Source organism: Neovison vison, chromosome 4, assembly GCF_020171115.1.
Source record: "Neovison vison isolate M4711 chromosome 4, ASM_NN_V1, whole genome shotgun sequence".
Lineage (NCBI taxonomy): Eukaryota > Metazoa > Chordata > Mammalia > Carnivora > Mustelidae > Neogale > Neogale vison.
In genome coordinates this window covers 4619502-5196217 of record NC_058094.1, presented here as the reverse complement: position 1 = coordinate 5196217, position 576716 = coordinate 4619502, and the positions used below count along the sequence as shown (strand labels likewise).

Sequence of the window (576716 nt, the reverse complement as noted above, 5' to 3'; positions counted from 1 at the left end):
ACACGAGCAGATGCAATGAAGACAGTAAAAGTTATGAGTGGTTTTTCTAACACTGTGTAAAAAGAAAAGATACTACCGCCCATTCCACCTGGCTGACACACACAAAAATGGAAACAAAGAAGAAACAAAAGCCTCTCTTTCCTGAAAAGCAATAAGGAAATCCTGTGTGAGCAATGATGATCACTTAGAGTATCTCTGCTGCTCTTCTCGGTAATTCACTGCAGGACACCGTGCACGGGGGTGCAGACTCAAGCCTAAGAAATCTGTGATTTATGAGTTTTTACCTATGTATTCTGTTGAATCAGTCTGTCCTTTGTCTCCGAGAGATGGAGTGAAGCTCAACTGTTATTTGCACCAAAATAGTGGCCCAGTGGCCAGCATATAGTCAGTGCTCAATACGTGTTAGCTTTAGCCCTTGCTCTCCACAGCCCTAGAGACTAAGACAGGTGTAGCCTTTCTTCTCTCTGCAGTCTGTGTTCTACAACTGCAGGCAGATGTCAACTACCACGTCCCCAGTATGCCTCTGAGAAGCCAGACTCATGTGTCCCTTGACGACACATCTGAAGAGTTCAGGACAGCATGTCCCACTGGGCTGTACAACACAATCATGGATTCATCATCACCACCGACAACCTGCTGGACCTCGGCTTGGAGAATCGTCATGCCCCAAATCGGGAGAACCTAAGTCCCATCTATAGTGTCCTATGCAGTTACTAAGAATCACTCTAATTGAGAAAGAACATTAAGTTAAGCAGGAATGAGGCTTAGTATCAGAAAGTATCAGAAAGCTGATACTTAATATGTTTATTTTCTTATGTTTTTTTTTTTTTCAAATTCCAGGTGAGAATTATAAATTAAGAGTGAGTTGGCCTTTTCTCAAGAGCTGAAGTGTATACCCCATCAGAGAGTTGATAACACAAGTTTCTGGGTGAGCAGACACCTCTGTTCTGGCCTCATCCTTGCTATTCCTCAGGAAAGAACATTAGATTCGGGGAGCGATAGTCATGAATGCTGGGTTTGCCACTTATATGACTATTAACATACTTAAATAGCATGGTACGTATACAGCAGCCAGCACGATATCAACCAGAGCCCAGGGCTCGACAGCAGATACGTTGAATTGTATGCCTAACTCCATTTGTTCCCTGGTCACGGCATTGCCTGAAAGGTTCTGTGCAAGATTTGGAAGTTGCCATCTGGGCTCCGCAGAGAAAAGCCGTGATGAATTGGTAATGTCTGCCAGGGTCATGGGGAGGAGAGGTGAAGTGGGGGCATGTGGCAGCCTCAGACTTACTTATCCATCATCCCAATAGCAGGCAGTTAATTACGACTTCCCACCCTCCACAATGTCCTTGGTATCAGTGACCTCATCAGTCTAATGGGTACAGTCAGACCGACCATATGTGCGTCCCGGGGTGACAGGAACTACATCTGAGTTGATGTCTGAGAAAAGTTTTAGCAGAGGAATTAATTAAAAAACATCATTTGAATGATTATTTTTGCTTTGTTTAATCATTCACAGATCATAGAGTGGCTTACAGAACCTTCTAATTTTATTGCATCATAAAGCCTCAGGTTAGTAATGCAAAATTAGAACAAATATTGTCTTGGAATTCAAATAAGTATACTTTGACTCCGTTGCCCCATCCCCAGGATCCAGACTCCTTGTCACAGCAGAAATTCCTGACATTACATAGCACATACTGTGGCTGTAGTCACAGTACGTGTGAACACACCTTCCAGAACTCTACCTCATGTTGTCCTGTCTCTGCCTATAATAAACACAGATGCTTTCTAAACATAGGAGACTTGTCTGATATGTTGTGTGCAGTATCCCTCAGGCTCACAGAGTCTGGCACATAATAGGCCCGTAAGAAAGATTTTGCATACACCTTCTGGGAGTCAGCCCTATAAGGAAGCAGTTGCCCTAGGACGGAAGGCTTTCCCATGGGCAAATAGATTTTGCTTCCCCACAATGTTCCTGCAGGTGGGTGCAGTACGTCAGTGGAACGTTCGACACAGTGTGTGCAGCCAGGGATTGGGCTAGCCTGGCTCTCTCTTCTGGTCTATCAGTGGGTACACAAGAAGAGTCCTTCCATGCTGGAGATGGGAAGCCAGATCCTGCCTCCTGACTCATGGAAACTTGCTGTTGATTTCATGTGTCAAGACCCCAGGGGACAATGGATGACTAACTGAACTTACATTAGAAACTAATGATCTGCTCTATATTAACTAGTTAAATTTAAATAAAATAAGTCTTTTTAAAAAGATCACAAGGGGATAACGATGGTTTCTAAGTACAAGTACAGAGCTAGAAAGGACAATGGTTACTTGACAGCAAGTGGGCAGGTTGTTGGTGGGGGAGAAAAGTTAGACCTAACAGCCTCCGTCCTGAATTTATTCAGATGTAATTCCTGACTCACTTTGATCCATTCAACCCATCGCAAATGCTGGAATGGCTTTAAAACATAAAACAATTGAATGCCTCCTTTGTTTGTTTCTTATAGTTCTTCAGTGGCTTCTTATGGCAAATAGTGTAGAACACAAAGCACGTTCAAGTTTTAGATTCTAGGAGATAATTCATAGTCTGACACTCTCTGCCTGACTTCCGAAGCTTTCTGTCTCGTACCCAGTCACAGACTCCCGGGCTTTATTTCCATCTGAGGCGCTCTTCCCACAAGATGTGTTGGCAATTAACTTTCTCTGCTTCAGGTTCTCTTTCCCCTATTATGTATGAGTCTGGCCTCTTTCATATTCTTTTCTCATTTTAAATATCACTCATTCCCACCATGGTTGAATCAGGTGCCCTATGTTGTTGTCTATTAAGAACACTATTTGCTTTCTTCCTATCACTGACAGAAGTGTATTATTATCTATTCATTGCTTTGTTTGTATTTTATTAGCTGCCATCTTTACTGGACTGGAGGCTTAAAAGCAAAGATGATATGGTTTGATATTGCTCGAGATATGAGTATCTTGCCTAAATCATTGCTGAATGCACACTGTATGTCTTAATAAAATTTGCAAAAGGAAGACAGAGCCGGAAAGGAAGGAAGGAGTAGAGAGAGAGAGAGAAGGAAGGAATGGAGGGAAAAGAAAAGGGACAAGTTCATGATGTCAGCAGGGCTATGAAATCATAGCACACAGGAAGAACCATCAGAGATGATTGTTCCTTCAATATCAAGTTTAATCGACACCTTTATGAAACCCTCCCTGGTGCCCATGGGTAGAACTGGGTGCTGTATGTTCCATCACATGCATTCTGTATCTTTGGGAAGAAAAAACAAAACAAAAGTTATAGTTGTATGTGATGCCACCCCCACTGTTAGCCCTCAGATGACAGAGAGCCCTAGCGCACTGTGCGGGGCTCATGCCTAAGACTCAGACAATAAAACTAACCGTGGTTGTTGTTAACACTAGTTTCAGTGACAGTATCACAAATAAACTCTGTACATTTTTTTTGTAAACTAAACTCAGCTCTGCCCTCTCCAAGTCCGTGCCTGTTGGAATAAAAAGCAATGTTGACTTTTTACTCAAAGCATGCGCCTCAGGCTGAGGTATTCTGTGCCCCTGCCCCCTTTGCATCCCTGCATCAGTAAAGACTCCCACATGGGCGTTAGAGCGGTTCTTCTTCAATGTCATGTACAGACACCTGTACATACCTGGAGACCTTGTTGGAGTGCAAATTTTGATTCAGTGTATCTGGGGTGGTCCAAGCCTCCTCTGCCTGTCTGACCACACTGAGCGGCAGGGTTCTATAACACATCTGAATCAAGATAGTCAACAAAAACACGCTTTATCAGGCTCCAGAGGAATTTTCCTGTCTGTTGACAGAAACCTCCCGGTAATCCTGGAGCCATAATTCGGTGTCAAAACCAATTTCAGATCAATTGAATGGTAATGGTGATCACATAAACCACTGGTTATCGATTGCCCATGCATAACACAGGATTGGTGTTGCACTGTATTGATGGAGGCTCTCCTGTGCCATTTGCTGGTTATGGGACCCTGACAAGCTATGTGGCCCCACTGAACCTCTGATCTCCTTATCTGTGAGATAAGCATAGGAAAGACACCTCTCCACCAGACGACTCTGGGCAGGGAATAGGGGAGGTGAACCATGGGAGACTATGGACTCTGAAAAACAATCTGAGGGGTTTAAAGTGGTGGAGGGTGGGGTGGGAAGTTGGGGTACCAGGTGGTGGGTATTATAGAGGGCACGGATTGCATGGAGCACTGGGTGTGGTGAAAAAATAATGAATACTGTTATGCTGAAAATAAAAAAAAATAAAATAAATTTAAAAAAAAACACAGCACTCTGCTCTTAGCACAGTGCTAGCAAAATATAAGCGTACCATATATTTTATCTGTTTGTTTGTTTGTTTTTATTGACAGCTTTCCTTTTCTGGGAAGCCATTCCCTATTCTCAATAGAGAGAGTTACTTATTCTTCACTCTGTGTTCCCAAAAGTGCATTGACCTGTTCCAGTTTTTTGTTTCAGATAGATATCTACAGATCCTCACCCCAATGGGCTACAGCTTTACTGGCAGACCAGTGGGGTTTGTGTATCCGTTGGAGGAGTTCATCAAGAAGGCATGGCCGCTGGTTGACCCTCGAGTTGGACGTGGACAAGAAGAGGATCATCACCTCTCTCCAGTCCTTGGAGCATTCATTCTGTCTCCACCCTGATTTCCACAGTGAGAGCCACTTCCAAGGACACAGTCCTGAGAGAGAAATGTGTTGCTGAGACTGTCTGGATGGTATATGTAATTGAACCCCGTCTAGGTCTCTCTATAAACGTTTAAGATGCTGGTGAGAGGTGCAGAGATCTCCCCACCTAGCACCCAAGTCAAGCCTCATATGTACGTTCCCTTGCTCTTCAAGCTTCCATCTACCCATCAGAAGTGGCCTGCCTCCTTCTCCCATCTCCCTCTGCCCTCTGCCCTCCATGTATGGGGGCCAATTTTTGAACCAACAATATCCCCAGTGGATCATTATATTCTGGCTTTGATTCATTGACTTTTTTGGATAATTTAAAGCGGTGTTTCCACTACTATCTTTAGTACCAGACATGTTCAAAAGTTCCCTACTTACTAAATTATCTCTTTACAATCCATCTACCTCTGTCGTCAAGACCCAGGAAAACCTGCCTCTTCAGGGAAGCCATTCCTGATACTCGCAGGAATCTCCCTCTTCAGGTTCAGCATCAATAGTTCTATATGTGAGTCTCCTCATGCACACTTGAGGTGGTTCCCGTGCAAGGCTAGCTTCCATGGCATGCGTGTATCTATTGTTTTTCTTTTAGTCCTAATGCGAACTTGGTTCACACACACACACACACATATATATATATGACACTAGAAGTCAGATAGACCCACAGGAGAACATACAGACTTAAATAGTAAGAGTCTTGAAGTGAGTCCAAATCGTATTGTATCAGCAAGAGAAGAAGGGACAGGCAAGTGGAAAATCACGTGGGCATGACTGAACATTTCCATGTGAAAGACAAGGCAGATTTCCCGTAATGCCCCAAAGAGAACTTTGTGCTGAAGTAAATCATGACATAATTCATAAAATACTTTCTAATGATCCAAGTTGTGCAATGCATGACATAGCTGAAATATGAACTGAAAACAGCAGTAATGAGTTCTTCACTGGAGCTGTCCCACCCCAGGCTGAACGGCCGTTAAATGAGGTTGTCAGCCCTGCTACACAAGCATCAGGTGATGGCTTGAAATAGACACATTCAATATTAGCTCCAGCCTGAGAAGCTATGACTCTGTCTGAAAGCCACAAGAAGGTAGAGACTATGTCTCCCTGTCAATGCTCAGCACCCACTGGATCCTCAAAAATTACAGACTTAATAAATGAATTAGAGCTGTTCCTTCTCAGACCCCAGGGGACTAGGTATCTCGCAGGTGCCCAAAATCTGTTGACTGAGAAATACAAAAACAAAACTTTAGGAGGCTTCTGGGTAGTGAATTAGCTTTCAACAGCCAGAAAAGTTTGGACTAAGAAGAATTCCTTGCTCTAAATTTCCCATTCTAATTGTGAAGACACAAGCAATAAATGTAATTACCTTGTATTCACATTCATGTCATAACTATTTCTTACCCGGTGTTTGTAACTATCTCAATTATCTGGAATGGCTTAATACCAGTCAAAAACAGGCTAGAGTTGGCAATAACAATAAAGCTAAAGAGGGTCTTGGCTACTTTATGACTCTGTGGAGCCATTATGTTCCTCAGCATCCAAGTGAGGCAGATAACAAGAGGACATTAAAATTTTAGCATCCTCAAACAACAGTATGGTTATTGCTTATTAATTATACCAAAGGAGCACAACTAATGAGTTTAATAGGTAGCATTATGCATGCCAGCGGAAGATCGGAGGAAGGCGGTGGGCCACATAAAATTCTTTAGGGGGACAACTGCCACCATCTATTACCGGTTATTCAGCGTACCTAAGACAAATGGAAATAAACACAAAAGGCTGGCAGAGATCTCGATTCATGCCCTTTCATTCCAAGTGTAGATTACAATTTGGGCTTTGTAAGAGTAATTTTCACAAGGATTCTTTGCTTTTCCCTTCAAAGAAAACTAGCAACAATTTTGAGCCTTTTTTTTTTTCTTACCTCTCTTCGACTCCCAATCAGAATAAGGGCAGAGAAAGTGAAGGATGAGAGACAAACGTCTGCATGTTTGAGAAGTGCACCTATCATGAAAAGTAATTGATAGATCAAAAGGGAAGAGTATTTTGAATTCAGAAAATGATGCTTTGTTGTTTTCCCAAAGCACGTCTGAAATTCTGTATCCTTCTCTTAGCACATCTGTATTCTTATCTTCATGCATTAGTGAACATACTACTCCACCAAAAGGTGATCATTTTAATTTTTTCATGTATTTTTAAATCCCCTATCTAATGTAAAATTGTATCTGATAGTTTTTTAATTTGTATACCCTTGGTTTCTAGTGCATTTTTCATTATGTCAAGTGTCTGCCATTTATTCTCCTATAAATTATTCATTCCTAAAAAATAAATTCATTCTTCTCATTTATAATTACTTTATTAAGTTGTTTTCCCTATTAATGTGGAAACTATTTAGGTATTCTGGGTATTGGTTAATTAAAACCTAGAGCTATTGGGATGATCAGACAAGGACGTTAAAACCTTGATGAGAAACATATTTAAAGACATAAAGTTAAATATAGTTATGATGAATAAACAAGCGAAAAATCTCAAAACAAATGGAAATTATTAAAAAGAAGCAAATTAATGTAAATAATAAATACAATAACCAAAATCCACTTAGATGGATGGATGGATGGATGGATGGATGGACAGACAGATGGATAGTTCGATAGATTCAAAATCCTAGAATACATGAATTTAGAATCCCAGAAAGAGAGGAAAAAGAGAATGGGAAATGATAGTGGAAGGTATATTTTGGAATCTATATATTTGCCCTTATCCCCTTAATAGATCTGTTCCTAGGAACTGACTTCTCCATTCCTAGACACCCTCCATTGCAAAGACCTGCACTCCACCCTACTTAGTTGACTCTGTGAGCTAACTCTGTATCACACCATCATACCATCAACATCTCCTAGACAATCTTCTTTTTAGTATCCTATTTTCTGACCACTATCTCCCTCTCCTTGAGAAGAGTATATCCTGGAAACCTAAGACAACAATATTTGTATCTTCTGAGACTTTCCATTTGTCAAAACCATCACTTTTTCACTGTGTCTCATCTTGTGCTGTCTGTATTTCTTCCATCTACAGATATCAAAATCCATGATCTCTAACAACCCTTCCCAAAATCCTCAGTTCCCTTGCCCTCCCCTAACTCTGAAGCTCAGGACCAACCCTTTGCCTTGTGTCTGTGGACTCTGTTGGAGTGCTCAGGACTGTGTTGACTGGTTGTACTCTATTTATTTTTAAGATTTTATTTATTTATCTGAGACAGAGAGACAGCGAGAGAGGGAACACAAGCAGGGGGAGTGTGAGAGGAAGAAGCAGTCTCTCCGCTGAGCAGGGAGCCCGACATGGGGCCCAATCCCAGGACTCTGGGATTGATTGGTTGTACTTTAAACTGATGTCCATAATGCCAGTACTTATTTAATATCATCTACTAACTATTTCCTGGAAGTTTATTTTTCAGCCTCTCTGAAGACGTTATATATATTGTGATCTGTACTCAAACCTCTAGCATCCTGTCTTCCAATCTAGCCAGCCAATAACTTTCCCCAACTCATCATTAAAAAAAAGAAAACTCACTGAAAGACACTCACTCATACTCCCTCTGATAAATAAATCAACAATTTTTTTTCTTTGCATCTGGACCCAGATGCTCTGTGTTCTCCTCTATCAAAATGGAAAATGAAAAATGTATCGGATTTTATCAAGGCTACTCAACCAACTTGTATTTGAGCACCTAGTGTTCTACCCTGATTTACCTACTCAAGAACTTCCCTCACGTGGTCATCGTTTCTCAAGCTCTATCAATTTGTAAGTTACACTGGGATTTTATCAGTATCATCGCAAAATGTGTTAGAAGACCATTTATGGTCAGGGTGCTACTTACTCGTGCTGAATGCAGCCACTCTGCTGTAACTTCCTCTGCTCCACTAGGACTCCCTCTTGGCCCTTCACCCACCCTACTCCTGCTATCTGCTCTACCAACACATATTTCTTATCATAATAAATGGCTCCATTTACCTGCCAGTTGCTTAAACAGGAAAACTAAAGACTCACCTTCTACCCCTAACATTCTCTCTTCCCCAATATCCATTCCACTGGGATATCCTAAATGTGGATCTAACTACACATCGATTGTGTTCTCTCCTTCTACCACCACTATTACTCTGGTCAAAATGATCATCATCTCCACACAGAAGACACAGTGATCTCCTAACCAACCTTTCCTTTCCCCATCCTAACACCCACAATTCCTTATCCCCTAGAATGATCTTCCATAAACAAACTTTATATCTCAGTACTTTTTGTTTGTTTGTTTAAAATTCTTCCATGGCCTTCATGCTTACAGTAAAATCCAAACCCTTTGCCCTGCCTGCAAAACTCCACATGATCGAGCCCCACGTAAGGTCTTAACCTCAGCTCTGAGTATTCTCCCACTTTCCCACAATGATCCCAACACCCACGCTTCCTTTCTGCTACTTGAACACAGCAATATAGTTCCTATATTGGAGACACCGTGATGATGGTTCCCTACGTTCTTTTGTCCTGGCTCCTCAAACGGCCATCTTCCACATTTTTCTAATATCAATCTAAATTTCACCCTGAGACAGATTCCTCCTTTGTGTAAAGTCACACACACTGGCATAAAAACAGACACATAGACCAGTGGAACAGAGTAGAGAGCCCAGATATTGACCCTAAACTATATGGTCAAATAATCTTTGACAAAACAGGAAAAAATATACAGTGGAAAAAAGATAGTCTCTTCAATAAATGGTGCTGGGAAAGCTGGGCAGCAATATGTAGAAGAATGAAACTCAACCATTCTCTTACACCGTACACAAAGATAAACTTAAAATGGATAAAAGACCTCAATGTGAGACAGGAATCCATCAGAATCCTAGAGGAGAACCTAGGCAGTAATCTCTTCGATATCAGCCACAACAACTTCTTTCAAGATATGTCTCCAAAGGCAAAGGAAACAAAAATGAAGATGAACTTTCGGGACTTTATCAAAATCAAAAGCTTCTGCACAGCAAATGAAACAGTCAAAAAACCAAAGAGGCAACCCTCGGAATGGGAGAAGATATTTGCAAATGACAGTATAGACAAAAGGTTGATATCTAGGATCTATAAAGAACTCCTCAAACTCAAGACACACAAAACAGACAAGCATATCAAAAAATGGGCAGAAGATATGGACAGACACTTCTCCAATAAAGACATACAAATGGCTATCAGACACATGAAAAAATGTTCATCATCACTAGCCATCAGGGAGATTCAAATTAAAACCACATTGAGATATCACCTTACACCAGTTAGAATGGCCAAAATTAGCAAGACAGGAAACAACTTGTGTTGGAGAGGATCTGGAGAAAGGGGAACCCTCTTACACTGTTGGTGGGAATGCAAGTTGGTGCAGCCTTTTTGGAGAACAGTGTGGAGATTCCTTAAGAAATTAAAAATAGAGCTTCCCTATGACCCTGCAATTGCACTCCTAGGTATTTACCCTAAAGACACAGATGGAGTGAAAAGAAGTGCTATCTGTACCCCAATGTTCATAGCAGCAATGGCCACGGTCACCAAACTATGGAGAAAACCAAGATGCCCTTCAATGGATGAATGGATAAGGAAGATGTGGTCCATATACACTATGGAGTATTATGCCTCCATCAGAAAGGATGAATACCCAACTTTTGTAGCAACATGGATGGGGCTGGAAGAGATTATGCTGAGTGAAATAAGTCAAGCAGAGAGAGTCAATTATCATATGGTTTCACTTATTTGTGGAGCACAACAAATAGCATGGGGGACATGGGGAGATAGAAAGGAGAAGGGAGTTGGGGGAAATTGGATGGGGAGGTGAACCATGAGAGACTATGGACTCTGAAAAGCAATCTGAGGGTTTTGAAGGGGTGGGGGGTGGGAGGTCGGGGTACCAGGTGGTGGGTATTATAGAGGGCACGGATTGCATGGAGCACTGGGTGTGGTGCAAAAATAATGAATACTATTATGCTGAAAATAAAAAATATATTAAAAAAAGTCACACACACACACACGCACACATGCACATCTATTTCCCTCTCAAAATTTGGTGTGCTTTGAAATTATCATTTATTTAATGTCTCCTCTTCCTACATGTAAGATGGATGAGAATAGCAATCCTGTCTGACTTGTTTACTGCCATATTCACATTGCCATGAATGACCCTGAGTACAGAGTAGGCACTCAATAAATGTTTATAAAATGAATACACAAACAAACAGGAAAGCAAATAAAATATTAAGCTCAGCTAGCTTCAAATTGCCTTCTGTTCCCATTAGCTTATGAACAGAGATAGGAGATGGCATTATAGTGGTTAATATTTATGAATTCAATTCTAGATATTAGGGTGGCTCAGTTACAGGGGTACCATTGCGATGTCAACACTTGATTATTGGGCACACAGAAATATATATTGCTTCTAAATTTAGGTTACTCTTTAAGAGCTGGGAAAGGATAGAGTTAAAATCAGGACACATCAACTCTGATGGAAGAAGCATATGATAGTAGCAAAAATATGAGTTAAAACAGTTGCCTCTTAAAAATGAAGTCAGGGGACTCCTGGGTGGCTCAGTGGGTTAGGCCTCTGCCTTCGTTCAGCTCAGGTCATGATCCCAGAGTCCTGGGATCAAGTCCCGAATTGGGCTCTCTGCTCAGCGGGGAGCCTGCTTCCTCCTCTCTCTCTCTCTCTCTCTGCCTGCCTCTCTGCCGACTTGTGATCTCTGTCTGTCAAATAAATAAATAAAAATCTTAAAAAAAATCCAAAAAGATTTTTAAAAAATCCAAAAGGATTAAAGAAAAAAAATAGACTATACTAAATCTTATTTAGGATTTTTTTTATGTATTTATTTGACAGAGAAAAATCACAAGTAGATGGAGAGGCAGGCAGAGAGAGAGGGAAGCAGGCTCCCTGCTGAGCAGAGAGCCCGATGCGGGACTCGATCCCAGGACCCTGAGATCATGACCTGAGCTGAAGGCAGCGGCTTAACCCACTGAGCCACCCAGGCGCCCCATTTAGAATCCATTGCAGAATTCACACTCCATGCACTATGATTGAAATCATTCAGGTTCACATTGAAATCCAGGGAGAAATCACGTGGGCACGGGACATCTGAATGTGGAAAGATATTCAAATTGGAAAATAGGGATAGCTAATATCTGTATCTCTAGCTCTATCTATCCCTATTTGTATACCTGGATCTATATTCCATGTCTATCATATATGTCAATATCCTTACTGATTCAGGAAAATGGCATATCAAATGAGAATTCTTAGTTTACTGTCACTTGTTATCTGCGTGTCCTTGAACAAGTCATTTCCTTTCTCTCAGTCTTAGTTATTCCTTTCTAAAGTGAGGGAATTAGTAGCGTTCAACACAGTTGCTATTATAAGGAAACTATATACAAATCTCTATGGATTCTAAAACCAACTGTGTGTGATAATTGTTTGCTGTTGCACAGATTTACAGAAATAGGGGAGAAACATGTTTGTTCTGATAGAACCCAGAGGGTGATTATACTGCCTATGATCCAGGTTTATTAGTGTTTGTGTTATTGTTGTTTATATTATTGTTGTAATTTATGTAGCTAACACTTTGAGTGTTTCCATGTGCCAAACACTGAGTGAAACACATTTTAAACTCTTTAAACCACATCAAATCTTTGTCAAGTGAGTGTTGATGGAATACTAATTTTCTCAATGAGGATACTGAAGTTTTCAAAGCACTCAAGTAACTTTCCCACTGCAATGAGCATCTGATAAGACCAGTGCCTGAAGAAAAATCCATGCCCTTGGACACCACACATCATGGTCTCACCCAGCAGAATATTAACAAGGGTTAACTTGGAAAGTCAACTGCAATGAATTAGAACATCCTTCCTCTTTCAAGATAGGTGTACTAGATCTACTACAGTTGCCTTGACCTTGATGTACAATGCAGGATGTCCAAAATTCTGAGTTTCCATATATTGTGCATAGATCCCATAAACCACCCCCTGCATTCTTTGCTGACTAACCACTCCTTCAACCACTGCACCCCTGTAACCACAGCAGTAAACACATTTTTAAAAAAGACTTTACTTTTTTATTTGACAGAGAGAGAATTCACAAGTAGGCAGAGAGGCAGGCAGAGAGAGGGGTAAGAAGGCTCCCTGCTGAGCAGAAAGCCTGATTCGGAGCTCGATCCCAGCACCCTGAGATCATGACCTGAGCCGAAGGCAGAGGCTTAACCCACTGAGCAACCCAGGCACTCCAGCAAACACATTTGTAATATCCATTTACCCATTATATTGTCTACGCCCATAACATGTCCATCTACATTATGTCTGGGAATGGAGAGTAAGAGCTTGGACCTGCATATGTTTGCTATTGATGTGCAGATAATTTCTGGCATATCCTAGCTGCTGTTGACCCATTCTAATCAGCCCAGAGGTCCATCTCTCTGAACTAAAGCCATCCTTGCCTCTCCTGCCCAGCATTCCCCAACTTCCCTTTGAATACAGAATATCAACCATGTTAAGGAGCCCTTGACCAGAAACCACCATTTTACTGGTATCAACATTTTGAGTTTGACACACTTTTAAAAATCCCTGTCTTACCTCCCCAAGATATTGAACTTAAGATGTTTTGAAAAACCAGTACTCTAACTTAACTACTTAACTGCTTAATTTTTTGAGTGCATCACATAGTGTGAAACCAACTTGACAATATATATTGTAAAATTGAGACCAATATAAAATGACAACTACAATATGTGATTCTGGACCAATTTTTCTTGGCTCTATTTCTATCTACATTTACTATGGTGAGAGATTTACTTCACATTAAGATAGTCTAGCCAGTTAGTAGGCAGGGACAAATGATAGAAAGTTCAATGTTATGTTGACCTCACAGCTACTCCTTAATAATATCTTCCTTTGTAGTACGCTGGAGCCTCAAAAAGAAGAAAACAATAATTTTTATAAAACAGTTCACATGAATCCAGCACATTTCACTTTACAAAACATAAAATATCTATCTCAATCCTCACCTGAATCTGGAAATCATATATTATTTTTTGTATCTCCAATTACAGAGTCCAAGATGATTATGTGGCTTTCCCAAGACCACATTTTAGAATAAAGACAAAGTTATTACTTGAATACATTTTTTCCAAGCTTCTAGTTATATATTTTCTCCACCCCACTATGGCAGACCTGCCAATATTTAAAAATAGACAGCAACCCAACTGCCTTCTCTATTCCACACGAAAATCCCTTGGTTAGTATTTGGAGGTAATCTGCTTAATGTAATCAGTGTCCCAAGCAAAGGACTGTTATCCCCCTTTGCTAATGTTCTACTTGAGTTTGGGGTTTAGTCTGGCACCACTTACTAAGTGCAAATCTGAGGAGAGTAGCAATTTGTTAAGGGTACAGAAACTGTCATATGAGGATTAAGACAATATCTATAGATATTTTATCTATGAGAGGGAATGGCATTTACCTTCAAGTGTTTGAACAATTTTTGGAAATTTCTATGTATTTTGTGTAGTTCCAGAAGCTAAGTTAGGATATCAGATTCATGTTAGAGGGAAACTAACTTCAGACCACTCTACCTTGTCTAGGTCAAGTCTAATATTACATTGTATCCTGAGTCCTTCTGATAAAAGAACATGTGAATTAATGAAGGTTATTCAGAAGTCACAACTTTCCAACTTGAAAACTGACTGCTTTAATATCAGATAAAGGACTAGTGTCCAAAATCTATAAAGAACTTAACAAACTCAACACCCAAAGAACAAATAATCCAATCAAGAAATGGGCAGAGGACATGAACAGATGTTTCTGCAAAGAAGACATCCAGATGGCCAACAGACACATGAAAAAGTGCTCCATATCACTCGGCATCAGGGAAATACAAATCAAAACCACAATGAGATATCACCTCACACCAGTCAGAATGGCTAAAATCAACAAGTCAGGAAATGACAGATAGATACTGGCGAGGATGCGGAGAAAGGGGAACCCTCCTACACTGTTGGTGGGAATGCAAGCTGGTGCAACCACTCTGGAAAACAGCATGGAGGTTCCTCAAAATGTTGAAAATAGAACTGCCCTATGACCCAGCAATTGCACTACTGGGTATTTACCCTAAAGATACAAACGTAGTGATCCAAAGGGGCACGTGCACCCGAATGTTTATAGCAGCAATGTCCACAATAGCCAAACTATGGAAAGAACCTAGATGTCCATCAACAGATGAATGGATCAAGAAGATGTGGTATATATACACAATGGAATACTATGCAGCCATCAAAAGAAACGAAATCTTGCCATTTGCGACAACATGGATGGAACTAGAGCGTATCATGCTTAGCGAAATAAGTCAAGCGGAGAAAGACAAATATCATATGATCTCCCTGATATGAGAAAGTGGTGATGCAACATGGGGGCTTAAGTGGGTAGGAGAAGAATCCATGAAACAAGATGGGATAGGGAGGGAGACAAACCATAAGTGACTCTTAATCTCACGAAACAAACTGTGGGTTGCTGGGGGGAGGGGGGGTTGGGAGAAGGGGGGTAGGGTTATGGACATTGAGGAGGGTATGTGCTTTTGGGTAAATTGGAAGGGGAGATGAACCATGAGAGACTATGGACTCTGAAAAACAATCTGAGGGGTTTGCTGTGGGGGGGGGGTTGGGGTACCAGGTGTGGGTATTATAGAGGGCACAGCTTGCATGGAGCACTGGGTGTGGTGAAAAAATAATGAATACTGTTTTTCTGAAAATAAATAAATTGGAAAAAAAAAAAAACTGACTGATTTAGAGGCATGATCCTAAAAGCCTAACTCTCAAGCCTTTACATGAAGCACATTTTTCATGACATAGGTATTCATCCATTGCTCTGTACTTCTGAAGCCCATTTTCTTTTTTCTTTTTTTTTTTAAAGATTTTATTTATTTATTTGACAGAGAGAAATCACAAGTAGATGGAGAGGCAGGCAGAGAGAGAGAGAGGGAAGCAGGCTCCCTGCTGAGCAGAGAGCCCAATACAGGACTCAATCCCAGGACCCTGAGATCATGACCTGAGCCGAAGGCAGCGGCTTAACCCACTGAGCCACCCAGGTGCCCCTGAAGCCCATTTTCTATTTTAAACACCCATTATGGGACGCCTGGGTGGCTCAGTCAGTTAAGTGTCTGCTTTCAGCTCAGGGCATGATCCTGGGGTCCTAGGATCCACCCCTGAATCAGGTTCCCCTCTCAGTGGGAAGTCTGGTTCTTCTTCTGCCCCCCCCCACGTCATGTACACACACTCTCTCTGTCTCTCAAAAATACATAAATAAACAAATTTTTGAAAAAAAATTATGTCCCCAATGGATCTCAGAAATAAATCAGTTAGGAATGCTTTCATCTGCAAGTTGGTGGGATACTTGACTAAAAGTACATGTTGTAGAATTTTAGAGTTCACCTGGAGTCGATGACCCAAAACATAAGATTAGAAATGTCAATGGCACAACATAAGGAACCCGACATCACTGGAAGAAGCTGAGTTACCAGACTCCAACAAAAATGAAGTAGGGGGGATGCCCACCGTGGGTAGGACATTGGTCCAAAGCAGAATTTCTTAAGATGGGATCTAATGGCCATCTGAATCACACTGGGACACTGTACAATCCATAATATTGGCTATTGTGATTATGTTGTAGAAAAGCTCACTCTGGACTTTCTATGATGAACAGATAACTGCGGAGCAAAAGAAGAAGCAGAGAGACTGCACATGTTTCCATTGTTGCAGGTGGGAGAGGAGGGCTCACAGGAAGTAGAGGCATTCATACATCATCAGATAGACATCTACATCCTAGCATTCTGGGGATCTATAGGAAGGTCACGCCCAACATAACAGCTTTACCTTTGAAGATAAACTTAGTCTGAACTACTTCTTCTGGGTGTTGGGAAGATGAACCACCTATTTATGAATTTCTCAAAAAATACAGAGAATATCCTATATTTATTTTTCCATATGTATTCTCCCAACCCCAATAATGGCATCAGCCCATTAGGACTCAGTACATAACCTCCCAGCCTCCCACCAACAACCAGATACCATAGCTATTTGCAGTAAATTTTAGAAACATGTCAGCCATTTAGGTAAATCTTCTCTAGATTCATTTAAATTTAATTGTATTGATGAATGTGGAGGCTAGTCATTTGGAATTGATTTCTATTGATTTGTGTCTAATTGAATTCAATTAAACCCCAGTGATTTGCCTTGAACAAATTAAATTGCACAGACTAATTAGATTGAAAGCATTCTCACTGAGATATAGAGCATTTATGGGGATGAGCCCACTGTGATATGGCTTTAATATAGGCTCCTAGGGTGACAGTTATTGGGAAATTATTAAGACTCAACAAATGTTTCAATTATTAAGAACACAATTTATAGAAAGAGGAACTGCATAGATCTTGTCATTACATTGAACTCTTTGGCTCCCTAATCTGTAAATAGTTCAAAATTGATTCTAAGTGCTGCTCTACGAACGGTGTTTGACCTTACTTAGAAGAAATAAGGAATGTCTGCAGAGAAAAGAGGGGAGAAGGAAGCTAACACATACAATCCTGGGCAATTCTTCTGTGCCTTTGTTTCTGAACATTAATACTCAGAATATACCTGCAAAGAGTTGCTTGTTGGTTACAGTGGCTGCAACTTTACATTTAACACCCTCCTCAGCATTGTCTGTCCCTTATTTCTACCACTGCTGCAGGGACCTATACTACAAGGTGCACTCCACCAACACCTCACCTCAGATCCTTGTCCGTCTTACTTATCCCCTGGGGCTTCTCTGTTGACATTATTGCAAGAAGCATCGCAAGAATCCATAGGGAGACTATTACATGCAGATTAGAAGTGCAGAATAGTTAAAACCCCAAGGAGTGAAACTTTGAGTAAAGATGAGTGGGAGCTGTTATGAACAGAATGTTTCTATCCTTCAAAATTCATTTGTTGAAGCCCTAACCCCCAAAGTGATCATTTTTCAGAGTCAGGCTTTTGGAGGTTATTAAATTTGGATGAGCTCATGAGGGTGAGGTCCTTCTGATAAGATTAGTGCCCTTAAAAAAAGAAGCAAGAGAACTAGCCAGCTCTCTCTCTCTCTCACTCTCTGCCATGTGAGAACTTGTCAAGAAGGCCATCTGCAAACCAGGAAGAGAGCCCTTGCCAACCCCCAAAACCTTGATCTTGAGTTCCCCAACCTCCAGAACTCAGAAATAAATGTTTGCTGCTTAAGTCATAGAATTTTGTTATAGCAGCCAGAGTAGACTAATGCAGTAATTAATAGATAAATATTTTCCCACTTCTTTTGAATGGAGGTCCTGAGGTGCTTTTCTTAAGGCTCTTAACATGTTTACAAGGGACCAGTCTTTCAACTCCGTAATGCATCCTTGCTTTGGCTTTTCCTATTTCAGAGCTTGGCTCCTATATTTACCCTGCTCTCAAAATAAATATACTCCAGCCTTTGTTTCAGGTTCTATTTCTGGGAAACCCAGGCTAAGCTAATGCAGTTGTTTTAGATTTGCAGATACAGAATATGAAGCTTCTACCAATAATATGTAGCAAATACTTCACAGCACAAAATTCATTGAACCTGAATTCAAATCAAGAACTGCATTGCCACATGCCTCTCAAGAGGAGGAGCCCATCAGGAGAACTCCTTGCCCATCCACAGGGATGCGGGACATAAGTGATGTCTGACCTGATCCTTAGTGCTCCTGCATTGCTCCAGGTTCTGCCTTTATCAGCTCTCTAAAATTGGATTGACTGACGTCCATCTATGGATCTGACATCTATTTATCTGGCCAACTTTCTAATCCAATCAGGAGAGATTCAGAAGGTATTTCAGAAGTGTCAATCTTAAAATTAATCTCTGATACTCAACAGGCCAAATGATGAGTGTAAGGAATGAGACCCCGGTGACGTTGCACACTTTGCTGCTGCATGTCACACTCTCCATTTTGTTGGCCTTGGATTCCTCCTAGATTTCCCAGTGTTAACTGAGGATCAGTACAGTCTCCTGGTCTTTGTCGCTGGGGCGGGTCCCAGCATGCTCTGTGTCCCAACATGTCCCCATTTTCCCGAAGCACTTTCCTAATCTGGATTAGTGTCTGATACAATATGGCTCCCTAGTAACTGTGAGAAGCAAAGACAGAGGATGCGGATGGAGGTCCAAAGTCAGGTGACAGAGAAAACATGGGTAATTAGTTCAGAGGATGTCCAACCACAAACGCTTTCTTATTCCTGCACAAGAGTTGGTTTTAGAGCTTGTGGATCCTTCCTGGTGATCTTCTCTGGAAATATCATAACTGACAGCCAGTAAAAAAGATAAGACTGTCCACACCTGAGCTCATGACATGTTTGTCTGTCATCACCTATAAGCATAGGCCCAATGTCTTTAGGGAGTATTTTTCTGATGCTTACAGTCTGAGTATACTCATTGAGCATTTTGATAGCACTTTATGATTTTAGAACACAGGACCCCACATTTTCATTTTGCACTGGACCTTGTAAATTATGCAGCCATTCCTGGGTAAGTTTTGGGGGTGTTAATAAAGCTTAAACTTCCTACAAGCCTTCAGAAGAGCCTTAGCAAGGTGTTCACATGGTTCATGTTTTGAGAAAATTTGGAAAATTTGTATTGTAACAATTAAGACTTGTTCCTCATCACACATTTTCATAGTACTTCTCTGCGTATGACCTTATTGCATCCACAAAGCAAACAAGGGAGGTGCTTGGGGCAGACATTTTAACCCTCAAACCAGGTTAAGGGCCATTTGGAGTTCCCACAGAATTTTGCTTTCCTTTCTTGTAACAGTTAGCAGGCTACAATCTGTCGGGGTCCCTCCTCTATAGGAAATCACAAGCTCTTGCACGATGGAACTCATGTGTTATTAACCTTTGTCACCCCGGCTCCTGGCATGGAGCGGAACACTTTACAGGCCACCCTAAATGCTTCTTTATGTGAAGTTAAAGCATTTGCAAGACTTTCTGGAGAACACTACACAAGACAGTGTTGTTTCCTTAAGAAGTGACAGTAATTTTCTTTCTTCCCCACCCCTCCATTTTACTCTTCCACCACAGAAAATTGAAGGGCATCGGAACCAAAGGACAGACAAAGCAAAATATTTTGAAAAGGTGTTAAGAAATTGTGATCCAAACATTTTGCCTACTGAAGACCTGAGACATCTGTGCAATCCTGGGTAACGAGCTCATTCTGCCTGGTAACTGAGGAGGCAGCTCCTGTGCCAGCAGGTCAGAAATTCATCCATATGTTCACATTTTTCAATAGCATCTGGGCATTTCTACTTCGAATCCTGAATATCAGAGCCAGAAAGGAGATTGGAGAGCATCTGTTCCAGAACCACATTTCATGTTCCAGAAATTTGGATCCAGCAAGGACTTGAGGGTATGCCCAAGACCACACGGCACGTCAGAGTCCAAGCCAGAGCCAGTGCCCTCCTCATTTTGGTGACAGTCTGTTTCCACCTAGATTTAAGTTTTCAGTCCTTGTCAATGTCTCTTTCCCTTCCTCTTGCTCAAAAGAACAACATGAAATAACTAAAAGCAACAAAATAGTTCCAACGCTCTTACCTGGGTGTAGGACTGAAATAGATCCTATACCGTAATGGGGGTGGGGGTGGGGAATGGCTGTTTCCAACCTTGTAATTCAAGTCAGACAAAAAAATCAGAAAGCTGCAAGAAATACAACTGGAATTTTGAAGTTCCCATCTAAGAGGAGGGACTGGGACTGAATCCCCAGATACTACTTGTTCTGCATCTTATTAAGGCCATTAGTTCTGGTTTGGAGACTTGGAGCATGACAACAAAGGTCCCCTGACCCTCTCAATTTCTGCCAATCCCTAGGGAGGTGGACAAAGGCTAACATCAACCACCCTGCGTGCTTGTGGGAAGAAGAAATATTCTGACGGGCTTCAAAAGCTTTGTCCCAGATAAACTCCACTCCACAGCCAGATCTGGTCTGTGTCTGCTCCACTGCACAGAGCTCTCCATTGCCTCCTGACCAACTCTCCTCACACCTGCCCAGCCTACCTGTGCCTCTGTGCTGTGCACTATCCTTCACAGTCTTATCTTAACTGATTTTTGTCTGCCCCCGCACCTTTAGCCTCCTCCTTCTGTATCTGACCTCTGCTGGGGACCTTCCTGTCACAAAGGCTTCAGACACACTGTTTGCATTTCTCCAGTATGCCAGCCTCCCTCTCAGCTCCCCACCCCACCCCACCCCCCGCCTCTCCTCACATCTCCTGTGTTCCCTGGCCACCCAGAAGCATGGGCCCCCTTCGGTTTGGGTTCTGGCCACAGGGTTCTCATCTTTATTCCTCTCCATGGTCCCCACCTCCCCTTACATTCGGACATATGTACGGATTATTCTCTCCGTCCCTTCAGGTCTCTGCTCAAATGTCACTTTAGGAGAAAGCTTTTCTGGCCATCCCATTAGATGGCCATCTGCCCAGCCTGTAAAACTGCGATGTTCCTGCTGCATGTCTCTCTCTGCATACCCCCTCCACCTCACTGCCCTTAGGACAACACAGTACACAATTACAAAATTACAATGTTACATAAGGTTACTCTGTGACAATATAGTATACAATTATTTATGTTCTCTCCTCCCTAAACTAGAACATGACTCTCTGAAGAGTCCTCCTGAAGGCAAGGACTCAAAGGCAAGTAGTTCATTTGGAAGATGCAGCAAACAAGGACAGGGCAGTGAGAACACGAAGAGTCAACTAGTAAAGAATGAGCTCTCCTCTCTCCAGACAGCTCCCTTTGTGTTTGTTTGTTTGTTTGTATTTTTTGTATTTTTGTTTTTGTCCCCCGTTATTCACACTGTATTCTGCATAGTATGGCCTTGAAAAATATTTGTTAGTATAGATAGAGGTTGTAAGCATTTTTATCTTTTTAGAGAGAAAGAGAACACATACACATGCAAGTGGTGGGGGAAGGGGTAGAGGAGAAGGAGAGAGAGCATCTTAAATACGGGGCTCAATCTCACAACTCTGAGATCGTGACCTGAGTCAAAACTTGAGTTAAATACTCAACCAACCAAACCACCCAGGTACCCGAGGCAGTAAACAACTTAATAAATGAAATATAAAGTGTTTTGATGTTTTATGTAAACTCTTAACCCCTCTCTACATGAAAGCAGCCATGATTAAAAATGAACCAGCCTGCGTCTCACAATCTCTAGACAGGGCAGTGGGCTATCTTGAACTCCTGCGTTCTGTCTTTTGCTTCTCCCAGGGTTTTCTCTGTTTTCCAGTGTCAGACTTTTAAGCTTTCCAACCTTCCTCCCCAACAGACAGCTTGCAGAATTTGGTATGAGAATCGTTTATTCACCCTTTGGTGTTCTTATGCCTGCCACCAGCCCGTAAATGCATTATACGACTCAGGTTCAGTGTGACAAAAACCACTCTGTGTTCCAACACAGGATTTTCTTCTTTGTGTGTGTGTGTGTGTGTGTGTGTGTGTGTGTGTGTGTGGAGGGGGCGGGGTGAGGTTTTTTTTTTTTTGTTTTGTTTTAGGCCGCAGCAGCAAATGGGGTAAGTTTGTTTAGGACTAGGAGAACACCTACTTTCCTACAAATGCTCGCATAGGAAAAGGAGTGATGAATGGGAAGAACCCAGGCCTGGGGACCAAGGAACTGTCCTCCTTAAGGCAAGGACTCAAGGGCAAGTAGTTCATTTGGAAGATGCATCAAACAAGGGCAGTGAGAACACGAAGAGTCAAGTAGTAAAGAATGAGTTCTCCTGTCACTGTGGGTGACTGGACACAGGGAAATCCCATGGGGTGTCCCTGGCAAATGCCTGGGAGTGATACATCTTGAGAGCCAAGCAACTGGATGTTTTATACATCGACTCTTCTCCGTCCTTGCTTGGGGCAGCTAGGGGTCCATCATGCATATGGCTTGCTGCATCCCCCCCCCCCAGCTCTGGAGAAGTCCCCCAACTATGAAATTCAGTTACTGATATTTAGAAGTCCGTGAGGGCATCTGGCATGGTAGGACTTGGGATAGAGGAGCAGGATAGGGATCGCATCTGGGACAAAGTACATTCAGGAAAGAAGTCAGACAACTCTCCCATCTCTGGGAGCATGTCAGCATTAGGATTTCTCATGCATCATCTTGAAACTTCCTAACCTCCCTGTGGTTGAGCATAGTTTCCCTCATTTATAGGTAAGAAAATTGAGTCTTAGAGGGGTGAGGTGGCTTTCGTAGAATCATGACCTAGAAATGATGAGGTCAAGTCAAGATCAAGATTCCTGTCACTAGATCCCCTAAGCTCTTTTAACCATTAAAAAAAAAAAAAAAAAAAAAAAGTGTGTGTGTCCTGCAGAGAAAATTTGAGAAGAGAAAGCTAAAGCCCTTACTCTAGACAAATACTGTGTCCAGTGAGTCTGTCCAGGTTGGGGGGGGGGGCGCTAATCTGAAAACTGCCCTCAGGTCAAATCAATCTCCCCAAACAAGAATATGAGGTAGAACATTGTCCCTATTGATATCCTTCCTTCTTTCTCCAGATATTTCATAGGTCCCCTCCCAAAATATCCAAATATCCAAAATTCTTCATGGTAAATATTTAACTGCTGTTCCCGCTGGGAATGCAGTTAACAAAATAAAATGAGCTTGAGGAAATTACAAGGTTGACATAGTTCCTACAGTTGCTATCTTTGGTGGACAATGATAGAATAAATTAGAATAGAGGCATAAAAATATTTAAAGATGGTGGTCTAGATGGCAAGAATGTCTAGCCACCTGACTTCATTTAGTCTCAAGTACTCCCATCAACACTTCACAATGGTGTGGAGGGCATTTTAGCTGAGCCGTATCTGCCAGTTTGTATGCTAATTTTGTCCTGGTCAGTTCTAAGCTTTTGGCAAGGTGAACTATACCTTGCAAAAAGAAGAAGAGAAAGGAGGAGGAGGAGATGGAAGAGGGGGAAGAAGTTTGCAGAATTACCTTATATTGCTTCATACCAGCAGGATATTGGTTTCGAGATTGCATTTTCCCCTCGTTACAGAGTTAGCTTGTAACTATTGCATGAATGTTGGCAGAAGACAGAAGATGCCTGAATTGGAGGTGAAGGACTTCACCACCCATGGGAAAGCAAGTGGCATTAGCATCATCACATTAGCTTTGTTTCTCTTGCCCCCCAACCCCCAGCGCCCCCCCCCAATCCCATGGGGGAGGCGAGCATAATATGGCCCAGATTATGGTTACACACAGAGTGGGTTTGTTTCAAATCTAAGGAATACCTGGTTTGGGAATTCTGTTACTTTTTTTTTTTTTTTTTAAAGATTTTATTTATCTGACAGACAGAGATCATACGTAGGCAGAGAAGCAGACAGAGAAAGAGAAGGACCCGGGAATTCTGTTACTTCTGTAGCAGGGTATAAGCTAGGTCAGGGAGAAAATGTTACCTCATCTCTCAAGGTCACCAGCTACAAAAACAACACTGAGAAATGGTCTGAGTAAAGCATTCTTAGCCCCCTGTCCCGGCACACCTTGAAGAACCTGAAAGACTACAAGAAGCCCAAAGACAATGACTTGCTCTGAGACACTTGCCCTGCGCCCCACCCCGCGCCCCACCCCCTGCCCCGTGTTCACTGCAGCATGGTTCACAATAGCCAAGCTCAGAACAACCCAAATTTTAATGTTTGGATGATCCCAGAGGACATTATGCTATGAAATCAGCCAGTCGCAGAAGACAAACGTTACACCATTCCATTTACAGGAGGAACTGAAATTAGCCAAACTCACAGAAGCAGAGACTAGAGTGGTAGTTGCCAGGGGCCACAAGGAGGCAGAAATGGGGAGTCACAAACCAGCAGGCGTAAAGTTTCAGTTAAACAAAATGAAAGCAGTGTAGCGATCCAGAGATCTGCTGGACAACATAGCATCTATCCTTAATAATAAAAGGTCATCCACTTTAAAATACATTAAGTGGTGGGGCATCTGGCTGGCTCAGCCAGTGGAACATGGGACTCTTGATATCAAGGTTGTGAATTTAAGCCCCAGGTTCAGGTGAAGACATTTTTTTTTAAATAAAATCTTAAAAACCATATATGTTAAGTGGATAGATCCCATGGTTAACGTTCTTACCAAAAGCACACACACAAATATACACACGTAAAAGAACAAAGGGGAATTTGGGGAGGTGATGGATATTCTTAGTATTTTGATTACGGTGATGGTATCATGGGTGTTTGCATAGGTCCAAGTTCATCAAAATGTATACATTAAATACAGGCCATTCTAGTATATATCAATATACCTCAACAAAGCTTATAAAAATGGGATAGGCCAGGTGTCAGTGATCCATTATGGAAACTAGACTTCTGTGTTCATATCTTTGCAGATTTTTAAAAATATTTTAAACTAGATAAATATATTGCCTACTTAAAAAGTAAATTTTTGAGTTTTTATTTTAATTTCAGTTAGTTAACATACAATATTATATTAGTTTCAGGTATAGACTATAGTGAAAAAGTACATTTTAATGAAAAAAAAAAAGCTTAAAAAGATAGGATTGACTTTATCCATATAGTGAACTTTTCAACTGTGACTTGGGAGTTCTTTGTACCACAAAATCAAATGTATGCTATGTATAGAGTAACTAAACAGCAGAAATGTCCACTTATTTTAAAAATAACATATATAAAATAGTCTTGCATTCAATATATTGAATACAATGTAGCATGATTTCTTAAAATAAACAATGTAGCTGTTGATTGTCACCTGCTTTCTTGGCAGCACATTACACAGGCTATGCAGGGTAACCATCTGTAACATATTTCTGGAAAGTAGGGTCTGCCTTGCCTGGGCATACTAATGGTGTGTTTACATTTCGGTGTAGTCACAACCCAATGACCCACCAGACCCTTCATAGCGCAAAAAATTGGAAAAACAAAACAAAATAAAAAACAAAAACAAAAAACCAAAAACTTAAATATCTGCGCATGTGATTTTAACAAAAGTCAAAGATTTTCAACCTAGCTCAATGCCTTTGAGTTCCACACTTATTCAATCATTCATTCAACAAAAATGCATCAAGAACCTGAAATACCCCTGACATAAACAGAGAGGGTACCAGTGATTCCATTTGGAGTAAAGGCATCAATCACCCAGTAGGCCAAAGAGAACTTGCAGAAATCATCCCATTTGGCAAACATCTCACCGAGAACCAAAAGGTCAACTTGGCCTGTGGTCACCCAGCTGGGAAATGCCATGAGGTGGAAGACTTCACAATAAAAGGAAAAGCTTCTTTACCTAAAAGGAATACACATCTCCCCACACCCCATTCCATATTCTTTCTCCTTTCCTTCTCTCCTTACCTCTCCTCTTCCTCATCATCTGCCTGCTGCCACAGACACACAGACGCACATTCTACAGATGCGCCTCATAAAACCCAGAAGAAAACTACGTGGCCTATGTTTAGGCAAATATTCCAAGATGCAGTTAGCCTCCACAGAGTTCGCCGCAGCCGGTTAATTCTGAAATTGCCCCCTTCATCCCTCCAGCTCCTGGCCCTCCTTAGCATTTCTTGATTTCATGGTGAGCTCTCACCCCTGACTGAAAATCGCAGTTTTAGAGAATTGAGAGATGACCACGGCAGCCGTCTTGGCAACGATCCGATCTGTCAAGGGAAAAACAGAGACAGAAACCCTTCATGGGGGTTGGAGGCCCCACTCCGTCCAGAGATGAGATAATAGAACCATTTTCCTTGCAGAGATATTCTGTGTATGGAGTTCACATCTAATTTTCTGGAGTGGTGAGTCTCGGGATGGAAAGTACTCCTGTCTCCCTGACCAAATATATTAGAGCCGGCTGCTTTTAGACACCAAGTGGCATGACTTGAAACACCACAGACACTGACAGTTGAACTTGAAGATGAGAAGAAAAACAGGTAGGGGAGAGCTATGTGGTACCTAGTCCCCAGAACGATGAGGTGTTTAGTCAGCCAAATCAGAGACCCTGCGGGGAGTGCCCAAACTCTGAGGTGTTGCAAGGAGATAGATGCTTTATTTCCTAGAAGAGACAAAAGACGACAAATGAATTGAGGACAGCATAACTCACTTTAAGGTCATTTTGACTTATTTGTATGATAATTATAAAGCCCCTAGCAGAACAACTGAGTGAGGAATGTCAGGATCCAGGAGGAGATACAGCTCTTGCTGTGTCGGGGGTGTGTAGGGGCAGGGGGGCAGGCCAGCACAGAGATAGCGGGAGTTCCTGTTGTAAGAGAACAAAGTTCCCTAGAAATATTAGAGGAAACAGTTTGAACTTGAAGTGGGGGAAAACAGGAGGCATATACCAGAAGGGATAATTCTGTATTCCTCAGTGGCTCAGACGCATGTCTTCCCTCTCCCCACTGCACTGACCTGCCTTAAATTCTCATGCTTCCCTGGGACCTCTGCGGGGGCTGTTATCCCTGATAAGGAACTTGCCCCCTTGCTGTCTGGTATTCTTATGGGCAAAGGAGTGATCTTACTAAAAAGAGAAAATGTGGGCATGGAATTCTCTGTTTAAATACCCTTCCACAGGTAGCTTCTCCTTGAAGAGTTTTTGGTCCTTGAAGGCACCCTACAAGGCCATAATAATCACGCTGTTCTCCTTACCAACATGTAACATTCTGCTTCATTGATGAGCTTTCACTGCATAACAAACATCCCCCAAAACCAACACTTAGCTGGACATCTCATGGTCAGCCTTGGGAATCTTCTAGCCTGGATTGTTTCAATCCTCTCTGCGTGAACAGTTAAATTCAACATAAGTTGAGATGTTTTGCCAAGACACAGTACAAACCAAAAGACTTAGGGTAAGAGAGATGACAGAAAGAGAAAAGTCTCCATTCCCATTGGAGACTTTTTCTGCAGTGCAAGAAAGAACTTGAATTGGCCCTTGAACAGCCAGGTCCATGGAACTGAGAATGACCTTGTCCCTGACATCTGGCTGAGACCTTGACATAGGTTAGCTTATGCCTTCCTTTAAAGTCCCCCAAACAGACACTCCTAACCTTGTTTTACAGTTTAAAAACTGAGTCTAAAAAACAAAGAACCTTGCCTAGGATCATACACCTAAAAAATGGAGTGAGCTTTCCTACACAGGTTTCCCTGACTCTGAAGCCCAAGAACTTCCCACTCAGTCAGCTTTAGAGAAGACAAACAGCTAAGTGACAATGCATTCTTTAATGTGAAAATTAAAAATTAAAATCTATAAAAAATACAAACACTATTATTATCTATACTGAGGACATGCATTCTAAGACCATTTGTACCAAAAGCACCACAGACTAGCTTGCTGGTAAGAAGTCAGGTCCAAGTGGGTTCCCAGAACTCAGCTGTGAGCCTTCAAGACTTGTGGCCGTTGGAATGTTCTCTTATATTTGAGGGCCTCATATGCTTATTGGTTGGTGCACTGATCTATTAAGACAATAAGATGACCTAAAGCATAGCTTCAAAGATTAAACAAGATCATCACAAAATGATCAGCACTATTATTTTCACTCTCTCAAAAAGAGGCTATTAGGGGAAGGAAACTGGGATATTGTGAGTTATAATAAGAAATATATTATTTGGTTTCCCTTACCTTTTCTGGCATATTGTGTTAAAACTCTTGGGGTGCCTGGCTGGCTCAGTGGGTTAAAGCCTCTGCCTTTGGCTTAGGTCATGATCTCAGGGTCCTGGGATCGAGCCCCACATCAGGCTCTTTGCTCAGCGGGGAGCCTGCTTCCCCCTCTCTCTCTACCTGAATCTCTGCCTACTTGTGATCTCTCTTTCCATCAAATAAATAAAATCTTTTTTAAAAAATTAAAAAAATAAAACTCTTGAAATGTGTGAGAGATAAAGCTGTCTTTTGTTATGCTAATGAGGTGGCTTTGGGGCTCTCTTAAGGATGGGGGCTGGTTACCAGGAGAACCAACCACATGATTAGAAGGTTGAAACTTTCAGTCCCACCCCCTTGACCTGGAGGTGGAATCAATCCCTAATGGTCAATGATTTAATAATCATTTAATTTAATTTAATTTAATTCAATTCAATTTAATTTAATAATCATGCCTACCCTGATAGCGAAACCTCCACAAAACCCCAAAAGGACAGCATTGTGAGAGCTCCCTTGGCCAGTAAACTCCTGGAGGTGCTGGTAGAGCACGACTAGAAAGGACTTGGAAGCCCCACACCCCTTCCCCACACCTTGCCCTGGTCATCTCTCCCATCTGGCTGTTCCTGAGTTCCATCCTTTTATAGTAAACTGGTGATCTAGTCATTAGAAACCTTCTCCAAGTTCTCTGAGGCACTCTAGCAAATTAATTAAACCCTTGGACAGGTCATGGAAACCTCTGGCTTTAGCAAGTGGGTCAGAAGCACAAGTAGCAATCTCTGGACTGGCAATTAGCATCTGAAGGGTGTGTGCCGGCAGAGGGTGGAGAGCAGACCCGCAATACAAAATCCTTCATCTGAGGGACCTGATGGTATCTCCAGGCAGAGAGTGTCAGAACTGAATTGAATTTTTGGACACCCTGCTAGTATCTGAGAATGGGTTGTTGGTGGGGGAAGTCTCCACACACACACACACACACACACACACACAGGAATTGGGTGCAGGAACCCAAAAGAGTAACATTCTTAGATGAGAGGATAGCCATTTGGGTAAAGGGAAATATAAACGGTGGCATGAAAAAGGCCCATGTTGGACAACTCCATCATACAAAACACAATGTTTGGTTTCATTGGATCCAAGACAATGCCACCATTTGGACAAAGAGGAAACAAACTTATAATAAATAGAGACATCTAGGGGTGCCTGGGTGGCTCAGTGGGTTAAAGCCTCTGCCTTCTGCTCGGCTCATGATCCCAGGGTCCTTGGATCAAGCCCAGCATCGGGCTCAGCAGGGAGCCTGCATCCCTTCCTCTTTCTCCACCTGCCTTTTTGCCTGCTTGTGATCTCTGTCTGTCAAATAAATAAACAAAATCTTAAAAAAAAAAAAATAGAGACATCTAGTAGGTAATGATCTCTGGTGTTTGGATCTGGGTGAACTTCACGGCAAAAATCACAGTGGAAAGTATTTAAGTCTTTGTAAACATCCCATCTACAAATCACTGAAATTTTGAATACAATCTCAACACCATTCATTCCCAACTGGCTTTGACAAATAGAAGGTGTTCAGAACTGGTTGTGCAGTTGGCCCCTACTCTCTGCATTTCCCACATGAATATAAAACATCCATTAAATAAATTAAATAATAGTTATATTGCAATAAGAACTCTGAGCTTTATCTTCCTGTGGACCATTGAACTCTGTCCTTTTTTAATCCTCAGATAAGTTTCATTTAAGAGAAAAAGAAATCCAAAAATGTTAGATATTATGAATTACTAAGGTTTGGTGATTAGAGACACATTTAACACATAAATGACCTATTGTCCTGGGACAAATTTAAGAATTTGGGGTTTGCACAGAAGAGAAGATACCAGGTCAGAATTCTCTATTGACAAAGCATGTTTTTTCCAGTACTGCTTAGTATCTGGGCGTTGTGAACCAAGGATGCGCACACAGGCAGGAGCTCTTTAAGAGGGAAGGTGGCATTTGGGCAGCTAGTAACATCTAACTGAAGACTGACGCATACACAGGACACAAGACAAGCACTAATCCTTCCTTCTTGTTACGAAACACTGTGGACACCCAAGAACAGAGTCTGCAACTACACATGTCACACACTAATTTTGACAACTCAAGTATGTAACTTTGGACGAGCTATCCACCTTCTCTGTGTTCCATCCCATCATCTATAAAATGAGGGAAATAACAGAATCCGATACTCAGAGTTTTGTTGTGAGGGAGAAATGAATATATGCGGAACTTAACACAATACCAGGCATATCAACAATCTTAATAACTACTAGCTATGACTATTATTATAGTATTTTCCACAGATTGACTTGCAAAGGCATGTTGAATCATAGCCAATAGAAATATTTGTAATTCCGTAGGGAAATATGCTTTCTTTGATTAAAGCTTTTTATTGTAATTTTTATCAACACTATCATTAATGGGATCATTATTGCTGTTAGAGTAGGTCATTAGTCATATTGATAGAGGTAAGAAGTTTAACTGTGCTGACACCAGCCATATAAAGGCATAATACTATTGAGCTACAAATCTTCTTGTTTTATTGGTTCCTAGAAAATTAAGGGTAAGCGATATAAGTATCAGACACTACACTAGGTAGTTTATATAAACCACTGAATCACAGCAACCTTCTGCTTTGAGTACAAGAACTGTAGATTACACATAAAATTGAGGTAGAGGCTAAAATTTTGCTTAAGATTACAGGATCAGTATTTTATAGATTGGGGCTGTGAACGCAGGTTTCACCAACAGTCCTGGTTCTTTGCATTACCCTACTCTATTTTTTGAATGGATACATTGTAGGGAATTGACTTCAGTTTCTGGGTTTTGTAAATCAATCAGCACTGTGTTGTAATAAGATGTGCAGAGGATCCAATATCAGGAGACTTGCCTTAAGCCCTGAGCCCTTCCACTTACACGAATGAACCTGGGCAAGGCTGTTTGTCCTCTTTGGGACTCAGTTTCCTTATCCACAAAATGGGTGCCCATAATCTCTACTCACAGATGGTTGTCTCTCATTTTTTACATAGGTCTGACAACCATCTGTGAGTAAACCTTCAGTTTAGGAATCAAACTGAGGGTTCCTGGAGTGGAGATGGGGGGGTGGTTTGGAGTCACTGGGTTGGGGACATTAAGGAGGGCACTTGATGGAATAGAGCATGGGGTGTTGTATGCAACTGATGAATCACAGGATTATACCCCTGAAACTAAAAATATAGTATATGTTAACTGAATTGGATTTAAATAAAAAGAAAAAAAAGCAAATGAACATGGGAGTGCTTTATGTATTGTAAAGACACTGGGGAATGCATTTGATATATCATGTCATGTCAGTAAATTTATGATCTTCTCAGTTATCATATATACACAGGCAGCATAACATCCTGGGTCCCCTACACCTTTGTCACTCTTTTTAATGCAATCCTCACTTCCTCTTTCCTACTCCTAGTCTGAACCATCCTTCATTACATCAGCAAACCATGTGAGCTCTGTTTAAAAATGTTAGGTTTATGCCCTTCCATGGTCACTGCTAACCAATCTGGCCCAACCACCATCACCTACAACTGGAAAACTCACAACCTTGATGACACACTGCCCTGTTTTCACTTCTGCCCCTCTAGAGCCCATTTGTCCTAGATCTTAGATCATGCCACTTGCCTCCTTAAAAAGTCTCCATTATGCTAACAGTGAAATTCAAACCCCTTGCTGTGGCTCTAAATGGCCCCACAAGACCCAGATCTTACCCACAATTCTGTCTCCGGTCCCATTCCCCCGCCTTCCAAGTACATGGGATGTATTTCTTTCCTTCCATCACTCACAGCCTGCCTGAGCCTTAACGGCTCTCACTTTACCAGGAGCTCTCCACCCCCAGCTCCCCATATGCTTCCTTCATACCATGTGGGTCTCAGCTCAAAACATTCCTTTCCATAAGAATCCCCTGTCCCCCCGATCTAAATAAGCAGTCCATTCCAATTTCATTCATGCCCATGCTACCCATTGTCTGATGACATTTATTGTTTACTGAAATACTCTCTTTTATCCGTTCATCTGCTTAGTGTCTACTGCCCTGATGAGATTTCAACTCCATGAAGGAGGAGCCTTGTCAGTCTTGCTCACCACTAGCAACCAGACCAGTGCACAGGATCCAGTTCATAGACACTGGATGGATTTTAACAAGCACTGGGTGTTGTATGCAAGTGATGAACCACTGAATTCTACTCCTGAAACCAATATGGCACTGTATGCTAATCAACCATAATTTAAATAAAAATTTAAAAAAATAATAATAAAGAGCAAATTCCTCTTATGCTGGTGCAGTCACTGCCTTGGAATCTTCTGTCTCCTCAAATGTCCCCTCCATTTTCCTCGGCCGTCCGGGTCATACCCCTGCCTTGTTTCTCCCAGGTAAGATGCTATTTTCTGTGTGAGAGCTGCTCCCACAGCTTTCTTGACTTGAACACTAATCTAGTCTCTTAAATCGGTGATGGCGTCTCACCCATAGTGTATTTCTTCGAGAGCAAAGGGAAAAGTGAAGTAACATTTCCTAACATGGGCCGTGAGTCGGCCATGTTACACGCACATCACCTGCTCTGAATTCTACTTCAGGACTCCAAGGGTCATTTCTCCCACTTAACAGATGAAAATATTCACGTTCAGTGGGATTAAATAAAGACCTTATGGTTGCACACCTTAAGACCTCGATCCAGGCTTGATGCCAAGCAGATGTTTCCTGCTGTGATCGTTCGTTCTCCCCACAGTGTCTACCCCAGAACAAGGCTGAATTTAACTGAGGGGATGAAGCGGGACCAGACGGGATGAAATGGGGTGGAAAACAAGGTTTCTGAAGACCCCTCTGTTTCTCAGCTTGACCTGAGAGTCCTGTGTCACATCCTTGTCTACTGTCTGACCCCTGCTGTGCTCGCAGATCCTCATGAAGGGAAGGAAGGAAACCAGCTGTGGGATAGAGCCCCCATTTCGATCATAAGGAAGGTTCCGTTTATCCCTGAGCTGTGAAGCTCAGTGTTCTAGGTGTTGGTTTTAATGGTCACAACGAATGGATTATGACTGCTGGATGCTACTGAAAACTAGGTTTACTTGAAGATAGACTCACCTCAGATTTCTAAAGCCGTCATCTCAGGTTGCAAACATGCCATGCATGGTTGAAAAGAAAAATACAGCCCCCACTCCCAGTGACCTATACAAGAAGACTTGAAAACCTAGCGAATTAGAATGACATTCTTCTCTCTGGCATTCAGCCAGTTTCTCACAATATTCAAGGTAATCATTTCATTTCAATAACTCAGAGAAAATATGGTTTTCTTAGTTTAAAAAAATATATTTGAAATAATACTGGGACCAGCCAGATTCAATAAGCCAGGACAGAGCGTGGGGATAGGGTTCAGGACAAGCGCGTTCTGGTCTCCACCCGCACCATCTACTGACAGCTCCTGAGTACGTCATTCACCTTCCCCGAGACTCCCACTCCCTACATGCAGAATCAGGCACCTGTTATATACGCCAGAGTGGAGAATCATTACGGGGGTTAAAAATGGAAAAACACAACCCAAAGACCCAGGCACCCTCACAGAAAAGCTAGTCAAGCACGTGTCTGAATCTCGATTTCATTGGTAAAATGAGAAATAAGAAAGTGAGAAAACAGGTAAAATGAGGAAAACAGGGCCTCCATCACAGGACTGGTTGGGGGAACTCAATGAGGCGATGCACGTGAAATCACCAAGAACTTGGCTGACGAGGTGCCAAGATGCTCAGCTGTGTGGCTGGTAACTGTGGGTGAAAACTCGGGGGTCAGCAAACTACAGCCTACGCCCCAGCTGCCGGCTTTTGTCAGTAGCGTTTAATTGGTACGGAGGTATATCCTTTTGTTTAGGTAATGTCCCTTGCAACGACAACATTTTAGGGTTGTTTTAGAGACCAGGGGGCCCTTAAAAAAAAAATATTTACTATCTGGCCCTTTCTAGAAAAAATCTGCCGACCATGGACTGAGCAATTGTTGATGTCCCTCCAGCTCTGACTTAGGAAAGAAATCTGCCTCTCTTCTTTCTTCCTTCCTGCCTTTACAGCCCTCTCTTCTACCAACAACCCACGGAGGGTTTTCCTCTTTCTTTGCCTTCCTCCTTTCTCCCTCTGCCTGCTCCTCTTTCCTTCTTTTTCTCCACAGTGAGATAAAGCCCAGATAAATACATTGAGCCTTTGTGAAAATGGGAAGATGTTCCCCTGGGGCTCCTGGCGGCTCAGTCAGTTAAGTGTCTGATTTCAGCTCAGGTCATGATCCCACAGTCCCGGGATTGAGCCCCATATCAGGCTCCCTGAGTAGGGAGCCTGCTTCTCCCTCTGCTCCTGCCCCTGCTCACGATTGCACACTTGTGTGCTCTCTCTCTCTGAAATGAATTTAAAAATACCTTTAAAAAAAAGAAAAGAAAAGAAAGAAAGAAAGGTGTGCCCCTCCTTCCTGCCAGATGTAACTGGAACTGGTGCCAGGACCCATGGCTTGACCTCTGTAGCTGGGACAGGATGGAACCCTACAGTTGCCCACGTTCTGGGGACCCTTGAGCAGGAGACAACCAGGACATGGTTCTGAGTGGCCGGATATTTCTCAGATACTACTGAGGCTTTTCACTTGGTTCCACACTCTCCCTACTCTTAAAAAAATCGTTTTGTTCAAAAAAGAGAGAGAGAGAGAGAGAGAGAAACAAAACAACAGACTCCTAACTACAGAGAACTGGTGGTCGTCAGAGGGGAGTGGGTGGGAAGGTGGAGAAACAGGTGGTGGGGATTAAGAGGACACTTGCCTTGATGAGCACTGGGTCACGTAGAGAATTGTTGCATCATTATATTGTACATGACATTAATATAACACTGTATGCTAATTATAGGGAAAATTAAAATAAAGTGCGTTTTCCATAAAAAAAGACATTTTGTTCATTTAATTATTTTATAGTAGATTATGAACTTCTTTTTTTTAAAGATTTTTTGTTTGTTTATTTCACAGAGAGAGAGATCACAAGTAGGCAGACAGGCAGGCAGAGAGAGAGAAGGAAGCAGGCTGCCTGCTGAGCAGAGAGCCCGATGCGGGGCTCAATACCAGGACCCTGAGACCTGAGCTGGAGGCAGAAGCTTTAGCCCACTGAGCCACCCAAGCGCCACAGATTATAAACTTCTTAAGAATAAGGGCTATCATATTTGTTCTCAGGATCATGTATGTACACTTGACCCATGAACAACATCAGCATGAGGAGTATCTCTCACGACCCCTACACAGTCACAAATCTGTGTGTAACTTCTGGCTCCCTAAAAACCTGACTATGCACAGCCTCCTGTTGAAACAAAGTAACAACAGCACAATCTATTAGCAAATATTTTGTACATTATCTGTACTATGTACTGTAATCTTAAAATAAAGTCAGCTAGAGCAAAGAAAATGATCTTAAGAAAATCATAAAGAAGAGATAATCCATCTATAACACTCTGCTGTCATTACTGGAAAAATCCACATATAAGTGAGCCTATGTGGTTCACATTCATATTGTTCAAGAATCTGCTGTAAATCACAATGCCTGGTATTTAGGTTCATTAAATGTTGTTGAACTCAACAGTTTTCTTCAGAATTACAGGTTCGTGTCACGTGATGTTATTCTGATGAATTCTATAGTGTGAGTCTTATTATTTGTGTGTTTGAGAGAAAATATAGAAAGCAGGAAATGACACTTTTGGTCCATATTATCCTTACAGGGATGAATAAAGGAGGAACAACTAATGACATGCCTTTTATTGTGGATGGATGGTTTGAGGGGGTTCTCCTCTTAAATGAGGAAGCATCAAACACCCTTCCCTCCTGCCCTCTGCTCTGCAACAGACTTCGGTAAGGAAGATGTCTGGGTACACCCAGGCTTAAACTAATCTGCACTCGATACTCAAGTGTGACCAAATCCACCTGCAAGACATAGGACACATTTCCATGATCTGCTCATCAGTTCAAAATGGGTCCAATTAAAGCTTCATTTGCAGGAAACTAATCATAGTTTCCTGCAAATTGGAGGAAATGCATTTCTAATCAAATACATAATCTCCCTTCCCTTCTGAGTCAGGATTCCTGATGTTACATGACATTTAGCAGTCAGCATCGCCCTCAGAATCCTTCCTTTTGGGAAGAGTTCCTTACATTATGAACACAATTCTAACTGGCTTCGATAGAACATGTCTTCTGCCAAGCTTCTCCCAACCTTACATCATAACATTTGCAAACTTTGATGTCAGTTCAACCATTCTGCTACCCAACTATTGTCTTATCTGAGTGTGAGTAGCGATGGCTTCCATTTACAATACTGAGTTGACAGATAATTTCCAAAGGGCTTTACTTACTGTAATTCATTTCATCCTCAAACTGACCACAAAAGGATTACATGCATTTGTCATATTTTATAATTCAAAATAGCAGTACCAACAACAATAAAACAGAAGGATAAAATGATTCAGTAAATTGTTCAGAGTTGCATAGTAAGGAAGTAGTGAAGCACATGTTTGTAAGTGGATCCGTTTAATTCCTTACTTTGTTCTCATAAGTCCTTAGCTATAGTGATTTTCAGGCCAGTCAAGGGTGGAACAACGGAGCAGGACACTGCATAGTCATCACGTTACCTCACATCACTGCAAGATGCTACTGCTTTAGCCTGGATGTTCTGACAATGGCAGAAACTGGAGAGGGTTGGTCAGATGACCTTTTCCTCCTAGTCTTTCCCAATCTGAGAGATCCTTTAGGGAAGGGGCTGGCAAACTAGGTTGATCACATTTATGCATGGTTGAAGGAAAAATATCAAAAGGAAATATTTTGGGCTACATGAAAATTATTTGAAATTCAAATTTCACTATAAACAAAGTCATATCAGAACATAGCAACACTCATTTATTTTTGTCTTGCCTATGACCAGTTTTGCATTTCAACAGCAGGACTGAATAGTCAGAACACAGATCAGATGAGTAACAAAGTTTAGAAGAGGTGCTATCTGTTCCTTTAGCTTATTTGGGGGTACATTTATTTTGGGGTATAGTCTCATTGTCATCTCCTGTGTGAAAGCTTGCTTTGTTTCTCTTGAACATGAAAAGTTCCAGTAATGTCTGCCCTGTGGTATACAATTTCAATTCCACTGTTGGGACTGAAAGGCTTTAATTCCAGTGGGTCTAACCATGACTGATGCTTTGAAACCCTCTATAATAATCCTGTCCAACAGAATTTCTTGTGTTGATGGGACAATTACCTCTCTGTGCTGTCAAATATGGCATATGTGACCATATGTGGCTAATAAGCCACTAAAATGTGGCTAGTGCAACTGAAGAATTAGATTTTGGAATTTGGGTTAATTCAAACTTAGATCTCAGCTCCCACATCGGATAGTGAAGCTCTAGATATTCCCTGCTGAGTCATCACGTGGCCTTAACCTGACTCAATTCCTGGCTGGCATTCTATCTTTGGGACTCTCCTGCTATTTGTCAGTGCTCTGTTTCACTGAGAATAGTTTCCCAATCACGTAGATACCATATTTTAGTGCAATCACTTGGGGCCACAAAAAATAAGCCTAATTTCCCTGAAACTGTCAATCCTTCATGTCTGAAGTGAGAGTGTGTACCGACCCATTAAAATATGTTGAGAAGCTTGTTGCATCCTCCAAGTTTAGGCTGGAAGCAAAGGCGGTGCACCACCTGCTGGGTATTCACTGATCAGCATGGAAACTCCTTTATATTTAAGGGTTTGGGTTCTAGTGGGTAGCAGGGATCCAATCAGGGATGCCCACATCTTCCTTTTCCCTGTCTGGAGGAAGCTAAGGGTCAGGTAGATGGCTAAGCTTCATCAGTAAATGGCTTTCACCCTCCATGTTTAATTTGGGGGAAAAATTAGACAAATGGAATAGAGATGGGAGATCACTCACAGCAGAATGGCAAAGTCCAGTGACTGATATTCTAATCAGAGAGTTTGACATTATCCCTTGCCTATGTTCTCAGTTTCTTCCATTCTTAATATTTTGATCCATTGTACCAACTCTGGTCTCTAGCCTTGTCATTGCTTCTTTAAGATATACTTTCAGAAAAAATATACAATGGAGGGGGCGCCTGGGTGGCTCAGTGGGTTAAAGTCTCTGCCTTCGGCTCAGGTCATGATCCCAGGGTCCTGGGATCGAGCCCCACGTCGGGCTCTCTGCTCACCGGAGAGCCTGCTTCCCTTCCTCTCTCTCTGCCTGCCTTTCTGCCTGCTTGTGATCTCTGTCAAATAAATAAATAAATAAATCTTAAAAAAAATATATATATATATATATATACAATGGAAAAAGACAGTCTCTTCAATAAATGATGCTGGGAAAATTGGACAGCTATGTATGTAAGAATGAAACTCGACCATTCTCTTACACCATACACAAAGATAAACTTGAAATGAATAAAAGACCTCAATGTGAGGCAGGGATCTATCAAAATCCTAGAGGAGAACATAGGCAGTAACCTCTTCATCATTGGTCACAGCAACTTCTTTTAAGATATGTCTCCAAAGGCAAAGGAAACAAAAGTGAAAATGAGCTTTTGGGACTTCATCAAGATCAAAGGCTTCTGCACTACAAAGGAAACAGTTACCAAAACAGAGGCAACTCATGGAATGGGAGAAGATATTTGCAAATGACACTATAGACAAAAGGGCTGATATCCAAGATCTAAAGAACTCCTCAACACTCAAAAAACAGATAATCATGTCAAAAAATGGGCAGAATACATGAACAGACACTTCTCCAAAGAAGACATACAAATGGCTAACAGACACATGAAAAAATATTCATCATCATTAACTGTCAAGGAGATTCAAATCTAAACCACATTGAGATACCACCTTACACCAGTTAGAATGGCCAAAATTAACAAGACAGTAAACAAGTGTTGGAGAGGATGTGGAGAAAGGGAAACCCTCTTACACTGTTGGTGGGAATGCAAGTTGGTGCAGCCATTATGGAAAACAATGTGGAAATTCCTTAAGAAATTAAAAATAGAGCTACCCTATGACCCCGCAGTTGCACTACTGGATATTTACCCCAAAGATACAGATGTACTTAAAAGAAGGTTCATCTGTACCCCAATGTTCATACCAACAATGGCCCCAGTCACCAAACTGTGGAAAGAACCAAGATGCCCTTTAATGGATGAATGGATATAGAAGATATGGGTCCATATATACCATGGAATATTATGCCTCCATCAGAAAGGATGAATACCTAACTTTTGTATCAGCATGGATGGGACTGAAGGAGATTATGTGAGTGAAATAAGTCAAGCAGAGAGAGTCAATTATCATATGGTTTCTTTTACTTGAGTAGCATAAGGAATAACATGGAGGACATGGAGAGATGGAGAGAAATGAGTTGGGGGAAATGGGAGGAGGAGATGAACCAAGAGAGACTGTGACTCTGAGAAAAAAACTGAGGGTTTTGAAGGGAAGAAGTGTGGGGGGTTGGGTGAGCCTGGTGGCGGGTGATTAAGGAGGGCACGTATTGCATGGAGTACTGGGTGTGATAAATAAACAATGAATTTTGGAACACTGAAAAAAATAATATAAGATTACAAAAAAGTAAAACATAAATAAAAATAAAAATTACAAAAACATTGTCCTCAAAAAAAAAAAAATAAAGATATACTTCCAAAAAGTTCTTGTCTGTTTCTATCAGCTAATTGGATTTTTGTAATTTACAACCAAAAAGCTAAAGTGGGGTGACTATAGAAATTACTTCTGTGGAATTATAACTGGTTTTGAGGTTATTAGTCAAGTTTCCAGGTATCAAGAGGAATTTTGCAGGATGTGGCTGGTTTGGGTTGACTTTGCTCACATATAATGCAAAAGTAGTCAGGATTGACTCTAAGATGGCCACCCATGTCTGCAACCCTCAAACGAACAAGCAAGGACAAACATAGTCTGGACCCTTTGGGGCCACAAGGAAGAAACAGGTATGTGATGGTCATAATCCTAGCATGATGATCTAATGTTAGTGGGAAATAGAAGGAGAGGGAAGAGAAGACAGGAGCACAATAAGCTCCAGCAGTGTGAGTTACATAAAATTCCATTTTCTCTTTTCTGCCCTGGCTTTTAGAAAATTCAGAATTAAGTTTAAAGGTTTGAAAGACAGAAGCTATATAAAAGCACATAACCAGCAGACTTGGCTTATTTATTCCCAGTCTCTTGATATTGCTTTAGATTTTATATTCTTGTTGTAAGGATCTGGTATATATTTTTGAGTTTAGGTTATATCTAATACCTGTTTTGGATGTGGATAAGGTACAAATACAAAATAAATTATTCATCCTTATTCAGAGGAACAAAGCTTTCCTGGGCAAAGACAATGGCTAGGTGTGGGGATCAATGATGTGGCTCCTTCTGTGAGAAACCGATGCTGCCCCTGGGAAGAGATCTGTGTAAACAGTTCACCAGCAGAAACTTGGGGAGTTAAGGCCGGTGGTCCAAGCTACTGAGAGAGGAAGTATAGAACAGCAAAAGAATGGCAGTGAGGGAAATTCAGGGCCTAGTCTAGAGAAATGGACTTGCGCTGGGGGAGTCAGGAGCCTGGATACCCTGGAGGATGGTCAAGTTTTGGACAAGTGTGCTATGAGAACTCTTGTGGAAACCAAATGAGAAAGTACACCAGGATTAGAAAAGGTACCAAATGGTTTCAGTAAAAGGAAACACATTAGTTTGGGAAGATAAAGAAGGGCTTCCTAGAGCAGGTGTCCTAGACAATGGCTGACTTTGATGAGAACAAAGGAAGAGATTCAGAAAATATGCTGGGTTTCTGTGTGTGCATGTCAGTCCTGGGCCATGGCCTTGTACCACGGGCTCTCGGGTTACTGGAAAGAAAAAGGAGCTGGAAGTATGTAGAGAATATTCCTCTATCCCAAGGCTGCTGTTCAGGCAAGAGAAGACCCTGGTACTTAGAATCTCAGACTAAGTCAATAGTCATGCAGGTATTAAAAACCCCAGAAGGAATTTTCCAAAATAAGTCTACCTCTTAACTGAGAAGACTGGTTCCTCCAGCTGGAGTCCATATTGCTTGGATTCTGGAGTCAGACAGACCACAGTGTGCTGTGTGAACTTGGGCAAGTCACTGAATCTCTTTCAAGCCTTGGTTTTATCAGCTGTATACACTTAATTTGTGGAAATTTACTGTAGATGTTAAATGAGAAAATGAATGAGCTTAAAATCCCTGGCATGTCAAAGGATCTCAGTAAGTGATACAGCCACCCCACATCCCTAATACCTCTGTCCTTCCAGGCACAATTCTGCTGTTTGTGTTTCTGCTGCTTAGAAAACACCAGCTCCTTTGATTTAATCCAAATCCCATCCACTGAGACCCAACTCATATGCCTCCAGTTCCACATGTCCTTCCTGCACTTGCTCATCAGAGTGAGTGTCTGTAACTACCATCTTGTCATCTGAGGGACTCAGCTACATTTTACTACAGCACTGCTTTTTACCAAGCATCACAGAGATTTATGGCCACAACTTCTCCCCTACTGAACTATGATCTCTAGGAAGTCAGGGTCCAGGACTACATTCATTCACATTTAGCTTAAGTTCTTTGCAATAAACATTTACCCAGAGTCTGCTATCTTCCAGAACCCTTAGTAGACTCTGGGAATATGAAGATAAGTAAGTCACAAGTTAGCTTGCATTCTCCAGGGGCCAGCAATCATGACAAAAACAACAGTCATGGGGTGTTAGTTTCCTAAGACGGAGCCTCATCATGTCAATGTGTTTTCAGAGAATCTGACTCTGAACAGAGAGCCATGAGAAAATGATGCCTAGAATTAAAGGTAGGCTAAGAAATCAACATTTGAGGGATGCCTGGGTGTCTCAGTGGGTTAAGCCTCTGCCTTCAGCTCAGGTCATGATCTCAGGGTTCTGGGATCGAGTCCTGCATCGGGCTCTCTGCTCGCCAGGGAGCCTGCTTCTTTCTCTCCTCTCTCTTTCTCTGCTTGCCTCTCTGCCTACTTGTGATCTCTCTCTGTCAAATAAATAATAAAAAATCTTTAAAAAAAAAAGAAATCAGCATTTGAGAATCTTTAAAAAGGGGGATTGGGGGGAAAAGTATGTGATACTAGCCATCAGCAGAGAAAAGATGCCAGGAATTACAATCATTCTGCAGTAACTGATGTTGGCTAGGAATCACACTCACTAATGGTAATTGAATGGAAAAACTAACCTTCCAACAGTGAAAAGTATGCTCTCAAACTTTCATTATGTTATTTCCCTCAAGAGCATTTGTGGTATGTTTGCTATGTTCCAGGCACTGGGTACTCTAGAGTTATAAAATTAATCACGCAATACTTTCCTACAAAGAGCTCCATCATAAGTGCTATGATGGCAAGAAGCTCAGAAACTACAGAGAAAGGGGAAAAAGTGTTGCTTTATGGGAACCCCAATGAGGGACAGGTCAATTTTATTTGGACACTTACTTATGCCCTTGATCCTTCCTTGATTCTTAGCCTTCCACCCTGTAATGGCAACATCAAGAACCATGGAAGACGTGGGTTTTGAATTATCAGTCAATAACATCTCAACAGTGCTTTAGAATGGGAGTCAGCACACTATTACCTGCCATTTGCTTTTATAAATTAAGTTTTATTGAAACACAACCATCTATATTCATTTGCATATTGTCCACTGTTGCTTGTGTGCCAAGCAGCAAAGTTGAGTAGTTGTGATGGGGCTGAGTGGCCCCTAAGTTATTACTATATGGCCTTTAAAAATAATTTTTTCCAACCCCTTCTTTAGAATCACATTAGAATCGAACCTAAGTTATTACTATATGGCCTTTAAAAAAATTTTTTTTCCAACCCCTTCTTTAGAATCACATTGGCATCAGTCCTTGGGTTTACATTGCTTAACACCCATACTTATTTTGGACATAGCTATGACAAGAAGTAGAAGAAAAAATGAAAGAGGAAAGGAATTTCACATTCTCTATGTGTCTACCGTCTGCCAGGCTCTGTGCTGGACTCCAACTTCTACATCAAACCTCACAGCCATCTATAAGGAAGTTATTGTCCTCCATTACATATTACAAAAGTGAGGCTCAGAGAGACCATCACTTTCATATTCTTATTCAGTTAATGACAAGCTGATACTTTATCTCCAGAGGCTTTTTAACTCCTAAGCACTATTTGTTCTGAGACAACTCTGTTTCTTAAGGAGCGGAATTTCAAAATCAATCAGTCAATCAAAGTAACAACACTGTTGACATTGGTAACTCCATGGGTGAACTGTGTTAGGTGTATGATTTTAGGAACCTAAAAGGTGATGCTCTCATTTCTCAGAACCAACTTAATGATGACAAACATCAAACTGGAAGAGACAAGACATCACCTTCATCACTATTAAAGCATTATCAGAGGCTGTGGCTTAGGGCTACAGCTAAGAGGACATGTTAATAGTGCCCCCAGGAACTAAGTTTACCTGTGTTCTCTCCAGAGCTCTGGAGATCCCTACACCTCCCCGTGGGTTCTGTTACTGAACAACTCACTGTGCAGAGCTTGGGAGAACATGTGCTTCTGCAAGGAGGGAGCTTAGTGGAGAAGAAAGGATGTGGCTGAACACTTCTACTGGAGCTCAACTATCCAGAAAGTCACTCCTCCCAGAAGCAACAGAGGATGAACAGGGGTTTGATTCTAAGCTCTTTCTACAACAAAATACAAAACACAGAGAGAGGAGGTCTCAGCCAACAGCTGTGTATTATGAACTCTGTTCTTCCCAGAATCTTGGACATGGGATTCTTCTCTCCTGAGTCTCATACCCAGGCAGGTGGGCAGCCCTAGGAATCTGTGACTCTCACAGAAGCAGCCTCACCTTCAACCCGGTTATCAGACCTGTGTCCTGCCGTGCAATTTTGATTAGCATTAAGAAGCCAGGCAGTCCTAACCTACAGGGATCCTGCCTGCACTTCCTCCAGGATTTGGACTCTCTTCTCCGTTCTCCCACTTTTTGGCAGGGGATCTATCTGAAACGAACAGATACTCCTTGAACCATAGCATCACTAATTTCTTGACCATGAATATGAACACAGAAGTTACCCAGAGATGGCTGCCGTTCTCACCCACCCAAGAAGACCAGAATACGCTTATTGTTTTCACATCATTTTGTTGGATTTACCCAGTGCAGAGCATACCAAAATAAACACCAAAACAACACGAGCTAAAATCCTAGAGACTCCCCAGCGTGCCCTCTGAAAGTCTGCATGAGGGGTGCTGTTCTTTGTCCTTCCAGAGAGCCCATGTGCATGAAAAGTCAAGCTTCTCCTCCCTGACACGACATCACACCATGCCTGTAGAACAGATCACAGCATTTTATTACAAGGCTAAGGACTGGGTGATATGCTCCAGAGCAGACAGAGGTTCTCCTTCAGGGGCAGATGTCTTTCATGTGTGACGTTCCTAAGGCTTTTGCAGCCCTTTTGGCAGTTCCCGTTCGTTTCCACTGTCAGGCCAGCAGAGAGATGAATGAAGGGCCCCTCAGAGTCAAAGGCTACACTCTGTGAGCTGCTCTGATGAGAGAAGAAAACCACAGATCATCCCTGAAAGTGGAGCATGTGTCATTAGGAGCTCACAGGCCACTAGGCGTGGGAAGACACGGTGAGCGCGACTACAGCTTGGCAGGTTTTCTATAAAACAGGCGTGTCCAACCAACACAGGGGGGAATAAGGAGGGCACGGTTTATTCCACTGGGGTGGCTTCAGGTGCAGCTGACATTTTCAGTTGGATTTTAGAGGATTAACTCGTTCTTTTTTTTTTTCTTTTCAAGATTTTATTTACTTATTTGAGAGCACACATGCACGTTGTGGGGGAGGCACACAGGGAGAAGAGAATGTTAAGCTGATACCACTCTGAGCGCAGAGCCAGACTCGGGGCTTGATCCCATGACCCTGAGATCCTGATCTGAGCCGAAACCAAGAGTGGACACTTAACCTGGTGCTCCGGGCTTAACTCCTTCTTAAAGGAGAAAAGGAAAGAATCCAGAATTATTAAGGTAGTCCACAAAAGCAAGCATGAAGGAGTAAATGGCAGGAGGAAAAATCCAGACTGGGACCAGACCATATAGGTTTGGAAAACACTATTATTCATCTTTTTGCGCAGAGCATTCAGCCCAGGGCTTGGCCCCCTGAGCTCTGTATAAGTGTTTGTAAAATGAAACAATGGCATGGGCAAAAGAATGCAGCATTGTGCCTCAGAGAAGCGACTCTTGCTCTGGATGCAAAGAGGTATCTGAGAGCCGACAAGACCATAAATGACTCACTCTTCGAGTGGGAAAATAAGAAGGGGATAGGACAGGAGAACAAGGGGGAAGCTTTGAGAAATGCAGCAGTCTATCTAGTATGCCAAGGAGAAGAAAAAATTGGAGGAAGGGTGCTCTCAAAATAGGAGGAAGTTAAGGGGCAATTAGAGGAGGAAAAAATAGCATAAACTTGCTGTTGACATTTAGCTATTTTGAGAATTATAAAGCTAATTTATGGTGATTGCTTCCAAAAGGATATGGAGGTCTTGATTGTTTCAACAACTGATCTACAAACATAATGAACATCAGCTATGGGCAAGATACATGGCTGGGTCAGCTACAATGATGGGAAAGAAAACAGAATGTGCTGAGAGCCTTCTGTGCACCAAGTGCTTTATCGCGTTTAATCCTCAGAAAATCTTGCAAGGGATGTAACTGTCAGCACTCTATGGAGATATGAAAATGTGCAAGAGGATATGATTGCCACAAAATAAAGGGCTACGGAGGCTGATTCCATAGACCGAATGACTGCTGCTGTGGATTAGGTGACCCTCAGACGAGGGCCTGTGGTGTGGGCAGAGGGAGAAGCTCCCACATGCCACATGACGGCTCACATGGCAGCAGGTGCCAGCACATGTGGGGTCTGTGAACTGGGCCATAAGAGATCTGGTCTTAATCTGCAGGCAAAGGGAATTCCTTAGAGGGTTTAAACCCAGGAGTGTGGTGGTACTTCTTAAACTTTCCAGGTGATCAATCTAGCAGTGGTGTGCCGGGTGTAGTGAGATGGGGTAAGACAAGAGGGAGAAAAAGCAATGAGAAAGCAGTAATAGTAATCCAGGCAAGAAACGTTGGGGGACCAAGAAAGAGCAGGGATCAGGACTCCAGTCAGGGGAGAAGCCACAGAACTGCCAGGAACCAGGGCACTGGAGGAAGGCAGAAGATCACTGGTTGGCTTTGACTTTGGGCTTCAGTTTCTGGATGGGTGACTGTCAACTACACACACAAGACAATGCAGGGCCAAGCCCAACACCCAACTGGACTCACCAGTGAAACACACCAACCACTTTTTGATTCAGACAGTTTACAACTTGCATAGTGAAGGGAATGTCAGCCAAAGGTATCAGCACCCTGTGGTCCTTGCTTCATACACCAAAAAGGACAACATTACAACAAAAGAGGGTAGATTAGTGCAACATGAGCTGGCGGAACCTGGGACCATGCTGGATAGTGTTCCCAAAATGCATGTTGGTCCAAAACCTGAGAATGTGAGCTTATTTGGAAATAGTCTTTGCAGATGTAATTAGTTAACCATCTCGATAAGATATCTTCATGGATTTGATGTGAGCCCGAATTCTGATGGCCAGTGTCCCTACCAGAGAGGACAGGACACAGACAGAGGAGGAAAGGCCATGGGGGAGCAGAGGCAGATACTAGACCAATCAGCCACAAGCCAAGGGACAACAGGCAAGGGTCACCAGGAGCTGGAAGAAGCGTGGAAGGATCCTCCTCAAGGGCCTTCGGAAGGGGTGAGGCCATGCCAACATCTTCATTTCAAACTTCTTCCCTCAAAAGCCATGAATCACATCCTGTTGTCTCAAACCTCCATGTTCCAGAAATTTGTTGCAGCGCCTAATTAAATAATGCACCCCATTTCTAAGAAGCTACTTCCAGGCAGCTGAGCACTTTTACATCCTGAAACTCTATTTTGAGAACATGGGGCAAAAAGTCCCATGCTACAGGAGAACCCAGGAGGTGATAAGAATTGTCTCATGACAGCTTCCTAGGGCTGAGTAGGAGATGGCTTGGTAGGAGCCCCTTCCAAGTCCCCCAAACCCTTCTGTCCCCAGAGGACTACAAGGTGTCTTCCCAAGACTCAGATTAACTGCAGGTCAAGCCCCCACCTGCATTGTCCTATGTGTCTGTTTGCAAGGCTGCCAGGGGGTCATGGCAGGACCATTGCCCTGGAGTGCCATTCTCTGGCACTGGGGTCACTCACCGGAGAAGCGTGGCCTGGCATTCAGTAACAGATAAGAGCCGCCCTCTCTTCTGAGAGAGTCTGGATGGAAAATTCTCAGACCTAAGCTCGCAGTCGCATTCTCTGATGGTGAGAAGATGAGACAAAGCAAAAGCAGTGAGAAAGCAGCAGGTCTGGGTCTCTTTGGCTGGCCGGTCCTGACTCATGCACGGGGGTGATGTGTGAATTCACTTACACCTCTACCACCTGCTGCCCTATCCCAGTCTGCCTTTCTTGCTGGATTCACCACGACCCCGCACTGGGGCCTGACACAATCCCCTTACAACATCCCTGCTGACTCAGACCCTTTCAGGAACTGCAGTGTGCCCCTCCCCCGATGTGTGGGTCTCCAGTATTTCTGCTCTTGATGGACCAGTGACGGTTTCTCTTAAAAGAGTCAGATTCTTCTAGAGCCTTCATGACCCTTGGTGTCTTCCAATTTTATGACTTTGTAGTGGACTCTTTCCTCAATTCCCTTACTGCTTTGGTTACCCATGGAATGAAATTTCACAGCAGGGATAGTTTCTAAACTATGCTGATAGTTTCTGCCTTGGATTATATTTTAACCTGTCGGGTTGCCTTTACCAGCATGAACCTCAGTGATAGGATCCTATAATCTATGCCCATTCTAAACCCATTGGCTTAACCTATCCTGGATCTCTGAACATTCCTATGTGCATATTCCATGAGGTTTGCCATATAATAGGGAAGTTAATCATATGAACTTTAAGGCAAGGCGACCCTAGGTCCAGTTCCTGTGTCTGCTGTTTACTATCTTTGGGCCCGAGTTTTCATGCAGGAGCATTACAAGCATTAAATGAGCTAACAGAAATCACCTAGAACCCTGGCACAGGAGAGACTCAGCACTCCATGATGGTGGTAAGTCTACCTGGAGGTGATGAAGCTAACTTTGACAATGCTGACCGCACCCCACATTCCCCCTGTCAACATGAATACCGCATTGCTCTCTATGAAGGCACTCACCATTTTGTAAGTATTAAAACTGTCCGTTTCTCTGGACCTTGTCTTTGCATTAAGGGACAAATTCCTTGAAGGCCACCATCTTGTTTTAGTCAACTAGTACGAGGATGTAGCATCTGGGATATAAAGCCTGAGCAAAACTATTGTCCCCACTCTCCTCCTCACATTATTAATTCTTTAATAGGATTTACAAATAGGCCAGATCAAGTTGACAGAAAAAAATAATGTTTCTACAATCTGAATAATTATGTGGTGTATTTAAAAAATATTTCCAAAGCTACACTCTGAGTTACATATGGAATGACAATTATATGAGCAGTCTGAAATGTAAAGCCCATATTGTGCATTTTCCTACTGGCAGAGATACTTTAAATAGAATTGTACAGTATTTTTTCCCTCTTTAAAGGTTATTTAACTCTATCAATCTTATTTCCAGTTCAATTATGAAACCAACATGCCACACATACCATACATCCAAAAACAAATTTAGTCTTCTGAATATTAATTAACATTGTTTCAAAGAGACGGGCACTGTTTATCGTTGATTTAAATTAAATATTGAGAAGGAAATTAAAGAGATTTTTATTTCATTTATTCAGGAGCAACATTACAATTTATACAAATGAAGGCATAATTAAACAGTCTGCCATTAAATTACAATCTGCATCTCATGTAAGCAAACATATTAAAATTGGAAATGCTTGTCATGAATAGAAAACCAGCTTGCCTGAATAGGAATTACTCCAAATGTACAATGCACAGTTAAGCAACTGCTTTGTTTATTTTCCAAAAAGGATCATGGCTCTTTTGATATGACCAGATTTATAGGCTATGTTACTTTTAAGATATATAATAGATAATTATTCTACTACTACTCATAATAGCTAATGTTGTGGTAATCCCCAGTAAGCACCTAACTCACACCAATAAATTGAGTAATTTAACTTATGAGACAAATATCAATATTACCTGTTCTAAAGAGTGTCTTTTGATTGTTTGATGGTTTGATTGGTTCTGTTTTTTTTAGGGAGAAAGAAAAGTCACATGGACATGGCCACACCAGGGAAGTCAACTTTGAGGAGAGCCAATTTATAGTCGCAGAAGAAAGGAAAGAGGCCATTCAGCACAGAGAAAGTTCTGGAATGAGACCCGTTCTGGGATTTGCCTGGTAAAAGGTACATAGTCAGTTCAAGCAACAGTCCAGAACTCATAGTCACTAAGAAAACCCCACTTTCTTATATTAGCTTGGTGGTCTTGAATAGATTGCTTAATCTCTCTGAGTCTTCCCGTGCTCACCTACCTAGAGATGATAATACTATTTATAATCCCTCCCAACCCTCTGTGGTGAATATCACATGATAATACATGGTGGCCGGTATCTACTAGGTGTGCAAAAGAGACTCTTATTAAATGCTTGAAAATGTAAACTAGAATTTAAAATGGCTTGCAAGAAAGAAATGTCGTCTGTGCCATGTATCAAGGAATAGCTGTGAGCGGGAAAAATGGAATCTCCCATAAACTACTTATCCCTGTCTTCCTTCCCCTAGTCCTGTCCCCTTGATATCTGGTGGTATGTTGCACAATCCAGATGGTGCCTGGTTACAACCTATAATCCTTCTAAGGACACCATACCCATGAATGCTCACCAAGGTAAATTTAAATAAATAAATCAAGGAAGTTTACCCACAGCACTTCTAGGAATCACCAAATGCTGAATGCAAACAATGGATGTTACATGATATACACTGATCTGACCAAGCAAAACAGGGTTCGGGGGAACAATGTTTATCTAAAGATATAATTTAATACTGAAGATGCATGTCAGAAGAGGACATGAACCACTTTATCACATGGGTCTGTACATTTGAAAATTAAAGATCCAAGTTCTTCATCTGGAGTGGGCTGGGGAGCTGATTCAAGGTTTAGGCATCTTTTGATGCTTCAACACAGCAAGTGGCCCACTTCATGTCCGGTCAAGGTAAAAAGTGTTAGTAATGGTGGCTCCAAGTTCAGCCCCAGTGAAACATTTCTTCAGAAATCATCTTACCACCTTCCTTTGTAAAATTCTTCCTTTTTTTTTCCAATTTATTTATTTTCAGAAAAACAGTATTCGTTATTTTTTCACCACACCCAGTGCTCCATGCAAGCTGTGCCCTCTATAATACCCACCACCTGGTACCCCAACCTCCCACCCCCCCGCCACTTCAAACCCCTCAGATTGTTTTTCAGAGTCCATAGTCTCTCATGGTTCATCTCCCCTTCCAATTTACCCAAAAGCACATACCCTCCCCAATGTCCATAACCCTACCCCCTTTCTCCCAACCCCCCTCCCCCCAGCAACCCACAGTTTGTTTTGTGAGATTAAGAGTCACTTATGGCTTGTCTCCCTCCCTATCCCATCTTGTTTCATGGATTCTTCTCCTACCCACTTAAGCCCCCATGTTGCATCACCACTCCCTCATATCAGGGAGATCATATGATAGTTGTCTTTCTCCGCTTGACTTATTTCTCTCAAAAGAAATGAAATCTTGCCATTTGCAACAACATGGATGGAACTAGAGCGTATCATGCTTAGCGAAAATTCTTCCTTTTAAAAGCAATCCCAAGGTATTTACACTTTCTAATGATTCATGTATTCATTCTGAATATTTTCAGCTCAGAATCCCAACTGGGACTTTGTTCAATGCTAAAGAGACAGCAACACCCAGATGTTAAGTCTCAGAGCCCACTGTCCACCACTGTAGGGGCTCAAGGTTTTTGTTTTGTCTTAGTATTTATTTATGTTTTAATTTATTTTAGAGAGAAAGAGAGATTACGAATGGGAGGAGCAGAGGGAGAGGGAGAGAATCCCCAACAGACTCCATGCCGAGTAGAGAGCCTGAAGCTCATCTCAGTTTCACAACCCTGAGTCCATGACCTGAGCTGAGAAGAAGAGTTGGCCTCTTTACCAGCCGAGCCACCCAGGCACCCCACAGGGGGCTCGAGTTTATGTGTGGGATGGCTTATCTCTCCAACAGTGTTGGTTATGGCTGTGTCTGGCTGCCTATTTTTGTGTTTACTAAGCCCCTCTTCCAGTGTTGTTGACTCAATGTATTGCAAACTCCCCTTATAACCGTGGAATACTCCTGGCCTCCTCTGTCAATGCTAACTCTCTCACAGGACCTTGGTCCACCTGCTTTCAGTGGCCCCTGGAAAAACATATCAAGGCCCAGCTGCCTCTCCACACCCCACAGTTGATTACCCAGTGTTGGACTCCTAATCGAGCCAACCAGAAATGGGGACCAAAAGACTTGGGCCAACCGGGCTGCTCTGTTGAGTGAATGCAACAGTTGATGACCAACCAGCAGCTTCTTTCTGCCATTTTGAATGGAAAATAGGAGCCTAGGATGTGCCAGTCTGAAAGAGAAAGACTCCTAAAGACCTAAAATGCACAGAATCCTCTACCTGCAGCCTGCCTTTGTACTGTGAGGTGCTCCCCTTAGCCATGGAAGTCATCCACTTCTTTTCTTAAACAAACCTAAGTAAATTACTAAAGCATGTACCCAAGTAGCCAACCAACTCAACTTCTGTATGTCTTTTCCTGTTCTCTGCTTCCCATTCAGCCTCAGTTTGAAGCCCTCTTGATCAGACTGTGTCCAGATAAACAGATGGTTTGGGGAATATATCCCACATCTATCCATTTTCCAGCCTGATTTATTGAATCTAAAATCTTAGTCAAATTCTGCTCTGCAACACCCTCTCCAGAAACAGTCATGAACTTTCTCATTTCCCAGCTGCTTCCCATTTTGTTAGAAGAGCTTTTGAAAATATAATTTGAGCCTAAAATGTTTAATTTTCCCTGATCAGCCAGGATGTTGTTCTATTTGGAGATCTATCCTATATCTTTCTGTAGAAGAACAGAACTACAAAAGGTTGCTAATAGAACATCTAACACTAATGCATCTAACACTGATGGAACAACTGTGAGGACTTATGGTCTGAGGCATAACTTCCTCTCTGGGAGTTCCTGACTCTTACTTTGTCTTAGTTACGGACACCTGAAGAGGTGCAATATTTAAGCCAGAAATGCTTTGAGGACCGCTTGTTTACCTCCATAATTCAATTAAAAAAATAACCTGCACACTTTCCAGGAGTTTCTTAAAGCCCCTTTTCTAACACAAAAGTATGACTGTTTCCGCTGACTCTAATAGGACCCTGTGAACTGCCCCCACCATCCCCACCCCATCCAGCAAGAAATCAGTTTAATACCATGATATTTTGCTCAACTTTCTTTCACGACACAGCTCCCATTCTGCTGAAGCACAACATCACTTCCCCCATCCAACGCATCCTATTCTCCTATTCCCTCAAACCAGCCCACTCCAACTTTTCTGGACTTCTTTCAATGCCTCTAGTGGCCCTATTTGGAATTCCTCTTACGGAGAAGCAGAAGTAAGAAGACTCCGGCCGCCAGCACCCTATCCATGACCCCTTCTATTTGCCTGATCTTCTGTCCTCATAGCATTTCCTTCTCAAAATCGGGGGCCGTTCAGGGCCTTTGATGTCATGCCTCTGCACAGACCTCACCACAATCATTTTCTTCAGCAGATCTCGGTTGCAAGTACACCTAGTTGTAAAATGGACCATATAACGGATCTTACTAAATGAAAGTTATTGATTGGATTGCTTTGGTAGCCATTTGGTGAAGTCACTAATCACTTCTCAGGAGCCATGTCCCTGAAAATTGTTTTCTGTGTTGTTTCCTTTCATTTCTCTCCAAACTAACAGTGACTGCAAATGGCTCTAGAGCTGGCTGTGATCCCTCCTGATATAATCAGTTGTCACAAAGAAAAATCATTAGCATGATGCAAAATTAATTAGAAAAGTCTGTTGCAATTTATAAATATGCATTTGTGGTTAAATAAATCTGAAGATGTGGATTTCGCTTGACGTCCCTCAGGGTAGATATTTCGCATGCTTGTAGTGCACCAAACAAGAAACCTAATCAGATTGGTTCTGCCATAAATGAAAGCCATTTATTTGGCCCTAATTGGGATCTGAGAAGTTATTAAAGCATATTTTTGGAGTTTGTTCAAATTAATTATTGTGAAGCAAATGGATTTATAGGCAAACTACTTTCTCAAAACATTTTCTCCCGCAACAGCTGTACCTTGTTCTAACAAAAGAAAATTATGTGAATAGAGAAACTATAATGGTCTATATGGACTGGAAAGAGAAGTGGGGAGACATAGATTTGTGGCAAAGTCTTGGAAGGTTGTCAAATAAAACAGAGCTGTTTTGTACCCAAGCTCTCAGTATCCAACTCAGAAACCCTTCTACCACATTTCCACTGGAAGAAATGAGATTATTGCCAGGAAGAGGAATCAGCCTTCTATCCAGTTGATTCTGGGGCACACAGCTTTATTTTCTAGATCAAGACTTGTCCTTAACACATAAGAAGCAGTCTGGCAAAGAAGTTCTAATTTCGTAAGCCCTGATTTATAAAGCTTCATGGGCTGGAACATTCTACCTCCAGTTAAGAGATTCTGGATGGAATTAACTTAGAGGAAATTGGAGTTTGATTATGTGGTGACTTAGAATTTTTAATGAGAGAAGAATCTAGGCATTTATGTTTTTGACTCTTTTTCTACAGTATATATATACTATCTGGGTTGAAATTAGGTTTGTAAAAAAATGAGATACATTATTATCTTAATAAGTATTTCTATTTTAATGGAAGCCACCTGTAAGAATATGACACATGATGCTGTCTTTAACCCAGCTGGCCACCAGTATGGGACTCCTGGCTCCTCAAAACCAGGCACGATGGTCTTGACACTATTGGCATCAATGACTTAATTTGTAGAATTGTATCAAGAGTCAGTATCAAGTGATCAATTCTGACCTGGGAACGCTGAACTTCTAAGGTGACATAAACATGATATATTATATTTATTAGTTCTATGCACTTTGACATTATAGAGAATATTCTGAATCTAGCAAATAATAAGTATAAATGGACTTTTTATGTATACATGTCTTTTCCCCCAAATTCATTCAAACGCATTTTGTGAAACAGTTACATTTTTCTGTTTATCCTTCTGTGAAGGATCAGCAAACCTTCCTCTGTACCCTCTGGGTGTTCTGTTCCTCCTCATGTCTATCTCCCTGGTATTATTCCCCTGGCAATACGAGCTTCTCTCTGGGGTGATTTCAGCAGCTGTCAGCTTTCCATCAGCATATTACAAGCACAGCACAATCATGTTTCCAACCACACCCTCTCTAACTCAGTGAAATAAAAAGGAAACAAAACTAGATAAGAAAGTATCAGGCATCATAATATAAGTGTCAAATTATAAACTTTAAAAGTCAAACATGATTCTGACATAAATACAATCTGCTTCAATTTGAAAGAGGATTTGGGTCAGCATGTGACTCAACCAATATTTGCTGAATCAAGTGTTGAGCAAGTAAGCAGGAGACTGCCTTACCGAAGTGAGCTCCACTCGTCTGTGAGAGGACTCAGAGCACAACTCACATCCTATTCTCTGAAAAGTGAGAGTTCGAGGCTTCCTGGAATAAGGTTTCCTGGGGGGGAAAAAGTTTCCTGGAAAAGTGGTTTCCTGGACCAGAAAAAAAAAAAAAAAAAAAAGAAGAAGAGAGAGAGAGACTTCATCTGAAGGCCAGTTCCCTCAAAAGAAGTTATTTTTGTTACCTTACCCCTAATTTAGTTTCCAAAACAAGGATGCAAAACATCATAAGGTAAATGTGGGTCCTGGGAAAGAAAGCAAAGAAAACGCTAATGTGAAGCATCATTTTTGCAGCTTCAAAGAAAGACCAAGCCCAGGAGAGAAAGCAAACAGTACTTCACCAAGGACTCTAACCCCAGTCTCTGGTACCAAGACAAGCTTAGGAGGAATTCTGCCTGGGGTCTGCCAGAAGAGAGGGGGAAATGATGTCACCTGACTGGCATTGTAGAGGGACCCCTGAGAGACATTAATGAGGTCCTAGGAAGGTTTCAGGAGCAGTTCCAAGCAGAAGCAAGTGCAAATCCTCTCTGGAGGAAAATATGCCACATATGAAACTTCAGATTCCCATAGTTGAACAACGCATGAATTTTGAAACAAATATAACCAAATATGTGAGCAACATGTCAACCGAAATAAAAACAATTTAAGAACCCCTACCCAACCTGTGATTTTGCATATCACACATGATAGGTACACATTATAAAGTAGCTTGCTATGAGATGTTAAAAGATATAAAATATGATATAAAAAACTAGTAAGGGACAAGTTTCCATCTGTTATAGGTTGAATTGTGTCACCCACAAAGTTCATATGTTGGGTTCTAACACCCTATCCCTCAGAATGTGGCCTTATTTGGATACAGGGTCACTTCAGATGCAATAAGGAAAGTTGAGTTCATATGGGAGCAGTGCGGGTCCCTAATCCAATATGACTTGTGTCCTTACAAAAAAGGAGAAATTGCCACACACACACACACACACACACACACACACATACACACACATACAGAAGACTGCCATGCAGACATGAAAGCAGAGACTGGGGTAGTAAATCTCCAAGGCCAGGAACATCAAAGATTGCCCACAAGCCCCTAGAAGCCAGAGAAAGAGGTTTGGAATAGATTCACTTTCACAGATCCCAGAGGCAATGACTCTGTTCATATCTTGATTTTAGACTTCCAGCCTCCAGATCTGTGAGATGATAAATTTCTATTGTTTAAGCCACCCCATCTATGGTACTTTGATATAAGCAGCCCTAGCAAACTAATACACTCTAAAGCAACGAGGAATTTATTTTAAAATAAATGAATAGAACTTTTAGAAACAGGAATAAAATTGTCCAAATTAAAAGCACAGCTAATAGTGTATCAGCCCACGTTGTGCATGCGAAAAAGAAATTAAATCATTATAGCTATTCACAGAAAGGATTGAATCCAGGGCATCAGTTTTTTCCCAAATAATCTGGTTCCTGGAATGACTCCCCAAACCATCAGAAGTGATCCACCAACATGGCCAGATAGCAATTCCAGGAGCAAGACCACACTCACTGTCACCCCCACGGAGTTGGCTTACCCTTGGGAAGCAAACTTCCTGAAGACAGATAAGCAAACTCCTATCCAAGGCTGGCCAAGAAGTGGCTTCTGCTCTCACCACCATTGCCACTGGCTGTGAGCATCCAGGACACGGGGAAAGGACAAGAACTATCATAGTTACCCTCCGTTCCATGCTCTGGCTAGCCAGCAGCAACAACCAGGGCCCTGCTTCATGTCCCCTTTTCATAGATCACACAGAAACACACAGGGCTCTACCTTCAGTTGAACCTCGAAAATATAGTGTTTTATTATTTGGGGTTTCCAGCCAGAAGGTGATTAGCCTGTAGGGTGAATGAGCCAACAATGAGACCCCAGCCGAGGGAGGCTCAGGAGCAGTCTGAACACAGTAGAAGCCAGAATTGGTGTCAGAACAGGGGCTTACAGACGTTCTCAAGAATGTGTAATAACAATCTGAGGAGGTGGAAAAGAGAGAGTCAGAGACACTGAGGGGAGACTGCGCATGTCTAACATAAGTTCACATCTAATGTGAGCATTCTAGATGCACACAACAGGGAAAACAGAAAATAAGCCATATTTAAAGTTTTAACTCCTTAAAATAAATAAATAAATGAAATTTCAATTCCTGATCATTCTTTAGATCTTTGAAAAACGTGAGTCCACAAATATGAGAAATGCGAGGCATGCCAAATAGGATAGATAAATAAAAAAAGAAATCCAACATCCGACACAGTGTCATGGAATAGAACACCACAAACAAAATAACAATCTTAAAAGCAGCCGGAAAGTCAGATTAGTTATTAAAGAATGAGAATCAATCTTATAGCAACTTCTCAACAAAAAGGAAAGCAGAAAACATGAGAATCATACCTCCTAAGAACTAAGAGAAATTAATTATCAACTTGGAATGGGTTATTCAATAAAACTCTACCTCAACAACAAAGACATTTCAAGGAAGCAAACAAAAATCAGAGTCTGCCCTTCATACAGTGTAGCTAAGGTATTTCTTAGAAGCAAGAAGAACTAATACATAGTAGCAAAGTATTTGCAAATATGAGCAAATGTAAACACTGTGTGAATGATAAAGATAATGGTGTATTGCTGAAACTATGAAATATTAAATCGGTCAAACCAAAATTCTGAACAGTTGTTAAGTGTCAATCATGATGTGAATAACAAAATCTCTTGCTTTTGTTTAGAAAAGTAAGACTAATTATGCAAAAATCCAATGGCAACATTTGGAAGAACATAAACAGAGGGTTTAACTCAAAAAGCAGTAGAATAAAAAATAGAATAAAATAAAATAAATGAAATGACAAAACAAATAAGCTAAAAGTCTTTTTTTTTTTTTAACAATCTGAGGGGTTTGAAGTGGCGGGGGGTGGGAGGTTGGGGTGCCAGGTGGTGGGTATTATAGAGGGCACGGATTGCATGGAGCACTGGGTGTGGTGAAAAAATAATGAATACTGTTATGCTGAAAATAAATAAATTTAATTAAAAAAAAGAAATAGAATGTAAACTTTAATGGCTTTATAAGTGTCTTAAATGACTAAAGTAGAGATGATGGTCTCTTCCACATGTTCATATCAAGTGAATTTTAAGACATTTATTTATACATAAACACACACAAAAAGCCAGGAATTTTTCTCTTTAATTAATAAAGAATGAAAATTCAGATTTGATTGATGAAAAGTAATTGTGGCAATAATACATGCGTACTTATTTTTAATATGCTTTTACATCCCTGAGATTGAAGGAATAGACCTAAAAAGTAATTTTTCTGTAATTTCAAGCATTTAGTTTTTCAAGTCAGGCACAATATATTGAGTTCCATCCTTGGCATTTACCCAGCATTTCATGAAATGCCTAAGTCTGAAACTAGTAAAGAAACAAGAGAATTTAAAAAGGGGGAAAATATGTTTGGTTTGAGTCTTTCTTGGCAGATTCTTTTTCATTTGGTTTTTCACATCCTCAGCAATAACTGATTATTTGACAGTAAAAAAGATCAATCAGGTTCAGTTTTAAATCAAAATTTTCAAATGGGCTACAATAGGTTTCATTTTGCTGCTCTAGTTTCCTTAGATACATTGTTAGTATGTATTTCTAGAAAGTAGTGATAAGAATATTGGCTTGAGAGGGAGACAAACCATGAAAGACTCTTGACTCCCAGGAAACAAACTGAGGGTTGTGGAAAGGGGGTTGGCGGGGGGGATGGGGCAACTGGGTGTTAGGCATTAAGAAGGGCATATGATGTGATGAGCATTGGGTGTTATATACAACTCATGAGTCATTGAACACTACATCAAAAACTAATGATGTACTATATGTTGGCTAATTAATTAAAAAAAAAAAAAAAGCTAAAAGTCATTAGTTGAAAAGAAGACCAGAAAAGGTGAGGAGGCAAAAGAATGTTCACAAAAAATTATAAATAAATTGAAAATGAAAAAGTAAGTCCATATGCTCTAAATACTACAAATAAACGAAACTCTTTATTTAAAATACCTTACTATAGGATAGGGGCCCCTGGGTGGCTCAGTCAGTTAGGCATCCCACTCTTGGTTCAGGCTCAGGTCATGATCTTGGGATTGGGTTCACACCCCACTCAGGCTTCACACTCAGCGAGGAGTCTGCTGCAGATTCTCTCTCTCTTCCTCTGCCCTTCCCCCCCTCAAATAAATAAGTAAATTATTAAAAATTTTAATATAGGATTAAAGAAGAATCACAATTGTGTCCCATTTATAAGAGATATAAGAGATACAACTCAGACACACTGAATGTAAAAACACAGAAAAAGATATCTCACAGAAATAACCAAAATAAGGCTGGATTAGTCTTAAAATATTGTGTAATATACACAATAGACTTTAAGAGCAAAAGAATTTTAATGACTACAGATTGTTGAATATAGTTCTATTGCGATACGTTCCTAATAAAGTAGTCTCAAAATACAGACAAATGTTTTAATTAACTAGATGGGGGGAGCATTTCATCTCAATGTATACATATATCATCAAATCACTGCAATGTACACTTTAAATAACTTATCATTTTTATGTCACTTATACCTCAGTAAAGCCAGAAGAGCTACATTAAAGCCTGACGTGAGGCTCAATCCAAGCACCCTGGGATCATGACTTGAGACGAAGGCAGATGCTCAACCAACTGAGCCATCCAGGTGCCCCAAACATCAGACTCTTGATGTCGGCTCAGGATCATAGAATTAAGTCCCACATCGGGTTCTGCACTCAGAGTCTGCTTCAGAGTCTCTCTCTCCCTCCACCCCTCCTCTCTCATTTTCTTCCTCCCAAAAATCTGTGTGTGTGTGTGTATGTGTGTGTGAGATATAGAGAACAGAAATTGGCAAAATTAAGAGATCTCCAAAATAGTAGGAAAATTCAACATAAACTCTCAATCATTTACTGTGTTGAGCATACAAAACATTAATGACAACGGTAAGATTTGAGTCATACACTGAAGAAACTTGTTTTAAAGGACACATAGAACACTGCCCCAACTGTCTGAGATCACAAATTATTCTCAAGTATGCATGAAATTGGAAATTAAAAAAAAATGATCACCACATTCTGGACCATAAAACAAGATTTGATAAGTTTCAAGTAGCTGGTACCATAGGAAGTTCTCCAACATGGTGCAGTAATGTTGGTGGCAGAATGATTACAGCAAGAGCCCCAAACTAACTCTCAGACCTCTTTGCACTCATGCCCTTGGATACGGCCTCTCACATGACGCTGAACTTGGGCATGTGACCTGAGGCGTAGCTGAAACAAGCAGAAGCCTGAGAAGGTGTTTGCACATATCCACTCCCCTCTCCTTTAGACCCTGGCCATTACCCAGCCCATGTCTGACTATAAGATATTGCCCAGTCAAGATGAGCAAAGGTGCATGTACAACCCACAGAAGGTACCGGTTCGTGAGTGAGGCCAGCCAACACCAGATGCACTGTCCTGGAGTTCACAGGAGCATAAATAACCCATAATAAACTGTTGTGTAGTTAAACCATTTAGGTTTGGGGATTGTCAGTGCTTTCTCTTATGGTGTAGGGGTATCATATTCCTAGATATGGAATTTCAGGGTAAATGGATTTAGAATAGGAATTAATAAATCATCTCTCCAATTCCAGATGGTTATGAGAGGAATTTTACCTTACAATCCCATCTTTTGAATACAGGAAAGTGAAATTCCATGTTGTTATACTTCACATTTAAAATGCACCCATTGGGGGCACCTGGGTGGCTCAGTGGGTTAAAGCCTCTGCCTTTGGCTCAGATCATGATCCCAGGGTCCTGGGATTGAGTCCCGCATAGAGCTCTCTGCTCAGCAGGGAGCCTGCATCCCCCCTCTCTGACTGCCTCACTGCCTACTTGTGATCTCTGTCTGTCAAATGAATAAATAAAATGTTAAAAATAATAAAATAAAATACACCCATTGAGGGATACCAGAGTGGCTCAGTTGGTTAAGCATCTGGCTTTGGCTCTGGTCATGATCCCAGGGTCCTGGAATCAAGCCCTGCATCAGGCTCCCTCCTCAGTGGAGAGCCTGCTTCTCCCTCTGCCTGCCACTACCCTGTTGGTGCGCGCTCTCTCTCTCTGACAAATAAATAAATAAATAAATAACACCCACTGAATCAGGCATAGAGTATAAGGAGATAAGTAAGCAACTAGTAAGGAAATAAGAATCATACATATATATGCATGTATGTATTATATATGGGTATGTATGTATTTTCACTCCATCAGCCCATATTTATGGAGAACCACTCCCGTACAATACCCGAGGACAATGAGCCTCGATTCAGCTCAGGGACGCCTCATGGGCAGGAGAACTGATGAAAGCAGGTCTCTCTCTGGAGTCAAAGGAAGATGACGCACCAGGCTCTAGGTAGCTTGAGTAATTTATGTAATAGGTGCACCTGCTCCTGCCAGCTGTGAAGCATTTGGTAAGGTGACCCGAGGCTCATTCCAACTGCCTGGTGTCACCTGAACGGCACACAGGGAGGGAGGAAGTCAGATGTAGGAGGGAGACATTCTGGCATCTTTGAAGTGATGGCGGTTACTATGGAAACCCTTGGATGGAGTACTAGAGAAAGTCTGTCTACCGAGTTCAAAGGACAAACTTCTGTGAAAGGTGCCAGTTCGGGGGAGGGGCTTGGCCTTGATCCCAGCCTCTTAAGAGCTGTGTGAGAAGTCTTGATAACTAATAACATGGGTAGGGCCAGTGCCATGACTGACACACTCACAACAGGGCCTCTCAAGAGTCCCAAATACACAAAGAACATGAATTCAGCTTATCTTTCGGTGATAAAATGTAATGCCATTGAATTTACAGTAAGTCACTAATCCGGTGGAATGTTTACTCTGGGCCAGGCGCTGGACCGGGAACTGGGGATCCGACAGCCAACCAGATAGAGCCCTGCCCCCCTGGGGAGAACCCAGAGAACATGAGGAGTCGGAAGGCTGGTGCTGTGGGCTGCAGAGACGTACCAGCAGGATCCGGAAACCCCACCGGCTGGAGCCATGGGAGCAGGTCGGGAGGAGGCGTGCAGGGAGGACCATTCCCAGAAGTGGGTATTACAACATCACTCATGCAATGGCTAAGGATCTGCCCGGGCTTTGATCTCATAGAAGCAACTTAAAAACTTTGGGACAAAGTGCCTGTCCAACACTTGAGAATCCCGTGGCATGCCATCACACCACCCCTGTGTGGTGGTTTTTACTCCTTTCCTAATTGTAACCAGGATCACGGAGGACTTAGTATTGGTTAGGCAATTAGCTAAGTCTTTTTTTTTTTTTTTTTTTTTTTTCATCCTAGCAGAAGCAGCTCTGTGAACTGTCACCATAACAACTCTATTCTCAGAGCCTTATTCTTACCTCGGATGCACCGTGGAGGCAGCCTGGCAACATGAGGAAAGAGAAGCTCCTTGGCAAGCAGAGCCTATAGCCACAGCCTGTCTTCCTGCAATGCTCTATGCCTCACAAGCTCACTTTGCACCATCACAGCAACACCCATAAGAGGGAACGCTTCCCTAGTGCTGACCGTGTCCCAGCCTCTTCACTTCTATCTCATTTCACATTCCTATAACCTGGCATTCAAGGTGTTAGCATCTCCAGGTGTCAAATGCGGAGAGGGAGACACCAGGAAGTCGAGTGCCTTGCAGAGAATCAGTGGCAGAACTGAATGTGGACCCAGGCAACCTCCACCGACTCAAAATATCAACAAAACCTGGATAATCCGTGAGTGTTAGTTGGGTGAGGGGGGTGGCAGATGGGGGCAGATGAGGTTAAGCATCTCAGGTAGAGGAACACACAGGTGAGAAGGCAGGTCACCGAATTCATCCACCCTGAGCTTCACAATGGGGACTCGTTCCATGTGCTGTAACCCCTGTCACCCACATTCCCCCTTTTTTTTTTTTTAAAGATTTTATTTATTTATTTGACAGAGAGAGATCACAAGTAGGCAGAGAGGCAGGCAGAGAGAGAGAGAGAGAGGAGGAAGCAGGCTCCCTGCTGAGCAGAGAGCCCGATGTGGGACTCGATCCCAGGACCCTGAGATCATGACCTGAGCCGAAGGCAGCGGCTTAACCCACTGAGCCACCCAGGCGCCCCCCACATTCCCTTTTAATCAAGTATGTGTTTGGTTCAGGTGGATGTGGTGGCCTGGAAGGCTGGAGGGAAAGGGCGTGTGTTCTGGTCAGGAGTGGGGGGCGGTGCAGGGAGCAGTAACACAAGGACAGGGACGAGAGTGTCGTTCACACAATGGGGAGCTGTTTCCATGTAGAACCCAATTTGTTATCTGCTCTTTTCCTGCCAAAAATCCCGATGAGTCAAAATGACCCCGTCTGTTACAGCACTGGAGATGGGGATGAGGCTGGTCGGGGGACCAAGTGGTCCCCAGAGGACAGGCAGGCCTAGGGAGAGTGCTGGGCAACATGCCCTGCAGAGGTCTGTCCCCCTTCATGCTCTGAGGGTGCCCATTGGGTTTCTGAAAGCCCAGCACTTACATTATAATGACAACCACCCTTGGGGCGCCTGGGTGGCTCAGTGGGTTAAGCCGCTGCCTTCGGCTCAGGTCATGATCCCGGGGTCCTGGGATCGAGTCCCGCATCGGGATCTCTGCTCAGCGGGGAGCCTGCTTCCTCCTCTCTCTCTCTGCCTGCCTCTCTGCCTACTTGTGATCTCTCTCTGTCAAATAAATAAATAAATTCTAAAAAAAAAAAATAATAATAATGACAACCACCCGCCCCCGCCCCCAGAAAACTTCAGTCCTCTGCTGTTGAGGTCAACACACCAGAGAGAATAAAACAATGAGCGCACAGGACTCCTCCAATGTGCTTGGCACAGTTCCAGTGGCGAGCCATACACCAGCTGCTGTGACACAGTCTGTCACTGGAGAGTGTTAGGGTCCCACTTTACAGATGCAGCCCCGAGGCACAGAGAGCTAAAGGAACTTGCTCAAGGTCCCACAGCATTTAGCGGAAAAACCTGGATTAAGTACAGAGAACTATGGACGCATACTTGGGGGTATCTTGAGGAAAACTGGGAGTGTGGCTATGTTAGAGGTCAGGATAGTCACAGGATGGGAAGGGAAGGACATGGCTGAGAAGAGGAATGAGGTTCTGCACAGAGTTCAGGAGACCCTATTTCTTGATTGGCTGGTGCTTACCTGGGCGTTCTCAATCACCACACTATTTTCCTCTTGGGTTGGATAATTCCTTGTCGCGGTGGTTGTCCCCTATATTGGAAAATGTTGACTAGCATCCCTGGCCTCTACCCACTAGATAACAGTGGTATGTGCTCCCCAAGTTATGACAATGAAAAATGTCTACAGACTTCGCCAGATGTCCCCTAAGGCGCACAACGGCTGTGGTTGAGATCCACTACTTTCCTATGATGTTCACTGTCCAAAAATTGGTTAGGTATACATTCACGCTATGCACGTTTCTGCATGTTGCTATGTTTCCCATTAAAGCCAGTCCAAACAACAAACAAACAAAAAAAGAATCCACACAGTGCTTGGGATGGAGTCAGTGCTCCAAAGATGGTCTCTTTTCCATTCCTCTTCCAGATCCAACATCCACTATTTCTGTGCATATCCTGGAAGCCTCCTCCACCGTATCCCTGCCTCCTACCCCCAGAAACCCAAACCCTGAGTTTTAGCTACATTTTATCCATCCCATCTTAGTTACCTATCACCCAATTTAAAATTTCCCGTCCTCATTGTCTTGTGAATTTTTTCAACTTTGAATAAAGAAGTAAGCCTACAAAAGAGTAAAGATATAGTAATATAATAAATACATATATGTGTACCAAGTCAAATTAGTGGATGTTGACATTTTATCTCCTATGCTTCCAAAATTTTTATAAATAAAAATTACAGATAACCTCTTACTTTGTAATCTTCTCCAAGTCCTCTTCCCTTGCCCTGCCCTTGGAGAAAGTGGTTATACGATGAAGCTACTGTTCTTAATCTCTGCTATGATCCTACACTTTGCCATATAAACTTTTGTGTCAACAAATATTATTAATAGCAATTCTGGTGGCTAATATTCTTAAGATATGTGGCACTTCTATGCCACAAAGTCGGCCCAGGATCATCTCTTCCTTTGAATCATCTTGTTTACAGTCGCAACAGACCTCTGAGATACCCACTGTTATTTCTCCCCATTTTACACTTAGGCAAACTGAGGCACTAAGCTGTTGAGTCAATTTACTAATTACATTTTGCAGAAAGGTTAACTTTTGCAAGACTCTCATCAACAGACATCACAATTTGTTCCCCCATCTGTTTCTGCTGGTAGACTCTGAGCTCCTGCGGACAGAAAGTGTGTCCCTTTGTCTCAGCGTCCCTGGGGTCGATGAGAAATGACACTAATAGATGAGCACACAAATGAACAAGTCAACAAATGGATCAAGAATCAATAGACAATTGCGACTTCTCCCACACCATTTCCTGTTCCCAGCCAGGCTGCGGGATGCTCTCCTTGCTCACCTCTCCTCCCAGGGGCTTCCTGTCGCTCCCACAGGAGCATCCTCCTCAGCCTCTGAACGAGACTGTGTTCCTTACTTAAAATTCTCTTTGCAGTCAGGGCATCAGAGGCCGCTTTGAAGATCAGGCACAACAAGGTGGGGGTGAGCTGAGGGGTGTCAGAGGGGAGTCTGCAGTGGCAGCAAGCGGGCATGGAGGGGAGTTAGTAAAAAATGCACTAACCTGATCTAAGGCCATCCACCCTGGACTGCCAGCAGCTAGTGATATCAATCAGGTCACTTGGGGGACCATTAGCCGGACACTGTGAGTTGCTTGGACAGACTGGGGACACCTGCAGATCTATCTGAGCACACAAATATATTTTCCTGTTAAGGAGGCATTGTGTATAGATGCTACATGTTCACATTTCTTATGTGCAAGCTGAAGGTCAACCTGCCTGAAATTGATGACTTAGTTCCTCAGACCAGCATGAGCCCTCAAGGCAGTCATGCAGGTAAGTCCCCAAGCACAGTGTCTGCAGGTGCTGGGAGCCAGTGACTGTGGGACATGCCTCTGCTCCTCTCCCAGCTCAGCGGCCACCCCTCCTCACCTGCTCCCAGCCACGGCTCACAGCCCTACCACACACGCTTCTCCACACCCCTATCATCCCTCATTGTCAAGCCACCTCCTCTCCAGCATCACTAATTCCCACTCGTGTTTCCACAGGGAGCTCACATTCCGTCTGTGTCACCCACCCACCGGCAGGCTGCCCTTTCGTTTGCAGAGAATGCCACGTCTACTCTGACTGTGAGTTTAGCAGGGAAGCCCACATGCATTGCTATACCGTTCTATTGATTATGGTTGATGACGTGGACAACTTCCTGAAGTCATGGTCATGGTGATAACGATGACAGTCATGACCCCCCTCCCCTCTAACTGGCTTAGCTTCTCTTTCTTCCGTGACACAGACAGGGATCCCCCCCCTTTCCAAAAATTTGTGTGAGGCTGCTTCACCTTTACAGAATACCTGCATCCGTCCCTGTTCCCACTAACAAAAAGGAACATAGGAGGATTTTTGCTTTCACACAAAAGAGCAAAAAAGGGAAGCGTGCAGTACTGATTTGCAGCCTGCTGTTGCAAAGGCAGCTCCAGAGCTGGGAGCTTGGCGCGCCCCAGTGCCTTCTCCAGGAACTACACTCAGGGTTGGGCATCAGCGCACCTGAGCTCGGACCTGTGTTTGCGAGAATCCTTGCTTGTCCCCATTTGTTTTTCACACGCATCAGCATGGTGTGGCCTGAGGTAACTGAAAGGTATCTTTGGGTGTGGAAATGCTCAAAAATAGTTCCACGTAAATGAATGGTGGGTGCCTGGGTGGCTCAGTTGGTTGGGTGACTGCCTTTGGCTCGGGTCATGATCCTGGAGTAGCAGGATCGAGTCCCGCATCCGGCTTCCCATTCAGCGGGGAGTCTGCTTCTCCCTCTGACCTCTCTCCTGTCATGCTCTCTCTCTCTCTCATCCTCTCTCTCTCTCTATCTCTCTCTCTCTCAAATAAGTAAAATCTTAAAAAATAAAATAATAAAATAATGGTAATGCTTCTTCATTTTATATCATTTCAAGTTTTATGGGAACGCCATACTTTCCAAGACTGGAGTAAACCTGTATCAGCACCCTACAAATTGCACATTTACTCATTCCTGCTTGTTGCTCCCCCTTCAGTCTAGAATGTAATTTCCATCAGGGCAGGTCCTCCGTCTCCACGGCCACCGCTGCCTTGCCAGGACCTGAGTCACCAGAGGAGGTGTGCAATAAGCGTCCGCTGGCTAGAGGCGTGCATCGAGCTCCTGCCCTCAGGGAAGGGGCATGCGAAGCCCTCCAACTTCCCGTCTTCACGCAGCTCTCAGAAACTTGGTAGTGGCCATCCTTACCTCCGTGGACCAGAGGAAATGCAGGTGGGCTGGCCAGGAGGTGCAAGGAACCAGATGGGTCCAGGAGCTCAAGCAGACAGGGTTGTTCAAGGCCCTGCAGCTAACTGCGCTGTGAGGCAAGGCTGGACCCAGGTGGTCTCGGTCCTCTGCACGTGTCTCTCCCCTAGGTCACTCTGCCTCCCACAGCAGACTGGCAGGGACTGGATGGAAGGACTGCATCCCATGTGTGTGGTAGACTCGGTGCCCAGAACTGTGCCAGGAACATGCCAGCCATAAATGAATGAAGATCAAGTAAAAGTGCGTAAGTCTTGTGCAAAGTGGACAAAGCTAAACACAGGAATGAGGACTTCCAGGCTTTCCAGACTGGATCTGACCAGTCAGAAACTCCTCCAGCTGGACCTCTAGAGGAGCCCAGAAAGGCTCGGATGGAGACTCAGACCTGCTTAGCGAGGCTGCCCTGGTTCCAGAGCGTGGCCCTCTGCTGCCCCCTTGTGGCTCAGCCTCCCCGCGAGCGTGCAAACACTCCCACATCTGTGCTCCAGCCCCAGGACCCCTCACGGACCCCAAACAGGATCCTTCTGTCCTTTCACCCAGATTGTAGGAGCAGAGTCACGGCAGACGTCACTGCAGGGAAAGGGGGGGCACGTATTTTGGCTGGGGGAACATTGGGGAGTCTCCTGCAGAGAACCTGATCCAAATAAGCTTCTGTTTTAAGCATGCAGAACATACCAAAAATGAGGGTACCTTATTCTGAGCTTGCCTAAGAAAGAACGACGACCTGAAAAGTATCCTCTTCTTCGGAATAGTGTTTTTCAGAACCTGAATTTTGCTCTTCTGGTCATTTTATGGATGGTAAGCTGATTAGGTACTGAGTGTTATGATCTCAAAAAATGTGTTGTTCCTATGTTAATGAGCAGATGGGACAGTCCGCATGAAGACAGAAGGTCCCATTTGAAATTCATGTTGAATTGTCACTCAGGGTGAAGAAGTCCTTTACATTCTATAAATACACCCCACTTACAGCCAGAAGATGAAAACTCAATCCAAACTTCTAAATGGATTTCAATAGATCACAGGACTGAATGCTTCCTTTGTGTTATAAAGTGCATCCGTTTGTCTCGGTGTGTCTTCTGCCCTTGAATATGACATTTGCCATGGATTCTGAAAGTGCCTGAGAGCACGCTTTCCGAAAACCTCATTAAGGAAACTCTCACGGGCGACGGTGCTCCCACGGCTGAATCACAGAATCATGGGGTGTTTCACGTGGAAGGAGAGTTGGAGAACTAGATTCTCATCTTTGGTTTTGTATCTAGAATAGAATTTCCTACACTCAACCATGAGTAGCAGCTAGATACTCAGAAATGTGAATGATTTCGGGTTCTCCCAATAGTTCTCAGTTTCATTCCAAATTATTTGAACCAAAAAGGAGAGGAAGAGAATGTATTAATTGGCGGCCTTGAATCAAGTGTTAAGATAGGCATTTTGCCTCCCTGAGCTCATTAACCATTAGTTACTGTGATGGATTGGCAAAGGCTGCTCATTTATCTCTTGTTGTGTGACAGCCATCTCAAATCTTAATGGCTTAAAGAATTTGTCTTTTCTCATCACAATTTTCATGAGTTGACTGGGCTCAGCTGGTGATTCTCCCTTGGACTCCGTCATGGGATGGCAGCGAGGCCGTAGCTGCAGATGGAGGCCTCTGAACGTGGAAGATAGACTGATGTTCAAGATAGCTCCCTCACCTGACTGGGACTCGTGCTGGGAATTGTGGAGCCAGCCAGCAGGATGCCCATGCATGGCCTCTTCTTACAGCATGATGTCTGGGTTTGGAGAGAAGGAGTCCCAAGAGGAAGCATTCCATGAGAAAGAAAATGGGAGATCCTGGGCCAAATGAGGACACTGCTTAAAACCCAGAAAGTCTCATTTCTGCTGAATTCTATTAGCCAAAGCAGACATGCAGCCAGTCCAGATTCAAGAGAGTGGAGAAATATATCCCACCTCTTGAAAGGGGATTGGCAGAGAAGTATGGGGGATGAGAGATACTGCTGGGTGATATGGAGAAAATGCAATCTTCTATGATTCACATATCTTCCCCATGTAAATTGTGCTAATTGTGCTTGCCACTCCCCCGAGGATGTCAGGATCTCGGCTCATCCCATTATAGCATCAGCTCAAAGCCGGGGGTTTGAGCAAAAGCAGACCCAGATATGGTAATCCTCCTCTGGGCAATTCCTTGAGTCAACATCTCAAGTACAATTTACCTCCATCTGAGGAACCCTGGACTAAAGGTAGAAAGCATCTACTGTGCTCTCATCAAATAAACAACAGGGGCAAGAATTCCTTCAATAGATATTCCTGCCAAAGGGACAAAAACCAAGAGGTGCATAGTAATTACTAGTCCATAGTGATTCCAAAATCCAGCTGGACACCTGGGATTAGCGTTCTGATTTGAGACCGGTCCTGTTCTCTCCCTGGTGGTGCTCAGTCTTCTCAGATGCCCTGGGTCACTCACCCATTTTCTACGAGAAGCCTGTGTTTGAAACTGAGTGTTGTCATCAGCCTGCTCCCTGCCCATAGGGTGTCGAACGTCCATTTTTAAGAAGACTCTTTCCATTTTGGACTATTTCTGTTCTGGCTTGTCAAAGCAGATAGCGTTTCTGATGATATAATAAAAATAATAACAATAGCAACTCACTAAATCACTCTTTAAACAGTGTGGGCTTATAAGTGGCTTTCCTGAGATTTGATTTATTAGAAAAAGTCACAAGCAACTCTTTTTGAGATATCCCTCTGGCTTGAACTCAGAATCACAGAACTACGGAGGAATATCTTTCAGCTTCTTAAGAAGGCTTTTTTGTAAAGCTGAGGGGGGACTATGAACAGTTTCTGTATTTCTCCTTCTCAAATCTTGATCTCTAGATCTTGATCTTGATCTCTACCCTGTGGACATCTCTTTCTTCTTCTTCTTCTTCTTCTTCTTCTTCTTCTTCTTCTTCTTCTTCTTCTTCTTCTTCTTTTTTTCCTCATCTCCTCTAGGGGCACCTGGGTGGCTCAGTCAGTTAAGCAACTGCCTTTGGTCAGGTTATGATCCCAGGGTCCTGGGATCAAGTCCTGCCTCTGGCTCCCTGATCAGGGAAGAGTCTGCTTCTCCCTCTGCCCCTCCCCACTTCTTGCATGCTCTCTCTCTGGCTCTCTCTCAAATAAATAAATAAAATAAATCTTCAAATTTAAAAATAAACAAAATATTTAATAAAATATGTAAGAGCTTATCTCCTTCTATGTATCATATGTGGCTGAAAGAAAAATCTGATAGTGCCACCATGATGCCCACTGATCATTTCAGGCAAACCCATCAGATTACCATTTGTACATGGTATTTTTCACATTACTCCTAATGTCCGTTGTTTTCTGTTTTCTGTGAGCCTGTATCATGTTCTGCAGCCCCCTGTGATGATTTGCTTATTGTCCGTCTGGATTTCACTGTAGTCTCTTCAGGTTCTTCCGTCCTGCCTTGGAGCCAGTGACACGTGGTTTTGGATTTTGTTGCAGCAATATGCGTCCTCGGTCTGGTGCCGTTTCTGTCCTGGCCGTCCACTGTTGTATGACGAAACAGCATAAAACCTTGTGGCTTAAAATCATAATTTATTTGTTGCTCTTCTTGGGAGGCTTTGAGCTGTCGGGGCTCTGGTGAGTGCTGTTCACTGGGAGCCCCCATGCTGCTTCACTCAGACTGCGGTGGGCATCTCCTGAAAGCTCAGGGGCTGGAGCTCTAAGGTGACTTGCTTCCACACTGGCAGGTGATCTGGCAGTTCAACTAGGGCTGCTGAACAGTGCACCTGGGCATGCTTGAGCTTCTTGTGGTATGGGGTCTGGGTTCTGAGCAGGAGCATCCCAAGAACAATGGCTCCAAGAGGCAGGACATGGATGTGAGCAGCCCCGTTAAGGGCTCTGCCTGCACCTTGCACAAGGCCACTTCTACTGGGCCCACAAGGATGGGCTTAATCTCATGTTTGGTTACTGCAGGATCACATTGTAGAAAAGCTTGTTGGCGGGGAGATAATTTTGTGGCCAACCTTGGGAAATTTAATATGCCATAGAGGCACAGTTCTCAGATTTTAGACATAAAAAAAGAAACATGAAAGTTTTGCATGATTTCCCTTACTCAAGGGCTTTGCTCAAGCACTTGTGTTCTGTCATCCTTATTTTTCCATTTCACACAGATCACTTCTGTCACCTAAAAGTGTGGTCTAATCTCCCCTATCTTAAGGTAAAAGCTCTCAAGTGCTTCGACTAAATCCCCATCTCTGCCCCTCCTTATATCAAGCTCCATATCTGCCCATTCTTTCTTAAACCCACTCATCAGGTGTTCCTTCTCTCTCATCAATACCACCAGCCTGTCACTTTCCTAAACCCAAGTGGCTGATGCTTCTCTCCTTGTGCGACTGGACCTGTCCGTAACATCTGAAAGAGCTGACTTTTCCTCTATTAAACACTATTTTTTTTTTTTTTTTAGCTTCCCCAACATCAGGTTCATGTAGTTTACCTTCCGCCTCACTGGCCAGTCTATTTCTCCTATCTTAGTTTTCTCTTATTTCATAACCTTAAAATATGGGACTACCATGGATCTCGGCATCTGATCCTATTCCTTTTATTTTAAAAATTACATTATCACTCTCAATGACATCACCCAATATCATGGATTCGTGTATCTTCTATTTGCTGATGTCCCAAGACGATATCCTCAGCTTGGACCTTGCTTGGCATAAAGAGCTGACTGCATATCCAACAGATCACTCACCATCTCCAATAATGCCCAGCAAGCATCACACACTTAATAGACACAAAACTGAACCCCTATATTTATTCCCCAAAGCTGCCTCTATAGGGACTCCTGGGTGGCTCATCAGATAAGCATCTGCCTTCAGCTCCAGTCATGATCCTAGGGTCTTTGGATGGAGCCCCATATCTGACTCTCTGCTCAGCAGGGAGCCTGCTTCTCCCTCTCCCCCTTCCCCCACACTTGTTCTCTCTTTTTCTGGAATAAATAAATAAATCTCTCAAAAAACTTTTTCCTCTGAAGGCTCCTACCTGAGTTAATAGAAATTCTGCTTTTCTATGCCATCAAACCAAAAAATGCCACATCATCCCGAATTTATCTCTTACTCCCAAATCACAGAACCAACCCATCAACAAACTTTCCTCTGCCTTAAAAACATATCCAAAATGTGAGCCATTCCTCATCTTTGCTCTGCTACTATCCTAGTCCCAATCTCTACCAAAATTCTTTCAATAGCCTCTTGACTGTCTTCCTTTATTCAAACTTATTTCCTATAATCTTTACTCAACAAATCAACAAGTCCTCCTTGTAAAATGTATGTCAGATTATTAGATTTCTCTGCTCAAACCCTGCAGAGGCTTTCTAACTCACCCAGTGTAAAGTAAATTTTGACAGTGGTCCAGTGGATGGATATATTCAGCGTCCTATGGAGCAGCTCATTGGGCTGCTCTAGTAATCATACTGTATCTTGGGATTGGTATCGGTTTCTTGCCCGACTGATTAAGAATTTAGCAAGAGCTGGAGCCTGGAACACTCCTGCTGGAGGGCCCCTGCCTAGCATTCGTTCCTGACACCATGGCCACTCTGTTTGTGACCCCCTGCATAGTACTGGGGCAGCTAAGGGCAAACATGGCCAACACGTCCTACCCACTAGATGTTTCAGCAGCTCCTCTCTGGCAGATACTCCCTAGTGGGTATCGATGCGAAACAGAAAGAGACAGACACTCACACGGCCCCTTCCCCACACTCCTTTCCCAGACCTCCTGCTCTCTTTTCACTCCGATGCTGCATATTTAAAAGGACACATACATACCCTAAAGATTTACATGTTTCAATTATTTCCCAGACTGCAATCACATGGTTCAGTCGTTGAGGGAGGAGGATAATACATATTATTGGCAGAGTGAACAAATGAGCCATCTTGTGTGCTAGATGGGCCCCCGTACGCTGCGTGTCCTCTCGGAGCTCCTGGACATGGATACGATGGCCCTTCTTGCTGCAGCTCTCAAGGGAAGCGTTAGTGAGGCTGTTAGCTGGTCCAGCTGCCATGCGAACCTAAGTGTGTCTGACTCACAGCCCCATTGATTGAATAGCATAGCACGCAGCACATGGTGGGCTCTTCCTACACTCACTCCAAATCCCTTTAAAAGGGAAAGGATAAATCTCACAGGGGTGACATGGAACTAATAATGAGGTTTATGTAGGAGGGATTTGTAAAATGCAAGATGCTGAAGATTGCCAGACCCGTAGTAAATCACACTGATCCCTGCTTCTCTAATGTACCTGCTATTTCCTGAAATTAATATCATGAAATCATGATCTTACAGACCAGAAGTGACACCTTTGAGGTGGCCACACCAAACGCCTTCATTTTGCGGTTGAAGGAATGAAGTGCAGGAAGTGAGTTACCTAAAATCGACTGTACGCTGATCCCCAGGGGGCAGAACCAAGACTCCGATCCAGCCCAACCTTCTCTCCGCCATAAAGTGAGACTTTAAATGAAAATTTCATTTCATTAATTTCTTTTGTGGAGCTGCGCTCCTTTCCCCAACCTCACTTAAGCAGAATCAACCAACCCCGTCCAACCCTAACCGAGCTGATGAAGTAGCAACTGTAACAAATTCTTGTCGACATTCCATACCTCATGCATTCCACTGTGTCCACTGGAATAGGGCAGTGGCCACAGGGAGCTCACTTCCCTTCCCTGGACCCCAGGATAAAAGGGGAGTGTGCTCAGGTGGTCATTACATCCTCAGCCAGCCCCATAGATCTATGAGTCCTGTTCGGAGACCTCGTTCCCTTTCCATTCTGTTTCTGTCTCATGATTGCTTCAGTGGCAGGGATAAGACAAAGGGCACCAACATTTATTAGCTGTTTTATTTAGCTCTGAAGCAGGATTCATTACGTGCCAGCAATAGAAACCTGCTCTGGCAAAGGTAAAGGAAAAGTTCTGTGGAGATTACAGGGAAGACAAGAGTCAGTTCAGAAATGAAGGTAGGACTCAAAAAGGAAGACATGATGTCAGAACTCAATGAGCTGGCATTGGGGAGGCACTGGAAGTAGCTCCTGGCATACAGTAAGGACCGTGTTGTAAGGGGAGGCAAGAGAGCAAGAGAGAAGACCGGAACCAGGACAGCTCTGGGACTTGGCACAACAGAGGTTATGACACTTTTATTCACATCAACAACATCAACATCATTCACATCGACATTACAATGTATTCATCATAATCATCCTTGGCCTTCTCAAAGCACCACCAGTGCTGGCATCAAGCCCAGTGGACCTGAAGGCTGGGTGTCCCACAGTGGTGTTCCCAAAATCTGCATCACCCAATTTATGCAACGATACTAAGAAATAATATAAAGTTCTCGAGGATGGGGATTCACGGCTGTGAGATTCACGAGAAATCACGTCACTCTCCTATGCCCCAGAATTCTCGGTCATAAAATGGGGGGATCATAGTAATTGCCGTAGAGGTCTGTAAGAGGAGCCTAAAAACCCTGGGTGCTCAAAGCAGACCTGACACCTCATCCACCATTAATCCCTGTAAACTTTTCTGATCGGCCACACAGTGAGCCCTTGGAAAAGCTTCATGCTCTTTCTGAGCCTTGGTTTCCCCTCCTGAAAATGTAATCCATGCTATCAGCTTTGCAGAAACGCAATGAGGAGATTTGATGTCATAGAAGAAAAACAAGTTGTAATACAGTAGATGCTTAGTGAAGTATAGAAAACACGAATTTTTATCAACACCATTATTGTCCTATTTTAAATGAGGAAGCAAATGTCCAAATCACTGAAGTCGCGGAAGAAGGGCTTTACTATTATGATTTCTGGCTTTATTATTATTTAACTAAATCCATGGTTATTAGAATATTGGTTATAAGTCAACCAGGCACGGATGGGACCCCTATTTTCTCCTGCACGTGGTTGTTCCTTGAACTGCCCCTTACCATAATACACGGAGGGAGCTGGGCATCACGCCAGGCGTCTCAGCCACCTTCCAGGACACGGGCGAACGGGGCATGTTCTCGTAGGAAATAGTCAAGTCCTGGCAAGGGCTGTTTGCATTTCTGGGTCCCTGTAAGAAAGGGTGCACTGAAGGAGTCACAGTGTCCCCACAGGTAAATGATGCTCTTCCAATTCCACCACTGGGAAGCAGTAAAAGTCAAGGACCTGAGCGAGTTGTCAGCAGGTGTGGATATTCAGACTGCTATAAATTATCACTAAATTTGGCACCAAACAGAGCAGTATTTCTGAATAATTCTCTTATGCCTGTCATAAGAATTTGGTATGCAATTCTGTGCTGTAATGCATGTCGTAAATACAATAATTTACAGTTTGTTTCTACCCAGTCCTGTGCACTGTCATGCTAAACTTGGGAACAAGCACAATTAGAACTATAATCAGTTGTGACATTTCTTGAAATGTTTCTATTTAATTATTATTTTTTTTGCTACAGACTGACATTAATAGCTTTTTTTCAGGAAGACAAATCATAATAATTTCTCAAGAGAAAATGACAAAGATAAATGATATTCATGCAGGAAGGCAGATCGATGCAGAGACTGACGGTTGCCTGTGTGAAAAGGAAGATACGAAGTTCCATCGCTTCAGCTGAGTCCCCTGGAAGCATCACCTAAAGGACAAGCAGGAAGGGGCCAGATTTCGTTTCCATCTCCTCTCCTCTTTGCAGCCTGCATCCCTCTGTGACAGACTGACCCCGGCTCTCCTCTGAACAATGGAAAGAGTACAGGCTTTGGAGGCAGAAATATCCAGGGAAAAACTCATGGATCACCAAGCACTTTCTAGCGATGGGACTGGGGGCAACACCTGCCACCTGTTTCCTGGGAATTACACTACCAACTTTTTCAGAGTTGTTTTGAACACTCATTGATATAAGAGGCAATAAGGAATCGGGATTTTTTTTTAAATGGGCTCTAGAATCAAACTAGCTCTATTTGAATTAGATCTCTGCCATTTGCTAGCTTGCTAACTTAGATCAGTTAAAAATAATAATAGCTGGGACGCCTGGGTGGCTCAGTGGGTTAAGCCTCTGCCTTCAGCTCAGGTCATGATCCCAGGGTCCTGGGATCGAGTCCCACATCGGGCTCCTTGCTCGGCAGGGAGCCTGCTTCACCCTCTGCCTCTGCCTGCCTCTCTGCCTATGCTTGCTCTCTCTCTCTCTCTCTGACTAATAAATAAATAAAATCTTAAATAATAATAATAATAATAGCTTACATTGAAACTGATTATGTTGGACCTACTCCGTACCAGGTGCTGTTAGTATAGCTTAGCCAATTACTTATCCGTCCTCATCTGGATACAATTAATAAGGCCAGTAGGTCCTTTCGATGCTACCACTCTGTATGTATGCACCTTTTACACAGCTCACCACTTGTGAGGCATCCGTCCTGCCATCGGGTTGGTAGCAAGCATTCGGGAAGAGTCAGACATCACTAGTGCTCTGACGGATGCAAGAAAATGGACAGTAAGCAAGATTTCTTCCCCTTGTAACCTGCACTGGCCCTGACACTGATCCTCTGAGCAGATTTCATGAGTTCTTATGTCTAGGACTAAATCACTATTCCTTGCATCTGGGATTGTAATACAGAATTATGTCAAGCACTTTTAACAGAGCCACAAATTCTTTAGGAGGGCACGTAGGAAACATTAGGCAAAACCCTTGGTTACAGGAAAAAGAAACCACTTGTGGTTGGGGGAGGGAGGGGAAAGCAAAGTGGAGTTTCTATCTCTGCAGCTGGATAATTAAGGAAGCAGGATTGGTCGTTTCCCTCCTCCTGTCAGCACCTGTACCAGGGACACTCTCTGCCCTCTCAGGACTGAGGGTACAGCTGGAATCCTCTCTCTCTCTCTTGTGCTCACCAGCCCTTCCACCTCTTCCATTTCCAAAGCTCTCCGTGGGTCAGAGCAGAGACCAGGAGAAGAAGCCAGGAGAGTGAGACATTGCTTGCCCAACAGGCACTACCATCAGCTGGCTTCCCAATGCCTGGGTTTAGCAGGTTTTAACACGACTCTCTCTCACTGTGGGTGACTCGGGGTCGCCTCTCTGCCCATCACTTATGGACTCTCAGCTGGAGACCCTGATTGGGAAAATGTGCTCCATCTTGGTGGTGATCACTCTTGCCTTCCCAAGCCCTAGGAATCCTGGCATCAGATTCTAGCTTCTCCCCACAGACCCTCTTCTCAAGCCTAATGATGTGAGCTCTATGTTGGCAAGAGTCCCTCTTTCTAAGAAACCAACACCGTTCATGTAGTAAACACCTCTGAGATCCCACTACATTCCAGGATCTTCCCGGTGCAGGGAGAACATCCGTGAGCGGGAAGCTGGGGAGGCAGAGAGGAAGCAAACTAAGGGGAGGCACAGTTGTGAGCCCTGGGGAGGAGGAGCTGCTTTTGTTAGAAGAATGATGAAAGGCTTTTCCACCATGGTAACCTTTGAGCAGAGACGGAGCGCAGGAGCCAACTGAAGAGCTGTCTGGCCAGAAGGACAGCATGTTCGGGGCCGCGAGGCGAGGACAAACTTGGCATGAGACAGGAGCGCGTCTACACACAGGCCTGAGCAGTACGTGGGGGAGGAGTGTCCGATGCATGGACGAAATCATCAGAAGGAGAGGATTGGGGACAGGGGGACACCGTGTCCTTACTCAGGAACAACGGCGGATCTGACCCTGCACCAGTCCCTTGAAACGGAGCCAGGACACCTAAGCCATGAGCGTGTGCAGGTGTGGCTTGTGCAGCAGACACCAACAACAATGTCAGCCTCCGAATAAGGTAAAAGCTGTTTGCAGTCATTTAATCTCTATTAAAGGAGCCACAGAACCTCTATTGACTTTTCTGTTTAGAGAATTGAGAAAAAAGCATGAGCCTAATTAGGTTCACCCTCGTGATCACAGCTGCTGAATGCTGGCACAGCCTTTTCCAAGGCACTCACCCCGCTGAAACTAGGCCTCTGGGCTCCAGGATCCCTGTGTTTGAAAGGCAAGGCTTTGGGACGTGAGCAGGGGGAGGCAGGGAGAGAACACAGCAGAGATCATATTGATGGAATTACTAGTCTGAGGGCAAGGCTGATAAAGCTCTCCTACACAAACAGCTGCCCTTGTCTGTCTGTCCGTCTGTCTGTCTGTCAGGAGAGACACCCTGCTCAGAGGCAAAGGGAACCTGGGAAGGCAGTGAGGACGTGACATGGGGCAAGTTACTACGAAATGAGCTTTCACCTCTCAGCAAGTCTTGCCTGACGTGTGATGACTCTATAGACAATGTCAGTCATGCCCATCCACTGCATTGAGCTACTGCCGTCACAGAATGCCCATCCACTGCATTGACCTACTGCCATCACAGAATGCCCATCCACTGCATTGACTTACTGCCATCACAGAATGTCCATCCACTGCATTGACCTACTGCCATCACAGAATGTCCATCCACTGCACTGACCTACTGCCATCACAGAATGCCCATCCACTGCATTGACCTACTGCCATCACAGAAAATGACAGCAAGTCCTCTCGTCTCCCTCCAGAAGATGGAGAGTGATACTCCTTGAGGGTATCAGGGAAACCAAAATAAGGAACATAAAGTCAGAGCTTATATTGAACAGAGTTCATCAATGGTTAAGCATGAGCTCACACCAATCGCCAGAGATGCTGGCCTTAGACCAGCAGAAGACCCTCACGTGGGCTGGGTTAGTCCTTGGTTGATGGTTCCTGAGAGGAGTCAGGGAGGCCCAGCAAATGGCCATGGTCTTGGAACCACTTGGAGGGTCTGGAGACAATGATCACTTCCCAAACAATACATAAGTATTTTCAAACTTTAACAACAAGTGAGGTGCCGAGGAGCACCGTCTGGATAGTTGCCCTGCGTATCAGCCTACAGTCCAAATATTTAATTCCTCAAAAACAAATAAATAAATAAAGTGTCCCAAGGCTTCTTTTTCCTTGGCTCTGGGTGAGTCAAGGCATTTAATGCATGAACTGATTACTCTGTGTTCCGATTCTGAGAATAGCAAACTTTCACTTGGCATGTCCTGGGGATGGAAGTTGTAACATTACTTTAAAGAAACCTTGACTCGTGCCTCCTTCTTACTCACCCATTTGGGAAAACAGACCGATAAGACAGCCCTACCTTCAATGAGCTCACGGTACAACACATCAGAGAGATCCCAAATGTCAAAATCCAGAGTGTGGTGTGGTCAGAGCTACGGAACTGAGTATGGGGGAAAGTGACTAACCTCATCTGTGAGAAGAGACTTGGTCCAGGAAGGACATTATGGAATCAGTGGGGAATATCCCACCAAGCGTAAAAGATAGGTCAGTGGCAGAGAGGGGAGGGGGGCGTTGGAGGACATGGGAAGGGAGCCTGCGCAAGCCTCCTGGGAGTGTGTTGTGACTAGAGTGTGCGGCATGTGGGAATATGGCAAACATGGCGGGGGCTCTCCAGTTGTAACAGTGACACATATCATCACAACCTTCTGTGTTAGTCTCCTAGGGTTGCCATCACAAAGGGCCACACACTGGGTGACTTGGAACAACAGACATCTTTTATTTATTATTTCACAGTTTTAGAAATCTAAAATCAACGTGTTGGCAGAGCTGGGTTCCCCCTAAGGTGCCAGGGATGGATCTGGCCCTGCCTCTGTCCACACGTCAGTAGCTTCAGGCATTCCGGGCATTGTGGATAAATCACCCCATCCTGTCCCTGCTGTCGCATGGCTGTCTTCTCCTCATGCCTCTTCACACATCGTCCTCCCTCTATGCATGTCTGTCCCTGTGACTGAAGTTCCCCTCGATGAGAACCTCTGATAGCTGCCTAGTAGCAGCTAGCCTGCCTCCCCACCTGCCCTTTTCTATGGGTCTGGGTGCCCTGGGTCACCACACTTCAGTGTCTCTTCCCTCCTGTTCTGCTGTCTTCCCTTTGCACCAGCCCCTGAGTCTAGGTCTGGAGCCTGGGCAGGGTGGTTTCTGGGGCTCCTACTGCACTGTCCGTCCATCTGTCTGCCCTGGCCCAATGCCAGGCTCTGTGTTCTGTGACCAAAGCCAAATGGGATCCTCCTCCTCCCCTCCCTCATGGCCACATCTCTCTGGAGCGGTGGGGTGGCTGCTCCTCACCTCAGAGCTCCCCCAAAGGCCAGTAACGGACCCCCAGGCCTCACCCCCTACTCTGCTTTGGAATAATGTGAGCTTCATTTTGTCCACGTCTGCCTTTGTCCAGTTATAAACCCAATAAACTGTAGTGCGGGGGAGAAAAAAAGACCATAAGGTTTATAAGGTTACCAGTGTATTGGATTAGGGTCTACCTTCCTGACTTCATTTTACTTATCTCTGTGCAGATCCTGTTCCCAAATAAGGTTGCATTCTGAGATACTGGGGATTATTAGGACTTCAGTATATCTTTCTGGAAGATGCAGTTCAACCAACAAAACTTCCCTGGCATGGGAATGGGATTTTCCAGCTTACAAAGCTCTTTCTTACAGAACTGTGTATTACAGAGTTGTCTTATAGTATATCCACAGTCATGAACAATGGATCTCATGTAACTCCTTTGTACACACAGTAAACATTTATATCATGATGATAAACAGCATCTATTCAACACTTAGCATTAGTCAGCATTATATATATATATATATTTTTTTTTTTTCAAATCTTGACACCAATGCAAAATGTTATTAGTCCCTGGTTTCCAAAAGCACAAACAGAGAATCCCAGAGATAAAGTAGCTTGCAGATGGCCACAAAGCTGGGGAGGAGAAAACTTTCTGCATTAATCCTTGAAATCCAGAGAGAAGCCAAACTGGAGAGGTCTGGTGGAGGTGAGAGATCTCAGTGTGGAATCATAAAAGTGGAATAAAGACTCTGGTCAAGAAGATGGACAGAATTCATAACCCTCTTCTCTGTGTGTCAGTGGGAAATTGTGCCATATTTCCCACAATCAATTAAAGACATGGAGCTCTTCTCAGGACCAGAAAGAAATCAGTGTAGATGTAGGGAGCAGCCCCAAGAGGCCAGTGCTGGTCAAGGTGGACAGAGGAGCTGGCAGCCTTGGAGCCGAGACAGGAGTCACCAGCTGGACCAAGCCTTATGTGTCCAAGAAAGAAATGAAGCCAAACAGACCTGAGTGGGAAAGAAGCCTGGATTAAGTCTGCCTGTAGGGAGGGTCTTGAACTGTTCTCACACTACTGAACTAGATCTGAAAGAACTTTACCCAATAGTTTGAGTGACACTTTCTTGGGTCTTCGGGAGCAAAGACAAGCAGCCCTATAAAGAAGAACTTCATCTGAATGGCACCTGAACAGAATGGCAATCTGCAAGGCACACCAAAGACACAAACCCTCCAACAGGAAATGCAGGATTAAGTAATATAACAGATCCTGCTGGGCAACCTCAGAATCACCAGAAGGAGAGAAAGCAAAGGGAGAAAGGCTCTCCCAGTGGAGCTGCCACAGAAAAAGATCAGTGTACGTGAACTGCCACAAAGACACACACAGAAACAACTCAGATGCTTGCATTAGAACTCGTGAAGCAAATGTAAAATGACCCTAAGATAAGCGCACTTGGAATTCTGAAATAGGAGGGAAGAGCCATTTTGCAAAGAAAATGTTGCAAAGATGATGTTATGTAAATGTCTTTGCAAAGACAATTTAAGTAAAATTAAAATGTGGCAAAAATATAGATAGATAAATAAATAAATAAATCCGAATGAAAATGTTGGAATTGAAAGGTAAACCCACTAAAATAAGTTAAGTAAAATAACACTCATAGTAAGCATAAATACCATATTAGACTTGAGGCTTAGTTTAAAAAGAGATTTAGTGAATTAGAATTTAAAATTGGAAAAATCCCCCCAATACTTTTTCTATATATAATTCATATATATTCATTATATATAATAGGCTACATGTAAAATACACACAAAATACTATATAATTTTATGTTTATTATATAATAGACCATATAAAAATATACAAAATGCCATATATATACATATGTATTTATTACATATTTTATATATATTATATAGAATAGAATATATATAATATATACAAAATACTATATATGCCAGATATACTATTATAGTATTTCATATACATTAGTCTGTATAGTATTAGCATTGTTACTAGTACATTGCTATAGTATTAGCATATATAATATTGTACATATACAGCATATATGAGAAAGGTCTGTATAGATATACCTGTAAATACATGATAGACTGTATATGAATGTGTCTCTACAGGTAATAGAGATACATAGAGGTAAACAAGATAGAAAGTACAAAGGCCAAGTAAAAACCCGAGGAGAACAGTGTGAGTTTCAATACATGTCTAACACACATGACATGATGCAGGGGGTGGAATAGTGAAGATGTCGGAAAGATGTGGGAAAATTATTCAGAAGGACAATGGCTAGAAGATTTTTGGAGCTGAAGACGTCATGGTGGTCAGAGCCCACAAAATACAGTCCCAGCCCAGCTGGCCCATGTCCCCTTCCGTCCTTCCTCCAGCACCGATTTTGGCTTGCAGATGCCAGTCACTCCCATTGCTCAACCACCAGGATCACCCCCGCTCGCCTCATGACTCAGTGCTTGGCTATGCCTCCCACCTGGCACTGAGCAGATGCAGCAGAACCCGCCCCAGCCACTGGGTATAAACTTGACAGCATGTCCTGATCACATATGCAAGTGGCAGGAGAGAGCTTTATTTTTTAGACCTCAGCTGGCTCCAGAGCTTGAGGCTTCCCTAGTGATGCACCCTGTCTGCTGGGTTGGTGACTGGCCCATTGGCTCAGTGGATGCTGCCCCTTTCTTCCTCTGCCCCCTGTTTATCCTTTGCCAAGGACAGCTGTTGTTCCATAATTTTCTTACTCAAAGTTCCATAGATTTCTTACTCAAAGGAGGATTTTGTATAACCTCTAAAGTTTGTCCAAAACAGTTGTTCTGACCTGGGCCAGCGTCACCAGGCAGGGCCAACTTTTACTAGTCTGGGTATGGCACTTCCTCTAATTCTTTACATATTCATCTTTGAATTTAGCCACATGTTAGAAAAGAAATTGAAGCAGGGTTCCAATAGCTTGGAAATTCCAGAGGAAGGGACTTTCCAACAACAGGCTACTGGTCAAAAAAAGCATGCCTAGGGTGCCTGGGTGGCTCAATGGCTTAACCTCTGCCTTCAGCTCAGGTCATGGTCTCAGGGTCCTGTGCTCAGCAGGGAGTCTCCTTCCCAGCCTTTCATCTTTCTCTGCCTGCCTCTCTCTCTACTTGTGATTTCTCTTTCTGTCAAATAAATAAATAAATGTTAAAAAAAAAAGATGACTATAAATGTATTTAAAATGACATCAGCATTAGATATTTTCAAAGTAGGACAGTCTTACACTAATAAATACTTGATGAGTATTTTTTACCCTTATGTTTTTTTTTTTTTCTTCTCCCTGGGAATTTGAATACTTTTGCTTAAGAGGGCTCATTTTCTGTTGACTTACAAATGCTTAAAATAGATGAGATCTTGGCTGGGCTCCTACCTGTTCGTCTATCACCCGTTTGGGGGGTGTTTCTTGACTTCTGAGAAAAAAGTGGGCTTAGATTCCTAATGGCTGTTTAAATGCTATTTCCAACTCATAACCCATGACATTTTTCTAAATGTTGAAAGTTCCTGAGTGTTAAATTTCTGATTTAAAAAATTTACTCACAACAAGCCTTATGTGAATGAGATAAACCAAACAAGGCATGAATAGTCTTTCAATCAGAAAATTTTTATTGCTACAAAAATGCAAGTTAAGTAATCTTACTTGATCAGTGTGGAACCCAAGGAGTGCTCAAAGTCATAGAAGTAAGAGTAGTGGGTTATAACATCACCTGGGACAAGCAACCTCTAATGCCAAAAATGCTATGACCACAGTGTCCAGACCACAAGACCAAATGGCAAACACCCAGAGCCTGAGAAATCACCACTATGGGCAAGCATGAACCTTCCCCTTTCTCTACTTAAAAAAAATTTATTGATGAAAGTCAAAGTCCTCTATAGCATCTATAGCCCAAAGTGTCTATAGTGCTTCCAATTCTAAACAGGATCTCTATTTCCAGACCTCTTTCCTTCCATTCCCTGTTATCTCCAACTTCCTCAAGTGCCCCCTCTCCATGTCCTGCCTCTTAACATCCAACAAGCTGTCTACACAGGCTGTCCCCACTTAGTAGAACAGGTAGCCTTTTGCTGCCTCCCCAACCATCTACTGAATCCTTATAAAATGATTCAGAAATGACTCCAGTCAGATGACTTGGGATAAACCCTAGCTTTTTCACTTACAGGCCATGTGACTTTGGGAGACACACTTTAATTTCCTTGGGTCTCAGTTTCTTCATCTCTTTAATTACAATGAATTATAATACCTACTTCTCAGGGTTATTCTAATAATAGACTGAGATGATACACCTACATTTTAAAATCATTGGGTCTGATATATATTAAGCACTTAATCCAAATTAACCACTTTTAATTTCTTTTTCATCTATGCACGTCAATTCCAGTATCACTTCCTGGGGAACATTTCCACTGGCTTCTCCAGACAATATGAAACGAGTCTTTGGCCAAAGTGGAGGAAGTGGTATTCCAGGATTTCATAAGCCTAGGCCTTCCAGATTTCATTCACACACTCTTGCTTTCTTAATTCAATCATTTAGCATGGGCTGGTCAACTCAATGATCTGAGAAGTGTTCATGAACACGCAGCACTAATGCCCAGAGGTATGAATGGGACATTTTAAACTACACCATTGAGCCATAAGGGGACTGCAGCCAGAGGAACGACCTTAGGATACTGAGCAGAGGTTCCATCCAGCAGATTATATCCCAAATTGCTGACCCACACAGTCATGTGCAGAGAAAACAGTTGTTGAAACCAGTCAACAACTGGGACAGTCTGTTAGTCAGTAATAGCTAATTGGTAGACTTCACATCTAAAATATGCCATGCAATGGTACGTACTGGACTGATCCCTTTGAACACATTGCCATATTTATTAGTTTTGAAAAATCCTACACTTAAAGTATCAGTCAACCCCATGTAAAGAAACTCAATACCCCAAACATTGTACTAAAAAGTGCTGAAGCCAGAAAAGAGATTTACGAAGCTTTTGGAAACGTGTATCATATTCTATAGGGATTCAGGAACACAATATAAGGGTGGTCATGGACCTCTGCCTCCCCACCGCTGTGTGTTATACAAATCAGTGTTGGTACATTCCAATGGTGACACTGATGTTGTGGACAGCCCCAGTTCCATGAGATCATGAATACTCAGTTGAGAATTGCCGCTGTAGGCGAGACTTTTCTGCAAGTGACCCACAGAGGAACCCTCCATGTTTATATATATATATATATATAAATATATATATTTATATATATATAATGAAAATATATATGTATATTATATTTTATTGAACCAAAATGCTTTAAAAATAAAAACATTTTACAGAAAAGAATCTCAACTTGTCTGGCTTCCATTCAAAACATTGCACAAAACTTAGGAACACTGAACCTACATTCCTATTGAAAATGTTGGGTAGCAGTCACTCATCAGCTGCCTCCTTATGCTCTCTCTCAAATGAATAAATAAAAAAAACTTAAAAAACAAACCCCACAATGATAGGAGTATGTCAAAAGGATGAAGGAGCCCATTACACAATCTAATGGCTAAAGCTGGAACCATCTGAGGAACAGGGTAAATGCTGGATTATAACCTATGAGGCTATGCTGATAAATGATTGAATAGATAAGTGGGGGAGAAGAGATGCTCTCTCATGTAGAATCCTAAATAACTTATGTATTCTGGACTTAAGATATTCTACCCTTAAGCATGTGCTGCATGTAATGATTTCCAATGGGATCCTAATGCCCTTCTCACTATAGCACCTTCCACCCGTCACTGTCTCTGTACCACTGAGAGTAGACAGCAGGTAAATGTACCATCAACTTACACTGTTGTTTTTTAACACCAAAGAAGTATATCCACCTCACTTTATTCACACATATTACCTACCCATTCTGTTCAGGACAGACATTGGAAATCCCTGATATATTCAGTAGAGAACAGATCATCTTCCAGACCATGGAAGCTTATTCCTCTATAACAATTGGTGACTACGAAAATAGCAATCTCAACTTCTTTTTGTCCCTAAAATAATTTATTGGTTTTCATGGAAACAGATACTGTATGTCAGTAACAATCCTCATAATTATTTCTCAAACAAAAAAATTGAGTCTTTTAAAGGGAAAAATATCATGGCCACCTGCATGGACAATGTTTAAATGTTAATTGTTTTCGAACAAAATATTTAAGCATATTCTTTATATTGCTAGCTATTTTGCAGTCCTACAGTCAAAGCAAACTGCCTAATTATATTTGAACAAAAATGTGAACTAATACAACTCAAAGAAACAACACAAAAACAATATGGTAGATGATGATTTGTTGAAGAAAGCTATTCTTCACTCATGAATCTAGTCTAGATGTTTGAGACAGAAGCTTTTTTGAGTCTGTCTTGCCTATATTCTACAGGGAGAAGGAGTTTCCCACCATTTTCAAGACCTGTGCTCTTACATTATGTCATAATATCATGGAACTGCCTCTGTATGTTACCTCATTACCCAATGTCGGTTAAGACAATTCTGAGTTATATCATTCTCATAAACACAATGGATTCTGCAATCACAAGGTAGTCCTTGGATCAAAAATGGTTATATGGATCGACCAGAGTATCTTTGATAAATTAGAATTAGACATTTGAAATCTAGGGATCCATAAGGATATTTCTAAGAACCCCAAGGGTTTCATGACCGAAAGTTTCATGACCTACCATTGAAGAACACTGTTCTACATGTCATCTGTGGGAAAGACAACGGTAATTATTCCCTTGGATTTGCTGTCCTAATTACTATGAATACATCCAAAGAATCTTATCCCTGTGGCCAGGGATAATGGCAGCAAAAAGAACCAGAGACAAATTCTATATTGATGAGTTATATTGAGATTCCAGAGACTCAAATGGAAGCCTCCATAGACACTTTAATCGGCCTGATTCATAAGCCTTGCAGACCTCAAGTAGCCACTCACAAAATGTTAAATATAAAATTACCATATGACCCAGAAATTCTGCTTCTACCTATATACCCAAGATAATTTAAGACCTATGTCCACACAAAAGTTATGCATGAATGTTCACAGCAACGATATTCATAGGAGTCAAAAATTGGAAACAACCTAAATATCCATCAATTAATAAAATAAATAACAAAATATAGTTTACTCACACAATGGAATATAACATGAATATTATATGAATATAATTCATATAAATAAGAATAAAGTACTAAAGCATGCTGTCACAGAAATGACCCCTGAAAACATTTTGTTATGTGAAAATAGCCAGACACAAAAGGCCACATTCATAGGGTACTGTTTCTAAGAAATAAACGGAATACAGAAATCTGCAGAGAGAGAAAGTACATTAGTAACTGCCACAGCTTGGGAGGCAGGAACATGAGAGTGAGTGCTAATGTGTAAGGGATGATAAACATGTTCTGGAACTGAACAGTGGTGATGGTTGCACATCTCTGAAACTACACTAAAACCCACTGAATTGTGTACTTTAAAGTATTGAATTTTATGGTGTGTGATTTAAATCTCAATAAACACAATATATTTTTAAGTGGCTTCCATGGGCTTTCCTTCATAGTCCAAAGAATGAGCAGAAATATCCCAGGCAAAGTCTTTATGGACCATCCAGACATAGCGTGGACGGATCAGCATATCTGGGCCGCAGGTTGCATGTAGTGAAGAATTGCACATAAAGTAAAAAGGAAAGGCACTGGCAGCAGATTATAAATCTTCGTGTATGCCATGCGAAGGAGCCGGGTCCAGTTTTCTGAAACTCCAGGTGAAAAGAGGTCTTTCAAACAGCAACAATAAGCAACCATCATAATTCTTCCAAGACTTGCAAGAGTACGTTTGAGTCTCCATTAATTTTTCTCTTTATTTGTTTTCCGTGAGACTTGTCTGGCAAATCATGAGTACCTCCTTTTTCTGACCCACCAAAATGAAAGATAAAGCAAAGAGCATATGCTGAGACGTGGGGAATGTAAAAGCTCCATGAGCTAAAAATGACAAAGGGAGTCTTGCATCCAGCCCAAGCAAGGAAAAACACCTCAAAAAATGTAGCTGGAGAATCTTTCCAATCTCACTTAACAGTTACCCAGGAAGGGTATTTTCCCTCCTTCTCATCTACATGGTACAGACTGACTTAACGGACCCACTGTGGACTGGGAAATTCAAACAAGTGAGTCAACTTGTCTATTTTTTTATTTAATTTAATTTTTTCAGTGTTCCAAGATTTATTGTTTACACATCACACCCAGTGCACCATGCAATACGTGCCCTCCTTAATACCTACCACCAGGCTCACCCAACTCCCCACTCCCTCCCCTCCAAAACCTTCAGTTTGTTTCTCAGAGTCCACATTCTCTCACAACTTTTTCTCCCCCTCCGATTTCCCCCAAATAGCTTTTCCTTTAAAAAAAAAAAAAAAATCCTGATTGGTTCAGGCGCATGGGTGGCTCAGTGGGTTAAGCATCTGCCTTCAGCTCAGGTCATGATCTCAAGGTCCTGGGATTGAGCCCTGCATCGGGCTCTCTGCTCAGAGGGGAGCCTGCTTCCCTGTCTCCCTCTGCCTGTCTCTCTGCCTACTTGTGATCTTTCTATGTCAAATAAATAAATAAAATCTTCCAGGGGGAAAAAAAATCCTGATTGGTCGCCATGTGACCGACCTGACCAAAGCTGATGGACTAGTTGGCATTCACGTACGACTTGATTCCAGGCAGATGCCTGGACAGATGAAGCCCAGAGGCTGCCATCACTGTCCTTCCCAGACCAGAAACAGCAGGTGGCTTAGGTAAGACACTCTTTCCACGGTCTCGGCTAGAGAAGTGGAAACAAGATCCACTCTCCTTTCTTTCTAGCTTGAGGTCCTCTTATGAACATCAAGTGACCTGTTGGATAAAGAGGTATTTCTTCAGCATCAACCCAGCCCAGTAAGCAACTCTGTCCCGACAAGGACGGCAGGCTTCCTCCATCCACGTCTAAGAAACTCAGTAAGCCAGTGAGATGGGAGGAACATCCCCAGGTCAGTCTGACACAGGCCCATTTCCTCTCTGCTTCTTAAGGAATCTCTGCACTGTGGGTTAGCTGTGGGAGAAACATGGGATGCTGCACCTTCCCTGGGAGAAACAGACACTGAGCAATGATGAATGGTGATCTGTGGCTGTGTCCATGTCGTTCCTGGGAGGGAATCGCTCTCTTCTTTTGCTGGAGATACTACTCACTGATAAGACAGAAATGGGTGAAAGACACTGTTTCCTTCGTCTCTACAGTCCCAGCACTGAGCACAGTCCCTGGCACAGTGTAGATGGCCAGGAGCCATGGGCTCATACTGTGAATGCTTAGGGATTGAGTCTGGGAAATAAATAATGTGCACGTAAAAATCCAAGGTAAAGCAGATCAAAGAGGGCTTTGGAAAGTGACATAATCCTAATGCAAGTCATGCAGGGAGCTAAGGTTTCTCACAGGGGTCAGGGGACGCCAGGGACTTCTGGTCTGCAGATTGCCTGTGACTGGAAATAGACTGTATTGAAAATGCAGCAGGTGTGGGGAAGACGCCTGTGGTCTGGCTACATGGCAGCTGTGACTTCTGCGGCCAGCCCAAATGAGGAAAAGCACCTCAAAAACTAAAAATGTGGAAGCAGGCATAGGATGGGTGCTCACAGCTGGCCGCTGGAGAGCGGGTCTGTGACAATGAACCTTGGCCAGAAAGGCACCTGACCTCTTCTCCAACTCGTTCCTGTCCTGCCGCCGTGACCCCAGCCTGTTGGGACGGACAATCTTGGAGAAAGAGCATGTTCCCCCTGTCCCTTCCACAGTGCAGTCCTCCACTTCCATGGTCATGTGGTCCCCTTGGTTTTTGATCCATCCCTATCTTTGCCCATTTGCAGAGAATTACCTTTAAGATTCTTAGTGTATATGGCCAATGGTCAATAGTCCAGTGGCCTGCAGATTGGCTCATGCTAAGCTAGCACCGGCCCAGAGGTCCAGAGTCCTTCCCATGTTTTCCAGGAATAAGGACCTAACGCCTAACCCACTTACCCCTCTGCCCTCCGTGCACGCACACACACACACACACACGTGCACGCGCACACATGCACGCATGCATGTATATATGCACACAGACATACACACATGTGCCCATGCACACACACACCACAACCACAGTCCATTCATGCAAGAATAATTCTCCTTCGAAGGACTTTCAAGTGCCCAGAAGGCCCGCAAGCTCTAAAATCACCATTTGATTTTGGCCACCGGTCCTCTGCCTTGCCTCCACCTGTGCAGAAGCCGATGTCTGCGGGCTCCCCAGTACAGAGGCTGGAGCCCAGTCCTGGCAGAGGTCTGTGGCCTCTGGTTTCACTCACGTTCGCTGTTGTATGTGTGTTTCAGTGTTCCCGGAAGCACATACTTCCTGCTACAACCGCGACAACAATAAACCAACAGGAGCTGAGAGCCTTGCAGTTTACTGTCTGTGAAAATCAGTGTTTCTGCTGACAGGATTATGTTCTCCTCCAAATAATTCCATTTCACAACTGGGAAATCACACACGCACCGAGGTGATTTGTACTAGATCCTGTGCTCAGTAAGTAACAAAATCCACTCAGACAGAAGTCATTTGGCTCCGGGGTGCCTGGGGGGCTCAGTCGGTTAAGCATCTGCTTCAGCTCAGGTCATGATCCCAGAGTCCTGGGATTGAACCCCGCATCAGGGTCCCTGCTCAGTGGGGAGTCAGCTCATCCCTCTCCCTGCAGCTCCCCCTGCTCATGCTCTCTCTCTCTCTCTCTCTCTCAAATAAATAAATAAAATCTTTCAAAGAAAAGTCATCTGGCTCCCAACTCATCATATTTTTTATTATCTCAGGGAATCCTGTCTCCTGGCAACAAGTCCGGGAGAAATCAAGTGGTCAGGCCTTAACCATGACGATTAGAACGTAAGCTTTGCTCGCTGCGGTTAACAGGAGAGAGCCGGGAGGCAAGAGTGGGCATCTCTGTGCAGACACCGTGGCATGACAAGTGACATACTCGCCACAGAACGGAGACTGTGATTACCGCCTTGGACACCGTTTCATGAATATCAACAGTTTCTGACTCAGACGGGATGTGCGACTGAGACCGAAATAAGGCGTATCCTTTGAAATGTTTACAAAGCCGTTTGCAAAGCAGACAATGTAGAGTTTTTGATGTTCTTGCCCTATATATCTGGCTGGAAACCTGTTACCTTTCCTTTAGAATGAAACACCCCTCTCTCTATGAATCCTGCCCTGCCTCCCCTCAGCCCCCATCTGAAGGCCAAGTTCACCAGCCTTTTCCTGGCCCCGCACTCCTCCCCGCAGATCTTTCTCTCAGCAAAGACGACACGGGTTTCTTCTCTCACTTCACCTGGATCTCCGTCCGTGAAGGTAGGAGGTCATTCTGACTCAGCTTTGTATTTCTTAGTGTGCATTCTCAAGAACTTTGTGGATGTCTGCCACAGAGGATCAGTGACTCAGATAAGCAAAAATTTTGGAATCCATCCCTTATCCAGAGTCACAGTGGAAACTCCCCCAAGGTAAAGGAGTCAGTAATGGCTATGCATTTGCCCAGTGGAATTCTGTTTCCCTTCACTCAGCCCCAGCCAGTGGCTGAGACAAGCATAGACACGTGGGCCTCCCCTTGGGATCGGTCCTGCCGATGAACCATATCTAAACATTGTCCTTTGGTAGAGTGAATAACGGTGCCTAAGGATGCCCATGCCCTCACTCTGAAAACTGTGAATATATTAGTTTATATGGTAAAAGGGTCTTTGCAGATATCATTAAATTAAGGATCCTGAGATCAGAGATGAACCTGGATGATCCTGGCAACCAGCTAGACAGAAGGGTCCTTACAAGAGAGAAGAAGGAATAGGGGGTTCGTCTCTGACAAGAGAGAACCAGTCAGAGAGCAGGAGGTCTGTGGATGGATACAGACTGGATACTCACGGCTGTGGCCACACAGCAGGGAGCCCGGTGGAGGTGACTGAAACCAGGATACAGATTGTCCCCAAGAGCCTCCCAAGGAACCAGCCCTGTCCATGGCTTGACTTTCGCCCACTCGGCCTGATTTTGGATGGATGACTTCCAGAAGTTTAGGATAATGCATCTTTGCTGTTTCCAGCCACTGAGTCTGTAGTAACTCATTGTAGCAGGGATGAGAAATTAATCCACTCCCTCTTCAAAGCTTCCTGCTGTCCCTAATGGTAGAGCTGTCAATCATGGGATTCCAAAGAAAAGATAGCAGCTCCATATGCAACACGGAACCCAACCCAGCTCCATCCCTTACATGGACCCTCAGGGTATGGAGGAATAGGCTGGACTGCTGTGGGGGCTGGGGAGGGGGGCAGCTGTGATAGCTCATCCTTTAAATATCATGCATCCGTCTCCCTCTATCTCAAGTTTGGACAAAGATGCCTAATTTCTACAAAGCAGGAAACAACATGGGTCAGGAAAATTTCCAAGACCTTCACCCGGCCTTGCCATCTCCTCCGACACAGCGCTTCAATTATCCCTGCTTTTCTTTCCCTTGAATTCTGTCTCTAGGAGGGCACATGGGCAGGGCTCTGTCCGCACACGCCGCTTACTCCAGAGGAGACGATCCCACAGACTGTGGAGAAAACGACCTTCCTCCCATGCCCTGGTGGTGTGAGCTACTCCCTGCCAAGCAATTAACATTTCAGACTCATTTTCTCAACTTCGTAAAACCTTTCATTTCTGATCGTTTCATTTGGGCCATGTTTTTACTCTTCATAATACATATTTCATAATTTACCATTCATTTACATTTCAATTAAGGACGCTGGCTGTTTGCAAAAGCTACCCTGATGGGGGAGTGTGAAATAAATTATTGAAGTTGCTATAATCTGCACTTCCATTACCACCTCATTTACCCTAATGACACTAAAAAGATTGTCGCCCCCAACATGGTTCTTCCCAGTAATAAAAATTCCCTTTGGAGTCCAACACACTGAGACTATAGACACTTGCATGTGGTGCTAGATATGTTAATGAGGCAGTTGCTGGCTGGACTTCACTCTGGGAGCCTTCATCTAGGACAGTCTCAAACAGAAATTAAACTGTATCCAGAGCCTCCCAAGAAGATGCCCATGGGCTTGAATAATGAACATTTAACAAGAAAGCCATTGGATTACCAACACTGTACTCTTAATTCCCTGGTCTTCTTTGGCACCCATTTTGCACATGTCATTTTGCTTTAAACAGGGATAAAGGGTGGAAGGAAAGATACTAAGTATATGCGGCATATGTTAGTAATGGATGGGTTCTGGGGACTTCCCCATGCCATCCCCCAAGAATTCCTCTGGAATCAGTCATTGGGAAAAATGGCACGGATGCAAATAATTATAATGTAAATTGTAAAGGGCAACAATGCAAGGGTAAAAACAAACATTTACTGGGCTCCTACCAAGTTTAATGGAATTTGCAAATGTATTTTCTTCCTTATATTTTCTGCCTAACTGCATCCGTTGTACTTATTAACAACAGATAATAACTAATTTTTACTGCAAATGTTTCATGGAACAGCATGGCAGCTGCCACTGCTGGCCTGCTCATATGCTCTTGACATTACCACCTGATGTTGCACAGTGACCCAACTGACAGCTTCTGTGTCTATTTGCCTAAAGGATTTCTTGAGTTGTCAGAGCCTAGTTTGTTCAGCTGAGTGACAAGCCAGTGATGCCAGCAAACTGATGCACTGCCTTCTCCACCAGCAGGTTTCATCCAATAACTGATAGGAGGTGGTGTATTAATACCCCATCTCTCTCACCTCCACTACCCCCGAGGCATGTTCCATACAATGGATCCAAATTTCGCCTGTTGGAGTTAAGCTCTAGCTACGCAAAAGGTGAGAAGTCCAATATCTCACCCTGTATTGATTTCCTTTCTCTGCCTTACTTCCCACTCACTTGTAGGTAATTTGTAGTGTCACATGTTCCATCAACTATTTGTACTTGAATCCTAGTACCTAACCTAAGACTGTGGCCCAGACAGATATGCCTTTCTGAAATCCATTATAAAAAGTTCGGTCCTGTCCCTGGATCCCAGTTGGGATCCTGGTTCCTGGTCCCTAGATATATTTAGACAGACCACCTAAGAATTGCCTGGTTGGATTTCTGGTTATTGTTGTAGTTTTCAAACTTTGTTTTATACTTTACACACTTAGAATGTGATAGTGAGTTGAACTTTGGTGCCCCAAGAGCATATCCACCCAGAACCTTAGAACATGACCTATCTGGAATAAAGATCTTTGAGACATAATTAAGGCTCTCAAGACAAGATTATGCTATATGAGGGTAAGGTCTAATTTCAACGATGAGTGTCCTCATAGAGAAAAGGAGAAGACACAGACATTCAAAGGGTAAGATTAGGTGAAGACACAGACAAAGACGGCAGCTATGCCATCGTATTACCTGGAGTCACTCAGACCCATGAGCACAGTATGTTTCATGACAAAAATAGCATATGCTTTATATGTCTTAGAACATTTCAGTAGCTTTGTACTTAATAAAAATACATATAGTGCTTACTAGGGGCCTGCCACTGTTCTAGACATTCTATAAAGATCCTCATTTATCTCTAACAACGATATTATCATCTCAATTTTACAGATGAGTACATTAAAGCCAAGATTTGTGAAGAAACTTTGCAAAGTCACACTTCTGATTGGCAGTGTTTGGCTTTCCACCTGGATGGTCTACTTCTGGAAACCAGGCATTTATATATGCTAGACCATCACCAGTCAAAGTGGGTTCTCAGTGTCACTTGAGAAATTATTACAAAAGCTAATTCTCGAACCCAAACTCAGACTTACAAAATCAGAAGCTCTGAAGGGGAGATCCAGACACCTGAGTGATAACAAGCTATCCAGGTGATTCTGATCCACACTCCAGGATGAGTAGATGAGGTGGTAGAGATGGTAGATGAGGACCACTGGGCTACACTTTGTTGCCTTTCCAAACAGAATTAGCATTCAGGACACCTGTGTTCAAGTCCTATCCAAGCCACCACACTGTGCTGTGACCTCACTTGCCTGGTTGGAAAATGAGTTCAATGAACTCCGCCCCACTGAACTCGAGTGAGTTTCAAGGCAGTTAACAGAAAGAAGACCTCTCTAAAAACACAATGAGCTCTAAAAATGAAATAAATCAGTCGGCATATTGTACTTTCCAGGAAGGAGATACTGAGGTTTTGTCAAGGACAGCATGACCTGCACTATAATAAGACACCTAACTTTTTATCAAGAAAGACTATATTTAAGTTTAATCCCCACATTCAGGCAGAAGAGATTCAACGGGATGTGGGAGGAGTGTGGTGGGGAGACACACGTGGACACAGTCTGGCAATGAGGTTAGAGACGTTCACAGGAACAGTGTGCCAACAGAGGACCTGGGGCTCGTGGCAAATTTTCTGATAACATCCAATAATTCTCTTAAAAATCAAATCTCTTCTTCACACCAATGTGTGCATTTCCATCCCATCACTAAAATCATACAGAGAAGCCCATCTGAGTGCCATCTTCCCAAAAGGCAAAAACCATAAAAAATTAAATATGTGTCCTTATTGCCTCTGTCAAGGATTTGAAGCCTACACAAAATAATTAAGTCGCAGATTTTCCCACCTGTTTGGCCCGTAACAGAGCTTCAGAACGACAATTCTGACTCCCTCCCTGTCTTCAGAACTGGTACTCATCCAGGTGCCACAGAGAATACGCACTATTGTTCAAGGCCTCAGCCCATCTCAACCCCCCCTGGTTTCCAGGAATCTGAAATATTTGCTTCTTTACACCCTTTCTATATTCTTTGTATTTATTACATAAAACTCTCCCTACCTAGACCTTGACCCTTGGGGCTCCTCTCCTCCTGCCTCACCAAAGCCCAGGACCTCCTCACAAAAGCTCTGAGACCCTCTCTCAGTGGTGACTTTTCATTCTGTTTCCTGCTCTGAGACTTACTTCAGGATTATAATTCCTTCCTGCATCAGTTGCACATATCTTTTACTATATGCCCATTCATTCATTAAAAAAAAAAAAAATCGGATCATGTGCAAAGGTGCTTCCCTAGCTCAGACAGTCCTTAAAGATGGTCCCATCTCTAATGCTCTGTAGCTCTATGAATCCGGTAGACAGAACTCCTGTTTTATCCCTGACGCTGACAACTGCGAGTAGTAGAACTGATTCTAAAAGTTCAACTCTATGAACGGTCAACATTCAGGAAGAATTGCTGCAGAGACTAGAAATCCCACCTCTGCCCCTCAGACCCACAGGCTGATAAGCTATCTGCAATTCACATTAGAGAAGAGCATTCCACACTTCGCCTGTGATTTGTATATCTGACATTTCCAGGGGTGTTCCCTCACCCTCCATCCAAATGGCAGCATTTCCTCTTTCACATTAAATAAATCAGAGGTAAAAGAAGAAAAAAAGGAAATTTTTTGGCAGATGGCTCCGATTTCTCAGCTGTATCATTGCTGATCCAGGAGACTAACATTTTTGCACCACAAGATAAGTACCACATTATATGCAAATGGGACTTCAGAGCACATAAAGCACAGTAGATTCTCAGACATAAAGTGAATTGTTTCCTTCCTTTGTTGTTGTTCGATGCGATGTATGGTATTGACAGTAAACATTTGACATATTTTACAAATAAGAATCTGTTCAATCAATACAGTCACCAAAGTCAGAGAGCTCATTTAAATACAACTCTGGAGCAAAATACCAAGGATTAGTGTCTGAAGGTACAGACTGGAGGACAAAATAACAAAACAAAACAAACAAACAACAACAACAACAACAAAAAATTAAGGAAGCCAAGAATTGGGTTCTAATCCACAGTGCAATTATTAATTTGTATGAGTCTTAACAAGTACCACGGTGTCCCTTCCTACACCTGAGAAATGGAGCTGCCAAGCTTTTCCTATACACAAACACCAGTAAGAATGAAATAAGTTGATGAATAGGAATACACAAGACCTCTTACTTCTTTTTTCTTTGTAAAATATTTTTATTTTATTTTATTTTATTTTTTAGCATAACAGTATTCCCTGTTTTTACACCACACCCAGTGCTCCATGCAATCTCTTTCCTCTCTAATACCCACCACCTGGTACCCCGACCTTCCACCCCCGACCCCTTCAAAACCCTCAGATTTTTTTCAGAGTCCATAGTCTCTCATGGTTCACCTCCCCTTCCAATTTCCCCCAACTCCCTTCTCCTCTCCAACTCCCCTTGTCCTCCATGCTATTTATTATGCTCCACAAATAAGTGAAACCATATGATAATTGACTCTCTCTGCTTGACTTATTTCACTCAGCATAATCTCTTCCAGTCCCATCCATGTTGCTACAAAAGTTGGGTATTCGTCCCTTCTGATGGAGGCATAATACTCCATAGTGTATATGGACCACATCTTCCTTATCCATTTGTCCGTTGAAGGGCATCTTGGTTCTTTCCACAGTTTGGCGACCGTGGCCATTGCTGCTATAAACATTGGGGTACAGATGGCCCTTCTTTTCACGACATATGTATCTTTGGGGTAAATACCTAGGAGTGCAATTGCAGGGTCATAGGGAAGCTCTATTTTTAATTTCTTGAGGAATCTCCACACTGTTCTCCAAAGAGGCTGCACCAACTTGCATTCCCACCAACAGTGTAAGAAGGTTCCCCTTTCTCCACATCCCCTCCAACACATGTTGTTTCCTGTCTTGCTAATTTTGGCCATTCTAACTGGTGTAATGTGATATCTCAATGGGGTTTTAACTTGAATCTCCCTGATGGCTAGTGAAGATGAACATTTTTTTATGTGTCTGATAGCCATATGTATGTCTTCATTGGAGAAGTGTCTCTTCATATCATCTGCCCATTTTTTGATATGATTATCTCTTTTGTGTGTCTTAAGTTTGAGGAGTTCTTTATAGATCCTGGATATCAACCTTTTGTCTGTACTGTCATTTGCAAATATCTTCTCCCATTCCAAGGGTTGCCTCTTTGTTTTCTTGACTGTTTCCTTTGCTGTGCAGAAGCTTTTGATTTTGATGAAGTCCCAAAAGTTTATTTTCACTTTTGTTTCCTTTGCCTTTGGAGACATATCTTGAAATAAGTTGCTGTGGCTGATATTGAAGAGGTTACTGCCCATGTTCTCCTCTAGGATTCTGATGGATTCCTGTCTCACGTTGAGGTCTTTTATCCATTTTGAGTTTATCTTTGTGTACGGTGTAAGGGAATGGTCGAGTTTCATTCTTCTACATATAGCTGTCCAGTTTTCCCAGCACCATTTATTGAAGAGACTGTCTTTTTTTTCACTGTATATTTTTTCCTGTTTTGTCGAAGATTATTTGACCATAGAGTTGAGGGTCCATATCTGGGCTCTCTACTCTGTTCCACTGGTCTGTGTGTCTGTTTTTATGCCAGTACCATGCTGTCTTGGTGATCACAGCTTTGTAGTAAAGCTTGAAATCAGGTAACGTGATGCCTCCAGTTTTATTTTTGTTTTTCAACATTTTCTTAGCAATTGGGGGTCTCTTCTGGTTCCATACAAATTTCTGGATTATTTGCTCCAGCTCTTTGAAAAATACCAGTGGAATTTTGATTGGAATGGCATTAAAAGTACTGATTGCTCTAGGCAATATAGACATCTTAACAATGTTTATTCTTCTGATCCAAGAGCATGGAATGGTCTTCCACCTTTTTGTGTCTTCTTCAATTTCTTTCATGAGTGTTCTGTAGTTCCTTGAGTACAGATCCTTTACCTCTTTGGTTAGGTTTATTCCCAGGTATCTTATGGTTCTTGGTGCTATAGTAAATGGAATTGATTCTCTAATTTCCCTTTCTGTATTTTCATTGTTAGTGTATAAGAAAGCCACTGATTTCTGTACAGTGACTTTGTATCCTGCCACGTTACTGAATTGCTGTATGAGTTCTAGTAGTTTGGGGGGTGGAGTCTTTTGGGTTTTCCATATAAAGAATCATGTCATCTTCAAAGAGAGAGAGTTTGACTTCTTCATTGCCAATTTGGATACCTTGCTTCTATTAAAGTTTTAACGTGAATTCAGAGAAAATGGCCCACTGTGGTTCATACCATCACACGAACATGACACTGTCTTAGCTCAGAATTTCTCAACCTTGGCACTATTGACATTTAAGACCAGATGATTCTTTGGTGGAGATTTTCCTGTGCATTGTGGGATGTTTCATATCATTCCTGGCCTCTATCCACTAGATGCCAATAGCACACCTGAACCTGCCCCTGCCCCACTGACCATCCTCACAACCCAAAATGGTCACAGACACTTGCAAGTGTCTCCTGAGAAGGCTCTCTTCAAAACCACTTCACCTAGATCCTGATGATTCTGTAGTTTTGCCTTGGGTTCTTTGGGTATTGAATGTCAATTCTAAGAATATTGATTGCCAAGGTGACCATTCTCAAGGGGAGGGATTCACAGTGACCAAATTTGTATGGGGCAGATGGGGGAATTAGGTGCACATTTAGTGGTTAAACTGAAAAAGACAAACGGCAGCTGGCCCACTGGAATGCTCGTGGAGGCTGATGGATGCACTGTCCCTGTCAAATAGTCTATACAAGAAACTATATTCTTACATTAGGTTGCTTGGTGAGGAGCAGGGGTTCAGAGCAAGCAGAGTGAGTTTGACCATTTCAGGAGTGATCTTCATGGAGCCAGGATATTGTCCAAATTACCTGGCAGACCACCAAGCCCTTGCATGGTGCTGAGGCCCCCCCAACTCTTTTCTTTTCCTTGGGCTTTTCCCCATTTCTTACAAATCTGTGAGCATCCTTCTCTTCCTCATACATTTCCTCTATGCGTGCACATACACACACACACACACACACGTAAAATGTCTTTAATTAAGCAGCAGCTTTCTTGATTAAAATTACCTTTATAATATGAGTTTTCTATAGCTTATTTTTACTCTTATTTTGAAAGACATTCTTCAATCAGAGGATTTTTACTTTTCCAAAATCTCAATAATGAGCATCAGAATGTACCAGTCTTGTTACACTCCCATTTTTATTTCTCAAGAAAGAATTCTGAAACATGAAGTGACTGGGTCAGGTGCATTGTGCATTTTTCATTAACAGTGCTAGCAAGAGTGATGGGGATGTTGAGTGTGATGCTAGTATGAACTGTAATTCATACTCTCCAACAGTTCAGAGAAAGCATCAGCTCCTTGTATCCCAGTTAACACAACTTCTCACACTTATCTGAGCAGGGGTCCACTGTGATTGCAGGCACCCCATGTGCCTGGAAAAACTCCTTTTCTCCTTCCCATCACCCATATCCAGAGGCTTACTACCACCATCTGCCAGGAGACCAGCAAGTTGAACATCAGGTGAGGGCCCTTTACCACACTCACCTAGCTTCCCACAGAGATCCTGGGACTCATTGTGCCAACCATTATTCACTGGACTCTGATCTCCAGGAGGGTCTTTGGGCAGTGAGGCAACACCACCCTGCCCCCTGCATTCCTTCTTCCTCCTTGTCTTGCTCTATCTGCTCTTCTTGGCAACCATCAACAACTGCATACTGTATCTCATGCTTATATATTTGATTACCCTTCTGCAGTGCAACCATGGCCCCAAGAGAACAGATATTTTCCATTTTATTCCCTGCTGTCTTCTTGTCCCTAGAACCTTGCCTTGTGTTCTGGGATGTGATTATGGCAGAAATGACTGCTTTGGAAATTTAGAGAAAGGACAGGTGAGAGGAATGTGGAGAACATTGGAGGAGGCCTCATAAAGATGACAGGATGGGAACAGGGTGACTGATGTCAGTCCCACCTCAGAACATTTATTAAATACTACCTACCTCTTCATTCAACAACCTCATAACCTCTCCTCTGAGATGCATTAAAAATAAAGAAAAAAGAATCTTTTTCTCATTGTTTTTGTTGACTGCCACCATTCTTTAACCTACCTACTCTCTCCCAAGAAGTACCAGACTTGCTACTCAGCTCTCAAAACAATGAGATATATCATGACATGGTAGTGGGCTTGAGTGGTTTCCTGTGACTTATAAATCTCATTCACCCTGAAATCCACATGGCTCAGGAATCCAACAGCACCCACCACACCACAAAAAAGCCCCACATCAATGTGACTGTACAAGATCATGCTGGTCCCATGTCTACGTCACCATAGTCTTCCCACCCTATCTCTACCTCACTCCAGGCTCTTGTCCCACCTCTACCTCACCACAGTCTTCTCTTCCCAACACCGTTCTTCCTGGGAGAAAGAGTTTACACAAATGACCTCACCATCCACTTAGCTGCCCACAGGCTAGAAGTCAGGGAGCAGGGCTAGAAGTGAACGTCTACACAACAACTAGATACACACCTTGACCATCTTATTTCATTATTCCTGAAGTTATTTATGCCCCTTCAATCCCCTAGACTAGCTTATTCATCTAAGCATTGTTCCTCTGGATTACCATAACTACCACCTCACACTAATCTAGTTTCCTCTCTGAACAATATTTTTCTGAACAAAGCAGAAGAGAAAATTTGTCTACTACCAAATCCACAGACTTTCTCAGCTTCTCCTAAAGTGCACCCCTCACCACCCCCCCCACCCACAGCCCATTGATCTGGTGCAGGTGTTCATTATGCTTACTGGGATGTCTAGTATTGAATTATAACAAGTTTCTCAAGTTTTTCTCCTTAATCCAACCAAGAAAAAAAAAAATCCTCTCTCTTCTTCATTAAAATCTTTCCCTGCCTAGTGCTTTCAGGAAAAGTCTCAAATCCTTAGCATGATCTTTAAGCCTTTGTGTTATGGCCCTGACACCGTTTCTGGGCTTTTGTCCCCCACAACCCCTGTCTAGTGCTCTGTGTACACTTGCAATCATGGGGTTACAGTCCCTGGCTAGGTTACACTCCTGCACTCTCACCCTGAATGCCACTCTGCTCTCAATGCCCCATCTCATGCTTGTCTCCATCATGTCTACTCAACCTTTAGGACTTGGGTATTTCCTAACTGCAAGAAACCCACTTTTCCTATGCTTTCAAGTCTATGTTATATTTATCATTTTCATAACATTCTGTGAGAGGTGATATTTTGTAGGGCATAAGGACAGGTTTCAATGGAGACCACTGGGATATGAAGCTAGTTCTGCCCCTTCCTGCAGTCGTTGGGCAAGTCATCTTACTTCTCTATGCCTCTGATCGCCCATCTGCAAATAGGAGTAAGAACAGTGCCTGCTTCATAGGATAATTATTACACTACTATATATATATATATATATATATATATATATATATATATTCCACATCATATATAGGAAATGCCAAGGGTTAAGATATATATATATCTATATATATATCTCACATCACATACAGGAAATGCCAAGGGTTAACATTATCTCTAACATCAAAATAAGGCATCATTTTCACACAGCCTTATACATGTAAACTGAACATATGGTAGGTGTGCTATATAAATGTATTGTAAAGGTATGGCTGAACTTGAGTAGTGAGAAAGCACTCAGCAAAAATCAAGCTTCAGAGACAGCAATTTGCATGTCTACTGGAGATAATGAGGGAGAATTCAAAGATCTTAATCTTGAAGGATTAATCCTCAGCCTACCCATCAGGAATGAAACATCCCACATTACGATCCTTTAGGGAAGCAAACTTAAATATTTAAAAAACAATAAATGTTAAAATCAGGAAACAAAAGTATGACTTGGCTATTTAATTTTTTTTCTAAGAATTATGGCCAAATAAAGGACTCAGATATATAAAATGTATGGTGTTGGTACATTTCAGAAGATCCTGTGGTATGGGGAGAAGGGGCAGAGGAGAAGCTTTGGGCACCAGGAAGATCACGGTGCCCTGGGGCCCCTGGCCGATCCTTGAATGGGCACCATCTCTTAGATCCCGTTTCCTCATGCATTAACTTCAGAAATAATTTCTATCCTGCAAATCCCACTGATTCTCTAAGGATAAAATGAGATAATGGATGCAGCAGCACTGTTCAAAATGATGGTGATTATGCAAATGTAAGGGGCTGTTGGAGAGAAACACTCCATCGAGGTCAAGGGGATTCTTCTTCAACCACATACATGTCAGGTCAAGAAAGTACGTGTCAGGGTTTTGAGTGGATTCAGAAGTGATCCAGGGACATAAATCTTCCCCATTTCTGACTTTTTGTTTTGTTTTGTTTTGTTTTTGCTTCTCCCACTGAACCTAAATAAGACATCGTTGATAGGAAAAGAAATGCTTAACCCCTCCACTCCTCTGAGTACACAGACAGTTGGAGCCTGAGAATGACTTCAGCCCCTGGCAAGATCATTTCATACTGTTCAGAATCTGCTCTACCCCCTGCAGGGCAGAGGGGAAAAAATAGCTTTTTCTGTTTTTCCCTCAAGGTGAGAAATCATAAAATGAAGATAGAGACAGAATAACACAACTGGAAAAATACAGCCAAGAGCTCGGGGATTCTCAGGCTGTCAATTTGGCTTTAAAGATGAAGTGGGAAAAGAATGCTGGATGTCTGGACCATCTTGAGAAGATGGGAGGTGTTGGCGATGGAGGAAAAGATGATGAATGGGGGCTATTGCTAAAGTAGGGTGTGAGAAAAGCCCACAGCTGAGCTAGTGCCCTTTTCTCTGATTTACCAAACATCCACATCTCTGGGAAGGAGCAAAGGATTTTTGGCTACAGAATTAATCATGGTAGGTGGAGTCTGGCAGAAAGTCAGAGCACATTTAGAGATGGTGGTACAATTAAAAGTTCAATGGCCATGAAGCCATAAGCAATGGATTCATTTCCATTAGTTATTTTATGCATCCCACACCCCTTTATTGAGCACCCACTCTGTGCCAGTCATGGTGGCAGGCGCTGGGGATGTCTGAATTAACATGACTTGGTCCATGATGTGAATAAAAATTCAGAGTCTCTTGGGAAACCATGATGTGCCCAAATGTATCATGGGAAGCATAACAGTGTAGGTGGGTCAGAATGACACAGAAACAGAACACAGGGCTCATCACATAGACTAAGGGCAGGAGGGGAGGGTGGGCAAGGAATGGGAGAACCTTCCTGGAGGACTGAACCTTGAAGGGTCAGTCCTGGTTAACAATGGCAGGTATGTCTAAGGCCCCTAAATCTTTTCCCCCAAATGTTTCTCCTCTATGTTTCTAACTTAAAGAATTACTCTGCCAGAGCTGAGTCAGAAACCTGAGTGTTAATCCTGATGCCTTATTCCCCTTCATCTGACACCTGTGGTCACAGCCCAGCACAGAGGCAGGAGTGGGCATGTCGAGGACCGTGTCTGTCTTAGAGACTGAGAGGGCCAGGCTGGATCAAGAGAGTGGGTAAACACTACTCAAGGGCTTGACCTTTCTCCCATGGGTTCTCACTGGTGACCTTCGCCCTTCAGTCAGCCAGACCAGAAATAACAATCGACAAATACGTAATAAATTCAAAGCCTCCAAGGATCTCTTAAAAACATTAATAAGCAAGCAAACAACGTTCTGTAACATAAGCCGGCATCAAACCAAAGGAAAGGAGGACTCACATTTACTATGGGGTTGGTGGGTACTGAAATGCATATCTCTCAGTGGCTTCAGTGCCTCATAAAATGGGCATTTCTACCTCCCCAGGCCTGGGGTTTAAAGGGTTACTGACTGTGAAGCAAAGATACTGGACTTGAAAGTCAGATAAGTCTGACCCATCGCACCTGGCAAATTGTCCTGTAGGTCTCTGATTGGCACCATTGCCCAAGGGGACATCAAATCATCTACTATTTGAAAAAGCATTTCGGAAGAGTTGATTTTTGTCATACAAAAATCCCAGGGCCCTGGTGTGATGTGCTTTTGAAAATCAAGCATGACTGGGGCATCAGAGCGGGGAGAGGGGCATGAGGAGTATTTGAAGAGCATGCAGCTGCTTTTGTCCTATGGTTCTTGGCAAGAGCCTGTGGGGTTCTATAGTTTAAACTAATGAGGGATTAAAGGAGTCACCTTATATACCATGATCATAAGACCAACCCTGGTCTGTGGTCTTGTCACAGAGAAAGACTATCTCCCCACAGTTCCCTTTCCAGATGAATTTTGAATTCCCCAACAGCTTCAGCTGAGGTTGTTTGAGAACAGAGACTAAGGTCAATTTTATTAAAATTCTTTATCTGCTTATCCTTGGACTCTTAAACAAGTTTCTTAGCCTTGCTGGCTCTCAGTTTCCTGTATATGAGAGCCTTGATAAAGCCTCATGTAGAGAGCTGTCGTCAGGATTAGATCAAATGATGTTAATTGTGAGTACTAGTGTCCTGGATCACAAAGGCAGTGCACCCAGACACAGGCTTCAAACTCTACTTCTGCCACCAACTTCCTGCAAAGTTTGTGTCTAGCACCAGACTTCTTTGACCCTCTTTATGCATAAGAGGAGAAGAAGGGAACACTTCACAGAACAGCTGTGAAGACACGGAACTGTACACACTAGCCCAGTGCAGTGCATGAAACTCAGAAGTGTGCAAAAAATAATAGCTGTTTCCATAATTCATTTAGAAGTACTTTTGTATGCTGACCAGACCCTCACAGATGCTAGCATTCATTATGTTTGCTATTGAGACACAAGCAAGATTCATTATATCTTAGAAGTATTATGCTGTTGGTCAATCATACAACATTAGGTTTCCAACTCATAAGTCAAAATGTAACGTGAGCATCTACTGTGCACTCCACTTCTAACAAAAATATTGAAGAGGATTCAAAGGAAAGACACATCCTGGATCAACCCAGGATGGTACTTTTTCATCCTACCTGACTCCACAGAACAAAATCTGTATTATGAGTAACACAGTTAAAACCATTAAATAACTTTACTAGGTAGCTCTTGCAAATCTCTTTTCTTACTTGTTCTTCACCAGAACACTGGCAAATAGATTGTGTGATTTTAATACCATAGCACTAAAGATCAGCCTTACCCAAGCCCAGAGAATTATCCTGAAGGTCCACAGAATGGGACTCTTGACGTTCTCATATGAAGTCCTCTGCGCTCCTTACAAACACGCCATACCTCCTAAGGCTTCCAGGGACAGAGAGAGAAAGTAACCCATAGCAAAGGGGAAGGAGGGGTTGACAGCTGCTGCCAAGTGCAAATTCTCCATCAGTGTGCAATATCTCTTAAGGGTGGGAGAACCATCAGCAGAGACGGCATTAAAGGAATCAAAGCATCAGGAAAAAATGGGTATTCAATATTCATTGAGACAACCCTTTGCTCTATGACAGATGCTGGGGTTAAAGAGATGAATAGGACAAAATCATTGCCTCCATGGAATTGCGGTCTTATGGGGGGAGACAGAGGCATTAGTGATAATTACAAGGCAATGTGAAAACTCCGTGGCATACCCACAGTGGTGAAGAAGGTGGCCTGACCCTGTCTGAGTCTGAAAGGGTGATTAGGTTGTGATGAGATGAAAATGGTGCAAAAAACTTTCCAGGAAGAAGGCCCAGCAGGAGCCAGCCAGGGTGATAAGTAACAGCGTGAGCACGAGGGGACCCTCAGCAGATCCACGGGCCAAGCCGAGCGTCCAGCAGAGAGGCCTGGGCCCAGGAGCAGGAGCCTGGACGCAGTATTGCATTTCATCTTCTTGTTTCCAGTTTCTCTTCAATCCTTAGATGGAATCCTTACACCCCTTGCTCTCAAGGAGCTTACATTCTTAATGGAGAGATGAAGAGAGAAGTGGGAAAGGACATTAATTTTGCCTTCTGATCTACTCCAGGAAACTGTCTAGTGCACAAAAAATGTGGACTTATGATAATCATAGACGATAATTTTATTCTAGAGCTGGTATCCCTCTCATATTCCCCAGCCTCCCCACACCCCAAACCCTGCAGATTAGTGACAGCGGCATCTGTCGTGGTTCTCATTTCCTCCCTCGACAGAGCTTGCATTTATTTTCTAGGCTGGGCTCTTGGGCATCTCTTCCAATGCATTATTCAAATCAGCTCAGAAATTATAAGACATGTTAAATTAAGGAAAGACAATAGTTTTCGATGTTGAGTCTTTGAGCTTCAGATTCCTTATTTTAAATGATGATTATTAAACAAGGAAAATGTCCTTAAATAGCAGACATGGACATATTATGCATACAGAGTGTAGGCACTCAAAATAGTGGCAATTATTACAAAGTTTAAATTCCAAAAAAATGGGGAAAGTTCTACATTACCCATTTGTGGCTTGGACAATGAAAATTTGACAAGAAAAGGCCCTCAATTTCTTCATTATTAAGACTTTGTATTGCTGCAAAACTCAGCCACAAAGTCTATTCTATCTTGGGAAGGAAAGGTGTTTTGGTTTTACTCATCATTTCCATCTTCCATTTCTCAGAATCAGCCCCCACATTCATCGCTGCCTTCTCCCTTTCTCACCTCGACATTTGAAAAGTACCAGGGAATATCCATTCCTTGTTTCACATGTGAAGTTGTTTATGGCAACCAGCCCTGCTGTTTCTTGGAACTTGGTTATGATTCATCCTTTGAAATTTAACCAGGAGTATTGGAAATACATAGAAGTTATGGTCTGAAGTCTTTTAAAAACACAATCTCATTGAGACAGCATTTTGTTTTCTCATAATGACAATGGTCAACCAGACTCTGAAGGATAAGACTTACATCCTCTTCAGTTCAAGATTTCCTATATCCAGCTTGGGTTTGGCCTGTTATGTATGCAACCTAAATCTCTCAAGAGAAATACTGATGTATTATTCCTCTGGTATTTAGAGTAATGCACCTGATAGATGAGGAATCTGAATACTGAAGAGGTTACTTGATAACCAAAGTGGCAGAGCTGGGAGTTACGGAGGGAAGTCGAGTCTGGGTAAATTGCATTTGGCTCAGCTGGGACCAGTGGGGAGCTTACCTGATGGTTCAGGATGCAGAATGAGCTAGCGGTGAAAACAAAGCTGTGAAATAAGTGGAACAGAACAGGGAGCATATAACAACATCGTAGCGGGGGAGGAAAATAATTCCATAGATTGGCCGGTCCATAAACAAATACTGAACACCTACTGTGTGCCAGGCAGCTCTGGAGGCACCATTAATTCAGTGTTGAACAAAACAGAGAAGGCCTCTGTTCTCACCAAGCTCACACCCTCTTTATTTTCATAGACCCATGATGAACATGCATTGGTATGATTTCTAGAGAAGAAAAGAAAAACCTTTTTTGCCTAAAGATGTATTTTTCATCTTCAACGGGAGAGTTGCTCCTGGATGATAGCAGAGAATGGGTCAGTGTACCCACTTGTTATTTCTTAGGGTTTCTAGCTTCTTGGGTGAGTTTAACCAACCAAATACATAGATAACCAACCAGAATATATATAACCAACCAAAATAAGTGAAAATTGTATAGAAAAAACTCATGTTATCAATCCATTGGGTAGAAATCCAACTGGATTTCTTCCTTTTTCCTCAAAATGAGGTCCAAAATCTTTAAAGAGAAGACAGGTAGTCAAGTTGCAGAAAGGAAAGTGATGTGATTGTAAATGTGATTTCTCATTCATTATGAATCAAAATCACCATGAACGTATAACAGCTATGTTCCTTCTTCATATGGAGGAGGCATTAAGAAATCCCAAGGGTTGTGATTTCAACTGTGAATGTGCACTGCATGGCCCCACTGCCCACCGTGGCTTCTGCCCTCTGACGCGCACCAGCCTCCACTCTCACCCCAACACCTACGTTTGCTCATGTCTGCTGATGCCCAGGGTCAGATCTCAGCCTCCTTACAACAGATTTAAGAGACAGAACACCTCGTATGGAATCCAATAAATATTGAATGAATGAATAAGGGGGGGAAATGAATTAACAGGTACAGGGTCTTAAAAATATCAGCAGCCAACATTTTTTTCCATACACATTCTAAAAAATTGAAAGAGTGTGAAGAAAAGACAGGTGCTGTCAAAGACATTCTGTGTCTAAAATGAATTACTCAAAACAGTATTGATTTATTGGGATTGCTACAACCTAATCTTGCATAAATGGTGCAATGGGCACTTGATGCTCTAAGTAACACCAGAAATTTTGAGTTTTATAAGTAAGCGTCGGATTCCCCAAGAGTCATTAAAAGTGGATCCAAGAGTCATTCAGTGTAGGGGTTAGCTGAGCGTCCCACTGTCCCTTCATCAGCCAGCTTGTTCTCTGGTGAGGACTCTCTAAAGAAGGTGGAAGCAAAAACCCCAGCTTACAAATCACCTGAAAAACAAAAGCTGTGGCCCGAGGAAAGGGAACAGGATTTACCTCTCACCTGCCATGTTGTCCTCACTTAGGCTTATGCCATCTTTGTTGTCATGGATCTATTATGAAAGCGCTTGAGAATAGTTTCTGAAGAAGACCTGAAAAATCCCAACTGCTGAATGAACGTGCATTCTGATGTGCGACCGGAGTGCTCAGGAGCCACTGAAAGCTCAGGAGTCGAAGAATCTGTTCCCAAGAGGCAGTGTGGCTTGATCCCACACATCCCTTTGTAAATAACTATATTGCCCTCCCTTGGAATGGAGAAGCATTGGCAGTTTGTCGTTTTGGATCTCAGAGCCCTTCAAAAACTGATAAAAAGTACAAATCCTTTCACTCCCTGGGAAAATACACACACAATCAAGGAAGGAAAGAAAGAAGGGAGTGAGGGAGGGAGGGAGTGAGGGAGGAAGGAAGGAAGGGAGAAAGAATGAAAGAAAGAAAGAAAGAAAGAAAGAGAAAAAAAGGGAAAGAAAGGAAGAAAGAGAGAAAGAGAAAGAAAGAAAGAAGAAGAAAGAAAGGAAGAAAGAGAAAGAGGGAGGGAGGGAGGGAGGAAGGAGAAAGAAACAGTTTTATTGTGGTTGATAAAGTTAATTTGTTTTCTAGGACCTACAAAATGGGTCTGCCCCAGTAGCATGGCCCACATCGATCATCTAAACCTAAGTCAGTCTATACTTACAGGAGACACCTATCAAGGAAAACTAACATACACCCATCACAATCCTCCAATTCAGCCCTGGCGAGCTTGTCTTACCATAGAGATAGCAGCTGCCAGTCTTATAAGGAAATCCCTGACCCCCAGCCAATCATGCTCTGCTTTCCAAGATGTCTCTCCAATATCTGTCAAATTCACGCTTGCCCTAAATCCCTTGGGAACAATGGTCCCCTGTTCTTAGGAACCATGCTCCCCCAATCCGCAGATTGTTTTTCCTTGAGCTGAGGAGATCAAGCTCATTGCCAAATTATTTTAGTTTTGTTGTTTGGCAAGGTATATCCTATATACAAAAAACTGCCAGCTGGATGAGTTTGGACATATGTGGGCACCTGTGAAACCATCGCCACTACCAAGGTAATAGAATCCCATTACTTCCAAAAGTTTCCTTGTGTCCCTTTGCTCTTTATTTTTGTAGTAAGAACTTTGAATAGAATTTACTAAGTTTTATAGATCCATTAAGGTCCATGTATGTCAAAGTGCAATATATAGTGAGGAAAGAATAATACATATACATATATTTTTCTATATATATATATATATTTAGAAAATTAGATCTTGAGGGAATCTGTATAAGTGACAAAATGTATGGACGTGGGCATATGGAGATACTTGGGAAACTGTGCAGAATCTGAACCCGAGCTCTGCTACCTATTCCAAGTACTGCCTTAATTAAGACAATAAAGTGTCAGAGCTGAGACACTCTGAGCCACATCTGGTGCAAAAGGAGCATTAATACCATTCTCAGGGCAAAGATAATGCCTATAAAAAGCCCAGCGGAGGGCTGCCAGAGAGTGCATTTGTTCAGTGGAAGTTAAAATTGAATGATTATTTACTGAATGTATTCTCTTTGTCTAGCTGTCTATGGTAGTCACAGGAAGAGACATGCTCCAAAGGGCTGGTATGTGGTAGGCAATGTAAGTGTTTTGGCCTCATCTCACCAAACTTATGTGTCATTGCTCTTGCTGACAAAAAGCTAGGAAAGCTAGAATCAAAGCATGGGAATGCTTAAAGACTATAGACATTACTCAGAGGTGGAAATAATCGTAACATTCTAAAACTCAGTGTCAGGCCCTGTGTTCAGCGAACAGGAAGTCCAGAGAGGCAAAACACCTGCCTCCATCAGGACTGGAATGTCAGCATCAGAGCCTGGTGAGAACCCAGGTGTCCAGGTCCTTGAATTCTCCCAACTAGGGCACCTTGCAGAGAAACAAAGACTTTAACTAATCTCCACTGATCGAGAGGAAAACAGAGGTTTCAGGTAACACACCTGCAGCGCTGGACAAGGAGAGATTTTGCAAGATGCTGATGCAAGAGAGACCGGGAGACCAGAGCTGCCACCTCTGTCCAGGTCTTCACCGTCCCATCAGAGACAGTAGTTAAAGAGAATGAATGAACAACAGGAGAGGGTCGCTCTCTGTGGGGTCCAGATGACTGACTCTTTCCAGCTTGTCATGAAGCATTATCTGTGCTAACTCCAGCAGCCCTTTGAGAACTGCTCCATGGTCACTGGTTAAAGAGATGTGGTGATGCTTTCAACCACCCACAAGTCTATAGTGAGGCCTAATTGAGGTTCCCAGGTGAAATGAGTCTTGGACCTCCAAAGGTGGTAGCCCCATGCTCCTCCGTAGTCCCCGGGTTGCACAGTTCATGTCTGTAGTCATGGACTAGTCTCTAGTCCAGGCTCCAGTGTGGGGCCCATGCTAAATGCTCTTTGTGTCCTCAGAACCCCAGAATCAGAGAATGGCCCTCATCAATCAGGTGGGTTCTCCAGTCCTACAGGAAGCTTCTGTCTGCAGAAACATGCTACAGGGCTGAACTCCTCCAGAACACCAGTTGGTTCCCTGAGAGCATTGGTCTGAGCACTGGGAGGATAATCTACTGGAAGGAAGCAGATGTGAAGAGAGGGAGAGAGAGAGAGTTTTCAGGTCTTTCTCAGAATCTGAGGCATAGATGTCTTCTTGCATATTCTAAGGAAATGAATGGGATTAAACCAGCTTTGAGCTAAAGGTATGACTTCTTGTGCAAACGAAAGTGGAGTTAGACCATGATGTCCACAGATACAAGGTACACAGACATTAAATCACTATGAACTCTGTGCAGTAAACTTCAGTCTTTGATATTCTTTAATTATGTTAATTTTCACACTGCATCAATAAGTCCCATAGTGCTAAATGATAGATTTTAAGGTGATAAAATTCTGTTCTTGTTCTGAAAACTTTTAAATGTTGTATTTATTGTTTATAATTTTCAGATTACTCTCACTTACTTCTTGGGGCTGTTTGCCCCGCCTCCAAGAGGAAATGAAGCACTTGGGTAATTCTGCCAACTCTAGCATCTAGGAAGGCAAGTGGGAGCACAGAAAGAGCAGGATGGGGAGGCAGAGTGGTCATCTTATCTTCAAGTTCAGACTTTGCTTTTACTAATTCCTTAGTGGGAAGAACCCTGTCTTATTGATCCTTTTTGTGTCCAGCAACATTCAATTAATATCTCATGAAAACATCAACGGCTGAATGAATCCATCAATGAGCCCCTTTCCAGGCAGGCATGCCATTAATCCACTAAATGGTGACGATAACACTTTCCCTCACTCATGGGGTGGTTGTAAGAAGTAAATGATCATTCATTTGGGTGGGGGGAAAGCGAGAAAGAGAAAAGGCAACTAACACGCACCGAGCATCTTATTCTGCCTGACCCAAGCTCATTGTTGACATGCACTGCCCAACGGAGTTGCCGCGATAAAGTTATTATGACGCCTTTTCTCTCGTCATGTTATAGATGAGGAAAGTAGAGCCCAAAGACATTATATTTCTTGCCCCAAGTCACATACAAATGATGAAGCTGGAATCTGCAACCACATCTCTTTCCCTCACCCAGGTTTGAAAGAAGGCAGGTTGTTGGTGCTGGAATACGTCTTCAGCTGGTTAAAAAGGGAAGAAATGCTGCTGCGGATGCCTCGCAGATCGTCAGCTCTGCCCCACTCCCTTACTCTTTGATCAGCATTCCTCTTTGAAGCAAGTAATGCTGCTTCTCACTCAAACCAAATAGTCTGGTTAGAGCTTCCTTTGAGGGTCCTTCAGGAGTTCCCCCACCCAGGGCTCACGTGACTGGCCCAGGAAAGCAGCAAGGGAGGGAAAATGGGAGATGCAGAGTAAGAAGCACATATAAATCAAAGCAGGTCACTCAAGGTCCTTCCCCAGAAGCTTTTACATGCAGCTGACACAGTACATTCAGTCTCCTTCTTGGGGCAGAGCTGTGGGCTGTGCATGGCAGGAGTCCTGTTTCCAGCTGTGGAGGAAGCCCTGTGTAAGACCCCACATAAGTACCTCTGAATTAGTCAATAAGACTTCCTTACCATCGTATTTCAGACAACAGGTGGAGTTGAGTTCCTGACATCTGCAATGATCTATTCTACTTATAAGTTTCCTAAGTCCATTTAGGACGAATAACGGCCAAGATGAAAAGGCTTGCCCTTGCCACAGCAGGGAAGGCACAGCTCAGAGCAGAAGATGTGATGGCAATGGTGCTAGCACATACTGACATCCGTGGACCAGACAACCTCTCCGCCATCATTTCAAGTTTGTAGTCATTTGACAGGGAATATTTGTGGGATTCTCTAAGCTGCAACAAGGAGGCAGTGTTACTGTATGTAGACGGCAATGCCATGGATGGGTTCCAGGGCACCTGAGCTCTTAGCCACAGGAGAGAGTTATTTTGTTAAGTCCCTTCCACAGCAACCTCCTTTGCCTTCCTTTCCTCAGTTTACTGATTACTCTTAATAATGCACTTGTCCAGGTTCCAATAGTGGGGAGAAGGGAGTCATTTTTCTTGAAGAGTTCTGTCTGGTGAGAATGGTATTTAAACAATGATCTGTGGCCATATATACCAAATTAAAAAGCCTACACTCTGCGCGACCCAGAGATCTTGTTCTGGGAATCCATTCTACAGACCCCATGAGTGTCTCTGGGGGAGCTGAGTATCCAGTACCAGCCCTCTTCACCAACTCCATAGAAACCTGTAATTGATCATCATTAATAAAAAAGGAAGGAAGGAGAAAACCATATATTTTTATTTTATTTCAACATAAAAAATAGAAGTGCAAGTTTGTTAATCTCTTACAAAGTGGCAAGGCCTTTTCTCTGACAATGACTTTGCCGATTACCCTCAGAGTCCTCTCCCCATATACACAGAGCACATAACGAACCATCTTAATTGACACATCCCTTTCACTGAAGGGGAAGTAGAAACTGAAGACACTGGGAATTAACTTTAAGGTGGAATCCTTTTTAGATTTTGATCATTTTCCTTCAATATTTGATAACCACATCTATTCCAATAAAATCAGTGTGTGTGTGTGTGTGTGTGTGCATGCGTGCGTGTGTGTGATTTATTTAATTAAATCTTTCCAAAGCATTCATCTAATTTTTCATGAGAGCATTAACACTTTCAATTTTCATACTCATTTTCTAGTCCTATATGTCATAATTAAATAGTGTCATAGGCTTTTGGTTCGAACGGAATGGATGCTTGGTAAGTTTATGTATCGGGGGTTAGAATGGGACTCTAACAAGCAATTACCTGACTTGGGATTTGAGTGTGAGAAATTCTGAGTAAGAATGCACTGAAAGAAAGTCGTTGTGTTTCATGATTCTTAAATCCACGTGGTCATTTGGAAAATGTAAAATGGGATGTGAAAGTGGAGGTGATTTGGTCAGGAAATCAGGGCCTGCATTCATCTCCTAGGCCTGCTGCAATGAGGTAACGCAGACTGGGGGCATTTAACCAGCAGAATGTTCTATCCTGTCTCACCGTCATAGAACCTGGAAGTCCAGAATCAAGGCATCTGCAGGGCTGGCTCCTTTTGGGGGCTATGAGAGGAGATGTGCTCCAGGCTACTCCCTGGGGCTCATAGATGGCTGTCTGCGTGTTCACGTGCTCCCTGTATGTCTGTCTCTAAATTTCCCCTTTCCAGAAGGACATCAGGCAACCAGATCAGTGTCCACTAAGATGACATCATTTTAACTAGATCACCTCTGTGAAGACCTGTCTTCAAACACATTTACATTGTGAGGGACCAGGGGCTAAGACTTGAACATACAAACTTTGGAAGACACCATTCAATCCATGACAGGGTCAGTCTCTGTACTAGTGATTGACCTTGTCCCTTCCCCCAAAATGGTGCTGTCTCCTGATCCCATGCCCCAACAAAAGAAAGGCCCGTGCCTGTAGGAAACCACTCAGAATCTTCAGGGCATGACTGCTGCACTTGGGTGCAGAGATGAGCAGTGGTTGCCTCCTTCCTGGGAAGTCTAAAGCTGAGTGTGAAAAGGGCCTCAGCCCTGCCTGATGAATCTGGAGGCCAAGGCTCTGGCAGATGAGCCGGTGGGGTTGTTGGCTGGGCTGGGCGGGACCGCTAGGATCTGAAGGACAAGGAACTGCAGGCCCAATCAAGTTAGTGGTTTTAGCCACATCACTGTAATCACTGAATTAAAACTGTGTTAATGGTCTATAAAACGACATCATAGGACGTCACAGAAAAGCCATCGGTCCCTCCCAAGTTTTCATGTAGGACAGGGGAAGAGTATCTTCCATTAAGAAAGTTGAAAGGGAAAACAGGAGACCAGAACAAAGGTACCTCTCATCTGGCAGAGAAAGAGCTTACAGGCCACAACTCACAGGCCACAGGGCACACACCCTGGAGAAGGGCATGAAGGTCTGGGTGTGCAGTGCCTTCAGGCAGCACCAAGCCATCCTGGAGGCTGGAAGAAGTGATGAGAGGGCTGGGGAGTGTGGCCACATCGAGAGATACTCTGTGTCAGCCCCTTTGCCCAACACCATCCGGAAAGGACTGCTCTCTATCATTTCCCCATGGACTGTACAGGATCTGAGTGAGGGCTCGGGAGTAGAAAACATCTCTTCACACTGCCTGGAGACCACCTAACCCACTGGCCTTCTGGCAAGCATGTTCTCTTTCAGCTGGACGTCACCCAAAGTTCCACAAGAAGCTGCTGAGCCTGCCAGTGGACACCTGGTTGCAGTACTAACACCTCATTAGCATGACCCTGTCTTGTCCTGTTGTCCCTGTCCTCTTTCTGCCCCCAACACTGCCTTTGCACATGCCAGTTATAATGAACCACCTCCCGCTGAAGGGCCCAGTGTCTTTGCACATCCAACCATGAATGGGATATGGGGAAAAGGGCAACTCAAAGCCAGCCATCACTGCCCCATATCACCCTAGTTTGAAAGGAACACAGGGACCCAAGACACAAAATGAGACACTGTTGTCCTCCCTCCTCTCCCAACCATCCAGCCACTGTGATCTTACATCTGTTTCCTTGGAAATGAAAGATTTTTTGCAAATGCTAGATAACAATGTGTCATTCTGAACATTTCACCGTGTATATGTACAATCATCTTATTTATCATCATTATCTGCCACTAACCCACTTTTCTCCCTTTTATCCTTACTATCTTGTTTAATTTGAAGTATGTGGCATGAGAGGGGAAATTTGGTGGGAGAAATTACCCATTCCAGCATGACATATGTTTTGAAAAAAGTGCCCAGGCAATCATGAAAAAGCCCCATCCTGAGTAATTGGTCCAGGGGACATGAGCCTCCTCCTGTCCATTCTGGTGGGCTGTCCCATTGTCTGAAACACACGGCCTCTGTGTTCACCTGGAATTTTGCTTTCCACAAAAGTCTCCTCATTTGCCTTCTGTTTCATGGAACTATGAGTGCTTGAACGCATAAACCCTGTCTTGCTTGCCTGGATATGGCCCCCATCCAACAGAAGCAGGCGCACAGTCGAAGGGCAGCTACGTGCATTCAGACCCACATGCTGTGAGCTACTCCAGGGGCTTCCAGCGGATCGCTTAATAGATTCCCCCCACCTCTCCCTCTAAAGTGGGTGATGCTAGGATCCCCACATTACAGATGGGGAATAAGTGCCACTCAGAATGACCAGACCCAAATGGGAGAAAGGCAGTGCAGCTCTGGAGACCATTCTCTTCACCACCAGCTTCTTCTGGGCTCCAGAAACAAGTACTCCACCGAATAAAAGCACATGCATAGTTTTAGCTTAAAGGAAAACTATTTCGCTGCGGGGAGCGTGGCTGGAGGAACTGGCCACTTGAAGGGTGATCATGTAGAGAAGGGATCAGTCTTGTTCGGATAAATGTTAGAGAAATAAAACAGAGCTAATTAGTTATTGGGATGCATCTTTGGGCTCACACTAAAGAAAACCTTCTGAAAGTCAGAAAGGTCTGTTAAAGCAAGAAACCCACTAAGGAATGAATTCCACGTTACTGGGGACTCACCCCATCCTGGAAGAAAGCTTTGCCAGGAATCCTGCCAGAGGTATCAGTGCCTGGGGCAGAGGTTGAATAGAGGACCCGGAACCCCTCATGCAAACCATTCCAACAATCTCAGAGCCCACAATCCCTGAAGACGACTGCTCACAGGCTGAATTAACCTGAATTAACCATCCCCAGTTCTCCAGGTGCAACAAATCTCCCTTCATCACGCTCCCAAGAATTTGCATGTATCCCTGTTGTGAGTTTACCATTATGGGTTTTTCTCCAGGAAGCTGTGAGCCCCTGGGAAACATGAAGCATCCTAAGGACACCCAGCACTGTGCCAACAGTCATGAGCAGGTTCTTACTGAATGTTTGCTGAACGAATGTTGTTGATGAGTGGAGAGAAGCCTGGCCAAGAAGAAACGGAGTGCAGCCCATGGGATGATGCATTCTCCTGCAGCCTTCCCATATCCGAGGTCCAGTGCTTTCCTAATTCTGCTGTCTTGTAGTCCCAATGAAATCACTTATCAGTGTATTTGTCAGAGAACAGTGAAGAGAAACTTGTGAGAACAACAACCATATCTAACACTGATGAACCTTTTATTAATGCAAGGCTCTGGGTATTTACAGACATCATCCTACTCCACCCTTGAACAACTAAATGAGGTGGATTTTATTGTTTATTATCCCCATTTCACAGACAAAGAAACGGAGGTTAGGTGACTGACCGAAGGTCACACTTAACAGATAGAAAAGTCAGGAACTGGGGCGCCTGGGTGGCTCAGTGGGTTAAAGCCTCTGCCTTCGGCTCAGGTCATGATCTCAGGGTCCTGGGATCAAGCTCTGCATCGAGCTCTCTGCTCAGCGGGGAGCCTGCTTCTCCCTCTCTGTCTCTGCCTGCCTCTCTGCCTATTTGTGATCTCTCTCTGTCCAATAAATAAGTAAACTCTTAAAAAAAAAAAAAAAAGAGGTCAGGAACTGAACCAGGCATTCAGGCCCTGTTCTGTACTCCTACCCACTGCCCTATGGTAGGAACTATTAGGGCTCATTCGCCAGCTACTATGCAGGAACCGTGTGAGGTTATAAAGATATAAATCATGAGATGATATAAAGATATATCCTCTGACATCTACTCCCCACACCAAGTATATAAAATAAATACCACATGTCCAACTTAATTGATTTGCCCAATGACACAGCAATGAGAGACCACAGCCAGGACTCAGACTTAATTTGCCTGATTCTCAACCCATCACCCTAATGTAGTTAAACAATTTGGGATGTGGTGTTGAAAATCAGGGACATTTGTTCCACTCGTTGCCAATACTTTTGCTTATTTGCTTCTGCCTACCCTTCAAAACCCAAGTGAAGGGGCACCTGGGTGGTTCAGTCATTAGGCATCTGCCTTCGGCTCAGGTCATGATCCCAGAGTCCTGGGATGGAGCCCAGCATTGGGCTCCCTGCTCAGTGGAGAGTCTGCTTCTCCCTCTGCCTGCCACTCCCTTTGCTTGTGCTCTCTCTGTCTCTCTCTCTGTCTCTCTCTCACTCTTCCTCTGTCTCTGGCAAATAAATAAATGAAATGTTAAAAAAAAAAAAAAAAAAAAAGGAAGTGAAGGATGACCACCATTTTATTTCTTCCCTGATCTCTTTCCTTCTCTCCCAGAGAACATTTTTAGCATTTTGGATTATTTGCCTCTAGAAGACAAACATGTGTGTGTGTGTGTGCGCGTGTGCGTGCACACGCGCACGCGCACATACTATAGCAGCACTTAGAAGAATTACCAGGGTCAAAGTGCCTGGACATTTGAACCTTAGGATCCGTGTTACCGAAGTGCTCTCTGAAGTGTCCCCATCTCTAGTCCCACCAGCAGCACATGAGATGGATCAGAGCCAGACCCTCAGCAACGGAGTTTTAAAAACTTGGAAACATTTTTTGTCAGATGGACGACAGACTTCTTCCTTTCTTCTTCCCTAGTGTGTATTTATACTTCTATCAGGAGCTTCTCCCACGCATTAAAGTTAGCTGAATTTGGTGTCCCACGTGTAGCTTCTGAGTTTCTAAAGAGCAGAAATTACATAACTCATTTAAGTTGTAACCTAACACCCGGCACCCTGCCTATTCCATAGGAAATGCTCAGAAATATGTGTTGAAAAAAAGCCAGACTTTTCCAGTAGTAGTTTGCTGCCAGAATGCCAGCGAACATTCTCTGGAGAATTCGCCCCTGTTCGTTACCAGAGTGGGATACAGGTGTTTGCCATGATGTAATGCTGAGGTTCCCCAGGTCCACTGCTCCAAGCTCCAGACCTTGAGCCAAACTCTTCCTGGAGAACATACTGTGAGTGTCTCCTTATTCAGCTTACTGAACACCCACAGCCTGCTTCTTCATATAGGATACAAGAATCTCCCCAAAATCCACAAAACGTACAGCAAGTTACCTTCAATGTCTCAGCTCCAAAAAACGGTGATTTGCCCCTCTGCATTTGGAAGGGAGCCACCCTCCTGATGCAGATATGGGCTAAGGTTCATTTCTAACATCACGGAGACCCCCTGGAACAATCGCTACTCAGATACTCTGCATCCATTCTGGGCAACTTACCCCAAGGGACATGCAAACCTACCTCATTCCAATCACCTCAACTCTTCAAATTTATCTCAAAATAGTCCATAACATGGACACTTTGCAATGTGTTCCCAGCTCTTGCCAGAATTATTAATTCATTAATTACCCCATTTATTATAAAAATAGCTAACATTTATGGAATATTTACCATCTGCCAGACATTATGCTAAATGCCTTACATATGGTAAATTGCTTAGTCCTCACAAGAGGGCTATGAGGTAGACAGTATTGTCATCTTCAGTCTATGGTTACAAAACTGTCACAAATGAAGTTAAGGATGTTTCTTGAAGCTGTGCTGTTGGGAGATAGAAGCATGAAGAGCCTGGTACGTCTGATTCCAAAGCCCATGCCCTGAAGCACTGTGTTAGTCAACATATGGTTCATGAGATCTGCAGTACTCAGCCCTCCCTGCTGGGCATCATCACTGTGAACCTTGTCTTTCCTATCTGAGATGCTGTATGTGAGATATTATAGATGAAGGGCTTTGTATGAGGACTCACTGCATTCTCAACATAGTAGCCATATTCAGGAGACATTTATTTTAGAATGTGTGTGTGTGTGTGTGTGTGTGTGTGTGTTGTTTAAAAGAAACGATGACCCAGAAATTGTACTATTAGGCATTTATCCCAAAGATATAAATGTACCTCCCTTTTGTGCTTTGTCCTCCACACTTCTATCATGCTGAAATTTTGCCATATTACATGCAATGTTCCATCAAAGCTGCCATAGACTGTCTATGTCCCCCCAGATGCATACGTTGAAAACTAACCCTGTTGTGATGGGATTTGGAGGTGGGGGTCCTTGGGAGGTGATTAGGTCAGGGGCGGAGTCTTCACGAATGGAATTAGGACCTCTATTAAGAGACCCCAGAGAGCTCCCTTGCCTCTTGCCGTGTGAGACCACAGTGCCAATAGCCAATGAGACAGTGGGCCCTCCCCAGACACTGAATCTGCCCATGCTCTGATCTTGAACTTCCTAGCTCTCAGAGGGGAAAAAAAAATCTATTGTTTTTCAGCCTCCTAGTCTATGATACTCTGTTATATCAACCTGAACCGAATGAAGCGAAAGCCATGCCTTTGTCAAGCCATATCCATAGGGTCTGTGGGCTCTTGGAAAGGGGTAGAAGTCCTCTCCATGACTTCCAGATCTCCCCCAACACCTCACACTCAGTAGGCAGGCAGCAGACTGCCCCTTGTTTCTTTTCGTCATTTAATATACTCTGACAATGACATTCCATGTGTCTCAAGCTTCTGCAGGGGGTAAGACAATTCCCATTCCTCCAGAGATGTTTTTTCTTCTTTGTGTCTTCTCACTTCTTTATTTGTGAATTTCTTTTGTTTATGTTCTTTTTCTCCTTTATTCTTTTTTAAATTAACATATAATGTATTGTTTGTTTCCAGGGTACAGGACTATGATTCATCAGTCTTACACGATTGACAATGCTCACCATAGCACATACCCTCCCCAATGTCCATCTCACAGCCTCCCTACACTCCACCCCCACCCCCCACCCCTCCAGCAACCCTCAGTTTGTTTCCTGAGATTAAGCGTCTCTTTCGGTTTTTCTCCCTCTCTGGTTTCATCTTGTTTCATTTTTTCCTCCCTTCCCCTATGACCCTCTGTCTAAAATTCCTCCTATCAGTGAGATCATATAATTGTCTTTCTCTGATTGACTTATTTATTATTCTCCCTTATTTTGCTCCTCCTTTCCCCTCATCCTTCCTGAACACATGCCTGAATATTCAAATGTTTCTTGGCACCTATAGCATACCAGAAGCTTTAGCAAATGGCTGCAGATGGGAAGGTACACAAGAAGTGTTCTTGTCCTCCCTTGATGTTCCCATGCTGTAAAGGGAAAATGAGGACAGGTAGCTAGGTAGGCATCTGTGGTGCAGTTTCATAGCGAAGTAAGGAGGCAGCCTGGGAGAGCAAAGGCAGGCTGCTACCACAGCCCAGGGAGCAGGAGTCAGTGGACACTTCTGTGAGGAGCATGCATTTTGTGGGGACATAAAGAAGAGTTACAGTTAACGAAGCAAACAGAAGAGGTATTCCAGGCAGAGGGGAGAGCTTCAGCAAAGGCAGGAGAGGGCAACAGCAGTAAAAGGTACAAACATTGCCAGAAGGTGAAGCTGAGAGGGGACAGAGTCACATGGTGAGAGATTTGGACTTCTGGGTACCAACAGAGTTACAAAGTTTCCATATAATAATACATCGTCTATACCAACATTCATGAAATACTTACTAAATGCCAGAAACCCTTCTAAGTGATAGGTGTGGTTCATCTGGTTTAATTCCCCTCTCAAAACTTTAAGATAAGAATTATTATTATCTCCGGTTTAAGAATGGGGGACTGTTAAAATACCAAAGAGATACCAGTACACACCGATTGGAATGGCTATAATCCAAAACACCAACAGCACTAATGGCTGATGAGGACACGGAACAGCAGGAACTCTCATTCAGGGCTGGTGGGAACGCAGAATGTGCGGTCACTTTGGAAGAGAGAACGGCAGTTGATGACAAACCTAGACATACTGCCGGTGGCTGGAAGGGTGGGGTAATCGGTGACAGGTGTTAGGGAGGCACGTGATGTGATGAGCACTGGGTGTTACACACAACTGATGAATTATTGAACACCATGTCTGAAGCTCATGATGTACTATAGGTGGATTAATTGAATTTAAATTAAAAAAATTAAAAAATACCCTCTTACCATATGATACAGAAATTGGGCTCCTAAAGGAGTTGAACGCTTAGATCCACACAAAAACCTGTACACAGACGTTGATAGCAGCTTTATTCATCATTGCCAAAACTTGGACACAGTCAAGATGTCCTTCTGTAGATGAGTGGATAGACAAATTGTGGTGTGCCCAGACAATGGACTATTATTCACCTCTAGAAAAGAAGGAGCTATCAAAGTATTAAAAAGACATGGCCTGTCCTTAAATGCATATGACTGAGGGAAAGCAGAAAGTCTCAAAAGGCTACCATCCCAACCACATGGCATTCGGGAGAAAGCAAAACTGTGGAGTAAAATGACCAGTGGTCGCCATGGGTTACAGGTAGGAAGGGAGGACTACAATGAACACAGAGGTCTTTAGGGTAGGGACATGGTACATACGTGTCATTATTCAGTCACACAAACCCATAAAATATTACATCAGCACCACCATGCCTGGCTCCCAGGAAGTGAGAAGCAGAATGTGCCAGGGCTAGGCCAGAAGTAGTCCTGGAACTGACGCAGCATCCCTTCCATGATATTCTACTGGCCAGGGCTTGATTCCAAGTGGTGGATGCAGAGACCCCCACTTTTGAGGGAGATGGCAAGGCCATGATCCAAAAGAGTTGGCAAGATGGGAGATAATGAAACCATTTTTAGAAAAATACAGTCTGTCACAGTCCTACAAATTAAATGTTTCCATTGGTCCCCTTGCGTTTTACTTTGAGGAAAAACTGTACAATATCTACTAATTGCCCTTGCAGCCTGGGCAGGGGAACTTGTGAAACCAGACCCAGCCCTTCCTTTCAAATTTTAAAGTAAACAATACCATTGGTAATTTTTATTTCAAAAAGAAATAAGAATGAATCCAACTAGCTGTGACATCAATGCCTAGCCTAACCCTGGCATGTGGTTAATGCACCCAAAATTTTTCATATTATATTGGGAAAAATGTTAAGAAATATTAAAAAGAAAAAACCGGTGATGTGAACAGAAACAAATCACTGAACTTCCCTGAGCATCTATTCCGTAACTTGTAAGATGAAACATTTTAACTGAATCACATTCATAACAGCCCCAGAGATAACAGTAAAAATAAAACCAGAAATGGACAATATTGCTAACACATGTAGATTACAAAGAATATTCATATTTGTGTAGAAATGACTTAGTTGTCTCTTCAGAATGACTTCTTCAACCCTGAACTTCCATTTTGGGATCCACTAACTTCCATTTTGGGATCCGTATGCTTCTGAGTAAAGTAACTATCTCTGGTTCCAGGGGCAGAGCATATGACATATGTTAGCCAAAGAGTATGTTCATCCACCTTGGGAACAGACACTGACTTAAGGTGATCTAATTGATCCATTGAGAGTTGCTCTTGGGATTTCTGCTGGGGAGGTGAACAGCTCTCTGGGACCACAAAGGTAGCAGCTGTTGGAGATATGTGGGACCTCAGTGTTCTCCAGCAAGAAACATAAAAATGTCCATACACTGAAGACATATGGCCCATGGTTCACTTTTGTTATTTTAGCTTATTGTATTATTTCATGACTTGTTCAAAGCTATAGTGACTCTCCAGTCTGCCTAAGCTGGTTGGTTTGTTTCTGTTTCTGTTTTTGCAGATTCAAGTTTTTATTTAAATTCCAGTTAGTTCACATGCAGTGTAATATTAGTTTCAGGTGTAGAATTTAGTGATTTATCACTGACTTACAACACCCAGTGCATCACAAGTGCCCTCCTTAATCCCCGTCACCCATCCAGCCCATCCCTCACCCATCACCCCTCCAGCAACCCTCCCTTCATTCTCTACCATTAAGAACCTGATTTATGGTTTACCTCTCTCTCATTTATCCCCTCATACTAGTATATTATGTTTCCTAAATTCCACATATGAGTGAAATCCTAATACTATTTGCCTTTCTCTGATTTAGTTTGCTTAGCACAAGACATTCTAACTCCATCCCTGTCATTGCAAATGGCAAGATCTCATTATTTTTGACGGCCAAGTAATATTTCACTATGTGTGTGTATACCACATCATCTTTATCCATTCGTCAGTGGAGAGGCATTTGCGCTATTTCCATAATTTGTCTGTTGTTGTTAAGGCTGCTATGAACATCAGGGTTCACGTGTCTCTTCAAATCAGTATTTCTGTATTCTTTGTGTAAATACCTAGGACTGCACTTACTGGGTCATAGGGTAGTTCTAGTCAGTCTAAGGCCACTTCACTGTCATTTGAAACTGAACGAGTCCACTTTTCTCCATACTAATGCTCCTTCCATCAGCACCTCCAAAGGAACCACGCTCCTTTTCACAGTAACAGATACTAAAGTGGCAGAATACGGAAACTCCAGCTCTCCAATCTTAAGAATAAAGCCTTTATCTTTTGCTCAATTCGCTCAATGCAAATTGAGCAAAGTCTAAGCTTCACACTAACAGGTATGTGTTCTTTTTCTAAAATAACGAAGCAGGAGGGTGCCTGGTGATTCAGTTGGTTAAACAACTTCCTTCGGCTCAGGTCATGATCCTGGAGTCTCGGGATCGAGTCCCGCAATTGGGGTCCCAGCTCCACGGGAAGTCTGCTTCTCCCTCTGACCTTCTCCCCACTCATGCTCTCTCTCTCTCTCTCTGTCTCTCTCTCTCAAATAAATAAGTAAATAAATAAATATTTTTTTAAAAATCAAATGAAATAAATAACAAAGCAGGAAAGCTGTCTTAGGTATCACTGTAACTTTGTCTGATAGAACATTGTGGGTCTTCAGTACAAGAGAAGTACTATTGCCTGAATAAAGTATTTTGGCATATTAATTTTTCCTTCTGAGCTCCAGCCTCCTCATCTCTTTTTATTAAAATGTAGGGTATTATTAGTTTCAGGGGTAGAATTTAGTGATTCATCAGTTGCATATATCATCCAGTGCTCATTTCATCATGTGCCCTCCTTCATGCCCATCACCCAGTTACCCCAACCCTTGATCCCCCTTCCCCTCCAACAACAACAGTTTGCTTCCTATAGTTAAGAGTCTCTTATGGCTTGCCCCCTCTCTGTTTTCATCTTATTTTATTTTTCCTTCCCTTCCCTTATGTTCATTTGTTTTGTTTCTCAAATTCCACATATTAGTGAAATCATACATGTCTTCCTCTGAGTGACTTATCTCACTTAACATAATATCCTCTAGTTCTATCTACATCACTGAAAATGGAACAATTTCACTCTTTTTGATGGCTGAGTAATATTCCACTGTGCATACATACACAGCTTTTTTATCCATTCATCTATCAATAGACATCTGGACTTTTTCCATATTTTGACTATTGTGAACATTGCTGGAAAAAACTTTGGGGTGCAGGTGCCCTTCAGATCCTTATGTCTGTATCCTTTGGAGAAATACCTAGTAGTGCAATTGCTAGGTCATAGAGTAGCTCTATTTTTAACTTTTTGAGAAACATCCATGCTGTTTTCCAGAGTGGCTGCTCTACCTTGCATTCCCACCAGCAGTGGAAGAGGGTTCCCCTTTCTCTGCATCCTCACTAACATCTGTTGATTCCTGACTTGTTAATTTTAGCCATTCTGACTGGGGTGAGGTGGTATCTCACTGTGGTTTTGGTTTGCATTTCCCTGATGGCAAGTGATGTTGATAATTTTTTTCATTTGGCCATTTCATTGACTATTTATATGTTTTCTTTGGAGAAATGTCTGCTCATGTCTTCTTCACAATTCTTGACTGGATTTTTGGTTTGTAGGTGTTGAGTTTGACAAGTTCTTTATAGATTTTGGATACTAGCCCTTTATCTGATTAGACATTTGCAAATATCTCCTCCAAGTCTCCTCAGTTTTATGTAGAGATATTGACTGTTTACTCACAGGTATATAATAATGATCAAGGAAGATTTTATACAGTATATATGGTGCTTAAAAGAAACTACAGTTGAATAATAAATGTCAGTTCACTACCCTCAAGTCTGATACGATTCCATGCCATTCTGTCTCCCTGTATTTCCTATCTACAAGGAATTTTCATTTAGAATTTGTTGTTTGATGTCAAATTGGGTCCATTTAGACTTTCTTCTACCAGTTTTTCTACCTTGGTCTGATTCATTAGTATTAATAGTGGTGACCCCTGCCATGTCAAAGAGTGAGCATTAATGGCAGTGGGATTTAATTATAGAAACCAAGGTTACAGTTACTTCTGTAGGTAATTTCCATTCCTAAGTTCATTAAATTCTTAAAAGTGGAAAGGTCAATAGTGATTTATTCCAGTGACAGCAAACTCAATAGCAATCCTGTACAAACAATCCTTCTGTCTTGACATATGGCGAGACTAATAGCTAATGGAGTTAACTTCATAAGGCAGTGAACTGCCTACTTAGATTCATTTTTTAAAGCCCAATGTTATGCAAAAAGAGGACATTCCCAAGGCACTCCACCTGAGAGAAGAAGAAAAAACAGGGAGCAGCATGAGGTTGGAGATCCCGTTGCCTCGACCACTTCATATCCCAACATCTAGGACATGGCTGGGGTTATGTGCTAAGTGTATTAACATCTCCACCCTGGGCTTTCATCATGGTGTTGCCTTGGGTTGGCAAAACATAGAAAAACAAAAGAGTCCACACTTTGATAATTCCCACGAGAAAAGGTGGTGGCAGAACAGAAGCAAGACCATTCACAAGAAGAATCGTAGAAGAGCAGAGATTCCGAGACAACATGCCTGGTGTGGGGAGAAATACAGAACTGGGCAGGAGGCACGCTGGGAGACCCAGGTGTGACTCCCCACTTCATTATGCGCCATAGCCTGGAGGGGTCCTGGGCAAGAGGAAGATTCTGTGAAAATAATCTGGCATCAAGTAGAGATGCTCCCGTCCTCTGACCTGAGCTAATATGCCAAGATAAGTGTTCTTAAGATTTCCTATCTCAAATGTCCAAGGCACTCTATATGCACAAAACACCAGCAAACCATGTCATCTATCCTGGAAGTAAGTCTGTCCCCAAGCATCTTCATCTACAGGACAGATGCTTTCTTCCTCCTTCTCTCTTATTCTCTTGCACATTCGGTAAGGTGCACCAAAATTCTACCATGTTCCAGGCATTGTCCTATACAAAGGGAATATAAGAGTGATGAGAAACACATTTTGCCTATTATTTCAGAAGTTTACACTCTCCTAGGTTAGGAAATAAAGCAGGTAAAGAAATAAACAGTATAGGAGGAATAGAGGAAGAAAAGACAAAAGGAGATTCAGGTAGAGAATATCAGAGGGGAAGATGTGGGCTGCCTGGGCCACATGGGCACGGATGCCCTATGAGATATGGATTTAAAGGATCACATTCAGTCTAGGGTGGGGCTTCTGGAAGGCCAGTGGGAGGACCAGTCACAAGCCTGACTCTTGTATCTACGATCTACACCGTTCCGTAGGGGGGCTTCCACACTTAGCGCTTTATATGTAGGTGCTGGGGGATGATTTCTTGGATAAATTAATATATAAATGCATCATAGTTTAGATACCTGTTTTTGTTTCTATACACCCTGGAAGGGACATCCTCCTTGCCTCATGGCTCCTCCAGACCTCAGTCCCTGGACCAAAGGTCAACACTCATCCAATACTGGGTCAGTCAAAGTCTTGTCCTGGGGTTTTCTATGGGCTCCAAAGACTTTCACAGAAAACTGGAGTTAGATACCTGTTCATAATACAAAAGAGGTGAATATTCTAAAAGGTAGATTTTAATGTATTTACTTTATAACTGAAGAAAACAAGCCTCAGAAGAGTGGGAAATAGATGTAACACCCCTGAGCACCATAACCATGGGTGATGCCCCATTTAACTGATTGCATATGGGTGTGTGTGTGTTAAATATTTTTAAAATTTCACATTTTAATATACAGTATAATTTAACATTTTATATTATTATGCTTAAAATTATAAATAATTATCTTAAAATAAATATATACACAGGAATCATGTGATGTGAAGACCTTGGATTATACATATATTTTATATATATGATATATATCTCATATTTATGCAGTATAAAAATATATAAAATACTCTTTGGTACCCTGCTCCTGGTAGAGTCTAAAAAATTGTTAAAGTGACTTAAATTTAGGTCCCTCTAAAATGTATATATTTGTTGTTCTCTGAGCACTTTTCTCTGCTTCTAATAGGCTATTACAGCCAAAGTGTTTTGAGGGCGTTTTTAAAGATTTTGAAAACACCACATAGAATCTAATGGAACACAAATATTGTCCATTGCTTACCAACCCGAACTGTAGTAATATGTTTAAGTATTATTTCCTCACCTCATTACCACTTAATTGAATTAAAGCTAAATTTGTATTTATGCTGTATAATTAGGAATTGCAGGTAAGGGACGGGAGCAGTCTCATTATTGGCCATCTGTTTGTGAAAAAGTAGCAGAGGAAGAGTCCCCAGGACTGCTTGCTGTGAGGACCCCCACACATGGAATATTAGTACTAGAAGGACCACTCCTCACTGCTTAAAGAGACACAGCTTGGAAATTAAGAAATCACAGAGCTAGCCGGAAGGAGACCTGGGCTGGAACCCCAATTTATGAGCCAACTTATAAATATAAAAATGAATATAAATAAGCCAACTTATTTGAAATGTGTGTTTTCTTTTAGAACCGTTCTTTCCCAGTATCCACACAGATCTCTGTCCACCAGACATGCTCTGTAATGACAAGACGGTGAGCTGCCCGTTCCATGAGCAAGTCAACCACGGATGAAGGAGAAGGGACTCATCGCCAAGTCTTTCCAGAGAGCAGCATCTTAGAGCTGATGGGCCCTGCCATTCTGCTCTGACAAGAAACAATGTGTCTCTTCAATGAACATCAAGAGCATGCCTCCCTCTCTCTTACTTTCCCCTGTGGACATTTTTCTAGCATGTTCCATATTATACACATAACAATGTCATTGGCGTCAATGTGAATTCACCATCACATAAGAATGTGGGTCCCCCTATTTTACTGATTGATATAATAGAGACCCAAAAGTATCCAAGTGACTTGCCCCCAGCAATATTAGAGCCAGAACCCAAAGAAGGGGAACTTCTTTGTTTCCAAAGTGGGGAAACTCACTTGCCAACAAGAACAAGGAGACCAGGCAAGGATAAAAACCACTGATGGCTTGCTGTACCACGCCAGAGGGGAGAAAATAAAGTTTTCATGAACATTTTCACTCACCATGCAACAGGCTCTGTGCTAGGTCTGGGAAGGTCCCACCGGGCAATGTTTATGGAGCTGTGCCTTGGACTCACATCTCACTCTGTTGTCCCCTATGTGACCCTAGGAGAAACACTTACATGCACTGGTTTCAGTGCCCTTAACCAGAAAGCAAAACCAACAGGACTCCCCCCATGATTACAGTATCACAGATGATCTATAAAATCACTGACATGGCAAACATTTGTCCGGACTCTAAGGCAAACAGTGTGCTAGGCACATGGAAAGCTGGTATCCTTTTTGGGGACTACACAACATAAAACCCAAGTATCTTGTTCTCAAGACATTCCGTCTTGCAGAGGAGTTAGTAATGACCATACCCAGAGAAGCAGCATGTCAGTTCCTGGCGGGTGACCCAGACAACAGAGCATGAGAACTCAGGGGGAGAGTCAGGGAGCTGCTCTGACATGGGAGTGCTTTGAAGGGGTTGCGGGTCTGGAGTAGGACTCTAAAGGGTGAGTAGCTTGTTAGTTGTCCGAGGTGAACTGGACAGGTCCAGCAGGCAACAAGAATGAAATAAATCAAAGCCTAAGAAGAAGAAAAGGCTGCTGGCAAGGTATTGACAAACTGACAAGGATGATTGGAACAGAATATGCACCCAAGGAGGCTGATGTGATGACGGAAGGAAGGTCAGGTATAGGAATGAGATCATGGGAGCAGAAAGCCTGCGCACCAGGCCTTCAGGGAGGGGAGGGGTGCCGCGGTGCCGCTCAGGATCCTCATCTCCACCTCTACCCCTTCCTTCGAGCGAAGGCAGCTGGCTGCAGGTAAATTGTGCTTGGGCCCCGTGTCTCGTTTTTATGATTTACCAGCTCAGTCTTTCAGGGGGGCGAGGATATGGAGTGCGGTAGATGGCACGTGCTCGGGGAATTTATGTTGCATAGCTAAACATCATGTCTGCCTATCTCTTCCCAGTAATCTCTGATAATACCCAAATGGGCTTTTTATTTTAAACATCTGGACAGCCTTATGGTGGTGGAGAATTAAGGTGCTGAGTGAAGAAAACCGCACAGTCATAAAGTCTGTCGGATAAACAAAGCTTTCTTTGGAACATTAACTCCTTTACTGAGAAATCGTCTCTGTTCCTCAAAATGCACTTAGTAACTTTATATCTTCATCTCCAGGTACCACTTTTCTCTTGCAAATACTCTCATGGCAGTTAATGGGGCCATTAAGGTAGGAAACTATGAGATATTAGCATAAAAAGAACATTGCCAGAAAAGAGATGCAAAAGGCCTTCCCTCTCGAAAGCTCCTTTTCCCCCTTTTGGCATTTGCTTTTGTTTTATAACAGCAGAAATTCCCATTGTGGGTGGTGGTAATTTTAGCTAGATAATAATTCTGTCGACACCGTCATAAATTGGCAAAAGGTGTGTAACTCAGGGAGGGGAGAGACTGGAGTGGAGAATAATCAAGTAGTTCTATTTGTTTTTAATACACACAGCCATTCCGTCAAGAGAAGCTGTGCATTTTCTTTCTTCTCTGAGATGGCTAGGGTTTCTTCTCCTTGAAAAGGGTGATGAAGTCCGTGTGGTATAGAAGGTCCCACCCAGGTGTAATGTTTTATAGGTAAGATAAGTTTTGCAAGCGCTGTGCCTTCTGCCCGAGCCCCTAGAGGGGGCTCAACGTCTCACCCTGGAAGGTTCGGCTCACATGTTTTCTATGGTACAAGCCTATAAAACCCCCAAAGGAGGTTTGAAGCTCCCTTTTCTGAGTTACTGGAAAACAACAGTTGCTTCTCCCATGGTTTTCCATTGCATTATGGGCAGATGTCCCCCCACCCCCTCTACCCCTTGTGGCTGTGATGGCATGCAGGGAGCAGGACCAGGCAGAGTGGGTAGGGATTCTTGAATTCTGGTACCAGTGCCTTGTACAGAGTTAGACAGACTTATGTGTCTGCTTTCTATAGTTTCATTATAGATTATCATACACTTTGCAGCTTTCAATAATTCCCATTGTTTGTTTGTTTGTTTTTTGTAGGTCAGGGATCCAGGCAGGGCTAGCTGGGTCCTTAGCTCTGGGTCACCCAAAGTATCATTTGAGGCTGCGTGCTCATCAGAAGCTCAGCTGTGGAGGGACATGCCCCCATTCTCGTACAGGTTGTTGGTAGCTGTTGGACTCCTGACAGCTGTCTTCTGCTCCCCCTCAAGGAAAGGAAGATTCCAGAAACTGCTAAGTCAGAGTCTTACATAACATGCCATAATCATGTGAATGGTGCTTTGTCATCTTTCACATTCTATGTGTTCGAAGCAAGTCACAAGACTCACTTCATGTGAGGGAATTCAGCTAAGGCATGAGTATCAGGAAGCAGAATCATGAGGGTGCCTCCAATACCTGCTTGGCATACAATTGCTTTAATAAATCTCTAACCCAAACAAACACCTTTGTTTTCTGTCATTACAGCCTTCCCAAACCTGGTACTGGCTGCATGCCGGGTCTTTCAAGGATTTGAGATCCTTTATTCAATGCCTGCCTTGTAATCCACAAGCCATCACTGGGCAGAGTTCATGTCTATATCCACAGAACGTAGCAAGGACTGAACTACGCTAGGTGTACAATATTATGTCTCCAGTGAATGAATTCATTCCTGAATGGGGAGAGTATGTGAGTATGCTCAGTCCTTGGTGTGAGGCAGAGACCACGGACCTTACTTCCTTCTTTATGAGATATTTTCCCTCCATGTTCTATAAGTGTTGGCTTGGGAATGAATAAAACACCACAGTCACATCCCATGCCAGTAACTCATTTCTTTATTTCTTTAGACCTCTTCTTTAAAACACCTCTGCATGGACAAGTCCCCAAACAGAGGATTTTGCCTCAGGCCAGAAAACTTGGGAGTTATTCAAACATGAAATAGGCAGAGATAAACCACAGTTGAAGAAACACATGACTTCCCTGCAGATAATCTTCAGGGCCCTTGTATTTGCACGCCCTCTTGCTTCTGTCCCCTCTCCACTCTCTGCTGATTCCACACTGTCTCGCTGGTGCACATTTCTGCATCGCCAAGAGCCATGATTTATTCTTTCCTGCCTGATACTCTTTCTTGCCTGATACCTGTACCCTGACCCTGGGTTCAGAGCCCTGAAACCCTTCTCTCTAATTTCAATTTGTACTTCATTTATATTCTCAGAAATGCCCATATGTGATCAGTCTCCTGCCCCAGGTTTGACTGCATCAGCTCTACTGCTACAGTCCTAGCAATGCCTGTCACAACACGCACAGGTCTAGTAGCTCCAAATTTGGAGGCTCTTCCAGAATCCAGCACCCTCTTCAAGACTTGTATGCAAAGGCACAGATATGTTCTAAGTATGGATGTGAAATATGCATCATGCACAGAGAGAGTATATGTCTTAAGTAGCTTATTGATTTTGGATAAGTTATAGTTTAAAAGCAAGCATATTGGGGCACCTGGGTGGTTCAGTTGATTAAGCATTTGCTTTCAATTCAGGTCATGATCTCTAGGTCCTGGGATCGAGCCTGCATCAGGTTCCTTGCTCAGGGGGGAGTCTCCTATCTCTCTTCCTCTCTCTCTGTCAAATAAATAAATAGAAGTCTTTTTAAAAATTTAAAAATAAAGTAAAAGCAGGCATATTAACAGTTTAAAAACAAAAGGCTCTGTGAGATAGACAGAGGATGGCATTATAACCACACAGATATGATAAATGAGAAAACTCAGACTTACAATGGAGAGTCTTGTTTAATAGTGTCTGGCTTGGCCCAGGCTCCCCACCAAATCACAAACTTCCTGGAAGGAGAGCTTCCACCTTGTAAGTCTTCATACCCTCTGCAGCCAGCAACATCAGCATGGGGAAGATGGTCCGCAACTGATGAGTGAGTGAATTATCTACCATCAACCAACAGAGCAACCCCCTGATGCATTTTCCAAATTGCCATTCACAGCATAATGTACAAAAAGGTTCTGTTATGTCAGTGGACAGCTAATGTCTGATTTCCTAGGACCTTCCTTGAAACTACCCCATACCAGGAGTCCCATAGTTGCTGTTTACGCTACTGTTGGTTCAACATGACCCAATCTGGCCACTCCTGGTTTACCCAAGGGTGTATACATGATGAAACAGGGTCCTCTCTTTCTGCTTTCTTCATAATTCTGAAGCTAAAACTGAAACTGACCAGAATTCATTAACTGGAGCCTGAACAAGTTACGTGTAGAACCTCGGTACCATTTATGGCCATGATCATCCAAAATTGATTTAAAATTTGGAGGAAACTGTTCAGGGGAGAAACAACAAAGAATATGCAAGGAAAGCAAACATCTGCATAGGCTCAAGTCCTCAGCCCCAGAGGATTCTGGAAGCCATCTGCATTTCCATTCAGGGTCCTACACAGACCCTGACTACTTTTCAAATGAGTCTTTTTGGCTTTAGTTGGTTCACGTTGTGTTTTGTGCTACAAAATAAAAGTTTTAACCAAAGTATTCATTTGCCTCTTCGCGTTATTTCAAAGGAAGAATACCTCTCCAGTTTATAATCTTTTTTAAAATGTAAAATAGAAAGATTATAAGAAAAATATTATGCAACAGCAGTAAGATGGCATCAGATACATTTTGGGAGAAGGGAAAGGTCTTTTCAGCATCCCTAAAATTTCACCATGTTGCCAGCTGCCTGTTTTCCTTACTCAGCAGGCAGTTCGGCCCAGTGCACTGTTGGGCCTGCAGCAATATTCCCCAGCAGCAAGGAGAGCACATCATCCAATTACATGGTCTGTTGTTTCATTATTCATCCTACATTGGCTGCACCTGCCACCAACCCCACTCTCCTTCATTTCCTCCTTGTCGGCTTACCTCCCCCTGCACGCACCACAGTCGCACCCTGTTCCGAGCCACCTCAGTATCCCATTAGTCTCAGTAAACAATATGCTTCTCTTCAATTATGCATTTAGAAAGATGATCTCCATTCCTACCACCCATTTTAGTCAGTATTTTACTGCAAACCTTGAGGAGTGGGAATGAATCACGAAAACAGAAATTTCAGGGCCAAACTAAAGTGGCTTCTGTCCTCTACTTTGTCATGCATTCCTTGGTGCAGGTATAGTCACACATCATACAAACACACACCACACATGTGCATTATACACACACACACACACCACATGCATATACCACACACAACACACAGCACATACACACATAACACACACACACCACACACATGCACACACATCACATATACACACAACACACACATACCACATACACATACTATATAAACATACTACACACACAAACCACACACACACATCACATATACATATAATACACACAGCTCATACATTACAGACATACATAAAACACACTGCATATTCAAAGCATACACACATACACACATCACCTATACAGGCACACACATCACATATACATACAACACATGACACATGTACAACATGCATGCACCACATACATACCACATACACACACCACACACACAGGTGTGCACACATCACATATACATACAACACACACAGCATAGGCACAAAACACACGCAAAACATGTGCACACACATGAACATACATACCACACTCACATACACAAAACACACAGGACACACATACCTGAACTCACACCCAGAGAGGCTAGTACTTGGGGAGAGCAGTTAATTAATGTAATACATTTTCTGAGCCATGTCATGTTCTCTTTATGTGATATCATCTAGTACTTGAGCAATGCTATGAGACATGGGAGAGAAATGTAAATTTGGTGTCTGCCTTTCAGGGAAATTTCACCATAGCAGGTGGAACACACACACACAGGAAGAACACTTTCAAACAATTGGATCAGAAGACCTGAGTACTACACCTAACTCAATCATCAACATCCTGGCAAACAAACCAAGATCACATTTTACAAATGCAAAATTTTAGTAGAAATAATTATATATCAGGAAATTGTTAAATAAACATTAAGTGGGTGCCTGGCTGGCTCAGTTGCTAGAGCTTCTGACTCTTGGTCTTGGGGTCATGAGTTCAAGCCCATATGGGGGTATGGAGCCTACTTTAAATGAATAAATAAAATGAAAAATAAATAAAATTTGGGCACCTGGATGTCTCTGTCAGTTAGGCAACCAACTCTTGATTCCTGCTCAGGTCATGATCTCGGGGTTCTGATATCAAGCCCCACCTCAGGATCTGTGCTCTAGCAGTGAGTCTGCTTGAAGATTCTCTCTCCCCCTCCCTCTGTCCCTCCCCACCTGCTCTCTAAAATAAATAAATAAATAAATACATCTTTTTAAAAATAAAATAAATAAATAAAAATTTTAAAAGACCAGATAAGTAAAGGGAAATCCTGAAATAAGCAGTGGCCATAACTCTAGAAATGAGCTGCCCTGTCTAGGACTGGGGAAAATGGAAATCACTCAGGTCTCCACTGTGTTCCTTTCTACTATGCAGGACACCCAGAATATCTGACTTACATAGGGTAATCTGCTTGACCTCTGTCCCCATGGTCCTCACTCAAATAACATCCCTTCTAAGTCCTGACCACCCAAAAAGAGGCACAGAATGAGGACGGCAAAGGGAAGATAAGGATACAACCTTAAGTGTACCCTACAGCAAAGAAGTCTCCCAGGATGTCCGTGCCCTCTACCAAGTGGATGTCATTTCACAAAGCTATCAAAAGGAGAACACCGCAGCCATTTACTGATGGTGTGGGGGGAGGGGCACACAGGAGGGACAGGTTTCAGGAAATCTCAGGAGACTGGTTGGGTATGTCAAGGTTGACATTTCTCAAACATCTCCACATCTATGTAGGCAGCTGGATGCAAATCTGGAACTCGGGGGTGAAGTCCTATGTGAGACAGCAGAGTCAGAGCTAACAGCTCCTTGCTGGTATTGAAAGGCACGACATCAGAGGAAGTCACCAGTAGACCAAGGAGATGGAAAAGAGAAATAAATAGAGACATGAGCTTTGGAAGGCACCAAGCTTAGAGGTTGAGGGGACAAGGAGAAGCCAGTAAGCAAGAAGACTAGGATAAAACAGATAATGGAGTGGCCCTGTGGTGCCTTGGATACGAAGCTGAAGGCTTTGGAGGTACAAAGACTAACTACATAGGCCAATGCTGACATCACTCAGGATCCAGGAATGAGACCAACAGTCCCCAATTATTTAAACAGGGAAAATCTGATATAAAACAGTCATTCATGAGACATTTAGGAACTGGAAAAGGGAAAGCCCTAGGGTATCTGGGAGGTCAGAACATCAGGAAGCTGCCACCAGCCCCAAGAGAGAGAACTGACCCAAGTAGATGTTTGTTGGAGGAGACACACCACTGAAGCTCAGGCATTCCCGGAGGGGACACTACGAGGCTGGTGTGGTATCCCCATAAGCAGAGCAGGGGCTCCACAGAGCTGGGTTCTGGGCTTCCAAAGATGTGACAGTGGTGTCACCAGACAACTGGTGTCTCTGAAGAGACAGCCAGATCTGTACATGCAGTTTGGAACCACCACTGCCCGGATGAACAAAGCACCACCAGGTTTCTGTCACAGGGATGGGCAACAAAAGCAGACAGGAAGTGGCGCACCCCCCTTCCATGGCCTTCCTTTCGGTCTCTGTGAAGCTGGATGGTGGGAATGGGAGCTGGTGAGAGGTGAATGACCAGAGATGACAGGTGCCCAAGCCACAGGGCAGGAGGGGCCAACTACATGGATAGGAACTCCACTATCTGTTAGGGACGGTGAGCCAGGGGCTATTCCGTAAGGCATAAGGGTTAAGTTGTGTGGGTCTGGGAGTGGAGAAGGACCAAATAAGCCAACAAACAAAGGTTCAACAAAAAGTGACTACACTTTTGTCTGCCATATGGAACCCAGTGTCTTAAGAGGCGAAATAGCGATTTGGGTCAAGGGCTGACATCTTTTCCCTATAAACACCAGCTAGCGGATATCTGAGGCATCATGAGCTGTATGATCTGTCACAGCTTCTCAACTCCAGCAGTGCCGCAGGAAAGCAGCCAAAAACCATATACACATGAAAGCAGGTGGCTGCCCCATAAAACTTTATTTTTTGACATGAAATATATATGTTTCATAGTTTTCACATGTCCTAAAATTGCACGCTTTTGACCATTTCCCAATCATTTCAAAGTGTGAAAGCCACTCTTATCTGGTGGGCTAGAGCAGCCACGAGGATTTTCCTAAAGGGTGTGCTTGGCCATTTCTTGGTTTTGGCTCAGGCTCTGCCTTTATAAAACACGAAACCCCACAGATAACAAGCCACAGGCACAACATCTAACTTGAGGTAGAAAATATGGATACCATTTTGGAAAGATATGCTAGAAGTTCCTTGCAAGTTCCAGAGCCTAGGACAACTGTGGAGGAAGTAGAATATTAGAATATGAGGGACTATAATGTGCTGATCTAGACACAGAAGGAAACCATAAGAATGCCACCAACTCTTAATCTACAGAGCAGATGTTCTTGCTTGGGTACAACAATGCATTACTCCCCACAGCCCTTCCAGAGCCTCTCTGTCTGGCAATTTTCCATAAAATGGCCAAATGGCAGGCTAGAAATGATCATTTTCAAATTCAGTCTGTCTTTATGGGTCGCTGTAACACAGATTGCTCAGACAGCAATCTGAGATGGCCAAGCTCTCATAGACCAGGGCTATTTACCACCACATGAAGGGTTTTTCCAAAGCACAGCAGGAGGGCTGATAGGAAAGGGGAGGAAGAAATAACTCTCTGGAAGGAATTAGCTGTTGGCCAGCTGCGTCCGTCCTGGGCTGCCTGGCCGATGTGCTCTGGAGCCCAAGGGGTCAAAGACCGTGTTCTCCCTCACTGCAGCTGGGACCAGTCTGGCCCCACCTTGGCTGCTACAGCATGGCCCTTCATGCTTCCTCCCTCATGCACACTCCAGTTCCCCCAGATCAGGTAAAGCAAGAGGGACAGTGACACCAGCAGTCACATTTGTGACTGTGTCGCAGAATGGCTCTGTGACCCGCCTGTGAGGGTCCAAATCCTGTTTTAGCCACTTCATGCTGTGAAACGTAAGACGAGGCAGATTATCTACTTGCTCTGTGCATTAGTTTCTGTAAAGACACCCTGATAATAGTGGCATCAATCCCCTGTGACTGTCTTGAGAATTAGAATTAGTCAATACGTGTAAATTGCTTGAAATAGTGCCTGCATGCGAATGAAACATTTAATAGATGTAACTGACTCTAGGGTCCAATATAAAAGCCATGGTTAATTTTCCATTAACCTGGTGGACAAACCCCAGGCTCCTGGGGTTGAAACCTCATGCGTCATGAGCTACGATCACACAGGATTTCTGAATACTCGATAAATACTCCACACCCATTTTCATTCACACTTTTGTACTCATTCTTTTCTGGACTTCATGCATCTTTCCCCATCCCTGTCCTGAAATCCCTACTCATCTTTGCACACCCTGCATGAAATGCTTATGTTTGTACTTTCTCGGCCTCTGGAAAGTATTTAATTCCTTCCCTCATAAGCTCTCTGGGCACTTTCCTTGACTTGCACAGTCTCTGACAGCTAAAACGTGTCTTCAGGAGCTCTAGCTTTCTGGCAGTGCTATTATAAAACACGAAAGTCCTTTCCCGTTTCTGGCAGAGAGCAGATTTTCCCACACACATTCCACAACATGAGTGTTAACCTTTGCTTCATACCCAAAACAGAGTTAAAGGATTTTGTATTTGTAAGAGAACACCTCCCTGCTTTGGCTGAACTCAAATTTCCTTCCTTTTGTTCCCCTTGGGACCGCAGAGAGAAACTGGATTTTTCTTTAAGTAACAAACATTGCCTGAAAACCAAAAGGGAAATACACAAAGGAACACAATGTGCAGTGATCATGGAAAGCCCCAGTTCTGGGTGTGGAGTAGAGCCTCCAGACCTACCAGAGGCAGGAACACGTAGCAACAGGTGGTATGTCAAGTACAGAAGTGCATGGGTTCAAATTCCCTCCCAAGGGCCTGATAGCATGTCAACTTGAGCAAGTCCATTCATAGGTGAGAATCCTGAGTCAAAAATTGGGCTGGGACGCTTGGGTGGTCACCCTCCAGTAGATGCCTGACACCCCCCTTCCCCCAAAGCCTTGGGTACTCAGAATTTCACCTACTTTCAAAACATAACTCTGGCTAGTGTGCGGGAAAGGTTGGGAGTTCACCCAAACTTGGGTAGTAAAATCTGCACAACTAGAAAATGGCAAGAAAATGCTGCAGAGATATTCCCAGAAAGGGTGAAGGGGGCCGGGTCTAAATCATTAGCAGACACATCAGTGTCCATCAAGGGTTTCAACCCTCACTGTGGCCCACCAGAATCACCCACATTGATAGACAGTAGTTGAGAATACTTGATACTTTCTCTTTTGGACCAAATTATTGTCTTAAATCATCTCCTTCTGACTTGGAGGCAACCAATCCGATTTCATCAGACCACCTGGGGCTTAACATTTGGTTCGATTTTTTTTGCTTGTTTGCTTTTATTTTTCAAAGCTTTTACTTAAACTTCAGGTAGTTAACATATAGTGTAGCATTAGCAGCAGGAATAGAATGTAGTGATTCATCACTTACAGACAACACCGTGTGCTCATCCCCACAAGTGCCCTCCTTAATCCCCGTCACCCACCTAGCCCGTCCCCACCCTCCTGCCTCCAGGAACCCTCCGTTTGTTCTCTATAGTGAGAGTCTGTTTATGGTTTACCTCCCTTTTCCCCTATGTTCATTGATTTTTCTTAAATTCCACATAGGAGTGAAATCATATGGTATTTGTTTTTCTCTGACTTATTTCATTTAGCCTAATACACTCAAGCTCTACTCAGATTGTTGCAAATAGCAAGATTAAATTCTTTGGGATGGCTGAGTACTACTCCTCCCCCCCACCATTCTTCAGTTAATGGGCACTTGGGCTCTCTCGATAATTTGGCTCTTACAGATAATATTGCTATAAACATCAAGGTGCCTGTATCCCTTCAAATCTGTATTTTTGCATCCCTTGAGTAAATATGGTAGTGCAATTGGTGGGTTGTAGGGTACCTCTATTTTTAACTTTTAGAGGAAACTCCGTACAGCTCTCCAGAGTGGTTGTTTAATTTATCAACTCATTTAACCCTGAGCCTTATCCTACGATGGTAGTTATTTCATTTTACAGATGGGGGAAACTGAAGCCCAGAGAAGTTAAAGCCATCTGTCCAAGTGACACAGCAGCAAGTCAAAGATCAGAGATCACATCGGGAGGCAAGTCTGGTTCACTCCAGACTTCTCTCTAAGCCCCTTGAAACACTGTGATATTTTGTATTGATTGTAAAATTGCTTTATGTGTACAGGGACAGATCATGCATAGGTGATCTAGGAGTCAGTGTTAAAGCTTACTAATTATAGCCTGATTAGACATCTTACAGGAGGGCATTTTATGAACAGTAAACTGTGGAGTGTTTCCCTGGAAACGGATTACAGATAGGCATTTTCTGGTAAGTTCTGAGATCTTTTTTTTTTTTAATGGAATTGTAAAAGATAAGGTAATCCCATTAAGGTAAGAGTAGAATTACAAAATATACTAGGCAAGAACTCTACCATGGAGAAGAATTTAATATTAGACAAAGAAAGAGATGGTTCCAAAGAAGGTATTGGAAAAAAAATAATTAGCTATTTAGAGGCGATAAAATTACTCTGGGACCTCACCTTCCCATATGCAACAGGATAAATCCCTCAGCAAAGAGAGGTAAAATTTTAAATGGTACTCACAGTAAAACAAATAAAATAAAACTTTAATATTACCAAACCTCTGGGAAAAAGGTTGGCTATCTAATTTCTAGAAGAGAAAAAAATCACAAAGAAAAAATAAACAGATCTGAATATATAAAATTTTAAATGTTTTCTGTAGAAAAGTAACCTAAATTAAAAAGGCATATGTGTCTTTTTAATTTTTATTTTCAGAAAATAATTTCCCAAGGGTTATGAACTTTATTATGCAAAAGCTCAAGCATTAATATACAAATGACACCAAGTAGACAAACAGACAAGAATGTGAATAGCAAAGTTATAAAAGTGGAAGATACATTTTTATCCAACATTTTCAATAGTCAACTTTAATAATAGAGAAATGAATATACTCATATACTGAAAAATGGTTTTTAAGGCCTTCAAAGTGGAAGCTTAAAAATATATTCATAGGAAAAAATTAAAAAATATACTGATAGGTGTATCCCCTTATAAATAAAGACATCACTTTACTCTCCGTTTGACCTGCCCACTAATGGGTCCCACTGTCATGTGTTCCTGCAGCATGGAAATTGGCAAAAGCCATTTAGAAAGTAATTAGGATAGATATGATGGATATGGCCACAGAGCAGTAAAATCATAACTTAATGCTCAGAACATATATGTATCCACAGACACATTTAGGCCTGCTTGTATAACTTGGGATGAAGATAAAATCCAAACCAGTCCTAAACCATGAGCGATGACCAAGGAACACCGTGTATCTCCCAACCCTGGGAGATGGGAGCAAGGCTGTATTAGAAGTAAAGTCATCCTCGAATGCATGCTGGAAAAGAAAGGAAGAAAAACAAAGTTTAAAGCAAATCCATTACTTTTTACCTTTCTATAAAGCTAAAAAAAGGAAGGTTTCTTCCATTTCTCAGGCGAGATCTGAAAGATATGTAGAAGTCCGCTAAGCAGAAAGAAGAGAAGCACAGTTCAAGCAAAGGACTTGAGGAGAAGAAGGAGAACAGATCCGGTCCAGGCCACAGAGTTTCTATAGTCTTGTGGTACGTCTCTGCTTAACCTAAGACCACGTGAAACCAGAGGAAAGTTCACTCAAGAAGAAGGACGGATATAACTGATAATATTTTTAATTTGCTACCTCTGTACACCCTTACCCCCTTACCTAATGTCTCCCCCCAAGGTGGAAAATGTGTTGAAAGCAGCAGGCATGTACACACCAGTCTGTCCAGGAGGCAAGGAAGGCAGTGATGCAGATGGGGTGTGCCTGGGGTCAGACGAGTATGGGAATGCAAGAGCTCTGTGCAGCAGGGAAAGCCGCTGGGCATGGTGATGGGTTCTGGGGCCATGGGGCAGGGAAGCCACCTGAACATCATGAGTTCTGGGTGTTGTCCTTTCCTGAAATAAGAAATCCTACAAGAGGGAAGTGGCTTGACTGGCCAAAGGTACTAAATTCTCAAATACTTGTGTGGGTTGTTGTTTTGTGTTTGTTTGTTTGTTTGTTTGTTTTCAGTAGCCTTCTTGATTTCACAGAATATTGTATTGAATGGATGGTTTCAATAGTTTTGGGAAAAAATTTTTAGGATTTTTTTTTAAGCAATCGCTATGTCAAGTGGGGCTTCAGCTTCCAAACCTGAGATCAAGAGTCACATCCCCAAGAGTCGTCTGGCACTCCTGGAAAATTCCTGCGTGTGTGTGTGTGTGTGTGTGTGCATATGTATATGTATATGTATATGTATTTGAGAGAGAGAGAGAGAGAGAGCAGAGGAGTGAGGGGCAGAGGGAGAGGGTGAGAAACTCAAGCAGGCTCCGACCCAGCACATAGGCTGACTCAGGGCCCAACTATGACCTGAGCCAACATCAAGAGTTGGAATCTGCACTGACTGAGCCCCCAAGCACTTTTCATTGTGTCTTCATGGCACTTCTAGGAACATCCTCTTCACCAAAACCTAAGATCAATGAGTGGCTTGGTCTGTTTATAAATATATTTATTATTCAAAAATTTAATCAGCATCAGTATGTCTATTTTTAACACAAAAATCATTTCATTTATATTGATTGTTGTAGTCCTATGTTATACTACTTTCTATTTTTTATTAGCAATGTAACATTGCAGATTCTTTGTTTTCTGAAAGAACATTACCAACATTAAATTGTGTTGGGCAATTATGGTCTACATTTTACCACATAGTATGGTTGCTGTTCTACCTTATTGTTCATATCAAATATCCTGTTTTTGTACTTCTATGAATTTTACTTAAACTTATTTTTGAACTCTTGAAAATGCTTATTATGACTAATGTATGTAAAAATCAGTTTAGTAACCACATGGTCCATTGCAGTAACCCCTCCCGGGCCTGCTCGCTGCCTTCCTATCCCTTTGAATGGTTTTCCCTTACATGTATAATTTGTTCTGTAATCACCTACCCAACTGTCCTATATTGATGTCCTTGTTAGAACCAAATGTAAGCATTTCATCCAGCACGAAATGTTTAAATACTTCTGATTTCTTGGGATACTTTCAAAGATGAGTTTCTATTTTTTCCCAAAATGTAAGTACTTGTAGTACTAAACAGTTTGGTTTTTGCCCAGTAAAGCTAATTTCAGCCTGCTAGCCTCCAAACCCTGAGAGAAGAAATTTCTGCTGTTTTAAGCCTCCTGAGTTTGTGGTAATTTGTTACAGATACCCTGGGGAACTATAGATGGTGATCATACATCAGATTCGGGTTAGCTCTCTTAGGGTTGTTTATGAGAGTATATTTTTAACCACGATTAATACATTCTAATGATGTTGAATTTGAATGCAATATGAAAATATTATTTCAAAATTTTCATGGTCCCTTTAGGATCTTTAAGAGACAAATTGGACTTTCGATTGCCAAATTATTGTGGTAAAAGCTCAAGTTGTCCTAAATCCTCAGGAGCACCCAGATATTGGTGCTCTCACTTTAAATCCACTTAATTTGTACAGTATTTTCTTCACAGTGCCTTTGTGAGAAAAAGAGAAGCAGATAATGAAAAAGCTAGCTTTATCCAGTATCAGCACCATTGGAGCTGCAGACAACTGCCCCAATTGTTCAGAAGAAAAAAAAAAAAAAAAATGACCGCTAGTAATGGCAAAAAAACAGAAAGCAACACACACACACACAAAAGCACCTTCCTATTTCCTTTAGTTGCCTGGTTGAAATGTATGTACAATGAATACTTTTATCAAACTTCTGCTTTCTCTATATACCATAAAAAGCTCTTTGTCCCTGTCTATCTTTAAAATACGGCTATAAAGAAAAAGCCAAAATCTGTCCAAATAAAATCTGCAGAAGTCTAACCATTCTACCATCAGCCCACCCAAAGGATGTCTTGTAAATTTCACAGTTAAATGAAACGTGCACTAGTAGACTTGGTAAGGTGGTCACTAATTAAATATGTCTTCGGTGCCCTTACAGGAAGTCCTGAAAGCAGACGAGGGTGGTGTAGGAGAGCTGGGTGTTGCTAATTCCTTATGGTTTGTTTTAGGTGTCTCTGCAGCACCTCGGTGGAGATGCCAGAAGGCAGGTGCATGTAAGGTTCTAAGTGAGAAGAGATCTCCACTGGACAGAGAAGTGGATGCGTCATCTGCCGCAGACAGAGAGGGCAATGGACTCCCTCAGCAGAGAGTTGAGAAAAGTCAGTGAGCCTTGGCTGGACTTCAGGAGAACGAAAGGGTGACAGAGACTGGAAGGAACAGCGGCAGGAAGAGAACCGCAAGAGGACAGAGTCGCGAAAGCCAAGGGCGGGAAGTTTTCCACAGAAGTGACAGCAAGCCACTGAGACAGGTTAAGAAAGAGGAAAATGAGGAAGTGCTGTTTGGATTTAATAATAAAAAGCCCATTAGCAACTTTAACAAAGAGAAAGGTGATTTTTTTTTTTTTTCTCAGAAGCCCCACTGGGAGTGCATTGAAGAGACCGTGGGAGGTAACAATAAATTAAGAATAGGTATAAATAAGCATTTGTGGGAGAGGACAGGAGCTGTAGTCAGGGACAGGTGGGGGTCCTTACCACCCTGGAAGAGCAAAGACACCAAGCATTTCTAAATGCTGAGGTAAGGCTTTGACTTAAGAGAGAAGTTAGAAACAAAGCAAAGAGAAGGGAATACCAGGAATAGGGGGTACCTGGGGGGCTCAGTTAGTTAAGCGTCCGCTCTAGGCTTAGGTCATGATCCCAGGGTCCTGGGATCGAGCCCCACATCTGGCTCCCGGCTCAGCGGAGAGTCTGCTTCTCCCTTTCCCTCTGTTGCTCCCCCCGCTTGTGTGTTCTCTTTCTCTTGCTCCCTCTCTTGTTCAAATAAATAAATACAGTATTTTTAAAAAGAAGAAATACCAGGAATAACACTATTTTATCAATCTCAAGAAGGCGGGAGGTGATGGCACTAGAGAAGGCACAACACATCCTTGCAACTAAAAGGAACAAGAATGATATGGGAAGACTTCTGCTCCCAGCCCAGATATGGTAACAGGCACAGGGTTCATCCTCCACTGAACAAGGAAATACAGATAAGACACAGGAGACAATGTTTGGCAAGATGCTGGTTATCAATGAATTGAGGTCTTAACTATGATGAAAATATTATGACACAAAAATGAGAAGAATGTTACCCTATGTGCTCAGAAACCATAGGCCAGAATGGGTAGACTACACACAGCTCACCTCAACTCATCGGTTCAGAGACAGTGCTGTCCTGCGTTTAAAAGACTGAACAGTTTGGTAGAGCCCTTTTATAGAGCACGGGCTCATTTTCAAAGAGATGGACATCAAAAGGCTTTATATTAACAGAAAGATATGGCTACTACGTTTTTCACACTACAGGTGACCATTCTGCCATGTTGCGAAACATTCTTTTAATCCATTCAATTATTTGTGAAGAACTATCACTCAGTGCCCACATATGGCCAGAGGTGCTCATCTGGACAGGAGGAAAGAGCTCCTCTGTCTGGTGTCCTTTAATGGTTGAAAGGGATGATCTCAGTGAGCTGGGTACCCCTGGTTCATTTGTAGCTTAACAGTGTACCCGTCCAGGGGCAAAGGTGGAGCAGCTCCTGCTCTCCATCTGGACATATCCCGTCGGTTCTCCACACCCTGGTCACATCACATTAACCCCATCATTCAACCCAGCTCTGTACTGCTGGGCGTACCCATCCTACTGCCCAGGGCCACCTGGGACCCTGCAAGATAGATGGATCTGGAGAGTGACCATGAAGTAAAATGTTTGCAGATACTCACAAGCAAACAGCTCACAGTGCCTCAGAAATTGTGTGCAATAGCCCACACTGCCTCAAAGGTAAGGAAGTGTCTCCTGCATGTTGAAGGAGACTTCACAATGGTCTACTCACTCCTGACCTGATTCTAAACATCCCACAAAAGCACTGACCCGAAGATGACTCAAGGACTTCTAACATCTTCAGAAGACCCATGGTCACGATCACATCAAGGGAGTACAGTTTGTGCTGATATGTCTTCTTAGGATGCTACCTCCTGAAGAGAGCATCTACCTGCGCTCTTCACAGCACCTCCCTCCATCTGGAGCCCACTCTCCCTGCTCCAGGCCACTGGGACCCTCAGAAGCTCCAGCTTCTCATCAGAACATCTTACATGTTTACATTTCTCCTTCTACGGTCTGCATTTTTTGGAATGGAGTCTGAAATATGCACATTTACGTACTAAAGAGAAACTGTCTCCTCCCTTTCAGACAAAACATGCTCTCACATCCCTGCTCAAAGGTCCCATTAGTCCCCCTTTACAGACATCATCACTCCAAGCTCCTTAACACGGCCCCCCAAGTCTCCCACTACCTGACCTCCACCCGCCTCACTACCTGCTTTCCCACAGTCCACCTAGAAACCAACTGGCAGCAGCCCCAAAAGGCATCTGCAAAGTTCACCACCAAAAAGGAAACCATGAATCCTGAATGAGAATGGGTTGTAAAGCGCCTAATTTTAGTGCCTGTTAACCAGTCAACCAAAGTGCTTGAGGTTCCCTTTACAATGGCTCTTGTTTATTAAGCAGCAATGACTTGAGTTCTGAAGCCCTGTATTCCAATACTAGGTAGAGAAAACCTTCCATGAGATTTTTACTTCTCCCTATTTAGTTTTAATCACATAACCTATTTAAGGAGATCAATAATAAGCATCCCGTAGAGTTGAAGTAGTTTATATGTTGCATATATTTTCTGAACTTCAAGCCCTTCAAGACGTTGCAGCTCCCACATTCCCATTGTGCAGATTAAAAATTGAGTTCTGAACGGACGTTAGTAACAGTGAACTACATGCCAGGCATTATATCAGACTCATAAATATGAAGACAAATCAGTGAATTTATGTATTCAGTAGCAGAGTCAGGATTAAACTCTGAATATCCAGATCATCATTATTTTTAACTTGTGCTGTACCAGTGCCCTGTGCATATTTATGTATATATATGATCTATACCTATAATTATTGACAATTAAGTATCACGGACTTAATCATTGTGTAAGGAGGGATCCATACAGTTTGCTCAGTCTTTACTATTCTTATTCTACAATGAAGTAGAGTAGTTCTTAACAGAGCTGTATCTAGGCATCTATCCAGGGGTACCTAGCTCATGGAGATTTACAATGAGATTTATAATGAGAATTTTTTTTTAATATTTCAGAAGTTCAGTGTTCAGAATTTAATGTTAACTGAAATTTTCCATGAGCAGATCATTAATTTTTGGAGAACAAAAGTAGGACAGGGAGGGGTGGAAACGAAGAATACTGTCCAGTACCCAGGGCTGAGCAGTAGGACAAGTCCCTGCTTGTCCCTATTATGTCCCTGAAAGACAAACACTATGATCCCAGCTCCCAGGAGGAGGTAGGGGCCAGAAGCCATGGGACAGGTTGCTGTCTGGACTGGGAGTCAGGCACCTTTGGGCAAGTGATTTAACTTCTCTCAGCCTCATTTGCCAAACTTGCAAAATGGAAATAATTTTTACCTAACAATCATGGTTAGAGTAAGAATCAAATAAAAAACATAAAAGAACCATGTCTGGTGTAGGTTTCAGTAAATTTATTTTTCTCTTGGTTTAGACACAGAATGAAAGGCTACTGAAAGTATCACATTGATTTAGCAGAAGTGATAATATAGCTATTGATTGAAAGACCATGAATTGAGTGCTCCCTGGCCTCTGAAAGGGTCTCCCAAGGAATCTTTGAGTAACTCTGGCTTTTCTCATGTGTGAGGTAGGAAATAGGGTCATAGATGTGTTATGAGTCGACTCGGGCTTCCACACCAAAATACCAAACCAAGGGCATTAAACAAGTAGCATTATTTTCCCACAGATGTGCAGGCTGGTCATCTGAGACCAAGTTGCCAACAGAGCTGGTTGCTGGTAAAACATCTCTCCTTGGCTTGAAGACAGACACCTTCTTGCTGCGTCCTCAGCTGGACTTTTCTGTGTGTGTGTGGACAGACGGACAGATAGCACACTCTCTCCACTGGGTCTTTTACTTCTGAACAAGGTCACCAGGCCTATCATATCAGGGCCCCAACTTCATGGCCCCTTTTAACTTCAGTTTACGTCCTTAAAGACCCTCTCTCCATATAGGGCTATTTTGGAGGGCAGGGATTCCAGATATGAATGGCCACTCACAAGCATCATTCAGTGTTTCAAGTCTCATGAAAACAAGTAAAAGTGGGATTGAGGTCTTGGTCTGTGCAAAGCCCAAGTCTCCTAGTTCCTTGTAAGATACCCAGCCACTCACCCCTTACCATATACAGTCAAGGTCCCCATGTGCCAGAGCACCAAGATTAAGAAAATGCTCTGGCACTGGGGCCTTGATCCTGGAGAGACTGCCCTTCCCAGGGTTAACTAGCTCCTTCCTAGAGATAGCAAAGGACTCCTCTGAGAGCCTTTGATAACCAGACCAACTTGGCTCCAGCCAAGCTGGGTTTCTCGCTTTTCCTCCCTAACGACCATGCACTGACAACTTCCTCTGCTTAGACAGTTCTTTCCCCAGATCTTCAAGGAATATAATGCTTCTAATTATTCCCATCTCTGGCTGAAATGCCACCTCCTCCAAGAGGTCATCCTTGACTGCCTGTGTCAACACTCGTTTGGTCTCCATCCCAGGGCCCTATGCATGTGTGTATGGAAACCTCATTACAGGAGGCCAGCAGGGGGAGCTCTCGTGACCTATAGCTCACCCTCAGTTGCATTACCAATAAGAAGAGGCCTGTATTCTGCTACCCTGGAGGAAAGGTGTTCTCAGCCAATGAGAAGCCACTACACTTTATTCTCCCTGCTTACTCCAATGGACTTTGAGTTTACAAAGCCCTCCCAACTCAAAGCCCTCCCAACTTTCCCCCTCTATAAAAGCGCATCCTTCCCCTTTGTTCTGCAGACTTGCCCTGATTTGCCAGCGCTGAAGGGCCCAGACCTTGCGATTCTCTGTTCTTCCCAAATAAGCCCATTTTGGGTGGTACAGTAACTGACATTTGTATCTTTAAGATCAGCAAATATAATGGAGATGAAATTCACATGACATAAAATTAAAGTGTACAGTTCAGCCACATTTAGCAAATGCACAATACTGTGCAACCACCACCCCTATCGAGTTCTAAACCATTTACTTCAAAAACACGCATTACCCTATTTAAGCAGTTACTCCCCCTCTTCTCCTCCTCAACCCTTGGCATCTCTCCTTAGGCTTCTTTCAATCCTGTAGTTCTTGGTAATAATCATAGGCAGGAGCTCTTCCTGTCGCCCCTTTGCATTTTCTAATTTTCACAAACATGTTGGCTTTTTGGTAAATTATGTATTCAGAAAGCTTATTAAATTCTGTTAATTATTGTAATTATTTCTAGGTTTTTAAAAATTTTTTCTAGAAACAACTGTTCATCTTTAAAGATAATTTTCCATCTCTTCCTTTCCAATTTATTTTTTTTATACACATATATTTTAATCCCCAGGGGTACAGGTCTGTGAATCACCAGGTTTACACACTTCACAGCACTCACCAAAGCACATACCCTCCCCAATGTCCATAACCTCACCCCTCTTCTCCCAACCACCCTCCCCCCCCAGCAACCCTCAGTTTGTTTTGTGAGATTAAGACAAATCCTTTCCAATTTCTTAAACAATTTTAATTTCTCATTTCATTGCTTGCACTTCTCAACACCATTGTGTAAAAATGGTGAGAATGGTCATTCGTGTTCCTCACTGCAAATACAATTATCTTAAACTTTTAACATCGATTATTTAAGCCATGGATTGGGAATGGACTTTTCTCAAATTACGTCTCTTTATCTGTTGAGATGATATTACATATGGCTTACATATGGAAATGTAATTTTGATTTTGGTGTGGAGGGCTACAATAATGTCTTTTTTCCTGTGTGGACCTATTCTCGCATTGCTGGGATATATGCTGTTTGGGCCGGGTGCAAGCTTGTATGTGACTGTGCCCTTATTGCAATACTGACCATTAATCAACGTCTGTGGGCCTCGCTTTTCATGTCCAGCAACTTCCAGTCTGTGTTCGAGTCTGGAAGTGTCTCAGCCATTATCTCTTCAACTGTCATGTCTCAACCGTTTGTCTCTGAAAATATTGGATGCCTGTTTCAATGTCTGAAAGTATCTTTCCGTTCATTTAACTGGTATTTTGAATTTCTATCTTATTGTCTCTCTGCTGGGTTCTAAATTACTTTATCGGTGCTATCAGTTGACTACTTTTTTACTTTATCTCAGAAGTCTACAGTTTATCTGCATATAACATGTTTCATTTCATTTTTTTTAGTCTAGAAATATGTGTATTTCCATCTATGCTCTCGTATTTCATTTTTGCCTGTTTTTGTGTCTTTCCCTCTTTTTAGTGGAAGTTATGCCTTATTTATTTCTGAACATCTTAAACACACTTTGTCAGACTAGAATTACATTTGTAGTCTGGGGGTTGATTATTTCAGTCTGACTTATCAGACTGAATGGATTTTTCTGTCTTGGAATCCTATTTTGCAACCTTGTTTTGAACAGAAGTTTTGGTGTTTTTTTTTTTTTTTTTCAGTTTTCTTTATCTTTCCTCCTTCTCTCCCTCCATCCGTTTGTATCTTCTTTCCCTGTTATTTTTGGGTTTTGTTTGGTTTTGCAATTGTTTCCACTAGTTGTCTAAGGCGGCTGGTCCAGTATGAGACTCTATGGTGGTATGTTATGGCTTTCCAGAGATAATATTCAGAATATCTTAGCTCTGATCCCAGAGCCTACTGGCTCTCTAGCTCAGGAATTGGCCTTGAGGCTCTATCCTTTTTCCGCATTCCTTCCTAGGCAAACAGGTTCAGGGTGCTACAACCCAGGTGAGCTTCGAATAAATTTTTTCCAAGTTTTTTGAATGAGTAGTTAGTAACTCTGGGCCAACACCTGCTTAATTACTAAAGCAAGCAACAATTATTTTTACAGTTACCACTGTGATTATTTACCAGAAAGAGAAGGAACAAAGAGGAAGCCAAAGCAAGGGGTATGGCCAATTACTCAATTAGAATGTTTATTGATTATGGATATCCTTCTGACTTAGGTATTATTTCTATATCCTAAATGGGTTACCTGAGGAACCAACATATTAAGAATCTTTTACAAGTATTCATGACTAGGGGCATCTGGGTTGTGCAGTCATTAAGCATCTAACTCTTGGTTTTGGCTCAGGCCTTGATCTCAGGTCATGAGATCAAGCCCCCCACTAAACTCTGTACTCAGTGCCAACTCTGCTTGATGTCTCTCTCCTTCTGCTTCTGCCTCTCCTGCTCATGTTTGCTCTCTTTCTCTCACTCTCTCAACCAAATGGATACATCTTTAAAAAAGAAAGAAAGAAGGAACGAAGAAAAGAAAAGAAAAGAAAAGAAAAGAAAAAACAAATATTCAAGGCCAACAGGAGGGAAAGGATTTGGCAACTGGGATTCCTGATTTTCAGGAGGGACCTGAAAAATGTCCATAGTATCCAACTTTTTTTGTCTTTACTATTGTCCCTTCAGGTCAGTTGTAGCAACTGGAGGCTTTAGGTATCTATCATCATTTGGCTATAGCTCATTTGCTTATGGAGACTTCTAGACACTGATGTTTCCATATCTTTTGCATGGGAGGGACTCAGCCACACTGCGTACATTTACCAATTCTTAACTTTCTCTCCTCTCAGCCAATCTACCACGACTTCCATATCTCCCCATTCATTTAACCACCAGAATAAATGTGAAATTCTAATTACTCCTATTGTACAGATAAAGGAACACCTAGAGATGTTGAGGCATTTGCCGGGAATCTCAAAGTTATGATGATTGTGAAATGTGAACCCAGATTCCAAAGTCGATATTCTACTCATCAGAACACATGCTCCAAAAGGAGGGACTTCACAGCTAAGGGGACCCTGGAAGCAGCCTGGATTAAGAGGGACTGCAGCTCAAAGCCAGCCGTGAGCTGGTATTCTTTTCATCCCAAGGTTACAATGCTAGGATGTGAACCCCGATCCCTTCTGAAGCCTCCTTCAGAACTGCCTCTCCTGCCTCCCTGCTGCCCTCTCTGGGGAGAGTGAGTCTCTCCTTTGGTGCCAGCCTCTTCTCTTCTACAAAGCCCCTCCAATGTTCAGGTCACTAACCCTTGCCTCGGGTCCCCAGAACCCAAACCCTGCTAAAGCAACTGCTCTGAAGTTCTGTCCCCTACTTCTTTTGAGAGGGTCCATTTAAGGGGAGCAACTTGAAGCCAGGAGATCAGGACACAAACTACAAAGAGGTACCTTCATGGCCCTTGAAACGGGATGGTGCAGCTAGGGAGGGCCAGGCAGTCCCAGCAGAGGTGGCAGCAGAGAATGCTGTCCCACTGATGAGGGAGCAGAAGGCCAGCTGAGGGCAAAGAACAAGTGGACACCTTGCAACCCCCAGAGCCCCCCCCCCACCAAACCCCTCAGTGGGATATGTGGACATTCCTCAGGCAATCCTGGCTGCCCCAGAACCCAGGACAGGGGAAGACAAATGGCTAACTGACCAAGATCACAGTCTTGCTGGATATAAGTCTCCATCAGTTGACAACTGTCTGAATGATTTACAAGAAAAAACCCGTCTCCAGAAACCTATAGACTCCATTTCCTGGAGCCCTAATTTCCTCCTCCTCCCCATAGGACAGAAAATCTTATATTATCAGGTCACTCCTCACAACTCCAATACAGCTCACGAGTCCTTCCCCTATGCTGTCATAAAAACACTTTTTGTACCAAAAATGTCTCAAGAATTCTTTCTTGGCCATTGGCTCCCTTCAAACCAACCTACTTCAAGCCACATCACCAGGAACTGGTGGGTGGGTAGGGTTCTACCTAGCAGGTACCCCTTCCCCAAACATTTCTTCTTTGAGAAAGTGACATGCCCTCCAGGGGGGCTCTCCCTTTGACCCACTGGCCCTGACTCCAGGCTGGGTGGAGCTCTTTCTTTCTGCATTTCCTCATCCTTCTCCCCACACTCCCCCCAACACACTCTCCGCTGTAAACATATCCTCTCACCTTTGTCTGCACAAGATGCAGACAAAAACCCCATAAGCCAACTTGAATCGGATCTGTCCCCTGTATCTTTTGAGATGGAAATGTTACCCCCCTACCATCCATGGGCAGCCCCTCTCCGGGGCCCAGGGACCAGTCTACCCATCACATCTACTCCTCGGGTAGGTTCATCCCACTAATTGGAAACACCAGAAGTCCAATTAGCTCAAACTGGAATCCGACAGACCCTTCTGGAATCCTCTCCATTTTCTATACCCCAAATCCAATCTATTATTAAACCCAGCAAATGAACTCTGGATCTCCCTTCTCAGACCTAGATTTCTGGGGATCTAGAATGCAGCTCTTCCTACTCGTGGGTTATGAGGATGACACAGAAGGGGGATGAGCACTAGGAAGGGTGGGCACACCCAGGGGCCTCTGCTTCCCAGAGCTTATAAGCCCAAATTGGCTACTTGATCACAGATCAAACTGCCCTCAACAGGGACACTTGGAACACTTGGAACACTTTACACACATTCCCCACCTTTTTAAAAAATCCCCGAGCCATTCCTTAAAGCAGCGTTTAAATGTTCATGGCAGCTTGATCTCCAGTCAGGTTGGAGGAGTGAATGAAATAACCTCAGGTCTGTACTTATGGTGATTGTAGCTACTAGGAGTTAACCACTGCTCTAGTCAGACTGCTAAATGCTTTGCATGTGTTGATCAGTTTAATCTTCACATCAAATCTTGGAAATAAGCACAATCAGAATGGTTAGTATTCCCATTTCACACATGAAGAAACCGATGGTCACCGAGGTTGGCCCACCGATCTCAAAAGATCAGAGAGTTAGTAAGGGCAACTTTTCAAACAAGAAAACTGAGTTTGGAGAGGCTGAGAGATTTGTTCATATGCAGATATAAACCTGGCTGAGTTAAGATTCAACCTCTATCTGGGATTATCAAATGCCCAATATCTTTGGGAAATTAACAAAATTCAGCATGGCCTGGGTGTGACTTCCCATCCATTAAGTGCATCTGAGCTCAGTCTGGCTCAATTTTACCTAATTCCTCAAGGAAGAAACCAGTGGCCAAGCAGGGAAGTATATGTGTGAATGGTAAAACCTAAAAAGCATGAACAGGGCCATGACTAGGACAAAAAAGCCAAAAGTCAGAAACCAAAAAGGCTTAAAAGAGCAGGCATAAGGACAAGGACCCCCGGGGTTTTCCAGAACATCCTAGGGTGCTAACTGCTTTAGTGAATAAAGGATCAAGAGCATTACCATGCTGGTTTGCAGGCAGAATATCAGGGGTGCCTTACTGCCATCCCAGATGGTTTAGAAATTACAAGGCAAATGAAACCGTAGCCTTATCCTCAGACATTATAGAGCAAAACCCACTCTACGAGCAATTCAACTAATTTCCTGGCCCTGCCCCTTAAATTTGCCATCTTTCCTGAAAACAGGCACTGTCTGATTGGTCATGATAAGGGACAAGAGAAACCCTTCCTGCCTTAACCACACAGTGTTTTTTGTTCTATTCCTGTGGACTGTGGCAGACCACCAAGGATGGAACCCACTGTGTGACAGTGAGTAGGATGAACAAAAAGAAGCTGAGTGGTTTTAGTAAGATGGGAACGTGGCAGGAGCCGCTCAAGGCTGCTACCATGGGCCTTGTATAATTCAGCATAGTGCTCAAGGGTTGGGCTGGTAATCATAACCAATTTGGAGCTCACACTGGGAGGTGAGAAAGGGATTGTTTTTTTCCTTACAAATCAGGTGTAAAGTGAAAACCAAACTTATTCTTCCTCCTGTAAGAGATAGAAGGAAAGAACAGCAGGGGTAAATTTGCGCATGAATGGAAGAGATTCTAACTCCTGGGTGAGGAAAAAATAAATAAACCTATAGTTGGAACCCGCCAACACTATAAATGATGTTTCCGGGGTTTTCCAGTAGGGTTTGCTGCATCTGGAGAAGGAAGACAGGCCTGTGTCTTGATAATAACCTAAAGAAAATAGCCTCAAATCGACTTCCCATCCAGGTCAGTGGCTCTCCTGTCCCCCGGTTCTCTAACCTTCAGTCCCATCCAGAATCTGAGATGTGTGGGTTCTTCAGGGGGTCTGTGGAGGGCCAGCAAAACAACAGAAAATTTTTTTTCTTTTTTTTTTCTTTTTTTTTTTTCAATTTATTTATTTTCAGAAAAACAGTATTCATTATTTTTTCACCACACCCAGTGCTCCATGCAAGCTGTGCCCTCTATAATACCCACCACCTGGTACCCCAACCTCCCACCCCCCCGCCACTTCAAACCGCTCAGATTGTTTTTCAGAGGCCATAGTCTCTCATGGTTCATCTCCCCTTCCAATTTACCCAAAAGCACATACCCTCCCCAATGTCCATAACCCTACCCCCCTTCTCCTAACACCCTCCCCCCAGCAACCCACAGTTTGTTTCGTGAGATTAAGAGTCACTTATGGTTTGTCTCCCTCCCTATCCCATCTTGTTTCATGGATTCTTCTCCTACCCACTTAAGCCCCCATGTTGCATCACCACTTCCTCATATCAGGGAGATCATATGATAGTTGTCTTTCTCCGCTTGACTTATTTCGCTAAGCATGATACGCTCTAGTTCCATCCATATTGTCGCAAATGGCAAGATTTCGTTTCTTTTGATGGCTGCATAGTATTCCATTGTGTATATATACCACATCTTCTTGATCCATTCATCTGTTGATGGACATCTAGGTTCTTTCTATAGTTTGGCTATTGTGGACATTGCTGCTATAAACATTCGGGTGCACGTGCCCCTTTGGATCACTACGTTTGTATCTTTAGGGTAAATTCCCAGTAGTGCAATTGCTGGGTCATAGGGCAGTTCTATTTTCAACATTTTGAGGAACGTCCATGCTGTTTTCCAGAGCGGTTAGACCAGCTTGCATTCCCACCAACAGTGTAGGAGGGTTCCCCTTTCTCCGCATCCTCGCCAGCATCTGTCATTTCCTGACTTGTTGATTTTAGCCATTCTGACTGGTGTGAGGTGATATCTCATTGTGGTTTTGATTTGTATTTCCCTGATGCCGAGTGATATGGAGCACTTTTTCATGTGTCTGTTGGCCATCTGGATGTCTTCTTTGCAGAAACGTCTGTTCATGTCCTCTGCCCATTTCTTGATTGGATTATTTGTTCTTTGGGTGTTGAGTTTGTTAAGTTCTTTATAGATTTTGGACACTAGTCCTTTATCTGATATGTCGTTTGTAAATATCTTCTCCCATTCTGTCAGTTGTCTTTTGGTTTTGTTAACTGTTTCCTTTGCTGTGCAAAAGCTTTTGATTTTGATGAAATCCCAAAAGTTCATTTTTGCCCTTGCTTCCCTTGCCTTTGGCGATGTTCCTAGGAAGATGTTGCTGCGGCTAAGGTCAAAGAGGTTGCTGCCTGTGTTCTCCTCAAGGATTTTGATGGATTCCTTTCTCACATTGAGGTCCTTAATCCATTTTGAATCTATTTTTGTGTGTGGTGTAAGGAAATGGTCCAATTTCATTTTTCTGCACGTGGCTGTCCAATTTTCCCAACACCATTTATTGAAGAGGCTGTCTTTTTTCCATTGGACATTCTTTCCTGCTTTGTCAAAGATTAGTTGACCATAGAGTTGAGGGTCTATTTCTGGGCTCTCTATTCTGTTCCATTGGTCTATGTGTCTGTTTTTGTGCCAGTACCATGCTGTCTTGATGATGACAGCTTTGTAATAAAGCTTGAAGTCCGGAATTGTGATGCCACCAACTTTGGCTTTGTTTTTCAATATCCCTTTGGCTATTCGAGGTCTTTTCTGGTTCCATATAAATTTTAAAATTATTTGTTCCATTTCTTTGAAAAAGATGGATGGTACTTTGATAGGAATTGCATTAAATGTGTAGATTGCTTTAGGTAGCATAGACATTTTCACAATATTTATTCTTCCAATCCAGGAGCATGGAACATTTTTCCATTTCTTTGTGTCTTCCTCAATTTCTTTCATGAGTACTTTATAGTTTTCTGAGTATAGATTCTTAGCCTCTTTGGTTAGGTTTATTCCTAGGTATCTTATGGTTTGGGGTGCAATTGTAAATGGGATTGACTCCTTAATTTCTCTTTCTTCTGTCTTGTTGTTGGTGTAGAGAAATGCAACTGATTTCTGTGCATTTATCTTATATCCTGACACTTTACTGAATTCCTGTATAAGTTCTAGCAGTTTTGGAGTGGAGTCTTTTGGGTTTTCCACATAGAGTATCATATCATCTGCGAAGAGTGATAATTTGACTTCTTCTTTGCCGGTTTGGATGCCTTTAATTTCCTTTTGTTGTCTGATTGCTGAGGCTAGGACTTCTAGTACTATGTTGAATAGCAGTGGTGATAATGGACATCCCTGCCGTGTTCCTGACCTTAGTGGAAAGACTTTCAGTTTTTCTCCATTGAGAACGATATTTGCAGTGGGTTTTTCATAGATGGCTTTGATGATATTGAGGTATGTGCCCTCTATCCCTACACTTTGAAGGGTTTTGATCAGGAAGGGATGCTGTACTTTGTCAAATGCTTTTTCAGCATCTATTGAGAGAAAACAACAGAAAATTTAAGGGTTGTTTTCAAAATCCCGTGCTTGCATGAATACACACATTTCTATGGGGGAAAGAAGTTCAAAGATTTCAAAAATTTCTTAAAGAAGCCTGCGTACCAATGGGGTGGCTGGGTGAGGGACACTGGGGAGGGTATGTGATATGGGGAGCGCTGTGAATTGTGTAAGGCTGATGAATCACAGACCTATGCCCCTGAAGCAAATAATACATGTTAATTTTAAAACATTAAAATTTATAAAATAAGAAGAAGAAGCCTGCGTTCCCAGAGAGGGAAGAAACATTGCTATCCTTAGAGTAACCAGGCATTAGTGATCTTAATGGTTTTCTCACTCTGCCCTAGCTTTGGGCTCTCGTCCGTGCCTCAGGTACCTTTGCAACTGAAATTCTTAGTTCAGTGACCCAACCGTTAGACTGCAGCCTGTAGCTTCTTGTATGGCCAGCAGGGGTATATCCTGAAGGCTTGCAGAAGAGGTCCTCCCTACCCCAGACCCACTGAAAATGCAGGGGGGGTGCTCTGCCTCCCATGCTCTGCTTGACCACATTCTCTTTCTCTGGCTGCATCAGATTCTTTGCCTTCAAATAAAAGCCTCCTGTGAGGGGCGCCTGGGTGGCTCAGTGGGTTAGGCCGCTGCCTTCGGCTCAGGTCATGATCTCAGGGTCCTGGGATGGAGCCCCGCATCGGGCTCTCTGCTCAGCAGGGAGCCTGCTTCCTCCTCTCTCTCTCTGCCTGCCTCTCTGCCTCCTTGTGATCTCTGTCTGTCAGATAAATAAATAAAATCTTAAAAAAAAAAAAAAAGCCTCCTGTGAGTATGCTCTGTGCAGTCTGGTGAACCCTTTCTGATATCTGACAGCTAGGCAGATCTTGGCAGAGTATAATTCCTGAGCCCATGGGATTGACCATGTGATTAGCTTTGGCCAAAGGGGTTTCAGTAGATGTGATACAAGCAGAGACATGAAAGGTGCTGGAACAAGCGGGCTTGGCCATTTGGTGGTCATGGTCATTGCCATGAGGACCCGTTGGGAGTAGCCCTGATGGATGATAAGTGATAAGAAGGGCAGATTGGGTCGGACCAGTTGGCTTAGTCAAAGGCAGCCAAACTCAGAACACAGCCAACCGATCGTGCACATGCCGCGACCCAGTCAAAATCAACAGCACCTCCTGGCCACACCCAGCTGACCCAAACACACGAGCAAAGAATACGGATAGTTGTACACCTTGAGGATCTCCAGTTGTTTGTTATACAACATTTCTAAGGCAACAGATAATTTACACAGAGGAGGTCTACACCAGCCACCTGGAGTGTAGGGGAATATATCTAAGTGCAACTATCAAAAATGGCATCACTATGGCCAGAGGACTGCGTAAAATGCTGTAGTAACAAAAGCCCACAGACAGGCTCCCCCATTGAGTCTCCATCGCTAAGTGTGCAGGAAGACCTTCTACGTGGGGGACCCAGGCGCCACCTAAGGCTGCAAACAGATTCTGAGCACATCCCTTGTGCCACGGGCCACCTTCATGTACATCTGCCAATGTTTCTCAAGACAACTTATATGAATTAAGTATTTACATATATTATTCATTTATAACAGATATTACAAATACAAGAAAACTGAATCTCAAGATGGATAGAGTGAAAAGTAAATTTTTTCCCCATCTAGTTATATATATTTCTGTCTTTTAGGACAACTGATGCTGTTAGTGTCTCTGCATCCCCCCAGAGAGGGGCTAATAAGCAATGCCCTTCTCCTCTAAGTGCTGTACTTCGTCCATACGCAAAATCACAGAAAACTGCCTGCCGTGTTAGCCCTCACCGATGGGATACCCACCTTCATGGGGGCTGGTTTCACAGCTCCCTGATCACCAAACCCAGAGCTGAAACAGAGCCTCTGCAGGAACACAGTCGTCTGTGGGCTACTTTGCATCCTCCCACTTGGCGGGGTCATAACTAGACATCCACACTTCTGAAACCCTTGTTTTTTCATGGGGATGTCCACGAGAGTAAGGAAAGGGTGAGGGGTAGGCAGGAAGAGAGAGGAGGCCCCCGAGTCCCCTCACTAGGCTCGCGCAGGGGGCTATGGAACTGGGCTCACAGAAACCCTAGATGTAGAGAAGTACTGAGGCAAACAAAACCAGAGATGAGGGAACAAACCAGACCACCTGGCCCTGGATGTTAGGACTATCGTTTTTCGGCCGCTCCACTGTAATCACAGAAAATGATGTGACCTCAAAGAAGTAAGCCATTAAAGTTGTTACCAATAGTCTGTGCTCAAACCAAGATGGCACCAGAACCTCAAGGCCACAAGCTTCCTGATCAGCTCTTGATAAAAGGCTACCACTAGAAACCCACAGTGGGAACCCATTCAGGACCCCTCTCACTCTAGAGAGTTTTTTTCCCTTTTCTTTCTGCTCTCCCTTCACTTAACAAATTTTCACCTCACTTTCCCCCATGGTGCCCATGCGATTCATTCTCCGACTCCTTGGGGCAGGAACCCTATAATCCTGTAACACGTATGCATAAGATCACGTAGTCATTACTCTCACCTGTGTACATGTATCTGTCAAACTGTTTGCTCCCTGTTTAAAAAAAAAAAAAAAGCGGGTGTGCATTTAACAGAAACAGAACAGTTTGATGAGACACAGAGAGCACAGGCTTCATTACTTGGGTGTCAAAGGGCTTCTAGCCTGACTCTTTCCATCACCAGCCACAAGCTTGTGGTCAAGCGGGCCACCTTTTCTGGGCCTCAGTTTCTTCATCAATAAAACGGGAAGCATGATATCCACTTAACGAATGTTTGGAGCACTTACTATAGGTCGGCACAGTGCCTGTCACTGAGGATGGAAAAGTCCTAAATACAGACACCAGCCCTTCCTTCCCAAAACATACTGGCTGGCAAGGAGGACAGAATTCTGTAACATAAGCTCCCACCATGAAGCACAGAGTTGTCTGGGGACACTGCCCTCTGCCCTAGGAGCAGAGCTCCCTAACTCTGCCTCGGGTGTGTAGGGACACCTCCCGAGAGAAAGGAGTGTAGCTTCCTCGTTCAACAACTGCTTAGTGATTCAACAATGGGAGCATAAACTCACCTGAGGGTTCCTGGGCTGGATGATTTCCCAGCTGGGTCAGTAGGAGCTCCTCTGTAGCCCCGTCTCTGGTCTCTAGGAGAGGATAACCCTTTCTCCGCTATCTAAGCTAGCAGTAGGACCGTCCCTGCAACTGAGAACCCGCTGAGCAAATTTCTTAAGGAACCTGGACTCCTCCATTGACTCTCTGCTGTATACTGGAGAGAGGGGGCCTGGTACTCCCTTAGCTCTTCCTTTTCCAGCGACTCTCAAGAGCCTACAAATTCATAATTTTAAGTTCTAGGCTGGAAAAATGAGACTAAAGAACCAGATGCTCAAACTGACAAGAAGCCATATTTGAGAAAATATTTCATTCCTTCCAGCAGCCGCTGGGCTCCCTTTGCAGCCACCGCTCCCCCCCCCCCATCACCACCACCACAGTTTTGTGGCCTGACCCTGCCTGCCTCCTGGATGTACAAATCAATCCCAATTTTGTGCTTAAAATGGGAACAAGAACTGAGGACTTTTTTAAAATAGCTTTTTAATATATAGGTGTCCTCGGAGGTTCCCAAGCATCTTTCAAAACAGAAACCGATAAGTGAGGATACCAACTGTCAGAGTCTTTGCTCCAGCAGAGGAACTGAATTTCCCCTGGTCCTTGGGCTGGCCCCCAGCCAAGCGTCAAACAGATGAGAATGGCCTCTCAGAAGAGAGGCAAACAATTTAAGTCATCATGTGAAAATATTCATTTTAAAAACCATCCCTTCTTATTATGAGCACTACTAGAAAGTCCCCAACTGCAACCTGGTATAGCCAACTAATGGCACTTTCCTTTTTGGGGGGAGTAGATAGGACATAGGGACCCAACCCACTATGCCTCAGTTAGGTGGGCATAGCCCCCATGTCCCTTGTGTAAAGGGAGAGCTCACATCACCTCCAAATGCCCTTTAAAACCATCAGTCTTCCCACCCCAACAACCAGGGATCAATTTTTTTTTAATTTTTTTTTTTACCTGCTTCTATTTTTAGGCATGTGTGTCCCGTGGATATATTAGAAACATAGATCACAAACGTGACACAGGAGGGCTCTGAGTGGACATCAGCACAGACCACCGTTTTTGTTCCATGAAAGGAATCAAAGGATCCCAAGCTACCCTGGCTTGCTGAAACGTACACCTGGTGCCACTCAGGGAAGCCCGACCTGAAGCTTGGGGTGCCACTGTCCCTCCTTCCCCCACCAGTCTCTGAGAAAGCACTGTGCCTCGACCACAGGGCTCTGGGTGCAACGGAAAAGTCCAAGCTCTGGCAGAAAGAAAGCTGCCAGCCAGGGTGCATGTGGGTGAGGTGGGAGAGGGGTGTAGGTAGGTTATCCTCTCTGAGGAACACTTCTGTTTTCTGGGAAATAAACCATTTGACCAGTTTTGGTCCCTGGAAGTTCTGAAATTTCCATCTCATCCCAACTAAAAGAATCAGAGCATGATTCAACCTCCAAGAGAGGGGACATTAATTTGGGGGAAAACCTAATGCAACTTTCAACAATGAAATAAACTGTGAATCTCAAACATGAAACAATATAAGCAGTTAAAAATCAGAATGGAAAGTTTCTGCCAGTGAGAGAGATCGGGACTCATCATCTCTGGAGAAGGCTGTGTTTTAATGCCTAATTTTGAAGCTGAAGTCTGTCATTTCTGTTAAAATGCAGAGGGTGGTACCTGGGGGAGGGAGGAGCTCAGAATATGTCATCTGTGGAAAGACCACCTTACTTGCTCATTTCCCTGCCATTTGGGAAAGCTATTATGGGCTCCTTTGCGAGACATTTAAAACTTCTCCAATAATTTTTTTCTGAAATTCCCCAAATTTGCCCCAATTAAATTGTCAGTGAGAGAGATGTACCTGACAAATGTCTTCTGGTGGATGATCCTTTGACAACCTTGTATCTGGCATCTCCACGTACTCACGGACTTGGGGAGCAGAAATAAGGGAAGGTAGGAAAGGATCCTCAGCCTCCATATGGGAATCCACAGTCTCAAGAAGAGCATTTTCAACTAAATACGCCTGCTTCATCTCATCTCAGAAAATGCCAGTGTGCATCCCTCTGGTTCTCAAAGGCTCCTTATGAAAGGTTTTGCAGTAAGACAAGGGCTCCAATCCCCATCCTTAGTTTGGTCACCAAATTCACGTGTGACCAGTGGAAAATAAACTGAAGGTAAAGAGAGTCATTTCCTCCTAGAGCTGTCTTGAGGATTTAGTGGGATCATTTCCTTCAGGCACTTAGAGTCACCCTCCCTGACTCCACAGTTTCCTTCTGTTGGAAAGACATTGCAACCCTGGACTTTGCTTCTATTTCTCTCAATTCTTGTAGTGTGAATTGTAAAGCAGGTGGCAGTCTGCCCTGCTGTGGCTGAGCTTCTAATGACTGACCCAAGTCTCTCCAAAGTCTAAGCTCACTGAAGGCCCTAGGAGGTCTCCTTTCAAAGTCTAAGACAGCCTTATCTTTAACAAATATAACTTGTTGCATTTATCTCATGAATATATATAACTCTCCTTCTGTTTTTATCTGACTCCTTGAGTCAGTGTACAACCAGTTAAGACTCACGGGATGGAAGGAGATTGAATCATTGAACATCATCAAACCTACAGGTTGTACATAGGTGGTAGGAGATGGTAAGACATTAGCCAGCCCAAAGGGACCCACACAGATCCTCATAGGATCTAGCATCACTATTTCATAATCTATTAAGTCATTATTTCTCTAGTTTACCTTAAAAAGCAACCCTCTCCAGTCTTCCTACAACAAAAAATAATTTATTTTGGTCAGACATGTATTTTGCCTCACCATGAGATACTGTAATAAATACCAAGAGGAATGTGATATGGTCCCTGTAACCAGGAAACATGTCTCAAGTGAAGGAGACAAGGGTGTAAACAATTACTACAACACAGCCTGCATTTGCAGTTGTGAGTATCATGGGACATGTCCGGCATCCAACTCTCCCCAGTAAGGTGACCTTGGACAAGTTAATTAACCGCTTTGGGATTCCCCTTCATCACCTGGTAGACTGGTAGAATATTCTCTTTTCATTATAGGGTTAGACACAGATGTAAAAAATGCCGTTACCTATGTCACCATCCCATGAGCATCACCATGGGATGCTCATGATGGTGACATGTCACCATCCCATGTCACCATCCCAAATCCCCATGGGATTTGAGAACTTTCCGAAGAAGGTAGATGGGGCTACCCTTCCATCTGCAGTTGAACCTGTATGTACTTGCCTAGAAGCAGACAGGGGACTCTGGATCTAGGCTCACGTGATTTTATAAAAGATAAGGCATCAGATCCTTAAAAATATTTCATGAAAACTGCTAATGTAAAAGGCCCTATAAGAAATCAAATCTGGGTCAGAAATGGGTACAACAAAACAGCCTTGGATGTTTTGAAAAAGTAGCTGCCATTTGTGATGGGAGAAAAACTTCAAAAATAGAGAAGGTGCGGATACGCAGAATCTGTATTGTGCATGATCCAAGGTGAAGACTTGGTATTATGGACTGCACTGACACGTGGTGAAACCAAGAAAGCCTCGAATAATCTGACTGCAAATACTGCTCCCCATCCCACTCCCCTGGATAATCCTCCCTATAAAAGGGCCCAGACACAGCTCTTGTCCTCAGTAGGAGGTTTCAGTTCCAAAGGATTCAAACAAGCTAATCACTTCCTCCCATGGGATCAAGGGGACACCTCATCCTCTTGATTCTACAAAGCCTGCCTTGTATAGCCCCTGTTTTTTTCCTCCCTCCTCGAATGCCAACTTTGTGGTATGTGATATAGCTTGCATGCATAGAACATTCTACCCCCAGTACCGTGAGTAATAAACTGCTCTTGATTTCATCTATCCAGTGACAGGTGTTATGCGTTTGGCCATCCCCATATCCCTGAGATGGGAATCCCTCCCTCATCAATGGAGCACCAAGGATGCAGCTAACGCCATTGTTCATGGATGGTTTTACTTCTCTGCTTTTCATATCACTCCCTGCCTCCAAAATTACTTCCTTCAATTTAAAAAAATAAGACAAAGCCTTAATGTAATTTTGATTCAGTCAGACAAATCAAGAAATAGAAATGTGGGCTACAAAAAAGGGTACACAGAGATCCCCCATTACAATCAAACCTGTATATCTAGGTGAATTCAGACAAATGTGTTTGCAAATGCCAAATATTTTACTGTGTTACCAATAAAAGATCTATTTTCCATTAGAAACACTTTTAAAAGATTCTCAAATGCTTGGGATTTAATACCATTGTTAAAAGAACATTTCACATAGCATCGTGATGAATTTTGGCTCTGATTCCATTCCTAGTTGATCACACTCGGGGAGGAGGAGTGAATATCTACCTTTCTAGACCTGAGAGTTTTCTTCCCCAAACACATAGTGGTGGTTGACACATCCTTTTCAGTCTAGCTTTCTACTGAGCACCACCAGCCTCTGATCTAACTGAAAAGTTCCATCTGAATTTTCCAAATACAATGTGGCTCTGAGTTTCTAAGGCAAGGTTAGAGAGACAAGGAGGGATTAGGTGTGCTATTTCAGATACTTCATCCTTCCTAAGGTGTGCTTTGCTTTGTAGGCAATGCCAGATAGCTTCCAGGATATGTTAAACCAATCAAGAAGAACAAAAGCAAGGAGTGGAAGTCCCTTCTGAGAAAAAAAGGAAGAAGGCACAGGGCCTCTGTCACTGTCCATGGTCCTTGTTGTTGAGCCAGTAACCTGTTCTCTGCAGGTCTCCTCCCCAGGCCCAAGGACTCAATGGGTGTTTTCTCAATTCAAAGATGTCAGATAGGGCGCCTGGGTGGCTCAGTGGGTTAAGCCGCTGCCTTCGGCTCAGGTCATGATCTCAGGGTCCTGGGATCGAGTCCCGCATCGGGCTCTCTGCTCAGCAGGGAGCCTGCTTCCTCCTCCCTCTCTCTCTGCCTGCCTCTCTGCCTACTTGTGATCTCTCTCTGTCAAATAAACAAATAAAATCTTTAAAAAAAAAAAAACAAAGAAGTCAGATATATTCACAATTGGCAAAATAAATGACGCAGTCCTCGTGGTCAATCCAGAGAACGACCCTATTTGTGGTCTCTGTGAACTAGCACAGGTCATCACCAGAGACAAGTAGTTCGGACAGTCATTGTGAAGGCGTTCTGCCCTCTGCAGGGAGGCTGTGCTGCCCTTCACAGTTCTACCTTCTTCATTTGGATGTGGGTGGAGAACCACCTTCCTCTCACTGCTGTGCTAAATTGCAGAATGTCTCACAGTGAGAATAATTAGAATGACCCCACACTTTTCTTGCTATGGAAGACTACCTTTCAACAGCAGAAGAAGGACCTTTGGGACAGGATCCTCCTTGCTGCTGCCCCTGAAATCTCCACTATGCCCCTCTCCAATTCAGGTATTAGTAATCCCTAACCCAGGGTCCGCTCAACTCCCCTGGCATTCACATATTGACTTTGGGTGTTCTAGATGAAAAGGCACATTCTTCAGATGGAAAAATCAGAAATCCTTCTCTCCCAGGGAAAACATAAACAGAGAAATTATCTTAGGACCTTGGACATGTAAATCAGTTGGCTTTAACATGAAAGCTCTGGCTGGCCAAGAGAAAGCATCCGTAGTTTGACCTCATGTCCACTAAACATCTATTCTTCAGAACTCTGCTCACGCCCGATTCTCTGTGACTACATCGCAAACTTCTGCAGTCCAGAGAGGAGCATCGTACATGGTGAAACCCACCAGAATTCGAGAGCTTCCCTGGAGGAAGCCTGAGGACAAACTGCTGGAAAAGATGCCTTCCCCCAGGAGGACAAACAAACAACCACATCTCAATTTCCATCTTCCTAGAAGTTTCTGACTCAGTCCAACAGGAACCTCTCCCCAAAAGCACATGTCTGTCATTTTATAATGGAAATCCATAGTAAACCATGATCCACTTGCTAGAAATTTGCTGGAATATTTAAAAAATTCATAAACTAAAACATGGTATTATTTTAAATATGTTTCATTGACTGTCAACACATTCTAGTAATAGATATATTCTCTGCCTGGTCTCTCTCTCTCTCTCTCTCTCTTTTTTTTTTTTTTGGCTCCAACTAGATGATAAACTATTGGAAGCCAGAAGCCTCAACCATTTCAGTATTTCTCTCTGAAGAAACTGTTATCTTGACTGCATTAACCTGGTTGGGTGACCTTTGGTAAATATTGATTGAGTCAAATTATATTGAAGGACAGCTGCTCTCCAAGTGTGATTTCAGAATTAAAAACACAGTATCCACATGGTGAACTTGGGGGCATATTTCCAGAGACTCAAGGGCAGGTTGAGAAGGGTGAATCTTACCTGCTGTGAGTTCAGCAACTGAATAGCTTTACCAGCTCAGTGCAGGTGAAGGGATGTGTAACAGAAGAGCTGTCCTCCAAATGCAGAGCCCTAGATCAGTTGGGTTCTCAGTTTGCTGTCTCTGTTCACTTGATTGCATTAAAGCTTGGAAACCGCTGAGATCTGGACATCTCCATGTGGATGCACTAAGGCCACATCATTCTCAGTATGTTCAAGGCTTCACCTGACATCTGGACTCCCAGATCCCTTCTGTTTATCCTTCATTGTTTCACGGTTGCACGATAGTCACTATCGGCTGCTCCTACTCCTCACCCATTCTGCTCCCTCCTTCACCTACTCAAATCCCATTACTGAAAACCAGATCAGTGGCTTCTTAGTGTCAACAAGATGATCAGTATCATGACTTACAGATTCTCCCCCCTAAGCAGGGGTCAGCCGACTTTCTCAGTGTCACCTCCATCCCGTTGCTTACTCACACATGACTCACAATGACAGGACAGTCCTACAGGGCTGCAGGTCCCTTGTACATTTGTCTATGCTGATATCCTTGAAGGGGATGCTGCCCGGTGATTATCTACCTGCCCAATCTCTGCTCGTCTTTCACAACAACAGAAGAGTTTCCTCAGGGAAGATGCCTGTCTTACATTTCCCAGGCGAAAAAAGGCATTCCACTAACCCTCTGTCACTATGCTCATGGGATCGCTTGACACTTCACTGGGCAGAACGTTCATTGCTTTTCTTTTCACCTCAGTCTATGGCAAGCTTCTGAGAGCATTTTTGGTTCATTCTTGTCTATTCTCTTCAGCTCTCAGTCCATCAGTGTCTGTTGTTTGGCTCCTCTACGCCTCACTTAGAGTCAGTGTTCTCCTAATCTCAATCTCTGTCACGAGTCCACCGGGGAGGACAAGCCACCAAGCCTCGCAGAACTCCAGCTTCCTCCTCTCCAAAATAAACTCACAAACGTCACTCAGAATACAGTAGTGAAAACAGAAAATAACGTTAATAAGGTATCCACCACAGTGTCTTATGTTTAAAGATGTTTAAAATTCCATTAAATTACCCGGCCAATAGTTGTAAGTGTATACTTTGAGCCAGGAAACATGAAATATTGAGGAAATTCAGACCTAGGTCATGACCTCATTGGGCTTTCAGCTTACTGGAAGAGAGGGATAATAATTAAATAATTATAGCCAAACACACACACACACACACACACACACACACATGCAGTTGTTAAAGAAAATACTGGCTTAACATAAAGTACAATGAAAGAGTCAATATAGACTAGCATGGGGTCAGATAAGGCTTCCCCATGGAAGCAGACAGTTAAAGCATCAATAAAAGTTCATGAAGCAGAGTTGGAAGGAGCCAAACATTCTTCTTTTTTCTCTCCTGTTCTGATTCCCATTTCTTAGGAAGCCATAGAAGCCAAGAAGCACGCACACCACGCTTCATGCCCTGTCCCCTAGACTAGCCCTGTCCAGCAGAGGGCTGTGATGGTGTAAATGTCTCCTGGTGCAGCCCAGTGTAGAAACCGCCAGCTCTGCAGGGCTGCTGAGCCCTTGAAACACGACTGATGAGACTGAGAAATCAAACTGTGTTTTAACCAATTGAAACTGAAGCCACACAGCTAGTGGTTGCCATCTTGGACAGGGCAGCTCTAGATCCTGTTTCCATCTTTATCCTCAGAGTCAACCTGATTCATTACGGCTACCAACACACCCTAACGTAGGTAACAGAATATTGGAAACAGAGCATCAAAAAGGCATCTTGGCATCTTTTATTTAGAGTGACAGGGTCATACACTGACTCAAATCTCTTAACTGATTCATTGGTCTGGAATGAGTTGCCATGTCAGAGCATAGGTTTATCCTCAAGACATCTCATCAAGAATATCAAACATATCATCATGCTTTCTATTAAATAAGCCTTAAAAAGTGGCGAGTTCTTCCCTTTTTGTCCAAATCACTGTACACTCGAATTCACTCAGCTCACATCTGATGGCTGTTTTCTATTTGCAGGGTCCTAGAATGAATATTGAGGATGAAAAATGAAGAAGGTAATGCCTCTGTCCTCCAAAGGCTTTAATATTATTAATAGGAATAAAGATGAACAATGCAATCAGAGCTTGGTGGGATGTGGTTCAGGGAACTCTGCTGGGGTGACCAGTAAAAAATAAGTCATTCAGGGATCTGGATACAAGGGCCAAGTTCCTGGCTTTTTATTTGAAGTTTAGAAAGTTCATTGTTGGCAGCATGGAGGGAAGAGAGAATGGGACAGTGAGACCTATGACAGGCTGAGCCATTGCCAGGGTCCAGGGAAGACGTGAATAAGCCTGGAGTAGGGAGGTGACAATAAGACTTCAGAGAAGACCAATCTGAGAGATGTTCCAGAAGCAGAAGACCTATCTTGAGGAGAGAAAACAAAGTAGCAGTCTGGAATGACTCTCACGTTTCTGTGCGGGTGATGGATGAACAATGGTATCTTGTGAAATCTATCACACATGAGGATGCCGTATAGGGGAGGAAGAGCAGGAGTGCTCAGGGAACTCATAGACTGAAAGCTTTTGTTCTGCAGGGAGGTGGAAAGCGTGTGTGTGTGTGTGTGTGTGTGTGTGTGTACATGTGTGTGCTCGTGCACATGTATCCAGAGAGAGAGACTGATTGACATCCCCTCTAGAGCAGTGTTCTCAGCTCTCAGCAAGCAGCAATTCTGCCCCTCAGGGGACATCAGGCAATGTCCAGGGATGTTTTATTTGAATGGAGTCCTACAAACATCAAGTAGAAAGAAGCCAAGGATGATGCAAAAAAATCCCACATTGTCCAACACAGACTCACGGGCCCAAATGTCCACCGGGCAGGGGCTGAGAGACGTTCTACAGCACAAACAAGACAACTGAACCAATGCCAACTTTGGGGCAAGGCATCCCTGAATTAGACCTCTTGCCTCCCACTCAGTGGCTGCATGAACTATAGGATGTGATTTCTCCTCCGAGAGCCTTGGTTTCTGTATGTGAAACAATGGAGATGATGTCACTGTCAGAAATACTACATGAAATCATGCATTCAAAATTGTTGGACCCCAAATAGATATTTACTAAATGTCTACATTCTTTTCCTTAAAAATCATGCACGGTTAATCAAGCATCATTAATTTCTGTTTTCTGTGGCTGTGTATTTGCCTGCAGATACTACTCCTGGCACAGAAGTCTACAGCGAAGCTGGTAGAATTCCTTCAAAGCCTCAGATGCTCTCCTAAACCCACCTTTCCCTGTGGGGGTGCTGGCCATCGGTGCGTTTCCTGCATTGTGTATTGTTCATTTCTCCACATTCCGGTGGTAAGCCCCTTGTGGCCACCACCTCGCCAAATTCAGCATTTCCTGTTGCTTCCCCCTCTGCTTTCTGCATCACACGGGGGTGGCACAAGGCTCAGCCTCCATCCTCCTGTCCTCTCTGCCCACGTACTCTCTGGAGATGATCCTATTGATTCCCTTGACTTGAGGTGTCATCTATTTGCCAACATCTGGGGGTTAAAAAGGCTGGTTATTCTGCTGCAAAACGAACCCATCCTTTTATTTCCAACAGAATCCTGATTTTACTCAGATTGACAATATACTCGAATTTTAACCCATTTCTGAGCCTCTCCTGCCGATGGGCATGAGCTTCTGGAAAACCCCTCTTAGCCCTTGTGCCCTTCTTCTCCAGTGTACCTCCTGTCTGGGACACAGGTAAGCCGGCTGGAGCTCAGGAAAGCATTTCTGAACAGGAAGCCAGCTGAATGGCTCGATAACATTTGTGGAGAAGGAGAAGTTCTGATGACACTGGACCTGAACCAGCTCAACACTCCCTACTTTTCGGTGTTTTCCACTGTATGCAAACAACAAGCCTCCTTTTTGTTTGTTACTTTCATCGTTGTTATTTACAGCCAATCACTGTTTGTAGTTGGTACCGACTCCCAGGTTTTTTTTTTTTTTTTAAGATTTTATTTATTTGATAGACAGAGATCACAAGTAGGCAGAGAGGCAGGCAGAGAGAGAGAGGGAAGCAGGCTCCCCGCTGAGCAGAGAGCCTGATGCAGGGCTCGATCCCAGGACCCTGAGATCATGACCTGAGCCAAAGGCAAAGGCTTTAACCCACTGAGCCACCCAGGCGCCCCCCGACTCCTAGTTTTATATCTAAATCTGGAAACATCCAGAATTATAGACTTTACATGCATGTCCTCACAAACGTTGCATGCGCCCCCCCCCCCAAAACATGCACTGAACAAAGCTCTTCCTTTCTTCTTGGAGACGTGCTCCTCTGTAGGCTTCCCATCCTGGCTGACTCTGTTTGTCTTCGTATTAGTTCTGCCAGCAACACCACGATGCTTCCCTTCTCACACAAAGCTCATCCTGCACCTGCTGGCTTCCCTTTGCTGTCCCTTGTACAGCCTCGTCCAAGCCATCCTCCTCTTCTCTGGACTGCCGTGACAGCACCTCACTGTCTCCACTCTGCATGGAGGTCCAATCTCCGTGGAGCAGCCAGACTCATGTTAACAAGCACGTGTGTTTAGTCCATCTCCGGACTCACAGCCCTTCTGCTCTTTGCACTGTGGGTACCAGTCCTAACTGGCCGAGCTCCCGAGTGAGACATCCTGGACCTCCTCCCACCCCACCCCCCTCGCCCATGGCCCAGTCGCATCAGAGGTTCTAGCTGAGCTCTGCAAATCCTCCCTCAGCATGTGCTATGATTTGTACTAGCCATTCCCCCTTCCAGGAGCATGTCCATCTCTGATCGTTGTGTGCCCAGTTCCTACTCGTTAATCACAACCAAGCTGAGACATCTCCTTTGTGAGGTCTCCCAGACCTCCTATCTAACAGAGCCACCAAATACTTCCTATCTCATTACCCCACTTTAATTTTTTGCCCAACGCTCATTAATTCACATCTCTTGTGTTTATTTATTGTAGCTTATTTAATATTTTTCTGTCTCCCTTGAATGGAAGCTCTGTCACATCAGAGGTGTGCTCTCCGCCGTTGGCCTACGTATCCCTAGCTCCTAGAATGGGGCTACCGTGCTAATGGCGGCACACCAATAGTCTGCGGCTAAAGACCTGGGAGCAGACGGGCGCAGCTTCAGCGTTCCTGTCTGAGATGCCTCTCCGTATCCGCAGTTACATGGTTTGGTCTCTCGAGTCCCTCCTCCCCAGCTAGATCTCAGCCGCTGCTCGAACCCCAGCACGCCTGGCTGCCTGGTGCCCCTCTGGTCTCTCAGTGAGGCTGCCCGTCTCCTTCCACTCCACACAATCTCCCCACCTGTCCTTCACAAGTCATTTCCAACGTCCGCGAAACCTCCCCCCGTGCCTGCAGCGAGGCACACACTGCCTGTTTTGTGCAAATGACAATTTTCACATCACGGTAATTATGCGCATTTTCCATATGCCCTTCTACTCCTCTAGCCAGACTATAAGCTCTGTGAGGGCAGAGCCCAGGCCTCACCCATCCCTACCTTCTGGAACAATCTTTCTCACATGGTCTCAATCCCTCCTGGTGAATGTTCTCAGATACTGATGTTCCGGTTATTATTATAGGTTTTCATGGAAAGAATGGTATTTTTTTTCCCCTAGACTAAATCTATTGTCAATGACTATTTTAAGAGTACCTTGTCTACCCAAGCCTATTTCCCTCCCCCCAAATTTATGTTTTTCCTCTGCTTGAGAGGCTCCATTTCCAGGTGAAGGATAGTGAGTGAGGAAGGGAGACAGCATCACTTTCTTTCTTTATTTATTTTTTCTTCTTTTTTTTTTTCTTTAGCCATAAAACTCAGAATGGATTATGTTAGGATTCCGTGAGGTACAGATGAGAAAATGAATCATGTATTTTACACAGGAATGGACTTCATCATTTCCAACAGGTAGACATTGAAGCAGGGTTGGCCACCCCTGGCTGAAAAGGCGTCTGTCTCAAAAGAGAGAGCTACGCCCACTGGGACCACCAAGGCCACCAAGCCACATCTCAGAACCTTCTTCTCCCCATACTCGAGAACCCCCCACATCTGAGGCTAGATGACTTCAGGACCATATTGTCTAACGCCCTTGTGAATAGAGGAGGTGCCCCAGCATGGGGAGAGGACCCTTGAAGGTCAGTTTGAACTGAAGTTAGTTAGGGTGATTGGCTCAGTGCACTAGTGGGGGATTCTGAGCGGGATCGCAGCCTGCCGTGCCCTGCAGCACCCTTCGGCAGCCCCACCTGCCTCCTCATGCCCCCACCACCGCGTCTCTCCCTGACTCCTGCCTTTCCTTCTCAGTGACCTTGCTGGACCTCTTTTAGCATGTGGGTTACCTACCCCCCAATTTTGTTTCTTCCATGCTGGAACTCAATCCTCTCCAAGAACAGAAAGTGTATGTGTTCTTCTCCTGTGTATCCTTCACTCCTGGGACACTGTCTATCTCACGAGGACATTCAATGACCACTTGTTGCATGAATGCATAAATAATAAATTATCCTCTCACTCTCTTTCTTAACAGAAGACTCAAATTTCCTACCTAAATCCCCACATAGAAGAGTACATGAAAGCCTGTACATCCCAGGGACTGTCCAAACCTCTGTAGTTATAACCTTATATTTAACCAGGACTGTTATTATTACCTAGATACAGTTTGCCTGAGGACCTGAGAACAGAGAGATACTATTTGGAAATCAGAAGCCACCTGAGAAAATAACCATTTTGTTAACTTTTCTCCAAATGGACCCCAAGGCCTAAGCTCCTGTCATGTGATTTTTTTTCTCATCCTTCTCATGGGGAGAGAGAATATTAATAAAGATTACTATTCTTAACCAGAACAGACCAACTTCTCAAGGATCTTTCCCATAATACATCTGTATATCTGAACAACAACAAAAAGAGAGTATTGCTCATTTTTATTTAAATTTGACATACTTATCTTTATATTGTTTGGGATGAAATTTGCTCTTTGATTCCAAAGAAGACAAAGGTAAATAGAAGAAGGATTTCTCCATGAGCCCACAATCCCCACCCTTGGAAGGTGTGCTGCAGAATTGTGACATCCCAGAGATGTCCAGGTCCTAGTCTGCGGCACCCATGGGTCTATTACTTTACATCACAAAGGGGACCCTGTAGATGTGACTAAAGGATTTGAGATGGACAGGTGATTCTGGATTCCCCAGATGGGCCTGAGGTGCTCACCATCCTCCTTAAAAGTGGATAACCTTTCCTGGATAGAGTCAGAGAGAGATGTGACCACAAAGTAACGATCAGAGGGCTGCAAAATGCTGCTGGCTTTGAGGATGGAGGAAGGAGACATGGATGAAGGAATACAGGTGACCTCTATAGACCCTGACGGGCAAAGACATGCATCTTCCCCTAGAGCACTGAGCAAGGACTACAGCCCTCCTGCCACCATACCAACAAGACCTGTGCCAGACTTCTAGACAGCAGTTGGATAATAAACTTACCATACTCAGTTTATGGTCATTTGTTATGGCAGAAAAAAATAGAAAACTACGAGAGAAGAAGCATAAAAGGAGTCAAGGAAGCCGTAAGCGCTGGAGGTATGGGGTAGCCTGTCTGAGTGTGCAGTTTCTGGGCTGTTAAGCTGAGGACAGGCCCCTGGGCATTATCTGTCTCTGACCACCAGGCTTGGGCAAAGAACTCTGACACTGTGTCCAGAGGCCCCTCTTCAGCCTGCAGGTTGAATGTGGGGTGGGGCATGTGATTAAGGAGCACGGGGTAGGGGACTCACCCATCTCCCTGTCTCCTCTGCCTTGCTCCATGCCAGTAGGCATAGTGAAATGTTCCTCCATGAAGAAAAGCTATTTGGACACTCCAGGTAACCTATAATAAGAGGAGTGTAAAACTCTTAGACAGATGATGTCACATGATGTCCAGAAAAAGAGAGGTTTCTCACTAGCCTAACTGGTTTCAGAAGTCAACAAATTTGAATTCTGAAAAGGTGCATGAATTCCCTGGGGTCACCTAGTAAATAAGAGAGAAAAAGAGACCAGGGACACAATCCTTGACCCTCTCCTATCTGCATTCTACCAGCCCACCCTACACACCGGAAACTTTGTTGAAGAGGCAGAAGGGAGACCCATCGTACAGATTGCTTAGAGCATAAACTAGCGATTTCAACACCACAACCGGTGCAGGAGAAGTTGTATGCAATGACCATTTGCAGAAGTTTTAGACAAATTCATGGATGGCCGCTCTATCCCCCATTCCCTGTGGAAACACTCTCTCTCTGTGGAGAAGAAAACTGTGTCCACGTACAGATGAGTCACTCACCCAAGTTCTTACCATCATTCCCTTAAAAGCTAGGGCCCTGGGACTGAAAACAACAGAGGCTTGACACTTGGAAGGAGCAGTATTTGGATCTTGACCTGGCAATGCAGGAGAATGTTGGAAACAAGCTTTGGCCAGGAGCCAGACCTTCAGAATCCTCAGTTTGCTCATTATAAAACAGGGATAACAGTGCCTGCTTTGCAAAGTGATGGCAAGGATTTTTTCGTTCCATAAACTATGTAATGAAATTACACCTATGCACAGAATGCCGTACAGCCAGGGTTCAATCAAGTTTCGCACCCGGCTTTCTATGAATTTTCCCCTAACATCAGAAAAGGAATCTTGATGAAATACATGTTGTCTGAGAAGCGGCTTGTATGTGTGCTGTGCGGATTCCGAGGATCAGAGCCGCCCTGGCCCCCAGAGGGATGAGCTTCATGCCCCTGTGTATGGGGACTTAGATCCTCCTCCTTGCCTGGATCCGGTTCGTTGCGCTTGTGGACTCACAGTGCCATCTAGTGGACGCCTGTGGGCTTTCCTTTCCTTTTTCCAAACTAGAAAATCCCAACACCTCTCTGTCAGAGCATACAGAGAACCAAAACACCTTCCCTGACTTTAGAGGCAAAATGTCTATTTGAAGTGATGTGCATGCCCACAACTGAGAGAGGGAAATGAGAAGCCCATGTACACCACCAGGAAAGCTTCTAGAATGGGTTTCCAGTGGGCTGGGGCAAAGGAGCCCCGGGAGTGCCTGAAGAGGGTTCCTAGGGGAGGTAGGGGATGACAAGAATCCAGGTGACAGGGGCGCCTGGGTGGCTCAGTGGGTTAAAGCCTCTGCCTTCACCTCGGGTCATGATCTCAGGGTCCTGGGATCAAGCCTCACATCGGGCTCTCTGCTCCGCAGGGAGCCTGCTTCCTCCTCTCTCTCTGCCTGCCTCTGCCTACTTGTGATCTCTGTCAAATAAATGAATAAAATCTTTAAAAAAAAAAAAAAGCATCCAGGTGACAGGGACTGAACGTGCTCAGGCCAGATATCCTTCTCAATGCTTTATATGCACCGACTTATTTAACCTTTGCAAAACTCTGCGAGCACAGAGGGAAAGCAGGTCTCCACACCCAGGAAGCCTGGCTCCCCAGTTCAACTTCTTAATTACTTAAGTACTTACCTCCTGTCTACTAGTCACCTGCAGCTCGAGGGAGAGACAGGCAGTGGCTGAGATGGGCGGAAGTTAACGTCCCCTAACCCCAGAGTCCCTGCTTCTGTGTCCAGACAGTGCCCTTCACCTGGTGACTCCGTCCCTTGAGCGTCCAACTCTCGATTTCCAAGCAGGTCATGATCTCAGGGCTGTGAGACGGAGCCCCACGATGGGCTCCACGGTTGGGCACAGAGTCTGCTGAAGATTCTTCCTCCCTCCCTGTCTGCCCCTCCACCTGCTCGCTCTCTCTCTTGCTCTAAAATAAATAAATAAATAAATCTTTACAAAATAAAAAAGGAAAACATCTTTTGTTCAACTAAGCCATGACCAATGGACCGGATGGTTAAAAACCATGTTTCATCAGTGGGCAGGTGAGAAGGTGGGGCTGGCCTCAGGGCGCGCGAACACTCCAGGGAGAAAAAAGATTCCGGGGGCAGAGCAAATGCCCAGATTCTGGAATGCACGGCAGACGTAAAGGGCAACTGAGAGTAAGGGTGGTCACGCCACGAGGCCCCACGCAGGTGGTCCTCCTGCAGGACGCATGTGTCAGGTCATCAGGGAGGAGAGAGCCTTGGACACTGAGGAGAACATTCAAGGTTGCCTGTTGGCTAATTTTCTGAGTTGTGTGACCTACGGTAAGTCACCCTTGTAAACTGAGCATCGTGATACCAACCTCGGACAATGGTTTCCTGACGTGGTGGGTCACGGGAACAGCAGCAGGGGTGCAAGGAGAGGCAAGGAGAGGCAGGGCCCCAACAGGGAGAGGCTTGCACGCTCACGAAAGAGTTTGATTCTGAGTGAGACAGAACACCACCGGAGGTTGGGGCAGAGGAACGGCGCGGACACAGAAGAACACGCACTGTGTTCCACTTATACTAAGTGGGAAGATGGGCAATGCGCTTGTCTGTTGCTGGGATGGTGGTGGAGGGGGCCTGAGAGCAGACGGTGACTGTGGGCAGCAGGGACAGCTTGAGGATGGCCAGGCAGTAGGAACATTCAGTTTGTAAAATTCCTCAGGCCATGAGCTTATCGCATGTGGTCTTTTCCGTATGTGTGTTATGCTGATGAAAAGGCAATTCCCCAGGGTCCTATATGGTAAGAGATGGTGGAGAAATGAGGCAGGGGGCCAGAGAAATGGCTGAGTCAGCTATCTTGCTGAGAGACAGTGGGGCCTGGGACTTGGATCTGTGGGCCAAGGTGGTCAGGAGTGATCAAGTTCATTTTCCCCACATCCGTCATCACCGTTTGCAAGCCATGACCATCCTCTCTTTCTAACGTGTCCTTCAACCTTGTACCTGTCTAGACCCATCCTCCTTCCAGAGCCATGGAGAACTTGCCAGCGCAGAAGTGCCCTCCCTACTTAAAACCATTCCAGCAGCTTCCTGCCTCTGTCCCTGCTCTCCTCCTTCCCTCCCTGACCTCACTCGGCTGCAGTCACCCTCGAGTCATTGACTCACTGGCCAAGCCTTTTGCCTCAGCTTTCGCCTCTCCTCAGAATGGTTCAGTTTTCTGATTCCCGTTCTGGAAGGCTGTGTCCCTGGTAGCCTACAGCAGCTCTCCCCTCCCTTCCTTCTCTCTGTATCACACTATGCTGTTGCATACTTGATAGCACTCACTTCTGAAAATGCCTTTGCCTTGTTGAATTGCCCGTCTTACCACCAAGATGGTACTCTGGGATTGTACGCTTCCCAGAACGTCCACAAAGTCTGGAGTGCTGTATGCCTCCTACTAACCGCTTTATAAATATTTGTCATGCACTTGGCCACGGGCTATAGGACAGTTCTGGGTGGTTTGGCTTCTTCCCAGTCCTCCACCTTCGTTTGTCGTCACCTGTCCTTCGCCATCCTATTGCACACCCGGACTTTCCTGAGAGGTCCTCCGTGCACCTCTCTGTCTCCCACCCATGTCTTGGCCATCATCACTAGTCTGGCACATGCCCAGCCACGACGGGGGATCAAGAGTGTCTTCCTAGGGGATGTCACCTCTGCCTGAGGCACCAGTAGTCTCGGTGTGCCCAGCTCCCTCACTGCCCACTGCAAGCCAGCTCACGATGAGCGGCGTCTTGTGTCTTCTCTGCCAGACCGGGTCCCGCGGGCCTTGGAGCCTAGGAACGGTAGGATGGGATGCGAAAAGAAAATGACACAGACATAAATGAGGCCCATATCCTGTGCTCTGAGAGGGATGAGGAAGATGAGTCACATCCCCTGGGGGGCCCCAGAGAAGAGAAGAAGAGAAGGTAGCTGAGCACCATTTGGAGCAACGCACAGGGCTTGAGTATGTGTCCATGGGAAGAAGGAGCCCCGGGCCAGCAGGGTGGCTCGCACCGAGGCAGGAAGGGAACACGGCAGAGGCTGAGTGAGTTCTCCTCCGCGGGCCTTTCCCCCAGCGGCAAAACACTTCGCGTGTTGTCTCGGAGCAGCAAGTTCAAAGACACCAAGAGTCATGCTGTCACCGCCGCGGACATAATGATGAGTCGTTCTGTCTCAGCCTCCTAGCCTACACACAGCCCTGTTGACAGAAAATTGAAGAAATTCTTAAAACTGCATCCCTATCCTTTATATGTCATTTCTGAGTATTTTAGAGTGTGAAGCTGAGGTCGCTGGAAATGAGACATTATCTTTCACAAACGAGCAAGAACTTGCAAGGACGCGTATGGGCCTGGGTGTCTGTGTCCTCAGGAATCCCGTCAGCGACCTGGGGCTGCAGACCACAGCCATTACTTGGAATGACTACAGCCTACAGTGAACGTGCAGGCTCCTAATTAGTCCCTGGAACCTGCCTGACAAAAGCTCAGGGTTCCGAGTGTGGGAAGGAAGGCAGGCTGGCTGCAATGATTTGATGAATTCACGTGTTCACTGTTTTCTCCCTCTCTTATTAACATTGCCCTGCACACAGTAGGCATGCAGAGCACTTTCTCATTAGACCAAATGCAATGATGGCTGTTTGGAAGAACAGTCAGAAAGAGCCCTTAATTGACGATCTTCTATTAGACACATCACACGCTTTCTACTCTTGTCAAGCGAGTAAGACAAAAACTAAAATAGCCAGCCAACAGCTGTTCCTTTCAGGTCTACCTTCACAGAATCCTATAAGATGGATGGTTTGAGAAGTCATCTATCTCAGCCACGGCACTCAAGCCAGAGAAATCCAATCTAAGTTTTTCCGAAGTGTGTTAAAAGGGTGTGCCGGGAGATGGACTCCAGCCCGGAAAATGCTGGATTAATAGAAGTTAGAGTGGATCAGAGTTCCAGAATACCGTGAGTGAAGTCACATTCTGAATCTCCAAAGGGCGATGAAGGGTGTGGCCCACCCAACCACACGACTTCAGGACCTCCGATCCTATATACAACATCTTTTTGGGTGAATATTTTCCAGAATGTACTGGTGAGACTCACACCTGAAGTAAGGTGAAAGGCTAGGTTTTGTCAGGGATGCAAATGTCTCCACAGGATGTTAAAACCAAAGTCATCATAACCAAATGTGCTGGCCGACGTCTAGTTCAGAGCACCCCAGATGCGGAGATGCCGGAGACTGTCAAATGTAAACATTCGCTTTTACAGGTGAGGAACGAGCTCCGGGCTGGTTCAAAGACCTGCCCAAATTCGGAGCTGTTTCTGGCAGGGACCAGCCAGACGTCCTGGCCCCGCACGATTTCTTCTTCACCCTCCTTCCCAGCTTGGGAACGTCTGTAAGTAGCTTCATATGGAAAGGGGCGATGATGCGGAACTAAGATTCTATACCCACATAGAACCTGAGCGACATCTTGATTCAACCCCTCAATGGAGTAACATTAGGTAAACTGCTTAACATCTCTAAATCTGAGTTTCTGCATCTATAACGATGTTGAAAAAACGATTACTCATCATGAGTAAAAATGACACAGTAATATTAATAACTATTTCCTGAGTGGATATAAAAATATTCAGGTAAAACATTTAGTACCAGCCGACAACAATAAGCACCTCACAAATTCTACATCAGGACAACAGAGGTAATATCTCAGGTAATAGATTACATCGCTGGGCAGATAAAAGGACTGCAGTTGTGGTAAGTTCTCTACCCCTCCCCCACTCGATGTGGTAAAATGTTCGTACAAGCAGACTGTGCTAAATTTTATATGTATATGTAATCCCTAGAAAAACAACTGATACACAGATATACAAAGGGATACGCCACGTAGATACTAGTCCAAAAAAAAAGTCTGAAGTGGCTCTATTAATCTCACATAGAGTAGACTTCAGAGCAAATCAGACACACCTAGGGCACATCACCTAATGATTCCACAGGCAAGACACAGTGAAGACATGGCAATCGATATGCATAAGGACAGAGCTTCATGTGTGTGAAACAAATCACACATATCAAAAGGGAAACAGAAAAATATAAAATTACAGAGGTGCCTGGTGGCTTAGTCAGTTAAGCATCCAACTCTTGGGTTCGGCTCAGGTCATGATCTCGGGGTTGTGAGACCAAGCCCTGTGTCTGGTTCAGTGTGCAGTGGGGAGTCTGCTTAAGATTCTCTCTCTCCCTCCCCCTCTGCCTCTCCCCTTGCACCCGCTTGCACACACTTTCTCTCTCATATAAATAAATGGATAAAATCTTTTTAAAAAAGAGAAAACTATAAAATCACAGTTGGAGATTTAATCTCTCTCATTTGAGTAATCAAAAATGTAGGAGGCAGAAAACTGGCAAAGATAAAGAAGGACTGAACAAAGCCTATATCCAAGGTGGCTCAGAGTACAGCCTCTCCATAGCAAAGGCACACACACTGGTCTCCAACGCTGTTACTGAGCACAGTCCATGAGCCATGACGTTCTCCAATTTAAAGAGTAGAACCAATGGTTTTTAGTAGACACACAGCACTGTGCACCCACCAGTAGCTTCTAATTTGAGGACAAGTTCCCTAAACAGAAAAATCATTTTAAGGGAAGAATGCTGGAAGTAAAGAAAGAACATTGGAATGCCTAAAAATGCATAGAAATAGAAATGACCACCCTTGCCCTCATGAGTTTCTCAAGTCGTATTTGATGTCTGAAGCTAAAATGACACCGACAACCAATCTGGTGTTTGATACATGGAGAGAAGGTACCTCACATGTCTCCGTAAGGGTCGGGGGTATAAATGTCCCAAATGAAAGTAGGATCTACACCCAAAGTGGTAAAACTCCAACAAATCAGTAGACTGATAACTATGTCTGCTTAGTAATGAGAAAACACACTAAGGAAACTATACAAAGTGATACATCCAAAACTACTATAAATAAGTCAAGATGTAAAGAGTTGTTTGTATAACCCACAGACAGCAAGAAAGGACAATGGAGGGATGAGAAGCTCGGGCAGAGGACCGAAACAGATAATGCAAGGGCAGATGCAAACCCTGCATGTCAACAATCAACTTAAAATGAAAAGCTCTTGATACAGGGGCACCTGGGAATGCAGTCCATTAAGCCCCCAACTCTTGGTTTCAGTTCAGGTCGTGATCTCAGGGTTATGAGACTGAGCCCCACGTTGGGCTCCCCCCCCAGTGCAAAGTCTGCTTGAGAGTCTCTCCCTCTCCCTCTGCCCCTCCCACTCATGCTCTCTCTCTCTCTCTCCTCTAATAAATAAATCTTTTTTAAAAAAATCTCAATACATACATTGAAAGGCATGGATTGACAGAATTATAAGAATAAAGCTTAGTTAGAGGCATCTCACAGATGGACTGTGAGACACGTGGGACTGAAAAAATTGACACTGAACATAAATGAACCCAAATAAGAAATGGAAGCCAGAAATCTTCATGTTAAGTTATACATCTTGAACTTTCTTCTAAAGGCGATGACCAGATACAGCCACGGGATGCAAGAACAGACCTTGTTGTGTGTGTGTTTTTAAAGTTAATTGGAGAATGAAACGGAGGATGTGAGAGTGGAAAGCCAACCAGGTAATACAATGATTGTTCCTTTTAAACAAGTGTGAGACTCAGAACAAGAGGTGACTGGGACTAGGGGAGGCAGCAGGACAACAGATAAGGGACACAATTCTAAAGACACTCAAGTGGAGGGCAAGTGGAAGTTGACTGGTCATCCAGTGTGGGCTCTGGGGGCAAACACCGCGGACAGACTTTCGAATTCGACTTTCTTTCATCTTCTTCTCTATATTTTAAGTCATGGATGGAGTCATTCATCTCTCGCCTTAGCCTTCCAAATGATCGATCACAGCCCTCTGTAAGGATGTATTGTACATCAGCACAATCTGGTCCACAATGTGGGAGTTTACACACATGTGCACACACACACACAAACACACAGAACACAGATTTGAAACAAAGATACAGGAAACCGCATTTCACCTTCTAACTGGGATGTACTCTGATATTGCTTACTCATATGTGCATCCATCCCATTCCATTTCTTTCCATGTCAGAGCATTCTGTCAAGTTAAAAACAGTGTTTCAGACCTATATACATTTCACTGTATACCAAACACTATCAAGTTTTTATTCATAGTTGAAAATTTGTGCAGGCTGTGATGCCCACATGCTTTATGAACCTTCATCATTGTGACAGATTGGAAACGACCTGCCCAGGGCTGTCCTGCTGTTCCCCTCCCACTTTCAGGATAAATTGCTTCAAACCTTGAGAGTTTTGACATATTTGTAAGGTGGCAGAAGAAAACTGTTACCTAGCCTCCAATGGATCTAAGCATGTTTTCCTTCCAACAAAGGTTGTCCACTAACTTCAGTGAGATGATCGCAAAGAGACATACTGCACACGCAGTGATTCCACAAAGCTACGTCAATGCATAAACAAGGGCAATTCTCTTCTTCATCTTTTAATTCATCAGTGAACTTTCAAGGTCTCTGGTCTATACTTTATCTGCCAATGTACCTCAAAATGTGTTCTGTGGGACACTCATTTCCCCAGAACACCTGCACCCTTCACAAGGGGAAAAAAAAAAAAAAAAGCTTTCTTAATAAAATTGCTTTGGAAAATGCTGGGCTGAAAATGGATGAAGTGATTTGTTTTACTGAAGGACATCTTATAGCTTTTAATAAACAACATATAAATGTATAAGTGTGATTTTTTCCCTAAATTCTTTTTTTTTTAAAGATTTTATTTATTTATTTGACAGAGAGAGATTACAAGTAGGCAGAGAGGCAGGCAGAGAGAGAGGAGGAAGCAGGCTCCCCGCTGAGCAGAGAGCCTGATGCGGGACTCAATCCCAGGACCCTGGGATCACGACCTGAGCCAAAGGCAGCGGCTTAACCCACTGAGCCACCCAGGCGCCCCTTTTCCCTAAATTCTTGAGACTACATCTAACCTGAAATCTGTCTGAATATTTCATTAGCATCTCAATGCCAACATGGACAAAACACAACTTTGATCCTTACTTCCCTGATTTTTGATCCCTTCCTTGAATTCCTCTTGACTGGCAACACCATTTTTCAGGAACCCAAGCCAAAACCTTTAGTTTTATCTTTGACTTCTGAGCTATAAAACTAAAGCAACCATCAACTCCTGCCAATTCATATATTAAAAAAAAAAAAATCCCAAAATGAACTGGTACAAATCACCATCATTACCAGCCAGCATTATAGGAACTTGTAAATGCCCCCCCCCTTCTGAGTCTTCAAACCCATCTGTCTGTGCTGTACTTGGGACTCGGAGAGGATCCTTCAAAAACGTAGTAGGTCAGCCCCTCCCCCTCCTTCTCTGATCAAAATCTTCCATTGGTTTCTTTTTCTGTTTGGAATAAAATTCAAAATCCTTACCATGGACCTCAATGACCCATATCATCTGGACCCTAGCCACTTAATTTCTCCTTAATTTCCCACCATTTTCCCCCTCAGTTATCCCTCCTTTCTCTTTCTCAAAGATGACAGGTTCCCTGCTCTGACCCAGGGAGTTTGCATCTGCTCTGTTCTATGCCTGGAATGCTGTTTTCTCTCCTGCTTTTGTGTTTCCCTCCCTACATTATCCCATTGCTCACCCGTACACACGTTTTCCCTCCCATCCTGCCCAGGGTTGCATCTTTGGTTACCCTTCATCCCCTTCCACTGACTTCTTCTTCCCTCTTGGGACTTATCACAACCTTATATTATGACTTCTTGTTCATCGGTACATTTTCTGTTTGCCGTGTCTCCCCAGTTGGAATATGGAGTTCCATAAGGGCAAGGATTTTAATTTTACTACCAGCCACAACTTCTGTGCCTATCAGTTTACCTGGCAGACAGTGGGCATTCAGTAAATAAGTGCTGAAAAATAAAATGATAAATATGATCATTTGGATGATTTGATATAGCATTTTCTCAAATAAAAGTTTTGTTTTGCTCCCCCCCCACCCCCCACGAAACAGCCCTCTGCCACCAGAGGTCCTCCTTCTCAACTCCTGCCCTGTCCTCAACCTCCACTTCAGACAAAAGTACAGGATGAATGTTTTGTAGGGGACCCAACATGGGACTTTATCCAGAGTGACCACAGCTTTAGCCAGCTCCATCTGTCTGCGTCAACTCACACCACACATTTCTGTCTGTTATCACCCAGTGAATCACAAACTCTTGCTAAGGACAGTCATAGCAATCAGTTTTTGATGGCCTTAAGAAAGTGATGAAAATAAATCTGGAAGAAGATGGTTGATGTACCTTCTTGATTTCCTGAGAGATAGTTTAGATCACCAATCTCTACCTCAAAAAAAAAAAAAAAAAAAGGCAACTAGAAGTAAGTCCATGCTGAGACTTCTGTTCTGTCTCAGCTTATCAACATGTTAAATAAACATTTAAAGGCATTAGAGGCTGGGCAGTGGGAGGAGTTGGAGAAGTAAGAGGAAAGGGAGAGACGCAGGAGGAGGAAGGAAGAAGTAGAGGAGAAGGAAAGGGAGGGAGGGAGAGAAGGAAGGAGGGAGAAAGGGAAGGAGGGAGGGGTAAGAGAGAAAGCAAACTGGAAGAAGCCTGAGGGAGATGTGCAGTGACAACAAGCAGAAGTTAAGGGAGATGAGAAAGGGGAAGGAAAGCGTGAATTCTATCTGGGAAAGGACAGGAGAAGACAGAAGACACAAGATAGAAGAACCGCTTACCCTGTGAGGCTCGGCTTCCTGTAAAGTCATCACTGTGGTTGTAACAGACTCTCAAGCATCTTTGAGAAGACCCATAAGAAGAATCTGCAGATTATCCCCATTTCATGAGGGGAAAATCCAGCCCTCTCTGGGGACAGGAAGCAGGGACAGGAGGTGAAGTCACATCTCTCCATCTGCACAGCCTCCACTCTCAGGGCCCTATTTGCCATCATCCTTCATGTTTCACTCACAACAATCTACCCCCTGACTTTCCAGATGCCAAATCTTTATATAATTAATAGGAAAAACATTAAACAAACAAACAAACAAAACAAAACAAAACAAAACAAAAAAAAAAACAATCTTCCGGTGGGGAAAACAGAGCAGTGTCATGACTGATGTGGCAGGAGAAGCCAGAGCAGTGGATTCCAGAACCACAGGAGGAAGTCTCCATAAGGAGGTGTACACTGAGGGGCCAAGGACACCAGCGACCAAGCAAGTGTGAAGTTGTCTGCACAGCGACTGCATTTCATTAAAATGATGCTAATAACTACAGTATTTTCACTGCAAACAAGGACGGTGAGTCCTTCCCCATGTGAATTCATGAGAAAGACCATTTCTGCATGGACACTACTGGAACTAACTGTGCTAACCTTTGGGAAATCCTGGTCTTTCATGAGGTGGTCCATATCTAAGGCTTGCCAATAATGCTAGCTGCCTCTCCAGTGTGTGAACCAGACAAGATGCAAGAGGACATGAGCAATGTAAGCAGAGATAAAAATTCGAAGAAAGAGCCCAGAAAAAAGGATGCTAGGGATCAAAGCCATTGCAACAGAAATGAAGAATGCCTCTGATGGGCATGTTAGTACACGGATGTTGACCAGCTGGACATAACAGACATCCAAGGACCATGTAACAACAGCAGAATACATGTCCTTCTTGAGCTCACATGGAACGCTCACCAAAATAGCCATGTTCTGGGCCATCATCACACCGAAACAAATTGAAAAGATTAGAAATCAGACAACGTCAGCTATCAGACTGCTATGGAGTTACACTAGAAATTAATATCAGAAAGATCACTGGGAAAAAAAAAAAACCCTAATACCTAAAGAAGAAACAGTACACTTCAAACCACCATGTGTGTTAAAGAAGAAATCCCAAGAGAAAATTTGAAAATATTGTCAACTCCATTAAAACAAAGACATAATTTATCCAAATCTGTGGGACGCAGAGAGAGCAGTGCTTAGAGGGAAATTCATAGCACTGAATGTACATATTACAAAACAAGAAATCCATCCTTTAAGTTTCTATCTTAGGAAGCTAAAAAAGAGGAGCAAATCAAATCCAAGATAAGCAACAGAAAAGAAATAACAAAGTGAGAGCATAAATCAATGAAATTTAACGCAAAAAAATCAATAGAGAAAATCAATGAACCCAAGAGCTGGTTCATTGAAAGATCAACAAAACTAATGAGTCTCTAACCAGGTTAATTAAAATGTGTGTGTGTGTGTGTGTGTGAGAGAGAGAGAGAGAGAGAGAGAATGTGGTCACAAATTATTAGGATCAGAATGACAGAGGGGACAGCGCTGTGTAGCTCCTGGACATTAAAGGAATAAATGAATGGGTCTATGAACCACTCTAAGCCCAGAAATCTGATAACCTAGAAGAAGTGAACCAGCTCCTTGAAAGGCGAAAGCTGCCGAAACTCACACAAGAAGGGACAGACAATCTGCCCAGGCAAGCATTTAATAAAGATAGCAGGGTCAGGTGCTTCACTGGTGAATTCTACCAAACATTCGAGGAAGAAATTACACCAGATCCCTCCTGAACCAAGGTTTAATGCTACTTGATTGAGGGGTTTTGAATTCTCTCTGTGATGGTTGCCTCGTTAATAAAATGGGCATAATAATGCCTCACAACACAGGCAGCCAGAAGGAGATCCTGGGCAGGGTGCTTCACAGACCGTCTGGTTCCTGGAAAGCCGTCCAGAACCTCAGCCCGTGTGCCTTTCTATTTTCAGGACACGGTCCTGGAGTGCCCAGTGAATGCTAAGAAGTAATAAACGTTAATCACACATAAGCACAAGCAGGAAGGAACCTCCCATCAGAAGAACTAAGTTCAGTTCGGAGGGTTACCAAGCACCGGCTCCCTGGCCTTGGACACCATGACCTCATTGGACCACAGCCTCCTTCCCTACCTGGAACCCACAATGACAGCTTCTTCACAGGGCTACGATGGCAGCAAAGGGGGGCGAGCAGGTGCAAGTTCTTTGTGAGCCTATAGCAGGGGACTCCACAAATGTCATGAAGAATGACCACCCACATTCTCCTTGGCCGTCTCTCCATCCCAGGAACTTTTCCAAAGGCCAGTGCCTTTGTCCTGTGCCCTGTTAGTGCGCCGTCCACGCAGGTGGGAAAGCAAACAGGAGGGGCCTCCAGGACCCAGTGAAGTGGTCCCTACAGGCTGTGGGGCAGGGGGAGGGTCTCCTGCTGGGGGAGGACAGGGACAGGAGCGTCTGCCCCGAGCCTCCCAGCCTGGGAAAGGGCATCAGAAGGCTTCCATGTGCTTCCTGGGGACTGTCCTTCTTAGTGACACTGCTCTGGGGCTGCCGGTAACATGTGCCCCACAAAGGAGACCCCTCATGCTTCAGGTCTGAAGGCAGCCACTGTGGACTGGATTTGGGCCAGAAGCTTTTATGGGAGTCTGATTTGGAAAAGCCACCCCTCCCCCTGCTTCTTCATTCTCGGGTGATCAAGGCAGTGTTTGCTTATCCACTGGTGTTTACATTTCAAAGACAAGGCAAGATGCACATCTTCAAAGGAATGAGAAAGAGGGCTCATTTTCTCCGAGGGTTTTGTGGTACATTTGTCTGTTATCAGAAGTTCAGAATAATTAAGATTTAAAGCATGGCCTTGTATCAGGGGGGCAAGGGCATGGGGCTTCCTCCCCTTCTCTCTCCATCACCACTGTTCCTTCCTCCTCCCTCTATTTCTAAGGGATTCCAGCCCTTAGTACTCCCATCAGACTGTCCCAGTGTGGCCAGCAGCCTGTACCCTCCTGGCTTTGCCCAAGGGCAGCCAAGGTCCCCACCTGTCTGTCCTATTCTCCTGCCTGGTCTGCCACAGAGCCAGCAGAGCAGTGGCTCTTCCTGCAAGTGGCCGCCATTCTCCAGCCCCAGACTCTGCTAGGGCGCTGGGTGCCTAGGTGCCTTCCATGCAAACAGCGTCTACACTGTCTCCACCTACACACCAGCTCTGCAGCCTCATAGGCCCAGGGCCTCCATGGTGTGTCTCCCGCACAGACACACTAGCCACCACTCCATGCCCTGAGCTAGCAACCAAGCCAAGGGTCTTCAGGATGGTCTGGTCCCAGGGCCCATGCTGATGGCCCCATTGTTGTCCCCAGCATCCTTGGTCGCTTCCTGGGAAATCCCAGCCAGCTGGTGCTGTGCAGGGAGGACTGGGAGCGACAAAGGAAGGGGCAGGCACTCCAAGACGGGCAGCAGGTTGGAGGAGCAGAGGGACTTACTTAGTCTTGTGTTGGCCGCAGGACCAGGAGTCTCCCACATGCCTGCGGGATCAGAGAGCATGTTCCAAGGACCCTCCCCTTGCTTGCTGGGGGTCGGATTGAGGGTCAGCCTGAGGTCACTGCCTCCACATGACCTCTCCCAACAGCAGGAATGGGGAAGAGCAGTGGGGGTATGGAGGCCAAGGGTTCCTGAGCCCTCGGATTCAGGGATCTGCAGATGGCTTGTCCCTGATGAAACTGACCCCCATGTCTGCTTGCTGTCTCCTATCTCTCTCTCCCGATTAAGTGAGCCATAGATCACCTGCCCCAAGCCCACCGCAAGCAGAGATGAGGAGGTAGTCCCGCCTGGGCACTCCCATGTCTCCCTGAAGTAGGAAAGGGGACACAGGGAGGTGAAACCTGGGGACTGGGTGTACGAGCAGGTGAAAGAAAGCGGCAGAGCAGGAGGACTCACCTGACAAGGCCAGTACGTCTAAGTGATCTGTCTGGATGGCTCCCAATCTGAAACCTGTCCTTCCTGCGACTTGGACCTATTCATTCGAGCTAATCAAATGAGGAATCTCAGCTATTCTTTGAAACTCTTTTTCCCCTGGGAAGAGACTATTTCCATGTCCCCGGGGTCATCTCTCACGCCACTGAAAAAGGTTAAGGAGGATTGCAGAAAGGGCAGAACAGCCCCCAGTTGGCAGACACCTAAGGTACACATCCCCTCCCTCTTGCTGCAGGACCTTGCTATCGGCCGCCACTAGCCCTCATCCCGGAGAGCTGGCTACCTATGCATTGCTCTCTGCATTAGAAGCTGAGAAAACAGACACATCACTCTGTTCATCCACACAAACTCTGTCCCATGAGGACATGCAAAATACACCTGTTCCTTTTTCCTTTTTTCAATGCGATAGCCCTAAGATGCTTGAAGACAGAAACTGTGTTTCCTACATAAGAGCCTGGTTTGTTAGAAGAGGCTTACTCTTTAAGATTATATACACACCCACACATAATTACTATCCCTCAGGTGATTAAAAGGAGACATACATAACCACATGGCTTTTCTCTGTGCCCTTAGTAGAGAAGGTGCAAGTTTTGGTAGAGGAAAATGGCAGGAAGAAAGAGATGTGTTCTGTCCTACCTGCAAGCTGTCCTTCAGGGTGCTGAGGCACAGGGGAAAGCATTTGCTGAATTAAGAAAGAAAGATTTGTATGACTGGAAGTCAAATGGACTATGGTGCTCAGCAGATCTCTAGTCAAATGACAGTGTTCATATTAATCGAATGGATGACCCAAACCAAGACACAATATCTTGATATTTACGGTCAAGTAATACCTACCTCTGGGGTGGGGGCGGTGGGAGTTGGGTGACACCAGTTACATTTAAAGAGTCTGGGACATCTGGGGGGTTCATTTGGTTGAACATTTGAGTCTCGGTTTGGGGCTCAGGTCATGATCTCAGGGTCCTGGGATTGAGCCCGTGTCAGGTTCCCTGCTCAGTGGGGAGTCTGCTGGAGACTCTCTCTCCCACTCCCCCTACCCCTCCCCATCTGCTCTCTCTCTCTATCCCTCTCTCTGTCATATAAATCAATAAATCTTTAAAATGACAAAAATTTAAAAATAAATAAATTTAAAGATTCTGCCATCCATCATACATACTGTTTCCAAGTCAACATCTTGTCTCTTGGGTGCTTAGATCCCAAAAGCAAGTTTTACCACTTTTTAGAGTTTGCTCAAGTGGCACTTATACCCACAAAGTGTGTAAGAACTGATTTTACACGTATTCTCTTCACTTCTTCTTCAAGGACCGTAGGACTCAGATCATAGGTTACTACTGAACAGACTTCGACTATACCATGAATTAAAATGGCATTGGTGGGCTAGCCCAGAGCGGGCCCATTTTTGTTACATTATTTCTACTACAATGTCTACTAGGAACTTCAAATAACATGTTGCTGGAAGACAGTTTAGCCCTACAGTGAGCACCTCCTCTCCCTGAGCCAGGGAGAGGGACCAGGACCAGCCCAAGGGACACCAGGTCAACCAGGTGAGGGTGTGACTGAGACCCGAGGTGTGCGGGGTTGCCTCTGTGTGGGGCACGCATCACCCGCAGCCCCAAAGCAGCATCACTAGGAAGGACAGTCCCCAGGGAGCACATGGAAGCCTACAGAAGCCCTTTCCCAGGCTGGGAGGCTCGGGGCAGACGCTCCTGTCCCTGCCCTCCCCCAGCAGGAGACCCTCCCCCTGCCCCACAGCCTGTAGGGACCACTTCACTGGGTCCTGGAGGCCCCTCCTGTTTGCTTTCCCACCTGCGTGGACGGCGCACTAACAGGGCACAGGACAAAGGCACTGGCCTTTGGAAAAGTTCCTGGGATGGAGAGACGGCCAAGGAGAATATGGGTGGTGACAAGGACTCATTCTTCATGACATTTGTGGAGTCCCCTGCTATAGGCTCACAAAGAACTTGCACCTGCTCGCCCCCCTTTGCTGCCATCGTAGCCCTGTGAAGAAGCTGTCATTGTGGGTTCCAGGTAGGGAAGGAGGCTGTGGTCCAATGAGGTCATGGTGTCCAAGGCCAGGGAGCCGGTGCTTGGTAACCCTCCGAACTGAACTTCGTTCTTCTGATGGGAGGTTCCTTCCTGCTTGTGCTTATGTGTGATTAACGTGTATTACTTCTTAGCATTCACTGGGCACTCCAGGACCGTGTCCTGAAAATAGAAAGGCACATGGGCTGAGGTTCTGGACGGCTTTCCAGGAACCAGACGGTCTGTGAAGCACCCTGCCCAGGATCTCCTTCTGGCTGCCTGTGTTGTGAGGCATTATTATGCCCATTTTATTAACGAGGCAACCATCACAGAAAATTTAAAACCCCTGGATCAAGGAGTGTGAAACCTTGGTCCAGGAGGGATTTCAATCTGCTTTGGTCTGGTTTTAAAACCCCTGCTTTCCCCATCTTGACGCATCCAGCTCCTGCCCACAAGGTCCATCCGTGGGGGGAGGGGAGTTGCATAAATACACAGTGACAGACGGGTGTGGGGTCCTAAGGCAGCCATGTGTACTATGCCTTGGAGGCAGCCCCATGCCTGTTGGCATGTTGACTGGACATCTGGGTACATATTAAAAGTTAAAATGACAACAAAACAGCACCAGATTGAACCCAAACTTTTTGCCTCTGAAGCTCATGAGTCTTTAAGGAAATGAGCCAAGTGTTCTCAGTCCTGCGGTTTTCTATCCACAGACGACCCATGTGGTTCTCAACGGGGCATCTTCTGCTCAAAGCTGTTTTCCTTCTAAGCAGCTGGGCGCAGGGGATTGTTGTAGGGTCGCCTGGCTGACAGGGGGTCTCTGGAGCAGGTGTCATTGAGTGAGGGGGTCACTCAACATCACGACCCACGGCTCCGTGTGGCTCTGTCATACTCATCCTGCCCTCTCTCCTCTCTCTGAAGAGAAGGCATTGCTCTATCTCTGATTTGTTAAATAATCCAGAGAGCCTTTTTCCCACTCCCCTCCTGGCTCTCCTTAAAGCGGATGATGGGCAGCTCCTTCCAAGGCATTGGCAGTAGCCAAGAATCTTAGGAGGAGGTACTGGGGACAAACCAGTGTTTTGGGCATTTCAGGGGCTTTCTCTTGTCCTAGTTGCAGCATGAGTCCTCGGTGTTGGATGGCCGCACACGCACACCAGGCTCTGGCAATATTTACAGGCGTATAATGTCTAGACAGAGACTGATAATGTCAATCTTGCCCTCCTTGGACTCCTGTGTTCTGTTTTGAAGGCGCTTTTTCTATTTTTAAGCATATAAATTGAATGCTATGTTAATCAGGGCTCACTGGCAGAGAATGGAAGCCCGTCTAGCTAGTTTCAGGGGACTGATTAGAGAGTATTAAGGAGGTGATAGGATCATCGGGGAGAAGCAGAGGACCAGCCTAGCTCCCAGGAGGGATCCCCAGACCTCACTGCAGGTGACACCGGGCCTCCCAGGATGGAAGGCTTGGAAAGAAGAAGCCTGCCCATCGGGAAAGCCACGTCCCGTCATGGGATCCAGAACCAGGCCGTGATGAACATCAGCCAGGTAGATGCTTCCCGCCTGAGCTCTGTTCCCAGTCCAAGCAGAGGCATGTCACTGAGATGCCCCAAATCACATCTGGAATCTAGAAACAAGCAAAGATGGGACAATGACAAACACTCGGGTTTCTGACCGTAGTAGGACAGGGCTGCGCCCAAGAGGGAAGTGGGAGCGCATATCTCCTGACCCGGCCACAAGACCCACGACAGGCAGCTTCTGTATTTGCCTCAAACACTCTCTGGTTAAAAGAAAGGGGAAAAAAAAAAAAAAAAACTTGAGAATCTATTATTTACTTTTCTCTCTTTCTCCTCTTTTAAATTTTCATTATTCAGCACAGAAAATGTGTAATAATGCATGCATAATAAAGAAATGAGAAACTCATCTCTCTGTCAAGGGGCTTACGTATGCTAACTCGGGAAAAGGACAACCGCGTTTCATGGGGCACGTGTGCAGTAAGACAGTGGGGTTCTGGGGAGAGAACCCAGAGGCTACTTCTCTGCTGTGGCCCCCCATGTGGCTTTGCACACACAAGGTGCCAGGCCAGACGCCAGCTGAGAAGAAAGGGGGAGGCTGATGTTGGAAACAGGTGGTCTCTGGCGTTTGGAGCTCTCGCGTTGGGTTCCTCAGGTTCCTTGTGCGTGGTTGCTAATTAACTCCAGAACGGGCTGACTCACTCCTAGACTTCTCCAGTATCTCCTAGAGCGATTAGTTTTTGAGAAATGTTCCAGCAGCATCGAGCACTCAGTGGCTTCTCTCTCCCGTGTGATAAGACAGTAGCTCTTCATGGGCACTGTCACCCTTCACTGTGCCTGAGCCACTAAGTGGCTCCCACACAAGGAAGGTCTGGATTTCTCTGGACACCTCCAAGGTATCCTAATTCAGGAAGATCAAGAAAACTCAAGGGTATGGAAAAACGTAAAGAAAAAAACAAGCACTACATTGTTCTTGGGACTGATTTAGAGAAGACCATGGCCGTCAGAGGAGGGAATTGTGAATGTGGTGTTGAAGTCCCACCGTCAGCTCGACTGGCAGCCGCGAGGTCGTCAGAAGAAATGTGCTCCTGAGCAGGAGGGTTATTTCTTCTCCTACAATCTTCCTGCTAGCGGAGAAACCTGCACCCCTGCTCAGGATTCCGTGCGGCATGTTTCAGCATAAGCCCCTCCTCTGATCTCCTACTCACTCTCCTAGAATCACTGACAACCAGGCAACTTTGGTGCCAGTTGTTGGTGACGCCAATGACTAGGGCAAAGAAAAATGTACCCCATAAGCCACAACGTAAGGTTTGAGAGAAGGCTGCACCCAGTCGTTAAGCAGGTGTCCTGGCCTCGTTCAACAGACAAGCAGTTCTAGGTTTAGGGCAATAGGACTATTTCAAGACAGCCCTGCTGGCAGTCTGAAAGGTTCTAATGCACTCAGAACCTTCACCAGGACTGGCTCGGGACTGGGTGCTGGCCAGCCGTATACTGAGCAGGGCTGCAGAGGGCAGGAGGGACAGACAAACAGACACGGTGCTGTCCTGGGTCACCTGTCATCCTCACCCCTACACTGGGTGAGGCGGCCTCAGAACCTGTATGAGTTTACCCTGTGGCTTTGAGCAAGTCACTGAACATTCTTGGGTTTCATCGTCCCCAGCAGAAACAGCAGAACGAGCCGTGTGTACGTGGACAGATCCCTAGACTTGAAAGTGCTTAGGAAGAGCTGACATTCTTTACATCAGATATGAAGAAGGATTAATATGATTTAAACAAGACGGTGTTTGGGCTCATGGAACTGAACAGCTTAAGGCACAGCTCTCCGGCTGCAGAAGTGATCTCCCTTGAGTGATCATCTGGGTCTAGCTCTTGGCTCTGCCTCCTCTGGTTGGTTTCATTCTCAGGATCTGCCTTACGACTTCTAGAAGTTTAGACAAAGTAGGATTGTACAGATTGGATTCTACATTTTGCTATGGTCATTGTACCCCACCTGGTAGTTTAGATTAAATGAAGGCTCGCTCCTGAGTGATGTGGTGTTCCACCCTCTGGGGTCGGGGTCAATCCATGATACTACTTGAAGAAGGAGAATAGCGATTTCGAAGCAGCTTGCCCAGAAGAAATACATTGTGAATCACATAGGTAACTTAAAATCTTGTAGTAGTCTCATGAAAAAGATAGAAAGAAGAAAGCAAAATTAATTTCAGTAATATGTATGACTTAATAGGTCACAATTTTCCCCATTTTCAACATGTAATCAAATAAAAACTATAAATGAGATATTCTACATTTTTTTTGTACCATGTTTTTGAAACCCACGTGCAGAGCACTTCAGAGCGAGCCACATTTCAGGCACTGGATGGTGATGTTGCGGCTGTATTGAAGAGTGTGGTCTGAGAACAAGAAGATATTGATGGCCCCAGCTTTTCAGAGACATTTAACACTGGATGCCCCCAACCCTATAAATTCAGAGTCGCATAGAATGTTTGACAAGTTGAACAACTTGCTTAAACATAGAGGGACCGTGAATATATGCTCGATGTCTTTAATGCCAAAATAATTTGAAGTCAGCTGAGAACTACCTGAGGCATTCCATAAAAATAGGGTGCCCTTGCTCAACACCCACCTGCCTTTTATTTTTATTGAGTTAACAGAAGCTTCTAATGTCAAACCCAAAGGCAAGCTCACGGCCCCCACCCTACTTGGATCTGCCAAACTTGCCCAAGGAGAGCTCCCCTCAGTTTTTTCTAGGATTCAGTCTCCTGTCCCCGTGGCTGTTGGCCCAGGCCTGAGCTTGTGCTCCAATTCTAAGTGAACTCCTTATCTCAGATTTCCCTTCCCTGACCCCAGTCACAGCCTTGAGATTATTCTCTCGTTCCCTGTGTAAAAATATCCATCTGGATGGTCTGTCTAACAAATACATCTCTCTAGACCTCTTTCCACATATCCTCTCTTGCTTAGCCTCCAGAATCTCGCCCCTGGATTAAAGCTTTATGATAAGTGCCCTGCCTCTACCTGTCAGCCTCTATCCATACCTACCCCATCCCTGCCTCCAATTCTTCCTGTCTTGAAAGAGAAGTCTCAGGATGCCATCCAAATAACCACTCAGAGAGGTAACAGGGTATGTGTGCAGGATTTATCTGGCTTCTTTCTCTGGATGTCACCCGATCTCTGATGTCGTCACATCTAGACATTGTGCCTGCCATTCTGGTCATCACTGGGGACCTACACTAACATCACCCTTCACCTACCTGGCTGTGAAAGGAAGTAATTTCTGTGCCATACATTCCAACATCCCAACCATGCAATTACCAGCCACATTTTTGGAGATGACATTCTGGATTTTGGAGGGCTCTATGTCATAGGGGAAGGGGTGAGTGTGGGAGAAAGTCCACTTATGAACGCTCGCTGTACGTCAAGCATTGTGCTGAATGCTTCATATTTACTGTCTCATTCAGTTTTCCCAAAGCCCCTGACATTGGAATTATGACCCATATTTTAAACATAAAGGAAACTGGGGCCCCAAAAGTCTAATAAAATTGTCACAACTCAAGCTAGTAAGTGGCAATGGTAAGTCAAAGTCCAGATTAGTATGAAAACAGCCACTGGCCACTTGGTCACCCCATCCTTCTAAAACAACCAATTAAAAAGGAAGAAAGAAAGAAAGAAAGCGAGGAAGGAAGGAAGGAAGGAAGGAAGGAAGGAAAAAAGAAAGAAAAAAAGAGAAAGCAAGAAAGTGAGCTGAGTTAGGACTGAGGGTCCAAGGCAATTTGTGTTGGGCCAATTCCATTTTTCCTTATTCTTGTTCACATATTGGGAGGGGAAAATGGATAGATCTGGATAAAGAATTATTCTCCTTTTAAAAATTTTAATTGGCAAACTTTGATTCTTATCTAAACAATTCATTTGGGGGGTTTATATTACAAATTATCTTTCTGTATCTATTTATCTTTCCTTGCCACAGTGTTACAGTATTTGATGGCCCCAAGCTGTTTCTCTCCTTGAATTCCGTATTTCATACAAAATGTGGACTTCTTTTCATGTATCAAAACAGCAGAGATCATCTGAACACGATCCTTCAGGAATCGAGAACCATACTTGTCTTTTTCCACTTTGAAATCCATTATTTGGTCTTGTTTCCCACACAACATAAAATTTCAAGTACTTTTAATAAATAGAAGGCCCAGTTCTTTTGAAGAACATTGGCGACTGCCTTCTGACTGCCCCATCCTGCTACAGCATTCAACAAAACCAAATAATCTTGATGGAGAAAGTGCTTGTCTCTAATTTCCAGCATCAGTGTGATTTGCAATTAATTATAAGACATGTTGAAGTTATCTGTAAAAAATCCCAGTGCACAATAGATCATAAATGAGTTGTTCACTACTCCCTTTCTATTAACACTTATGAGGCAACATATAAGTTCTCATTTTGCCAGAAAATAATCTCCATGTTTTGGCCACTCAAATGACTGTATTGATTACAGTATCTTGTAGATATCTGCTGTTTTCCAAGTGTATTGATATTCAGCATCTTGTTCTGACCTCGCAGCCCCAAGAGACAGGCAGTACATGATTAACATCTCACTTTAGACAATATGGTAAAGGATGAAAGATACCAAGAGATCTGCCAAAAACAAATCTGTTGGGGCACCTGAGTGGCTCAGTGGGTTAAGCCTCTGCCTTCGGCTCAGGTCATGATCTAGGGGTCCTGGAATCAAGCCCTGCATCGGGCTCTCTGCTCAGCAGGGAGCCTGTTTCCTCTCTCTCTGCCTGCCTCTCTGCCTACTTGTGATCTCTGTCAAATAAATAAATAAAATCTTTAAAAAAATCTGTTTATCAGAGTAGAAATGAGCAATGGGTCAACATGTAATACTGATTGCCATGCTCACTGAGTGTGCAAAGGAAAGAAAGCCATAACTACATTTCCCAGACTCCCTTGCAGCTAGCTCACAGGCTGAGATTTAGAATCCACCAATCAGAGACGTTAACACCTGTGCGAGGTTCCATTTGGAATTGATTTCTGAAGAAAGAGGTAGGGTATCAAGGCACTCATTTTGTTTGCATGACCAAATTGGCACATTTTCAGATCTTGAAGATGAGGCAAGCTTCTTGATTTCTGACTTTGGTAGAGGCATCAGCTCCCTGGGAGGTCCACTTCTGCAATGTGGCTTTGGAAGTTGTTCCTGAATGCCCAGAAAGCCTGCTTCTCCAGTCTACCCACTGGTTCTGAGGTAGCCTTGCACCTGTTAAGTTTCTTTCCAATTAATCATCTGGAGGGAATTCTGTATCTGCAAAAAGAACTGTGATTGGTGCTATGGTTAAGCCAATGCTCAAACTCAGGTTTTATTGACTTCAAAGAAAAAATAAAACACTTAATATATAATGGAAAATTTTAAAGAGCTAGCATAATATGTTTTAAAGGCCTTCAAGCTATAAATATCAGGACTCAGATTTCACCTCTACTACTACTTGTGCACATGTCTAGGGGTTAATAATATGGTCGTAAGGTTATAGAGAAGTTTTTAAAATGAGGCATCGAGTTTAATGCTGGCAAGTCTGGAGGTTGAAGTTAGGCAATGGGGACATAAATATTGACATGAGCTAGGCACTTGGTCTTAGTGATAATAAAACTGTAAAGGCAACTTTCTGTGTGTCCTAGGAAATGTTTTTATAATACCTATGATGGAGGGCGCCTGGGTGTCTCAGTGGGTTAAGCGTCTGCCTTCAGCTCAGGTCATGATCTCGTGTCCTGGAATCGAGCCCCGCATCGGGCTCTCTGCTCAGTGGGGATCCTGCTTCCCCCTCCCTCTCTGCCTGCCTCTCTGCCTACTTGTGATCTCTCTCTCTGTCAGAGAAATAAATAAAATCATTAAAAAATAATACCTATGATGGAAATTATAAATACATAAATATGGCACCAAAAGGATAAATTTTTATTATAAATATGGTAACAAAAGGATAGGAGTTGGAGGACATGCAGATATAACTGGAAGGCACCGCAGGCTCTCTCCAAGCCTACTGCTGACTCTTTGGGGTCTCCATCCACTTGTCTAAGTCCATTCTGATGGCTGCAACAAAATACCACACACTGGGGTCTTATGAACAACAGAAACCTATTTCTCCTGATTCTGAGAATCTGACTCTGATTCTCCTGAAGTCTGAGATCGGGGGCAGCATACATGGATGGGGAACCTCCTCCAGATTGCAGACCTCTTGCATATGGATGTCCTTCCCCTGTAGCGAAGGGGTGAGGGAGATCCCAAGGGCCTCTTTTATCAGGGCACTAATCCCATCTGTGCAGGTTCCAGCCTCATGATTTCATCACCCCATAAAGGCCCCATTCCAAATACCGTCACTACAAGCTTTAGTCTTCTGACACGTGTATTTGATAGGGGTGGATACAAACACGGAGACCACAGCACCGTTCCTCCCACGGAGAGGATGTGGCTTCTAGAGGCGATGTGACAAAAAGCAACAGGAGCAAGTGCCAGGCACAGCTGCCCAAGAAAATGCAGAGAGGCTCAGGGGCATCTAGTAGGCTCCATGCTGCAGTCTTTCTTCCAGCAAAGAGAATAACATGAGTTAGGAGAAATTCCTTTTGGGTGTTTTTTCAATGATATCAAACCAGAACAATCTTGCACATGAGCACTGTTCAAAAAATTGGAGATGGTCTATTTCACCATTAAAAACTCTCTTTCTTCAGAGATAGAGGGCACGGATTGCATGGAGCACTGGGTGTGGTGCAAAAATAATGAATACTGTTATACTGAAAATAAATAAAAAATAAATTTAAAAAAATTTCTCTTTCTTGGGGCGCCTGGGTGGCTCAGTCATTTAAGTGTCTCCCTTTGGCTCAGGTCATGATCTCAGGGTCCTGGGATCAAGCCCCACATGGGGCTCCCTGCTCAGCTGGAAGCCTGCTTCTCCCTCTGCCCCTCCCCCAGCTCATGCTCTCTTGGTCTCTCTCTCTCTCTCAAACAAATAAATTAAAATATCTTTCTTTAGATACCTGGGTGGCTCCATCAGGTGAGCACCTGACCCCTGATCTTGGCTCATGTCTTGATCTCAGGGTCATGAGTTCAGGCCCCATGTTGGACTCCATGCTGGGTGTGGAGCCTACTTAAAAAAAATAAAATAAAATAAAAATAGAAATTATTTTTCTTTTCCTAAAACTTTTACAATTTCTTTAGGAGTTTCCTAAGTCATAGCATATCTAGAAATGTCTCCACCTTTCTCCTCTCTGGATATGTTCCATGTATAGTCTTTTCCTGAAAGCAGAGTCTGTGAATTTTCCTAATCCACATCACCACATTCCTCTCAATCCTCCCCCAGTAGGAGGAATTTCAGCCCTGTCCAAGCCCTTTCCAGTCAGGCCTGTTTTATTCTGTTCTTCATGCCCTTTCTCTAGATCTTCTAGATCTGCCTGGTTCCTGATTTTTTTTTTTTTTTTTTTTTTAGTCCCCAGTTCCTAGGACATATTTATCCATAAAACTGGTGACTATTTGGCTTATCTGAATTCTGAAAATTTATCTCCATCTGCATGGTAACATTTCTTGCAGGGTTGTTGGAGGAGAAAGCATGATAACATTTAACATGTGCGCAGGCCACATCTCTTTCAGAAGACTAGTAGCTCTCATCAAAAAACATTTCCTTCTTTTTCTGGACATAAAGCTGTATTTAATTTCTTAGCCTCGCTTGCGGTTTAGTAACGCTATGAGTCTGAGTTCTAGCTGTTGGATGGCTGGCTAAAGTCAGGATGTTACTTCTAGCCTTTCTCACACAGAATAACTGTCCACACCCTCCATGCTCTTGTCCTCATGGTTGGCTGTTATTGATACATAGGGCAATGTTAGAAGTCAGGCACTGAAGGTGGGAAAGAGGCCATTATCCCACGTGCTGAATGCCAAGTACAGGAGGACCTTCCTTGCCAGTATAAACCCTTGTACACAACTGTTACATGAGGAGCAATATTATGTTAAACCATTGAAACATTGGATTCCATTTCTTTGGCTTGACTTCTTTGCCGTAACTAATGCAAGTTTTTTTTTTTCCAAGTAAAAAAATAATATGATACAAAAATTGGATTTGCAGAAAGAAATTTAAAGGATCTGGAATAAAGACAAATATGAATATATATATGCATTTCTTTTTAAAAAGAGATGCTAAAAGAGAATGTTCTAAAGCAAAAATAGTAGCAATGTACTGTGGCTTTAGAACATACGCAAATTAAAAAATTGCAGGCCCAAAACAAAACAAATCAGTAAATTGAATTGATATTGTTGCAAGGCTATGAGCTCATACCACTTTACATGAAGTGGCATCTCATTGTTCAGAGGTAGGCTGTGATGAATTACAGATATGTGTTGAAATCCTAAGGTAACCATTAAAAACTTAAAAAGAGATATAGAACATGCCAATGGTAGAAATAAAATGAAATCAGAAATGTGTCTAGTTAATCCAATAGGCAGAAAAGACAAAAAGAGAACAAAGAACACATAGAACAAATGGAAAACAACTAACAAGATGATATATTTAAGCCCAAAGATATAACTAATTATATTAACTATAAATACTCCAAACACAACAGTTTAAAGGCTGATGTCGTTGGGGCACCTGGGGTTCCTGTGATAGAGCCCCAGGTCAGGCTCCCTGCTCAGCAGGGAGTCTGCTTCTCTCTCTCCCACTGATCCCCCTCCCTGCATGTTCTCTCTCTTTCTATCTGAAATATATATATATATATACATATATATGTATATATATATAGTTTGTTTTTTGTTTTTTGTTTTTTTTTTAAAGACAGGGCAGATATTGTCAGTCTGGAGAACAAAAAGAAAGGCCAAACCATAGAATACCTTTCTTTTTTTTTTTTTTTTGAAAAACCACACACATATACACAACAACAAACAATAACCATAAATATACATAGATCACCAGGAAAGTATGAGAGACGATGTGCATTGCAAACGCTCATTAAAGCAAGCTGTTGCAGCAGCATTAATATTATACATATAAAACTTGAGAACAAGGAATGTTACAGAGAATAAAGAGGGGCACTAAAATTAATAGAGGAGTTATTTTTCCAAGAAGTCATAACAAACTTAATTTTATATCCATCTACCAATACAGCTTCAAAATACATGAAGCAAAACCAATAGCCTTGAAAAAAACAGACAAATTCACAATTATCGTTAAAGATTTCAATACTCTTCTCTTGATAATCAGGAGAACAAAACAGAGACATTCAATAAGAATATATAGGACATAACACATTGCCAACCAACTTGATCTATTTAAGATTCATAGCACATCCAGCAACAAACAGATATTTTTTCCTAGTGCAGTGGAATTATTCATCCAGATAGGCCATATTCTGGGGGGACACGAGGGTGGGATTGTGAGGGATAAATTGTATATTCTCTGGCCACATGGATTTAAACAGGAAACTGACAGAGAGGTACGGGGGAGTAAAACCCTCAAATATTTTGGAAATTGAACAACACACTTATAAATAATTTAAAAACACTTTAAATTGAATGGAAATGAAAATATGACATGGTCTAACATGTGGATACAGCTAAGCAGGGCCTCAAGAGACATTTATAGCATTAAATGTTTCTATTAGGAAAGAACAAAGCCCTCCCATCAGTGATCTAAGCTTGCACATTAAGGAAGTAAAAAAAAAAAAAAAAAAAAAAAAAAAAGAAACCACATCAAGCAAAAGAAAGGAAAAATTAAAGAGCAGAAATCAATGAGATTGTAAAGAGAAGAAAATAGAAAATCAATGGGAAACAATGGTTCTTTGAGAAGATCAATAAAAATGATAAACCGTTACAGCCTGACTACGGAGAAAGGAGAGAAGACACAAGTTGCCAATATCAGGAATGAAAGGGAACCCAGCTCTACAGATTCTTTAGACACTGAAGGGGTAATAAAAAATATGAGCAAAGTTATATCGTATGTTCACAAATCTAGGTGAAATAGACAAATTCCTGGGGCACCTGGGTGGCTCAATTGGTTAAGCATCTGTCTTCAGCTCAGGTCAGGATCCCAGGGTCCTGAGATGGAAGCCCCTGTCTTTGGGCTTTGCTGCTTCTCCCTCTCCCTCTGCCCCTCCCCTCGTTCGTGAGCTCCCTCTCTCATTCACTCTCTCTCTCATAAATAAATAAAATCTTAAAAAAAAAAAGAAATAGACAAATTCCTTTGAAGACATAAACTACAAATGGTCACCAAAAAGAAACATGTTGGGGCACCTGGGTGGCTCAGTAGGTTAAAGCCTCTGCCTTCAGCTCAGGTCATGATCTCAGAGTCCTGGGATCCAGTCCTGCATCAGGCTCTCTGCTCGGCAGGGAGCCTGCTTCCCTCTCTCTCTCTGCCTGCCTTTCTGCCTACTTGTGATCTCTGTCTGTCAAATAAATAAATAAAATCCTTAAAAAAAAAAAAAAACCACCTTACTGAATAGCTCAATTATAAAATAATTGAATTTATAGTTAAAGATGACTGTACAAAATAAGGAAATAATCAAAATCAATAATCTGAATATATGTTTGCAGAATTTAGAAAAAAAAATAGCAGATTAAACCCAAAGGGAACGAGCAAAAGGAAATGATCAACATAAGAATACAATTTAATAAAACAGAAAACAAACTTCCTCAGATAAAAATCAACAAACCCACTTGGTTTCGCGAAAAAAACAAGATTGCAAACCCCCTAGTAAGAATGACTTAAGAGACAGGGTGAGGAGTGCCTGGGTGGCTCAGTGGGTTAAAGCCTCTGCCCTCAGCTCGGGTCGTGGTCTGAGGGTCCTAGGATCAAGCTCCTCATAGGACTCTGCTCAGCCTGCTTCCCCTTCTCTCTGCCTCTGCCTCTCTGCCTACTTGTGATCTCAGTCTGTCAAATTAAAAAAAAAAAAAAAAAAGAGAGAGAGAGAGAGAGAGAGAGAAAGAGACAGTGTGACTACAAGGAAATGACCAGAATGATCAAACAAGACAGCATTCTAAGTCCTATAGATATTAAAACTATATACCAAATAATTAACATCTGCATTTGAAAATAGAGATAAAATGGAAAGATTCTTATAAAAGTACATCTCAAAAACAGAAACAAAGTGAGACAGACTCTGAATGATCATACATATTAAAAACAACAAATATGTACATGAAAATATCTTCGGAACAGATGTCCAGACCAATAAGCCCCCTTCCAAGCATTTGAAAGAAGAAATGACACTATTATCATGATTCTTTTTTCCTCCTCAGAAAATGGAAAATAAAGAAAATTCTCTGGCTTGTTTGATGAAGGCACAACGACTTCGATATGGATACTTGAGAAGGAAGTTACAAAAATGGGAAAAGAACTGACCAATCTTTCTCAGAGGCACAAATGCAAAAATCTTAAAATATTAATATATAATGGACAGCTAATAGATATAAAATAAAATGCACACAAAATACTTTTCACTCAAGTTATCTTAAACATGTAAAGATGGTTTCATAATTGTAATGTATTACAATTTTAAAATATTAAAAGAATAAAGGAGAAGCCATCAGTGATCATCACAGGAGATGGGAGTTTGTCATTTTTTTTAAAGATTTTATTTATTTATTTGACAGACAGAGATCACAAGTCGGCAGAGAGAGAGGGGGGAAGCAGGCTCCCCGCTGAGCAGAGAGCCCGATGTGGGGCTCCATCCCAGGACCCTGAGATCATGACCTGAGCAGAAGGCAGAGACTTAACCCACTGAGCCCCTCAGGCGTTCCACAAATGTATGATTTCTTAATTCATGAAAAAGAGAACACTCTCTGGACCTTGGGGAAAGGATGGATTTTTCATTAAATTGCGCTGTCGATGGATACGCAAATGGGGAAAAAAATTGAATTTTGACTTCCACCTCATGACTGGCATAAATCAATTTAAGACAAATTAAAAAGTTCTCTGTGAAAGTGAAAGCAGTCGTGCGGCTGGAAGAAAACAGTGCAGTATCTTCATGATGCTGGAACAAGAAAAAGAATTCTCACATAGGACATAAAAAGCTAAAGCCAGAAAACAGAACCCTAGCAAAGCATCCTTCATCAGAAGACATAGCTAAGAGAGTGAAAAGACAAATCTCAGGATAGATATGAAATACCCTACCAAGAGTAGACACAGCAGATAGAATGCTCCATGAAATCAATGAGAAAAATGTGTTAACACAAATAGTAAAGGCAGAAAATACGAGTGAGAATACCCAAGCACTCGGATTATCGCCGGTAATCTGTATGTGCGTGAAAGGATGCGCAACGCTATCAGCCATCAGAGAAATTAAAACTCAGATCGTAATGAGATTCCATTACCCAGTCACCTAATGTCTAAAAGTGTGAAATAATGACAATATCAAGCATTGGTGATTTAATGGAGTGATTGGACTCCGTATGTACACACACACACACACACTATGTATAGTGTACATATGTAAATATGAATATAGACACACATATATACACTATGTATATGTGTATGTGTGTATATATATATACATATCTATACACTATTAAAAAGAGTGAAAATCACACAACCACTGTGGAAACCTGTCAGCAGTATTTGCAGAACATACAAGATGCCTACCTTTTCCCCAACCACTCCACCCCTCGTGTGTACCTACAGAAATCTGCACATATGTGCGCCAAGACACACAGGCAAGTGTATCGCCTTAATATTCAAAATATGATATTCTTCATATTCAATAATATTTTTAATGTTCAAAAATGGAAAAATCTCAAGGTCAATCTAAAAGTAAATGGCTAAGTAAGATTGCCATATAATATATAGGGGGGAGAGGGACAAGGACTGTGTTCCAAAAAATACCATAAAAAGGGAATTCACATACATAACGCTGAGTGAAGGAAGCCAGACCCAAGGAAGAAATAAGGTCTGACTCCACTTATGTAAAGTATAATATCAAGCAAAGCTCATTCATTCATGGGAGGCAGGCTTTGGGACAGCAGTTGGCCTGGGAGTATATTGTTACAAAGAGAAAGAGGAGGTTTTTTTTTTGTTTGTTTTTGTTTTTGTTTTTGTTTTTTTGTATTTAAAGATCTGTGATTAGTCTATTGGGAGTAAAGATTATTAAAAAAAAAAACTAAATTGTAAGATGTACTGAGCCCTTCACTCAACACTTGTAGTCCTTTTTGCACGTTTAACTTGGTCTAAAACTATTTCAAAACATCGTCATCCTTGGGTAGTTTTCTAAAGCATCAAGTTGGAAGTCAAAAGGGCCAGACTCTGAATATTTCACCCTTTGTCTTTATTGTTGAGACTTTAGACAAGTCAGTGAGTCTCCAAACCCAAATCTCATCTTTACAGAGGGTGTTGCAAATAATATTCATATCACAGAATCATTACCAGGGTGCAATTAAGGACTATATGTAATGTGCATAGTATTAACACAGTGCCTAACCCCAAATCTACCCCTACAATGTTTGGTGGAATTGCCCAAGCCTATTAGCTAGTTACGACAGCATCTGGCATCAGCCATCGTGACCTTAACAGTTTTCCCAAAACTAACATAGCCGTCATTTTAGCCCAATGTCCGTCATGTACCATGGACTCTCTAAAGCGTTTCTATATGAATATTCAAGAATGACACTAACACTCCGAAGGCAAGCAGGCTGTCTTCGCCTTGGTCCTGAAGCTGTACCAGTCCTCCTGGTTCTCCTGGAGATGGTGTAGAAGTGAGAACAGCTCTCTGGCACTTATCCCTGAAGTATGGGGACCATGTTGGTAATAACTAAAAGTTGCAATTAGAGGAACTTCCCCGCTGTGCCTCTGGGAGCCGTCACCCCGTTTCCCTACAGGAGTCTTCAGCCATTTTCAATCTGTGCCTCATTAGACACGTACGCATCCTGCGGAGACATGTGGAAAATAAGCTTTGTGGAAAGGGTCTTCCTTCTCCTTCCCAACCTTTTCCACTCAGCAAGTATCTGTTCTGCAGATACTGGGGACACCTAAGAGTGCTTAGAGCACCCTTGTGTGGCAGAGCCGTCCCGCACCTGCACCATCCCACATCATTGCTCTTCCTCAACTGATGTGTGAGCAAACCCACAAGAGGTGTTTTCCATTTTGTCATGCCCTAAATTATTTAGCTCTTATGGGGTCTCCTCGCTTTCTTGCCACCTGACCAGACATCTGGCTGGTCCAAGACCACAAATGCTCCAGTTAACGTGACCACGTTGTTCCTGGGTGGAAGAAACATAAAGGAATCCCACAACTACCTTCATGGCCTTGGGATAGCCACTCTACTTACCTCGGTTAGCTGTCCTGAAAATGGGAAAATAAAAAACTGTCATCTGACCAGCTTTGAGGGCTGGATGAAACCTAGAGTCCACCATCAACTCTGCCTTTCAACTTCTTCAATGTTTGGACCCGTGGGATTTCCTCTACCAGAGCATCGCCCCCATCCAGCCACCCCAGACTCCAAGATACGTCCCCAAATAAACTCTCCGGCATTTATCCCCAGGTCTTTGCTTAACAAATGAACCCCCTCCACAGACCCCATGGGCTCTTTTCTTCCAGATGTGCCCATTGTTCTAGGGCAAGCTGCTGACCCCAGTTAGAATTAACCTCGTCTGAGCTCTGGGTTTCTCCAGCTGGGATGACTCCCCATCCTGCTCCAGGGCCGTTTAGCAAGGTCTGGAGACATGTTTGGTTGCAACTACTGGGACATATTAGCATGTGGGTAAAGGACAGGCTTGTGCCGACATCCTGTAGCATGTAGGGCAGGCCCACAGAGAAAGAATGACCTAGCGCAAAATGTCAGTCGTGCTGAGGCAAGGAGCCCCACCTGAATCTGTTGGCTGAGATTTAATCCGAGGCTGTGTTTGGCCCCCGCTCTGCCCCTCTTCCAGAGCAGCTTCCTGTGAATCCTTCTCTACTGAGACTAGTGAGTTCCCAAGGAGGGAAGGGCCTTTAAGCGGGCATAACTAAAATTTGGGTAGAAATAGCAGGCTTGGGTGAGCTCCAGTGGCCCATTTTCCAACCAATTCATCTGCCCGGTTTATTAAGGAGACGGTACCCATGAAGTGTTACAGGATGTTCCGTGCAACAGTTGGGCTGATCGGCCTTCACTGACATCCTAGAAAGAGAGAGCGGCTGAGGAACGTCTCCCCCATCACTGGTCCTATCATCAGATGAACTTGAAAGCCAGGGGTCATTTTGAACGACTTTAAACATCAACCTTCTAGCCTTTCAGACTGATGTTCGGTTTGGCCTTTTTGTGAAGAGAAAGCCCTGTGATGAGTGATCCCTGTAGCTTTTATGGACCTTTAAAAGCATCATGATGGAGCTGAGGCTTTGAAATCCTGCGAATGAGTCTGCAAAGTGTCTCTGCTTTCTATTTTTCTCTTAAATTTTCTGCTTCACCCTGTGGAAGGGCAATGAGGACCACTGGACTCTGGCCCGGGATCCTAAACTTGTATCTTTCTCGTCCTTCCTTGGGGCAGAGGATGTGGGACTTGGTCCTGCCCCAACAGATGGTATGACTTTCAAAGGAAAAGCAAGTCCTGGGCCTGAAGACGTTTGCCTGTGAGAGACTGGCATTTTTGCTGTCCTGAATGTGGGACTCCCAGTGTGAATGCCAGCCTGCTCAAAGGTGTACACGGAAGGTTTGGAAGTCTCCATGTCACTCACTCATTTGTTTCCAAATAAACGCACAGAAACAGTAAGTCCACGTGTGTAAGCACAGGGTTGTTCCTTCCATCAGTGAGAACCTCTCACTGATGTATCCCACGGCGACTGTTCCCACCCGGGAGCAATGCCGTTCCCCAGATGACATGTAGCAATGTCCAGAGATGTTTCTGGTCATCACGACTGAGGGAGAGGATGTCACCAGGAGGCAGAGGCCCTGGGATGCTGCTGAGCCCTGGGACAGGTCTCACGACCAAGCTTACCTGGGCATGTAGCTCAGTGGTGCAGCATCTGACGAAGCTTGTCCTTCAGCCCGTTCTGCCGTCTGGTCCTTGAGAGGCTCTGCTCGTTCCCTCCTGGTCCGCTCAGGTGTTGCTCAGGTGCTGTTCAGGGCTCTCCATCTGTCTATAATGCCTGCAACAAGAGGCGTGGGGACCCCGTCAGGATGGGGGCGTTTTGTCCGAGCCCCTCTCCGCTGGACCCGCAGGTGCTCCGGGAGTATCTGCGGAATGAAGGAGGGAGGGAACAGAGCACAGTGCGTGCCCCCGAGGCGTGCAGGGCGGGCCCGGCGCCCTCCCTCCTCCACAGTGCCCCCCCCCGTCTTTGTTTCTGTCACACCACGCTGGAATCCACCCGTCCCCACGCGTGTCTTCTCGCCAGGACCCCAAGGGTCTCCAAGGCAGGCCTGTGGCTTCCCTGTTTGAGGATCCCCAGCGTGTCTGCCAGGCCCAGCACTGAAGAGGGTCTTGGGAAAGATGTTTTGAATAAATGAACGAAGAGGAAACGAGTCCATCGTTTCTGGCGGGGGAGGGGGGTCATGAGCCGCAGGAAGCCCCGACGTGGGGGACAGTCACTCCTGCTCATTCGTGTGCACTGCCTGGCCCTCAGTGCCCTCCTTGCCCCTGGGGCATGCAGGACCGTGTGGGGTGCACCCCCCTGCGTCCTTGGAGCTGTTGTGGACGTGAGCTGGGGTTTGTGAGAACAGAGATGGGCTATGGTGTGGGCTATTGTAAGGATAAGAGAAGCAGGGCAGGATGAGGACGAAGTGAGGTGTGAGTTGGACTTTTTAGGCCATTTCCTCACGTTTCGTGGGGAAGTCAGGAGAGAGACATGAGAGGAATTGGTGTTTTAGAACTTGAGGCTCAGGGACGAGGCAGGAGTTATCCCGCCACTGCCCTTGGGGCCAAGGAAAGCTGAGACCTCGCAGGCCCAGGTAGACTGGGGGGCTAGGAGGGGCCGTGGAAAGGGGAGGGAGAAGCAGGGGTGGGGAGTTAGCCCCTGGCAGGCAGACGTGAGCACAGGGAAAGGCTCCTGGTCTTGAGCCCGGTGGGAGCAGAGCTGTGCTAAGCCTCTGCCCCGAGCCAGACTCCCTGGGGGAGGCCAACAGAGCAGCCCCCTTACCTGTCAGCCTCGGCGTTGTCTATAGATTGGGGAGGACCGGGGTCCGGGGAGGTCGTTACAGGAAACTGATCACTGAGAACAAAACAAATCTGGCAGCATTCTGTGTCCCATTATGGAATAAATCCACAAGCACCATTGGCGAAAATCTTCAGGTAAAGCTTTCGGACAGAGGGAAAAAAAAAAAAAAGGTTTCTTAACTGACAAAATCCAAAGTGTTTAATCTGAGCGGTGGCACCACCGAAGCCAGAGGGCCCTTCACCCTCCACGGGAAGAGATTGGTGAGGGAGTCAGGACGTCTCCGTGGACCAAACGAGAAGGAGTGTTCTCCTCCAACACCAGGACCCTGTCCACACGGGGCAGAGACCCTTCCTGTGAGTCCGGGGAGCTCATCAGGGAAGAGTTAAGAGCCAGACCAAACAGGGTTGGCCATTTCTATAAGGATGCAATGTTGTGTTTTGGCTAATTTAGCAACTACATTTACTCTGATTTTCTAAGCTAGTGCAGAGCCTGTCTCAGGATTTACTAGTCCCACAGACCAAAGAGTTTACGGAATGGTGAGACACTGGCCCAAAGTATTTTTGCTCCAGTATATTTAATTTTTTTTAAAAATCTGTATTTTAAAATACACATAGAAATCTATAGTTTCCCATTCTTCAATAGAGAATCTGAAGACGCAGCTACATTGGATTTTCTCTTCCTCACAACAACACTTGGCAGTTTCCATCTTGTTTGCCATCGTGGATCTTTCTTTGGGAGTCTTGAGGCCTCTGACTGATACCTCACGGCTTTATCACCATTTCTAGTGGATGACTTGGGGGGGCCTCATACTTGGCTTGAGTCCGGCTTCCCTGGCTCACTCCCTTGCAATGGCCCCTTGGTCCCATCAAGCCCCACCTGGTCCCCACTCACAGAGGCCACAGCACCTCCAACCCATTCAGGAGGGATCTCCAGACACCAATAACCCTCAATTAATAGGATCCTTGGGGGCTTGAATTGGTCACTCTTTCTTAGTTTTACTTGATGATACCATCTGGGGGACACGGTGTGCTGTCTTGACATCAGCAAATTTGGGCACGCCGTGGGACATTTTCCCTGTGAATGTCAGGTGGATCATCACCTCGGAACTTAGCCCAGTGCCTGACAATATATGTTTTATAGAATAAATGAGTAATCTAACACCCACAATTTACTGGACAACTATTATTTGCTGACGGCTTCTCATATATTATCTCAGTTAAGCTTCACAACAATCTGACAATGTAGGTGTCTTTGTCTCAGAGCGCCCAGGAGACACCTGACATTCAAGAGCTTAGATTACTTTCCAAGTTCTCACTGCTGGCTTTCAAAAACCAAAGCACTTTATGGGTGCCTGGGTGACTCAGTCGGTTAAGCATCTGAATCTTGATTTTGCACCCCCCATGTTGGGTTCCGTGCTGAGTGTAGAGCCTGCTGAAGATTCTCTCTCTCTCTCTCTCCCTCTCCCTCTGCTCCTCCTGCCCTGCTCACATGCTCTCTCTCTCTCTCAAAAACAAAACAAAACTGCGCTGTAGATGAACGGTTAATTGATTGCTTGAGTGGACGAATCAGGAACTGAGTGGAGGAATGTACGAAACACCCTGTTACCAAGCATCACGTCAGGTAAGACATGGTACTTCCCAATCCAGGCTGCCCACTCGCATGACTGTAGATGTTTAGAAACATCCATCCCCAGGCTCAGCCCCCAAGACTCCGACTGAACTCGGGGGAGGAGAGGGCATTAAGATTTTTAAAAATTCCCCGATGATATGAATGGACACTCACCTGAAGAACCACTTACTTAGGGAGAAGGACATTCCTCACTGGCTCTAACTGCTTGATGAGGGGATTAAAGCTCTGGGCTCACGCTGGATGTCTACGAAGGCCAAGAATGTGTGTCTGTAATGATCACGGCTGGTGGTTCCCACCCCCCCAACAGGCTTGGACACCACTGCAGTAAAGGGGAAGCAGCTGGTAAGGGGTCTCCTGCCCTAGCATTAGGATAAGGCCTGGGCAAGGCAGTGGACCGGCTTCTGCGGTGGGGAGGGAAGAACCCATGGCCCTACCTACAACAGGTGGGAGGGAGTCAGCAGGCTGGAGTAGAAGAGAAGAACCCAAGAAGCCAGTAACGCCTTGCCCTTCCAACTGACGGTCTCTAGAAATTTGTTCAACATTTCATTAGTAGGGGCTTGGAGTGACTGATTTGCAATTATGCAAAACATGAGCATAACCATGTGTTTATTAGATTTGAACATTTTATTGCTGTGATAGCGCTTGGTAAGAAGAAAAATCATTTAATAGGAAATATGAGTTCTCATTTTGATTTTTGTTCTCAACCGCTTTGATTTCCAACTTTGGCAGGCAAGACACCAAATTATATTAAGCAGTTGGCTCTGTGGATATTGAGTGCCCTTTATGTATTATTGCTTACAGACCTAAAACTGAGACCCTTAGGGGACAGGAAAGCAGGTTCTTTTGTTGAAGGACAAATCTTTAAAAGGCAGTGAACTCTTCCCTCTAGTGGAGAAAAGTTTACTTGCAGAGACTCACACAAAACTGATCTTGGAAATGAGCCTTGTTCCGAGCCGCCCCCTCTGATGAGAAAGTGAGCTAGGGGCTTAGTCTCACCTCAAGGCATCTTGGAAGGCTCACTGTGGGGCTTATCGGTGCTGTGTCCTATCCTAAATGCCTTGCATAGAGAAGAACAAAACAGACAAGACCCTGGTTTTCATGAAATTCACATTCTACTTGGAGAAGAGAGACAGCGAACAAGATAATATTTTTAAATCCATATTAAAAAGGGGCAAAGGATATAAATGGACATTTTTTCCAAAGGAGACATACAGATGGTCAGAAGGCACCTGAAGCGGTGCTCCACATGACTCACCATCAGAAAGATGCAAATCAAACCACAATGGGGAATCACCTCACACCGGTTAGGATGGCTAGCATCAAATTGACACGTGGTAACAAGGGTTGGCGAGGACATGGAGTAACGGAAACCCTGCCCTGTCTGTGGGGTATAAACTGTTATAGTCACTGTGGAAAACCCTGTGGAAGTTTCCCCAAGAAATTAAAATTAGAACTAGCACATGATCAGCAATCCCACGGCTGGGTATATATCCGAAGGAAACAAAATCTCTTTTTCAAAGGCGTTCACGGCAGCCGTAGTCACAGTTGCCAAGGTACAGAGACAACCTAAGTGTCCCTCATGGAGGAATGGATAAAGAAAATGTGGGGTATAGGCATGCAATGGAATATTATTCAGCCTTAAAAAAGAAGGAAGTCCTGCCATTTGCGAAACATAGATAGAACTAGAGGGCATTATGCTAAGTGAAATAAGTCAGACAGAGAAAGACAAATACTACATGGTATCCCTTATATGTGGAATCTTAAAAAATAAAAACAAAAACCTCATAGATACATAGGCCAGGACGGTGGTTACCAGGGTCTAGGGGTTGGGGGAGATAAGGAGACTGGTAAAAGGCTATAAAATTGCAGTTATAAGGTGAGTAAGTCCTAAGGACCTAATGTATAACACTGTGACTATAGTTGATAACACCGCATTACATCATCAAAATTGGCTAGGAGAGTAGAACTTACAGATTTTCACTCTCCAAAGCACGTAAGTATGTGGAGTGACAGATGCGGTCATTAAATTGAAGGAGGACGCTCTTTCACATTGTATCTGCCTATCAAATCGTCATGTTGTACGTTTTAAATACCTTACAATTTTGTTAATTTGTAAATTTAGTAAATAGTCATGTTCTACATTTTAAATACATTACAATTTTGTTAATTACACTTCCATGAAGCTGGCAAAAAAAAAAAAATATGATTGTCAGTGTTGGCCGAGAATAAATACGGGGGACAAAAGATGACTTTGGGGGGTGCCTGGGTGGCTCAGTCGTTAAGCATCTGCCTTTGACTCAGTTCATGATCCCAAGGTCCTGGGATCAAGCCCTGAATCCGGCTCCCTGCTCGGCGGGAAGCCTGCTTCTCCCTCTCCCACTCCCCCTGCCTGTGTTCCCGCTCTGTCAAATAAAAAAATAAAATCTTAAAAAAAAAATGACTTTGGGGTGGTCAAGGGGGATTCTCAGGGCGGGTGAAGCTAACCTTCTGAACGGTAGGGGAGAGGCCGTATGAAGATCCCAGTCTCCGAGGCAAAGGCCATGCGGTGGGGATGGTTTGGGTGTGTTCTGTGTGGCCGGGGCACAGAGAGGAGGTGGAGGGACGGGGCAGAAGGGTCAAAGCTCTGAGCAAGGAGCAGATCATGGAGGACCCACAGGGGCAGGATGAGGGGCTTTATTCCAGTTAAAATGTGAAATCATTTGAGGATCTTAAGGAGGAAGGTGTAACATCAGCCGGTCCCAGGCTACCCATAGCCAGTGCTGTGGCTGGACTAGCACTTGAGGTTCTTACTACGATTGAGAGAACCTCTCTGTAATAATCATCAGGAAACTTTGAGAAAAAGAAGTTCACCGCTTACAGGTCCTGGAATGCACAGCTACACCCGGGGCTGCACAGCGAGGTTGCAGGCAGAGAGAAAGCACGTGTTCAGGGCCGAGGGGTGCTGCTTTTACTGGGGTCAAGGGTGGGGGTTCAGGGTTTCAGGGCTCACTCTTTATTGGTGAATTTAAAACATAAAAGTGGGAATTTAAAACAAAGGGAGAGGAGGGAAAAAAAAAAAAAAAAGCAAGTGGCCCAAGTGGTCAGGTATGGAAATCAACTAAGGTCTGGAAAACAAAGGAGGGGAGAGGGTTGGCTCTTTACCTAGACATATGGCTGGCAGGTGTTCATGGGAGAGAGCTATCACTGACCTGAAGGTCTGGTATTCATGCTTCGGTCCAGCACTTCCTTCACAAAAATGGAAACCCAGCCTTCAGGCTGCACTACAGGGTGACCTTTAAGCCTTGACTTTGCTTTCGGAGAACAGGTGGAAGGAGCTCACACGGGAAAGATAGGGAGAAAGGAGCATTTGCAGCGATCCGATGATGATTGTCACTTGAACCAGAGTGGGGCCGTGGAAACGATGAGGAATGGTCCAAAGTGGGATGTGCTGTGTCGGAAGCATCCATAGCACTTCGTGTGGTTATGGACAAGCCCTGCCCAGCGAGGAAGCTGGAGGTACAGAGGGTGATGTGATGCCTGACCGGGAGTGTGAAGACCATGCACTTCCATTCCTCCCCCGCACTGGGGGAGCAGCTTTGAGGACGGAGACCCCAAATTCTGACGGACAGAAGAATGTATAGAAGGAGCAAAATGATTGCTGACAGGGAACATCGGCTCACTAAATATTGTGCTGGATGAAGAATATTTAGTTCCACCCAATAACATTTACTGAGTAGCAAGCTTCCCGTGGGAACCCCTCCGGCTGTCCCCAGTCGTGGGTACCGGTCGCATTTTCTAACGGAGGCCACTTCCCGCACCCTTGGGGACAGGCTGCCGCGTTCACCTGGTCTGTCCTCTGACAGCGCTGGGCTGCTTTCCGCTCCCTGGACGGAGGCGGGAACCAAAGAGGGAGCCTGCGGAGTTTACACAGAGTTTACACACGCCGCTCTCTTCCTGTCCTCGGGGCTCTACCAGCCCCGTCTCTGCACGTTAGACGCAAGGTCTCCTCGCCTCTTTGAATTCACTTTGCCACACGCACCAGCAGGAACAGAGGCACAGATCCTAGTTTCTCAGCCAACATGCAGGACACATCAGTAGCTCATAAAATCTAAATTAAGTGCATGCGTTCTCGGGAGCCTTTCATTTTTCTTGTTCAGCTTCTTTTTTTAATGGCGATCAAGGAGGCATTGGCAGCGTTTGTATAAGAGAGGAAGGAGGATTTTTTCCTCTAATATTCCAGATGTGGAAGTCTGTCATCTTCCTACTCAGAGTTGGTGTGCGCCAACGTTACCCACCGTGGGGGCCGCCATTGCTTCAGGAGAGTCTAGACTTGACAGATTTCCAAGACTTTTTTTTTTTTTTTTTTTTTTTTTTTTAACTGCTCAAACTAGGCCCTGCCTCTCAAATCCCAACAGAGAATTGTGTCGGGCAGACAGCCTCGGGGTGATGATATTGGATCTGCCTACGTCATGTTGGACGAGTCCCCAAGCGTCTGGGGTCTTTTTGCTTCAACTACTAAACGGGAGTAGCCACTCCCACTCAGCCACAGGGTGACGTTTCTACCTGAATGGGAAGAAAGCGCTCAGCGGCAGGACAGCTGCATCCACTGGGAAATCCGTGTGCTGGGGAGATAGAACACTCACTCATGGACGCATGGATAAGGAAGATGTGGTCCATATACACTATGGAGTATTATGCCTCCATCAGAAAGGATGAATACCCAACTTTTGTAGCAACATGGACGGGACTGGAAGAGATTATGCTGAGTGAAATCAGTCAAGCAGAGAGAGTCAATTATCATATGGTTTCACTTATTTGTGGAGCATAACAAATAGCATGGAAGACAAGGGGAGATGGAGAGGAGAAGGGAGTTGGGGGAAATTGGAAGGGGAGGTGAACCATGAGAGACTATGGACTCTGAAAAACAGTCTGAGGGGTTTGAAGGGGTGGGGGGGTGGGAGTTCGGGGTACCAGGTGGTGGGTATTATAGAGGGCACGGATTGCATGGAGCACTGGATGTGGTGAAAAAATAATGAATACTGTTACACTGAAAATAAAAAATAAATTAAAAAAAAAATAAAGAAAGAACACTCACTCTCCCGTCTCGGTGGCCCTCCTGAGCTGTGTGACTTTGACAAGTTCCCTCTCTGCACAGATTCTTGATCTACAAATGGAACAAAAGAATGTAGTACAGGGCAGCGGGGTGGTTCCGTTGGTTACGTGCCTTCAGCTCAGGTCATGACCCCGGAGTCCTAGGATAAAGCCCGCGTCAATCTCCCTGCTCCGCAGAGAATCCGCTTCTCCCGCTCCCTCTGTCCCACCCCCTGCTCCCGAGTGCTCCTGCTCTTTCTCTCAAGTACATAAAGTCTTTAAAAGGCAGAGAGAATGTGGATCAGCATGTGGCCGAGTACCCTAAGAGTTCCTTCTGTGTGTGTATTAGTTTCCCACACGGCACAACAAATCCCCACACACTTAGGGACTTCCCACAACATGGATTTAAGGTTTCCGTGCGTCAGGGGCTGGGTATGGCTGCAGTCGTGGGGCTGCATGGTGTGTGTTCTCCTCTGGAGCCCCACGGCCCTCTTCCAAGCTCACTGATCACTGGCAGGATTCAGCCTCTTGTGGCTGCGGGACCGAGGTCCCTATTCTCTTGAGGGTCAGCAACGCCTGCAGGACTCCCCCAGACTCCCATCATTCTCAACAACACTCTTGGACGCAGAGAGCTCCACTCTGAGATCCAAATACAGCCAGTCCTTCAGGCAGGCAGAGCTTGAGAGCTCTTTTTCCTTCTGACTTCTTTCCTCCCGGGAAGATCCCCTGCACCAGGGCACCAGGAGGAGGACGAGGACGTGTGGTTTCCTGGAGTGACAATCGTACTGCATGAGGGGGCAGGATGTTGAGGGGCGGGGGGTATCATGGCAGCTCCTGGTCTTGGCTCACCCTTTCTCGCATGCCGCCTTCACATAAGCGAGCTGGGATAGAAGCAAACTGGCACCCATAGCCATGGGTCCCTATGCCTGGAGTAGGACTTCTACACAGAGGTGGGAGCTGGATGGGAGAACAGAGATCCCATCCCCAGCTTTGCCTGCCTAGAATAGAGTTTCTGATCATAGAACTGAGGGGATAGAGACAAGAAAGGTCAGCAGCCTGCCCTTCTGGGCTTAGCCCCAGACTGGGAGCTGGGGAGAGGGAGCACCCCCCACCCCATTCCTCGAAGCATGTCCCCAGGAGAGAGCTTCTGTCACATGGAACACGGGAGGAGGCCGCAAACCAGACCGTGTCTCAAACGCTACAGACGTCTACTGTTCTTACTGAGACGTGATATGTTTTCTTTTTTTTTTTAAAGATTATTTATTTATTCACTTGACAGAGAAATCACAAGTAGGCAGAAGTAGGCAGAGAGGCAGACAGATAGAGAGGGAGAAGCAGGCTCCCTGCTGGGCAGAGAGCCCGATGTGGGGCTCGATCCCAAGACCCTGGGATCATGACCCAAGCTGAAGGCAGAGGCTCAACCCACTGAGCCACCCAGGCGCCCCTATGTGATTCGTTTTCTTGAAGGAGCAATTCTCCATTTCTGTATGCCCTGAGTTTTCAGAAACTTTTGACAAGAAGGCCTTCACATTCCCTTCAGTTTGACTGAACTTGGGACAGACTTCCCATCTCTGGGCTCCTGACCTCCCTTTCCTTTCCTTAGATCTGTTTTGTTTTTTTTTTTTTTTCCCTTGAAAAACATGCAGTTGTAAATTCTGTCTCTGCGCCTTTGAGATACACATCTTCTTAAAAGTGCTTTTGCCAGTTTCATAGCCCAGGAATGTCTTTCTTGGGACCTGGAAACTTCCCTTTGCAACGTAATCATCAGAGAAGATAGTGACCAGAGTTTAGGAGCCTAACTGTGGGGACACCTCACCCCGCGCTCTCACACTACCTCCTGTCCTCACATAGGGGAAACCTTACTTTCCTCTGGACAAAACCAGTCAGCAAACACAGACGGCCCAATGTTCTCTGTCCTAGCATCAACTCAACTGAGCTCTGGTCTGTCCCTTTTGCAGTAGCACAGATGGAAGGCTAACTTCCCTGTTTAACTTGACCCAGGACAGTTTTTGCTTGGACACTTTGAATGATTGTTTTCTGTCTGATTTTTACCAGTGACCGTGTTGTGCTGGGAAGAGTGTCCACGGAGCTCCCTTCTGGAAGTCCCAGATTCTTCTCTAGCAGCTGTACATGAGACTGAGGCAAGCCCAGGGGAGATAGTGCCTCCCACCATCCTTGGTGTCCACCCAAAGTAGGTTCTCGGCACGTGGCGGGGGAGCGAAGGATAGGGAGCAGTTATGAAGCTCAACCATCCAGGCCCTGAGCCGGGTTCTGGAGATTTAATGATGAGCAAAAGAGGCAGGGTTCAGAGCAGGCTGGATCAGGCCAGGTCTTGTAAGAAATTTAGCTTTTTCCCTAAGAGCAGTGGGGAACCACTGAAGGGTGTTAGACATACCACGTTTGTGTTTTTAAAAGATGAATCTGTGAAATGAGCTTTTTACAAATGCAAGGGCAGATTTTTTTTCCCTATGGTTCTCTGAGCCCAATATCCATTTTCAATTACTCTGATTCATTTCTAATTATCGCCCCTTCATCCAAGAGGACAGGCCACTATGGGCCCTATCGCCACAGATGACTGGAAAAAGGCATGAAGAAGAGAACATGGCCTAAAGCCTTTTCCATTTAATTTATTGGAAAGGTCCAATTAATTTATTGAAAAATATAATATTGGAAGGATTCAAGATAATATGAAACCAGAAAGCAAATATTGGTATTCAACCTATAAGCCCAGGGCTTAATGAGAATTCATCCAACAACCAGTCTCACAGTAAAGGGGCTCAGAGCACCCTCAGAGTTGAAATATGAGAGAAAACCACTCTTTCATTTTCAACCGTATGAACAGGATTTTTTAAAGGGGCAGGATAGAGACAAGGACAGTTGGGACAGGGAGCTCACAATGGCAACCCCCTGCCCTACCATGGCATCGCCCACCGACGGAGAAGCAACTGAGTGAGTGTGCCTTTAGGCTTGGTAGGGTCAGGGCGCACCTCCCACAGACACTCAGAAACTCAGGTGGCCATGGGGCCAGCACAGGCCTGGGACAGGCCTCCTGGTTGCTGGCACCCTGGCCAGGGGGTCACACTGTGTAGCCTGGAGCAAATGAGGTGCTCTTCCGTCATCTCAATTTTCTTGATTGTTAAGTAAGGTAATTGAACAGTTGCTTTTAAGAGAAACTCTTGGTTCTGAAGGCACTGATGCCTCTGTATCATAAGGAAAGAGGAACTGGGTTCCATGTGGCCAAGACCCCTGGAGCCTGGGATCACCTTAGCTGATTCTTGGCACTTTTGGAAACACTAGTCAGCAGGTGCCTCGATCCATGGTTATTCCACTGGTCTCCCAATCCACCATCTGACAGATGTCAGAACCTTTACTTAACATAGAATAGGGACAAGAAAAAGAGAAGTTAAAGTGGTTCCATCAGTGTGGTTTTTAAGAGCATAGACTCTGCTCCCAGATGCCCTGTGGTGGATTCCTGGCACCCTCGCTCCCCAACCAGCTGTGTGTTGCTGACAAGTTGAACTCTGAGTTTCCATCTCATCACCAATAAAATGGGAATAATATCCATTCATATTTCATGGAGTTTTGAGTTTAAATGGCATAATGCCTGTGTCTAGTTAGAAAACAGAAACAGAAACAAAAACAAAACCAGGAAAGCAATAAGCAGGTGCCATAGAAAACTCTACTGCCCAAGGGGGCCTGCCAGCATAGAAGCAAAGTTCTGTTATATGAGGGTCAGTGGAGGAAAAGTGGAGTATGCCCTCTCAAACCAATGAGCTCACACATTATCTGTGTCCACTTTAGGCAAGCTAAATGTCTTTGCATGGAAAGTACCTGAGTCTCAACCATTAAAACAGTATGTGGGAATGCGAGTTAGTGCAGCCTCTTTGGAGAGCAGTGTGGAGATTCCTCAAGAAATTAAAAATAGAGCTTCCCTATGACCCTGCAATTGCACTCCTGGGTATGTACCCCAAAGATACAGATGTCGTGAAAAGAAGGGCCATTTGTACCCCAATGTTTATAGCAGCAATGGTCACGGTCGCCAAACTATGGAAAGAACCAAGATGCCCTTCAATGGACGAATGGATAAGGAAGATGTGGTCCATATACACTATGGAGTATTATGCCTCCATCAGAAAGGATGAATACCCAACTTTTGTAGCAACATGGACCGGGACTGGAGGAGATTATGCTGAGTGAAATAAGTCAAGTAGAGAGAGTCAATTATCATATGGTTTCACTTACTTGTGGAACATTACAAATAGCATGGAAGACATGGGGAGATAGAGAGGAGAAGGGAGTTGAGGGAAATTGGAAGGGGAGGTGAATCACGAGAGACTATGGACTCTGAAAAACAATCTGAGAGGTTTGAAGTGGCGGGGGTTGGGAGGTTGGGGTACCAGGTGGTGGGTATTATAGAGGTCACGGATTGCATGGAGCACTGGGTGTGGTGAAAAAATAATGAATACTGTTTTTCTGAAAATAAATAAATTAATTTAATTAAAAAAAAAAAAAAAAAGTATGTGGGCCGGCTGGCTGGGAGGCGTTCCCCCAGCAATTGCATGCAAGAAGCTTCCCTCCTGGGACTATGGCATCCCACTGCCTTTGCCAGGTCAGTCAGCCTGAGGCCATTGCCAGCCAGCCAGACGTTCAGGGAACCACACTGCATCACATGCAAGGTATTTGGCAGAATTCTCAGCACATAATGATATTCATTAGCACAATTAATATCACTTAAAAATACACATGCAAGAAAAATATCACAAACTAGGTTATGGATGTTCTCAGAGATATGCCAAGTTTCCTGGAAATCCACCTGCCCCAGGGGCCGCCAGCACTGACCCAGCAGACGTCACCTTGATGGACGTGCCCTCTTTGGTGAGCACTGGTCTAGACGGTGCAGCTTGTGCTCAACTTCCTGCTTCTCTTTGCGGCGATACTTAGAATAATTCAATGCCAAGGATTTGTTTAAGCACTGGGTGTGGTAAAAAAAAATAATGAATACTGTTTTTCTGAAAATAAATAAATTAGTTTAATTTTTTTAATTTATTTATGTATTTATTTTTTTGAGAGAGAGAGAGAGCATTAGAGAGAGAACACAAGTTGAGTGGGGGAGTAAAGGGGAGAAACAGACTCCCTGCTGAGCAGTGAGCCCATTGTGGGACTTCATCCTGGGACTCTGGAACCATGACCTGGGCTGAAGGCAGATGTGTCACTGACTGAGTCACACAGGAGTCCAAATAGCAAGCATTTCTTTTTCTTTTTCTTTTTTTTTTTTTTTTTTGCACAAGCGTGGTTTCTCTGTTGTGCACTGTATGCACATGCTCCCACATCCCTGTTCAGAATACTGTATCCTGAGGCTCTTCAGGTCTCACCTTCAACCAGCACTGGCCCCAAGCCCTTCCCATTTCTTGTTGCACGGCGGCCATCATCAGTGCCTGGACATGGACCCCCACACTTGGGCCTTTGCACAAACCATTTGCTGTGACTGCACCTACCCCCTCCATCCTCCATCTGCAAACCTCTGCACCTTCATTCATGCCCCAGACATACCTCATCCTCACTGCGAACTCCCGCACCCTCAGCTGCCCTTGGCGTCATTGATCTTTTATGCCTCCGTGTCCCTAGAGCATGTTGCACATCATATCATGTTAGATTATCCTTGGATCTAAGTTTATCCCTCTATGTGAATAATGGGACAGTAAGGAGGAAGCTCTAATATTTACAGACTCCCTCAAGAGGCAAGAATGTCAGCAATACTTAACAAAAGCAAAGATTCTAGAAATGAGCATGAGTAGGGGATGGCCGTGGCGGGAGTTTAGAAAGTGTCCTTGCAAAGCAGAGCAGTCCTATCCCTGCAGATGGAGCCTGGTTTACGTAGGGTGGAACACAGGGGGATGGGTCAGGGAAGGGATGACCTTATGTCTTTCTTTTACAGCACTGTAGGACCATAGAGCTGGTGCTTTTCCTGCCATGGCTGTAATAGAATGTTGAGTCAAGAGATCTTATTCAGCTCTTGTGCAGCTGGGTTACCCTGAAGTTGTCTTTGAGATTTAAATGACATTTAGTTTAGTTTAGTTTGGTGCCTTTTTATGGGGGAGAAAATAGAGGTGTGAGGGAGTTAGATTTAGGGAGATGAATTTTCCTTAATTTAAACACTTGTTTCAGTGGAAAAGAGAATGGTACAATTTGCCTGTAGGAGCTGAGGTCCAGGAAGGAGAGAGGAGGCAACTGCTTTAGGTAGGATGTTTGTCCCCTGAGCCAGGCTGAGCCCCCTCTGTCCCACCCATGCTCTGGCATCTTGGGAGCAGCTAGACTGAGAAGACTTGGCTCCTTATCTGGCTCTCATGGGGGCAGACCAGCAGGGGCCCCAGAGAGACAACTGAAGAACAAGGAGAAGGTCATGGGGCCAAGAAAAGGTGACCTGGTTCCCCTGCAGTCTTCGGAACTATGTGGAATATGCAGGTTACCGCTGCTGTCCAACCGACGGGAAACTAGAAACCTAGAAAGGCCGAGCCATGCTTCACTTCTCTTTGACATGTCCAGCGGCCATTCCTTCTAGAAGTTTCCAATCTGCAGGAGGGGAGCCAAACTCTCAATAATATAAGCAGGCATTAATAATATTATTAATTATTTTAGCAATAATAGTTATAAATAATCAGTAATGTTATTATATGACAAGATGTGCCCTCAGAGAGAGGCCAAAAAAACAAAACAAAACAACAAACAAAACAAAACAAAACAAAAAAAAAAACAAGGAAAGAAGAGGAAAAATAATTCCATTTCTGAGCCTTGGGCAAGTTTCTGAAGAAGGCTGTAATATGAATACCATGTTTCCTCATCTATTACGTTAACTCTCATTGTCGGCTTCCTCTGTAGGAAGCGAGCTTCATGGAGGCGGGCATCTTGCCAGCTTTGGCATATGATTCTCTCAAGGGCTTGAAACAGAGCCTGGAACGTTGTTTATTTCAATAAAAATTAGTGAAATCAGAGCATGACTGGTCCCTGTCATTCATGCCCCCAAGGATTTCTTTTGCCCTGCAAGAGGCAGAAGGTTCCTCTGAAATGAAAGTAGCAAATGCCATCTTTCAGGGGGGAATTGGGGCACCTCTGTTGGAGAAGGCAACTTTTTAGCTCATCACCAAACAGTTGGTTGGCTCAGTTAGGAGAGCCGCCTGTCTTTACATGGATGTCTTTTCCTGGCTCCGTGTCTAAGCCCGGCATGCCTCAATCCTGTGTGAATTGAACTGTGATAAATTCATTGGGTTAATCCTAGCCCCAAATCCTAAAAAGTCATGCTGCCCTCCCTGATGCTAGCTTCCTGACTTCTATGTTCCTTTCTTGTTCCCCAAAATAAATTTCATCCTTCCTTCTTGCTCAGATTCTAAGGCAGCTTGTGCAACCAAGAGAGGAACCTCCAAGTCTCAGCGGGATCCCCATTTGCTGGTCTCTGGGTGCCCTCTGCAGACTGTGTAGATCTGTCTTTGCCTCTGGCCAGCCTCTGGCCAGTGTGTGAGGTGAGCCAGCGGGGAGGGTCTTCCCCCAGCCCTAGCTGGGCTATTTCCCCCATGGAGGAGAGGGAGATAATAGGAGAACGCTGGAGAGGACCCAGGTGCTGGGGGGACACAGTTTTGGTGAAAGGCACCCAGAGAGGCAATCACCAAAAGGGCTGCAGCATGGGCCTTTGTTAGCCCAAGGTTAGGTGTTCAAATGCTCATTTATTCCTTCATTCATTCACTCATCACATTTTTTATTAAAGCTGCACCATGTGCCCAGGTAGTGGGAATCAGAAGTTGGAAGCCAGGCAGAAAGCAAAAAAGGAATCCCTCCTTCACAGAGCTGACATTTCAGTGAGGAAAGACAATAAATAAGATAAATACAGAAGACAGGTAGCACCTTTGATGGTGCATAAGTGCCCAGGAGAAAATGTGGGGCAGGAAGTGGACTGTGCACGGTCTGGATGCAGAGCAGGTGGACAGGGAAAGCATCACTAACAGGGCGACATTGCAGTAAAAGCCAGAAGGAAGGGAAGGAGCAGGACTTAGAAGGAGTGAGCGGCCAGGGCATGGCCTTGGACAGTGTGTCAGCTGGAAGCAACAGCAAAGCAGCTAGTGAGCCTAGACAGGAGGGAACACGCCTCGAAGGAGGAGGTGTGCAGGGGTGGGAAGCAGATAGGCAGCAGAATTGCAAGGGGCCAGATGTAGCAAGGTCTCATGGGTTACTATGAGGTGGAGACGAAGCCCTGGAGAGACCACTTCCAACTCCCAGTGTGAACCCAAGTGTGTTCCTTAACCCGTCTCCCCAGCCGTGAGACATGGACAGTAACACGGGCTCAGAGGGTTAAGAAAGTGCCCGGTCTGCTGTCTGAAACCCAGGGGGTGTCTGGTGGACGCTCTTGTCCCTGGCTACCCATGCACATTACCCCACAGTCACATTTGTACAGTGACTAAGGATCTCTGCAATTGAAGTCTGGGGCATGTGGAGAAATTGGTTCAAACTGTCTCCCACTTCTGTGTCCCATTAATCCCGCATCTGGGGGCCCTCCCCCCCCCTCAAGATTCACTGCTGTCCTCGTCTCCACTAGGTGCTTTTCCCAGACAGCAGCCCTCCCCGCAACAGTGTCTTCAGCTACATCGCCACTGAAATGTGATGGAAAGTACAAGCAAACCCGGGAGCGGGGACTGGGGAAGGAATGTTGTGTGTTGTATTTGTTAGTGACATAATTCTGGTCCAACACTTGAACTCTGTACCTGAGAATCTGCATCCCTCTAGTCCTGCTTTCCGGAGCCTGGTGAAGGTCCCCTAGGAGAGAGTTAGCCCCATGAAGTCTGTAATCACCCTCTCCCAACACATTCAGGTTCCAGGAACTTTTTAAATGTTTGCATAAAATCAGAGCTGGATGGAAGTCTTGCCATCATCACTGATGATCATGGACACAGAGGGTGAATTTCATAAGCTTCCCGGAGTCTTGGTTTCTTTCTGCTTAATTGGGGGCCAATCTTATCTGCTCTCTGTATTGCACGGGTTTGACTGGAACCACAGATGTAAAGTACATGTAAAAACACACAGAACATAAACTTGGGAAGAGTGTGTTTTTTATCTCAGTCACATGTGTTTGAACGTCCCTCCTCCAGGGGTCCTGACCTTCATTTGGTTGCAGAATCCTTGGTGCTGCCTGGGAATCTCAGGACCTTGGTTTCTTCTCCCAGCCCCGCAGAGACTGGAGTTAGGGACCCACAATAGGAGCAGGGGCGGTCACCTTGGGGTACTCCCCATGTACAGCAACCTCCCGTTAGTGCCCCGTTCATGGTAACGCAGCCTCAGCAGGTGGTTTCCTCTCCTACTGCAAAGGCCTGATGCTCACTCCATTCTCCAGTTGAGGCTCCAGAGATACCTTTATGGGTCAGGCTCATTTTCTCCATACCTGTTCCGGCTGTCTGCCGGTCTAAGGAAGCTCTTTCCTTGCTCCTTCATCCATTCCCCAGCCCCATGAGTTGTGGCCGGTGGCATAGGGTCAGGTGATATGGACCCCGGGCCACACCAACCACAGAACTGCCCAGAGACCTCCCTTCTGGCAGGAGCTGTAGTCAGGGGTGGTCCCTACTAGAATCCGGTCTTGGGCGCGGGACTCGTCATGGCCCGCCCTTCAGGACCGCAGGAAACAATGGACCCTCCCTCCAACAACGTCCTCTAAATGACTCAACCAAGCTCTGTGCAGAGACTGAGAATACATCACCCCAGAGACATTGTGAATGGGCAGCTCTGATGGTTAGAAAGTCCAGGTAAATGGGAAGCCTTGAATATAGGGATGAAGACCCCAGGGGCCCATTCACCGAATGACCCCTCCCACTCCCAGACCCCATCCTCCCAGGGGTCCACTTGAAGTTCCCTCCCTGCTCTGTTCGGCCACCCCAGGATATCCGAGGGCTTCCCTACAGGGCGGATCCCAGCAATAACCACCATGGCCCCTGATGTCCTCTCATCACACGGAGAAAGAATCCCTTCAGCCCTAAGTGCATTCCCCAGTAAGTGGCCACTGAGCATCCCATAAACACAAGGTCCTGGAGAAAGAAAGTCAAAGGAGTTTATTACTGTTGCTGTTGATCATTTATGCATATCACAAGCTACACAAAATGCCAACCAAAGAGCAGATGTAGAAAAACAGTAGAATCATATCGGCACTATCGATTGGTTATTCCTATCATTGTTCTGCAGACAGTGCGCAAGCTGTGCCAGAGGTGGTAATCTTCGTACACAGGATGTTGTCACCAGAAGAGAGATACATTGGGAATTCACAGTGGCATCAAGCTGTACATTCAAGTTCTTTTTCTGAGAAAGGGACCATGCGAAAGACCCTGCCTCTCTCCACCGTCTACAATGTAGAAGGTCATGTTTGAAAATCAAAGAAGACAGGGATAAAATAAAATAAATTCTGGAACCCTGAGCTGTGTGATAATGGACTCAAGCCACAGGCTAGCTCTCGGGGTCAGATCTGAGTGTGCAATGCTGGCAGGCACCTACCGCCGTGCCTTTTATTTATTTGATCCTCTATGTGGGTTTGTCAATTTGAAAAGAAGTAAGTGAGACTAGTCATGGGGCAGCCGATGACTGTGGAGGACACACATCTCTCAGGTGTGTGGTGTTTTTTTGTTTTTTTTTTTGTTTGTTTGTTTTGTTTTGTTTTTTTTTTTTTAGAGACTGCTCTGTAATTGGCCACATTCAGCTCCTCCTTTTGGAACTTTCCTAACTTGACTCTGATCTGGAAAGCGTAGCCCCAAAAATGATTTGTGGTCCTGCCTGAGAGGCATGGCTGACATCACTGTGGGCTCTCCCCTGGGCTGGTTTTGCTTCCAGACCCTGAAGGGATGTCCACACCCGATGCCAGGGTGATTGGTTTTCAGTGGTACTGGAATGATGATATTCTCAGTGTTTCCTACCTATTCTCTTGACTCATTATTTTATGTATGTGAATATCCTTCTACTTGTGTGAGTATCCAAGCCCCCGACTAGATTATAAATCCTTGAAGGCAGGGTCTTGTGTGATAAATTTCTGTGGCCACTCATGCTTCGCATAGAACTGGGCAGAGACTAAAAACACCTTTGAAAAAGGAATGCATTCAAGAATAAGTTACAGAAATTGGGGAAGGAAGCTAAAATCACAGACTTTCATATTAAGATACATACAGACAAGACAGTAGGAAAAGTGAGCTGCTCTCTTTTGAAGAAAAATAATAACAATAAAAAACAAGCAAAGACATACACATATGCATAGGTTATTGGATGTACCTGGATGGTTATTTAACTTTCTCAAATGATAAGTATGAAGCAGGGTATTTTTCCCATATGCAATAAGTTTAACCTTGGGCTAAAAGACATTTCAAGATATCTTTTCAGTTCCATGCAATAAAAAGATTCTGAATGACATTTATAGAATTCAAACTTCCATATGTCCTAAAGGAGAAATAATATTGTTCTCGGCTGGATGTCAAGTCCCTGCCTTTTCTTAACTCTCAATGACTATACCTTAAGCAAGAAAACAGCTTTACTCCATACATCATCCAAATATACACTAAACTGAGCCTGAAAAACTCCAGTTCCGTGGCTCCTGGAATCACAGTGGAACATTCCGACTGCTGGAAGCTTAAGCCTGAAGCTTTATACAAGGTGATCCCCCCCCCCCAAGTCCTCATGTACGAATCCCTTCAAAGCCATGTAGACCATTTCTCAGTTTATTACAAAGAAAATTCCCTATCCTCAAGTTTTTGCCATAAAGTACTCCTAGGTTACTACCCCCTAAGTTTTCAAGCACCTGCTCTACCAGGCACTGTTCCAGACACTTTTTCCCTTTTTCATCTCTACATCCCCCAACTACCTCTCAAAGTACATTCAAATCTATTTCACAGTTAAGGAAACTTGACACGATCCCCATGGGTTTCAGAACACACCCTGGAGATGTCATGGTTCTTCCCACTTAAACACCTACCAGTATGTTCTCTGATCTCGGGAAACTACTTCCCTCTGGCAGACTCAGAAGGTTAGAGGGGAAACATGGATCAAGGTCAAACCCTTCCTGCATCACAATCAGCTACCGTGGAGAAGAACACGTGAGCTTTCAAAAAGGAACTAACCCTCCCCGAAAATACTCACTGTACCCCAACTCTGTTCCAGGCAATGAGGAGAGCAGCAGGGAACACAGATCACGTACACATGGTTTCTGCTCTCCAGAAACTACATGTGCACATGTGGGAGACCTAGAGGACACTTACAACTTGCTTACAGTGAGAAAGGCCTGGTTCCTGGAACCCTAAGAAGGCTTGTCTCTGGTGGCAGGACAGGAAGCCAGACTCATCCTCAGCCATAAAGGTATGGTCCATGAAACGTTTAGTACGTGCTCGAAGCCCATGGCACAAGGGACTGATTCCTGGATGGATGTTCCAATGTGGGAACAGGAGAAAGAGGCAGGAGGTGTACAAGGAAGCCGTCTAGAGCAGTGTGCAAGGGGAGGCATCATGGTTGGTGGAAATGGCGTCAGGCTAGCAGGACTCAGAGAGCCTTGAGACACAGTGACTGGGGCGTGTAGACGGCCAGCCAGCCACCAGACGGTGCTTCCTGACCATGTTTCTAAACCACCTTTGTCATGGAATTAGGTCAGCTGCCATCCGGTTGCTGATTACGAAGGTGTCTCTCGCTTAGCAATGTTGGTGGTGTTGGTGTTATACTAGAAAGCTCACGAGATTGTGGTTGGATGATGAAGACAGGCTGGCATGGATTTGAACAAGAGGTGTAACTTTCATGACTTAAGAGTTTCTCTAGATTAGAGGAACCATAGCCCAACAGAGAAAATGGAGGCTTGGGTCAAACCTTGACTCCTCCTTTGTGGACCTGTGTGAACCTTCATCAAGTTACTTGCCTTGTACCCACATTGTTTGTACGCTGTGTGGCTTTTTTTTTTTTTAAGATGTATTTATCTATTTGAAGGTGGGGGGAAAGAGAGCAGGCCTCTGTGAGTGGGGGGAGGGGCGGAGGGAGAGGGAGAATCGCAACCAGACCCTGTGAGCCAGGAGCCTGATGTGGGACTCGATCTCACGGCCCTGAGATCATGACTGAGCCACCGTCGAGAGTCCGACTCCTAACCTACTGAGCCACGCAGGTGCCCCTGTTGTGCAGCTTCTAAAGATGAAATGAAAATCTTACATGCCCAAGACCTCACCAAACGAAGCTGAGAATTGTGTGCTGTTTCTATTCCCTTGCTCCTCCTTTGGTTAAAAAAGAAGCAAATGAGAGCTGAGGTTTGTCTTCACAAGCTCTGAATCCATGATGAACCATGAACGCTTGAGTCTGAGGACTGTTTCAAAGCCAAATAATCATAACCACTTCCATGAAATGGAAACACAAACACATTCTGTACTTTGCAAAGAGGGGGGAGCAACCTGTTTTGGAGATTAACAAAGCAGAACCCAGCAGCATCCACACATTCCCATTTGGTCCAGAACTCCAGTTCTACATACTGGGGACGTTCCTTCATGGGACAGAAGGCCCTGAGGCCCCAGCCTCTAAAATTAAAATTGGGGTACAGAGTGGAGCCCCCTGGAAAGGAGAGTGTATTTCCAACATTCCACATGAAAAGATGTGGGGAGGGATCAGCTTTACTTACGAAGGTCTTTGATGGTGCTTTCTACTGAGACATCTGTAGCGTTATGTGTAATGCTGAGGTACCATGGATAAAGCCAGAAAAGGGTAAAAAAAAAAAAGTAACAGAACTAAAATATATATAAATAAGTAAAATAAAATGAATGGAGGAAGGGACAAGAAAGACCTGTAAAGTCACCGCAGCGCATTCCTGTTTTGTGACACAAGAACGGAACCCCGTGTGGTCTAGCAGAGGCTGGGAGAGCAAAGTTCAAAGTGCCCATCATCAGACAGAGTCTGGATTAAACAGGTGTTGTTCCTCTGACGAAGCTGAGGTCCCATGGATTTTGTTTCACAACTAACAGTTAAAAATAACACATTAAATGGTATTATCCTTCCAGATCCTTTCAGTGTTTAGGATTATGTGATTTATGTTACGAACTCTTTAGCACAGGACCAAGCACAAAATAGGTGCTCAATAAAGCGTGGGAAGAAAAACCAAATGAAAAAAATAAATAAATAAAAATAAAAGGAAACAAAGACATGAAAGTGGTCCAGATCTTGGCATATGGTGCTTGGCTCGATCCATTAAAGACTGACACACGTCCTCCCTAAGGGTGCTGGGATGGATACCTTGTCAGAACAATGCGAGCAAGCACAAATCTTCCTCTATGTGTTATCGCCATGCTTTTTACACAACCTGTGCAACTGTACACAGCCTCCCTGGTTATTGCTGATGCTCAGAAGGATATTCTATGAAACCCAAACATGCCACAAGGCAAAAGAGAACTGACGATTGTGTTGAGGAGCTTGCAAATACCTAAGAGCAGACTTTCAACTCAATAGATGTGTCTTGGAGAGGGGCTACCATCTCACACAAATGAGGGCTCACTGACTACTCTGTCCTGTCCTAGCATTTTTACATGGTTTTATTCATCACAGGATAATCTGGGTCACAGGCTACCATGTCTAGTTTGTTTTGTTCCTTCCCATTCGCACACTGTGCTGGAACCCCTAAACCCCAAGCGCTCCTCTGTGGCTCCTTCCGAACCCGGCCTTTGCCATCTCACCATGCCTGTGACTTTCATGCTCCCTTACGCTCTCATGCATTCTCCATCAGGGTGGGCTTCTGTGTTTCTGTCTGCCTGCTGTCTCTGGCTCTGGGACTGAGCCCTGGCTCATGGCCGGCTGTGTGAGAATGTCCGTGTCTGCATGGGGGACTGTAGCTCTGAGCATGATACTTCAACATGCGAAGGTTGCAGACCGCCAGCTCTCAGCGGAGGACCAGCTTCTCGCCCACATACACACCATCAAGGGAAGGTAGTGCGGTCACCCCAAGGCACCCCTGTAGGCATCTCACCCAATGGCTTCCATGCACAGAAAGAAAGATAAATCGTAACAATCAAGCTAACTGCAGTGATTTTAACCAAAGGGTCTTTCCCTCTTTATGGCTGTGTATATGATGCTGTTTGCTCCGGCTTTTCTCTGTGAGAGGCCAGAAGGACACGTGTATGGTGTCATTGGAAGTGAGTGAGGGTGGGCACGTGTGGCCCTGGGCTTCCCACCAGACGGAGGGTCGGATCTGTCCTACAAGCTACCCTGGGAGAAGGATGTGGACGCAGGGGGTTGCCAGACCACTGCTTCTGAGAGGACACTCCCCTACTGGTGTGAAGGATGGGACTCTCCTCCTGAAAGAGAAGAGAGTCCCGCATGACAGCTGACCCCTCACACCTCTGCCCTGTCCCTCTGGGCCCCAGCACGGTCTCCATCAGTCTGTCCAGTGTGCCGGAGGTCTGGCTTTCCCTCCTCAAGCCTCTTAGTCATTCTGTTCCCTGTCTGGGGTTCCCAGCCACCCACCTTCACCAGGTCAACCCAACCTTGACTTCACCAGGTCAAACCCCGTTTGACCAGACTGCGAGCTGCTCAGTCTGACCTGTACATCCCTGGCACAGCAGGCCCTCCATACAGATCTGCTGAGTGAATGAATGAATGAATGAATGAATGAACTTCCTCGCCAAAACCCTCCTTCAGCACAAGGCTGCCTCTCCTTTGGGCTCCTGGAGGGCAGGCATGTGCCTTGGATCCCTGAGCTCCCACCCGGCATGACGGGAAGTTGCTTGGCAAACACCGGCGGACCAGGGCCACCAGCAGGAGCCTCCCCTCTCTCCAGCCACCGCCTGGGCTCAGAGCGCTCCAGCGCCTTCAACCTGCCATCGAGGTATGAGTTTGACCCCCAGGGGACATTTGGTTCCCAGCTACTTCTTGGCTGTATTTGGCTTGTGAACAACAGATTCCAGTGAATCTTAGGAGGACCAGTCTTTACTCTAACTACTTCTGAGGAACTGAACAACCATAAAGACAAAAAACAAAAATGATGCTAAGAATGAAAACATACTAGACCATTATCTTGGCAGGCATTTTGTTTATAATTTTTATAATAAATAATATAATGTCCCTGTTTTACATTATATATATTTATGTATGTATATATATATATATTAGATATCTATATACTTCATTAGAAAGAGACATAAAAAAGCCTTTTCAAATGAGGCATGACACGCAACACTGGACACTCTTATTTACAGTATAGATACGTACTTTCTACACAAGAGAATAGATGCTCGGAGGCCAGAGAGGGTTGACAAAGACAGCAGATCACCCCTGTAAAAAAGGGGGTGCACCGTGCAGCCGGACGTGTATTGCCATGAGTTCTCACTTTGTCCAGACAGCACACTGAAGTTAAAAATGGCATCTGGGTACTGGGAAAGACGATGGTCATTGGGGTCACCCTGGCTCCAGAACCACGCTACGAGGTCTCGCGAGTGACCAGGGAATGACACGCTTTGCGGATGGGTATCGGAAACACAAAATGAAATGCTCTCATTGGAGGGGCAGGGCTCCTCACGGGCCCTAAAGGAAAACCTGCTACAAACATATGGTCCAGCACGGAGCCTGAACACGCGTCTAGACCAGGAAACACAGCTACGTGGGCATCTAGTGCAGGAACTGATTCCGCTTCTGTTATCCTGTGGTTATCCCAGTCTCTCTCCAGTGGGAACTTGGAAAAATACCCACAGAACTTACTGATCCCATATGGGTGAAGCCTAGGACGTAACGAGAGTTCACAGGAAACCCCCAGGGGAACCCTTGCTCCACTGTCTGCGAGTCTGCCTTCGTGGCTCATTCAAATCTACCCCCACCTTCTTTCTTGAGAAACCCACAGGTCTCTGTCCTACGAAGCTGCCTTCCGGGACTGGTTTCTTGTGCTCTGCGTGTGTTTGGCAAAGTCACGCTGTTAACATCGCAGAACTATAATTCTCAGATGAGCCAAGATTTACTGGGTTTTAGGACCATAGTACTAGTGACCGAAGGTCACGGTCCAGGCGCCGGGACCAGGAATCTGGTCTCAGAGGACTTTCTGAAACACATGAGAAGGTGGTTTTGCAGAAACAGGAGCTTCTGCTTCTGGAAGATCGGTCTCCTGTGTTAGTCATCCCTCCTGTCCTGGTCCTCGTCTTCCTTTGTGTGACTAGGTGATTCTCCAGGTTTCCTTTAGGCCAAGAGTGGACTCAGTCTTTGGGACCCTATCAAATATCCTGGCCATTTTCAAAATGTCCCTTAAGTGACTTACCAGTAACAGTTTAAGCTGCGTCCTCAATCGGGATGATGTCCTCCTCTCTAATCTCATTGTTGTCCCTGCTATTTATTGTTGTTATTATTTTTTTTTAATCAATGGTGACCTCTCCTAGCCCTTTATTTCCCTAAGGCAAGAAGACATTTCTAGTAAAAGATATCCAGCACCTTCTTCGAGCTCCCCTGAGGTTTCATCCAGCACTCCTCCGTTTAGATGTCTGTCCTTCCACGGAGAGGAGAAGCCGCTGGCCATGTTAATGGTTGTGTTTGTATCTGTGTTTTTTTTTTTTTTTTTTTGCAATTGCATCAAATGCTAACATAGCATTTCTTTGGAAGAATATCAGCAGGAGCTTCATGCCTGTCTGTCCATCTGTCTCAGTACCTCCCTCTGCTATGCTTAATCTGAGTCTGTTTTCCCCGATTACAGAGAGAGATGGAAGTATTCACAAAAATAATCTGAGGGCCAGGGCTCTGCAGAGACAGTCTGGAGGGGCAGGTGAGGCAGCGGAGCTCACCGCCTTCCCTCTAGCTGCTTTTCTTCATCACAGACCTGCATTTTCCAAGAGCATCGCCTTTCTGCCCCCGTACCTTACATCACCCCTCCCACTGCTATACATGAACTAGGACTCAAGTCCATAAAGCATTCCTTTGCCCCTGGTGGTGGAACGTGGGAGAATGACCGTGTGGACATCACGCTGTCTTGAACAAGTGGCACGTTGGAATCGATTACGGGTTGTATCTACAGGAATATACGCCCACTTCCGCACGGAGGTTCACCTGAGTTCTGAAATGCTTGTATGCACAGGATTGAATCAGAATGATAAAGCTATGAGCTAGGAACATACCGGGCACATCTAGGGAGACTGGAGCGGACTCGGTGAGCCAGCAGAGGGAGAAAAAGGTGGGCTCACCAACTCCAAGGATTCTGTTTCTTTATTTCGTCATATTTCTCCTAGAAAGCATCTTGAAAGACTCTCCAGGAGGCTGGACAGCTTCGGACAACCTCTTGTCAGGTGACACTACCGTGGATGGGTTCAGCTTTCCCAAATCTCCAAGATGGAAGCACCTGGAACGGCCGGTCCCCACCCCACCCTCCTGGCCTCGGGACCCTGCAATGGCCGAGGGCGGCGAGGGACGTCTCAGCTAGAGCGTTCAGGGGTCACAAAGCCTCCGCGGGCGGCCCCAGCCACTACTTGAAGTAGCTGAGCCCCGCCACCAGGAAGAACTTCTCCAGGAAGAGCTCAGAGTCCAGCACGGCAATGTGGGCGGCCCGGCCGATCAGGGCGTTGGCAGTGTTGGGCAGCGCGTGGAACACGTTGTGCCGGACTAGGGTGCAGTCCTTGGCGTCCACCAGGGGACGCAGAAGGTTGTCGATCATCTCCGCGTACACCGGCCCTGGGGGAGGGAGGAGCAGGTGACCTGGGGCAGAAGGGGGCAGCGGGATCCCAAGGAAACCAGGAGAGCCCGGGGTGTGCGGCACGGACAGTCCCGTGTGCCCTTGTAGGCACTGGCCAGCTCACAGAGTGTGCTTTTTTAAATCAGAAACTCGGGAAAAACAATAATAATAATTATTATTATCATTATTGTTACATATTATATTATATTATATTATATTATATTATATTATAATTATTATATAATATATGTTACATATTATATTAATTATATATATTATATTATATTAATGTATATATTATATATAATATATTATATATATTAATATTATTAATTATTATTAATATATTAATATTAATATTAATTTATATTAATATATTATATATAATATATTATATAATCAATATTATATATTAATTATAAATATATTTTGCAAAATATTGCAAAAAATATTTGCGAAAATATTATATATTATTATATATATAATATAATAATTATTATTATCATTATTGTTACATATTATATTATATTATATTATAATTATTATATAATATGTTACATATTATATATTAATATTATTATTAATATATTATATATTAATATATTATATAATTAATATTATATATTAATTATAAATATATTTTGCAAATTATTGCAAAAATATTTGCAAAAATATTATATATTAATTATAAATATATAATTAATTATATAATTAATACAACACAATAATTATTATATTAATAATTATATTATAATATAATAATTATATTTATACTATAATACATAATAATTATATTAATAATATATATTATTATATATAATATTATAATAATAAATATTATTATTATTATTATGTCTTACCTGTGTGTCTGTCTTTGAGGGCAGTTTTACACATTTCGATCCTGGCTGAATGAAACGGCACGTAGCGATCTTGGGGAGAAGCCACCAGTACAACGTTTTTGAAATACTGCAGACCTGCAAGGAGCCAAGAGGGTGCCTGTTGCCAGGTCCTCCCAAGACCCCCCCCCTGCTGTGCATACATGGAGCACACAGAAGACCCCCCGGCTGAGACACTGCCCCAGCCCTGCAGCGTCTGGTCTCAGAGAGTAGGGGCTGCTGTGTTCTCCTTGGCCACGGAAGCTGAAGAGACATGGGGCAAGCACTTCTTTACAGGGGGAGGGGAGCAGCAGCCAGGGGACATGAAAAGAGGACTCTGCTCCTCCTTCTCCACAATGGGGACAGTTCCTGCCTGCAGGGCTCCTCCTGTCCCCACTGAACGACAGCCACCTGCAGCTGGAGACAGAGGGGCTGGACAGCACGGCGTGTTCCTGCGTCCTCAGACCCAGCCCAGGCCTGCAGACGGACCCTGCAGAGTGCTCCCCAGGCCCTCTGACCGCACGACCCTCAGCCTGTGCCCCCCGCACCGCAGTGGGACCTCCAGCCTCCCAAGACCACCTGCAGGGGTCCAGCCTGCCCCTGAGACAGGGCCATGAAGACCAGCCCCTTGCCCTACTCTACAGGGTCGCCCCAGCTCCCAAGATCTCTGTGGTGACTACACTGCTCTCCAGCTTCCACCTCTCCTTGTGGGGGGATCCTGAAAGCTCACGTTTGCACAGAGACACACTGGGTCTCACATTCAGAGGGGGGCAGAGATGGCAGCGGGGGAGGTGTTCACAAGGTGGTGGGAGAGGGTGACGTGGGACAGAGGCTTGACACTCAGACCACCGCTGTGCTCTGCTCCTCCCCACAACACAGGCAGGGTCTCCAACAACTGTGTGCACTTCCCATCACAGTGTGGGTGAAGGTGCGACTTCAACCCTGCCCAGGAAGGACCCCTGCCTCCCCCCATACTGCTAACTTAAGCGGCCAGGGCTCAGCTGCTCTTTATGTGGGTGTGTCTGTATCTGGGGAGGAGCCGTGAGAAGGCACATAGACCTGGGAAGTGTGATTAGGGCATCGAAACCTTATCGGAAAGCAGAGGCCACAGTGCGTGTGTGGAGATGATCTCGATGTACACTTTGGGGCATTTGAGACGCCCTTCTTGGGAGCGGCTGAGTTCGTGAGTAGCTGGCGGCCTCCCTTGTTTGCTAGAGATTCTGTGCACGCAGTACCTCCTGACTCTACCCTTCCCTGCGTGCATCCGTGCAAGAGGGGAGTGTTTGGGTCTCCGGGCTGGACCTCCAGCTTACACCGTGACCGCAGCAGCATGCCATGGAGGAAGGCACTCACCTGTTTTCTGGCTTAGTTGGTAGAGGAAACATTTGCGCAGATCAGCGTTATCCCTGAAGGTCAGCTGCAGAAGGGACCCGGATTTCTTTAATTTCTGCATGAGCCACAAGCCTAGGAGGACCACAATGAAACAGAACAAAAATCAATAATGAAACCTAAAGAGAGCCAAAATGACTGGGGAGATTGCGTGGAGCCCTGGGTGTGGTGCAAAAATAATGAATACTGTTACGCTGAAAATACATTAAATAAATAAATAAAATAACTGGGGAGGGATCAACGTGGAACTGTGATTTTTAGCCAATTTTAAAATAAGAGAGTAGTAGGCACTGGGGCAAACTTTGGGGAAGTCAGAGGAAAACTCTAACGTATTGGTGGCAGGGATATAAAATCATCCTGCAAAATGATACCGTGACGGGGGTCCGGAGGATGACACTTTGAGACCTTCGACCCCTTTGGCCCCCTCCCACACATCTGAGGCCGCCGCCCAAACAGCCGTACAGATGAGCGCCCCCTACAGGTGCACGCAGCACACAGAACCCGAAGCACCTTCCACTTCAGAGCCCGTCCCTGACCCTGGTGAAGCCAGCACCGACGCGGACGGGCATCGCGTTCCCACGACAAAATGAGTGTGACAGAAGTGCAAGGAAGTGAATACGATGCTTTTCTTTCCGTCACGTTGCAATATTATACATGTGAAAAGTGAGATGTGGTTTCAGTCACGCGTCTGTCCGACGGTAGCTTCCCTGGTTGGTGAGGACAGAGAGAAGGGCAGAGGGACGCCCTTCCACGTGCTACGGTTAACGCCTCAGTTAATGTCCTTCAAATAACATAAAGGCCGACGAACAGACCTGACCCGCCCCGTGGGGAAGGCAAGCAGCCCAGTGTCCCCCAGCAGTGCAGCAGGCGGAGAGACAGGCGGGGAGGGGGAGCGTACTGGGGTGGCCCAGAGGCCACCTAATGGGTTGTGGGCAATCGGGGACCGTTGAAGGAGTCTGTTAGGAGTATGATTTAAGAAACTAGTTGTGATTACACAAGACCCGACGCCCTCCTTGGGCTGCTATCTGCCAGCCGTGGGGCTCCCACGGACACTAGCACGTCACGGGAGACCCTCCATCATCAGGTTTTGGCTGAGAGTTTCACGGTCACCTCCTGTCTCTCTAGCTCAGCCTGTATTCCTGCCACAAAGAGCCACCTGTGGCCTGCTTCCATGTTATCATACACACTATTTTCTTTTTCTTTCTTTTTTTTAATTATCTTTTTTTTTCAATTATTTATTTTCTGCTGCACAAAAAGCTTGTCCCACTGTTCACTGCCTTGGAAATTCTGCTCATTGTCCAAGATGCATTGAGCCTCGCTCCTTTACTCTCCACGGTATCCCTAACCTGTTAGAGGAAACGTGGAGAGCCTCAAGGCTGCGGGCCATGTCATTCCATTCTGGCAAGACGTGTAGATTCTGGCTATGGTTGGTCTCTCGTATGTTTTAGTCAACTTCCTTCCTTCTCCTGCTTCATCCTCAACAATCCTGATACACACACACACACACACACACACAATATACATATTTTAGACATTCATATGCACACGTATACATAGACATCAGAAATATATCTATTCATATACACAAGCAGACATACATACACACATTAGCTCTATTTTAAAAATAAAGAAACTAAGGGACTCATTTGTGGCTCAGTTGTTAAGCATCTGCCTTCGGCTCAGGTCATGAACCTGGGGTCCTGAGATCAAGCCCTGCATCGGGGTCCCTGCTCGGTGGGAAGACTACTTCTCTTTCTCGCAGTCCCCCTTCTTGTGTCCCCTCTCTCCCTGTGTCTCTCTCTATCAAATAAATAAATAAAATCCTTGGGGAAAGAAAAAAAAGAAACTTAAAAAAAAATAAGGAAACTAAGTCACACAGAGATGAAAATGTCTTGGCCAAAATCGTCCCCAAGTGTCTGGGTCAGAACTCAGCCACAGGCTCGCAGTGGCAGCGACGTGGTTCCGAGCCCTTTGCGACAGGCTGAGCGGAGGAGCCCCCCGGAAGCAGGAATGGAGGGTCTCCCCGGACACTGAATCTGCCGGCCCCTGCGGCCCGCACCTCCGGCCTCCAGTCTGTGGTCTGTAAGTCATGCAGTCCGTGGTGATTCGGTACGGCAGCCCGAGCAGACAGAGACAGCCCTGCTCCCCCTCCCCACTCCCGTGCCCGCTCGGTCCTGTCCAGGCAGGAGCCCAGGGCATCACCTTTCTGTTCGCAGACGCGATCTCGGAGCCACGAGATTCCGTCCGGAAGAGCCTCCCCTGGGCTTTCATCTTCCCCCTGCCCCGAGTGGACGGTGAGGAGGGACGGGCTCGGCGGAGTCTCACCTGCTCACCTGTACTAACCAGCGTGCTGTTGTTGTACAGGGTCCCCAGGTGAGGCCCAGACAGCGACAGGAACGTGTGGAGTTTGTTGAGGTAATACCGGAAGCGCGGCCGCGTGAGGACCGACCGGATGATGATGTTGCCCAGGGAATGGCCGATGAAGCTGTCGGACAGACCCGCGCGTGAGTGCGGCCGCGGTGGGCCCGCTGCTGTGCTGGGGGCGAGAGGGGTCCCGCCATCCCCCACCCCGACTCGGGGGCTCTGGCCTAGAGAATGGGGGCTGCCAGCCCACCCTCCCTGGGCTGCCAGCCTCTGGCCGCAGTGAGCTTGGGACGGGGGCCTGGGGCACGACGTCTCTGCTGCCCAGTGTGGTCTGAAGAGAATTGCGGGCGTGTGGCCGGGCTCCATTAGGAAATGAGCCCTGTCCGTGCCCTGTGTCTTGTCTCCGGCTGCCGGGGGTCCTGGCCTTCACAGGATGAAACCCCCCTTCCTGGCCTGGCTGATGAGGCTGCTGGGACCTGACTTCAGACTTGCTCTGCGATTTGATGTATCACACGTCATCATTCCAAGTGTACGGAGTTGCCCGCTGCCGGCCTGCGCCCTGGGTCGCCCCTCCTGCACCCCAGCTCCAGTCACACTGTGACTCACACATCTGAGGACCCAACACGGCATCATTTTCAAAACTGAATACCTGTTTACAGAAACCCTATCCCATGAGAGGTCCATGGCTCTGCTCACCGTGAGCCCAGAACAGGCCGAGAAAGGAAAGAAACATTCGTCCGTGAAATGGCTTTACCCGATTTCCACCCCATCTCTACAAGCCTCTGTCTTCTCATTTGTGAAATAAAAAACAGATATTTTATCTCTGGGGCCTCAAAGGAATGACGCACGTGGACCCACCACTGTGTCCACAGACTGTAAGTGCCCAGAGAAAACACAAGCCATTGACCCTTGTCTTAACCAGGAAACGTTTCAGCCAAGCTCATTTTGGAGTGGAAGGACTGAAAGAGTGTGGACTGGAGACCGCTCCTGGGGCAGGCAACGCAGTCCGCTATTCCGCACCCGAAGCCAGTGCTTGCCCCGCCTAGCAGGCAGGGAAATGGCGGCTCAGGGGTTTAGAAAGCCAGAGACAGGTGGTCCAGTAGAGTCAGGCCTCGGACATGTGAGTGTTAGAACAGCCGTTCAAACCTAGAATTGGGTCGTCGTCCAGTTCCCTTTCTGCTGAGCTGGGAAATGCCTGTGCTCCCCCACGCCCTTCTGCTCTGAAAGTCGTCTACGTCAGTGAGTCACAAGTTAGCCTCGGAAGGAGGTAGACAGAAGGCAGCGCGCCCAACTTGTCTATGGCCAACACCCAGAAATGCCTCCCCTTTTCCCCCAGCATTAACTACCTGTGGTTTCCTTTTACCTAATTCGGGATATGGAGAGGTTGTACAACTGGATGTGCTGAATGATTTCATCCAACAACCGATCCGTCATGGTATCAAAATCTGCAAACGTGTCCATCTGGAAGAAGACAGAAGGGCCGGGTGTTGGGTGGGGTCACAGCAAGGCCAGGCTCTGCGGAAGCCCACCTTCTTCCATGATGCCGCATTCTGGGAGCGCGCCTAAGCCTGACGTCGGGGTAACAGGTGGGGGTTCAGCACCGAGGACAGGGGTCCCTAGATCAGGGCTCTCGGGAAGAGACTCAGGATGCCAGGGGACCTTCAGTCAGGAGGCTGGCTGGAAACAGACGGGAGAAGCTGGCGGACAGCCGCAGGCACACGGCACTGACGGACACATCATCAGTCTCCAGGGGCTGCATCTGTCTGCTGCCCGCTGGCCTCATGGTACCAGGAGGAACCAGGCTCTAAGAGTGAGCCTGTGCCCCCAGGACTCACACCCAAACCCGCCTGGCCCCAGAACCCTGCTTTCTTCCCAGCACAGCCTTGAGACGGCGCTACCAGGCCACGTCTAGAGCAGGGTCCGAAGCCCTCCAAAGTGACTCCGCAGGGACAGTCAGAGGTTACACACAGAAAAGGAAGAGGAGAAATGGTGCACATGACTTTGAAAACCTGAAAGGGCAGACATGAGGCACACACACTAGATTGGTGGCCAGACTTTTGGAAACTGATGGGAACCACAGGAAGAGAGACTTGAGGCCCACACAAAACACACTTTGTCATCATTGGAGTTGTCCTTCAGTGTCGTGGGCTACGTGGAGCTGTGCTGAGCGCCAAGCCACAAAGGAGGACATTTCGTGAGTATTTGTCAGGCGAATGGCGAGGGAGCCTATGGCCCCTTATCACCTGCCACTCTATGGCCCTAGAGGCACCACAGGAATGGAGCATTCTGGTCACTTTTCCAGTGTCTATGGAGTAAGAGAGTGTTATGCTCGCCGGCCGGCAGGAGAGCTCTCCTGCTCACGGAACTGGTGCCTGGGGCTGTTCTTCCCAGTGTGAGCCTGTCTCCTCTGAGTCCTGCAGCCTACTCCACACCAGGTCAGGCTTAAACTGTTTACAACACGCTGCTGTGTGGGTGATGCCCCAGCCTCTCAGGCCCCGTCTCCTCAGCTACATCCTGTGAATTGTGCATGAATCATTGAATCAACAGTAGTAATTATAAGGCCTGAGTTGACCTTGATGTGTAATATTCTGGAAGACATAGTAGGCTTAAAAATGGTGCCAGGAACTGCCCAGCCAGGGTGATTTTAAAAGGATGTCATGGCGTTAGAGAGGAGTAGGGAATTTGGGTAAATTGGAAGGGGAGGTGAACCATGAGAGACTATGGACTCTGAAAAACAATCTGAGGGATTTGAAGTGGCGGGGGGGTGGGAGGTTGGGGTACCAGGTGGTGGGTATTATAGAGGACACGGCTTGCATGGAGCACTGGGTGTGGTGAAAAAATAATGAATAATGTTTTTCTGAAAATAAATAAATTGGAAAAAAAATAAAAGGATGTCGTAGAAATCCACATGTCTATGAGTTTTACAACTTTTAGGCAGTAATGACATGTCATGGGACATAATCCTTCCTGAGTGACCAGCTCCCCCCCCTTCCTGGCCACCATCTCACTCCTTCTGTCTTGACCTGGTCCTGTAGTCCCTATGGAACCCCACTGGAATCCCTCTGCTACCAGAGCTGCATCACAAGGGCTAGGTTAGCCTGTGACCGTCCCCTTAACCCAGTAGAGACCCACAGACACCTCAATCATGTATGATCCCAGCTGTCATCTGCTCTAGCACCCTGGCCACCTGACCCATGTGTCCCCACCTTTTACTCGTTCTTTCCCCTCCCGAAGGAAATGATGATCTTCCCGGACCACCCAGTGCTCCTCAGCAGGGTGCCCTTCTACGGGAGTGTGCACAGATCATCGGCGGGGATTTTAGGAGGCTCTTCCAGACATGACTCAGAGATCCTCTCAGTCCTGATGTGTCTATTTGTTTGTTATTGTCATACCTGGTTCTTTTCAGACATTAGGAAGTCCAGCTTTCCTCCAGGAAGCCCCAGTTCGATGAACGTCTTTACCAGGCGGAGGTCAGCACTGTTCCCTAAAAACGATAGATCACCCCACCCCAGACCCATAGTTACTCATATCAGAAATGACACGAGGGATTTAAGTCCCCCTCTTCTCCCATCCACCCATTTTGAGCAGGGGAGCCCACCAGGGGACCTGGGGTGACCAGTTGCAGTGATGTAGTTTGGTGTGAATCCCTGGGAAAGGTGTGGAGCTGATGTAATCCCAGGGGGGAAAGGCTGGGAGATGATAGTGGGGAGGCTCAGAACACAGGAGCTTTCTAAGACAAAAGTTTATTCTATTTTCTGAGAGCTCTAAAGAAAGATTTTTGGTAATGCACTGGCACAACCAGATCTGGTAAGATTTCTAAAAAGATGACTCAAACAGTGATGGGGATGGTGCTTTGGACAGAGGACAAGATGAATACATTGGCATAAGGCAGAATGAAACCAAGGGCTCTGGAGGCTGATAGCTGGGTTTTAATCTTGGCTCAACCACATTAGCGATGGGGACTTAACCCAAGTTCCTTAGCTGGCCTCTTTTGCAGTTTCCCCAGTAACAATGGGACAACAATACCACCTGTTCTACATAGATGTTGTGAGGATTGATGACGGTAATGAACGTTCAGCATCTAGAACGGTGCCTGGCCTCTGATGAGTGATACACCAAGGCTGTTCCTCCTTCTCTTCTTCCTCCCCTTCCTCCTCACCCACAATGTATCATTTACGACTGGATTATCTGACACTTTGCCAAGTACACCTGTTGACCAAGCATCCCAGTACCCACGGCATAGAGCCAGCCAGTGAAATGCATTAGCCCCAAGATTGGGAATTAAGGATATAAAGAACAGTGTGTTTGATAAATTCTTTACAGATTTTTGGATACTAGCCCTTTATCTGATACGTCGTTTGCAAATATCTTCTCCCATTCTATCAGAAAGAACAAATAATCCAATCAAGAAGTTGGGGTAAATTGGAAGGGGAGGTGAACCATGAGAGACTATGGACTCTGAAAAACAATCTGAGGGGTTGGAAGTGGTGGGGGGCTGGTGAGACGTTGGGGTACCAGGTGGTGGGTATTATAGAGGGCACGGATTGCATGGAGCACTGGATGTGGTGAAAAAATAATGAATACTGTTATGCTGAAAATAAATAAATAAATTAAAAAAAAAAAAAAGAAATGGGCAGAGGACATGAACAGACATTTCTGCAAAGAAGACATCCGGATGGCCAACAGACACATGAAAAAGTGCTCCATATCACTCGGCATCAGGGAAATAAAAATCAAAACCACAATGAGATACCACCTCACACCACTCAGAATGGCTAAAATTAACAAGTCAGGAAATGACAGATGCTGGCGAGGATGCGGAGAAAGGGGAACCCTCCTACACTGTTGGTGGGAATGCGAGCTTGTGAAGCCACTCTGGAAAACATCATGGAGGTTCCTCAACAAGTTGAAAATAGAGCTACCCTACGACCCAGCAATCGCACTACTGGGTATTTACCCTTAAGATAGGAATATAATGATCCAAAGGGGCACGTGCACCCAAATGTTTATAGCAGCAACGGCCACAATAGCCAAACTATGGAAAGAACCTAGATGTACATCAACAGATGAATGGATAAAGAAGATGTTGTGTATATATACAATGGAATTCTATGCAGCCATCAAAAGAAACGAAATCTTGCCATTTGCAACCCCATGGATGGAACTAGAGGGTATTATGCTGAGTGGAATAAGTCAATCAGAGAAAGGCAATTATCATATGATCTCCTTGATATGAGGAAGTTGAGAGGCAAAATGGGGGTTTGGGGGATAGGGAAGGAAAAAATGAAACAAGATGGGATTGGGAGGAAGACAAACCACAAGAGACTCTTAATCTCACGGAACAAACTGAGGCTTGCTTAGGAGTGGGGGGTAGGGAAATGATGGTTGGTTATGGACATTGGGGAAGGTATGTGCTATGGTGAGTGCTGTGAAGTGTGTAAACCTAGCAATTCACAGGTCTGTACCCCTGGGACTAATGATACATTATATCAATTAAAAAAAAAAAAGAACAGTGTGTCCTGGGAGCATAGCACACCACCAGTCCCTACTACATGACCCCCAGAAGATGGGGAGCACAGGTTTTCCTCTCATCACCCATGAAGCCCTAGAGGAGTCTCTTCCCTTCTCTCACATTAGTTATGCATTGGAGTCCATATAAAGTAGACTTCAAGATTCTCCCAGAAATCATGTTCCACATTCCAGTTTTCGTATCAATTAGGATGTCAACTTGAGCTTGAGGAGAACTCAAATACCCTTGAGCTTGAGGAGAACTCAAATACCTGTACCTCCAGCTGATCTGACTGCTTCCTTCAGCCAGTTAGGGAGAAGTTGGAATTTACAAGGGCAATCAGGACCATGTGCTTGCCTTTGGTCCAGACTGAACTGGGACCTCAAGATCTTCCAGCAGAGCAGTTAAGTTCTGTATCTTACAGAGACTTTGAATGGACCAAAGAAACCAAAGAAAGCTAACACAGGGTCCTAGGTCATTTGGGAGGTGGGGTGGAGAGAAGGAGCCCTTCCTACTCCCCATTCTCTTTCCTTGGACTTCTATATCAGTGGGAGATAGTTCTTCAATAGCATTTGGTTCTCAGTCTATATTTGCTGATCTCATGAAATTAAAAACTTTTTAAGGTGAGGAACCATGTTGGGTTTCTGCAACTCCAGAACTTGGTACAGCATCTGATATGCAAAAATTCCCCCATAAGTAAGAAATGAATAAAAATAGACAACAAAACAGTTTGGGACAGTAGACCGAGCCTGTCTCAAATGTATCCACACATTCATTGCTCTCCATTTCTTTCCTGTTCTGTGGGCTCATGGGACCCATTAACCTATACATTCTAACTATTCACATATCCCTTGACATTGACATTTTCATTTCAATAATCCATCCACCCATCTATCCATATACTTGCTCCTTTCCTTTTTTTTAATTTTTGTTCATTAGTTTCATTAATTATTCATCCCATTTCTTCATTCATTCCATTATTTATTTATTCCTTCATTGCATTATTGCATTCATTTATGAATTTCATTTACTCAACAGATTTTTGTGCAAGAGAAATCTCTTCCTTTGGAACAAGGCCAGGTCATTTCCCTAGATCCAGCATGCTGCCCTCCCATGGTTACTAATAACACTGTTGAAAACATACCTGACTTAAATTCATTCTTAAATCTTATAAATTTTCTACAGTAGAGAATTTTGAGGAGGAAACCTTTCTGGGGACTCACCATCTAGGCCATGGACACAGACTACCAGGTGAATTCCATCTTCTAAATTTTCTTCCTCTTCCTCTGGTGGGAAATACGGTATATCAGAAGCTAGTACAGATAAGTCACTGTACAGAAATCCATCAATCTTCAGTTCTTTTTTAAATTTTTCTTTGGCCTGATAAAAACTGGAGAATACACTAATTAATCAGAAGCCACACTGCATATGCCATGTTGAGCAGAAAATGAATTGAGCTGGCTGGGCCATGGGAGTGATGAACATCTACAAGGAATTATCTGCAAGCAGCAAAGGCAGAATATGAGGCCTCAGGAGATGCTGATGATGGACGCTTTTTCTCAACCAGGAGGCAAGAGAGTATCCCACGGAAAGTTTTCTGGGGTTTGGGTTCTACTGATTTCTATGTGCTTCCTGCATGGAACAGGACGCCTAAGATTCCATTCAGCTCCAAGGATCCATGCAATCCCAGAAAAGATCTCCCCAGAGTGAAAGATTCTCCAGGTGGCCCACAGGCTACCATGGCTTGGCCTCCACCTGCTTTTCAGCAGCATCTCCCAGCCTCCAGAGAGAACACATTTCTTAGGATTCCCTTACTAAGAAAGTTTGCTTACTTCCATGCTTTGGTGCGTTCAGGTCTGTCTGAAATGTGTTTCCCACCGGGTTATCATGATCTTTGCCTGATTATCGGACAAGGTGATGATTAAGAACCTGGACTCAGAAGTGGGACTGCTAAGGTCAGAATCTCAGCTTTGACACTTATTAGCTGTGAGTCAACCATTTAACCTCTCTGTACTGGGTGTCCTCAATTGTAAATGGGGAATACGCCATTATCTAATTCATAAAGCTATTTTGCATGTTAAGTGACATAATGTATGCAAAATGCTTAGAACAGTACTCAAAACTAAATAGTTAAAAAAAATGATCTATTACCAGCCTTATCACCATCATCCCTATCATCTCCATCACCACTCTGTCTCTTGTATTGGCTCTGTGGTCACCTCTAAAAGGATTCCCCTGACCCCCTCTCTATGCATGCTTGCTGCCCTCAGCCAGATGGAGTCCTTCTGACTCAGCTTTGCACACACACAGGAACCCTCCTGTTTGCCCAACTAACCCTTGTTCACGTTTCTCATCTTTCCATCTCCCCATTAGGCTGTAAGGACGGTAAGTGACCTTACAAGCCAGGCACTGGGCAGTGCTTGCTATCTATGTATTAAATTTATGCCATGAGCATAACAGGTACTTAGCGTTCTTTATAAAGCAAGGAATCCAAGTTCACCTGCCTGTGTAACCTTGCTCGTGGGTATCAGTAATATGTAACTCTTCAGCATTATGCAGAAGAGTGATAAAAGGCTGCTATAGATACTTAATCAAATGTAGAGTTTATAGATAAGGGAGCAACATGGATACAACCCTAATGTGAGGGTGAAGGGACGGGGTCTGGCTTTGCCAAAGGAATGACCTGTATCAGGACACCCTCAGGGGCTGAGGAAGAAAATCTGAATAAGACTCCCCCAGAGGCCCTTAAAGAATGGCCCTGTCAAAATATGCAAAGATAGAGGTATGGTGACATTCATAATGGAGTTGTTTATCATAATAATAACTAAAAAAAATCAAGGATCCCTCTCTAAAGGAGTTTGTTCATAAATCACGGTACATATAGAAATGTTCCCAATATAGTAAGTTGAAAAAACCTTGCAGTCTGTGCAGAATTACTCTATTTTTGCATAAGAAGAATATTAGAGACAGGCACACAGAAAAAGGGCAGAAGAACTTACACAGTGACTGTATTTGAGAGATAGGCTTGCTGGTAGATTTCACCTCTACTATTCTCTCTCTCTGACTTGTAGGACATAAATATAATACTTTATCTAAATCTGAAAGTAGCTCCTATCTCAGCACTGAAATAGTATGCATGAACCTGAGCAATGTGTGGGGAATCCAGAACTCTGCTGGGTAGGAAAGTCAGCCGTCAGCTTACCTGTACATCCTCTCACTGACTTCTTCCTCCAACTTGCTCGAATGGGTGGAGACAACTCCAAAGGAGCCCAAAGGTTGATGAGTGATGGGCAATGGGGTCTGCTTGGCAGAGAATCCAGCCCGGGCAGGGGTCTCCTTGGGCACAGATGAGAAAGGGAGGCATGTGGCAGTGCAAGACACGGACAGGTTGACGACCTCCACGGCTTTCAGGCTGTCCAGAGTGAAGGTCTCCACTGAACCCAGGTGAGACGCCATGACAGAATTGCCTGTCTTTGGCTCTTGGTTTCCTAAAACCTGGGAGTGAGTGGAGGGAGTCACAGTGGAACCCACGGTGCCTGCTTCACGTCCAGCCTCCAGACGAGCGTGAGTTCCTTCGCTAAAAGCTGCATCATCGACGATGCCTGGTGAGCTGTTCCGCTCGCCTGTGGACTCCAGGTCGCTGGCATCAGCAGCTGTCCTAGAGTTCCACTCAGGCACCTTATGGTGGGCAATCGTCTCATCATCTGAGATGCTACTGTTGGAAGGACCATTATTCTCCACATTCAAGTCTTCAGGCTTGCCCTCTGGGGTCTCCTTTAGTACTCTAGGATAAGATCCATGCTTAGGGTTTTCAAGTGCAATGATACGTGGTATTTTTACATTAAGACATTTGGTTTCAACACCTACAAGGTTCTCAGTCCTCCCATCAAGACAAGAAGGTTCTTGAGGATCAGACTGACTCTCTGTACCTTTGGGGATGTCTATGTAACCGGGGACCTGCTGGCCATCAGCACCTGAAACCACCTGCACAAGGGAATGGTCTGCCCCAGCATCCGGGATTCTGGATCCCGGGGAATCTACACTCTCCATTGGTATGGCTGGACTTTCAGCAAGATCCCCACCTTGCTGCATGGTGTCTGTGTCTTCAGCAGACTCCTCTGGGCTACTGATTTGGGGTGCAGACACAGACTTGGTCAACTTGGTGAGCGCCAACTCCCGTTCTTCCTCCTCAAAGGGCAAAGAGCTAATGGAGGTGAGAGATGCCTGGATCCCACTCGGCAAACTCGTATTGCTCTCTGTGTGTCCACCCTCTAAGGAGTTCCTGTGCAGAGCATGCCTTCGAACCAGATGGTGCAAGACTTCCCGGTCACTGGGTAACTCCAGGGCCCTGCTTCGTGCCTCGGACCAGGCAACAGAGCTTGGCTCGCTCTCAATGCCTGAATCGGAGATGATGGAAGAAGATCTCTTGATGACCCCAGAGAGCACCGACACTTCTTCCTGCTCCTCTGAGTGAGGGTCTTTTGGGGAAGCCCTAACATCCAAGGGATCCCTCAAAGTTGAGTTTAGTGGATCACAGGGCTCGGAGGGGAGGAGTTTCAGACTCAGCAGTGCCATCTTGCCCTCCTGGTCTGCAACCTTTCCTAGAGTACTTAACTCATGCAGTGTTGTTTTCTCTGAAAGGATGGCATTTTGGTGACCTCCCCCAGCTACCTCTTGGTCTGGTACAGCTCTGTCCGATTCACAGCTATCTGCAGAGTGCTCATTCTCCTGCTGAGCACTAATGACCACTGTGGGCTCCACACTACAAGGCCTCTTATTGCTAGATTTCACATCAATGTAGGTGAGTGCCGGGGCCTGGCCATCCTCTGGACCTGGACTCCTTCTGGGTGGGTCCTCATCTGCCAGTGAATGTGTTCCAACATCAGATCTCTGGCCAGTCCAGCATTCCTCTTCACGCAAACCTGCTTTGTTCTGGCATTCACCAATTGTCAGATACACCTGAGATTCGGAGCACGTGTCCGTACATTGTGGTGTGATTACTTTGTCCTCTGGCTCTGGACATCTAATAACTTCTGTATCAGAGTCCACCTGGGGTGGTTTCATGGTGGGCAAGACAAGCTCTTCCCTGAAAGGTGATTTTTTATTTACAGTAAGGTTCTCTTCTCTGTTGTTTAGATTCATTATTGCAGGACTTGTCGGAACGTCAAAATTAGGGTAAATACTCAAATTGTGCCCTACGAAAAGAAGAAGAAAGAAATAAAGAAAGAAAAATGTATTATAGATTAAGAACCTATGTCCAAAAACTATCCAAAAGCCTGACTGTATAATAAAACATTTGGCTGAACTTTGTTCCTGGTTCTTGGGGGACAACCACTGTATTCATGGAATTTCCCAAGTGATGGAAGGGTCTCTGTTATTGGTTACTAACCAGGTGACTCATGATCAGTCCTTTAGTCTTTAGTAGTTTATGCTAAGGAGATGAGTCAGGATGAGGGCTGGCTGTGCCAGAAAGACTATTTGGTCAGAACTTTGAGCCCCATAGTATCAGTATGAGCTCTGGGGAGAATGGTTCAATCATGAAGCCAATGATTCAAACAGCCATGCCTATATCATGAAACCCCAATAAAACCTGTGGACCCTGGGGCTTGAGGAAGCTTCCCAAGGGGACAATACACATTGATTTGCCAGGAAGACCAGTCCTGGGGTCTTGGGATCTTTATGTTTGGAACCCTTCCAGACCTTGCTCTACTAGGGTATTGTTTTGGCTGGTCTTTATTTATTTCCTTTATATTAAAATGGTAATCCTAGGCAGAGCACTTTCCTGAGTTCTGTGAATTGTTCTAGCAAATCATTGAACCAGAGGGAGTAGTGGGACCCCCTGAATTAGTAGCCAATTGGCCAGGAGGTCAGGTGGCCTAGAAACCCCCAAGCTTTTGACTGACATGAGGGCATCTTATCAGAGGCTGTGCCCTAACCTCTTTGACGTAACACCAGGTAATTCGTGTCTGAATCACCCTGTACTAATGTAAAACTGTCAAATACTATAATTCATGATTTGCCTTTTCCTTATCAAACCAGTTTTAACAATTACTACTTACACCTATTAAAACATTTCTCTGTATCCTGTATAGTATTTACATTGTAGAAAGAGCTTTGGACCCAGGAAGACTTGCTCTCTGCTCCGGACATGGGCAGCCGCCAGCCGTGAGGCCTTGAGCAATGACAGGACTTAAATAAGTTGTTTTTGTTTTTGTTTTTCCCCTTCGAGCTCACGTTGCTCAGCTCTCGGTAGGCGGATTCACGGCGACCAGCAGGCCTCAGAGACATGGCTCACAGGACAGTGATGATGGGAACTGTCACAGGGGGAGGACAGATTCCTGCTTCTGGACAGAAACCCTCCAAGTCTGAGCTCGTCACCAGGGCAGTTATCCTGCACGGCGTTCAAATCACAGAGGCTCCCGCATCGATCTGATCCTCCCGGTGGGACGGCGGGGTCCACGCGTTTTTCTATAGGGTAAGCTACTGTCTCTCTTATCCTATCTCTCCTTCCTGTCTCTCTTTTCTTTTGTCTTCTCTTTTTCTCCTGTCCTCCTCCTGCTCCTTCTCCTCTCATCCCTCTTCCCACCCCTCCTGCTGCTTCTCCTCCCTCTCACTTTCTCTTTCTTTTCCTTCTAATAAAGCATAAAGAGAAGAAAACAAGAGTCTCCCTCAGATCGCTGAGAAAAGCCATCTGATACGTTACTCCATGTCCACATACCCCAAACAAAAAAAGAGGGGACTGGGCTTTTATTTTCTTTAAAACTTTTAAATCCTTTGGATGGTTTTCACAGAAGTTGAAGGCCTATAACCACTATCGGATGTTGTGAGGTGAACCCCTGAGAAACTTACAAACCACATCACCGGCTCACACCTCGGGGTGGCATTGACGACTGGGTCCAAGATCAGAACAAAGATCGGGAAATAACGGGTCTCTTCTTTATGTGGGTAGGTTCTTCAGATCTTGGGACTGAGCAAATTTCTCTTTCTCTGGGGCCTTTCCCATAACCAACAGGGGGTTAGAGGTTCTCTGAGCAAAGTCCCCACGTCCCCTCCCCAAGTCCCCTCCACACACATACTCTTCTGCCAGCACCACACAGTCCACCTGTGAATTTCCTGTCCCCACCGGAGAGAAGGGTTACAAAGTAGGAGCACCGGCGTGCCCACGGCTAACAGCGCGGCCGCCACACAAGGATCTGTGTCCGTAAAATGAATTGAGAATAGAACGGAAATGCAACAGAACAAAGGCGATTACTCTCACTAACTACTTAAATTGGTTTGAAAAAAAACCACAACATCAATGTTATTTAATCCATGAATAATGCATGGGCTGACTCTATGCAACAGCCTTATATTAGGCCATGGGTTAGGGAGAGGGAAAGTGGGGATCAGTTATAAAAATGAACTGGTCTCCGTCTCTAAGGGATTTCAAAATACTGGGAAGCATATGACGTGCAGTACAATTGGCCTCCTGCTGGAAGCATGTGGGCTGTATCCTGGAGAACGTGAACCGGGTTCTTCAGAGAGGGAGTTAATGAGCCACACGAGGCAGACAGAACAGCAAGGGCCAAGCCCCAGAAGCCTGGGGTGCACAGTCTGGCCAGGTATCCGTTAGGTCCCATGTGGACGGAGCAAGGGTGAGGGGTGTGGGCGTGAGATGGGCCTGGAGTCAGCGGGGGGAGGGAAGCCACAGCCTGGACGGCCCGAGCACCCCGTCCGAGTGATGAGTCAGGTCTTTACATCACAGGCAGGGGGATGCGCAGGTTCTCGGACCACAGATGCAAGATGCCTGTGATCTATACTGACAGTTGCAGACAGGACACAGAAAGGCCCGCGAGGAGGAAGACGGTCAGAATAGCAGCACTAGCTTCATGACCCCAGCTGCGGGAAAAGGAGAATAGTAGGGGATCGAATTCCGAAAGAATGGGTTTAGTCATTAGCCCAGGACCCTTATCTGCCGACACACATCCGTGGCTCCCTTTGTGCAGGTCACTCTTAAGTGGTCTGTGGATGCACTACCCGCGGCTCACAGGAGGCCTACGGGATAGAAATTACAATTCCTTGTGCCCAGTTTCACAGTCACTAACGGCTGGAGCAAAGATTCCAGCTGAGGTGGGCTGGCCAACTGTTAAGGCCCTTGGGTAGAAGGTTCAACTGCTTTGGGACAGAGGAGTAAGGGGTCCCGGGGAGAAAGAACTGCAGACACTAAGGACAGAATTTACAAGGGTCTGGGACACAGTAGGCATCTACCCATGTGCTGCAGCAGACCATGAATCCATATTACTGTTCTTAATTTGGAAATGGGACTCTTTTGTTTCCCTTTCTTCACCATGCTGAAACGATGCAATGCAAATTGGACGACCTCATTGCAAATCACATTAAGGTCACCAACCCCTGGAGGAAAAGGGAAACAGTTCTTTATTTGCTAACGCTTTTGCTCAGAGATTAAAGAATCATCAGAACACATTGCGAAGGAAGAAAGAAGGTCAAGAAACGTTTTGAGTGGGGAAGTACTCTTGGGAAAAGGGAAGAGACGGGTAAGAGGTCTGTAAAGAGAAGTCTTGGGGAACAGCCAGCCCTCTCAGAGCAACTGTCCTGGGGTCCTTCTCGGAAGATGGGATCCTTAGTGCTAGAGCCGTAGACTCATTCAAGTTCCCTGTCCCTAATACCTTCCAGGAGCTGCAAGAGATGCTTCCGTTAAAACACAGAGATAGACAATAGGAGACTTCGAGGACCCTGCACGGGCAAAAGGCCCCAGAAAGATGACCCCAAGCCATGTCCAAGTCTAGAGCACCAACGTGAAGGGCGGCAGAGAAGGAAGACCCAGCAGGGACACCCACCAAAGCCAAGGCCGAATTCCCAGCAGGTGTGGCAGAACGGATGGGCTCAGGAGATGCGAAGTTTTATAAAAAAATAAAGATATGCAGTATAATTGTATGTGTGACTTGTAGGACTGAAATTTGCACCCATTAGAGTATCTATTCACCTGTAAAGGAAAATAGACTCAAGATCTTCTGCAAGGAAGCCTAGCAGTGACAACTGAGGGTCTGATCAAGGGGACTTATTGTAAATTTCTTCTCTACCTATTCAATGTTCTGTAGCTATAGTATATAACTATAATGAAGATAAGAGCGTGCGCGCGCACACACACACACACACGCACAGCCTTGGTGCAAAGTAGTAAGTGTTTTTTGAGCAGCTGGGGAGGTGGCCATCTCCAGCATGCGTCCCTTCCCGCTGTCATACCCAGGGTTGACGCTAGATGTCAGGGCACAACGGAGAATTCAGTAGATCTCTCCGTCACAAAGTTGGACTGTCCTTGGAAGTCGCCTTGACTTTTGAAAAAGATCCTACAAATCTCTGCCTGCAGAAACTCTGAAATTTAAGTGGTGCCTAATTTAAATGATGGGCATCCCAGCATCACAGTTTGAAACGCCTCTCAAAGAGAAAGCAGGGCAGACTCTGGACGTTGGAGCTGAAAGGACTTGCTTTGAAAGTCGGCTTTTATAAGCTGCGTCTTTACTACATACCTTTATTCATCGTGCTTCAGCTTCTGTCTGTGAAATAGGGCTTACGGGTTTTGTTTGTTTGTTTGTTTCGTTTTGTTTCTAATAGGATTCAAAAGAGGAAACATGTAAAACTTCCAACTAGCTGTTTTCTGGCCCTTTAAGGGATCGTGGGTCTACTTCAGCTGTGATAGCTTTAGGTTTCCAGCAGCCGGGCTGTGGGAGCAGACAAGATGAACACCCATGGAATGCCCCGTGGGTACCAGGCTGATCTCCCACTGACCTGTCAGTGCCCAAACACACTGCACAGCCCAACAAGACAGACCACGGTGGGGAGACCAACACACCAACACACTGTCTTTTCCTCCCAGCGGAACGGCTCATCCACAAATCCAATCGTGGATGCAGCCTGCTTTCTCGAGACATGAAGCAAGCGCTCTGTAGGAATCTGACCTGGATGTCCCCAAAGTTCAATAAGTAATGACTTTATATATGAGTTGTATCACTGAGGTACAAAAGGATGGCCATCCTTTGCCCAGGGTGAGGGGATATGGGAATTTCCCAGGGGAGAACATTGAGCCACTTGCAAGGATTTGACCCTGGGGGAGTCAGGAAGGGGGTCTCTACCACGACGACCCTTCGGTTGTGTTGATTTGTCAATGGCACCAACATAAGGTCATCTGAAATAACTAGTGTAGTTGGAGGGTTCGCGTCTCCTCCATGAACTGACAAATCCCTTCCTTGGTTTGGTTCCCCTGCTGTTGGAACATAAGGAGGGCAGCCGACTGGGACCCAGCGAGAAGCCTTAGTCTTGAGTCTTTCTACAACAAAGACCAACCTGTGGCAGGGCAGTCCACATATCTGTCCTCAAAGATAACCGGCAGGGTGTTCCAGTCGCCGTCGATGTCCAGGCACTCCGCGGGCAGCGGGGGCATGGTGGTGAGGTACTCGGAGTTTCGGATGTCCAGAGACAGCTGGCTGTGGGTCTGTATCCTGGGGACACACACAGTGGGTGAGCATCGGAGCAAGTTTTAAATGTGGAAAGAATCATTGCCTCATCTCCCGATCCCCAAAACACATCCAGAAAACACTCAGCAGGCTCTGACCATCCACTCCCCGTCTGTCCATCCTCTCTTCCTTTTTCCCAGACACCTACCCAGCCCCAGTGGGGGGGCACCCAGCCCAGAGCTCATAGATCGCATGATCAGGGACCCGTATCACGTTCTGTTTCAGTGATCTGCAGTAAATGCCTTTCCAGGGCAACAGGAGCTGAGCTTCTAAATGGCTAGGAATCTTAAATTAGTACTTAGGAGGAAAAACTTCCTGCTCTGTATCCTCTACTCTTGCTTTTCTAATCTCTTATAGCACTTAGGGTCCGAATCCTATGTTGTGGCATTTGTATTAAGGACCATTTAAGATTTTGTTTTGTTTTGTTTTTGTTTTTTGTTTTTCTTGCATCATTGCTTACTGTGTGGACACCAGCATCCTGCATTAGCATGTAAGTGCCCCTAGCTCAGGAACCGTGAGTTTTGATTCCTCCATGCGGGATTTTAAAATGCCCCATATTCTTCCTCCCTAAGTCAAACCCCCTTCCACCAGCAAGAATTGGACTGCGGAGCTTGAAATCATCAGTAATGGCCATTCCAAAGACGGGATCGTGGGAAACGTTTACTCCCCTCTCAGGTCCCTGCAGAAGGAGTTGATGTCCTGCCACGAAGGAGGAATGTTCTCGCGCCGTCATTCCCCCCGTTCCACCTCCGTCCCTCTTAAACCAGAGGAGAAGCCTTAGCGGGCTGGGGAGTCTGGGAGAAGAATTGCACATACGTAGTTCCTGTGTGTCTGTCTGTCTGACTGTCACTGCTTTTAGAGCAGCCTGACCTCTGGACGCCCCCACATCACTCCTCAGCCATGCAGGTCACCTGCTCCCACAGAACCGCTCATAGTGGCAGAACTGCACACAAGCCTAGGCACAATTCTCATTCTGCACTCCTGGGAACAAATGTATGGAATGCACATAGGATACTTTGTATGTGTATTTTGAATATACATATGAAATACGACTATTTCATTTCTTTCTTACTTTTCACCTGCATTTTAACCTATGATCGAACCGGACAAGCGATGTGAGACGTCTGGGCAGCTCAGTCAGTTAAGTGGCTGACTCTTGGTTTTGGCTTAGATTGCGATCTCGGGGTTGTGAGGGCAAGCGCACAACTTGTGTGCCCCTCCCCCTTGCTCTCTGCCCTGCCTGTCTCTAAAAAAAAAAAAGGAAAAGGGTAAGCAATGTGTTTATTCTCTTCCTCAAAGCCATGATGCCTGTAGCAGCTTCCTAATATTGTGAACCTTTCCCTCAATATTTAAATGGACTTTTGTTGCAATCAATCCTACGCTTCCTAGCTATCATCTGAACCTGGAACTTGTGGTCCAGTTCTTAGTTTATTACACTAGTACGCTCGCTGACTGGACACCCGTAGGTGGAGGACCCGGCCCCAGGCAAGGGCGATACCTCCCAGATGGAAACTTGGTTCTGGACCTATAGACCTCACAGTCATGGATAAATCAGGTGATTAATCAAGGAACCATCGCCCAGTAGGAGAGGTGCTGGACAGTCTGGTCCGGGTTTCCTTATGCAGCCAATGACCTCCTGCCAGAAGGTGGCTTCTTGACTTTGGGACTTTGTGAATGTGACCGAGTACCTAAAACAATGGTGAGGATGTGTTTAAACAAATGACTACAAATTCTAGAGCACGTACACAATTTGGTCACCTCACACCTAGGGTGGCTATTCTTAAAACCAAGGAAAAGCAAGCATTGGTGAGGATGTAGACACGGTGGAGGTCTTGGACGCTGCTGGTGAGGACACAAAGCTTCACAGCTGCTGCGGAAAACAGTATGGAAGTCCTGCAGAAATCTAAAAATAGAAGCACCATACGATCTGGCAATCCTGCTTCTGGATATTTATCCAAAAGCATGGAAATTAGGGTCTCTAAGAGATCCGTGCCCTCTCAGGTGCACAGGAGCTCTAGTCACTACAGCTTGGCTATGGAGACACGCTGAGTGTCCGTGAAGAGAAAAAGGATAAAGAAAATGCAGAACGATGGGATATTATCATTCAGCCTTAAAAAAAGAAGAAACCTTGTCCTCAGTGACAATGTGGACAAACCTTGAGAGCATGATGCAAAGCCAAAGAAGTCGGACTTACGAGGACAAATACTGTGTGAGTCCATTTACAGAAGGGATCGAAAATAGTCAAATTCAGAGTCAGAAAAATAAAAGAGTGGTGGCCAGGGGCTGCGTGGGGAACTGGGAGATGCTAGGCAACAGGCATAACACTTCAGGGGAGGAGGACAAGTGATAGAGACCTGCTACCTGGAGCTTCCAGGGCCCAGGACATCACCTATTCATGTCCCTGTCTCTGGGAGTACAGCCAGCAACATGCTGACACTTCCATTTTGGAGGTTGAGAAGTCCAGATTCAGCTTCTTAGGGTGACGTTCACCACTATACAGAGGAATCACAGCTATATATGATACACTATAAGGACGCTACGAGTGTGGGATTTGGACTAGCGGATCTGTGTGTGCATCACATGCTTGCTGTGTGGTCTAAGATAAGTTACCTAACCTCTCTGAGCCGAGGTTTTCCCAGTCTCTTCTTCAGGGAAATACGGATACAGTTTCTAGCTCACAGAGTTAGCAAGGGCATTCAGTGAGCCAACACAGGAGAGAACTTAGCTGGACTTCTTACCCAAGGCATCTCCACAGACACAGCACCAGGAAAGCAGGGAGGGTGCCTCGTGTGTTCAACACTATAGACGTGGTGTCTTGTAGAGTAAGTGATTTTTTAAAAATTAGCATTATACTTATTAGAACAGAAGAACCTAAAAGGCAGAGTGATCAATCAAGTGTCATGGTTACAGGGGTTAGATCCCCAGGATGGGTCTTCCGGCGCATGAACACTTCTGCATGCAGTCATTCGAGAAGCTCTCAACTGAGCCCCTCCTTTCTGTGTGAAGAGCACAGGTTAGACCCGGGGAAAGCAGAAGAGAGAGACGATCAAACACACGCTTGCTACGAACCAGTTCTAAAGGATTTCCAAACACTGCGACACTGCATTGAACATACTGCGATCCACGGCAAGAAACAGCCTCCATGCTACACGGCCACCCAGTACCACCACAGGCTCCCAGAAACACACACCGAAGCAAGGGTTTCCGAAACACATCCGAACCTACTCCCTATTCCATCCTGTCCCAACCTATCCTATTTCATGTAGAAGTGCTGTCTCAGTCCCACGACATGGATGTCACAGTACTAAATGACCGTGCCCCACTGTTCGAGAAACATAATCTGCTTTGAGCTTGAAGGAGATGGGTCTTGAACTTGATGGTCTTGACAGATGAATGTCTCTGGGGCCACCTTGTATGTCCACTTGTCCATCCTGATGTGGGGGGTGGCTCTGTCTCCTACACAGACCTTCCCTCTCCAGCTCCGCCCCCCAGTGGGTACACCCAGGCCAGTGCACACTTGCTAGCAGGCCTCACACCGGCTCGCTACCTCCATCTAGATGAAACCCTGTTCAGAGCATTCTGTCCCTTCCCTCCTGTAACTTTCTCAATCTGACATAAAATGCCCCTTTCGGTTCTATACCTCTTACTCTTAATGACCTAAGTAAAAGTTTACTTCTTCCTGAATAATATTGCTTCTAACCTTGTGTATGCCTGACCCTACAGGTTAATATCCACTGGTGGGCACTACTCAGTTTCTCTACAGCTGCTCTATGAGACAGGTGTTCTGGTCTCCTGGGAATTTGCAGGGCTCAGTTCGTACCTGCTTCAGACCTCTGGCCCCATGTCATCTTCTCAGGGGCCCTCCTGTGACAGCTCAAAGGAAATGCATTCTCCATTCTTACCACACTGACATATTTCTCATTGCTATTTACTGTGTGTGTATCACAGTTATTTAATTATGTGCCTTCTGCTCTTAAAATATAAGCCCCACGAGATATCGGATTTGTCTGTCTTGGTCACTGCTGGTTACCTAATGCCTGGAAGAGTGTCGGGCCCATAGTCAGCACTGAGTGGACAACTGTTGAAAGAAGGACTCTCCGTGTTACATGTCAGCAACCTCCGAAGGAGGAGGAGTAACTGGTCGATGTCACAAACCTTGTAAGATCCAGGACTGAGATTTCAAGCCATGTGTGTAAGTTTGAGATCAGGTCTTTCCACCATACTATTTGTTGGCTTTTTAAAAAGGCCTTAATCATAACCATCATGGTGCAAAGTCTGTCCACAAGGACATGAATTCTGTCCATAAGGACATTCTGTCCTGAATTCTGTCCATAAGTGTCCTGATCCATAAAGTCCCATAGCGGCTGGTCCCTACCCACCTCCCTGGCCCTGCCTCCCTCCCCTCTCCTTCCTGCTCACTCCATTACAGCTACACTTGTCTTCCTGCTGCTCCCCAAACACTCGTATTCCTGTAGAGCAGCCTCGACACCAGCTTCTCTGACTGGTCTTCTTTCCTATCCAGGTCTGGCTGATATAACCCCAGTCTCTACTCAAATGTCCCATCCTCAGAGAGACTCTCTCCCAGCACTTTGGCTGCAACGGTCCTCATCCCACGCCCAGTGTCATGGGAGGTGCTCCATCGGCTTGCAAGAGCCGACTGCGCACATCTCCTTCCAGCCCCATGCAGAGATGGCATCTTGGCAGCAGGGCAGTGGCCGCCCTGGGAGCTTTCACACAGCGGAAATCAGCAAACGCTACAGACCCAAGATGTTGGTTTCTCGGAGAACTTGTCCTTCAACGTTCATGAGGACTCTGGTCATATCCCTTCCCGTCATGTTCTGTGTCCTCACTTGGATTTGGTTTTCTTTACCTGTCACTACCCGAGATAATTTGATTTACGTCTTGCCTGTTTCTGCCCTAGAATGAAAGACCCGCAAGGACAGCGTCTTTAGTGTGTTCCCTGTGGTGTCACAGTCTTACATGCACAATCAACAATTGTGTAACGTATGAGTCATCACCTAACATTTGCTGAGCAGAGTCTGTGGCTTGAACAGCGTGTTCCATGGGCATGGATGTTCTCATTTGGCCCTTACAGCTCTTGCCCTGCCCATTTTAGGGAAACTAAGACTGGAGGAGGAGAAGGAAAAAAACAAACAGAAAAAAAAAAAAAAAAAAAAAAAAAACATCAACAGAACAGCACTTTCTCAAGGACCTGCTGTAGCCCAAGGGAGGAGTAGGATCTTGAACCCAAGTTGGCCAAGCAACATATCCTCTGAACTTGAGTGGTCAGCATCCCAACGAAAACCTTCTGGAAGAGGAGCTGCCTCTGTGTCTGTCCCCTCCCTGTGTGCTCACGCTCCTGGGGAACACAGCACGCCCGGCGATCGAGGGTTCGCCTACTGGGGAAGCCCAGGAAGCAGGTTCCCGCGAGCATCCTGGAGTGTGTTGCTCAGCGGCCCTCACAGTTCTGCTCAAACTTGTCAGGCTAACCCTTTTGATTTTAGTTGCTGGGTGGAATGGATGAAGATGAAGGACGACCCGGTTCCAGACAAGCTATTTTCACCGTAGACGTGTTTTTCTTGGAGCCTTCCCACCCTCCAATGTCAGATTCCATGGAGCAAACTGTAATTGTCTCCTAGTTTTCCAACCAGATGAAGTGTGGAGAGAAGGAAAAGGAGGTTGTAAAGCAGAGGGTGAAAAGGTCTTCTGGTCTGTCTTATGTGACAGATGACCCTGACATGCTTCTCCTACAGGAATTACCAGGTGGTCTCAAACATCACTCCATCCACATTTATTCTTTGAGGTGAACATATAGTTCAGAAACAAAAAGAACCCCTTGAACTCGGGTAGCAAAGGCCAGACCGTCTTGGAGGGACCCATCTGTTCCTGCCCACAGAGGAGATCTACAAGAGAATGACCTCATTTTTTGTTAACCCTCTGACTTTTTTAACATGTTTTCATTGTTTCTTAAATTTTGGAGGAAGGCGGACTTAGAAATTCATCAGTCCGCCTAATTAGGCAGTTCCGTCCTCATTCTTATGCTAAATGTGTTTCCAAGATACTGCATAGTCTCCAGAGAGTTCTGTGTTTTTTTCTGACATAGCTTGTGGCCACACCACCTGCTTCTAATTCATTTCACAAAGAAGACTCAGCACAGATGTCTTCAGGGACCTAGGAAGTCTTGATTCTGTCTATAGAACCATAATAACATTCAACAAAAGAAAACTTTGGCTATTGACCTTCTCTGCCACCTGCTAGCTCCCGCCTCTGCAATTCGTCGGACTCCTGCCTGCAGAGAAAATGCAGCTAGAATATGCGGGAGTGGAAAGACTTCTGTCCTTCGCAGTCAGAGACGGAGGGAAGAGGGGCCTTTGAAAGAGAATGTCTTGGGTGGCCACTTTGACAGCGTGACGTGGGCATAGCATCGTCTACTTACAGATTCTCCTGAAAGGTCAGGACGGCCAGCTTTTGGTGCTCCATATAAAAGAAGGCCTCAGAAAACCTTCGGACCTGAGGAATAAGATCACATGAACAGCTTAATTCACGGGGTGGGTATTTTCCACCCAAAGGGAAACAGACAAAGGATTTTTCAAAGGGAAATTGACAAAGGACAGCTGAGCCCACCACCCAGAGAGTCTGAAACGAGTCTTTCCACAGGTGTCCTCTCTTGGCCAAAGCTGGCTTACGGACACAGTTTAACGCGTATCTACGAACCCATTCTTCCAGAGCTTTCTATAATTTGTTTAGGTGGGTCTTCTACTAGAAGAAGACACTTGAAAACCGAGACCGTAAGTAAACGCAGAGGAAACGGAATTTGCAAAGCCAGCCACGTAAGCACAGCCACCACGTCCTGGGCAGACCCGGACATCTGGTCTTCCTGCTGCAAGGGAGGGGCCCGACGTCTACGAAGCATCAGTACCGTCCAGATGCTCCTAACCCGTGGCAAAGAAATACCCCAAGAACAACATCTTGCATTTGAAAACACTTCTCCAAAAACACTTCCAGAGTACTTGCAGCACCCCTCATGCTGCCATCCGGTAGCCAAGGCAGGTATTCTATGAATGGAGGGGCCAAGGCTTCAGAGGCTGAGCCAGCTCATGAAGTCTCACCACGAGCTCTCAGTGGAGCCCGGACCGGCACTCACGGCTATGAAAGTTAACCCCAACTGCTGGTCTGCCCCCCGAACTAATTGTCGCAAAGCTCCATCAAGGGGCCGCTGGCACGCGACTAGAGGATTTACACCACTTGACCCTTACCCTCAAGGTGTGATGTTCCTGGGTGAGATAAGAGGTCACCTGGGAATGTAGGGTCACCGTGTCGAGGAACTGGGTCCACAGAGCCATCAGGTGGGAAGTGAGCCAGGCGAGGTCCTTACTTATCTGCTCAGCTATCTTCTCGGGATTGTTCAACATCTGGAGAGGCAAAATGGCGGTAGTGAAGGACCTCGTCCCTGTGAGCCTACTGCAGGCTTCCTCCTGAAGCCTTTGCCGACTTCGCTGCGGTCAGTGAGTCTCTCCTTCCTCCGGACTCTGCATCACATTACACTCTGGCCTCAGTCCTCTACAATCAGGACAGTATCTATGTCTTCGGGGCTCTTATACGGCACGTAGAACGCTAAGCATTGTGTGTGTAACCTCCCCCCCCCCACCAATTTCATGCCCACCGCTACCCTTTAGTAGAGTTACTGGACATTACTTCACAGAAAAACAAAACAAAACAAAACAAAACAAAATGAGAATCAGAGGGATTCCGCAGTCCTGCCAAGGCCACCTGAAGGCCAGGTGTCCGGCTGTCTAACCAAAGACCCACAGTACCACACTGCCTTTCCATTGCAGGTGTTGAAAATCCTTCCTGTGGGATGCTAATGTGTTTATAACCGGAGCATCTAACTAGTTAGGTGATTTGCACGAGGCGAGTGGGACGGTGGTGCTCAACGGTGTTCCCACCATCTTCCAAATAGCTTCAGGGGGATCTCGGGTTGCCTGAACTACAACTTGAAGATGCCAGCCTAGAGAGGGCCTAGAACCTCTGGGGGGAAGGTTTGGATAGCTTCGGTTTAGAACTGGGAGGTCATCTGCTGGGGATGGGGCAGACTTTGCTTCTGGAGGGGAGATCAAGTCTCAGAGAGGCAGGGAGCCAGGTGTCAAAGCCGGACACTGAGTGGTCAGCCCACCATTTAGTAACAAGCCCTTCCATGTCCCAGGCACATGTTTTGAATGAATGGGGACACAACGATGAGTAAAGGAGGGTCTCTGCTGGCAGGGAGCCTCCATGGGCAGAGGCAATGGAAGGTGAGTTAACAGTGGGGAGCAGTGGGGGTTTCTCTGTCATGGGAGACATACTGGGGATAGGCAAGCCCAGCCGTTTCAAGGCCATCTCTGCTCTCCCTCCCTGCTCCATGTCTCAGTGTCTTCATCAGTAAAACAGGTATGCGAAGCAAATGGCCACTTATTGGATGTAGTAACAGGAAAAGTAAGTTTGAAGTCTTGCTTACAAAAGTAGAATTCCTTTTGCTATTCTCGGACTAAAGGCTGATGCTAGAGGAAGGCAGGTGGGCTAGAGTGAGGCATCAATCTAAGAGGAAGAGAAAGAGGGAAGGAGGAACGTGGCACCCGGTAAGATTCTGTAGTTCTTGGGGATTGGTATTTATTGATTCAAGACTGGTTGCCAGGCATAGGGCATCCACCAAGCGGGGCATCTCCGAGCTGCTTCTTCCAAGAGGAAAGGTCAGTCTTTGATGATACACCAGCCCCAAAGTGGGGGAACGGCCCTGCTTCCTTTGATGGAAGGCTCACTTCCTGCACCAGCTCTGTTGGGAGGCGGGGGTCAAACTGGGACTACCCACTCTTGGTTCAGCCTTACAGTCTGTGGCCAAAGGTGTTCAGAGGCAGAAAACTGAGTAATATGCTGGAGAGAGTGGGGGACATGGTCCGCCCCTGGAAAACCTCTAGGCTAGAAGGCGAGGTTTCTGGGTGGACCAGAACTGGCCCCTCTTTACCAATGAGCACCAAACACCTGTGTCTGTGCTTGGCTCCATTTCACCCCTGATGCCGTGGGCTGCCTTAGCTTTGGCACGCCCTGCCCTAGACACACAACGTGCTCACGGTGGCCTGGACGCACCCAGCTCCTTTCAAGTATCGGGCTCCGACCAGAGTGCGCATCCCCCTTGGAAGTCCTTCTCCTTCCATCCTCCAGCCTCCCTCCTCCCTCTCTTCCCCACCCTGGGCATGTCTGCTCCCCACCGGGGGACGCTTTAAGGAGCCAGTGTGGGCCCCCTGGTCTCTGAAGATTCTTTAGACATGTCGACTTTGCTCCAAGGGTAAGTGTAACCTTCCTGTCCTTGAAGTCGATCGAAAACTGCACCCACCACTCTCAATGCACCACTGGCCAGACACGGTTCCTACAACCCTCCCCTGCCTGCATTCTGAGCGTCTCCATTTTCTCAGTAACCACACGATGGAGGACGAGGTGTAGGGATCGGGTAACTCTTTATTGAGAAATCTGGTGACCCTGCATCAAAGAGAGGCACCCCAGGCCTCAGTAACTGATGTCCCTCGCTGGGCTGCTCGCTCCAGCCCCCACAGCTCCTCCAGCATCACCGCGGTGGAACCAGCAAGCACAGCGTGAATTCTGAGCCCAGCCGCCCCAGTGAAAGGGGAGAAAACAAAGCTGCTCATTGAATGTGTCTTTGGGAGAATGATGTTTTCCCCCTCATTGATTACAGAAATGGCTCCAGATAAGGTTAAAGAAGCTTCTAATTAGGCCACAAGAGGCCTCTCACAGATGCCTGGGCATCTTTGTAATTGCAGATGATGGGCACGGAGGGGCTTCTCACACAGGACCGAGGAGAAGCCCTTCCCGCGAACGAGGACACAACTGGACCCAGTGCTCTTTCAAGGGGGCTGTCTGAGGAATGCTCCGCCACGCAGCTCGACCACCCCGCCATGCTTCTCATCCGCCTCTGACCGTGTTCCCTGGTTCACTCCTTCCCTGCCACCTGGCACACTCTGTCCCCTTCTAGGTTAGCTCCCGGAGAGCCGGGCGCCTCTCCTCTTACAACCCCCGGTCGAGGCCTGACTCTACTGGCAGCTTCTGAGCAAGCCTCTTCCTCCTGGGGCCCCTAGTCCCGGGAACCATGTCTCCGTTGTATTCCCAGCAGTGAGCAGAATGGCCGACATACAGTAGGTGGTTAATAAGTGTTTACAGGATTCACTTGGAACAACGATACATGAAAATTGCTCCATGACTACAAAACTCTATGCTTTCAACTTCTTTTAAATCATGCAAACATTTCCACGCAGACCCCCCACTCAGCCAGCCCCCCATCATCTAACTCCTTTGATGGAAGTTTCCCTACAGGGTGTGGCTGGCCACTAGGTGGCGATGTCCCGCCTCCAACAGTTTGGTGGGGTTTGCGTGCCCTTGGGGGGTGCTGGGGAGGGGGCTCTGTTCCTTTCCCTATGAGCATCAGGGCAGCTCTTTAGCAGACAGTAGAGTGGGCAGAAGCTCAGCCCCACTCCCTGGTTCCCTCCCCATCCCCCATCGGTATCCCTGCCACAGTGGGCTAATTTGATTGCACTGTACAAAATTGGGCCTGTAGCTACACCATCACTCAAAACCAGGGCAGGATCCCAGTAGCTTGGGGGACGGCGCCAGAGAAGGAAGGAGACCGTTCATTGGCTTTTCACGAGCTATCTCAGACAGATTCATTGCCGGCCTGAGTTCTCACTAGAGCCCCTATAGGGACCAGATCATCAAAATAGCAGTAGCCTCAAGCCCAGCCCTTAGTGGTTCAGAGGCTTTAAGGAAGCCACCCTTCAGAGTCCACTGTAGTAAAATGAATGGGGACACATCTGTGTGTCCCCCATATTCTCAGGGCTGCTGGGAGGCCGGAAGGAGGGAGCCAGAATCCAGCAGGTGGAAGCTAGCATTGTGATTATTTGGGCTATAAATGGAATTAGTCACCCTTTCCTGCCTCAAGACACACACTCCTCCTCCACACAACACCCAGCAAGCTTGTCATTGTCCCGCCTAGATCCCTGTGACCTGGGGGTGAGTCCAAGCTGTGCACCATGCAGGGCACGGAGGGGGCTCTGAGTCCCAGTGTCCCCCTGCCTCCCCAAGAGCCCTGCTCACTGGTGCACACGCACGCCTCACCGCTAGGGCTCCCCCAGCCTGGCCTCCACCATGGCTCCCACTGCCTCTTATTGGAGGCCGTGAGACTTTCTCTCCCAAGCAGCCTCCCCTCTACGGTCCACTAGCATCTGCCTGCCAGAGTGATCCAGTCAGTGTCTGTGTCCGCTTCTGCAGCCCCCCTCCCCCGGCCAGCGAGGTGCACTGGGACAGGGTCAACAAGGGACAGTGAGACTGTGTACCTGTCGGAGCTCATTTTCCCCTCAGAATGGCCGTCCGCACATGGGAAACTAGCCACCCAGCGAGGACATGACCAGTCCAATGTGGACAGCCGGCGCATACCCTCAGGACTGCTCTGTGGGGCCCACATGGACTCTGGCCCCTTCTCCTCCTTGGGGCGCGATGGGGCAGCAAGGCACGGAGCCTGGTCAGATCAGCGAATGAGCACGCCGACTCCCGCCCCCTTCTGCACACGAACCAACAGCCTTGGGGTGACGACAGCCGCTGCGGGGTCACCGGCTTCCTCACCTTTGGTGACATGTAGCATCCTGTGACTCATTAGTGCATTCATCCGCTCCCAGAAGGAACCCTTCTAGGTGCTGGAAGTTTGAGAGTGAAGGAGTCCCCCCTCGGCTGTGTGCCCCCAAGGGAAGGGTCTCTGCAGAGGACTAACCCAGCGCCCAGTGAGGCGTGAGGACTCACAAAATACTTGCGGGAATGAATCAACTCTCTACGGTAGTTCCCACCGAAACACTGACCCTATGTGGTCGTGAAGACAAGAGCCTTTTAACCACATTCCCCGTGGGGCGAGTGTGGCACCGGGAACCCTTCATGTCCAGGGAAGTGACAAGCCAGAGGGCAGTGAGAATTGAACCAAGTGCCACAGTTAGCGTTTCCTCCATTCACTGCTCTGCCCGGCTGCATGTGGGAGGCTTTGTGATGCTGCTTCCCTGGAGGGCATCCCGGTGTGGCACCCCAGTGGGGGACCCCGGTGGGCTCTGGCTTCATGGCCACCAAGGCCTGGCCCTGTTCCGCAACGCTTTGCAAGCTGAGCCCTGATTCTTCCTGGCCTGAGGACAACGGGATCCCTCCCTCCGTAGAACCGTCCTATCCATTCCATGGGGAAATGCACGCCACACCCATAAAACCAGCAGCCGGTCGGTAGCCAGAGAAAAGGAGCTTAATAAAAACCAAGCTATTTTATCCCCATTTTATAGATAGAGATATCAAGGTCTGCAAAGCTTAAGCAACTTGTGCAAAGTCACATGGTGAGTAGGTAAGGGATTCAAGCCCCATGTCCCTGGCTCTCACATGACCACTTTTGCAACATGTCAGGACGCCCCATCCCTGGCACAGACCCCCAACCCAGTCACCACTGAGGGGGGTCTAAGAAGCAGGAAGCAGCCCCCGGGCCGCCCTAAGGAGTACAGCACAGCGGGAAACTGAGGCAGTGGCCTGGGCACTGTGCAGTCTGGGGGTGTGCGCCCTGCTTCCCTCCACCATTCCCTGGGTGCCCGGGCCAAGTGCTTCCATAAAGGCAAAATCTCCGTGGATATGGGGAGGCCAGAGGAGAGACAACAGGACGAGCATTTAACCTGCGCCTGGCCCAGACCATGCACTGGGTCCGTGCTGGCTGTCCTTGCTCCTGGAGGTGGGGAGGCTCCGGTGAGAGCACCGCGGGCCCGCCTGTCTTCCTGGGCTTCAGAGAGAAGGTTCTGGGAACCTGCGTGAGAGAGGCACAGCAACCAGGATAGAACCCACAGGCCACCCCATGTCTGCCTGCTCCTCACGCTGGGAGGGCCAGGTGAACAGTGGGCGAGGGGAGTAACAGCCCCTAACAGTGTTTTTTCTTCCAACTGCAAAAACTCAGTTGTCGATGGCTTATGGAGCCAACAGCTTCTCCTTGGGACGCTGAGCTGCAACCAGGCTGGAAGGGACTGGGCCTGAGCCAGGCCAGCCCCGGAGGGTAAGGCCAGCTTTGCACCGCAGACCTGTGAGCCACGAGACATGAGCTCACAGGGTCCTCTCGTGTGCGCTCTCCTGGTCTCCTCACAACAGCCGTGACACAGAGATGAGAACTCCAAGGCCCCCAAGATCCTAAATCGCACATCTGGGATCCCGCAGCTGATGTACAGAAGGGGCAGAGGCTGGACTTGAACCGGGAAAGCCTGTGGGCTTTTCCAAGGGACGCTGCCCTGGGTGCCCTCCAGGGAAGAAGAGGGAGCTGCAGCTCCTGGAGTATACGACCCTGTGGTCAGCTAAGCCAGACTCAGTGCACGGCCTCCACCGCCTGCGGGTTTAGAGAGCGGATGCTCTCTAAAAACCACGCACTGGGATCCAAGTCCTGGGCCGGCCGTATGTTCCTCTTCCACACTCTCCAGATGGCTTCTCGTGCCCCTCACATATCCCCCACCTTCATCAGGAGCACTACCCGTCATGTGACTCCTCGAGGACCCCACCCTTCCTTTAGGGCTCCCTTCAGAGGGCCCCTCCGCCCTAGACCCTCCCCGACCCGGGCACCGGGCTCCTGCTCTGCCCCTGCCTTCCCACTGGGCTGCCGTCTGTACACAGCAACACAATCTCCCTGACTATAGCATGCTCTAATGCGGGGGTTCTCAGGCCTGGCTGCACAGTATACTGGTCTGGGGAGCTTCTTTCTACATTTTTTTCTTCCAGTTTGACTGAGATATAATATTAGTCATGTAACATTATGTCCCTTTAAGGGGCACGACACCATGACCTGATAAATACATTTATTGTGAAGTGATCACCACCATGTCCCAGACTTAAAATGTTTTTCTGTGATGAGAAAACTCTTTTCTGTGATGAGTGATACTCTTAGTCACTTTCAGTCACACAGCGCGGTATTGCTAACTTCAGTCCCACACTGCGTGTCCTGCTCCGAGAACTCGTTCCTCTTCCAGCTGGAAGCTTGTACCTTTTGACCACCTTCACTCCCTTCCCCACTCTCTGGCGAGCACTGACCTGTCCTCTGCTCCTATGAGTTACGTTTTTGTCTTCTATTCCACATGTAAGGGAGGTCACGGGTTACCTGACTTTACTACATTAGCACGAGGCCTTCAGGATCCACCATGTTGTTGCAAACGGCTGGATCTCCTTCCTCTTAGGGCCGAGCAGTAGTCCACTATGCAGAGACGCCGCATTTTCTTTATCCATTATCCTGGGCATTTATCCATGCCCAGGTTGTTCCCGCGCCTTGGCTATCGTGAATGACGCCACAGCGAACACGGGGATGAAGACATCTTTTCAGATAGTGATCTCGTTTCCTCAGATACATACTCAAGTAGCGAAACTGCTAGACCATCGGGTGGTTGCATTTTTAAATGTCGGAAGAGCCTCCATACCATCTTCGGCAGTGGTGGCTCCAGTTTCCACTCCCGGCAACGGTGCATGACCATTCTCTTTCCCCACATCCTCACCAGCACTGGATGCCTCTCGTTTTTTTGGTAGCAGCCACTCTAACAGGAGCGAACTGGTATCTCGCTGTGGTTTCGATCCAGCGGGGCAGATTCACTGAGTACAAATGCCTGAGCTCCATTGCCCAATATGCTGCCTCACCTGGGGTAGATGGGACCCAGGCTGAAGTACATTTGGGGCACTTATTAGTCCCACATGCGTTGCCCCTGTGCAGCAAGGGTGGAAAACCCTGGAGTGAGATGACAATGTCACGTCACAATGAGACAGTCTTCTGAGTCCAGCAGCTGGCACTGACGAGTGTGTCACCAAGCCTGACTGTCACGCTGGTTTCCATCTTCATTTGCCTCTCGCTATATACGGCGGGTGCGCACAACCCACCCAGACCATCGACGCAGCAGGATGGGAGAATGTTTCAGAGACTGCAAATAAGAGCAGCACGCATTTGCCAAGCATCTAGGTAAGCACGTATTCTTCATAGAGGCTCCATGAATTTCTAGCAGACGCACGCTACTGTTTCTTTCTTCGGCATCAGCGCACTGTTGGTCTCCTGCCATGGCTGATGCCGTCTGGGCACAGGTGCAAGGTCTCCGTCACCCTCCAGGGGACGCAGAGGGTTGGTATCAATACATTTTGTTAAACGGATGAGTAATAGATAAATGTAGTGTCAGCTCCAGGGACAGAGACCTGTGAACCTGTTTATTTTTTTCCAGAACATCTAGCGGAGAGCTAGACATACAAGAGGGGTCTAGTGGATACTTAATAACAAAGAATAACACAGAGCAGCAGAGTATCTCTTCAGTTTCAGGTCTGGCGTGAGCTGACACGCTCTGTGCTTTCATCTCTGTTTCCTACATCAAGCTGGTACCTACACTGGTCCTGCATCACACCCGCCCTGCCCTCCCACAGGGTGAATTTTTTTTTTTTTTTTAATTACCTGTAGCTCTGAGCACAGCTGAGAGAGCGTTTCCTCCACAGCAAGGGACTCTGGGAAGAAAAAAAGAAGCATGATAAAATGGGCACGTGCTGAAATGCTGTGGTTGCTAATTGCAATAAAGAAGCATACGTTCAAGTATGTCACAGAAAGAAACACAGCTCCTGAGGACTCGCCTCCTTTCTAGTCTAACTTCCTAAAGGGGTCATATTTACAAGAAGGGTAAGCCTGATCTGGGGCCACGTGACCCCTCACTAGATAATAATGGTCAGTATCATGTCATAGATGCTTTTCTGAGGAACAGAAGGCCCCCATGTTCACACAGCACTTTGTGTGGCTCAAACGGGACCCACATTCTTTTGGGATTTTGCAGGTATGTGCACGCACAGATGATGGCTGCTAAAAGGTTTCTATAATCATGCAGCTTAAATATATATATATATATATATATATATGTATGTATATGTATATGTATATAATATGTATAAAAGATATATACAAGCATGTATTTGTGAATATATGAAGAGTATACATAGAATATGTGTATATTCTTTAGGGTTTTCCACTCTTGTCAATTGCAATCTTGCAACTATTTTCCTTTCCCAAGCAACTTGAGGTTGTGCACAAGAGTGGCAGACAGGCCGCAGGGGTTCAGTAAATGCCTGCTGGGGGAATGAACGCATGAAGGCACGGGCCTCAGGGTGCTCCTGCCTTTTCTTCCGCATACGCACACGCGCCCAAATCTCCCTCCTGCGAGAACGAGGTAGCACACAGAAAACACACCTGGGATGGCACCCGTCACTGGGATGCTGACAGAATCACAGGCTTTCTCAAGTCTGGCCCCAACGTGGGCAGGTGGGCCGCCAGCTTGAGGCGTGCCCTGGCCTCAGCCCCTTACCCAGCTCCATGTGCGGCAGCTCCGGGATGTCCCGCATGATGGCCAGGAAGTAGGCGCGGAGTCCCCCGTAGGCGCGCAGGAGCAGGCGGCACAGCTGCCGGTGCCACCGGTGGGCGTGCTGCATGCAGTTCTCGGACGGCACGTAGAAGCTCCCCTGTGGGTGGGACGGACACCGATGCGAGGGCCGCCCCGCGGGCGTCCCTGAGAACAGCGGTCGGGGGTTCGCGATCCCAGGGGAGAGAGAACTCGAGTCCGTCCCCCACCTCTCCGTGTGGGGAAAATCCTGCCATCGGCCGAGCCTCTGTCTTTATATGTTTATGTTAAAATAATAACAAGAGCAATATTCAGAGTAATAATACCAATGAGGACAAGGAGGATGGCACCGACCTGGAAGGTCTGGGACAGCCTCAGGGGACCCGCTCACAAGCTCTCGTTCCCCAGAAGATGGGGACGGGCCTGAGGGTCTCCTCTCGCAGGGAGAGGAGGACTTTGTAGAGACCCTCACGGGGGGTAGGTGAGCGGCAGGTGATGCCAAGAGGAAGGAGGACGTGCAGCTGCAAAAGGTGAGGTTAGCTACGCGGTGACCACAGCGCAGGTGCTGGGAGACTGATGTGAGGGTGCGGTGTCAGGGGCATCTGCTTGCAGATGTTGGACCCCCATGTGGTTTGTGCGATGAGGGAAAGGTGGCCAAGTCCACAGTGCACCTGGAGACCCAGACTCGGCAGAGGAGAAGATAACGACGTCTTGGGGTGAATTTCAGAACAGATTGGTTTTGGGAGCAGAGAAGGGAAGCCCTCAGGGAGGGGCCTGGGCAGCAGAGGAAGAGGGTGCTGGTCCTGGGCTGGAGAATTCCAAGGATGTGGGCCCTGCCCGTCCATCCACAGCTCATGCAGCCATGAGCGGAGGAGGCCAATGGCTCTTCATGATCCCCTGAAGCCCTGCTCGTCCTGCCACAGGGAACTCCACATGGGGAGCTGGGACAATCCCCCCTCCGCGTTCTCCTGGGCTGGTGATGTGGCCGCCTCCTGCCTAATCTGGTCTCCTTGCTTGCTGCCATCAGAGAGGACTGAGTTGGTCCAGAGGGGCAGGACAGGTCTATTAGAGGTCAATGGCCATCTGTATGTCATCCGAAGTCCCCACGGTGCCACGAGTGTGGACGATCGTGGGTGTGTCGTACTCATGCTAATCACGGCGTCATGATGGGAGGGTCGCGCAGGGACACACAGGGTGCTCCACATCAGGAAACCGTGATGCAGGGGTCACCTAGGGCTGAGATGGTCCTAAGTCAGGTCCCTAAGAAGAAGACACTGCCATGCTGCACAGCAGAGACCTCGGTCCATCCCACGGGGAGCTCAAGAGCTGCAGGGACTGGTGGCCTTGGAGGAGGGGCCGGTCTCTGCACCTATGCACTGACCATTACTGAGTGTGGATTACCCTGGGAGGAGGTGTGGCCTTGCTCAGCAGCGCTGTCAGACAGAGCCATCTCCAGGAAGAGGCTTGGTCGATTGCCACTGGCTACCAACAACCTCGGCATGTGAGGGAATGAATGTCTCAGGTCTGAGGAGGGCAGGGGCAGTTCACCACCGCAGCCACTGAGAGACCCTCAGTAGACCCTCCGCTCCCTGGGGACTCCCCTGAAACCTGCATTTCTCCTCCTTCCTAGTATGTTAGGAACGGAAGTCAGTGCAGTTGTGGAAGGACGAGCAGAGCTGTGCACGACAGGGTGTGTGTGGGGGGAACTCCCCAGACCTACGCCACTGTCCACGAAGCGTCTACGTACTCCCGTTACCTTGACCTCGTCTGGTGTTCGACAAACAGCATACAGGGCAGATGCTCTCCTTCTGACTTTCAAAATGAGAATATGCATATGGCAATAAGCTCAATATTACCAAAGGAAACACAACATAAAGTGCCTCATTCCCCACAGTCCATTAATTTCTTGTGGATCTTTCTAGAATACTCCCATATGTGTGTGGGCATTGATGTTTTACGTGCACTTAATATATGAATGTGTGTCCTGGAAGCACACACAGAGACATGCATGAGTTGGAAAATGCTCTGGATGGCTCTGTTCCTTGCTTTTGTCCTTTATCGTACCCCAAAAGCTCTTTCTGATTAGTTCAAATAAGTGATAAGAACTCCAATTTCTGTTTCATAGATCAAAAGACTGTGGGTCGAAGAATCAAATGACTTGTACAAGGTCACCCTGCTTTGCCTGCAGAAGAAGTGATTCTCCAGTTCAGGTGCTAAAAGGGGACAGTCCCTTCCCAGCGTGCACAGGAGCCCTGAATACCAGGCCTGGTGGAGGACAGATGTGCCACCAGGCCTGTCCGCTTTGACTGAGACATAAATGTAAGTCCTGCAGGGCCTCCAGTAGCTGTAAGCAGGCAGAAGTGAAAGCAGATGGGGTTAACAAAGGCATCAGATGGAGGAGCTGGAAGCTGCCAACCTGATCGCTTCAAGCGGCCCTGAGCCTCCTGCTTCCTGGTCACTGATGCCTCCAATGGAAAAGGCTTCAGGACCCAGTGAAAGCAAGGGATCTTGGAAGTCTGATATTAACTCTGACTTTTAAAACTACATGTGACAAGACTGGGTGTCATATTGACCGACAAATGACTGAACATTGTATCTGAAACTGATGCTGTACTCCAAGTTTGGCCAACTGAATCTAAATAAGACAATGACAAATAAAACTAGATACCAGCATCATACGGATCTTTCTCAAGAGACACATAAGGTAATCTTTGGGGAATTTCCATAGCATTGGTTCAATGTGGTTATTGAGGTAATACGAAGTCAAGACAGTAACCTCAGGAGAAATCCTGAAAGACACGTATGGCTTGAGATTATTATCAACACAACAAAGCTTGTTTCGTGTAAGAGTCAACAGCACAACTTTCTGAAAGTGAGCGAGCTGCTGCAGAAAGTGTGCAAGACCTCCGGGGGCTTGCGCAGCCAGCGTGGGCCAGCAGGGAACAGCCCACACTCTCCCATGGGCCTTGCTTGGGGCGGCCCGAAAAGCACGATCTTCCCACACCACGAAAGGAGCGTCGAGCACCGCCTTCCCCTTGCCTTCCCCCGCCCGGTCCCCGTCTGGACAGGAAACCCTCAATGACACGCAGGCCTCACACCAGATGGGCAGGACACTAGGCTGAGCTTGAACTCATGATGGGAAGCTCCAGGCCGGGGCCCAGCCCGCAAAGAGCAGGCACACAGCGGGGGTAAGGAGAGCATGGCCATGACACGGCTTCTTATGGTGGCTCCTGAGGATCAAGCAGGACCGTTCTGGTAGAACAAAGACTTGGGTGACGTCCCGGGGTAATGTCAGTGGGTGGGACAAGATGCCCCCATTGATGGCCTCCAGGAACGTGTCTACAGATTACACGGCTTGAACGTCAACAATGATCCACTTAGAAACCTACACAAAATGGGTTTTCACTCAATGGAAGGTCTCTGGGAGCTCTGCTGCAACACGGTTTGATTAGAACAGAGAATCTGGAGGCCAGCAGGCCTGGGCTGTGCTCATGAGTGAGCCACACACGAACGGTGTGACCGGGCTGGCCCCCGGTCCTTTGAAGTGTCTGCTTCCGGTGGAAAGTGGGGAGCGCAGGACAGCCAAAGTGCTCCCGAGAGTGCCTGGGTCACACTCAGTACTTACCGGTATTCAGAAGGTTTGCTTCACTACACAACAGAGAACTCAGGCTTGCCATCAACGCTGACCTTCCTCTAGAAGAAGGTCCCATCAGGTCGCATTACATCTCCAGATCTAATTCCTGCCCGGGGCTCTCGATCTCTATTCCAGGGTGCTGGCCGGGCAGCTTGCCTGTCGTCAGAGGCAGCTTCAAGGAGCTAATTGCTATCACCCTGACCCAATCCTTCTCTTCCTCTGGTCGTCCTCAGTGGCCCCATTTGGCCCAACATGTACGACAACTGTGACATTCTCCCAGACTCCCAAATTTCCTTCTCGCCTCAGAATCCGTAAGGAAGTCTTGGAGGCTCTGCCTCTACCGTGTCTTGCTTCTGCCCTCGTTTGAGTCTTTACTATTCACTTTAATGATTCAAGCATCCCACTGCGCTGGGCTGACCTTCCTTCCCAAACCCCAGCACGTGCAAGTTACTTTACGGCATTGCCCGTTCTCTGCAAGACAGAGCTCGAGTTGCTTGGCATCGCCCTCGAAGCCGGGAGCCCCCCGCCACATGTCCGGCTCCTCTGCCCTATCTTGCCCCACAACAGAGCTCTAGTTGCTTTTCTCCTTTTAAGGGTCTGTCCTCCGGCTGCGTGAAACTCGCCACCAAGATTCGGGTCAAACGTTCTCGCCTCTGTGAAGCTTCTCCTTCCTCTCTCCCTCGTCCCAGGCCCTGCGCACAACTGCTAGGCCCACCATGATGTCTCCAACCTCCCTCAACACCCTGAAGGCAGAAGCAGTTCGTCATTTGTCTTTAGACCTGAAACAGCACATACGATTTTGATGAGGAAAGAGAAAAAATGAACGACGGAGCTGCTGCCTCCTCTGGCGGGGGACGGAGGCTGGTGTGTGAAGAACACGCGAGACCCGGGCCTGGAGGGAAAGCCCAGGTCACCGTCACCGCCTCCTTCCTAGAACCGTGGGTTTTCCCACAATTTGGGATTTGCTACCTTGCCACAAAAAATCATGCTCTGGAGCTTTGTGTCCTTTATATAAACACACTTATTTATGCTTTATACGAGACACGTACACAACCCGATATTTATCTGGCCCGTGGTAAGCACTGATAACTTTTCATTTAATACAAACATGCCCGAGGAAGCTAAGACACATTTCGGTACCGAACTATCAGTACATCTTCTGTGTTACGATTGTGGGAGAACACATAAATGGAATTGGGTTTTAATATTCTGTATATTTGAAATAGGAAGGCGGGCTCTATCAGACCTCACCATCTAGAATTCTATTAATAGTAGCCACTAGTCAGTAGATGCCTGCTGTGTGCCTGGTATTATGTTTTGGTCCCTGGACCCCTCCTCTTGATAATTCAGGGTTCTTTTTTTTTTTTTTTCATTATTATCGTATTTTTAATCAATGAGGAAACGACGAGAACATTAATAAGAGCTGATGCTTATTACTTGACCTTGTCCATGCCAGGCATTGTCTCAGTGCTCTACATGTATTGATCATTTCATTCTTACGCCAACCCTATAAAACAAGTACAATTATGTTCTCCCCCCACCCCGTTCTTAGCCTGGGAGACTGAACCCCAGAGCAGTAACTCGTCTGTAGGTCTGAGGGCATGTGTTGGGTCAACAGTTCAGACCCAGGCTGGGCAGGAAGCCTCACAGCCCTGAGCTTACAAAAGGGAACTGGGCCGGAGGAGGTTTATGTAGTATTCGCCTGTATTTCCATGTCCAGTTTGCAGAAGGGTGAAGCCTCTAATCCCTGTTAGGGCCCGGGTTTTCAAAGGAACCCCACTCTATACATTCCAAAGAGAATCGAAACCTGTTTGGTCTAGCATTTACTTTGCAACCTACTAGCTGGGATCCCAGAAAATAGTTTCGTCTTTCCATTCTTTCCTCTGGTCGGCCCCAGCCCGCTGCCCTCCTGGGGAGCAGTGCCTGATTCTCTGCCCCCACACATAGGCTGTGGTGATTAGCTGCGGGTTGAACGCCAAACACCTCTTCCCCCAAACAGCTGAAATATAGAGACCACAGATGATTTCATATCAGTGTGACTTGATCTAATCTGCCCCGACTGTCCTCCCAGCAGCCCATGTGGTTCCTGGAGCAGGAGAGAGGGGAGCAGGTAGGGCCTGGGGGTCGGTGAGGGAGTGGACAGGCCCTGGTCTTGGTTACATTCCCGTCCAGGCACGTCTCCATTCTGTATCCCGTGCCTGCTGCCTGCCTTCCCTGCATGTCCCCCCAGCACTGAAGTGTCACACAAGGGACCGACGAGTGATCAGACAGCTCTGTGTGGCTCTGGCCACGAAGGAAGTGAATGTGGCTCGGTGTTTCTCTCCCTCGGTATGACCACTGTCCCTGCAGCTCTCCTCCTGGGAATCGGGGACAGGAGAGAATTCGCATACTCCCAGCTACCTTCACATAGGGGACAACACGTCCATGCGGCTGACTAAAGCAACAGCTTGAAGAGAGGCACTGTCCCATTGTGACACTGAGGAGTTGCCAGAGCTCTCTAAAGGACCATCGCGGGAAGCGGTCCCAGAGGGTCCCAGAGAGGGGGGTCTAGAGGCACGTGTGGGTGTGGAACCCTGCTTCTCCACTCCAGCTATGTTTTCCATGCGCCCGGGTGCCCGTCAGCATGACATCTGGCTCCTCTCTGCCCATTTGTCGGAGGACACACAGTGAGTCGGGGATAAAAAACTGGGTTCTTCCTTGTCTTTCTTCTTGATAGCCGCACTCCTCCCCTGCCCTGGGAGGCGCTTGTCTCCGTCCCCTTTGGCCCTGGCGGAGGCCTGGGGGAGGAGGTGCTCTGCTGGGAAGGCCTGCCTCTGTCCAGTGTAGTACATTCTGGAGTTCAAGATCCAGGAGCCCCCTGATCAAAGACGTAATGAGGTCTTCTCTTAATCTCCAGTTTGTCTATCATCTTCCTTTCGGATTGGTTCAAGACTCAGGTGGAGAGGAGATGTTCTTGGGTTCCAGTCCTCTTCACACCCGACAGCAGATCTGATCTCTGAGGATGCAGCCCCATTGCTCACGCTGTCCCACTGTGGATGCAGTACTGCCTGGTCCTCAGGACCGGAGGGAGCCCACAAGGACAGCTGCTTGGCATTGGGCAGAGGGCTTCAGAAGACCAGTGTCTGTTGTTTTCATTCCTGATTCCTAAATATTATTCTCTTTCTTGTGCATAAACCTGTTTTAAACAGCAATTTTTAAAAGACAACATTTTCATTCATCTTGCTTCAACATCACTGTGATGTGCGTTTTCTTTTACTTGTATTTTGTGGGGCAAAGCAACAGAGTCCCATAAAGAGTACAAGTTCGGTGGACTTGGAATACAGGAATGACCTGAGGGTCTGGGGGACATATCTGACCTTTGCTACTCCCCAGCTCTAACACCTTGGACAGGGACATAGCTGTCCTCACAGGGAAGAGTGAGGGGGATGGGGGGTAGTTCTCTACCTCAGAGCACAACAGACGGGCAGCCTTAGTGTCACCACTGTTACAGGTAAGAACTCCATAAGACTCATGATGAAGAGCTGCTTACACAACTCATGGCATTTCCGTTAGTAAACTGGCCAATTCCTGTATTACCAAGAGATTTTGGACCTGTTTAGAACTTTAAAAGGTAACAATTCATTAGTTATTAAATAAGTTGATGTATTGGCCCTGAATAATTCATACCATCTTGTAGGCTACCCTAACACCTGTGATGTTTCCGGTGAATGCATATATACTGCTAAAATAGATCTACTTGGTTTTAGAGAACTGCATTTTCACATGATTTATGATTATGATTAAGAGCCCCACTGGGTTTCTTTATATTTTTCACCAAGTCAGCAGGGTCAGCCCAACTCCAGGATATCATCATGATCCCAGTTACTCTGTTTCTGCTGCCTCCTGAGTGCCAATTCCTGTGCTATAAACACTTGAGCTCCAAGGGCGCCTGCATGCCTCAGTGGTTTAGGCATCAACCTTCAGCTTGGGTCATGATCCTGGAGTCCTGGAATCAAGCCCTGCGTCAGACTGCCTCCTCAGCCGGGAGTCTGCTTCTTCCTCTCTCTCTGCCCCACCCCTTGCTTTTGCTTACTCTCTGTCTCCATTAAATAAATAAATAAAATCTTTTGAAAACAAAACTGGGGAATCACATTGTCTGATTTCAAGGTTTACTACAAAGCTGTGATCACCAAGACAGCATGGGGCTGGCACAAAAAACCAGACACATATACCACTGGAACAGAGTAGAGTCCAGATATGGAACTGCAACTCTATGGTCAACTAATCTTTGACAAAGCAAGAAAGAATACACAGTGGAAAAAAGACAATCTCTTCAATAAATGTGCTGGTAAAATTGGACAGCTATGTATAGAAGAATGAAACTTGACCATTCTCTTACACCATACACAAAGATAAGCTCAACATGGATAAAAGACCTCAACATGAGGCAAGAATCCATCAGAATCCTAGAGGAGAACATAGGCAGTAACTTCTTTGACATGAGCCACAGCAACCTCTTTCAAGACACACCTCCAAAAGCAAAGGAAACAAAAGTGAAAATGAACTTTTGGGACTTTATCAAGATCAAATCTTCTGCACAGCAAAGGAAACGGTCAACAAAACAAAGAGGCAACCCGAGGAATGGGAGAAGATATTCATAAATGGCATTACAAAGAGCTGATATCCAAGATCTATAAAGAACTCCTTAAACTCAACACGCACAAAACAGATAATCATACCAAGAAATGGGCAGAAGACATGAACAGACATTTCTCCAAAGAATACATACAAATGGCTAACAGACACGTGAAAAAATGTTCATCATCACTAGAAATCGGGGAAATTCAAATCAAAACTATGGAAAGAACCAAGATGCCCTTCAACGGATGAATGGATAAGGAAGATGTGGTCCATATACACTATGGAGTATTATGCCTCCATCAGAAAGGATGAATACCCAACTTTTGTAGCAACATGGACGGGACTAGAAGACATTATGCTGAGTGAAATAAGTCAAGCAGAGAGAGTCAATTATCATATGGTTTCACTTATTTGTGGAGCATAACCAATAGCATGGAGGACAAGGGGTGTTAGAGAGGAGAAGGGAATTTGGGTAAATTGGAAGGGGAGGTGAACCATGAGAGACTATGGACTCTGAAAAACAATCTGAGGGGTTTGAAGTGGCGGTGGGGTGGGAGGTTGGGGTACCAGGTGGTGGGTATTATAGAGGGCACAGCTTGCATGGAGCACTGGGTGTGGTGAAAAAAGAAATAATGAATAATGTTTTTCTGAAAATAAATAAATTAAAAAAAAAAATTGAAATACCACATTACACCAAATAGAATGACCAAAATTAACAAGATAGTAAACAATGTGTGCTGGAGAGGATGTGGAGAAAGGGGAACCCTCTTACACTGCTAGTGGGAATGCAAGTTGGCTCAGCCACTTTGGAACAGTGTGGATATTCCATAAGAAATTAAAAATAGACCTGCACTATGACCCTGCAATTGCACTACTGGGTATTTACCCCCAAAATACAGACGTAGAGAAAAGAAGGGCCATATGTACCCCAATGTTCATAGCATCATTAGTCACAATCGCCAAACCGTGGAAAGAACCAAGATGCCCTTCAATGGATGAATAAATAAAGAAGATATGGAATACTGTTTTTCTGAAAATAAATAAATTGGAAAAAAAACAAAACAAAAACAAAAACAAAAAAAACAAAAGAAGATATGGTTCATATATACAATGGAGTATTGCACCTCCATCAGAAAGGATGAATACCCAACTTTTGTATCAACATGGATGGGACTAGAGGAGATTATACTGAGTGAAATAAGTCAAGCAGAGACAGTCAATTATTGTATGGTCTCACTTACTTGTGGAGCATAAGGAATAACATGGAGGACATTAGGAGAAGGAAAGGAAAAGTGAATTGGGGGAAATTGGTGGGGGAGTTGAAGCATGAGAGACTGTGGACTCTGAGAAACAAACTGAGGGTTTTGGAGTGGGGGAGGGTGGGAGGTTGGGTGAGCCTGGTGGTGGGTATGAAAGAGGGCATGTATTGCATGGAGCACTGGGTGTGGTGCATAAACAATGGATTCTGGAACACTGAAAAAATAAAATAAAATAAAGTAATAAAAATAAAATAAAATATAAAATAAACAGAAATAAATTAAAAAAAATAAATGAAAACTTGAGCTGCAGAGATTAGCTTACACTGCCCCACCTGGAGGAACATATCCTCCAGTTGGAAGAACCAGGGACACAAGTGCACAACGGCAGGTGGGTGTCAAACCAGAAGAAACCATAAGATGCTGAGTGTGTGGAAGGGTGTAAGCAGAGAAGGCTTCCTAGAAAAGATGACGCTGCAGCTGAATCTTGAATGAATGGTTAGGTAGGCAGAAAAGGGATAAGAGAGGGCATGTCAAGCAAGAAACCACCACAAACAAAGACGCAGAGTGAACAAATAAGTAAAGGTCAGGAAACCACAGTCTACGCTATGTTGCTAAGGCACATGAGTCCAGGAGAGAAAAGCAGGACATGGTGGGAGATGGACAGATGCGATCGGTCATGGAGAGTCAGGTATACCACGTTCATCGAAACTCAATTCTTAGGAACTCAGACATGCGTAAGAAGGGTGCCAAATGTGTGCCAGTACTTTTGTCAAGGGGAGAGGGGAAGGCATATGTTGAGGCTCTGTTCTAGGATGCTGGCTTCTCACTAGCTGCTGCATCTCATCCTCCAAACCTTCAGGGAAGCTGAAATCACCATGTAAACTTTCAAAAGCGGAATGATCCCAGCGAGATTAAGTAAATGGCCCTTGATCCCATAATTACTAAGAGACAAGTCCAGGGTTCCAAAATGGCACAGCTATGTTCTTCCATCCTACAGGGCACGATTACAACTTCACCAGAATCCAAGTCTTCCTAACTGAGGGCAAGACAGTGAGAACAGGGATAATGGTCATCAGAAATGCTGGATTCATTGTGCATTGTAGGAAGGGTCAGGCGGTCACTACTCTCATCCCCACGAGCCAGTTCCTGGACCTTAAATGCCAACGTAGCCGCAGGATGAGCGAGTGGTCCACCTCAGTGGGACTTCGTGACCATTGTAACCGTTTCTACTGTGGAAGCTGGAGTGGTCACTATGGTCTCTTCAAGGCATCAGATTCTATGTTTCTGCGATTTTAATTATGAATGGCATCAAATTCCTTCAACTAGCACCAGGGCAGATACAGACTCAGCATCTGTAATTACTCTCCGACTGGGGGCTATGAGGCCGCTTATGTGGATTTGGTCCTTGGCTCTCCTCCTGGCACAGCTGGTGGGCTCTTTCTACGTGGCTCGCTCTGTAGGGAATGTGGAAGGTAGACCAGACAGACCAGCACTGAACATGGATCCTATGTTCTGATGGCAAATGTACAAACAGCCATGTGCCTCCTCATTAGCCTCCTTATCTGAGATGCACAGAGCACCCAGACTCATGTCCAAGAGTGAGGTGGGGAAACAATGGTGACAGCCTATCTCAAGGTCAGATGGTCAGTACAGGCAGGACATGGCTATTGCTTGAGTGAGGAGAGCATGATTCCCGAGCCCACACTCCTTCTCACTGCCAACATCTGCCTCCCTGTAGAAGATGGTCAGTGAACTTGGGTCCTCTCTTGGCCCCTGCTGAAACAGGTAAGTCTGTTCCAAGAGATTATTAAGGCAAATGGGAGGCCACCGCATCCATATTACTATATTAGAATGTTTACTTCTATAGGAAACCAGCCCAAGGCAAGTAGGGCTGTCACCGGGATGATCATGGCCATGGTAGAAACCAAACAAGAAAATCTGTGTAAGACTTATTACTTGATTTGTCTCAGGATCAAGAGAAAGCTGTTGAATGTAGGGCCATGAAGACGGTTGTGTTGACATTGCATTGCGACCTGGGCTGGGGCATCTGACTTGTTGCTCATGCTGGTCTGCCTCTACTCATGGCTTATTACACGGTAGTGCTCTGTCGGATATGGTGAGCACCTGTGTGGGGTAGACAGCTCGCCGTGTATCTGCGATTCTTTCCTGGCTCTCCTATAACAAAGGCAATTGTTTCCAAGCACTGTGGTGAGGAGCAACGAAGACGGGTCACAGAAGCAAGGTGCTTAGAAGGGCACATGCCAAAGAATGGGCACTTGGCAAAGGACAGGCCGTCGCATCGGGGGACAGTCAAGAGGTGTGGGCCCGCCAGGCTGCAGGGGTGTCAGGAGAGACGACCGAGTCCTGAAGCACAGGGAGGATGAGGCAGAGTGAGGACGCCGGCCACCACACCAGCGGCCAAGCTGTGTGCATGCTGCCCGGCTCTTCTCCGAGCAGAGGAGGTCGAGGCACAGAGAGAGGAAGTCAGAGGGGCCACACCTCCTTCCCGACAGTCTTCCCAACACAGGTGACCCTCCGGCCCTTGTCCTTCCAGGATCGCACACAGAGCCTCCAAGCAGTGTGAAGAGGTCCCTTCACCTCTGTGTTTACTAACAAGGACACTACAGACCCTGATGTTCCTTAAGGGAGGTGACCGCAGGCAGTAACATCGCGCCAGCACGGCAACGCTGAGCACGCTGCGGTGGAAGGCGCCGGGTCCATCTACCGAAACGTTTCCAGCGCCGGCACTCCCGGTTTCTGGTGTTTTACTTGGCATTTGTTCTTCAGAGCAATTCCCCGAACGGTGCGCCATGTTCAGCAATTCCGCTAGCAGTTGGCAAATTGAACTCTTAATATTTAACCTAATTGAGAACATTACACAGCTCACACCAAACAAGCCATTTAACTGTCAGATCGTCACAAAACCCCAAACACCTTTCTGATGAACGCAGTTTTCCAGTCTAGCTGGAGGAAGGCTCTGATTTGAAGGAAAAGAGAAAAAAAAAAATACTCTTCTCCAGCTCGATCAGCTGTGTTCACATCTCTTGAAAATCAGCAGTCACTACGTGTGATGTTTGAAAAACGGGAGATGGTGTGTCGTGTGGAACCAGCGTCTGGTCCGTCGTCAGGATTAAGCCAAACTGAGACACTAGCTCTGCAAACCGTAAGGTCGCCAGGGCTGCCCCGTAGACACGCCAAGTCTCTCTATTAAACACAGTTTCGGAATGCGATACCATCTGTAACATACGCTTGTTGACAGGGTCGGTTCTGTAACAAATCAAATGGCTGGAAGAGGTTAATGCATTATTTGGTTACTTCACAAATAGTAGGTACAATAATAAAATAATATTATCATGGTGGTTTATTCATTACTTTCACTAATCCCTTTCTGGTGTCACAGAGTGTCATCTCGGTTTTCTTTCCTCGTCGGCAGGTCACACTCACGAGTCACGGGAGGCGGGCAGAGGGAACAACGGGAGAGGGCGGTTACGTTCTGTCCATTGTTTTCAATTTCCTGTAATTTGCCTTTGTTCTAAGGGATGCCTTCAACTCTTTGAGACTCGGCTTTCCGATCTGGCAGAAACATCTTTTGGGGATAGGACTTTAGCTTGTGGAGGATCCAGTATCGTGGGGGTTTATCTCCCTGGCAAGCTGCCGCTTGGGGACTGAAGCAAGAGAAGGGCAGGGGATACGAACTGAAGGAAATGGGGCGCAGTGGCAGGCTGTCCAGACCGCAAGGGCCGTGGGCTCGCAGAGAGCAGAGAGAAGGCAGCAAGCCCCACGGGGCTGGGGCCCGCTTAGAACAGGAGGGGCTGATGGACGTGAGCGCCCCATAAGCCCTGGACACTGCAGCCGGAAGTCAGCCTCCAACCCAACGCAGAGACTCTGCTAGTGGTCCCCACTCCCTTCCAGAAGCCTCCACTCCAGAGACCAAAGCCGGCCCTTTACCCTGCGGCTGCACCTGACCGGGCCTTCACTGCCCAACACCAGCCTGTTGGGACCCCAAGCCTGGCCTTGCACCCAGGCTGTCTGCCCCCAAGCTCGGCGCCTTCACCTCCCTGCACCCATGGCCCAGACGGCCGGCTAGAGCCCCACTCCGTTGCTCCCAGTCAACGAGACCCCCTCCCTTTAGGGAGCTGCTCCATCATTTCCTCCACTCAGACGCCGCTGCTACTAATACTTCTACTCCCAGGCACAGAAATCTCTTCCACGAAGAGTTGGGGATGTTTCTGAGCCTGGTCATGGGGAGTGTCACTACAAACGGCGATCTTCTCGAACTACAGAGAATGCAGGAAATGCTAATGTGGTGCCCAAGTCACTCATGCCCGCGCTCACTCAAGAGTCTTTAAGTGGCTGTTGTTTTCAGGTGGGGCCAGGGAATAAAGAGGACTATTGGCCTGTGATTTCTGGGTCCAAGGCCCATGAGGTCGGGTGTGTGTGCAGAGACGGTCGGTTTGGGTCCAGCTCGGTCGGCGCTAGGATCAAGTGCACACACAAGGCTGTGCGGCGCCCAGTAAGGCAGCTGCATCCCTCCGGAGCCAGTCAGGGAAATGCCACCTTATTATTTAAAAGAAATTAGCAGGTGACAGTTGGAGGTGGAAGATGCCATAGGTGAGGCCAACCTCGGGCCGAAGGAAAAGTAAAATCAAGATGATGTCGGCAGGGGAGGTGAACCATGAGAGACTATGGACTCTGAGAAACAATCTGAGGGGTTTGAAGTGGCGGGGGGTGGGAGGTTGGGGTACCAGGTGGTGGGTATTATAGAGGGCACGGCTTGCATGGAGCACTGGGTGTGGTGAAAAAATAATGAATACTGTTTTTCTGAAAATAAATTGAAAAAAAAAAAAAAAGAAAACTGTAAAAAAAAAAAAAAAACCAGAAATGTTGAGGGGCTATATGTTGGTAATTGAATTTAAATTAAAAAGAGTGAAAAAGAAAAAAAAAATCTGGGGAAAATGGTTGCAATGATAAATGTTATGTTACATGAATTTTACTACAGTTAAAAAAAAAAAGATGATGTCGGCAGTGCGCTTTCGGGGACAACCTATGAAAACGGGGTTAGGTTTTGAGGCCCAAGGCAGCATCCAGGCCTCTCTTCTTTGTCACGAGAGTGATTTTCAGGTTCACCAGCTCTGGGAGCCACGGGAAGACAGCACAGAGGGAGGAGAATCTGAAGAAAGCGGCTAAGTCTGGAAGCTATGTGTTGGACCCTGGGCAACGTCCGCACAGGCAGCGGAAGAGGGATGAGAAGTGTGAAAACAGAGACACGAAGATTCATTATAGACAGAGTCCGCAGGAGCCCATTCATTACAGACAGAGTCCGCAGGAGCCCATCTCTGGCATCGGCGCGTGAGAGAGGAAGGGGCCCAGGATGATTCGGAGGCTCCTGGACACTCACTCGAATCAACAGCACCGAACCCAGGCCCAGGTCCCAGGAACAGGGGAGGAGATGCAGCGTCTGAGATGAACTCTCCAGAGCCTCCGCGCCGTCACTCACAACCTTCCTGATTGGGGCCAACAGATCTCTATAGGCCTCAGTTTCCTTATCTGTAAAACGGGGGAGCTACTACTCCCTTGTTCACAGGGGGCGAGGGAAGAGTAAATCTGAGAATGTACACAGCCTGACAACGGGCCAGAAAAGAGTAAGAACTCTGCCAAGTGTAGCTAATATTGTTCTGTCATTTAACTGCGAGCTCGCAGTGTGGACCGAGTATGAGCCATGGAACCACACAGCCCTTCGCTGTCTCCGCGAAGTCGCTGCTGGGATGGCTGGAGGCAGCCGGAGGCAGCGCACCAAACACTCGTACTGGGAGGCTTCAATCCAGCGTCTGAAGATTACCCAGGGACAAGCCTCAGCAGGTTACACCTGCCCTCGGGGGCCAGGCTCCCCGTCTATGAGAAGGGTTAACCCATCCCGGGGCTGTGAAGAGACTCGGCGTTAATACCAGGGCCAAAGGCCTTTGGGACAGAGAGCACAGTGAAGCTCAGGGATCATGTTCCCACAGCTGGTCCCAGCAGTGCTGACTCTCAGAAAGGGCAGGTCGGGTGTCCTGGGAGGGAGGCGCGAGCCGTGCGTGCTGCCCTCCTCACCTCCACCCCAGAAGGCTCCCATCCCAGAGGCAAGGCTGAGCAAAGGTTAGAGTAGTCCCTGACACCGCAAGCAGGCTTTCTGGCTGCTGGGAGCATCGGTTTTGCTGAAAGTTCTCCCGGGAAAGTGAATGAGATCGATAGGAAGCAGGATTCTTCGCTACCCAGAGAAAGCAGCCAGTGAAGCAGAGAGAATGGCAGAGTCACCGAGGAATGAGACTGTCTCCAGTAACACATCCTGGAGCCGACGGCTGCCACCGTGCAAGGGACAGCCAGCACGGCCCAGGCCTGCAAACACGCAGCCCGTCTGCACCCGCCGTGGTCGGAAGACACGATTCCAGAAGGCTGCACTGCTGGGTCCACCTGAGGAAGAGGAGATCCGCACCAGTGCTGGTAGGGGGTTGCTCGTCGCCAACAGAGCTGTAAGTGACTCAGCAAAACCGGCTATGAAGCCACCATCAACACGTTTTACCATCGACACGAAGGAGGGAGTTCAGGGCAAGGGTGGGAGGTCTCTGCCGCACTCAGGGATCCGACTTTGATCAGACTTTAAAGCACTCAAGCGTCTGGCATTTGCCGAGTGCAGCTGCTCGCCCACTCCGGGACCGCCACCCTGTAAGGAAGCCAACGGTCTGCCCCAGGGCCTTTGGTCTAACAGGGAAGACAGACGACGGTCTCCAGCGGGGTGGGCTGTGCACCACGCGGGCAGTGTGAGAGCATTGAGCCAGTCTGGGCAGTCAGGCTGAGCCTTCTGGGGAAAGGAATATTCATTCTGGATCCTGAAAGATGGGCCAGGGGAAAACAGGAAGGAAAAAAAAAAAAAAAAAAAAAAAAGAATGTCTCACGTTCTGCCTTTCTCACGCACTGGAGGAGGAGATGTGGTCATGCCACTGTTTACGCGCGTGAGCAGGTGGTGCCTGGAAGCTGTTCACGGATTCTGTACTGAGCTGGACAGCTAGTGATGGAGGAGATGCTGGAGAGGGAGAATCAGCTCCCCACAGTCTGATTTACCCACAGCAGCCTGTGTCCTGGCAGGCGCCGCAAGAAGCACGTTCACGCAGCATGAACCGTGTCTTTGGAAGAGAGCCACATGGCTCAGGGTTTTGTAGGGGGTAACTGAGGCCAGAGACCCCATAACTCGTGGGTTCCAGAGTTGACTCCGGCCCTCGGCTATGGAGTCTAGCAAACTTCTTCACTTACTAGCGGTGTGAATTGGGACAAATAACACAACGTCTCAGTGCCTGTCTCCCGACGACACCATGGTTACAACCGTGGCAGCCTCGTCCTTGTTGTGAGGGTGTGTGGGACCATCGAGGCAAGAACTGGCTGGCGTGAACATCATCGTCAGAAGCGCCAACCGCCCTTCAGCACCCAGCAAGCTGCAACCTACATTTAAACAAGTGGTAACTACGTGGAAAATGTGCTTTCTGGCTAGAATTACCCATGTGTCCCTGGGTACTCCTATCCGGACAACAACATGGTACAGTGGAAAGAGCTTTTAGCTTAAGTGTTGGAAGAACTGATTTGGGAATCTCAATGACTTCCTCCATAAGATGGGGAAAAATCCTTCCTCACCTGATTACTCCTCGGTTCCCTCATCGCGGTTTTGCACAGGAAGGAGGAGTAAGCACACTCCCATGTCCAAGGCACTACCTATGCAGTGTTCAGGAAAGACACGGTCCCTTTCTTGATGCTTTGGCAGTGAGGGGGACAGACTGGGGGCAAGATAAGATATGGGATGTTACTATGAAAGAGCCATGGGAAGAAGAGAGAAAATGTGAGTGTTTCTTCTGGGCAGGGTTTTAAGTCGAGAGAATTCGCATTCCTGTAACCAAAATGATGTCTCTCTTCTAAGCGACAGCGGGACTATCTGTGGAAGGTACACCTATCCTACACCCTTTCATGCCACGGATAATCGAGAGACTCTGATGAATGTAAATTTCTTGTTTATGGAAGCTGGGTAACAGATTAATTCCAAAGATGTGAGCAATGGGACTCTGGCAGAAAATAAAAATCAAAGCTATCCAAATGTAGCTTTTGAGTTAACCAAAAACCTTTTGTGCCCATGAGCAAAACCGGTAATAATTCTACCTCTATGACTTCTAATTGTAGCTGTGCTGAAAACAGGGGGGAAAAAAAGCAGAGAAGGGAAACAGGAGACAAGCACTACCACTTACTCAATATTCACCACGTGCTGGTCAGTGCAAAGACATTAACCATGAGAACAGTGTGTGGGGCTAGCATTGTGTCCTGTTGCGAACCACCACGTAAGTCAGTGCAACACACCAAAGGCACAGAGCATGACTTTGGAATTACATGGAGGTAGGCAAATACCTGTCCTCAGGAAAGACGCCTCGCCTCTCAGACCCTTAGTTTCTCCACCTGCAGCATGGGCCTCACACTGTGAAATGCTGGCAGATCATGGGAGACTCCAAAGATATGATGTTTGCAGAAACTGAGCACTGTATCCGTAGAGCCTCCTGGTGTGTGCTACGGTCACTGGGCCTGCACTCGAGAGACCCTGTTCAACGATCTCTCTCTCTTGAACACACACACACATCCCACATATGGTTCCCCATCAGCCTCAGCAACACAGGAACAGCTTACCTGGCATTGGCAATACACCCTTCAAGAAAACGAAATTGAACCAAAGTAACAAATAAAACCATTTCTAAGATCCCAACAATAAACACAAGTAGAAATGGGTTGAACACATTGCAGGTGATGATTAAGAATCATGGTTTACTTACCGGGCGGAGCCAACACACAGTACACGGGTAAATGCCATTAATAATCACACAGCTGAACACCAGCGACTTGGTCTCCATGGGAACAGAAGGTAATATTACACCACTGTTCTTTGATGGATCTTTTATTATTTCAGTATTTGAAAAGTGATTTTTCAAGATGATAGAAACTATCAAACACATTGAATTATGCATAACATGGGAGATACAAAGTGTGGGGTCTGGAATATTCCTTCGGTCCTGCTCATTTTTCAGGCTGGAAAGAGGACATTGATGGGGAGAACAGGATGATATTGTGGAGAAGGGATCACAATATCCAGTCCTCCTGTGATTCCTTCAATTGCCAAGCCCAGAAACGACCTCTGGAAGATTTCATCCCAGAAGACTGACTTCCTGCCTTCAGTCATTTTACAAAAGCCTGCCAGGGACCAGAGTCATGCTCAGAGCCCTAGTCAACTCAGGGAGAGCCCTCAGCAATCATGTAGTAAAGTACATCAAATCTGGTTAAATATTTGAGATGAAGACTAAGAAAATATCAACAGAGCCATTTAAGGTAACTTGAGAAAGGCCATGCATTCCCTAACTCATCAGAAAAAGAAGGAGTCACCCTTGGACTTTTCCTTCACGTAGACCTATTTATTCTCCTGTTAAAATGACTCCCCCACTTCGTGCTTTCATTCCTTTGGTTGGGTTTCGGCCTGGATTGCCATAAGGGCCTCTTGCCTGTTCTGCCCCCTTCCTCTAGGAGCTAGTCTGGATGAAAGATGCAGGTACCCCTGTGCTGGGGATCAGCAGTTACCAGAAACTGGACGGTGTAACAGCTCATGGGAGGCTGGCCTGTGCCTCACACTATCTTACAGGTTTTAATACATTAACTCATTTACTTCTCACCCCAAACCTGTGAGTTTTCCACAGTAATATTTGTATCTTAAAGATGAGTTTGCCTCAGATATAAAAGAATATGCAACTTGCCTAGAATCACACACACCCTCCCACCCCTCTGATGCACAAGGAGCAGCGAAGTCCAGAATAGAACGTAGCAACGTGGCCCCAGCATCCACGGTGGACACCGCAGGTGCTCCAGGAGGTCTGTAAGTTGGGTTATACATGTTTGGGTTACCCACAGATGACAGGGTTATACATGCTTGGGTTACCCACAGATGACAGGGTTATACGTGTTTGGGTTACCCACAGATGACAGGGTTATACATGTTTGGGTTACCCACAGATGACAGGGTTATACATGTTTGGGTTACCCACAGATATCAGGGTTATACGTGTTTGGGTTACCCACAGATGACAAGAACCTCCTGGCTCATGGTTGGGTCATCACTCTATCCTGGACTCTAGACACAACTCGCTGTGTCCTCCAGACCTGGGTTCCTTCTAAATGCAGCTCAAACTTGACTCTGGTCAGCAGCTGCTGCACCGTTCCCCGCTGTGGGGCAGCCTGGAAAGGCCTTGCGGTGTTCAGCTGCTAGTGAGAAGCAAACAGCCTCACAGTGGAGCCTGGACTCTCTGAAGCTTGGGTTCATATTCTAGATGCTGTCCGCTAGCTGGTTCTGTGAGCATTCTGCACTTTCCTTTCCTCGTCTTAAAACTGACATGAATAATAATCTGGCTCAGAGGCTGTCATTATAATTAAATGGGTAAATCAATGTAAAGAGCTTAGAAGTGTATTTGGCACATTGATGACAACAATGGCGGTGGTGGTGAAGATAAAAGGAAGCCATGTGTCTAGACCACGACCCCCCAAAGACTTCCTAGAAAATTAATCTTCAAGCCCTCCATTCACATAGTTCATGTAGATTTCAGCTCCTGGTGTACATGGAAACAGGAAATACAGTAACAGCAGAAACAGCATCTGCACCTACAACCGTATTTAAAGGTTCTACCAAAATGGGGCTGGAAGGAGGGGCGACTGAGACAAAAAAATGAGTAACAGAGACCAAAGTTGCATTGTCGTTTGTAAAACTAAAAATCTACATACAAGCATGATGTAAGGGTTTTCTGACACTGGTCATCAGGCTGCATAGATTACAACTGCAGTGAGTTCTACTACAGTCCTAACATACTGCCTGCAGGAATTTCCCAGGACATGATCGAAGATGCTGATGGAACGTATGCAAATCCTGGAAGCCCCTCCCCCCTCCCCCGAGTCAAGGAGATGGGGCTGAGAATTCAGGAGATGAAAGGCCCAGCAACCATGAGACAGAATTTTAGGAATGAGAGAAGAGGCAACAATTCCCAGAGCTTGTACACAGCTGGGAATGATGGGTGCAGCCACCAGAGTGGGACACCTCAAAATTCATGGGACCATGGGCAGAGCTCAGAGGGACACTATCTCAGCAGCTGTATAAAATAAGCCCTAGAGGAAAGACTTGTCTGGTCCCTCACAGCAAACCTTAACTGGAAACCTCAGAAGGATCAAACTGATTCCAAATAACTTAAATGCATCCTACTTCAAAGCTCTCTCTCTCTCTCTCTCTGTATATATATGGATACATACATGCTATTTATATGTTATTATAAATATATGTTTATATTTTTATATTGTTTATATAATGAAAATGAAAAGGTAAATACAATGCCTGACATTGAATCAAAAATTACCAGGCATACAAAGAGCCAGGAAAATACAAGACATAATGAGAAGAAAAGTCAAATGGTAGAAACAAAGCAAAAATGACAGAGATGACAGAGATGCTCTCAGCAAAGGGAGTGACAGCAAGGAAAAGGAGGGGAGGTAGAGATGGGAGGTGGAGATGTGGGGAAGCAGGAGGGAGCTGAGAAGGAGGCAGAAGCAGAGAGAAAAGAGGGTCAGAGGAGGAAACCAACTAAGCAGGGGGAGAGATGAGAGCAGAGAGAGGGGTGAGATGCCAGGCAAGAAGTCAGGACAGGGTTAGGGGAGGGACTAGGAAGTGCCAGGAAAGGACAGAAATGACAGAATAGCATTGTTGGCTCTACTTCTTTAGAACTCTGATCACAGTGATAACTTGTGACTTACTGATATTATCAGGTACTTAATATATCCCGCAGAGGGGCCACGCCAGTGCCCTGCTTGTCCGTGAGGCTAGGACAGCATGTGTCTTACTCACTGCAGTGTTAACACAGTCCCAGAACATCCTGAGGTGGCCAGGTTGCTGAATATGTTAAAGAAGAACGGGGACAAGTATTACTATTACTTTACAGACCAAGAGAGACAGAGTCTTGAAGTTTTGCTGAAGTACTCAAGGACAAAAGCTGGTTGTGGCAGAGGCTAATTTAAATATAGATCTCTTTGCTCCCAGGCCAGGGACTTCTTCGAGCCAGGAAATAAAATTATTCTCTTTGGTAACTCATGCCAAGTCTTCAACTCTTCAGTGAATAGTTATGCTCAAATTATAATTTGTATTTTCTCAGATGGAACAGTTATGAGCACAAACAGGCTCAGGGAGCATTTCTGCTATATTTAGGAGAAAGGAATGTTCTGTACAAGTTGCAGGTGAGGGAAAGGCCACTGAGGAACAGTGCATGGCAGTGAGGAGACTGCTGTTAAACACAGAAGGTTCTTGAAGCACCTGGGGGGGGGCAGTCATTAAGTGACTGCCTTCAGCTCAGGTCATGGTCCTGTGGTCCTGGGACTGAGCCCCACGTCCTTGGGCTCCCTGCTTAGTGGTGAGTCTGCTTCTCCATCTCCCTCTGCCATCCCACCCTGGATCATGTTCTCTTTCTCAATCTCTCAAATAAATAAAATCTTAAAAAGAGAGAGAGATACAGAGAAGGTTCCTTAGGCTGTGGACTAGGTCCTTCCATATACAGATTTTAAGGTTAAGCCCACAGCACAGGGTGTCATACAGAGTCTCCTCACAGGAGACTCCTCTGCCCCTTTCTATTTGTGTGACTGGAGGCAAGTAAGTTCCTCTCTCTGAGCCTCAGTTTCCTTGTGAACAAACCGCAGGTGATGAGGTTTAGCCGAGAGGGTGATCACGGGCGTTAAACAGGATGAAGTACGGTGAGAGCACCCATGGCCCTGGGACAATGGCTCCTCACTAGGGGTCCATTTGTGGGACAGCTGCTGTTCTGGAGGCAAGTTACTGCTCCCAACACCTGTGGTCTCGCAGCTCAAAGTCTGGAGGGCTCGGTGCCATCGTATTTCCAAGGCCAAGGAAATACAATTGCAATGGTAAGAGTAAGCAAGAAATGACCTGGGGCCCAGAGCAAGGCCTCCTGGGTGGAGGAAGAGGAGAGGGGAGGAACTCCGAGGCTTCTGGAGGAACAGATCCCTAAGAGAATATGCGCACGTTTACATGGTGGACTTTCCACTGCCTTCTTGACGGACACTAGGCAAATCCCCCGTCCAGCCAGGGCTGTTCTGGAACTGTGATCTGATGTTGAGCACTCTACGTGGGCATTATCACTAGCTGACAGGTGAGGAGCTCACAGACTAGAGGGACAGATCCTGGGCTGGAACCCAAGTGTGTCCAACCCCAAAGTCTGTACCTGTTGGTCCATTCCAGAGGACCTCAACGGAGGATGCATCAGAGTCGCCTGGGGAGGCTTTTTAAATGCAGTGGACTACACCCCAGCCTAGTGGTGCTGACTCAAAATCCCTGGGAGTAGAGCTCAGATTGGTATAATATTCTAAAAAGGCTCCCCAGGAGGTTCTGCTGTGCATACCTGGTTTATAACCACTGCTCACTCCCCAGCTGCAGGGGCAGTCCCAGGGAGAGGCTCTCTCTGCTGTTGGCCTGATGCCATGTTCAAGGTTGTTTACCACCACCGAGCTCCAGAGAGGTAGGACTGTGTCGGACTTCTGATGTCTGTACCTATGTTAACACATACGCCGACAGCAAGGAAGCCGGGAAGCTTGACGGGCACATGTTGGCAATGGATAGACCTGGGTTTGACAGGTTGAGCTGGAAACAGACGCCCCTGAGCCATCTTACTGAGGGGTGCAGCACACAGGCCCGCCTTGAGACTACCTACCTCAATCTCTCCCTTTTCCTTTCAAAACCGGATGCTGGTCTTTAGTCCAGGGCAAGAACAGGAAATGGAGGAAGGCAGGCAGAGGGAGGGGCCCTGACCCTGGTTCCCGGGACTCTCTGCAGCCGCCCACCTGTAGCATGGGTCCTGCCTGGGCTACGCAACATCTCAGACCACGGAGAGAGCAGCAGAGGCCTCGGGGAAATAGGTGTGCACAGTCCTGCTCCTCTGCTCACTGGGTTCAAAACCAAACATGACTACTTGTGTGGAAACTGCTTCATTTCTCCTGCAAACATAAGTGCACGTGCCCGTGTAAGCACTCACATGTACACGCGTGTGCACACCACACTCACACAGACGCCCACACCACCGTCCCCCAACAGCCAGTCCATTGCTGGGGGTTCTCATTCCTGGAGGAAGTCACTTAAGAGGGTCAGGGAGTTCATATCCTGTGAGCTCTCTCTCCGCATTACACCTGCAGTGTGTCCCTCCTTTGAATGCTCAGCACGGGGCCTGCTAGAAGGAGTCTAAAGGGATCACCACCAAGGATGCCCGGACCGAAAGCATCGGAGACCTTCTGCGATCGGACCCCTCTTCCACTAAACCCCGCCATGCACCCCGGATCTCAAGACCACACTACTGCAGTCTCTAAAGAGGTTTTCTGCCTCAGACTTCTGGTCTTTGATCTACATGGATGCTTTTTTCCAGAAACCCCTAGGCAGAGGCAGGGAAGGTCTGACAGCACTACAGTAAAAGAAAAGAAGCCCAGAAGATTAGCCCTGAGTTCTCTGTGCACAGCACTGCAGGAGCTGAGTCATCACCCATACGAAGGCGACCATGGGGTGGCCATGTTGGGGGCAGTTTTCCCATAAGCAGGAACTCAGGGATCCAAGGGAGTCCCATCTTGGGACACTCCCACCTCTGACATGCCCTCTGCAAAGGCGCCCCAGAATAAGTGGACAGCCTGGGCCATCATGCAGAATATCGTTAAGGGACAATTATCAGGTATCCCATGGGCTTGGATCCAGGCAGATGGCCCTCAGCTAACTGCAAGGGAGGTTTGGCAAAACACCCTCACTTGCGCACGTGAAGGGAAACGGGGTTGGTGAGGGCACAGCCAGTTGGCCACCTCTGGCGTCCTGATCACCTCTGCTTCACTCTTCTCCCTACACCTACAACACCCTCAAGGCCAGGGGGGCGGCCCTGGTCACAGGTGCTCCCTGCCTTGTGTTTCAGCTGTAGGATTTCTGGGTGGTGGAAGGTACTATTGACACTGGGTCTGATAGGGCTCTTAGGACTCCAATGACCAGACTGGCCTTCGCAGTGGGCAATGGTGGAAACGGGGCCATAACTGACAGGGACACTCCCATGAGGGATGGAGAAGAGTGGGGGATGTCCAACAAATGGAGGTCTGTAGGTTTCTAGAGAGACACAAATTCCATGGTGGAACTCTCCTGTCCATCGCCCTGGATCCACGCGAGCCCCGGCCCCTGGGTCTGCCCTCCGAGAGGCTGGGGTGGCAGGCGGAGCATGGTCTCTGGGGGTTCCGATTAGGCCTGAATAGCCAAACAGTCTTGCAGTCCAAGCTTCCGGTTTCTTCGAGAACACAATTCTCTTGAAAATTTAGTAGGTTGTGTGAATCTATTTTCCAGTCTTCCTTGGGCTCTTAAGTCTGCATTTCTTTCCCTTTTTTGTTTGTTTGTTTTGGGGGGTTTTGGCTCCCAGGTCTCTGTAGAAATGAAGAAGCTGCTGCCTTCAAGCTTTCTGGGTCTCAGTGTAGGAGAGCGGAGACATTAATCTGGTTTTTGCCTCAAGCCACTGTCGCTTTATTCAGCTGAGAAGTGTTCTCAGGAGTCTGTCAGAGTTTTTGTTTTTGTTTATTTGTTTTTCAAATAACCTCAATGTGTTTATTCAAAAAGAAAGAGTCTTTTCCACCTCTGCGGGTCCCCGCATGTCCACATGGGTTTTCTCTGTCCCCTCTTTTATCTGCGTGAAAGACAGCTAGTTCCTTCCCGAGCTCACGGTCTCTGCCACCCCTCACAAACACAGCTACAGGTAACATTCACGTTCTGCCTTCCGACCGTGAAGTCTCCACTTCTGGATTCCCGATCCCTTGGGTCCATGCCAAGCTTCCAGGATTCTGGTAAGGCCAGACCATAGAAAACAACAGGGTTTTTCTTAAAGTAGCACTGACTGCTGTGATTACCCATCCATAAACCTCAGGTACTTTACATAATTTTTTTTGTGTGTGTTTTCCCAAAGTCAGATACCGGTCCGTGGATCTCGTGTGTGGTTCTCCTGTGGGCTCTCCACACCTGGGTTCTTTGGTTTTGCGCCACTGTGGTCCCAAACACGTGACTCCTGAGACCACCATCAAAGAAAAGAAGCCCAGAAGATCAAGCAAGGTGTTTGGAGAGTGAGGAGGACAGAGGCTTGCATCCCTTCTGTCCCTACTGCATTGACCGGAGCCTAGTCTCACAGTCTCTAGCGAACTGCAGGCGTGGCTGGGAAACGTGGTCCTCGGGTGTGGCCAGGAGAATGCGGGGAATATGGGAGCCACTCCCTGATCCCTCCCCACCCTCCCCGCACACCCCAAGGTTCTGCATCTCTGCAGTTGGTCCCTCTGCCTGGGCTCTCTCCGCGGGGGTGGGGGCACAGCACTGGGGGCACCCGGTTCTAGAGGCTCAAAATCCCGGCTCCCACGACGTTGTCCTTCCTGCTGAGACCACATTAAATAGGAAAGGCCTCTCTGCATCCACTGGCTGATATCTGCCCAGCCAGACGGTCAAAAGAACCAAATGAATGATCAGTATTCTCGGTGGAGTTCAACAAGACGTGGTTCAGAGGTTTTGGACTCAACATTCGGAGTGAAACATTCCATGTTCAGACACGGTTTTTCAAATTCACACAACACTGGACACAGATCTAACACCTGCCAAGGGTCTTGGAGACTCGCACTCCGCTTCCCCTCTCAACCACCATCTTGCTAGCACGGCTACAGGCAGGGTGCTGGCTGGCCCAGGGACCCCGGGGGGAGTGGGTGCTGCGGGTGAAGCTGATGGGGTTCTGGAGAGCGGCTCCCACCGCGGCTCCCACCGCTGTGGTGTGTGGAGCCCCAAACGCCCCACCAGGCATCATCTGGGGGCTTCACATCCATGCCCTGCTTGCTCGTCAGTCTTCCTGGGAGCTGAGCCTGCTACACTTAGCACACAGTCTGCAGGTCCCTGCAGGGGACCTCTACCCCTCCCCCCCACCGGCCCCGACCTCGGAGGCTCACTCCTACCTGTCCCTCTTGCAGTCACTACGGCCCAGGCCAGGGCTGTAGCCTTCATCACATCCCTTAGTTCCCACCCCAGGGCCTTTGCCACAGTACACTTAGTTCAAACATTCCTCCTCTTCCAGGACCACTGTTAGTCTATAGGTTGCCTTTGTGCTAACCCGAGTTTCTTTCCTCAGTGGATAAACGGGAGAAGGGGAAAGTCCTTCATCTGGATGGACACAGCCCCATGGATGCACAGCTTGGCGTGTGGAGAGTGGGCAGCATTTCAGCCTCAACTCACCTGCTCCACCAGGTGTCTTTGTGTAGTGTGAAACAGACACAACTGTACAGGGCAGCTCTCTGACCCCCCCCCTCACCTCTGGCTGTGGCTCATCCTTCACATCACAGCCTACATTTCCCTTACTCAGGGAAGCACCTCTGTACCAAAAGCCAGGCCAGGTTCCACATAACAGCAGCTCCTTGACGTTCGTGACAATATTATTAAGTAAATATTGGTGTGTTTTCTTAAATGTGTACCTTGCGCTTAGCTAAACTCCCAGAGTCTAGCATGCACTACAGGTTAGACACGCAATATGATGCTTACCAAATGAAGGACCAAATACAGATATAGGACACACATCAGCCTCGACATAAGCGTCTGGCTCTCCAGCTTCCATGTTTTCTCCCGTGACCTCCTCCTCACGGGAATGGTACTCAGTTGCCAGCTCTTGAGAGACTGTGCAATGGAGGCGATTGTCGTACGAGTATCTGACAGGCTGCTGGCACGCTAGACAGCAACGAACAGTGACAGCATCTGCCCAAGAGGCCCACTCTCTCTGGTGCCCGGGTGGCACATGGAGCCCTGACCTCTCAGCTCCTAATCCTCCCAATTTAGACTTCCATGTGACATGACATGACATCCCTAAGGAGGGCACAGGCAAGAAAATGGCAAAGAGCTCTGGAGACTGGCAGCCCACTCCAAGGGTCCCCAATCCCATTCCTGCTTAAAACTCTGGTTCCTGAGCAAGCCTGTCTGTCATCTGTCCACTTCCTCAAGGTGACAACTGTGATTCATCCCGGGAAAGAAGGGTAAAATTGCCTTGGAGCCATTTAATTGGAAGCCTTGAGGTGAATGACTGTGCCCTCGCGGAATGCTTTTAAGGGGAGCAAAGTGATTCATGAAGCAATTATTACATTCAGACAAGACAGCAGAGGTCTGTCCAAAGTCCACACGTAGGAGAGACAAAATAGTGGATTAGGGTAACTGAGTGGTAAAGGAAGGCTTCACAGCACCGATTATCACTGGAGTGGGTTTTGAAGGATAAATAGGAGTTCTTCCAAAGGGAAGAGTGATGAAAGAGGATCAAAGAAGGATATTCTGGGCAGAGAGAAGAGCCAATGTCCTCTTCCTTGACTTAAATGCTCATTTAAAAAGTGTAAATGGCTAAAGTAGGGTCACCCAAAATGGATGACCTCAACCATTCACACTTTAGCGTGAATCACACTTGCCAATTCTCCTTATTAGAAGCTAGCTCACCCTGATGCCCCATGACCCACGCCCACCACGTGTGCTTGTTGTTCAAGCTCCTTCCATTCTACATCAGTAACAGCCAGGACTCACCTCCGCTTTGCCCAGGCCTCTACTCCACTTGCTAGTGGACCACTGCACCAGCCTGCAGCCTCCTTCTCTGCCCAGCTCTACCTCCGCTAATCCATCCCGGACAGAGCAGCAGGAAGGACACACCCTATCACGCCAATGCCCAGCATGCGACATTGCGGTGGCCAAGCAGTTTACAGCGTTCCCAGGATCGGGCTCTGGAAGACTTTCCCAGCCCTGTGTCCATCCACATAGACTCCCTGGAGCGCTCCAATGTGGCACAGCCTTCCCCTCACTGCCCTCTGCTCTGATGCTGCTTCCTCACTGCCCCCCCCACCCACAATGGATAATTCATTCCTTTGGGTTCAGATCCGAGCTCTTTCCATCTGGGAAGTGTTTCTGGACTGCCTTGCAGTCTCGAGAACCCAGCCCTCCTCTCTGTTTCACCAGCAGACCTCCGGCACCACCAGTAAAGGGCTGATTCCTGCGGCGCTAGTTCCTTCCAGGAGCCTGCATGTGTCTCTAGGCTGCCCTTGTCCACTCCAGCACAGAGGCAATCGGATTAAGTCCTCTGTAAAAACATGTTAAGTAAAGCAATAATGGACACTTCAAGGAAAGGACATTCTCTCTTTAAAAAACGTTGGGCTAGGAGCGCCTGAGTAGCTCTGTTGCTTAAGCATCAGACCCCTGATTTTGGGTCAGGTCATCATCTCAGGGTTTTGGGACTGAGCCCCATCTTGAGCTCCATGCAGGGCATGGAGCCTGCTAAGATTCCCTCTCTCCCTCTGCATTCTCGCCTCTTTCCCTCTGAAAGCAAAAGCAAAAACAAACAAAAAACGCCAAAGGATTTGGAAGGCCCCTACCAATGACTGGCTTTAGAAAACAAGGGACTTAGGAAACCCGGGTCCAGGGCAAGAGACAGGTACAGATTCAGAGTCCTACATCCAGTTCCCTGCGTGACGTCCCTCCCCGCAGGAAGCTCTCCGTCAGTCACCCCAGGTGGTGACCCCCTCTCTTCTGTGCTCCAGCCAACCACAGCACTAGAGACAAATGCTTTCCTAATGCGGATCTCCTGCAACTAAAAATCACTTTTTCAATCTCTTTCCTTGTTCTGGCTAACCCGCAGACTCCGTGAGGGTAGGTCTGGGGCTGACCTGTTGATGGTCGCTCCTCTCCTCCTCCGCCTGACGCTTAAATGCTCCCGCTGTCTCAGTGAGAGCACAAAGCGTGGCTTAAGCTCTGGTCCCTCAACCTCAAAGAGGAACTGACGCCAACACACACCCACTGCCACCCACTTGCTCGGCAGAGAACGTGCCACGCATGGCTACCTGCCCCCATGGCAGGGTTCCAGGTGAGAGCCATTCCAAGGGGACACAAGGCGAATGCCGGATGCACCAGGACCTGTGCATGCATCCAGGCTCCAGGGGGACCAGCTGCCCAACTTCTGGCAACTTATGAAGTTACTAGAGGACCTCTGTGATGTGAATCTATTCCAGGAGCCACAGGAAGCCCAGTAAAAAACAGCCAGCACAGAGCCCAAGGCATGTAAGGGCTCAACACGATTAGCTGATATAATTATGTTAAATGGTGAATGGGATGTGTGGTGATGTCATCACACTGTCCCTGGGTGGGGGGAACACAAGAGGGGAGACACAGTGGGGAGAAAGGGATGCTCAAAGGGGGAAATACTTGTTCCCTCCTGAGTCCCAGGCAAACCTTACAGAGTGAACACGTTTCATTCTCCCCTTTAAGAAAAGAAGAAGAAACAGAGGCTCAGAGTGGTCACATGACTTGCCAAGCTCTCACACGTTATCCACAGAAGAACTGAGCTTAGCCCCGCCAGGTTTCTGTACTTGCCTGGGCACCTTGCTCCCCCTCACCTGGCGATCACTGTCTATGTTCTGCTGGGTGTCTGCCACACACTGAGGACAGGGAAACACGCGACAGTCTGGGAAGGGATGCTTTCCCCTATCCTGAGCACCTGACATCCCCTTGTGCCTAGAAACTCCGGAGCAAAAGAAGGCCTCCGAAGGCAGGCAATGTGGAATACAGGCCTTTTTCATGCCCATGAGCAGAATGGTGCATAAATAAACAATACTGTAAACTTGCATGAAAAGTCCATTTTCAGAGCTTTATAGTTTTGTGTGGAAAGGACCCATGGAATGTCACTGGATTCACACGCACATGAAAGCAGCGGGCTGGAGAGCCCAAGCCTGTCATCGCTGTTCGCTGGAGAGCGACTTGCTATTTGTTTTGCAAGATTTTAGTAAATCAGATAACCGTTTAAATGAGAAAGCTTCACACTATTTAATTCTGGGGGAGAGAGTAAGTACAATAGTGCTTGAGCTCTTAATTCCTGAAACAGCAGACATCATTAAACACATTTTTAAAAACCATAAAACAGGTTTTTCTTTAAATGACCGTTGTGTTTTCCTGGTGACCTCTAATTCTTCCCCAGGTAATTAACCTTAGAACACGTCGCTCACAGATCTTGAACAATCGTTCCTCTGCACGCAACTGTCCCCCGTGCGGAAGCATGAAGAGCTCACTCCCCGGGCAGGCGTCACACTAGGGAAAGGAGCCGCAGTAAAGGACTGGGTCAAAGAGGGAGCTGCGTTCTAGGTGTGCACCTGCCCACCTCGGGGGGAGCTGTCTGCGTGTACTGGGCTCTGCTTCCTCATGTCTGTCATCGGGAAGTAAAAATGGGGACTAATCGTCATCGTTCCCAGAGTCGAATTATGCCTTTTGTGGGCCCCAAGCACTTTTCATCTGTTAGAAAATACATTTATAATTCTATTTTCATGACTGCATTGATATAATTCCCTATCATCTAGCTGGCTAGCTAGCTAGCTGTCCACACACACTTCATTTTGATTTTACAAGACATTAGAACATTCCGCCTGTCCCCAAAGTGCTGTGATCGCTGGGTCCTGGGTCGGCTCTGTCTGAGGGCTAAGTCGGCAGCAGTCACCCCCCATACAGGATCGAGAACCTAAAGCTGCACCATCTCCCTTCATCCGCACCTCCAACACCAAGTGAGCACCACAGTTTGCCAGAAACTCGACCGGGCACCGAGGGCTACAGAAATGAAGAAGCCCTCCAGGCGTGGGGGGCTGAGGCCGCCATTCCCATACGTGCTGTGTCACCAACTTCTCGTCCTGTCCCTGAGACATCGTAGGCACTTGATGGGTATCTGACGAGTGAACGGACCAATGGCAGCATCTCTGCTCGCAGAGACACGCCAGAGGTAAAGTAATGACGTGTCCCCAGATAATGACGGTCTGGCCCTTCTCTACGGGACTCCAGGTCCTCGTGGAAGGAACACGAGGATGTTTACGACGGCGAGCAACGGTAGACTGACAGCAAGGGCGAAGTACAAAGAACCAAATAAAAATGGAGGCAAAGGGGTGAAGAGAGGAGCACGCAGGACGTGGGAGACATCGGCCTGGGTGTCGGCTGTGTCTCAGTCTCCCACCCAGCCCCACCTGACACGGACCTGCCTTCGGCAAGAGGCCGTCGCCACACGAGCCACACAAGCGGGGAAGGCTTTGTAAAGCTCAGCACTCCGTGCCCTGTGCCGTGGGAGTGTTACTGCCTTCCAGGATGAGGCTGTTGTACAATTCTCTGCAACCCGTCTTAGAAGGGAGATGGCCCCAGAGCCACGATCTAGAATATTCTCCCAGTGACGTGCCCCTGGGTCTGGAAAGCACATTCTAAGTCACGCTGAGGATGGAAGGGCTTCCCTCCGATGGCCAGTACCTTTGCTCAGACACATTCACCTGCTCGGCACGGCTCCTGTTGTTTCCACGGGTGAGGCAGGGCCGGGCGGCTCCAAGTGCCGGCTAGAACCCACGTGCTGGAAGGGGACATGCCCACAGTCTACCTCAAGGGGTTTGGTTCTCTTGCTTTCAGATGTTCTCGGATTCTGTGGTTGCTGACCTGTTCCATGGTCACAGAAAATAACCCCTAGGAATCAATCTGTGTTGTGTCGGTGTGTGTGAGTGTGTGTACACATACACACGTCCTCCTGGTTCTGTTTCTCTGGAGAATCTGGACGAAGAAATCAATCACGGCCCCAGCGGCACCACACAGTGACGGGGGTATCGCAGGGAAAACAGCAGAGAAAGCACTGGGGGGGGGGTGTCGGGGGGAACAGCACAATGTCATCCAATCCTCTTTATACACCTGGGGAAACTGAGACCCAGAGAGGGTGAGTGTCTGACTCAAGGTCACACAGCAGGTTAGTGCTGAAAGCCAAGAACAAAACCACACCTCAAGCCCTCCCTTCAGTGTCCTCCTCACAGACCGCGTGGAGGCTCTTGGAGTAACGTTCAATTTAATTATGTGGATAAACTGAAAGAAAAATAATCCAACAGAGGGTTTTACTGAGCACTTTGTGCCTGGCTCTACGCTCCAGGCTTTAATATGCTTATTTCATTTAATCTTCTCAGCAACCCGGCAAGGCGGGCATTAGTGTCCCTTTTTGACAGATAAGCTGCAAATCAGAGAGGGAAAATAATCCCCCGGGGCAAAGCCGATGGCTTGCGACGGGGAGGGGATCCGAGCTGCCACTGCAAAGCCAAGGCCCCAGCTCCCTGGGTCAGCGGGAAAGAGTGTGGCTGCAGCAGGAGGGAGGGCGGACCCCAGCCGCGGGAAGGGGACCCTGGCCTCCCGCGGGTTTTCATGCGGTCAGCTCCTTTCGCTCTGGAGCTCTGGTTTCTGCAAATGTCTTTGCCCAGAAAGGCTTATTCGGAAGAGAACACCTGCTGTCTAACCCTTCCCGCTGATGCCGCGGTGTGCGTGCACCCCCACGCTATTTGCTAATGCACTGGGCTTCTTGGGGATTTGGATGTACGGCTCCTAGGGGAGGACGGGGGAGTGGATTTTATTCTCTGCCTGGCAGCCCTTGCCTGGTGGGAAGGCACGGGGTGGGTGCACAGCACTGAGCCCACATAATTGGATGGGACCCAAGTGGAAAATACACAGGAAGAGAATCAGGTCCCGAAAATAACCCATTGAGCTCAAAGCTGCATGAGCAAGTTCACTGCTGAGCACCCACAAATAAGCTATTTTATCTGACTCTTGTAAGAGACAGGGATGTCTTCTTTGACACACATCCCCAAAAATAGCCAAGAAAAGAAATAGAAGGGGGAAAAACTATACTGTATCATGCACCTGTTAGGGGTTTATTTTTGTACTGCCTTTAGACATATTACCTCCTGAGACCCTCTCTAAAAGCAGGTATTATCCCATTCTCAGGTTGAGAACTTGCATTTCCAAGGGTGAGTGAAACCCTGCCTGGTCCCAGGGCTCCGAGGAGCACAGCAGGTGTCCGACACCTTAATCTTCTCTCTAGCGAGTCACACCATCTCCAGGGCAGGGATCCAGCTGGGTCACACTCAGTCTCTCGGATGCCACAGTCAGTGCACCCTGCCCCAGCCTGCCCCAGCTCTAGGGCTCTGCACAGTCTCCAAGGGCAGCTCTGCAAGGTGCTGGACTTGGGCATGTGACGCTGAGTAAGCTGGCCTCTATCCCCAGCCACTCGGACCCTCGGGGAGGAGGGACAGAGATGCCTAGAGTTGAGCGTGAAAGAAACATCTGGGAGAGAAAACAAAGACTAGGAAATCCGAGAGAGCTCCTCAGAGATGGTGGCACCTGAACGAGGCATCAGAGGATGTGCGTTAGAGTTCCTTATGGGACACTGTATCATAATTGCCCTCATAGCCTCCTGTGGACCTAGCAAAGGCCGTGTCTTGGAATATGTGTTAGAAGTGTTTTGAATTGATGTGGAAACTCTGATATTCCCTAATGTCCTATGCCACATTATAGACAATGTCAGACAATGGTCCGAGCTGGAGATATTCAGGTAGATCTGCCGGGGACACTCTGGGGACACACTTGCGGGGACTGAGGAGGAGGAGGACCCAGCTGAGGGAGCAGTGGAGGTGTGGGGTGGTCACAACCAAGGTTTCGGTCCACCCAAGGGGAGTCTGGAGCCAGGCTTGGCTCTCAGCAGGGGGTCAGGGCTGGTCCAGGGAAGCACGAAGCGTCCACTCATGACAAGGCGTCCGTGTGTGGCCGTGGGGACGCAGAGAGGGAGCAGGAAGTCCCGACTTCCACTCCTTCCCAATCCCATGCGGGAGCCCTTGAAGTCATGGTGTGATATAATGGATATAATGCAGACACGCCACTCCCAACCCCAGGCTTCCTGGCCCCCGCCTTCCGCTACCTTCTTACTATTTGCTGGGTCCACCATCAAAGATGAGGATGTGGTTCCTAGAGTCTGAGCAGCTGCCTGAGGTCCTACATCTACAGGTCACTGGAGACCATCTTCCAGAAAGTTCTATCGCATGGAGCCCTGGGTTTTTTATGCAAACAATGAATCACGGAACACTGCATCAAAAGCTAATGATGTTCTGTATGCTGGCTAAGATAACATAACACAAAAAATTATAAGAAACATAAAATAAATGGAGATAATCTTCCAAAAAGAAAAAAGAAAGGAAGGAAGGAAAGAAAGAAGGAAAGTTCTATTTGGCTTTAAGGTCTGCTCCTTCTGGGCACAGAACCCTGTCCTGGTCTGGGTCCCCTGTCATGCAAGAGGGTTGGCAGCCCATTCCTCAGCTTCTCCTGCGACACAGAGGCTTGGCCCAGATGGACGCATGACTGCCGGCCAGGCCAGGACACGCTTCTGCAGCCAGGCCTCCTGGCTGGGGCTCAGGCTGGGAGAGCTGACCTCACAGGAGAGCCAGCCAAGTCCAGGCCCCGCGAGGCTGGGCACCAGGAGCAGGGGCAGGGCTGCACAGGACAGCGTGGACCCCCTTTGGCAGCAGGGGGTGGGCAGGCTGAGTACGGAGCGGCCCTCCTGACGCGGATCGGAGTCACCCGACCCGCGAGGAATCTGAGTGGGAGAATGTCCTCTGTCTGCCTGCCTTCTGGCTGGGACACCAGTGTTCACCTGTCTGCATACCGGACCTCAGGCTGCACACTGGACCTCAGGCACACTGGACCTCAGCCCACCACCGGCTCAGCTCTGCCGGGTCCCCAGCCGACAGGGGACAGGTCTCCAACATCACGTGAGCCAATACTTCTCAACAGATCTCTTCATATTCTCACGTCGTATATACATAAATATGTCAATGTCATTGGAAATACTATAATCCATTTTTCCATCTCTCTATCTCTTGTTGGTTCCGTCTCTCCAGGGAAGTCAGACTCACACGGGCTGGTCCTTTCTGAACAGGTCCCTGATAAAAATAATCCTGTGTCGGCTCAGGAGAGATACAGGCAGCGATGCTGCGTGTGGCCAAAGACGTGCACCTCACAGAGCGTAATGATGGGTGTTGATGGGAAGGTCGGGGTGTGCATATTTGCTGAGCCCCTACTGAGTACAAGCTCCGGGCTAGGAATTTTACCGTCATGATAGCAACAGCTACACACACTGCCCCCCGAAGATAATTACGTTTCCGTGACCTCACCCGGCGGGGGGCAAACGGAGGCCCAGAAAAGTGAGCAAGACAGAGATGGAACGGGGGTCTGAAAGCAGTTCAAGGCCAAGGGACTTCCAGGTTCCCACACAGTCCAAGGGAAAGCCCTCACAACACGCCCTCACGGGGGACCACCCAGAAGGGATGTGTGTGGGGACCCTGGGGCCGGTGTCTACCCCAGAGCTTGGCATTGGCAATATGTTTTACAAAAAGGCAGGAATGGATGGACAGGAGAGAGGAAGGGACACACACCACGCCTACAAAACTGAAGGTGGCCTTGAGGCCACATCCCGTGTGGACCTTACCTCCGAAGAAGTCGGCTTGCAGTATCCAGCTCCGAAGACCAGGTTTTCCAGAGAGAGGCTGGACTGCTCTGGTCCCGTGTCTGGCCCGCCTTTACCAAGCCAGGAGCCTCTTCCTGGACGGGTAAAACTGAAAGGCAGGGGGATTGAAGAGGAGAAAAACAGTGTGAAGAAAGGCGTGGGGCTATGAGCTCAGCCCCTTGGGGCCATTAGTGGGGCGTTGTGACATTAGCCATTTAGAAGTAGGTGCCCCCCCGTCCCCAGGATGCCGACCCGACAAGGCAGCACAATTGCCATGAGATCCAGGGAGGTAAAACGGCACACGTCCTGCTCTGTGGACGAAGGAATACCCCTGATGGCCAACCACATGCCTGCCGAGAGACCCTGAGGCAGAGCTCCCAGGCCACGGGACTGGAGGGGCAGGCGGATGGGCTCCAGGCCAGAAGGACGGGGGTTCCATCTGCTACAGTCTGGGTCCTGCTTCTACTTCGGGGCACAGTCCGGGGTGAGCTCCTCCAACCCTGCTCCTCCCTGAGCCTCCGTCTGTCCTCCCGTAGAGGAAGGGGCAACTACAGCCCCCTCCAGCGCAGGTGCTCAAGAAATAATCCTGGAAGGATTTAGTCCAACCAACGACCTGCCTTCCTGCTTAACATCCTGACAGGGAACGAAAGCTCCCATATATTTCCGTTTAATTCATTTATGTAAATATGTACCAGGCGCACGCCCCGCAGCGGGCAGAACGTTAGGTGGCAGGGGGGCCGGAGGACACAGCCGTGGCCCTCTCCGCAGAGATGTTTCGGTCTAGGGAGGGACGCAGAGGTGACAGGATGAAGGCGGGCTCGGCACAGTGAGCACAGAGAGCAGTCATAAAGCCAGCTGGGCTGAGGAGGACGAGCTGGAGGTGATCCGCACGGAGAAGGGCCCGGAGGTTAGAGGCCGCCAGTGAGGCTGGGACTCCCAGGCTCCAAGCCTAGCAGAGCTCCCAGAAGCTACATGACATGGGTACGTTTTTAGCCTCTGGGTGTTTCTGAAGGTGGGAAAGGTGGGTCCCAGCACTTTCCCCAGGGGCTCTAAGGGTTCCTGAGCGTAGCCCAAAGTGGCTTCAAGGACAGCGTCAGGCAAAAAGTCACGATTCCATAAATGCTCCAGCTGCTGTCCATAATACCACAAATGCAATAAACTCTCACACCATGGTGACTGTTTACACGGCTTTTGTGGAAACACCACAAATATTAATGCATGTAACGTAATCATTACCCTGATTTGTTTGGAACTGCCATTTAAAGCAAATGCACAAACTACAAACGGATAAAAGGAACATTGCCGAGAAACAGAGAATGTGTGCGTGAGCTGTGACACTCACGACACCTTTGGGGACAGACGGCCAATTCGTAATGGGAAGGACTGGTTATTTCACTTAATGGTGGGCTTGATCAGCTTTTCCAACGGATCGAATCCCTCCCATGAGATCCAGCTCTCCTCATGTAAGGTGCAAAAATCAGGTTCCCTTCGGGGTGTTTCAGGAAAGGCAGAAGGTCTTCTGAGGTTAAATTTTAATTGCACACCTGCTTCTTCCTGACTAGATTTCACCGATGCTGTGAAACTCACTTTTCTGGAAAAAAAAAAAAACTAGAGTTCTCCCTAGTTGACAGGCATTTCCCTTCATTTTAAAGGGTTCCCTCTGTTCCCAGCCACTGTGAGTGAACTAATAGAAATCCTTCCTGTAAAATCCAGAGAACAGAAGACAGTTCTATTTTTACCCCCATCCCGGGAGGAGCCAGGCTCTGGCGCTGGGTGGCTCTGTGTGTTCCTCTCAGCCGCGTCTGATTTGCAAGGAGCTCGTTCTGTCAGAAGGTTACATTTTCTACAAGGAGTTTCCAGATCCCAGATCCTCGTTAGAAAGCATCAGTGCTCCCAGCAGCAAGAGGAGGGACACCTGCTTTTCACTGTGAACACTCAATCTCCTAGCGGGACCCTAGAGTGTCCTCCTGCCTCTACCCTGATGTCACTCCCAGCCCAGCCCACTCTGGCCACTGGAGGGATCTTCACGAAACAGGCTCTATCAAGGGAGGCTCTTGCTCAAAACCTTCCCTACCTCTCTCTTAGACAGTAAACAGATTCTCAGTTCTGTACCATGTCATTAGCTCCACCGCTAAATGTCACCTTTACCCTCCCCAGTTTATTTCTCGATGTCACAATCTCTGATCCCCCGGGTCCAGCTCAAAGGCTGGTTCTTCTCTAAAGCTGGTCCTGGTTTCCCCAGAGCAGAACTACTTCCCCACGCTCACAGTTTGCTCGGCCCAGTGCGTGCTTATGAGGTGCTGGCCAGGGGGCCAAGATCAGGGCCTGCAACATGGTAGACACTGCCCGGATACGAATCCGCTGAAGGCATGGCCCGGGGTTCTCCGTGTACGATCTCATTTAATCCTCCTGAGGTCCTCCTGGCATGTGCCGAGGCAGAAGCTTGGGGAACGGAAGTCACTTGCTGGAGCTGACAGGCTTCATCAGCAGGAGGCTCAGGACAGAACCTGGGACCCTCCTGCCACAGAGCCGACTTGGAAGGCCGTCGTACGCCATGCTCCCTACATGCGTTACACAGTGAACTAGATTGAGGTACTTAAGATGTCCCTGCCTCGCCAGGCTCCAGGACTTTCAGGGTCCCGGATGCAATCTGTTCATCCCAGAGCTTCTTGGCCCGGCCTTTCCAGAAACGACTAAAGCTTAGGGCACCCACCGTGACCCAGCCCGCATTCACCACGTGTGGCACATGATGTGAGCTTCGTCTCGTTGTACCCGCTTCGTTTCTGTTGGGTTCATAACCCTACTCATTTCTTAAGTTCACTCCTTCCTTCCTCCCTCTGTTTCTCCCGTTCCTATTTTGATGTTGAAACTCTTAGAGGTTAGATACCTCTCTGAGGACCCCCAGAAAGTACCTGGAGGTCCCAGACATCTGGAGCTCCATCTCTGGGACCCAGAACAGCCTACAGGGTGCTCTGCTTTCCCACCGGGCTCTCGGCTCACCTTCAGGGATGGTCCTTCAGGGCTGGCGACTCACACAGCACCGTCGGCCATCCGCCCTGCATCCCTGACAGCAGACGGACTGTGACCTCATGTCTGCACCAAGGCCACTCTCCGCCGAGCCGCAGAGAGAGCGCACAGCTGGGGGTGGGCAGCCTTGCAGGGCCTTCATACCGTCTACTGCTTTCTTGACTCTGTCTCCTGCGATTTCCCAAATTCGGGTCTGCTTTCGTTTGCTTCCGCCATGTTTTCTGTCAAACTCTGCTCAACGTCTGCCGTAGGATAACGCCATCCAAGCCGAGGGGCCCCCTCCATTTGATTCTGCATTCTTGGATGGAAGCGTCTTTAGCAATGACTCCTTGGTATACTGTGTGGGTCCTAACACCATTCCTGGGGCACAGCAGGCCTTCAGTATAGGCGCTGAGAAGGAACGATAGGTAGTCCCATGGGCTCCCTTCCGGAGGGCTAGTTTCCATGAAGGAGCTCAATCCGTGATGGGCAGGAGAAGGACACACTTGTTCACGTTTGCCAGCAGGGCCGAGGGGCCAGGCACTCCGCACACACAGCCCATGAAGTCAGCTCTCTCCACCTCCAGTGTCCTTGGCTCCATTCACGGGCCCTAAGCTAAAAACCACCCCCCAAAGACTCTCCCCAGTTCAAAACCCAATGCTGCTTAAGGCCCACCCTATGCAGGGCCCCCTTTGCTCTCAGAAACTAGACTTTTTTAGTCCACTGAGCTTTTCTCTCTCAGGCCGACATTTCTTGACTTGGGAATTATTGTTGACTTGATACATAGGCACCCCGTCTACCATTCAAGGTCAGTGTCTGAATTAAACCCATCAGCAAACACAACCCAGGATGGAGCTTGGCCAAGAGGCCCAGGGACTGAGTGAAGGTCTCCAGGGGCAGCATCTCCTGGCCACGGCACCTGGCCAGGATCCGGGTTCCTCCTTCCCTATTCACTGACCCCAACCTGGGCCTCACGCAACAATAATCACTGGGGACTGCAGTGTCCCCCACAGGCATTTTAACTCCCAGTGCAGAGAAGCTGTCCTGAGAAGGGACCCTGGAAGGTTAGCCCTTTTCCAGGACTACAGATTCTCTCCGCGAATATCCCTTTGAACACCCGAGCAACTCATGTCCGTGAGCAGGGCAGGGTTTCGAAGGAACCTGGCGTATGTCTGGCCATGCCAGGCACACAAGGTACTAGCTCTGTTCTTCCACTTGTGGCATTTCTGAAACCTCAGGGTCCTGCTTTGGAACAAACAGCAAGCCCGGGAGAGGCCAGCAGACAGAGCCCCTGCCCCGGGCTTGGCCGCATCCTCTTCTGCGCTTGGGCCGCATGAGGGCTCCTGGCTTAGCGATGAAGACAGTGTGTCTCGGGGACATGCGGGGACTTCTCAGTCAAGGCATCGTTAGAATAAGCAAAGCCCAGCACGGGGTCCAGGTATGATCCACTGCTGGCAGGTTGTCAGCCCCCGGCTCCCTGCCCATGCACCCCTGACTCCCAATGCCCTCCCCCACCCCGCTCACCTCACCCCAACTCCTGAGGGAGGCCCAGAGCCTTGACAGTCAGCCTGGGAGAAGCTCCTGTGGTCGGCCCCCGTCAACCCCAGCCAGGCCAGAGCCCCCCCAGCTGCCCCGGGGATGGAGCGAAACAAGAATGGCAGAGCCGCGCCCCTGCACCTCCGGGATCATGGCCATCGCTTCCTACCTGATCAAAGGCTGCTGCAGAGCCACGAGGGCGGCGTGGACGGTCACCGAGATGACTGACAGATGGAAGTAGTCGAACATGACGGGGACCTGGTGGTGCAGACCCCTCCAGGCATGGAAGTGTAGGCCGAGCGTGCGGCTGCTGATCAGGGGGGCCCCCGCCACGTCCCTCAGCCTGGAAGGCAATCGAGTGCGCGCCCCTGAGTGACGGCGGGCCCGCCCTGCTGTCACTCACACAGGTCTGCGTGACAGCCTCTCCCCGGGCCCACCACCCCGCGCACATCATCTTAGTCAATCCCTACAGTCACCCTGTCTGGTTGAAATCATTTCTCCTGTGATTGGCAGATGAAGAAACCCCGTGTCCAAGAAGAAAAAGAAGTCAGGAGGCATCACATAGCTATTTCTATCTCTCGGCAGCCCAGGGGCTCCCAGGCGTGGACACCAAGCCCCCTGCCAGGCCAGTGATGGAGGCACACTCAGACCCTTCCCAGGGCTCATCTCAACACAGAAGCCCTCCATGGTCTCCCTCCCCCTCTGCTCCTTCCCCTCCCCCCACATGCAGGAAAGCACTTCCTTTCTAAGTCTGTGCTCTCTACTAGATCTCTAGCTCCTAAGGCCAGGAAATATGACTAATCAGCCTTTCTGTCCCCAACACCTAGCATCTTATCCTGCACACTATAGAAGCTGGGCCAGTACTGGCTTACTGAAGAGAATAACTGTGGGGCCAAATGAGTGTATGAGTCCCTAAGCATACCGATTAAATAGTCTGACCACTTTTATCACGGATTTCTCGACCTTTGTTCTAGCATTTTGTCCTTGGTGCCTGTCTGATTCCCAAGAGACGAACTGGCTGGTAGGCAAGGTCCAACAGAGTCTCTGGTGACAAAAATAGGGTTGCTTCTTCTCTAAATAAAATTCCTCCAGTACTAATCTCAAGCTCTGGAAACGAATCCCTCAGGTTCTCCAAGTTTCTCTGAGCCAGAGCACTTGGGAAGCCTGGATGGACATGAGTAGAGCAGAAGCTCAGAGAATAGTCAGAGACAAACTTCTCCTTCCTCCGCAGATGGGGAAATGAGACACAGAGAGAGCAAGGGCGGCAAACTTCCAGGACCTGCCCCAATGCTGCGTCCTGGAATCTTTGCTGCTTATGCCTTGTGTGCAAAGGAAAGCCAAACACCCAAATCACAGCAGCCCCGTGTGACTCCACAAACAGACCACAAACAGGGCCTCCTCTCTGCCCCAGGAGAAGCATGGTTTGGAAAGAGCCAAGAGGATCCCTCCTGAGCCTCTGAAAGTCATTAACGTTTATAGTCACTTTGATTCTGAGAACAATGTACTGAGGCTTTACCATGAACGGAATCCAGTGCTTTTCCCTTAACCCACATGATGATCGTGTGAGGCCTTTCCCAGCATCATTCCATCTACAGACAAGGAAGTAAAGCCAGCATGAGTGAACCGCCTGCTGCCAGGTCCTAAGGCAGAACCAGAATGCCAGACCCACATTCATCTGACCACGCAGTCCATTCTGTATTACCGGACTGTATTGGAATCCATTCATACACAGGCTTGTGGGAATCCCAGAGATAGTCTTAGGCTAGAACAATAGAGGTGAAGTGAAGTACATGTCAGGGTAGTGAAGGTGTCAAACATGTGGAAAAAGAATTTAAGTCACATTAATCGGAGTAAAGACCTCAGAATAAAGGAGGTGATAGCTTGTTTGTGCTCTAAAATGTGGCTAGAACCAATCAATGGAGATAAAAATCAGTCCATAGTGGTTTCAATGTAGAAAGGACAGAGGTAAACTGGAGAGCATGGAGAGGAGAGTGTCTGCATTTATATAAAGGAACTTAACAAAATAAAATAAAAAGCCCAAAACATAGAGAAAGAGCCCTGATATTTAATTGGAGATGAAGAGACGACTTTATCAAAAAGTCTTGTTTACCTGATCTTAAAGGGTCAAGCTGACTGAGAATTTTTCTAAGTGGTTGCACGAACTAAAATCCAGGGGAACGGAGGGAAGGCACACAAAAAGGACTTGTTGCTTAAATAAAGAAGAATCTCCTCATAGGCAGAATTGCCCAGGGACAGAATGGGATCTGATGGGCAGGAGTGAGTTCCCTGTCCCTTCGCAGGCGTATGCTTGTGAACCTTCACAGTGTAGTAGGTGCGAGCCTGAGGGAAGACGAGAGCAGGCTGATCTTGACTTTGGGGATGGGATAACCATCTGTCGGTGGGGGGGGGGGGGTGGGTTGCTGTCCTGCGCCCTGTAGGATCTTCATTGGCATCCAGGGACTCTATCCATCCGTTCAAGTAGCAGCACCCTATGCGTAACAATCAAAAATGTCTCCAGATGTTGCCCAAATGTCCCTGGGGACAGAATCGCCCTGCCCACAGTGAACCACTGGAGGAAATAGGGGTCATGAGACCTTCGAAATCCCTGAGATTATACACGGTGCTTCTCCAACTGGTCTCCACTCTGGTCTACATGGTTCTAAAGAAGCCTCTGCCTGGGTCATGTTTCAAAGTCTAATATGTGTCCCCAGGATGTGCAAAAGACACTGTCTCATCCTTAAACTCAATTTATGAAAATGAAAAAATATGGCATTAGAAATTTTGCCAGCCTCTTGCTTCCTGTTCCTCTTAGCTAATCTTATACTCCATGAAGCCCCCCTGTTCTGATTGTGATTAAGTGCTCTGTGTTGCCGAGAGGAAGGGACATAGGGAACCCTGGCCCCGTGTGCATCTAGGAAGCCACAAGGAGGAAGAAGACATTGATTAGGCCGGCCACACACTTGAGATGTTGTCTCAGTTAATCTTCATAACAGACTGATGAGGAACCAATTGTATAATAATGTCCATTTTATAAATGAGGCTGCTGAGATGTAGGAACGTTCTGGCACTTGACCAGCATCTCGTGGTTGATGAGCACAGAGTGTGAGATGTTGAATTTCATGCGCTTTGTGTCCCTTTATGTTAACCACTCTTCTGATGACAAGATGGTCTCAATTCCTGGGTCTACCATGGCTATCATTCAGGCTGACTGGTGGGATGCAGGACTTCTAGGCTGAGGGGTAGGATTCTCTGATGACTTAGAAATGTCTACCACAGAGTGACAGATGGGTGTTTCTGAAGGAAGCAGGCACGAGAAGAGAATACAGGTGGATTAATGAGGTGCATGAAAGACAGAAATCACAGATGCCTGAGGGGACATAGGAGACCAGAGCCAAGAGCTTCACTTCTGAGTCTCTAGGTTAGGAAGAAAGCCAGCCTCCTAAAGGGGCTCTGAGTTCAGTATGGCTCTAAACCATGAAGATGGTGTGAGGAGAATAAGATCTCCTAAGCATCCACCATCCCACAAAGGAGTAAGCAGCAGATATGAGGGAAATGCACGGCCAGAAGGGCTGGGTCCAGACAAGAATGAGCATCTGTGCTATTGCGCCCAGACCCCATGGCAGGACCATGGACAGATACTCCTGATGCCCAGGACACTAGATGTGACCATCTACACATCAGCAGATGTCCATTCTCAAGGTGTGGAAACATCGGATCACCGACGTCTCAAAGAATCCCATCTGCTTCAACTCCTCGTATTATGGAAACTTCCATGACAACCAGATGCATCTCAGGGATGAGACCGTCCCTGAGAAAGGGGAGAAGGCTTTGGGAGGGAGTCTGAAATTTGAAGGGATGAAGGGATCAGGGGATCAGGGGATCGGGGGACCGGGGGACTTTTCCACCTGCATCAGACCATTGGCCACTCGGTTCTCCATTATCCACCGCAGAGCACGAAGCATCGGCTGAAGTGGTTGTAGACACCAGAAGGGGAGATTAATTTGTGGAGAGTAGTCAGAATAATTCCCCGAGAGTCTGCTAACAGAACAGAGGGAAAGGAGTGTCTCGCCCGTAACTGTAAGCCTCATGAGAGGGATCTTCAAGTGAGCTTGCCCTGGGTCCCTTAGAATTGGGAGAACGTAGGTCCTTGTGCCTGCCACACCCTGCAGAAGTCCTTCCGAGAGAGGCTGAGGGTGGGTGTATCGGCCACAGGCGGAGTGGGCAGGATTGCAGGGGGAGGGAAGCCCCACCAGGGAGGGATTCAAGTGCCTTTGTTCATTTCCCAAGGCCCAAATGTGGGTTCTTTGGAGAAGAATATGCCAGAAGAGCTCCCTGCACGGAGTAGGTGAGCCAGGCACAGGAAACAAGGCTGTATCAAAGACCCGCAGGGTTGGAGGTGGAGGAGTGAGGAAGTTTGACTAATCAACGTGGAGATCCCAAGGGATGTATAGGGATACCCCAAGAGCAACTAAATCTGCCTTGCATGACCCCTGCCCACCCCCCCCATCCTCCACCATCTCCTTCCTCCTTACTGCACTTGACCCGGCAAGGTCCACACACCCCAGCCGGGAAGGAGGCAGGAACAAGTACGAAGCCGCCCACCATCCCACCTCTGCACCGGGAGCTTCCTGACCTGAGCTAGCCTGGGGCTGGGGGAGGTGGGGTATAGGCGTGGACGAGGGCAAAGAAGAGGTCAGAAACCAGATGAGGGGTTGCAGTTTTGCTAATATTCTTGACTGGACTTATGATCCCAGAAACAGGGACCATCCCCTTCTGACCGCACAGAACCTGCAGCTGACAGCTCGCCCGAGCAGGAGAGGAGGCCCCAGCATAGGCCGAGAGGAAGCAGTTCCCAGAAGAAAAGCCGCTGTCTCCTGCTTGTTTACTCAGCAGGTTACCCATAAATGGATTTTCAATTTTCAGAGAGTTGAAACATAATAGCGGACATTTAGTACAAAGACGCAGAATCCTGGAAGAATCTCCTTGGATTCAGAAGGAGCCTTGAGACTTGCTGCTTCAGAGTATGGTCATTCATTTAAAGACCTAATGAAAATAATATTGCACTGAAAACAAATGGAGGTGTCAGCGACGAGACGGTGCCAGATAATGAAGGCAAGCGGGCCGGCTGTTTTCTGTGCACGCAGCACGCGAGCGACCGGCTTAAAATGCATGCCGTCGGCAGTGACCACGCGGGCACCCCAGCCCCGTGGCTGGGTGGGCTGTGGCAGTGGAGACCACTCTAGCTGCTCGGGAACCAGGTTTCTGAGCCATGTTCTAAGGTTCAGGGCCAGGAGGTGCCCCAGGGGCAGGGAAGGGCCGGAGGGAGGAAACCGCAGGCCCACCGTTCAGGACGTCAGGGACACTCACTGCTGCTCACTGTCCGTAAAGTGCAGATCCACCTTGAGCTGAAAATCAACCTCACTTAGCGCCTCCTCCACCTGAAAGAGAAAGTGCAGAGGAGTTAAGGGTCAGATCTGGTCCAGATCAAAAATGTGGCTGGTCTGTTTCTCACAGTTTAAGACAAGCCTCTCTCCACAAGGTTAATTTCACTCCATTTGTAAAGCGGAATTCCCATGCACATTCCGTGGAATCCCGGATGAAGGGGAGATCTGTGTGTATTCCCAGGAAAACAGAAGGAAGAGATTTACGTAAGTCAAACGTAGGGGGAAAGTCAATGTGAAAAAAAAAATAAAAAGTTAAATAAGTTTGCTCTAAGTTTGCTCTATCACAGGACTTTTGAGAACTTTATTTCCCCAACAGATTTGATCTGGCATCCTTTCAGGCAGGAGGGAAGTGTTCCTGCTCTGGGAAGCGGGCGTAGCTGTGAACTTGCCCACAGGAAACCCCATTTGGCTGGTGATGGGACGCTGGTGCAGGTGCCAGTGTCTCTGCCCTTAGGCACGCCCGCCTGCTGGGCACCACTGTCCAGGTGTCCAGAGAAGGCTGGTTGACGTTCGGGAAAGTGAAGTCACTCTCCAAGGTGGCTCAGCTTCCTGAGAAAGCAGAGCTTTTGTTTTTGTCTTGAGGTCTGTTACACTCAACCGTTTACATTTTGGGACAGTTTGGCATTTCCACAGCTGCTTTCCTTTGTCACTTTCCTGTTTTCATCAATTCGCAAAGGGATCTATTGGTTCTACCTGCCAGCTTCCCACATACACCTAAAAGCTGGCACCCCTCATTCTTCTTTTCCCATACTGAACACCCTCCCCCCACCTCCAGGAAGACTGCTTGCCAAAAACCAGATCCCCCTGCTCCTCCTGCTCCGTGGAGAAACCCAGGTAAGCACTGTGCTCCTGGACCAGAACTCCGGCTCCTCCCCATGCCCGACTGGCCGGAGCTCTTCGTCCCTGAAACCCACAAAATGCTGGTTTCTAATTTCTTTCTCAGCATTCGATGCTGCCTATGACAATTGCTTCAGGTTTCTAACCTGGAAGCCAGTGAGCCAGATTGTAACCACAGACACAGTTTGTTCAGTCTGCACAAAGCTGCAAGTTGCAACTCACAAATTGCAAACATTCAAAAATCAGGCAACTTCACATTTCTATCACAAGTCTCCAGCTTCTATTAAAAAAAAAAAAATCCCCTGGATCTGGCAGCACAGGGCTGCCATCTAGAAGCCCGGTTTGGATCAGGCTCCCCGCATTCACGGACAGTCCCCAACTGGCCTGTGGCCAACCCCCACCCCCGGCCATTTTCTTGCCTCATGTCCTGTTAATCAGTTACCATTAAGAGAGAGAGTAGTCTTAATTCATTCTGGATCCCCAGCTCCTGGAACAGAGCCTGCCACATAGAAAGTATTCATGTATCCTGAGGAATAAATAAAGCTCTTCTCCACCCCCACTCCTTTTGGGTTTTGTTTCTTTGCAAATGTCCTCATCCCACAGGGGTGGAAATCTCTTACCCAAAGGCATCTCTGGAAACACGTTCCTGGTTAAGCATAGCTCAGCAGAGACATATGGATGGAATTTATCTTTAGGTCCCCAGGGTTTTAAAATTTGTTCCAAAAAAAGCTTTTAAAAGTTAACATTTTGCTGGATCCAAGTGCTATGAATAACTTCCGCTTCTAGCTTTGTTTTGCATAATCGCAAACCCTGCTTCGTACACACAACCCAAGCAACGGAGCCTCTTGCCACCCGTTCCTAGGAAGTGAGATTGGCAAAGGAAGGCCGCCCAACCACCTCCTGAGCATGCTGGCTAGCAACAATTCACTGTGAGCTCCAGTTTTAAACTTGCTGCAAATCCTCTGGAACCAGGAGAGGAATCCCGGGCCAGGATGAGCTGTGGCTAGATTGAGCCTGGCCACGACTTTACTGATGTCTCAATAATTTAATTCCAGGAGGCTCCAGAATGAAGTTAACCACCGAATTCGCCCTTGGCTGTTGGCTGCCCTCCCCTCCCTCCAAACACACACACTCATGCATGGGCACGTGGAGAAGGTTACACACATGCACACATTTGCACACGCACACATGCACCAACACTTGTTCGTGTGCCCTTCCATCGCTCTGCCCTACGTGGTTAAAGACATCACCTCCCTTTCAGAGTAATGTCTAGCACCAGCAAGCCATGTGGTGTAGCTCTGGACATAGTCACAGAAGCTAGTATTTGTAGAGGGGCTCCTGGGAGCTCCACTGTCCATTGTATCTTATTCAACGTGGACAAAACCGTGAATTCAGAAATACTGTCTCCGTTCCCAAATAAGGACCTTGAGGGTCAGTATAGTAGCGAGCTCCCGATTCAGCTCTCCCAAGGCCAACTGGTGAGTGAGGCCCACGGCCCAGATTCGGTCAAGGGCTCATCTGCTTCTTTGGCCTTTTTGCACGGTCCCATCTGAGTTGTTGGGTTATGCGTTCTCTCCCCGGCTGGTTTTGACGCCCCTCGTAATGTGACTCTCGCATCTTCTCCTCCATCGTCAGTGTCTCTCCTGAGCCACAGCACAGCCCGGTGGGAAGGTCGGTAACAGTGGAAGTCAGTCTACCTGGATGCCATTCTTGGCTCTACCCGGGGCCAATGAACCTCTCTAACTTGGTTTTCTCATCTGGAAGATGAGGGTAAATATGACCTTTATTCTTAGACAGCACTGCTGTCGTGTGACTAAGAAAATGCACCAAGAGGACTGAAAGTGTACAAACAAAGACCATGCTCAACAAATACTAGTTATTGTTATTTCTGAATTCCTGGGGGACTGACCCCGCCCTCCCAGGACCCCCCCTGCTCCACCGACTCCACACGCAGGCCTGCATACTGCTCGTAAACACAGATGTCCTGGTCAGGCTGCCTGGGTTCAAATCCCACCTCTACCACTTCCTAGCGGCATGATTTCGCTCCAGCTACTAACTTTCTCTGCATCTCTGTATCCTCATCTGTAAGACACTTCACAGGACTGTAGTGATGATTCGGTGAGCTCTCCCAAGCAAAACACTCAGCACACGCCACACAACACACATCTTAGAAATGCAAGGCGGTACTTATGTTAAGATCCTGGGGGTGTTATCATGACTCAACCTGAATTCCAACCACTCCCCAAAAGGAAACGGGTCTTCTTCTAACTACCCTGGACTTTCCATGGACCCCAAGCCCATTTTCTGGCCAAAATAGAGTCAATGCCCATCAACCTTCCTTGACTACAGGATGTGCCACGTCCCTTATGCTTAACCTGAGTCCAGGTCTATGGGCTGCGCTCTGCTGAAACACAGCTTCCTCTCTCCACCCATCCCCACCATGGCTGCCTTTGCTGTGGTGCCTTCCAGCATGCATGGACCAGAGCTCTGCCCCCATGCTCTGGAGAATTGGACCCCACTTTCTCTATTTCCAATCCTAGCTCTCCTCCTCCTGACTCCTGAGGGAGCCTCAGAACAGGTTATCCATGGTGGTCCGCGAGGCCGGTGCTGTGTGTTGAGTCTTCAGCGCTCCTGTCCAGCCTTGTACCTGTGCCGCCTCCTACCCCACCGGAAATTATGTTTCTTCCCCAGATCTGCCGTCCACCTCACTGCTTCTCCCTGCCTCAGTATGCTACCCGTGGTCTTGAAAGCCCTTCACGGCCTCCAGTGGAATTTCCATGCATCCCTTAAAGATTCACAAGTCTGAATCAACTCTATCTGCCTGGCTCACTAGGTCTGGGACGGGCTCAAGAATCTGCATTGTGAACAAGCATGCCAGGTTTCTGTGGTGTGGTTACGAGGAGGGGTCCCACTTCGAGAGATGCTTTCCTTTTTTAATCCTATAAAAATGCAAACTTACTGAGAAAGACTTTTTGGCATAATCTGCTCCTCCTCCTCAGGGCACCAAGCATCTTGCTGTTGAGAACAGCCTTCCTTGCCTGGGCTGCTGGGAAGCTCAGTGCTGACTGTGCAGCTGCTATTAGCAATGCCCAGCACCATGTTGTTGTACTTTGGTCTATGACATTCATCCCGGGCTTCCAAGCTTTTCCGCCCCCTTATCATGTTTTTCCTCTACTCTGGCTAACTCTGCTGTTGGTGTTGTTCTCCCTCTTTTACTATTCTATGCACTTGTCAGCCTCCCCAAGTTCCCGGAGTGATCACCAGAGCGTGTGCGAATAAACAGCCATCCTACTTTGACACTCACTGTTTGCTACTGTCGTGGAAACAACCTATCCTAAGCCTTAGGCTGGGGTGGCTTCTGGCCATGGCCGCGTCTTGCACTGACCCATGCCCTCACAGTGCAGACACAATCTTCGTGTCTCCATTTTCCATAGCATGGGCGACCGTATGCTTGACGGGTAGCCGTCAGATGAGTATCCGCTGTCCACCGTGACGGGCTATGTGCATGCGGGAACACGAGCTCTGGACAAGTGGCTACAGGCAGTGTTTTGATTGTCAAACCCAGGTAGTCACTGAAAAAGACCTAATGCCTCCATGCTCAATACACAGTGTTTATGGACCTACCTACCTAACTTCAACTGTCCCTGACTTGGGTGGCATTGTTTGCCGCTGTCTGGAGTACCCCAAGGCTGCAGCAAATTACTGGCTTATGGAGATGCATGACTCGGTAGAGGAAGGAAGCAATGTGCATCGTCACAAGGACTCCCTATTCAACCTCAAAACCGAGGCTTGTTACAACCTCACATGAGCTGAACTTAGACGTGGAGAAAGGCTACAAACTCCAGGGTGGGAGCACGTCTTAAATTCAGATGACAGACGACGAACACACCCGAGCGATGTCCAAACCCAGCCTCCCAACATAGCTGCTGCCCAGAAGGGCTCGGAGGTCAACATGGCAAATGACGATGGTCCACGAGAGGCAAACCGGTGTTCTCTTGGGAGAATCTGGCTGAGACACGTGTGGACGCACAGACTCGTCTGGAGACCTTGACGCTCAAAATAACCTCTGCGGTCTCTTCCTAACCTGGGCAGGAAGGAAGCAGAGGACGCTCTCAAAATGAAGACTATGTGCAGTTCAGGAAAGTGCTGACTCACAAGGGGGTGGGGACGGTGTATGGAAGCCACAGACGAGAGCCGGGGCGTCAGGGCTGGTCACTGCAGGACAACCGGATTGCCCCAGGCCAGCAGACACATTCAGAGGGAGCGGTTGTCGGAACTGGGGAGAAAGCTACATGGAGTGAGCCCCCTGTCCTGAGCTGAGGCCTTGGCTAAACCTTTAACAACCGGGTCTCAGAAGGAAAATGAAAAACCCTGATTGGCAGCATTGTCGATTTCTCTGGTACAAATATTTCCACCACAACCGATTTCCAGCTGAACGGGACGTCGCTGAATGCGGAGGTGGAAAGAGACGGGTACCTCTGGCTGTCACAGGCCGGGGTCCCGCACACAGGACGAGCAGCCCTCTCGGACCCAGCGTGGAAGGAGCCCGTGGAAGGAGCCCACTTTCCCACCTTCCCTCCAGTCACCGCCAGGCCTCTCACAAGCTGAGCCCAAACAGACCAGAAGGTAAGGATTCTCCGGGGCGATGCAGGCAGTCGGCTCCGGGGTCCAAAGTGGGCGGGGAAAGTGGGGGCAGGGCACCAGCCGTCAGGGGACAGTGGGCCCAGCTCACGGGAGCTGCTTTGGGTCTCCGAGATGTCAGTTACAGACAAAGCGTTCAAGGTCACTGTGATGGCACAAGGGAGACGAGGCTCAGGGTAACCGAAGGCTAACAGGCCCTGGACATACCGGTTTCTGCTTGGAGAGAAGGGGGCTCCAAAGGCCCTAAAAGGAGGGATTCCGAATTGAATCTGTTCATTCACCAAGTCATCTGCTCACGCCTGCTGGCTGTCTCCAACCGAGTCCGATGGCAGGCCCCAGAGTTGCAGAGACAGAGAGGAGACCGCAGCCCTGAGAAGCTCACAGACTGGGAGGGGGTGAGGGGCAGAGTCTAAGAGAAACACCGCGCCCTTCCACCTCTCAGACCAAATCAGTGGCTCCCCACCAGCAAGGATAAGCCCCGTCTTCCCTCCCACGCGCCGGCGGCACTAAGTCTGGCCCCAACCACCTCTCCAGCTTCACCTCCTGCTCCTTCTCTCCACTCACGGTGCACGCCACCTTGGCTTTACTGCTTTTGCTGGGACACATCAACCTCATTCCCACCTCAGGGCCTTTGTCCTTGCTGTGCCCTCCCCCAGGGATGCCATCTCCCCGAGCACCTAGCCTGCCCAGCTCCTCGGCACTGGGATCTCACTCAGGGCTGACGTCTCCTGCCTGTCCCTTGTCCTCCGGGGAATACGCGTCATCTCGTGTGAAGGTGGTTGTGTAGGAGCAGGAGCTCCGGGTGATCAGGAAGCAGAAGCCTTGCAGAGTCGCCCTGCCAAGCTCTCTCTTCCACGCTGGTCCAGCGGTAGCCCCACAGGCCCTCCAACGGGGGTGCCAACTCCCAATCTCAGGCCCTTGTGGGTGCTCCTTACAGACGAGGAAGCCGAGCAGCGGGCACTGCGAGGCTCAGGGACAGGGCGGCACACGGCTTACTTCATTTCACTGTAACGTGCTCATCGAACAGTAAAAGACAAGCCCCAAGGGACGCCTGGGTGGCGCACTTGGTTGGACAACTGCCTTCGGCTCAGGGCGTGATCCTGGAGTCCCAGGATCGAGTCCCACATCAGGCTCCCAGCTCCATGGGGAGTCTGCTTCACTCTCTGACCTTCTCCTCGCTCATGCTCTTTCTCACTGTCTCTCTCTCAAATAAATAAATAAAATCTTTAAAAAAAAAAAAAAAAAAAAGACAAGCCCCAAGACACCAGGGATATTTTCTTATTCTAGCTTTAGTCCCTAACAGGTGCTCGTCAGTACTGAGTCTGTCTCTAAGGGACAGAGAGATGATAAAGGAATGAAGAACGAGGGACGGTGTTTCATCTCCGGCCACATAACAGGACCTGGTCACCACCTAGACCATGAAAGACGTGGACAGAAAACCACGGGGAGGAGGGAGATGTCACCTGGCCAGGAGGGCTCATTCCACACACCACTTAGGGAATGTAAGTGGGGGACATGCCTCTAATCCAACTTTCCTAAAATGGGAAGGGACTTCCACGTCATTCAAGGTCTTCTAGCAAAAAGTGAGCCGCCGGGCTGTGGGGAAGGGGAGTGGAGGTGGAACTGGGCAAGTGGGTGCAATGGCTCAGACTTCAGATATTTCTTCAAAATACGTTAATCTGAGGAATAGAGAATTTTTGATCAAGTTTCCTCCCAGCAGGATGAGATCCCTGAGGTCTATGGGCTTTTTCTCATGCTGCCCACTCCCTCTGCACGGGGTGCCCTTTCTGCTTCCCTCCCTCCGAGGGACTCTGTGTTTGTGAGTCTCGAAGCCAGCTCCTTGCCGGGACCATCGATGCCCCCCACAGGGCTCATCTCTCCATCCTGGGGGCCCTTTGTTTGTTTGAACGCTCAGCCAGCCTTGTGCACCTCACCCACCAGGGCACTGCTCTCTGGCCCTGTGTCCAGTCCCTCGAGGGTAGAGTCCTTGCCCCCTTTCCTGCCGCTTTGTCCCCCAGCCAAGGGCCCAACACAGAGCCCCACACAATGCAGAGACCCAGTGGGTGTCTGCCGACTGACTCCTTGCCGGAGCCCCAGAACCAACAAACAAACGGGCACATGAAGAATGAACAAAAGCGTCAGTCAGGGAGCTGATGGAAACTGCTCGGAACGTGGCAGGAGGAAGCATATGGATAAAAGAAAAAGTACAAAAAGCATAAATGAGTAAGTGCATGAGTTCTCTAAAGTCATGAATCCTGTCGGACTCCAGAGCTGATCTACGGCTTCTCCTTCACTTCCCGTTTAGCCAGCAATGGATCCAAAGCCCTTGTGGCTGGCGGCAGATCACATGACTTACCCTTTCTCCATCTAAGAGCAGATGAGCCCGGAAGAGGACGGCGTCATTTATGGAGACCTCTTCGTTCCTGTACAAGATCTGAAAGACCCTGCTGTGCACGGCGTTCTCATGGGCGTAGGCTGAGTGCAGGCTGCTGCTGTCTGCAAGACAAGAAGGAGTAAGAGCCCGTGAGCTCCAGGTCCATCCCACACCTGCGGCCTCCTCCAATGTCAGCCCAGCTCAAGGACGGTAACGGCCCCCAAACACATCGTGGTGTCCAAACATGAAAACCACAGAAGAATGGCATCGCACCCTATAAAGACTGCTCTTGCGGGAACTAGCCTGTGCTCTCAGAAGAACCTTACTGATCCCTTACAGACCACATGATCTGATCTTGTTGCGCAGTGCTCCTTGTTTGGAAATCAGGGCCCACCCAATCTCTCACCCGCTCCCATGTCCCCTCCTCTGTGAGGCTTTCCACAATCCTCCGCTCCTGTAATCAGGGAGGAAGCGAAGAACAGAGAAATAAAGACAAAAACTTCTTATCCTTCTCCAAGGACCTCCTTGTGCCCTCAGAATCTCTTTCCTGAAAATGTTGTTCACATGACATGTATGATGTGGAGAACACTGTGTCTTGAGTTTCAGGTTAAGTGAATTTTAATGGTACTAGACATCAGGTCTTTAAAGGGCCTTGTTCAACTCTTCTGTCTTCCAAAGCTTTCCAAGTATACCCTAATCCCTAAACCCTGTCTGCACGCTGAGTTCAACTTCAGAGAGACGCGTCTGTCTCATGAGGACCAGAGACTTGTCTGCATCTGCTGACCAGAGTTATGGAAAGCAAACAGGTGAATTTCTCAGAACCACTTAACACATAAACCGCATGCTAGGGAAAATATAAAAAAAAATTCTCACATAAATAATGCTAATGTTTCTACAATATAAGGCAACGATTATAAGGCCATTCATAAAATGGCCAGCCGTGTGGTACTTTGCAGCTTCCAACATGAGTTCATGCACGTTACATTTTCTTAATCCTTCCAGGAAATTGCTAGGGAAGATTTTGCTACAGATGAAGAGAACCAAGGCTCAACGGAAAAGAGGCAGGAGTCTTGGTATTTGTATGTGATGAGGCATCGTGAGAATTTATCCTCACGTCTATCTATTTAACAACCAAGAGATCCCAGGTGAAGGAACAAAATGTACCCATCTCCTAGCAAAAAGGTTGATCCTCTATAAATCACTACAGAAAGAGATGACATGTTTGCAAAGAAAGCCCAGAAAATAACAGGAAAAATCAGTGCGGTTGCACAGCAAAGAAAAACAGCTCAAGTGTCTTGTGCATTGTCCTCAGATGCCTTGAAGAATCCTGGGGAGACAGGAACAAAGGGTCGCTCTCAGCCCCCAGTGCAGAGTGACACCAAGCTAACACCTGCCTTGTAGCTTCAGCAGAGGGAAGAAAAACATGTGAAGCCCCAGGTCATTACCAAGGCTGCTCAGATGTGTCTGCTCTAATTGGCACTTCGTCAAGAAGGAAAGAGAATCGCCAGGCTAATGCAGACCTATTTAGACCTGCTGGATTCAAATTGATGTGGCTTTTAAGTAGAAGTGATCCTTGTGTGCAAATGCCTTTCTGTTTTTATTTGCTGCACCAGCCCTTTCTCTGTCACTGTCAAGGCCTAGTGGATCTATCGGCCAGTCAGACACCGTGGCCGAGGACGGAGGGGGTAACGACTCTGAAGGTCAGAGAAGCACTGAGCCGTCTCGTACCAGGAGGGACAGCCAGCAAAACAGCTCAATCACCGGCCCTTTTGGGCAAGTGACATCACCCCTTGTAATCACAGCTTTCCGCGTGAAAAATGGGCATATCCACTCCGACCTCCTGGGATCCGTACCGACATTAAAAGCATAAAATAAATCAAGCTCCTAAGACCAGGCACATACGGAGTGTACAATATGGGGTGGGATGACTCTTTGTGCTTAGGAAAAGGTCTGAGCATTTTCTGTTGAATACAGTTCCACTGGCCACATTTTCTTTTTTAAGATTTTAAAAATTTATTTTAGATGAGAGAGAGAGAGAGAGAGAGCCCGGACACACGGGAGCAGGAGAAGGAGCAAAGAAAGAGAGAGAATCTCAAGCACATTCGCCACTGACCACAGAGCCTGACGTGGGGTTCGATCTTATGACCCCGAGATCACGACCTGAGCCAACATCGAGTCGGATGCTCAACCGATGAGCCACCCAGGCGCCGCTCACTGGCCGTATTTCTACGGCAGATTAGACTCCTCTGACTTTGAGAAGACTGACAAACTAGACCACAGGACTCCACGATTTCACAGATCGCCAAATCCCAAAGTGCCCCTGTGAGGCCCCGCATGAGGCATTTCTCATGCCCTATGGGACTTCCTGTGTCGTTTTCTTCTCACTAGTGTGTAGGGCATAGAGCAGTGGTCTTCTTACAAGGGCAGGCTCGCTGATCACGGACACCCTCCAGAGCTGTGGGCATCACAGAGACGATGCCTGCCTCCTTCATCCCCACAGGGAATCTTCCCTGAACCGTGACGATGCGCGCGCGGATCCCTCACCCATTATCTTGGCTCCCTCTTCCTGACATCCTGAAGGAAATGGGGCTTTCTTTTCCTTGGCAAGTCCTCTTCCTGGATTTCTAGGACCGGCTCTTCAGCTCATTTCATGGAGCGCTCCTTAGGGCACTTATTCTGGCTCACCGTCCTTGCGTGGGTCCGGCGCTGGACACCCAGAGATGAGGAACGTGCATGTTCTCTCCACGCTAGGAGACCTTGGGGACATCCAGGATGCTGCCCTTTCTTTGTTGTGGGGTCAAGAGCCACAGGTCTCTTTAGAATGCTTTTACTTATTTGGTAACTGGAGTTCCACTCATGGGGCCCAATCAGAAAGGAGAGAGTCGAGTCTCCCCAAATATCTATCTGCTTCTGTGGGTCTCAGGGTTGGTACCATGCGTAAGTCTGTGAAAGGGCAGCTGGAAATTTAAGAGCAAATGAAGTAGTGGCAAGAAGTTGGGGGAAGGAAGAAAAAGGAATGGGGAGGAAAAGAGAGGAGGGGGTAGGAGGAGGATACTAGGACAGAGGCAGGGGGATTCTTCTACAGCTCCCGCCAATCCACGAGTGAGTTTCAAGAAGCTTAACAGGAATTCCAGGCCAGAAGGCAAGAGTAAAAAGACTTTTAGGTTCTGCTGAGTTCACACACACACACACACACACACACACCCCACATAAATGAGCGGTACCAACAATCTGCGTATCTACATTATCTCTAAATGTCTACAACCCGGAGGACGACCTTCCCTCTGCCGGTCGCCACGCCCCCATCCCAGCCCCAGAGGCCTCTGTGAGTGCAGACTACACAGTGTAGGTGCTGTTCACCTGCGATGGAAGCGCTGCCCTGGAGTGCGAGCCTGCAGCACTCCTGTGGGCATTGACTCCACTCCGATTCCAAGATCATGGCCATGGCTCTGCCGGCACAGAGGGGCTCCCTGGAGAACCAGGTTTGTGCTCAACACTGAAAACTCTGGGGAGACTCCTTCCAACCCTCCAGGCCTGGAATCAGCTGGGTGAGATGTGGACTGTTGACCGAAGAAGATGCTGAGAAGCTATCGCTGAATTTCTTCAGGCTGAAGCTGTATTCCAATGTGAGGGCCCTCCAGTATATCCGAGCTCACAGGAGTGGAAAAGCCAAGTCAGACTAAGAACCACTCAAGGCCAGGACCTCCTTTCTCTCTTGCTCGCTCGCTCTCTAATAAATAAAATCTTTAGTGCGGGGCGGGGGCGCCTGGGTGGCTCAGTTAGTTAAGCGTCTGCCTTTGGCTCAGGTCATGAGCTCCTGGGATGGAGCCCCAAGTCCAGCTCTCTGCTCAGCAGGGAGCCTGATTTTCCCTCTTCTTTCCCCCCTTGCTTGTGTGCTCTCTCCCACCCTTTCTATGTTAAATAAATAAATAAAACCTTTTAAAAAAATAAAACAGGCCCTCCTTCAGTAAGGCAAACTTCCTTTCTCAATTTGCCCCCCAACCCATACTTTCTTACTATATGGCCTTGGGCAACCCGTTAAATTTTAGCTTACAGAAGGCAAGGGTCCTCCCCTGCCTAAATTCCACAATGAATCTGAACCTCAGATGAGATGAGAAGAGAATGTTTAACTGTCAAATACTCCCAACCAGAGCAGATTTCCTAATAAGACGAAGGTGATCATCATTCTTGATGCCAGGTGGTTCTCAGGCTATTTCTAGGCAGCACAGAAAGTCACCTTGAAGCCACACTTTTTTTTTTTTCCTAACCGTTTCAAAGAATAAGCAGAAAAGAAAAACACCTTGAAGCAGATGTGCACCGTTTCTCGAGAGAATGACCAGAGTGACTTACTGCATCCCTTCAGTGTGTTCTGGCTGGTAGGACCAGGGAACACTTACTGCGAAGCTAGAGAGGGATGACGTGTCCTTCTTTGATGCCACCCAAGCTGCTACACCCCTTGGAAATGCTTGTGACAAGAGTACAAGTCAAACAATCCACACAGGGAAGGTGTAACCCCTGGGAGCCAACAGCCAAGGCCCTGATGACTCGGGAATTTGCAAGTGGGGAGCCGCACTGCATGTGCAGACGTCACCCAACCAAAGACGTATTAACGTACCGTATGGATAAGGCACTACTGTTTCCGGGGACTAAAGGTGACTTGAGGAAAGCTGGGCTCAAGGATGATGACTCCGGCTGTTCACAATGGCCCAATGGTTCATGAGTAGAAGGGCTGGTTTGGTTCCATTGTGAGCTAGAAAGTTCTGTGCATCCATCTAATTCAGCACAAAGGTTGTGCTTTGAATAGCCATGGCTGAGCGTGTAAATGTCACCCAAAAAGTGACCATTGGAAGTCCTGAGGCAGGGCCCCCAAGCCTTATGCAGATGGCTGGACCAGCAAGGGGCTCACCGCTGAGGCTACAGAATTCCTGGAACTCGAAAGGACCCTTCAGCAGAGCACCCGTATCCCAAGGGAAGCCCCAGTAGCAAGAGACGGATCGGCCCCAGGTCCTCCCAGCCTGGCTTTCGAAACAGGATCGCGTGTCACCGAGTAACCCGCAGCTCCTCAGCCAGTGCGAGACGGGGGAAGCGGATTAGTGGGTTAGCATTTTGGCTAACAGGGCACTTAGATACAAAAGCACTGCTGTGGATATCTGGAGAGATGCGGACGTACGTGTGCCTTCAGCGTTTGAATACATCATATTGCCAACCTCAATAAAATGCTATGTTGCAGCTGGCATTTGTGTTGCCGTTTAAAAAGATAAAAAGGTTTCCCAGGTTTTCTACTTAAAATATGAGATGCCTATGGAATATTGAATAATTTGCTTTAATAAAAAAGGATACAAGTTTATGCCTTACCCATAATCCCAGATTAATATGTTTTTTGTGGCTTTTGCTATAAAACATGTTCACGTAGTCATTAAATTCTTATTAATCACCGGCTATGTGTCAGGTCCTATGCAAGACAGTGGAATTCAGAAATGGACAATCAGAGTCCCTTTTGGGGTGCATCCAACTTGCGCATCTGTCCTTGGATGGGCATGGACAGGACAGGACATGGGCAACCCCTTTGTTCACTTCCTTGGACCTCTCCTGTCTGAAAGCATTTCTCATCTCTCCAGACACACTGCATTACTTACAACATCTTAGATGGCCTATTTAACCAATCTGAACTGAGCTCCGAGTTACGTACAACAAACTGGGTTTGAGCCCAGACGTTGTTATTTATTAACTACATGGTTTGGAAACATCACTTCTCCATAAACTATAATAAATACAGAATTGCTCACGCATTGCAAATTGCTCCAGAGACGCTAGCCTGGGACTGGCTTGAGCTCTGGCTAGCCTCTACCCCTCCTCTCACTTGACCTTGGGTGTGAGAGGCTTCATTTGACTCAAGAGAAAGCCGATGACCACAGGTTAAGTTGCATCTTCAGCATCAAATTCAGTAAACGGTACATCAGGGACTCTGAATCATGAGCTTTTGTTGCATCATTTCATTCCTAAGTTTGGTTATCACTCACGGGCCATATGTCCATATGGTGGACATAACACCAGTCCCTGGTGATGCTACAGCAATGGCAAAGAATGTTCTCCAACATTTAGTTCAACATTTCCCAACTACGTTCTATCCTCACCGGACTCACATCACTCCATCCCTTGTGTTTTGCAGAAGTGATACCCTAGGATGACGGAGGGTTGGGCTGTGCATACTATAGTCACTCAGATATGCGCAGAAGCCATCCGTGGTGTCATTACTAATGAGTGCAGGGGCAGGGGGAAGGGGGGTGCGATCAGAAGTTTCTGAATGCCAGCAATAGCTCCTGCACCCAAGATATGGGACTCCTAGCCGACTCCGTACAAAGAATCAAGTTATGCAGCAGATACCAAGGCCTGGCCGAAATTCATGTTTACAGAAACTAAACCAAAGAAGGCAAAAACAAACAAACAAACAAAAACCATCATTTAACCTACTGGAAATGAACAAGGGCTGCCACTGCAATTCAGCAGTGAGCTTTCTCCCATCCACTCGGAGCAGGCTTAATTACTTAATTATAACCATGGCGACCTACCTATTAGAGGGAGCCTGGTAAGACCAGCACTTGGTAACACTGTTAGCCAATCACAGGCAGGGCTATGTAATCTCAAATGTAAAAAGCCAGCACGTCACCTCTAACAGACTCCAGGGACCCAGCCAGCTTCCCACAGATCTGTCCTAACCACCAGCCAACTATGGCCGAGCCCAGTACACAGCCTCCTGCCTTTGCAAGGACAAGAAATGGATTTGAGTGAAACGCCATGTGTTTGCCCTGGGCTCTGCTATCTGCCCACTGTGTTCCTACAAACAAGGAACTTCCCCGTGTGTGAGCTTCAGTTTCCTACCCTGTGAACGGGGGATGAGAGAGAACTCCTGTTCCAGGGCTGCAGGGATTGAACAAGAGGACCCTTGAGGGCACCCAGCATGGGGGAGGGGAGGGGGCGGGGAGGGGTAATATCTTGCAGGTGTGGCTACGTGGACAGCGGTGAGTCGCAGATGTGACTGTAGAAAGGACTCACAACAGAATTCTACCAGTTGCTAGTAAAACTCTCAGGGGAAGCTCAAGGGGGATCTTCAAGTGCCCCCAGCTCTGGGGAGAGAGCAGGCTTGGACCGGGGCAGGGGCATGGCTTGCAAGGATGGAGGAATACGGAGAATCTCCTTTTTCTCACTGAGAGATTTGGGGTGAATTTTAACGCCCCAAACTCAGTTCTGAGGGAAAAATAACAATAACAATAACTATGGTTTTTACTGCTGGCCACCTTGCTTCTGCCTCGATCCCATGGCGTGTCTCCTCCTGCACCTCCCCCATCTCTGCACTGCAGACCCCCATCAGGGTCTTGAACCCATGCCTTTCCTCCTTTACAGGCTCTTCTCTATCCCCAAGGGGCCCTAGCCACCCCAACACTGTATGCACCACTCGGACGCCGAGAGCTCTCAGCTGTGTGACACTAGCCCCATCTCTGTCCTGCGTCGCCGTGCACGGTCCCTCGGCCCCGAGACATTACTCCTTCGATGTCGGATACACAACCTAAACTGAACTTACATGCCCAAGACAGAACCTCTGCTTTTGTTTCCTGGATGTGCCTCTCCCCCTGCTCTTACCCATAGCAGTACCACGCTTCCTGGTTCCCTTTGATTCGTCCCCCTCACCCCCTTAGCCTGTCATCTGGAATCCTGCAAATTCACATTCAAAACGTGGTTCTGATGAATCTAATCCTTTCTCTGTCGTTTTAGGATTTTCTCTCAATATTGAACACGCTCCTACTATTACCACGCTTGGGTCTGTTAATATAAAACACAAGCCGGGCACCATCACCCCTCATGGCACTCAGAATCAAACCCGCGTCCTCCGTGATCGGTGCGGATGCTGCATCGAGGTGAGGGCGGAGCACAGAGCCAGCTCTGCGTGAGGTGTTCCGGCCCCGCAAATATTTATAGAATGCATGGCTGCCCAAAGCTCCCAGTGACCCAATCCCTAAGACTTTGGCAGCGGCATTTCATAAACATTTGTGGAAGCAGGCTGATCCTCAGCTCCAGCGGCTCGCTCCCGAGGCTGGCTGTTTCCTGCTGCACCTCACGATGGCCCGGCCCCCCCACCGATTCATGTCCCCTGCGAGCAGCAGGTGCTAAGTTCGCCTGAAAGGCACAATGTGGGGTTTTCTGAGAAGGGAGTAAGGCCCCGTCTTAGAATCCTGAAACCCTCTGTTCGTAAGTCATCAGGAGACAGCAAATGGGAGGCAAAGAGCCCTGTTTATGTGATTCAGACTTTTCTGAGCCATCTGCCCCAGCCATATGCTTCCCAAGGAGAACGAAGAACGGCCACAATTGGAGCTAATCGGGATATTTGTGGGAGCTGCCGTGACCATGCCCACGTCCAGTGATGGGCCCCAATATGTTCCCAGGAGGACAGAACCACTGCCCAGCCCACAGTGACCTTGGCCTTAATGGGAAGCCACAGCACGCAGGAGGCAGGTATGACTTGCCACAAGAGCAGGGACCCCACCTCCCAGGGTCAGCGCTGAGTCGCTGAGAGCAGGTGACCACTCTGCCCTCTCCTTCCACAGGGATGGAGGGTCCCTCCAGAGGGAGAGTCAGCTCGGCTGCCCGGGGCTGAGCTACGACTGACCAGTCCGGTAAGATCAGCAGCCTCAGCCCCCTCCTGCCTCCAAGGGCTGCCCCAACCCTGCCCCAGCCTGAGCCATGAATCAGTGGAGCTCTTTCCCCTCACAGGACATTCTTGCCTGGACCCTGCCCTCTGCTACCTCACTTTCCCCCACTGGACTCCTCCATCCTGCTCATTAGGGCACACACCTGGGCCGTGTCTGTAACCGGGTGAGGGGGCCGGATATTCTGAGTCCGTGAGCGCAGGTGCCCGCCCATCGGAATCCATGCCAAGAGGAGTGATGTGCGGGATCCTGCCAGCCCTCTGCTGCGCAGGGTGTACCCTCTTGATTTAAGGACTGGAGGGAATGTGAGGACCTGGGGGAGGGGCCAGGTCAAGGAGCCAAGGGGGTGGGGTGCCCAGAAAGTTTGGGGCAGGGGCTACAATGACGGCTGTGCACACCAGGAGCCCTGGCGGAAGGCCACTCCTGACTCCAGCGAACCAGGCACCTTCACAGCATGTGCAGGCCAGCCCAGCCATTCTCGCGGAGGCCTGTGCCTTCGTCCCTCACCTCCTCCCCCAGACCCCGGGCCGGCCCAGAGTGGTCTGCGCTGGTCCTCCGGGACACGGATGCTCCTGCGTATCCCCTTCCCTCCCGGAGCTCCTTCTCCTGCTGCTGGATATCGGTGCCAAATGCCACAGAAATGCAGTCGGTCTGAGTGCGAACTTGGGAATGACCCCAGGCCCAGTGCTCCCTCTCCAACTCAGCCCTCCTCCGTCTCTCCAGGACCCCAGGCTCTCCTGCTGGCCTGCCTGCCTCAGCGTCCCAGCCCAGCTGGTGATCTGGATCACGAGGGGTCATCCTGACTCAGACCTGGCCCCCGCCGAGCCCGGGAATTGACCTTCAACTCCACACGCAGCAGGTGCTGGACAGAAGGGCTCCCGGGACATGCCCTGACCAGGCCCTGGGCTCCTTCATCTGCACTTGCCCCACCAGCTCCTGCCCACAGCCAGACCAGTGTCGGGCACAGTGAGAGTGTAGACAGCAGCCTCCTGTTTAGCTGGCACCGACACTTCAGGGAATTAGGAGCCCAAGGGCCGGAGGCCAGAGCTGAGCCCTTTCCATCCCTGTGACCGATTTCAAATGCTCTCGCTGTGAGCAAGCCTCCTCTGACGGCCACGGCTTGAGTGAGCGTCCTCACCTCTGGACCCCATACATTTACTCTTCAAGCCTGCTTAGCGTTCAGAAGGTCTGTCCTTCGAGCCACTGCTCCCCCCTCACACGCACAAACACATGCATGCACACACACACACACACACACACACACACACACACACACACCCTGCTCATCAAACGTATTGAGAATCCAGGGCCCGTGCAGGACTGGACTCCAGACAGCCCCTCTTCTTAACAAAGACCATCATCATTGTTTCCTTGACTAAAGGTTATGATTTCCTCCGTGGACTCACCTGTTGGATCCTGCACTTCGAACCTATCATAGATGATCAATACAGTATGTCAGTCAATCATACAGTTCTGTTGAGAAGGTGTGAGGAACACTCGAGAGATTCTTTAGGCTGCTGGGCCATGGCGGGGGGCACAGCGAGCATCACTGTTCAGTGCTCCAATCACGTTCTTAATTCTGGTTTTTTGGTCAGGAGCTGTCAGCTCATGGGGACTTCCCCCGTGCCAGATACGAGTTGTTCCTGATCGGACCTGCTTCGCACAGTGCTTGCCCCGAGGGGGTAATCTATAAGTATATGCGTTTATATAAAAACATATAATATATATATTTATATACTTACATATAATATTGTTTATTATATTACCATGTATTTATATATTATATAACAATAATGTATTTATAGTACAATAATATATATTATATTTTTATATATATTTAAAGGTTTTATTGTTGTATTGAGACAGTGTGAGCAGGGCAAGGGGCTGAGGGAAAGGGAGGGAAAGAATCTCAACCAGACTCTATGTTGAACAAAGACCGTGACACAGGGCTCGATCTCACAACCTTGAGTCCAACCTGAGCCTAAATTGAGAGTTGGACGCTTAGCACACTGAGCCACCCAGGCACCCCAGAAGTATTTTTTGAATACTCTTCTCCCTCGGACATTTTCCCCCACTTAGCTTTCCACTTTTCATCCATCGAGGCTTATTATTTTTGTCCCTTCTTCGGAAGTTCTCCCCCCGAAGCCCAGCAGGGATAGCTGCCCCCTGCCCTGTCCCCGGCACATTTTGCCCCAGCTTGTGGAGGACGCCCGTGGTGCAGAGGCACAGCTGGCGGTGTTCTGTACCGAGACTGACGGCTTCCCCATGCCTGCACAGTGCGCTGCTCCCCGCTGTGCTCTTGGTGTCTAGCAAGGCGCTTGGCATAGACGGCACACAGTTAATATTTTTTCACGAATCGAAAGCCTCATTTTCATCTCAAAATCCTGCCTGTGTCTCAATGACCTCTCAAATGTCACCTCTTTCTGGAGATGTTCCCATTGAGTGTAGTTACAAGAAGACAGGTTCCCAAATCTGATCTGTATTCAAGTTCAGACGGTCCATTCATTTGTAAATTACGTGCTCTCTTAAGCCTAATGTTCTTCATATCTAATTTAATCAGGAGGCCCTCTTCTTCCAAAGGGCCATTCTGATAGATAAGACAAGGACTGGGGTAGTAATAAGAAGCGCTTTGTCCTCACACCACTGTTGTGCCCCGTATGGTCCACCTGCTGCTTACTCATCTTGGAACACCCTACCCCACCCACATACGGCCAGCTTCCTCACCCTCTATAAGCGATGTGAAGGCATAGGCAATAGACCGGTCATTTGGGCCTTCCCAGTGACCCAGTGACCCAGTGACCAGGTGAGTATTTGAATAAACTAAATGCACAGTAAGAGTCTAGCATAATAAGGGTAAGTTTATCCTGGGGACTGTGATTACCCTGGCCCTTACTACGGAAGGTAGTTTTTCCCTTTTCATCTATGAGCTGCTATTCTAAGTCTGAGAATCCACTCATTCAATATGGGGGCTGATAGCTAAAAGAAAATCACATAGTTCAATAAACCCATTTCACAGACGGGAACCAGGAGGCTTAGGAAGATGGAGAATCCAGACCAGGGGCAGAACAAGCATTGAAACCCAGAATCCAGCATCCCAGTCCAGGGCCCTTCCTCTGCCCCTCCCTGCCCTACCCCGATGCTCACTGGGGCACTGAAGGACCCTCGCCAAGGATCTCTCAATGCCTTTGTGTCTGAGAAATTTCTATAACCAGCACCTGAAAGTCACAGCAGCACCTGCCTGGGTGTCAGCCAACGCTTAGCCAGTTGACTCCAGTATCAGCTCCAATATCAGTGCACGCCTAGGCCTACGTCCTCAGAATCAATTAGTGCAGCTTTAGATTCAATCACCAGATGGCCTGCTAAGTCACGTTCATTTGTCTTCACATCTCCACCTTGGCATGGAGGCAATCCTGCAAACTTGCTGCTTATGCACCATGGTCACTACCCGTGGTCGAGTCTAAGTTGTCGGGGTCTGGGGACAGGGGGACAGCTGGACGCCCTGGGCAGTCAGCCCCACCCAATGCTGGGCTGCCATGCACCCAGCTCCACACTCCTCAGGACCACCCAGCATGTTGGCATTGCTGGTCTGCACATCTGGGGGAGTTTCTTGGGGCTCAGCAATGCTGTGGCTCATCTCCGCAGCCATGGCGTCTGGCATAGGTTCAGAGAAAAAGTAAACTTTTAATGACCATTTCAATTATCTTCTCTTCTTAATTTACATACTCAGCTTCTCTAAACTAGTTCCTTCTCAATGGCTTCTAAGTACAGTCAGTTTTCTCTCATTAGAAACAAAATACATTCAGAAGTCAAAACTCCAAGCCCCTCCAGCCACTACCCTATCTCCCTCCTTCCTGGGGCAATGAGCTCAGCCAACAGATGTCTGCTGGTGCCCATTGTTCTTCACTACCCCACTCACACTCCCAACCTCCCTCCTCCCCACAAAAACAGAAGTGTTGGGGAGAATGTGGAGAAAGGAGAACCCTCTTACACTGTTGGTGGGAATGCAAGTTGGTGCAACCACTTTGGGAAACAGTATGGAGGTTCTTTAAGAAATTAAAAATAGAGCTTCCCTATGACCCTGCAATTATACTACTGGGTATTTACCCCAAGGATACAGACTTACTGAAAAGAAGGGTCCCCTGTACCCTAATGTTCATAGCAGCAATGGCCACGGTCGCCAAACTGTGGAAAGAGCCAAGATGCCCTTCAACAGACAAATAGGTAAAGAAGATGTGGTCCATATACACAATGGAGTATGATGCCTCCATCAGAAAGGATGGATACCCAACTTTTGGTATCAACATGGATGGGACTAGAGGAGCTTATGCTGAGTGAAATAAGTCAAGCAGAGAGAGTCAATTATCATATGGTTTCACTTATTTGTGGAGCATAAGGAATAACATGGAGCACATGAGGAGAAGGAAAGGAAAAGTGAGTTGAGGGAAATTGGAGGGGGAGATGAAGCATGAGAGACTGTGGACTCCGAGAAACAATCTGAGGGTTATGGAACCTGGTGGTGGGTATTAAGGACGGTGCATATTGCATGGAGCACAGGGTGTGGTGCATAAACGATGACTCTTGGAACACTAAAAAATAAATTAAATTAAAACAAAATAAAATAAAACAAAAAACAAACAAATAAAAACCCACCTGCATTCTGGCCCCTTATCCCCATGAAGGGAGCACCCTACACGCGGCTCAGGTTTTATGGAAAGTGTGAGCCTGCGTCAGGCTCAGTCCCCAGCAGGCTCCTGCCATGGTGGCCAACTCCTTCTCCCGGAAATACGCTCTTCCCTCGGCCTCTGGGAATCAAGCTCCACTAGTTTCATTCGTGACTCTGGTAGCTCCTCTCTGTCTCTGTGTCAGAGTCACGTCTCTGAAAGTCAGAGATGCCTACGCTCCCCTCGGCGCTTCCTACCTCCCTTTCAGGGGGTTATTTTGCTCCAAAAGGCAATACCACCGGAGGCTTATCGACGGTCTTTCCCTCCAACCGGAAGGGAAACCCTAGGAGAGCAGTAAGTTTGCCTGTTTGCATTCTAAGTCCAGTACATAAAATGGAATGTGACACATGGACACTCAAAGAAATTTATGTCCCTAACCCAGACTTTTCTTCTAAGTTCAGGACCTGTACCTTTAGTTGACTTCCTGAAACTGTCTGCTTGGATTTTTAGAGGCAGCACACATTAAGCCTGTTTAAAATTTCCAGGGTGCCTGGTTGGCTCGGTTGGAGCACATGACTCTTGATCTCGGGATTGTGAGTTTGAGCCCCACAATGGGTGTAGAGATTACTTAAAAATAAAATCTTTTTAAAAAAATGTAACTTTTCCATATTACCACTAGAACAAAAAAGAAAAAAAAATAGGGAAAAAGCTGGTTTCTCTTCCAAGATTCCTTATTTTAGTAAGGTGTTCTATGATCCGGTCTGTGGGAACCAGAAATCAGAGAGCCATGCCTATACATTCTCCTTCCCTTCCCAAGTGTAATCCCCCAGCAAATGCTCCCGCTTCGCTCCATCACAGCCCCCGTTGGATTTGCCAAGGTCCTGCCTGCCCCTCACCTGGACCACCAAGGGACTTCCTTCTTCTCCACCTGCCCGTCAGAAGGACTGACTCCCTACCACGTCTCCAGAGAAGAATGTTTCCAACATGCAGATAGGACCAAGCTGTTCTCCTGATCAAAAGCCTTCAGAATCTTCCCATACCTCTTAGGGTAAAAGGAAGCAACTTCTCACAGAGTCCTCAAAGTCTTCCCCACCTCTCTCTCTGTCCTTGTCTCTCCCCCCGCTGCTCTGCCCAGTGCTCTGCAGCCACACGGGCCGGCCGGTCCCTCCTTGTCATCACATCAGCTGCGCCCATGCTGTTCCCTCCACCCACAGTGGGACTTCCCTTCCCTGAGGACCCAGTTGACTTCTGCTCACCCTTCTGCCCTCAGTTCAGTCATCTCTTTCCATAGGAATGTTCTCTAATCTCCCTCGTGGGATCAAATCCGTGATTACAGGCTCTCACTATGCTGCGCACCTCTCTGTCAGCGGCCATAAAAATGGCCGCCTCCCGTGTTAGACTAAGTCTTCAGTGCCCGCTAATTCTTTCTGCTCACACACTCCTAAAAGCCTGCAAAGCAGGTTTGGTAGCTGTTTGATAGATAATTGCCAAATGTGGAACTAAAAAATGTTTTATTAGTTTTGACAAAAGTATAAAGCTATTAACTCACTGACGTTTTTAATAAAAAAAATAATAATTTCTTTCTCACCTGACCATTACAAAAAAATGACAAAAAGAGAGAGAAGTCTGGTTACCCACTTGAGGAAACAAAACCCAGCTACAACAAAGACTCAGAAACACCCAAGTCCTTGACTCTACCCACTTACACACTCGCTGAGATCCTGACTCCTCCTTTGCAAATAGGAACAGAGGTACTTTCCTCCATTGTTTGCAGGATTTATAATATTTACAAAATACCAAGCACAATGCCTGGTATATTCAGTTGCGCAATGAACAGAAATTTATTAGTGTCATTGGTACCAGTCTATAAAAATGTGGTCCGCGGTCGGTACATATTTCAGAAAACTGAGGTGAAGTACATTTACTTCACGGAAGATAAACAAGATCATTCATTTTCAGGAGTCAAGACTTTTATTGTGCTTTAAACTTTAACATATCGATCAGAACTGCTTTCAAGCACAGCAATCAATACTGGGGACCAGGTGAGGCGCCCAAAGACACAGGGATGAGAGGGAGGGCTCTCTCCCTGAGGTCTGGAGTGACATTAGAGCTCATCATTCACTCTCGGCCCTCCATCCACTGTCCATCCACCGACTCAGCATGAAGCCCGGAAGCAAGGAGACACGTCCCTGACTCTCTAGCCACAGCAGCAAGGAATACAGGCTTCTGTCCTCCTGGGATTTATACTATACTGAGGGGAAAAACCCCCAAAACTCGAGTAATCCTTCAGTTATATGTCCTAAACACTGCATAAATCAAGATGGAAAGAAATACAGCACACTTAACTTGGAGGGGGGACGCTCATGGTCTGAAGATGAAAACAACCATTTTTCCTAATAGCAACAAGATTTGTTAATGCAAACTCTTCATATACTTGACTATGAATCTCTGATTATGACATTCAATTAACACATATGAAATGAAAGACCTCATTTTTACATCATTAATTGTAAAATGATTTAAATTTACTTTTTTTTTTTTAGATTTGGATTTTTTTTTTTTTTTTTTGCATTCTTTTAAGTTTTTATTTAAGAGGCACTGGGTGGCTCAGTTGTTAAGTGTCTGCCTTCGGCCCAGGTCATGATCCCGGGGTCCTGGGATCGGGTCCTGCAACAGGGTCCCTGCTCGGGGGGAGCCTGCTTTGCTCTCTGCCTGCTGCTCCCCACTTGTGCTCACACTCTTGCCCTCCCCCTCTCTCTGAAAAGTAAATACATAAAATCGTTAAATATAAATAAATAAAAATACAGGTTTTATTTAAATTCCAGTTGGTTAGCATACAGAAACTACCATTTTGATGGGTTATTAAAAGTAAAGTTTCGGGTGCCTGGATGGCTCAATGGGTTAAAGACTCTGCCTTCAGCTCAGGTCATGATCTCAGGGTCCTTGGATTAAACCCCGCATCAGGCTCTCTGCTTAGCGGGGAGCCTGCTTCCTCCTCTCTCTCTGCCTGCCAGTCTACTTGTGATCTCTGTGTGTGTGTGTCGAATAAATAAAAGTCTTTAGTAAATAAATAAATAAATAAATAAATAAACAAACAGGATTTGAACACATTAAAAAAAAAAAAAAGAAGAAGAAGTGAAGTTTGACAGGGGCCATAACTGATCTTCAAACAAACATCAAGGGCCAGACTCCGAGCAAGGCTGAGGAGGGAAAGGGTGAGAACCACGGCTCTTGACCCTCAGATAGGTTAGAGGAGTCACAGGGGGGCAGATGGAGAAGGAAGAAAGGATACTAGAGAGAGCATGTGTGCAGAGGTCTGCCAAGAGTCCTTGCTGGGGAGTCAGGCTCTATCTGTGCCTCCTTCAGTGGAGGAGAGAAAAGACATGTCAGCTCCTTTCATCCAGACAGGGCACACCTACTCGGAGAGCCTGGTACAGATCCCCACAGTCTAGGAACGAACCAGAGGGCCAGTGCACATTTCACGCCTCTGCAGGTCAACAGGATGGATGCTAATGTATTAGGACAAGCTTAAGCATCTGGAATTTGTTGACAGAAAGGAAGCGTTGCTTATGGACCAGAGTTGAGGCACGTGGGGAGGAGACCTAGCCTGGTGCTATTTTAAGGTTGATCCAAGGGGACCATCTGGAAGGACAAGAAGACCCCAGCAGGCAACATCTGCATGGCTGATGCATGCCCAATAGGGGGGCAGAGTCAGCAGGAAGTGCTGGCAGGGGCTGGCAGGGGCTCCAAGGGGCCACCACACGAGCAGCATGGAGCCTTGACTCAAAGGCAAAGTGATAATGAGGCTAAACAGACCCAGGCTCAGATCCTATCCCACCCTCTACTCCCCCAAGCCTCAGTTTCCCCTTCTGTAAATGGGAGTGTCCTTACAGCCCCCGACTGTTAAGAAGAATAAATCATAAACGTGTATTAGGAAAGCTCGTCTGGAACAGGCCAGAAGGTAGAACTTCGGTACGTTAGACTTCAAAGGTTGGACTTTCTTGATGACAAAATTTACCTACAAACAAAGTTCTAGGACAAGCTACAGCCCAGGAGAAGAGATTTTCCAGCTGATCGATCTGAGGGTCATTCTCAAAGATGTGTTTGGCTGGAGGCTGGGAGCAAAACTGCATCACGAAGGAGCAAATGGCCCAAAGAAAGAGAAAGAAAACTAATAAATGGGAAATTCACGTGAAAGGGAAATAAAAAGGACAAATACCCACATGAACAGTTGGGTCAGCCTCAGGGCAATGCAAACGAAAACGCGATACTCAGTGCTACCCCTCGAGGTGTATGGGGAGAACCAGTCTCATGCACTGTGGATGGGAGTTTAAACCGGCATGGTTAGATGCAGTTTCGGTTGTCCTTGTTAAAAAAAAAAAAAAAATTAAACCCACGCACCCTGAGACTGATTTAGCATTGGGGCTTCCCATCATCTCCCCTAAAGAAGCTCTCCCCACTTTTGCATAAGCAGGCATGCACACAAATGTTTGTGAAGTCACCTTCTTTTACAAAAGCCTCCCAAATAGTGGCATGCTGGCACATAGGTTAACAGGTGGCTTTCAAAACACACCAGGCTCATGGTGTTTGTGGATTTCCTGCTGCAACAAGTCCCACCCATGGCCAGTTTTAAGCTCCCTAGAAGTGTCTAAAGCTGGGAAGAGAGGAGCACAGCCAGCTCTGGGAGCTCATGCAAGCCGAATGCAGCACACCACGGCCCCCACAGTGTTTGCAAACAGATTTTGTAAAGGTAAGGAAACCCAACCTCTGTGTTACCTGGCACTGAGTAGAGTATGCAAAAAAAAAAAAAAAAGTGAGAATATATACCAACAAACCAGCAACACTTTCTTCGGGAAGGGGTGGGGTCTTGCCATTAGATAGTAGTCAAAGGTATCTTTAGCCTTCTTTGTAATATGCTCAAGGAGGTCGCTGATGTAACAAAATTAACAATGTAAACATTGGAGTAACATAGTTGTATTCCTTAGGCAGCAAATGAATGGAATCGTTTTATTCCATTGATCACCAATCGATGCAGATTCCTCCGTTAATCTCCCTCCAACCATGGCCCTGCACTCTGAGGGAAACAAATCAAGTCCCCTCATGCAAGCATTAAATACATTGTTACTGAGCGCCTACTTTGTAATGCAGAAGAACATGGCGACGAACAAGTTGTCCATCAAACTCCCCAGCCTGGGAGAGCTCATAATCGGGTGGTAATTTGCACTGCACAGGGGTGGAAGAGGGAGAAAAGAGGTCATTGCAGATGTGACACTGGCGATGTCTGGGGTTCCGGGGTGGGTGGGTAAGTCTGCAGGTTGGTACAACACCAGAAGGATCTAGCGTAAAGGAAGGTGGGGGAAGCAAAGGGATGGACGAGAGAGAAGCCACAGGGAGGGGAAAGATCAAGTTAAAGCATGCAGAGGAGGGAGAGCAGGGCCTGTGGGGCAGTGCAAGAACCCACTGGGGCTGGAACTTGGCAGGGAAACAGGCTGTGGGGGGCTGATACCAGGCAGGCAGGAGGGCCCAGGAGGGCCGGTACTGGGAAGGCACGAGGCCAGGGCCACGTGGGTAATCAAAATACTTTTGTGACAGAAGCAAACAAAAACATGAAATTTTTCGAAAATTAATCTCCAGATGGCCAAGTCTCCCGGAAACCTCTTCCAGGATGTGTCCAAGATTCTTCACCCTGCAGAGTCCAGAAGAGGGACCGTCCCACTGTGGGTCTGCGGCAAAGACAGGTTTCCTTCCTGGTGTGGCACGTGGCCCTGCAGGCTGGAAGTCTACCTAAAACAGCGGCCCTCCTGACCCACTGATGCTTTCTGAAAAGTCCCCCGTGCACCTGCTCGCCGGTCATCCCAGCACCTCCCCGCTAAGCCTCTCATTAGCCACCGTCAGCTTGAATCCTCATCTCCTTGGGCGCACGTCCAGTTTCTTTGTGAATGAAAACCTCTTTCTTTCTTCCTTCCTCCCTCCCACCCACCCTCCCTCCTTCCCTTCCTTTAAATACACTCCCGGCTCAGCCCGTGACATCAGAGCCTTTTCAGCCGTCAATCAACTCTGAGCGCGTCACTTATCGAAGGAGGCGATCCTTGCACACTGTTCTCCAAGCCTCCACAATCAGGAGAGATCAGTTCGCAACAACCATGAAACCCCCACCTAAGGGGAAGCATAGGCCTTGGACGATGGAGTGTTTTCTTCTCATTTTCTACTTCGCACTTTCCCCTCAGAGCCCCTGAAGAATGTACCTGCGGATGAATGGGACGATCAAGCGATGACTCAACCATACCTTCACTCATTCAAGAAAAAGTTCCTCAGCTCTGCTCAGGTTTGCGCCCTGGGCTCTGGACCCTCCCCAGCACTGTCCGACCTCTGTCTTGTCTTCTCAGGGCAGGTACCGGAGCACCTCATTCTCCAGAGCCATCCCCAGTACACTTTAACTGACCCCCCTCGGTACCGGGCTCACCTGCAGCCTGTCAGCCCAACAGCTCTGCTCACACACCTGCTTTTGGAACCCGGGTTTCATCTCAAGCATCCTGGGAGCTCCTCTAAGGGTCAGCCAGCGTTTTTCTCTCCGCTTAATTTAATGATCATGAAACATCCAATTAGCTCAAGTGGCAGGGCACCACTAGCCCCAGCAGTCAGCTGGTGACGTGAGACATCGGCTGTAGCAGCCGGTGCGGGGGGAGGGGGGGAGCACACGCAGGGAGCTGAGATGGTCTGAGGCCACACACGTCAGGCCAGAAGTGAAGCCTGGGCACTTGATAAAGAAATTACACAGTGTCTGGAGTCTTGAATTAAGTTTAAAGAGACCACACTGCTTCTCAGGAGGGAGACACCCACAGGGTACCCCAGAACCCTACTGCAGAGTCCCCATCAGGTAGCATTGCTGAACTCCTCGGGAGCCACGGGGGTATGCTGGACTCAGAATCCATCCTGCCCTGGTCGGGGACATGCAGGCGAGAAAGTAAAGGTACCGTCAAAGACGTCTGTTAGGGCAGCGACAAGTGTTATTCTGAATGGGGAAATGCGCAATCACATGGGGGGAGGGGGTGTGAACGAGATTTAAATCTGCAGCGAAATAACCCAGGAAAAGGTGTATGTGGTGCCTTACCCTGGATGCCGTCGGTGTCCGAAGGACAGTAAGTAAACGCCTGCATTTTGTTTCCTTTGGAACATACTGAACACACTCAACATACCCAACACACTTATCTCTAACTTGTAGGTTTTTTTTTTAAGATTTTTTGTATTTATTTATTTGACAGATCACAAGTAGGCAGAGAGGCAGGCAGAGAGAGAGAGAGAGAGAGAGGAGGAAGCAGACTCCCTGCCGAGCAGAGAGCCCGATGTGGGGCTCGATCCCAGGACCCTGGGATCATGACCTGAGCTGAAGGCAGAGGCTTTAACCCACTGAGCCACCCAGGTGCCCCAGGGTTTTTTTTGTTTTTGTTTTGTTTTTTTTTCTTTAAACCTTAGTTTTTCTCCTAATTTCAAGGGGAAAGGGCCCACTTAAGAAACTCAAACGTGGTTTGGCAGATTTAAGTGAGCCCTGTCGTCAGTTGTCTGTGTTGATGTTCATTTCCGGTAGTTCACTCCCCCACTGGAGCTGTGTCCTCCCAGGAGAGCAGAAAGGGGCCCAGTGCAGGGGTTTGGACACCGAGGTACTGGAGGGGCTGGAAAGGCCAGAAGGAGGGGGTGTCGGTGTTCACCTCGATTTGGAAGCTACCGGTGTCCCTGGAGCTTGAACTTGCTGAAAACACTTCCAGCGTGACCAGAGCTGCTGGGAACTCACTCCTGATGCACAGCGGGAAGCAGGGGTGCTGAGCAAACATTGCTGAGGCTTCTGGGACCTGCTCTGCCCAGCCCTGCTCCTGCAGCTGCCAGGGGCCCCACAAGAGATGCTGGGGAAAAGGAGGCGGTGGTCTCCCTCCTTCCTGACTTCTGTTTTTCCACCAGTGGCTTCCGGTGGACCAAAGCTCACGGGAACCCCACGGGCCTACGTGGTTCCGGAGATGCAGGAGGTCACATGAGGGAAACACAGGGATGCAGGCCAGAGTACAAGGTGCATGTGTGCGTCTGGAATTTTTTCCGAGTGTTTGTATTTAGTGGAACAGGATCTGGACTATCCTGAGGACAGGAATGGACGATGGTCTGCTGCAGAGCAGATTCACATCAGTGCCTAATGCGTGTCTGGGGGTGGCCCTCGCTGGGACTTTTCTACCCTTCTTTTTCCCTGCTGATGTTCCCGGGGCTGAACAGGGAGACCCACACCGGAGGCTCCTGGTCTGAACTGACACCAGCATTTGCCCTCAGAGATGCACCCGCTTGTGGCTGTTTTTATGCCGCTGGTGTCTCTCCGGCCCATCTCCCTTCCAATCCTTCTCTTCAGTGGGGGGGAGGGTTCTTACTTTTTTTGGTTAGGCGATACATTCTACGAAGAAGTTTGCCATGGTCCACCCATGGTCTTCTTGTATTGTACCAGAAGGCGTTTATGGAACATCTACCCCTCTACACAAGACTGGTTGTTTTAATTTAATGCAGTAACTTTGCCACAATTTATGTTCTCTGAGGAGCTTCCCTACATTGGTTTGCCTCCCCCTCTCCTGGGGTCCAACCGTGCATCTGCTCTAATCATGATCCAGGCTCAGAGAGGGTGAGGAGGCAAAGACGCATTTCTCCGTCAAACGGCCCGAGCTGTGGAGCAAGCTGCCATCTCCGGCTCCCTCCACTTTCTAAGTACATGGAGTATTAGAGAATGTGGTCAGGGACACAGCCGATCCCATCAAGTGCCTGCCGCCCACCCTCTCCCGCAGGGTCTTTGCTCAGACCCTTTCTGCTCCGTCCACCCCGCCCTGAGACTGCGCACTAAGGAACACGTACTGGGCACCAGGCACCTTCGGGTTGTTTGCGAACTCAGCCCGTCCTCACAGCCCTGGGAAGTGTGCTCACGAGCGCCATCGCAGGGAAGCATCAGGTGAGACGGGGACAGTCGACATGGCATGATCAAGGTGGCGGGGCGCTCGGTGGAAGCAGAATGCAGTCCTGGGTACGTCTCCCTCTTTCCCTTCCCGCAGAAACAGCACCCGCAAAGCTGGCATGCTTCCTCCAGCTGCAGAATTCAAAACTACAAAACTGTGCTTTCTGTTATTCTCCTCTGTCCCGAATCTCTGGCCACGGTGGACGGGTCACACGAGCTCCTGATAGGGAAAGGCGGGGCGGTGTCTGCTCAGGCGGCAGCCCGCCCTCTGCATGGCTCCCTCCCCTCCTCTTGGGCAACAGCTCTGCTTCCCTCGGAGCTAAGGAATGACTGATCAAAACATCTTACGGCAAGATCCAGGCAGGGAAACAGAGAGTGCAGCGTATTGTGGAAGGACCCGAGCCACTCTTCCGGCTGATGCTCCCATCTCATTGCTCCCATCCCTCACGCAACTCCGCAATACCACGGACACTGCTTGTCAGCTCTCCCATTTTACGGAGGGGAGACTCGAGGCTGACAGGCGGGCCCTGCCAGCCTTTGTCCTCATGGAATCCAAAATCAAGGCAGGAAGAGCAAATGTGCACCACCCCGGGGTTGGGCCAAGAGGCAAACTGCCTCGGCTGCCTTCATCCTCATTATACGCTGCTGCCTACGACAGGTGGCGGGGCCTCTCTGCAGCTCCGTACCTGCTGTGCTCTCTTGTGATCTGCAAAATGTTTCAAATATCTGCTGTTTGTTACACAGACTTTTCATAAAATGCCCCATGCAGAGCCAGCTGATATTAGCCTGAATCTGAACAAGCAAGTGGGCTGACAAGTGGCTGGATCCAGGCAGCTATATTTAGACCAGGAGACCAACAAGGCTCCCGGAAAAGGTTGGGACCTCAAAAGGTCACTTATGTGCAAGCTCATTAACGTTACTAGGCGCTTGGTTCTTGTAAGACATTTCTCAGCCAACAAAGACACTGGCAGAACTTGGGCACAGAATGTTCTTCACATTGCCCTCTACAAGAAACAGCACTGAAATCAGACCATGCAACCTCATGGAGAGGTGAAATAAGTCACCCGAGACCCAGTACGTGGAAAATTAGGAAGAAAGTAAAAAGATGGAGCTCCTGGCCTGATTAATGAAATGCCAACTTCTGTAATATACAGAAATAAAAGAGACAAGCTATGGAATCATCTCAACTTTGGCTACATATAGACAGAGATCGTTAAGAGAGGAGTTTAGAAGGAAACATGGGAAGAGCAGAGAGAGAAGGGGTAAGAGGTGATAGGAAAAAAAGAGAGGGAAAGAAAACAATTTGAACAGATAATCCCCTGAACGCTTTGCTTATGTGATGCCTAGATGGTGGCATAATGGGGTTCTTCGTGTTCCTGCACTTTTGGCTTTAAATAGATTCTCGATGAGCATGCGTGTGTTTTGCAATTAGGAGAAACCCACTCAAAGGACCCACCTGCCTAATGAGAGAAGGGGGAGCAGAGGTGTGGAAAGCCCCACATGCTCGCAGTACTGGGAGAGGATTTTATCCACGTGGCTGTGGACCAGGAACTCCTAAAAAGCCCCTGGCCCAGCCTCTGGGGAGGTGGGAGAAGCTCGCTGGGTAAATAGTGCTAAGGTGACACTTGAAACTTCAGAGTCCTCTTAACCAAATTTACCTTGAAGGATGACCGGCAGGTCCTTCTAACACTTCGATCAGCGTTCTTAAAGTACGGTGGACCCCGAAATGCCAGGCAGCCTCCTCTGCCGCCTTCAGAGACACATATTTTAAAATTAAGGGGACATTGAGAAAATTCTCCTTTACCAAATATCTGTATTCATGAGAAAGCAGAAAGTTCAATTCATACCAACTTCAATAAGAAAGAAAACTCAAATTGTAACCAACGGCAGTTCTAGCTTCAAGGATGGCTTAATTCATTGGCTCAGGGATGAAACCCAAAACCCCGATGGTCTTTGGGCTTTGTCTTTCTCTAGCTCCCTCCTATCATTGTGTGGACAGCCCTAGATTCTAGCATAGAAAAATGGACACAACAGTATCAAAATTCACTATCTCTGTACCCCAACATCCAGAACAGAGACAGAAGACAGGTTCCTCCCTGGACCAGGACCAAGGATTGTTGACTGGTGAAAGCTCATCAGAGCCAATCCTGCAGCTGGGAATTAAATCAATAAGCCACATGGCAGAGAAGATGGGAGATGGGTATTTCCCTAGGAAAAGTAGGGTTCTGTGGGCAGAGAAAGGGGGATAGAATCCAAGGAATCAACTGCCATGACAATGCTATGCCCTATGCTGGCAATGTCATGGTGCTTCATCCGTTTGGTTGAACAACAAAATCAAGCCTCTTTTTCACCAGGGGAAATTAAAACTCAGAAACCTTAAATGAACTCCTCACTATTCAAACGGTGAATGGAGGGCCTTCCTCATAATGGGACAAGCATTTTGTGAAAGGAGAAAATATCTATTAGATCTCAAGTTCCTGAATTTCAAATACTAGCTTTTCCACTGACCAGGGACCTAGACCAATCCATTTAATGACTTTGGGTCTGCAAGGTTTCCACTACGTTTTTAAAGTCCCTTTTGGCCCGAAAGTGGTGTTGAATTTCCCATTTGATTCCCATTTCCAATTTCTTCTCATTCCTACTTCAAAGACTTCTAGGCGATGATGTTCAGAATCTTTTCTCAATGAAGTAAACTGACCAGAAAGAAGAGTCAGAGCATGACAGGTCCTCGCAGTCCTGACTCAGCTCTAAAATCCCACCTTTGCTGCTTCATTCCTTTGGCTTTGGTCCCTTGGCTTTGGTCCCTCACACGCAGAAGCCCATGAAGGACTGGCACCTACTGAGGTAAAGTTTCCCAAGGGATGGACTTCTCAGACAGCGTTTCTAGGTGAGAGGGACAGTCTAGCCTGTTAAGAAGGGTACGAGTCAAAAAAAAAAAAAAAAGAGAGAGAGAGAGAAAAGAAGGGTACCACTCTGAGACCCGGCGTGTGTGTTCCCATAGTGGCTTTGACATTGACTCTCGGGAGCTACTACATTACAGAGGAGACAAGTCCTCTTATCTACGAACAAGGCTGGTGACCCCAATAGAAACCAGTGGGTGATGGTCACGTGTGGAAAATACACAGGAGCACATGGTTCCTGCCTTCACTGAGCTTGAAGCTGCAGAAACCAAGACAAGAGCTGAGTGTTCTCACACTAATCCATGACAGCGGTGATGGAGGCCGGGGAGCAGAGGGACCGGGCGCTCAGCCAGGCCAGGGGAGTCTTCTGGGAAGCAAGTGGCCTGTGGGCAAAGTTGTGAAGGCAAGTGGGAGTGAAGGGGCAAAGGGCGGGGAAACAGAGGGAGATACATGCAAGCATCCTATACTCTAGTCCCAGCACACTGGAAGGAGTATTAATCCACAGGCTACATGGTCAGAAACATTAAGAATCCTACAGGACGTTCAGACAAAACTTTAAAAAAAGATTACAAATGGTGAGATTACGCCTGCCTGGAGGATAAAAGGCTCTGTGGAAGTGGGAGGTGGAAACTGAGCTGGGGAGTTTGATGATCCAGTAGGACTCCACCAGGGAAACATGGAAGGGGGGTCAGCACCTGGGGTGGGGGTTGCAGAAAGAGCAGGAAGTGGTCCAGGCCAAGCCAGGGCATCCCCAAGTCAGGGGATGATTCAGGAAGTTTGATTTCAAAGACCTTGAACCCAAAATTAAGAAATTTACTCCTAACAGATGCTTCCCGTTCCCTATCGGAAACCTCTCTCTAACCTTGGCCCTGAGAGGGAGACCACCTCTCCGAGATACAGTCCCTCTCTGGTCTTTTTCTCTCAGTTCCTCTTGAGCTCTTCATGAGCCTCTTTTCACATGCCCACCCCCGAACGTTCAACCAGCCCCAGAAACCTCCAGTGTAGGTCCGCTCCACTGGCTTTAACCTCCGGCTGTTTGCTGGTGGCTCCGCCTGACTTAACCGCAGCTCAGATCTTCCCGGGAGCTGGCGCTGACTTCCCTGCCCCCGGGCATTTGTGCACGCTGCCATACTGAATTATTTTTAGGTGATGGAATCCCTTCTCCTCCTTCCCAACTCAATCTTATATGGAAGTTGAATCGTATAATGCGGAAGCATGGTTTTATTAACGTCATTTAGTTCGTATATTGCAACTGTATTACATCTGCGCAAGGAAATGAAACCAAGAAGCTGTTCTGTTTGACGCGTAAGCTTGAAATCAACAGCTAAGGGGGCACAGGTAAGCTTTGCTTTTCCCCTGATTGCCTAAGATACGGTATATTTAACATTTACAGTAATTACTGTTTATAGGAGTCGGTGTGATAAATGCCTGATTGCTCCTATCCCCATCCCCCAGTACTGGTTTTGGTTCTGCTTTTCATTTTAATTCCCAAGATCTCTGTCTCGATATTGCAAGAGTCCTGAAAGTGACTGGAAAACAAAGATTTCTCATCGATTTTTGTTGGAAAGTTCCATCTGTAATTATATCTAACCAATGCTCACACTCTTCTTCATGAATATTAAAGTTAAATATGAAGGAAGGGGAGCTTAGTGTCAGTGCTGACGTTGCACATGGTGCAATATCATGACCTGAGCTGCCGTCGGTTGTCCCATCGTGGAACCAATCTGTGCAGAGCAGCTGCGGCATCCGGACCTGGCATCCATGCCCCCAACCTGCGGGAGCCACAGAGAGGGTCGCTTGCCAGCGCCAGGTCACGTGATTAGACCTGTGCACCTGCTGTGTCTCTCCCACAATGACACGCGGCTCAAAGATGGCCAGAGAGAAAGGCAAGTCCAGCACGGGCTGATGACAGTGACGGGGAGGAGGACAGCGGCTGACATTCTGAGCACCCCTCCTTGTGGACTCTCGTGACCTAACTGAATCTTCGACGTGACCCTGGGAGGGAGGCTCTGCCTAGCTATCATTTCCGTATGGGGAAACTGAGGCACTAGGCACTTGCTTCACTGTTTTAAAGAGGTCGAACCAGGATTCAAACCCAGATAGACAGGAATAGACTGAGATAATAATACCAACATTTCATTCGCTGCCTCTTTCATAAAAGTTTAAAATATTTAAATTTCAACTGGGATGGTGTATGCAATGCTCTTTAAGCCCGTCCATGGCACACGGGCCGGGCAGCCCTCGCAGGCCTGGTTTCTCACAACTTTGTGCATGACTGGTGGCCAGCGGGGCCTTGAAGGAGCGGGGCGGGTGAGGTGGCGGAGCCCAGGGCAGAAGCACGGGAACCTGAGCCGTACTTTGTCAGGAGGCGTGGAAGGACCCCCAGAGAGCCGAGGAGGAGAAAGTCTCATCTGATGGGGCTTGAACTCTGCTCCAGTGTGAAGGTGAGGGCCGGGGAGGGATCCGAGGTGAAGGCCACGTCCCCCTTGCTGGACCTGCCGGGTGGCAAGGCCGTTTTTCGACGTAGCTGATGTTTCCCTTCAGCTGCGGCTTGTGGCAGGTCTGTTCTCCGCAGCGCGGGTGGAGGAGGCCCTCGCAGACCTGCCGCACTCACTGGGTTCGGATCCTGGCTCCACGACTTAGTGTCTGGGGGACCCTGAGAAAGTCTGTGAGCTTCTACCCGCCTAAATTTCCTCTTCTGCAAAAAGGGATCGATCACCTATAAGAAGTGTAATGAGTTAAGCACATTCCCATATATAAAATATTTAAAATATGCTCTTTCCTGGCACGTAGAAGGCACTTGGTAATGACTTACCCAAGGGGGTGTTATTATTACATCTTAGAGGAGACACAGACGATAAATGAGGATATCATACCATCAGCTGAGGTTATCCGAAAAAAACTCAAGCAGAGTAGGGAGCTGAGTGACCACAGGAAGTCTATTTAGGAACTTGAGGCAAGAGGTCTCTCTGAAGAGATGCCATTGAGCTGACCCCTGGGATAGTGAATCTGGCCCTAGGTGGAGGGACCCCCAAGTCCAGGAGCTCTGGGCTGGGAATGGGCATGGTACATCCAAGGAGAAATAAGAGGGATGGGGACAGAGGGGCAGAAGGGGAAGGGGAAGGGCAAGTCCCAGATCAGATCGCACAACGCCAACCGGCACCTGTCAGTGAGTTTGCATTTCTTGCCAAGGTACACAAGAAGCCATGCCATGTTGTAGGTAAGAGCCAGACTCATGGGATCCTGACCCCACCTCTTCCCGGGGGTGGTTCTGTCAGTATCTTCAACTGGAAAATGGGGATGATGTCAGTACCTCTCCTCTAGAGTTGTTGTGAAGAAGTAAATATTTGCCAAGAGTAGGAACAGCTCCCGGTGCCCATCAGGCATCCATAAGCCTTTGCTGCCCCTTCCGCTGCCCATGCTCATCGTCATCATCTGCGGATTCTGAGCTGGGAACCAACACCATCTGGATGACCCACGAGTAAAAAGTAGTCCTCTGGCTCCCGTGAGCAGGTTATAAAGGTTGGCCTTGGGCAGCAATGAAGTGACCCGCGGGAGTGCTGGAGAGAGACCACGGCATTGCACAGAGATGGAACCAGTGGCTGATGGTTCCGTGTGTGGAGATTTCACACATATTTCATGAGAATATGTACGTGCTGGATCAAGCTAAGTCAAGTCTTTACAACCTACTGCCTGACTGAAGTAGAAGTACTATTGCCAAAAAGGGAAGGAAAAAAAAAAAAAAGGCAACATCGACAAACACAACTCTTGCAACTCTGCCTTCAAGTACATTCCGTGTAAAAGACTTGAGAGGCAGTGCATTCCTCCTGGCTTCTCCTTGAGATAGCCCCAGTTAGCTAAGAAGACAGCATGGGAAATGCGGTTTCTGCAACAGCCAAATACAATATAGATGTAAAAAACGTAAGAGGAGCATTTTCTGTTAATTTTCCCACCTGAGAACATTTTTAACATAATCCCATCCTCTTATCTCTGGCTGTCTTTGGAAAGGAGGGACATACTGGACAGACCCACTGAAAACTAATCTGTGGGAATTCCTGATCTAGTAAGCCCACTCGCCAGGACAACCCTGTTCTGGTTTAAAATGTTTCTTGTTCCAGCTGCTGGCCTCTGTAGGAGAATTTTGCTCTGTGCCATTGTCCCAGGTAACATTTGCCTAATGTCTTTACTGGGCACACATAAATAGGGCAATGAATCAGAGGCTCTCTATAAAGCCAAGAGTACCTTTGAATCGTGCTCTTTCAAGAAATAAAAATGGCTCGCAGTACAGTGTGACTGTTCAGACATTGAACCGAGAGCTTTATGGCTACCAATGGATTTAGCGTGGCCAATTACCTAACTTCAGCTATTTCTATAAAACGTGGATGATTTTTACTATATCTCCAGACTACCTCTACCGGCATCACTTTATACTTGCTTGCAATAATTTGTTCTGCTTCAAAATTTAACTTAAATGGGAATCAGCATCATTGTCTTCAATAAAACAAAGCCATTGTTGTTCTCCACAGGTTGGAGAGACTGGTAGAACCTAAGAGTCACAATGGGGTGATTCACAATGGAACACGTATAGCTCAGGGACTCTGTTTACAGTGGCATGTGGATGGAAGCCATGCACGTCCACACAAGGTGGAAAATGGGCTTTTGACTTTGGACAACCACAGCTTAGCTCCAACACATCCTGGTTCTCTGGCCTGAGCCATGAGGGTAACAGCCTAGAAAACCTCTCCCACTTTGAACTGAAACAGAGATAATGCAACACTGTTAACTGAACAGCCAGTCTCGTATCAGACCCTCAGTTTAGATGTAGTCAGCACCACTCATGAGTCTTTCAAACACTTTACGGAAGCTTGTTGCCTTTCACCTTCAAAACCCTGTCTCCTGCCCGTACCCCAGAGCACAGCCGATTTCGGCTGTCTCTATCTCCCGGATTGCAATCCCTAAGACCCCAAATGAACGCACTGTGGTGCACTGCAATGTGTCTTTCCTTATTTGGGAAAACAAATGAGTGTCTTTAAAGTCTAGCCAGATACAGGTAATGGAGGTGATCCTACCCCTTCTCTCCTTTCTTTAAAAATAAAAAAAAAAAAAATAGCAAAGGTTTATTATCCTAAAACACTTTTTTTTTTCTTGCATTAAATACAGTCTAGAAAGAAAATTGAAAATGAGGAAAGTTTTCCATAGAAACTACTATTCAGGAGCATTCCCTCCCAGGTCTGCTAAACTCATCTTGATTATTCCCAGCAGTCCCAGGACGAAGGCTGACAGTGGCAGTTTCTTCTTTCCTGGAGACAAACCTAGGATTGTACCCACTTCACGGGCTACTCTTCTCAGTGTCTGCTTCTCAGGTGTGGCTAAATAAATTCTAGGAAATGAGATGTAGGAATGTCACTCCCTCCCGGCTCCCCCCAGGAGAAGGAAAGGATGCCCACCCTCACTCTGCTGCTCCTCTCCCCCAGCCCGTGGCTTGTATGCCACGGCCACAGCTCCAGGAGTCAGCCTGGACCCTAAGGGGGTCTCAGAGAATGCTTGTCAGGACGCAGAAGCAGAAAGACAGCCGGAGCTGGGATCTGATGGCCACATGATGACACCGTACCAGTGTGGTCTGCCGCATCTGGAGTTTAATGTGAGTGAAAAATCATCTTTTCTCTGGCTTCAGCCCTGATATGTCCTGTCCGCATCACTCACAACCCCATACAATTACTAAGCAATATCGGTGTTAACACCACACCGTGCGAAGTGCCGATGTCAGCCTTTGAGCGTGCTGTGAGGTACAAATTACGATCCCCATCCTACAGATCAAAGACCTGAAATTCAGGAAGATCAAGTGACTTCCCGAAGGCACAAAGCCTGTAGAGACTGAGCTGAGATGTGAGTCCAGCTTTCTCTGCCTTCAAAGCCCCTTTAGAACCTGACTATTCTGTCTCTGGCCCAAGGCCTAGTTTGTCCTATTGGCGTGGGTGAAACTTAGTTCTCAAAATAAACGTGGAAACAGAAAATTCCAGTTTTTTATTATTGAAATGGCCACTGACTCAACTTGTCCAGTAATTCTGGACTGTGCCCCGTATGTAGGACACCGGCCCATCACACGGGAGGCTTTATGACTTGGCCGCGATTGTCAGGATGCCTGGAACCTACAAGATGCTCAAGGGCCTTAAAGGTGGAGATTAAAGCAAAAGAATGGGATTTGAGTCATAAGCAAAACGCTGCAAGGTCAAATTAATAAATACTTCATTATATTTCCTCAAAATGACACATTGGTCACATCTCGTCTTTAGAAACGTAACACTGCATTTGCAAAGGCCTTGTAGGTCGACCACATTACTTTGCGACCTTTCCTGAGTAGACAGAAACATCACAACTATTCACAAATAGTTATTTGGAGCTAATTAATTTTAAAAACAAATTTTAGGGGCGCCTGGGTGGCTCAGTAAGTGAAGTGTCCAACTCTTGATTTCGGCTCGGGTCACGGTCTCAGGGTCATGGGATCGAGCCCCGTGTCAGGCTCCGCACTGAGTACAGAGTCTGCTTGGGATTCTCTCTCTCTCTCCCCTTCTCAGCTCGTCTCCCCAACCCTGCTTGTGCACACACCGGTGTGCACACTCTCTCTCTCTCTAAATAAAAAATAATAAAATAACACATTTTACAGAAAAAAAATGTGTATTCAATGGGAAATGGGTACATTTCAGTGTTTCCTAAGAAGTGGAGTGGGGTCTCCAGAAGTGAGAGGGTCTGGGGCCGGACGGATGGAGGCTCTGGGGTAGCCCAGGGACCCAGTGTGGGGGCTGCAGCATCTCCCTCAGCAGGAATTTGGCCTCGAGAATGCTCCCCCACCCTCCATCCCAGGATATACTCATCCCTGATCCCTTGGATTAAAACACACACACACACACACACACACACACACACACACGTCATGGGGGCACAAATTCCCTCATTTTCACTGTGGAAATACTGGACAGGACAGACTTGATCGCTGCTTATGGTGGCAAGGACACGCTGCCCTGGGCCCGGGCAGGGCGCTTGTCCCAGAGAGTCAGGTCCCCACACAGACGGCTCCCTGCTGCTTCTGGCAGTTACTCTTCCGTGGGCTCAACCACCTCGGCTCGCTCAGAAACAAATACTTCTTTGCACGATTACACGTCTTCCATCGGCACCGGGTGAAAATGCACCCTGGGCAGCTCCAGAACGAGGACCCTCTGCCAGGCAGGTCCACCGTCCGGGAAACGGTCTTTTATGTTATGGCGGTGAGACGTCCGAATCTCTTCCCGTAGCCGAACGTCACAGAGCAGAGAAGACGAAACCATCCGAGCATCTGCCACTGAGGACTAACGTACTAGCTACCGTGACAGTTTCAAGGTTCTCGGGGAGCACCAAGTTCATCTCGGGCGTCCCCACGTCGGTTTCCTCTTCAGGACTTTCTCGGCTTCCCATCCCGTCCCCCTTTAGACCTGACTTGGGAGGCATGGGAGGGGGCATCTAGAAACTGGATCCTTCGGGGGTCCCACGGGATGTGGTCCCCACGCGCGGAGGCCTGGGGGGGCCGGGGGGGTCCCTCCCCTCCCAGACGTCTCCCACACGGACACTCCCAGCTCCACACACCTCGGTACATTCTCAGACCCTCAGAGACCATTTGGCCAAATCACAGGGAGGTTGTCTGGCCTCTTGGCCACTTGGCTATTCTCCAAATAATTATTTCTTTTTCTTTTTTTTTTTTTAACAACAGCTTAATGACTATTCATTGAGAACCAAAACCAGCAACTTTTCCTTTGAGATACTTCCTCCCTGTTATCGCAGAGTCTTTGAGAGCAAACTGTGTTTTTTTTTTTTTTTTTTTTATAATTTATTTTTTTTTTCCCAATTTATTTATTTTCAGAAAAACAGTATTCATTATTTTTTCACCACACCCAGTGCTCCATGCAAGCTGTGCCCTCTATAATACCCACCACCTGGTACCCCAACCTCCCACCCCCCCGCCACTTCAGACCCCTCAGACTGTTTTTCAGAGTCCATAGTCTCTCATGGTTCACCTCCCCTTCCAATTTACCCAAATTCCCTACTACTCTCTAACGCCCCTTGTCCTCCATGCTATTGGTTATGCTCCACAAATGAGTGAAACCATATGATAATTGACTCTCTCTGCTTGACTGATTTCACTCAGCATAATCTCTTCCAGTCCCGTCCATGTTGCCACAAAAGTTGGATATTCGTCCTTTCTGATGGAGGCATCATACTCCATAGTGTATATGGACCACATCTTCCTTATCCATTCATCCGTTGAAGGGCATCTTGGTTCTTTCCATAGTTTGGCGACTGTGGCCATTGCTGCTATAAACATTGGGGTACAGATGGCCCTTCTTTTCACGACATCTGTATCTTTGGGGTAAATTAACTACATGGAATTCGCCTTCTTTTCTCTCTTTCTTGGGTCCAAGCTCCACTGCCCGGTCTCTCAGTCAGCAGTTCAGTAAACATACAGGGACACCGGCCATGTTCCAGGCGGTGGGACAGGCAGCAGGAAGCCAGAACAGAGTTAGACCACATGGTGTCAGGGTTGTAAGCATCATCTTCCACACGGACGATCTGGGCACGTCCCTAACTAGCCACACATACACGCAAAAATACTCACGATAAAAAGCGGCCTCATTTCCGTAAGACTGGAAGGACTAGGAGTCCACGTCTTACAATACCCTCTCCATTGCCAGGGACCCAAACCATGCTGGAAACCCCGGCTCGGAACCCCCAGTGACAGGAGTTCACCAGGGAAGACAGCGTTTGTGCGGCAGAGGGGGAGCTCTGGGAATTCAGAGACTCCAGCAACTGTGTGGGGCACGCAGAAGACACGCAAGGAGCGTGTCTCAGAATACACGATAGGCAAAAACCCATCAGGGCTACTGTTTCAGTCCATACAAATTTCACCCGTGTCTGCTGATTCTGGCTTCTTCGATAAAACTAAAATAGCCAGTGTGTACTGAGGGCTTGGGAGGTCGACCTCCCTTTCATAACATCCACATTTTCAATTCTCACGACTCCACGAAGAAGGGGTGAGGAGGAGGACTCCCATTTTACAGAGGCGGAAGATGAGGCCCGGGGAAGGCAGCAGCAGGTTCGAGGTCACCCGGTGTGAGTGGGACCCGGCCGGCTGGTGCAGAGCATGTGTGTGTGGTGCCCTAGAGACCCACAAGTAAGGCCTCTCTGAAGCTCGTGTCCCGTCGTCTCTGCCAGATGCAACAGGGGTGCTTCCCGTACCCTCGCCTGTGTCTGTGGGTGCCCGTCCCTACACCAGGCTCCCCAGGTGCAAGCTGGCCCCACCCAGGTGCAGGCCAGTGGTGCTGCTGCCTGGAGGAGGGGTCTTAGTCCGTGTGGGGGAAACAGCAGGGCAGGTGGGCCGTTGCCAGGTGGTCTGAGGCCCTGAGGACCTGCTGGGGAGCTCTCCTTGCTCTCTGAACACAAGAAGATTTGCCCTGATGACCCCAGGCCAGAAGTCAAGACCTCTGGAGTCTGGGTGTGTCTGATGGAGTCAGACCTGGGAAGAGAGCACTGAGCCCACCCCCACACTCCAGAGAGGCTTCCCAAGCCCTGAGCTGCCAGGCCTCTCTCCTCCAGGGCCCTCATCACTGTCTTCGTCATTGTCACTCAGTTCCCGCACCGCTGCGTCTCAGCTCGGAGAGACTGGGGTCTACCAGCAAGCTCCGCGTCCACGGCCTCTCACACGGCCAACTTTCAGAAGCTGAGGTCTGACACTGAGTGTCCCCACAGAATGCGCACTGGCTCTGGTGGGTTAGGACATTATTCCTGCCAAATGTGGTGGGCATCGAAGCAGGGAGGCCACGAGCGGGTGTGTGCGCCTGGGGGCTCCCAGTGTATCCATGCCCAGCACCCGAGCCCCAAAAGAGCCGTACGGGGTTGTTTCTATCTCCAATACTCCGTTTATAGAGGGGGCTATACACAGAGGCTCCTGGCCTAGGGTCACAAGGAACTCAGATGAACTCAGGTTCAATTAACTTCACACTCGACTTCCTATAGTACAACTAATGGTATACAACTTCTAGTGGTTTCTGGAAACAGCTGATAAAGCAGCAGACCCAGAGACCCAGGCCCATGTACTGGTGACTCATTATGGATGTGCTCCACTAAGAGCAACAGGGCAGGGAAAGGCGGGGATCGGGAGGAGGCAGACATGGGTGCCTTTCAGCAAAGGTCCCCCAAGAAGGGGGCCAGCCCACTCCTGCAGGGGCCTCTGGGACATGAGTGACATCTCAGCTTGTCCCATCCTGGCACAAGGCTTCCCTGTCCCTGTACTAAGAATCACGGGTGCGGACAGCAGTGGGGACAACTCGACGGACAGCGGGACTCAAAGGCTCGGGCAAGTTCCAATCTTAAACAAAGTGCTTGCAGCAGCCAGTGGAGGTCCTCCTCCCTGCAGCCTGTGGTGGTCCTGCCAAGCCAAGTGACAGGCGCCACGGAAGGAAAAGCGCACCGCAAGGGTGCGGGAGAAGCAGGGCAACGGGGAAGGTACGCGTGTGTACGCAGTTGTGAGAAGGACGCTCAGATGGGGAGCAGGTCATTTCGATGCGGTGGGACAACACCTTCCCGGGAGCTGCATCGGCTCTTTCTGCCAATATCCTGGACCCGAGCGGAGAGAAGGAGGGACAGGCTTTCAGAGTGGAAGGAACAGTGAGAGCAGAGGCAGAGACAGAGCTGCCTGGGGAGGGCTTCCAGAGGACGGCCTTGTAGGGCAAGCAGGCTTAAAGATGACATCTCAAGGACAAAGGGGAAGCGACACCAGGCTTGGCCCAGGGACAGTGGGGTCACAGAGCCATCTGGCAGAGCAGACTCCTGCCCTGCCCAGGATCAAAACAGAGGGACCTGGGCTTTCGCGGTTCTGAGGTGACCGCTGCACTCAGAGGCTGAGCAGGTGGGACCATAGTCCCGGCTCCAACAGAGACCTCCTTCTGGTGGCCCTGAGCAGCCCTCTCCTCCGGACCCAGGGACTACTCAGAGCCCGGGAGTGTGACTGTTGGACCTGCTTAGTATTCCCCATGAAAACAGGCATATTTGATAGTTAGGTGCACTTTAATGGATGCTGAAAAGAAATTAGATTAATTCATTTAAGGAATAAATGCCCCCCCCGCCCCCTCCATGATGAAACTCTTAAATGCTTCTACTTAATGGAAATCACCTCTCAAAACAGCACTAAAACTAATCATGCTAATTTGTATACATTTCCACAATTTCCATGCTATCTTCTCTCGGGCTTCGATGAGCCGTGTTGAGCAGGTGCCTTTTTTGTGCCCAGCTCAGCAGCCTGAAGTTGTCCTCCATGACTTCGGTGGTCATCCCCTCCCCACCCCACGGGAACATTTTCTAACACCTCCAGGGAGGAAGAGACAGCAAAAGCTATGACATAGCACCATCGTAGTGGAAGGAAATAGTCATAATTAAGCAAGTATAATACTTATCCATAGGCACGGATGTCAGTTCCTCACAGCCTTGACCTCAGGAGACAAGAGGTGACCATCTGGTAGACCCAGAAAAGGTAAGCAAGGCTCCGAGTCAAGAGAATCACGTTTTAAAATTTCTCACTTCTGGGTTCTTTTCCTGTCACACCTGAAGCCTCACATATTAAGTGACCAAAATTCATCCCTGTGTCTCTTGGGTCCCAGGTACGTTGCTTTGTTGGAGGCACCTGAATGGTTTAGGGACAGCCCAGAGATGTCCTGGCCTCGGCGGGCTTACGGGATCACCTGTAATTTACATTTTGCTATTTCCGGTGGTGACCAAGGTTCTGTGGACTTCAGATTCTCACTGGATGCCAGGCCAAACACCCCCCACTGCCGCCATGTCCATAGAGCAGAAGCCCCCTTTCTGCCCTGCCCCCAGTTCCAGGAGCAGATGGGACACCGGTCACTCCGGCTGTGAAGTCAGCTGACTGCATGCGTGTCTGTTCTGGAATGCTGGGATTTTCCAGAATGCCTGGGGGACGATCCCTTCTGAGTTCAGAGCCATGACAGTCTATTCTATGAGATACGCAGCTCACTAGACAAGAAGAAACCTTCCCCAAGTTATTTTTTCAAAACATACTGAAAAGAGAAAACACAATGGTGGGCAGGGAATGCTGCATTTCACATGGGGCGTTATTAGTTTTCTCTTATTTACAGAATCCAACCATAAACGTCAAGCCCGGAACATTCGACGAACATTTGTTTCGCATCAAGAATGAGTATCTAATAAATCGTCTGCTTCACTAAAACTGTGGCTACCAGGAGACAGCTACGTGGAAGAAGACAGCAAAAATGTCTAATTCTGCCACTTCATTTATGAGACAACATCTCACGTTTGAACAAAGCAGGGTTTGTGTCTCTGGAACGTTCTCATTTCATTGAGCCAACCCACGGCAAGGAAGCCTGCAAGTTTGGTCAGCGTGACTTGACACCCTGGCCCCTGGCCCCACCGTTTCTCTCCCCCCTTGGCTGCCCCTTCCTCTCTCCCACCCTGTGCTCACCCCTGCGCCACGCAGGCCCCAGTCGTTTTGCTATATATGCCCATATCACCCTTCCCTACCTTCTGTGGGCTGAGCCAACCTCTGCTCCCAATTCCAGATCATACTTGGGACCCCATCTCAATGTCTGCCTCTGCTGGACTCGTGGGACACTTCTCCACCTCCCTCGGAGGACTGTGAGCTCCTCCAAAGCAGCAAGGCAGCCTCCCATCCCTAGCGCTGTGTCCCAGGGACCCGCCCGGGGCAGAGTGCTGCTAAGTGAACCACCACTGTGTGCACAATGGAGACACGGACCCCAGCCAACAGGTACCGTGAGCTTACTCGGTACCAGGCACTGTTGCAAGCATTTCCTTGCATAATTCATTTGATCCTTAGCACAAACCTGGAGGTCGGTACCTCTTACAAACCCCACTATATGGGTGAGGAGCCCCAAATCAATCCATCAATCCATCAAACCGAAAAAACGTTTCTAGTGTTGGTGGGCAAGTATTGGAAGCAGGGCTGGGGCCAGGAAAGCCCAGAGCCCGGTTCTCAACACTACTGAATTCTGCATCTCTAGACACAGCAACCTTTTTCTCTTCCGTTTTAGAGATAAATGGGACAAAACAGCCAAATGAAACCATTTGTGCCTTCAAGACCACTCCATTGTGTCCCTGCAAGACACAAGAGTGTCAAAGACAACATTAGGTCCCACACACTTTGACTCCTTTGGGTTGTTTCTCAGTATATCATACTTCATCGTCCAAACATCTATTTTCCTTTCTTTCTGCTTCCTTAGAACTGTAAGCAGGTGAAGGAAATCATGTCCGGTTAACTGTATGCAGACATGACCTTAAACACTGCCTTCATCACCATGCCTGCAGAGGGCACCTCACCAGGAACGGAGCACATTTCCCTCCCCTTGACGGTGGACGGCCTTGCCCCTGGCCTTGACCGTTGCCATGTGGGGATGTGGGGAAGGGACCCTGTGCCAGTTCCCAGCCAGCCTGTCAGAGACCGAGGCTCTCCCTTCTCCCCCAGCCCCACTGCCCCCTCTTTCTGTGAACTGAGCCACGGCGTAAGCGGTTGCCCCCCCCCCAACCGGAGAAGGAAACCCAGCGGCTCCCTCGAGAGTCTGGCCACCCCAACTGAGCATCAGACACGTCTGATGTCATGACCCCCGACAATCCATGCTGTCTGCAGAAATCTCGCAGAAAGCAGCACGTGAACGACCTGGCTGAGCCCAGCCGGCTCAAACCATCGAGAATAAATTGCGGTTCTCAACCACTGAGTGTCGGCGTGCACGGCAGTGTGGGGACATCTATCTGAAAATAATGCCCCTGGAAATTCTCCTCGAGTAAGGAATCACCAACACTCTCTTGCTCCCTCATGGGGTAACCCTATGGTGGTGGTTGCTGGCCTCCACGTTAGCCTTCCACTTTGAATAGTACGTTCCTCTATATTCCGCGGGCACAGCAAGTGTGCCCCAATTAGCCCTGGGTCAAACCAGACCAAAGAAGAAAAAAATGGTTTCTTTTGTTTTTGTTTTGTTTTTGTTTTTTTCCTCCCCCAAACTGCATTTCATTTGTCTTTGTTTCTGTGTGGCAAAGTGCTCCTCTCCCCAAGCCCCTCCTGGGCTCTGCCAGCAGCTGGATGTCAGGCAGCCCTCTGGTCCTCATGGTGGTGGGTGGGGACCGCCAGCTCCAAGAGAAGGCTCCACAGATGAGGGAATGGATCTCGGGCTCTAGAGTCATGGGGAAGGAACGGAGCCCTTGTCAGGAACCTGGGGATGGCTGTGAGCAGGTGGGCTGGGGCATGGATCCCGCCCGGATTCCAGGTCCCAGCTTCATCCCTGAGGACGGACCCAGCCCTGCAGCCCTGACTGTGTGGCCACTCACGGGTCGGACTGATGGACACTGACACTGGACACTGACACTGGGCCAGTTACTCTCCTGGAAACGGACATGTATAATCTCTGTGAATGTAAAATGTCCTTCTCCATTATAATCTCCAAGACAAGAACGCTGCAGAGGATGGGTTTTGTATCCCCATTTTTCGAGTAAGGAAATTCGATTTCCAGTTGCCAGTGCCTTGGGTCACACAGGAACTCAGGCAATGGCAGGATTCCTACCCCCTCTGCCAATCAAACCAACCTCCTTCTGGCAAGAAGTGGATGGAGATGGGGCGCTACCCAGGCAGGGGTGAGCAGGGAACCGCAGGCTTCCTGAGGGCACACAGGACACGGGGGACCAGGTGCCCACCATTCTCGGTCACCCGATTCCTTCCCTGGAGAGAGGAGCAGAGCGGAAGACAAGGACACCCTGGGAATGGGGTGACTCGCCTAGGACTCAACACTGAACTCTGCCTAGAGTCCGAGGAGGAGCAGGTGGTCTCCAGCGTCTTCTCTATCTAGACCACAGGCTCTGATCAAGCTGCTGCCCACGAACCACCATCAGTCCCTGACGTCCTCCTGTGTGGTCTGGGTAGGCTGCTCGTTCCCACACCGTCCACACCCCTGCAGGTGGAACTAAGCAGACTCCAGCATCTCTATCCCCAGCCTGGGGGGATTTCAGTGCCTGTAATTCCATTCACCGTAATATCACTGCCCATAACAAAGTGAGCCAATTGCCAGGGAAATTCCAAAGGAAATTCTTTGAAGAGTAGCTATGAGCAGAGCTTTCGACTCTACCGGATTTTTTGTCTATACCAATCTTCACTACGTCTATTTGTATCTTTAAAGTTAAGCAGATTTTCCATAGTTCTTTTTATCTCCTTACCTTATCTTCCATCCATACAGGTTTATTGTTTTGTTTTTAAAGATTTTATTTATTTGAGAGAGAGGAAGAAAGAGAGAGAGAGAGCAAGCAAGCTACAGGAAGGGAAAGAGGGAGAGAGAGAGAAGCAGATGGCCCACTGGTCAGGGAGCCCACCACCGGGCCCAGCCTCAGGACCCCGAGATCACGACCGGAGCCAAAGGCAGATACCTAACTCACTGAGCCCCCCAGGAGCCCCTTCCGTCACTTCTCCTTGTGAGGATGTGACTGATCTACACATTTACCCAAATAGACTAATGTAAGTATTTCCTCTTGGTGCCTGTCCTTACCTCTTATGTAACAAGGTCTTTATTTTGGACTCAACACTCCATTACACAAAGCACCTGCGGCTGGGAGTCCTGGATCCCACTAATCACCCAGCCTCCTCCAAGTCAGAACCTGGGCTGTCCTTGGCCATCCTTCTCCCCAAGCCGGGAGTGTTGATTCTGACTCCTCCTTGGGCCTGGGAAGCACTACCACACCTGCCAACTTACTCAGTCCCTGTAACTAGCTGCTTATCGGGATTGACAACAGGATGCCATTTGCCATCGTCTTCCTCTCCGACTGGACTCCAGCCAACCCTTCACAGCCAGGTTTTTCCCTGGGAGAGCGCGTTTTCCTTCAGCCAGGTTCCCCTTGCAACAACATACACTCATGGCTACACCACGAGTGGGCCTCCCTTTCCAAACTCATCCAACATTCAACACGATTTACTGAATGTCGCTCTGAACGCTGCACTCCGCTCTGCACGGGCATGGAGTCATAACTGATGGTCCACCCGTGGAAAACAAGGGCCCCGCTGCCGTCTTCCTGCTCACCTGTCTGCCCGACGATGGAGGCGCTCAGTCTGTGGGGGATCCTTGAGGACACCTTCAAGGTCACTCGGATCTGGTAATACCTAAGGAAAAGAACAGAGAACAGGCAGATGAAGACCAGACTCCTTACTGTTGGCTTCTTCTAAAAGTACCTGGACTTACTCTTAAAGTCCAAAGGAAACCAGGGAAGTGTCTAGGCAGTATGCACGGTCGTTTGGCATCAAGGAGGGACTGTGGGAGAGGGATAAGACAGAACCAGGATAGAGACAGGAAGTTGAGTTGAAGTGAGATCATCGGAGACATATGCCAGGTTGGTGGTATCGGGGAGAGGGAGGGATGGGTTGGCCATAGAGCACAGGTGCATTAAGGGGCATGGCTTCTGTTTAGTCAGGAAAGTCCATTCTATGGGAAAATAAAGCTTTAATGCACAGTGCGAAATCCGTACATAAACTGAGTCGCTGTCAGGTTGTAACACAAACTCTTCCTTTAGAAACACAGCAGCTGGGCTGTCATTCCTGGGGGTCTTACCAACCACTTTTCCAGCATATTTCTGGGCCCTTATTTGTAAGACGCTACTCCCATTTCCAAACTCCATCATTTCAGGACATCATGCAGGTTCCCAGACTATCAGTAACCCTCCTAGCTGCCCCCTTCTGCCACAGATGCAGAAGCACTTTCCCCAGGTCCCTGCCTGGGCAGGTAATGGCTCTTGTGCTCGCAAGCACTCAGGAACAGCCCTGGCGCCACACTGTTGTCCCCTCCCACCAATGTCAAGCCCACTGTGAGAGGGGATGTGAATTAAAACAATGTGAAATAGAAGTAAAATGAACCATGAATTCATGGATCTCTGCTGGTTCATTGAGCTTATGGCTTGGGAGACACTGTACGGTGAATATACTTATAGAAGGTTCTGTTGACAGGCTTGTGTTTGTCGTGTGTGTGTGTGTGTGTGTGTGTGTGTGTGCACATGTGAGATAAGCAGAGGAGATACGGAGCAAGGCACCAGTGCTGGATTCACAGCTGGAGTTCGGGTGACATCATTTGGGAGCTGTGTGCTTTTGAATACACCATACAACTTCTCTGAGCATGTTTCTGTATCTGTCAAATTAGGACTATGAAAGAAAGAAAGAAAGAAAGAAAGAAAGAAAGAAAGAAAGAAAGAAAGAAAGAAAGAAAGGAAGGAAGGAAGGAAGGAAGGGCGAGCGATGACATCTGCTTCCAGGAAAGATGGAGTAGACACACTTTTCCCCACCCCCTTCCCACTACATACAACTGAAACTTCTAGACGACGTATATAAAATAAACAAAAGGTTTTTACAGATGAAAAGAAAGCCAACAGTCTAAGAACCTAAGGTCCAGAGGGTGAGTTCTCTGCATTTCTGCCTTGTAAATCCCAGAGAGAAACTAACCACCCAGAAATTCTAATGGCTGCAGATGAAAACAAATAAACAAAAAACTCTAACAAAAATGCCCGTTTTTTTCTAGACAAAGTGCCAGAAAAGGGGCAAGACAGAAAACTTTTAGACAATAGTGGTTGTACTTCAGCCATAGTACGTAGAAAAACTGTGGCCTCATCTCCATCCATACGAGCAAAAGCCACATAAGAGCTTTGATGCCCACCACTGCCAACCTTGAACGAGGCAGCTTCCTCACCTGGCAAAGGTAAGATCTTTGAGGAGGGAGCCGGATTCTCACTACTAACAGACGGTGATGAGAACCCCACCTTTTCTAAGTACAGACTATGTGGGGGCCCGAGTTTCTACCCCCACCCCGCAGTCATGAGGGCACACGTTTGCTCAAATGATTTCTGACAAAGGTTCAAGAGCCATTCAACGGAGGAAAGGTACCCTTCCCAATCAATGGTCCTGAAGCGATTAGTTATCTATCCATAGGGAAAAATCAAATCAAACCAGAACCAAACAAAAAGCTCACCTTCTACAAAAATTAATTCAAAGGGGATCAGAAATTTGCGTGCAAAATGTAAAACAACTAAACCTTCAGGAAGAAAAGTAAAAGAAAGTTTTAAGATCTAGGGATAAGGGATGAGTTCTTAATCCACACCGGAAGCGTGATCCACACAAAAAGCTGAAAAACTGGACTTCACCAAGACCTACACACCTGTGTTCTGCTGTGTGTACCATTGACAGGCGTGTCAGACAAGCCACATGATGAGAGAAAATATGGACCAGTCACAGGCAGGTGACCCTCGTTACTTACAGATTCCGTATGTGTGGACTGACCTACGTGGTAACTCGTATCTACAACCCCACACCCGGGACTCGGGGGCTCTGCAGCCGCTCAGACATGCCTCCAGATGTGCCTCCAAATGTGCGAGGGCTGACGCCCCTGTGCACCTGCTTCACCTGAGCTCAAGCGGACCACACTACCTCTGTTTTCAGTTCTCATGCTGGAAACACATGTCCTCTGCAGTCTGTTTAGTGCCACTTCTTTTTCTTTGCATTTCTGGGCTTTTTGTGGGTGACTCTGCTACTTAAAATGCCCCTAGTGTAGAGCGGAAGTGCTGTCTCATGTCCCTAAGTGGAGGACACCGGCAAAGACAGCGTATTAGATGAGCTGCGCTCGGACCGTGCCCCTGGCCATGAGCTCAATGCTAGTAGATCAAAGATAGAGAGAGACAGATGAGAGACAATAGAGTGATAAAGACGTAGATGATGGACGCATGACAGACGGATGATAGACAGAGGATGGAGAAACAGATGATAGACGATGCAGAGACAGACAGACAGATAGATAGTGCTGCCTAATACAGAAACACACTTCAGTCAAGGTGACGTCTGGATCAGCTGATAAACACACCGTGACCAAGGGCTCCCAGCCCCTCACTCTCTTTCCTCGGGGAGCAACAGCTCATTACACGGAGGCACTTGACGACCATCAAGAAATCCATGGGGGAAGCACAATCACAAACCAGCTCACAAATCTGTGTGAGGGAGACTGAGGCAGGATGGACACTTCCCGCCCATCCACAGGAGACGCTGCTCCCTGGCTGTCGCTAATCACCACTGTGCGGAAAGGCTGACTGTGTGTTGCTAGACCTTTGGGGGTTTTCAAGGGAAGACAGAAATTTGGATTTTTAATAAAACATCTTTGAAATGTGCTGTTGCTTCACCAATTAATGACAGTAACAAGAGGCATAACTGCTCCGTTGTCGGCAGAACGGAACGCGTGGGCCGCAGACTCCCCACGCGCCCATCACCAGCAAAGGCTGATGGACACAAACACAGGAGGTCGCTTCGGGTGCTTTGTTAATGAAAAGACCCCTGCGGTTCAACAGTCCCATCCACCTCCGGGTTTAAGATTCTAACGGCTTCTTCTCTGAACACAAAATGGGTCACCCCTTCCCCGAGGCCATCTGTCACTTTTCTGCCAGGCGGTGCTTGGAGCAGCTGGAGTTGCGCTCAAGGCTTACCCAGCACCCCTTGCCAGGGCCCGGACCCAGAACGTCCCGGAGGCAATCCTGCTGCGGCCTCTGTAAATCCTCTGTGGGAGAAAGCATCATCTCAGGGGCTACCCAGAGAAGACACTGGAAATATGGAACGACTTATCCAGTAGCAAAGGGCAGTCAACATTCTAATCCAGAGATAAGTGGGTGTTTTTGTTTTTGTTTTTTTGTTTTTTAACTTTTGGCTGCAACACCTCATGGGAATCACGTTTTATTGCATAGATTAAATCCTTTTATAACCAATTCCAAAACACTGCCCGAGTCCCTATTCCTTAAAACCCCTTGACGTTCCCCAATCTCACTTCAAGGGACCAGTCATCATTTTGAACTTCAGATGCGTTAGAGGCACAGGTTAAAAAAAATGTGTCAATTAGGCTGGCCCGATTGGGCTCTGCCCTGATTAAACAGAATGCTTAAACCCCTTTAGTAATTCTCTTGTATCTGGCATGAATGTCTGCCAGGTCATGAATCCATAAACCACATGTCCTACCTGGCATACATGATATCGTTTGATCCCTGCAGGAAACCTTTGATATCCTTACTATCATTTCCATCTTAAAGATGAACCCCCTCCCACCCCGGAGATGAAGGGATTTGTCCACGTTCAACACATTCAGTAAATAGTGTTAGCACATCTCCAGGCATGGCCCTATTACTTCCCGCATGGATTTCCTTTAACCACCTTAAATGCACCTTCTTCCAGCCGGGGTCATTCACGAAGATGCTACGAAGAAGGGAGACGCTGGCTCCAGTCCTTGGGAGGTAAGCAAGGGGTGGGGGAGGGAGATGCAGTAAGGACGGAAGAAGGAAGTGGAGCCCGGGAGGGGGAAACCTTCGGGCACTGTGCCAGCATGATCGTCTTGATTTGCAAGTGACTTTTTGGGATATAAATATATATACTCATGTTTAACCTTACGGGCTTCCATCTGTAAGAATGGCATAAACTGTGCCCTTTACATAACGTGGTAGGCAGAATAATGCCCCTTCCGAAGACAGTTGTGTCCTCTACTCCAGAACCCTTAACAGAGAATTAAGGTTGTAGGTGGAATTAAGGATACCGACCCCCTGGCCTTGAAACGGGATTATTCTGCATTTCCTAGGTACATCTAATGTAACCACAAGCGTTCTTCCAAATGGAAGAAGGGGGTAGGAGAGAGAGTGATAGAATAACATGATACGAGAAGGTCCCTCCCTTTGAAGGCCTGCGGCCTTCAAAGATGACTGATGCCATCAGCCCGAAAATGCAGGGGGCCTACGTGCCCTGGAAAAGGTAAGGAGACAAATTCTTCCCTAGAACCTCCGCAAAGGTTCTTGTAACAACCACGTTTTAGCCTAGGGAGTTTCATTTCAGACTTCTGACCTCCAGAGTTGTTATAGATTATAAATCTGTGTTGTTTTGACCACTTAGTTTGTGGCAATTTATTATAGTAAACTGGTACATACAGGCTTTCAGATTTCTTCCTCAAACAAAGCTAATGCTGGAGTGACTGTCCCTTGTTAACAACAGACAGACTGACTCAGAGAGGTTAGGTAATTTTCCTACAGTCACATGGCTAGTTATTGGAAACTTTAGGGATTAAAATGCAGGGTGCTTTGAGTAAACCAGGCTCTTATCTGGGGAGGCGAATGCAGGTGTTTTAAACTTCATTAGGTTCCCCTCAGCTCCCATCACTATTATCACCAGGAGTCCAATCACATTCTCCCTGTGATCACTAATGCATTTCCCTTTGTTTTCTCAAAAGCACCTTTAGAAAAGGAATGCTATCTCTTGCTTCCTTTATACTCTTTAGAGATCTTAGCACTGTGTAAGGAAAGAAAAGCATCTAATAAACATTTGTTCTTGGTTGACTATAGAAATATCCACGGCCACCAGCTGCTGGAGGAGGAGAACCAGGTCCTATTCATCTCTGTATTTCCAGCAATTAACAGGGTGCTCGCGCACAGTTGGCATTCAATCAGTGTCAGAGGAATGAAAGAAAGAGAGATAAAGAAAGCAAGACTGATTGATTCCAATAACAGAGACTCCTTCAAAACCATTGGGTTATATAATTCATTCCCAACATCTACAATTCTGTGAGTGACTAAGAATCCACATGCAATTTTTATGAAACTAACAAAACTAGAAATGATATTCTATAATGGGAATACAGAGATCTATGACATTTTGTTACAATCACTTTCATATTAGGCATGATATGCAACAACTACTCTGACCCAGAGACAGGTGACCCAACCTTAAAGTACAAATCGCTGTGTTTGGGTCAAAACTGAGACTCTGGAGTCAGAACACCTAGGTCCCACAGCCAAATAGATGAACTTCAAATAGTAACTTTCCTTCTCTGAGCCTCCTTCCTCACAGGTAATGATATCTGTACTAGCCTCACAGAATTGTCACATGCTGCAAACGGGGCGTGCAGGTACAGCCCTTAGTACGACACTCAACCTTTAGTATTTTAGTAAAGAGAAAATATTGTTACTAAGACGTGTGGAACAGACACCATGCCCCAGCTGGGATCCCAATCTATCCACCCTCATAAGTGAGGTGAGGCTAGGGGAAAGGTGATTGCTTGGGTGGGACAAGGTTCAGAGATGCCTGTGGCACATAGTACTTGGTAATACAAAATGGCGGACACAAGAGTAATGCTTTGCTCTGACATGGCTGTGCCCACATGGCTAAGAAATAACCCTCTTTCTTTGAGGCTTCTGAGGAAATAAAGCACATGGTTATGAGTGTGAACTCTGGAACTCCACAATGACTGGTTGTATGACCTAACTTGACAACGAAAGACCCACTGGTCCTAAGGTAAATCTCTTTGCCCTAATGAGGAAGACAGGGTAGTCATGTCAATAAGAGAGACCTTGGTTTCTAAAATATCAACTAAAAAAAGACCTAGGAAAGGACCAATAAATTTTTACTGTACACTCATAAGCTGATTCATCGCTTCTGACCGTGTCCACCCACCGTAACAGGACTACAAACCACTCTGTTGGATCTGATTGGTCTCAACAGCAACTAATGAGACATTTTCAAGAAAGGTCCACTCTAATATTTCAGCAAAACTTATCTGAATGCATCAGTATGATCAAAACATAAGGATTATAATAGTTCAGTCAGATGCCACTGATGTTTACTGGGATGACTTTTCTCACTCCCTCATTCTCATCTCCTCACTCATCTGGAGGGGCCAGAGAAAGAAACACGCCTAGCTAAAGATACTCACTCCTCCTGACTCCCTTGCAGCTAGGAAAGTTTGTGTGATCGTCTCTTGGTTAATGAGAGAAAACCATTCATTGTCTGATGGAGCAAAGAGGAACACTCTTAAAGCAATCTTGGGTTTCATGACCCATGGGCTGTCTGTCCCTTCTCTGACTTTGTCTCCTGACTTTATACAGAAAGAAAATGGGTCTTTTGGGCATTAAAACAGCCATGTTTTGTCCATGAAGATAAAAGCCATGTGAAAACGGTGGCAGAGCAGAAAGATAGAAGTCTGAGTCCTTTGTGTCCTTGGTGACATGATGGTACGGTCTACTTCTAGATTCCTTGTGATATCTTATAATTTTTAAGCCAGGATTAGTCATCTGTCTGATCATTTGAACCCAAACACAATCCTTACAGGTAGAATCTGATTCCAGACCTTATTGGGGTCACATTTTCTATGGGGGAAAACTCAGAAGAAGCAACTTTGGCAACTGGATTTCTCTTACTGTCTTTCCTCTTGACGGTAGAAAGCTGAGTATTTCCTTGCAATAGAGCCATTAAAATCTAAGAATCCAGGTTCGACTTTTGGGTAGAAACAACGCAGATATTTTTGTCTACTGGTGTTGAAAGCTGCTTCATAAGGGGAAAGGGTCCTCTCTGTAAAGTTCAACTGAAATCATTGAGATGCAGTCACCAACAGGGTTTGGTTCTAAAGCCCAGATAACAATAAAATGCCTTTTGCTTAACTTTCTGGGTATGTTATGAATCTATGGGGATGTTCTGAAAACTTCAGGGACATTGGTGGTCAAAGGTTGAAACTCAACCCCTGCGTCCTTTCCAACTGTGACCAAGGCACCCCTCCGCCATTATGTCAAACCTTCGTGTCTGGCATTCTTTGATGTGTGCACACCAACAGATGCCACATTGACTTTCCATGAGAGCTCTTTGAATGATATATTACATTCCCACTTACAGGTCCAGAAATAAGACTTTCTAAAATCCCCTCAGTCTTGGGTAGTTGCCTCATACAGATATACAGATCAGGACTCAGCTAGAGATCCCAGGGAATTCCTCTACACAGACCTACAGCAAGCTTGCTTGCTCACTTTTGCTCTCTCTCTCTCTCTCTCTCTCTCTCTCAATAACAGAACTGAGTTGCAGGCACTTAATAAATATCTGTTCAATCAAATCATTTTTAAATCAAATGTCTATAAATGTCCATACACAGTTACTGCATTGGGTGTTTCTCCCACCAAGCCGTGGTGCAGCAACAGTGTATAACTCCATGGTTATTTACCTCAAGTGGGTATCTTGAAACCAGCCAAGGTGGGAGAATTTACACCATGGAACTCAACAAATGTCACGATGTACTTTTTTTTTTTTTTTTAAAGATTTTATTGGCTCCCTGCCGAGCAGAGAGCCCGATGCGGGACTCGATCCCAGAACGCTGGGATCATGACCTGAGCCGAAGGCAGCAGCTTAACCCACTGAGCCACCCAGGCACCCCACGATGTACTTTTTTTGAGCCATTTTTTAAACAGTATGCCTCATGACCACCACTCCAACCTTTTAGCCCAAAGGAAATATGGAGCCCACACAGATTAAATAAGGGGGCAATTTGGAACAGTTCTAAGAAAGTCACTGTTAGGTTGGCTTCCAACTGCTGAGCAGTTGTGGAAAATCTATTTCATTGCTCTGAGATGCCTCATGGAAAAAAATTATACTCAGTAAGCTCGTAGGATAATTCTCCTGTGAGCAGGAGGGAAGATGACCTTTGCAAGAGGCATGGCATGTGAGTATAGATTTCAAAGTCTGAACAAAGTAGCTCTTTGTTCTCCCATATTCTCCTCTTCCTGTTCAGGTTAAAAACAGGGAATCCCATAGTAACAATAATGGCAATGAAGATGCTTTTTGTCCAACTGAGGACAATTTAAATTCTCTGCCTTTTCATGTGTTCACTTGCAAATGGGGTTGGTCAGTTACCTTCTGGAGTTGACAGAGACAGAAATCAGAGTCAGTGTGCAGAGCGACACTGGGATGCAGTAAATGGGTGTATTATTTTTACATAGCAGCCTGATTTGTTGGTGAACTACCACCGGTATTCACCAGAGCACGCAGCTCAAGGAGCTCAAATCAGCACCACAAGTAGTCTACTCCGAGATGCCATGTATAAAAACTGAGGTTGCAGGGTTCCCAAAACAGGGCAAAGTGCTGCACCATCCCTGTATCTTCCTCAGCCATTGGGATTCACGCTCCCTGGTGAACCTGTTGTTCCTAGATAATGAGTCAACCCAGATGGGGTTTCTAATTTACAGGAGTGGCCATGTGTCAGTGTGGCTCTCTAAAAAATTGCTGGTGTCAGCCTCCAGGTCAGCAGAAAAGAACCATTTGCAGGTAAAATGAAGACTCCTTCTTGATGTCCCGTATGGGATGGGATTCCATCACGAGCTACCTGGGGCATAGTGCCTCCTCAACAGGGGCCGGTTTTCTTCTCTTGTGATGGGAAGTAACACTGGATTTTCTTTGCATTTGTGTTGCTTGATTAAATGAGGTTAGGTAGAAGCAGGCTTTTAAGCATCTTGCACAGCTTGAAATGACATGGGTAATTTAAAACCTCAGACCAGAAAATCTGCCGTGCAAAATCACACTGTGACAGGGGTCTCTGCAGAGAGAATTTTTCTAATTGGCAAGCCCAGGGTCGGAGGGAGAGGACAAGTCTTTCATAGAGAGGGATCAAAAGCATGGCATGAACACACACTGGGGAGCCCAAGGCCCCGGCTCTCACCTCCAACATACTGGGTATTAGATATTGGATTCTCCCCTGACTAGTGGTGTGTGACCTTCGGCAATGCATCATACCTCCCCAAGCACTGGTTTTCTCACCTTAAAAATGAAGGTTGTGAGGGACCAATGGGACCCTGCAGGTTGAGTGCCTGGCACAGTACATGAGACCCTGTAAGCACCAATTCCTTCTAAAATGTCGCTGAACTACTCTCATCATTGGGACCAGATGTTGCTGATGGAAAGTAGAGCCAGAACGGGGGGAAGGACCCCCATGGCCACCCAGCTAGTTCACAGGGTCCACCAAAGAACACGACCACTAAGTTTGGCCCATCACCTAATGCAGGATACCCATACACTTGGACATAATCGAATTCTAGGGTATATATTGGCCCTAAGTGATAAGAAAAGATACTCTACAAGTAGGTGGATACAATTTCCTTACTGTTGTTTGTGGAGACCCCATAAATATTTACAATAACAACCATAATATCAGAGCAAGAGTGAGGAAACCCAGCCGTCCTTGCAAACCAACTCCGAGGTGGGCAGGGCACCAGGTGTTGTGCGTGTGATGCCAGATTCTACCTGGACAGTATTCAGAAAGGAGGGTCATTATCGCCTCCACTCTTCCTGTATGGAATCTGGAACTCCAAAGATACAGACCTCACTCACAGACTTAGCATAAACACAAGTGTTATGAAAGCTCATGCCCAGGAAACCTCAAAGATACAAAAGTATTCTTCAAACTGGGTACAGGGATAGCCATAAGAGCAGGAAGAGTTCAAGCCTTAAAAAGTCACACCTGGGGCACCTGGGTGGCTCAGTGGGTTAAGCCGCTGCCTTCGGCTCAGGTCATGATCTCAGGGTCCTGGGATCGAGTCTCGCATCGGGCTCTCTGCTCAGCAGGGAGCTTGCTTCCTCCTTCTCTCTCTCTGCCTGCCTCTCTGCCTACTTGTGATCTGTCTGTCAAATAAATAAATACAATCTTAAAAAAAAAAAAAAGTCACACCTGGGCGTACGTGGGTAGCTCAGTCAGTTAAGTACCGGACTTCAGCTCTGGTCATGATCTCAGGGTCCTGGGATCGAGCCTGGGACGCTCTCCCGTGGATCCAGACCCCGCCGAGACCCACAGGGCCCTTCCTTAGTGTTAGGTGGCAGGCTTTGGCCCAGAGCATGATGGAGACGCCGGCAGACACGGGTGCTCTGTAATGCAATTCTGTCCGTGTTACACATGGCTATGCCTGAGGTGACCTGACTTATCCAGAGGCTGACCCATTTTACAGATGTAAGTTAGTGTTGAGGAAGCTCACATGCTCTCTGGGCTCACCCTTGAGGAAGGGGTAGTTCTAGGCCATAATGACAATTGAGGAGAAAGAAAGCTTGGAAAAATGCAGAGGGGTGGTGTCCAGAGATGTGTGCAGGGGTAGTGGGGAGCCGGAGTCCAGGACGGGGAATCTAGTATCACCTTGTATCTAGTATCTAGTATCTGCTACCGTGTAAACAGATGGGCCACATTACCGTCCATGGAGGATTAAATGTAGTGGTTCAAGGCACCAAGTGTGAAATCAAACAGAACTTTTATGTTAAGAGACTCTTCCCCTTCTAGCTATGTGACCTTAGGCAAGTTACTTAACCTCTCTGAGCTACCATTTTTCTCCTTTGTAAACAAACAGATAAACGATTAGACCCAATGCACAGGACTGAGTGAGGGCAACATAAAAACAGTTCAGCACAGCACAGAGCCTGTGCTGTCTCCAATAATCATTAACGGATTAATATCTATATTACCATTGTTATTCTAATAAAGAAAGGCTTCATGGAAGACATTGAGCTACCTTGGGGAAGTCCGGTCTTCAGAGTGAACCTGGGTTTGATCCTGTCTCTGCCACCTTCCAGGTATGCAACATGAGGAAAATCATTCCAGCTTTCTGAGCCTCAGTTTCTTTACTTGTCAAAGAGGGATAACAATGCCATCAGGTGAGTCTGCGGTGAGGAGTCCCTGAGGCAGCATTTGCAAGGTGCCCGCACACACCAGGACTCAGGAAGGGCAAGAGGCTCTGAGGCTCCCCATGGATGAGGCCACTTTCTGTCTAGCTCGCCTCCTCTCTCAGACAATCGAGCGTGAGCCATGTTTCTCGTCTGGGCCATGAGGCCAGGTGAAGCAGGCCGCTGAAGCTTGCATGAGAACAGCTAGACAGAGGGCTGACAGACATCCAGACACACCTGCCAACGGTCCTCTGCGAGGAAGAATCCCTGACTGATTTCCAGCCCCTTCCACCAGAACGTGTCTCTTCTGAGAAACTGTCCCAAGCCTGGTTCGTCTTGCTCCCTCAGCCCGTCTCTTCATTGCCGTTGGATATGGAAACTGCTAGGACTTGAAGGGAGCCTGGAGATTTCCAGGGATTTCCTCATCTGCATAAGAAGTCCCCATTTCCTCCTCAATCAAATCTTTATTTCTGCAAAACCGTTCAGACAGAACAACAAAGAGGTCCCTCGGCTCCATCTAACAAAGACGTGGGATCCGTCATTTCCACCCACGGACGGCGTTGGCACCAAGGGGCCCCTGAGGGAGGCATCCGGCTGCTGCACGCTGCTGGCCAGCAGATGCATGGGTGGGGGGGCGGTCCCAGGACTTGGCCGGACTTGGGGGAGCGGCAGGCCCGCCTCCCAGCCGGGCTGCAGGGCTCTGGGCATGTGGTAGAACAGGACTCGGCCCCTCCGGCCGCGGGGCTGCGCTCTGGCCCCAGCCGTGGACGGCGGTGTTGACGGCAGCAGCATCGTGCCTGAAAACGCCCAGGTCAGCACTAAGCAGGCCCAGGTCAGGAAGCTGGATACATGGCACTGAACTAAACGTTCAGTGACTTGCCCGGAAGGAAGAAAGGGAAAAATCCCCAATGCCAAAGAGAAGAATTAGGGACAGCTTCACCAAGCCATGTGGGACGGAACCCAGGAAAGCTGGCGTGAATCTGGGGCACAGCCTGCCCTCGGATGGGCCTTTCCCCCCCGGACCGGTCAGTCTCTCCAAGCTCACTATCTGTCTGTCTGTCTTTCTTCCTCTACGTCTCTCTTTCTTGCTCTCTCTGACACACATGCATGCGCGCACGCACACACACACACACACACACACACACACACGTTTCTCTGTTGCATCCAGGCATCCGCTGCTCGTTTTTACTCTCCGTGGCCTCTTGTTAGGGTTCTCCCTTCCCTGCAATCAGGGGTTAGCAGTTCAAAGCTCCAGCTGCTGGTGTATGTGGTACAGGGCAGTGTCCCTCTGGCGGACAGCAGTCCACCACTCGTCCTGCAAGACCAAAACATGGGCAGGCAGAGGCCCCTCCCAGGCTCAGGCCCACAGCAGGTGCACAGAGAGCACTCACTGCCCACCACAATCTCCTCAACGCGTCCTGCTCAAGGGCACTGTCCTTTCGAAATAAGACTAGAACAATCACTAACTCCCAAGCACTGAGTCGTACCACAGGCCGCTGCTCAGTCCAGGAGGACACTTCTTCTGCTGGCTTCAGCGAACCCCCGAAGTACGGCCATCTTATTTATCTATTTATTTCATTTTATGAATGAAAGAAACAGGTTCACAGAGGTTAAGTGGCTTTCCCAAGGCTCTGCTGCTAATCATTACCAGAGTGGGTGTTCAGAGCAGTTCTGTCTGTCCTCAAAGTCCTCAAAGCCCGTGCTCTACCCTTGCCTCCCCACCCCACGTGTTCTTAGCAGGACTTCTATTCTGGGAGTTTCAGGAAATCAATCATCTCCACCGTGAGCTGTCAGCCTCTCTCAATAAATCTGTCATTTTCATTCCTGTGTCCTTAGCGTGCCATGCATAGTCAGCACAAGAAATGTTTTCTGACTTAACACAGGGACCCAAAAGCATAAAGTGCTGAGTAATGAAGATTTCGATCGTAAGTGCATTATTTGAAGAAAGAAATACGCTGCCTCCTCTGGCATGCATTTTGCCATCTGGCTCAGGCATACAAGGCACTGATTGAGGGTCTTTAGGGCATTTTTATCGATAATGAACAAACCCCAAGTTGTTTGTTATGATTCACTTGTGAAGAAATGAAATAACAGACATCCACTGTCTTTAGGATGACAGAGAATAGTGTCATTTCTTTTTTAAAAGCAGGTCTGAAAGCAGGCATTGTTCCAGAATACATATGAGAAAAGAGAATCAGAGACACTGACTGACTTCCCCAAGGTCACACTGCAAAGGTACAGGGGAGCTGGGATTTTGAACCAAGACTTATCACTCCTTGAACTCCCTAAAGCTCTTCTAAAGATAAGAAAACACAGTCAATCCTGAGTAACCTCTGTCATGACAAATTGGTGGCTATCTGAAAAAAGTCTTTACTCTCCAGTGACCCGTCATTTTCTGGTTGGTTGTGTTTCCACCTCTCTCACAACAGGCTGCGCTGAAGCTGTGATAGAAGAAAACTAGCAGAATTTGGGCAGGGCTCCATGGACTCCCAAGACAGTCACAGTCCCTGGTATGTTGCCATGGGATTCCTGTAGAAGAGGAAAAGTCAAAAGTCCTAGAAGCATGCCCTCACCCACCTCACCTGCAGCCTCTGGCAAGTTACCCAATGTCTCCAGGCTTCTCTGTCGGGATGTTCAAAATAAGGAGATTGGGCCACCAAGTTCGGAAGCCCAGACTTAATTCCTATTCCAAGCTGACCAAGGAGACTTCCGCAGTGCTTGAAACCAATCTTCAAATGCCCGAGGAGCCCGAGAGCTATGTTTCCATGCTTATTTGCAAGAGAAAGTGAAAAGGACAGGGGCAAATAAGAGACTGTCCACTGGTCTTCTGATTAATGATGTTCTTGGTGGGGAGGTGGCCAAGCTTGGATTTGAACTTGGACGGCCTGGCTCATAGTCTGAGGCTCGGGCACCACATCCCCTGGAATCCAGGTGACCCCTTCCACTAGCCTGAGATTGACCCCTCTGGTTCATAAGGAAAGGATACTTCTGTGAGCCAATGCCTATGGCCCAGAGCTTTCCAGTGATGCGGCCACTCTCAGGGGCGCATATGGGCACTTCTCTCTGGTCGGAACAAAAAATGACTGCACCTGCTACCACCCATTCCTTTAACCTGGCTCCTTGCAAGACATCAAGGACATGTAAACTGCATTTTCAAAGGAAGTAGGAGCTCAGCAAGAGACACACTTGTGACCAAAAAGAGTGATTTTCCTCTCACCCCAGTAAGATGATCACCAAAAGTGTGTGGGCAGCAGAGCCTGGCCGGTGAGATGACTTGGTTCAGGAGCTGCAGTCACACCCCTGGGGGGCTTCGGGGGGGCAGGGTGCAGCCTCTGCTCCTGCTCTAACGTGCATGATTTTGCACACGCCTCCTGCTCTTGCACACCGCCACACCTTTGCACACACACCACTGCCCCTCCTCGGGCTGCCAGCCTCAGACATCCGGGGTATTGCCTTCACATGTCAGGACTCAGCTCAAAGACTCCCTTCCCGCCACCTGCGGAGTGGGCCCCACCTGTCCCATCCTCTGCTCTCTAGTGTCTTTGCGGTGAGGACTCTGCCTCCCCACCGCCGCCTGCCTCCTGGGCAGTCTGTCCCCATTAGAATCCTATCTTCCTGCTCCTTCCTGCTTCCCCCAGCCATCCTGGTCCCTTGCCAGGGATTAGAGAAGGATTAACACACACATTTTATCTATTCAACCCAAACCCCTGGCTGTCAGCTCCTCCCCAGAAGAACCTGAGCCTTAGCCTTATTGATTTCTAAGGACTGTTTCCTCAAGCTGTTTATGGGGGGGATGAGTGAATGGCTTAATCCTGAGTCACTCTGCGGGCCACTGACTACCGATCCTGACCTCCACTCACTCTGACAATACTGTGTTTTCGCAGCACCCAGCAAACGGCTATAGATTCCTTAGAAAATATTCAGGGAATTTGGGTAAATTGGAAGGGGAGGTGAACCATGAGAGACTATGGACTCTGAAAAACAATCTGAGGGGTTTGAAGTGGCAGGGGGTGGGAGGTTGGGGTACCAGGTGGTGGGTATTATAGAGGGCACGGCTTGCATGGAGCACTGGGTGTGGTGCAAAAATAATGAATACTGTTTTTCTGAAAATAAATAAATAAATAATAATTAAAAAAAAAAGAAAAAAAAGAAAATATTCAGTCCCTCAAAGTTCAGTAAGCAAGGAGAAGAAAATCGGGGTTCGATGTACACAACAGAATCTCACTTCTGTTGAAACTGCTGACGGTGTGCGCACGGAGCTATATTCGAGCAGAGAGCTCTGTAAGTTTTCTGAAAGCCCAGTAAACTTTTGAGGAATAGGCATTGTGTTTCTCTGCACTTTCTAATTTACATACATGAATATGCATAAATGCATAAATGAATATGCATTTTTGTACAGCAAGATACATGTAACGTAGACCTTGGGAGGCTCCCCACAAAGCACCAGCCGGGACTTAAACGTCCCAGGTGGTCTTCTGAGCCCCAGTTTACAAACTGGTCCAAACTGGTCCTTGCGGTGAAACCCCCCATCCCAGAGTCATGGTTAGGAGTCCATGAAGCCAGGAGGGCCCCCATGCCAGCCACCCAGCACAGAGCCCCTGCGCCGGGTGACGACGGCCCAGGGGCCCCCGGAGCTCAGCAGAGGCCGCAACACTGGAGCCACGTGCAGTATCGTAATCGATGTCTCGCCCACCGCCCGCCTTCCACGTCCTCCTGTTTGTGCAATGTGCTGTGGGTATTTTTAAGACCCCAACAATCATAAGAATGTTAGTGGCTGTGTGTCCGTAGTTCAGATTTGAAGAGACAAGTGCGTCGTGTTGACTCAATGCACTGAACACACGCTGTTCTCGTAAACAACGCAAACCGCTAGTCACCCCACCTCTGCTCACCGCTTTGCGGCCGGGGACAGGTTGGGGTCATGGTGACACCTAACAGGACCGTGCCTCCAGGACATCAGGAAGCAGGGGAAGGGGTGGGGAGTCCAGGCAAGTACAGTGCGCTGTGACCACACGGGGCCCGGGCGGCACGGAAGCCGCGACGGGAGGGCTCCACCGGCTGAGGGCTGCAGCCTCACAGTTAGAACTGGGAACATGGGAAGGTTGGCCTGCCTCCTCCTACAGGAGAGCCTCGCCTGCGCACCCCTCCCACCCATGTCCCGCAGGTAGCCCTCTGGCGCCCCTGGCAGGGCTGGCCTCCAAGCAGAGGGGCCCCTGGCTTCTAGCCCAGCAGCACGTGAGGTGGGCGGGTGCAGGGGAGGGGCGGGTGGAGGCTGAGCTGTGTTCCCATCGCCGTCCTGCCCGGCCCGCAGCGGACACGGCCCCTCGATTTGATCTCACAGTTCACCTGCGACCTCTGGGAGCCGGGCCCAGCTCCTCACTCGGGGACGGGCAGGAAGCCCGGAGGACACCTTTGCTCCCACTTGCAGCCCTCGTGTGCGACCTTGACCAGGTGGCCACGGAGAGCAGATCACGGGGCTCTGGGACAGCGAGGGCAGTCGGCGCTCACACGCAGCGTGTCTCTGCCCCCCGGGGGGAGGCAGCAGCACCCGGTCCTCCCTCCACACCCCCGTGGCCTGAGAGCCTCTTCTGAAATAATAATGCCGCGAGAACAGAGGGAAAGACGACAGACCAGGGACGGGCACCGGCCCTTGCCTAGCCTCCAGCTCTGGCTGAGCCTCGTGGTGACGCCTGCATCCTGGGGAGCCCTGTCCGTGTGGTCACTACAGTCTCCACGTATCCCCATCACTGCGTCCACGCTACGATCCATACCGTCCCCCGCAAACAGGATGGGGCACAGCGCCAGGGTGGAGACCGTGCTCTGGTCACACTCCTGGGGAGCAAACCCAAGGGAGCTGGACTCCAGGATCCCCGCCCCTGCTCACCATCCGTACCCATGGCTGGGCACCCATCTGTGACACCGCTCTGCTTTCAGAGACCCTCCCGACAGCGTGGCGCCCACGTCCCGTTGCCTGGTATGCAGGACTGCTTGTGAGGGGTCCTTCTGCAAACATTCCTTCCTCCCCTCCTGCACGCCACACCTCCTGCATCCGGAATGTTCCAGCCCCCGGCCAGTGAGGCTGGCTCTGCCCAGAGGTCACTGTGCCATTTTACATCCACTCACCCCAGCAGGGCTGGTTCAAGCCTCACTTCCTGATGACCATAAGTGACCAGGGCCCTCTTTTAGGATCTCTTGGTCTCTGCATCAGCCCTATCCCCCTGGGCTCCACAGTCCCACAAGACTGAGCGCTGGCGCAGGACAGGGACACGGTCTCACGGTCTAATTTCTCCCTTTTTCCCCAGCACCAGGGAGAGACCCTCCCACAAAGTCCTGTGAAGGTGCTGGGTACCGTGTGTCTGCCCGAGGAAAGTGCGAGCAGGGCCTCACACGGACACGGGCACCCTGCATCACGGTGAGGTCAGCCTCGGTTGCCAAAAGGTGGAAGCGATCCAAGCCTCTCTCCACCAGCGGGTGGATGGACACACCAAGTGTCGTCCCTCCGTACAATGGGACGTTATTCCGCCTTAGGAAGGCAGTTCCAACATCTGCTCCAACCCCGACGAGTGCTGAAGACGCGCTGACTGAAACGAGCCGATCTCGCAAGAACCAGCACTGGGTCATGTCCGTCCGCACGAAGGCCCTGAGCTGCCAAGTGCACAGACACAGCAGGGGGAGGGTGGTGCCAGCGCCTGGCAGAGGCCCGGCAGCTAGTGCTTAAGGAGTCTGCAGTTTCAGGTGGGGAAGAGGAGAAAGTTCTGGAGGCAGATGATGGTCAGTGAATGCTCTTAAAGCCACAGAACCGCACCCTTGAGAATGGGGAAAAGGGTCCATCTTTGATGTGTATTTTACCACAATTTGTTTACAACGGAAGAAAATGCAAGCCTCTTCTGACCCAGCCCCCCGGCCTCAGACATGGCTGGGTGCATGTCTCCTGCTTATCCCAACCTCTCCCGTCCCCAAGTCCCCAAAACAGACATGTAATGTCTCAGCCCAGCATCCGCGGCCCCTCTCTGCAGGGAGGGCTTGGAGCTCCCCGGGGAAGGGCAGGCACAGGCTGCTCACACTACAGCCTCTGTCTGGGAACCTCGGACACGTTCCTGCTGTGCTCTGTACCCTGCTCAGTGCGCTGGGCGTGCAGCGATCTCAGACGCTGCTGGCTCTCACAACCAGCACGTGCGACAGACCCTCTGCCCGTCTTCAGCTCTGCCTGGGTGACCGTCAAGAACACCTGTGCACAGCGCATCATGCTAAGATCTCCAGATTTCTTCACCTCTGATCCCTGCGACACCATGAAATAGGTTAGGATACAGAGAAAACAGGTGGACTGTGCTCAGAGCAGGCCACATGCTGGCGGGGCATGGCCACGATCGCTCCCCGAGTGACTGAGACTCCCCTGCTCCAACCTCCACTCTGAGGCCAGCTCTGGCACCTCATCCTGCTTCTCATCAGCCACATCCACAAGGTAAGGCGGCTGCCTGGCCTATCTGCCTCCGCGCCGAGCATCCCGGAATGTTCCGCTCTCCCTTGCCCTTGACCGTGCCCTGATCATTCTGCTGCCTCCCGCCCTGGACTGCTGTGTCCCCTGCAGTCTCATCTCACAGTCAGCAAAAGCCCTCACATATTCCCTGTGTCTCCTTGTCATGGGTGACACCCTGTGCTCCCCAAGGAACGGCTCCTCAAGCCCTCTGCCACAGGGAACCGGTTTCTTTAAATCTCATCTGCACACCACTGGACTCAGAGTGGTGCCGGCTCCCTTGGCTGCTTTCAGACCACGGGGCCCCAGCCCCGTGTCCAACTGGTACCCGTGAGCCCATGTCACTTGGCCATCCCGCCCCATTCCTCCTTTCCCTGCTGTCCATGGACCTCCTCCTGGGACCTACAGAAGCTGGCTCACCCACCATGTGCCTCTCTGGTCCACGGCTACTCTCCTGGTTCGGGGCAGGAGATCAGATGCCCCAGACCCCCGAGTTCCTCATCCCTACAGACCACCTCTCCTCCACCCCATCTCTACAATTCCATCACACTCTGGTCCTTTTAAAAACCAACCTCCTCGGTACCCAAAGCACCCTGCCTGCATTCCTACCCAGACCACAAACCTCTGCCTCCTTTGCTTGTTCAATAAACAGCTACACGGGCACGGTCGTATTCTCAAATCCCTACTCGGGGGCCACACATGGAAGCCAGACCCCGGCTCTGCTTGAAGGGAGTGGAGGAAAGGGGTTGAGTGCCGAAGGAGGGGGTGGGTTTTCATTTGGGGGAGTGGCGGGGATGGTCCCTCTGCCTATTACATGGGAGCCGGGCTGGCTCAGTTAGAAACGGTGCAGCTTTGGACCCTGGTGCCGTGAGTTCAAGCCCCAGGATGGGTGTAGAGATTACTAAACAAAATACATCTAAGCAAAAATAAAATGCCTAGTCTACCGCGTCTCTCCCCGTTATCCTGTCTATGCATGAAGCACATAGCTGCTGTGTGCCCACGGCCTGGCCGGTGGTGTCAGGCCTGAGATCCATCAGTGAGGAGAAGAGATGAAGGCCCTGTCCCGGGGCAGCGCCCCTTCCCAGGGAGGATAAAAAGAATACCGATGTCACATGGGAGCTACTTCCGGGGCTCCTTGGGGAGCAGAGGCAGGAGGCTGCAGGCATGAAGGGTAACCAGAGAACGTCATCTGCACAAAGACTCCATGGGAGGTGAGGAACTATGCTGTGCACACACACGGGGAAGAATGTTCCAGAGAGAGGGGTGTCCCACAGGCCCAAGGGGACCACGTGAGAGGAACAGGACAATGGCTGGAGTGGCCAGAGGGTCAGGAACAGCCTCATGGAACACCACCAAGACCTGGGTGTCTGTTCTGACGGAAGCTGGGAGTCGAGTCCTTGGGAAGTTTGGTGCAGAGAAGTGACGTTCCCCGGCTCAGCTTCTAGAAGGACCCTCTGGATGCTGTGTTGACAGCACAGGGAGAGCGGGGTCAGGGAGGACCAAAGAGAGCGGGTGGGGGCAGGGGCAGGCTCCAAGAGAGGGGACACGTGAGCAGCGAGGACGGCGGGAGAGCAGCGGGTCTGGGGCGCGGGGACGTGTCAGTCACAGGCCTGCCTGAGGGGTAGGGAGGATAAGGAGAGTCTCCAGCGAAGACGGGTCAAGAGTGACTCTGAGGGTCAGTCCCGTGTGGTCGCCTGCAATTCTCAAAGGCAGGCCGCCCCATGTGAGCAGCGGGAGGTCCTCACGGGAGCAGAGAGACTGGGCACCAGCCCACCTCCCAGCAGCCACAGCGGCCTTAGTGCGTTTTCCAGACAAAGTTTTTCCTGCCGGGGCCTCATCCCTTCTGCCTGCCCCTCCTTTTGGCCTCATTCCTCTCACTTATATTTAGCTATTTTTTAATTAATCTTCAGGTCTCTTCTTAAATGCTACTTCCTCTAGGAGCCTCTCCCGAGCCCTCAATCTAAACGAGGGGTCTCCTGTCCTACTTCTGGAACCCCCCGCAGTCTAGGTCATAGCGTGCATTTCAAACCACAGCATCCACCAAGCAAAGAGAGCCGAGGCTGAGTGGCCCCCTCTCGCACTGGACCGATGTATCCGTGAGAACAGGGGTGTGCTACTGCTGTCATAACCAGGAAATGACTACACCTGTCTCAACTACACAGTAGACGCTCAATAAATACCACTTCAGTGTTCCAAAACTCAACAAGGTTGGTCAAATATTTCAACCCCGATCATCCACTCATCACCAAGCGTTAACAGAGCCCTGGGGGCAAGCCTGGGAAGCAGGAATTGATGGGACCCAGATGCCAGGCCCTTACAGTACAAGAGGGAGGTGATGAGTATAAGTGATAGAACAAAGGGAAGCAGGAAGCAGGCTCCTGACCCAGGCTGAGCCATCGGACAGTCTTCAGAGACAGGTGGCCTCTGAGAAGAGATGAGAAGATCCGAGCAGGGGCTAGCAGGGAGAACATCACAGGTGGGAAGGATGCTCCCAGCAGGGGCAGGTGCGAAGCTAGGATAGGTAGTAGCCTGCAGGCTTTCAAGTCAGATATTCTGCTTTGTTCTTTGTTGAATGCTGTTTGCTCATGTGTAAAATAGGAAAGATAATATCTGCTGCTCCAGGATAATTAAATGAAACAATGTAGATAAATGCCAGCTCCATCCCTAGGATACAGCAGGGGCTAAGCACAAGCTGGTTCATGTTTTTTTCCTATTACCTATTTGATAAATGCATGATGAGAGAGAGAGCCAAGGAACAAATGAATGACTATGAGGACAGACGGATAGATAAACTCAGCAGCGCTGTTTCTGTGGCCCCACAGAAGCCACCACTCTGAAGTCAAAGTTATACAAAGCGTAGCAAGCAAGGCAAAGCATGCAAACCTGAAATTGGAACAATATGGAAGATGGGGGGCTCGGACCCCCGTGTGGTTGAAAATCTACCTATCACTTTCTACTTCAGGTAAAATTAACTGCTAGATGCCCAGTGTTGACAGAAATTCTTCCTGATAACATAGTCGATGAACACACATGCTATATGTTCTGTGTATTATATACGGCATTCTTAAAATAAAGCAAGCTAGAGAAAAGACAACATTCCTGATTAAGAATATCATTAAGAACATGGGGCACCTGGGTGGCTCAGTCGGTTAAGCCTCTACCTTGGGCTCAGGTCATGATCCCAGGGTCCTAGGACTGGGTCCCGCATCGGGCTTCTTGCTTGGCAGGGAGTCTGCTTCTCCCTCTGCCTCTGCCACTGGCCCCAGCTCGTGTTCTCTCTCACTCTCTCTCTGATTAAATAAATACGAGATATTTTAAAAAGAAGGAAGAGCAAATACATTTACAGCACTGTCCTGTAAAAATCCATTCATCAGTGGCTCTCCGTATTGTTCAGGGTCAACTGTACAAGAACATATAAGCATTGCAGGGAGTGAGATGCATGTGTTCACGCTGGCTGTACCACCAACCAGCAGTCATGATCCCCCAGGCAGACTGCGTAACAACCACAATGATGATGATGATTCATAATATGCACACAGCGAAAATGTATTGGGAACAGCGCACACACATACATAATTTTTGTTCACAAAAGCCCTAGGAGGTAGGCACTCTCATTATCTATATTTTTCAGATGTGTCCATGGGGATCCTGCCCTGAGGACTTGGGGTCACCAAAGAAACTGATCACTCTGACATCGAAGCCCAGGTTGGGCTGCTGAAATAATCTCTGAGTCTCTTGGGTCCTCATCTGAGAAGTAGCCCTACTCACATGATGTTTCAAAGATGGAAATAAGCCATCCTCCAGGGCGGACTGAGTGAGTATAAATTGACAGAGATACATGCTGTCATCCCCCCTCCTTTCACCTACGTCCCCCTCATACTAAGAAGACTCCTGGACAACCAGAACACAAAGCAGGTCCCTGTTCCCAGTCACTGTTTGAATCTAACTCAGAACAAGTTTGCAGATGCACCCTTTTCATCAAAGAGAACAAGGAGCTTGGGGGAAGGAGCCATTCCCCGAGGGATGCGCTTTGGAGCACTGGTATCACACAGCCTGCTCTGTATGCAAGGACACGTGTCTATGAGCACATGTGTGTGCACAATGTGATACGGTAAGCAGAGAGATATGGCTGCAGAGCAAATCCCCAAAGAAGGATACGGCAGGCTGCCTGTGTGGGACCAGGCCCCCCTGCCCACACCTTGGGATATTTCAGTGATGAGAGAGAAAAGACCTGGATTAACGGTCAGGAAATGGGAGAGCTGGGAAGGTTCTTCACCACCTACTGAGTACTGACAAGGTCAGTTTCTTTCTTGTTTTGGGTTTTTTTTGTTTGTTTGTTTGTTTCTGTTTTGTTTTCTTTTAGAGAGAGAGAGAGAGAATGTAGATGGGGGGAGGGGCCAAGGGACAGGGAGTCGGAGGATCTCCAGCAGACTCCCCACCGAGTGCGGAGCCTGATGCAAGGGTCTATCCCACGGCCCTGAGATCATGACCTGAGCTGAAATCAAGAGTTGGACGCTCAACTGATGGAGCCCCCCGGACACCCCTGGAAAGGGGAGATTTGGACACAACACAGACACGCACAAGGGAAGGTGAGGTTTGGAAACCTGGGACACCGTGTGAGGATGGAGGCAGAGACTGCAGGAATGCCTCTGCAACCCTGACACCACCAGATGGCCAGCAAAGCCAGGAGGGAGGCCTGGAACAGACTCAGGAGAAACTGACTCTGCTGTGTGGACTCCAGGCCTGTGAGACAAAGCCATCCTCTTATGCAAGTCACCCCAAGTTTGGAACTCTTCTGGGAAGCCCAGGGAAGCCAAGACAGCCCCAAGTCCTGCATGGTTACAAGAGTTACCTCTGATTAACGGGGTGTTCTTTCCTGCAGGTCCTGGAAGGGACTCTGGACTCCTTGACGTGACACTCTAGGTGCCGACCATGCTGAAGCAGGGAATACGCTGTCGCCTCCCCTGTCCTTATCAACCACAGGCTACGCTCCTCTATTCCTTTCATTCAGTTAACACTAGAGGAGCTCCTACAATGAGCCCGGCCCAGTTACAGTCTCTTGAGCAACATCAGGGAACACACCAGGTGTTCCTCCTTCCAGGAGCTTATGGCCTACAGTGGGGGAGAAGGGAAGGCAGACACCACCAAAAACACATCAGTAGAGCAAGGTAACAGCATTCACAGAGCTGGGAGAGGAGCTGGGGGGACTCCAGTTTGGAGAGAAGGTCAGGGCAGGTGTTTCAATTTGGATGTGCTGGTAAAGAGTATCCTCACTGGAGATCCGCATGTTGAGGTGTGATCTCAGGAACACCCCCACGGGAGAGTGAGGAAGATAGGACTGGGCGCAGGAGAGATGGGCAGAGATGTAACTGCAACAGGGTCAATCCGTCAGAGGTGACCCTGATCAGGGCGAGGGGGACAGGCCTTTGCAGCGCTCCTCAACCAGTCACTGGATGTCAACAGCCCCAGAGCAGGGGGAGGATGTACATGCAACATTGGGCAGGGCAGAGACTTCCTCTGGAGGTAACCTCTCTGAGGAGGGACCCAGCGGCAGATGCCCAGCCATAAACTCAGAGACCCCTGCGCAGCAGGTCACAGCATCCACTAGGGGAGGGGACTTCCAGCAGTGCTTTGAAAGAGTGAAGGGGTGAACAGCCCAGACACTAGGAACAGCCAACACAAAGGCTCTACCGCAGGGCCAGGTCTGGCACAATCAAGGAGCTCCAGAGACACCTCTCTGGCAGGCGGGACATGAAGGAGGGGAGCGTAAGTGTCCATCGCAGTGACTCTGGCCCTGTTCCCAACAAACTGAAGAGCTCTTGGAGAACTGGAGCAGTATCGCTTTAGAAGGACCATCAGACCTCTACATTGTGAGGGACCAGGGATGGCCAGGGGTGACATCAGGGAGAACAGACAGGGAAGACGATCGTACAAATCCAGATGGGACAGATGCTGGCTTGACCAGCGCATTAGCAGTAGGGGTGAGAAATGTCCTCTTCTGGAGGCATTGTGAGGGGAGAGCCAACCGGAGCTCTGGCTGCGGTGACACGGGGCGGGAGACAGAGAGAAGTCGAGAATGGCTCTCCGATGCTGATCTCCACAACTGGGGGACAGAGTTGCCATTAACGGAAGTAGGGTGACTGACGGAAGAGGTTTGGGAGGGAAGGCGGGAGATCGGGTGTTTGGCCTGGGGGTCATCGGGACAGGAAGACGACAATGAGCCCAGCTCGTGCTGGGCAAGTCTGAAGTCTGGAAGAGGGAAGAGGCGGATGACATCAGCCAGCCAGGAAGCCAATGACCCACGGATGGCATTTAAACCCAGGGGACTGGATACCTCGGAAGTGAGTGTCCGTAGAGGAGCAGTGACAACGGGATTGGTTAAAGCCTGTGATCCCGAATGGGACGCATTTTAACCAGGGGAGGGCAGCTTTGCCTTAAATATCAAGAACCATCCGAGTCCTGTCTACCTGCGGTTTACTCCCTGTATGCGGTAAGTACAGCTCAGCCGATGGACCCTGGGCCCCTCTGGGGACCCAGACATCCATTCGTCTTCTCTCCTCCTCATCTCCCTCCCTGCCACCTCTAAACACTTGAGTCTAAAGATTTATCTCCATCGGAGAGGAGAGAGACAGGAAGAAATCCCATCTCGGCCTCCACGCCTATGCCTAATCCTCACTGCCTCATCTGTTTTCTCAATACCCCGCGCTGGGAGAGTCTTAGGAGGCATCCCAGCTATAAATAAAGCACACCGGTTCCGTTTCCTGACGGCTGCTTCTGGTTCTACAGCTCGCTAAGTCACGGGAAGAGAGAGATCAGAGGTGGGATTTGTGCTTTACACAAAGCTTAGAAATTGCTAATCAATATGATTTTCAGTGCGGTAAGAGACCTCTTTGTCACACGGCTCCGTAAATGTCTCCTGCATCATCACTGCCCCGTTCACATACCTCACCCAGTAATTACGAATTCAAACACATGCCTGTCCATCCTCTTCCAAGCGGACCTGCTCCCCCTGCTACAGTCTCTGCCCTACCCTTCCGCCAAAGGACGCTCTGATCCAAATCTGATCACTCACCTGCTCACAACATCCCATACTCCCCCCCCCTGCACCAACCCCACAAGGAAAAGCTTTAGCTCCTTGGTATGCACCTCTGCCTCCCCCAGGGGCCCTCTCCGACCCCAGCAGCATCAGCTCAAAGAGGGCAGTGGGTGGCGAATGGCCATGGCCATTGGCTCTACTTGGCTTGAACACACTGACTAGCAAAGCCCGGCTCAGGGGTCTGCTCTCCCCAGTCCTGGGGGGAGATTCTCCTGCAGGGTCAGCTCCCATCTCCCTGCATACCAGGTTCTCTGGCTCCATGCTCTCCTCATAAAAACAAACTCTCTGACAACGATGAACCTGGACCATCGGAGGCCAGATTCAAGACACTCTGGGTCCCCATACCCAGAGATCCGTCTGCTGCAGGTGACCCTAGGGAGCTCCCTCCCCTAGGCGCTCGCATCCCTTCCCTTCTGCGATTTCTCTGCTCTGCTGGTGCTTCTGACACCTCTTCAACAGCTTTAGCTCAGACACTCTGTGTGTTTCTTCACCTTCAGATGGAATGAAATGGTGGTTTTTCTCTTGGAGTCCCGCCTTGCTGACAGAGCGCAGAACAGTGTCGATCGTCCAGGCTTGGCAGACAGACGGCCACGAATTCAAACCTTGGCTGTGCTGTAGGATAGCCAGGTATCTCTCCAAGCCTCAGTTTACCCATCTGGAAGATGGAAGTAATAATCCCTAACTCACAGAGCTGCCAGTATCACTGGGTGAAATGATGTCCTAAAGCTCCTGACACACGGTCTGAGCTCACAAAGTGTCACAAGCCACTGAACACCCGTGAGCTGATGAATCCGAGCCCAGGTTCCTGCCTGGCCTTGGACTCAGCTCCCTGGTTGCCTCCAGACCTGTGGACTCACATCATCTACCCTGACGGACTGGAACACCTCCCCTCCACTTCATCTACTAATTCACCCCAGGGGACAGTTGGTTTCCACTGCAGCCCCTCTCTCCCCCTCCACATGACCTAAAAGCCCCAATTCTTCCAACCCCACTGCTTTGGCGTTGCCCACATGCTCTCCCTACGAACCGCCTTCACCACCATCATCAATTTCCTCACCCCAAGCATCCTCCTCTTCCCTTCCCAAGTGTCATTTCTACAGTCTCCGCAACCCGCTTCCCCCTTCCTTCAACCGTCCCGTAATCATCCCTTAGCTGCAAGGTGTCATCCTGGCTCTAAGGTACAGCAAACCTGCCCGTCATGATGATCAGGACAAACGCCCCCTCCCAGTCTACAGAAAGACCACCTCTACACAGCCTTCCCGGACACCACGGCACTTTCTGGGAGATGCCACACTTTTTCATCTCCAAGCCTTGGCCTGTGGGGGTCTCAATGCCTGGGATCCCCTCTCAGTCTTTATGTGACTGGTGAGCCCTCTCCTGCAGGTAACGTCCCTGGGGAGGGGGAAGGGCATCCTTGCTTGTGCTCTGCTTTCTCGTTCGGGATGCCACTCTCTTGACTTGCATCTCTAACTCCCATAGTCCTCTGTGAACAACTTGAGTTCATGTCTCTGTCTTTCTCCTGGTTCTACCAGAGTTCCTAGGGCAGCGCTGAGTAAAGCAGAACCCAGTGTCCCCTGGACAAGTAAGTTAACAAGTTTACAAATGCACAAACAGAGGAACGGGAGATGACAGGAATCTGCTTCCCATTGGGTCTGTGTGTATGTGTGTGTGGGAGCTCCAAGGAGGGGAAGCCACACATTCCCTCTTGAGGAAGATGACATCGGGGAAAGCTCTAGTGGGTAGGAAAGAGGGGGAGCAAATGCTCATCTGTGAGGTTCTATTTAGGGGAAGAAATTCTGTCGCTGCCTGCCCGCCCGTCATTAGCCAGGAGGACAGAATTCCCCATACATCATCCTCTCACTCCGAACGGAAGAATGCAGGCGGGTGGCGGGCGGCAAGGAAAGCCAGTCTGAGTCTGATTCCCCCTCGACTGTGGTACCCTGCCGTGCTGCTGTTAGCGGAAGTAGAGTATTGACTGAAAGGGGACACAGACCTCCTGCCATCTGAACACCCAGCCGGCCCCAGGGAAACAAAAGTGCCTCGTGGGCTGGAGACAGAATGTCCAGACTCTGGGGTCCAGGCACCCCCAAGGGAAGCCCTCCCTCTGGCCACTGGCCAAGCGCGTGAACCTGTGCACCCGCTGAGCCTACAGAGCCCCTGCCGCCTCTGCAGTGCAGGGACACTACTCCCTGCTGATTTATGGGGTTGTGAGAGGTTGTTTGTAGTGATCCAGAATTTTTAAATTTTCTTCTCCAGTGAAATTCTGGTTGACTCCAGTGGGCTGAGACAGAATTCAAGAGGTGGCTTCATCAAATGAAAGGAAAGAGAGTTTTTCAAAGAAAGCCAAGAATGTCACCTTTTGGGGGAACACAGAGCAGATTGGTGAGTACAAAGATCTGCTATTTTTAGGAAGAACAGGGAAGGGCCAGCCTTCTACTGGCGACTCCCCTTTTCCCGGAAGTCCCCAGACAGTAACTTCAGAGACTAAAAGGTCTGCACGTGGGGCAGGTGGAGCCCTGGAGACCCGAGCATGGGCTGGAGGGGACATGTGCAGACTTGTGTGGCTCCTAAGAGCTCCTCACCCTGAAGGAGTGGAGAGCTACTGCCCGACGCCCCAGAGCCCCGAGTCAGTTCTGAATTCCTTGGAGCCCCAGAGCGCACCTTCCGCAGGAGCTCAGGAGGAGACGGAATGGAGGTCTGGGAGTGAGGGTTGCTCAGCGGAAAGTCATGTCCTTCCTCCCCGTGTTGGACGGTCAACTAATCTCCCTCAACATTACCAGGGACTTAGAAGCACAAGAAGCAGAAAAATTACTATTTTCAGGGTAACCGGTTTTTATTATCAAGCATGAAACATTTCCTGATTATTTAAAAAAAAAAAGCCATGACAAATTCTAAATGATAAAATGTGTATTCTAATATTTAAAAAAAAATAAAACAATGTCCAAGAAGAGAGCACTGGTGAAGTAATTTATGATTGATCCTCTGTAAGGGAACCTTTTCAGCTATTACACATAAAGGAATGTGCAGGGTTATAGGAAGTGCTCCCAAAAGGGAAAGAGAAAAAATAGAGACCAAACTGGTCTACCACATTTTTGTAAAGGAAAACACGTGTGCATATAAAATAGCGTTTGCTCAGTGAAAGAAAAGGGAGGAAGGAGAAAAAGAGAGGGAGACGGAGAGGGGGAAGGAAAAGAAGAAAGAGGGGGAGGAGAGGGACAGGGGAGGGAGGAAGGGACAAGAAAGGGGAGAGAGGGGAGGAAGGGGGGACAACGGGGGCAAGGGGGAGGGGGAGGGGATAGGGAGGGTGAGGAAGAGGGAGAGGAAGGAGGGGGAGAGAGGGAAGGGGACAAGAGGGTGGAGGAAGAGAGGGGGAAGGGGGCAGGGAGGGAGAGAAGAGAAGGAAGGGAGAGGGAAGGGCAGGGAGGGCACAGGGAGAGGGAAGGTGGGAAGGAATTTTGACGATAAAAGTAATAGGTGAGTGTGAAAAACGAGGAAAAGTACAAGATGAAACTGTCACCATGATTCCTTCACTAGGCAAAATTATCTGATTTATGTCTAAGGGTGTAATTAGATGTTTACAATGAGGAAATCTGATGAAATGCAATTAAAAACTGCTTTTGAGCAATATTGGACAATAAGAGTCTTTAAGGACCTCAGTCAATCCCTTACGCTTTCTACTCTGACCCAAGAGCCAAAGAACCTTCTAGAAAAGAAACCTCTGTGATTTAGTATATCTCTATTGACTACGTTTCTCAAGAGTCCCCAAGGGAATTATTTCTTTAGAAATGTGTTGCGCATTGAAGTTGATGAACGAGTAGACTTACATGTGCTCACCACACACACACGCACACACACGCGCACGCACACACGCACACACACAAAGCAGTAACTAAGGGAGGTGACAGATGTGTTAACTAACCTTATTGTGATCCCTTCAAGAGATAAATGAGGCCGAACCAGCACACGCACACCTTAGACTTACGTGACATTATGGGTCAGTGATATCTCAGTAAAGCTGGAACAAAAGAAAGGTGACATTCTCACTTTGTAGATCCCGTGTATGAGGTAAAGACCAGGAAGCAGGACTTCCCCCAGGGAGGCCAATCTGAACCAATATGGCGTCCACTACATTTTTATAAGGATCTTATTCATTTGAGAGAAAGAGAGCATGTGCAGGAGCAGGGGGAGGGACAGAGGGAGAGAGAGAGAGAGGCAAGCCCCCTGCTGAGCAGGGAGCCCAGTGATGCTGAGTTGGATGTGCGGCTTGACACAGGGCTCTATCTCAGGACCCTGAGACCATGACCCGAGCCAAAGTCAGACACTTGACTGACTGAACCACACAGGCGCTCCTAAAACATTTTAAGACCAGGAAGGCTTTACCTCTTCCTGGGGGATTAGTTGTGGTGACTATTAAAACACAGAAAGGAACTACCCAATTCAGGCTCCAGCCAGTTCAGTGGTCTGTTTCAGGCCCTCTTGATGAGCCCCACAAGGTCTGGACCTCATTTTAACTAAGAGCCTTACAAATACCACCTCACTGGCTTCAAACATGATCCCGCAAGGCCAGTGAAGAAACAGACCAGAGGTTAGCAACTTGCCCTTGGGCACCTGGCTAATAACAGAGAAAACTGAATCCAAATCAAGATCTGGGTCTGTGCTCCGTCCACCTTCAGGACCAGAGGCCTTTCACTCCCCTGAGAGGACTTTGCAAGAACCACTTTGAGTTCAAAACAAGAAAGGGCCACTCTGCCCAGGGGTTTCTGCTTGGCCTCTGATTCCCCCTGTGGGCAACTCTGAGCTCTCCAGAAGCATGTTAATCTGAGCCCCCTGGGAGGGGTTCTTCTTCATAGACCTGCTGAGCCTATCCTTAGCCAGGGGTTAAGAGGATAAAAGGCTTAAATCATCAAGCTCAGAAGTCCCAGATTCAAAGGCAAAAGAAGAAAAAATGGGGCAGGACAATTGTTGACAGGAATGTGGATTTGCTAGAAAAATAATCCGGCATCTCCCAAATGCATAAATACTTGAGTAACGGTCATAGGAATAATTCTAACAAGGCCTTTTGACAGGGAGGAGGAGATCAAAGTTTTTAATTACAACAATTATGGAATTTTATTCTTAGAGATCATGGAGTCAACCTACATGCCCTGAGCTAGAAGGAACCCTTGACTCAGACCGATAAAAATCCTGAATCACGCTGACTTGTAAAAAAGTAAAGGGAATCTGTCTGTCCACACACGTGGAAAGTCATGGGCCTGAACTGATACATTAGATCTCTGATTTCTGTGCCATGAATATCGTGCCCACTGGCCATTCATCAGGGCACACAGTCCGTCTTCACAGCAAATGGACCACAGTCAATGCCCTGGAGATACTCACCGGTGGGTCCCACATGCCCTGCCCTCCCAGAGTCATCCTGGCCTCTCTTTACCCAGCAATGCTGGACATCCAGTGGGGTTCTCAAGCACTGTAATCCCACTCCCATTCAAAAGTGAGGGAATGAATGAAAAGGACAGCAACTTATTTTAATAAGAGAAGCGAGGAAAAGGATTGTTTCTGACAGAACCAGACAAATCAATTAATTGATCTCTGGCAAGCAAAGATAATTGTATTTCTGAGTCCATTAAGGCACATCAGAGCTGGTTAACTCATTTCACAGGGAACTGGCTGTCGTTGGCCATTAGGTGATGATGGGGACGTCGAGGCATAAACACAAGATGGCATTTTCCTTCAGGCAACCCTTGACTTATGACTCAACCATTTTCACTCTGGTAGAGAAAAGGCAGGTGAGTTTGTTCAAAGGGGATCTCAATCCTAATAATTCTTTGAGTGTCTGACCTTAAATATCAGATCTGATAATACTGATTGAGGCCAGGAGATGAATCTCAACATCAGGGAAAACCTTCACTCAGAAAGAAAGCCAGTTTGATATTGAGCTTTGTCTGAATTAAGACTTAAAATGGAATCTTAATACATTTTCAAGGACAAATGTTGGCTCCCTTTTAGCAAATAATATTGGGTATACCGCATGATAAGCACAAATGAGATCTTAATAAATTGATGACTAAAAATGTTCACATAGTGGAGGGTTTATACATGTATACTTTATACTTGTTTGCTCAAGTACTTCTTTATGAGAAGACTATTGTAAATGAAGTAAGACTTTCCCTTCTGCATTCTGGCTTCCAGAATCTATACTGGAAAATTTACACAGAATCTCCATGGGCTCTTGAGCAAGAGGCATCCACGTGCAAAAGGAGGTAAGATCCTGTCTCCTCCTGGGGAAGGGGAGATGTCACAGTCCTGCTACAAAGGAAGGGACCTGGGCCTATTCTGTTTGGAAGAAGAGGTTTTCAAACAAGGCCGAGTTTGCTCAGTGTGTGGACTCTTTCCTTGGGTCCTAACCCAGTCATTTTCCACCTGGGAACCACCTGTGAAACTTTACCAGTGCTGGTGTCTGGGGTCCCACCCTAGAAGTTGTTTATTTAATTAGCCTGGAGGGTGGATGATTGCAGATGATTGCAGCACACAGCCTAGGTTGATACTGTCATAGAAACTTTCTGTGCTGTTACCCCAGACTCAGATGGAGAACACGCAAAGACGTGGTTTTCTGAGCCTCATGACCAGCATTTCTGACTTGGTAGGTCTGGGACAGGGCCAAGGGTCTGCACCTCTAATGGAAGTGTAATGGTGACACTCCCGCCCATGGACCACACTCTGACACGCAGTGATGTAAATGGTACGTTAGAAATCAGGAAGTGTTTTCTCACCTTGGGGATCCCCCTAGTTGCAAGAAGTTCTCAAAGAAGCAGAAAGTTCTATCAGGGCAAATATAAGCTCTCATGGATCTCCAAGGAGATGCCAGCCTCTGCCAGGTCAGGCACAGGCCATATAAAGTCAGGTAAGATCGGGTCCCTTAAGGAGCCTCAAGCCCCTTGACAAGAAGACAAAGCCAGACAGGACATCACCACTATGCCCTTCTGCAGCCTGGTCCTGTCCCCCACCATTGATGTCTCAGAACATCAGTGGCACTGACATTAGCATCCTGATAGTCACCAGTCTAACAAGAGACCACCTGAGGCAAGTTCTGTGATCCTCCAGACCCACCTTCGCACTCTTTGCGTCCCCGGGGCCTTCCAGGTGGGCTCTGCTTTCTGACACTATCGAGCCATTCTGTGGTCTGGTCCTCCCGGGTCCTCTGCATGGCTGACTCCGACCCACTTTTCAAATGACAGCTTTGGGTGATCTCCTCCTAGGACACCTTCTCTGACTCTATGCACAGAGTGGCTTCCCCTGCTGTTTCTCTTCATAGCATCCGAAGTCCGTCTTTGTCACAGAACTTACCCTACCTGGTGGTCATTCCCTGTGTGTGTATCTGCCCCCCTTATTAGCTGGCAAATGCTCTGTGGGCAGAGTCTCTCATCTTCATGTTTCTAGAGTCTTTTACAACAGCACACGCTTACTAGTGTTTATAGGAATGGCGATGTGAGTGGACGGTGGAATAAAACTCGGAGAGGCAGGCTTTTAAAATTATGGGAATGAGGGATTCCTACAAACTGGGCTGGATACAGTAGATAAAGATCAGTCAACAAATAGTCTGACATGAGATTATATTCAAGCTAGAACTTAACAGGGTAGAATTTTCAAGGCAGATATTACAAGAAGGACATTCAAGAATGATCTGAGCACAGACAATAAAAGTGTAGAAATTTAAGGTCAAGCCATTTAGGCTTTGAACACTGAGCTGGGTGAGAGCATGAGCAAGCTGGAGGGTTGTAAACAGGAAAGCAGGTGGTCCCACTATTCATAGTGACGACAGCTTAGATGGTAGTTACGAGGCACCAGGCACCAGGCTAGCTGTTCTCATATCAATTCATGCAATTCATACCATAAGACTTCTTCTGATTACCCTGTGAGACTGTGTCATCACCTTTTTACAAGTGACAAAATGGTGGCTCAGAGTGTTTTAAAAGGACATTTTCACCCTCTCAGAGCCTACAAGGGGGCAGAGTGTGGCTTCACATTCAGGTCTGACCCCCAAGCCAGGTTCCCCAGTGCCTCCCTGCCCCTGCCCTTTCTGTCAGGATGAGGCCTGCTGCCAGGCATGGGCTGACAATTCACAGTGCATGTTGACTGGTTTCAGGAGATATTTTCCCTTGGAGAATTTACTTCAGTCAATATAGACTCTGGAGAAATGCAAGTTGACTGTTTGCTCAAAGCAAACACCACCAAGAGGCAATATGCATTCTGGGACTAGAAAAACCATCCACAAACGTAAATGTACGAGAAGCAAGTAATCTCCGAATGGGGCAGAATCTCATGCAATATTCTCAGTTCTGCATCCACATGCTTTTGACACAACTCACAACGTCTACCTGACCAGAAGAGACAGTGATGATCTGGAACATCGGGATGGAGGTACAAGGGGCAAGTCTCATTATCCGAGAAACTGCTGAAATGTGGATACCCACAGTCAAATTCAGTGTGAGGAAGGACATTTCCCCTTCCTTTGCAATCCCTAACTCTAATTTTTACCTCCCAAGGACCTTTGGAGCACATGCTCAGACCCAAAAATGGGCCAGCCTCCCCAATGCTGCCTTCCTTTTCTTCAATGACACATGGAAATCCTCAGTTTTCTTTCATGTGGGGTGCACCTCGCCTGCTAGGCTTAGATCTCAGTCATCACTTCCCCATGGAGTGTTTGCTGGGTAAAGTAACTTCATCTCACCATGAGCATGGTTCCTGTGGGATTCGGAGCAGGAAAACACTTGGTGATAGAGCTGTATGGACCACAGCTGCTGGGCGCCCCTCCGAAGGATGCAGAATCCTGGCTGGTGCTGTACCTAGCCTGTCCACGGCTCTCTGCAGCCTTGACCCAGGGGACTGGGAACTCTTAACTTCAAGGTCTTACTGCTGGCAGGACTCTAGAGAGCTTAGAACCCACTCTGTTCTCGTTAGAGCTCTGCCTGCCTTCATTCAAATGATGTCCCAGCCTCATGGCCAAGGCTGCTAGGAAGCCCACCATCAGTATGCTCCATCCTAAGATGATGTCCTCATCCACATCAAAGTGCCAATACCGTGAAGGGTTGGCATGGAGAGCAGGAAGAAATTTCTGAGAGCCTTTGTTCCACAGACCCGTGGTCACCAACTGCCGATGAATTCATACTTACAGTAACAACATCCTCAAGCATGCAACTCCAATATACGTGTATTTATTTACAATCCCATACCCATATGATTGCATAATCCTACACAATATTCATTGCAAGCATAAAGAAGGATCTTTTAAAAGTGAGATAAGGAATTCAATAATACTTGTTTTAAAAATTAATTACTTTTTATATTAAAGGAACATATAACCTTTTTGCTCTTACTAAAAATATGCATATAACAGTGATTCAAAATTCTGGTTTTAATTTAGTCTAATTAAATACTAGACTTCAGTGCTGAGCATGCTACACAAGACAACTCTTCAAAACACACAGACCTAGAGGATCTTGGGCAGGCAGAGTGAGTCACGGTTTCCTCACTCGTCTGGTAAACTCCTTAACCAACTGCGCAGGGCCTTCTTCCAGATCTGGGTGTGTTGAAATGTCCTGCTTCTGGTAACGGTTTCATACAACACTTAGTCAACACCTGAAGCCCCAGAATACCACTAGGATTAGGTGTATCATGAAGAATTACAGTTACAACTCCATATATCAAATAGTTCTATACATAAGTTCAGATTTCTAAGCCTAGTCATTTTTGAATCTGATCAGCTTTGCCATTCCATCCCAGGGTGCATGCGTGAACACGCTGAGCAGGAGAAGACCAGGGCAGTGCTGTCTTTTCCTGCTGTTCACCATACTTTCATTAGTAATATTACCTTCGATTCATGATGGCTTTACAGTACTTATTTTTAAGCCGCTTGCTATTTTATGAGGGTTAGTGTAATTAAAGGAAGAAAACAGTTTACGGATGTGTATACCTGTCCAGTCCCAAACTGTAGTATCTGGCAATGTGAGGGTGATGTCATCAATTCGTCTGTACTGTGGGAGGCCCTTTCATTTGATGCCAGAGTCACAACTAAGTGCCATATGGACACAAATTTTTCCAGGGTCATTCTGGATTCTAATTATTAATAGAGCTTGATTTCCCTTTGATTTTTTTAAAAGATTTTATTCATTTATTTGTCAGAGAGAGAGAGAGCACACACAAGCAAGGCGGGGGCACAGGCAGAATAGGCAGCAGGAGAAGCAGGCTTCCTGCTGAGCAAGAAACTCCATGTGGGACTTGATCCCAGGATGCTGGGATCATGACCTGAGCCAAAGGCAGCAGTCCAACTGACTGAGCCACCCAGCATCTCTTCCCTCTTATTTTTGATGAAAAGAATTATAAATGGAAGTTGTAAAATTTTCTTCCCACATCTTGATGGATGTTTCGTGTAGCCCTGGGGAGGGGGGAGGCAGCCCACCCTGGAGACCAAGCTTACATCATAGAAAACAAGCAACTCAGCCCCAGAACCCCTGTCTATTATGTTAGAGCTTCAGATTTTTCCATCCCCCTGATCCCAAGTTACCCATGGGGCAAAGTAAAGACACTACCACTCAGGCTACGGTTGGTGATGAGGATTTAGGAACTCATCAGTAGAAGTGTCTAACAGATCATAGACACATGACATTCTCCAACGTGAACAGGAGAATGGGGTTAGGTACCAAATGGGCTCCAGGAAGCAGTAACCAAGCCAGGACTCGAGAAGCTGGGCCCCAAGCTGAGCGTCTTCTCACTACACCGCAACTTCTGATCAGGTGAGGACGGTCCAACGGATGCTGACGAGCTTCTGGAGGATGCCCAGATCTTTGCTTCCTGAAAACTTAGCTCCAGAACCCCAACCAGAAATGAGGGCCCCCGTCCCTGGGGCATAGATGGTCCCAGGATCATTGCCCGTTCCCCGCACCGCCTGCTTCAGGTCACCCACCCACATGTCCTGGCCACTGAATCTCTGCACAGAACAAGGAGCCATCACACAAGGCGCACTGGAAGCAAAGACTCCGAACGATCCTTCTGAACCTGGAGACGGACCCGGGCGGCAGAGGGTGAAAGTGTGAGATGGTCTCTACTTCTCCGCCCTGAGTCTAGACTGTCCTTGCACTTGGCCTTGGCCAGCGGAAGGCCCGGGAAGCCCCTCTGTGAGTTCGCGGCTCCCTGGCAGGATGTCGTGTGCTTCCACTCCTGCCTGTAGGGCTCCTCTGCCGCCTCCCAGCCGAGGGCCCAGATCTGGAGCAAACCACGGCAGGGGCAGCCAGGCCCGTAATCCAGCTCAACCTGCCTGCCCTCGGAATCCACAGCGGAATGGAAAGCTGCAGTTTGAAGGCACTACGGTTAAGGTTCAGGGTACTCAGTTCCGTGGCAAAAACAAACCAATAGATGGAACCAGTTAAAAGCATCAAGTTGAACAAAGATCAAAAAGCTTCAAGCTTTTAAAATCAAATGCTTGATTTTCAAGTAACCTTCCTCCTCTCTCCGGGGACCTCCCCTCCTCCCTTCTCAGACTTGTGTTTCGGGACCAAGGAGGACACCGGCAGCTCATCCGCAATTCCTGTCGAAACCAGTTAGATCCTGTATTTCCCAACGAAACAGCCCATCCCCTTCCTCTTACGGATTTCAATTTTGAAGGCTGTGGGCTGCCAGCTGCCTCCTTTGGCCCCGCACAGCAGTAAAACTAGTGTTCCTCTTTATCCCTAACCCTGTCTTGGGTTGTATTCTGGCTCTGAAGTATGGAGGTCAGTTTCCCACAACAGAGATACCTCCTATTTTGCACTGTTAACTTGAACACATCACCAATGCAGTCTCTATGAACTTAGGTTTCCTTGTCTGTAACCCAGGGAAAGCAGCGGCTGCCCCGGGAGAGCCCAGAGCCCTCCGGTGGGACTAGATGCTTCACATACACCATCCACATGGTTATTATCTTGTAGGCTTCGTGTATTATCGTGTATGCTTCACATACACCATCCACGTGGTTATTATAGACCTTGAGAGGAAGGTCTGTCCTGAAGACCTATTGAGATCACACATATACAGCACCAAATTCAGCGCATCCTTAAAGACTACAAGCAATTGCATTTTAATTCTTTGCTTAAAGAGGACATCATAAATTTTCAGTCCTTGAGAGATCTAGGCACAGGTATTAGGTATGATACACAGTTTTGGGGAAATGGGCCTACAAATATTGATCACGAAGACATCTTATTGTCAGAGCTATACAAGCAAGCTTCATTTCCAATAAATTAACTTCCCAGTAAAACTGACCAACATACATCAAGGGAAGAGGAACCCAGAAGAGCAAAGGTGGACAGGAGCACAGGAGGGAGGGGAGAAATTCACATGCTCAAGTCTGTCAGTGTGTGGGTGATTTTCAACCTCACTAAACGTTTGGATGTTCCACTTGGCAGGAAAAATAATGAAAATCCTTTTCTTGTTAATCCAAAATGTCCTACCTCCTGTCCTTACCACCTCTATTTCCTGCCAGGAGAAACACACACACAAACACAAGGACCCTTGAACAACAATGGGGTTCGAGGCACCTACCCACAGTCAAAAATCATGTAGGACTTTGGACTCTCCCAAAACCTAACTACTACTAGCCTACTATTGACCAGAAGCCTTACTGATCATATAGACAGTCAAATACACATATTTTGTATGTTGTATGTATTACACACTGTATTCTTAACCTAAAGGAAGCTAGAGGAAGGAAAATGTTATTAAGCAAATCGTAAGGAAGAGAAATAACATCCATAGTGCTATGCTGCATTTAGAAATCCATGTTCTGGGGTGCCTGGGTGGCTCAGTGGGTTAAAGCCTCTGCCTTTGGCTCGGGTCATGGTCCCAGGGTCCTGGGATCGAGCCCCGCATCGGGCTCTCTGCTCAGCAGGGAGCCTGCTTCCTCCTCTCTCTCTGCCTGCCTCTTTGCCTCCCTGTGATCTCTGTCTTTCAAATAAATAAACAAAATCTTAAAAAAAAAAAAAAGAAATCCATGTTCTACTGGACCACACAGCTCACACCCGTGTCATTAAAGGGTCAACCATGTATGTATGTACACACCAATAGATACAGAGATGCATACTTACCCTCTCTGAAAGAGATCCACATTATAAAATTTATGTAGCTCTACAGAAAACTCAACCGTTCCTTGTACTTCAGACATGATCCTTTTGGTTCATTACCTAAAAAAGAAGAGAGAAATTAAGAGCTTGAGATTCCATCAGCCAAAGAGAGAAAACCTGGGCTTCCACAGGGGAAACCCAATGTACTTGACCAATGGGAGCGTGGTGCGTCCATTGGATGTCATCACTCAGAGGTTCCCTTTACAGGAAAAGACACAGAGACAGAAGACATACTTAACTGTCACTCAGCTCACTCCTCAAAGGACCAGACTTGGACCCAGTTGTCCTAATCCTAAAGTGGGGCTAGTCCATAGCCCTTCCTTACCCGTCAGTGTCATGGAGGCAAAAGCAACCCAGCCATGGGCACAAGGCCAACGGCCAGTGGAGAGAGTCCCGGCTCTCCCACTTTCCACCTGTGTGACTCTGAGCAAATCACTTAGCGTCTTCTCTATAACACGACTCCTGGTAACAGCACAGAACGGATAAAGGGTGGACGGATTAAATGGGTCTACCACACAGAGCACTTTGCACAGTTCCTGACATGCACAATGATTAATACCAGTAATTGAGAGTGACTTTATCATTGTTAGCATAAATGCCATCTTGTAAGGGCTAAGGGGCCTGGAGAGACAAGGCCAGATGTGCTCTCCACTGAGCACGGGAAGCAGAGGGACTGGGTGCCACTGCCCAGCAGATGCTGAGCCCAGCTCGAGGATGCTCATTTTCCCAGGGAAGAGACCTGAGGGCCAATAACAAGAGAGCTGGATGGGGAAGAGGGAGGGGACAAAATAAAACAGTGCAAGTCTAGGAAGAGAAATGAACCAAGGGGAAGAAAGACTCAAAGTAGGCTGAATTTTCTGTGGGTATGAGATTGTCTAGACACCAACCATTAGGAGGAAGGGAACAAAACTGACTTTTATGGAGCATCTACTATATACTCTTGGGGCTGCATGAAGTATTTTCTGTATGTTGCCTAATTTTGACCAAGAAGAATTTTGTGATAAAGTTTCTTGCCCCATAATGTAGATGAGGAAAAGGATCAGAGAGGCTCTAATCTAAACCCACTTTCCTCTTCTAGAATGCTCTAGTGGTGTGTACTGTGGAAGGCGTCTGCACTCCCTCCAAGCCTCAGTTTGCCACCATGTGTAATGGGACGATACAAGCTATGTAGGATGAGTTCCCCTAGAATAGGAGGTAATTACTTGCAATGAGCCGGCTCTTTGGGAACCAGCAGGTTCTCCCCAGATAGTGGCTGGCATGATGTTGGGAAAGGGGATAATGAGACAGAGGGAGGAGAGAAGCCAAGAGGAGATCCAGTCTCTCCTACGTGGCACCTAGGTCTCCTTTGAAAGCCTCTCTTCCCTCTACTCCCCTGATGCCTCAAAGACCAGAACACCAACACTGGGGTTCAAAGTACAACTTCACTGTAGCCAGTGGGGTCATGCCAGGCCAGTTCCCAAGAATAAAAACGCAAGAGATTAACGTGGCCTTGACTGCGCGCCTTGGCTCTGACACGGGTGCCGCACAGGGAAGCATTTCTGAAGATGCAGAAGTCCACTGGCCAAATTAAAATGCAGCAGATCCCAGAACACAGCCTCTGTAAATCCTATAAGCGGAATTACAAGCTGGCACACCCGGAGAAGTCTGGCTCCCAGAATGCACTGAAAACCAATCTCCGTAATGGGAGAGCCCTGGAGGTGCACACCGGAGCCGGTCAAGATCAGAACCACGCACCCACCTCCCAGGCCCCAATTTCAATGTCGAGGCACTTCCAGTAAGAGCTGGACAGGGGGCCAGCAAATAAAGCCACTCTGCACCTAATTTCATTATCACGTGAAACATGGGGACGGCTGCCTCTTCCCGACTTCCGTCTCCCGTGCTCAGTCTCCATCCTTAAAATACCGCAGAGCCAGCAAGCCATCTGACCCCCGCTTGCAGTGGCAGGATCAGTAATTCCTGACCCTCCCAGATCCCCGACTTGGGGAGGATGTTACAGAGTAAGGAACGGAGGGAGAGCCAGAACAGCCACACTAACACTCCAGCCTACTGCGCACCGGACACTGCTCGGGGGTGGCGGGTACGTATGCATTTCACGCCCGCCATGGAACGCGTCTGCAGCGGGCAGTCCCGGCGCCAGTCCCCCAGGAGGCAGCCACACCGTACAGAAGAACAGCACCGACCCAGGAGCTACAGACACGACTTTTCCATCTCTGGCCCTTGCCGGTAGAATGGCCGGGACAGTGTTTTTCTGGAAAATTAGTCTTTAGAAGAAAAAATACTTAGTGCATGGAGAATACCATGCAGAACATCATTTTCTCCTGGGAAGATGTGCCCTCCTGCCGTCATGACCATTAGCTGGGACACGTAAATGCAAACACAGCTTCTGAGTGGAAAGCTACCTGTTCCTTTTAAGGTCGTGTGATTCATTAAAACCCAAATACCAAGTTAGTCCATGAGGAAGATGAGTTCACATTTAAAATACCAGTTTGGGGGCACCCGAGTGGCTCAGTAGGTTGAGCCTCTGCCTTTGGCTCAGGTCATGATCTCGGGGTCCTGGGATCGAGCCCCGCATAAAGCTCTCTGCTCAGCAGGGAGTCTGCTTCCCCCTCTCCCTCTGCCTGCCTCTTGGCCTACTTGTGATATCTCTCTCTGTCAAACAAATAAATAAAAATCTTTTAAAAAATAAATAAAATACCAGTTTTACAGTGTGGAGCTTCCTCAAAAAATTAAAAACAGAAAGAGCATATGATCTAGTAATTCCACTGCTGGGTATTTACCCAAAGACAACGAAAATACAAATTTGAAAAGACACACGCACCCTTACGTTGACTGCAGTGTTGTTTATAACGGCCACGATAGGGAAGCAGCCCCAGTGTCCACAGAGAGACGAACGGACAAAGAAGACGTGGTACATACTCACGCCAGAATATTACTGAGCCATGAAGAAGGTGAAATCTTGCCTTTTGCAGGAGCCTGGAAGGAGCTAGCAGATATACCCTAAGTCCATTAAGTCAAACGGAGAAAGACAAATAACAGACGGTTTCACTTACATGTGGAATCCGAATCACCAAATGAACAAACAAAACTGCCAACGTCTCACAAACCAGAGGCTGTGAGACGGGAGGGGCTTGGGGGCAGGTGAAGTGATACAGGGGATGAAGGGGTACACACTTCCAGTTCCAAAACAAAGTCCCAGGGTGGACAGTACTGCATAAGGAATACGGTCTTGGACACCGTCATGCCGTGCGGTGACAGATGGGGACCGCGGCTAGCACGGTGGGCACTGAGTCATGTGCGGAACTGTTGAGCCACTCTGTTATGTGTGCGACACTGCACGTCAACGACACTGCCGTAACAAAGACACAGAATAAAATAAAATACGTTTGAAAACTCCATATTGGGACGCCTGGTGGCTCAGTCGGTTGAGTGTCTGGCTTTCGGTTTGGGCTCAGGTCATGATCTCAGGGTCGTGGGATCAAGCCCCACAATTTGTGCCCAGCACAAAGTCTGCTTCAGATTCTCTCTCCCACTTTCTCTGTCTCTCCCTCTCAAATATATATATACAATCTTAAAAAAGAAAAACTCTCCATATTGATTTTGCCAGTAATTGTCCATGGTCCAATTGGCAGAGATCGCAGGAATCTGTAGGAATCCCAAATCATCAGCTTGGGTCCCAGCCATCTCCTCTGCCCTTTCTATCTGAGCAACAGAGAGAACATAGTCAGAGGAGGGGCTTCGCGTGGGGCCCCGGGTCAGCAACCTCAGCATCACTTATTTTGAAAGAAAAGTCTTGGGTCCCCCCCTCAGATCCGCTGAGCCAGAACCTGTAGGGACGAGGCTCGGGAAAGGAGCCCACGCCCTCCAGGGACCGCTGATGCAACAGCGTCTCAGAACCACGGGTGCACAATCTAGGGGCTGCAGTTTCCCAGACCTGAGATCCCCCGCTGCCCGGGGGCTGCCTCACCTTGGGCCCCTGCTTCGCTGGATCTCTGCCCTCGGCCCCTCCGTGTGTGAAGCACTGCCTGCGCCGTCCGGGGATTCTCATGATCACCAGAGATCAAACACAGGGGACGGCCGATGCGGGTCAGAGCACACACACACACAAGACAGCCATTTTTAAAAATACAGGCCAGATTTAATTTAAAAAATGTCCTACTGGGCAGGAAGATGCCAGCTCTGTGGGAGGAAGTGCCCCATGACAGCGTCTGTAAATATACAAGTGGCTCAAAGAGCAGTCGCGGCGGTATCCCCATCGCCCACATGGGAGAATTCACCAGCTCCTCAAAACACACAGGGTGTGGACTACTAAGGGACGCATTATGGATCCACGGCCGAGTAAGAAATAACCCAAGCCTCCCACGGGCACAGGGCTGACAGGTGACACACGTTCGTACGCTCCCCACTCACATTACGCCCATACACCCAGGGCACACTCAGACACCAGCACAGACACACACACCAGGTGCACACGCATAACATACACACGCCAACACATGAGACCACAAGGCATATATAACCCCATCACATGCAACAGGCAACACACCTGACCCATGATACACACAGGCACCACACCCACCCCACGTGCACCAGAGACGTCTCTGCACTAACTTCCTGCTACAACCAGCAACCGCTCCCAAGCTGGAGACTGCGATCATCCGACCACATCTGCGGCCCCGAGAGGCTCAGCTCCCTGCATGCATTTCCTGAAAGCCTCCTGCACGTCCAGGCGCTGCCCCTGTGAGCTCAGGGCTGGGACAGGGCGATCGAGGGCCAGGCGAAAGGAGAGGGAGGAGGACGGGGAGGGAGAGTCCTGGATGCTCGGGGAAGGCGCCCCTGGGAAGGCAGACTTGTGAGTGGTGAGGCCATGCCCAGTCCAGGGTCACCCATGAAAACCCTCCTCCGCTTAAAAAGCGAGAAGGGATCCGTGCATCTCGATGTTTACGGCAGCGTTATCTACGATAGCCCAACTGTGGAAAGAGCCCAGATGTCCATCAGTAGGCGAACGGATAAAGAAGATGTGGTTTATACACAAGGGGATGTTCCGCAGCCATCAGCAAGGAGGACATCTCGCCATTTGCCACGGTGTGGACGGAGGTAGAGGGTATCACGCGAAGTGACATCGGTCAGAGGAAGACAACTATGATGTCACTCCTACGTGAAATTTACGAAACAAAATGAATAAGCCCAAGGGGAAAGAAAAGAGAGAGAGAGAGAGAGCAACCAAAAACAGACTCTGAACCCTGGAGGACAAACTGGCTGTCACCAGAGGGGAGGGGAGGGAAGAGGGTGGTGGGGGAAATCGGGGACGGGGATCAAGGAGGGCACCGGCTGTGACGAGCACGTGTGTCGCAGGGAAGTGTGAATCACTGTGTTTGTGCCCTGGAAACTAATATTACCCTGTACATTCACTAACGGGGATTTAAATAAAAACGTTAAAAACAAAAAGTAAGGAGAGCTCCCTGGCAGGTCCTCAGGGCCTCAGCAATGGCCCACCTGCCCTGCTGTTTCCCCCACACGGACTAAGACCCCTCCTCCAGGCAGCAGCACCACTGGCCTGCACCTGGGTGGGGCCAGCTTGCACCTGGGGAGCCTGGTGTAGGGACGGGCACCCACAGACACAGGCGAGGGTACGGGAAGCACCCCTGTTGCATCTGGCAGAGACGATGGGACACGAGCTTCAGAGAGGCCTTCCTTGTGGGTCGGGGAGAGAACAACGTGGGTCTCTAGGGCACCACACACACATGCTCTGCACCAGCCGGCCGGGTCCCACTCACACCGGGTGACCTCGAACCTGCTGCTGCCTTCCCCGGGGCCTCATCTTCCTCCTCTGTAAAATGGGAGTCATCATCACAGTTTCTTCATGGGGTTGTTAAATGAAAGATGTTAATATGCATAAGGCATTTAGAACCTGGCATAGAATGGGCCCCGACAAAAGCTGGCCAACATTAATTTTGTGCCGGGAGGCAGAGTGGGAACAGCACACGCTGGAGTGGCCGCCCCCCTTGCTTCGCATTCATTCAGAGCAATCCTGATCCGACACCCCCCCTCACACAGGCCCGCCCTTTCTAGGAGACTTCTCCCAGCACCTCTGTCCCCAACAAGAGATGGGCCCATCTCCTGAAGCAATGAACTTCTCACCACTGGGAGCGGTCCAGGCACAGGAGGGGCCCTGCCTCAGGGATCCAGGCCCCCGAACGGTGTTTCAGGGGCAATGAAATTCCCTCTCAGCCTCAACGTCGTAAGACCCCATCAGCCTCAGGCAGACCATGTTTAGCCCAGATCAACAGGGAACAAGACAATAGGTTTGGAAGAAAGCAGAGGAGACAGAGTGGAAAACCACTACAGACTTTGCATTGCCTCTCTGAGCCCGGATTTCCACATCTGTATGTCGAGGGAAAACCGACGAAGAGAATGATTTGCGAGGGTGACTAATGAAAGGGATTTTTAAAAAATCAGGAAACTGTTTTCAGTGTCAAATAGGGTCTTACTGAAGTAAGGAACAGAAACTGTGTTGGAAACACAAGCACATCATTTATCCTTCCTCGAGGGTGGAGATGTTTAAGGTCCTTGAAAACAGGAGGTCGTGTCTCTCCGTGGCTTTCTGAGCACTCCACGCCCCCCACGGCGGCTGGGACACCGCAGACATTCACAGATACATGTGGAATTAATGAATACGGGGCGATGCCGGCACCCCGAGCTGCAGCCGGAGTGTGAGTGTGGAAGGGAGGCCCATCTCCCCGAGGGAAAACAGCAACACAACACACACGCCGCACCGCGAAGGGGTGTGAGCGCAGGTGTGGATCACGTGGGAGAGAGCGCCTTCGTTGCGATCACAGATACGGACGAGGCCGGCCCGGTGAGCCCTTCCAGACAGGTCCAGCCCCGAGGACCGGCACCGGGCTCTGATCACGAGGCGTGACACGCGCAGCCTGAGGTGTCCGGGAGGAACGCGTGCAGGGCTGGGGAAGGAGTCATCCCGATCTCTCCATCACCACATGGCAAGGGCCACACCGTGGGGAGCCCAGCCTTCCTCAGCACTGGGGCCAAGGACCTTCCCCCACAGAACCCCAGGAAACACACAAAAACACATTATTGGGTCCTACACCCAGACCTCCTACTGAGACTCGGAAAGGGATGGAGAAACACTTGTGCTAAAGGGGAACCCTGGTGCATGTGCTTCTCATGCCAGCTTGGATGGGAAAACCACGCACATCGCCAAGTCCTGAACCAGAGACCAGAGAAACGTTCTCTGCTGTCTATTTGAGTGACCTACGGAGGGCAAGGAAGAAATACGGGAGGCTCCTCCTTCAGATACGAAGCTGCTCTTCTTTCTTTCTTTTTTTTTTAAACATTTTATTTATTTATTTGATGGACAAGTAGGCAGAGAGGCAGGCAGAGAGAAAGAGAAGAGGAAGCAGGGTCCCCGCCGAGCAGAGAGCCCGACACGGGGCTTGATCCCAGGCCCCCGGGACCATGACCTGAGTCGAAGGCAGAGGCTTTAACCCACTGAGCCACCCAGGCGCCCCTGAAGCTTCTTTTCTTACAGGGCTTCATAAAGTGGTCTGGATGTAGCAGTCGCCGTGCAGAAAACGGTAATTCTGAGAGGCATCTGGAACCGGGCTTTCAGGGCGGGGCACACGTGTGTGTGTGTGTGTGTGTGTGTGTGTGTGTGTGTAAGATCACTGGGTCTGGGACAAACACGCCAGGAGCCAAATCTCTGTTCTACAATTAACTGTGCGTCACACAACCCTGCAAGCTTCAGAAGGCCGCCTCTACGATTCAGAGATAACTCCTTACCCCGGGGGGTAACACACCACAGGTGTGAGTCCCAGCCCTCCAGGGACACAGAAGGCTAAAGTCACCGAGAAGAACTGTTAATGCATTCAGTTCCTTGTAGGAATTCTTCCTTTTGAATTTGCTCTTGCTTTGATCATTGGAGTTCACTGAGCTTTTCCTTTCTGTGTGTTTGCTTCCCTCCGGTCGTAAGCCACTCTGATCTAGAACGGGACAGTCAAAGACACGCAAAACTCATGGTGTGGGAGAGAGAGAAATCTCTTCCAGAGAGCCGCAGCCCCGGTAATGCGACCACGAGACAGAAGACTCCCCAGTCCCTGCACTGGAGGCCAAGGACTGGCACCCAAGCTGGGGGAGGGGCCGCCACCTACCCAGCTCTCTGGTGTGGCCCAGACATCGGCCTGGAGTCCTCCTGTCCTCTCCCCATCTGCTGTGGTGTAACTGAGTCCCCCAACATCCATATGATGCAACCTAGCCCCCCAAGTGAACTTTTTGGAAGGTGAGGCCTCTGGGAGGTCATGAGGGTAGAGCCACTGTGAATGGGATTAGTGTCCTTACAGAAGAGACCCCAAAAGGCTCCCTTCCCCTTCTGCCAGGTGAGGACATAGGACGTCTGCAACAGACCAGGGCCCTCGTCAGACCATGCTGACCCCTGACCTTGGACTTCCCGCCTCCTGAGCCATCAGAAACACATTTCTGTGATGCATAAACCCCCTAGACGGGTATTATGCTCTGGCCCATGGGAATGGACAGAGACCCCCACACACAAAGACAACCCGTTCTGACCACCGCTAGCATCTCACATCCAATCCCTCCTCTCCGTCTCCAAAGCCGCCACCCTGGTTATCCTCGTCCTTTCCCTCTCACCTGGGAGGCCCCCACTCCCCCTCCCGGGTCATAGCTGAGCCCGAATCGTCTGAGGACCCCACAGATGCAGGGAGCGAGCCAGAGCGTCAGATGCTAGGGCCGGACACTGATCTTCCACCAGTCCCTGGCGGTGGACAATCACTCCGCAGCCAGCGGTCAGTATCTTACTTCTGCCCACAAGCCTACTGGCAGCAGTTCAAAAGGCCGCTCACGGCACCCAGACGCATAGCCTTAGGTCCTCTCTCCTTTCTTTTCCAAAGCGCTGGGTCCCCGGAGGCCTGGCCTCCACGTCCACTAACTCCACCAACGCTGAGTGACTGGGCTTTTCTTACAGTATTTCCAAAATGTCTCATCCGTTATTTGCATTTTCCCATATGTTTTACACCATTCTCAGGGGCCTCTGAGGACACTTGCTAAAACTACTCAGCCCACCGTGGTCCCCCATTACCCGTGGCTTTCCTTTCTGTGGCTTCCACTGCCCGTGGCCAGCTGTGGTCTGGAGGCAGAGGTCCTTCTGCAGACACACCGTCAGAAGGTCAGGGCGGCCTCACGCTCCATCACAGTGTCCGCGCCGTCCTCACACGCCCTCTCGTCCCGTGGGCCCTTTGCCAGATCCCACCATCACAAGAAGACGGCGCGCACTGTACGACGTTTGGCAAGAGAGAGACCACGTTCCCATAAGCTGTATTCCAGAATTGCTGTAACTTTTACGGTGTTGTTAGTTACTGCTGTGACTCTCGCTGTGCCTAATTTATCCATGAAACCTTGTCACAGGTATCGACGTACAGGGAAAAACACAGTTGACAAAGGGTTTGAACCACCAGGGGGATCCAGGCATCCTGGGGTCCTGGAACATTTCGGCCACAGATAAGGGCGGAAACAGCTGTATTCTGGAGGAACACCGTGATTTCTACACCTCACCAGATGCCGTTTAGAAACAAATCCTTGTACAAACACATCCCCCTTTAATATGTATCTTTTCTTTTAAAACATCCATCTTCAAAGTGCGTGGCCTTTGAAAGATTAAATGAAAAAGCAGTGTGTTGGTCTTAACACGCATCAGCATTTACTTTATGAAAAGGGCACGCAAAGCTACCATGCTCCGAAGACGATCAGTCAAAGAGTGACAACAGGGTAAGTGGGGACGGGCTCGGGAAGGGCCTGTCTCCTGCTACAGAGCAGAACAGTGAGGGCAGTAAAGGGACGCCAGAAAGGCACGACCCAGAATGTTCTTGCGAGAGCCATGCGGGAGCCCGGAGCCTCCGTGGGAATGTGCTGCCTTCCCCGGGGGGTCTGAGAAGAACAAGGACTAGAGGACACTTTCTCAAACACCCGCAGCCACATCGGTGGAGCCCAACCCCCAGGGCGATTGACTCCAGGCAGACATTCCCCCGCAGGACTAACTCCTGGCATGATCTCCGCAGGGAGAATCTGCTACATGTTCAAGGAAAACGACCTCGTTAGGCATGAAAATCAGCATTTCTTCATTGAGGAGGGAGGGTGCCCCGAGAGGCAGGCTTCTGTCCTGCCGTGCGAGCCTCTCATTGGTATATGTACTGCTAAAGCGAGCACGAGAGCCTCTTGTTGGTATTTGAGCCCCATGCTGGGGCCTGACCCCTATCCAGGAACTTGGACAAGTCATGTACTGTATCTCAGTCTGCGTACACGTCCGGAATATGGGCCAACACCAGCCGATCAGAGCAGCTGCTTAGGAGCAAAATCGGAGCATCTCCTGGACATGGGCATCCCTTCAGCACACGGGGACCAAACACACAGAACTGCTCAGATCACCACGGACACAGAGACAACTGAGACATGGCCCTTGGGCCCTCTGAAGACACGGGTCGGAAAAGAGAGAGCCAGGTCACAAGTGTGGCCCACAGGGCAGGTGTCATCATGAGAGGGTGCACAGAGAAGTGTACGACCCACGTGGGCCTGGCAAGACCAAGGGATCCAGGCCTTGGCCCTCGGCAGCTGTACAACCTCAGGCAAGACCTTCATCTCACTGTGCCTCAGTTTCCCAGCTGGAAACTGCTTTGGAGCCTGGCCTATGATAAATGCCTAGTAAGTACAAACTGTCATGTTCACACAGCTCTGTCCCTTCACACTGGGGCCAAGGCAGTGGGACATCTAGATGGCTGAGGATCTGTCCCAGGTTCAGAGGCATCTGGCGAAAAAGCCAGGCCTGGACCGCAGGTATCCAAGCCCTTCAAACGGGATGCTCTGTACTGCTCCGGCAGGGGCAGCCCGCCCTGACACGCCAGACTTCGACCTCAGCACGGCACACGCTCTGGGCAGGAACGCCAGGCGCTTCAGACTCTGGGCCCTGCTGCCCTGCAGCCCGTCCTCTCCATGTCAGCGCATCCCCCAGAACCCTCCTCCAGGCCCCTCCGGAGTGCTCCGCCTCCTCAGAACACGGCCTCCCCTGCTCACGCTCTACTCCCCTGCACGGCCCACCTCCCACCTCCCCCGACAAGCTCCCGGGCTCCCACGTCCAAGCAGCAGCTCCAGGAAGCCCCTCCTGAGCAGCCAGGCCCCACCCGCCCTCCCCGCACAAGCTCCAGCTGGCCGCGTGCAGACGGAAAGAGCTGTGACCACGTATGTTCTAGAAGCATACCTCTCCTGCAGGTTAGACTCGGAGCCCTTTAAAGGGCTCGGAGCCCCCACTTTCTAGCAATACAACAGAGAGGAGAACAGTCCACGGCCGCACGTGTGCAGTGAAGGAGAGGAGGAACACGGGAATCGCCAAATACAAGAGGAAGGCACATGCGAGTGAATGCACGCTGATTATGCTCCTTCCTGATCCAACACACGCTCCCTGAGGCTTGGAAGCAGCCGCTGCTTGGGGCTGAGATGCTAACTGCACCCTCTTAGTGTGAGCGCAGAGCTGAGCTCCTTCTGTGCTCTGTGTGTGTCCACGGATGGGCGGGGGAAGGCGGTGCCACGCATCGTCGTGCGGGTGGGGGTGGGGGGATCCCCGCAGAGGAGCTGGCAGGGTGGGGGAGGCAGCCCCGAGGGTGCCCCTCTGCAGAGGAATGCTCTATTTACCCTGCCCGACGCCTCAGCATAAACAGGAGAGGAGGTGAACGCAAGCCGCCGGGCCCCCAGCGAGTGAGTCAAGGCTGGCATTTCAGACGTGCTGTTCCTGCCCAGCTGCTGCGTTCGGGCCTCCGGCGTCGCAGGCGCCTGTCCTGAGCTTCCCAAGCGCCGCGGTGACTCAGCGCGTCTGTGTTCGCACTGACCACCCACAGCAGCTGCGAGCCTTCTCCACTTGCTCACACACGCGTGGGCACCCTCGCCCAGCCACCCTCCCCGCCAAAATAGAAAGCCGGGCAGGGACAGGAGAGGGCGGGCCTTCAGAGCCAGCAGCAGCCTCTCCTGGAGCTCCCTGGACGCCAAGAGGAAGGGCAGAGTCAGTTCGTCCCGCGCTCACCAAGGTCAGCCACCCCGCAGGCTCCTCCTCCTGTGGGGCTGTGGGCACCTCCAGGGGCACGGACCCCACTGGTGAGGGCCTCTGGAGGCGTTCGCTGTCAGCCCGCAGACCCGCAGGGCTGCAGGGGCCACACAGGTCAGTCCATTCTGCAGAAGAGGAAACGGAGGCCATGCGGGGTCCGGAGAGGCAGCTCCGTGCAGAAGAAGCCACCAAGCCTGGATCCAAAGCATCATCCACAAAGCCTGCCGCGGATCAGCTCCTGGTGCCGACACCTTGGTTCCTCTACTCTGTGGTTCTCTCATCTGCGAATAGGGCAAATAAAGCCCTTGCTCGCGGGGTCAGTGTGAGAAAGTAAGGACTTGCTGCCGCGGTATGCGGCATACAGAAAACGCTCCAAGTAGCAGCCACTATTACAACGTCATTTTCACAGCGAAAAGCACGGGATGGAGAGTAATTCAGAGAAACGATGAGGCTCCCACTCAAGGTCCAAAATGGCCTCTCTTCAAATAAAGGGCGGTTTCATTTCCTATTTAACATTTCCCTGAAAACCTGCCCGGCAGGATCTTGCCAGAAGCTGTCCCGGGACAGTGGGGAGGACTCCGAGAGGACCCCTCGTGGATGGAGAGCGTGGCACGGGCAGGGGCAGACGTCAGTCTGATCGGGACGCACCCGCTGTCGAGGGCCAGATGGGATCCCAGGACCGGCGAAGTTCATGAACTTGAATGACCACACAGAGTGTCCCCTTTCCTCCCAGCCACAGAAATGCCCCGTGGGGCAGAGGCTCTCCTTCAGTGCCAGAAGAGGATTCAGATCCAGGAGCCCGCAAACCCACAGGTACCCTGAGTCCATTCTGTTACTTTCTACTCAGGGCCTCCAAAGCCAGACTGGCTTCAATTCAAAATCCTAGTCGGTGCGTATTCCTCTGTACACTCGAGGCCAGTGGCTGAATGTGGCTGGGTTCCAGTTTTCTTCACCTACAGGAAGCACACTTGTCTCCTAGGAGGGGAGTGGACGTTCATGGATGGAAGTGCAATGTGCAATACAGGAAGTGTTCAAGTTGGTTGACGGGCAGGTCGCTGGGGTCCTGCGAATGCTCTGTTCCATTTTCCCAGTTAATACAGATTCGATTCCTTACAAAAACCTGAGCCTGGGTCTATCAGAGCCAAGTGGGAAAGGAAGGCAACAAGAACATCACGGTATGGTCCAGGATGCCCCAACGTTTATTTCAGAAGACCTGCCATGGGAAGACATGCTCTATACAGAGGCTGACCCCTGTCACCTCCCCCACCTCGGCCTCCCTGGACACTCAGCTGGTGGACACAAGCCTTCACGCCCAGAGCTCCTTCCCCACTCAGCAGCACGAGGCACAGGGGTGTTCCTAAGAAGTCAGCCCGTCACGTCACCCAGAGCCCTACAGCTCCTTATCAGAGCCATGGCCAGCACACCCACGGGCCCCTTCTCCTGCTCTACCTTGGGTAATCTGCTTCCCTTACGATGTCCCTGTACACGGGTGACTTCCTGTCCCTCCAAGCCTCGGGGCTTGGTCTGCATGAGGCAAGTACCGAGGGGTCTCTGTGAAGCCTGCCCCGGGGCTGGCTCTCACCTTTCCTCCTGGGTGTTCAAATGTCATTTCCACAAGAAGCCTTTCACTTCCTCACTTCTTCCAGAGCAAGCAACCCCCCTCCGGGAACCTTCCCTCCCTCCGGAAGGACAGGTTCTCATCCACTCCCAGCCAGCCGTGGCCCCCGTGGCAGGAAAGGGCCTGACCCAGAGATCGCACTCCGCACATCTCTACGGGATGAGCCCACGGTCAGGATCGAGCAAAGTCCTGAAGAAAGCAGACGATTTAGGAGCTGAGGGCTGGGAAAGGCATGAATTATTTAAAGCAGAGGGGAGAGGGGCCGTCCGGGGGAGAGTGGGAAGGGGCACGGAACTTTTGGAACAGTTGTAATACTGGATACTTGTCGTTTTATTCCACTTCGTTTTCAAAACCCAGCCTAATAGATCATTGTAAAAATGCCCTTGTTTTTGTGGGAGGAAACAGAAGCTAAGGGAAGTCCCACAACAGCAGTCCAGGCTGGGCTATGGGCCCTGGCCTCGAGGAGGCATGGTGGGCATCGTGGCAAACACCAGGATCCTGTGGGGCACTGAGAGAGGGGGGTGAAGGCTGCAAGGCTAAGGCCCGGCGTGGGGGGCTTGTTAAGGACGGTGGGAGACCCAGGAGTGTCCAGGATTTTGCCAGCTACCTTCAAGCGCGATGCAGAACACGCCCGGAGTGGACACCTGCGGGCTGGCTTGGATATTAATCTTTATAAAATGACAACGAACTACCTGTTTGGAGACATGAATTAATCATGAACTGATGCTTTTTAAATTTTAAAAACAATCTACCCTTTATACAAGTCTCCGCAAAGGCTGCTCAGACCACCTCCCTCATCATGACGAGACCCCTGGTTCACTCGGTCATTCGGCAAACGCTAATATTAAATGGAGGCCACGAGTGCATCAGCAACCACACCGGGTATCAGGGAAGTGTGAGTGCATCAAACAGGAGTTCAAGAAAGGGATATGAAACACCAAGTAATTAGGATATGCAGCGTAAGTACTCTAAGGTCACTAAGCAAGGAGCCTGCCACAGGGCCCTGGCCGGGGGCGGGAATGGCTCCTGCTCCCCTGTGACAAGTCAGGGAGCTGGAGACGGCCTTGGAGGCTCCGGGACCCAGCAGGGCTGAGCAAGTACAAAACGCACTTGTCAAGTTACACTTCTCCCCCACTTACCTTGACATATTTAGCCACATATAAAGTGTTATTTGACATTCAGGAATTAAATATGCATGGTAAACACGTCACATAAACATGACCGAGAGCTGCAGAGACAAGCCAAGCCCTATGGGGCAGGCTGAGTGGGAGCGTAGAGGCGACAGCAAGCAGCGGCAGACTTCCCAGGTGAGCTGGGGCCCAGGCCTCACAGGATCTGGACCGCAGTTCCTCCCCGCCCGTTTCCCACGGCACCCACCACGGGCACTGCACAGACCCCAGGAGCCTCTGACTTCCTCATGCTCTGTGGGTCAGGGACCAAGGAGTCTGTCCACAATAGAGCTTTGGAGAGAGAGACGGACAGACAGAGAAGCAAATGCAGTCTGTGATGTATCTACTCTCGACCCACCTTCTTCTCCCTCCCCCTTTCCCTGCTCTCCCCCGACTCCAGCCTGGCAGCGGCAGGGCAGAGGAAATGGATGGAGCCGCCAAGGGACCAGCTCCTCTGGGTCCCCATCAGACTCCAGCCAGGACACACCGTCAAGCTGCTGCCGGGGACTTTGTTCCTGCTTCTCAGAGCTCCTGCCCCATTCCACTCAGGGGTAAATGAGGGTCGGGGCGGCGTGACTTACCCGGTGTCAGACAGTAAGTGACCGAGGGACCCACCATCACTCAAGCCTCCATCATCTTGCCCCACACTCCTAAAGTACCTCCCCAGGTGACTGGTCTGCTTCCGCCATTCACACCTGAAACCAGAGGGTCTGTTCATATGAAAATCCACTCCCATAATCCCATCAGTTTCCCTTCCTTCTTTAAGTAAAACCAAGTCCCTCTAAAAAAGTACAAACACCCAAAAGCACAAGAAAAGGGGATCAACATCATTTGTCCTTAGGGAAATGCAAATCAAAATCGCAGGGAGAAGCTCTATACAATGAGCTCACACACACCAGGCTGGCTATAAAGCACAAGCAAATAACTCAAAACAAACATTGGTGATAACTTGGAGAATCAGAGCCCTTGTACATCATGGTGGGAGCATAAAATGACATGGTCACTGGGGGAAACAGTTTGACAGGTCCTCCACGAAAAAACACAGAATGACTATCTGACCCAGCAATTTGACTCCTCGGGATGGATCCCCCAAAACTGTACGAGTGTTCCAACAAAACTCTGTCCCTGAATGTTCACAGCAGAATTATTCACAACAATCCAAAGGGAGAAATGAATTAAATTTGCCTCAATTGACGAATGGATTAACAAGTGTGGGCTGTCCCTGCAGTGGAATATTACTCAGCCATGAAAAAAGAACAAAGTAGGGCCACACACACAATCCTTTCTCATTATGCTAAGTGAAAAGAACCAACACAAAAGGTCCACATTATATCATTTCATTAATAAGAAACATCCAGAAGAGGAAAGTCATAGAAACAGAGAGCACATCACTGATTTCCAAGAACTAGGAGGAGGGGGATGGAGAATAACACCAACAGGTGTAGGATTTCCCTTTCAGGTGACGAAATGTTCGGGGACAGGACAGTAGTGGCCTTCACACCGTACCTCGGATGTGCTGAATGCCACTGAATTCTATTTTGAAATGGAAAAAAAAAAATGGTGAATTTTATGCTATGTGTATTTTACCGTAAAAAGGGGAAGAAAACCCAGTCCCTTTACTTCATCCTCTTCTGAAACTTCCCTCCCTGAGCAATTTAGCCCCAAGGCCATGAAGGGGCCCCAGCAAGGAGCCAGCCAGGTCAAGAACACCCTATTCCAAGGATCCACGTTATACTTCCCACTACATCTCTACCTTCGTATGTAGTCATCTCCTTAATACATGCATGTGCCACTGGCATGGCCTTCCTCCACCCGGTCCAGCACTTAGGATGCCAGACTCAGCAATTAGAAAAAGACAACAAGTAATGTGAAATGGGGCATCTATTTTCACTTAAAAAAAAAAAAGTAACTATTTCTTTGTTTATCTGAAAATCAGATTTAATGGGGCTTCCTGTGCTTTATCTGGGGGCCTTATCACACTGGTGTACCCCCAGAGCACAGAGTAGGTGCAGAATAAATATTTATGAAAATTTATGAAAAACAGAATGAAGACACAATCCCTAGTCCGATATTCATTGTGCTCACTGATGAGGAATTCAGTCACTGTGCCCATGTGTGTGCGCGTGTATGTGTGCGCATGTGTATGTGTGTGTGTTCATGCACGTGTGTGTGTGTGCCCCGATCACTGTTAATACTCTAGTGGGCAGAGAAGGCAAAATACGAAGAGGAAGGTGGCATGGCGGCCACATCTAGATCTGCCTTCTCCCTGCCTTCCTGTCCCCTCCCCCAGCACTACAGTGATGCAGAAGCCGGAGAAGCAGAGGGGATACCAAGTAAGTAACGTGGAATCACTCTCTAGAAATTCACAATTGGAAGGGGAAGACCGGGGAGCAGCCGTGATGACCCTGGGAATGCCACGCAGGGAAGCAGAGAGGAAGTGTCACCCTCTCGAGTGACCTTCCCGGGATCTGGACCCTCCAGCAGGATTTGAGAAGATGGGATGAGTTAGACAGTAAGAGGCAGCAGAAGACAACTCCGAAACCAAATACCCACCTGCTTCCCCTCCCTCCCACTACCCCCTGCAGGCTGTTCTGGACTAGCTGACCTCCTTCTCTCTGGTCTTGGAGCCGCAGGGTTTGGGGAGAGGCTGGTTGTCTCGATCCCTTCCAGGGAATGTCTCCCGACTGGTGTGTGTCATAATTCTCATTCTATGGTGGAGGATCTAGAGCTCTGAATCCCTCCCTCCCACGAGACCGGTCTCTCCCACCCCCTACCTCCAGCACCAGCCCCCTTCTGCGCATGCCCCATCAACCTCTCTACCTGCCAGCATCATGCAGACCCTACTGGTTTCCAGAATATTCAAGCTGTTTCATAGTTTCCTCCAGCCTAGCCTTGTGCAGACTAACCCTTGCCTTGATCTCTCCTCTCCAACCCTGCAACCTCCACTTCCCCTCCAGAAGGACTCACGTGCCAGCTGCCTTCTGAAGCCAAGCAGGCTAGCTGACAGGCCCTCAGTCCCTACCCTGCTTCAGCCAGATCTCTTCTCAGTCATTATGCAGAGGTTATGGCTGGACGGTAATGATCACATTAGGTAGTAATTCCTGAGCTCTCCCTGTGTATCAGGGCCCATTCTAAGATTTTTATACGATTAATGTAATCTTCCCAACAAACTCATGCACTTAAGTAGTACTATGATCATCCTCCTTTTGCACAGGAGGCACAGACAGAGTAAGCCTGTGTGCCTGAGGATCACACAGCTAAATAAGTAGCAAACCCCACAGGATAACCAAGGGGGCCTGGCTGGGGTCCCAGCTTCCCCCCACTGCCCTGCCATGCCTGTGCCTCCTATATGCACTGCGCAAGGGGGTGGGCAGTGGGGGGTGGGAGGAGGAGGCACACCTGTCACCGGCTCCTAGCCAAGGAGGGACCACAGGGCACCAGGGTACTCGAATAGAATTAACTGAATGAAACTGCCTAATGTAGGGAAAACAACTTGCATATCAAATGTCACACATTCAAATAGGTTGGAATGTAACCATCTCATTTAAATAAATGTTGCCTTTCCTGACTTGGCAACTGTCTTTTGCAAACTACTCTTTCATCTGGCCTCTGGCTGAGGAGCTCCTCCCACCAAACCTAGCTTCTGCTCCTACCTTGTGTGTACCTAGAGCCCTCTTCACAGAGCTCCCTGGGCCAGAAGACTAAGTAGCACTTTGCTGTGTGTGAAAACATTAGCTAATTAGAGTAATTCTCACTAAGGTGTGAATGAAGCCAACAGGTAGAGGGAAGCAGGGAGGGGAATGCGTTTTTTTTTTTTTTTTTTTAAGATTTTATTCATTCATTTGACAAGGAGAGATCACAAGTAGGCAGAGAGGCAGGCAGAGAGAGAGAGAGAGGAGGAAGCAGGCTCCCTGCTGAGCAGAGAGCCCGATGCGGGACTCGATCCCAGAACCCTGAGATCATGACCCGAGCCAAAGGCAGCGGCTTAACCCACTGAGCCACCCAGGCGCCCGGGAATGCATTTTTTTTTTTTAAGATTTTATTAATTTATTCGACAGACAGAGATCACAAGCAGGCAGAGAAGCAGGCAGAGAGAGAGAGAGAGAGAGGAGGAAGCAGGCTCCCCGCTGAGCAGAGAGCCCGATGCGGGACTCGATCCCAGGACCCTGAGACCATGACCTGAGCCAAAGGCAGCGGCTTAACCCATGAGCCACTCAGGTGCCCCTGCAGAAGCCACACAGATTGCGTGCTGCATGCACGGGCCTGACCTTCCAGTACCAACTCTCCCAGTCAGCCTGTCCACCTCTTGCACCTTCTCAAAGTCACAGAGCTGATGCCACTAGCGTGGGATTTTTCTAAGCCCAAATGGGAAAAGAACAGCGTTCTTGAATTAGACCTGAGCTTAAATCCCTCCACTTTCCAGCTTTGTGACCTTGGGCAAGTCCTTTACCTCTTCTGAACTTCTAGGCCCCCATCTGTAAGGGGAGTTTGGGGGTATTAGCCCAACACAGTCCTGGTACAAGCAGGGGACGAGGCGTGGGTCCCTCCTCCTTGTGCCGACCTCTCTCCCCGCCCCCCTTCTTCCACCCTCCAAGCCTCTTGGAAGGAATTAGACTGTGCTCTGAATGTGTTCCTGCTTAAGTGTTTCTTCCCAAAAGAGTCTCGGGGTCAAATAAATTTGGGACTCACCAGACTAAACGAGGTTAACCCTTGGTCTGCAGGACTTCTCAGAGACTCTAAGCAGCATTTAATACACCAGTGTTTAGTTACGCTCCAAGGTGGAAGTACTCTCTATGACACTGATTTAGTCTAAAAAAAAAAAAAAAATTTTTTTTAAGACTGCTATGTGCCATGAACAGGGTTATCTATAAATAGTGAATTCACTTTCTGAAACTTAGCTTACGATCTGGAGGGACAGGTGCACTAGACGAAAATTGTCCTTTTACCTGAAAGGATTATTTTGATTTCAGCTTGGGGTCCTCTGCATGGAGTAGAACCTCAGTGGGTATCCCCAGGCTGAACCCTTCGGCAGTTTACTTTCCAGGACCCACAGAGCACATGCCTGGCACTCCCCTCCCCCACCCTCACATTTTGCGTCTTTGCATTATCTTTGCGTGTCTCTGGAGACTCTGGGGGACCAGAACAGCATGTGCCACAGAATACGCATCCACATAATCCTGTTGGGTGGATGGATGGAGGGATCAAGGGATGGACAGACAGATGGACAGAGAGCCAAAGTGCTGTCCAAGGATGTCTAACCCTGTGTTTGGAAGCCAGATCTCCCACGGGCACACCGTAGCCCTGTGACCCAGCCACGCACCTGATGGGGCTCAGTCTCTTCCTTTATGACATGGGGACTTGGGCCAGACTGGGGCCAGCAGGTGACATTCTTACATATATGGAGGCTCTGGGACAGATGACAGGCCAGAGAACAGGGCCCCTGAGCCCCACAGGCTGTGGCCCTTCAACAGAGCCGGCCTGGGGTTGCTCTATTTTCCAAAAGAAGACAGACGTCGAATGCACTACGTGAGATCTCCTGCTATCAACTGTTGGAAACAATTCAGTGATTCTGAAACTCTCTGCAGTCCGCGCAAAACCCATCTGTAGAGCGTGCGTGTCCCAGGGCGAGCAGCTCGGGAGCTGTGGTCACAATAATGAGGAGCCACTTGCCAGGGATGGGGCTGTGCACCTTACCGCGCTGGCTCACTCCACCTCCCATCAACTCTGGGCACAGCTACTATGATCATCCCCACTTTACGGATGAGGGAGTAGAGGCTCAGGAAGGCCAAGTAACTTCTCCATAATCAGAGAATGGCGTTGGAAGAGGTGACCTGGGAGCCCTTGCCGTGGACCCTGTCCTCAGCCGGGGCTCTCCCCGAACCCCACAGCAGCCCCGTGATGGTCAACATGCCTGTCTTACTGAGGAGCTCAGAGGTTCAAATGGGCCACCATGGCCCAGGTCCCAGTACCAGTGACTGGTGGAGACAGATCCTAACTCAGGTCGATGCAATGGGAAGGAGCAGGGCTGCTGGGAGTCTGCCCTTGTGAACACCCAGGGAAGCTACCACTTCACCCAATTTCCTGAGAGACAGGGACACACAGAGCGGGGATGGCTGAAGTGGGTGGGGGCCAAGTGGAGGAGGGCAGAGAAACAGAGGCTAGAATGAACGTCTGGAGAAGGGACACAGTAACCCAGCCACTGAATGGGTATGGGTAGAGTTGGGTCACTGTGTCCCTTCTCCAGGCGTTCATTCTAGCCTCTGTTTCTCGGCCCTCCTCCACCCCCCCCCAACTTCAACCACCCCCGCTGACCCAGCAGGTTGCTCCTGATGTGAGAACTCATACCTTGCCGTCCTCCACTCCACCTGCACCTGCGAGGGAAACGTGCCCCAACCCCAAGAGCTGTTGATCTAATAAGACCGCGGTTACATTAATTATATTTAAATGTCTCCACTTGTACATAAATTTGCCTGCACAGCCCTATCATTACCTCTGCTCCCAAGCCTCCCTCGTGGTCTCCGGTCCTCAGAGGAGCTCCCCACAGAACCACCAGCCCCAATATAGGAGCCTGGTGGAGAGACAACCCCCCTCTCCTTTGTGTGAGGTTTGCTCCTACTTGGCATTGCAGATGGGCTCTGCTCTGAGCAAGACCCAGCACCTGGAAAACCAGAGGAGCTCTAGGGTAAGAGGAAAACCTGAGGGCCAGGCACACCTGAGTGTGCATTTAAGCTCTGCCCCTTACCAGCTGGGTGGCCTTGGTGCTCTCCCCTTACCTCCTCGAGATTCGGCCCCACCAGATCCTAGGGTTTGGATGAGGTGGGATCTCATCTTTCTAGGTCCTCAGTGGGTCTCCTTGGAAACAGGTCTCATTTACACTGCAAACATTTACGGACATATTATGGGCCAATTAATATGATTGGCATTTCCATAAGACAGAGAACCCCACTGATACCTTTGCTTTTTTAACGACTTTAACGATTTTAACGACTGCCACTTAAAAAGGGGTGACATTAGGCTGATTATTTTACTCTGTGGCACCTCATTTTCAATATCTACAAAATGAGAATAGTAGTTGTCTCTTCCCATGTCTGTGATGATTAAAATAATGCATGCAAAACCCCGACCACGGTCCTTGGGTCACAGGCCGTGATCCACGAAGCGATGTAGTTATTCTGCCGATTTCCTGCACACAGGACTCAGGGCGTTAGGACGGCATTACCAGCTTCCCTGCTGTACATTCACATCATTATTTTCCCATTTGTGGACCTGAGTTTGCCCACCTGTGCAAGGAAAGGGCAGCTCTGCTTACTGAAAAGACCATGGGCTTTGGGGCCAGACTTGCACCAGAGGCCAGTCCTGCCCCTTACTGGGGGAGTGGGCTACAGAACCTCTGAGGCTCCTTTTGCTGGTGTCTCCCCGCACGACTGTGAGCCTCGAGCATGCCCTTGACCACGTGTCGTCTATCAGGGGAACACAGTGGCCAGTATGTGTTGTTCCGTTGTCACTTAGAGTGAATAAGGAAGGAAAGGGACAGAAGGGAGAGGTTGGCAGCTGTGCTATGCACTCCACATAAAATAGCATAAATGCATTCTTTTTTTCCTTTTTCTTTTTTTATCACATGATCTCTACACCCAACATGGGGCGTAAACTCACAACCCCTCGATCGAGTCACATGCTCTACCAACTGAGGCAGCCGGGAGCCCCAAAGTAAACTCATTCTTGACTGTGTTCAGGTGCCATGTAATCTACTGAGTGCCCAGGACACTGGGATGAGGTGGGGAGGAGGAGGAGGAGACTAGGCCATGAGCAGGGTCACTTGTCCTGTCTCCCCAGCATCTAACACAGGCCCCTACATTGTCCGTGAAGGCTCAGTGAATATTAATGTGTGGATGCATTGATTTACTTGACCCTCATGGCATTCTGTGTATAACTATTATTAGTGGTGGGGATACTGAGGCCCGTGGCAGGGTGCGCACCTCCCCCACAAGCTTCCCCTCTGTCAGCCTTGCCAGGCTCAGAGAAACCTCATCTGGAGAACAGAACCACTGGCCGGGGTGGCCCTCTGTCCCCACCTGCTGCCGTGCAGAGAGGAGCCGCTGGCTGCCCTCTCCCCGGAGCTTCCCCAAGGCGGCACCTGCTTCCTTTGCAAAGCGCAACCCTGGCCCTCGCACTGACCCACGGGACACGCGTGGCTTCCTCGGTCACACACCCAGAGGAACCCAGGAGACAAACTAAATGTATGAGAAAAGAGGCTTCCTTGACCAACATGCCTGAGACCCCCATGAACATGGGGGCGAGCTGGGGGGTGCCGTCCCCGATGGGAGAGCAGAGCCGTAAACCTCCTCAGCGGGTGACTAGCCCTGTTCTGAGCTGCCCAGGATCAACGCGCGGCTTCAGGGCCACTGGATGCCACACGCGTATGAGATCCTGCGTGGGGCCCGGCCGTGTGTCCCCAAGAACGCAGGACAAACGGCCGGCGTGGGAGGCCCAGCCTCACAACATGGGTGGGCCTTGAGCTGCGCTGTGTGAGAGGCGTCGGGCGCTGATGGTCATGTGTCATACAAGCGTGCCCCTACAAAACGCCCAGAGCAGGGACGTGCGTAACGAGGGCACCGGGTGGCTTCTGAAGGTGTGGCGAGAAGCAGGAGCGAGGGGGCGAACGGATCCGGCATCTCCTTGTACAGGGGATGAGGATGTTCGGGAACTAGACACACGGCCCCTTGAAGGTGCTGAATAGACACTTCAAATCCTACGTTTTGTGTTTTATCAGCTTCATTTGGACAAAAACATATAATCTCCAGTAGGTTCCTGTCACATGACTCGCACAGCCAATTGCTCAGCAATAAGAAATTCTTTCACTCTGAAAAATCATGATTCTGTTACGTCTCTTCTCTGACTTCAAGGCTGCCCGCCCGCTTCTCGGTTCTGATTTCCCAGACTGGGTCGCCATCTCTCACAGGACAGAGCTCCAGGAGTCTGACCTCAGGGTTTAGGACCCCAGAACACCTTCCTCCGAAGAACACACACCCTGGGTCTTTCAGCCTCAGAGCAGAAGTAGCACGGCTGTACCCTGGGCCGTCACGGCCCCCGGCATTCCTGCAGGAGGCTCGCCACCTGCCAAGCTAAGGCGGCCCTCTCCCTCCGGGGGGCACAGCAACTCTTGTCCCAACCTGGGCAAGTGCACCCCGGCCTCTGGTGCCTATACACGTCATGGGCTTGCATGTGGAGCTCCCCTACATGTAAGCCTCCTCACCAGGCGGTCAGCCCTGCCCCTTCCCCTGGTTCCCAAACCAGGCAGACTCAGAGAGGGGCCACGGCTCAGCAGCCAGCTCTTCCAGCACCCTGTGAGGCTGGGGGGCCCCACTTTGCAGCTTCTGTAAAATGGGGACAATGCCCATGGGGGCCGAGAGCAGGCATGACACAGCCACTCCCAGGGGTCGGGTGTTCCTGGGGTCCAAGCAGGTGGAAAGGCCCAGGGAAGCCAGGAGGCAACGACTGGCTCTTCAGGGCTGGGAGGGTGAGCCCAGTTCCCATGTCAAAACCTTGCTACCTCTCTTCCCCACCCCTGCTAGGCCCGGGTAACCTGAAACAGATGCTCAGAGCACATGCAAGTGTGAGCCATGGGTTTTAAGAAAAATCGGCCAAGTTTAGAGCCCGGGGAGAAAGGAGCCCAGCTCAGCTACCTGCAGACCCAGCTCCAGGCCCAGGAGAGACTTGCTCTGGGGATAACCGAGGCAGTCAGGGCGCCTGTGGGTCGGCTGGGAGACGAGGCCCAGGGAGCAGGCAATGGGTGGAGGACATCGTCCCAAAGTGGAAATCTTCCATGAATTCAAGGCAGCCCGTCGATGTGATGGTTTTGTGCCTACACTGGCAGCCACGGAAATGATGCCCTTGAGAGGTCAGGGTCAGACCTCCAGAGAAAGGAGTAAAAATGCCTTGTATTCATGGCTGCTCCGTCCCCACCCAGACCTGGTCCCGCCTCCAGCCCCAAGTTCCCCTAATATTGAGCATGGGAAACTCTGACAGACTCTTGCTGGAAGTTTGATGAGAAAAATAACAAAACACCTGTTCCGGGGACTGAACTCAGCTCTCCATGACTCTAGAACAGAGCTCATGCACCACAACACCTTGTTACGAATATTTACTGTCTGTTTCATCACTAGTAAAAGAAGAACAGGAGTCATGATAAAAAAAAAAAAATCTTTAAAACCCCAATATCAGGATGTCGTTCCATTGCATCATCTTAATTAACGCAAGAGTCATTTTCCCGGGATTGCCCCATTAATACACTAATACCTAGAGTCCCACGGTGCGATGATGAACAGCGTCCCCATTTGTGCTTAGAAGTGTCAGGCGTGACCAGGACCTCATATGATCCCCCTGCCCCCCACAGCAACGCTCCGAGGCAGGCCTTATTATCTCTGCCTCCTTACACAGGAGGTGAGTGGGAGCTCAGGCAGACGAGCTATTTCAGCTGAGTGCAGACCAGGATTCAGACTGAGTCTGTCTACAGTAGGGGCTGAGTGCTAATGTCTCCCCAATATTTCCTCTCTGAAGGGGTGGTTTTCAGGTAATGCCCTTTAGCACCAGGGTAGGGAGTAGCATTCCTTAGGGTCCACCAGGGAACTCAGGAAAACCAGGAGTGGCGGGGAGAGGGGCTCAGGGGTCCTACCTCCCCAACCATGGGCAGACCAAACCCCTCTTACCTGTTTTACAGATGGAGAAGGAAGGTTTCCGCCAAGTTCCTTGGGGGAATAAAAAGCCTAATATTGTAAAAAATGAACAAAATGATTTCTTTATTTCTGTGTCACCAGTACCTAGAACAATGCCAGGTCCACGGGGTCCCAGGAAAAGCTTCTCGAATAAATGACAGAAGGAACTCTAGTCATTACCTAATCACTTCCTAGGCTGACAGCTCATTTGAACGGAGTTACACAGACTTTCTAGTGACCAATTCTATCATGGCAAAATTCACTGCCAAAATACTCATGTCAGAATGAGCCCCCCAACTTCATAAGACGTAACATGGAAAGTCCTAATTACGGAAGGAATCCTTGAGTTCATTTGGTGGTGGAGGTAAAAAGTATATCCTTGGCAAGGTTGTGAAGAGAAACCACGAATACATAGCATCACCTCTTGACATTCCCGAGCAAACCACATACTTCTAATTTTCTCCTTAAAGCTGGCCTTTAATTAGCATACACACTCTCTGAGCTCCCCGGCACCTGTGTATCCATGATGTTTAAGCAGTGCCTAGACAATTTCCCATTCACTTGTTTTTCCCTCCCTTCCCCGAGCCCCAGGATTCAGGTTTTGCTTGTATCTATTCCCCAGAGTTCCTGCGAGTATACTTGGCCCTGGGTAAAGACTCAGTAAATAGCAGACGGCTGAATGGATGTTTGAGGTCAAGGAATCCCAGGGGTTGGGTCTCTCCAGAACCCGGGCTCCGGGAGCTCTGGAAGCATGGCAGTGCTTGGCTGGGATTCTGCCCAAGGTCAAATGGAAGGTGGGCTAATGCTGGAGCCAGAGGGACTCCTCGGAGAGGCCAGCTCAGACGGGGTAGGAGAATGCGAATGTCCCAGACCAGGAGATGTGAGGCAGATCATTGTGCCCCTCACCCAGGGCCTGGAACAGAATGGCAGCATGCTCACTGTCCGTTCTGGAATGGCTTGGAAGCGGGAGGCAGGGCCAGTGGTCAGAGTCTGGTGGTAAACCAAAGGCCTGGTCATCCGGTAAGGCTGAGGTCCTAGCATCTCCCTAGATCCTCCCCGTCTCAGCCTCCCCTACCCACCACCTTTAGACAGAAGTGGGAAGAAGGGAGGAATGAGAGAAGGAGGAATCAGACTGGGAAAGATGAGTCAGGAAAAGTAGGTCAGACGCCTACTCTCCCGCAGAATTCCAAATGTGGAAGGAGCTGCCTGAGGCAACCTGAGCCATCCCCCTAATTCCTTAGCACATTGTGGCTCAGCCGGTGGTTAAACCCATTCAGCACTTACTACCTTTCACGGCTGCCAAGACCTTTTTTCTTCCATTGGGCCGCCCACAGCTTTACTCCATACCTGTGGGAAGTGACCATTCCAAATTCCAGATTCTAATATGCCCTGGACATGGAACTGGTACGAGAAATACCATCTTAGATGAAGAGTTGAAACACCGGTAAACTATTTGTGGTTTATTGTCCAAAGTTTGGTGACTTGGCACAAGCTAAACCATTGACCATTCAATACCTCTGATTGGACTTGACAGTGCAGTATATTTAACCAGCAACTTGGAAATTCAGGAAACTTTGGGGTCCAAAGAAAGAAAGCCCTTTGTAACGCTGGATTTACTTCCCAGATAATGAACCCGGACACTCTTACATGAAACATGAGTTGGTGTTCTCTCATGCTCAACCAAACTAGGAAGAAACTGGGTTGATACAGATGTCAAGCCTGCAGGACTTCTCAGAGCCTTTGATAAGATTATTCCCTCTATGCCTTTCCAAAAAGTACAGACTCTCTCTTCACCTTCCCTGATATGGAATTCTAATTTTGTAGGTTATCACCTGAACTGACAGGCTTCGGTACATCCCCTATAGAAAACCTAATCTAATCAAATATCATCCTATTAAAGACAAGGACCCTCCCCATCTACCAGCTCTGTAAACCTGAGCAAGCCACTGAAACCTTGTGAACTTCAGTTGCCTCTTCTGCAGTCCCCACCCTGCAGACCCAGGAGTGGGATAATGGAAAACCACGAGCAAGCCCACGGGGGACACACAGTGCTCATGCTGGCTTTCTTTCCTGAGTGGCAGCCGCAGGCTTGGAAGGACCCCTTCTGCTTACCTGCCTGGGCTCTGAGCCAAATGTTGGTCCCAGGGACATTTCACATCTATTTTCCCAATCTTCAGCAAAAAGAAAGAAAATGGCCTTTTAACCCCAGCTGACAGAGCGGCGGGACCCAGGAAGGCTGAGTGTCTTTCTACCTAATGTAGTCTTTTCCTGTAGCAATAACAACCAATTGCATTTCCTTTCTCAAGAGCCAGGTGACGAATGTGACTCATGGGTCAGGACCACCACCTGGAATAATACATCTTAGGGTAAAGCTATGAGACCTGATCCTTTCGCCACACCATTTGCTTAAGTGGATCTTCACAGAAAGTACCAGCATCCTGATATGCCTGGAACATAGGCACGGCTTCCCCGGGTGAGTCCTGACTTCCACAGATAGCTGCACTGATTCACCCCAGGAACAAGGCTCCCACGCAGATCAAACAGGAAGAAAAGGCAGCTAGACCTAAACTCCGAATTCTCTGGGGTCTTGGAAACCCATGGACTAGGGAGTGCTCGGAACACTTCTCCCAGGCAGCATCGAGCCCTCTCACAGGGCATGTCTGTACTGGACTAGGTCCTCCAAAGCCAGGTAAGGGATTTCCTATTTTGCTTGGGAAATAGAATGCACATTCGAGAAACAGAGTGAAGAGTGCGAACTGGCTTAGCCTTTACAGAAAGGAGTGTGGAGGTTCCTCAGATAATGAGCCACAGAAATAACTTCATATGCAACAGCCCCAATTCTGGGTATTTATCCAAAGGGTGATAGTCTAGGGTCTTAATGAAGTACCTAAACTCCAGCGTTCCTGCAGCATTAATCCTAAGAGCCAGGATATCGAAACAACTTAAGTGTCCAGTGACGGACGAATGGATATAGGACATGTGGTCGATCCACAGCTTTTCTTCCGGATCTTAAAAAAGAAAGATCCTTCCATTTGCAACAACATGGAGGGACCTGGGGGGCGTGAGGCTAAGAAAAATAAGCCAGAAACAGCAAGACAATTACTGCATGACCTCTCCTATGTGTACAATTGTGAAAAGTCAAGCTCATAGAAGTAGAGAGCTTCTCTGCTTCTGTGAGCTTGACTCCAAGCAGAGTAGAGCAGCAGTTGCCAGGGGTGAGGAGGAGAGGGAAACCGGGAGATGACTGGTCAAAAGGGACAACATTTAAGTTATGTGAGACAAGTAAGGTCAGGGGAGCCACTATATAGCCTAGTACCTATGGCTGGCAATGCTATGTTATAAACGTGAAACTGGTGGAGAGGGTAGATTTTACATTCAATGCTCTTACCAATCAATCAATCATCAATCAATCACGGAATAAGAAAGAGGCCAGGAGGAAGCTGTACTAGATGATGGGCGTGTGTGGCCTTGATGTTGGCGACGGCTTCCCGGGAGTGTACTGACCCCCAAACTCCTGGAATTGCATATATTAAGTATGTATGGATTTTCACATGTCAATCATACTGCAATAAAATGGTTTAGTGGCTCAGTCAGTTAAGCTTTTGCCTTTGGCTCAGGTCATAATCCTGGGGTCCTGGATTGAGTCCCGCAATGGGCTCCTTGCTTAGCAGGGAGCCTGCTTCTCCCTCTGCCTCTGCTGCCCCCTCCCTTGCTTGTGTGCACACTTTTTCTCCCTCTCTCTATCTGACAAATATATAAATAAATAAATCTTTAAAAACAAAATAATAAATAAAATGGTTAAAAAAAAAAAAAAAAAACCAGCAGGGACAGTGCTCCCAGATAAGTAAATAAGTAAGTAAGAAAGCTAACACACACATACACGAAGGCACACACCTGAATAAATAGGGAAGAACTCTCCTGTGCAATTCTGTTCGGCTCTGGACATTCTCGCCCCCAGTGTGAAAGACAGGACAGCTTGATTTTCTGCCATGTCCCCCTCAAGTAGGGCCCACTGCTGTCACAGACACAAAGCACCCACCCTGGGCCAGATATTGTGCCCATGGATCCTCTGGGTAGGCTCAACTCTGCCCAAGAAGGTGGGTGCTTTCCACCGAAGGGGAAACAAAGGCACAGGAGGGCAGGTCAGCTGTCTAAGGTCCAATAGTCAGGCAGGACAGTGCTGGACCCCAGGACTCCTGTCTACCCCCAGAGGGCGCTCTCAGCCACTAAGCTCCATGGCTGCAAGTTTCTGCTCCCAGTGCCAAGGTGGATAATGGAGATGAAACCGAAGTTTGCAGAGAGATGAGAGAAGAAGGCTCCCACTCACTGCACAGCAAAACTCAGTGATGGTCCCAGTACACAGCTTCTCAACATGCTCCTCTCCAGATGCAAGTCTCTTCGACCCCTTCTCCCACTCGGTTTCCCAAGGTCGAGGAGAAGCCCTCACGCTCCACTCACAAACCCCACTTGGCAGAACCACCATGACAACGGCCTTGGCTGGTGACCCAGGAATCACGGTCTGCAGGTCAGTTTCCCAGGAGGGCAGATGCAGGCAGCTCCTCACACTGTTGACCCAACAACACAGAGCTCCGCCTGCGAAAGGGAGTCTGGTGCTGTGAAAGGTAAACTGCCTCACACTGTTGCACAGATGTTATTTGATTTCGTTCTTAGAATAGTCCAGAAGGTTGGGATTTTTATCTCTGTTCTACGGGTGAGAAAACAAGACCGTAGATTTCAAGTGGCTCTCAGTGCCCACGGAGGGCAGGCCAGACCATGACCTTGTGCTCAGGGCACAGTGACCTTAAAGCTTGGCCCCTCCAGCACCTTCCACATACCCCCGCCCTGCTTCCAGCTCCCCCTCTGCCCATTCCCCTCTCCAAATGACACAGGGCCATGTATTGCAACAACCAAGAAAGAATTCTTGAGACATTTATGATGCAAAAACCTGTTTTTATGATAGCATGGGGACAGGACCCATGGGCAGAAGGAGCCACACATGTGACTGTGCAGAGGGACTGAGGATATACTTTTAAGTTTGGGAGTGGGGAGGGATAGATATAGTGTTAGGTCCCTAAAGGGACGTTTACATGTTAAGGAAGAGTTACAGGATCCTAGAAGGTCCGGTTCTAGTTGAGACAAGGCTGCATTTAGTCTCTAGCAAGATGTGAACATAAGGTAACCATAACTTCCTTGAGGAATGTCGTGCTCTGCATGTCTTGGGGACTGGTTTCTTCAGTGGGCCGCGAGTTCTAAGATTTAATTTGAGCTACACTTCCCTTGCCTTTGTTCTCTTCCTCACAAAGGCCTCTTCCTCACAGCATTCTACCACAGTCAAGCATTCAAAAAACTTTCTGGAGTTTTTGATTGGTATGGGGAAGAGGTTCTCAAGAGGGAACAATTCTGCTGGCAAGACCTTGAGGCATTTTTGGTTTTCATAACTGGAGAGGGCCATTGACATTCAGTGGGGAGAGACAAGAGATGTGGGTCCTGCCGTGCAGAGGACAGTCCCTCCCACAGCGATCCTGTGGAGGTTGAGAACCTTAGGCACACAGAACACAAAGAACATTAAATGCCAAGAAAAGTCCTGCACCATTCTGAGTGCTTTTCACGCATTCAATTAAGCCACCTTCAGAAGAGACAATGAGTCTGGCAATACTCCTATTGCATCAAAGAGGAAGGAACTGGAAGCCTAGAGAAAGCAGATCCCCCATCTGTTAAGGGTGACATTCTCAGGAAGGGCTCCACTCCAGGAAGAGAGGATGACAAACCTCTGAGTTGATTTCCTCGTGATATAAGAAGGTCATGGTCCCAGGGACTTACTTCAGTGAACGTTCCATGCCATACATTCACGTAGCAGGAAGCCTCTAAAAGGACCCCAAAGACCTTATCTCCTGGGATCTATGCCCTTGCGTATTCCTCCCCAAAGACCATAACAATTCTGACTCCTGCTCTGCTTTACCTCCCTGACTCTCTGATAAGAGCCTGCTGCCCCGGGGAGAGGGCCATATGGCAAGGGTCTAAGCCATTCCCCAGCCAACAGCCTCTGGGAATCAAATCCTGCACACCACCATTTTAGTGAACTTGAAAGGGACCATCCTTAGGAGGACTACAGCCCCAGGCAACAGCTTAACTGCACCGTGGCAAGTCCTGGGCCAGACCGCCCAGCAAAACCACACTCGGATTCCTGACACTGCGACACAATGCATGCTGTTATTTCAAGCTGATGACCTTTGACGTCAGAGGTAACTCACACAGTACTTCTTTTCTGTGCTACTTCCCATCTTTTGGACCTTACCTGAATCTAATCCAAATCATCTCAGGGATGACCGGTTCTGCTGGGACTCCAGTCACCTTCCTGGGAGTGGGGTCTGCTCCCACCTTGTCTGAGCCTTACACTGCACAGTGTTTTGCACCTCTCTCTTGCATCTGCTACTAACTAGCCTTGGAACAAATTTTGGTCCAAGGGCAGAGGAACAACAAATACTTGATTTCCTCTTTCCTGACAGCCAGGATGGACATGCTCAGATGCATTAGTGCTCATCAGGCACTGCCCTTGGCACCGACGGGTGTACAAACCCAGAACCATGGACGTGGCCACCTGGCCAGCACCCACACTGGCTCTCCTTTCGTTCTTTGCTTCCCTGACCCTAGGATCATACTTCCTAGCACTGTGTGCACACAACCCTTGTCTCCAGCTCTGCTTTCTGGGTTGGCTAGGCTAGGATGGACAGTGTCTACTACAACAGGGATGCCCAGTCCATGGAAATGGTCAAGCCTTCTCTCTCCATGGTTGGAGGACCCCCAACTGTGTCCCTTTTAGTTTGAAAGCTTCACAATTCCAAATGTCATTACATTGTCTCACCTTAAGCAGAGCACAGAGCAAAACGGAGGTCACAAGCCGTGTGCAGTGTGTAGGCTCTGATCTGCTCCTTCCCAGCTCCCTCTCTCCCTCCCTATCCTGTGTGCCTTGTAGACACTCTCCAGCTTATGTGTCTTCCACCTCACCATCGGTTTCAGACTTCTAAGTCTTTGCTCATCCCTTCCCTCTGCTTTGAAGGGCCTCCCATCTTCCAGTTAATCCTTATGTATTCTTCATTATGCATTTTAAGGGTGATCCTATCCAGTAATCTAGGCCATCTCCCCCAAAGACCCCCCAGTTGGGTATGCACATCCCTTGTCTGAGATGTTGGAGGTATCCCGAGGCTACGTCTGCTTAAATTATTCATTTTTCTCAAAAAACACAGCAAACTTAGCTGTGAGAGGGATGAACGCTTTCTCATCTGGCACCCTGAGCGCTTCGTTACTTTTCATTGAATGAACGGACGCACTGAATAATGGAAGAAGAATGGCAAAAACTAATTTTCCCTTGAACACAGTGCTGACAAGTTCGACATAAATCCAAAAGCTGTTCACTCCTCCATTGGAAGAGAGGAATTAGAATGAAAACACATATTCTTCGACCATTTCTACATTCAGCCAACAGTTTAATGAGCCACCGGCTCAGTTCAGCAAAGCCAATGATCCAGCCCTCCACCTGGTGCATTTAAGATCTTGTGGAATCACCAGGTAAACATGCAGAGAGGGTCTGGGGAGAGGGTGTTAAGCATTTTCAGATCCCTCTTTTCCCTGGCTAGGCCAGCCAGCCACACCTCCCGTCACTCCACCTCCAACTAGGCTTTGTTTTCAAGAGCAAGAATGTCAGAGCACCTGAAGCTCTATGACCATAAGAAATGCCTTTGTGGACAGAGGACTTTCAAAACTTTGGAACTGCTGAGATAATTTAATAATTGAATCTGCTTAAAATCCTCTACACACACACACACACACACACACACACACACACACACACCTGAGACAGCTCTTTCAGTGTCCAGCTAGGTAATGAATAGAGAGCATGTTCGACATGTCTTCTCCTAGGATATGTGAACTGGGACAAGTCGCCTGGCCACGGAGCTTCAGTTCCCTCATCTAAAAAAACCAAAACCGCAATGGCCCTGCACAGCCTCCCACGATGGACAGCGGTGACCATTACAGGAAATCAGCTGACTCTAAACCAATGGCTCCTTCCAGTACTGATTTCTGTCCCTGCACCACCTTCCACTCGGGATAACGTGACACCTGCACACCCATCTCTGGAAGGTCCAGCACATCACAACTGCAGATAGACAAAGAGAACAGTTGGTCCTTGATTGTAAGTTTTTGAAGCAGGCTTTTGAATTTAATGGGAAAGACTGTCATATTATAGCAGAGATTTTAGAGTTTCCAAAGTCTGGGAATTAGAAGAAGGTTAGAAGTCTAGAATGAAATCACTCTTTCCCCATCCCCAATCTAGAAACTAGATAAGATTTGATTGGACTGGAGCAATTTGAGGGCGAGTTGAAGTGGAAGCAGAAATAACTGTACACCTGATTCATTCTCTGCTGAGACCCCATGTGCCTCCCCCAACCTCAAACCCTGCTGAGTGCTCTTCTTCTAAAGAGAGAATGAGAATCCCCACATGACCTGGAAGAATGTCTGTGCAGAAAGTGTCTGTGTCCTCATCCCTGGGTTGAGCCTAGGAACAGAGCATGTCCACAGAGTTCTTCAGGCACCAAGTGGTATCCTACTGGAAGGACTTTAAAGCTCAGAGAGCCAGGAGTGGAAGCTCTAGGGTAAAGGACAAGAGGCTGATGACTTAGGACCCCCCAGGAATACCTAAACTCCAAGGATGCTGGCGAGGGTAGATGATGATCAAAGGCTAAGCACCCAATCTACCATGCTCAACCCCCATCTCTAACATTGACTTTCTGCGAGTCTAATAACCCGACTTCAACCTCACCAAAGAATGAAGAAAGATTCTGGACTCTGCTGTTCTCTATGATCTAGAAGTTAAAAGAACACGAGGTTCAACTAAAGAAACACAGCTACCATTTTCATAAATCTGATTTCATAAACTATGTCACCATGACTGAAGGACCTCACACAGTCTCTGGCCCAGAGCAAACATCCAGTGAGTAGTCATCCCCTCCCTGACCTCCCTGAAACACTCCACAGTTCCTAGTTTAGCTATCTACGGTGACAATGACAAAGGATTTAATCATAGAAGCTTTGCCCAGTGGGTGAATTTCCAGGCCCACTCTCTTAATCTAGAGTTTGGGAACTGAACCTCAGGGAGACCAGGACACAGCAAGGTAGAAGCAAAAACAGGGCTGAGACCCAGGTCTCTCAAATTCATTCCAACCTCCTTACATTTCTCATGGAGCTTCCCGAAGAGCAGAGCTAAAGAGGACTTTGCAGGAGATCATAAATGATCTAAGTGGCTGAAGACAGGACAAGAGGCAGTTAATTAGTGTAAAGAGCTAATTAAGGGAATATGGCCCCGGGGCAATCCTACTGCTCTCCAGAGTCAAGAATTAATGACAGTGACACAGTAACTTAACTTATTCTAACGCTTCAGCTCCCCTTAGGTCCATCTCCTGAAAAATGACTTCATCTGCTTACTTCTCTATCAAGTGCCTCCAGTGGCTCTGAGATGTCTGGAAACTGAAGTTCCCTTCCCTGGCAGAGCATTCGAAGGCCTCTGTTTTGGGTTCAGTGTACTTTCTTAGTCTCATCTCTGTCTTCTAGGGAACCTCCCAGTCTTCTAGGGAACCTCCTCTTCCTTCCCTTGGCCATAACATTTTCTGAGCCATATATCACATTGCATTTTATAAATATTATTTCTCAGGTGGTTTTTCAAAGTATGCTCTCTATGTATTGCTACCATGGAACCCTTGCAATGCTCAATTAGCCATCATCTGTTCCACTGATTTCCCTCTCACTTTAAAACAGGTCTGTCACAAACAAATCTGCATCCCAAAGCCATGCTGGGCCAACCACGCAGTCCTCATTATCTTTTTTAATTCTCCAAGTATTAGCATTAATAATAAGATCTAGCATTTAGTGAGTGATCAGTAGTGGCCAAGGGCTCTCCTGAGTAGATTACACTCGCAGATAATTTGATCCTTATAATGACCTTTGAAGTGGGCGAGATTACCCCAGTATTAGGTTTGAAAAAGGCTCAGGGAGGGGCGCCTGGGTGGCTCAGTGGGTTAAGCCGCTGCCTTCGGCTCAGGTCATGATCTCAGGGTCCTGGGATGGAGTCCCACATCATGCTTTCTGCTCAGCAGGGAGCCTGCTTCCCTCTCTCTGCCTGCCTCTCCATCTACTTGTGATTTCTCTCTGTCAAATAAATAAATAAAATCTTTAAAAAAAAAAGAAAGAAAGAAAAAAGGCTCAGGGAGAACAAATAATTTAATTAAAGCTCAAGTAGTGTAAATGGAAGCAGAACTAGCTCCCAAAGCACATAGTTTTAGGCACTGTATTTCAGCTACACGTACTTACTTGGAAACATCAAGTGTAGTTGTTGAAAAGACAAATATTGCTCTGAACAAGGCCTCCTCAAAGAGTTGCAGTTGTGGAGAGAGTTAGGTTAGAGACCATTCTTGAATTCATAAAGCCATTCAGAGAGAATGCAATCGTTATCTCTTGCAGGGGTGCTCTGTACCATGGCCATATTAGAATGCCCATTGTTCATAAGGACTCTACTCATTGGATTAATTGAGCATTCCATTTGGAACTGCTCTGGGCAACATCAAAGGAAGGTGAACCACGCCGTATTCAGCCCCTTTAGAGTGGTGAGAACACAGGATTAGCAACTGCCAGGCTTGGCTTTCCATCCCGGTTTCACTCACGGTGGACCCTGTCCTTTCACTGGACCTTTGGCCCTTGCACTTTTTGAGACACTGTCCCTGGTGCTGAAACCACACAGAGGCTTGAGGCTCAGCTGATGCCATCAAGAGTTCCCAGGAACGAGGGGCGCCTGGGTGGCTCAGTGGGTTAAGCCGCTGCCTTCGGCTCAGGTCATGATCTCAGGGTCCTGGGATCGAACCCCGCATCGGGCTCTCTGCTCAGCGGGGAGCCTGCTTCCCTCTCTCTCCCTCTCTGCCTGCCTCTCCATCTACTTGTGATTTCTCTCTGTCAAATAAATAAATAAAATCTTTAAAAAAAAAAAGAGTTCCCAGGAACGAGATAATTTAAGTACAGTACAGTTAGTTAAGCAAGAAAGGAACTTAATTCTTAAATCATACACCAAAAGACTGTGTCAGAGGACCAATAATCATATGAAGAGATACTCAATTTCATTTACAGTCTTATAAATGCAAATTGATATAATGTGATGCTACCACTTCACACTGACCAGAGGGGCCAAAAGGAAAAACGCAGGGAACGCCAAGTGTGTGAGCAGGGGAAGACCCAGACACCATCATGTATTGTGGGAGGAAGTCTGAGATGACCACTTTGGGAAACTGTATAGCAGTATCTACTAAAACTGAATACGCACATACTCTGTAACCCAGCTGTGCATTCTCCATAATGTACCCAACAGAAATGCAAATGCGAGACTATGGACTCTGAAAAACAATCTGAGAGGTTTGAAGTGGCAGGGGGGTGGGAGGTTGGGGTACCAGGTGGTGGGTATTATAGAGGGCACAGCTTGCATGGAGCACTGGGTGTGGTGAAAAAATGATGAATACTGTTTTTCTGAAAATAAATAAATTGGAAAATAAATAAATAAATAAAATCTTTTAAAAAAATAAAAAAATAAAACCAAAAAAAAAAGAAATGCAAATGCGTATGAATTAAAAAACAGGTATAAGAATGTTTGTACCACTTTTTTAAATAATCCAACAATGAAGATTACACATCTTTGTTAAAAATATTTTTAAAATTTTATTTGACAGAGATCATAAGTAGGCAGAGAAGCAGGCAAAGGTGGAGGGGAAAGCAGGGTCTCTGCTGAGCAGAGAGCCTGAAGCGGAGCTTGATCCCAGGATCCTGAGATCATGACCTGATCCAAAGGCAGAGGCTTAACCCCCTGAGGCACCCAGGTACCCCAGATTACACATATCTTAGGAGAATGAGTGATTGGATTGTGGTATATTTATAGCTTGGACACTACATGGCAATAAGAATGAGATACTACTAGATACAGTGAGATGGATGAATTTCATAATCATATTGAGCAAAGGAAGCCAAGCACAAAATAATACATACTATATGGGCTCACCCTTATAAAGTTCAAAAACAGTCAAAACTAAGAGCAACATGATGCCAGAAGTCAAGGTAGTATTTCCACTTGGCCGTGGTAGAGGGTAGTAATTGGAGAAAAGCATAAAGGAGATTTATAGGAACACGGATGGTGTCACTTCTTGATTTTTGTACTGGTTAAACTAGACTTTTAAGTTTGACATCTGTTGAGATTATACAAGTGTATATTTCAATTTTTTTTTTTTTTTAGTTTCTTCCATGACCCTGGTGTTGATATATGTCTTGGACCTTGATTTTTCCCAAAATTCACGTTTCATTGAGAAGCAAAACTGTATTTCAAAGACACAAGTCAAACTTTCTGAGCCTTGACCTATAACACAAGAATTATAACATTTACCTTCACAAATGTATGTATATGAGAATTAAATGAGAAGATCTGTACCAACAACTTACTGGCATAACAAATGTTTGCAGTGAGTGAGTCCTAGCAATGCTATTACTTCAATGTGCTCCATAGTCTGGAAGACTATGCAGCAATATCTCCTAAAACTGGACTTACAGACATCCTGTAACACAGCTATGATAATCTAGTTGTACAATGTAGAGTGTCTGATCATATTTTATAGGATTCCCTGATAATTTCCATATTTCTATTTTTACCCCTTGGTGCACCTTTCATTTTTACTATAATAAACTCCCTACTCAGCCCAAACTCAACCCATTTTGTTTCTACACCCTATCTTGACTTCAGTGTTCCGTTTTCTTGGAATTCCCATCTCACCAACTCATCCAGAGCATTCCTATTTTTCTCAGTGTCCATGCGCTCCACATATAGCCTCCCCAAAGTCTCCTTCCACTTTCTAACTCCCATACTTTGTCTATTTTGTTTACTAAGAACAATAACAACATCACTATCATTCTCAGCTCCCAATTATTGGGTTTCAACCTTGTGTCAAGCTCTGGGATACGTGCTTTATGTACATTAATTTATAATCTAATCTATCCCTGAAACAACATGGATACGGATACATTGTTGACTAGCTTTAAAATTAACAAATTATGAAACGAATTGACAAGGACCAAAGATATTAGGCATTATTGTCCCAGTTTTTAAATGAGGACACAGAGTCTCGAGGTGACTAAGTAACACAGCTTTCTTACAAAATTGGGAACAAGAGGAGCTGGGGTTCAAACCAGGTCTGGTGGGCTGCCATGCTGAATGTTCTATCCCAAACTACCTCAGCCTGTTGACTGACTAACAGATTTTCAGTACAGTGCATCCAGACATAAGGCTGTCTCTCGTAGTAACACAACTGCGATCTGTCTGTTTACATTCAGGGAAACTGAGGCAGAGGTCTATTTCAGTGCCTAGGTCACTGTATCTTATGCAACAGAGGAATCATTAGACGGGGGTCACATGTGTCATCTGTAGCAGCCAAAGAATTAACCTGTGTTACTTCATTTGACCCCAAGGAGACAGAGACTATTCTCGGTTTGAAGATGTGGAAACTGGAGCTCATAGTGACTAGGCAACGGAGGGACCTGGGCTGAGAACCATCAACCTTAATGATTTTATGCCAGACTCTCTCCCGCACAAACCCACCTTCCTAAAGATTCAGATGTCAATGAGTCTTAGCAGGGATCTCTGCTAATTCTGTAACAAAGGGCTAATGGGGTCACATCTTTCTTTTAGATTGTCAATATTTTTGGGTTTACTTTTGTAAACCTTTGGGTTTATTTTTGTTCCTGCTGTTTTGGATGCAAGCTTCCACTCAACCTTCAAAACCTCAATCAGATATCTCATTCTCTCAGAAGACTTCTCAGATCTTTTACTCCCTGATTCCCTTCAAAAAACTGCCCCCAAAGGCCTACGATGTAGATGTCAGTAGCCAAGGTAGGGCGGCTTCGGCAGTGAACAAAGGGCCATCTCCTGTTCATCCAGAGCTTATATTATTGAGCGAGGGCTCGCAAGCATCGCTCTCCGGGGCAATTTCCAACCATGGTAATCCCCGTGAGTGAAGAGCACAGGGAGCTTTCCAACAACAGGATAGTGGGGCTTGGAGATCAGGCGAGACTTGCTCGGGCAGAGTTAGTCACTGGAGTGCAGACTGGACTATACACTGCTCTGTAGACTGGGGCCCCCTTTGTGTTTCCACAATAGTCTATGAGTAATGCAGGACCATGTCTTATTCATGCCTCGATTCCATGTCTTAGAAGCCATGGGTGGCCCACTGTGGGTGGCCCATTGTGGGTGGCCAAGGGATGTCATTTCTTAGCACCGCCACCCTCACTGAAGAATAGCGTGGGGAGTATCTGATGAGCATAAGCTCTGAGTGGTGACGCCCACCTATGGGCACCTTCTTGGCACCTCAGGAAGGAAAGAGCACTTTGTGGAAATCAGAGGAATAAGAAAGCTGACGAGCTCCGACTTCCTTTCTGAAAGGCGAATTTGCTCTCTGTGTCTCCTCCCCAGCCCCTGTCACAACTTTGTCACAGCTCTGCTTTCTGTGAGGGACTCCTCACCTCTCCCGTGCCACGACTGTATTTTGCATCAAGCCTGGTTAAAACTCCAGCTGACGTGGCGGCTGCAGACACGGGGGTGTCGTCCATCCCAGGGCAGGGATCAAAGATACGGTCTCCGCGCCAGAGGAAATCTGCTCACAGGTACCTCAAAAATCAGAGCTGGATTTTCTCCATCTGGAAGGCCCCTTTCAGAAACCCTCTCCAAGCAGCACAAAGGACAAAGAAACCGACTGAGGTCTGGAAAGATCGATTCTAGGACAGAGAGCAAGCAAGAGACCACACTGGGTCTCGGGCCTCAGTTTGCAGGTTTTATATGCAAGAGTCCTCCCAATATGCCCAGTTCTTGTATTATTGTTTTCCCCAGTACGTTATGGATGCACTTAGTACATTTTTTGAAGTTGTGGTAAGAGCACTGAATGTGAGATCCAGCCTCTTAACAAATTTCTAAGTGTTCAATACATACTGTTAACTACAGGTGCGACGCTGGGCAACAGACCCCTAGAACGCATTCCTCTTACACCCCTGAAACTTCCAGCCATAGCCGGGAAGCACGGGATCCCAGCAGAGGCAGCACTTCCTAGAAAGGAAGGCTTGCACGGGTAGGAAGTTCACCGTGCCATTTCCACGACTGCACTCATCTCTTCAGAGCCTTAGCCACGCGCCCTTCACCCAGTGCCACTGGTCCCTACGGACCTCACTTGGTTCCTAGGGTTTCCACCTCCATCCACACCAGAACCAAGAGCAGCCTCTACTTACTGATCACCTGCAAGCCACGCCCACTCAGACACCGGACGCCCACCACCTCTCAGCTCAGAGGTGCTCTGCAAGCACGTTTGCCATGTGCTTTGGATACCTACTGATGCATAACGAAATCACCCCAGAACTCACTGACTAAAAGCGAAGGCAGTTTTGTCCCCTCCCCATTCCATGGATCAGAGCTCAACAGTGACTCCACACCCGGTCTGGGAGTGGTCAGTTAGGGCTGGGTGGTGCAAATTGGTGCCTGACCTCTCTGGACACGGCCGCTTCTCTGCTGCTGGGCAGTCAGGGTTCAAGTTGGTGTCGGGTCTCCAAAAGAGAACATTCCAGAAGGTGAGGTTGGAAGCTGCTGCAGGTCTCTTCAGGTCCAGGCTTAGGAGGTAAAGGGGAGAACTTTGCCATATCCTGTTTGTCAGGCTTGGGGATGGAGCTGGCCTAGATTCCAAAGGAGGAGAGAAGAGATTCTGCCTCTCCATGCCAGGTAGGAGAGACACAGTTCAAAAGAGCAGACAGCAGGAGGTGTCTTTAAGGGCACCTCTGGAAATACATCCACCGGAGGATTCATGGTAAGGACCATGCTCTCTGGATTCAGACATCTCTGCTCTGCCATCAGCTGTGTGTCCACAGACAGGTTATCCCACCTCTCTGAGCCTCCCGTTCCTCACCTCTGAAATGGGAATAGCAGCCAATCTCATAAGCTTTCATAAGGGAGTAAATAAAATAACACACAAGACGAGCTTTACACCATGCTCCCCACACAACAAGTATCTATGAACAGCTGCTAGTTTCACAGTGACCACATAATTCATCATCCGATTCAGGGAGGGGCTGCTTCATGTTGTGATGTGAATACAACAGGTACACACGGGATCTACAGTCACCTCCAGCTAACTTATCAGGAACCTTTGGAATTAGACAAAATCAAACTGAAATCCGATGAGATTCGTGAGCTCACCCACATTCATTCCCACACTCCCTCGCACATCCGCGGGGCTCCTCTGTTCCAGGCGCACGGTAAGAGAAAACGCACCCCTGCCGTCAGAGAAACGAAATCATCATAGAGGGAGACAGTGAGTTTCCTGCAATATGGCTCTTCATCGGCGTAAAGGGGTAGAAGATGCCCGAGTGGACACCACTCCACCTGAAAGAAACAAAATCCTTACTCAGTGGCCACAACTAGTGGTGCACAGGCAGGGACCATGGGTCTGGGCGGGTGCCTGTCCTGGTAAAGAACTTTGACTGGAATGCAGTCATGCCCATTTCTTTACAGCTGCTTTTAAGCATCAGGTGCCATCGTAAGTGGTCATATAACATAAATCCTACAAAACATAAAGTATTTCCTATCTAGCCCTTTACAGAAAAAGGTTTCCCCATTTCTGTGTTAAGCAAGACAGACATGTGAGAAATGGTATTACCACCCCGCTTCGCCCCGCAGTCACTGGAGAGTCAGAGGAAAGCGGCATCGTATGTCCTGGTTACTTTCATCATGATGCTTTTGGGCTCCTCCCGTTTTTCCATCCTCTGGCTTTCAAGTGACAGTTTCATCCAAGATAGGATTCCTCTAGGTTTGCAGGGTGGCTAACATGCACAACACTGGAAAGAGAAGAGACCAGTCCAAAGAGTGCCTCTCTTGGGAGGAAGCAAACCAATCCTTTGCTGAGGTCCCCACAAGGCCCCTCTGTGCCTCTCCACCCAGAACTGAGTCTTCTGTCTTCCCCAAACCAGGCACTGGAAAGGGAAGGGGACCATGATACTGGACTCAGGTCAGTCAGAGCAATTTCTGTGGCTGGGGCTGGGATCCCTCTCCCCTAATCATGCTTTGGAGGGGTAAAGACCTAAGACACTGGGGTCCAAGGGGAGAGGATACTAGGCACTAATGGTGTCTGATACAAAGAGTGACTGCAGTCGGTGTGACAGTCACAGGTAACTTTAGAAAGACTCACAAGACGCGACCTCAGAAAACAGCCCTGAGCACGACAAAGAGCAGGGCTGGGAAAGATCGGGTAGAAGGGCTTTCCACAGGGAACTGCCGGTATTCAAATCCCTCTTTCCAAGCCAAAGCCTGCGTGGTCTCCGCTGCTCCGAGCTGTCGGTAGACACTGCTTCGTTCTCCCGCTACAGGCTCGCCTACCATGGTCTTCCTCAAACCTTTGATCACGCCCTGGAAACCAGAGTGTCCTATGCAAACCTTTCTCCCCAGCCCATCCTGGTCCTTCTCTCATTCCCCTTGGTGGACACTTAGGTGTGGATTCCTTTCTGCCTTCTCCTGTTAGAGTGTGAATCCTTAAGGCCAGTGACCACACCCGACTCAGACCCAGAGCACACGGCCAGAGCGCACCGTCCGTCCTTGAGGAACGTCACTGAATCATTCTCAGAAGGTGAAGATCTGGGATGCTGTGAGCTCCAGTCTGCTGGGGATAAAGGGGCCCCAGGGGACCCCAGTTTTCTTGGAACAGTCCAGGTACCAGGTGAGAAGGCACATGGGAAAGAAAAGCAATGAAGTATATCCATCCAAGCATGAGGTCCTGGGAGACTCTGATGGGGAGAAGTACAAAGTCAGAGCAGGGACGCGAGAGACAGGAAACTGTGCTGGAAACAGACAGCGAAAGGGGGAGGAATGCTTGTGGGGGAGACATCTCCGTAGGCGCACGCAGAACACCATAATAAAATTAGGTCCGATCTTTCCAGTGATGAAGAGCCCCTGTGGAGCAAACACAGCGTGCCGTCTACCTATTTTATTTCAGGAACTGTGTAGGCTACTTTGTATACATTTAATCCTTCTAAAAGAGACTATTAAGTCATGGCAATCTCTCGTTCATAGACCAGGAACTCCCTGCTCAGGGACGTGTTGGCGGCTGAGGGTCCCAGGTGAGAAAATGGCAAATGCCAAGCTACCTTTCTTCTCAGCCACACAGGCGACCCACACTTGAAGAATTCACCTCAGTAAGAAGAGGGAGAACATGTTTGCTAGAAAGACAGAGATATGACAGGCTGGGACACCCATTGAGGAGCTGTGGTACTAAACCACAGCAGAGTGGATGAAGCCTGGCTCTGGGCATTGTTACCAGACATCTGTCGTACCTGGACACGAAGCAGATGCAGAGAGGGAAGCGGGTGAAGAGGACACAAGAGGCACCCCCACCCTTGGGGCAGTGAGAACACCTTCCCTCCTTATGCCCCATCACCAAACTGAAGCCTCAGCAAAGCTGCCCTTGGGCCTCTCTGTTCTAACGGCGGGCACACATTCTAAGCTTAGACAAGCTTTAGTCACAAGGACGAAATATTATTAGTTTAGCTGTGTTTTAGCTCCAGCTCGCACTGTGAATCATGTGTGCATGAATCATAATCACCACTCTTCATATTTTAGAAGCAAATGCATAATTTTTCTTACCCAAGGAAAAAATTAATTGCTATCTAAATATGAATCTAATGTTGTTTCTGAAGCTCTTGGATTTATTCAATTCTGAGCCTTCCTTTTCTTTGGGAGTAAAAATAATCAGGAAAGCTTTAAAAAAAGGGGAGTGTGACATATTGAGGGTCTGTCCTGTCCGTGACTCTGGCTCTATGCTTTTCAAAGTTGGGGTAGATGGAAGAGGAACCCAAAGCATACATAAGCCATTTATTTTCCCTAGTAGGAAGGAGAACCTTAGGATTCCAGTTAAAGTGAGTTAGACATGAAATCCCATGCATCTGACACTCCTGCCCCGTCTCACTTGGTTACAACAGGAAACGTGGTTATCACACTGACTCCACGCAATGGCTTCTTCTGGAAGTAGCATTCGAAGCTCTCCCCAACGTGGTTACGACACTTGCTGTCCACCATCACCTTTGGACACTGTATTAGCAGTTAGGAAGCTAATTATCTCCAAACCTGTCAACTGGGTATGAACTGGGGACACGGACCAAACCTGCCTCTCAAAGCCAATACGCCTGGTTCCATTAAGTGGGGCTCCACGCCCGTGTCATGTGACTTCTAGTCACACTGGGCCCTCTGATCTCCGGGACAAGCCCTAAGCAACGCACAGCCAGCCCCCGCCCACGAGGGCCCTGGAGCGTCCTCCAGCTCGTCCCCCTGGAGCGTCTGCTCCTCCAAGTCTGGCAGAAGCCCTGTGCCAGGCTCCACGCTTGGCGTCCCACTGATGCCTCCTACCCACATGGCAAGCGGAGAGGACTACCCTGCTTTTCACAGGTGGCCTGTTTTACTCTGCTGCCTCGCCACTGCATTCAAGTAGCATAAGCATACTATTATATTACTTATTAAGATGCAACGACATTACTGTATGACTAGTTTGTACCACAGAGAGTAACAACATCCAAAAACAGTTTGGGTTTACAATTCTGGAACTTTCCATGGACTCTCAACTACATTACCTCCCTGTTCTCTGGTAATTAATAAACAAATCTCACACATGCATCCAAACGCCTATTTGAAGGCTGCCACCTGCCCTCCGGTCTGCTCTCCACACGATCTTTCTAAATTACAGTTTCGGTCCTCTTGCTCCCCTGTTTAAAGACAAGGGGAGACTTCCGATCTGATCCCCAGGGGAGCCGAACGAAGCCACGCCAGTCAGCAGCTACAGGCTGGGGGTCTGGATTCAGCAGATATTCCAAAGTCATCTTGTGAGTGCTGCTGTCACCCCGAGCTACTGTGGCCCCCCAACCACCCGCCTTTCCTGGCCTTGGGACCACAGCATCTGTGACAAGCTGTTTGCCCTACCGCCCCGGGGTGCTGGCACAACCCCACTTTGTGACCACCGTGCCACTAAAAGGGGCAGCCAGAGTCCTCCCTCTTCATGCAACATGATGGGTGGGGGACATTCCTTCCAGGCTTCTCTTCAATGTGGCCATTGGGTCCTGGAGAGGGTCCACATGGACCTAAGAAGTGTCCTGGTGAGCAGAGGACAGGAAAACCTTGGATGGATTCATAAGAAGAGAAGTTTGCCAGGCACAACGTGGCAGGAAAACATCAGGAGTGCTAGAAAGATCCCACTTCTCCAGGCGTGTATTCCCTTTACCTGGAAAACCCCCGCATTTTCTCTCGGGTGACGTGTCATGAGTGAGAAGTCAGGGGAGCGATGGCAGCGCATTGTGAAGAAATGGCTGGCTCAACAGAAACACTTGTCCAGATGTCTTCAGCGGCGCTGGACAGCAGGGATTAAAGTGCCTGCTGGGCTTGCCAGGGGGCACCAGGCCCTGAGTCGGGGCTTCTGTGATATGCACGGATGTCTGGTCTGTGCTCCCAGCACATGAACCTGCATCAAAGACCTGCTCTGAGCTTCCTGCACAATCCTATGAACAAAACGGAAGTGAGAAGAGCAAAGGCCCCCTGCTGGGCTTACCCCTGGGCAAGGTCGTCGGCCCACGGAAGCACAGAGAAGCACACGCCACCAGCGCTGGCGTGGGTACAGTGGGAAAGGCGCTCTCGTGTTTTGCTGGAATGACCGGGATGCGAAAATCACAACAGTCTCCAAATGGGAACATGGCAAGCAGGTGTCCACCCTGGACAGAAAATCCTCACGGGGCGTGTCCAGTCCGTGGGCATATGGGATGCAGACGGATTGCGCCGTCAGATCTGCTTAGAATGTGACTATCTCAACAGTGTGAGAAGGGCAGGGAACAGTCTCGAAGTTAAGCAGGCTCTAGACATTTTTAGAGGTGATGCAACCTTGGAAAAAGCCTTTCATCTTTCCAAGCTCAGCTTTGTGCTCTGTAAAACGGAGACGAGAAGCTACTCGTAGGGATTTCTTGAGAATACCATTTTGCAACCTGTTTGCTACCAGATCTGCTCGCTGTCCTCCAGAGAATGGGAGTCTCCCTCCCTTTGCCTTTGGACCGCCAACTCTGGCGGATGGGATGACCTGGAGAGCAGAAGAAAGTCCACGCGCCTCCGATCTGAGTTTGGCAAACCCTCCGCCCTCGTGTCCTCTACCTGCCAGCGCAGAAGCCCCCGTCCCAGGCAGCTGGGTCAGTTTCTGAAGAGACTGCGTTATGTTCCTCGGGAGTTTAGAAATGGGGGGGGGGGACACCGTATTTGGTAATGATGTTGGTAGAGGAGAGTATGGGGCTTTCTACAGAAATACAGAAAGTCCAGAGAAGACTATTGGAAGAAGGTGAGAATTAGACAGACTTGAGTCAGAATCCCAAGCTTCCTTAGCTGGAGAACCACAGCCAGCAGCTTAATAAGGCCTCTGTTTCCTGGGCTGTGAAATGAAGATAAGCCTCCCCCCACACAACCTCAGCCACCGTGCAGCCTGAAGTGAAAGTAGGAGCCACCTCCCCGAGGCCCCGGGAGGAAAACAATGCAGGACGGCAAACCGCGTGCTGGGCAGCACGCCGGGTTCATGGCAGCCATTCAGCAAGGGGCCGCACACATCCTCTCCCGCAAGCACAGCATTCATGAAGCCCTGATAGCATCATCGTTATTATTCTGAAGAGCGATGAAATTGGGCAGCACGGCTGCAGTGCTCACGCTGAATTCACCTGTTCTCAGAACATCTCATTCTGAAGAGAGAACTTATTTGTGCTTCCACTCACTTACCTGGGGAAGGAAAAAAAAAAAAATCTCAAAGTATGAACAGTCACCTTCTTTGTCTGGGAAATCTGTTCATTTTAATTAATCTAAAAGGTTTCTAGCAATTCGTGTTTGTTAAGCACTTTGACATCCTAAGAATAAGAGGCAATTTAAATGCAAAGTTTTATTATAACATCTCTTCATGACTGTTACTCAAGGGGGCTCTCAAGTAAAAGGAGCTCCTAGAATCCTCCACGTCTTGTCGAGGAGATGGCAGGGCTCTGTCTAGTGGAGTCCAGGATATTGCAGACCGACTCCCTCTGCTTGCTCTGCAGGAACGTGGAGTAGAGTTGGAGGATAGAGCAGGAGACGGGAAAGAGAAATACCAGTTACCTTCCTCCTAAATCTACAAATCAGACTCAGCCTGCACTCCTGCCAGTGCATCACTGTTTGCTATTCACATGGCTTCCAACATGAGCGTGGAGACCAACCCTATAAAAAACTACAGTCCTTTTGGCCCCAAAGACCAGAGGTCAGGAAAATTGCAACGTCTGTAAAGGCAGGTGGAAACCTACCGAGGAAAGAATCAGAGAACGGAACCACCCAGTCTGCATGTACAATCTGTCCAACGCCCCGGCTGGCTGACCCCCAAAGCACGCATGCGTGAAGCAGACTCCGAGCAGCCAGGCCAAAGATAAAATAACGAGCGGAGATTTGAACCACTGCCCAAGAGGCAGAGACTTCAATCTGATTTGAACAAAGTTAAGTGCTCCCATCAACAAAGACACCAAAAAATGACAACAGGAACATCGACCACAAAACACTCATCAGAAGAGTATTATAGAATCTGGAGTTTCCACAATGCAACATTCACGATACCCAGGAGGGAGTCCAAAACAAGTTTAATGGGACAGGAAGTGGGAAAATGTGACCCATTCCTAAAAAAATTTAAAAGGCGGCGGGTGGGGGGCGCCTGGGTGGCTCAGTGGGTTAAAGCCCCTGCCTTAGGCTCAGGTCATGATCTCAGGGCATCGGGCTCTCTGCTCAGTGGGGAGCCTGCTTCCCCCTCTCTCTCTCCACCTGCCTCTCTGCCTGCTTGTGATCTCTGTCAAATAAATAAAATCTAAAAAAAAAAAGAAAAAAAAGACAATGAATAGAGACTTACTTCCAGATGACAGGTGCTTGCAAATAGCAAACATAACTATATTCAATGGCATAATGGAAAACAGGTTTACAATCAATGAAAAATTAGCTATACATGGAAATGAGGCTAGCTTGTCCCCTACTTCAAATGAAAAGAAAAAACAGTGAAGAATCCTATAAGATTGGACAGTTTTTATCTCACAAGGAGACTAGCTTTTGAAGTATTTGAGTATGAAGTATTTGAACAGACCAGCTACAGGAGATGGGGAACTCAGTATAATAATTAATTAATCCATTAATTAACTCAACAGATAATCACTGCACACACACAGGTTCCAGGCACACTTGTAGAACTGGCTTTAACAAGATTGCCACGTTCTTGAAACTTCTGTTCCATGTTCTTGGAGGTTTTAGAAATGGCCAACACAGGAATAAATGCTCCATATCACTCGGCATCAGGGAAATACAAATCAAAACCACAGTGAGATCCCACCTCCCACTGGTCAGAGTGGCTGAAATTAACAGCTCAGGAAACACCAGATGTTGGCGAGGATGTGGAGAAAGGGGAACCCTCCTACACTGTTGGTGGGAATGCAGGCTGGTGCAGCCACTCTGGAAAACAGCATGGAGGGTCCTCAAAAAGTTGAAAATAGAGCTACCCTATGACCCAGCGATGGCATTGCCGGGTATTTACCCCCAAATAATACAAACAAGGTGATCTGAATATCCCAATATTTAGAGCAGCAATGTCCACAATAGCCAAACTATGGAAAGAGCCCAGATGTCCACTGACCGAGGAATGGACAAAGAGGATGTGAGATACATGATGGACTATCACTCAACCATCCCAAAGGATGAGAGCTTGCCCTCTGCAATAACATGGATGGAACTAGAGGGCATTATGCTGAGCAAAATAACTCAGAGAAAGACAGTTATCATGCGATTTCATGCATATGTGGAATTTAAGATACAAAACAGAGGATCAAAGGGAAGAGAGGGAAAAATAAAACAAGACAAAATCAGAGAGGGAGGCAAACAGTGAGAGACTCTTAACTCTAGGAAACAAACTGAGGGCTGCTGGAGGGGAAGGAGTTGGGGGGATGGAGCCACTGGGGGATGGGCATGGAGGACGGCACGAGATGCAATGAGCACTGCGTGTCATCTGCAACTGGTGAGTCCCTGAACTCTACCTCTGGAACTAAAAATACACTTTAGGTTAATTAATGGAATTTAAATAAAATAAAGGGAACCCTCTTACACTGTTGGTGGGAATGCAAGTTGGTGCAGCCTCTTTGGAGAACAGTGTGGCGATTCCTCAAGAAATTAAAAATAGAGCTTCCCTATGACCCTGCAATTGCACTCCTAGGTATTTACCCCAAAGATACAGATGTCATGAAAAGAAGGGTCATCTGTACCCCAATGTCCATAGCAGCAATGGCCACGGTTGCCAAATTATGGAAAGAACCAAGATGCCCTTCAATGGGTGAATGGATAAGGAAGATGTGGTCCATATACACTATGGAGTATGATGCCTCCATCAGAAAGGATGAATACCCAACTTTTGTAGCAACATGGACGGGACTGGAAGAGATTATGCTGAGTGAAATAAGTCAAGCAGAGAGAGTCAATTATCATATGGTTTCACTTATTTATGGAGCACAACAAATAGCATGGAGGACAAGGGGTGTTAGAGAGGAGAGGGGTGTTGGGGTAAATTGGAAGGGGAGGTGAATCATGAGAGACTATGGACTCTGAAAAACAATCTGAGGGGTTTGAAGTGGCGGGGGGGGTGGGAGGTTGGGGTACCAGGTGGTGGGTATTGTAGGGGACACGGATTGCATGGAGCACTGGGTGTGGTGAAAAAATAATGAATATTGTTTTTCTGAAAATAAATAAATTGAAAAATAAATAAATAAATAAAATGAAACAAAATAAAGATCATCATTGTTCTGTGTGAGATAATTAGTTTACATCATAAGACTAACAACTGAAACTATTTAACTGGTCTCTTAAACCTTACTTCATGTGTTCTGTCCTCACCGTCTCCTCAAAACCCTCATTTGTTGATCGAGAGGCTGCTCCTCCATGTGCACTGTGTGTGCACGTGTGCACATGTGTGCCTGTGGCAGTTTGTGTGTGTGTGTGCATGTGGGTGTGTGCAGAGAGAAAAAACAATATAATTTTGAATCGTGATAAGCATTATGCAGATAATAAATAAAATAGAAGCAAGCAAGCCTGGGGTAAGGGGTAGTTGACTTCCTTGTCTCCTGTGATTTTATAACATGGGATTTGTACATGCTCTTGGGCTCTTAGACATTATTAATAACACTGAAGTAGCGTGAATGGCCCTAAGTGACGGGCCGGCCTCACCTCGGGCATATTTCCTATCGAATCGAGCCCGATCTTACCATGTGCATTCACATTCTCACTTCCCTTCCAATCTTCTTCTCACGCCCAATCAAAAGGAAAGCCTACTAAGCAGGGGGCCATGGTTTCTTTTCCTTGAGCCTGTGTCTAGCCTGTGCCCGGCCCAGAGCAGCCCTAAGTGAACAGTGGTCTGGCTGCTTCGTGGAATGCGACCATAACTAAAACCAAACTGCCTGGGGGAGCGTTTCGTGTCCTTTGATGCCATGGCCTTCTTCCCCTCTACCAGCCACGGAGACTCGGTGGGCAGGATGCGAGAGGTCACTGTGCAAACAGGTACACCGCGACAGATGGGACTTGTGTGTGATAATGGGAACCTGAAAAATTACAAGTAGGTCATCACATTAGCTTGACTCCGGACATCTCTCATCAGACCATTAGCCTTCAGAAAACACAGGTCTTGATTAACCTGCATGGAAATGAAATTACTTCCTGCCCACTTGAAGGCTTTCATTTATCCACGGGGAGCTTTACCAGGCAAAGTGTCCAGAGCACGTATCTGTGGGAATCTTTGGCGGCCAGCACAGAAATGGTAATCTTCCAGGTCTCAAAGTTCTGCCACATGAATGACTGTCATTTCATAGCAGTCTTGGGTGGTCGGTAGGAGGGAAATCTACAGCACCCAGAGCGATCCATGAGCTGGGGGTTAAGTGACTGATTACGCATGGTGCCATCGGGGTGAGCCCGAGCCTCCCGGATCCCAACGCCTAAGCTCATTCCTTCATACTGCGTGGCCTCGACCGTCCTCGCTGCTCACAAGCAATGGTCTCATCTTCAACCTGAAAGAAATGTTTGCCACAAAGCCAGATGCCATGGGAGGAGAACACGCTGTGGGGAGAAGGAGTACTCTGGGCTTCCGTCCGATGACACGTCACCAAGGGTCCTTCAGAAGCCGTGAGTCGAGGGCTGCATATTAGCACCGCGGGTTAGAACCGGCCTCGTGTTCAGGCTGCCCAGGTGCAGAGCCCTCCAGGTACCGCACGGCAGTCTCGGATCCCACCCTAACCCCCGGTGAGCATCCTTGCGCTCTCCCTGCAATGCCTCCCAAGGACTGGCATGGACGGACCACCAGGCACTCCAGCTGTAAGGCAAACAGGACCACTCCAGAAGCCAGGCAGGCATCACAGTCTCCTAGGTCCCCAACCCTGGTCCAGAATCTCCAGAGATGTAATGAGGACTGGGAACTGACTCCTGACTTCCTGCCGCTGAGAGAGTACTGGGGGTGACCAGCCACACTCCGATCAAATAAAGGAACCGACCCTTGTTTAAAAAGTCCACCGGGTGTGAAGCATCATGGTAGAAAATTAATGCTGTGATTTCATTAATTCATCTCCTAGCTCTATGAGGCTGGGCCTCAGAGCCCACTTTTCAGATGTGGCAGTTGAGACTCAAGGAAGTCTAAGTCACCTGGACAAATTCACCCGGCACTGAAGTGTCAGACCTTCGGTTCAGCTTCAAGACTGCCTAGCTCCTTCCCTATGACCCTGCGATTGCAGGGTATTTACCCCAAATATACAGATGTCGTGAAAAGAAGGGCCATCTGTACCCCAATGTTCAGAGCAGCAATGGCCATGGTCGCCAAACTGTGGAAAGAACCAAGATGCCCTTCGACGGAAGCATGGATAAGGAAGATGTGGTCCATATACACTATGGAGTATTATGCCTCCATCAGAAAGGATGAATACCCAACTTTTGTAGCAACATGGACGGGACTGGAAGAGATTATGCTGAGTGAAATAAGTCAAGCAGAGAAAGTCAATTATCAAATGGTTTCACTCATTTGTGGAGCATAAGAAACAACATGGAAGACATGGAGGAGATGGAGAGGAGAAGGGAGTTGGGGGAAATCGGAGGGGGAGATGAACCATGAGAGACTGTGGACTCTGAAAAACAGACTGAGGATTTTGGAGGGGGGAGGGGTAGGAAGTTGGGTGAGCCTAGTGGTGGGCATTGTGGAGGGCACGGATTGCATGGAGCATGGGGTGTGGTGCATAAACAATGAATTCCGGTACACTGAAAAGAAATTTAAAAATTAAAAAATAAAAATGAGAAAAAAAGACTGTCTAGCTCCAAAGCCTATGCTCTTTTCCTTCTGCTTCTGTCTAGAATTCAGTGATAGTAAAATAAGTGCAGTGGAGAAACCAACAGCTTTGTGATGAAACACACACACACGCTAGCTTGCAAACCAAGATTGCAATAATAAAAGCTTCAGAGAAGAGGGGACAGGGAAGAAAGCCTTGATGGGCACAGACGGTGCAGACAGCCCGGGGACAGCGGGAACCGCAGGCAGAGGCGGCGCGTGAGCAGCAGCAGGGGGACAAGCAGCAGCAGAGCGAGCTCGTCAGTGGCCGGGGGAGCCCGCGTCGGGGAGGCCTGGCTTCCTCCCCCCTGCCACGGTGAGCCGCTGCGATGGTGTAGCCGGAGGAAAGACATTTTCTTTTAGAAGAAGGATGATCTGCCGGCCGGCCGTATGAAGGAAGGATGAGAGGAGGGCACAGGGGAGGAAGGAGGTTGGGTGATTCCTGCAGTAACGAAAGAAAAAGCGGTGCAGCCTGAAACAGCTGTGCTTGAGGGAACAAGGAATGGGCCGTCAAAGGACGCGGGAGATAAAAACTAGCCTTGATAAGACTCGTGGAGGTGGAGCGCGAAGGAGAGGAAATCCCAGGAGCAGCAGGTGTGCACGAGCCCGGGCTGCGAAGCACCTGCGTATCAGGACCCCCAGGGAGCCGCCAGGAGCATCCCTGACTCCCATCAGGACCGTCATCGCCACAGAACAGGTCTGTCCAGTGGCAGCACCTGGCAGACACCTTGCAACGGCGGGGTTCACGGTTCACGGTTCACAGTTCACGGTTGCCTTTCCCGGCTCCATTGGGGGTTACTGACCTTTTCTCTCGTAGTTCCAAGCCCACTTCTTTATGTTCTCTGAGTCTGGAGCAGGGAATCTGCACGCCACGTTACTCTGACTCCCCAGCAGGCTGACTTCCTATTAGAGGCTGCTAATGGGGGGTACCAGAGGCAGAATGGAGAAATGACCATCTTTCATCTTTTCCATTCTGGGCTGGGCGGTCCTGGCGACAGAGCACAGATCCAGCCCAGGCTTTGGTTTCCTTCCGTGCCCCTCGTCTCTTCCCTGCAAAGCTACCACCCACAAAACGGATTGTGCTTCCCGGTCTCTCAGGGCATCACCCACCGAGAGCCCGCCCCAGAGGACGGAGCCATCACTTTCTCCAGGGCCCTCCCTCCTTAGAGGTCCAGCACTGGCTGCTTGCAGCTTTCCTTGGACGTCTCAGCTCTCAAATCCTGGTCTCCAGTTCCTCCTTTTGGTTCCCTGACCTTAGCCATTATTGCCTCTTTTTGCACTAGTATTCAGCAGTAAGTCATTAATAATCATAATTATCCGTGATTAATCACTGAGCCATTTCACTCTTCTTGGTCTTCCAACCTTCCAACACTAACATAACGCATCCCCTATACCAAACCCCTCTGTTTGGGAAAAAACACTGACGATTCTGCGTTTCCAAATGAGGCTTTGAGAACTACATTCCTTGGAACCAGAAGTAGTCCCAGAAAACACACCTATGACGACAGGTTTGCTTACGCCTGTGGAGTGGAATACAGTGCTGAGCTCCATGTCAGTGAGAAATGGGATAATAGTAATAACCCAGGGCAAGAAGTGGATGACAATGAATTCAGGTATTGCCTGTGCATTCCTGGAAGGAAGTGCATGCTCTGCCAAGGGTTTTGGGGACCCTGTAGCTGCTGAACTTGGCTAGGGAGTTTAAGGACATTGGGTGGGTGGAATGGGTACTTCTAGCTGCGCCAGAGAGTCAAGAAGGAAGCAAGATCCAGGCTTCAGGCTGCCATATTACCTCCGCTCTGATCAGAGAACAAGACCGCCTTGGTGACAACTTAACAGAAGCCCTTGCTTCTTGTGGCCACGGGGCACACAAGGTTACATATCAAAACCATGCCTACTTTATGCCAGTTGCCTAAATACAAGTGAGCCTGAAGCCACACACCCACCAAGGCTCTTAGGGGAACTTCAGGCCACTAACTGGGAAGGACTGGGACAGTGACACTTTGAATGGGGGCCCTTGGTTGGGTTTGGACCAACCTGGGAATCTTCGCTCATTAACTGTCATTAATGTTATGTAATGAACATGACACACTGCACTTAACACAGCCCAACACACTGGTTGCTGATTGCTTTTGTATTCTTTTCCCCACGAGCAAACAAACTGCATGAAACCGAGGGATTTTTGTTTGTTTGTTGCTTTATGCGTTACCCAAAACAATGCCTTCACATAGCAGACACTGTATAAGTGGTTATTGAGCTAGGGAGAGAGAGAAAAGAGGTTTTGGAGGTAGGAGGGAGTTGAGAGGGTAGAAATGGAGAGTGCTGAAGAATTACCTAAGTTTATGCCCTCAGACAGAGACTGGGCACGGCTGAAGACTTCATGTACCAGGTCGGATAGGTACGTAAGTCGTTATGCAGTGGGCAAATGCTATAAACGATTGCTTAGCCATCTGCTCAGAACCATTTTACAGATGAGAAGGTAGAGGTCCCAAAGTATTACCTGATTTGTCCAAGGTGTGTCACACGAGCAAGAACAGAATTCGACTGGTCTGAGCCTAGTGTCTGCTTTAGAAGTATTCAAGCGTAACAGAAAGAAGACAGGAGTCCTGATGATAGTGGACAGCACAGCATCTCTAGTCTCCGTCCGTGTGTTTCTGTGTTCTCCGTTTCACTTGCGGAGCACATATTTGCGGAGCACACTTACGTGTGCCAGACGCGTACGACATCCCTCAGACATGCGGGTCTACTGTCTCCTTTCAAGAGGTTTAAAATGTCAAATGACTGTATGTACCTGGGACTTGAGTCCTACCTTTCAGACCTAAAACTGATATATTTTTTCACTATATTATCTCCAAATAGCCTCCACCACAAAACACGCAGCAAAATAAAACAAAGCTAAAGGACACACCAAGAGAGAGGAGGACAGAAGCGATCAAAACGATCTGGAGGGCAGCCAGGACATCACGCCAGGCATTCCACAGAAAGCAGAATGTAAAAAAGTAATAGATCTTCAATTCACCAAGTCCCCAGAGTAATGAATTCCAAGCAAACCATATTGTGTCAAAGAGCCTTGCTGTGCCGGGGAGTCCCCGGGCTCGGTGGGAGGGGCGGAAGTGCTGTGGCTGGGTCTGTAATTCATTCGATAAGAAAAGAACAGCAATGGAGTTTGGGAAATGGATCAATTTTAATGCAATGCCACTGACAGATCAGAAAGGACCAGACAATGGTTCTCGGGAGAGCATGCCTGCATCACCTGATGGTTTACCTGGAGGATGGTTCACCTTGAATTAAGTTGGTGGGTTGCAGGGGCCGACAGCTTCTGGCGCTTGCAGGAAGGGCAATGTACCAACCCCACGGGGTCCTATCCCCAGACGGAACAGTGGAGGTGTGTGACGTGGAGACGCAGAGGCCACGATCTACCGTAACGCAGGCAGCAAAAGCCTCATTTCTCATGGCATCTGGGTGAAGGAGATCTCCAAGCCCAAATAATGGAACAGGAGACTAACGTTCCCAAGCTAGTGATTCAGGCAGAATTTGAAATCTAGTCTATCTGACTCTGGTAAACTTTCGTTTTGTTTTTTAACTAGGTCATACTGGTTCCAAAGAAGTTCTCCAAAAGGATCCAAGAAACACAAGCCCATCTCATTAAGTCAGCTGCATGGGCACAATGAAGTGTCTGAGTCTCCACAGCAAGGAAGAAAAATGGGAAATAAAAAGCAAACAAAGAGACATTGTGTGATCTTCTAAAATCTTACATCAAACCTGGAAGGCAGAACTCAAACAAATAAAGCTGATAATTAGTCAATCCAAGACATCTTCATTTTCAAAACTACCATACATCAAATTCATTCAGTCGATAACTATTTATGAAGCACTGAGTTTGGAGAAGCAGTGCTGGAGGCACAGAGAACAGAAACCCTCTCTTGGGGAACAGGCAACAACAGCAACCAACAGGAAGGACACGCACCACCTGTCAGGAGATATGCAGGTGACATGAAGACACAGAGTAAGGGGACATTGTGCTGGGTGCCCACAATCTCAAGCACTCTATATTGTAAGTAAGGGTGTTCCCTGGGTCTCCCTCCCCCAGTCCTACACCTGTCTGCTGGAGACCTCTCCTCCTAGGATCCAGTTTATTGAGCTGAATCAGGGCAGAGCTAATCTAAGGGTAAAGTCAGAAGCAGGGAAGCTACAGAACAAAAAGCAGTGATTCCACGATTATTTATTCCCAGTCTGTGAAAAATGGCAATGGTATTTTGATAGGGATTGCATTGAATGTGTAGACAGCTCTGGGTAGCATAGACACTTTCACAATATTTGTTCTTCCATTCCATGAGCACTGAATGTTTTTCCATTTCTTTGGGTCTTCCTCAATTTCTTTCATAAGAGGTCTGGAGTTTTCTGAGTATAGATCCTTTACCTCCTCGGTTAGGTTTATTCCTAGGTATCTTATGGCTTTTGGTGCAATTGTAAATGGGATCAACTCCTTAATTTCTCTTTCTTTCATCTCACTGTTAGTATATACAAATGCAACTGATTTCTGTGCATTTATTTTATATCCTGCCACACTGTTGAATCCCTATATGAGTTCTACGAACTTTGGGGTGGATTGTTTTGGGTTTTCCACATAAAGGAAGATGCCATCTATGAAGGGAGAGAGTTTGACTTCTTAGCTAGTGTGAATTCCTTTTATTTCCATTTGCTGTCTGATTGCTGAAACTAAGACTTCTAGTACTATGTTGAACAATAACGGTGAGAGTGGACAGCCCTGCCATTTTCACAGAGCTGGAACAAATAATCCCAAAACTTGTATGGAACCAGAAAAGACTCGAGCTAGTCAGATGAATGTTGAAAAAGAAAACAAAATTGGTGGCATTACAATACTGGACTTTAAATTCTATTACAAAGCTACATCATCAAGACAGCATGGTATTGACACAAAAACAGACACATAGATCAATGGGACAGAATAGAGAGCCCAGATATGGACCCTCAACGCTGTGGTCAACTAATCTTCCACAAAGCAGAAAAGAATAACCAATGGAAAAAATAGAGTCTCTTTAATAAACGGTGCTGGGAAAATTGGACGGCCACATGCAGAAGAATGAAACAGGACCAGTTCCTTACACCATACACAAAAACAAACTCAAAACAGATGAAAGACCTAAATGTGAGACAGGAATCTATCAAAATCCTAGGGGAGAACACAGGCAGCAACCTTTTCAAACTTAGACACAACAACTTCTTGCTAGACATATCTATAGATGAGGGAAACAAAAGCAAAAATGAACTATTGGGACTTCATCAAGATAAAAACCTGTACAGCAAAGGAAACAGTCAACAAAACTAACACTATGGAATGGGAGAAGATATCTGCTAATGACATATCGATAAAGGACTAGTATCTAAGGTTTATAAAGAACTCAACAAACTCAACACCCAAGAAGCAATTCAGTTGGGAAATGGGCAGAGGACACAAACAGACATTTCTCCAAGCAGACCTACAGATGGCCACCAGACACATGAAAAAGTGCTCTACATCACTTGGCATCAGGGAAATACAAATCAAAACCACAATGAGATACCACCTCACACCAGTCAGAATGGCTAAAATTAACAAAACAAGGAACAACACGTGTTGGGAGAATGCAGAGAAAGGGATCCCTCCTACACTGTTGGTGGGAATGTAAGAAGGTGCAGTCATTCTGGAAAACAGTATGGAGGTTCCTCAAGAAGTTAAACAGAGCTACCCTACCACCTAGCAATTGTACTACTAGGTACTTACCTCAAAGATACAGATGTAGTGATCCAAAGGGGTATCTGTACTCCCAAGCTTTATAACAGCAACATCCACAATAGTCAAACTGTGGAAAGAGCCAAGATGTTCAGGGACCGATGAATGGCTAAAGAAGATGTGGTTCATATATAGAATGGAATATTACTTGGCCATCAGAAAGGATGAATACTTAGCATTTACGTCGATGTGGATGGAAGTAGAGGGAATTATGCTGTGTGAAATAAGTCAGTCAGAGAAAGACAATTATCATACAGTTTCACTTATATGTGGAACATAAGAAACAGCACAGAGGATCATAGGGGAAGGGAGGGAAAACTGAATTGGAAGTCATCAGAAAGGGAGAAAAATCATGAGAGACTCTTAATTCTGGGAAACAAACTGAGGGTTGCAGAAGGGGAGGTGAGTGAGAGGGAACAGGGTAACTGGGTGATGGGCATTAAGGAGGAAACAACATGACATCATAAGCACTGGGTGTTCTATGCAACTGAAGAATTATTGAACAGTACATCTGAAACTTATGACATACTGTATGTTGGCTAATTGAATTTAAATTAAAAAATAAAAAGAACAGCAGCTCCCTGGGGAGGTCAGAAGACAAAAACTGGAGGTGGATGCCAGGATGATTTGGGGAGGGAAGTGGAGTCAGAGAGAAAGTCTTTGGGAGACCATCACTGTCCCCATGATTCCAGAGAGAGGAGGTGAGGATTTTTTTTTTTAATTAAGTAAGCTGTGTGCCCAATGTGGGGCTTAAACTCACAACCCGAAGACCAAGAGTCACATGTTCTTCCGACTGAACCAGGCAGGCCCCCCGCAGATGTGAGGACGTTAAAGATGACTTCCTGTTCGTCCAGAGAGAACCACTTTCCCAACACCTATCTCTGTTTGGAGAGTTTTCCTCATACTTCAATCTCTTCCGTTTTATTGTCGCTATTGTCCAAAAGTGATCTGTTTATTCTAGATAAACCCAAGTCCTGTGGGGCCCCAGTTTACTCACAGGATAAGAGCATCTCCGAGTGTCTGGTACATGCCCAGCACTGAAGACGCAGGCTGAACAAAAACTCACACTCTCATGGCGAGAAAGGCGTTCGGCTGCAATTCCCATGAATAACCACTTCACAAGGTTTGACTAGCTGGGGTAAAAGGCAGAGGTAGCATGGCAAGCCAGAGGGACTAAATGTGACCCCAGAAACAGCAGGGAGCACTAGCCCTCATCTTCCAGGCAGAACTCCTTTATATCCACATCAAGCGCGAGGATCGACAACCTTATACACTCCTTATTTCACTACAGAAGGATCTGATTCTCCGTAGGGGGAGTGGTCTTTCCCAAGGTGATGCAGATAGCGGGGCGATGGCTGGAAATCCTGTGTCGCAACTCCACGGCCTGGGGTGGGTGCCGAGCTCTCCAAACAGGCAGCAGAGGAGAAGAACAAATCCACTCAGGCAGGAGAAGGAAGGAAGGTGATTGGAGGAGAGCTCCTTCCAAGTCCACAGTTTTTATAATGGAAAAGAATACTTCTGAGAATGCCTTTGTGACAAGCGGCCTAAGTGTTTCAGTCATCGAGTTGGGCAAGGTTCTCTTCAAAGGCTAATTCTCCCAGCCAAGAAATGGGCTGAGCTCAGGTAAAGTGGATCACTGGAAGACAGCCATGGCATATCCCACTTTCCCCTTCATCCTAGCATGGACAATCACTGCTCTCAGTGCCTCCCTGGAATGGCAGCTGTTTCAGGATTTACAGGCTTAGTGCCACTGACAGGGGTTCAACGGACGCATGGATAAGGAAGATGTGGTCCATATACACTATGGAGTATGATGCCTCCATCAGAAAGGATGAATACCCAACTTTTGTAGCAACGTGAACAGGACTGGAAGAGATTATGCTGAGTGAAATAAGTCAAGCAGAGAGAGTTAACTATCATATGGTTTCACTTACTTGTGGAGCATAACAAATAGCATGGAGGACAAGGGGTCTTAGAGAGGAGAAGGGAGTTGGGGGAAATTGGAAGGGGAGGTAAATCATGAGAGACTATGGACTCTGAAAAACAACTGAGGGGTTTGAAGTGGCGGGGTGGGAGGTTGGGGGAACCAGGTGGTGGGTATTAGAAAGGGCACTGATTGCCTGGAGCACTGGGTGTGGTGAAAAAATAATAAATACTGTTTTTCTGAAAATAAATAAACTAATTTAATTTAAAAAAAATAAAAAATAAAATGGTGGTCAAATTCCAACATCTTCCCCTGAAAGGGACCAAGGGATTTATCCATCTGAACCATCTCATTAAACAGAGGAAGAAACTCAGGTCAAACATATGATAAAATGCTCTCCATTTTTTAAGCCTTTATTTATTTATTTGAGAGAGAGGGAAAGAGAGAACATGAGAGAGATAGAGATCATGAGCAGGGGAGAGTGGAAGAGGGAGAAGCAGACTCCCCGCTGAGCAGAGAGCCCAATGTGGGACTCGATCCCAGGACCCCAGGATCACGACCTGAGCTGAAGGCAGACGCTTAACTGACAGAGCCACCAAGGTACTGGATACAACTGTCTTGATATTACAAAGCAAAGAGTGTAGAACCAAGACAAATACTAGGGTCTAAGTGAGCATGCTTTCTTCTTCTGCCACATAACACAGAACAATAAAAGGGAGGGTGTAAAAAAGGGGTCTCGTAGCCATAGATTTAGTTGAAGCTCACTTTGATGCTGTTGGGTTTTCGCAGAATGTACCACCGGACTTGGAATCAGCAGGAATAGGAACACCTCATTGCTGTGCCTACAGCATGCCAGGTACCCGGCTGAATGTCCAGGATACAGCTTGTATTTGTCACAAGACTGTAGTCTCCATGCAAACAAGAATTCTGTCCACCCATTCTCACTCAACCCAGGGCTTGGCACAAAGTAGTCATTCAGCCAACATCCTAAGGAAAGGAATGATCTCACCTAAATCTTAAGGAACCAGATGAACACTGAGGTACATAAATGAGAGAACAGAGTCTCAGCTTCACTGAATGACTTGCTCAATCCATTCAGGGTGCAAATGTAGGAACTAGAAGTGTGTGACCTTCAAAAAGAGGAAGTCTTGGGGTCTCTACTGAAATGTAGAAGTGAGATTGCTTCGAATCCAACAAACACATTTGTTGGTACATAGGTCCTCTTGAAGGGCTATGGAGGTTAAATACATCCCCAAGCAGTAATGTGGGCTCTGCCTGTTTGCTGAGCAAATTCTCTTTTTTTTAAGGATTTTATTTATTTATTTGGTTGGTTGTTTTTTTTGTCTGTTTAGAGGACACAAGCAGGAGGAGGAACAGGGGGAGAGGAGAGAGAGAATCATAGAGCTGAGCACTGACAGGAAGCTTGATCTCAGGACCCTGAGATCATGACCTGAGCCAAAACCAAGAGTCAGATGTTCAATGGACTGAGCCACCCAGACACCCCTGCTCAGCAAATTCTTTGACCATGGATGGCAGAAGCATAAACAGTCATGGGCCTCAGTGTACATAACTATCACAGACTTCAAACCCACTCATGTCCAGAGTAACCAGGTTCTCATATACTATAAATACCAGTAGTTGGTCTATGTTTCCTAATGTTTCAGCTAGCTCTGTGGAATTAAGTATAACATATAGTTAAAATTAATAATAATAAATAATCAAAATATGGATAACAACATGGTAATAATTAGAAGAGCCAGAGCTTTACAGGTTCTAAGAGCTTTAAGTGTACCAGCTTATTTAATCTCACAACAAAACTATGAGATAGGTTGTTGTCATTGCTATAATATTCCCCATTTTATAGATGAAATAACTGAGAGAGACAGAAGTCTTTAAGGCCAACATATGAAAAGCTTCTGAATTCTGACTCTGCTTCCTCTTGTCTGGCATTATTCTCCCTGCAAATGAACAGGTAGGTGGGTGGATGGATGGATGATGGATGGATGGATGATGGATGGATGGATGGATGGATGATGGATGGATGGATGGATGGATGATGGATGGATGGATGGATAGGTGGATGGGTGGACCAGTGGGTAGGTGGATGGGTAAATGAAAGATTGGAAAGGGACAGGAAACAACTAAGACAGTGTCACTGCTATGGTATCCAAGTTGATCCATCATTCACAGTGTGGAGAACTGTTGTGTGGGCTGAGTCATGCTGGAATTGCTGCGGAGGCCAAGAATGGTGGTGATGAATTCAGATACGCCCATCCACATGCAGGCTCCACAACTCACAAGCTGTTTGCCCTTGGTGTGACTTCTCTGAGCCTCAATTCCTATATCTATGAAATGGGGGAAGTGACTGATCTACCCAGAAGAGCTTATGAGGATCAGAGATCATGCCGGCACACTACAGGTGCTCTGTAAAGGCATACGGCAAGGATAAGTGGATGAGTCAGCAACATAATGGCATCCCACACATGAAAGGAGCTGAATGGAAGCCAGGGTTCTGTGGGTCTCCCTTATGTTATGGTTTGAGCTACAAAATCCCCCAAATGCTGAAACACCGTGAAAATCTCCAGATTTATATTTTAAGCCCTCATACATACCCTCGGGCCTGTAGTTGAAATGCTTTGGCTTTGTTCACACTCACCTTTTCAAGAATGAACTAACACCAAGCCAGGTAATCTTCCTCATCTTTCATGTCTTTAAACTGTAGATTTACACTTTACCAAAACCAAGTGCATTTCTAAAGTGGGTGAGGGGAGCTGGGTGAAAGTATTTTCACTCAGACAATAAGGTTGGAACAGGTGTTAGCTTCTTTTTTTTTTTTTTAAAGATTTTATTTATTTATTTGAGAGAGACAGTGAGAGAGAGCATGAGCGAGGAGAAGGTCAGAGAGCGAAGCAGACTCCCCATGGAGCTGGGAGCCTGATGTGGGACTCGATCCCGGGACTCCAGGATCACGCCCTGAGCCGAAGGCAGTCGTCCAACCAACTGCGCCACCCAGGCGTTCCAGGTGTTAGCTTCTTTGTGTTTGTTCCTTAATTTAACCCCTGCACCCAGCCTATGGAGAAGGCTTTAGACCATGCTTCCAGGAGAAGCTGGCCCTCAAGGTCATGGGATTTTCAAGGGTGAGTTTATCTGGGTCTCCTATGAGCAGTTCCACTAGGTAAGAATTAGGCATCCAGTCAGAAAAAAGCAGATCATTTTAAAGTCTTCATAGCCTTCATCTTCACTAGATTATACACCAAAAGTTGGTTTCCCCATATTCCCTTGAAGCTCTTTAGAAGCACATCCTTCTCCATCAAAGGAAGATGAAAAGGATGCTCATGTTGTAAGGTTGAAAGTAAGGACCCAGGTTATGCCCCACATAGATCAGTACTTAGTAAGATGAAGGGAAGCTGAGTGGTGTAGACCAGCCACTCTCCCTTCCTCAAATCATCCCATATTTCTCTTATAGCCTACACGGAAAGATGAAACAAAGGAATGGCCAGGACACTCATTCCAGGGAACTTTGGGGAGAATGAAACTGGGACAAAAAGAAGATGTAAGGAGAAAAATAAAAGGATACTAAGAAAACTTTAATGTAAAATATAAAATACAGAGTAATAGAAGTGCAGCCCAAATGTCTCTGGAAAAGAGAGGGGATTGCAACTAAGGGTTGCAGTAGATCTTGGAAGATGACCAGGAGCCAGATAAAAGAGAAAAGGCAGAGTATGTTTGTGCAAATAGCAGGGAGGAAGGGGCTTGGAGATGAGGGGAACAGTGAAAAGCTGGAGGCTTGTACATCACGGCACAAAAAAGAGCCATGGGATCAGAATTCTACAGCATCTGGGCAGACCATGGTCAGCACTGTGTGCCACACCAGGGTCTTAGCCTACCATCATCCATGCCAGAGGTTCTCTGAGTGTGATGCACAAACCAACTGCCCTAACATCACCCAGAGGCAATCATTGAAAATTCAGATCCCAAGCCCTCTCTAAAGTGTTATGGGCTGAACGCTGTCCCCCTGTTATGGACTGAATGTTCATGGCCCCCAAAATGCATACATAGGTTGATACTTAATCCCAGTGTGATGATGGTATTTGGAGGTGGGGCCTGAGGGAGGGCCTTGGTTTGGATGGGTCATGGGGATAGAGCCCCCATGGTGGGATTAGTGCCCTCTTAATAGGATGCAAAACCCAGAGCATTCTATCTCTCACTCACCCTCTCTCTCTCCAAGGAGGGTACAATGAGAAGTCAGCCATCTACAACTCAGAAAAGGACTCTCACCAGTCTGATCCTGATCTTGGACTTCCAGCCACTAGAATCGTGAAAAGCAAATTTCTCTTGATGATGAGCCCCAGTCCATGGTATTTTGTTATAGCCGCCCATCTGACTGAGACTTCCCCCAAATCCATGTCAAAGCCTTAACCTCCAGTACTTCAGAGTGTGGCTGTATTTGGAGAGAGGACCTTCAACGAGGTAGGTGAGAAAAAATAAGTCCATTAGGGAGTGCCTTAATCCAACCCGATAGGTGTCCTTGTTAAAAGAAAGGTGAATGCACAAACAAATACAAGGAATGCAGTGCACAGAGCAAAGACCACGTGGGGACCCGGGAAGAAGATGACCACCTGCACATCAAGGAAAGAGGTCTTGGAAGACACCAACACAGCTGACACCTGAACTTGGACTTTATCTTCCAGAAGTGTGAGAAAATAAATGTCTGTTATTCAAACCACCAGTGTGGCATTTTGTTATGGCAGCTCTAGCAAACTAATACATGAGGCTTAACCAACCGACACGGCGGAAGGCAAACAACCAGCTCGGGTGCTACGCACGGCGCGGGTGATTCTCATTCACACAAACTCGGGGACCTTCTACCAAGCACTGGGGAGCCATCAGAGAGTGTTAAGCAGGAATCTGATGTTAGTTTTTCCTTTGATAAAGATCTTTGCTATCTGCTGTTCTTTATATTTACAACAATGACCAATTTTATATATAAATTATACATTCTCATGAGCATTTTATGTGTCTCTTGATGTAAGTTTGACATAGGTTTCTCTCTTGACATAGGTTTCCACACAAAACTGTAAGCTCTGTGAACGTGGAGACGGTGCCTTTTCCTGTCCACCTTTGAAAACTCAGCAGTGAGCACAATGGCAGCCTGTCAAATGGAGGAACTCGACACTGACCTCATGAATACCGGAAGGGGATGCACAAGTGAATGCACGCGGACAGGAGTCGGAATGACAGATTAGAGGACAGGGATCTGAGTCAAGATAGCCAAATCTTAGTTAATCCAGATGAGGGGATTACGGCCGGAACTATAATGGTCAAGGTCACAATGGGAAAAAAGGAACAGAATGAAAAGCCTCTGGAAAATACTTCCTGGATGGAGGAGGGAGTAGACATGCCCAGAGGATTCCATGCTTCCTTCCTGGCACCAAACCTAGCACAAATCTGGCCCACTTCCTGTCTGTGCAAATAAAGTTTTATTGGAACATGATTGCAGCCATTCATGTATGTATTGTCTGTGGCTGCTTTCCCACTACAAGAGCAGAGTTGAGTAGTTGTGACAGAGACCATATGGCCTGGGGAACCTACGATATTTACTCTCTACCCAGCCAGTTACAGAAAATGTTTGCTGACCCCTGACTTCAGGGCTCTTTTAATTCTCTGCTGTTTTAGGAATTACACTGACTTCAGAGAGAGGAGCGAATGACTTTCCTGCCAGCACATGGCTAATTTAAGCAGAGGAAAAGTGAAATGTGGGATTTTTTGACTTGCAAACTTGCCAGCATGTGCTGGTGGCCACAGGGCACATGAGTGCAGAAATTCCTTACATAGACAAGCCCAGGCAAATACAACAAAGTCTTGGCTTCTGAATCCACACAATCACCACCACCCCCCCAAATCTGCTGAGAGCAAAAGGACCAGGGGACAGCTATGACCACTGTGGCTGTGAAATTCTGTGATGATGAATGGCAGACACTCAGCAGAAATAGTACCTGATGGGATCATCAGAGAAGGAGAGACGTGACTGCACTCGAGCTCTTTGCCATTAACCTCAGCCAGGCTCCAAAATCACCAGTTTGGGGGCATTTAGGAGATCTGATGATTTTGTTCCAGAGCCACATCTCACAATTGCCAAAAAGCTATAAGGGGAAAAAGCCAGATAAACAAGGCAGAAACAGCAGTGGGAAGCTGGCAGGAAGACAGGCACAAGGCTGGGTATCAGGGACGGCTGTAAAGCTCCAGGACGGCAGGATCGGGAAATCAGAAAGTTGAAAAGGCACTTCAAAAAGTCCTCCAATTTCTTGCCCAGTCTACAGCCAGAGAGGGCTGCCTTCAGATTTCAACAACCATGGAGACCTGGAATGTCTTATCAACAATCTCCTTAAGGAACAGGTCGATCCTGAGACGCACAGACTGTGTTGATAAGATATTCAAATATGGGAAACAGGGATGCGTGGTCAGTCTTACCCGAGCCCATCTTCTTCAAGGACAGCTCCACCTTGAACCTTAGCTCTGCACAGACTCAGATTCAAATCCCGACTGAGTAGGGCCCAGGTCCTGGAAAGGAGTTCCCAGCATCCTATAACCAAAGCTCTCATATGCAGAAAGCTCAGGTTTCCCCTGTCTTCTTTTCAAACTAGTGCACAGGGAACTGGAGAAATAATAGCCATTCCTAAGAGTCACGTGAGCATCGTGATGGGATAGAGGCACGGGTCCAAGGCGCCTTGATTTAAATCCTGGGTGACCCGAGGTGGTGACTTCATATTCCTGTACTGGTTCCTTCAGCTGTAAATGAATATAATCACAGTACCTCCCTCCTGAATTTGTTACGAGGATTACCTGATTTAATAGATACAAAAACACTTGCAAGAGCTGGGCTCACAGCAGGTGCCCTATCAGGAAGTCGTAACTGTTGCCTCCCTGCTTCACCTGCTGGTGAAATGGTGGGAGTGGGACACTGTGCTAAGCACTGTTTTTTATTATCACAGCCCTCTCCGAGGCAGAGACGTCACCTGCGTTGCTCAGGCGAGGACCCTGATGCGCAGAGAGGGGCATAACATGTTCAGAGACACACAGCTAGGAAGCAGAGCAGTGGGCATGAGAGATTCCACGGACTGCCTGGTCTTGAAGCCCAGTTTGACAACGCAGTGCCGTCTCGGTATATGCACAAGACACCCATAGTCCCAGGAGCCGAATCCTTCCTTCCAAGCCTGAAACACAAGTCTGGAAGGTAAAGGACATCCACTTGGAAGTGGAGGAGAGCAAAGTCCTGGGGATGATCCCAAAAAAGGGTATTAACCCAAGCTTGGCAGATGCTCTGGGCTGCCTAACCCAAGAGCTATTCATTCCCGGTCTCCTCCTGCTGTGCTGGCCTCAGACTATAATGGTAGGCAAGAGAAGACAGAGACCCAACCCCCTCAGCATTCCAACTAGTTAAAATGGCCAAGCAATCTGGAGCTTTGGCTAATGAAATAAAAGGTGAACTATTCTGAGAGGCTTCTGGGAAGATTTTTTTGTTATTTTGAAGAGGGACAGATGAGAATGCCTGGGGCTGCATTCCCCTTTCCTTCTTCCCTGAACACAGATGTGATGTTCGGAGCTATGGTCATCCTATTGGAACCAAGAGGCAACAAACCCATGGCTAAGGACTGTAAAAGAGAACTTCATTCAGAAAACAAAGTAGACCCTTTATCATAAGTATTGAGGGAGAAGGTCAGGAACTGACCACCTCCAGGCTTGTTAAAGAAATAACAGTTGAAGCCACCATGAGTCAAATCTTCTGTCACTTAGAGCTGACAGTAATCTTGGCTGGCACTCTGAGAGACAGCTCAGAGTGATAGGGGAAATTAAATATTTGCCATGAACCAGGAAGTGGACCAGGAGCAGGGCACAGGTCCTTGCTCCCCAAGGACATGCTCACCCTTCGCGATATCAATTCTCATTTGCAAAAAAGGAAATAAAACTAGATGTCAGACAAGGTCTGTTTCAGTCTAGAAATTTCACTCCCTTTTATTAGGAGGAACTATGGAAAAGGACTTGAGCAGTAGTTTATTTATTTTTTTAAGATTTTATTTATTTATTTGACAGAAATCACAAGTAGGCAGAGAGGCAGTCAGAGAGAGAGGAGGAAGCAGGCTCCCTGCTGAGCAGAGAGCCTGATTCGGGGCTCGATCCCAGGACCCTGAGATCATGACCTGAGTGGAAGGCAGAGGCTTTAACCCACTGAGCCACCCAGGCGCCCCTAGAGCAGTAGTTTAACATGATAAAGGCAGAGTATGCATATAAGAAATCACCCAGAAGGGCAGTTAAAGATTGACTTTAGCCTTGGGATTCACATATGTGAATTGCTCTTGGTTTCTGAATTCATGTTAAGGTATGCAACTGAAGTTTCAACAAATATCCCTTTTCTATGGGGCTACCATTTGGGGGACCGTTGCAAGGTTTCCAGCATATGTCTCCTTTCTTCCTCATGACAACCGTATGAAACTGATGGGACTACTCTACTGAACGAAAAATAAAGCTCAGTCTTCAAAAGTCTAAGTAACCTAGGCCCTCACAGCCAACTGTGACAGTGATCTAAACACCGTCTGTAGGCCATGGGCACAGGGACCCCGGCCCCTGATTCTTCTCGAAACCAGCACATACTCAAAAACGACGCTCTTCCCTGCACCTCATTCAAGCCAGCAGGGTGGGAAAGAGTCGCTAAGAGCCACGGACCTGAAGCAGCGTGACTCGCGTGGCTGCCACCTTGCTTGAAGGACACAGACACCACTATGGAGACCTGGTCAACATCGCGGTTGGCCCGATAGGTACACACACTACTCAGGATTAGTAGAGCCCTGCAGCCATCCAGTGCCAATACCCCCAGGACCACACGTACACACACTTCCATCCTCCTCTCCCCACCACTGACTTCCACTTTATCATACGCTGGAGGTCGTCTGGGGACAGCACAGCTGGTTCTTTTGCTCGTTGCGTGTATTTTTGTTCTTGTCGCTCCGCAGAACGCTTTCCTGTCTGGTAGAGCCAGTCACATCCAAGTTCTTTCAAGGATTCCAGAGGGTGGAGATTAAGGCCCCGGTGTTCCGCCGTCAACTAAGTCATCTCCAGGAGAGGCCGTCTTACTGCTGAGCACATATCTGCAAGGTGTCAGGAGAGAAGTGTAGAGCTGTAGGTCTCTAACCTTCCTCCCGGGGGCCTGGGGCTAGAATGGTGCCCCAGGACACAGGCCAGAGGTAGACAGGGTGAAAGCCAGGGCAAGGAGGGAGGCTCTGGATGCCCCAACCTTGATTCAATCCAAGTGGTGCTCCTCTCTGTCTAACCTCAATATAGACAGTTTCTGTGCAATTTCACTTGAATAATGGGGAGTTGGGGCCTTTTTAGAAGTATGGAAAAGGAAATGCTGGGGAGTTATCCATCTAGCAAGGACCAGCCTGAGATACAAAGAAGCAGGTAGGTCAAGACGCAGACATCAGAAAGGTGAAGGCAGACAACAGCTGGATGAGGAGTGCCACTGACAGAGACCGTCGTTGTGACTCTGACAGTAGCCACAGGTAACAGTAACACCAGCAACAAGAACCGGCATCGATTGGGCACTTTAAAAAGCAAGTTTTATGCCACACCCATTAAAGTGTATTATCTCATTTAATTTGTTCTGCAAGTATATGAGGGAAGTACTTCCCACTACTTTTACAGGTACGGAGCCAGACAGAGGGCTTCGGGAGCGGGATGCATTCATTCCACACCAGATATCAACTGACTGTCAAAACCGTGGTCCAGCCCCCGCCAGATAATACAAATGAGGAAGGTGGGCACCACCCCTGACTTCAAGAAGGCTGCGGGGTCCCATGAAGGAGAAGAAATGGCTGAGATGTCACTGAGCACAGGTCAACCGAGCCGATCTGGGGTGGACGTGATGTGCAGGAAGGGTTCTTCACTCCCTCCGGAGCTGGGCATGGGCTTGGTCTGCTTGCTCAGCTCCCAGTGAGGGAGTCCACAAAGAGCCCCCCTCTCAGATCCAGACCTCGGTCCAGAGCACAGCCTCTCCAGCTTCTGCCCACAGGGTTCAGATACCCACAGAGACCACACACTTCCCCCCTGGAGCAAGAGCTCCGTGTGCCCTCTGCACCCTCCGGTCTCAGGAAAACCCACAGTCAGGGGTCCCCTTCAGCATCTTCTAAACACGTGAAGAGTTAGCCTCAGAATTCAGGATGAGGAGAACATTCCAAGAAGGGAGGCAAGGTAGCCAGGAGGTTTGCTGGAGCTGCAGTGTGATTCGAGATGGAAAAAACCAGGATGGAAGGGTTTCAGGATTCTCTGCCATCATCCCAACAGAGATCCTTGGGGCTGGAAAGCAGTGGGCCCGCTGCCCGGTTCGCTAGAAAAACAAGCCGGGGCCTATTCTTGTGGAAAAGGCATCCGCACATTCTGGAACGCTGCCTCAGGTGGTGAGACGGGCACAGAGCCTGGCCTGGGCCCTGGAGTGGGGCAGCCGCAGTGACGGGAACCATGATGTCCTTCTGTCCCCTGGTGCTGAGAACCTGCCTGCTTCACCAGTGACACTTCAGTGAGGGCAGAAGAATGCCTTCGGAGGTCAGGACAAATGATCAGCTGTGCTCATTGTTTAAAGAACAATTAATAAGGAAACAGCAGTCTGCTGGAATCATCAGCTCGAGGGCAATTTAGCAATTAAGAAAATTAAAGGCTGCATCTTCAGGAGACAAAGTGTCAAGCCAAAAGCAGAAAGAGAAAACGATTCACAAACGGAGCTGGGCTGGGCTCTCCTGGCTTCCAAGTAAATGCTGGGGTGCCACGTAGGTGATCCAGAGCGGGGGAAAGGAAGGAGCAGCACTTACTGAGACTTACACGGTCTGTGCCCCAGACAGCATGTCTCCATGACCCTTCCTGATCCTTGCACAGCAGGTGCAAAGGAAACACCGTCTCTGTGCCGGGCCCCTACAAGGCTCCTTCAGACACATCATCTCAACTCCCCTCCACCTTCCGAGGAGGCGACAATCATCTCCCCAGTTCACAGATGCCATGCTGGAGGCTCCATAAGGCCAATGGTTTTGCCTTAAGATCCCAAGGTGAGAAAGGGGTCGGGCTACAAGAGGCAGTCGGGGCTGTCCAAGTCCAGATGCTTCGCTCTCTTCGCTCTGAGACTTTGTTCTTACACCGTGCTGAGCTTCCTCTCTGGAATCTTCTTTCCTGCTTGGGGGTCTATTCTCACTGCCGGCACATGCAGTCTCCATTCTTAGGCTCATCGGGTACTGTCACTCAACCCCTCTCTCTGTCCAGGCCACACCTCATTTCATAAAGCCACAGGCAGCCAGTGCAAGCTCAAGGAACTGCAAACAGCCAACGCCTCGCTCCTGGCACCCAGCCTCCTGCCCCGCTCTCGTGTTCTCCTGGGTAGTGGAGAGGAAGGCCCCTACGAGTCGAGGGGAAGACCAGCATCTGCTCTTGACACCTTCTTTCTAGCAATGCAACTAATGGCAGGTCAAAGCAAGCAGGACAGCTGCACTGTGACCCAGTTAAAGAGAGTGGGTCAGAATTTCGGGCAGGAAGTAGGTCAGCGTCAGGCTGAGAGGGACGAAAGCCCGCACATCAGACTGGAAAAGCTTCATGAGGAGGTGAGATCCCGAACCAGCTCCTAAGCACGGACAAGACCAGCAGGTGGGCAGGGACATCTAGAGTTTGCATAAGAATCAAGGAGAGGAGAAATTGGAAGAGGAGGTGAACCATGAGAGACTACGGACTCCGACAAACAATCTGAGGGGTTTGAAGTGGCGGGGGGCTGGGAGGTTAGGGAACCAGGTGGTAGGTATTATGGAGGGCATGGATTGCATGGAGCACTGGGTGTGGTGAAAAAATAATGAATACTGTTTTTCTGAAAATAAATAAATTAATTTATTAAAAAAAAAAAAGCTTCTGTACAGCAAAGGAAACAGTCAAAAAAACAAAGAGGCAACCCACGGAATGGGAGAAGATATTTGCAAATGACAGTACAGACAAAAGGTTGATATCCAGGATCTATAATGAACTCCTCAAACTCAACACACACGAAACAGACAATCATATCAAAAAATGGGAAGAAGATATGAACAGACACTTCTCCAATCAAGACATATAAATGGCTAGCAGACACATGAAAAAATGTTCATCATCACTAGCCATCAGGGAGATTCAAATTAAAACCACATTGAGATATCACCTTACACCAGTTAGTATGGCCAAATTAACAAGACAGGAAACAACATGTGTTGGAGAGGATGTGGAGAAAGGAGAACCTTCTTACATTGTTGGTGAGAATGCAAGTTGGTGCAGCCTCTTTGGAGAACAGTGTGGAGATTCCTCAAGAAATTAAAAATAGAACTTCCCTATGACCCTGCAATTGCACTCTTGGGTATTCATCCCAAAGATACAGATGTAGTGAAAAGAAGGGCCATCTGTACCCCAATGTTTATAGCAGCAATGGCCACGGTCGCCAAACTGTGGAAAGAACCAAGATGCCCTTCAACGGATGAATGGATAAGGAAGATGTGGTCCATATACACTATGGAGTATGATGCCTCCATCAGAAAAGAATGAATACCCAACTTTTGTAGCAACATGGACGGGACTGGAAGAGATTATGCTGAGTGAAATCAGTCAAGCAGAGAGAGTCAATTATCATATGGTTTCACTTATTTGTGGAGCATAACAAATATCATGGAGGACAAGAGGTGTTAGAGAGGAGAAGGGAGTTGGGGAAAATTGGAAGGGGAGGTGAATCATGAGAGACTATGGACTCTGAAAAACAATCTGAGGGGTTTGAAGTGGCGGGGGCAGGTGGGGGTTTGGGGTACCAGGTGGTGGGTATTATAGAGGGCACGGATTGCATGGAGCACTGGGTGTGGTGAAAAAATAATGAATACTGTTTTTTCTGAAAATAAATAAATTAATTTAAAAAAAAATCAAGGAGCGGGGAGGTGGGGCACCAGGAAGCCCACTGGACCATGTGTATGTGGAAGAGCTGGTCTCTGGCACCAGGAGTCATTCACTGAAGTTTCCTTGAGGAACTGATGGTGGAACAAGTGAATTCAAAACACTAAAGAATGGATGAGATCTCTCCTGGGAGGAGAGGTACTGGGAGATAAACTCATCTAGGCCAGTGCAACTAGAGGGGGGTAGAAGAAGCCATTCTACTTTCCAAGCTCCCAGTTAACTGCAGGGAGCACTGGGATGTGCTGTTTCATTTACTTTGTCTATTTCGGGAGATGAGAGAACGTCACTTTTGCATCAATCTCTGTTGTGAGAGTGTTTTTCTTCCCTTAATAAGTATGGTGTGGCAAATTTATGGAAGCCTCACTTTGATGATTCAGAATCAGGCAGTCGTGTCATTAGTGAAACGCTGCCTATTATCCCACGGAAATGTGTATTAAGGAGGCGTGACAAAGAGGGAAGAAGGGAAGCAAATCCCAGAACCAAAGATGGTGAAAACCTATGCTTCTTGGTTGTTCTCTAGAATCACAGCTCTTCACTCAAAAGGCAAACTCCAAGTCCCTTGGTCACTAAAGTTCTACAGAATTTTTGTCTTCCCCAAATACTGACCAGAAGATTGTGGCTTGGGCTATAAACCCAGAAGAGGACCTGAAAACCACAGTCTGTGATTCACCGCATGCTACCTCACACTCGTGATTGACTAGTTCAGCCCTAGTGTTCACTTGAAGGTGAACAGAAATAAAACCTTTCTCTGGAAATGCAAAACAAATTAAAAACATCCTCAGGTTGCTTATTGCTGCAATATTGAACTTGAATGTACTCCAGCCTCTAGATCTGTGCTACTCAGTAGAGTACCCACTAGACACATGTGATTTCTTAAATTCACATTAAGTAAAATTTTAAAAACCCATCCCCTTGGTTGTACGAGCCACATTTCAAGTCTCAATCATCGCATGTGGTAAATGGTTACCATGTTGGATATTGTATCCAGAACATTGTCATCATGCCAGAAAGTTCTACCAGAATCTAGAACATCTTCATAATCCCAGAAAGTTCTACCAGAATCTAGAACATCTTCATAATCCCAGAAAGTTCTACTGGAATCTAGAACATCTTCATCATCCCAGAATGTTCTATTGGACAGTAGTGCCTTAGACCTAAGTTTTAACCTGTCATAAATAAAAGGGACAGATACCAAGGTAAAGGACACTATGAGAAAAAAAAAATCATCTTTAAAAGGGGGGTGTCTGGGTGCTGAGTGGGTTAAGCATCTGCCTTTGGCTCAGGTCATGATCTCAGGGTCCCTACATCAGGCTCCCTATTCGGCAGAGCCCGCTACTTCCTCTCCCTCTGCTGCTAACCCCTGATTGAGCTCTCTTACTCTCCCTGTCAAATGAATAAATAAAATCTTAAAAAAAGGGGGGGGGGGACAATCAGACAACTCCATCATGTGGGAAACTTTGGAACCCAACTAGTGTACACTCTCCAATAGTCAATGTTCTGAGTCGAGGACTGGGAAGAGGAAGTTGAAGGACCACAAAATTCAGAATCAAACAATGGGTGTTGCTTGCCAATAGCCAGAATTCAGAGCTGTGGTACTGTGAGCTCAGACTAAATCCTTCCACTAACTGGTATATGTGCACATGTGTATATTTTCTTTTTTTCAACAGCCAGGCTACTAAAGACTTATTCTTTAATTAAAACAGCCAGGCAGACTATTTCTAGCACACATCTGTCATCTCAGGGGACCTCAACTTTCATTCTGCTACACTTAAACCACTTTTCTTATTTCAAATTTAGTCTTCTACCCAGCAAGTAAATATAAAGAATTACCATTCATCTATGCCTACCAACTTGTTCACGTTCCATAAAACAACCATCTCTGTATTATAATGGTTTTTGTTTAGAGATCAATTTGAGTGCTTTATTCCATTTTCCTGCATTGTTTAAAATAAAGGAAAAATGGAGAAAATAAATATGATACTAATAGCTATAATACAATTTAAAAAAACAAACAAACATGGAAACAGCATGAAGTAAACCAAACCTCTTCAGTGTGGTATTGGAAGTAAGCTAGTTTATTTTGAGAGAAAAGAAAATAACTTAAAAATCTATGAAACACTGATAATTTATTGCTGAAGACTATATAACCAAAAGGTAGAGTTAAAATAGAGGAAATGGAGATATTTTAGAAAGTTATAGATTCAGGGGTGCCTGAGTAGGGCTCAGGGGGTTAAGCATCTGCCTTCCACTCAGGTCATGATCTCGGAGTCCTGGGATCAAGCCCCACATCGATCTCTCTGCTCAGCAGGAGCCTGCTTTCCTCTCTCCCTTTGCCTGTTGCTCTGCCTACTTGTGATCTCTCTATCTATGTCAAATAAATAAATAAAATCTTTTTTAAAAAGTTATAGATTCAGATTCACTAAAATGTCCTATTGATCCTTTAGAGAATTTCATTAGTTTATACATCATCTCATAGGTGGTTTTCTCCAGATTCTTAGTTAAGAAAATTTAAAAACCTGCAGGGCATCTGGGTGGCTCAGTTGATTAAGCATCTGCCTTTGACTCAGGTCATGATCCCAGGGTCCTGGGATGGAACCCCATGTGTGGCACCCTGTTCAGCAGGGAGTCTGCTTCTCCCCCTGATTCTCTCTCTGTGCTCTCCCTCTCTTTCTTGCTCTCTCAAATAAACAAAATCGTCAAAAAAAAGAAAGGAAAAAAAATTTAAAAAGACCTAGTCTTCCTCCTGTCAACCTTAAAAAACTAATTTGTATTCAGCAGAAATCAGGAAAATTGAAAACAAGAAATCAGTAAAAGTATCAGAAATCAATGAATTTTAAAAACTCATTCTTTTAAAAGATCATTAAAAGCAGTAAGCAGGGGCTTCCGAGTGGCTCAGTGGGTTAAAGTCTCTGCTTTCCGCTCAGGTCATGATCCCAGGGTCCTGGGATCAAGCCCCGCATTGGACTTTCTGCTTGGTAGGGAGCCTGCTTCCCCCCCCCTCTCTGTCTGCCTCTCTGTCTGCTTGTGATCTCTCTCTGTCAAATAAATAAAATCTTAAAAAAAAAAAAAAAAGCAATAAGCATCTAGCCAGACTATGGAAAAAAAACAAAGGACACAAACTACCAATATAAGAAATGAAAGAAAAGACATCACTATAAATCCCATGGACATTAAAAGGATAACATAAGAATCCTATGTATATCTCCATGCCCATAAATTTGATAATCTAGATGAAATGGGCCAATTCCTTGAAAGGCACAATCAGCCAAAACTTACACAAAATGAAACAAATAATTTGCATAGGCCTATATCTATTAAATAAATTTAATCAATAATTAATTACCTTCCAAAATAAGAAGGACCAGACCTAGATGTGTTCACTGGTGAATTCTGACAAACATGTAAGGAAGAAACTATACCAATTTCCTGTTGTAGCTTTCAGAAGATAGAAACAGAGGGAATACTTCCAAATTGATTCTATGAAGCATTACCCTAAAACCATAACCAGACAAAGACATTACAAGAAACTATAGACCACTGTCTTTGATAAATAGAGATGTAAAAGTCCTAAACAAGACTTCACCAAAGTGAATCCAACAATGTATATAAAGAATTATGCACTACAGCCAGCTGGGATTAATTCTAAGTACGCAAGGTTGGTTCAACATTCAAAAATCAATTAATGGAATCCATTGTATCACTAGGTTAAAGAAGAAAAGCCATGTGAATCTATCTGTGGACACACACACAAAAATTTTATAGAATATATCTGTAGATGCAAAAATTTTTTGCATCTACAAAATCTAACATGATTCTTAATAAAAACTCAAGAAATGAACATTATAAAACCCCTAAGATAACACAAGAGAAAATATAAATGGGTGTGGGTTTGGTGATGCATTTTTAGATACAACGTTAAAGACACAATCCATGAAAGAAAGAAATGATAAGTAGGACTTTGTTAAAATTAACGTATTTTGCTCTGCAAAAGACACCGCCAACAGAATGAAAAGATAGCCACAGATAGGAAAAATTTGCAAAGGATATATCTGATAAAAGAGTGCCATCATTTAAAGATCTCGAGTCTAAAGCACAACAATAAGAAGACAGAAAACCCAATTTTAAAAAATGGGTCAAATACCCTAATAGATACCTCACCAAAGAAAGTATGCTGGTGGCAAATTAGCATATGAAACCACATCACATGTCGGCAGGGAAATTTTAAAACAACTATGCATTACCACTGCACACCTATGACAGCAGCGCACTGACACCACCAAATGCTGGTGAGGATGTGGAGCAACAGGAACGCTCACTCACAGCCGGTGGGATACAAAATGGCATATCCATTGGGGAAGACAACTTGGCAATTTCTCACAAAACTAAACATGCTCTTACCATATGATCCAGCAATCATACTCCTTGGCATTTACCATAAGAAGCTAAAAACTGGGGTGCCTGGGTGGCTCAGTGGGTTAAAGCCTCTGCCTTCGGCTCAGGTCGTGATCCCAGGGTCCTGGGATCCAGCACCGCATTGGGCTCTCTTCTTGGCAGGAATCCTGCTTCCCTCTCTCTCTCTCTCTCTGCCTGCCTCTCTGCATACTTGTGATCTCTGTCTGTCAAATAAATAAAATCTTTAAAAAAAAGAAGCTAAAAACTTATGGTCACATAAATACCTGCACATGGATGTTTACAGCGCCTTTGTTCACCATTTCCAAAAGTTGCAAGCGACCAAGATGTCCCTCAGTAGGCTAATGGATGAATAAAATGTGATACAGCCAAGGTAATATTAGTCAGTGTCAAAGAGAAATGAGCTATTAAGCCATGAAATGACATGGAAAAACCTTAAATACGTATTACTAAGTGAAGTAAGTCAGTCGCACTGTATGATTTCAACTATATGATATTCTGGAAAAGGCAACACTGGAAAGAGTAAAAAGATCAGTGGTTGCCAGGGGTTAGGTGAAAGAAAGGGATGAATAGTAGGAGTACAGAGGATTTTCAGAGCAGCAAGAATATTCTGTACGATTCCATAGTGGTGGATTTATGTCATTACAAATTTGTGCAAACCCATAGCATGTCGACATCAAGCATATGAGTCAAATACCCTAAAAGATACTGTGGACTCCAGGTGATAACGATGTGTTAATGTAGGTCCATCAGTTACAACAAATGTACCAGTCTGGAGGGAGAATACTGATAATTCAGGAGCCTAAGCATGTCGGGGGTAGGAGGTATACGAGAAATCTCTGCATCTTCTCTTAATTTTACTGTGAACCTAAAACTGCTCAAAAAAAAAAAAAAAACCCAGTCTGTTAAAAACATTTTCTAAAAAAGAAATACATTACACTTTTATTGGATTCTGCATAAAATCATAGCTACATGCAACTTTCTAGAACAATTGGGGAAATATGAATGAGAAATTCACAGTGAATGGGATTATGGAATTGCCAATTTTCTTCAGTATGATGATGTCACTGGAATCAGACTGAAGAGTATCTTTTCCCAGGTAAAGTACGCTCAAGTATTTGGGTTGTGTTATCATGGAATCTGCAAATTATTTTCAGATGATCTAGGAAAACACACATATATTCATATTCAGTTAAAACAAATACTCCAAAATGTTAACAACTGTTAAATCTAGGTATAGGAAATGTGGGTACCCACTGTTCCATTCTTCAACTTTTCTGTGTGATTGAAAATTTTTATAATAAAATGTTGGTGAAACCACCTCCCTAAGGAATTTACAGAAGCTGACATGTGTCAAAACTCTAAGGCAGTTTGTATTTGAAAGTCCTTTTTGCTTTTCTTACCTAGTAATGGAACATTTCCACTCCTCTAACACTAGTTTATTTACATGTGTCAAGGAGATCAAACGCGAAGAATACCTTTATTGTGCCTTCTGACTCATCAGCTTTTTGCTTTTCATGACTCATTATCCATGGACAGAAGAAAGCCTGCACATTCCACTAACATGAAGTTTTCATATACTTCCCCTGGTTCCAAGGGAATCCATTCTATTATGATCCTACTTCAATTGCTTCCTTTATTCTCCTTTCTCTAGTCTTCCTTCTTCTATTTGAAAGGGTGCTGCTGAAATCTACATGCAGCGTGAGTGTGCCCCTTAATTACCGTCACAGGCACTTCCTTCCTCCTGTACCTATTAAAACTCACTTTTCATTGCAGCCAGCTCAAATAAAAAAGTCTCCCCTTAAACTCCAAACCTTGAAATTAAAAATGAAAACAAATATTTTAATTGAAAATTAGAATAACTTTCCTGTGTCAGGAAGAGCAGAGGAAAACAGAGTCATCAAGCTCCTGGAATGAATGAATTCCACGATAAAGGGTTTAAAAGGAGTGGACGTGGTCCAACCTAGGAAAGGGAAGGCAGGACTTTATCTAGGACAGCCAGTGACCAAGCACATCTCTGAAGAGTCCCAAGTAGCTTAGGGGGCAGCTAATTTAACAGTAAACCTGGGTGCTGATAGGGGAGCCTGAGAAGGCAACATGCATTTATACGGTGCACAGATCCTTCACGTTGTAGGACTACGGAAAGCAAGCATGGATGGAAGGGTAATGAAAACAAGAAAGCATTAAGCCCACCCATTACAGACAATGGACTTATCTTGATACCAAGAGATGGACATAAAACCCTTCACCCTAGAACTTGTCCGAGAGTCCTTGATTAATCATGGAACCTCATCCGCCTTGAAGCAAGGTGGCATGGCAGTACAGACACGGGGTTAGAACAAGCGATCTAATCTCTCCATCCAATCTACATGCTAATGTTATGTAATATCACTGAGGGAAGTGGGAGTGGAATGTCATCCACTGGTTTTTTAACAGTCTTGGGTGACAGTACCTAACATACAGCTTCAAGCATCTTCTACAAGAAGCAGCATTAATTGGGAAAAACTGACAATAGCTGCAAAGCAACCAGCACAAGACCTGACATGAATTCACCAGTCCACATACTCACTAGTTACAAAGTCAGCACCTGGGAGGGCTGGCCGGCAGGCTTAGGGCTGCCATTCCATAGGTCAGCAAAAGTAGGCACGCTCTCTTCCACATGGAACATGTAAGCTAATGAGGAAAGGAACAAAGTAACTACAGAAATCATTGTAAATCAAAAGACAAAGATCACTGCTGGGACACCTGGGTGGCTCAGCTGGGTAAGTGACTGCATTCTGCTCAGATCATGATCCCAGGGTCCTGGGATCCAGCCCTATATCGGGCTCCCTGCTCAGAGAGGAGCCTGTTTCTCCTCCTGTCCCTCCCCAACATTCATGATTACTTGCAAGTGTGCTCTCTCTCTCTCTCAAACGAATAAATAAAATCTTTTAAAAAAGGTAAGGATCAATGCTATGAATGATACATAATAGCTGAGCTGAAATCTGAAACACATAAATGGGAAGAAACTAGTTGTCTCTCAGGCAGAGGTAGCCCTAAGACAGGAGAAAACCTGTAGCTTTAGTACAATGTTTTCTAAATGTTCTGGAATACGCATCACAAGCACATCATAAAAACCATACACACACACACACACACACATGCAGTTCTGCACTTTGTGTTCATGTTATATTTCCACATTAAATAATGGTTCCAGTTTCAGTAGATTTAGAAGCCAGAGCTCACTTTGGATGTGAGTAAGTGTAAATCTCTACTTCAAATGGTCTTCTTGATAACATTTTTAATTTATTACATTATTTAATTAGATCAACTTTGTTTTCTGACTTGTAATGTGGCTGGAAAAGGCTTCTATTTGATTTCATTCATATTTTAATTATCAACATTGTTTTCAATCTGTGGTGTCCTTGCAGGAATGTTTTAAAGTTCACTTGGTGAAGGATGTTTAATTAGAACTAAATGTGATAACCCACAAATGTACATAACTGGGCCCTGTAAATGAGCTAGTGCCACACAAAGTGAATTTGAATGGACAAGTAAGGACACCACTCTACCTGGCCTTAGTAGGAGTGCCCTCCCCTGCCAGGACATTTGTCACGCTGCACATGACCACCTGACAGGTTGACAGGTGAGGGCAACAGTATCGTGCAAAATGTTAAATATTAACAAGTCCAATTTCTTACCTTAAAATTACAAAACTTATACACATAAAATTTCTAATATTTCCTATTTGGGTTCCAGTAAACTTTTTTTTCTCTTTTTAAAGATGTTTTTCTTTATTTATTTGACAGAGGATAGTGAGAGAGCAGAACCAGGGGGAATAGCAGAAGGAGAGGGAGAGGCAGGCTCCCCATCAAGCAGGGAGCACAATGCGAGCCTCTATCCCAGGACCCTGGGATCACGACCTGAGCTGAAGGCAGACACTTAACCATCTGGGAACCACCCAGACACCCTCCAATGAACTCTCTTAAGCAATCCCTGGAATATGTGCCTCTCACTCCAGAAATCACTGCTTTGGGAAACAAAGGAGTAGAGAGTAGGGGGAATGTGGGGCTGAGCGACAGAGATTGTTATAAATGCAACTGAAGCACATGACCTTGATGGCACCTGACCATCTCCAAGGGCTTCCTAGCGAGAGGTGGGAGGCACAGGGACACATCTGCATGTTGAGAGATTCCGATGGACCCGGGACTGGGAAGAGGGTGTGGCTGGCACGTATGGAGGAATCTGGAGTCTGGAGACCATCCCTATAACTGAGCTGAGCCTCAGGGTCATGATGGAAAAGATGGATATAGAAGATTTAGAAGGTAGAGATGGCCTGGGTAGGGGGTGGGGAGAGATGTGAAAATTAATCAAGGGAAACCTCACTAAAGTGGAGTGGACTAGCGAGCCAGCAAGGGCCGTCTCGGGCTTTACCACTAGTCAACTGCAGACCCAACCAGAAAAGATGCACTTTGCAGGTCCTACCTAGCAAGTCAAGCCCAGGCTAGTTCACTACAGAAATAGGACAGACGTTTGTATCTTTAGGGTAAATACCCAGTAGTGCAATTGCTGGGTCATAGGGCAGTTCTATTTTCAACATTTTGAGGAACCTCCATGCTGTTTTCCAGAGTGGTTGCACCAGCTTGCATTTCCCACCAACAATGTAGGAGGGTTCCCCTCTCTCCACATCCTCGCCAGCATCTGTCATTTCCGGACTTGTTGATTTTAGCCATTCTGACTGGTGTGAGGTGATATCTCATTGTGGTTTTGATTTGTATTTCCCTGATGCCGAGTGATATGGAGCACTTTTTCATGTGTCTGTTGGCCATCTGGATGTCTTCTTTGCAGAAACGTCTGTTCATGTCCTCTGCCCATTTCTTGATTGGATTATTTGTTCTTTGGGTGTTGAGTTTGTTAAGTTCTTTATAGATTTTGGACACTAGTCCTTTATCTGATATGTCGTTTGCAAATATCTTCTCCCATTCTGTCAGTTGTCTTTTGATTTTGTTAACTGTTTCCTTTGCCATGCAAAAGCTTTTGATCTTGATGAAATCCCAATAGTTCATTTTTGCCCTTGCTTCCCTTGCCTTTGGCGATGTTCCTAGGAAGATGTTGCTGTGGCAGAGGTCGAAGAAGTTGCTGCCTGTGTTCTACTCAAGGATTTTGATGGATTCCTTTCTCACATTGAGGTCCTTAATCCATTTTGAGTCTATTTTTGTGTGTGGTGTAAGGAAATGGTCCAATTTCATTTTTCTGCACGTAGCTGTCCAATTTTCCCAACATCATTTATTAAAGAGGCTTTCTTTTTTCCATTGGACATTCTTTCTAAGGGGCACGTGCACCCGAATGTTTATAGCAGCAATGTCCACAATAGCCAGACTATGGAAGGAACCGAGATGTCCATCAACAGATGAATGGATCAAGAAGATGTGGTATATATACACAATGGAATACTATGCAGCCATCAAAAGAAACGAAATCTTGCCATTTGCGACAACATGGATGGAACTAGAGCAAATCATGCTTAGCGAAATAAGTCAAGCGGAGAAAGACTATCATATGATCTCCCTGATATGAGGAAGTGGTGATGCAACATGGGGGCTTAAGTGGGTAGGAGAAGAATCCATGAAACAAGATGGGATAGGGAGGGAGACAAACCATAAGTGACTCTTAATCTCACGAAACAAACTGTGGGTTGCTGGGGGGAGGGGGGTTGGGAGAAGGGGGGTAGGGTTATGGACATTGGGGAGGGTATGTGCTTTTGGGTAAATTGGAAGGGGAGGTAAACCATGAGAGACTATGGACTCTGAAGAACAATCTGAGGGGTTTGAAGTGGCGGGGGGGTGGGAGGTTGGGGTACCAGGTGGTGGGTATTATAGAGGGCACGACTTGCATGGAGCACTGGGTGTGGTGAAAAAATAATGAATACTGTTTTTCTGAAAATAAATAAATTGGTTTAAAAAAAAAAGAAAGAAATAGGACAGACGGTCTCTCTCCACCCACAGCAACAGCAGTCAATGGGAGACTGTCAAGGCTCAGCCAATGAAAAGCTACGACACTTCACTTTCCCTGCTACTCCAATGGACTTTGAGTTTACAACAGCCCTCCCAACTCCCCCTTCTCTCTTTATTTTTTTCCTCAGATTTTTTTAATTAATTTATTTATTTTCAGAAAAAACAGTATTCATTATTTTTTCACCACACCCAGTGCTCCATGCAATCCGTGCCCTCTATAATACCCACCACCTGGTACCCTAACCTCCCACCACCCCCCTAACCCCAACCCCCCACCCCCCCACCCCTGCCACTTCAAACCCCTCAGATTGTTTTTCAGAGTCCATAGTCTCTCATGATTCACCTCCCCTTCCAATTTATCCCAACTCCCTTCTCCTCTCTAACACCCCTTGTCCTCCATGATATTTGTTATGCTCCACAAATAAGTGAAACCATATGATAATTGACTCTCTCTGCTTGACTTATTTCACTCAGCATAATCTCCTCCAGTCCCATCCATGTTGCTACAAAAGTTGGGTATTCATCCTTTCTGATGGAGGCATCATACTCCATAGTGTATATGGACCACATCTTCCTTATCCATTCGTCTGTTGAAGGGCATCTTGGTTCTTTCCATAGTTTGGCGACCATGGCTATTGCTGCTATAAACATTGGGGTACAGATGGCCCTTCTTTTCACTCCATCTGTAACTTTGGGGTAAATACCCAGGAGTGCAAACTCAACACACACGAAACAGACAATCATATCAAAAAATGGGAAGAAGATATGAACAGACACTTCTCCAATCAAGACATACAAATGGCTAGCAGACTCATGAAAAAATGTTCATCACTAGCCATCAGGGAGATTCAAATTAAAACCACATTGAGATATCACCTTACACCAGTTAGAATGGCCAAAATTAACAAGACTGGAAACAACATGTGTTGGAGAGGTTGTGGAGAAAGGGGAACCCTCTTGCAGTGTTGGTGGGAATGCAAGTTGGTGCAGCCTCTTTGGACAACAGTGTGGAGATTCCTCAAGAAATTAAAAATAGAACTTCCCTATGACCCTGCAATTGCACCCCTTCTCTCTTTAAAGAGCATTCCTTTCCTTTGTTCTATGGCTTGTGTGCCCCTAACTGCAATTCTCTGCTACTTTTGAATAAACCCATTTGCTTATGGAATAACTGAGGGTTTTATTTTTAAGGCTAACAGAGGTATATATAAGAAGGGTGACTTCTGCTCCTGCTAAGGAAAATGAATGGGTGATCCAGTAGGAGAATCTGAAACTATGTGTTAAGAATAAGAAGTACTGACCCATATCTAGCCTGACCCAACCTGTAGCCACACCCCGACAGCGACAGAACAATCTGTAAAAAATTTTTTAAAAAATCTAAAATCTTTTCATGCCCTTCCTTTGCTTAAAGATCTTATAAGATGCCAAGGTGCCAACAGGAGAAAGCACAGCATCTTTGGTCTGCCTGACACAATTCTCTGGGATAAAATCAGTGTTATTTCTTCAGGTTTGTCCTGCTCCTTCCCACCAGAGCTTATTTTCTATTGGAAATATAGGCCTCAGGGAGCTCCAAGCTCTTGTAACCATTTCCTTTCTAACTGCTACGAGATGGTCACTTCTGAAATAGGAACAATAAGGAATCAAAGCCATTGCTCCAAGCAGCTTCTTCCTAATGTCTTTTAAAGCAATTTGGTAAAGGCTCTCTGGGTACTAAAAGCAGCTATTTGCTGCCAAAGAGAATAATGCACTAGTAATTCACCAGCATACAACCCAGAGATCAGTCATCATCAGAGCGATTAAGAAACAATAGAAAAACAAACAAGAACAGAATTGCCCTTGACCAACTGGTAATTATTTTTGGATTACTTTTTTTTTTTTTTTTTTTTACCTACCATTGAGAGAGAAAGAGAGAGTGAGAGAGAAAGCGAGTGAGCCCAAGAGCCTGTGATTGTCTACTCAGTTGTAATTTTATTGTTTTAACTCAGTCCAAGCATTATGTAAATTGTGCATAAACTATAAACACAAGCCACCCTGGGGATCACAGCGCTACAAAGAGCACCTTGGGATGGATTTGTTATGCACATTGCATAAAGTTCAGTACTTTATGTTTTATTTGAATTCATCAACTTGTCTTGGGGAAAAGTTTAAATAGATTCAGTGATTCTATCTGAGGGTTGCCAAATCCTTGTATGGAGTCAGCCAGACAACGGGAAGTAAACACAGCCCGGGTTCCTTCTTTCCAGCGTGGAGAGCTGAAACATGCCCAGTGGAATCCAGTGGACAGTGTTGCAGCGCCATTTGTAGAGGATGATGGAGATGGCTGGGCAGAGTGTGCACTCTGAAGCCAGACAGACTCCAAATAACATGCCAGTTCTATTATTCCTTAATTGCATGACCTTGGGCAAATAGTTTATTCTCTGAGTTTCAGTTCCTCTTTTGCAGAATGAGAATAATAAACCTACCCATCTCACACAGCTATAGGGACAAAGGAGGAAAGGTCAAGTGCTAAGTACAGAGGCCAGTATCTAGAGGTCTAGAGGAGACTCAGTCTTAACTACAGTCTTCATGCCAATACCACCTGTATTTCTGACCTCAGCACAGACCTCTCCCAACTGCCATGGACTCTGCAGGTAGCTCCTGAGGAGACACCAGATTGTAGCTATAAAAGCTTAGCCCTTTCTCCTTCATTCCTCTGTGTTTGTGAGTAGCATTATTTCCATCTTGTCTCCCTCAAAGGAATCCCAGAGTCATCCAGATTCATCATACCTCCTTAACATCCAGAGTCAATCCATCGCTAAGATTTGTCAGTCTGAAATCTGCAAGAATTCTAGAACTTGCTTCCTCCATCTCTAGGCCCCACCATATTTTACCTGGAAAACAAAATACAGCACACAATCTGGAGAGGATATGGAGCATTCTCCCATTAGTTGCTGATGGGAATGCAAAATGGCATAGAATCTGTGGAAGACAAGCAGTTCCTTACAAAACTAAACATTGTCTTACCCTATGATCCAGCAACCACGCTCCTTGGTATTTACCTAATGAGCTAAAAACATGACCATATGAAAACCTGCACACAATGTTTACAGCAACTCAATTCGTAATTGCCAACTCTTGGGAACCCACCAAGACTCCTTCAGTAGATGAACAGAAAAACTGGTACATCTGGATAATGAAATACTATTCAGCACGAAAAAGAGATGAGCTGTCAAGTCATAAAACACATGGAGGCAAGTGAAACCCACATTACCAAGTGAAAAGCCAATCTGAGTAGGACTCTAACTCTATGACGTTCTCAAAAAGGCAAAGCTATGAAAACACTAAAAGGATTCATGACTGCTAGGCACTGAAGGAGGAATAGATGAGAAGTAAGAGCATGAAGAATTTGTAGGGTGGGGAAAATATTCTGCATGATTCCAAGATGATGGATACAGATCATTATAAATTTGTCCTAACCCACAGAATATATACCACCAAGAGAAATCCGTAATGTAGATTGTGGACTTTCAGTCTTAATGATGTTGCCAGTGTGGGCTTACGAACTCTAAGACATGTTATGACTTGGGTAGAAGTTGTGGATAGTGGGGGGTGTTCTGTATATGGGCGTGGGGCAGGGGACACATGGGAACTCTGTACTTTCTGCTCAGCATTGCTGTGGGCCTAAAACTTCTATTAAAAAGTGAAGTCTCTTAAACAAGAAACAAAATAGCCTCCAGTCCAGGTCTCTGGGCCCATCATAGACCTATCTAAGAATCGACCACCTAAGAATGATTTCTAAATAAAAATCCTGATCAGGGTGCCCTGACACCAAAAACACCCCCATGCTTTTCAGGAGCCTACAAATTAAAGGGCTCTGGAGAAAGGGTTAACTATTGTCTTACCCCTTCTGCCTAAAGAACCAAACCACTGGATAAACTTTCTAGTCTGTTTCCCTGGAAACAGAGAATGAGAGTTTGTGTCCACTATATCATTAACAACAGTGCTCGCTGGGAAATGACCCATCGGGCTGACTGCATCTGGACTAGGAGAACTATGGATATTTTATGGGGTGCCTTACTCAGGATTCCCAAAAGGTGGATATATATCTGACTCAGGGCCTCTAGAAGTGAGGCCTCTGGAATTTCTACAAGAGACACATGGCTCCTGAAAAGCATGAGTCCCTTTAAGCCAGAGCAGACCCCAATGCAGGCCGTTCCTCTCAGCACCTGAGCTGTCTGCAGTGCGGCTGGTGCAAAGGCTCCGCTAAAGAGGAGCTATGGCTCCTACGGGGACAGGTGCACCTACAGCTCCTGAGAGGGCAGGTACCAGCTGTGGTCTACAGTCGGCCCGTCAACCTGAATGTCTAAGCATCAGCGTCATGGCTACCTCCTTAGTGAACTCCTATCCAGACCACGCCCCACACTGGGTGAAGCTCTCCTTCTTTTGGCTCCCACTCAGCACTGATTTCCTTGCCCTAAATTATCATCATCTGTTTGCTTATTTACCTGTGTGTTCACTGTGACCCTCCTCCACCCGCGATGGTTGTAAGATCTGCCTCTTGGTGGTTTTGCCAAACCCATTTTTGTAAATGTGAGCAGATCATGTCAGTCACAGCGGTGGGCACTGCCACGTTCTTATCCAATACCCATCCTCATTAAAGAGAACGCTGTTTTGTTTTGTTTTGTTTTGTTTTGTTTTCTGATGCAACCACATACCCAAAGAAGGATCTCTTGCAATGCTCTTTTGGTCAGGGTTGGCCATGAGATCTAGTTCAGACCAAGGAAACGTTAATGAAAGTCTCTCAGATGAGATTATGAGAAAGCTTTTTGGATTTTGGTTTTCTTGATCAAAAGAGATAAACTTACATGGAGCACTGGGTGTTGTACATAAATGATGAATCTTGGAACACTGCATCAAAAACTAATGATGTACTTTATGTGACTAACATACCACAATAAAAATGTAAAAAATAATAAAGGGGAAAAAAAGAGAGACACTTGGCTGACACACACCAATTCCTCTCCCCTCCTCCTGCTCCCTACACATCTGGAATATGGACACACGCCCAATGGCAGAGAAGAGGTCTCGCAAGCAGGGATCTGAAAAAGAAAGCTCCGCACTAAAGATGGCAGAGGAGGAAGTTGAGAGCTTGGGTCCTTGATTTCCCACGAGAAACTATACAAGCCAGACCTACGGCTGCACAAGAAAAACACAACTATTTGGATAAGCCACTGTCCCTGGATCTCTGTGGCTACAGCTAAAGCCAGTTCCGACTGATGCACAACAACACAGTTTCTTCTCCCACCACAAGCTACAATCTCAACCCATTCCCATGACACCTCTTCCCACGCCATTGCCCGCAAACCTTGTCACTCCTACCTCCTGCCACCTCCTCATCACCACATGTTCTCAGAGACCCAGCACTCCAGCTGGTCTAGTAACAAGTCCCCGGGAAACCCCATCTTTCAGCAGGTCCCTGTCTTTGCACGGATTAGTCTTCTGCCTCACGATGGCTCTTCCCCACCAGCCCCAGCCTGTAGACGTACAACTGGCCTATTGGGACCAAGGTACCCGTCACCTCCTCCACGGAGCCTTCCTTGATTCTGCAGTTCCTCCCTTCCCTGAGCTTCCACAGCACCCCATGGCTGCTTGTGCTCCCGCAATTAATGAATCACTTTTAGATCATCCGTCTTAGTCATCTGCCTTCTCATCTATAACTTGAAACCTGTAGAACAGGAGCCTAGCCTCATCGGCACTCCAAATATGTCTCAAGGTACTTCTGAATCTACTACCTCTACCCACTAGAGCTGTGATCTTAATCTTCTCTAAATTACTGACCTGTAAATTAGGGAGAGCCCCAGGGCCACGAGATAACACAACTTCAAGGGACAGTGCGCTGCAGGGGACAAGCTCCCCACCCTCAGGTGTGTGTACAATAAAATGCATTGTATCCCTGGAGCTGGGTACTTGACAGATGAAAACCTTCAACACATGCAGAGTCTTACCAGAATGCCTGCTTAAATAAGTTCAGTAACACTAGCTATTGGGGTGACGATGAAGATGACGGCTGTATCTTTCTTTGTATCCTCAACACTGAATTCGGACCAAGGTAAATGCTCAGAAACAATTCCTGGTTGAATGAATGACACGAAATCCAGGTTTTGGTTTTAAATTTTAAAGCACTCTGAAGTCTCAGCCCAAAAGGGCACAGAATCAAGCGGTATCCCTGGGTACCTAATTTTCCCACCAAGACAACTCCTGATGTTTATCCCCTGGAGCTTACCCCATTAGGCAGGCTCCATGTCTGCTTCTGAGCAAGTGAGACCCTGGGGCAGGCAATTTCTGGAGAGGTTCTCCTGGGGACCAACTATACAGGCCAAACTTGGCTAATAATAAACCGAGCTAAATAATGCAGCTGTTAGCTGGGTCTGGATGCCCAGACCCTGGGCCCTGGGGAATGGAGCTCAGGACGGATCATTCCTGAAGATTTGATCTGCTCATGCAGCTTCCTCAGGGACCCTCTGGAACACGAGATGGCTGGAGCAAAGCAAGCACCGATCGCAACCATTGTCAGCTCAGGGGGACCCGGTATGGGGAGTAGCTGTTACCATGCCTCAGTGGTTCTGATCCACAGGTTCCAAAACACTGCACTCTGATGTACTGGGATTGCCCTATATCTATGGGTTCATGCATTCAGGTTGTGCAATAAGACCCTACCTTAGCAATTAAATGACATCAGTGTCTAGTGTACAGCAGTGGTAGGAAACCCCTGCAGAGGAAGAGGGCCCGAAATGGGTTCTGTCTCCAATTTCACCCAGTCTATTAGGGAAAAAGGAGATCATAGGCACACGAGAGGAAGCAATGGGCATAGATGAGGGGAAGTGAGAATGAAACAGCTTCTAAGGGGTGGGGGACAAATTCAAAGGAAAGAGAAATAATTTGTAAGCAGAAGGAAGCCCAGCAGAAAGGACACTAGGAATGATCTCTTCAACCCTTCTCATTTTAAAAATGGGGAACAGAGCCTATGAGAGGCAGGGCCCCTCATCCCAGTGCATACCCATCTGGGAACACTCTGTGTGTCTCTTGGATCACTCAGCCTCAGGATAGAGCTTTGGAATCCAATGGCCCTGAGTTGGAATTTGGGCTTTGAGACTGATCTGTGTGACTTCTGGCAAGTCAGGTGATCTCTCCCCGAACTTCAGAATCTTCATGGGTGGCACGGGACAGGTAGGATGCCCTTTATCTCATACAACTGCTGCAGAGATTGCGTGAGAGAAGCCACGTGAAGTGTCTGGCCCAGGGCAGGTGTTTGCACACTCGCTGAATGAATGAATGAATGAATGAGTGTTTCAGAGCGCTGTGTGGCACAGAAAGAAGAAAGCGGCGACTGTGTGCTATTTCTGGCTTCTCCCTACTCTACCCACTGGAAAAACACAAGCTCTAGGAGAGAGGGAGCGAGGCTGTCTTGCTCTCAAGAGCCGCTCCAGCCTACAGCAGGAGGCAAGGCACATGATATGTATTTGACCAAACGTCCTGTAGTAACAAATTAGCTGTTCCTTCTCCACTCTTTGGCACTGTATCAGGCATTGAGCTAAGTGCCCTGCACGCAGTAGTAGGCATACCATTTAATTGTCCAGGCCACTTATGAGAAAAGTGGCCTTATTTTCCTGCCTTACAGATGAAGGGACAGGTTCGGAGAAGCTCACTAACTTCTCCAAATCAGAGCTAGTGAGTGGCAGAGCTGGACCACGGCCGGGACCTTCTGGAGGCGAATGCTCTCCTTGCAACCTTCCGGTAAATGTGTCTGCGTAGGGCTGCTGGGTGTGTCGGGGCTCGCAGTGGGGCTCACAGAGCAGAGCTGGGCTTGCAGCAGAAGGCCCCGTAGACGCTCTTGGGCTGACTCCGGGATTGAGCCAAGCCCAGCCACTGGGGAAGGCCAGAGGGAAAGGGTGGATGCAGCCATCAGAGGAACAGGGAAAGGCTTCACCGAAGAGAGAGGACTCTGACTCCGTGAAGAGCTTGCCCAGATGCAGGTGTGGGCTGTGTGTACGTATGTGTGAGTGTGCGCACACTTGTGTGTCAGGGGCAATAACACATTGTGCTGCAACTGTAAATGGCTCAACCCAATCCTGTTCAGGGACGCCTCCCTCTCCATCTGCCCAGCTGCCATGATCAGACCCCATGATTACCTGCCAAGGAAGCTTCCAGCCCAATGCACACTTCATTCCTGCCGTTAACTCTAGACAAGCCTCACACCATAGCCAACCCAGCCTCCGTTTTAACCTAAAATGAGATGTGTATTAAAGTAATATACTGATTCTTGGCTGTCTGGGTGGCTCAGTTGGGTAAGCAGCTGCATTCAGCTCAGGTCATGATCCCAGGGTTCTGGAATCGAGTCCCGCATCGGGCTCCCCCTGCTCTGCAGGGAGCCTGCTTCTCCCTCTCCCTCTGCCTGCCACTCCCCCTGCTTGTGGTCTCTCTCTCTCTCTCTCATTCTCTCTGTCAAATAAATAAAATATTAAAAAAAATAAAGTAATATACTGATTTTAAGTTTAGGTACATACAATATATTACACCAACACCCCAGAAGTTTGGACATGTACACTAGTCACTAAAGTTTGAATGGAAATATCCAGGGACACTCAGTTAAACCACACAAAGGGACGAGCAGCATCTGTAATCTCATTAAATGTATTTTCTTTCGTTTTGGTCTGACATAGTCAATAAAGTCTAACGTGGAAAGGTAAAAACCTAGAATTCTGATTATTTACCTGAATAACGAGGGAGAACACAGATTACCCTGGGTTACTGCTACCACCACCACGACTGCGTCATCTTCTTTTTCTTCCTCTTTTCCTCCTCCTCCTCCTCCTCCTTCTCCTCCTCTTTCTGCTTCTTTTTGTCTTCTCCTCTTCTTCCTCCTCTTCTGCTTCCTCTTCCTCATTCTCTTCCCCGCCTCCTACTTTTTTTTTTTTTAACCTAAGCAGGCTCCTAAGTCTATAAAGCATCCTTAAAGTTTCTGTGCATATTCCAGAATCAGAAGACGCTAGAAGCAGACCTGATCTTAAGGATCATCAGACAAATCACTTCCTCACCCCCTTTGTCTTCCAAGTCACACAGAAGCTAATCCGCTTTCCCAAATTCACACACAGCTGAGTGGTTAAAAGCCAGATACTCTGACTATATCATTCTTGAGTTTTGTTCTGGGTTTTGGGTTTTGTGTTGTTTTTATGACCCACAGGAAACTTTCAAATGCCCCTCTTAGGGGGCATCTGTATGGTGGCTGAAAGGGACAAGCTTTGGGATCAGATGGATTTGGGGGAACCTGTCCAGGCTTCTTCTCCAGCTAGCTGTGGCACTGTGAGCAAATCACTTCCTCTCTCTGTGCTGGGTCTCCTCAGCTCTAAAGAAGGCTGGTACTAGCTCCTGCATGAAGTTTAAATAAAGTATCTCCAGGGAAAGCACTTAGTATAGTCACTGGCTGGCAGTAGGTCTTAGAAAGAACCTTCTGGCCCCTCCCATCTGTACCAGCACCTCCTTTGACTGTCACTTAAAAATGATTTATGATCATTTTTTGTTGCCAGCATCCCCATGCTCTCAGAAAGAAAGGGAAAGAAAGAAAACTAAGGAAGTTTAATTCTATTATTCAGGAGCAATTATATTAATATTCATTTTATTCTCTCAGAAGGCCAACACAAGTCAGCATGTTCAAATACTGAGCTTGATAAATTCTACCTTGGGCACAAGATTGCAAGGATAATCTTATCTTTAAACATTTCCTTTAAACAAACTTAAAAAAATCCCCCAAAATTTACTCTCTGATACTTTTTATATTCTGACTTAAAACCAACAAGTTATCACCAAAACCACCAATGCAGTTCCCCATCCGTTCTTACACTAATACCTCAGCTATGATGACATGTGCCCAGAAATTAATTTTCCAGAAAACTTTTACCAACCCCTTCAATACTAAATACTTTTATATTTAATTTTAGCAATTTCTGATGTATCTCATTTTAGAAAGTATACTCCCCTGCCTTATTTCAGCAGAGTTTACAGACTATAATTTCGTTTTTCCTGATGACTCACTGTCACACTTCTGAACATAAGTGATGGCTTATCACTTAGTACTTGATGCCCTCAAAGACCCATACCACATGAACGTTTTCAGTGTTCCTGCACTGAGGATCCCAAGGTCCTTTCTAATGGATATCCCTTGGTTCACCCCGCGGAGATGTTCCATTCGAGGAGGGTCTCATCCAGGCTCCTCAGTATTCATAGTAGAAGGTCAATCTCACCATCCACTTAGTGGACATTAAAGTAGACACATTAACCTTGAATCAGAATAAACACTGATTGAACACCTACTGTGCACCAAGGATGTCAACAGATTTTTATTTCACTTGTTTTGTTTATTTTTACTTTTTCACTTAATCTTCCTTAAAAATCCCTTATGCATTGCCGATTCTCATGGTTTGAAAGAAACTGAGGTCAGAACAGATAAAGTAGCACACAATATCCTAGAGAGAAGCTGGGATTATTACCAGGTATCGGGAAAAGTATTGTGGAAACTGTATGCCATAGACCCCCACCCATGTGGTGTTAAGGAGGGGAGTATAGAACAAGAGGATGAATGAGCTAAAACAGGAGAGATCATCGCCCAGAGATTGCCAGGAAATAAAAAATGGCATTAATGGGTGAATTTAGTAAGCAAGCTGAGAGACAAGGCTGTGTGCCAGAGATGATTCGGTCTATATATCATGATGTATGAGTGAAGGTATGCCTGAGTGGAATGCAGGAAAAGCTCTCCGAGCCGAGAAGGTGAAGGGCAAGGTGCTGCAGGAGTCAGGGAGCTGGACTTGGAATGCGTCCAAGATACGAGCAGGACTTGGGGTAGTGAGGAAAACCAAGATCCAAGAACCAGAATGATCAGGGTCTGGAGAAGAGGGTGTGAGCAAAGGGCCAGTGCATGACTGGATGGGCGGGTAGGTGCCGGGGTAGCTGGCCCCTGCTGCAACTGGCCCTGACCCATGATGCTTTCAAGAGGTGAGCAGGAGAAGGCATGGCTAAATCAGGAAAGGAACCCACAGCAGGGCGCTTTGGGTTCCAAGCATTACAAAGTTCAGGGAGATTTTTTTATGTTTTCGTGACTTCCGTAGGGCACAGGCACTCAGGATCACAGGGTCTTGTGACTGAATGTCATCAGGCCCAAAGCAGCAGTTCGTCTTAAAGAAAGGGGGTGCTGTAGTGGAAATATCAGTTAAAATGTCACCAACATGACGGATTCCCTCCCACCCCGACGCCCTCTCCCAGGTTGGTGCACCCATCCTCCAGCTGCTGTGTTAGCTGATAACAACCCATCCTTGCTCTGTTCTGAGAATCCTCAGATGACCAAGCTGCTTTGCCCAGGAATACCTGGGTGTCTATGTCTCACGGAGTCACACCCAAGGAACGACCTTGCCTCAAGGTAGAAAGTGTTATGGGGCCACGTGCGCCCCAGAGTTCCCGGCGTGAGCAGGGAGACTGGATAAGGCTGCACACATATTTATGCCCATTTTCTTCCTTGTCCGGTTCCTTGTTCCTCCCTCCCTGCCAGCTTTCAGCTAAGAGCACCCCTCCGTCAAGCTCTATACTTCAGGCTCTGTGTTCAGGACGTAGGCTGTAGCTGTACCATCTCAGAGCCTAAGACAACGAGCAGGCACGGCTCTCCACCGAGGCCAAGCGCCTGTCCGGGGTCACTTGGCTAACAAATGTTGGAATTAGCGAAACCAACCGGTCGGTTTTGTCTGGAACTGGGGGACGTGCGGGGAGGGCTGTGCATCCCCAGGAGGCAAGACGTTCAGTTTTCCAACAAGACCAGTCAGTCCCGGGAAAAAAGAGACAACAGAGTTCTCCTGAGCTAGAAGCCGACCATCTGACCAGGATTTCGGAATGGTACTCACACAAGGCTACAGCTCCTCGTTTTCTCATTAAAACATTGTTATTCTGTTATTGAAGATTCCTGCCGTTGTTTTCTTCCACACGTTCTTTGATAAATACTGGCCACATGCTCGCGGAGAGCCCAGAAATGCTCTGAGTGCTCAGGGCCGCTGTAGACGCACCCCAGTCCTGCGACCGCGGAGCTCTCCACCTTACAGAGAAGAGAGCCAATAGGAAAGGCAGACAAACGCATCTGCGGGAACACTGCCGGCGCTTACACAGGGACGGATGCCACGGAGGAAAACACAGCGAGTTCCGCGGCCAGAGGCCAGAGGCAGCTCCTTGGCCGGTGGTCTGGGAAGGTCTCTAACAGAAAACTCTTAGACGAGGGAGAGAAGGAGCTACAGAAATGTCAGCAGACATGTGTCCTAGCCGGCCGCGTGGAATCACAGGAAGCAGCTCGGAAGGCAAGAGGAAGGTAGTGAGTGTGTATTCGTTGTTTGCATTTTATTTCTGAAAGGGCAGTGGTAGAGACCCCGTGAGTCCGAAAGAACATCTTTATCTGCTCATTCTCTATCCTTCCCTTGGGTGATCAGTTCTACTCCCGTGCTCTCAGTGAGCGTCTCCGTGCCGATGATTCCCCAAGTCTATATTCAGCCAAGAGTTCTATTCTGAGCTTGACTGAGATCTTTAATTGCCTAAAAATGTACATAGATGTCCTCAGAGACCTAAAAATCTACTTATTCAAAACAGAACTCATCACTTTCCCCTTCAGACTCTGTTCTTCTGCCTGTGTCCCCAGGCTGGGAGACAGCAACAAGGCCAGTCCTTGAGACCAGGTCAGAAGACTAAGCATCGCCCTTGATGCCTTCCTGCGTTTAGATACTGTGTGCTGCTCGTCCAATACTTCCCACCCTGCTACTGCCTCAATATCTCTAGAGTCGTTGTTCTAGAAAGTTGTTCTTTCTTCATCTCTATTACCTTGGCCTTGGCTACAGTCTTCATTACCTGCATACACCCTGGATTTCCTGAAAGAGCCTCCTGCCAAGCTTCTATGTTTCTCATCCTACCCACCTCCAAAGCACTCTGTATCCTGTAGCCCGAATCCAAAATGCTGGTATGTCTCTGTCTTCCCACTGTAAAACACTTTCACTACTGAACAAAGCTGGAGGCATCACATTTCCCAATTTCAAATTATGTTACAAAGCTTGGGTAATCAGAACAGCATGATACTAGCAGAGAAACAGACACACATGCCAATGGAACTGAAAAAAAAAAAAAAGAAAAGAAAAGAAAAAAAAAGAAAAGACAGCCCAGAAACGAACCCACACATACATGTTTAACTCATCTTTGACAAAGATGTTAAGAATGCACAAGGAGGAGCGAACGGTCTCTCCCATCAAGAGTGTCAACAAAACTCGATATTCACATGTTGAAAGAGTAAAACTGAATCTTTAGGTTCCACTATAAACCAAACCAAAATGGATTAGATCTACACGTACACCTGGAACTGAACAAGTCCTAAAATAATAAATAGGGGAAAAGCTTCGGGACACTGGTCTGGCAATGAGTTTTTGGTATTGACACCAAAATCACAAGCAACAAAAGCAAAAAATAAGCAAGTGGGAGTACATCAGACTAACAGGTGTCGGCATAGCAAAGGAAACAATCCACAGAGTCCAAAGGCAACCTAGAGGTTGGGAGGATACATTTGCATACCATGTATCTGATAAGGGGTTAAGATCCAAAATATGTAAGGACCACATATAACTCAATAGCATAGAAACAAATTACCCCCCCCCCCAAAATAGGCAAAAGACTAGTCTCAACATACTTCCAAAAAAGTCCCATCTGTATGTCTTCTTACCTGTCTTCAGTGGGTACATGAACAAGTGTGCAACATCGCTCACCAACGCAAATCAAACTATAATGAGATATCACTTCACACCTGTTAAAATGACTCTAGTTTAAAAATATTAAGGTGAGGTGTGGTGGGGAGGTACACTGTTGATGGGAAAGTAAATTGGTATAGCCATTATGGAAAACAGCATGAAGTCTTCTAAAAAAATTAAAAGTAGAATTACCATATGACTCAACAATCCCACTTCTCAGAATATTTCCAAAGAGATATCAATCCAGATCTCTGAGAGATACCTGCGTTCCCGTGTTCCCTACAGCATTATTCATAGTAGCCAAGACACTGAGACAAACTAAATGTCCATCGGTAGATAAGTAAGTAAAGGAAATGTGATCTATACATAGCATGGACTATTACTCAGTCCAAAAAAAATAAAGAAATCCTGCTATTTGTGACAACATGAACAGACATGGAGGATATCACGCCATGTGAAATACGCCAGGCACAGAGAGACAAATACTACATGATCTCACTTTAAATACAGAAGTTGAAACAGTCAAACTCAGAATCAGAGAGTAGAAATGTGGTTATCAGAGGCTCGGGATGGTCAAGGGGTGCAAAGTTTCAGTTAGGAAAGATGAGTAAGTTCTGGAGAGCCAAAGCATAGCACGGTGACCACAGGTAGCAGTACGGTGTGGTATCCTTGAAATCTGCTAAACGTTGTCATCACATCTGATTTTAGTGTGACAAAGATCCCTGCAGCTGTCGTGTGCAGAACAGACTGGGGTGGCAGAGGTGGAGGCAAGGAGGACAGTTCAGAGCCTGGTGTATTCGTCCAAGTGAGAGATGAAGGGGCTTGAGCCAGAATTATTACTGATGGGATAGAAAGAAAGACCTGAGCGTCACCCTGGACCCCTCCCTCCCCTTGACCTGCGCCAATGGTCACAAGTGTCTCATTGATATTTCTCAGATAATGACACAGCATGTTCACTGAACTGACGCGTCTCCGTCTCTCCCTCCTCAGCGCCCCTTCTCTCACCAGCTCCTGTCCATTGCACAGGACAGGAAGAGTCGTCCCGACTCTCACTGCCTAAATTCAATCATCTCTTATCCACAAAGTCTCCTAAGAGGCCACCATATTTCTTGGTGGAACCATCTTCTCTAACCCAACCTCTGCTCTGCAGCTAGGGCGAATGTTCTGCCCAACTCCAGATCTTTCCATGGCTCCCATGACCTTCCGGTTAGAGCACAAGTCCTTAGCATGGTTCTCGAGACTCTCAAAGATGTGGCCCCTGCCGATCTCCCCAGCCTCGAGGAACACCGTTCCATTCCTTGTGTTCCAGCCCTCGCATCCATTTCACTTCCCAGCTACCTCTTGCTTCCACGGTGCTGTGTGTCACTTCCTCTTCCGACAGCCCTTCCCTGCAGTCTCCATTTAGAAATTCTCAGTCCTCAGCGTAGGATCTCTCTCTTCTCTGAAGCCTTCCTTGGAAGCCCTTGCCAGGAAATGTGTTAAAAATACCTTCTCTTTTTTTCCCACAGAACCCTGCATTGGCTGGTTTGCTCTTGTCTGTCTCCCACCAACATCCCCTGGCTACACGGGGCAGGTCCCTTTCTCGTTCATGGTTGACTCTCAGGGCCTGGCAGGATGAGTGGCCCAGAGCAGACCATGGACTCAGATTTCCCTGTTGGGCACACCACACGCCTCTCCATCCACACCAGAGGCGGAGGCCACTGGAAGGAGTCATGGCCCACAGCACCAGTCTCCTCTGTGGTGCTAAAATCCCCCTGAGGAATCATTCCTGAGATGGGTGTGCAGCCACCTGGAAATGATTCATGTTTGAACAGAAACATTTGACACTGCGGAGCACCCAGAGTCTGGGAAGCTCAGCAAATATTAGACATGTCTGCAGAGTCCTCTGGCTCTCTCGGGTAAGAGTGGACTTCAACCATACAGTTTCTTCTATTTTTTTTTTGCTTTGTTTAAGATATTATTTATTCATTTTTTCTGAAAAGGGGGTAGGCACAGAGGGAGAGAGAAAGAGAATCCCAAGCAGACTCCCTGCTGAGCTTGGAGCCCAACATGGAACTTGATCCCAGGACCCTAAGATCATGACTTGACCCAGAACCAGGAGTCCAACACTTAACCGACGGAGCCACCCAGGTGTCCCTAGTTTCTTCTGTTTTGAATCAAGGAGAACTTCCAACATGGACAGAGCAGCCGAGCATTTTATCTGGGGTTGGATAAGATTGGGCTGGGATAAAGATGGAGAGCATGCAGTCTTCAACACTTTGCAAGTCCCAGGATAGCCTTGGGGAACACTAGCCTTCTAGAAGGGAAAATTCTAAAAAGAAAGAAAGAAAAATACGGCAGTTACCGTGAATTAAGGTGTAAGGTTCGGACAAGTGAGGAGTGTCGATGGAAAGGCCAGGCAGGAGCCACCGGTATAGCTCTGTTGAAGAGAGTCAGAGACTAGTGTATGGAGACACCACGAAAGCAGAGCTAGATGGAGCCCCGGGAATCCTCCAGGCCATTTACAGATGAGGAAACCGAGGCCCAGAAAGGTGAGGGATGGCCCAGGTCAGCAGTCCTGTGAGCAGCTACTGTCAGAGCCTGAGGGACGCGTCTGCGCACAAATCTAAATCTTTAGCTTGTTCTATCTCCTCTCCTGCGGTGTCTCGCATGAGAAACTCAGCTCTGAGGGTATTAGTGTTCTCCTTCTCCCCCCCACCCCGCAACCCCCGATAAGAAAGGTAGGTAAAATACAAGGAGGAAATGCACTGGGGGCATTTCAAAAAACTCGAAACCTTCTGTGATTCGCGATCATATAGATCATTGGGAAGTGATAGATACCACATATTAAGGTCAGGCATGGCACTGGCCTTAGTGTGCATCTTCCCAAGACATCCTGAAAGGTATCTGTCATTACCATGCCATGCAGAGAAGGCAGGGGGCTGACGGGGACAAAATGACTGATCGAAGGTCACACAGAGCTCACAAGTGGAGGAGCCAGAACTTCCAGCGCGTCTTGTCTGCTTCTGTGTAACTACACAGAGAGATTTTGCTCATTTTCCATAACAACAACAACAAAAAATAATTGAGGAAAATGAATAATGTATTGAGTAGAGTATTTTACAGTTTATGAACTGCTTTTAGTGCATGGCGATCCATTCACTCCAAGCACTCGGCATCGCTGTTGGATGGGGGATACCATCCACGTTTTACAAATGAGGAAATGGAGGGACGAGGCAAGCAGGTGTCCTGGTTCCGGGGCCCCTTAGAACCAGATTCAAATCCAGGCTTTCTTGCTCCAACCTATGTCCCTTTCCATGTTACTAGAGCTGAAATCAAGGAAAGCAACTGAAAGGAGAGAAATGCATTTTAAGTTTAAAATATTCCATCAGATGTTTTCAGCAAACGTGCTATGAAGGCCATTCAACACTAGATTACAGTTATTCTAAAGTACCCACTTGAAAAAAAAAAAGAGCATTTTAAGGCAAAATATGTGTTTCTGTTCTCCTTCACTCTGCTTCAGTGGGCTGACCCTAAATAAGGCCCAACAACCCAGCAAGCATCCTTCGGGTTTGCACTTACTGAGACAGGGGGAGGTGGCTAGGACAGCCCTAGGGCAAGACTCTTCCGGGCAGGTGGGTGTGCTGCAGATTAGGCCTTTCCACGGACTCAGCCACTCACTAGGGCGGTCATCTGCCAGGTGTTGGGGCCACAACCATGGTAGAATAAGGCAAGCTTCCTGCCCTCCGGGAGCATGAACTCTAGCCAAGGCAGGCATATGTTGGAGCAATGACAACATGACCCAGCAGAGGTGTCACACAAAGCAGCCCCAAAGTGTCGTGGGAGCACAGGGGACAGAGCTCAGGAAGGCTTCTCATCAGAAGGGGCATCTGAATTGTCCTGAAGGGAAGAGGGGAGAGAGAAAGGGTCATTCTAGGCAGAGAGGCCAGTGCGAGCAAAAGTCGGGGTCTAAAAGAGCAGAGAATAGTAGAAGACAGTCCTGGCTCATTCCAGAAATGATGGTTCCCTCGACAATGACATCAAACTGAAAGCACTCTGTCGAACTGGGCCATCCTTTGGTAAGCATCTACCATCACAGGGCAGAGCTGTACGAGGGTGAATCCACCCACGAGGGCCTCACAACGTGCCCAGTGTGTCTACCTAACCAACATCTAAATGAGTCCCTACGATGTGCAAATCCCCACTTACACTACAGACCACTTAGTTTAACTCTGTAGTGAGCAGACCTCAGTGTTCCCAAATGCGAGTACTGCATTTGATGCCAAAGCTCTTGACCTTCAACATTTGTAAACAAGGATGACATGCCGTGTTTCCCCTGATGAAGGCCTCTTTAGATTTCCCTGAGTGTATCTTGGACCAGACGACAGCGTTTCAGCTGTGAGTCACTGACCAATATTTCTACCCCCGCTTCACAGCTGATGTCTGTTTAATGATTTGCCGATCTGAGGAAGGGAGTTTCTTCGGAAAAGAATAATTCTTTTCATGTGCGTGGCAAGTTGGGTTTTAAAAAGCCTTTCTCCACCCATCCTCTCCATCACCCCACTTGATTGTCACGAGTGCCTGCCGGGGTGCAAGGGCTGTGAACGTCCCCATTCTACAGACGAGAGAATGGAGTCTCACTAAGGCAGAGCAATCCAAGGTCGTGGAGCAAGTGTAGGGGGAGATGAGAGCTCGAAACCATGTCTCCTGACTCCCCAGTCCTGCCCTCTTTTCTCTAGACTTTACCATCTGCCCGGAATACAATAATATCATTCTCATTAGGACGCGAATCCCAGAAGAAATGCTGGTCAAATCACATCCCCTCCGGCAACATAAGTACAGCATAAATTAAAAGACCAATTAAAGAACATGGCCTTTTAACTGGGACTTACCACTGTCCCCCGGGGCAAGAATGTAGAAGTCAGTGGCTGCCCATTCCAGAAATTACCCAGAGACCCACTTACCCATATGCAAGAGGCTTTAACCCCAAATTATTCACCTAACTTCTCTATGCTTTTCTGGTGCCCCAGCCCCCGTGGAGCTGTGTCTGGAATCATTGCCCAAACCTCTGCCCCTCTCACTGGCCAGAAGACGGGGCAACAGCAGCCCATCCCTCCCTGGGGATAGGTGCCTCTCAGCTCTGACACATACATCTCTCAACACCAGGAGCCTCAGAACCTGATGAAAAACCAATGCTTCTCTAGTTCAAAGAGAGCATTGAAGCGAGATTCCCTAGCTGTCTCCAAGTGGGATAGTCTGCCAATGGCTAGAGCCCTGGGTGGCCAAGGGGACAAAGAGTGTTATTATACTCCAGGGAGCCTTGTTTTGCTGACAATGAGGTGAGGAGAAAAGGAAGGGGCATTTTGGTTGCTCCCTTATAATTTTGTATCAATTCCCACTCCAGCACCAACAGTCAAAGGCAGTAACATGATAAACTCCAGGGATACACCTGGGTCCCCAAACGGTAATAGTTACTACTTCCCCCGTCCAAATTCCCCCCTCCGGTTGCTGGGTTTGAAGCCGACTTTACAGATCAAGAGCTGGTGTGCGCTCCGGTCCTTTTCCATGTCATAGCTGAGCTGCAGTGCCCCCCCACCCACCCCCACCCCCGGCCCCAGCCAAACCACAGAGAGGACAGGTCTCTGGGTCAGCCTGGATCGCAGAGAATCCTTACCACTGCCCCCTTCACCCCGACGCCGGTGTCTTCGGAACCTGCCTGGGGTTCACGGGCTCAGAGGAGCTGCCTGTACCAAGGTCTGGACGTGCTCCCTCAGCCTCCATCTGGGACTTCTGCGGGGACCACCTCCTTCCCCAGCGGGTCCCCCCACCTATCGCCCCAGATTTCCCCTCCTGCCCTCCCAGACCTGCCCAGATGCGCCTGGAGACTAGAGGACAGAGAGCTTGGGGGTTGGGGGTGTAGACCGAAGGAGATAAACCACATTTCGCGGCGGAATCCCTGTTAAGTAACAGAAAGCCATCCAACTAGCAACCACGCTTCCAGAAACGTCACTGCCACCGCGGAGAGAGTTTGCAGATGCCGACCCCAGCGCTCTCACCTACCTGCCTCCCACTGCAGGGCTCCCCTCGGCTCCGGGCCGCGCCGGCTGCCTCCCTCCCGGCTCTCCGCAGCGGCGGTGGGCGCTGCGCGGGGTCCGGGCGCCCGCGAGCTGGGTCTCCGGTGCCCGCGGCGAGGCTGCCTGGAGGAGGAGTAAGAGCTGCCGCCCGCCGCCGCCGCGGTGCTGATGCGGTTGCTATGGTTATGGAACTCCGCAGCTGCCCCCTCTCGGCGCAACAGCTGCCCGGCCGCGGCCTCCGGGCAGCCCCGCGAGCCGGGCCGGGCGGCGAGGCTGGGCGCGGGGCGGGCGCCGGCCGCCGGCACTGCGGAGGAGGACGCGGGGCGGCTGCGCTCGGCCTGTGCGCTCGGCTCTGCGCGGCGCCCGCGCTCCGCTCCCGCCCCCGCCGGGACGCGGCCGCCCGCCCGCTCGCCCGCCCCCGACCCCGCGCCCCGCCCCCGCCCTCTCCGCGCCGCCGCCGCCGCCCCCCCCCCCGCCCGCCGGCCCGAGCATGCTCAGTGTGCGGCCCCGAGGCGCCCTCCCGCGTGGCGGGGCTGGGCGGCGGCGGCGCGCGAGGCCCTTCCCGGAGCCCCGGCGGGGTCCCCGGTGCGCTTCGGGGGAGCGGCCCGAAGGCGGCCCGGCAGATGCCCCAGGCCAGCTCTGAGCGAGCGCAGGACCACCGCCCGGCGACCCCATCCAACCTGCCCACCCGCTGCCGACCGGCTCGGACACCGGCGAGATGGGGCCCACGGGGAGAGGTGAGGGTTGAGGACGGATGGAGCCGCTGGCGTCCTCTGAGCATCCCTCGCGGGCATGGCACCGAGGGGCAGGCCTGCGAAGGCCTGGGGACACGTGGCTTCACAGATGAGGAAGCAGCCTCAGGCGGGGGGCCAGGGTGGGACTCCGGAGACCCGCGCACAGCCCCGCAGACGGACGGGGCTGCGCCAACTCACATCCCAACTAGAACCGCGGGCGTGACCGAGAAACTGCAGCCACTGCGACCCCGGCCCCGGCTAATCCAGTCGGGGCAGAGGGAGGTCATCAAGGCAGGACACCTGAAAGAGGGGACAAGAAGAAGGCACAGAGGTGAAGTCTGAGGAAGGAAGTTCCATCCAAAAGGAGAGGACCCGATGTGCAAAGGCCCGGAGGCCAGGCGGCCCGCGCTGGTTTGACCCGCGCTTGCGATGCAGCAGAAGGGAGCAGAGTGGACCACAGAGGTTCAAGGGACAGGGTCTGCCAGGGCGTTGAGAGCCAAGTGTGGAGGGCGGCATTCGACCCTAAAGACAGCAGGAAGCCACTAAAGAACCTTAAGCAGGAGAAAGGCTGGGTGGCCAAGTGGGCAGTCACTGCAGCCAAAGTGTGGGTGATGGGGCTAAGGTGGGCATTAAAGCTCCAAGAAGGGGTGTCCGGACGGTGTTGCCGCCTTCTTGCCACCTTCTGTCTGCTCTCCTTCCCACAGCACCCAGCGGAGCCTCGCACAGCACGTGTGCTCTGTAAATGTGTGGTGCGTGGCCAATAAATGCATATTTATTTCTCCATAGAGAAAATGGATTCCTTTCTTTCATAATTTTTCTGTCTTTAAAATGTGATCAAAATCATGTGGCATTTATTTTGCCTTAAACATTGCATTTTTAGGCAGCCTTATTTTTGAACGTCAGCCCAAGTCCCCGGTGTTCTCCTCTGTCTTAGATGGTCCCCGACAACGCAGATACCGAGGACAAGAGTGCAGGGTTTGCTTGTTTCCTGATGGTTTTCAATTGGCGGATAAGAGAGCTCCAGGATATATTGTTACGTGAAAAAGCAAAGTGCAGAACAGTGTTTATAATAAGATAACTCTTGGGGAAGAAGCAGGGAGACACAAATGTATATTTGAATTTGCTTGTATTGGCATAAAAATACGCTGGAAGGCCGTGTAAAACACTTGCGAAGTAGATGTTAGCTAATGGGACTGAGGTGGGTGCAGGACTGGGGGGGCAAGGTCTGGGGGAGATAGAATCTTTCAATTATACTTTATTTTGAACCAAAAATAAATTACACACATGCATAATGTGTTACCATCTGTGTCTAGAATCCTAATGAACCTTGGGATAAATTTACATGCAACATGTTCCCCATGGACATATCCCAAGACCTACTCCTCCCACTGCCTCGGTTCCTATGTGACACAATAGTACTATGATTTATTAAGTCTTCCTCTTCAGTCCTGCTATGCCCATGGCCCGGAGGTGAGGAGAGAGGAGGACACAGAGACAGAAACGGAGGCCTCCAGGAGGCCAGGTCACCAGTGCCAGCACGAGGGAGCTGTGTGGACGTAATCTTCATGTCAGTTCCCTGAGGGTCTTCCCCATGATAGCGATCATGGTGGCTATGGTCCATAGTGGCCAATGTGATAGTCATCGATCATCTGGCTGGAGTGATGTCCTCTGGGTCTAGAGAGTCCCTGACCCACTGCCATCCTCATGGATGAGATCCCTGTAACGTCCCACTCCAAACTGGTACATTCTCAGACCCACGGGATGAGGCTCTGAGCAGCTAGGGGCCCATAGGAGGTCTGCAAGGGAAATTCCTGGGGTGAGCCCAAGTGGAACTGACCCAAAAGCAAAACGAACTCCACTGACATCCCCCCTCTCGGGGAATGACCCGCCATCCATCCCAGCACACGAGTCAGAAACCCGACGTCAGCGTAGGCTTCGGGGTCCCTGCCTCCTCCTCTCTCCCCGCCTCATCTCCCACACACCTAATTACATACCAACTTCTGTCAATTCCACCACGTAAGTAGCTTTCCGAGTCATCTATAACGGGCTGGACTGTACGACAGTGGTTGGTTTTTTTGTTTGTTTGTTTGTTGTTTGTTTTTTGTTTTTAAATCTTCTTCGACAGGAGTCTGCAAGTAATGGTGTCTAGAGAAAGGGGTAGAATCTTAGCCTGACGTTCTGAGGTGAGCATTTTCTGATAGGACAGGGGGACACGGATTCTGGGGCAGATGCTGGGCCTGATGCAGTCTTCTGGGGCAGTTGGAAGAGGACACCCCATTGAAGAGAGCTGAACACTGAGACAGAGAGCTCATCAGGAGCTACTCTTGGCCAAGTTGGGTTCTGGAGGGTCGAGGGTGCCCTCTGTCACAGGGCTGCAGGGGCTGGTGCCCGTTCAAGATGAGGACGGTATCAGAGCAAAGTGGACCAGCATTTTGTCCCTCTGTCCCAGAAGGCCGGTTTTCTAGGGTGACATCCTGTGGCAAGGAGAAGCAACTGTCATGAAATTCTTATCAGAGGCAGCAGTCTCCACAGGATGGGGAGGAAGTTGGAATAGCCTCCCGCTGGGGCTGGGTAAGCACCCCCGACCCTGCCGCTCTTTTATAAGAACTTGGGAAAAGAGAAATCCCCAAGAGAGAGAAACTTCACTTCCTGCTAGTAGAATTGAGACCGGAGACTACTTGCCTGGCCTTCCAATCTGGCGTCGCTCTTCCCTTACTGCGTGTCCTTTAAGATGCAGTGCGACCTAACTGTAGCTCAAGGTCCCCTTCTATAAAACAGGGATGATAACAAAATATACTTCCAGATTTACTGCCAAGTTTACATGGATGAAAATTTAGAACAGTATCTCATGCGAAGTAGGGGCTCTGTATGTACATGAGCTATTGTTTTTTTTTTTTTTTTTTAATGTTAGACTGAGTTGAGGAGATAGAAGATGTCCTTGAGATGCCAGGTTATCTGCCACACTTTCTGTCCACACCCTGTGCCCCCACCTTGGCCCAGGACCCACCCGATCTCTTATCCGAAATACGAGAGTAATTTCTTAATGGATCTCCCTAACCCTGATGCTATCCCCAGTTACCCTCTGCCATCCACATCCTATGGAACTTTTAAAAATGTCCCTCTGGGGACGCCTGGCTGGCTCAGTTGGTAGAGCATGCCACTCTTGATCTTGGGGTCATGGGTTCGAGCCCCACATTGGGTGTAGAGATTACTTAAATATGTAAATAAACTTAAAAAATATAATTCTCAATCAGTCTGCCTCTTCAGATCCTTCAGGAGTGACTTCAGACTCGAAGAATAAGCTACAAGCCTCGTGGCTTAACAGTCTTGTGCAGCTCACGTCGGATTCCCGCTCACAAGCGCCCTTGCTCTGCTTGGTCCAGAATACTAAGCCTCCTGTACTCTCCAGAAAGCCCCAGGCTATCTAACACATCCACGAACTCTTGCCCATGCTTCAAACCTCTGTCTCGGGGTGCCTGGGTGGCTCAGTGGGTTAAAGCCTCTGCCTTCGGCTCAGGTCCTGATCCCAGAGTTCTGGGATCGAGCCCGGCATCGGGCTGTCTGCTCAGCAGCGAGCCTGCTTCCCTCTCTCTCTCTCTCTGCCTGCCTCTCTGCCTGCTTGTGATCTCTTTCTGTCAAATAAATAAATAAATAAATACAATCTTTAAAAAACCAAAAACACAAAAAACAAGACCTGTGTCTCTATATTCCTTCCTTCATGGAACCTGCTCAGATCTACCTTTGCGTCCACGCCTCCTCCACTGAGCCTCCGATACATGCTTGGGGGATGGTCTCAGAGCTCCGTAGTGGAATCACTTATGTAAAAATGTACTTCCCGCACTAGACTGAGGACTCTTGGCAGGAAATTCTTAAAAGAATTTTGCCCATCCCATAGCACAGTGTCTGGAACATTGAGACAACGCTCAAAAACATTTCAGAACGTTACATGAATCGATTTTGATTTGATTGTCCTCTCGCGTATTTATCTTGTCCTGCCGGCCAAAAAATCAAAAAAAAAAACAAAAACCAAAAGTTCGTTTGAGCCATGTCTGTGCTGAAGGCAGGTGCTCGGTTACCACATTCACTTTGACTGGCTGAGGAAGAGATACTCGCCCGAGAGCCAGTCTGGTTGGCACAGGGCGGGGAGGGGCGCCAGGAGGAGGCCAAGGCCATTCATTACGCCTTGGGATGGGTCTGGAAGGGAGCTCCTCAGCGGCGCGCCAGCCCCGCAGCCCAGGCCTCCCCGGTTCGGTGTGATCACACTCGGCTCTCACGGGGAGAGCAGCGGACACGAGGCTGGCTCGGGCCGCTCGGACGCACGCCCTTCAGGGGCGCATTTCATCGGCACATCGCCCTGCCGAGAGCCTCTTAGGAGGAAACGGAGAGCAGACAGCGGCCCTTGACTAAAGGACGCAGCTCGAAGGGCCCAGCCTGGATGCGAACAGCCCGTCCCTGCTCTCGGCCATGATGCCGTGTCGCCTCTGGGCTCTCAGGAGCGTTGCTGCCGTCGTCTGTGCGGCTGCTGTTTGCGAATGCTGTGGGGACCTCACTGTCATCCTCTGCGACGGTGGGGCTCCACCTTGGCACTCCTGATGCTTGAGACCGAGGAGTCTTTGTCACAAGGGCTTCCCTGTGCACTGTAGACTGTCCCCAGCCTCCCTCCCCCCTACCCCTACCCCTACCCCTACAGACCACCTGCACCATCCCGCCCTCTGCTGGGACAGCCAAAATGACCTGCAGACATGGAGGACTCTCCCTGAGGGTCAAAATAGCCCGGTCCTGAGAGCCACGGTCCAAAAACAGACTTAGGGCAGATTTTGTAACCAAGGATAATGACTATAAGTCAAAGTCAAATAAAATTATTGGCATTTTTTACTAGGCCAGTATTTGTTCCATGGGGCCAACTGGGTTTACGTCGAGACTGGCCTGGTGAAGGCTTTCTTCCGGCAAAAGCGGTCGCTCAACCTTTCTTCCTTGTTCTCTTGCGTTTCCATCATATGCTCATTTGCCTTTAATTCCTGCCACTGTGTGTGTGTGTGTGTGTGTGTGTCACAGAGGTCTCTCTAAGTCATCTGAACAATTTGCAAGGATCAGTTTTATTAAAATACTCACATAATCATAATTCCACTAAGAGTCGAAGACATTTTCCCGTGACATCATGGGAACTGGGGGGAAGTGACGTCACATTTTGTTCGTCATGTGATCCTTGAAACCAACCCTCAGCATCAGGCAGGGCAGGTGCTGGCATGATGTGGCCGGAGTTAGGGTGTCCTTGTCAATCTTCGAATGAAACGTTAGTGCAGCTTAGCCATTTTTTGAAGACAGAGTTCGGTCTCTACGAACATTTTAATAGGTTCTGGCTGCACATTCTAACCCATGGATAATCCTGCATTTGTCCAGTCCTGATCAGACCAGCAGTGTCCTTGTGAAAGGTACACAGGCATTAGAGTCGAATGGACCGAGTCGGACCCCCACTTCCGCCCTGTGCCCCCTGTGTGACTTGCAGTCTGGCCCATGACTATCTGTTTTCTCGTCTGTAGGTTTACACGGGAATTAAGTCCATACAGGAAAGGGCACAGAGGAGCCTACGTGAAACAGAACACATAGAGGAGTCCCTGGGCAGGACTCATAGGGCAGCCGTACCATCCCTTCTGATCCGCTGCCACCACCAAACTGCTTCGGTCAGCAGAGCAGCAGTCACAGAGGAGAAGTAATATGCCACGTCCTGTGTGGGGAGAGAGTGCGGGCAGGAGATACACACACAGGTGCATGTAACCTCTCTTCTGTCTACACAAGGGAAAACAAAAACCAAATGGGAGAGGGGGGCAATTTCAAAATGGAGGTAGATCAGAACCGTGAAGACAGCTCTGAGACCCCTAATAGTAATCGTCTGGGATGCGTAAGACTAATGGGGCAAAAAAATCAGCTCTTATAAATGTGGCTGAGATTTCAGGGTTCATCTGTTGACACAGCCCTGAGTAGCCAATTTTGCCCAAACCAAATGCAAGAACACAGATTTCCAAACCACGAGGTAATTGTCTCAAAACCACAGCCACAGCTCACTTGGCCACACCAGGAGACAGACGTGATTATTGCTTGCCTTTTTTTTTTTCCCCCAGATGAGAGAACTGAAGCCCATTTAGCAGATCTTCTCCAAAATGCCAGAGCCCAGGCTTGACCCTGAGCAACTGGTCCCAGGTCTGCCCATGGGACTATTTCCTTGTTGGCTGAAAACCTCGTGGAGCTTCCCAGGACATCTGGACTGGCTTCCAAGCAGAGGACAGGGAGATATGGAAGGAAGGGCAGGCCACTCCGGAAGGGCAAGTGTCGGGTTAGATAACAGGAGGGCTTACTTACAAGACTTCTCTTGGTCAGAGGACCAGGAGATCTCGGTCTCTGGCCACCAGGATCTTTGGGGCTCGTTGAGAAGGTTTCAGAAGGATCAGTCAGTAATCACCCAAGGGTGGACATGTCACATTGTTTCTCAAGACCTTGAAAATGGCTCTACTGTAGGAGCTGGGGGTGGGGGAGGGGGGGCGGTGTGGGCACATTCTAAGCACAGAGGAGGGGATAAGCCTCTGTGATTGCGCAGGGCTAGCCAGCTCTCAGGTCAACCTGTGGCCATGGCCTCCCCATGACTTCCTCGTTGGGGGAAGGACTACTCTGCGGACTTGTAAGGAAGTTTCCGTAATGAATGACGATGGAATTCTGGGCCCAGGATTTATGTTTACTTATCACACTTAATGATGCTCATTACTTTACTGCTGAGAAAAGCTAGAATCACTACCGAGAAAAGAAGTTCGTTGGTAACAAATAAATCATTTGTGTTTTAGAACGTCAGCAACTCTTAAAAGTGGGGCCCATTGAGTGGAGAGCGAGTGTAACGACATTAACGAATCAACACCCTTCCCGGGCTGTGCAATAATGCTGCCGTTCTTCAATGCAATAAGGGATACACCCAGGTATATAAAATTAATCTCCATCATTTTAAGTTGGCAAGTCATTAAATTAAATGTACAGTAGTACTTTGGGGACAAATCCTTCCTTTTATAAAGGACACGGCCTTGGGAGTTGGCCAAGGTGTTCTCACTTCTCTTAATCGAAGTGTTTGGGACTTCAGGATCGCTCCTGTCTGCAGAAACTCCAGGCCCTGTTCCAAGGCCTTCCCTTGGTGAATTATAATGGGGAAGAATTTATCGTGAGCGTGTCCCATCCTCTTTTCTCTGAGACCCATTTCCTCCTCTGTGTAATAGGATGTGAATGCTGCCCCTCGTGGGATCTTCTGAGCGGATCGACGACGGCGCGCCCAGGTGCCCAGCCCAGGCCTGGCTCCCCCCCGGCACTCTGTACATCGTAGGCCCGTTTTCTGCCCAACTCCCGCAGTCTCATGCTGGCTCACCTTCCTTCTCAGATTCCTGTAAGGGGATGGAAGAGGTTCAGTGGCCAGGCGATAACATCCTTAGATGAGTAAGAGTCGGGGAGAAATGAACCTTGCCTCTGGCCCTGGATCTGCAAGAGCTCTGTGACCTTGGGAAAAATCATTCTGACTCACTGAGCCTCCGTGCCCTCCCCTCGGTAATGGACAAGATTTCCGAGAGAACCACGGAGATCCCCTCTGACTTTGGTGCCTCCTGGGTGACCCAGACCTTCATTCCGTCCCCTCCACGCTTTTGTTGGCTTGCATGAAAACGGGCAAGTTGAACATGAAACTCAGCTCAACATAGGACACTTATTTGATCCCAGTGTTTTCTCGTTTAATTGAACGTTGTTCCTTTTAAGTCTTTTTCTCATTTTAAGCAGATAAAAAATATATAGACATATATTATATACACACATAAAGTATAAGCATGCATGTTCATTAAAAAAATAATAATAATTGTTTAAAAGTGGATATAGCCAGTCCAGGTAAGGAAAAGAACATGGCTGAGACCCCCTCCGTCCTGTCCTTATCCCCATCCTGATCCCGTGCCTCTGCCACCCAGGAGATGATCTTGTTCTAAGTTTTGGTATTAATGCCCACGCTTTCAGTCCATGTTAACACATATATTTGCTCTAAAAGGGCATTGTGGAGTTATTTTAGTAAGAGGAATGAAGTTACAGTATTTCTTTAAGAATACAGCGGCTTTCAGGGCATCTGGGTGGCTCCTTTGATTAGGCATCCAATCTCGGTCTGGGCTGGGGTTGTGACCTCTGGGTTGTGAGTTCAAGCCCTGCGTGGGGCAGCACATGGAGCATGGAGTGTGTACACGTTCTCTCTCTCCCTCTCCCTTTGCCCCTCCATTGGTGCTCTCTCTTTAAAACAGAATAATAATTTTTAAAAAAAGAATACAGCAGGTGTCCACTAAGGGGTGAGGACATTCTACTCCTGAGGGACCTTTGAGTCACCGTGCGTGTGTGTGCACTGTTCCAGTGAGGGTGTCACAAACACTCAGATACTCTGGTGCCGTCCTGAACACTCCAGGAAGGCAGCTCCTTGTTTTCCCGATATTTAGGTTAACCCAGGTTTTTCCTCTATTTAGGACAATTGCAGAGTTAGAGAGTTCCAGTTCACTGGGTAGCGCCCATTATTTTCTGAACCGGGCACACTAGGTTCCGCTTGCTTCGGCAGGGGAGGGAGTTCCCACGGCGGCACGACTTCCCCACACCTGGTAAGGTCAGGCTGCGATTTTGTCCATCTGATGGATTAGGAAATGGCATCTCATTCAGAACTGGTTTTAATTTGCACATGTCTGATGACTAATGCTGTTCAGATCTTTATAGAGGCTTACTGGCCATTTATCTCAAATGCCTGTTATGTTGCCAATTTTTTTTTTTTTTTAATTGGATCACTTACCTTTCTCTTACGGGTTTATAGGCATTCTTCATTTGTCTCTAGCAGTTCTTATGACTTGTGGTTTTTGTTTTTCCACATCTCCACGGTGTGGCTAATGCCAAGCTTACCCTTCCTTCTTTATCTTTGGTCTCTATGACATTGTCTAGGGACACTTTTCTATCTTGAGGCCATTAAGACCCTCTGCTATATTATTAATTTGTTTAAAAGACGTATTTATTTTAGAGGGTGAGAGACAGAGCAGAGAGCGTGGCAGAGGAAGAGGGAGAAAGAATCGTCAAGCAGCGTCCCTGCTGAGCGGGGAGCCTGACACAGGCCTCCATCTCATGACCGTGCGATCACGACCTGAGCTGAAATCAGGAGTCCGCCGCTCAACCAGCAGAGCCACCCAGGGCCCTTATATAATTATTTCTGAAGTTGTGTGTCTTTGCTTTGACCTTGAAGTGTCCCATCCACTTACCCAGCGCCGTTCATCGTCCAGCCCTCCTCTCCCCCAGGAATCTGCCGCACCGACTCTGTCGTGGACGCGGTTGGTGTCGATGGAGAGGACTGGCTCTGGGCAATCCACGGTGCTCACTGATCCCGTTTTCTTTTCCCTCTTAACAAGATGATGCCGCCCTTGATGACACTGCAGCGGCGCACCGAACCTTCTCGTCTCACGGGATAACGCCACGCACCTGACACGGACTGTAGGCGTCTGAAAGGAATGAGACCCAAATCTCTCTCTTTGTTTCAATTTTAGGTTGTTTTTTTTTTTTTTTCAGCATAACAGTATTCATTGTTTTTGCACCACACCCAGTGCTCCATGCAAGCCGTGCCCTCTATAATACCCACCACCTGGTACCCCGACCTCCCACTCCCCTGCCCCTTCAAAACCCTTAGATTGTTTTTCAGAGTCCATAGTCTCTCATGGTTCACCTCCCCTTCCAATTTACCCCAACTCCCTTCTCCTCTCCATCTCCCCATGTCCTCCATGTTATTTGTTATGCTCCACAAATAAGTGAAACCATATGATAATTGACTCTCTCTGCTTGACTTATTTCACTCAGCATAATCTCTTCCAGTCCCGTCCATGTTGCTACAAAAGTTGGGTATCCATCCTTTCTGATGGAGGCATAATACTCCATAGTGTATATGGACCACATCTTCCTTATCCATGCGTCCTTTGAAGGGCATCTTGGTTCTTTCCACAGTTTGGCGACCGTGGCCATTGCTGCTATAACCATTGGGGTACAGATGGCCCTTCTTTTCACGACATCTGTGTCTTTGGGGTAAATACCCAGTAGTGCAATGGCAGGGTCATAGGGAAGCTCTATTTTTAATTTCTTAAGGAATCTCCACACTGTTCTCCAAAGAGGCTGCACCAACTTGCACTCCCACCAACAGTGCAAGAGGGTTCCCCTTTCTCCACATCCCCTCCAACACATGTTGTTTCCTGTCTTGCTAATTTTGACCATTCTAACTGGTGTAAGGTGATATCTCAATGTGGTCTTAATTTGAATCTCCCTGAGGGCTAATGATGATGAGCATTTTTTCATGTGTCTGATAGCCATTTGTATGTCTTCACTGGAGAAGTGTCTGTTCATATCTTCTGCCCATTTTTTATAAAGAACTCCTGAAACTCAACACACACAAAACATAACACAAGACAATCATATCAATTTTAGGTTTTGTAAAACTTCATGACAAGGCCATTTAGGCCATCAAATCCATAGAGCGCTTTGGAGTAACTGACATATTTATGAGAATGACTACACATTTCTTTCAGTCTTCCATTGCCATAAAACTTTGTAGTTATTTTAAATCACTTGCACGTTTTGTTAGATTTAGACCTAAGTACCATTTGTATATCTGCTACTAATTTAAATGTATCCCTTTGAAAAATCCCATGTTTTAACTACTAACTGATAGAAATGTAATTGACTGTAACACTGTTTTTTATTGGCCAGGTATCTATAATCTCTTACTAATTCTAATAATTTGTCTATAGATTCTTTTAGTTTCTTATGTAGAAAATTGTGTAATGAGTGAATAATGGTTATAATTGTTCCTTTTCCTGTTTTACACATATTATTCCTCTTTCATGTCATTGTCGCCTGGCTGAGGTCTCCTGCAGAACCAAAAAAGAGATATGATAGTGAGTGGCCTTGCCTTAATCTATATTTTAAAGAGACTGCTTTCAAACAACTCAATATTATACACATCCCTCCATTATTTTATCTGTACTCATTAATTACCTGCTTACTGGAGTTTTCTTCTACTTTTGTATTATTAAACTTTTGAAATAACAAATGGTTATGGAAATGTTAAGAAATATTCTTTTCTATGTCTGTTATGATAGGGAAGTGATTTTCCTCTTCTGTTCTGTTAACAGAGTAAGTTACCTAAATGTGTTCCATAATATTGATGGAAATTGCATTCCTGGAATAAACCCCAATAGGTCACAATGTACCATCTTTTTGTATACATTGTGCTCTCCAGACTGCCAATGTTTTACTTAAATTATTTCATTATGCTCATTAATAAGATGTGAATAATATTTTTCTTGATTCTACCAACCTTGTTGGGTTGTAGAATCAAGGTTATACCACCCTTTTAAAGTAAGTTGGGGCATGGAATATTATTCCGTCATAAAAAAGAATGAAATCTTGCCATTTGCAATGCTATGGATGGGGCTGGGTAATAGAATGCTGGTTGAGTAAGCCAGTCAGAGAAGGACAAAGACTACACGACCTCACTCAGATGTGGAACTGGAGAAACAAAACAAATGAGCAAGGGGAAAAAAGAAAAAAAAAAGAGAGAGAGAACTAGCCAAGAAACGGACTCTTAACTATAGAGAACAAAGACTACACGACCTCACTCAGATGTGGAACTGGAGAAACAAAACAAATGAGCAAGGGGAAAAAAGAAAAAAAAAAGAGAGAGAGAACTAGCCAAGAAACGGACTCTTAACTATAGAGAACAAAGACTACACGACCTCACTCAGATGTGGAACTGGAGAAACAAAACAAATGAGCAAGGGGAAAAAAGAAAAAAAAGAGAGAGAGAGAACTAGCCAAGAAACGGACTCTTAACTATAGAGAACACACTGGTGGTCATGGAGGGGAGGAGGGTGAGGGGGATGGGAAGTAGGTATTGGGGATTAAAGACTACACTTACCACGATGAAATAAAATAAAATCAAAAATAAATAAATGCATAAGGAACTTCATGAAAAACTAAAGTAAGTTGTGTCCTTTCCCCTCTCTTCTTTGAAATACTTTATATAATATTAACAGTCATCTGTTTCTTTTTTTTTCCCAATTTATTTATTTTCAGAAAAACAGTATTCATTATTTTTTCACCACACCCAGTACTCCATGCAAGCTGTGCCCTCTATAATACCCACCACCTGGTACCCCAACCTCCCACCCCCCCGCCACTTCAAACCCCTCAGACTGTTTTTCAGAGTCCATAGTCTCTCATGGTTCACCTCCCCTTCCAATTTACCCAAATTCCCTACTCCTCTCTAACGCCCCTTGTCCTCCATGCTATTGGTTATGCTCCACAAATGAGTGAAACCATATGATAATTGACTCTCTCTGCTTGACTTATTTCACTCAGCATAATCTCTTCCAGTCCCGTCCATGTTGCTACAAAAGTTAGATATTCGTCCTTTCTGATGGAGGCATAATACTCCATAGTGTATATGGACCACATCTTCCTTATCCATTCATCCGTTGAAGGGCATCTTGGTTCTTTCCATAGTTTGGCGACTGTGACCATTGCTGCTATAACCATTGGGGTACAGATGGCCCTTCTTTTCACGACATCTGTATCTTTGGGGTAAATACCCAGGAGTGCAATTGCAGGGTCATAGGGAAGCTCTAGACAGATCATCGAAGCAGAAAATCAATAAAGAAACAAGAGCATTGAAAGACACATTGGACCAGTCATCTGTTTCTTGAGCCTTTAACTCAACTGTAAAATCATTGGTGGGGGGAGTCTAACATTTTCTTCATGGGAAGAGTTTTAATTATTGATTCAGTTGGTAGATGGAAGAGTAGAATCACCAGGAGCCCAAGGGTGGAGGAGGGATTGTTTTTAGGACTGAGCCTCTTTACAGACTGAGAGCAAACACCCATTAAAAAGGAGAGAAAGGGAGGGAAGGAGAGAGGTCCCTGCTGGGAAAAGAGGAGGTGATTCTAGTGCCTGGTAGGGAGCTAGAGGGACCAGTGGAATCACCTCTGTTCTTCAAAGACAGGATGGAAATACAAGACAATGGGGTATGTTGAAAGACAGTAGGCAGTTGAAGCAGAAGGAAGTCTTGCCTGATGGGCTTTCTCTTCTTTGGGAAAAAGAAAGTTGGCTCTCCCACCTGAAGAGGAAGGTTTGGAATTAGGGCTGAAGGGAAACAGAAAAGGTGGAAGGGTTCAGGAGAAGGAGAATAGGGTCGGCTTGATGTGATGGGATGAAGGCAGGTCACTGGACTGGGCTTGGCTTCCAGGGGGCTGTAGCAGGAGTGGAGGGGCTCCGGGGTCTAAGAAGTCAGGGCAATTACCTGATAGCGGTTGAAGAGGTGGGTCGTGACAGACTGGAAGGGAGCGAGAGAGCCTGGAACGGGAGAGGTGTGTGAAGCTGAAGTAAAAATACTCATGGTGAAGGGAGGGAGGACGCTGAAGAGAGATCGGTGGTCAGAAAGAACAGGTGTGAATGGACCCCGGGCTGTGGGGGTATCTGGGGCTGAGTCGGGCTTAGGCTCAGTCTTCATGACTTCATGGGCAGGGACAGGAAGTGACCCTGAGGTGACAGGAGTGGAGCTAGGGCTGCCCATACCCAGCTACAGGGAAGGTGTTCCTCTGTGTGCTCTGACCTTCTGCCCCACAAGGGATTCGAGAATTCACATACCTTGTGCAAATTTGCCCTCGTCTCAGGACAAGGTCCTGGGTCCCCGGAGAGTCTCCACTTTATAGATGAAAAGCTGATGCTTGGTGAGGTGGAGCCCCAAGCTCAGCCAGGACATTCCTCAGAGGGGATTTGAACCCAGGTCTTTCTGATGCCAAAGTCTTGACACGTCACCAGTACCCAGCACGGCTAGAGAGGCCAAGAAGTGGGTGAGTCCTTCCCAGGACCTGGAATCCTCCCAGCGTAATGGCAGGACACTGGATGGAGAGAGAGAGCCTTGGGGCCAGCACGGGCCAGAGTGAGAAGTGGCGCTGTGTCTTCTCATGGGTCTGTGGAAGGTGGATTCTTGGAAAATGTGGGTTTCTGTGGGTTTGCATGGACACTGTGCAGCCACAGTGACACTTGTGGTCACGGACATCGTCTCGTCTGGCACATTGGTGCGTACACAGTGTGGATCTCCCTTCTTCGTCCCTATTCTTCCCTCCAACAAGCAGGCTCCCCATTCTTGGTGCATCTAGCTTCCTTACTGGCAAAACCTGAGTAAAACGTGTCACCATCAATCTTTTTTTGATTATTGTCGTCACCTGGGACGTAGATACCATTACCTCCATTTTACACCAAACCAAACGGGAGCACGGAGATGAAGAGATCTGGCTAGGTACAAACGTCCCTTGCCATGGCAGAGCTTTTTGGAAAAAGAAATCATTTACCGCATGATTTTGTAGCCATGATCTTCTCTTGATTTTGTTCTCCCCAAAGCCTCCTGGAGGAGACAAGGCAGAGAAGTAGGGCCCCTTGATTCAAGGCTCACAACCAGTGAACACTGGAGCTGGGACTAAGTCCTGACCCCAGATCTGCTCTCCCATGATCTTTGCACGAGGATCATGGTGCATCCCCCAGAGCCAGTGACAAAGGGCCAGTCCCCAGGCTGGAATGTCAGGCTAAACTTGCTGAGTTGCATCCATAGGGCTCAGAGGCTCCCTGAAGACCCTGCTAAGCTCAGCATCCCCTGGAGGTCCCCATGTCCTCAACCGCCACACCTGCAGGGAACAACAGAGGGAACATCACAGGGTCCTACAGAAGTGAGAGCCCAGGGCAGGGGCGTAAGCACCAGGGCCCTGCACCAGATACTGCTGAGGTAGCCCAGCCCCTGCGTCGGACGGCCTGGTGGTTTCCAGTCCATCCGTTCACTGGCTGTGTGCTCTTAATTGGCCTCCAAACTTCTCTATGACCCAATGTTGGTATTTTTAAGAAAGATTTTATTCATTTATTTGGGAGAGAGCAAGCAAAAAAGAGAAAAAACACACAAGCCAGTGGAGAGGCAGAGGGAGATGTAGATGCTCCAAAGAGCAGGGAGCCCAATTGGGGCTCGATCCCAGGACCCCAGGATCCTGACCTGAGCCGAAGGCAGACGGAGTCCCTCAGACGCCCCCCATGTCTTCATTTTTCAATGCTCACTGCAATATTCCTGCTGTACGGGGTTCCTCGGGTACATGTTCCTCAAACATAAGCATCCTACTATTGTTACTTATATAAATGCAAAGAGTGAGGCCCAGAGGAGTCCAGAGGATTTCCAAGTCCCCACACCGAGCCAGAGCCACAGTTCGGTTGTGTTTCTCTTACCTCGGCTTCCTTCCTGCCTCAGGAGGATGGACGGGGTCGTACCAGGAGGATGGACGGGGTCGTACTGCACAGGCCTGCCTCCGTCTGCTCAGGCTGCCCTCACAGCACCGCGCGCTGGGGGCTGAAACACAGACATGTATTTTCTCTCAGTCCCAGAGGCCAGAAGTCCTAGATCAAGGCGTCGCAGCGTGGGCCCTTCTAGCCTTCTAACAGCGGCTCTCCTCGGCGTGTAGACGGTGTCTTCCCGCTGTGCTTTCACACAGCCTCCCCTTCACCTGTGTGGGTCCCGACCTCCTCCTCCTGTAAGAACCCGGTCCTGTCGCAATGCGGGCCGTCCTCGTGGTCTCACGGGAACGTAATTCCCTCTTTAAAGACATTCTCGTCAAACACAGTCACGTTCTGAGGCTTTTGGAGTTAGGACTCCAGCATATGGATTTTGGGGGGACATAGTTCAGCCCATACTAGATACTTAGCAGATTCTGAGGCAGAGAAGCACAGAGAGCCTCAGAAAATGTTAACTGTTGTGGTCACGACGAGGTTGCAGTTGTGCCTCATGTCTGGAGTCGGAAGAATTTCCTATATTGAAAATGTGTAATGGGGGCGCCTGGGGGGCTCAGTGGGTTAAAGCCTCTGCCTTCGGCTCAGGTCATGATCCCAGGGTCCTGGGATTGAGCCTCACATGGGGCTCTCTGCTCAGCAGGGAGCCTGCTTCCCCCTCTCTCTCCGCTTCTCTCTCTGCCTGCTTGTGATCTTTCTCTCTGTCAAATAAATAAATAAAATCTTTTTTTAAAAAATGTGTAATGTCCACAGCAGAAGCCCCTCATGCTTGGCCTTTGCACATGCCCCGGAGAGGAAGTCACAGCATTCCAGGAGCCAGCTGCAGGCACAGGAGCTTCTGGGGGAAGAGAACCCATACCTCTTTCTCTGCATACAGTTGCTTTGGCTCAAGCCATGAGCTCAGGCCTCACCTGCCCACAGGACTTTGTTCAGACGTGGGTGTAGGGGCAAAAGCAACCAGGGATACAGCTGTGGGCACTGACTGTCTGTGTCTGTGAGGCGGGTGGACCTCCTGCCAATGGCACACACAAAAGAGTTTGGTGCCTTTCTTTGAAAGGGACAAGCAAACCGGACTTGAGTTTGATTTCTGTACCCTCTCCATGTGAAGGGGGAAAAAAAAGGCTCCGAAACACCATTCTTTATGCATCCTCTCTGAGTTTATAATGCACAGTCATTAGACACAGGGTCTTCTTAATCCCCTCCGCCGGCTCCCATGGTCTCCCCCACTCCCTAGTTCCCAAGGCCACCATGCTCCCTTCCCACAGAGTGTCCTCCTTATCTATAAGGTCAGGGGCGAAGACAGGATTCCATGTCTCCCGTTTGGTCTTCAGGTAATGTGGTCAGAGTGAGAACTGGACCAGAGCCTCTCTGGCCCCCTTCCTGGACCAGCAACCCTGTGACACTGGGCGTCCTGTGGACAAGAGGATTGCACAGAGCGTACACGTGGGTCCTCCGCAGCTCTAACGATCTGCGTGTACTGTACAGTGCCTCCATCGGGGGGACACGAACCGCGGCCTGAGCCTTCTCCCCGCAATCTACCGCAGAGCCAAAGCCACAGAAGGCAGCTCACATCTCCGCCACTGTAGGACGGGAGGCATGAAACGATGGATGGAGACGGATTTGACAGGCTGATTTCCGTGTGTGGGTGGAAGCGTGTTTCCGCCTAAAGGATACAGGAGGAAATACAAATACCACGCCATGCATTTTTTTTTTTTTCCCCCAGCGGCAAACCGAGAGAGTGCTCTGGTCCCTGCGCCGTGGTTGACTCCAGGGACGTGGAGCACTCAGCATCGTGCAGGGGCCACCAATCTGGGAGTGATCACGGAAGACTACAGAAAGCTCAGCAGAAGGCAGCTCTGTCACCCAGGGACAGCTGAAGAGGTTTCGGAAGTAGGGCTCAGGTCATCCCACAGCACGGCCAGGAGGACAAGCAAGGGAGTGAAGAGTGCACTCCAGGAACTGCGGGTCGCAGCACACATGCTAATTATTATTAGAAGAGTGAGTGCCCTCGGGCTCCATAAGGTTCAAACTGCTTAGCATGACAGCCTGGGCAGCTGAAACCCTGGCTCCCGGGGTGCCACTCCGTGAGGCCACCCGTGCTCTGGACACACAGGGAAGCTTGCCATGGCTCGGTCCATCCCTACCTCGTTATGTCTCTGTGCCTCTGCACCCTTCCTGCTTGCTGTTGGGCAAATAGCTGCTTCTTTGTTAGAACTAGACTTCCATATCTCTCTCTCTCTCTCACACACACACACACACACACACGTGCACACACACCTAATGAGGCACCACTCGCTGTTCTCTCCTGGGCACATCGTTTGATCTCAAGATAAACCAGGAAAGTCCACATTTATGAAGCCACCCTTAGTCCCCTTCTTAAGATGCTCCCTGATTCTGATAACCCGGTGGGCATGAAAGAGGGAGGGGTCTGCTCCCAATCCAATCCATAAAGTCTCAAGAGTGAAGCTTGGGGCAGTGAACTCAGAGCAAAGCTTTGCCCTGCAACAGAGCACCTCAACCCCCTCCAGAGCCCTCCCTGCAGTGACTCTAGCTGGGGGAGAACACGTCAAGGTCCAGAATAGGGGGGACTGGTTGAGTCCAAGAAAGATGACAAGCCATTAATTAGCTATCAATGGGGGCCTTAAATGCATTTTTAAAAATAGGAACACATTCTGTTAAATGGAAAATAGATTTTATGAGAATTTTATGGTGTGATTCCTTTTTTGTAAAAAACTCATAGAAAAAACAATAACACCCTAAAAATATATAAAACCAAGATGGGGTCTAGGGGTTGGACGTGTGGGTGATTTTAATTCCACCAGGGCCACGCTTTCTAAATATGCTACAGGAAATCATGCTTTATGTCATCAGGCAAAAATAAGTGTGGTTCAATTTTTTTCTTTTTAATCACCTTGATTCTGGGGCACCTAGGTGGCTCAGTCAGTTAAGCATCTGCCTTAGGCTCAGGTCGTGATTCCAGGGTCCTGGGATCAAGCCCCATGTAGGGCTCCCTGCTCACTGGGAGCCTGCTTCTCCCTCTCTCAGCCGCTTTCTCTGCTTATGCTCAATCTCTATGTCAAGTAAATTTTAAAAATATATATGTATTTAAAAATAAATAAATAAATCACCTTGATTCTGTAGCAGCCAAGGGCAGGCTGCCCTAAGACAGTCCACTTTGCCATGAAGATGATTTTGAGTTAGAAGTCTTTCGAAACCCAGATTCAAGAAAAAGACTTTACATACCCATCTGCTGCCTAATAAAGATTTAGGAAAAGGGCCTGTTCTAGGAAGAGAGCAATCACTCAGATAACTACACTGCTACCTAAGAGTTTCTACTCTAAGACAACTGCACTGTTTCCTAAGAACTAAGGACTGCAGACAGGGAGGCGTAGCAAGGCCCGTGGACCTAGTCGTCTGTGTCCCATGGTTTCCGAGTGGCCCTAACACACATTTGTCCATAACATTGACTGTTTTTCATCTTCCTGTAAATTGTGTTCCTTCTCTTTGAAGTCCTAGACCCCCCCTCCCTTCTCCCTAGTTCAGAATGACATATACATTTCATTTTGCCTGACCGTCTTCACAATTTCCCTGTCTGTGTGGATTCCTCACATGTACGAACTGAATCATATTTTCTTCTATTAATCTGTCTCATGTATTCCTAGTCCTGTGGGAAGGGCCTTGAGGGGATAGGAGATTCTTGCTCTCCGACAATTCAAACAACCTGAAATTTTGAATTTTAGACTTCTGTGTATTTTAATACTCATTCATCCATCTTTCCTCCTGACATATCCATCCATCCATCCATCCATCTGTCCATCCATCCATCTATCCATCCTGGGAAGGATAATTTATCTCACTACTTTGGCCTCAATTCCTGGGGTCCTTTGGGTATAACCAAAGGCAGAGGGAGAGAGGGAAATCTACTGACGTGGAGGGAGGAGGAACTGGGACCATGGAGAGCGCCTCTCCCCTCCACCCCACCCCCCAACCACTTGCTCGTTCTAGTTGAGATCTGACTGCTCTCTTGGGTTCCAGGCAGGCTGGGCAGAGGCAGGCAAGCGCAGACCAGGAGAAGCAGGATGGGCAATCAGCCGGCCAGAGGCACACGCGACCAGAGCAAAGCTGACTTCTAAGTCAGACTGTGCTGAGATTCAGAAAACAGTTGGTATCAAAGGGAAGTCTGCTAGATGAGGTTCTCAGAAGTCAGGGTTGGTTGCAATAGTGATCGTGAACACATGTCAAGCCCTTTGTAAGTAACAGACCCCACGCTTCACCAGCCCTGGGCGATCCTCTCACTTATACTAAGGGGAGACACGAAGCTCAGGGTGACCAGGCACCCCAAGGCACTGAGAGGCTGAACCCAGCCAAGGACTACCACCCAAACCTCTCTACCTGAGACCCCTTTTACCCTGGGGTGCCCCTCACTGGCTTTGCAACATAGAGGAACTCGATCGACCGCAACCACAGTCACAGCATCTGTGATTGAGGACAAGGACCTCAGCACCGTCTACCTTCCCGGTTCTTTCAAGCAACAAAAGGACTCAGAGATGCAGAAGCGCATTCTAAGCTTCCACTCCCTACGTGTGTGCCTTGTGATGTCATCCTCCAGGCAGGTTTCGTGCTTGCCCATCTCACTTTGCCGAAACCCAAACCATCCCGCAAACAGCAGTTTTCACATAAACGCATCTTTGGGACCTGGGAACACTCCAGTTAGGATTTTGATGTTTTCAAGGAAAATGCATAGCATCTCTTCTGATGGAAAAGTAATTTACTAGCATCCTACCTAAAGGATCCTTTTCATTTAAATGGAGAAGAAATGTTAATAATAGATGATTGCTTTATGAATATGAAAATTATATGTTCGTTGCATAATCAACCGTTTAATTGACACATCGTTGCATCTCCCTTGGAGTGCGTGGAACAGACTGGAAAACATGTGACCAGTTGTTCCAGCGCTGCTTTTAGAAAGCAAGGGACCTGCTGTTCGGCTGAGGCTATAAGGAAATACCAAATTCTGATCCTTTATTACTTATTTAGCCCCTGCTGTATGCGAGGAGAGACTGGTGCAGAGTTTACCATCTTCAGAGAGAAACTCCCCCCACGAGGCAGTGAGGGGCTCTGAGCTCACGCCCAGGCTGACTCTGTGGGAGAGGTGCTCAGCAGACATTGGAGGCGAGAGGCTCCTCGGCACGCGGGGTCACCCAGGACACAAAAGCTGGTGAGGGCTCAATTGAGAGTAGGGCCAGAAGGGCCGGTTTTGGTTAACTCAGGAGAAATAACAGGCTGGATGTGGCAGTTAAAGGTGGAAGGGTTGGCAGCTAAAGAAAAAGAAGGAGTTGGGGCACCTGGTGGCTCAGTCCATTAAGCATCAGACTCTTGATTTCAGCTCAGGTCCTGATCCCAGGGTCATGAGGTCGAGCCTCACATCAGGCTCTGTGCTCAGTGCAGAGTCTGCTTCAGTGTCTCTCTCTCTCTCCCTCTGCCCCTTACGCCACACTCATTCTGTCTCTCTCTCTAAAATAAAAAATTGAAATAGATTAAAAAGAAAAGGAAGGAGTCAAAGGCGCTCTGAAGAGACCTAGGACCCACGTTCCTGTAGAGTAAGGTTTCCAGATTCAGCAAATAAAAGGAAAGATGTCAGTTAGATTTGATTTTCAGGTAAACTACAAATAATTTTTAGTATGACTCTGCCTCAGATCATGCCCAGGAAACACTTCTCATAGAAAGGTACGTGAAATTCCTATTTAACTGGGCATCCTGTGTTTTGTCTGTTAATTCTATCCAGAAGGACATAAACTCTAAGAGTCCCATGGATTTCCCTGTAGAATGGCTCTTGGAACTGGGTCAGCACTGCCCATAGCCCCTGCAGCTGCCTTAGTCCCCGTCGGGCCATAGGGGTGCTGTACTGACCCCAAAACAGAGCACCTGCAGCCTCACCTCGCACAACCAATAAGGGCTCAGAATCTGAGTGCCCGTCGCGCACTGTGAGGAAGAAACAAGAGGCTGGAGCAGGCAACCCCAGGATTCCGTAAAGGGACATGAGCCCGGAGTAATCACTCGAGCCATCTCCAGGAAAGGGCACAGACCCCAAGACCCTGGTAAGGGAAAAATCAACTTCCACTTATTCCATTATCCCCTCCCTTCCTCCCATTCAATAGATACTGACTGACTTCTTAGGGTGGGCCAGACACGGCCTAGGGAAGTTGTAAAGATGCGTAAACCATGGTGCCCAAAAGGCAGCCTCCTGCACTGGTTTCAAAAACTGCCTGTGACACTTACACGCTGTCAGAGCCTTCACAGAGTCTCAGTTTCCCCATCTGGAAAATGGGTGTAATAATGCCTCCAAGCAAGGTTGTTTTAAGGATTCATTTAAATGAGGTAAGTGGTGGCGGAATGGGGCACAGGGGAGGGCTGCCTCAGTGGGTTAAGAGTCCAACTCTTGGTTTCAGCTCAGGTCTGATTTCAGGGCTGTGAGATCAAGCCCCATCTTGGGCTCCGAGCTAAATGTGGAGCTTGTCTGAGACTCTCTCCCCACTTCCTCTGTCCCACCCCCCTCTTTTTTCCCTCGCTCTCCCCCGTCCAAAACAATAAAATGAAATAAATGAGTTAAGCACAGAACACTGCTCACCAAAAACTAGTTTCCTCTCTCGGACTCCAGCCTCATTTTCTATTCATGGAGAGAGACGGTACTCTCATCATCACGAAGCTGTGAACGCACGATGCGATGTTTCCGGAGCCCAGAGCAAGAGAGCAAGCTCCTACAGGAAGGGGGCACTCACCCATGTCCTGAAGATGGAACGACATGGGTCAGACACAGGGCTTTCCAGAGTTCCACCTGCCCAGAGCCCCTCCTATGCAAAGCCACCCTTTTTCCATCCTTAGTCATCGCATGTAGCCAATGCGGTCTCCTCGGGTTCCCAGGACCGGCCCAGGACAGCTGCCCTGGTTGTGTCGCAGGAGCAACCTGCAAAGGCTCTCTTGTCCCAGCAATCTGGAATCTCCGGGATCATACAGGCCTGAAACTTGTATGCCATCACCCACAGAGCCAACCCCCTCTGAGAACAAGGACGGAGTCGCGGCACAGCCATGTCAGAGCAAGACCGGCCCCTGGACTTCCCACTAGGTGACCTGACAGAGGTGACTTTTGGCTGAAAACACTTCGGTTCAGGGCTTTGTCACTATTAATTAGATGGTTCCTGTGTGAGGTGGAACCTTACGTTAATTTCTCAAGTACTCAGAGTTGCCTATACCACCTGATAGATTAAAAAAAAAAAATGATATATTTAAGAGAAAAGTGGTATTCCGTCTCTATTAAAACTTAAGTGATCCTTTCATCAAAAAGTTGTTAGCAAACTACTAGGATCTGCTTCTCAAATGGATTTTGTTTTGTTTTGTTTTGAATGATCTTTTAAAATTTAATTAATTAACATATAGTGTATTAATAGTTTCGAAGATAAAATTTAGTGATTCATCAATCTTATATAACACCCAGTGCTCATTCCTTCAAATTCCCTCCTTAATGCCAATCACCAAGTTACCCCAGCCCCCAGCCCCCTCTCCCCTCCAGCAACCCTCAGTTTGTTCCCTAGAATTAAGAGTCTCTTATGGTTTTTTTAAATATCTTATTTATTTTTATGAGAGAGAGCAAGACAATGAATGAGAAGGAGAGGCAGAGAGAGAGGGACAAGCAGACTTCCTGCTGAGCAGAGAGCCCGATGTGGGGCTCCATCCCAGGACCCCTAGATTATGACCTGAGTTGAAGGCAGATGCTTAACCAACTGAGCCACCCAGATGCCCCCATCTCAAATGTTTTTAAAGCAAGACATTTCCATTTGAGTTTGATTTTTTTTTTATTTTTTTTTCCAATTTATTTATTTTCAGAAAAACAGTATTCATTATTTTTTCACCACACCCAGTGCTCCATGCAAGCCGTGCCCTCTATAATACCCACCACCTGGTACCCCAACCTCCCACCCCCCCACCACTTCAAACCCCTCAGATTGTTTTTCAGAGTCCATAGTCTCTCATGGTTCACCTCCCCTTCCAAATTACCCAAATTCCCTTCTCCTCTCTAATGCCCCTTGTCCTCCATGCTATTGGTTATGCTCCACAAATAAGTGAAACCATATGATAATTGACTCTCTCTGCTTGACTTATTTCACTCAGCATAATCTCTTCCAGTCCCGTCCATGTTGCTACAAAAGTTGGGTATTCATCCTTTCTGATGGAGGCATCATACTCCATAGTGTATATGGACCACATCTTCCTTATCCATTCATCCGTTGAAGGGCATCTTGGTTCTTTCCATAGTTTGGCGACCGTGGCCATTGCTGCTATGGACATTGGGGTACAGATGGCCCTTCTTTTCACGACATCTGTGTCTTTGGGATAAATACCCAGGAGTGCAATTGCAGGGTCATAGGGAAGCTCTATTTTTAATTTCTTGAGGAATCTCCACACTGTTCTCCAAAGAGGCTGCACCAACCTGCATTCCCACCAACAGTGGAAGAGGGTTCCCCTTTCTCCACATCCTCTCCAACACATGTTGTTTCCTGTTTTGTTAATTTTGGCCATTCTAACTGGTGTAAGGTGATATCTCAATGTGGTTTTAATTTGAATCTCCCTGAGGGCTAATGATGATGAACATTTTTTTCATGTGTCTGATAGCCATTTGTATGTCTTGATTGGAGAAGTGTCTGTTCATATCTTCTGCCCATTTTTTGATGTGTTTGCCTGTTTCGTGTGTGTTGAGTTTGAGGAGTTCATTATAGATCCTGGATATCAACCTTTTGTCTGTACTGTCATTTGCAAATATCTTCTCCCATTCCGTGGGTTGCCTCTTTGTTTTTTTGACTGTTTCCTTTGAGTTTGATTTTTGAAAGTGGAAACTTCTTCCGTTATTGAACAATAATAAAAAGCAAACACCCTTGTTACTCGAGATACAAATCAATTTTCATTTACTTACTCAAAGATAGTGTTGATATTCCTGCAGATAATCAATGAGCTCCAGATGATGGAAAAATCATAAGGAGATTCAAACCGAGTTCATAGTGTAGATGATTTGCAATTCATGATAAACTATCTTTTCCTTGCATGCTTAAAACATTTCTGAGTTAGTTTTGGCAAGATTTTTTTTTTCCTGAATTCTAGGGCACTTAAGCTATTAGAAGTTTAGTTTACCTGTCTCACTTTCTGGACATTTTAGGAATATTCAATGTTTTCATTTATAGAAGCACTTTCTTACCCCGATAAATCAGTCGGAACAAAGTACTTTCAGTTTTAATGAGAGACCTCATAATCTGGTTTATTAATACCATATGGACATGAGAAACCATAAAACACCCACATAATGACAATTTAAAGTCTTTTTGGATTCCAGACATACAGACACGAAGACCTTTGAGCCTCAGTTTTAGCTGCAGAATAAGACACACGGAAACAAAGAACTCACACAACCAGATTTCACGAGCAGTTCTCCTTCCCAGTGGGCACAAAATACTTAAATCGGTCTGAGCCCAGGTAGACTAAAAGACACAGAAGCACACAAACTGAAGACAAAACCCCAGATTCTCTGTCATTTCTCACCCATCAGTTCCTCTGCAGAGAGCACCACATGGCCAGACGCAGCAAAGTCCTGTTGCCCCTTGGAATTGCCTCTGTAAGCAAGAACACATGCATCTGTGCTTATGATATTCTTTATTGGCAACCTGGTTCCTTACCAGACTTGTCAGGTGAATTCACAGGGCATCTCAGGGCATCTCAGTGTATGATTTTCCAAACTGTAAAATGATATTTTTACAGGATGATATTATTATTATTATTATTATTATTATTTTAAGTAAGCTCCAAACCCAGCAAGGAGCCCAGTGTGGGGCTTGAACTCATGAACCTGAGAAAAGACTGGATCTGAGATCAAGAGGAAGAAGTTTAACTGACTGAAAGGTAGAACTGCAGGTGTCATATAACCATTACCATATGTTAACCATTTTATTTAACTTAATAACAACGAACAGACCCGTGATATGTTATTATAGGTTCGATGAATTGTTTTAACCTCAGTGTGGTCTGGAAAGGTGTCTGAGGACAGTAATGTGACTCACTTGTGGCGACCGTCCTGAGTGTGGATTGGGGGAGAGCTTTATGCAGGCCCCACAGTGACTACTTTTACTGAACCAAAAAGTGTGCTTGTGTGAGCGTGTGGGGTGAGCGTATTCTCCAGGCGGCTGGAAGCACGAGGTCCTAAGGCAGCAGCTTGGAGTGACTCCTCTTTACACCCATTTCCCACCGTTCCTGTGTATCCAGCAACCTCGTGGCATTGTGACACCCAAGGGCTAAATTCTCCGAGGTCAGGTGAAGTACTGAAAAACCAAATAATCCATTTGTAAGAGAAAAGCTCTTCCTCTTACCTATTTCCTCAACAAGACGCTGTCTCTCCGGAGCAGGGAACTAGATGGGTCAGTCCTTTAATTTGAACTCGACTTCCCTAGGGGCCTTGATTTACCTGTACTCCTGCCACAGGTAACCAGACCCCTCTGTTCCCTCTCTAGTGATCAGCTTTGCATATCCTTCCCCTGCAGCCAAGGACACTTACCCATTTGCATTTTTGTAACTAACAAACAGCATTCAAGTGATTCTTCCTAGAACAATGAAGATCCGATTCAAGGTAATTTTTCTGACTATTGTTCCTCAGAAATCTGACCCTTCAGGGCATCCATGAAAATTCAGTCGCCAATAATAATATTCTAATCTAAAAAAATTAAAATAAATAAAAATTTCTACCATCCTTAGCGCCCTCTGTAATAGTCAAAAGTCATTACTGCAAGGAGGTGGCCAACCCAATATAATGAACAAAAATTTAAAAATTATAATGTAAATAAGTAAATTGGAACATATTGGCCCAAATAATAGGGGTGCCCCACGATTAGGCCAATCCCTTATAAAACCTAACTCTGGTCTGGTTCTGGTTGTTGCTTCTTGACCCCATTCATCAAAGAAGTTTTCCACCCACAGTGGAAATGGTCCTCAGGGCAAAATGGTGCTCAGGAAGCCTAGCCTGAAATACCTTGTCTGTCATCACAACCAAACCAGGGTTCTCCAGGTCCCAAAACCATGACCTCTAAAGGTTATCTCTTACTGCTGGACAGAAACTACTTTCATTATTACTAGAGAAAGTTGACAAGTGAAGAGGAAATGCCACACAGAACTGTCAAGTTTCAAAATGAAATGGAAGTAAATCCCCCTGGATAATTAAATAGTCCTTAGACACACTTATGAAACAATGCCCTGTGACGACACTGTACTCTCTTAGCCTTATTTTCATGTTTAGGGCATGATTTTCTAATCAAATATAATGTTACAGCATATAAGTCTAAGAACAATAAAGGCAACCATAGAGGAATTTATTCGGTGTAGAATAAGATATGGTACTAATTTGTTTGTGGCTTTATTTACTTTTTACTATCTCATTCTGATACTACAATGAATGCTTTCAAATAATGCTCTTAAGTTAATGTAAAGGGAGCAATTCAATGTATATTGAGTAACATCATAAGATCAGCGAGTGTAGGGTGCAGATAACCATTGCAGGGATGGCAAATTTATCCTCTTTTGACAAATATAGCTCATATGGAATAAACAAAACAATTCCCTGCAGTAAAAATTCTAACAATTGTGTTCCTGTAAATAAATTCTTATAGTCTAAAAGTTACAACTCAAGAGATTGGAAGATAATTTTAAAACTGGATCTTGAAATATTGTAGAAAGTTCTTTGTGCCATCAGAACACAAACAGAAACGCAATTTTAAGATGGTAAGACAGGGATCAAAATTCTATGACTGTTCCTAAACCAAGAGTGTCTCAGGAGTGCTTTACATTTCCATCTTTTCAGATTTCTTCATGAACTCTTGGTGTACATGTGGTTTCTAGTTTAGAATGAACTGTAAACAAGGTGTTGAGGTCTTACATATTTGTTGTCATGCTCAGTAAGTAGTCCCTATCAAGGAAGCAATTGCTAAATTTAGTAGGAGCTGAGTTAGTGCGGAACAGGGAAGGGAATTCCAGACAATAGAAGCAGGTATAGATGTCTTGTGGTGGGATAGGTCATACCAAGTTTGAGGAGTTCAAATATGGTCAGATCTAGGACAAAATGAGCCAGAAGGTATTGTGAAATAAGGCTGGGGAAGGGCTGATCCTTAGCATAAGACCAAGGTAAGAATTTTGTTCTTTATCTGACAAGGAATGGGAAGGCACTGACAGTTTTAATAATGAGTTGGGGAGGAACATAGTTAGATCTTGAAGACAAGAGTTTGGCCATTATAAAAAAAGGTCTGGAAGAGGTCAAGATTGGCCACTGTTACACCGTCAGGAAGCCGAGCAGTGCTTTAGGTGAGAATGTGGGTTGAATCAATATGGTGGGCCAACTTGAGAGCATGGATTTCTGAGGATCCACAAGGAGGCAAGGAAGAAAAGGAAAGTATTGTGTAGACATGTTAGGACTAGAGGAGAGGTTATGACCTGACGAGTCACCGAAGAATTTAGCCCATTCTATTAGGCTGTTTGGGATCGCAAAGGAAATTTCACATGAGAATTCATATTTTTGTCTTCTCTTGGAAAATCAGATGTTAATACTTTGATAGCAATTCTCCTTGGCAACTATCTGCTAAAATTGATAAGTCGTTGAGCTTTGGGCTGGAAATATCCTCTGCACGATCATTCCAACACCACCCCCGTCTTCACTGCGTTACCCTGCTTCCCGCACTCCTTCGCTTGCCTGGCCCTATGTGTTAACAGGTCTCTTCTATCTGTTGAAATATTTCAGGAAGTTGAAAAACGACTCTTGGGAAATGTGAAGTGAATATGCGTCGAAGACAAATTCAGCCCATTAATATGGAAACCAGCAAGATAGTAGGGCTAGTTCAAAGGAGAACTCAAGAAACAGAAAAACAGCAACAAACAACTCATATGTATGTATACACAATCCAACGATCTTATTTCATATGTAGGTGTTTGTGTGCATTAACAAATTTAATTCACATAAAGTAGATTAGCTTGAGTGGAGACAAAATGGGTTAATACCCTGTAAGTCAATAAAATCTTGAGTTTTGTAGTTGTGTTCCTCACGAGGAAGAAATCATTTACATTTCTCCTGGGCAACTTCAGAAATTAACAGTCAACTTCAGAATCTGGACCCTAATCAATAGCGAGTAGTAAATCAGGGAATTAAATCCTCCTCCTTGGGTCTGCCTATTAGATAATGCTCCAACATAACATAAAAAGGGCATGCAGTCTTTTGTTTATTTCTAAGTGGTATAACATTATTTTCTTTTAAAAAAAATTTTTTTAAGGGTTCCTGGGTGGCTCGGTGGTTTAAAGCCTTTGCCTTCAGCTCAGGTGGTGATCTCAGGATCCTGGGATCGAGCCTTGCATCCGGCTCTCAGCTCTGCAGGGAGCCTGCCTACCCCCCTGCCACCGCCTGTCTCTCTGTCTACTTGTGATCTCTCTCTCTGTCAAATAAATAAATAAATCTTTTTAAAAAAAATTTTTTTATTCATTTGAGAGAAAGAGAGTGTGTTGTTGTTGGGGGAGGAACAGATGGAGAGGGACAAACAGACTTCCTGATGAGCATGGAGCCTGCCGAAGTGGGGCTTGATCCCATGACCCTGAGATCATGAGCTGAGCTAGAACTGAGAGTCGGACGCTCAACCCGGTGCCATCTGGAATCTGAAACACCCACGTGCCCCCCAAATTATTTTCTTAATATTTTAATATTCTTTAATATTTATTTATTTAAATATTTAATTATTTAATAAAATATAAGAAAATATTTTTCTTAATATTTTCTTAATATTTTTGGTTTGGATGAACTCGAGCCGGCAGCGTTGTATCACGCCAGGACTTCGGAAATCCATCCAGAAGGTTACGACTGTTAGCTGCAAAGGTATATTATTCTGTGATTTGTTCCCTTAATTTCCTAAGAAAACACAAGTAAATTGAGAGTACATGTTAGGAAACTCAACCCCCTGCCATTATTTCTAATCAGGTTCCTACCTATTACTCCCTCTTTATCCGCTTGCAAATAGTGCTTTTCAATTAAGCTGTTTCCCTCCATGAATGGAAATTGGGGCCCAGAGTTTGGCTGGAACAGCCCCTCTTTTCTCCGAATAATGATGGGCCCCATCTCCGCGTGGTTGCTTGTTGTCCAATTTTCCTTTGAGAGCAACAGCGAGCCGTGGCTGTGTTTAAACACAATGAGTAAAGTGGAAAATTGACACAATTATTCTCGTAATTTGGGCTAAGAGGAAAATGATAATTGAGTGGAAAGGAAGACGTGTTTCCGCAGACACCCCACAAATGGGCCGTCTTCATCAAACACACTCATCCTCCTAATGGTTTCTTCCACGGATTCTCTCCCGTGGGCTCTGTGGTCAGAGATCTTATTGTACATGACATGTGAGTCTGTTCAGTGTCTGTTCGCCCGGGGAGAGATTCCAGTGAAATCTTTACCACATTTTCTGTGCAGTGAAAGAGAAGGAGGCTTGGTTGGAAGAGACCCACTCTTTCGGAGCCTCGGCACTGGTACCAATGGTCGCGCCTCCTCCCCTTGCTCCGTCAAGTGGAGAGGACGATGGTAACCCTCCAGATTATCATGGGGATTAGATGAAATTGTGTGCATGTGGCTCGGTGTCCAAAATCCAGCAGGCTCCTATAAATGCATCCCCACATGCCTGCCTTTCTTCTTTCAGGGGCTCTCAAGCTGGAGCGAAGGGTTCAGAGAGGGCAGGGTGTAGCTATGGAGTGTGGCCTGAGGAGTCCTCCAAACTCTTCTGCTGCTAAGGAGCCCAGTTAGTATGAGTCAGAAGTGTGAATGAGCATGAACTAGCCCAGATCCCCAACCCCGATTCTCCAGGGTAGCAGCCTGGGGCGGAAGAGAACGCTCAGTCCACAGAAGAGTTCATGGAAGGGAGCATCTTGAATCTCGAATAGAAGAGCCCTTCATCCTCTCGAACCTGTAGGTAACCTGGACAACTGACATTTCAAACAGGCTTTTTTGTTCCTTTTGCAAAACTGTTTCCTCGAACAGATCTAATTGGTGGTGGAAAACGAGAACCATGAAGTGGAGCCCTCTGGTTCGAGTCAGAGAACCAGTGGGAGTTTCCTTTGGGGCGTAGGGTGGTAGACAAAACAGTGTTCCCCAGCCCTAAGACGGTCACAACCAGAACCTGGGTATCAGTTGCCATATATGGTGATAGGCCATTGAACATGAGGTTAAATTAAGTTTAGGGAGACCATTCTGGCTAATCTCCCTCAGCCCTGTGTAATTATAAGGGTCACTCTAGGAAGAGTGCAGGTTGGTCAGAGTCAGAGAAGGTGTTAGGATTGGAAACAGAGGTCAGGAGAGGCCATTAAAGTGAGCAGGAGATATTCTGTGAGATGGTGCCAGGAAAAGGTCCCTTTAACCCAGATCCAATCAAATGGAGGGCAAAACTGGCCAAGGTCATAGTGTGAGATGTCAGCAACATCGACAGTCCATCCAAATTCAAAGTCTAGCTCAGCTCCACCACCCACAATGTCCAAGACAGTGTCAGCGGTCGGTAACAACAGTAGGATGGTAAGGAGAGCTACCGTCTACTCAGGGATGCTGCATGCAGCCCCAGAAGTTGTGACCTGCTTACTTCCAAGGGGCACCTTTCTCATGGTCTGTAAGAATGAGTGGTGCTCTTGGAGCCGGGTGCTGTTCAGCTTCCATGACCTTGCACGGGAATCTTAGCGTCCACATCGACACTGCTACGCAGTAGGGATGCCAAGATGGGCAACAAACAGCCCCTGCCCCCAGGGCATTTGCATATCTATTAGGTACCAGACCCTGTGCCAGCCCAATACTGCGTGGCTTTTACAGCCCATGCTCTGAAATTTGGGAATTTTATTCCTGGTATGATGGGAGGTCCTTGGATGATTTTAAGTAGGCGAGTGACATTGATTTATTTTTTGTAAAGATCACAGGCATGGAAAGTGTGGCCAAGAAAGATAAAGAGACAGACCTTGAAGAGCACAGTGACTGAGAGAGGAACCCGGGTCAGAGGGCAATGCCATTTCAAAGAGGGAAATAGAAAAATTGTTTTTCAGAAAGAAAGAGAAAAGAAGGAAGAGGAAATAAAATCAAATTCATGAATGAATGAATAACTGAATGAATGAATGAAATAAAGGCAAGTCCAAGAGGGGCAGAGAGATGAAATGGGTCTGCTCTTGAGACTTCTGGAAGGCAGCTGCATGAGAATATGGATCTTTTGTATAGTGCTCATAATTATTCCCTAATGCCTACAGCAGCACGAGCTAATGATGTTCTGTAAATATTTGTCCAAGAGGGGAAGGAAGGAAGGAAGGAAAAGAGGGAGGGAGGAAAGTAGGAGGGAAGAAGGAATAAGGAAGGGAGGAGGGAGGAAGGAAGGGAGCAGAGGAGGAGGGTGGAAGGGAGGGAGGAAAGGGGGGGGGCCCTGTGCTGTAGGTCAGACAGCAGAGCCCTGTGCTACCATCCACAGAAGGTAAACACTCACAGCCTATCACTAGAGGCCCGCATCGCCAGCAACAGAGGCACACATCCCTCTGTAAGAATGAGTATCCACATCAACAGGAGTGTAGCGGTCTACACTCCCTGAGCAGTTGCCCTTGAGTCCGTCATACAGTTCCCATAGCTGTCAGTATCTCAGCCGCCTACCCTTTAAACCAGGGGGAAAAGCATCTGTTCTATAGGAGACAATGACTGATGAATAAATGAGTGAAGGACAAGTACGTGAGTGAAATAAGACGGAAGTCTGAATTCAAATCGTGGTTCTGCAGCTTCCAGGTAGCTTCGTGACTCCGTCCCCCAACTTGTGTGAGCGATGGTGCGGTTCTCTGTACACACGGTTCTTACACACATCTGGGGAAGCCTGACAAACTATGCTTGGCACAGGGTCCAGGACAGGAGACTGGGACTCAAAACAGGGTAGTTACTATGGTATGGAAGCAAGGCTAACCCCCAGGGAGACTGTGACTCGAACGAGATCATCGGCAAAGCCTTTATTGCGCGGCGACACGTGGCAGTGATTACAAGTCTAGTTCTGAGCAGCAGTGAGCCTGTGACATAAAGCAGATTTGTTTTCCTGGTAAAGGAGGAACAGCCTCCAGTGAGTCAGCATAAGAACATCAAGTGAGTGACCATGAAGAAAACATTTACCGTACACCTCCTAATAAGAAACATTGCAGGGATTTTAATGGTTTTATTATTTGTTCCGTTCCAAAAGTCATACATACTCATTTAAAAGGATTTGGAAATTATATCGGAGCAGGAAGAAGAAAATAAAATTATCCACCTACCAGCCAGAGACATACTTTGTTAACAATGTCATATGCTTCCCTTTATGCCTTGAAATACCCCTTTATAGGTTTTAACAAGAAACTTTGTAGAATTTATTTTTGGGCCTAGGAGTGAAAATATCATATATAAGAGTTAGCATTTTATATGTCGTCGACTTTTCTTTACAAGATAAACGTTTTCTCCATCTTTGCTTTGGTCTGTGAACACAACCATTATTGGATGCTGATTATCTCTGGCTCACTCATCACCATTAGCTTGCTTCCACTCTCTGTTGCTCAGTAGAAATGAAGGGAACATTTTTGCGTGTGAAGTTTTCTTTCAAACTTCAGGAAATCTTTGGCATTTGATCAGCATTTTGCTGTTTGCCACACTGGTTCATTTTACCCCATCATCTGAGAACGATGGATTGAGCATCACTACATGCCTGCCATGGCTCTCCGTAATAGGAATCCAGCACAGACGGAGATCCTGCTCTCCTGGGCAGTAGCAGATTCTAGAGATTGGAGACAGTATCTCATGAGCCATCATATTTGCTTGGTGTTTGCGGGCACTTGCTATTCTTACCGTTTTCGGTATGAGGAGATGGAGCTTCAGATGGCGTAATGTGTCTGGGGCAGAAGGATACAAGCAGGGACTATCCCGGATATAGGTCGAGTGTGCTTTCCTGCCTTCCTGCCTCCGCACCCCTGACCTACACAAGAACTGACGGCTGGTCCGCAGCCTTCCCTGCAGGGCCAGCAGCACCCCCCATGTGTGTTTCTGTTGGCCCCGCAGGGCTCAGAGCTCATTAAGGGCCAACACGTGGTGTTCACATCTCCATGTCCCCAGTGCTCAGTTCTCAAAATGGTGTTCAAGAAATGTTTAATGAAAACGTAATGACTTTGTCTCATTTTCTGCTTCCCAGTGTCTATTCTAACAAGGGTGCCCCATTTATCCTCTTGTCTGCAGAACCCAGTTCCTATAGCCCAGCTGGGAGGGGAACCCCAGCTCTGCAAACATTTCCAGGAATCTGGTGGCACCACCCGGTGGTGCCCTGTGGGACGGCTGTGGAACTGCCTGGGAGCCCCAGGGGGCCTCCCGAATTCACAAGGCAAGGCCCTCCCTGGACTGAGCCGTGAACCCCCCAAGAGGTAGGGGTTAGGGGAAAGAATCCAAGTAAGGGGAGCAGGATTTGACAAGAACAGTGGGATGCTTTCCATCTGGGCGTGAAATGGGGTTTTCTCTGTGGTTAATGAGAACAGCCCGTTTCCAATTTGACTAATGCCTTCCATTAGAGCTTTGGCGCAGTCCAGCAGAGAGGCACGACTGGGGGCTTTGCCGTCCTTTCTTATAAGCCAGAAACTGCTTTGTCATTCCAAATTTTCCTCTGATCCTACCCGAGAACCTAAGGCAAGCTTTATTAAGGGGCATCTAACAAAGGGCCCACCTCTCCGTTTGCTGGCCAGGCAGCGACTTTGAGCAAGATTCCTCACTTCCTCTGAACTTCCATTTATTTTTCTATAAAGTACAGAGATTATCCAGAAGGGCCCAACGTCAGCACGAGAGCTCTTAAAAATGGAAGAGTCAGAGAGGGGCGTCTGGGTGGCTCAGTTAGTTAAGCGTCCAACTCTTGGCCTCGGCTCAGGTCATGATCTGAGGGTCATGAGATCGAGGCCCACGTCAGGCTCTGGACATACTGAGATGTCTGCTTATGACTCCTCTCTCTCCCTCTGCTTCTGCCCTTGCTCATGCTCTCTCCCTCTCCCTCTAAATATAAATAAATAAACTCTTAAGAAAATGGAAGAGTTAGAGAAAGATGGCACCATGGAAGCGAGATTGGGCTGATATGTTGGAAATTGGACTCCATCTGCAGTTGCTGGATTTGAAGATGTTGGAAGAGAGCAGGAGCTAAGGAAAGTGGGCAGCCTCTAGAATCTGGAAAAGGCTGGGAAGTGGGGGTTCCTCTAGAGCTTCCAGAAACAACACAGCCTGCTCACACCTTGACTTTGGCCCATTGAGACCTGTGTATGAATTCAAACCTATAGAAGTGTAAGGTAATAAGTGTGTGTCCTTTCAAATTTGGCATATTGTGTTATAGAAACCATAGAAAACAATGGAATTTTATGTTTCATCATGTATTTTTAACAGATGAGCAAACCAAGAATCAAGAATATGAAATGCCTTTTCCATGGCTCATCAAACACAGTTAAACAAAATCCACATTCCAAAATCAGTCTTTGCCTTGCGTGCTACAATTATTGGTGACAAAGGTGCCCAGGGTCATGCTCTGCTATATTGTCATAAAAGGGTCCACTGGAATGAAACCCCAGGCAGCCCACCTTGTCCTGGTTCTAACCAGCCTGGGTTCTAACAACCTGAGTGTAGACAGACTCGCATCATTTCAGAGGAAAGTTCGGGCTCTTGAGCTGGTTAGAGCCCTGAGGAATGTTTATAGACCTGCTAACTTGTTTCAGAGCCAAATTAATCAGAGACATAACAGGGGTGGGAGATATTTTTCATTTCTCAAGTTAATGAACAAATGGATTTCCTATTCATTATTCATTGACTTTTGAAGTTTAATGAATAGCTCAGGGACAATCACTAAATTTTGGTATTTATAGAAAATCAGCAGCAGCCAGATTCCCTCTGCATCAAGTATGTAACCATCAGTTGATTATATATAATGAATTTCATTTATCGCTTTATCTGGTATTTATCAATTTTACATTTTTAATGAAAAAAAAAAGGGATGAATTCATGAGGAACCCCCTCACTGGTTCACTCCCCTTTGGTTTTATTCCTTTTTGAGAACGAGATGGAAGTTTCAGGGCCTGCATTGCCTTTTATCTGTGTCTGCATTCCAAATGATTTTTTTGTTTGTTTGTTTGTTTGTTTCCAGGAGAACTAATCTTCTCCTGGACATTCATCTACTTTTCCCATCCATTTCTTCTTCTACTGGAAAATTAATATCACTCCTTCTTTTCTCTCCAGAAAGAAAATGATGGCTCTTGTCCTTAATGACAGAGTAAATAGGCAGAAGAAAAGACATTTTAAGACTAATACTTTGCCATAAAACCAGTACAAAGATATAAGAAAAAGAGTAAAATTCCACCCCAAAAGCCCTCACCCATTCCCTGAAGTCTACAAACTACAGACATTTAGAGAGGATAAACTTAGAGATACTTTCAAAATAAAAAAAAAAAATAAGAGATGATATGATGCAACAGAACCTTCTAATACACCATTACTATATTAATCAACATTATAATCTTCATTTTAAAGAGAAGCATAAATATACTGGAGGCAGAAACATGAAATTGTTTTACTTTTCCAGTAATGATTACCAGTTGAGTAACTAAATTAGGTAAGAAACAGTGAAATTAAAATTTACCTTCAGAAAGGTAAATTAAAATTGCCCTTCCCACTGGGCAGAGCCTTCTTTACCATCTAAGTCAGACTCAATGATCTTGGAAGTCCTTTTCAGCTACTGAAGCCATCTTGCTTAAGTCCCTAAGGCTCACCTGATCATTTTAATGTTTTGATTCTGTATCTGACTCAAGGCTCCCTACATCCTGACTCTAGCACCCCTGCTCCCTGTGCAAACTATCTAGTGCTTAGTCAGGACATACAAACATAGAGAATGCAGTATTCTCTGCTCACAATGTCTGTCCCAGTCTTAGCCTCTAATTTGGGGGAAAAGGGCAGAGAGAAGGGAGCTCCGTCGGTAACCACCTTTGGTAAGTTGGTTGACCGTAGATTTTGCTTCATTGTGCCCCCTTTGCAAGGGCTCTCTCCCAACCAGATCGTGTCTTCTTGCTGACCTTCTAAGGCAGACCCTCATGATGCACTCTGTTCTCCTGCTGCAAAAATTTCTTAACTCCATGTGCGAGGGCTCTCAACTCACCCAATCTCACACCACTGGGGACCAAGCTCTGTGGCCAGTGTGTGGGTTGTATCCATTTCTAGAACTCTTGGGAGGGGAGATATGAAGAACATGGTCAACTCCTCTATTTCCTGCCTGAACTTGTTACCAAGCCAACCTTCCACAAAACTCTGTGGCCTACTCCAAGAAGATCAGCCAGGTCAGCAAGCCCTGTAGATAAGGGGCATCCAACTGGGGGACAGTATAGTCTCCCCTCTAACAGAACACCTCAATTTGTTCAGTTTTATTAGTTACTCTGGGGGCCTCTACTCTTTGCTTAGGTGATGAAGAAACTACCTAGGGCGTCCATGCTCTGGTAATAACCTTTGAAATTAGGCATGACAGCCAGCACCTTCCATCAAGTGCTGGTATCCACTGTTCCACCTCTTGAACAGGGGGCTAACCTTGCAACTGCTTTGGCCAACAGAAGGAGGTGGGAATGGTGTGTTACTTCTGAGCCTAGGCTTTAAGAGTCTGTGTTGTTCTTTAAGCGACTGTGTCGCTCTTGCTTGCCCTTGGAATTCCCTCTGCACTTCCACTTTAAGGCGTGCTGCTCAAGGATCATGTTCTGGAAGGAAAGTATTTACTGTGAGTGTTTTCATGGTAAACTGAACGGCACAAACCATCCATCTTCGTGACTCGCCTCAGCAGTCGGTTCCTCCGATGAAATTTGTTATCCCAGAACTTTGGGCATTTTTGTTTCCCTGAACAGACAGGTAAAGAGATTGGAGTCATACCTGAATCAATATGGTGGAGAACCAGAACGTCATGGCAGGAGACCCAAGGCGAATATGAGTTAAAAGAAATGATCACCTTTCATAAATTTGTGGAAATTTGGAGATTTTTGGAATACCACGGGCTATAGAATTCAGAACACCAAGTCACTTTCACCTAGAAGGCTGTGGAGTTGCTTCCCCCAATATCTGGGTTACATAAAGATGAACGAAACACGGTTCCTGACCTTGAACAATGGACATTGTGGTCCTATCTGACTCTTCTGTGCACACTGGGTTTTCACGATCAAATATCTCCAAGACTGAGCCCCTCCAAATGTTGTGCACATTACAAGGGCAGCATAGGTCATAGGGACCTCACTGACTTGGAAGAAAGGTCCTGAATATTGACCTCCATTCCAGTCCTGGATCCAGCATGTGCCCTCCTCTACCCACAGGGCAGTTTGGATGTGTTAAATAGACAATCTAGGAATGTCCACAGTCTAAGAGATAACCAAAGGAAGGAGGGGCCATTATAGAGTAGGGGGCTCCTCTACTTCCCCACCTGATGCATTGCTCATTTTTCCCCCAGGGTCCTTCAACGATGGCCCTAGAAATCAGAATAATCCGTGCAGGAAGAGCCCAGGCAACAGACATGAAACCACACCATGCAGAGCAACCAGCTTGTCAATAACAGTCGCAGGAGGAGGATTTGCTTCCGCAGGAAGGTGGACGGAGGGATGCTGACGGCAGGATCATGGACTGCCGGACACTCCTCTTGCCTCAAGCGGGACAGAGCATGTGGTTTTGTGACTGGGTAACATTTGAGGGGGAGCGAAAAGGCTAGACATTTCAACGGTTGCTAGGCAGCATGAAGTCTTTGCAAAATAAATACAGGAAGGTCTGGTGTTCAATCTTGCTTAATATTATTTTTTTCACCCTGGCAAGGCTGTGGCTCTGGGGGATGCTGGGGCAGCGTTATTAGCCATTATGAACTATGGCCGTTTGGAAAAGGTCGACAGTGAACCGATTTTTAAATCCTGTTTTGAGATGTTCCCCTCATTAAACCACATAAAACTCCCTGACTAGCACCTAATGTATTCATTCAGTTGGAGAGTCAATTAATATATATTGAGTGCTATATGCCAAGCACAGGGCTGGACGCTTTAACTTGACTCATGTTTCTTTCATCCGCACCCAGATCCTTTGAGATAGGACTTAGCTGGCCATTTGCAGACAGTGCAACTGAGGCTCAGAGAAGCAAACTCTTGTTCGAGGGTGGGGAGTCCATTTTCCTGACTCTCCAATGCTGCACACTTTCAGATATATCTCTCTCCCTGTTTTTGACAACCAAGTTTTGTGTCTCAAGATATAAGACAAAAAAAAAAAAATTAAACTAGATTTTTAAAAATTTTTTAATTTATTTTTACTTTTTTAGTTTTAACCATCATAATGTGCTTCTTTGGTTCGGTTTTTATTACATGTGGGGCATCATGAGGGAATCTTTATTTTTTTCTCACCCACATACTTTTTTCCCCGATGCCTAAAACAGTACTTGGCACATAGTAGGTTCTCAATTTTTTTTGTTGGTTTTTTTTTTTCTCATAAAAATTTATTTGTAGGGGCGCCTGGGTGGCTCAGTGGGTTAAAGCCTCTGCCTTCGGCTCAGGTCATGATCCCAGGGTCCTGGGATCGAGCCCCGAATCGGGCTCTCTGCTCAGCAGGGAGCCTGCTTCCTCCTTCTCTCTCTGCCTGCCTCTCTGCCTACTTGTGATCTCTGTCTGTCCAATAAAATAAAAATAAATAAATAAAAATTTATTTGTAATAACATTTCTTTAGGATTTTTATTATAGACCTCATGTCCGATGCTGATGTCTGTTCGTGCTGTGTAAACTCATGGGGTTTTTTAAAGAAAATAACGAAACGTGCCTGCAGAAGAAAATGATAGTGAACCAAGCACAGTGTTACTCCCTTCCACACACCAGTGTCCTCTCACATCTCACTTCCACTTAAAGACTGATGAATGGTCAAAGTCTAAAAAGAAAGCTTATGAGTTAGAAAATGCTTTCCCTTTATCTAATGCATTTCCTATGTAATTCTATAAGCAGGAAATTATATTTCCTTTATGCTAATATATGATCACATCCTATTAATATGCACTAGTAGCATTAAATTTTATTTGGGAATGCAACTAAAGATTCTTTTTTAGAAGTTATTCATTTGAGAGGGGGCAGCAGAGGGGAGGGGCAGAAGGAGAGAGGAGAGAATCTGAAGCAGACCCCCCACTGACCACAGAGCCCAGTGAGGCACGGCTCAGTTTCACAACAATGAGATCATGACCTGAGCCGAAATCAGGAGTCTGAGCCACCCAGGTGTCCCTAAAAATAAGATTCTTAAAGAAATGAAAGAAATGAAGACAGTGTTTCATTGTGTGTGTGTGTGTGTGTGTGTGTTCCAATAAAACTTTATAAATACAGAATTTCTTATATTTTCACATGTTATGACATATTCATCCCCTTTTGATTCTGTTTGAAATTCCAGTATAATTAACATACAGTGTTATATGAATTTCAGGTGTGAGTCAACAATTCTGTAACTACTCCGCGCTCATCATGATAAGTATACTCTTCACCTGTTACCTTTTCCTCCAGCCTCCCCCACATCCCTGCCACCTGGCAACCACCGGTGCCTCCTTCATAGTTAAGATTCTGTGGTTTTTGTTTGTTTGTCTCTTTTTCTTCTTTGTTCATGTGTTACATTTCTTAAATTCCACAAGGGCTGAAATCATATGGTACTTACCTTTCTCTGGCTGACTTATCTCACTTAGCTTAATACTTTCTAGATCCATCCATGTTGTTGCAAATGACAGATCTCATTCTTTTTTGCGGCTGAATAATATATACATATATATATGTATGTATATATATGTACATATATATACATATATATATTCCACTTCTTTATCCACTCATCTGTCAATGGACATTTGGCTTGCTCCCATGATTTGGCTCTTGTAAATAATACTGCTATAAACATAAGGAAGCATTTATCTTTTCAGATTAGTGTTCTCATATTCTTTGGGTAAATGCCTAGTAGTGGAATTACTGGACCATACCATAATTACATTTCTTATTTTGGGGGGGCAACTCCATACTGTTCTCCCCAGTAACCGCACCAGCTTGCACGGATGTCGGATCCTTAGATCCTTCTCCCTTTTACTCACGTTACTCTAGAGAATCTTGCCTCTCTTTTCTGGATTATAAGATTTTCAAGAGCAATAATCCTAATCCCTGTGTCCCCAGATCCTACAATTATTAGAGAAAATTTATTGAAACATGTGGAACATGAGCAATATGAACCTAAGTAATTTGTATAGATAATAGCCATCTACTCAAAGCAGCCAAACAGAGACGTTATGCCTCTAGGACCACAAGAAAGCATTCCATCAGCTGCTTTAAAACTAAGGAATCAAAATATTCCCAATAGAAATGGCTCACACTAAAGGAATTATTTCCTTCTGTGTCTTTGTGGCATTCTTTCTTGTTTATTTATTTATATTATATGAGCGGGGATTCTGGGGCAAACAGAAATAAACTTGGATCTCCAGTCCTCATGATAAACAAGAAGTCCATGCCGTTCTGCCCTGTGTCCCCTGAAGAACCGTGTGCATGGTTACTTAACGTTCCCAGCTCTCCAGTCCCTCTGAGTCCTACCAAATGCTCCCTAACTTTTCAAGTATGAGGACCCACTTTCCAAAACAAAGCACTATTGGAATAGCTCAGGGATCCTCTGATTGAGAAAGTACATAAGTCGACATCTTCTGTGGGTTTAACCTGTGCCTGGCAGTTCGTCAGTAGAGTAAACGTGGATATGTTGATTAGCTAATTACATCAGCATTTCTTGAATGCATCCACTCTGTAATCATTTATAACCCAACTATAAATGTTATACTAACCACAACAGTCTCTATGTACGCTTGAGATGCCTGCGTGAGGAACAATATGTACGTAATGGGAATTTTGTATTTGCTCATGTATGATTTTGTCTGTGAGAAGCATTCAGTGAACATAGAAAACAACGAAATCAAGCCACATGCAAACACCAAAACACATACCCCTAAAACTCCGGTGTGCTGCCTCACCACATGTCAGGAGCCACGCCTACCCCGGGGGATGACAAAGCTCCATCTCGCATCCGGGAAGGCTCCTCATACCACTTCCAACACCTCACACGCTGTGAGCCTTTCCAGGCCCAGAGTCACAATCAACTGTCAGGTCTTTTTCAAGATAAAGCACCATGTCCATCTCTTTTGGGTGTATGTGTCTTTTCAAAGAACCATTTTTTTAATCCAGCTATAGTGAACACAACTGTTACATTCATTTCAGGTGTACAAGGCAGTGATCTGACAAATCTTTAGGTCATGCTGTCCTCACGAGGAGTGTCACTGGTGTCCGTCACATATGACACCGATAGAGTACTACAGACCCTGTTCCCTACACTGCACCTCCTATCCCTGTGGCTTCTTGAACATTCCATCCCTGGGAGCCTGCATTTATTCTAATAGTTACGTATATCTTAACCCTTTCTTGAGTACAAAACAATGTCACTGTTTTAAGATTCTTCTTTGAAATTGTGTTACTCCTGAGGTTTTTGATCACCATGTCCTCAGCCCCACTTTTCCGTAAGCCCTGTGGGTTTTGTCCCATGTGAGCAGCACAGTGATTTCTGGGAACGTATATGTTGCATCACAGCAGAACTAACTGTGCACATACATATAAAGCGTACTAATTATCCAGCCAACATCACTTTTCTGTAAGCTCACGGATTTAGGCATAGTGTCAATTACAGTTCTTAGAGCTATAAAGTGGTAAATTGTTCTGTTTTTCAACGTTTCTGACTCAGGGATCCTGCATCATTCAAGATCTGACTGGAAGACGGAACACCGATAAGTAACAGATAATAAGGATTTGTTACAGAGATTAGGCTTTGCATCATTGCAGGAGCTGGTGGGGAAGCCAATACAAAATGGTGTCACAACAGGCCAGTAGCTCCAGGTGAAGCTAGACAGGCAGAAGAGCAGAATAGAGATGGGCTGAATCTCAAGGACAGACTGAGTCTGTGGAGACAGCTGGTCAATGTCTGATGATCCAATGTGACTTTCAGGAGTGCCTTGCCAAGGACGTGGGCTCATGCCTGACCCAAGACTCAAGAAGCTGAAGGATGTGGTCTGCTGGGTTCTGAGAGAGCTATGGGGCTGGCTTGTGCCTCTAGAAGATCTGTGAGGATGGGAGAAACCTGCCACAGGGCCTGGAGCTCCACGCCAACCTTCAGAGCAGTGTGCCTAACATTCCAGTTCCTCCTTCCAAGGGGAAAAGAGGTCCAGCTTTCAAAACAGTAGAACTTAGCACAGTATCTCCGAAATCAGATCTCTCAGAGTGTCCAAAACATCCCTGCTACCTCCCGACCTCAATGGGAAAATACTGCCATAACAGCTAACTTCTATGATCTAGGCTTCAGTGTAAACACAGACACAAACACAAATGCAGCCCCAGGAAGTCTCATATGAAGAAGTTATCCAGGTGGCCCAGAATATGTTCATGTTAATTTTAGGTTAAATTGTAAATAAAATATTTTAGACATCTTGTAGAGAACCTATGGAACCCTGAACTTATAATCCCCATTTGAGTAACTCCATGTGCAGTGACTAAAAATTGGCTGGGAAGCAGAATTCCTTCTGCCAAGTAGCTCTTTGACTCTGAGCAAGTACCGTTAAGTTCTCTGAGACTCAGCTTCCTTCCATATGAAGTGGGGGCAAATAGCAGCGATTACATCTTTGTTTGTGAGGATTTAGTGAGACGTCGGAAGGGGTGTAATAGGGTGTGCGGTACCCCGATAACACCAGAAGGATGCAAGCTCTTGTTTCATGACCATCACAGCTGTTATCATCATCTCCGCCATCGTCCAGGGATTATTTCCATTTTTTTTAGCTGGTTCCCTCTGACAGGGATAAGTAGCAAGGTCCAAAGATATGACAATTGCCGTCCAAGAAGTTGAAGACAAATCTGAGCTTGATGAACTTGAGGTTCAGAACAATTGGAGACAGGATCAGCTCTATGAGCAGAAGTTTCTGTCTGGACAGTTTCTGTCAAGCACAGTTTCCATCTCCCTGGGAACTGCTGCCGTGTGTAGAGAAACTGTGTGATATAATAGGGGAGCTCTGGGCAGAGAGCTGGGGACTTTTGATTCATTCTCTGCTCTGCCACTCACTGCCATGAGACCTGAGCCAAGCCCCTCTCTTCTTGGCCTCCATCCAGAGGAAGAAAGACAGAACAAGGGTTAAAATATGAGGTCAGACACTGGCACTCATAAGCCATATTTTTCTTTGAAACTACAGGCATGTCAGAAAGCTTTTGGTCAGAGATCAGAAACATCTACATGAAAGTCTTGTCCTAAAAAAAAAAAAAATCAAATAAATGAAGTGTGCATTCTGGTGTTCCTACCTGCCCCCCGTCCGCTTCTGGTAGACGATATGCTCGGCATGTCACCACCAACCCCTCCCTCTATTGTACCACCGACTAGGAGGCTGTCCCTTAACATTTATCATTGTCCTTGAAAGGATGCTTTTCTTATAATACTGATACGCTTTTCTGCATCTGATTCAAGCCAAACTGGGGTGGGGGAGTGAGAGATCTCCAGATCCTTGGGTTTCAGCAAAAATGAGCTAGGAAAGAGAAGTCTATTCCTACCAGTTCGTATGCAGAGCCAATGTGTGTCAAAAGCTACAGGTTGAGAGGTCATTGTAAAACGAATCATTGAGGTCAAGGTGGCTAAACCACCTCCAATGTGTGTCCTGCATTTCTGCTTGTGTGGGAACGCCGAAGCCTCAGATCAAGACACAGTGAACCCACAGATGGAAATGCGGTTCCTGCTGGGTTGGCTCAGTCACTGTTGCAGCTGCGTTTCAGTGAGGTCTATGCGTCTTACAAGGTATGGGAGCAAAGTTTTAGGCTTTAAAACTCCACGCGCAATTTCATGGAGGAGTGTCTGGGACTTTGTCCACTAGCAAAATCACACTTTGGTAACTTTCGTTGGACTTTTAACTTGGGTCAGCCAGTGGGAAGGCAGGTCTGAGTCGTCTGCCCCACTCCCCTGGGAATTAGCCACGCAGTGAGGGTTTGTCTAGAGTTCAAATCTGGAAATCCAGGAAAAGACCTTGGCTCTTGGGATATAAGACACTAACGAGGTCACCAAGTCTTGTCCTCACCATCTCCTTGGGAGGGAGAGAGAGGGACTAGAGTTCACTTCTCTCATCATCCATTTCTCCAGTTTCCAAATGCTCCGCCCCTCACAAAATGCTTAGGGAAAGCACATAAGGGAATAGGTATGTTTCATCCATTCAAAGTTACTATATTTTTTTAAAGATTTTATTCATTCATTCATTCATTTTAGAGAGAGTGCACGACCAAGCACTGGATAGGGGCAGAGGGAGGAGAGGTTCTCCAGCAGACTCCACACTGAGTTTGCAGCACGATGTGGGGCTCCATCTCATGACCCTAAGATCATGACGTCAGCTGAATTAAGAGTCAGATGCTCAACTGACTGAGCCAAGCAGGTGCCCCCATCCAAAGTTAGCATTTAAGTAGAAGTAATTCGGGAAGAGCTTGCCATCGTGAGAATGACGTGGACTTTGAATTCTCTGAGCCTGCACCTCCCTGGGCCACATGTTACCTCACCAGCCTTGGGAAACTCCACTTGCTTCCCACTCCTTCATTTCCCCAAGTGAAAACCAGGATCCAGTACAGGGCCCCCCCTCACCCCTCACCCCCTGCAGTGCACAGCTTCTGGGATATGATGGGAGCTGGAGAGATACAAAGTATTGCTTCTTTAAACCTCCAGTCCCCAGTACAGCCTTGAAGCACGTGACTGGTTCCAATTTTTGAGTCTGAAGCCTTGAACAGATACAAAGACGCAGCAACCCTACTGCTGAAGAATATATTTTTGTGTCCTGGCAGCCGGAATGATTTGAGCTTCCCATCATAGACAATTGTCAAAGCAAAATAATCCATATCAGGATTTCAGCTTTAAGATGCGGGGCTCTTTTTTTGTTGTTTTGTTTTTAATCTTGTCCCAAAATGATTTGTCAAGCTCTAGTTGTATATTTTTATTGAGGAAAAAAAAAAAGAAGAAGAAGAAACCCTGTGATTTCACACTTTCCTGTTACTGTTTGCTACCTTCTGACAGCTTTCGCTGCTTGGGTTGGAATTCTGAGTTGGTCATGGACAGATGAGGTGAGACATTTTAAAGTTGTTGGTGTTCTTGGGGAGCACAGACGGATCCGCTCAGTCAGTCTTTAATTTTCCACCTCACCAATCCCACGTCCCACAGCCCCCCTGAAGCCCTGGCAAGGACTCCTGGGGGCCATCTGTATGGCGTCACCTGTGCCTAGAATTCCTCCCTGCCTCGTAGACCTCCTTCCATGGCCTCACCCTCATGAATAACCCTCCTTGTGTTTCCCTCGTCCAGGCCGAGTCAGTTTCTCCTTCCGTGGGGCCACCATGGGGCGTGATGTTCTATCTCCTTCCTGTCTTCATTCCACCAACATTCCCTGAATGTCCACCATGTGGCAGAGTCGTCGATCAACACTGAGGGCTTAAAAGATCTCCCTCAAGTCACGGGAGCCCATCATCCGGTGAGGGAAATGAATGATTCACTACTGGGTAATGACAAATGGATGAAGGACCCCCAGGAAGCAGGTGTTCATCATGGTTTTACCAGTCAAGTGTGGATAGTGCTGCAGGGTCACCACAATGAACAATAAACTTCCAGCAGCTTAACCTGATGGATACAACGACCTCAGTTTTCCATTGCTGTGTAACAAATAAACTTAAAGCCATACACGTTGGCACCCCGTGTTTCTGTGGGTCAGGCATCCAGCAGGCTCTGGCTGAGTCCTCTCCTCAGGGGGCCACCTACTGAATGACATGTCTGTGAAGACTGTGCCTTCATCTGGAGTCCTGACTACCAAAGCCCCCTCAGGGAGTTGGCAGAATTGACCCCCTTGTGGTATTAGGACTATGGTCCACGTTCTCTTCCTAGCTGTCAGCCAGGACCACTTTGAGCAACTGGAAGACACTTGACAGTCCTTGCCACGTGGCCTCCTCCCCACACCCCTCTCAGGCTTCAGGTCTTCTCTTGAAGGACTCACCTGGTTAGGTCAGGCCCACCCAGGATAATCTCCCTTTCTATTAACTCAGACTGATTAGGGACCTTAATCACATCTTCAAAATTCCATATAGCAGCACTTCTACTATTGCTCGACTGAATCACTGAGAGAAGGCGTGTATACCGGGGAGCAGGGTCTCGGGGGGCCCACGCTAGAACTCAGCTTGGCACAGCCCTGTCGGTGTATTTCTGCCTCTCGAAGTCCCTGATTGCCCACTCTGTCCCAGGTGCAGCCCCCATATGTTCCCTCATGGTGGGCACTGTCCTCACTCACCATTACCTGCCGACAGAGCTACCCCGAGAGAGACACAGGGTTATCCTGTTTGTATTTATTTGAACAAAGACCAGCAGGTGGTACTGAATCACTTAAAGGAATTTGGCGGGAAAAAAATTAAGCTTTGTATTAAAAAGAAGAAAGATTCGGAGTCTCTAGGGGCAGTGCCTAGGACCATCACATGGTTGAGAATATAGACTTCTCCATTCATGGGCTACGGAATTTGAGGTGAGTGGCTTCCTTTTGTGTGTGTGTGTGTGTCTATAATTTAATCTATTAATTTAAAAGACACATCAATAGCATAAGCTAACTCGGAGGTTTGGCGTGAAATTAAGTTAGAGGGAGCGTGTCAAGCAGTAATTGTCAGGAACGGTGGCTGTGCCCATGACTCGTGAGTTGTGCCCTACAATGAAGAATTCTTGACTCTGTTGCAAACCCCTGACTCATCAAGAGCTTGTCAGTCGGCATATGGGGAATTGCCAAGCTAGATCTTCATCCTATAAATATTTGCTGAGCACACATGTGCTCCGGGAATTGTATCCAGAATACGGGCCCTGAAGACGGAGCAGTAATCTGGACAGACAAAGTCCTGCCCTCGCGGAGTTTTCATTCTAGAAGGAGACCAGAGATAATGAACACTGTGTCAGATGCGGGTAACTGGTAGGGAGGCAAAAATCCAGCAACTTGCATGTGATTCTCAAGGGAAAGTCACAGACCCAGGCGACATGTATGTGGAGAGCAGAGAAGTGACAGAGCCAGAGCCACCTGGCTATCCCTGGGCAGAGCTACAGGCAAGGGGGCGCTGCAGCAAAGGGGCAAAGGCTCTGGATGTTTGAGACCCAGCAAAGCCCCGGTGTGGAGACGGAGAGAGTGGCTTGGAGAAGTGGCTGAGTGAGTCTGGGTGGTGGCCAGGGGCCAGGATTGACGGTGGAACGGGAGGACTGCGTCACTGAAGTCAGGCTCTGCAACTGGTCAGGAATCCTCCTTTAAGCCGAATGAGAGGGGACCCAGTTCAATGGCTGGAATGGAGTCATGACGTGATCCACATCTTTTCAAAGGGTCTCTCTATGGTGTGGGGTTCGTTCAGAGTCTGGACTTCAAGGCTCTGATCTCCAGACTGATCTACGGTTCGTGTCTCTCGGCTTGGGGCATCTCTGGCGGCCACCCTTCAGGGCTCTGGCTTCCTACCTGCCTGCCCCCTGGGTCAGATGTCCTCCTCTTGTTTCTGACCCCACGGCTCTGGATGGTTGGGATGCCTGGGAATTTTCCCCGGCTACGCTCTCCTTGCTAACCTGCACTAGAGAACGTCCCTCCAGCTGGACAAGGACGACTCTGGGTCAGGTTTCTCAACAGGGACTATAAAAAGGCACTTAACCCCTCCACCCACATGGATGTGAAATATGGCTTGGTCCTTCCAACGGGGGCCAGTGGAGCAGTCGAATGCATGTCTGAGGCCAACGGCACAGGTGGTAATGAGCACACAGAGGGGGTGGGGAAGAAATATTAACCATGATTCATGCTGCAGACTGGAGCCAGGGCCAGTGGTTCTGGAACATCCTGATTCGATTTTCATCTTTGTTAGCAGCCGCAGGTCAAGCTACTGTTCGCCGCGAGAGGTAGCGTCACCCAGATTGACACTCAGGTAATTACACTATTTGTCTTCATACGAAACTCTCTCAACGGGGAGCCGATTGTGCAGGGCTGGAGAAGTCCAGGGACAGAAGTCCCTCCAGCAGGAGAGGAGAGCGTGCGTCCTTGACGGTGGGCTGCGTGAAGCCAGGGACACGCGCTCTCCCCCGGGGAAAGGCAGCTCGTATCTCCGGGGTTTTTGCCACGTAGGTCCCATCGTTCAGACAGCCTGGTTCTGAGCCCTGCTCCTGGGGCTCCTTCATCCTCTCCACAGAGCCTTTAGTTGGGTCCCCAGCCTCCCCCCCCGCCGCCGCCGTTCCAGCCTGCGGGCTGCGTTCAGGTTGACCTGCCCGCATGTGCCTGCTCGCCTTTCATTCCTCTTAAGTATGTCCTTCCACAACCTCTTTCCAGCTCTCCCTCTCGTTTTCTCGGGAGTGCACGCGCCCTGCCTAACAGCGAGAAACTGGTTTTCTGAAGCATGAGCCCAGTGATGTTACTTGCTTGCGTCAACGCTTTTGCTGGCTTCTTATTACCTACAGAATAGAATCCTCAGATCAATCTCACATCCAGACGCTGCCTGATTGGCCTCTGTTTGCTTCTGAAAAGCCTCTTGCAGCTTCACTTTGCAGGACACCCAATCACTGCACCATCCACCCCCTCTCCTTCCTTTTGCCAGGGGGCGTGAGTAACAGGTGCCACCAAGACAGGAAGCCCTCATTCCTGAGAGCCATATGGAGGGACAGGGGCCACCCGTTGGGGAGGAAGCCAAAAGTAGGGCTGGAGACGTGGAAGGACATGACCTTGAGCTCCCAGTCCTGGATTTCTGTATGTACGTTGGCATATTCTCTGCATTGCATGTGTTTATCTGGATGTAGGTGTAGATGCTGTGGGTGTGCTCACGGGATGGATGTAGACACACAGATATAGACGGATGTGGATCTGGGTAGATATGGACGTGAACACGGACCCAGATCTACAGACAGTTACGTCCATCCCCACATCCCTCCCCAATCTTCTTCCAGCAAAATCCCTTACAAAGTTCTCCACACTGGGCTCCCAAACTCTCACTTCCAATGTGTCCCATGGGGCACTCACACCCCTGGTGACCCGGAAACAGGCCCAACCCTCTTGCGAGTCACTACTACCTGCTTAGCCCACCGTGCCTGGCCCTCCAGCAGCAGTCATGGCCACCCCACTTCTGCATGAAGACCTTGACACCAACCAGGCTGGTTTATGCCTACCTACTTAGTTACTTCTTTCCCAAACTTTCCCTGCATGCCTCCAGGTCTAGGAACGCAGGAGCCGCCCTGCGCAGGGCTGGGCTCTCCCCTCCCAGAGCAGAGCATGAAGGAGAGGAGGCTGCCACTTCCTTGCTGTAGAGAGATCTCTGCTAAAAGCTCTCAAATGTTCTCTGTCACCTGGGTCTCCTCATTGCCTTCCAGGGACACATGCCCAGCCCCACTGGGTATCTCTTTTAGGAGTCTTCAGGCATCCCAGAAAATCTTTCCAAAGCAGCACTATTGATTGCCCCAATCACTTGCCAACTATACCCACACTCAGGCCAAATTTAAGAGTCCTCCTCTCCCCTTGCACACTTCATGGTAGTACTGTCCTCTGGTGGGACCTCCGGAACCTCCCCAACAGCCCATTCCACCCCCCAACCCCCAGCTGCCAGTCTAGTCCTAGCCCATCCTCCTTATCTACGCTACTGCAACACCTCCTGCCCGGTCCCCTGGCTTCCCATCCCCCTCCCCCAGATCTTCCAGAGAGTCATTCCCGAAGACCTTTCATAGATCTTTGTCACTCTTAGAATTAAAACCTAAGCCCCCTACTCAGTCTCTGAAGGTGTTGGGGCTCTCTCTCTCTCTGATCTCAGCTCTCTTCCTATTTCCCCAAAGATACTCCATTCAGAGTCCCTCCAGTATGACATGCTGCTTCCTGCCACAGGACATTTGCACTGCAGCTGGTCGTTCCCTCTCTTCCCCGCTAGAACTTTGTTTGGCTGTCTCCTTCCCAATGTCTGAGTTTCAGCTCAAATGTGATCTCTGAGATTTCCCCGCTAATCTCCCTGAGACAGGTAGTCTATCATATGACCCCATTCTATCTAGTCGTTTTCTATATCTTTGTATTTTGTGTATGTGTGTCTGTGTTTTTAAGCATTACACTGTCCCTCTGTAGCTCCACTAGAATAAAACTTTCTTAGAACAGGAATAATTATCCTTTATCTATTGAATCCCTTATGCCTAAATAATATCTTGTTAACAATTGCTCTCTGGTAAGTTACAGAGCACATGACATGTCCATGGAGCTGCAGCCCAAGGCTTTCAGGCCTGGGTGTAACCCTCTGGGACGGGAGTGGAATTCAAGGAAGGGACCCTGAGGGGGAGGGCAGGGCTCTGGGGACACAGAGAGGAAGCAAATCTTCACCTAGCCTCCCAGAGTTGGTCTCATGTCCCTGTGGGTGGTCAGGCAGCCTGGTTTGCAGAATGAGTCCCCTGTCTGTCTGCACTCCTGGGCGGTGCTTGGCATTAGGTCCGATTCTTGAGTAAGCATTCCACTGGTCTTGAAAACAGAGGAGCACAGATGCCAGGCAGAGTAGAGGGGCCCAGGCCATGTGGGTGCCAGAGCCAAGCGGGGCGAGGAGGGAGTCCATGGAGGGGGTCAGGGGGAGGACAGCTGGCTCAGATGCCAAAGTCAGGTGGCGAGGAGGACCACCGTGGGGTTGAGGGGCGAGGATGGAGTGTTGGCATCTGGACACCAGCCGACCAACAGCAGCAAGATTGAGGTCCTGGGGTGTCTAAGTGAGAAGGGACCTGAAGGCTGTATTGCTCGGAGTTGGGGCCGAAGAGGCAGCTGCCAGGCCACGCAGAGGAGAGCAGGTGACCACACACGTGGAAGCGTCTGGGAGGAGTGGGGATTGCCCGTCACCCTGCTGCAGCTGCCGAGTCTGGAAGAGGGCGTGCTCTGAAAACTGGGGACAAGGAGCCTGGGTGTCTCTGCCGGACAGAGCTTGGAGGGCCTCGGCCCCTCTCCCCCACCCACCGGGCATCAGAGACAACAGAGGCCGGGACCCACCAGACATGGGGAGGAAACTCATGGATGGAGGAAACCCATCTCCATCCCGCAGCCCCAAGATGTGCAGCTATTAGAACATGTCAGGTCCATTAAAATTCCAGACACAGAGAATGTGGCTGTTAATGACCATGCTTTACGAGCCTTCCAAGCAGAGGCTCGAACAAATGGATTCAAAACAGAGAAAAGCCCTTGACGAACATGTATTCAATCAAACAAAGCCAAGAGCCCTGCTTTTTACTGGATGGCAGAGAACCCTTAAGTCTGCAGCAGACCGGGCTTAGTCTGAGAGAGAGCGCATTGTGTAGCCCTGGGCCAGTGAGGGATGGGCTCTAGACCACCCAGCGTTCAGTGAATGAACCCTCTGCAGGGCAGGCCACATGGGGGCTGCTGGGACGCTCGGAGCTTCTCTCCCCAGACGACCTCTGTGTTCATCAGGGAGAGTCCTTCCATATGCTGAATCAGTCCCTGGGCCTCTGCCACCTCGGCCCGGACAAAGGAGAAGGGAGGCTGACTCTCCCTGGGCTCCAAGCCTGTAGAAAGCAGGACTGGACAGCCCAGAGGGTCTCTTCGGAGAGCGGCGGTACGGGAGGTGGCTTGGAGTGAGAGTTGGGGTGAGGGAGGGACAGGTGTGGGAGGTGGAGGGGAGAGAGTCAGAGGCAGGAGAATCAGGCCAAGGGAGGGTCAAGGGGTCCTGTGGACGAGGCAAGGATGACCATGCGTAAAGGAAAAGAGAAAAGGAGAAAGAGAGACAATGGGGTGAGGGAGGGAGGTGGATCCGTCAGAGATGGGCAACTGGACAGAGAGAAATAAAGGAGAGAGACACAGAGGGGGAGAGACGGGAGAGTAAACCAGCATGAAAGTGGGAGGGAACAGGGGCAGCGGGAGGCAGGTGGAGAGCGGTCCAGTTTGGGGAGGGAGGGGAAGGAAGGGGAGGGGAAGAGGCAAACCGCAGGTTCTCAGTCAGGAAGAAATGAGGAGGCACAGAGGTGGGGCATGGGAAGGGGAGGAGGAAGTGAGCCAGCAGGGAGCGAGCCGGGGAGGGAGAGGACGGCAAAGGGGACCAAAGGAGCAGCAGTCAGGAGAGGAGGCGCTGGCGAGGGAGGGGACACCCAACGGCGGCACCTGTCGTCTCTCCCTGCACCTCCCGGTTCCCTGATGGAAGGGCATCTCCCTTGGCTCAGGTCTAGAGAGGGTGAAGCAAAGGGAGGCTCCCACGCAGGACGCTTGACAGCCGGTTGCACCTTTTCACCCTGAACGGAGGGGAAGGCAGAGGAGGAGTGATTACCTCATGTCCACAGCTTAGCCTCCCTCCCCCAGAAAGCAGGCTGTCGCAAGCCCCAGGCCTCCGAGCCGGCTGAGCGCTGGAGAGAGGAAGCGGCAGAGAGCAGGGATGGCTGCCTGGGCCACGGACACGCCCAGGGAGGGACCCCCATGGTCTTGGCCAGCACCGAACCCGGTCTAGAATCTCCAGGGTCACTGCAGGCCTTGGACCGGAACCTCAGGGCACAGAGCTCCTGGCTGGGTCTCTAGGGTGATGGAGACAGTGGGAGGGTCCCCACTCCTACAGGTTCCCAAGGGCCCCGGGGGCCACAATCGGGTGGCTGTGAGAGCAGGAGGGCCCACGCCCAGCACAGGAAGCCAGGCAGGCCGGGGAAGCTGCTGTTGGCCAAGGGCTGACCCCGCAGGTGCAGGGTCTTCTGGCCCCCAACTCAGGGCTGCTCCTGCATGCGGGTGGAGTCCGGGTAGGGGTCAGTGAGCCCCTCCGTGTGGGGCCCACTGTCTGTGGCTCTGCTGAAGGGCTTCCGTGGCTGCCCCAGTGACAGTCCCCGGCCCCTCTACTCCAGGTCACGGGTTCTTCCTGTGTCACGGTGTAGGTCCTGGTAGGGGTTCCAGGGTATGCAGCACTGAGCCCATGTGAGTGGTGACCCCTACTGCGCAGAGGAACCCCATTGAAGAGGGGGTGTTCCAGAGCCTCCTGAGGGCTCATCTCCCCACGTGCCTCTCAGAGCAAGACCCTTGTTTCTGGAGAACTTGACAGAAAAACGGAAGCCCGGGCTCTCCAGTGTGGCCTCTGGCGGGAAAGATGCGGTCGAGCTGCTGAATGAGTGAGCGAGTCCCTGCTCCTGTCCCTCCTGGGTCTGGTCGCTCGCGGAGGAGGAGACGCCGGCCGCCGCAGAGCCCGTCTGCTTCAGGCCTCACCGGCCCACTGCCCTGGCACCTGAGGAGCAGCCTTCAGCTCCAGAGGTGAGGCTAAGGTCACCTGCCCCCGGGCCAGGAGCCTCCGGCGCGCAGTGGGCACAAACACTGAAGGATGAGTCTTAAACAATTTTTACTGTACAGTCTCCCACAACATCTCTAGATTGCGTCTCTCCGAGCGCTCAGGAAAGTCAACTGTAGGGTGCGGTTCTCCCTGTGTGTTGCCCAGACGTTGTGCTCTGGAATGAACGGCATCTAGGCCTCTCCCGACGGTGGCCTCCTTGAGAATGGGGGGCGTCCTGTTCACCTTGCTGTCCCCGCGCCCGGGGCCATGTCTGCGGAGCTAACACGGGCGAGCCTCCATCTGGGGACAGACACGTCCAACCCCGTCTCCGGGCTGTCCTTTGTCCCTGGGACCGACTCCCCACCACTGGGGAGTAAGACCGGCTCCCAGCGCAGGCAGCTCTGTAATTCCTGCCGAGTTCTCTGTTCTTGGCTCACTATGGAACCTTCCAGAAGGGAACCAAGGGGAGACCGGGCCAGAAAACCTCACAAACGTCTCCATAGCAACAGCTTGTCCTGCAAACACACCAAGGATGGCGGTTAATCAAGCAGTCAGAGGTCAAGTTGCCGGCGTGAGGTCTCCTTGGAAGGGCACGTCTCAGAACAGGGCTGGCCTCCTGGTCCTCACTCCGGCTTCCCCGAGGGTTCGGGGCTGGAAGAGGTGGACACGACTGGCCACCACTCTTCAGCAGAAACGGGAAGTTGGTCTGGAAATGGCTGTGTCTGGCCATGCCTTGTTTTATGCTTCTTTTCAGATCTCACATGCCTCGAGGTCAGAATCTTCCCTTGACCCCGTGTTCTCTCCCATCTTAACTGGGAGGGTTCCCTGGTCTTAACTTAACCGGGTTCCCTGGTTTTAATAACTTAGTATCTACAGCCACATGCCACACTTGCCACATTGTCCACACAAAATAGCATCATGAAAAGAACCCGAAGATGGAAAGGGAAGGGAAAGGAAGGGAGGGGAAGGGAGGGAAGGGGAGGGGAGGGAAGGGGAAAATGGGGGAGGAGAAGGGGAAAAGGAAAAAGGGAGAGGGGAGGGGAAAGGGGGAAAGGGAAGGGGAAAGGAAAGGAAGGGAAAGAAAAGGAAAGGAGGAGAAGCAAAATGATGGCCCTGACATAGCATGTCCCTGATCATGCTAAACCAAGCCAGCAAAGCAAACCCCCTTCCACTTAGTAATTTAACACATGGCACCTCCTTTCCCAAGGAGAATGTGTGTGAAAACGTGCATTTGGAGTCGGCACTTGGCAGACAGCCTGGAAAACACACGCACATCCTAAGAAAGAACTGGTAGGAAGCCCACAAGGGCCATCCAGGTCACAGTTGCAGCCGGGGGTTCCCTGCACGCTCCAACCTGACCCTCCTCAGAGCTGGAGAGGGGGAGCTGTGTGTGTGCGCATGTGCATGCGTGTGTGTGTGTGTGTGTGTGTGTGTGTGTGTGTGTGTGAGAGAGAGAGAGAGAGAGAGAGAGAGACAGGTTCCTAACTGCTTAGGTGTAAAAAGCCACTCCCAGCCCCTCACAGCTGTGTTTTGAGAACCACAGGATGAAATCTAAGGGAACACATTTTGAAAAACATGTAAAACCACTATTTGGTTTGAAAAGAAGGGCTTCCCTAACAGGATTTAAGTAAACAAATGAACAAAGTTGACTCTGTTGTTTTTAAAGAATGACAATAGAGCGATGTTGCAGGTAGATCGGTTTGCCCTAATTTGGGGTCCACCGACCTTACCCCGGCCTGCGTCTCACGCACCTTAAGTCCACAGTGCAATGTGTCCAGTGTATCTCAATAAAGCTGGAAAGACAGTCAACTAACCCTCACACAGATCCCACGAAGGACACGGTAGCTCCAACCACAGAGGAGGACATCTGCGAAGAGACAGAGTTAGACTTCTTCTTTGTCAATCTGAAAGCCGTTTACTTCTCTTTGTTGTCTGATTGCTGTTGCTAGGACCTCTAGGACTCTGTTGAACAAGAGTGGCAAGTGGGCACCCTTGTCGTGTGCCTGATCTCAAAGGGAAGGCTGTCAGCTTTTCCCCACTGAGAATGAGATTCGCTGTGGGTTTTTCATAGATAGATTTTAAGAAGTTGAGGAATGTTTCCTGTATCCTTATACTTTGAAGCATAGCTTTTTCTGCATCCATTGAGAGAACCATGTGGTTCTTCTCTCTTCTCTTATTGATCCGTTCCATCACATTGATTGATTTGCGAATGTTGAACCATCCTTGCATCCCAGGGATAAATCCCACCTGCTCATGGTGGATAATCTTTTTAATGTGCTGTTGGTTCCTGTTTGCTAGGATCTTGTTGAGAATCTTTGTATCCATATTCATCAGGGAAATTGGTCTGAAATTCTCCTTTTTGATGTGGTCTTTCCTGGTTTGGGGATCAGGGTAATGCTGGCTTCATAGAAAGAATTCTATGAAGAAAAAAGACAAAAATGAAGAAAAAAGAAAAAAGAAAGAATTCTATTTCTTCTTTGGTCCACAGTCACCGAACTGGAAAAAGCCAAGATGCCCTTCAACAGATGAATGGATAAAGATGTGGTCCATATATACAATGGAATATTACAAAACCATCAGAAAGGATGAATACCCAACTTTTGTATCAACATGGACGAGACTGGAGGAGATTATGCTGAGTGAAATAAGTCAAGCAGAGAGAGTCAATTATCATATGGTTTCACTTCCTTGTGGAGCATAAGGAATAACATGAAGGACATTAGGAGAAGGAAAGGAGAAGTGAATTGGGGGAAATCAGAGGGGGAGACAAACCACGAAAGACTGTGGACCCTGAGAAACAAACTGAGTGTTTCAGAAGGGAGGGGGGTAGGGGGTTGGGTGAGCCTGGTGGTGGGTATTAAGGAGGGCGCAGATTGCATGGAGCTCTGGGTGTGGTGCATAAACAATGAAACTTGGAACACTGAAAAAATTTTAAAAAAAATTAAAAAAAAAAGATTTTTGCCGGGAATAAATTGTTGGGTTTTTAATTATTTTTAAATAAATAAATAATAAATTTGAAATATTACCAAATTATTTGGTTCTTAAGAAAAGGGAGAGAGAGACCCCGAAGAGTTCTCTGTGCTCTCAGCCATACCAGTACATAAGGAGCGAGCAGCTCTCTGCAACCTGGGAAGAGAGCCCCCGACACTAACCACTCGTGGTGGCCCCTGCTCTTGGACTTCCAACCTCCAGAACCATAAGAAATAAATTCATTGTTAACAGCAACAACAACAACAAAAAAAAACAAACTAAAACCAAAACAAAACAAAAACGAAGTTATTCTGTTGCTCAGCAGAGGTTCTGGGCATGTGGCTGGGGTGTGAAAGGCTGTGGGGGGCCTCCTGGCCTGCACAGCTCCTGAAGGACCGGAGGAAGGCACAGTCACAGCTGCTGAACTCAGTCGGGGGGAGGTCCTGGCTGGCAGAAGCCAGAGCTCGGGGGCTGTAGATCAGACAGCCTCGAGCCTCAACAAGAACGCAGACTGCATGACCACGTGGTCCCCGAGCCAAGATGGACATTTCAGGCTTCCGCCCCTGGAAGAGGAGCGAGCTTTTCTTACCAGTCCTGCACAGGAGAAGCCCTCGGATCCCAAACACACGCGGTGGTCTTTGGGAAGCCCCAGTCTCTGTCACCCTTCACTGAGCGTCCCTTTGTGTCTGCTGAGCGTCTGGGTCAGAGAGCAGACCTTCTGCTCCCAGGGGACAGACTCAGCTCTCCCTGCTCCTTTCCCAGGGTGTGCCAAGGAGGGGACAGAAACTTGCAGGGACAGATCCTCTGGCTGCAGTCATTGGCAGGTGGAGAGAGAGGGTTTGCGTGTCCCTTCGCAAAACTCGGCAGTGTTCTCAGATGGTAAGGATCAAACCCTCCCCTTTGCAGCTCTGGAAAGCTTTGGGGTGCTGGACTCTGACCAAGTTCTGGGTGTTCCTAAAGCTGGAGGCCCTGAGCTTGGGTTGAAATAAGTGTCACTCTAAAAAGTGGGCAGCGTAAGGCACCCAGGATGCTTCTGCAAAGAGGGAGGTACTAGGGAAGGTTTGTGGGTAGGTAGACCCCACAGGGCTCAGCATCTCCCGGGGAGACCTCTCAGCACACAAGACTGAATACCATCCCCCAGAAATCTGGATTCTGGAGCAGATCTGAGAATTTATAATGTCGGGAGTAAAGTTTCCTTGTAACCTTGGGTCCCCTGGCATATCGGGGTTGTATTGAGAAGTAGAATGAGACTTTGTACTCAAAGCCTAGGAAAATCTCTTTCTCTCTCTCTGATCCTCATTTTATTTGTTTAAAAAAAAAAAGTCAGGATTGGGCTACACAAGGGGTTCCCAGATGTGAGAATTATGAACTGGGGGTTTAAAAAATATCTGAGACCCCAATCTTTATTTTGGCAAGTAAAGATCTTAAAAAAAAAAAAAAAGCAAATCTATTCCCCACACTCTTTCTCTCATGGATAAGACATTCGAACCCTAAAAGTTAGCCCGATTGCAGTCTCAGAGCAAAGGGTCGTCCTTTATGTGTTCTTTCCTGGCTGTGGCTTTCTGCCCGCCGGGCGTGGACTAGCAAATGCTCGCTCCAGACCATCAGTGGGGACCCCTGAGCCCGTGACCGCCTGGCTGCCTTCTGGCTCGGATTGGCAGTGACTCTACAGCGGCTCCTGGTCCTTGTTTGCAATGCCCATCGTGGTGCGAATCACTCCTCTCTGCATTTCAACATGCCCTGGACAAGCTTAAATTCCACCTCCTCAGGGAATGGAGCCCTTCCCACATCCTGTTGGCCTCTGGCCCACCCCACAGTGGAGACCAGATTCACCAGCTGGCAGCTCGCCCTCCTGCTGCGGTGTCGAACCCCCTCACCGTATGATAGCTCCCTGAGGACACCGACCCCCCGAGGGTGCATAGCAGGTGTTGGAAGAAAGGTCTGTTCAAGTGCCCCAGACTCTACTGGTGCTCCCATGATCTGGAAATTTCCACCCCGCCCTCCTACTACCTGAGGATTTCTATTGATCATCTGAGGTTAGGGCTCTAACTCAGGTGGCTCTGGCCCTGTCCTTCACTCACATGCTGGGACTTTGTCCACTCAGTGGATCGAGGGAGCACCCATGACCTCTCAGTGGATCGAGGGAGCCCCCATGACCTCTCAGGGCCACACTACCGGGAGAAAGTGAAGGTCCTGGCTATGGCCCTTCACAGCTTCCTACTCGGCTTCCTTGGATATCACGCTCTTCTGCGGCTCACGGGAAGCCTTTAGCATCCAAGGATCACAGAAATGCATGTGACACATAGAGTTAACCTGGAAAGCCCTCGCCCCCACCCCGCCATGGTCACCCTGGTGAGGGGGCTCCCTCCCTACTGTAGCTTCCAGACGTCAACACTCCTGAAGAGGTGAGGGAAGGGTAGGATAGAACCGCCGGCTGCCTTGCGCTGAAAAATTTCCAGTAAGCCATGGAGAAGAGAAGAAAAATAAACATATGGAATTTAAAGCCAATTGAGATTTTAGAAGCAAGGAAAATAGCCAGTTCCCGGGGAGCAGGGAGGGCCAGCAGACGCTTCTCTACACAGAGCAGTGTGTCATCTGAGCCAGAGGGACAACAATGCCCTAGGTGGGGGGCCCCGGTCGGAGCACAGATGACCTCAATGGAGACCCACGTCAAAGGCTATTTGAGGAAGCAGGCGGGCAGCTTCCTGGAAGCTAAGCCTAACGTGATGGCAGGTGAGGGCTCCCCTGCTCTGTGGTCCTGGGGATGGTCCCCGGAGACAAGAAATGGCCGACCAGGCTGCCCCAGAGCAGAGCTCGTGGCTTCTGCGGATCCTTGCCCGCCTGCCGCATGCTTGCTGCGAGGACATGGACCAGGACCCTCCTGCTCAGATTCTCCCATGTCCTGGTCTGTAGAAGAGCTATTCCCGAGGGACCATCTGTGGGCACCGGCCTTAGCGATTTCCCTGAAAGAAAGCCTGATCCAAGGATGCAGGGTGGTTTGTCGGAGAGACAGGCAGGGAGGCGGAGACCGCTGCAGCAGCGGGGTATGGGGCAGATCACCGCTGCGGGCTGCTTGGGTCCGCTTGGCCTGGGGACGGTCTGAGAGCCGTGCAGTGGTCCCTCAGAATGGGTCTTCCAGGGCGAGGGAGGCAGACGCCTTCCTCCTGGGCGCCCACACCCCACGACAGAGGGTCGCCCTAAGCGGAAACCAGCTGCTTCCAGGCAGGAAGGCCTCTGGGACACTGGGACAGCCACAAGGCCAAAGCGCGGAGAGCACAGGATGGACTCTTGGGACAGGCCCGGGCCCAGCAGGGACGATGAGGGCCTGGGAGTGCCAAGACGTGGAGAACACCTGCTTTTCAAAGTAGCAAGAGAGTCAGCGAGAACTTTCCTGGTTGGGGGCCCTGACACCCCATCTGTCCCTCTGTCCTCCTGGCTACTCACAAGGAGAAGAGCCTGGTTTAGAAACATCCCTGCCGCATTTCTTTATACATATATTTTATTCTTCATTCACTTACTAAATATGCATACTCTATATATTCTATGTATTTATATATATTTTTGTTGTTGTTTTATTTTTTAAGCAGGTTTCATGCCCAACACGGAGCCCAACGCTGGGCTTGAAACCACAGCCCTGAGTTCAAGACCTGAGCTGAGATCAAGTGTCAGACCCTTGAGTGAGCCAATAAAATATTTCATTTTGTTTTATTTTGCATTTTATTTTATTTTTATTTTTATTTTATTTTTTCTTGCATTTCTTCACTCATAGCTCCAACTTTCTGTAGCTCCTGGTCCAGGCACGGCGAGCACCGTGGGCACAAGTCCATCGTCACCGCCCCCCACGCCCCCAGAGCCTGCTCACAGGGGGTCGTGCTCCTGGATTCGCGTCTCTGAGGGGGGTTCCTGGAGAGGCTGATGAAGTCCTCTAAGCGAGTCCTGTCTTCTAAGGCTTCCCTCCAACTCCACCTCCCCACACACACTCTCACGTCTGCCATATTAATGTATTCTAAACTGGAAACTATGGAAATGCTCAATCGTGCTGATGCTTTCGTGCGTTTCCAGAAATGCATCAAGCCCTATGCCTGGAAAAGGGTCAGAACAGACAATGCATTCCCCCCTCCGTCTGCCGACACAGCCACTCCCGAGCCACACCAGGAGCTGAATGTCTCCAAGGCCCCCGGAGGAGGAATGCCCAGACCCTTCTCTCGGTACCACCCCAGTGGCTGAGAACCTCACTGATCAAAACAGACTTTGGTCCTACCAGGTCATCCTTCCTGAGTTACAAGCCCTTTCTCCTGATCCATTCCTAGCGTACAGAATGAATGACTTAAAATCCAGGAGCCAAAGGCAACGTGAAGAGAAAAAGTGTTCAAGGCCTCAGAGGACTGGATTCTACTCACAGCTCTGTGGCCCGAGGTTTCTCTCTGTGCCTCAGTCTCCCTCTAGACAAGCGGACTATCTTTCAAAACCACTGGGGGGTCATGATATCTAGTCAGTGGGCTGTGATGAGCATTTTTTAAAAATGAAACAGAACAGTAAACACCATGGGGCAACGCGTGTGGCCAGGGTAAATATCCGATCACCACGCGTTTTCCGTTCTGTCTTTACATGTGCACACGCTGAGTCGCTAGAGATTGCTAAGTCCCTGGGTGGGAGGATCTCTAAGGTTGCTGACACTGTTTCCTCAAGTCCTTGTGTCTCATGCGGCTGGGAGGGTACGCCGAGCAGGTGAGCAGGAGACCGGCTCCGGTAGGAGGCCCTCTGCACAGATAGCCCCTGCAGAACAGCTGTCCTCAGACCCTGACCCGCATCCCCCCCAGAATCAGCATCGACGTCGGAAGGAAAGCAGCTTCAGACCGTGTTTCAAAATCATTGCAGTATACTTCTCTGTACATGGAACCTTCCAGTACTTTAGTCCCCAGATCAGAAGCATGTGGCACAGAGGTGATAAAAAGGAAGGGCTAGGTCAGCACATGCCTTGTGAGTCTGGGCCGGGGTGAATGACAGAGGAGGGATGGGTCCCTCAATTAACCAGTCAGTTGGTTGGGACATGAACCCACGCGTAGCCCCCAGGCCCGCGGTGAATCAGCCGGCCTCTGGACATACTTTAGCAGGGTGAGGCCCCGAGTCTCCCTGTAGCCAACCCTCCCCTTGCTACAATCCCTCCCTACCATGACCCTGCATGGATGTGCACATGGAAATGGCTTCTGCCAAATTGTAGAAGACAGACCCGCCCCAGAGGAGGGCAGGAAAATGCTCACCCACCCTCGTGTGCCTCAGTGGGGCCTGAACTTGAGGCTCTAGGCTCCTCAGAGGAAAATGACTCATCCCAGACCTTAAGGGGTTCACACACAGTTGGATGCCAGAGGTAAGAATGGAATCGTCAGGGGTGCCTGGGGGGCTCAGTTGGTTATGCATCTGCCCTCGGCTCAGGTCATGATCCCCGAGTCCTGGGATGGAACCCCGCATCAGAATCCCTGCTTGGTGGGGATCCTGCTTCTCCCTCGCCTCTGCCCCTTCCCCCAGCCCGTGCTTTCTCTCTCAAATAAATAAATAAAGTCTTTAAAGAAAAACAGAAAGAGATAAAAAGAAAGAAATCACCTTGTGAACTGAGGAGGAAACTTGGATTTATTGAGCACCTGTTCCGGGGGGTGTGTCAGGTACACACAAACACTCAACGCACCTATTTCCAGGGTGGGCCCTAGAGGCACAGACCTCCCAGCTCTGGCCAGTACCTTGGCCAAAGACTCAGCCTCAGGAAAACATGGCAGTGGTCACTGGATCCCCTTATTTCACAACGAAAGGGAGACCGACGGCGAGAAGCTTGAAGGAGTCCCATCCGTGGCTCAGAAAGCCAGAGGAACATGCCTCCTCCACACCCATTCTCTGTCTTTGGCGAGATACAGGATGCCAGGAAGCCTGACCAACTCGAGCGCCATGATTTCGCCTTCGAGAGCCTGAGGTGGTGAGGTGGTGGCTGAGTCGGCTCCCCGAGGACCGATTCTGGGCTCCCCTGCGCACTTCCCACCGGGCAGCGAGGACGTTCGCTACGTCTGCACGTTCCTTCTCTTCCTGCTTCATGTCTCTCTCCTGGGAAGTGGCAACCTCTGGGCATGACCAAGAATAAAAAACCCTCTGCCTCATTTTCTCTGTTTCCTTTGGAGGAAAGAGGTAATTCTGGCGAGTGTCTGGTTAGGGTTTCATAGCACCATAAATTTCCTTAGAATGGGCAGCTCTGTGTCACATG

The 576716-nt window shown here is 47.0% G+C and overlaps 1 protein-coding gene across 5 annotated transcripts; it reads right to left on the bottom strand.

Moving 5' to 3' along the window:
* Window positions 1-234888: 234888 nt before the first annotated feature.
* Window positions 234889-512974, bottom strand: FAM135B (family with sequence similarity 135 member B). Of its 5 annotated transcripts, XM_044244899.1 has the most exons (20): window positions 512932-512974; window positions 408839-408934; window positions 369737-369816; window positions 328355-328494; window positions 320444-320514; window positions 315246-315419; window positions 310517-310643; window positions 274524-274677; window positions 273629-273678; window positions 265380-265535; window positions 264560-264633; window positions 257954-258108; window positions 250815-252807; window positions 248836-249002; window positions 245496-245587; window positions 243467-243564; window positions 242073-242224; window positions 239704-239814; window positions 238336-238449; window positions 234889-237474 (listed from the first exon to the last, which is right to left on the bottom strand). In XM_044244899.1, exons 2-20 carry the CDS (start codon window positions 408913-408915, stop codon window positions 237269-237271), a joined length of 4191 nt encoding a protein of 1396 aa, XP_044100834.1. In that variant the 5' UTR covers window positions 408916-408934; window positions 512932-512974; the 3' UTR covers window positions 234889-237268. The 5 variants fall into 5 exon arrangements, with proteins under 5 accessions (XP_044100834.1, XP_044100833.1, XP_044100836.1 ...); XM_044244898.1 differs by lacking the exon at window positions 512932-512974 and having other exon boundaries at window positions 408839-409010; XM_044244901.1 differs by lacking the exon at window positions 512932-512974 and having other exon boundaries at window positions 237389-237474; window positions 238336-238471; window positions 408839-409010.
* Between the last annotated feature and the right edge of the window lie 63742 nt (window positions 512975-576716).

Coding starts and splice junctions, on each gene's coding strand:
- FAM135B (XM_044244899.1), bottom strand. CDS start 408,915: ATGTCTGAAGTACAAGGAACGGTTGAGTTTTCTGTAGAGCTACATAAA. Junction 258,109..264,559: donor CTGACCTTTCAGGAGAATCT/GTAAGTAGACGA, acceptor GTGTGTCCCCAG/GATACAGACCCACAGCCAGC. Junction 239,815..242,072: donor CAGCACGCTGGTTAGTACAG/GTGAGCAGGTGA, acceptor TGGTCCTCCTAG/GCTTGTGGCTCATGCAGAAA.